The sequence below is a fragment of the Lycorma delicatula genome, chromosome 1 (genome assembly GCF_047948215.1).
Source record: "Lycorma delicatula isolate Av1 chromosome 1, ASM4794821v1, whole genome shotgun sequence".
Classification (NCBI taxonomy): Eukaryota; Metazoa; Arthropoda; class Insecta; order Hemiptera; family Fulgoridae; genus Lycorma; species Lycorma delicatula.
The window spans coordinates 344,880,917-345,372,184 of record NC_134455.1 but is presented as its reverse complement, the minus strand read 5'-3'; the positions used below and the strand labels follow the sequence as shown (position 1 = coordinate 345,372,184).

Here is a 491,268-nt window from a genome sequence, read left to right as displayed (position 1 = left end):
TGAGTTCAAACTTTATTCAGATGCATCAAAGATCTATAGAAAAATTTGTATACCATTTGAAGAAGATGAAATAAAGGAAGAAACTTCTCAAAATTGGTTCCAGTTTGCTTCAGGCTATGAGAATTTTGAGGATATACTCCGACCTGGAAGACCATTTTCCTTAAGTGATGAGGATTTTAATGAAGATGAATTCAAAACTGACCTGTAGAAAACTTGTTAGTACATTTAATGGTAATGAAGAAAGTGTAACATCCTATCTTCATCACCCAGGAAAGAAATGGAAGCTATGTGAACAGGTGCCCCATAATTTGACACCTTACAACAAACTGCACACCTTGCATCTCGCCTTGTCAAAATCCTTCATTCAGCCAAATTTTAAATCTTGATGGAAAATGAATTGTGTCCTCAAATCAGTAGAAGTGTCGTTGATTCCCTTTACAAAATTCATCTTTCTGGAATGGTGTATCCCATTACCGCTTTAAGATTTATTTCTATTGTTATTCCTGGCTTAAGAAAGGTTTGGAATTTTATTTACAAAATTAAAGACCAATTTTAATGTTGTCTATATTTTGTAAAGTATTTGAAAAAATTATGAAAATTCATAAAATATAAATATTTTCAGATTGTAACAGGCCATCTGAAAATTAAAATAAATTTATTTATTGTAATTTTTTCAAGTTTTATGAAACAAAATTTGTTTGTTAGGTTAATAATCGTTATATTAAAAAAAAATCTAAAAACATGAAATTCATTCAGTTTTTTCTGGATTCCTATAAATATTTTTTATTATAAATACTATAAAATAAAATAAACAGAAGAAGAAAACTGGTGCATTTTGAGAAAATGAAGGCAATATGAAAGAGAAATGATATTGGCTCGGTCCCTAGCAGGCTACTTTGAAATAGAAAAAACGCATAAAAGACTCGAATCCTGGCTCTCTCAATTTTGACAACGCAGTGCTTATCACTTGGCTGCTGTCACTGCTCTGATATAGATATACAAATGAAATTTATATATAATAAATTTTCAAACTACTTGAAAATCTTTAAGTGGAGTTTAATTCTAAATGGAGCCAAGTTAGAAGCTGCCATTTTGGATTTAAAGTCTGGATTTTCTTCCTACCACTTTCTTATCAATAAACTTTGTTGTAAAACTGATCGCCTGCTCTTGTTATAGTGGATCTATTTTAGTCAGGACAGATTTAGTCTTATTGATTCGTACTATAATAGTACAGTGATTTATAGGCAAAAGATAAAAAGAAAGAAGTAGTGAAAATAATAGATTATCTAATAAAGTATATAAAAGATGATATTTTAATAGAAATGGGATCAGAATACTGTAATAAAAGAAAGTCAATAATGAAAGAAGTTTGGTGGTTATGGGCTGGGTCAAAGATATAAGAATTTTACACAACATATAAAAACTAGTGAATATTATACCTATTTAAAAATGAATATACATGTGTGAGACCAGGCATACAGGAAGGTATCAGATAAGATAGTTAGGCAGAGATATCAGAATCAAATTACAATACTCATAGCATATCCATTACAGATACTGAATTTGACTCCTGTTGAAGTCAGGCTGAAGTTTAAGAAATTAAATTAGAAAATGAGAACAGAGAGGATACAGACCGACTAAGAGGATTATTTTATAACCGTACAAGAATAAGAAAACATTTATAACAGTGAAAGACAAAGAAAGGTAAATTTTTACTTAGAGACAAAGACACAGTCCTTTTTCAAATTGTACACAGAAGAACCAATACTGAAATTGAAGGAACAATATTGAGAATGAAGAAAATAAGGAAGGAAAAAAATAAAGATTTGTTGATGATATTGTTCTTTTTACAGAAAAGGACAAAGAAGAAATATTGAAAGGTGTGAATTTATCAACTTCGAAGAAAACTGGTTCAGCTTTGAAAAAACCTAGGGGCATCTATTGTTTGTACGTACGCCAGAAAATATTGTTGCTGTGAAAGTGGTAAGAAGTCCTCATCATTTGGTGTGAAAAATTGCCTCGTCATTGGAGCTTGGACATCAGAGAGTGCAAAGAATACTGCATAACCTGAAATTTCATCCTTACAAGATTCAAATTATCCAAGAACTGAAACCTAATGATTGTGTATTGCATCTGTAATTTCTTGAAAAATTGTTGTCTAAAATTAATATGCTAACTAATTGAAAATCTTTAAATGTAGATGAAGTCCCTTTTCACTTAAGCAGGTATGTGAATAAGCAAAACTTCCGTAAAGTGGGAACAAACAAACCCTGCTCAGCTTCACCAGTGTCCGTTACACAGTGCTAAACTTACTGTATAGTGTGCAGTTTTGTGTCATGGAGTGATAAGCCCTTACTTCGTTAAATATGAAGGGAGCTCTCCTGTCACTGACATCTCAACATTATGTTGACATTTTGAGACATTTTTTGCTCGTAAGCTCCATTCTCTTCCAATTCTTAACCTTCAGGAAACCTGGTTTCAAGAGGATGAAGCCACTTCACATACTGCCCGACAGTGAAATATTTCTTTGGGGATCACATAATTTCAAGGACTGCTAACATCGCTTGGCTGCCCGTCTTCAGACCTCTCAGTCTGTAACTTTTTTTTTATGGGGACATCTGAAGATCATTGTGTACCAGACTAGACCAAGAAACTTTGTCCAGCCCAAAACACAGATTGAAGAGGAAATTGCAAACATCCTGGAGAACGCATTGCACCGCTGTGCAAAATTTTCAACATCAAATAAAGGTTAGTAACTTTACTTCATTTTTGCTAATTATTTTTAATTTTCCAGTTTTTCTGCGCCACCTTGTATTTGTCAAATGATCCCTTAGATGGTGTGCTGCAAAATTTCAGGCGTGTTAGTTTTTGGCGATTCAGTAGAGCAAACAAATTTTGATATTTCTGAAAAATGAATTTCAAACTGTTATAAAGTACTTTGTTTTAAAAGGATTAACCATGACAGATATATATAAAAAGTAACACGTTCCATTTTAAAGGATTCTTTCCCCTTCCTTTATAACAGTAGGTTAAACAAAGATTCATCCTTATACACCAGAAACCAATAAGTGGGTGGGAGCAGGTGAAATTGCACTAAAGAAAACAAAAATAATTCCATCTACAGGAAAATTTACATGTATGGTTTTTTAGAATTCTCATGGTGCAATGCGTAATGATCATGGGATAGTATTTGACTTCATTACTCAACTGATTAAAACATGGATAAATATCCACATCTGGCCAGAAAGAAAGTGTTCTTTCACCCCGATAGTGCACTTGTACACACATCTTGGGCTGTTGCTGCAAAACTCTAAGACCTGTGCTTCCACATGCACTGTATTTACCAGATTTGGCTCTCAGCGATTACTTCCTCTTACTAAACCAGAAGAATTGGCTTGCTGAATGAAGATTCACTTAAAATGATGAGGTCAAAGCTGAGGCAACTGCTTATTTTGTGAGTTAGATAAATTACATAATAGTGAGGGTAAAAAGTTGGAAAGTTGTCAGTTTAAATATATAAAATCACAAGGTGATTATATTGTAAAATGAAAAAATATTTCTAAAAAATCTTGCTTTTTTGTTAGGCTGAGAACTTTCTGAATGACCCTCATAATCAAAAATTGATTTTTAAGATATTTGTTTGAACTGCAGCACTTTATGGTAGGAAAATTAGAAAAAATATGGGTAATAGGAAAAACAAAAATGAAAACAATAAAGGCTATTGAAATCTGGTGTTACATTAGACCAAAACCTTTTCATTTTGAAAATGTCTCAAGATAAATACGAGATATAAATTTTGGGCATAATCTTGTAAGTATTAAAACATACAGATTTAGTTAATTTGATGATAGAGATATGTGTGAAAAATAAATACTAAAGAGCAAACAAAGCACAAAATTTGGAATATATAAAACAAATAATTAAGACTTGGATCCAGCAGATAAATTGAGGTTAAAAGATCAGTACACAACAAAAAATATTGGAAAGTAGCGCTATAGCAGTCATCCAGCTTATGACAAAAAAAAATTGATTAATTTTTATGAAACTACTACAAAAGTATCAGCATAAATGATTGTGAAAATAAAAATGAATTTTCATCATACATTTATTTTTAGTTATACATATATTGTTCGCATCACAGTATTTATATTGTATTGTATAATTAATTTTAACATTTTTTCTCTTGTTTTGTAACTTTCACATAATTATATTTTGGAACATTACCTTAAAGATTTTCTTTTCTAATTTATTCATTTGAAAGGATATGGGGATTTATCCTGTGATTCCTGGTTCTGTAAGAAAAATACTTGCTTTCAGAAAAAAAAAAATAATAATAATTTATATTATTTTTTTAAATATAATGATGAACTTTTATAATTATTCATGAAAAAAATTTATTTCAATTATACCAAAAATACCCTTTTGAAGAAATTTTGATCTGAATTTATAATACATAAATAAATAAAAATTTATAATACGTAAATTCTGATTGATGTGTAATAATACATTACATAGATCATGTCATTATAAGATAAACTAAAAATACTATAAGATAAAAAATCCTTTTCGGCACACCAGAATGTGGAGGTAGATTTCACTGGTGATAAGTAGGGGATAAAAAAAATTTCCTTAAAGTTAAGAAAAACTTTAAATTTACTCAATATAACAATGGTTGCATGTGAAAAAAAGTTTGCCATGTTTAGCATATGACAAACCCCATCTTACAATTCCAGCAACATTTTGGTCATCCCTTGCCATAAGGGTTGGTCATATCAAAAATTGTTTCAGACAAGAGTTTTAGTAATGTTTACAGGACTAACGACCACTTTAAACCGATTCGATACTGAACCTATAAAGTAAGGTATGATATTTTTGGTTTTCAAAACCCCATTTTTTCCACTGCCTGGGCAAATAGTTGGCGATATCAAAAAACTTTACTTAAATACGTTTTAGGCCCTTATCCAAAGAATAGTAGGAACTTTAAATGAATTCAATATTCTGCTTAATAAGAAAGTTATAGCAATATTTTGTTTTTTAAAAAAAACCACCCCATAGTCCGATTTTGGCCGTTAATAAACTTAACCGAGATTTAGGGTCGAGTTATTTTTAGGGAATAATTTGAAAGTGATTGGAGCAAAATTTCGGTAGTTATCGTATTCACAAGAAAGTGAAGTGTAAACTTTTGAGCTGCTGGTGGTTTTGGGGTTTATGAAACGTGATGATATCTCAAAATTTTTGGGAAGTCGAATTCATGGTACCCATTACAACAGGTAGCTTTCTTAAGAAATATATCTAACATAGATGTGATTAAAGTTTATATTAACTATTTAAATACAAACATGTGAAATAATGTTGAAGTAAATAAATTAAACAAAAAAAAGTTACTGCAAAATAATTCAGAATGTGATATTTTGAGCACAACAAAAAGGGCACCTTTAAGAAGATACAAATTAATCATTGTTAATTTTTTTAATTAATATTATTTGAAAATTCATCAACAAAGTAATACTGCTTCCTAAAAAAAATCTTTTAAATATTGAGTCAATTTTAAATAAATAAGATTTTTCAAATGGTTTGGCAATTAAAAATGGCAACGGAAACAAAAGGTGCTTTCTGGCAAGCCTTTAAAGTGTTTTCTTGCCAAGTTATGCAGAAAGAGTTCTATCGTCTGGTTTGGTAAAGATGGATATTTTTACTTTTTAAGAATAAATGACCATACCTTTTAGATAGATTCATGAATAAAAATGTAAAAATTTATTAACAAATTTTTTTTTCTTAAGATAGATTTACTCAATTCATACTTATGGGCAAACAGATATCTGAAAGGCCATTTTTGTATCTTAAAAACTTGTGACTTTTTGATTGGGCCACAAGAGTTAACTATTTATACAAGAATGTATGTAAACAGAAAAAAACATTTAAGAAAGATGACAAGTTTAACGTTTTATAAGGTTCTTCAAAGCAAAATGTTACGAGTTGATAATAACGTATGATGGGTTGTAATGGTAGAATAAAATAAACAGACAAATTCTTGCATTGTGGGTAGGATTCTTAATATACATCATAAGTTAAACTTTATATATGAATACAAACCAATAGATTTTCTCATCCTTACTTTCATAAAAAGTAGCCAACAAAAACACACTTTTAAAATATGGAAACCAACAATGACGATTCACAGCACCACAATCATTCAACGTTACATAAACATTTAGATTTAAGAACTCTGATTCACTGTGAAATTTATAAATTCACATCATTTGATTACATATCAAAAACCTTGCTAAGTTGATTTAAATAGAACACTCTCATGAACTTACTATTACACAGAATAAAATTAAAAAAACAGAGATAAGAAAATTCAAAATAAATCTTACTAATGTATATAAATAGATTCACAAAAATAACACATATTTAAAAAAAATTGATTCAATGTAGAATACACGACCAAAATATACTACCATATGTATATTTAAATAATAAATTAAATTAATCAGCAAAAGAACTTAATAAATTCTTTTACTTTCCCATCTAGAGAGTGCTATAGCTCTAGAAGGGAAAGTATTGTAATCAGTCCAATTTGGGCAAATGCAGTTTTCACCAGATCTTGACATTTTGATACCTAAGGAACCCAAAAAACCAGATGGAAATTTTCAAGATGTTAATATTCTTATGTACATGTGGGTGTTCGACATCGACCTCTAAATCACATTATATCCAGAACTACTGGACCGATTTTGACCAAACTCTGTCAGAATAATTTTATATATGGGGTGTTGATGCAATTAAATTTTCAACTTCAAGGAGGATTTTTCTTAATTAAGGTCATATTATATAGGCACATTTTTAACAATTATTTGCAAAAAAAGGTTTTTGTAAAATTGCACCCTCACCCTAAAAAATGCTGTTGTATGTTGAGACATCACAGGTGAGCAAAACAAATGAATAATATTTAAAGTGTAAAAAGTAACTCGGTCCAGCTGAGTCTCGAACTTGACTCGGTACCCGGTACATTAAGCCTTAAAACTGGACCAGTCTCCTGAACGTACAAGCGGAATTTGTTTTATGTAATTTGTGAAATTACATTAGTTTGATTAGTGCCGACTTTCACCACTAGTACCATCACATCTGCAGGAATTAAATTCAGTATAGTATCTACCCACTTCGATTAGAATCATTGAATTAAATAAATGAAAAAATATTGTATTAAATAAAATGATAAATATTTTCAATTAAGTTTTGTGTCAAAGCCATGCATCAGAAACAACTTTGTTGTCAGCTTTTGAATATGAATGTGTTGTTCTTTTTTGAACATGAATTAGTATTTTATTTCCCACTCAGAAAGTAAAAACACCTATTTAAATACAAAGATAAACATGTGTATTGATGAAATTCCTAGCGGTATTTTAAAAGAAGTCATAGATGCTGTTACTGATCCAGTTATAAATTTAATTAAGCCCAAGGTTTATGAAAAAGGGTCTTATTAGTTTCCGTTGTCATTTTAATAGATTGCCAAACCATTTGGTGAATTTACATTATATGAAAAAACTGGACATGGCAATTGCTGAGACAACTCAGAGAATTTTTGGATGCCTTAGACTTAAGCCTGTTGGGAAGATCTACTCTCTCATGGGAAAAGCCCCAACCCAAATATGAAAAGATGTAGCGATAGAAGTCTCTTTTACTCACCTTCTGTCGCTGCATCTTCATACTCTTTTTTTCTTTTTCCTGTTTAGCCTCCAGGAATTAAATGCAATATAGTATCTACCCACTTTGATTAGAATCAAAGTGTTCAAGAAGTAATACCCGTTCAGGTATTACTTCAGAGAATGAATGAGGATGATATGTATGAGTGTAAATGAAGTGTAGTCTTGTACAGTCTCAGTTTGACTATTCCTGAGATGTGTGGTTAATTGAAACCCAACCACCAAAGAACATCGGTATCCACAATCTAGTATTCAAATCCGTATAAAAGTAACTACCATTACTAGGACTTGGACACTGAAACTCTCGACCATCAGATCAGTTGATTTGGGAAGATGCATTCACACCACTAGACCAATCTGGTGGGTTCATCTTCATACCCTAATGGTCATGAAGAGAACACACTTGCCTGAAGTCAAGAAAGAGCTTTCTTCATTCATCATAACCACTTCCTATCTCTCCTGAGTCATGAAGATTAAAGATGTGGCAAAATCTAGTTTCACAAACCTTCATGACAGTAAAAAAATATTTCAACCCAGGCTCACAACTATCATATGCCACATGGCAAGCTTTGAATCATCTATGAACAAGCACAATGAAACGGAAAAAAAAACTTGCTAAATGATAATACATTGAAGGAGACACAAAATACAGACTGATCCAGGTTTGTGAACATCTGGCATGCCCTCTGATGACTCTCTCCTTCACATACGATAACTTTATATAAAGCAGCAATAAGACTATGTACCGAGTATTGGATGAATCAAATCTTATGTACTCTGGACATGGAAACTAACTATTCCCCTGCTGAAGAAATATTCTGCATTTAATTTATAAAATTATAGGCCAATTTCATTACTTTCTGTATTTTCAAAAATTATAACAAAACAGACTTTTAAAATTTCTTGAAAACTATAATGTATTGTTATATTTATATAACAAATTTATAGTATTGTAATAAGTTCTACCACACTAAATTTCATATTTTGATAAGAATACACATGTAAAATCTAAATACTTGCTTCAAGATAAAGAAAGTGGAGTGCGTTATTGTACTGTCTTCAGTGCTTTTCTTATTGTTTATTAATCTTGAACCATTCACTGTTATCCTCTTCACAGATGACATCTAATTACATATTAACAAGTTCAACAAATGATTCAGCTGGATGGACTGTAAACAACTTTAAAAATAGATCAAACCATTCCACATCCAGAGGTCCTGGGTTCAAATCTCAGACAGGCATAGTATTTTTCATTCCCATTTTCACATACCACATACAAGGTTCTTTGTGAATTAATTCATCAGTCCAAAAAAAAGAAAATGTATTTTGTGCTATATCTTCCTGACCAAAATATAGTATCTTTTGGAGCTTCCTCGAAAAGTCAAAATAAATTCTCAAGATATAAAAATGCATTATCAGATCATTGCTTGGAGTCCACAAGTATGAGTCGTGTAGGCCAATATTTAGAAAATTATAATTTTTTAACTTATCTTTGTGTTTATATTTATGAATTGTCAATGTTCACTAAATTAATAGATGTAACTTATTATTTACATAACAAATCTACCTGAATAAATCTAACAGTCAATAGTATTGTTTTCATGTAAATACTTCAGCTTATTAGAAAGGACATTTTTATGCTTCCATTACCATTTCTTTTAAAAATAGTAATTAGAAATTTAAATTGTATCTTCATCTATTTACATTAATATAATTTCATGTATTTATATTTTAAATAATTAATATAGACTTTAATTGCATCCATTCCTTATTTTATAATTAATTGTATGTTTTTTGGTAGTGTTTTCATCATGGTTTCCCTTGATCCATCCAAGCAAATGTTTGAACAATTTTTTTTATCATAGAGTAGCTATCACATCCATTCCCGATGTGATTAATATCTTGTTTTATGTGAATAAATAAAAGATTTTTTTTATAAAATACAAAAACAAACTGCATGGAAATTTAAATTTTGGTATCACTTATACAAAAAAAAGATAAGTTATTAAAAAAGGTTGGTTTTGAATAAAATACAATTCACATTCAAGTAATTTTCAATAATTATATCTTATAATTAAGTGTATGATATGTTTCATGAAAGTTTTTTTTTCATTAAATTGTTTTTCCATAAGATTTTTTGTATTTATTTATGTAAATCTCCTCTTCACTGGGTTTCCAAATAAATCTACTGAAAAAGCTATCAATAATTTCCAAAATATATTCCAGAAAATAAATTTTAATATAATGTAAAATACTTGTTTATAGCTTGATATAGTTAAAATTTATGTGAAATACAGCTTAATTGTTTTTATGCAACAGGTTTGAATTCTGTATAAAATTATTTTTAACATTTTATTCTGTCAGTAAATGCTGGTAAAACTTTTAAGGACAGAAAATATATAATTTATTTTCACAACTGTACAAAATCATAGCTTTCATATATATATATATATATATATATATATTAAACAAAAGTTGTATAAATAAGAACTGGTTTATGTATAAATTTGTATGGATCAAGTACCCCGGTCACTCAATATAATAAATTTTTGTTATTAAAAGTTTAAAATCGTAAGTAGACAACAAGACGTCTTTTCTAATAAAAAAAATAAATCACACAAAAAGTTATTATCTAAGGTAGAATCAATACAGTAGTCTTATAATCTAAGACACGTGAATCGGTCAAAATTATAACACCGCTACCGATTATTCAACCAAATTAACACCGTAAAAAAACTAAAAAATATTGATCAATAGCCCCTCCCTGGAGAACGTGCTGCTACTAGTGAAAAAATCCTGAACTATTATAAAGCGGCGCTTTGTAGATTGTGCTGCTTCCTGTGGAAAGGCGAATAATGACGGTTTATCATGTGATCTGGCGTTCGGCTACGTGCACACACCACAACGCTATTTACCGAGTTGTCTCAGTGTGCGTTGTGTTGTTGTAGAGGTAGTGGTACTTACTAACGTACTGCTTGTATAATATTCCACACCAGTTTTTGAATCTTATTTTTCAGTAATTTATTAAATACTGTTAGAAATAATTTTAAAAAACTTACGCGGAATACTTACCAATGTTTTTCACCCCAAGTTAAATAAATGAGCGACTTGTAACAATAAAAACAATTATTACGTATGTTATTTTGATTACGCATAACGATTTATTTCGTGTGTTTTATCAATCGTTTATTTATTAACATGTTCGACGTGTGATTTTTGTAATTTTTTAAAAATAAATTTTAACCTATATGCGTAAGGCAATGATGCTACAGTACAAATATATATATTAAATTTAACAGTTAGTAGTATCTATTGATTAAAAATTGAATTAAGATTTGTAGATCTTAAAAACTGTATTAAGATTGAATTTCTGTATAAAAAATATATTTTACGTAATAGATATTAAGTTTTGAGTTCATACAAGTATTTTAGTAACATGAAACAAATTACAAACAATTCATGCCCGTTTGAAGTAAATTACGAAATAAGTAATTTATTTAAACTTAAAAATTTCAAAGCGTTTTAAAAATTACATATCAATAATCAATCATAAATACCAATTTCTCATGAGTAACATAATAGTATATTATTTTATATGTAAGTCTGAAAAAAATTAAATACTTACAGAAATTTATTAATAGGACAACAAACTTTTTAAAAAGATTTCATGAAACTCCGTATTTAATTTTATTCTTGTTAAAGAACGAAATAATTTGTGAATAATTTTATACACAGAATATTATTAATAAATACTATTTATTATTCACGATAAATTAATTTTATTTATGATTGTAATTTATGTTTATCACTAATAATAACATACTTTCAGGTATTTTAAGAAAATAAATTTAGGAATTCGGTTATGAAGTATATACTGTATTACGTATTCGATTAATAAAACAAAAGAAATTTTTAACTGAAGCACATATATTTTTTTTTCTGGACTGTACATGCACTTGTCTCCCTTCTTGCTTTCATTTGACTAACAATTTTTAATGAGTAAGAAAATACAAAACAACCCCGACCACTTGAAAGCATTTTGAGATGTAGCTACGCGCTAGCGATGCTGCCTCCTCTTTTGACTGGTTGTAGCCCCTCCCACTAGACGAACTCCCCTCTAAACAGAATAATAGACTCGTCCGAAGTGAAACTCGCACTCGGCTTTAATAGCTGCCCTCTCCCGTTCTACAGTGATGCAGGCAAGCGAGCGAGCCTAGCTCCCCTCGATCTGCTCCCGCCAGCGTGAACCGTGACGTCACTTGTTGTAGAATAGTGCTTGAGCAGAGGTGTTATGTGCAGTGCTGAAAATAAGGAATTTGTTGTTACGTGATTAATATGTGTTGGTGAGTGCAGTTTAATTTTTTTTTGTGTGATGCAACGTGAAAACTTATGTCCCAAATGAAGAGTCTAGAACAAGATGGTTAGAGAGACTCGTCACCTGTGGGTAGGAAATTTGCCGGAGAACATCCGAGAAGATCGGATTCGAGAGCATTTCAAACGGTAAGGATTTGTTTACTTTTGTATCGGTTCAAATAAACAAGTAGTTTTCTATATCATCATCGTAACGGTTCAAATACGGTACTGTTTATAAACTATGTTAAGAGGTTAACATATGTTTCAGGTGTGTTTATGAGGATGCATGAAAATATTACATTAAAGCGATTAAATTACTTTATAACATTTGTTTGTGTGCCTTATGTGTACGTGTTAATGTAGCATTAAAGTTGAACGGATCCAATTAAATGTTTGATGGTATGTTGATCCTATTGAAATATATTTTTACGCGTGACAATATATTTTAAAGCGGCGAAAAGCATTGTTATTTTTAGAACTCTGTTCATCTATTCTTGTCTTGTCTGTAGAAGCGTTTAGGTTGCGTTGTGACGTATTTTAAAGTTGTCAATTGGGTTATTGTTTTCTTTCTCTATATTTGTTGACGGTTGATTTTATGTAGATTAAAAATACACGCATATTTTAATGTTAAACGTGCTTATTTTTTGTAACGTATGTTCTAACGGGTTTTTTGTTGTAATTTTCATCAAATAGTGCAGTTTGGATTACTGTTAACAAATACATAAAAATATAACTTTGTGATTTCACAAATTTATTTCCATTGCTATATTGGATCTTAACGATTTTAAAAATGTGTAAAATTTTTAATTTATTACTTTCATGACAATGAATTCATATATAACCTATAAATGTGAAAGAAGGATACTAGAAATTTTAATTTTATCATAATACAGTTGTTTGTAAGGTTAAATATACTTTTTTCATAAATATTGAAATATTAATTTATTTTCAATCAGTTTATACACGAATGGTTTTTCCTTTATATCGGTAATCAGTTGTTTACATGTTTATAAACAATTGTTTGTTGGTAATGAACTACGTCGGAGAATCCTAAGTATACTAAGCTGTATACTGACTGAGGAGTAAACTATATTTTGTTAGTGTTATTTGTAAAGAGTAGAGATGGTTCCTCTCTCTTGCTCGCTGGATGTTACGTTTGCTCCCCTCTCCCTTTTATTATGTTTCTATTCGCTTCGCGATTTATTAAAACTTATCTACTTACAATAAATATAATTTTTTTTCTTCAAAATTTTCATTTGATTGTTTTTGTTTATCTTCATGTAATTGTAATATTATTTTATTTATTTTTTATTCATAAAAGTTATTGTTTGAGGAGAGGTATATACTTCGATGTAAGTCCATCGGTCTCTTAGGGAGGTATTCATTGTTGATTAATGAATGAAATCATTTAAATTTTAAATGAAAAATAGTAACTTATGCTTTTCTAAGAGATTTTATTTTATGAATTGGAATTCATGTGCGTTATCGTACGCTACCTTGTATAAAATACCGATTTTGTACTAAAGTCGGTTCATTCTGATGTAAATTCTGCTACTTTTTATATGCGAGTGGGTAATGTATATTTTTTGATGTTGATGTTTTACTGTCCTTATTTAAAATATTGCATTGTAGTAAATACTTTAAATATTATATTGTCGGTTATTATATATATTTTGTTCTGGAAAGATTAAAAACTTTTAAATTTGTTGTTATTTTGAGGGAGGTTATTCTTGTTAGAATAATTATTTCCCTTTATCGTAAGAGATACGAACATAATAAAATATATGGGAAAGGATGAATTCAGTACGAGAGTGCGTGTGTACGTATCATCCACCTGTTTTTTTTACTACCTCTCATGTTATCCTTCACTATCTTAAGATATCCCTTTAACCTGCTATTCTTTATTAACCGCTCACACGTATCCATTAAAGTTAAGCTGTAATGAAAACCTTTATGTGCATATGTATGTATTTTCTGTTTTATCAATGGGCTTAAAAGAAATTGTTTATATGAAATGAAAAAAACATTTCATCGTATTTGGTAGTTCATTCCATTTTACCTGAATTTCTTACGATGTTTTTTTTTATATATTCGCTAGTTTCTAGAAACTGTTGCCATTATTAATTCTTCTCCTTCCATATTCCGTTGCCGGTGCCAAAGTTGTAAGTAATTTCTAATTTTCACAGTTTTTATTAATAATAGCATTTCTTTGCAATCATCATGACAAATAACGTTAAACTTAAAAAAAGTAGTTTTTAAAGAACAGTTCACAAAAATGTACTTTCGTATGATCTGTTTGAAATTGCTTACAGTCGCTTCGGTTATAATATTATGGGATATGCTATTTGGAAAACTCTTGGTGTATTCACTAAGCAACATTAAACGTCCAAGTGTTTTGTTTTATAAACTTATAAATGTGTATATATAAAATGAAAGTTGCTGACCTGTTTCAATTTTCGTTTTGTGGGTAAGTAACTATTCAATCGTTGAACATTTTGTGTAGAAAGCCTTATCAATTAAAACATTTACGAATTTTTACAATTTATTTACTTAAAATTTTGTGCTTACAGGATGGAAATAATAAACTTCTTACTGATGGCAGGATTTTTCAACTATTCCATTTTAGCGACTATCATCTGTGTTTAAGATTATCATTGGTCATTTGATAATAAAACAAAAAAAATCCCTACTAGTTTTTCACGCAATTAATTATCGCAGTTCCATATTAAGAAAAAGATCCCTTTCGGCAAGCCGGAAGGGGAAGGTAGATTTCACCCGTGCTAAGTAGGGGATAAAACAAATTTCCACTTTAAAGGTAAAAACAAACTTCAAATTTACTCAATACGACAATGGTTGCATATGAAAAAAAAGTTCACATGTTTAGCATACGACCGCTCCATCTTTTTAAAATTCCAGCAAAACTTATGTCATCCCTTGCCGTAAGGGTTGGTCATATCAAAAATTGTTTCAGATAGGTAATGTTTAGTGGACTAACGACCACTTTAAATCGTTCGATACTGTGCCTATTAAGGGAAGTATGATTTTTTTGCCTTGGAAACCCCATTTTTTTCATCCTCGGGCCAATGGTTGGTGATATCAATAAACTTTATTTAGATACGTTTTAGTATTTTGGGGGCACATCATCTTAAAAGGAATTGAAAAACGTAACTTTTATAATAAAATACTTCGGGCTATGTCAGTCCTATCCAAAATAGCGGCCACACAATATTTTTCACAGCTATGTTTTCGAAAATGGTGAACAGTACCCCTTAAATAACTGCTTAACTGTGGGAAAAAAATTAATAAATTCACCTACCACAAAAAATCTATTTTTGAGTATTAGACCACCATTTATGGTATAGGTTGGCCACTTTTGAAATTAGCTATGAAAATATTAGATGGCCACCATTTTCCTTTTCCAACACAGAAAAATAAATCATTTCTAGCTAGAATTACGTGCTAAATTTTATTTTTCTGGGTTTGAGAAGTTATTTAATGATTCTCATACGTCATTACACACACACACACGCGCGCGCGCGTTTGTGTGCACGCAAACAGGGCTGTGAACCTGTAGAGATTTTGCTCTTTTTGTTTGAGCGGAAGCACTTTTTGCCCAAATTTGGAGGCCACTTTATACCCCCAAATCCATTAAAATTATGTTTACACAAGCTTCAGTAATCCTAGTGTTACTCGAGACTTCTCATATGATCCGGTGACAATTCTCCATTATCAAACCGTGAACATTTTATAACGGGCGTCATCATTAACCTAATTTTTCAGATAATGATTTGATTTTTCAAGTGTACTTAGCTAAAAAATATCAATTTTTCGGGTGTTAACATCATTACTTGCGGAGGGGAAGTTCTTTTTACTCGGAACTAATATATTCAAAATTGTAACTCGGTAATCTTGCGAAAGAAGGCAAGACAATTTTTCTTGTCTTCTTTCATGTTATATTCGAATCTATTTCATGTTATTTTTTGTTATGAATAAATAATACGCTTATTATCCAATTGAGCTTGATGTATCGGTTCAATTATCACGTAAAACCACTGGACCGATTTTAAAAATTTGCCGGATGAATGCAATTTAAGTCTTAATTGAAAATTTAGCCCTGCGTCCTAAGTTAAATTTATCAAATTATAATATTCGAGGTGTAATCGTTTGCTGTAAATGTAAAAGTAACTTTTTCCCTTTTAAATATTAAAGGGTGGCAGGCATCTTTAATGTTAAATATTAAAAGCATCCTCATCCTCTCTTATCGTAACGTGTGATTATTAATAAGAATCTATCTCCGCGGTGGGGTATTTGGGCATTTCATCCGGAGGTCTCCGGTTCGAATCCCCCGGTTGGGCGTGGAATTTTTTATCCGCTAAAAATTTCAATTGGGATTAAACGACCGTAGCAGTCTGTGTTCGGTAATCTAAGAAAAATTCATATTAAGAAATTTATAATTTTTTTTATTCGAATTTAATCTTAAGTGCTTCCGAGTTTTTAATTTCAATCTGTAGAAAGTACCGGTTTATTATTTTTTTTGCGAACTTGTCGCTTTCGAAATTTTTTTTTTATGTTTGTATGAAAATTTTACGGGAAGTTGTAGGAAGGAGTAGCAACACGACAGTTTTGCAAGTGTGCTAGTCTTGTAGAGCGAGCGAACGACTAGCTGGTTGTCTTTGCTTGCTATATATCGCGGGGTCAAACACCTCTAACCAGCTTTCACTTGCATATATTTGTAATGTAAGCTGTAGGCTGTCATTGGCCAACTGTGCAACGCCTCTCTCGCTTATATATATGCTCCCTTACGTGTTGTTTTCTTACGTTTTTATTAAAAAAATAAAAATCTTAACGTTTACATTTTTTTTTACCCCAAATTGAATTTTACGTTATAAAATCCTCAACGATTGGGGGGAGAAGTTGGCGAGTTCGGTTTTGTGTATTTGTTTTGGTGTAGGAAGATAAAAATTATCTTAATTCTAGTAAAAGGTTGTGGTAGATTTTAACGAAACATTTATTGATAAATTTTTTAAAATCGTTCATAAAATACTTCGGTGTGAATAAATAATTTTCTTTGTGGCTCTAATTTTATATATTCCTATTTATTGGTTAATTAATTATTAAATTATTCGTAATTTTATTTTTAACTTGACCTATTTATTGATTATTTTTTCTACCGTTAAGCAATCGCTTATGAATTATTGAGCATCAGGAAATATAAATTATTTTTGGAATAACTACGCTTTAAAGTTACATCTACGTCTGAAGGTACATCAAGCGTTTTAATTTTAAGTAAGTTATTAAAATACATTATGAAATGTTTACATAAATATGTAGAAAACCCAAAGTTTTCTTAATTGGAGGGTGGCAGACCTTTCAGCATTCATCAGCACAATTACTAAACTTTTTATTTGTCCAATAAATTTTTAGAAATGAAAAATCAATTAAAATTTAATTTTTTATAAATTACAAAATTGTTTTTAACTATTAATTTTTATTATTTTGCTGTTGAATGTAAAATATTATTAAATGAATGGTAATTAACGAGTATAATTTTACTGTTCACACAATAATTTGTATAATTTGTCATTGGCTACAATTATTTATGAATTATCTCCGTTAGATAACTTGAAATCACGTGTAGTATCTTATATTTCTTATCCCTTTTGATTAGTCTGTGATTACGGTATAACGTACTGTTTCTCCCGAGTATATGCGTTTCCTGGAATATTTTGTTACATTTTAGGTTTTTTTATTATTATTTTTACTTCATTGTACGAAATAAAGGAAGTATTGTGATCGCGGAAAATTCCGGTTTTCAAATTTCAATAGAAATATCCATTTTGACTGGTTTCGGCGTGACGTCTGTACTTAACGTACTTATGTATCTCGCACAACTGAAAAAACGATTAGCCATAGGATGTTAAATTTTGGATTTAGGACTGTTGTAATATATAACTATATATTACAACTGTGAGGTGCACAACTGTGCACCTCCCTTTTCGATTTCAATCGACTGAACGAAATGTGTCAAAAAAAAGTCCAAAATCAAAAATTTATTTTGGACTTTTCTTAAGTGCAGTAATAAGTTCTCATTGAGAGCTTTTAAACGTATATCATAAATGGTACTTATTTTCATCGGTTACAGAATTATAGCCAAATAAAATTTTAATTAGTAATATATTTGGTCTTACAAGGGGAAGGCACATCGGTTTGAATTAGATTTCATCTCCTTTTTTTTTTAACTTTTTTTTAAATTTAAATATATTGATTTATTATTAAATTATTAACCTGTACTTGTAAAATTATTTTTAACATTAGTAATAATTCAATAATAACAATAAAAAAAAGGTATGAAAATATATCAAAAATTATAATGAAGATAAATTTTATGCACTTTTAAAAATATGTATGTGTAAAATTTAATTGGCGTACACGGAAGTCATGTTTGTCCACGTTAGATATTTTTTAATTTTCTTTAGGACATGTTATCTACCCTTAGGAGGGTTTCGTACCTGTGTAATGAGAAGAAGAAAACATGTTTCGTGGGGTCCGTACTAAATTTTCATGAAATTAAGACAGTTTTGTAAAGAAAGAATTACAGTACTAGATTTTTTTTTAATTTTATTAATTGTATACCTAAAAAGTTTATTTAATTTTGAAACACAATATATATTATAGGGATTATGAAAAGCAGGTCTAGTAAACCGTTTAAAAATAAGCTGTGTAAACCGCATAGTTTTGTAAAATATTGTATACGTTTTTAAATTAGAACAATGTAAAGGTAGACGCGTTGAACAATAAGTTTCTCAACAGGTACTAACGCTTCTGGTGAGTGCATCTAGTACAACTTAGTCCAAGTACTTATGTACTTGGAAAAGGCTCGGCTCATATTCAGCCTTGTCAAACACACACACACACGCACACATTTATATATGTATGCTTTTATATATATATATAAAAGCTTCACCGGTTTACGATTAATATATTATGTACAAGATGGAGGGTGGAGGAGTACAGGTGGCGCCACACGTGCCGTTCGTAGAAAAATGTTGGGGAATTACTTTGATTTTTTGCGTAATATGATTAAATTATAAGGTATTTTTATCTATTTTACTAAGGGATTTTGTCGCTGCATCGCAGGAATACGAAAATATACTAGGTGCAGTATCTTCTTAGGCAGATCTTTGCACCATCATAATCGTCTCCATTATCCTTTATCCCAATAAAACATTTTTTTAAGTTCCTGATCGCTCCTGTTTCGTTTTTTATCGTATATAATTTTTTTTGTCATCCTCTTTTTTTACATCGTCTACAATTCTTTTTCTAGCACTTGTTTAATTAATAAATGCTTCTCTTATGATCTGTCCCAACCGGTTAGCTTTCTTTCATATTTGAACTGTTACGAAACTATTTTCATTACTTCTTAATTTTTCACTTTGACATTTTATCTCTTCGGGTATCCATTTGTACGTATTTTAACGAAAAAGATGAAATACTATTCTTAAATAAAAATAAAAACTTGCCCGAAATTGAACCCGAGACAAATGAAATACCATCCAGTATACCGTATGGCAGTCATTCATAAAACATTGTTTCAAGTCTTAACTATATTAACTACGTTATTGTTTCTTTACCCATTACTTTTATTTTTGCAATTTTCTGTAAACGTGGTACTTAACTATCTGTATTCCTTCACTTATTTAATTCTTCCTTTCTTTAAGCAGATATTCAACGTCTTTCTGACTTCTATCCTCATTTACATTTATTTTCTTACATTCAGTTTCTCCCACGGCACGATAATCTGTTGAATTTCCGTCCTGCAGTTCATCTGCTAAAAAAAAAAATAACGCGTGTCATTTACGACTTTTATACAATTTATTCTTCCTACAATGAATGATCCCGTAATTTTCTTCGAGAAATTTTTTGATCATCTATACCATTCGTTCTCAAAGTGAGCGATAACGCTCCCTTGTAGGTGTTGGTGGCCATCACTGCGGGGGGGGGGGGGGTTAGAAAGCCCGCAGAAAGTTGGGGGCGGTCTAGGAAGACGATGGCTGAATAAAAAAGAGGCAAAAATTTCCTGATATTTCAAACTAAAATTAAATACCTACTACACTTGTACAAAAAATTAAAGGGACACTTTTATTTTATAATAAAAAATGATCGCATTCTAACTACTTTAATTTTGCAACCAAAAGGCTTAGAGACGAATAAAAAAAATTAAAGCTTGAATACTCTACTTTTTAGCAGTATACTTCAGATTAAAAAAAATCAACGAGAAGAATAGTTTTAAAAATTTGAAAGTTCTCCTCGTGTTTGATCGAGCGCATGGGGGAAACGAATATTTTTCAGTAAACTGCGTTAAAATCGTTTGAAAACTTAAGACAACAGCGATTGTAAACTTTTCCCGTTTCCGACTATACTAACGAGATATTCACTAGATTTGGGCTTGCAAATACTGTTCAGCTAAAAAATGCATAATAAGTCTTTATTAAATGAATAAAATAAATCTTATTTCGATCGACCGACCGGGCCGGTCTAGCGGTGGTTAACACGTCGTTACAAATCAGTTGTTTTAATAGCCGAGGTTCAAATCCTGGTAAAAGTTAGTTACTTATGTACGAATTTGAATACGAGACGATGGATACCTGTGTATTTTGGTGGTTGGGGTTTAATTAACCGCACGTCTCAGGAACGGTCAACCTAAGTCCGTACAAGACTGCACTTCATTTACGTCATCCTCCTGTCATCGGGCCGTGGGATGAGGATTTCTTATTGTTCGCTAGATGATTGCAACGTAAACCTTAGGAAAATAATCCTTACCGGTAGATAATACATTATATAAATAGCTATTGAATGAGTAGATTTGCTAATCGATGGATATAATAAAAAGAACTGCCCCAGTATTTATTTGGGTGGATCAAGGGAAACCGTGATAAAATCGTAATTGGAACACGTCAGTACATCACATAATGCATAGATAATTATAAAAAATATCTGATGGGGAGACCACATGACTTCGTTGTACGTCTATTAAATTATATATACAATTTTGAAAAGTACATAAAATTTTATTTCATTAATAACTTTTCATATTTTTTAATTTTTTTTATTGTTATTTTTATTTTAATTATTGTTTATTGTAAAAAGTTTTGCAGAGGTTCATAATTTTTAATAAATCAATAATATTTTTAAATTAATAAAAAAAGAGATGAAGTCGGATTCGAACCGATGCCTTACCCTTTTAAGATCCAAATATTTCATTAATGCAATTTTTATTTGGCTATAACTCTGGAACTGATGAAAATAAGTACAACTTATGATAGATCGTTGAAAAGCTCTCAATGAGAGCTTATTACTGCAGTTAAGAAAAAGTTCAAAATCCAAAGTTTTTGGATTTGGTTTTTTTTTTGCCACTTGGTCCAGTCGATTGCAATGAAAAGGGGAGGTGCACAACTAGATGTTACAACAGTCCTAAATCCAAAATTTCAACATCCTACGGCTAATCGTTTTTTGTGTTATGCGAGATACAGACGTCACGCTGACGCTAGTCAAAATGGATATTTCCCTTGAATTCTGAAAACCGAAATTTTTCGTTCCTTTACTTCGTACAAAGAAGTAAAAAAATAATTATAAAATAAATTACAATGTAGAAGTAGTTAACGAAAATTATTTTAGCTCATGTTTTTATCTATACTTTGAACGGGATAAAAAAGAATTAATTTTTCAAATTTTTTAATTAGTATTATTAAAAAATTTACGAGTAATATTGTTTCTATAGAAGAAAATATTTCTATTTTTCAATAAATTGGTACGAAAATGTTTTTAAACGGTTTGGTAAATTTATTAAAAACGGCGTAGGAAGAATAAATTAGTCTGTCCCTTTCTCGTAGACTGAAATATTGTATTGAATTATAGTAAAATAGTTCTGATGTCGGGTCTTATAAGAGGGAAAATAGCTATATTTCTTAAAGAATAACCGACTGTTCTTTTTAATATAAATTGTACGTTTAGAAATGATAACATTTTAAATTTTGTAATTGTTAAATTTCTTGAAAAGAGAGGGTTTTTTTTTAAGGAAGTTCAATTGTGTTTTCATCCACCAAAATTTGATTTTTTGTCCCAACGTGTCGAATACTGAATCCAGTAGCAATTTTATATATATATATATATATATATATATATATATATACACACTAACAGACCCGGCAATGCTTCGACATTGCTAGATTTGAGTATATGAACACAATTGAAAGTTTGATGAAACATTAAAAAACTGAACGTTACGGAACTTCGCAAAATTTAACCTTTCACTTTTTCATTTTTCCCCTTTTCCTTTTTTCCCGCGCGTAAATCGGATAGTGCCTTTTTAGTCTATAGCGGACACACACACACGAACATTGCCTTTTATATATATATATATATATATATATATAGAAAATTAACGTTTGTGATGTTCAGTTAAAAAATGTTTATCGCTTGTATTAAGTATCGTCTTATTTTAGATTGTTTTATTTATATTTATTTACTATCATCAGGGCCAAGGTCTTTACAGAGTAGTCAGATACAAAATTACAAAGTGCCTTAAGATAATCCAACTACTATGTATCGATATATAAAAAGTTATTAATCGACAATTACATAACATAATTGATGTAACAAATTTTGAATTGACAAAGCGATTACGAATATATCTTCTTAAAACAAAACTAATTTATTTTTTATTGGATATGTATAGACCAATAATTCCATTAATACTTATAAAACGAAATGATAATTTGGTTAATATTAATTATTATTATTTCAACGAAAAAGATCTTAAATTAAGAAAAATTATCTACATAAATAAACAATTTCATAAAGTTATATTAATAGTCTTAGATAAACAAAAGATGAACTGACTGATGGAAGGGTATATTAAGGCAAATTTTAGATACATAAAATAAATCTTTCATAGTGATAAAAAAGACACAAATTATTATTAGAGTGTAATTAAAATGTCTTTTTAAAATCAATTTTATGTTTTTAATAATATACTTGTCAAGTAATGTTTGTGAAGTAGATTTAATATGTAACGAAATATTCTGAGAAAAATTACGAAGGAAATGTATTTACAAACTTTTTTTGTAATTAACTCTATAAATATTAATTACCTATGAATTTAAAAAAAAATTATTTAAACTACTTATTTACTATGTAGTATTTTATACAATATTTTTAAAATACTATTGATTGCCTCGTGGTTCAAATAGATAGTGAGAATTTTTATTTTAAAATAGTTATTTTATTCTGTTATCCAAAGTGTTAATGTTAATTCTTATTTAATATATGAGAATTTAAAAAAAATTAATGTAAATGAAAAATAAATACTATTATTTAGTTAATTATATGAACAATATTAAAAAAAAAAAAAAACTAAAAAATGTAGTTCGTTTTATTGCCGCTACACGCAGCACATCCTACGTAGTTACAGTACATAGCTATTAATGTTTCCAAATTATGTATATATGTATATATATATATATATATATATATATATATATATATATATATATATATATATATATATATATATATCAAAAATCCGTTCCAACAACTCGACAATCACAGTTTCTTGTTATTAGAATTGGACAGTTTTTTCTGTATGAAACCTATTTTAAAATATTTAGATATATACCTATTTTTTATTTTTACTATTATTATTTATATAACTAAATTGTGTTTAATTTTGAGATATCTAGTTTATACTAAATTTACTGTGATATGTAAAGTGGGGGATTTCTATTGAACAAATCTATATACAACTGTTGAGATGTCTTTGTTGAGTGAAAGTTGAATTTTGTTATTACCGAGATAGGTTGTCGATTTAAAGGTATATTTTTGGAATTAATTCCTCGTTTTTACCGAAGTTTTGCATTTTTACAGTGTCTTATACTGAAAATAACATTATTCGTGGTTGTATTTAGGTTCTTATGTCGTAAAACCTACATTGTCCTCCTTTTCGGTAAGCGGGTACCACTTCTTTTTTTTTTTCAAAAAGTAATCAAATAACCCGATATTTTTTTGTGTTTTAATAAGTAACCTCTGAAACATTTTATTTTAAAAAAACCGATAACCCTTTAGTGCCGGATTCCTTCTTATTTCGATTTTTAGCTCACCACCGTAAAGTTTCAATACTTTGAGTATGTGCAGCTTCCGGTGTTCTTTGGTGGTTGGGTTTCAATTAACCACACATCTCAGGAATAGTCGAACTGAGAATGTACAAGACTAGACTTCATTTACACTCATACACATCATCTTCATTCATCCTCTGAAGAATTATCTAAAACGGTAGTTACCGGAGGCTAAACAGGAAAAGAGAGAGTATGTGCACTTAACTCACCGGGTTGTCCAGTGGTGAACGGGTTCACACTAACCAGCTGATTTGGAAGTCGAGAGTTCCAGCGTTCAAGTCCTAGTAAAGGCAGTTATTTTTACATGGATTTGAATACTGTGGATCGTGGATACCGTTGTGCCTTTTGGTGGTTGGGTTTCAATTAACCACACATCTCAGGAATGGTCGTACTGAGACTGTACAAGACTTCACCAATTTACACTCGTTTATATCGTTCTCATTCATCCTCTGAAGTATTAACTGAAACGTAATTACCGGAGGCTAATTAGGAAAGAGAAACAAAGGTGGGGGAGTGGTAGCGTCATGATCTTTCAATTGGTAGGACTCACGTTGGAGTCCTGACCAAGTTTGATGGGTTTTTTTACGTATAAAATTCAATTTCATATTGCCATGCGTAGAATTCGAGATTTAGAATGGTGAATAAGTAATTTAAAAAAAAATAATGAAGAAGTAAGTATAATAAACTTGTAAAGCCAGATATTTTTACACGGACTTGAATACTAGATCGTGGGTACCGGTGTTCTTTGGTGGTTGGGTTTCAATTAACCACACATCTCAGGAATGGTCGAACTGAGAATGTACAAGACTACACTTCATTCACACTCATACATATCATCCTCTGAAGTATTATCTAAACGGTAGTTACCGGAGGCTAAACAGGAAAAAGAAAGGAAAGTATAATAAACTTATTTTTAAAATTATTATATTTATTTACATCTTTTGCCAAGTGTTTTAACTTACGGAATGTTTATGCTAGTTACATGACATACGAATTATTTCGTTTCGCTTATGTATTTTTTTATATTATATTTTAACAGCAGCTATTCGAGTTTAAGTGAAACTGTTTACAATTCGTCCAAAACCTGATAATTTCTTTAGTTCGTGTTATTTTTTAACGTAAATATCCTTTGTTTATTAGTTATTTATAGATTCCTTTCGCTATTATGTACTTTTATCTTTTAATTAATAAATTATAGAATACATTTACATTTTAGGAAAACTTCTGTAATTGTTATTAATTCAGTTTTATAAAGCGGGAAAGGGTAAGAAATTAAACAACGGAGCAAACTGGCGGAGATAGGTTACGTAAGTTGTGACTACGTTGCGTCACCCTAGTTAGAAAGTACAGTCAGGTTCCCAAACGAATGAGTCTACTACGCGTCTGGTTCTATATAATAAAAAATAGTTTGTACATTGTATTTATAAATATTATGCTATTACTTTCTTTTTGATCGTATCGTATAATGTATATAGTAAGACTGTATAAATATAATACCGTATTTAGTGGTATTTCTCTGGATATTTGCTGTTTATTTAATGAATTTAATTTATACTTTTTTCCTTACCTTCTCGTTAATACTTGTGTAAATATACAATTTCAAACTTTTATCAACTCTAAACCTTCTTACCCGTCTATAAATTAAATTCCTTTTTGGTTTTGGATACTGAAACCCTAAAAACAGCTAAATCCATCTTTTTTTATTTCTTTATCGGAAGTGATTATACTAATACAAACGACCGTATGTATTGTAAATGTAACATGTACAAAATACAGTTAGAAGTATGGGCCCTTCTATATGTATATTTTTAAACTTAACTAAAATTCCCATCGGAATAATGAATGTATTTGGTGAATGTTAATAATTAATTTAAATGAGAGAAATAACAGCTATTAATCGTATTTATTATTTTTATTTTGGCTGTCGATGGATGATAATAAATTTTTTTTGTAGTTGTGAAAAAAGTCATGCCTGACCGGGATTCGAACCCGGAACCTCCGGTTGAAAAGCAGTGACGCTATCACCTTCTCTTTTTTTAACCTCCGGGCCACCGTTAAATATTGCTTAAGAGTATGAAATGAACGATTTGTAGCGTGTGTGAAAATGCCGTACCTGACTGGGATTCGAACCCGGGCCTCCCGATGAAAGGCCGAGACGCTACTACTCGCGCCACGGAGACGCTATCACTCTGACGCAAGATTAGTTTACAGATTTATAATATGATTTTTGTTTAGAATTGCCCTAATTTTGCCTTACAATTGCTAATTTTTAGAGTATTTTTTTCTATTAAAAACGAAAATATGTAAAATATTTGTTAAAAATTATTTAATAAAATTATGTATATTTGACACGTTTCTCTGAGGATATAAAAAAGCTATGTATTGAAGTAAATCTTTTGTCAAGTCTGGAAAAGTAAATTTTTTTCAATAAAACTATGGATACATTTAAAAAAAGAAACATTATTAAATGAGATGATCGTTTTGTAAATAGTTAACGTTATTCATCTTTCCAGTTGAAAAAAATTCATGTTTTTTTTTTACAGAACATTCTACGCTTCATTAGGTCCTATATAGATAACATTTTTTTGAAATTTTAAATTCAAATTAAGTCGATTGAATTTTTTCTTAGTGAATAGTTTTTATTTGAACTGGGTACATGTGTAGGGATTTAGCTATAAATTTTTCTTTTATAAGAATACGATGTAAAATTTCGCTAACTGAAAAAAAAAACATTAAATAGTTTTTATAGTTAATACTTTCATAGTTATCAATTTTTATAAGATGTAAGCGCGCGTGCACACACACATACACACACACACACACACAGAGAGAGAGAGAGAGAGAGAGTGATTGAGAGAATGAGTAACGTTTTATTTGAAGCGAGCATTTAGTATATATTATATATATATATATATATGAAGAAAATATTGGTTACGTGGTCGGTCGATAAGATGTTTAGTGTGTGAGATTGGCTTAGGTGAAAAGTTGAAATCCTTGCATGAATGAGGCAGTTAAGTGGTGAGGGGAGACCGGCTGTGCCAGGCGGCAGCAGCAAAACAGCCAGCCTGCCCAGGGCCTTGAGTATATAATTACTGCAGTCTAAATACTGTACTGTTGTATGTACTAAACAGAGAATGTTACCTTACTTTTCTGTACTGGCTGTACATACATTTATTGCACTACAAAACTAGACCGCGTAATGTATCCGATATACTCGTACTATGCACATTTGGTGTTTATTTTTACTTATTTTATGTATATACGCATTTAGCTATTTACCCCTTTTCAAATTCATTTTTATGGTACTTAAGGACTATTTGTACGAATGAAAAATAATATATTAGACTTTTTTATATTATATTTTTATTTATTTATTTTTTTTAATAAGGATTTTTTCATTTTATGGACTCTTTTTTCTCTATTTATGAATGTAAAACATTAAATTTGCGTACATTCAAATTCACAAAATTAAATTCAACAGGAAAAAATAACTATTTATCTGAAATCTTTTTTTTTTTTTTTTTTTTTAGCAGAAGGTAGATTTTTTCTAGCCTGTTCCGTTAATGTGGAATTATCACTCATAAATACGTTTTCGCATTTCTTTTTGTCGTCTCAGCGAAAATATAAACAAATTATGATTGATCCAGCCACATAATTTCTGATTTTTTATTAAAACAAATGTGATACATCGGGTAAGGTTAGTAACAAAAAATGAATGTCTATTACGCGCGCACTCTAATGTACATTAAATTTTTTATTTTTATTTTCCTGTTTAAATTTCGCATATCGAGGTTTTTTCGCACGACAAAAAAAAACAGTTTTAGCATTGAAAATTTGTGGAAGGATGTATGCTTATCTGTTTATTGCATGATATTTCCAGATCGGATGGAACGATTCTGATGAAATGTGGCACGATTTTTTATATGGACCGTTAAAAAATTTTATTTTGTTCACGATCGGTTTTATGGGAGAAACAAGAAAAATGACGATTGTTAAAACTGGATTTTTATTTTCTATTATTAATTTAAAAAAATATATATATAAGGAAAGATACATGGACTTTAGAGAATTCCTGTAACTCACAATTTAACTACAACGATTTTTACTTCGTACAAAGTATTGTGATCGCGAAAAATTTCGGTTTTTAGATTTCAACAGAAATATCCATTTTGACCATCCTTGAATCCGTTTTGACTAGTTTTGGCGTGACGTCTGTACGTACTTACGTATGTATCTCCTACAACTCAAAAACGATTAGCCGTAAAATGTTGAAATTTTGGTTTAGGACTGTTGTAACATCTAGTTGTGCATCTTCCCTTTTGATTGTAATCGATTGAACCAAAAGTGTCCATAAAAGCCCAAAATAAAATAAAAAATTGGATTTTGAACTTTTTCTTAACTGCAGTAATAAGCCCTCATTCAGAGCTTTTCAACAATATATTAAAGTGGTACTTATTTTCATTGGTTCCAGAGTTATAGCCAAATAAAATTTTAATTAATGAAATATTTTGTTCTTACAAGGGGAAGGCACATCGGTTCGAATCAGTAGATCGATTAGGTTCTGAATTATTAAAACTTTTCGTATTTTCAGTAATTTAATTGATGCATTCGGGTAAATGCTGGAGCACTTCCTTTCATTTTATATATTGAGTAGCTTATCTATCTAATCGTGAGCTAATCGTAACACATCAGATAACTAAAAACAAAATGTTCTAAACTTTTAGACATGCTGCGAGTCCTTAGCAACACCAATTGGGGTGCCGATCGGTCATGTATGTTGCTTTTCTACTATTCCATAGTTCGTTCCCGTAAGATTATGGTTGTGTCGCCATCTCTGCGCGCGAAATACCGTGCTTAAAATGCTGGATGCTGTACATCATACTTTCCTTCGGCTTGCTACAAGTGGCTTTAGATCAAGCCCTGTCGTAAGCACCCTTGTTGACTGCGGTGAGCCGTCACTTTGGCATAGACGAGAACAGGTTTTAGCAACTTATTTTAGTCGTCTCAAAGGACAGCCATATCATCCGGATTTTGACGCAGTCCTCGGAAATGTTGCCCTTGTAAACGTTGACGCACCTTCTATTTTTCCAATTTATTCGTATTTTTATCCTCCGTGGAGAATCAACCTTATAAATTTTATATTCGACCTCACGAAATACAATAAAGAATGAATACCACCTATTTTCTTCCAGCAAATGTTTCGCCATGTTTTCTCAAAGACAAACTCGGACGCAGTTGGATCGAAACGACACGATACCGTTGGATGCGCATTTATTCTTAATTACCGAACCTGTATGTTTGGTCTACCCGGTATTACGAGTGTCTTTACTGCTGAACTATACGCTATAAATAAGGCTTCGAATATCATTCACCCTATTTACCGTCACATCCTTATTTGTAGCGACTCGTGTAGTGCTCTCCAAGCCTTAGAAAACTTTTATTCCCAACACCCTATCGTCACCGAAATCTACATTGCAGTCGCAGAGTTAAACCATCGTAACATACAAGTGAGTTTCTGCTGGATCCCCAGTCACGATGGGATTCCTGGTAATGAACATACGTGCAGATTCCGCTGTTAAAGACGCGTGTAATCAACCATCCTTTACTACCCGTCTTACTACAACCGACTTTATTAACTATGTAAAACTCACACTTCGTGCGAGGTGGCAAGATGACTGGATTACCACGGTAGATAAACTTCGACACGGTAAAGATTCTGTGTTGCCATGGGATTTCTCCCACAGAAAAATTCGTCGAGAGGAAATGGTCCTCTGCCGATTGCGGATAGGACATACGAGAGAGAGCTACTCACTGGTAGCTGTCAGCGGAATATGCATCGATATGCGTACTATGCAAGTGTCTCTTGACTGTGCGCCACATCCCTAGTGGATTGCGTATATTATGCGGTCTTGTGTCGTAAATTTAAATTGCCCAGGAATTTTCGTCAAATGCTGGGCAATAATAAGGAAGTTTTGGACCGGGATTTCATTTTTTCGGAGTGTTGATATTTTCCATCTTTTTTAATAGTGTTGTTAAATTTTTTTGCAGCAGTTGTATGTTTTTTATTTTGTTTAATATTTTAGTTTTTGGTTTTTTATCTTTTATTTTAAGTTTCAATTTTGTTTTTAAATTTCTACTTTGTTTTTATTTTTGTTCCTGTTTTATTAGATTTTGTATTTCAATTTTTTTTTTCCGGGCGATGATAATATAAAAATGTTTTTCGCCCAAAAAAAAAAATAATCGTGACCTAACCTAAATGTAATGACAGATCATGTATTTAAAAAAAATATATATAGACTTTTATGGGAGAAACGAGGAAAATAACGACTGGTAAAACTGGATTTTTATTTAAGTTTTATTAATTAAAAAAAAAAAAAAAAATTAATAAATTCTTATATTATTAAAATAGTTGTATGTAGTATTACAGAAGTGTTCGTGTTCGTTGATTGGTGAAAATGAATGCGACATTTACAAGAACCGATGAGAGGTTTTTGTTGAACTGCAATGCATGCAAATGCTCTACTCAGCTACACAAGAAGAAGAAGAAGAAAAAGAAGCGTGATTGGACTATACGCTTCACTGAACGAGTAGGGTGTTTGTGTGTGCGCGTGTTAATTATACTAGATTCTTAAGCCGCTTGTTCAACATCGGTGGCTTAGCTGCTTTCACCTCTTGACGCCAGCAAACCGATAGACAAGAGTATATATATCTTGTTTTTGAAAGCCTAACCTAACATTACATCCTGGCTTCACTTTGCTAGCATCTTTTTATTTTTAAAGAAAAACTCGTCTTACTGGGAGAAAATTCTTGTTTTACAAAGAGAATTTTAATTTTTATTTAATATTAAAAAATAATTGTGTGTAGCATTTTGTTTCGAATATCGTGAAGTAACGTAATGATTATTTGTCAATCATTTTCTTTCCATTTATTATTTTTTTTTAGAACAGCTGTCTTTTTCAACATTAAAAACTCAAATTAGCCTACTTTTTAGTATATAATTTTATTTTATTTATTTATATATAAATATATATTTTATATTAAATACTAAGGATCTTCAGGAAGTCAGTATTTAAATAATTTTGAATAATTATCATTAACTTAATTTTAATTTTGTATTATAGGTAGTTTTTTTTCATACTTCTTATTTATAGTCGCATCAACAATTGAAGTCATTAGCGACCTGTCAATGTAATGTAACTGTACCGGTAAATTTGTAGTCTTGAACAAACTCATGTCGACTACTTCGTAGACGTGTGGTTAATTGAAACCCAACCACCAGAGATATCGGTACCCACGATCTAGTATTCAAATCCGAATAAAAGTAACTATCTTTATTAGGATTTCAACCTGAAAACTTCAACATCAGCTGATTTACGACGACGAGTTTACCTCTAGACCAACCCGGGGGGGTTTATATGTAATTTTGTTCAGGTTGAACAACCTGAACAAAATGCGTTTGGAAGAGAAAAAATAAAACTTTCTAGTAAATCATGCGATTAATTTACATTATTTTGGCTCCCAGTTACAGCCGTTGTGATTAGAGAGAAATTTTTGTAGTACGAGAAAAATAGTAATCTTGAATGGAATTCGAACCCAGGGTCTTCTGAGTGAAAAGCAAAGATAAATTTTACTTTTGTTTATTTGTAGGATTTTTAAAATTTTAAATTATTACGAAGTTAAAACATTATTTTCTATTTCAAAATACAGTTTGTCGTAAATGTCATTCATGGTTCTACGAAAAAGGGGTCTCTAAAATAACCGTGAACAAAACGGAATAATTTTCTTTTTTTTACTTTTTATTTTATTACATTAAAAAAAAAAAATGATGCGGTTTTAAGTTTAAGTAAACCCTTTGTCAGGGTAAGAGGGATGGTATTGGAAACAAGACGTCCGATAAATGGAATGGGGATTACGCCGCACTTCTGTTATTCACAAAAAATGAAGCCAACACAAAGTAATACTTTCCTGACATTAGTTATTTATTCTTATATAGTGAAAAAATAATGATTCATATGAAGACTTCTTTTTCGGGCGGGGTAATATATATATATATATATAAATGACTGTTTGTCTGTCTGTTTGTCTCTTATGCCTTCCTAAACCATTCATCCGATAGTGATGAAACTTTGGGGAATGGTTGGACGCATGCCAGGGAATGTTTCTGAATTAGTTTGGACTGACTAGGTGGCGCTGGCGTCGAGATATTTCGAAAAATTGTATTTACGATCCGATTTGCCTCATATTCTGAATACGTGTTACTTACATGGAAAGTATTATCTCTGCAAAAAATAAACCCGCTAGATGGCGCTGGGGTTGAGATATTTAGAAAAATTATATTCATGGACCGATTTGGTTCATATTCAGAATATGAATATTTGTTACGTGAAAAGAAAAATTTTTGCAAAAACTATACCCCCTAGGTGGGGCCGGTGTCGAGATATTTACGAAGCAAACAAACAGATATATAAACAGACTTTTTTATTATATATATATAATGCATGTTCGTATGTGTGTCCGCTAAAGACCAAAAAACTAATGGACCAATTTACGCGCGGGAAAAAGGGGGAAATGGAAAACGGGGAAAAGGTGGAAAGAGAAAAGGGGAAAGCGTGAAAGGGTAAAAAGGAAACTGGGAGACGGGTGAGGGAGAAGTTGGAAGGAGAAGGAGAATAAGTGAAAGGTAAAATTTGTGAAGTTCTTTTTTTTAATTTTTTATCAAATTTTCAATTGTGTTCATTTAAACTCTCTCTCTCTCTCTCTCTCTCTCTCTCTCTATATATATATATATATATATATATGTGTGTATGTATATGTATATATATATGTTATATGTATATATATATATATATATATAACAATAGCGAACCATTGCCGGGTCTGCTAGTTTATAATAAAGTTTGATTGTAAAATTATCATTCTGTTTTAAATAAACAAAAAAATATATATATATATTTTTTTAATTTAAAAAAATCGGCATTTTTTATATTTCTTCACTCCACCTTCCAAAAATATATTTTGATTTTTCTGTACTTACTATGTTAAATGGAAGAGTTTAAAAAAATACGACCGATAAAAAATTACCTAAGATTCCTTTTTTTTTGGAGTGGAAGTAAAAATTATAAAATTTTATTGTAATATTATTAAGTTTAAATAAACCAAAAATGTTTAAAAAAATTCAAATCTAAATTTTTAAGCTTCGGTCGGCTCCCCACCCCCCGATATTGCTTTTAATGCGGTGGCGGCTCGTAGCTAAAATTAGTGTGGGTGCTGCTCCAGAAAATTTTTTCCTGTGCCTTTTCAAGGCCATGGTTAAGGTTTTCTGTAAAATAAAAGAACCGAAAAGAAATTAAATCAAATAGAGAATAGCTGGAAGCAGAATAATAATCTAATTCTACACTTTTATCACATTCAAGAATACGTTACGCGGTTTTTAAGCTCAGTGCTTAAAAACCCGTATTCGGTTTAACATAATAAATAATGAGATGTCAATATAGATAATATTTTTTAGTATTATTAGATAATAACTTAATAAAATGTCCGCTGAAAAACACTGTAGTCCAACGGTGCTTAATTTAAATTCTGTATACAGAAACAAATACAAAACTAGTTTTTACTAATTACCTACTCTTTCGCCCTTCCAGCGTGTTTTTGGACAGATTTGGCGATCAAAGAGGCCTTGCTTTCTGCCATCTTCTGATCGCAACTGAAAAAACAACTAAACTACTTTCATATTCCTTCCACCGACTAAACTAGAAAAGGGAACGAACAAAGAACTTTCCACAACCGAGAAGTAAAAAAAAAAAAACTAACTTCCACCAGCAGGTCAGGGTCGGAACTGCAGGAGGACAGTGCTCTCTATCTTCCTCGCAGCCTCGTGTGCAGCTTCCTATGTTTCCATGCTTACAGCAGCCAAACACGACGCAGCTGGAACTGTGAACGTCGAGAAATGAAAATAAAATCTACCCCATTTTTTTGACTGATTATCGTATTTTCCTTTTTGCAGCACAGCTATAGAGCTATGATGCCAAGAAAGTATAAAACCATTCCATTATACAATGTAAAAATTAAAATAAAGTTAAGTAGCGATTAAAAAAAAATTAATTTTATTAAAAAATAAAATGCTAAAAATTTAATACTTAGATTGTTATACCGAAAAGAAAATCTCTGAATGAATATTTTTCGAAATCAGTTTTGCAATAGGATAGTGAGTAATGTGTGCGTAGAGAACGCGGTTTAATTTTGGCTACGATCAATGGTTTGTGACCGTGAACTTAACCCGTCTCCACATGGCATAATATACTCACTAATAATGAAAAAGATGAAAGAAAAATAAAGACAGATAGATAGATAGATAGACGGACAAAGACAGGGAGAAGAGAGTAAGTGTGTGATTGTGAGTAACGAGGGGCAAAGAGAGAACAACACATCCCTCCCCGTTAGTTTAGAGTAGTAAATCTTGTATCATACTGCGAAGCTATACAATCAACTAATTTACATTACAACCGCATTCGAAACTCTAAATTTAGGCATATATAATATATTTATATAGCCGACATGATATTGTTATAGAATGTATTTCGTGTAATTATATATATAAATATATTAGCCGGTCAGGGCTAATATATTTCTAATATATTATTATAATTCGGTCGTCCTTTCAATCTAGCAAAAGCTCCTTTGTTCATTAAACTTATGCTTTTGAGAATAATAGTGATAAAAACAATTAAATCCTCCTGTTCAATTTAAAAATTAATATTGTAAATTTTTTTAAAGATTTATAAAAAATTGCTTTATACATTTCAGTCACACATTAATCAAATTATTCATTGCATGAGTTTAATTAGTAGGTTAATTTGGATTTAAAACCCCGCATAGCCGTTTTCAGATTTTTTTCAAAATAGCAGATTGCTATTTTTTTTTTTTTTTTTTTTTACACTTTTTTTTTAATTTACCCTCGTACGGGGGATTTTGCAAAAGTAATGGTGGAATATTGTACTGTCACCCGTGTGCAAAATTTCATCAATCGGCAATGTCAGGAACTAAGTTAAAATAAGGATGCAAGATTTGAGAACAAACATGAAAAAAAAACATTGTTAGTTAAAATAAAGCAAGTAAAAATCAGTGTATTGTAATTTTTTAAGTCCAACAGTTTGCTCAGTACAGGACCAGAAACTAAGTGATCGGAAGAATCCGGGTTTTAAATTAGTCAGCCTACATCTTAAAAATTGTAGTTATAGCTGGTTACTCGTCCTTCTTAAGGGTAAAAATACATTTTGCCCGGTTCTTATCATTACCTGACAAACACCACTAGGTGGTAGCCGTATTTCGTTTCCTATTTTTTTTTTTTATTTTATGTTTTTTCTTTATTCGAGTAACCGGAGGCAGGTGGAGCCAATCGCTTCTTACAGTAAGTAACAGTGGCTGTGTTGGTTGAGCCGCCCTCACACCCCTTAAAAAATATTTTAAAAAAACCGAAAATGTTTTTAAATATTTATATGAATAGTATTTACAAGCACAAAATCAGTATTTTGTTTAGTATAGTTTGAAATTGAGAGATTCAATCATTGTTCACTTTTTTTTTACCTTTCTTCATCTCTTTCAAGATCGAATTTCGAAAAATCTACAAATTGTTTTTAGATATTTATATGAAGATATTACACACGAGAAAATTCGAATTCATATCTTTATTATTTAACTAAAAATTTAAATAATAGTCAAATTTAATATTACCCTATTCTAATCCTTTAAACTCGAAATTTCAAAAACATTCTTTCTTAGTGTGCACTTACACCGTAACAAGGAAGTGTATGCAAATTTTCATCAATTTATCGTCTGTAGTTTTTGCCGGGCATTGATTATGAGTCTGTCAAGATATCTTGTTTTATACGTACAAGTATAATCCAGTGTATTCTGTTGAGTTTGAATATATATGTATAAAATCTAACACATTATATTTACCGACAAAAAAATCAAATCAGTAAACATTACACACATCTGTAGCATCACAGCCTTTCATCCACAAGATACGGGATTCAAGTTCCGGTCAAGTATAGCTTTTTTTTTTTCATTTCAACAAACTAATGTATTATTTTTATAAATAAACCAAGTTTGTGTTACGATTGAAAGAAGAATAAAACTGTATTGCGTTTAAACTGAAACAAAAATAAAATCACTATAATTTTTATTACTATAAACATATACTAAATAATACAATTGCAATCAATTGTACATGTTAATTTAATGAAATTAAATTTGATAAAATTTAGACAATATTGATGCTAAAACTTCCATCATTTATCGTCAATGATAGAATAAAAACAATTTTTATACTTAATTATTATTTACAAATAAAAATAGATAAATATTTGTTATCTAAAAAAAGCGAATAAAGAAAAATTAAACGTTTGGTTTAAATCAACTCCACGTTAAGGCTATCGTATCTCACCCATCATATATATTTTTTTCACCCTACTACTGTGTTATTAAACATTTAAAACTATTTCCAGTTTCTTCAAAAAATTAAACATATTTCGTTTAAAAATTTTATCACTTTTTAGCTTAATTTATTAAAAATAAAATAAAATAAACTATAATTGAACTTGTTCTAACATCATAAATAGCAACCAAACACGTACTCGTTGGATATAAAATTGATTAAAAATACCGACTTTGTTTTAGGAGAAAACTTTTCACTCTACAGTTCATATACAGAACTAATTTTGGCGGTAATGTACATTAGCTTATGGCGGTTAAAAAATTCTATAGAAATATTAGACCCATCTTCCCTTCAAATAATCAATCCTGTATTATTATACTTTTATTTTTTCGTATTTTTTTATTTTAATAAGTTGTGTTTTCTTGTTAAAATTAAAAAAAAAAAAAACGACAAATAAAACTCCGGCTAACCAGTTTCACCCCTCGGCAGACTGCTACTTAAGAGAAAAATTACTAATAATCCCTTAGTTTAATTAACTTTGTTGATTCCCTTCGGTCGGCATTCTTTCGACTGTTTAACTACGTACTCTACCCTATGGAATCCTATTCACTGTTTTTCTTTGAGAAACAGCGAATAGATTCCATAGGGAATTATGTTGGGGCTTTAGGGTTAAGATACGGGCTTTGCGGTCGCCGATATAAAGTAGTAAATTTCTCATCGTTGAACCGATTCACGATTGATTTCGCTGTAATTTAGGGTCAGATGAGAAACAAGGACCAAAAATGTACTATGTACTTCTACTCTACTATACTAAAAATAGTATATCCTAAGGGATATAAATATCCCTTAGGATATACTATTTTTTTTTAATAATAAACGTTTTCTACTGATTAAGTAAAATTTTGAGACTGGCACCGTGGTGGCCCTGTCACCCTATCTATTTTATCAATTTTAAGCAGAATTTAAATGATATCTATGAACTGGATTCTTAAGTTGTAAAAATCTGTTTATAAAGTTTGAAGAGGTCAAAGAAAACTATATCTGACCGAAAAAAGGTAAAAATTTAAAAAAATGTTTATCTACTGAATGGAATTCTTCAAAACGTACAATCAAAGTTATTCAATAATGTAATGGAATAATCTAATTAGGAACAAGAATGTTACTTACGGTTGAGAAACGACAAAAAAAGGGAAAATTCATTTTTCCCTTTCAGTCTTCTTAAGGAGATTTAAATAAGATCAAATACCATTAAAAAGTATCTTAACTACATTAGAAGCATTTAATTGTATAAAAACTTTACCTACTTTTTGTTTAAACTTTTTAATGTACGTGATTCATGAAGTCTATCTGTGTACGGCCTTGTCTTTGTTTTTGATCGCTAATTAAGTTCCATCGATCCGTAATGTTAAAAAAAATCATTGTGCCAAATTTAACTCAAATCGGCTCATCGAGTGTGTATATATATGTGTATATATATATATATCATACAAAAAATAAAAACTACGTACGTACAAATTCTTCCGGAATTTTTAACCGGTATTTTATTTTTGTTTCTTTGTACGAAGTAAAGGAAGTTTTGTCATCGCGAAAAATTTCGATTTTCAGATTTCAACGGAAAGATCCATTTTGACTAGTTTCGGCGTGACGTCTGTACGTACGTAGGGTGTATACGTATTTATATCGCACAACTCATAAACGATTAACCGTAGGATATTGAAATTCTGGATTAAAGACTGTTGTAACATCTAGTTCTGCACCTCCCCTTTTTATTGCAATAGAGTGGACCGAAAGTGTCAAAAAAGCACAAAATCCAAAAAAAAATTGTATTTAAATTTGGATTTATTACTGCAGTTATAAAAAGATCTTTTTTATAACTGCAATAATAAGCCCTCATTGAGAGTTTTTCAACAATTTGTTATAAGTGGTACTTACTTTCAATGCTTCCAGAGTTACAGCCAAATAACATTTTAAATTATTGAAATATTTGGATCTTAGGGAAAGGCACAGCGGTTCGAATCCAACGTTTCTTTTTTTAATTTAAATATATTTATTTGTTAATGATTATTAACGTCTGATTGTAAAAGAATTTTTACAGTAAATAATAATTCATTAATAAATAAAATAAATAAATGAATAATCAGAAGTTATTAGTGAAATAAAGTTTTATGTACTTTTAAAAATGTGTATATATAATTTAATTTGCGTGTAAGGAAGTAATGTGGTGTCTACATTATATTTTTTATTTTTGAAAGAGGTTCATGAAACGAAGATTTGCAAAAATCCTGACGTGCAAAATTTAACCTGGTTAGCATATTTCCCCCCCAAGTATACTATAAGCTATAAAATAATTATTTTGTTGGGGTGATGGGTTGAATAGAAATTGTCGTGAAACATCCTATATCCTGTTTATGTTATCTGATTTTTTTTATTTTCTTTTTTACAAATTTTGTATTACTGCAATTTTCCATTCAGTTGTTTGTTAATATTGATTATAATTTTGTATTAAACCCGCAAGATATTTTGGGGTCTGGGGGATGTGAAACGCAAAGATATGTCGAAATTTTCCGGAAGTCGAATCGTGGTACCCATTACAATAGGTAGATATCTTTTGAAATTACCTAAAATGGAGGTTGACGATGCGGTGAGATTTCTCTTAACATATATTTAAATAAGTTTATGAAGTAGTCTATTATCGATGAATCGATATGTATGCGATTAATGTAAAAGAATTTAAACGTGTAGTCGTGTTATAAATAGATGGTACTTGTTGTCTGTCCGCGTACTTGTACGTGCTGTAGCTTCACTCGCTAAGCATCTTTAAGACTACGACGCATCAGAAGAGGGAATGAAGTTCACGGAGAGAGGAGCGCAAGTACTAACGGGAACCCGGCCCTGTGTAACGGTAGTCTTGTTATCTAAAAGACTCAGGTGTGCTCGTGCAAAGTGGTATTCATTATATTCTATTGTGTCTTCTTATAATGGAGGAAAGAACAAATATATATATATATATATAACAGTACATGGGCCTCTCACCGGTACAAGCCTAACAAAACTTACTTGTTATAAACTGTAACTGTTACCAGGTACAACTAACTGAACTCGTTATTGTATTTAATAATTTTACGTGTGAAATTCGTTTTATATTTATGGTTTTTTTTTGTTTTTATTTTTTACAGTTAGAAAAAAATAACTAATTTACTACTACATGAATATATGTTTTTTTAAATCATTTGTTTCCCGCTCCTGCTGTGATATATATTCCTTATTTAGGATAATTAAAGTATCTATATCCCGTAATTTTGTTGGGTTTGCGTTCAAACAAAAAAACTACTTTATTAAATATTGTATTATATACCGAGTGTTTCTAAAATGGTGGGCTGGCTATACTTTTTCGGATTCTACTTTAAAAAATAAACAAAAAATATCTTTGAAAGAAATGGCAATTTCTCCTTCGTTCTTCCTTGCCCCCATTTTGTTATTTTTATATAAAAATTTATATCTCAAATTCGGATAGAGGAATTACATTAATATTTTGTAAGCGTCTTGGTAATACCATTTTAAAATTAGCAAAAAAGCAGGACTTAAATACCTTTGCAAATTACTAAATGGCGGTCATGTTTATTTTTCAATCTGTTATCTCCATAAATATAAGTTTCATCAAATTGCTAAAATATTAAGCCTTTTATTTTAAACACAGTGACATTTTATTTTTGACAATCTGTTAACAAATGGGAGAAAATTGATGTAATTTTGTGTCACAATTATTAGGTCTGTTATTGTGAGAAATTTATTACTTAATTTGATAGTAATTTACAGTTGTAGAATTAACAATAAATAAAAACAATTAATATTTAATCGAATTGAACGTAAAGTGGAGGACATGAAAACAGACACAAAAATAGATCAATTTTCTGCCGTAATTTGGCTATTTGTTAACCTATTTAAAAAAATAAAATTCATTTGTTCAAAATAAAATGCTTAATATTTTAGAAATTTAATAAAACATATATTTATACAGATATAACAAAAAAATAAATTAAGCTGAAATTTTGTAATTTGTGAAGATATTTAAGTCCTGATTTTTTTGCTAATTTTAAAACTATTACAAAGACGCTTACCAAATATCAGTGTAATTACTCTATCCGATCTTGAAATATACAGTTTTATATAAAAGTAACAAAATTGCGCACAGCAGAACGAAGGAGAAATTGCCATTTTTCCTAAGCATATTTTTTGTTTAGTTTTACAAGTAGAATCCGAGAAGGTATAGCCAGCCCACCATTTTAGAAACACCTTTTGTGTGTGTGTCTGTGTGTGTATAGAAATACAAGGGGTTAGTAAAGCATGTCAGTCCTTAAACAACAGTTTAACCGTTAAATATAGAAAAATAAAATTTGGCATGTACTCCTACCTCAACACAATTATTTTCTTTGTTTGTTGGGGTAAGGGAAGGTAAATAAAACATTTTAAATTGAAAGTGTAAAATTGTGATACATCGTTGTTAAAGGAATTCAAAAACAAAAATTTTGATCTAAAGAACATCGGGTTTCAACTCTAATCAACTTTTCAAATTTCAAAGCGGTGTTCAGTACCATTCAAATTAACTATTTAACAGTAAAAAAAAGGGTAATATGTTTACTTCAAAATTATGTCTTTTTTCGGTATGAGAACAACCCACAAGCCCATTGTGAATCTCAGGTGGTTGTGTTTACATTTTTTTTTTTATTTTATTATATAATGTTAATGGTCGTGGTGAGGGAAGTTTCTTCAACGTTGCCAGATTTACTTTTCAGGTATAAAATTTAGCTACTTGTAAAAAAAACGCTTACAACACAATTGTTTCTGACGCAGAGCATAAAGACACATACATATTCAACTTAATCTAAAATATTTATCATTTTAATTAAATAGAATATTTTTTCGTGTATTTAATTCAATGATTCTAACTAAAGCGCGCGCGTATTTCGTATTTCATTCGCGGTACTAGCGGCGACGGTCGGAACTAACTAAACCAGTGTAGTTTAATAACTTACATGGAACAAATATCGCTTGTATGGTAGGCAGACCGGTGGAGCCGCAAGGCTTAACCTACCAGGTGACGAAAAGGACCGGACGATCGAGTTCGAGACCCGGCCAGACCGAGTTACTTTTTTACGCGTTAAATATTATTCACATCTTTAATTCTACCGCTCACATGTACCTCACATCATAGCAGCCGATTACAGCTTTTTTGGGATGGTGTGCAATTATGTAAACCATTTTTTGCAAATATCGTTATTTTTTAATCGTTAACAGATGTGCCTAAGAAAATTATGACCTTTTAGGCGAAATGTGGGGATATTGAGGGTGACCTTGCTGTACAGCCTCACTCCCTTGACTTTTCAAATTGAAAATTTAATGGCATCAATGCCCCATATACAGAAGTAATTTGACCGAGTTTGAACAAAATGGTCCTATAGTTCTACAGATATAAGATGATTTAGAGGCTGGCATCGAACACACACGTACATGCGAACATTAACATCCGGAAAATTTCTATCCGGTTTTTTTTGGACTCCTTACGTGTGAAAACGTCAAGATCTCATGAAAACCGCACATGTCCAAATTTGACCGATTACAATACTTTCTCTTCTAGAGCTATAGCGCTATCTAGACGGGAAAGTAATAATACGCTTTGGAATAATTTTCAATGACAAGAATAGATATTTTTTTGATGTTGAACTAAATTTTATTTTATACAGAATGACGTAATATTCTGATTGCTTCCTTTGTTAAGATGGAATTCGAATAAAAATAGGATACTATACAGAGTTAAATGCAGCTATATTGCTAAGAAAGCCGGCATGAAGTGTGATAAACCAAACTTCTTGAAGGTATTTCCCGGTGACTGGATTACTTCAATTTGTTATTTTATTTAATGATTAATTTATTTGTAAAAATAATTATGGCCTTACGTTTTATTAATAGGGGGATTCTTTCAGAGATTACCTCTATTTACGATATTTTTATTCGTCAAATGACGAGTATAATAAATATTTTAATAAAATTCTAATAAATATTAGAAAACATAAACACTTATATGCGCAGTAGTTCTACTTGTGGTGTTTGAAATAGCGTTATCATTGCTAACAGTACAGTAGAAGGGTTTAGTGTACCGCGATAGGTCATAATTTGTAAACCCACCGGGTTGGTCTAGTGGTTAACGCGTCTTCCCAAATCAGCTGATTTGGAAGTCGAGAGTTACAGCGTTCAAGTCTTAGTAAAGCCAGATATTTTTACATGGATTTGAATACTAGATCGTGGATACCGGTGTTCTTTGGTGGTTAGGTTTCAATAACCACACATCTCAGGAATGGTCGAACTGAGACTGTACAAGACGACTACACTTCATTTACATTCATACATATCATCCTCAGAAGTATTATCTGAAAGGTAATTGCCGGAGGCTAAACACGAAAAAAAAAATAAAAAGAATGCTTCCTCAGCAAATTAGTATTTAGGAGAAATATTTAATGGAATATTAGAATATTTAAGTATGCATTTAAATTTATATTAAAAAAAACATTTTACTCTGTGAGAATAACAAAAACTGTTGATCTAATCTAAAGATATCAAGCAAAAGAATACTGTTCTTTGGTGGTTGGGTTCAATTAACAATCACACATCTCACGAATGGTCGAACTGAGAATGTACAAGACTAACACTTCATTTACACTCATACATATCATCCTCATTCATCCTCTGAAGAATTATCTAGATGGTAGTTACCGGAGGCTAAACAGGGTTAAGAAAGAAAGGTCATAATGGGTAAGAAGAAAACAGTTGCTGATCCAGCATCCGACCCAACTCTGCACGTCAACTGAGCTTTCTAAATTTTCATTAGTAATTATATTATGTTAAATATGTTAAACGATATAATGTAATATTGTTTAAGGGGGGATGAATCAAAATCATTTATTTATAGGACAAAAGTAGAAAATTAATTTGATCCACACTCTTAGACGTACGTTTTTTTACTACCGGATAAAATATTTAATTATTTATTTAAAATACGAACACATGAAATAATATTTAAATATAATAAGAATAAATACAAAATGATTCACATCAGAAGACATTTTCTTTTTTTTCCTGTTTAGCCTCCGGGAATTACCGTTCAGGTATTACTTAAGAGGATGGTATGTATGAGTGTAAATGAAGTATAGTCTTGTACAGTCTCAGTTCGACCGTTCCTGAGATGCGTGGTTAATTGAAAACCCAACCACTAAAGAACACCGGTATCCACGATCTAGTATTCAAATCCATATTTAAGTAACTACCTTTTAGTAAAAGTAATTACGTTATATGGATCAAATCCTAGTGGATTTGAACCTTAGAACTCTCGACTTCGAAATCAGCTGATTTGCGATGACTAGTTAACCACTAGACTAACCCGGTGAGTTACAGTATTCTTAAGGAACGATTTCAAAATTGTAGAGGGGTTTCCATGCTTTTGACACACACACTCTCTCTCTCTCTCTGTGTGTGTGTGTGCGCACACACACACACACACACACACACACACACACACACACATATATATATATACACATGTGGTTAACATTTTTATATTAATTATATTATACATTTTTTTGTAGTATTACGCATGAAATTACTTGTAAAATGCAAATGATTTCTATACAGGCGACCTGCACTCCTCTAAGTTGTGTATCCTATACTTTACTGGAACTTGTTTCGGCTTAACACTGCAAAGATTACGTGAACCGGTTTGTCGGTTGATAACAATAGAATTTCCTAACATTTATTTATTTATTTTTTATTGGGGTTTCTCTTTTAACGACTACATTTTTATTATTTATTGTTTACTGTTTTGGTAACTTGTTTTGTTCTGATATGGCTGTAGTTTCAATGCAGGATGCATCTAATTCTGTTCAGAGTTAGAAAGTTTTTACGTAATTATTTTGTTTTTTTTTACCGTTACGAAACTATATAATAGTGTACGCGTGATGATGATTACAGATGTGATTTTAACAGATAAACTGTTTTTTTTTTTCAGTACATATTTTCGTTTGTAATATCGTTCGTATTTCTGTAATACATTTCTCTAAATAAATACTGTTTAGTAAGTTGTAATCGATCAAACTTTTTTTTTTTTATATTTCTGCTAATATCATGATAAGAATCCGGCATAAAACCTCTTGAATGCAGCTATGAAATCGATATTTTTAACGTCAACCGTTCAAATTATATTTGATATGCGTTTCACTTCTTTGGTTAACCCGTAGAAATTTTTATACAGCGTTAGGTATCCAGTATCAAGAAGTTTTGTTTTAAATATTTTCATACGAGTGAAATATAATGTGATGCGATTGAGATACGCATGACAAATTGGACTCGTAGGAAAATACTACTTATATGTGGTACCGACAGATGTGAATCTAAAATATTATTCTTGACTCGCTCTGTATATCTGTAAACTGTTTTTTTTTTTCAATTTCGAAAGAAAGTAAATAAACATTTTAATTTTAAATGGGAACAGTAGATCTGACTAGGCTGTACGTTTCATCCATTAGACTTAATTATGCTTTCATCGAAAAACAATTCGAAACAATTTTTGATATGACCAACCCTTACGGTAAGGGATGACAAAATTTTTTCTGGAATTGTAAGAAAATAGGGCTTGTCATATGCTAAACATGTGAAACCTTTTTCACATGCAACCATTATATTGAGTAAATTTGAAGTTTTTCTTAACTTTAAGGTGGAAGTCTTTTTATACCTTGCTTAGCACCGGTGAAATCTACCTCGGCAAACGTTTTAGGTAATGTTTAGAGGACTAACAAGCACATTAAACCGATTCGATACTGTTCCTATAAAGGGAGGTATAATTGTTTTTCTCTTTGAAACTCCACTTCTTCCACCCTCTGGGCCAATGGCTGATGATATCAAAAAACTACTTACATAAGTTTTAGGCCCTCATCCAAAAAATAGTAGGAACTTTAAACAGAATTCGATATTTTACGTAATAAGAAAGTTATAGCGATATGTTGTTCTTCGAAGAAGCCCTCAATTTCCATACCCATGGCCCGATTTTCCCATTACCGAACTCGTTCGAGATTTTTGGTCGTTATATTTTATGTATCAATTTGAATGTGATTGGCGGAAAATTACAGCAGTTATCGTATTTCACAAGAGAGTTAAATATATATATAAACTTTTGAACTGACGGTGGTTTTGGGGTCTGGGGGATGGATGTGAAACGCGAAGATATGTCGAAATTTTCCGGAAATCGAATCATGGTACCCATTACAAGTTTTCTTATGAAATCTACCTAACACTACCTTAGAAACGTTGCATTTATGAAGAATACTTGAATAAGTTGAGAATTTAACCTTTATATGTATACATATATATTTTACTCGTAGTATTTTCGTCGCCGTCAGGGGAAGTATAGTCGGTTTAGACTCTACTCTGTTGACCCCCTTTAGTTAATTAAACTCATGCTTGTCAGAATAATAATGATAAATAAACATTAAAGCCTATTCAATTTATAAAAAAAAAATATATATCAGAATATTGTAATTTCTTCAGTGCAGCAGTTTGGTGAGTACTGGACCCACTAATTGATTTTTAGATTTCCCGTCGCAGCTTCGCTTGCGAAGAACATAATCAGAATTACAAACGTAATTTACGATCACAATTTTACCAAATCTCATTAAGATTGATTCAATAGCAGTAGGATAAACCGGCAAAACTGTAATAAGCAATATGGCATTTTACCCCTTAAAATATTAAAATTCAAAAAGGTCGAAAATGGTTTTCAGATATTTATCTGAAAAGTATTTGCAAGTCTGAGACGATTGAATATCTCGTTTAGTCAGAAATCGAGAAAATTTGCAAGCGTTGTTCGATCGACATTTTTTTAAGTTTCTCACCTCTTTTAATGTCGATTTCATAAAATATTGAGAAATTGATTTTTAGATGTTTATATGAAGATAATAATACCAAAAATCAACTTGATATCTTCATTTGTTACTTTATTTTAATCGTTTAAACTTGGATTTTCCAAAAATCCTTTCTTAATGTGCATTTAAATTAAACTGTAAGAAAATGTGTATACGAATTTTCATCGATTTATCTGCAGTAGTTTTTTTTTGTTGCTGGGCGTCAATTACGAATTCCTTTCGATATATTCTTATATATATATATATATATATATATATATATATGAAGACTGCACTTCATTTACACTCATAAATATCATCTTCTGAAGTAATACCTGAACGGTAATTTCCGGAGGCTAAACAACAGGATGATATATATATATATATATATATATATATATATATATATCGCTTACTCACCGGGTTGGTCTAATGATGAACGCGTCTTCGCAAATCAGATGATTTCGAAATCGATAGTTCTAAGGTTCAAATCCTATTAAAGGCAGTTACTTTTATACGGATTGAATACTAGATCGTGGATACTGGTGTTCTTTGGTGGTTAGGTTTCAATTAACCACAAATTTCAGGAATGGTCGACCTGTGACTGTACAAGACTAGACTTCATTTATGGATGAGGATCCTCATCCATTCTCCTCATCCATTCTCTAAAGTAATCCTGGCTGTGATTCCGGAGGCTAAACAGAAAAAAGATATATATTTATATGTATCGCTTAAATAAACATCTGACATGTTAAAATTTTAAGACATTGATTTTTAAATAGAAGTCCGATGTGCACGCTTTGTAGAAAGCTTGGAAGATGTCAAAAGATGCGGTTAATAGAATTTTTTATCTTCTAAGGTTATTTGAATATTTGCGATCCGCTTGATGATAATAGGACCGGCTCGAAAGTCTTAACTGCTATCCAGATATTGTTTTATTACAAGTAAGGTTTTAATACATTAATTAGAAATTGCATGAAAATTTTTGAAAGTACTGTTAATAAGTTAATAATATAATTATATTATCATTAGGTGGTTTATCTGGTTTGGGAATTATACAATAATTTTTACCTAATAATTTAAGTTGTGAATATTTAATAAAAGCTGACGGCAAAGTTTTAATACAAATTGTATTCTGGATAGGTGAATTAGTGGTTAAGGTGATATTTTTGGCCGGTAGGGACTCGCTTCGCATGCCATTACCGCATTCAGGACCTCTACAGTGTTCTTTATGTTTACGTTTATGAGACTAATACTGATACGCAACGATTAAAAGTATTCAAGCCGTATAGAAACCTGAAAAAGAAACTACGGTAACTAAGTACATCATAAACCTTTTGACAAGGAAAACTTCACAACTTATTTCTTGCCACGGTGACAGAATTGATTTAATTTTTAATTATTAAATTTTTTTCTTCTTTAATGAATATTTTTATTCGACAACTCCACTCCCAAGGGGCCTAGGGTTCGTTCTACAGCTTAAAATTTTTTTAGGGATATATCGAAAGTATCCTGCAAATCTGAAAGGGTGTTCGGTCGGTCGGTTCTCGCGGGTTGCGAGAACTTACAAACAACAGGACAAACAGACTATAAACGTAAAATTCTAAATTAATTTTTATAACTTTAATACCGTAATTTTGTAAAATATTTCTTTCTCGATAAAATTACTATAATGCAACAATAAACCCAAATAACGGGATTCGGAGTATTTCAGATTTATTTTTATTTTTAAAACGTGTCTAATATGTTCTGTTCATACGTGTCTTTTACGCCCTTGATATTTACTCCTTTGCATATAACATAATAAAAGAAAGTTAGTTACATTTTAAGAGATGAACTTTGTATCCGACAATATTACTATTATTATTATTACATTAACTAAGAAAAATAATATCGTGTCACGTTTTTAACCGGTAATAACAACTTCTATTCTAATTTATAGTTTAAAATGAAAAAAATGAATAGTTGTGAAAGGTTAATCTTAAAGAATGAAAATAACGCCGTTCGAATCGTATTATTTATTTAATTGTGTAAGTTTGCAAAGAAGGATTTTAAATATCAAGAAAATGTGAAATTAAATTAACACTAGTTTTTTTTTGTTTTTGAATTTCATGTTTTAATCGTGATCGTCGGGTTTTTTTAAACATCAGTATGTATTTGCTGCTTGGTCTGTCACCCCCTCCCCTTACAATCACATCATCCTTCCTTCCAAACTAAAAATGTGTACAACCATACCTTTCATGGAAACCTAAAATGGCTGAACCGATCTGTATTTAATTACGTATGTTAAAACGGTTCATCTGGATCTTTCGAAGGATATTTAATGTATTAAGTAATTTAAATCCGAATTGTATATGATGTTAAAACGCCATCTTTTGTTAATTAATTTTTTCCCTTTCCGATGGTTCAAATGGGGTATCAATATTTTTTTGTATAGCTTATTATTTTGGAGTTATATTACCCTTTTAATAATAACTACCGGGCGATGGTAACGCCCAAGCGTTTTTCGCCCACAAACAACCAAAAAAATAAATAAATAAATTTTTTGTAATGTAAAACCATTTATTTAAATAAATAAATTACTTTTCTGGCATCATAACTCTTGTGCATTGATTCTCAAACCTTTTCGCCCACCGCCCGCATTGAGAATAAAATATTTTCTAGCTAGCGCCCCACAAAATTTTTAAACTTACTATTTGTTAAAAATATAATTGCAATTGTTATTTTTTAAGATGCGCTCTTAAACTCAGCAATTACAATTAATGTTTTTAAACGTGTCATATCCTATTTCGGAAATTTGAAATTTTCATTTTAAATGGGACCAATTTCTCACCGATTTTTTTTTAATTTGATGATTTAAATCTGAAGTATATTGTCAAAAAGTAGAGTATTCAAGCTTTAATTTTTTTTATTCGTCTCTAAGCCTATTGGTTGCAAAGTTAAACTAGTTTGAATACAATCATTTTTATCATAAAACTAGCTGACCCGACAATTCTCCGCTATTGGTAGATTTGAATATATATACACTAAATGAACACAAATGGAAGTTTGAAAAACTTTAAAAAACTGAACATTACGGAACATCACAAAATTTAACCTTTCCCCCTTTCCTTCACCGCTTTCCCTTTTTTGCAAAAATATTTCTTTTTCACGTAACTAATACATTGTGAATATGAGCCAAATCGGACCATAAATACAATTTTTTGAAATCTCTCGACCCCAGCGCCACCTAGCGGATCCTAACTAATTTAGAAACCTTTGCGGGCATACGAAGGATTCAACAACTCAGTAGTATCAAGCAAACGGATGACTGGATGAAAAATGAAAAAAAAATAAAACAGACTTACTAAGTAAATAAATCAATTGTTTAAAAAACAAAAAAAATAGGATTAAAGAAAATAATAAACTTTAACATAGGACAAAATGTCTAAATCATCTAAATAAAAAAAACAAGTAAATACAAACCTCAAACACCATCACATACCCCAAAAACCAAATAAATAACCAAAAAATAATAATCATAAATAAAAAACCCCATTAAAATAATAGTAAAAAAAATGAATACAATAATAAATATTCTAAAACTAAAAGACACAACAAAAAATGCTTTCGAATAAACAAAAACAAAATTAATCTAAAAAAAAATAACCAAAAACATAAATAAGATAGTTAAAAAAAAATAACGATCTTGTAAATCATAATTTCAACAAATTTTATCTAAACAAATAATCGGTAAAGAAAAAATCATCTTTAGTATCCAAAACTAATATTTTATCATTAAAATACTTAACTGAATTTTAACAAAATATATAATTATAGCAAACATTATTATATCACCTACACAAACACCCTTTAGTTTCCTACGGAATCCCTTTAGTTTTTTGCGCTAGTGTAGTAGATATTTAATTTTAGTTTGAAATATCAGGAAAACATAATTTTTGCCTATTTTTAATCAGTCATTGCCTTCCTAGACCGCCTGAACGCCCAATTTTCTATGGGCCTTTCCCTCTGTCTCTTTCTTAAGGCTTCCAGCGCCCACAACGAGGCGTTATCGCCCATTTTGAGAACAAATGCTCTAGCGCTATGCTGGAAGAAGAAAAGTATGGTAATCGGTCAAAGAATGGGGTACGGGGTTTTTTCTTCATTTCCCGCCGTTTATGATCCAGGAACCCCAAAAAACAAAAAAAGTGGTTGTAGTAATGTTCGTATGTACGTTCGTGTATGTGTGTTGGGATGTTTGAAACTTAATAAGTTTTGATCGGATTAACCGATTTTGATGAATCCTTTTTACCGAGAGTTATGTATATGGGACGAGTTGTTGGTAAACGTTTTTGGTCACTTCTCCAGTGAGGGGGGGACGTGTAGTTTCTTTCGGGTCAATTTTTTCAAAATTTTGCAAACATAACCCCGCTTATGAATGCATGCTTATTTTTACTATTTAAAGAAAATTTGTTTTCAAATTGTCCCGTTCCTAAAAAATTGAAAAAAGATAATCTTTTTATTTGTTGAATATTTTTTTAACAGACTCTTAATGTTATTATCGGTATAATTTTTTTGTTGCCTTTAGTAGTTAGATTTTAGGCAAAAGAAAATATAAATAAAGAGCAATATTGTGGGTGGGAACCAGAAAAAAGTAAAATTTTAAAAATCTTTTCATAAGAATAAATAATCGATGCCAGCAAATTACAACTTTGTTGTAAGCTTTTTTTAATTGATAAATATAATTAAAAATTCATCGACCTATTAATATTTTTTCTGAAAAAGGAAAATCTTTTGATTATATTGTAAAATAAATTGGTGAGAAGGTTTTTTTTTTGAATAGTTCAGTATTTATTAAAACTTAAAAATTTTTTTCCTCGAAGAATTATTTATAATGTGTTTATATGTGATTATTTATTTATTTTTAAAAATTTAAAGTTCTTTTCAGGTTAAAGGTCTTTTTTAAGTGTTAGTTTTATTTAAATTTTGTTTATTATAATTATATACCGTATTTTTTTCTACGTTTTTAGGTGAGGTTGTATATTTTAAACGGAATACAGAAAGATAATTTTGTTTCCTTTGTTGACAATCCTAGGATTTGTCTGCAGTTGATCTGTAGTCGTCCCGATTTTCAGAAAATCTTTTTTAATTTCGTACAGATACCACATCCTCTCTCTTTTTTAATCTGGTTGATATAAAAGTCATGAGATGATGACGAAAAGTAATTTTTAGAATTATTAAAAATTCATGTACAGAGTTTATCGTTTATTGTTCATTATTTTAAGATGTTTAAATTTTATTGTAAATACATCGGTTTTAAAATTTAAACGATTAGGTAATTTATTAGACAACCCAATGTAAGTGTAATAAAGGTCCTTTTCTTGAAAGTCGGAATCGTCTTCAGTTATAGAAAAACATTCTGTTGTGTGGTTTAACAAAAAATTGATTTTATTATTAATTATTTTTTTTATAAGTGAATATTAATTTTTAGTTTATAATATCTTAAATTTAATAATGGTTTAGCAAAGATTTACTCAACACAATATAAAAAATAATTTTCGTAATTACGACCCTTTCCCTCTGTTTCTCTCAGTTCTTGAGTGACAAAAGAAAATTATCTTTATTCATTTAAAATAATTAAACAAAATTACACTTAGGTATTTTTGATGCTCTAGCATTTTTTAAAAATTTTATTTAGAGAATTTTTTTTTTAATAAAAAAATCAGTTCTGAACCGTGCATCAATTCTGATGCACTCTCTCTCAGTCCCCTCTCTCGCTCGCGCGCGCGCACACACACACGCACATACGCGCGCGCGATATATATATATATATATATATAATTTAAAATATTTTTCATTTTATTTAATTATAATTTTTTTCCGTTTATTTAATTAAGTAATTCTAAGTAAAGCGCGCGCACAAACCTTATTTAATTCGTGCGGGTGTGGCGGTACTAGCGGCGACGGTCGACGCTAACTAAACTAATGTAATTTCACAACTTACACAGAACAAATTTCTCTTGCACGGTCCGACCAAAAACCAGGTACCGAGTCGAATGGACGACCGAGTTCGAGACTCGACGGGACCGAGTTACTTTTTTACGCTTCCAATATTTGTGATTTATTTAATTCTACCGCTCATCTGTGACGACTGCAACAGCATTGTTGAGGTGGGGATGCGATTTTTCAAAAAAACATTTTTGTTAAATATTGTTATTTTTTCATCGTTAACAAATGTGCCTAAAAAAATTAAGGCCTTAATTAGGCGAAATGTCCAGATACTGAGGATGACCTTGCTCTACAGCCTCACCCCGTTGACCATTTAAGTTGAAAATTTAATGGCATCTATGCCTCATAAGTAGATGTAGTAATCTGACCGAGTTTGGTCAAAACCGTCCAGTAGTTATGGAGATATAAAGTGATTTATAGGCCAACACCGGACAGAAACACACACACGCGCGCGCGCACACACACACACACACGAACATCTGGAAAATTTCCATCTGGTTTTTGGATTCCTTAGGTGTCAAATTGTTAAGAACTGGTGAACACCGCATATGTCCAAATTGGATCGTTATAATACTTTCCCTTCTAGAGCTATAGCTCTGACGTAGTGTTATCTAAACTGGAACGTAACATTTTCCCTGATTTTGGTTCACTTATTTAACTTTTTAAAGTTGATCTTATGGTAAAAAAATTATTGGAATGAAAAGAGGGATTGATCAATATGAGTTGATTTTAATCTATTAATAAAAAAATTCTACTTTATTGTGATACATCTGTTCGGTTCTATTATCTTTAAAAGGGAGGACTTTTTTCTCTAAAATTTATCATAAAATCAAATCTTTATTTAAGTAATGGATATTATTTTTGTTAGGTTTAGTTATAACTTGTATAAACAAGTTCTTTCATATTTACATTATTTAAAATAGGTAGTTTGGGAAGCGATTTAAAAAAAAAATTTTTTTAACAACTTGACCATGTATAACACGGGTTAAACAACAGGAGCATGCAACAGATTTTCTTCATAGCTAGCAAGCGAGTTCATTGCTCTCACATGATTAATGTACCAGTTTCGTCTGTTGTGACCTACATGGCATGTCCCACTACACCGCTTTATATGAGGCTTACGTATACGATCTGCTCTATCATCCTAGCGCCTGCTTGTATTTCTTGACGATCTCTTTTCTTACTTAACCCCACCATATTTTCAACGTGTTCATTGTTCTTTGCTTTGTGTTCGTATCGTACCAGTTTTTGTTTGTGACTAATGAATTTAACCTAAAATGTTTTTTTTTTTTTTTTTTTTTTTTTAGTAATAATATTGATTTTTAATTGTAGATGAATACTATATATATATATATACATATATATATAAATGCATGTATGTTTTAATTTTAAAGGTTCAGCCTGTTGAAAGTGAAAGTGCATATTCCATTTAACTGAATTATATATTCAAGTATTTTGCAATTATCTTTAGTTAAAAATTATTCGTTAAACCACAACTTTACATTAACTCCGTTATGCTATTATAATTTCATTTTTTATATTAATATTTATCGAAAACAAGGATTATTGTTTGGTAAAATTTCTGTTCAGATTATTTTTTTAATTTGTAGTAGCCGTCAAGATATAATAACTTGCCTAGTTTCGCCATTATTATTTATATTTTTACTTAATTATCTGGTCGTCACCAGACAATCAACAAATAGTCGTCACAGAATTTGCATTCAAGTAATGCCATAGTTATAATATTATATGTTCAAAATCGTTTAAAATACGACGATAGTTTTCAAGTATAACGTTTAGCGATTTCTTCTTTTTTTTGTAAGTAATTAAAAGATGTTGAATAACAAAAAAAAACTATTTTCCTTAACATCCTTTCTTTTAATCATTTTTCCTTCCCCCTTATTTTGTGTTAATTTACAGATTGTAAATATCTAAATGAATTTTATAACAATATACGAATATATACGAGAGTGGTTCAGAAAGTAAAACTTTCGTTTACAAATAAAAAACCTGCATAGATAACAATGTTTTATTATATTCGACTTAAAACTACAGCTATTAAGTATTTTCCAACATAGTTTGAATTCGAGCATCTGTCGTAGCGTTTCGCTAATTTACAAATTAACCTTCCTTATAAAATGCAGCTCCCTGAGTAACTGGCCTACCTTTCACGGCATTTTAAAGTTCGTCATCAACGAAATGCGGCGACGCAAGTCATTTCTTCATGCGAATGAAGAGATCAAAATCACTCGGAGCGTAGTCCGGGTTGTAAAGGGGATGATCAAAAATGTCCCGTTGGAATCGTTTCAGAAGTTGTTGAGTTCTTCAAGCGCTTTGAAGATGACCGTTGTCATGAAAACAAAAATTCGGATGACAGCATAACGCGGCGTTTGTTCCCAACGGCTCGCCTAAATTTCTGCAAAGTTTCACAGTAGATTGCTGAAGTAGCTGCTTGCGTCGCAGCGCTTCGATGACGACGACGAATTTGAAATGCCGTGAAAGATTGGCTAGGTACTCAGGGGGGCTGAATTTTATGAGAAAGATATTATTTATTTGTAAATTAGAGAAACGCTATGACAAACATTTGAATTAAATGGTGACTATGTTGAAAAATAGTTAAAAGCTGTAGATTTAAGTCGAATATAATAAAACAATTTTATCTAAGCAGGTTCTTTATTTATAGCCAAACGGAAGTTACTTTCCGAACCGCCCTCGCGTGTGCGCGCGCGCGATTGTGTTTGTATATATATATATATATTTTTTTTTTTTCTTGATATGTCTGTGAGCTGTGCGTAACAACATTTATTTCACTTGGACTGTGTTCTCTTTTCTCAATAAATTTTCATCCTTCCGGAGTGTTTTCTTCTTTGCTATGTCCATTTTATTTTGTTACTTCTTGTTTCGTTCTGCATTTCGTTCAGTTTTTCCGTTTTTTTCTGATAAGTTCTCTTTTGTCTATTTCTTCTTTTTTAATTTCTATTTAGATAAAATTTTCTCCATTTCTTTAAACCGATTTATTTATTTTTTCCTATTTTTAGATAAGTCGTGGATCGATTTATAAATTCTATGATTGCTCGTTCCGTAGTAGATTGCTCATTCCGTAGTCTTCTCATTTTGATTTATCGTATTTCGATTTTTTTGTAAAGTTCATTATTTGATGTAAAATAAATTTCAAGTTATTTATTGTTTACTTTTTTCGGGTCCTAGGATTTTTTCTTACTATTTTTTTTTTTCATTTTCAATTCTTCGATTTAGTTTTCCTTTTCAAAGGTTAAACATTCTGTTGCGAAATAAACATTTTTATTAAACCTATATAAAACTAGTATCCCCATTGCGGCTTCGCCCGCGGTGTATGGCTTAATTACGTTTCCCTTCGCGATCAGGCGGATGGTTAGCCACGGCTATTCCTTTTCGTCTAGCCAGAGAATTATGCCCCTTGGTTCCCGCTGTGTTCATTAAACTCATTTCTATTAATATTAATGATTAATCAAAATTTAAAGCGTGGTGTTGAATGTATAAAAAATTGAAAAAGTGTTTTTGTAATTTCTTCAGAGCAACAATCTGGTCATTACAGGACCCGAAACTGATTAAAGAATGTCGGTTTCAAAACAGTCAGTTTCATATAACATATGAAAAACCGTAAAACATACCGTAAAATATATACAGGTATTTCTAAAATGGTGGGCTGGCTATACTTTTTCGGATTCTACTTGTAAAACTAAACGAAAAATTTCGTTAGGAAAATTGCAGTTTCTCCTTCGTTCTACCACTGTCCGCCATTTTATTTTTATATAAAAATTTATATCTCGAGTTCGGATAGAGGAATCGCATAAATATTTATTAAGCGTCTTGGTGATAAAGTTTTAAAATTAGCAAAAAATCAGAACTTAAAACCATCACAAATTAAAAAATGGCGACCATGTTTATTTTTCAGTTCGTTACATCTCCATAAATATAACTTTCATCAAATTACTAAAATATTAAGCCTTTTATTTTGAAGAAAATAATATTTTATTTTTTTTAAATTCAGTTATCCAATAGCCAAGTTTGGCAGACAATTGATGTAGTTTTGTGTCTGTTTTCATGTCCACCACTTTACGTTGAATTCGATTAAATATTAATTGTTTTTATTTATTAATTATAGTACTGTAAATTACTATCAAATTAAGTAATAAGTCTGACAATAAAATTTAATATTAAATAATAATAAAACAATTGATATTAATTTTTCACTTTTGAATAGTCTCATACAGCGACTATTACTGCTAATCATGTTAATAATGTAAAAATGAAGCTTCTTTCAACAGGATTATTGTTCAAAACTATCACAACCAGTATATGTGGAACGACGAGAATCCTCAGTACTTTCCAAAGTGGCCATCAACAAATTTTCATGAAAATCCTTGAACAGATGGGCAGGTATTTTAATGACTATCTTTTGGGTTCTGTCGTTCTACGAAATCATTTAAATGGATAAAATTATCTTGCTTATTTGACCGAAAATCTTCCACATTTTTTGGAAGACCTACATCTACAATTAAGAAGGGAATATGAGGTTTCACCACGATGGAGCTCCAAAACATTTCAATCAGTTAGTATCAGATTTCCTGCATGAAACGTTCCATGAAGAATGGATAGGCCGCGGTGGGCCAGTGCCATGGCCTGCCCGATCACCTGATTTAAACCTTTTGACTTCTACCAGTGGAGCCATTTGAAACGTAGTGTTTATTCAACTCTAATATTCAACGTTGAGTATCTTCAACAAAGGATCCCAACTGGATTTCAAGAAATTAGGAATATTCCCGGAATTTTTGAACGTTTAAGACAGTCTCCAAGAAAAAACTGGAGACTTGTGTAATTTCTAATGGTGGACATTTTGAACACCTCTTATAACTTTTAACAATTGTTAATTGTTTATTTAAAAATAAAGTATACCTAATGTTCTATAATAATTAACGTAAGATTATTACGAGTAGTTATTTTATTTTTTAATTATTAGGTCTATTGTGAAAAAAATTATTATTTAATTTGATACTAATTTGCAATAATAGAATTAACAATAAATAAAATCAATTAATATTTAATCGAATTGAACGTAAAGTGGAGGACATGAAAACTGATACAAAATTATTTCAATTTTCTGCCATAACCCGGCTGTTTGTAACCCTATTTAAAAAAAATAAAATGTCATTTTGTTCACAATAAAAGGCTTAATATTTTAGCAATTTCATGAAAATTATATTTATGGAGATATAAGTGATTGAAAAATAAAAATCTCCGCCATTTTGTAATTTGCGAAGATATTTAAGTCCTGATTTTTTGCTAATTTTAAAACTTTATTACCAAGACGCTTAATAAATATTAATGTGATTACTCTATCCGAACTTGAGATATAAAGTTTTATATAAAAATAACAAACTGACGGACAGTGAGAGAACGAAAGAGAAATTGCCAATTTTCCTAAGGATATTTTTTGTTTATTTTTATAAGTAGAATCCGAAAAAGTATAGTCAGCCCACCATTTTAGAAACACTGTAATATATATATATTATGAACCTATCTAAATAATATAAACAGATGTATTTATTTATTATATAAACAACCTATTCTTTATAAATTGTTTTTAGAATGAAATGTGTGAAATATTTTTCGCCTTTAATATTATAAAAGGTTTCCTGTTTTATATAGTGTCCCATGATATATCTCCCCGACATATTGATCTCATAAAATTAAATTTAAAGTCTTATGCATTGTAGTTGGGAAGATCATAGCGTTTAGAAGTTATCTTTGCTGGTGGACAGATAGTAGTATATGAATACGAAAGGCCAATATGATCGGTCGACTGTCGTTTCAGATCTCTGTTTGTTAAACTGGGACAGTGATAATATTTGTTTGATTATTTCTCCTGTATTATACGTTCCGCTATGTAGGTTGTATTACTGAAACTGTTTAATGGTATGTGTTTATTAAATGCGTATACTTTTATTTATTAATAAAAGAAATTATGATGCTATTATGGATCTGTTAATAATTAATGATTCGAAATATTATAGATGTTTTGATTTATTGTCACGTATGTATTTATTTATTTTTCTTAGATCTTATGTTATCGCTAATATTAAAAACTAATTAAAAATTGTTCGCTTAATTCGATAATCAAAGTCAAAATTTCTTTATAGGCTGTGTTGTGTGACATCGTTTTCCACTATGTTTTTTATTAACTTAAAAGTCATTAATCACAGAATTATTATTATTATTATTACAAAAAAAGCTGGCATAATATTGCATGACTTTCCTGACTGTTAATAATAAAATTAGAGTTCGAGCAAAAAAACATAAAACGTAATATAGTGTGTTTCAAAATGATTTTTGGGGTCTTAAAGCTACGTGATATTTCTCAAGTTTAACGTTCATTGATTAAATATATTTAATAATAAATAAATATACGTGAAATGAAAAAGCGGTTGAAGCAATTTTAGCGTATAAGCTGTAAAGTCTAAAGATTATGGTTTCCGTGCTAGCTTCGCGAACGGAACGATGCACTCTGACGATGAAGACTTTCTTTATCGTATCGTATTCGATGACGAATCGACATTTCAAGTTTAATTATGAAAACAAGAAATAAATTTAAAAAATTAAGAAACAACTGTGAAAAAACATAATTTTGTATATAGTATAATTTTTTTTTAAATTTATTTAAACATTACATATATTCATATAGCCTACGACACTTTCGGTAACATAAGGATTCCAACACGGAGTCATACATCGAAATCAATTCATCCTTTGAGCTGCTATGGTGAAACAAACATACATACACCCTAAATACATTAAACTACTTTTTTGGTAATCCTGTAAAAAATACTCTTCAAGTCAACTTTTAAAATACGAGATCCAAGGTGATCATATCTTTTCACCCTGTAACGAAAACTAAATGGTGTCAATAACTCGCATTCAGAATTCATATTCTGAACATAATTTAAAAATAAATTGGTTAATCCAATCTTAAGATAGATGCAAGTAAAACAGTATTTTTGAAGAAAAAAGCCAAAATAAAATTACACTTATTTTCCCCCACTCTAGAAAGAAAATTGTTATATTCATTCCTGAAGTGACAGAAATCTAATGAAATCGTCTAATCAGTACAAAAATATGACTTCATGTCCGTAAACGGCAAAAAAGATAAAACATGTTTTTCTTCCGTCTTTTTATGTGGGTTTAAATATGAAAAACACCATTAGAAAGTATCCTACGTATTTAAGGGGCATTAAATTATTTAAAAAGAAAAATAACCTATCATTTCCATAGTATTTTGAAATACAGATATTTTGTTGATTGTGTAACGTTTCCGTTTTGTAGTAAATATTTTAATTTTTTCCTTCTGTAAATAGGCTTTTTTCGGAACGTTTATGATTTACTTTTATTGTATTGTTATATTTATTTCAGGTTTAGAAATTGTACAATATCTCTCAATTTATTAGATAATTTAAATACTATTATCAGTTGATTATATAATTAATTTTTTTCTTTTATATGTAATATCATGCATTCCAAAGTTAAGATTTAATTGTTTACTATTTACATTATCTGATTGTAAATACAGGTTTTTATTGGTTTGATAATTTAATTTGATAAGTATGTTTGTTTATTCTATTTATTAATTATTATAAAAATAAACTATATTATGTATATAAAAGCTTCGCGATCAATATAATCATTTATCTATCTTTGAGTTATCAGAATTCAGATTTACGTGTTGATGTTGTTTGTCAATTGATAATGCTCTTGGGAATTAAGCGATGACTCATGGCTTCAGAGAATTAGATTTTACGCTTTAACATTTCCCCTTTCCAGGATTAAACAATCGCTTAGTCCGCCGACTTCAGCGACGGAATGATATTAACTTCGTTAGTCATACGAAAGGGTTTGGGTTCGAATCCCGTTCAGATTTGACATTTTTCATACGGTGAAATATTTTTTTATAATTTCTTCTCGTGTACAAGCCTTTGAGGTTAATATTTGAAGCTAACTGCATTTTATTATTTACTGAATGTTACAGTTAAAAATAGAAAAATTAAATTTAGGAATAATGTATGGAAACGATTTCTTTCCGTTATAAGACTAATATACCCAAAGCACCCAGGGGAGCGATTCAGCAATTTAATATTTAAAGGCTGCTTTCTACATCATTTTCTAAAAAGAGGAAATATTGTTAACTGAATACGATCTAATTTCGTTATTAGACCATTACTGGAGTTGCATGTTAGCCTGGTTTTGAAAGTAGCAGTGAAAAAATATTAAATAGTTATCGTTTTGGTTAGGGTTATATTATGAACATTTTTTATGTCGCCGAATTTTTTAAAAAATGCTGAAGTTACAGTTCTGCGACCTTTTTCAATCTATTTCCCAGCTCAAATTACATAAGAAACCACCAACCAACCTTACTTACTCTTGAATTTGTTTCCTAAAAATTATAGTAGAGCTTCTGTTTATTTGAATGACTGAAATCCGGGCGAAATCTTTCGCTAACCATAATTTGAAAACTTCAGACCTATGTTTATATGAATTTTTTAAATTATTTTCACCAGTAGAACATGTCCTGAAAGTTTCTCCGTTTCTTCGTGGGACATTCCTTATATGGTTTTGTTTTTTTTACTTTTGAGTTAACGCATTCAACAAAATTGTTTGCCTGCCTGTTGTGATACGTTAACTGCTACTGTATATTTCTTTTTTCATTTAAGTGGATAATAGTTAGTCGTTTCCCGGAGGTTATGCGTAGATAATGGAATTCGCTGGAGCGAATTTGAATTTTTGTTATTTTGTTATTCTTTATTATAAATGGTTTTGTCGAAGTTATATTGTACTATTGTAAAATTTCCGTTAAAAGTAGAAAACATTATGCGAATCAAGTTTTTATTTTATATTATGGAAAATATAAATTACGCAAGATCTTTTTTACACTTTAATTGTCTACAGGTTTTTTTATAGTCCGTATAATTATGTTTTTATTATTTTTATGTTTCTTAAATATAGCTTGGACAGAATTTAAACCAGAACTGGATGGAAGACAATACGTACGCACTCTTTTCGATGCATTTTTTTTATTTTTGTCCGAGTATATTATATTTTAAACCGTATAACGTATATTTTTTATAGTAACCTACAAGGGAGGGACCTTGGATTGTGATGTATACAGCAGCCTAGACTGTCTTGGAAGTTGGAAGTTGTGGGCTACAAGGACATCTGGGTTGTAAATACTACAGCTTGGCTTACGTTAGCCTCCTGCCCTCGCTTCACTATCTTTGCGTTTGTTGTCTGTTGCTTCAATCAATTATTATTGTTATTTTTTTATGTTAATTCTCTTTGTATCTATTTATCTCTCTTTTCAGTTGTATCTCTCCTGCTGCTAATAAAGAAAGCAAAAATAATAAAGTTATTTTATATATCCAAATATATTAATTGATTTTAAAATCTATCGTGAAAATTAGTTTTTGTTAATAAAAACTTTAACGTTAACAATTTTTCCAATATTTGGTGAACTATTTTATTTATATATTTAAGTAAATTACTTTTTTTATATAAGTTAATGTATTTAAAGTTAATTAATTTATATGCAGCCAGACAATATGTACAACCGATTAAAGAACCATACGTCTCAGGAATGGTCGGCCTGAGACTATTCAAGACTATACATTTACAATTCCACGTCAGATTGCGCAAAGGTGCCTTGGAGCTTCTCTGCAGAGTACTGTTGACTTCATTTCACTTCGCTGTTACTCAGTAACCCGGTATACATAAATAAAATAAATTGTAAGTTTTGGTTCCCAGAGCTTCTTTTTAACTAAAAATAATGATTTAATGTTTTTATCTACATTAAATAAATATATGTTTAAAAATTAAAGGTCGATTGTTTAATTACAATTTCTTCTTTTGATTTTACTTTGTCGCTATATATTTATACTGTACATCTGTACAGGTACTACGTCAGGGTAAGGGTATATACGGACCAGATTTTCATTTCGGAATTTTTGTGGAACTTAACGTCTTATGATTCTCCCTCTCACGACTAAAAAAAAAGAAAAACATATTGTAATACGTTGAAATGTTTTCGAATGAAAGTAACCTAGGCTGTTTTTGTTTGATATTTCCTGACTGGATGTTATATGGGACGGTGATTTCTATAATGTTGGCATTAATTTTGGTTGGAGTAGATAAAGAGGGCAGGAAGATACGGACCGACCGTAAAACTTATTCAAATTATAGGTAAATGTTTTTACATAATTTAATCCCTTTTAGTTAGAATTACTGTTGTAATATCTAGTTGTGCACCTACGTTTCCTTTTGATTGCAATTGACTGAACCAAAAGTGTCCAGAAAAGGCTAAAATCCAAACAAAAATTGGATTTTGGACTTTCTTAAGTGCAGTAATAAGCCCTCATTGAGAGCTCTTCAACTATATGTCATAAGTGGTACTTATTTTCATTGGTTCAAGAGATACTTTCTTTAAATTAAATATTTTGATTTATAATTATTAACCTCTCATTGTAAAAAAAAAATTACGATGAATAGTTTCTCAATAACAAAATATATATATAAGAAGTTTTTAATGAAATAAAATTTTATGTACTTTTCATTTTTTTTTTTAAATGTGTAAATGTAATTAATAGATATATACATGGAAGTCAGTGTTATCCACATCAAATTTTATTTTTATTAAAAATAAAAATTGTAGTACGAGGCATTATAAAGTGTAATTTAATGATAAATATATTGACAGATTTCAATAATTGTATACCTTAATGGAGAGTTGTATTACATCTTGATGATTATATATTTGTTCAATTTCTATGGTATTATTAAGGAGGCAGTGGTTTGAACATTTGAAGCCGTGTTGACAGATAGTGTTAATGAATCCCCCTCTATTTCATACCGAGGTATGAGGTGTTTGTAATGGAAAGGGCAGCGTAACAGTATCAGTGGGTTTTGTTAGTATTATTATAATAATAGAAAATTACAATAGCGACCGTCCTGTCGGGGATGGGATTGTATTGCTTTCTGCTTCTCCTCAACCCCTCGTTACATTAGCATTTTAAGTGTCCAGGTGTGCGCAACTTGTATTGATGTTACATGACGTCCACGTGTACTCGTTTGTGATGACTGTCTTTGATAGAAGTAATTCTTGTTATAATAAAATCTTGCTGTATAATTGTGGGTTTATATACAATACAAACGTTTCAATGCTTATTAAATAGAATCAGTTGTTTGATTATATATACTGTTTGCTTAGTCATAGTATTATCAAATGGTTATATAAGTAGCTTTAAATTTAAGAAAAATTCATTTTTGTATTTCATTTTAACTTTTGCAGTTTTTTTGACAAAGCCTCGACTACAGGTTTTTTTAAATAAAAATATATAAATTATAATTCCGCTTACCAACCAATGTAATTAATTATTATGTTGTAGCGCTTTCGGAAGTTATTTTTCCTTCTTCAGGAACATCTGATAAACTTGTATTCACTTCACATATTAATTTGATGTAAATTAAAATAAAAATTCCATAAATATAACAATCGATCGTCAAGTTATAAAATACGTCATACATTTGTACGTCTAGTTGATAAAAGCGTCTCAGTTGTTATCTACGGGGTTTCTGACAAAGCTGGATGTTTCACATTCTAAAGAATTCATTAAAATTAAAATAAACAAACGTTTTCCTGGTGGATGAACCGATTTTGTTCAAACTTAGTCAATATTCATAAGTAAAAAAAAATCAAATTTTTCTTGGGTTGTGTAACTGGAATTACTCAAAGAATTTCTTATAAATTTTTTTTTTTATTAGTTTTTGTTTTATTTTATATTATTGTTGGTGATACTGTATCAAAATAAACAAGGGGGCTAGATGAAGGCGTTTTATTTTTTGTATATTTTTTGCTCCTTTCATCCATCTTGGTGGGTGTATTTTGGCGGGTATGTTGCCAGAATGGTAAATACTGAGCATGTATTATGGAAGGGATGAGAATGGTGGTGTTGATTTCTCTTGGTGGAGGCTCGCTATAATATATATATAGTAAACAGACTATTTAAACGTTTTTGTTATGTTACAAAAACTGGTTGTTAATTTATCTATAAGTGGTACGTACGTTACACACACAGACTTTTGTTTATTAATAAATTAATACAATATGGTATTTTTTTGCTGTTGGCAACTTTTAAATATGATTTGTATATTGTCAAACTATATTCCACCTATGGATCGTAAACTGCCGTATAGTACTGTATTTTTTTTTCTTTTATGATTCATAAAGTTACATTTTAATTGAACTTATTCGTACCGGTGATTAGGTGATTAACAGAATTTAATAATGATGAATCACATGTTCATGAATCAGTATGTAATAGTTTAATGTTAAAATTCACGTGAACAATTTGTATAAAGATATATCAGTCAATTCCGTTAATGAGGGAGGTTCTTTCCTTACGAATCCTGCACCTGTTCTCGTTCAGTTTCTGAAGGAAAACGGAACGGAACGCAAGGATATCGGAAAGTTCTATACCGTCTGCTTATTGCAGTGTGCAGACTTACGTCCTTTGCTGCTGGGTCGTTCTAATGAAATGATGGGTAATCTGAATGGTAATCGGCGTTTATTCATCTTGCGAAGTTGGGACTGTATTCCGATGGTGTAGAGTCTGGCCGTCTTCTCTTCATAAAAATTTTATCCGCCAATTGTGAGAAGAACTAAGCGGGCGAGGGACTAGATGTTGTCTCTCTTCTGATTCTTCTTCTTGTCTTCTTTCTCATTTCCTCTCTTCTTATTTCTTTTGGAAGGAGCGAAAGGCTGAGATATTTTATGTCATATCGCCAGTGGTTTTTTGGCGGGTATTAATACTTATGATGTTATTTGATGAAGTTAGGCCCGACACACCCCTAAGAAGGGTTATGGATCTGCTTGCCTGAAGGGCAGACAGGAGAAATGTGTTTATTACGCAGAATGAGTTCAGGCGCCTGTGCGCGGGGTTTGTAACAATTTTGAAAAATTCACCCCCCTATATTAAGAGACTTTCTTGTTAGTGGCACTTGAATCTGGATCATCCTATATAGGGGTCGCGGGTTGTGTTGAGGGGGTAGTCAACACACGCCGGTCGTCTTCTGTCCTTGTAGTTGAACCTGTATCAAAAGAAATAAAGCACAGCTGGAAATAAACAAGGAGGGTAGATGAAGGGGTTTTATATTTTGTAATTTTTTTTGCTCCCTTAATCCACCGTGGTGGGTGTATTTTGGCGGGTATGTCGCCGGTGTGGTAAATACCATCCTTTCCTTGATACATGCCCGGGCATGTATCAAGGATGAGGATTGTGTTGGTGATTTCTCTTGGTGTAGGCTCGCCGTGATGCTGTAGTCTCTTCTCTTCATAAAACCTCAGCAAGATCGCTGGTTCTGAAAAGAACTGAGCGAGCGAGAGAGCAGGTTTCTTCGTTCTTCGTTACCTCCTGGTGGTTCGTCCAAGTTTGCGTGGTGACGTTTCCTGACCTCCTGGAGCTGCGGGTCTTCCCAGCACAGGTCCCAGATGTGCTAGAACTCTGAAGACGCCATCGCTTTGCCAATTCGCCTGTAGAAATCGAATTTTGCAGACGGTCTTGACCTTGGCATCACTTCGAAGTGCCTTAAAGAAAAATAATTTTTGTTATATATAAAGTATGACTGAAACGTCTCCGTAAACTTAGGCAAATAAACGAGTGCTTTTTGTATGCAGTGCCAAATTGAATATAATTACCGCATGCATTGAAAAAGACATTACAATAATCTCGGCTAAATGGAAGTCATACGATGATATACCGAAAGTAGAAGGCATGAACTTCAAACATTTCAATGTGGATCATTGAATGATCAAGTTGGTTTTGAAAATGAATTATTTACGTAAGTTTTTTCACTTGTTACTATAAGTTTGTTTTCTTATTTCTTTTGTATTGAGATTAATAAAGATGTTTATATTTTGTTTCGGGTCTTTCAGTAAATATTGCAGTTATTTATGTCCCGACCTGCCGGGTGAACGACCCCCGTGGGAACGACTTTGTCGGATCTCATGGGGCCTCGAAAGGTTTGAAGCAAGGCACCCACTGAGGTTGGGCAAAGCTTTAAAAATCAGGACCAACCTCAGTGGTAAGGGAGAAAAAAAGCTCACCGGGTTGGTTTGCTGGTGAACGCGTCTTCGGAAATCAGCTGATTTCGAAGTCGAGAGTTCCAACGTTCAAATCCTAGTGAAAGCAGTTACTTTTGTACGGATTTGAATATTAGATCGTGGATGCCGGTGTTCTTTGGTGGTTGGGTTTTAATTAACCTCACATTACAGGAACGGTTGACCTGCGACTGTACAAGCCTACACTTCACTTATACTCACACATATCATCCTCTGAAGTAATACCTGACGGTGATACCCGGAGGCTATACAAGAAAAAACAAGATTATATATATAAAATAAATTAAGGGTTTTAAAAATGGTTATATCGAATTTATTATTTATTTCTGCTGCCTGGATATTATTATTATTATTATCAATATATCCTGCTACTTTGAGTTAATTCCAGGTGAAAAACTTGCATATTTTTGGGGGAGGGGAGAAACGAAAATGTACCTGAATTTATGATCGAAAGTTGATTTTTACAATTAAAAATGCGTTTCTCCACCGAAATTGACATTGATAATTAAATTTCATGCATATATGAATGAATTTGATAAAAAAAAGCGGGGGGGAATCACAGAAAAGACTCAAATTTTTTGCTATGTTGATCGAATCTTGATTTAGCTGTTGCCGGTTTGTATAATTTACTTAATAAATATTAATAACCTTACTACACTGACCGGTTTCACCTCTCATCGCGATAATTATTAATGAAATTTAAATTTATATATAGGTATTCAGTTAATGAAATTTAAATTGATTCAAGTAAGCGATATATTTGTAATTAACTATTAAAAAAAAACCAGTGAATTAATTATATATATCGTGAGTAAAAACTATTACCTAGATTATGGATGGTGTTAACTAGGTTTAACACACACATACACACACAAACAGTATTTTTCACTTACTGTTTAACACAATTTCTTCTTTTTTTTATGTGGAAAATATTTAAATTTTATTCATCGCTTGTAAGTTTTTCTTCCGTTATGTAATATAAAACGGGTAATGTTGGAATAGGCCTTGAATTTTGAAGAGCAAACCAGTTACCTTGTCTTGTTTTCTACGTAATTTAAATTTATCGTAAATGATAAAAAAAAAGATAACCACGTGGTCTTTTTTTGTGGATAGGTCATAATTTATTTTATAACTGATTAATGCGTTCTTTACTTTCTTGTACTAAGTATTGTGATCGCGAAAAATTTCGCTTTTCAGATTTCAACGGAAATATCTATTTGACCATCCCCGAATCCATTTTTACTATTTTCGGCGCGTACGTATCTCGCATAACTCAAAAACTATGTTTATTTACATATCTACCTTTCGCTCATACTGTACATTTCTGAAAACTGAACTCTGAAAAAAATCTGATGGGGCCCCACATACTTCCTTGTAAGCCTATTAAAATACATATACACAATTATTTAAAAGGAAAAGTACATAAAATTTTATTTATTTTTTATTGTTATTGAATTATTATTTATCGTAAAACATTTTTTTTTACAATCTGAGGTTAATAATTATTAATAAATCAATATATTTAAATTAAAAAAAGAAGTTAAAAAAAGAAAGGAAATGAAGTCGGATTCGAACCGATTTGTCTTCCTCTTGTAAGATCCAAATATTTTATTACTTACTATTTCATTTGGCTACAACTCTGGAACCAATCAAAATAAGTACCACTTGTGATATATATGATTGAAAATCTCTCAATGAGAATTTATTACTGCAGTTAAGAAAAGGTTCAAAATCCAAATGTTTTAGGATTTTTGGACTTTTTTGGACACTTTTGGTGCAGTCGATTGCAATCAAAAGGGGAGGTGCACAACAGGATGTTTACAATCGGGGATTAATAATTATTAATAAATCAATATTGAAAAAAAAAAGAAGTTGATTCGAACTGATGTATCTTCCCCTTCTAAGATCCAAATATTCCATTAATTAAAATTTCATTTTGCTATAACTCTGAAAACGATGAAAATAAGTATAATATAACTTTGAAAACCTCTCAATTAGGGCTTGTAACTGCAGTTAAGAAAAAGTCCAAAATCCAATTTTTTTTTTTGGATTTTGGGCTTTTTATGATGCTTCTAGTTCAGTCGATTGCAGTCAGAAAGGGAGGCGCACAACTAGATGTTACAACAGTCCTAAATCCAAAATTTCAACATCCTACGGCTAATCGTTTTTTAGTGATCCGAGATATATTTTTTTCCCTACATCCCCGAGCCGGGCATCCAATTAAGTATACTCGACTCGGCGACGTGTCCTTTCCGGATCTTTTAATTGCCTGCCTCTAATTTCCAACGGAAGAAACCAGGCCCGGCTATGCCGTTCCCAGCCCCCCCGCCGGAGACTGGGTCTCGGTCTTTCCTTTTACCAGCCTCAAACCGACGGCGCAGGAGCCGAAGCCGCCAAACCGTATCCGGGAACCCACACTTCCGGCCGCGTCTCAGTCTTTTCATTCATTCACACCTAACGGACTTATCACCTAGGTGATAAGTCGCCTCTTCAACGCACGTGGAATTCCTTGTCCCGCAAAGAGACCTCGCAAGGCACGGATTGTTATTTCCACTCTGTCGCAGATCATGGCCACATGACTGGAGTATTTGAGGTTTATCCAGTAACACCCCTAGATATTTAGTACTTTCCACCTCGACAATTGCCTCTTCTCTCGGGCGCAGATTTAATCTTCGGAGTATCCTACCAGTGAAGAGGATACTCTTGCATTTGGAAGGAGAGACTTCCAAACTGTTGTTGACGAGCCATCCATTCACTAATTGTAAAGTAACATTCCCCTTGTCCTCCACTTCATCTAAGGTACTGGTTTCCACTAGCAGCGAGATGTCGTCCGCGTATCCTACGACATTCACCCCCGGCGAGAATTGAAGTCGGAAAATTTCATCATAGAAGGTGTTCCAAAGTAGGGGTCCGAGTACAGCCCTTCTCGGGACTTCACCAAAGATCTGATGATTTACCACACCATCCACCGTATTAATTTCAGTCCGTCTCTTATCCAAGATACATACGTACGTAAGATGTCACGCCGAAACTAGTCAAAATACAGGGATGATCAAAATGGATATTTTCATTGAAATCTGAAAACCGACATTTTTCGCCATTACAATAAATACTTCCTTGTACCAGGTACAAGGAGGTAAAAATAGATAGACGTTATTTTATTATAGCATTTGCTAAATTTTACTTTTCCGTGTTTTAATACTTATTGAAAAGTTAAATTAAAGAATTCCCATATTTAATTAACACCTTATATTATAATGTAAATCGGTTTCATTGTACGCAGTTCTTCGCTATGTAATCAGTAGTAGCAAATTATTTATTTATTTTACATTATATTACGCGTATTCTCTTAACTATCTTCGCATGCACTCGCGTGGAAAATAATTTGATCGATATAGACGTGTATCAAGTGAATGAAAATTTCTGATATTAAGTTAATTACCTGATTGCAATAATCATCAGTATAACGTAGTTAAAAATTTATATCTTAATTTTAATTTAAAAAAATAAAATAATGATACCAGTTACACATACATTATTTTATTTAAGGACTAATTTTGCTGTTATATTTTATCATGGCCGCCCTTAATTCATTTCTTGATTTCTCTTTGACTTATATCATTAAATAATTTTTCAAGAGATAATATTTTAAAAATAACATGTCATTTAATATACAAATAATTTTGTTTTAATCTCTCGTTGAAGATTTTATTTATTTTATCTCAAGTCGTTCATACGTTTATTTTGATTGTTTATACAGGTTTATTTATTTTCTTTCAACTATCACAATAAGAATTTGATTATTCATTTAAAATTTAAACGGTGGATTTGTTAAGTAATTGTAACGAGGTCATTTAACTTTTAAAGGTACGAGAACGTTTTTTTCTTTTTCTTAACGTTGACTCTTGATTAAAGAGATTGTTAAGTTATTAGGGTTTTATTTTTTTAATACAAATGATTCTTAAATATTTTTATACCCGTTTTTAAATTTAAAAAAAAAAAATATATTTAATTAATTTTTATTTCTGATCGGAACGATTTATAGATCAAGTCAGGAGCGGGTAGATATACTACTTTACGGATTTCAAATAAATCCCCCAGAATTTTAACGGATGGATCTAGGGAAAACCATGGTGTAACTTATCGGAGTAGAATCAAAATAAAAAATAAAAATTCGTGCGATAAAAGTACTTAATAATTAAGTCCTTAAAAATAAATCATCCGATTAGTTAAAATATAGAAATAAGTATCCGAAGATAACAAATATAATTATTTGTTATATTTAGTATCGTTAATGACAAATTTTTGAACATAAGTATATGTTGAACGGGATTCAGGAAATTATTTCTTTTTTTTAATATTATTTAAAAATTTATTGACAAGAGGTATTTCTTATGTAAAAAAAAAACTTTTAGTTTAATTTTAAATAATTTTTTACGACAATTCTTAATAAGACCTTTTTCTTAAACCTCTAATTATGTGTTAACACGAAAACCATCTTGTTATCCGCTTTGATCGAGTCGAATATATATTTACGAATAAGCGTCATTTTTTTTTTTTTTAGCTGAATGAATGTATAACATATTCATAAAAATAAATATAATGATGTTAATTTTTTTTACCTCCGGGACCACCATTAGGTATTGCTTCAGAGGATGAGATGAATGACAAGTTGCGTGTGAAATGCCATGCCTGACCGGGATTCGAACGTGGTACCTCCGGATGAAAGGCCGAGACGCTACTACTCGATAAGGATAAGTTAATTAAAATGCCTTTAGTTAACCCGTTGTAATTTTTTTCCCCGATGTCTTGTACAAGTAAAGTTTCCTTAATTTTAAGTTTGATTTTTTAACCGATAATCCAGGATTTCTGCAAAAATTTTGACTATAGCGAAGAAGTAACATCTTCGCCTTTAATCTGAAAAGTTGTTCTTTCGAATCCCGGAAGGATCGAATTATTTTTTACATGCTAAAAATTAATTTATCATCTATAGAAAATAAAAAGAGTTTCTTTAATTAGGCGTAGGCGTTTTCATACTCTAGCTTTTTTTTTTAAGAAAAAGGTTGGATTCTTTTTCCTTTAAAATAACTTTTAGTTATACAACGAGGATGTGTTATTCTGTGCAGTGCTAATAATATTTGTCTGTTCTTGTATTCGGGAAGGAGGAGTTGCCCACTATTTAAAATTATTTCGTTTGAAATCAAAACTAGCATAAAAAAACACAACATTTATTTATGTTTTGTTTTTACCCTACTTATTGTTAGTTGTGTAATAACAATTACCAATAATTACGAGAAATAAATATTTGCGCTTTAAAAAAAAAGTGACGAGTTCGACAGTGATTCGAGCTGTGAATTTTTACACGGAAGGTAGAGAATCTATTACTGCGCTACAGAGTAGTCGGGCGGTATTTGCGATTATTATCACTAATAAACATTTAGCTTAATTTATTAATAATAAGACCTTCTAAGCTTTTAACCTCGCTAACATAAGCCGAAATATAACTGTTAGTTCGAGGAAGTAAAGCTTAACATTAAGGTGTTTATAAAACTAAGTGTCTTTTTCTATTATTATTATTATTAAGTTGACTATTTTATTTAAATAGAGTAACAGTAGTACAGTTTGCGCGTAGGCCTTCACTCGTTCTAAAAAAATAAAGGTAAATAATCTCCCTGATAGTATTCAGTTCTAGGTTAAAACTTTCCAAGGTTAAATAAATAGAAAATTAAGAGTAAATCGGTTCATTACTTTTAAGTATACTTTTTAAGTATAAAAAAAATTCAAAATTAGTATTATAATGAATATTTAAGTTTTTTGTTGTTTTTAAAGTGGCTACGCGTAGCGTGTAGGGTCTTACAACCTTAAAGTATGTGTAATTAAAATTATTTTAGTTATTTAGGCTTATCTATTTTTATTTTAATAATGTAAAAATGTTTTTATGTTGACTTTAAAAAAATAAATATCTTTTATACTGAACGGTACATAATGCATTACAGAAATAATTTGGATACTTCACGAATAAAAAACAAATTACTGCTCTTGTAGCATTAATTAGAATGGGTCAAGGGAAACCGTGATAAAACCTTGATCAGAACAGCATCAAGAAGTACAGTTATAGAAAAAATGTCGTTTGAAATCCATATTATTTATTTAAAAGATAAAACACGTGTTATTTATTATTAGTTAACTACATTAACTAATTAGGGTGAATAAAAAAATATTAACTAAATTAAGGTAGTTCAAAGCAAAATAATTCGGTTTGATTTTGAAAATAAATTGAAAAGAAATGATGTAATAAAGCCCTCAAAAATTTAAGGTGTTTTTGTATCTTCTCCTCCGAAGCATAATACGTAATAAATTGTTGACATTTAATTGAAGTAGCCGTGATGCCTGCTTGGTTTTTTCCTCGAATTATTTATTATTTTAAAGGTTTAATTACATGACTGCCCAAAAAGGAGTGTTATGTATTTAGGTTGTATGTATGTGTATTTGTATCACTGCAGTAGCTCAAGGCTCAACCGATTTAGATGTATGACCCCGCGTTGGAATCCTATATATGTTTAAATAAATTTTAGAAAAAAAAAATTGTCAGATGAACGACTCGTTTTTTAATAATTCGCATCTCACGCACGAAATACGAAGTTTCCGAATCGTTTAGAATGAACGGTTGATTTGAGTAATTCAAAGACTCGTTCATCTGATAAATTTTTCAAATCTTATCATTTATTTAATAGATCAAATGAATTTTACTCGTGTAAATAGTGTTTTAAACGACTGCCCCCAAAAAAGTGTAATTGTTATTATTTATATATGTATGTTTCTTTCACCGTAGCAGCGCAACGGCTGAACCGATGTAGATGTATGACCATGCGTTGAAATGCTTACATTACTGGAAGTTCCATAGGCTATATAAATATATACTTCTACATATGTTTAGGTTTAAATAGATTTAAAAAATGTATATATATAAAATTTACCCGCACACTTTAATTATCCTATATTAAAGAAAAGTATTTGTCACTAATGGTTTTTTTTTGGCAGTCGTGGTTTATTAATTTTTTATATCTATTTCTTGTTAGTTAATTTTTTTGATTCGCATTTAATAATAAATGTTGTTAAATAATTTTATTTGAGGGAATTTATAGTTAAAAAAAGAAAACATTTCCTTTGAAAATTTTATTTTCTGGAGAGGTTTGAACCTTTATATATATATATATATATATATATATATATATATATATATATATATTTATTTTCTTAATAGATTTTTACTACGGATTAAAAGAAATAATTTTTGGTCACACAAAGAAACAACATTGTTACAAATTCTCTTTAATTTTGTTTCGATGTTTTTACGCCAGAAAATTTTAATAGCTAGGTCGCTGTGTAATACATGATGAAAGTATGTTACTTTCATCATGTTATAATATTTGGTTTGGGGCTTTTCCATACGGACTGGAATTCTAACTGTAGCTTCTACTATCTTATTATTATTAAAAAAATAATCAATTTGAGTGAATATAAATGTTGATTTCGACGTAAGGGAAGGATATTATATCGCTACGTAATTGAGAGATCTATCCATTCCACAAAATCAACATCTGGTCAAATGTAAACAAACAATTCTACGACGTATCGTATACTTTAAAACAAGCTCAAGCCTGCAAGATTTGTTTTAGCGGTGCATCCTTCATCAGCGATCAGAGCTTGCGGAGTATTCTAAGGCATATTAACCGGTTTCCGCAAGCTTCCGTGTTTTCAAGTGAATTATAAATGTAAATAGGAATAAAACTTCATCTTTTCTTTAGTTTAATGTTTTTATATCGTTATCAAGTTTAAAAAAATGATCAAAATATAGAGCAAAAAGTGTGTTTGTTTAAAAAACATTTCTAATGTTAAAACGACAGAAACAATAATAAAATAATTATATAAATACAAAAAATTGCCCAAAAACATTATTCTTCTGATCTAAAAAATTAAAATTACAATATTACTAACGCTAGTGATACTGAAACACGAAGGATTTTTTGTGTTTCAGTACAGCTATAGTTAATAATTTTTACGTTTATATTTTTTTAGATAGGAAGAAAATTAGTTTTTTTCAGATAATTTTCCTCTATTTATTTTTTAAAAATATTTTTTGCATGATAAGGGAATTTTATTATTCGATTATACCTGTATCCTTCAATTCGCAAATCAATTATTGTTGACGTGTAACTTCTTAAATCCTAATAATTTATTATACTCCATATGTATCAACCGGATGTAGTTATAGGTTAATCGCAAAAACCGTTTAATTATTTAAAACATTGTAAAAGTTTTACACGAGATTTTGACAACGTTGTCGGAGGCCGCCGGACTATTTTCATTGTTTGTATTTAATATAAAAGGATATATGAGATATGAAATAAGAAGAGAAGAGAGGTATTGTTGTGTGAAGTGGGCGCATTGTGTTGTTTAGGCGGCCTATAAAAGTTAAGCTTGGCAACACCGCTGCCCGGACCGTATAATGGCTGCCATCGCATCGCAGCCCGAACGATCGATGAGAGAGCAACTAAGCTAAAGTGGTGGGGACCTTGCCTGCCTGCGCGGGCCTTGCTGCTCCTACGAAACTTTCAATGGGTATCTCACACAATGTTTTATGTGTACAGTTTTTTCACTTTTAATTTTTTTATAAAAAAAAACAAAAAAAAACACCCTACTTCGTTCTCGGGATATTATAGAATGCGATTCCTTGCTCCCATTTGTTATTATTGTGTACAACTTATTCCAGAAAATTGTTTCTGCATAAATAACGATTTATTTATAAACTGAACGGGGGAAAAAAAACCAATAACTATTTGTTCGTTCGTTATATCGGATCGCATTTTATTTTCACAGTAGATAAACATAAATTTGGAGTTACTTTCATCTTCATTTTTGCTGTTTATTTACATTGGACGTATTTATGTATAGTAAGAATCTCATATAAACTCCAATTTAAAAAAATAATAAAAAATTTAAATTAAAACTGCTAAACGATAATGTCGGCACAAGAAGTATTTTGTCTTGATTGCAATTTCTTTTACTCGGTGAATTTTATTCTATAAATAACTTATGTGTTTGTATTTTCTCTCTATTTACACATACACACGCATACATACATACACATACAATGGATCGCTGATTATCTGGATAATTGGCAATTTAAAAAAAAAACTTCAGATTTTTCTATTTTTTGCTTATTACATGGAACGCTTAAACATTGTTTATTCTATTATTGTATATTTACTGTCTATTACATATATTTAACATGTATTTTTTTTTAAAGAGAATTCTAAATTAATAACAGATTTTGATAATAGAAAGTAATGTCTTACCCTTTTTTTAATATCAGTATCATTCTTTAAAAAAAAACAGTTTCATTTATATTACTGCAATTTTTATTTTTTGAGCGGAAGAAATGATATGTTTTTTTCTTGTTTAGCCTCCGGGAAGTACCGTTCAGGTATTACTTCAGAGGATGAATGAGGATGATATGTATAAGTGTAAATGAAGTGTAGTCTTGTGCAGCCTGTGTTCGACCATTCCTGAGATGTGTGGTTAATTGTAGCCCAACCACCAAAGAACACCGTTGTCCACGATCTAGTATTCAAAAACCAATAAAAGTAAAACCCAATAAAAGCTTTTTACCTAGTAAAATCTTTAATAGGATTTGAACGCTGAAACTCTCGACTTCCAAATCAGTTGATTTGGGAAGACGCGTTCACCACTACACCAACCCATTGGGTAAAAAATGATATCTGCGAGACTTCTACCGTACGAATTACTATTTCACTGTAATTTTTTTTAATATATATTTACTCGCACACACACACAGTGGATCGCCGATTATCTAAATTATTATTAAAAGAAATTATGAAAAAACTGTGGGTAGTTTACATCTATTCTGTATTAATGAACCGGACAAAAAAAAGGCGGGAGAGGTTTTGAAGTTGACTACCGAGGACTTCGCCCTTAGAAGGAAATTATTAATAAGCCCTTAGCTGTAATAACTTCATTTTGGTATATTTTGACTACTTTTTTGTGTTACGATACACTGAATGAAGAATGAAGGCAGTCATGTTCAAATGGTTTTTGTTATCAATTATTAATTTTCTTTGTTACTTAAATTAAAAAAAAAAAAAAACTGATCGACAATGCAGATATGTTTGTAAAACAATTTCACATGTATTTTTTTAATGAAAAAGCTGTAAACAAATTTAATTTTAATATATGTACACAAAATTTTCCACCTTAATTAAGATAGGTGTTTTTTTTATTGTTAATTGTATAATTAACAATGAATTTGTTTTACATTTATTATAATAAATAACTTTTTATCAGTGTTACTCTTTAAGTAACACATTTATTTTGGTTATCGAGGCGTTACATTATTAGCGATGAATTCTGACGTGTATATGCAGGAAAATAATAATAATAATAATAGTAATGTTGGGAATACATTATTAAATAAATATTATTTTGTATTTTTTAAATGTTGAATAATATCGGTGTGCGAGTGTTGTATTTCCATACTGTATTCAAATATACATTGTTATCCCTGTAAATGACTGATAGATGCCGTGTCGGAGCGGTAGTGTCTCTCTTTCCTCCGAAATTTCCACGTTCAGTCTCGGTCAGCTACGATTTCTTTTTCATCAGGTGGAAAATTCATTATTATCCAATCATCAGTAATTTTTATTGGTCGTCAGCGTGTTGTATAAAAAAAATTCCTTTCGGGCCGCCGGGAAGCGGAGATAGATTTCACCGGTATACCCTTTTAATTATCCCCCTAATAAGTAGGGTATAAAAAATATTTCCACCTTAAAATTAAGACAGACTTGAAATTTGCTCAATACAACAGTGGTTGCACGTGAAAAAAATTTCACATGTTTAGCGTACGACAAGGCTTGTCGTATAAAGTTAGAAATATGAAATTGTAAGATGAGGCTCATCTTACAATTCCAGCAACATTCTGGTTATACCTTGCAGAAAGGATTGGTCGTATCAAAAATTGTTTCAAACAGTTTTAAATAACATTTAGAGGACTAACAACCACTTTAAACCGATTCGATATTGTCCGTATTAAGGGAGATATGATTTTTTTTTAATCTTCGAAACACAGTTTTTCACCCCCTCCCCCGGGTCAATGGCTGGTGATATCAAAAAACGTTACTTACATACGTTTTAGGCCCTCATCCAAAGAATAGTAGGAATTTAAACGAATTCGATATTTTACTTAATAAGAAAGTTATAGTGATATCTTTTTCGAAAAAGCCCGCCCATTTCCACTTCCATGGTTTGATTTTGGCCGTTAACGAACTCGACCGAGATTTTGTGACGAGTTATTTTTTAAGAAACAATTAGAAATTGATTGGACATTTTACGATGCAAATTTTACGGGCAATTTTTGACAAAATTTTGGACGGGCAATTTTGGACATTTTGCGGGCAAAATTACGACATTTATATTGCCCACAAGAATATAATATATATATATATATATATATAGTGTATATATAAACTTTTGGACTGACAGTGGTTTTGGGGTCTGGGGGTTGTGAAACGGGAAGATATCGAACATTTTCGGAAGTCGAATCATGGTACCCATCACAATAGGTAGCTTTCTTATGAAATCTACCTAATTTACTGGTGTATTACAAAGAAACGGAAAATGTTTGAAGACACGTTTTACGATTGGAAAAAAACTCGATTCCCCTCTTTCTAACAGTACTTTGCTCGATCAAAACGGATTAAAAGCTGAATAGTTACGAAATTTTATCATCGGATTACTCTTTTAGGGACACGCCGTATACCGTTTTCAGTTACGAACGGAGTTGTGGATTGCGTTCCGATTCTTACAGATCTATTTGAAGCATCATTACCTAGGCTACCCTTGAGAGACTAGCAACGTATTTGCGCTTTCCTCTCGGCACATCCTACTTATTGGAGTATGCCATGCACTCCCTTGGACAGACAGAGTCGCTTGTACTACCACGACCTCTATAAAATCAGAAACCAGAGATTTAATAAATTAACGAATCGTTTGAAAAATTATCCGATCGATTTATTTAAAATTCAATTAAAAGATTTTCTTTTAAAAACGCGATATTACTCTGTTAACAAATTTTTAAATAAAACAATTTTAAACCCCGAAATTTTCTGCATCTTGTACAACCTTTACGTGAATATGTGTTAGAATAATTTTCATTAATCCCTTATGAATTGTTAATTATTTCTTGTATTTAATATATTCACGTATTTATCTTAACATTACGACTTAATATTATCTTAACTTTTTTTATATTTTAAATAATAGATTTGTATCGTACTTGTATTGCGAACGTTTTTCTTTTCGATTTTGTTCCAACTTTTTAAATTTGTTTATCGTTTACTTTTTTTCTGTCACCTCCAATAACTCTTCATTCTCTCCGTATGTTTTTCTTTTGACCGTTTAGTTTCTAATTTTCCTGAACTTTGTTCTCGGAAACTTTTTAAAATGATAAAGTTGATTTTAAAGTTCCATTTAAAAAAAAAAAATTGTACGTCATAGTGGCAAATTTAATTGTTGATCTTTTTAAGAATTAACAGTCGTTATTTACTTATGTTGTTAATTAGACCGTGAACGTTTTGTTATAATATTTACTATTGTTGTTTTTAGATATGTATTTTTTTTTTTTTTAGAAAAAATTAAATTGGTGAATAAGCTTTTCGAAATATGTTTTGACGTGAGAAATATTCAGTGGTAAATGTCTAAAAGAGTTTCCTACAGTTAAAAAGTAAACGCGGTAACGTATGCTAGATAACGTAGTGGGAATAATCCGCGTGAATGTACGTGGGAGAATGCGGTGCGTATAAGAGAATTTGTTATTAATATTGTTTTCTTCGAGATGAGCGAACGAACAAGAGAAAACGTATTCAACTGATTTCTTTATTTCGTGAATCAGGTATCGTTCTTTAATATATACGAGTTCATGAACTTTATTTTAAAATTTTCATTTCATCAGAAGTATTAGGATTTTTGTAAGTTTATTTAATAATTTATTTATTAAGCATTTTATTATTAGTATTATGACGTTGCCAATAAATACCCAATAAAATTATCTTTTTGTAAAGTAACATTTCTTCAATCCGTACAAAATAAAACCAGAAAAGGGTTCTGAAATTTAAAAAAAAAAGTTTTTTTTTGTTGAAAAAACGTTTTCACGTTATCATCGCCTAGATATGACATTTATATAGTAAACATATTTAAAAGGTTAATATTTAAAAACTAAACTGTTTGATTTCATAAAATCCACCGGGTTGGTCTAGTGGTGAATGTGTCTTCCCAAATCAGCTTATTTGGAAGTCGAGAGTTCCAGCGTTCAAGACCTAGTAAAGCCAGTTATTTTTACACGGATTTGAATACTAGATCGTGGATAACGGTGTTCTTTGGTGATTGGGTTTCAATTAACCACACATATCAGAAATGGTCGAACTGAGAATGTACAAGACTATACACTTCATTTACACTCATACATATCATCCTCATTCAACCTCTGAAAGGTAATTACCGGAGGCTAAACAGGAAAAAGGTTTGATTTCACGTAATTGTTTTTTTAGGTTGATTTCATAGGAAGCTACCTATTCTAATGGGTACCATAATTCCGAAAAATTTCGACATATCTTCACGTTTCACATCTTTCAGACCCCAAAACCACAGTTCAAAAATTTATATACACACATATATATTTCACTTTCTTGTGGATATTGTAACTGCCGTAATTTTGCGCCCATCACTTTCAAATTGTTCCTTAAAAATAACTCGTCCCAAAATCTCGGTCGAGTTCGTTAACGGCCAAAGTCGGTCCATCGGGGCAGAACTGGACTTTTTCGAAAAAACAAAATATTGCTATAACTTTCTTATTAATTAAAATATCGGATTCTTTTAAATGTCCTACTATTCTTTGGTTAAGGGCCTAAAACTTAAAGTAGATTTTTTTATTATATCACCAACCACTGGCCCCGGGAATTGAAAAAATGGGGTTTCACAAACAAACAAAAATCATCACAGTATCGAATCGGTTTAAAGTGTTCCTTAGTTCTCTAAACATTATCTAAAACTTTTGTCTGATACAAATTTTGATATGACCAACCCATTACTGGAATTGTTAGAAGATGGGGCTTGTCGTATGCTAATTATGTTAAACTTTTTTCACATGCAACTATTGTCGTATTTAGTAAATTTGAAGTTTTTCTTAACTTTAAGGTGGAAATCTTCTTTATCTTCTACTTAGCACCGGTGAAATCTACCTCCGTCTTCCGGCGTGCCGAAAGGGATTTATTTAATATACCACTTATTTTTAGCAATACATAGTGAAAGGACATTTTTTTATTCATCAAAAAAATGGGAAAAAACATCGAAATTCTTGTCCTCATTCTTTTGATTTAGGGCCCACTTTTATTTTTGTCAGATTCAAAACATCCCGAACCAAATGAATATAAGCTTTCCAAAGGATATAAAAAAATTATTACAATTTTTGAGTAAACTTTTGTGTTACGGGACTCATGATGATCATATCTCCCCATTCCCTTTACTAATTGTAACTAAAATTTAATGTTTGCAATAATTCATATTCAGAAGTCACAATAACTGATGGAAAAAGAATAGGTGTACTATCTCCCACCGCCGATTGAAATCGCTCAAACACACAACCAAAGTGATAAACAAAAATAATTTAATAAGAGAATGTAAATTTGAATCAAATTTTGTCCCCCACCCATAATGGGGTTTGAATAAAATCTAACACCGTCAGAAAGTATGTTAGCTACTTAAGGAGCATAAATTTGTGAAAAAGAATTATCTATCGTTCGAATAAAATGTTAAGATTAGAGTGCCCGAAAAGTTCTTGTCTGGGCTTCCCCCTTGATCAGTTGTGACCAAAATTAAGAGGTATGCTCGTATATACAGAAATTATTGTGCTGAATTTTTTCTAAATCTGTCAATCTAGCCAGGATATATTAGGGAAAAACAGGCCATCGCACATTTTGTTCGTACATTGATTTTTCGTTTATTTCTTTTTTAGTTTTGTTTGGTTTTTTTTTTTTGTCGTAGACTGTATAGTTATACAGATAACTGTATGTATAACAGGGAGAATAGAAAGAATCGAAACTCCCACATGTATATTGAATTAGAATAATTAATCCAATTTGCATTGAGAAAATCGTCTGTCTTTCCCTGAAACGGGAAATAATACATATATTTTAATTTGTTAATCTGAACATTTACCATATATTACTGGTTGTATCAACACTACAGGATGAAACCTAATTCTGTTGAAACTCGCAGGGGGACTATCCTGTTCACCACACCACCCTCTTCGTTACTAGCCCTAATGAGCTTCACTTTTAATCTATAGCCAAGATGTTTTAAAAATTCAAACGATACAGATGAGTCTAAAATATTTTTAAAAAAATCTTATATATACGGCCGTGTTTTATTTCAGTGACTTAAGGAACCCTGAACTTGAAATAAAATTTTTTTAATAATTTTTTATCCAGGTGTGTTTCTTAAATTTGATATATTATGTTGTTATTTACTACGAAAAAGAAAGAAAAGAAGAAGAAGAAGAAGAAGAAGAAGAAATTTCATGAATATCTTTGATTTGATTTGAGGTGAAACGTAAATTTCTTTTTTCAGGCGGGATATATTTTTCCCCATTTTAGAGTAGCTTCATTGGCGTCTTTGTCCCGTACTTCTCTACAATGTTACACGTACTATAGTGAAATAGTTTCCTTAATGATTTATTAATTCCATAAATTAACTTTTCCAGGATATAAGGAAGATTTTCTCCAAAACCGCTGCTCAAGGTAGTTAGATAAAATTTTCAGGGTACAACGATCAGGTTAAAACACCACCTAAGGATCAGAAGATATTTTGATAAAGTCAGATTGAAAGATTTTATAGTCCCATCAGTGGTAAAAATTCTGAGTAATCTGAATAATAACAAAAAAAATCTGATATGTACACACATGACTACCTTGTACGCCTATTAAATTACACACATTTTTTAACCGAAATTTTTCGCGTTCACAAAACTTGCTTTACTTGGTACAAAGTAGTAAAAAGTCTTTTTAAAGACTATTTGAATTTAATATAATGAAATTCTTTGGTAACGTGAGGAAAGCGTGGAGGTTTTGGGTTCCCTTAAGCCGCTAAATTTCAAATTTTATACAGTTTTTTAAACCCGACGATTTTTAATGTAACGGTTTTTTTGTGATCGCGGTATTTGCAGGCGATATATTGTCGTTTCTTCAATATTCGTAGAAAATTCTAGCAAGCATAAAATAGTTCTAAATCGGTTTAATTTCATATTACAACAAAATTCCAATAATAAAAACTGTCGATTACAGAATTTTTAATTGAAAATATCTAGCCTTTTTCTTCTTCAAAGTATGTGGTATCCTCTTTTGGCTTTTCACATTGATGTGCTGATCTAAAGAAGAATTAGCATATCTGCCAACGTACTTCATTGTTACTTTTTTGCTGTAAGGGAACTGTCTGTCGATAGGTATCAAGAAACAGTATTCTCCTTGACGGTCTATCGTTAGCTTTTTCTTTTAAATTATAGTATCCTTGTCTGCCTTTCAAATTTTCCAACATTACTATCATCCTTCTTCCTCTTCCTTTCACACCTGCAATTCCTTTATTATTATTACTTTTTGAATAGTTTTTAAATCGGTTTTTAAACCGTCTTAAATCGGATTAGTTTTTCTTTTTTGTATCGTCTTTATCAAACCCGAATACTCTCGTTTATATTTGTAAAGACCTAATCGTTAGCGATCTGATCATTAGACCTCTCTCGCCGTTGAAATCTGCTGATTTCGAAGTCGAGAGTTCTAAGTTTAATCCTAGTAATGGCGGTTACTTTTATACGAATTTTAGTAGTAGATCGTGGGTACGTGTTCTTGGAGGTTGGGTTTTAATTAACCAAACGTCTCAGGAACGGTCGACCTGAGACTGTGTAAGACTGCACATCGTTTACGTTCTTTGATATAATCCTCATTCATGCTCTGAAGTAATACCTTACGGCGGTTCCGGAGGCCAGGGTAAAGTTAAATTTCAGAGGACATAATTTGTGAAGTCCTTTTTGAATCACCTGCTACTATATGGAATGAATTACAGGATGATGAGAACTTTTTCTCCCATTTTTCGTGTTGTTTTGATACAAAGAAGTTTAACAATTCTAATTATCCAAAATGCATTAAAATACGAAAAAGTTGGGAAAAATATACTTAAAAAGTTTTTTTAAATTGATTAATTTTTAAATCTAAAGTATTTTTTAATAAATTCCTACAATATTATACAGAGTGTTTGTAAAATAGTGGGGTGGCTATAGTTTTTGGTATTCTATTTTTAAAACTAAAAAAAATTTTTTTACGAAAAATGGCAATTTCTCCTTCGTTCTCCCTATGTCCGCCGTTTTGTTAATTTTATATATAAATTTATATCTCAAGTTTGGATAGAGGAATCACATTAATATTTTGTAAAGAAACTTTGTAAAAAAGTTTTAAAATTACAAAAATCAGGACAAAAATACCTTCGCAAATTACATAATGGTGGCCATGTTTACTTTTTAATCCGTTATATCTCCTTAAATATTAGTTTTATCAAAATCTATGCGATTCGCTAAAATATTATGCATTTTATTTTAAACAAAATTACATTTTATTTTTTCAAATCGGTTCACAAATAGTCTTGTTATGGGAGAAAATATGTATTGTAATTTTGTGTTACGATCATTAGGTCTGTTATTGTGAAAAAATTATTTCTTAATAACTTACAATACTAAAATTAACAATAAATAAAAACAATTAATATTTAATCGAATTGTACGTAAAGTGGAGGAGATGAAAACACAAAAAAATTACATCAATTTTCTCTCTTAACTCGGCTATTTGTTAACAGATTTAAAAAATTAAAATGTCATTTTGTTCAAAATAAAAGGCTTAATATTTTAGCAAGAACATAAAGAAGAAATTGTGATAAAACTAATATTTACGGAGATATAACGAATTTAGAAAAAAAGAACAGGATCACCAGTTTGTAATATGCGAAGTTATTTAAGACCTGATTTTTTGCTAATTTTAAAACTACTACCAAGACGCATACCAAATATTAATGTAATTACTCTATCCGAACTTGAGATATACATTTTTATATAAAAATAACGAAATGGGGGACAGAGGGAGAACGAAGGAGAAATTGCCATTTTTCCTAAGGATTTGTTTTTCTTAGTGTTAACAAGTAGGAGGGTTAATTTTTTTCAAGGTCCGATCGGTCCGTGAAATAAAAACCCGCGCAAAAATAGGATGAACCTTTGCGCATATGTGCTGCGCAGCGTCTATAGTATGGCCTTCAATCACGCCGCGTCACTTCGTTTAGTTCTGAACACGCAGCTAGCACGTAAACATGACTACAACAATAGCTTCTCCCGCCAAGTGTGAAGTGCGTGCGGTAATTCGATTTCTTCAGGCTGAGGGGTTTAATGCAGCTGAAATTCATCGACGAATAAGTAAAGTGTACCGTGAAACCAGTAAACCAAAGAAGTTCAGGCGAAACCTTCTCCAACAGAATGTGTATGGCTACTGTGTTCTGGGACCGGAATGGAGTTCTCTTGATGGAATTCATGGAACGTAGCACGACCATCACTGCAGCCTCAAACTGCGTGACTCTTCAACGTCTACGAAGGGCAATTCAGAATAAGCGGATAGGAATTTTGTCATCAGGCGTTGTCTTTATTCATGACAATGCTCGGCCGCACACTGCAGCTGTAACAAAGAATCTCCTGCAGCGTTTTCGTTGGGAAGTGTTTGATCACTCACCATACAGCCCGGAGTTGGCTCTATCCGATTTTCACCTCTTTGCTCACATGAAACGCTGGCTAGGAGGACAACATTTTGGCACAGACATCGAGCTGCAGACCAGCGTAGAAAAATGGCTGAAAACACAGGCGGCTCCGTTCTATGACGAGGGTGTTGGAAAGTTGCTACCACGCTACGACAAATGTCTAAATCGGAGAGTAATTATTATTACTACGTAGAGAAATAGCGTAAGTATGTAAGTACTTGTTACAAAGAAAACATTTTTTTATTTTCACTGTGGTTTTAATTTCATGACCGATCGGACCTTGAAAAAAAAATAACCCTCGTAGAATACGAAAAAGTATAGCCAGCCCACCATTTTAGAAACATTCTTTATATCAGAAAAGTTTTTTTTTAAAAGTTTATATATATATATAAACACACACACTATTTTTCTTATCTTGAGGGGGAAGGAGTAATGCAATATTATTTAGTTTTTTTAACAAGTGGAAATCATATTGACATTTTTCTAATAAGTTAATATAAGTTAGTACGAAATTGGTTTGTAATTTAGTGAATTAATAGGGTTTATGTTAATTATTGAAAAATAACACACAGATGTGTGTTAGGATTAGTATTAAAAAGCAAAAAAAATAAATAAATTGAATCATAGATATATAACACTCTTCAAAGAAGAGAAAAACGTTAACATATAGATGTGCAATAATTTTCCCTAGTATGTCTGAAGTGGTGCTGGCGCTGCTAGTCAAGACGACTGTGAACTGCGATAGGACAGTTCCCGGACCAGCAGTCCATCCTCATCCTACCAATCAATTGAGCTTTATAAATTGTTGATTCCTTTCCCTTTATGTTCCTTAAAATCAAATTTGCATTATTTTTTAGTTGAAATGAATGATTTTATATGTATTACGATCCAGTTATCTGAAAATATAATATTTAATGACGTCGATAACTTTTGATTTTTAAATATCATTTTGTGTTTTGTTTTTTAGAACTTCAAAATAATGTGTTTTAATAATACACTGACCGTCCTGTTTCAGAATACTATGAATACTTGTAATGCATTAACAAATTTAATTTCTTGACGTGTTAAGAATAGAAATGAAATATTTTTAGTTAGTTTATTATATATTTTGTTCTTCCATAGAGGCACATATGCGTAATGTTCTCCGTGTTCTGAATGTACCCTTTTTCATCTTTGTCATTTTATTGCTGAACATTCACTCGTAAGGAAGAATTTTGATGGCGAACGGCCAATGTTTTAGCAGTCGGTAAGTACGTCTTTCGTATACGTGATATGCGTATGTTTTTATCGGTAATTGATGTCTCTACTATTTATTGAATGTGAAAGAAAAATATTCTTAATAAAAATTCATATTATAAGGGAAAAATACGTAAAAATTTCAGAAAAGTAATCTCAAAAAATACTCCTCACACCCCGGAGAATATTGATCCAAAAACTTTACCGACAAATTGCCTTATAATACGAATCCGTGTACAAAATTTCACCGAAATCGGTTTATTCAGTCAAACTTTATTAAGCTTCAAACACGGTTGAAGTTTCCTGGGTCATGAAACGACGAGAATTGTAAAAAAATCTATCCCATTTTTTGACCGGTTGTCGTTAACTACGTTTGTAAGTTGTCTTGTTTGAACCGGTAACCTTTTATTACTGGATGAACCGATTTTGATGAAATTTTGGCCCAGAATAAATAAATTTTCGTATATAGAGAGCAGTTTGTTGGTAAACGTTTTGGTTCGATATCTTCGATAGGTGGGGTGGGGTTATCTTTGGGGATCACCTTTCTCAAAATTTTGCAATCTAACAGTAGTATATATTTAGTTCAGTATGTGCGTGCATGTTTATCTTATCATTTTTTTAAAAACAAATTTCCCAAAAATTTCCTTCCTTCGCCAAAAATCTATCTTTTTATTTATTGCACAATTTTAAGTGATTTTGTTTAGTGTCTTTACTAGCCATAGTAGTATTGCATGCGACTAACAAAAAAAAACCACGGGGGCAATGTTGGTGTTGAGGAACCGATCAAAGTTTAAAATTGATTGTTTTTTTAACTTTCAAAACTGTATTTGGTTTATTTAAACTTTTAGTAATAATATTGCAATAAGATTTTATCATATAATTCGCATTATACCCGCATAAAGAAATCTTAGGTAACTTTTTATTTCTTGCACTTTTTTTAAAGTGGAATTTGTTTTAAATTCTTCAATTTAACATGGTAATTGTAGGAAAAACCTTTTTTGGGTTTAGTTAGACATATACTGATAATTTTACAATAAAATTCATCATAAATTACCCCCACCCCAAAAAAGAAATCTTAAGTAAGTTTTTAATCTACCATAATTTCTACTACACAAAATAAGTAACCGATGCGAAGAAAGTATTATAACTGTGCTATCAGCTTTTTAATACTTGTAAAATATTTAGTTTATATAATTACATACTTTTATTTGGTTTTATTTATTTATTTTTTCATTTACCCTTATTCTCTTCCCTTCGTGGCTTTTTATTTTTTACTTTATTTAATAGATATTAACATTAGTCATGGGAGCTGCATTTAACGGAAATGGTTGAAAAGCGCATAATATCTGTGTGCGTGTCTCTATGACTGTGACTATGTAGGGTGGTTCGTTTCACACGTTGATCGTACCTTAGTACTTATCAGACAGAAAAGATTGTTATATGTTCTTTCATTTTATATTTATTACATCATATAAATAATTTACTATTATTTATTTTAAAAAAAAGAAAAAAATTGGATTTAACGTGTGAAGACATTTCGTTGTCAATTAGTAAACATTATTTTGAAAATGTTTAATTTATATATTGGTACAATTAACGGCTTTTAAATCGTTTTTTTTTTTTACCGAATTTTCGAAGAAAGTACGGTATTATTTTCGGTTGCATGGTGTGATTGGGGGAAGGTGAAAATAAAATTTCTGTACTTTTGTATTATAACGGCGCCACTATGGTTCGAAGGTCTGTAAATTTATGATGGCTGTTGGAATCTATTAAGAATAAAGTAGAAACACAAAACTAGAAATTGGATTATTTATTCAAATTATAACCTAACCTAACCTCTCACTTTTTCCTGTTTAGCCTCCGGGAATTACCGTTCAGATATTACTTCAGAGGATGAATGAGGATGATATGTATGAATATGTAAATGAAGTGTAGTCTTGTACAATCTCAGTTCGAACATTCCTGAGATGTATGGTTAATTGAAACCCAACCACCAAAGAACACCGGTATCCACAATCCAGTACTCAAATCCGTGTTAAAATAACTGACTTTACTAGGATTTGAAATCTGGAACTCTCGACTTGTAAATCAGCTGATTTGGGAAGACGCTTTCACCACCGCACCAACCCGGTAGATAAACATAACCTGCAAAAATCTACAGCTTTCTCTTCACAACGTCGGCGATCCCAAATTCTAAGTGCACACATTTTACTTATAAGTTCACCGTTAATTTTAACAAATATTTTTATTTTATCGTCTTACTGATGAGAAGTAGAACGTAGTTATTTAACTCGCCATCAGTGGTGCTGGTATAACCTCCCAACGATAGTGGCGCCGTTATAATACACAAGTACCGAATTTTCTTTACGTTTTTTGGTTAGAGGATTACGAATCCTCAAATCCTGCTTAATCTTTCAGACAATACGGTATCTGGAGTATATGTCAGTGATCGCCTGTGAAATCTGAGCAGACAAGTACGTATCGAAGTATAAGTTTTTGAAAATCCACGCTCAATAATTAAAATATTTCAGGTGTTCAGTTTTCTGAAATTGTTACGTAGTCGTTAGATATACGGTTTAAAATCGAAATCGTAAAGAATCTTACTGCAAAATGCATATTTTACACCGCTTTGTTGCGATAATTTACGTATAGATTTTTTCGGACCGGCAGAAATTCTTTGAATATCGGGTATGACCGTCTTAATGAAACACTGCCTTTTTCGTTGGCCGTTTGAAACCGACCCCCCTCCGTTATATGCCTTTTTTTTTAACCGTACGTATATACGACTTACTGGAATAATGGCATTTGGAAACTTTTCCGCGAATATTCTCACTTTTTTCACGTTCTTGAAAAGATTCACAATGCGTATAAACTTTTACTGTAGGAACTCTTTCCTCGATCGAATAAGCCGTTTTAGATAAAAACAATATTATAGTTTCCACTTTATTTCACCGAAGCGTGTATATTTTACAACTGATAAAAATAGTCGACCGTAGTTTTAAAAACAAGTAATAGTATAGCTAGTAATAGCAGCATTAAAAAAGCTACATCGTAAATTAAATATCAAAATGACCTTTCTCGTAATGTTTGTTTATTTTTTTAATGTACATTAATTGTATATTTAAAAAAAAGAAAAAGAAAAAAGTAATCATCTCATATATGATAATATTTAAACATTAAAAAAAAAAAATGATTTAATAATATACTTGGTAGAAAAAAGAAGTAGATAGCTATTTGTGACAAGACAGCTTGCAAGTAATAACATGTGTGTAAGTTAACGGTCTTTAGTTTCAAGTAGAGTAGTAGCGGTCTCTAATCTACTACGGTATTGACTTGATTGAACAGAACAGTTGCTGTACTGATTCTACTTATTTTATTATTATTTAAAAGTGCTACATTTCCGTTATATTCTTGATTAACTATATATTTATATATTTTGTATTATTGTATTACATATATGGTATTGCGCTGATTGTATCTTTACTGTTCGTGATGTGTATACAGAAAACTTAAAACTGTATAATTTCAATACTTACGGATCGCAATCAATAATTATGTTTGCATTTGTAAATGCACATATTTGTTGTGTTTGATTATTAATTCCTTGTACAAACTAAAGGAAGTATTGTAATTGCGAAAAATTACGGTTTTCAGATTTCAATGGAAATACTCATTTTGACCATCCCTAAATCCATTTTCACTAGTTTTAGCGTGACATATGTACGTACGTACCTACGTACGTGTATCTCGCATAACTCAAAAATTATTAACCGTAGAATGTTGAAATTTTGCATTTAGGACTGTTGTAACATCTAGTTGCGCACCTCCCCTTTTGATTGCAATCGACTGGACCAAAAGTGTCCAAAAAAGCCTAAAATAAAAAAAAAAAATAATGGATTTTGGATGTTTTTTAACTGCAGTAATAAGCCCTCATTACTTTTCAACAATATATCAAGAGCTTTTCAACAATATATCATAACTTATTTTCACTGTCCAGAGGTACAGCCAAATAAAATTTTAATTAATGAAATATTTGGTTCTTACAAGGCACATTGGTTCGAGTCCGACTTAATTTCTTTTCTTTCTTTTTTTAATTTAAATATATTGATTTATTAATAATTATTAATCTCCGATTGAAAAAAAAATCGATTTTGTTAGTGAAATAAAATTTTATATACTTTTAATTTTAATTCAAAAATTTTTTAGAGGTTAACAATTATTAATAAATCTATAAATTTAAATTAAATAAAGAAAATCTTAAAAGAAATATATGTACTAGAAGTCGGATTCGAACTGTGGTGTCCATGTTTACGGATTCGTCACGTTCTCACTTACACCAAATAACTACTTATCAGACATGAACCAAAATTAATACATAAACTAATATAAAATGCTGATAGGGACACAATAAAATAAATGTGGTGGAATGTGGTGTCCATCATAATGCAATTATGTAAATGTCCACATTTTTTTTAAACCTCCGGGACCACCGTTATAGGTATTGCTTCAGAGGATGAGATGAATGATTTGCATCGTGTGTGAAAATGCTATGCCTGACCGGGATTCGAACCCGGGACCTCCGGATGAAAGGCCGAGACGCTACCACTCGCGCCATCGAGGCCGGATAAAAGAATTGGAGGATCGTATCCCACATTCAAATGAAATAACTTTAAATGAAGTGCAGAAAAAAAATGTGTATATGTAATTTAATGGCGTACATGGAAGTCATGTGGTGTCTATATCAGACTTTTTTTATTTATATATCTAGTTATTAAATTGTTATCGACTGCTACACTCAAAACACCAGTACTTGACTAAACTACTACAAACTCCCCGCTCGGATTTTTTTCTTTTCAATCTAAACATTTTATATATAAAATTTTCTCCGTGTCTTTCATTCTGTTTTAATTGTAATTAAAAGAAAAGTGAGACCTAAATTTGGGCATCATAGCCTTTTAGTGAGCGAGACATATATTGATATATCAAAAGGAAAATATGCGAATGAGGCATAAACAAGAGCGTTATAAATACAACACACTATTCTGTTTATCAGGATTTAATTTTGAAAAAAACTATTTCTGTCTTCTGAAGTAATGAATTTCGAGAATTATTTTGTATAGGTAACATACACGTGGAAAAGACTTTCATCCAAATTTTTAGGTAGATTTTATAGGAAAGCTGTCATAAAAGGGTAAAAGATACCATGATTCGACTTCCGGAAACTTTCGACATATCTTCGCGTTTCAAATCCTTCAGCCCAAAATCACTAAGTATATATATATATCGTGACACGTTAACTGCCGTAATTTTGCGCCAATTACTTTCAAATTTATACATAAAATGTAATTCTCGGTCGAGGTAGTTAACGGGCAAAATCGGACATTGGGTTTTTTTTCGAAAAACAAAATATCGCTATAACTGTCTTAATAAGTAAAATATCAAATTCGTTTAAAGTTCCTACTATTCTTCGGATAAGGACCTAAAACTTATCTAAATAAAGTTTTTTTATATCACCAACCATTGGCCTAGAGGGTGGAAAAAATGGGGTTTCGAAGACAAAAAAAATCATACATCCCTGAATAGGCACAGTATCGCATCGGTTTAAAGTGGTCGTTAGTCCTCTAAACATTACCTAAAGTTTTTGTGTAACAATTTTTTTATATAACCATCTTTTACGGCAACGGATGACCCAGATGTTGCTGGAATTGTAAGATGGGGCTTGTCGTAACTTTTTTTCACATGCAAACATTGTCGTATCGAATAAATTTGAAGTTTTTCTTAACTTTAAGATGGAATCTTTCTTATTCCGGTGACTTAGCACCGGTGAAATCTACCTCAGCCTTACGGCGTTCTGAAAGGAATTTTTTTATACCGTTTTACTTTTCATCTTATTGATCGCTTTTTGTAATTAAATAATTCAAATTGAACTTCGGCGTGGAAAAAATAAAATATTTCTATTGAAAGTAGCAATTAAAAATAATAAATAAATAAAATAATATATATGCCTAAATAATGTAATATATACTATTTACAGTTTGTTTTATTGTAATTATTTCGATCTAATAATGCTCGTCTGTTATACTAGGCCTTAACTTGTTTGCCGACCTAAGTAATAAAAATATTCTAAAATCAAATTTATTTTGTTAATGTTATTTTTTTTAAATATCTTCGTAACTTTGAAAGGGTGATGCACAAAGAATCCTATTATATACCTTTAGAATCATCGTAATTTGCTCTATTAAATTAATGTATTGTTTTTTCAAAAAAAATTAAACACTAAAAAACCAGATAAATTTGGAAATTACTTTTTCATGAGACATCAAAATGAGCCTCAGCCCTGTTCCTTATGTAATTTGAGGCTCATAATTGGGTCTCAAAGCGGTGAACCTGTTTTTAATATTTATTTCATTCTGATCGTTGTTAATAGTCATACACGTAGTCATATGAACAGGTGAAATTTCTCCGCAGACAGAAAAAAGGAATTGCCCCAATATTTCCTTGGATGGACAAAGAAAACCGCGGTAAACCTTGATCAGAGGAGCACTATAAAATAGATGGGATTAATGTCTGTATTTAAAAGATAAACACTAAGGTAAATTCTTGAAGATATTAAACGTAAAAATTAAATCGCATTCAGAAGGTGAATTCAATTAATTTGAGCAATTATTTATGTATATAGTAATGGAACAAAAAGGGAAATTCAAGGTTTTCACTTTTTTTAAATTTATCCGTAAATTTTGTTTGTATCTAAGATCGTCTTACATTGCGAAAAAAGATTATAAAAGTAATATGTCAAAGTATTTTGTCGAGTTGTACATAAAAATAAGTTATCTTCTTTACTTTAGCTGGTTGTTTTTATTTTTATTTGTATTAATTTATTTATATTTATAAAAATAAGTGTCTGTTCTTTTTAGCAAAGATTATGCATTTAAAAAAAATTACACTTCAAAAATAATTTCTATAATAATAGATCGAAAAACATATTTCTAATCGATGATCTTTATTTTAACATAATTATTTCTCTCGGTTAGTGTTAAATTGGAATCATTTAGTTATTTAATAACTTTTTTTATTATTATTATTATTACTATTATTATAATAGCATGTACAATTATTATATAATTACTATTATTATAATAGTATTATAAAAGTATGTGTTTTTTTTTGGATGGTTATGAAGATTGACAGATGAAATTGGATTTAATGAATTGGTGTATAGTGTGAATTCATTGGTAATCAATATACGAGAGGTTATGTCTGCAGTAAAGACCGTTTCATTGTAAAAATTTTGTTCTGATACCTTTATAAATATTTTTTATTTCTCTTAAACTACGTACTTATACTAATTCTTTATATAATCGCCACTTGAATTAAGGCATTTATCGTAGGCATACACCAGCTTCAACATACCCTCGTTGTATTCTTCAGCCGCCAATCCATTTAGCCACATTAACAGTATTTTTAAGTTCATCGTCACCCGCGGTTGACGATAAACTTAAATCTATGATTAAAAATTCTTTGAATTTCAAACAAATGGTAATCAGAAGGAGCTAAATCCTGACCAGATAGTGGGTAGTCGTAAATTTCCCATTCAAATGTTCTCAATAGATCACGTGTCGGACCCGTAACATGTGGACGTGCATTTCATGCAACAGGACGACGCCCTCGGTCAGCTGCCCACGCCGATTTTGAATGGCGCGCCGTAACTTACATTGAGTTTCCCAGTTAAGCGTTAGCATTTGTAATCGTTCCACGCGGCATGAAATCAATCTGCAGTATGACTGTGGCCATCAGTTTGCGTCCAAATGGTAGTGGCTTGTCAGTCTGATTGGTGATCCAGAATGACGCCATTCACTTGACTGCCGATTTATCTCTGGCGTGTAATAAGAAATTCATGTTTCATCGCCGGTAACAATCGAATTAAGGAACTCATCATCTTTTTTGTGCAGCGCATCAAAAATTCCAAAACAGATCCCATTCGGATTTTTTTGTGACTCCGTTAAGACGTGTGGCACCCGACGTGCACAAATCTTTCTGAAGCGTAAATGGTCATGACGTGCGACCCATAACAGGTTTTGGAACAACAGAAAAAAATAAGGGCCAGGTCAGAAATCGTTGAGCAACGATCTTTTCTGATCTTCATCATCAACGCGTTTCTAGTTCTCGGTGATTTAATAGGGCTTCCCCGAAGGTTCATCGTGCTCATTAATTCTGTTATTTCCTAAACCTTTCACATCATTTCAGACGTTTCTTAATTTCTTTACATTATCACCGTACACAGAAACTAACCGCCTGTGAATTTCAGCCGGCTTAACGTTTTGATGGTTTAAAAGTATGACCACGTATTTCACAGTCGGCGTCAACATCGATTTTCCTATTCATTTTATATCGTAATAACTCTTTCTTTCTTTCTTTTTTCAGTTTAGTTTCCAAGAATTACCAGTCAGGTATTACTTGAGAGGATGAATGAGGATGATATGTATGAGTCTATATGAAGTGTAGTCTTATACAATCCAGTTCGACCATTCCTGAGATGTGTGGTTAATTGAAACCCAACCACCAAAGAACATCGGTATCCACGATCTAGTATTCAAATCCGTGTAAAAATAATTGACGTTACTAGGACTTGAACGCTGGAACTCTCGACTTCCAAATCAGCTGATTTAGGAAGACACGTTCACCACAAGACCAACCCGATGGGTTCTGAGTAATACGAACTTCACGGGTAATCCTAAAATTTTACTCAAAGGTTACGTAATTTCATGCGTCTTTGGTAGTTAAGATACGATGTGATGCTTTTATGACTTATCCACAAACCCGCATAATGGTGTAGAAGAATAACTTTTTTCGTTTCTTGATTCAAGGTCATATTCGTGTACTAATTAATAGATTAGTGATTGTCAACCTTTTTAGCTCCGTGATCCCCAAAACGTAAAAAAATAAAAAATCAATATTTTGCGACCCCCCCCCCCCTACCAAACAAAACCTAGTTAAAACTATTTAGCTGCGTTGGACAGTGACGGGTATCAACTTGCACGTATGAAGTATACAAACATGAGGGATTTACAGGTTCCTACTTGATGTGTACGTGGTTCTTATAATTCAGACTGCTTGCATTATATTCGCTGCAAGCGTTATGTTGGAACATGCATATGATACATTGTGCTCACACGTCGTGCTCTTACCAGTAAAAAAGAGGCGTAAGGCAGTAGTTCCCAAACTCTTCCGAGTCGCGGCGCCCTACCCTCAAGTAAAAGTATGACTACTCGTAAGTAAGAGGTAAAAATAAATAAAACTTGTGTATCTACGTTATTTTTTTACTTTATTAACATTAATTATGTCTTCGTTCAGTTAATTATGAAGCTATATTTTGTGGCGCGAAATTGTAAAATAAATAAATATAATTATATTTATACATAATTATATAAATATATAATTATGATATATTTCGCGGCGCCCCTGCGAAGAGACCACAGCGCACAGTTTGGAAATCATTGGCATAAGGGATTGCAGAACGTCAGTTTAGTTTCGTTTGCGAGGGTGCGTCTGGTGCCTTTATTTAAGTTTTTAAAAGCTTAGCTTTATTGAAAATAATAATAATAATTGAGGTTTCGGTATTACAGTGAGCAGTCAAACGGGGTGTAACTTTTCTTTTTTTTTAATGCAAAATGGATAGATTTGTAAAAAATCGAAGTGACCCATGTACACCCAGTGAATCGATTGATAAAAAGATAAGATTGTCCAATGACAGTTATTTAAATCATGGTTTTACCTCATCGGATGGAAAGCCACAGTGCATTGTTTGCTTTAAAATCCTCTCTGATGAAAGCATGAAACCAACAAAATAAATTTGACGCCTGGAAACTAAACATCCGGATCGTAAAAGTAAACACCTGGAATTTTTTGAAAGAAAATTACATTGAGAAATTGTTGATTAAAAAGATATACATATATATTTTTAAAAAAACATTTATATCTTCAATGTTCTACTGACATACGACGAAGTTGTTAGGAATTAAAGTTTTTATTATTAGAAAATTTCGTAGTATATATATCTGTTGGGTAGAGAAATAATAATTGTGAAGCTCTTGAACTTACGTTAGGGGGAACAGTTAGAAAGTGTAATAAAAACGACGTGTAGGTCGGTGAGGCGCGCGGGAAACGTAGCTAAAGTAGAGTCTTGGCAACACTGCAAGATCGATGCCAGCCCGGGGGTGCGTGGAGGGGGTAACACCCCACATCCATCCCTTTTTGTAATTAACATGATTTGTGTCTTTTTCTGTCATCTTCCGGTACCAGGGAAACCCCCGGACCGGTAGGGCAAACATTCCATATTTTCCCTCCACGACCAACTACCCACTGTTTATATATATATTTATAAATAAAATTGTATCGGTTTTATTCCATACCAAGAATATTGTACTTTTTATTCAGCTGGAATTCCTACTACAACTTGAAATGAATAGCCTGCATTAATATAATTCTTTCAGTTATTTTTTTCACTAGCTTTATAATATAATTATGATTATATACTTATATATATTTTTTTTTTCATCATTTATTTATAACTGTAAACATTAATTAATTCAATAATAATATTTTGATATATTTTATAATGTGTTTTATAATGTGGGGTTATTGTCAATAAAGTTTGACAAAAGACACATGAAGTTATAACTTTCGTGTTCAATTCCGTCGATTTATTGAATTTATTAGCTTATTTATTAGTACAATTTTAACAAATTTATACAAGTATTAAATGATATACCATGCTATGTTTGTACGATATGATTAAAACAGAAATGTTCTTTTCTGGATAGCGGGAGTTTTTAAGTACAGATGTTTTAAGGTTATGCATTGTTTTCCCGTAGGTTGATTTATTAGGAAAAAAGAGTTGCAATATTATTTTAATAATATGGATTCTATACAGTCGACCCTCCAGAAAAACTTCCTTACTCGAAAAAAATATTGTCTGAGATTGAATCGCTATAAGTCGAAGTGATCAAACGATTACTCCGTATTTAACCCGAAAAACCATTTTAGGCGGCGTTACCTCTATATAAAATTTCTTGCCGTGGAGCCTGGCTAACTTGAATCCCTATTCTGGTGAACAACCAACCGTATTGTAATTTTTCGATTTCTCACAACTGTCGGTGTGTTTTCACTTGCGCGTGATCATTTCCCTCGTATTTGGCATGTTAACTCCACTTACAACAGTTGCGGTGTAGTATAGCAGCTTATTGAAGGACAGTGCAACGAGTAGCAAAAGAAAGGTGAACGGTTTGATTATCAGAGGTAAATTAAAAATTTCCCGAGCAGTGAAAACGGGGAAAGAAAAAAGGACATTGCTGTTCAGTTTAATAACTAGACCTACGACCAAAAAAAATATTTTTAATGTAGACGAAACCGCTTTACTTTTAGAAATTTCTTTTGTCGTGACAATACCTATGAATTAAAAAAAAAAATTGAGATAGAGAAATTGTAGCATCATTAAAGGTTTTATAAATACTTTGTGCATTTTCTTGGAAAAAACAATGAAGTTCCATACAGTGTATGTTCTACTGTCTTTGTATGGAGAACATGATGGACTCGTACGTTGTCGGTAACCAAAAGCAAAGTCAATAATGTACATTGTGTTTAATTGCCGAACTCCGTGGCGGAGTGATAGCGTCTCGGCCTTTGCTCCGGAGGTCCCGGGTTCGAATCCCGGTTAGTCATGGATTTTTTCGTACGCTACTAAATCTATTTCCATTTCCCACGCACAAGCTTCAACCTTATGTGGCGATATCATCAAGCGAAAAATAAAATTTATTACGTGACTGTCCAAAAAGGAGAATAATATACTTAGGGTACTTAGGGTGTATGTATGCTAGTTTGTTCCACGTTGCAGCTCAACGGCTGAACCGATTTTTGTGTATAACTTCGCGTTGGAACCCTTACGTTAGCGGGAGTGTCATAGACATATATATATATATATATAGTATGTGCGAGGCTAGACTGATCAACACCCATCAACTGATAACAAACGGGTTGCCTCTGGGTGCGCTGTTTTGGGAAATGCAAATGGGTGCTCTTATAATATCTCAACAAACAATCGTCCTATTTTCATCTAAGAACATTATGATTACTATGTTCAGTACTGTTTACCTTTCTTAGATTCAATCTTTTATTATACGTTAACGCGTTTCGATTTTAAGTCCATCGTCAAAATTTATTTTATCAGTTGTTTATTTGTCCTCATTGTACTGGTCTGGAGTATTTGTTAGTAGGTTGAAAGCTAATTTTGACACGCATTAGGTATACTCTAGATCTAATATTCACAGTTATTTGAAATGTTATATATTCGCAACCATCTTCCGATGTTCAAAATTCAAACGGAGTGTTTGCTAGTATATTACAGAACTACAATGGAACCAAACCAGAACAAAAATTAATTGATATATTCACTCAGACATGGACCTTATTACATGACTACCCAAAAAAGGAGTGAAATCTATTTTGTATTTAGGGTGTATGTATGTTTGTTCCACCGTAGTAGCTCAACGGCTGAACTGATTTAGGTGTATGACCCCTCGTTGGTATCCTCACGTTAACATAGACGGCGTTACCATATATATATATGTAAGTTAAATAAATTTTTAAAAATTGAAGAAAAAAAATATTTTATATACAAAATTATCAGCCGCAATCTATTTAATTATCCTACATTAGAGTAACCTTTACTTCCTTGTACGAAGTAAAGGAAGTAATGTGATTGCGAAAAATTTCTGTTTTCAGAATTCAACGGAAATATCCATTTTGACCATCCTTCAATCTATTTTGACTAGTTTCGGCGTGACGTCTGTGCGTACGTATTTCGCATAACTCAAAAACGACTAGCCGTAGGATGTTGAAATGTTGGATTTAGGACTGTTGCAACATGTAGTTGTACATCTCTTCGTTTGATTGCAATCGACTGAACCAAAAGTGTCCAAAAAATGCCCGAAACCCCAAAAAATTGGATTTTGGACTTTTTCTTAACTGCAGTAATAAGCCCTCATTGACAGATTTTCAACGATATATTATGAGTGGTACTTATTTTTTATTGGTTCCAGAGTTATAGCAAAGTAAAATTTTAAATAATGAAATATTTGGATCTTATAAGGGAAAGGCACATCGTTTTGAATCAGACTTCAACTCATTTTTTCTACCTTTTTTTTTTTAGTTTAAATGTACTGCTTTATTATTGATTATTAACCTCTATAAAGTTGTTTTATATAACCATTTACAGTACCTTACTTAAAAATTTGAAATCTGAAACACCTGTAAATCGAAAAAGTCTGAAAATTAACATCTATAACTCGGAACTATTCATAACTCAAGATTTCTTGTTACGTTGAGATTCGAATTATTGAAAGTCGACTGTATTATGTTTTGACATATACGCACCTTAGTATTTAACGCCATTTATTTACTTAGCTGCCCGTTTACTTAGTTTGGTTAATAGTTCTCTTGTACGTGGAAAGATTCCTGTAATTCTGTGTTGGTAGTCCTGTAATAGTGTTACTATTTTATTATTTCTAAACTACGGTTATTAAATGATGAGCGAATCGTCTATTTACCTATTACTTGTTTTTAATACTATTAAATCTTTCACAATTGTTAAAGAAGTATTCGAAATAAGTCTTCGGGAAGAAAATACGTACCCAGAGACGTACTTACGTTACGAACGGTATAGGATTCCAAATTAATAACACCTGTTAATAATTTTTTTTAATATTTTAATAGTAATTATTCTACGGTAAGAAACTTCAGTTAGGTTATTTCATATCTTCGAGAAACTGAAAGATCCAGGGAATGATTCCCAAGTTACCCTTCCTATCAGATCGTGCATCGGTTCTCTTCAGACACTACTTGTATCCCTGTCGCTTCACCTACACATGATACGTAAAATGGAGAAGAGGGTAAAGGATTATGAAAAGGGGAAAACGAATGATTAAAAGCAACCTTTATCTATAGAGGAAGCGCGGTATATATCTCCAATAAACGGGTATTCGTTCAGTTCGAAGAACTCATAAAAGGTCAGATTAGCTTTTTATCTGTTATGTGCTCATTACATTTCAACGATTTTGTTGTTGACTAATAATAATAATAATAATAATGGGTGATTCAAAAAAGACTTCACAACTTTAAAACCATTTAAAAAAAAAGTTATTGAGATAACACACGTGCGGATGGATTCTCTTTTCATAAACAAAAACAAGTTTGTCACCTAACTTTCACTGGTTCGATATGGCTTCCATTTATAATGTGACATACATCCCGCCTAAAAACGATTTCGTTCCAGAATTTAGCCAGCAAATCTGGCATTACTATGCAACTTCGGCGTTAATTCGAAGTGTTAGCCAACAGGATCGGCAAGCAATGGCGGTAGATAAACCCGATCTTTAATGAAACCCCACAAAAAAATCTACCGGGGTCAAATGTGGGGAGCGAGGTAGTCGTGCGATTGGACTTTCACGATTGATCCACCGACCTGGGATTCGAGTATCAAGAAAATCTGGTAGTTCTAGGCGGAAGCGGGGTGGTACCCCGACTTGCTAATAGTAATGGCGTCCATCTTGGTCATCTAACTGAAAAATTAGAACATTTTGAAAAGCGTCCAGATAAACGATTCCACATCCTCTTGTAAGAAAATCTGGCCGTTCTCAATGGAAGTTGAACAACCTGTCTCGTCAAAGGTTTGGTGCCAAGAGTAAATGCTTGGAGGCTCCCTACCGTACTATCAACGAAAATTTCGTTGAACTCCAGTTCCTAATTGCTAATCGTAAAACGAAAACGCACAGCGAGCATGTCCCGCATCAGTAAATTTATGCATTTTGAACTACACGTGTGACAGCGCTGGTGGCCGAATTCGGTATTAATGAACCATGCCAATCAAAACTTTATGTATTTTGCTATGAAATGAGACTTCCAACCGAATCTATAAGTTATCTCGATAATAGATTTGTATGTACTTTTAAAGTTGTGAAGTCCTTTTTGAATCGCCCCGTATTATACTACTACAAAATTTGCTTTTCTCTTGAATTAATTTTAAAAAAAAAAAAGCTGTAGTGTAAGTATATAATTTCTAAATAATTGCATATTATTTTGCCTAATTTTTGCATGGTTTTTTTTTGTCATTTTCAGTTGGAAAAGGAATTATTTTCATTTAATAGCGTAGCGTTCAGCTTAATATTCGTACCATTATTTAAGGTAGTATTAAGTATCGAAATTAAAATCCCCCATTGCTTCATTCAGTAATAAAGATTATTATTACTATTACTATTGTTTTGTATAATGATTTTTAATTTAAAGTGTGTGTTTGTGCGCGTGCGTGTAAGGATTATTAATTCATATTTTATTCTAATGTACAAAGGGTAAAGGATACATTATGAAAAGATTTCTCTTTTCTTAATCATAAATATAAATAAATAATGATAAAACCAAGCAAAATGTTTATTTCTATCTCTAATAATAAAAGTTATCTGTATCGTTTAATGCACTGCTTATTAGGCAAACAGTAGGTTATGAGGGGTAAAATGAAAAATCATACAAAAAATCTGATGTGGACACTACATGACTTCCTTGTACGTCTATTAAGTTACATGTACACATTTTTTTAAAACAAAAAGTACGTAAAATTTTATTTCATGCAATTTAAATAACTTCTGTAATTTTTTCAAGGATTTTTTTAAACTTGTTTTTATTGAATTATATTTATCGTAAAGTTTTTTTTATACAATCGGAGGTTAATTATTAATAAATCAATGTATTTAAGTTAAAAAAAGGAGATAAAGTCTTAATTCGAATCGATGTAAGATCCAGGAAGTTCATTAATTAAAATTTTGTTTGGCTATTATTCTTGAAAAGGTCTCAATGAGGGCTTATTACCACAGTTAAGAAAAACTCCAAAATCCAAATTTTTTTTGATTTTGAGCTTTTTTTTGGACAATTTTGGTTTAGTTGATTGCAATCAAAAAGGGGAGGTACGCAGCTAAATGGTCCTAGATTCAAAATTTCAACATCGTATGGCTAATCGGTTTTGATTTATGCGAGAGACTTACGTACAGACGTCACGCGAAACTAGTCAAAATGGATATTTCCGTTGAAATCTGAAAACCGTAATTTTTCGTGATCACAATACTACTTCCTTTACTTAGTATAAGGAAGTAAAAATATTTTTTAAATACTTTTATTTACCTTTTTTTTTTTCCTAAACGCAAAATTTATTTTAATAGTTATTGTAGGGAGATACTAATTTTTCCATGGTTATGTTAAAAAAGTATGATATACAATAAACATTTTCATTTCGCATTTTGGATCGCTTCTCAAGGACCTTTTTAATGAAACTGAACACTTGAAAATCATATGGTGCAAGGTCATGACTTGAAGGAGGGTATCCTTACATCTTCCGCCCGATTAGAAGTTGCATTGTTATACAGATACAGTTGATAACGTTTGTGCTTCTTTGAGTCAATCTTTATCTTTAATCGCCTTTGTTTTTTCTTTTTTTTTGGCTTGATGATATGGCCGCATATCATTTAAGCTTGTGGGTAGGATTTGGAAGTGAAACTTTTAGCGTATGAAAAAAGTTATACCTGATTCGAACCCGGGATTTCCAGGTGAAAGACCTAGACGTTACCACTCCGCCACGGAGATTTTTCTTGGCATCTTTAAGGATTTGCAGCATACAGTCCTTTGAAACGAATTAAACATGAGCTGCTCCTAATTTGACAAAGAATACAAGAGATCTTGTTTCGGCAGATAGTACATTTATTGTAGCATATTTTTTTTTTTTTTTTTGGAAATGAGGATTGTTTCCATTTAAGTGAACTTAGTTTTGTTTAGTATAAATTAAGTTGGACCCAAAATTCATCTCCAGTGACAATTTTATACAAATAAAATTTCAATATCTTCATATCGTAAATTCAAAATGTTAAAACTGTTTGATAACATCTCCCTTGTGTTTTTCTGTGGAGCCTACCACGGGTAACAAATCTTTCAACAGTTCCGAGCATTGATTCTCAAACTTTTTCACCCACCGCCCACATTGCGAATCAAAATTTTTTAGCGCCCCAAAATTGTTAAAAATAATAATTGTAATTGCTGTTTTTAAAATGGGCTCTAACAGCTTTTGCGTTATTGTTTTTAAACGTAGCATATCCTATCTCTGAGTTGATAAAGTGGAATATTTCAGTTCAAAAATCGTAGACATAAAAAAAAAATTAAAGCTAAAGTCTTAAGCTTTTAAATGATTTTAATACTGTTTACTGGAGCAAAAAAAATCGTTTTTCTCATGCGCTTGATCAACCACGTACAAGTATTCTTTTTCTCTATTCATATGACGGTTTTGTGATCGCCCGACGTTAAAATCCTACGTCACCGTACGTTTCGCTGGCGATGATTTGCGGTAGGGTTGAACATGGAAACCACCTAATAATCGCTTAATCTTCCTACTACATTGAAAGTGTCATTTTTGCATCGGGGAAACATAAATAGTGTACATAACAAGTTTCAATAAAATATTTTTTTACGAAACTGAAATCTGGGCAAATACAACCAACTTCTTAATTACTCAAATAATCTATATTATTATTTTTATAATAAACTTTAGTTACACAATAATTCATATTAGGTTTGTTCTAATCACATCTTTTTACCTTTAGTGTATTTTTCTAATTTATTCGTTTTTAATCTGTTACAGGTAAATAACATTAGACTTTGAGATAAGCTTTTGTTGGTCGCCTTAGAAGTATAGTTGATATGATGTAAAAGTAAATAGTTCAGGTATTTAATTTTTTCCATTAAAATTTAAATATTTTATAAAGTTTTTGTTTAATTATATTTTTATAAATATTATAATACTACGTTAATATTTATTTGTTAAATATATTAACGCCATATAAATTTTGTTTATCAATTTTGATATCATGTAATGTTTTGTTAATATAGTTTATTTATTTTATTATTTAAACTTTGGTTGTAGATTAAATGTTTGTTTCTGTCGTAGCAAAAGCCCAACTTTGTACGGTCAGATAACAATTTAATTATACATTTTCATTACTTGTTATTAATTTGTTTAAGACTATTTAGGTATTAAGTTTTGTTTTTAAATTTTATTAATTTGTTAATATAGTTTTATTATTAGATTTTATAATCGGGTTCAGCGAAATGCGATTTCAGAGTTTGTTTTATTTATTGTACTTCGTAGGTTTTCTCACAGTTAAAGAGTAATTGTATTAATGAATAAATGAATAAATAGCATAAATGAATTTTGTAGCCGTGAAAAAAAAATCACCGGAAATTGAACACAGTACCTTCCAGATATATGGAAGAGACGCTACCATTCCGCTTCGGAAGTGGAACTGACCTCGGTGTAATAAAATAATACAGGTGAGCAACATTAAACCGAATCCATGACGTAACCTCTGCAGAATCGGTAGGTTATATTGGAATGAAATTTTATGAATGATGGATAAAATGGATTAAATAAGAAAAACGATAAAGCATAATTTAAATATTACAGTTATTTATTGTTAAATAAGATGACCAAAAGGACCACCCTGGTCCTTTTGGTCATCTTTTTTTTTGGTGCATCGATGCCCACCCTGGGTGGGCATCGATGTACTTTTGTGCTCGACTGATCATATTAAGAGTCGTCTGACGCAAAATGTTATCAATTGCGTTGATTTCTTGTTGAATGTTCACCTACCGTTCATCAATATTGTGGGGATTAGATGCATAAACTCTCTCCTTTAAGTAGCTCCAAAGGAAAAAATCGCAAGTAGACAACTCTGGGGAACTCGGAGGTCACCGTCCTCTGCTGACAGCTCGTTGTCTGTCTCCTTCAGTTGTTGCACACTGTAACGCGGTATGGTTTCAATTTTAATTCATGAAGAATCTTACGACAAAATGCATATTTAACACCAGATTGTTGAGATAACTTACGTAGTGATTTTTTTTGGACTGGTAGTAATCTTTTAATATCGGCAACGACCTTATAAGTCCTATGTTGTTGTCTATTTTGTTTTGCCTTTGAAACCGAACTTGTTGTACACCATTTTTTAACTTAATCGTGAATACTGCTCTTCGCCGGGAAACAGGCATTCGGACATTTTTCTACGAATATACGCCTCAACTAAACTATAGCTATCCTCTCCTGGATTGAATAATACATTTTACACAAACACAACTGCACTGACATGTAACCACCTGACAAACGGCAGCAACAATCAGTAGTAACATATACATCCAGTAGTCGCTCTAGTTGTGTGAGAGTCTTTCATAAATAGTGTGGGGTAGCGGTTTCATTATGGGTTCGGTTTTACTTTGATCACTCTGTATAATTAATAACGTTATTATAAAATTAGTGTAAAATAGTTGTGTAATAAGGAACTAATTAGATGTACAATTAAAGTTAAAGAAATTTTATTTATTTTTTGGCAATAATTTACGAAACTGAATAATCCCGAACACCAGTTAGGGATGAATTTTTTTTATGAATTAAAGGATCAATTCTTTTTCGTGAATAATTTAAAAACTATATCCGCGTATCTTTTTTTTAAAACTAGTTCAAATTTTCGATAAAATCTTTTTACAAGTGAAACTAGGTTTATCAATAGTGAAACGAAATTCCATTCTTAAAACAACGATGGAGTGCCTAGTAGTTCTTCAATTTTTAAATAGTTTTAAGTTGTTGTGGGAGGAATATCCACTTCATTAATTTGAGTTTATATATTACCTTTACTGTTATTAACGTAAGTTATGTCTATTCAATTTATATAAGAAAGATGAGTTTTAAATTGTGGTGGACAATCTAAACTGGGATTTATTAATGATTTCAATATTTTTTTAGACAATTTTACGCTTGCGACTGGAACTGCCTAAAAAACTACTTAATTTGTTGTTTTTTTTATGTTTATTCTAAAAATACCGGAAAAAGTATCGTTATTTTTTAGGATTTATAATTACTATTTTTTTGCCTATAAATATACATTTTTCCTCAATGTTTAACTACTGAAGATTGATTAACAGAAAACAAAATGCCTAGTCTAATTTTATATTTTGTAAATTTATAAGTTTTGTAAAAATTATCGTATAATTTTAAAACTGACAAAAAAATACCCATATTGTTTTCTACAAGTTCCAAAATAAATTTTTACAACAAAGAATTAAAAAAATTCGAATGAAAATTTAAATATTTCAGTTCAAATTTCATATAGCCTACCGGGATAGTCTAGTGTTAAACTAGTCATAGCAAAATCAGTTGTTTAGCAGCTTACTTTCGAAGACGATGATTCTGAGGTTCAAATCCTAGTAAAAATTAATCACGGATTTTATACGGGTTTGAATACTAGCGAATGGATACCGATATATTTTGGTGGTTGGGGTTCAATTAACCGCTCGTTTCAGGAATGGTCAGCCTTGGTCTGTAGAAGACTACACTTAATTTTCAAGTCATAATACCATTCTTATCTCATTGGCCCGGAAGGTGGATTGCTTATTGTTCACTAGTTGAACAGATTGCAACGTACACAATAGGAAATAGAGAAAAAAAAATAAAAATATTGTAAAAATACTTGAAAAAAGTTGGGAAATTTTTACACGAGTGCCCAAAAAGAAGTGAATATGTATGATATAAACTTTTTTCATTATTTTGACTAGTAGACCCTTCCTGAATGTTTTCCCGTATCTTCGTAGGACAATGTGTATATTAATTATCCAATTACTTTGGTATCAACCCATACAAATATACCTTTTTTTAAATTATTTTTTAACGTAAACATAGCCAACATTGCAAAGAGTACATAAGAGGTATACAGCAAATACACAATATAGAATAGCTAATATAATTTTTTTTAAATACACCAAAATATTTGTTGATCCACAGTCTGGTAATCATAAGTTCTGGTTTAATTACCGTTTATAAATTATACAGTACTGACATAAATCCAACGGAGAAAATTAGCGAGTTTTTTTTTATTATACTAGAATTTTGACGATTTGAAGAAGCAATCAGAAAATTATGTTAACAGTGGTAAACATGTTCATTGGAAGCAATGTGTAATTTGAGTAAGATAATCATCCGTTTACAAATTGAACAGAAATTCGTGGGAACATTAAAAGAAAATCATACGACACTGCATTTCCATATTAGTTATTGTATCTGCAAAATAAATTAAATTACTTTGGTAAAGTAAAAATAGACTTTATACCGTGAATTAATCAGGGCATAAATGAAATCAAATTTGGCATTATAAATGTTAAACAGTTTATTAATTTAAGAAAGTTAAAGCTTTTTTACTTCCTTGTACAAAGTAAAGGTGGTATTGTAATCGCGAAAAATTTCGGTTTTCAGATTTCAACGGAAATATCCATTTTGACGGCCATCCCTGAATCCATTTTGATTAGTTTCGGCGTGATGTCTATACGTACGTACGTATGTATTTGTCTCGCATAACTCAAAAACGATTAGCAATAGAATGTTGAAATTTTGGATTTAGAACTGTTGTAACATCTAGTTGTGCACCTCCCATTTTGATTGGAATCGACTTGACCAAAAAAGCCCAAAATCTAAACAATTTGGATTTTGGACTTTTTCTTAACTGCAGTAATCTTCATCGAGAGCTTTTTAACAATATAAGTAGTACTTAATTTCATTGGTTTCAGAGTAATAGTCAAATAAAATTTTAATTAATGAAATATTTGGATCTTACACCGGAAAGGCACATCGGTTCAAATGCGACTTCTCTTCCTCTTTTTTTTTAAATTGAAATATACTAATTTATTAATAATTATTAACCTGTGATTGTAAAAAAAAAAATAAAAAAAAATCAGAAATTATTAGTGAAATAAAATTTTATGTACTTTAAAAAATGTGTAATGTAATTTAATAGGCGTAGTTATGTAGTGTCCATATCAGATTTTTTACGTCCAGAATTAAATTTCGTTAAAAAAAAAAACCGTTTTCTTGTACAACATAAATTGTTGGTAATCGTGCATCATCCTTTTTTTTCTTTTGAAAACTAAGTAAAATTCTCGATAAAACGTTTTTTGAACTGATTTCCTGCGACCAAAATTACAGCCGTTTAAAGATACCCCCATCTTAATAGTCGAAAAAAGACACATTTTCATAAACAGCTTTTTAACGAACGAAAATGCCATTCTATTTTTTACCTATTACAACTCGGGTAATTTGGTTGTACAGAGTCGAACCGAAAAGCTAATTGCCAAAATTGAAAACAATATATCTTTTATTTGAAACGTTTTTCGATCAAACGTTTATTTTACCGTTTTGTTAAAAAGTTATTGGCAAAAAATTGGCGCGATATTGTAATTTTTTTAAATATTTTAAAAAGATAAAGACTTTAACTCAAATCTAATTTCAAAATTGATACATTTATTAAAAAAAAAGTCACGGGTTCTCATTAATAAATTTTATCACCACCTACCAGTCAATGTTGGGTTACAGCCCATTTCTGTTATCTTTTTATCCTAATTGTTATTGTTTTCTAGATAAATCATTTTAGAAATGATCGTTCGTTCCACGGATTTAATTTTACCTTTAGCATTTCATTGGAATGACGACACTTTTGTAAAATGTATCCTTATAATCATCTTAAATGGTAATATTTTGAAATATTTATTTTGTTTTTGCTTTATGGAGGACGATATAGGATTTTTTTCATATTTTCTACGATCCTTCTTGAATATTGATTATTTTCTCTGAATTCGCTAAATTGCTTTGTATGATTATGAATGATCTTATTACAATTAAACCATTGTACTCAGCTACATTTAAAAAATATATATATATATATATATATATATATTAATTTCTGTGCGATAACCCTCCGGATCAAGTAACATCCGGTTTACAATTTGATCCCATCATCACATTTAAAGTTACCATTTTTTGTGGTGCAGCGTGAAAATAATTATCGATAATTAACTCACGAGTTTACTTACGTCAAAAGTGATTATTATTATTTTTATGAATTCATTTAAATTTAAAAAAAAAAATCTAATTACTCTAAATTTTGAGAAGTAAATTTAATATTTGATAATAAAACAGTTACAAATCAATTTTACAGCGAAGCAAATTGTATTCATATTATACTTTTATCAGAAAGTGATGATCCGGCCGGTATCATCAGTATAACTGAAAAAATTTATTCGTATAAAGGTTTACTACTGGATAGATACAAGTATGCGCGATTTTTAATTTTTTTTAAATAGTACAGATAATGTACAGTAGAACTCTGAATAATTGTAACTTTTGCAAGGCCGAATCGGGATAATTGGAAAATTTAAGAAACTTTACGATAAGGATTGGACCTATTTTAATGTTTTTTGATTATCACCCTTAATTAAAAGACGAAAATATCTTTAAAAAGAATAATATATTTCAATAAATTAAAAAGACATTTAAAACATACGGACGATCTAATAAAAACATATACAGTAATACATTACAAAAATTTCTGGAAATCGAATCATGGTTACCATTACAATAGGTAGCTTTCTAATGGAAAAGAAAAAAAACAAGATCGAAAAAATACATTTCCTCTTTAAGCAAAGTTTCATTTGAATAATATTTTCGATTTTTTAAAAAAAACTGTATTAATAATTGTTTTTTAAACTTATTTATGCGGATGTAAGTATTCCGGATAGTCGGACGCCCGGAAAATAGGTATTCGGATAATCATCATCGCGTTGTATTTATAGTTCTCTGTGTTTATTAATAAATTATATTGACGGCTGTAACATGATTTAAAAGTAGTCACGATCATGATTCATTAAAAAGCCATATGACGTGCTCAGCAGATGCCTGATTAAAGATAACAAACATCATGTTGACTTCAGTCGGCTGCTTCTGCTCTAAATCCTTTTATACTCGTTTATGTATATATCCATCTGTTCAACAGTTGTGTCCGTATGACATTTTACATAAAATAATTTAGAACATTGTATTTTTAATATATATATATATATATACATATACATTTATAAAATATTTAAAAACATTTTCCATCAACTGATATTAATTATAATTCTTGTTTTTACTTTCTCGGTGCAATATATAGTTGTATAAAGTATGCTATATAAGGGGAACTGCTAATCGGGTCAAATTTTACATGTCCGGGTTTTTGTTGCATATCTTGACGTTTGATAACTCCATCTATCGAAAAAATAAAATTGAATATTGAACATTTTTTTTTTAATCTCCGGATCCACCGTTAGGGATTCTTCAGAGGATGAGATGAATGATTTGTAGCGTGTGTGAAAATTCTATGCCTTACCGGGATTCAAACCCGGGACCTCCAGATTATTGAAAAATTCCAGATGTGTGATTTATGTATGTTGACATCTCCAGATTGGATGGCCAGATTCGGGTGAAATTTACTGTAATACAAGTAAGTTTTTTATATTAATACTATTTAATTTTGGTCATAATCGGTTAAGGGAGGAGTAATGTACAAATGTTATGATTACCGTATCGCGAAATGTTATTCAAAGGTATGTAAATGTTTTCATTTCAGATTGCTAAGATATTTTCTAATGGTTCTTACTCTTAATCCTAACCCTATTAAGGAGATACTTTTATTTTGAGTTGGAGGAACCCCATTTACAGGCGCCTAAGCAGTGTCGAGCTCGCTAACAGCTTCCGCAAGATATTACTAGGTGCGTATGTGTTCCTGCTCCCTACCGACTAAACCTCCACCCTCCTGGAAACCGCTTTCACAGTATTACATCAGGAAGGGGAAAACGCTGCTCCTACAATCGGACAACGCAATCAAGGAACTCCAATACACATATAAAGGGGATACTGGGTGGGGGTAAAAAATTCTCTAATTTTATGATTAAAAGTCACATTCTTGTATTCGGGCGATTTTATTAATGGATTTAGGATAATAAACTTAATTTTTTTTTTGTTTTTTCATTAGTATTCTTGTTGTTTTTTTAAACACCCTTAGGTGTTCCCTAAGGGTGATCCCGGAGGTTAAAAAAATTTCATCTCATCCTTCAGAGGATGAGATAAAATGGCAATTAATAGCGTGTGAAATTGCAATGCCTGACGGAGATTCGAACCAGGGATCTCCGAATGAAAGGCTGAGACGCTACCACTCGCGTCACGGAGGCCGGCAGTATTCTTTTGCTTGATATCTTTAGATTAGATCAACAGTTTTTTTTATTCGCACAGAGTAAAATGTTTTTTTTTTTTTAATATAAATTTAAATGCATACTTAAATATTCTAATATTCCATTAAATATTTCTCCTAAATACTAATTTGCTGAGGAAGCATTCTTTCTTTTTTTTCCTGTTTAGCCTCCGGCAATTACCTTTCAGATAATACTTCTGAGGATGATATGTATGAATGTAAATGAAGTGTAGTCTTGTAGTCTCAGTTCGACCATTCCTGAGATGTGTGGTTATTGAAACCTAACCACCAAAGAACACCGGTGTCCACCATCTAGTATTCAAATCCGTGTAAAAATAACTGACTTTTCTAGGACTTGAACGCTGGAACTCTCGACTTCCAGATCAGCTGATTTGGGAAGACGCGTTCACCACTCGACCAACCCGGTGGGTTGAGGAAGCACTCTTTAGCCAAAGCGTTACTTCCCTAGACATTGTAGAGAAATTATATTATTTAAGTAACATTCAGTTGATCACGAAGAAATGTTAGAGAAATTTGCTTTTATTATAAACAAAACAGACCGAAACGTGTCCGTATAATACAATTTTAATTCGTAACAGGCATTGCGTCTTTGTTGGAAAATATTTAGAAACGGAATCATTTATTTTTTATTACTTTCAGCCCCAAGTATATCATTTTGATACATAATGATATTGTTGTACGGACCATGTGTATCAAATTGATACAGACATGAATGTCCCTACTGGACCAGCTGTAATTTGATATAATTTTCACCTTGGCCCAGATGATTTTTCTGAAAAAACCAACGTTTTTATTTAAGATTAGTACTCGTAAAACATATACTCTTAACGTAAGATTAGTACATAAAACTCATTGCAGTCAGATTTTATAGTGTGTATCAATTATATACACATTGTCCATGAGAAAAGGTTTGGAAAATATTAACTCGAAATACCAATGCAAAATCAGCTGTTTTATTTGTAACAAGCAAACTAATAAATTCGTTATTATTTTATTTATGATACAATAATTAATTCAGTTACAATTACTAAAACATTATTTATAATAATATGAAGAGAATTTGATAGAATTTTTGAAAGGAGTATACGTTCTTAAAATAATATGAAACGTCTAACAAACTGTTAACTGTCACTGTTTGGACTGGTACAATAATTTTTTGATTTTTTATGGGATTTAAAAAGAACGTCATACAAAAAAAGTTTCTTCACACACTGAACATTTAAGTCGAACTTGAGGTGTCTTCTGGACAGCAAAATTTCGATCAAACTTTTTGGTTAAAGCAGCATGGCACGTCACACATCTTCCTCTTTCCACCAGTTGGATTAGTTTACGGTCAACTACGCATACTGTAAATTGTGCATTTTAATAGCCAATTCGAAAATAAGTAGCTGAAATCTCTAAAATGTTTCACTCCAAAAAGCAGCTGACCAACACAAAATTTATGACCCAACGGTATATATTTTTTATTGCTGCCAAAAACAACAAGTAGCACCATTTCAATCGATGCTGCAGTGGATAATATTGATACAAATCAGTTCTAACTTTAACAATACTTGTGTATCAATTTGATACACATGGTCCGGCAGAGAACATTCCTAAATGTCGAGTTGGGCTGGAGGCAAAAATTTGCTTCTGGCGCTGAAAGCGTTAAAAAATATTATAAAAAATAATGCGAAAGTTTGTTTGTTCTCGCATCATGCGAGTACCAACCGATCCCTTTCCAAATGGCAGGATACATTCCTGTTATCCCAGGGAAGATTTTAAGCGGTAGATGGAGCCCGTAACCTCCCTTGAGGAACCCACCGGGTCGGTCTAGTGGTGAACTTGTAATCGCAAATCAGCTGATTTCGAAGTCGAGTGTTCTAAGGTTCAAATCTAATAAAAGGTTGTTACTTTTATAAATAATTGAATACTAGATGGTAGATATAGTATCTTTGGTGATTGGGTTTCAATTAACCACATATCTCAGGAATGGTCGACCTGAGACTGTACAAGACTATACCTTAGTTACATTCATACATATCATCTTCTGACGTAATGCTTACGGTGGTTCCGGAGGCTTAACAGAAAAAGATATAATCTTCCTTGGGGGTGAATTTTTTAATTAAAGAAAAAATAAAATTAATCCATTTAATTCGTTATTATATTTATCACCGTGGCAGCTGAAATAGGTTGTGGAGTTTTCGTTGTCAAAAGATCTGTGTTACTACTCTTTCTGTTTATTACTCTAGTTACTAGTAGTCTGTTTTTTGTAATTTAGTTTCTCTTTCGTCTGGACGGACGAATGGCGAGCTCTGCGTTTGGACCCCTGGTCCCTGGTGGCCCTGGAATCCTCTGGATCGACCCCGGGACTCGCTTGGGTTGTTCTGGGTCCCGACAGTAAATATACAATAATTGCTCAAAGTGTCCTCTTTTACTCAAATTCACGCAGTATTTCGATCGACTTAAAATTCTTTGGTGTGCTCTTCTGGGAGTATCTGGATGAATTTTATAGTTTAGTTTTTGAAGGTAAAACAAAATTAGATTGCTTTATTCTGGAAATAAACTCCGGTATCGGATGCTAGCAAAATCTTTAATTAAAAAATAACGTTTTATGTGTAAAAAAAAACTATGTCGCAGAATTTTAAAAGAAAATCTGATAGGAAAGTGTATTAAATGCGTAGATTTTTTTTTATTCATAGTGCAAATCTTATAGCCGAATATGGAGTGAGGACCAGTCTTGTGATCTGTGTGAGGTTGTTCGTATAGTCTTGATTCAGGTGGATCGAATGTTTATCCCCACTCGATTTCCTGCCGAACCGGTTCTCGATTAGGTTGAGATTTCATGACCGGTTTTTATGAAAATAATATTTGTTGGCAGGCTGTCTATTACTCCCGCCTCTTATTCTTAATAATTATTGACCCTTCCGGCCTAGCGATGCCTTTTCTTAGAACAAACTGTCATTACTGATTTTGAATACGTGCAAGTGTATATTTAATGTTGTGTATCGTTATACTGCCGGAGGGTATCTCTTTTCGTGTTTATTACAGAAATAAAATTTACCTGTTGCTTTACTCGAGAAAAGACGTGGCATTCAGAAGCGATCGTTTAATTTTTATACATTATTTCGTCGTAATGAAATACAGTTTATGAATAATCGAGCGTATGTGGGGTCGATTTTTTGTCCAGAAAATGTATAAATTGTTAAAACTGTAGCCGTAAAATATTATCTATTGTATTTTCTTTATTTTGCAAATGTATCTGGTAGTTTTTATTATTATACATAGGTATTTTATCAGAAATTCCTTATGAATGGTTAAAAAGATCAACCGGTCGATTAGTCGATCGTGTCATTTTTGAAAGCCGATTTATTAGAAGGAACGTTTTATTACTTAATCCTTATGAAGATATCACAGATTTTTCAAAATTAAATATTTAATAATAAAACTTTTTTGTAAATATTATTTAAATTATTTTTTGTCAAATTTATTTATTTATGAACATTTAAACAAAGTTATTGACGTCAAATCAAATATTATACCGTGCGTTTCAAAATAAATACTTGAGTTATAAAGTTATGAATTATTAATTAAGTTTTATATACATTGATAGATTATACGTGAAATGAAAGGCAACTCAACCAGTTTTTCCTATTAGTGTTCAATGTGAGCACCATTCATCACACAGTACACTTTCAGCCGATAGTAGTGTTCATCTCATACTTTGAAAGCAAGTCTGAAGTAATTAATGCACAATTGCTTCAATCCTGTGTCTCAAATCGGGTAGTTCAGCCGGTAACGGTGGCCGATGGCACATACACTTGATCCTTTATAAACCCCCAAAGAAAAAATTTCCCGGGATCAGATCGGGCAAATTTGGAGGCCACAGTAAACAAGCCTTGTCATCGATCCGGCGACCGATCCAATGGCCGGGGAGAATTTATTCAACCGATCACGTACAGCATTATGTTCCTAATCGGTGAGAAGCGCACCATCTTGTTGCTAAATAAAGTCCTGCGTTTCCTATTGCCGTTGAAGAAAGATTTCCTAGGACTACACGCAAAAGACTTACACGGTCAGCATTGTCTTTAGACATATTCGATTGTCCTGTATTCTTCCCCGGTTTCAAATTGTTTATACTATTTACGAATGTTTTTGTCACTCGGGGGATCATAACGGAACGCACGTTGAACAATAATTACAGATTCACACCTGAAAAACCGGTAAAACAGAACACTTTCTGTCGGCGGGTCGCCTCTTTGCTACTAGCGCTTTCAAGTGGAAGGTACTGGAAACAGTTTATGAGCTTGCCCACAGCTAAAATTGTTGCGAGTTGCTCTTTCATTTCATATATAATTATTCAGTGTACGGAAAAAGTGAGAAATATCACTTAGCTTTGAAACCCCGATATTAATTTTGAAACATACACCTATGTGTCACAATTTTTTCCCCGTCAAAAATTTCTAGAAATACAATTCTGTGACCGGTTTTATTCAAATGTTCGGGCCAAAAAATATATGAAACTTTATATTTCGCAAATTATAATTCAAAAACGAAACGTTTCTGGACTAATTTTATGAACATATTATTTATTTTCAGTTGTAGAATATCTCCTTAACCTCTTTTCTTTATAAGACGTATATATTTGTCGCTTTCCATTACTAAATGCGATTTTTTGATAAATTGTATTTCTTCAGGATAAGGGAACACTGGGCAGTAATGTTTTAAAACGTGGTTTGCTAGTATTTTATATTTTATAAAAACGTTAACGGAAATCAATTTTTTCGTTATCTTGTAGAATTGGAGGAAGCGAATGGCGCCACTCGGTGGAAAAATATTGTTCTTACAATCTTTGTTGAGAGTTAGAATTCCAAATAAATGAGAATGTGTGTGAATATATATAAACGTCATGATTGGATTTAGATATGCATGCTATTCCCTGGATAAAATAAAAACGACAATCCTACATTTGCTTGGATGAATCAATTGAAACCATGATAAAACCTTTGTGAGTAGGATCACAAAAAACACAATCAATTATAAAATAAAAAATTGTTTAAGATTAAACTCCATATTAATTAATGTAAAATATAATAAACACGTGAAATAATGTTAGACAATTACATGATACAAAATAAATCACGATTCAGAAAAAGGTAAAAAAATTATATATTGTCGATCCGGTGCCCCTGTCTGGTTGTTTTTCTAATGTCTTTATTACTTTAATATTTGTTTATAAATCCATAAATTATTATGCTCCCCTTTGTAGACGTATGATGCTATTCTCCTATATTATTCTGTTTTAAGTTTATTTTAAAAATTTCTGTAGATGCAATTAAATTTCAGTTTATAATTTAAAAAAATTATATAAACCTTTATTACAGATTATTACTATTAATATGGCAAAAAATAAAATTATATTATTCCTGTTGAATAATACTGCCAACATTTTGTAATAACAATTTTTCTGGAGGGAAATGTGTCCCGTTAGGTATAAAGTAGGTCAATCCAACATCTAAAAGTATATCGATAGTTTGCGTTGTTATTATATTTATATTACAATTACAAAGTGAAGGGTTTTTATATAGGTTAGCACGTATTATTTGTACAATATATATATGTATATATATATATATATATATATATATATGAATCAACGTAATTGCTTTCCGTTCAATACTTGGATAAGGATTATGGCGCAAGGGACTTTGAGAGTATGACATGAATGTATGTATGTATTCTTTTTTTTTCCGATTTCCCTTTCACATTTATTTTTACATAAGTTTATTTTAAGTTGTGTTCATTTTAAATATACTTCAGTATTTGCTTTACTAATATGGAAGGTGAACGAATGAAAAAACCTTTTTCCACATCTCAACTGAATTTTTTTTTTCCAGTTAAAGAAAAAAAATAATTTCTGTTTTACGTTACATTTAAATATATAAACAACAGTGGAATGAATATCACTGCAAATCTCTGGTACGTTCTTTTTCTAAACTTACATCTAAACGTTGTTGTCTTCTTACATTAATTAAGTACCTGGATTATCCCTCATCTCTAACCCAAATATTGCGATGAATTCATAATCTTGTTAAACTGATATAGATGATTGTGATCGTAATCTCACTTAGGATATTCAATCGCAGAATAGAATAACAAATTTGAATTTTGTTTCTTATACAGAAAGTCAAGTAACTAAGTATTTTATATAAAAAATACGATGATATATTTTATATCAACCGGTCCAATAGTTTTTGAATCTTGAAAAAAATTCCTTTCCAGTTTTATGATTTAGAGGGTTTTATGGGTTTGAAATGTAGGAATCGACAATCTAGATTATATTTAAAATACAAAAATTAAGATCACATTAAAGGTTCAGTATTTTTAGAAATTTTGAATGGCCTAAAACCTAATCTGGTTCAAGGTGGAACCATATCGAGTGAGTTTTATAAAAAAAAAAATTGAACAAAGGGCAAACCATCTGACCGTTTATTTATCGTTATGGTTCATTCATGCGGTTAACCTACAGTGGCGAACAAATTAATCCGAACAGAGTATTTTTAACAGAAAATTTTATTTTTAAAAGAAAAAAATGTTTAATAGTTAAATTTACTCAAATTTAATCGTTTATTTGTCCTCCTTTGTTTTATTATCTCATCAATTCTCCTTGGCATTGATTCCACTAAGGAAGAACAATGATTTTTGATTTCTTCATGTTGAAACCAAACCTGTATCACTGAACTAATATGGTCAGTTTTTGTGCTACAATTCATTTTCCCAAGTCTTTTTATTATGGTCCATAAATGTTCAATCGGATTCAGGTCGGGGGAGTTCCCTGGCCACGAAAGAAATAGAATTTGTTGGTTTTTGAAGAACTCTTTTGCTTTCTTTGACGAGTGAAATGGTACAAGGTCCTGTTGGAAAATGAGTTCTGGGTTCTTCTGTATAAGTGGGATTATTTTTCTTTGACATATGCTAATTTATCTGTCTGATTTCATCATCCCATCCACAGATATAAGTGTTCCTGGCCCTTCATGTGTAAAACATCCCCAAGACGTCTTTGGCTGGGTGTTTGGGAGCTTGTTGCAGGTGTGTGCGGCGTTACAGTAGTCTTCTCATCTGCTGACTTACGAATATAGGCTACTCTCTCCCCTTGGACAAAGGAATGAGTCTCGTTTGAAAAAATGCCTTTTTTCTACATCTCAATAGTCTGTTCTTTATGTTCCTTTGCCCATTGAACTCTTTTTGTATTCATAACCCGTGTCCATTATAACTGCTTCTTTTTAGTTTTCCGAGCTATCCTTCCCACTGCCAAAAATCTTCTACCAACTGTCATATCAGAAACATTAGTTCCATTGGCTCTCACGTCTCTATTAAAGTCAACAGCTGACAATTTTGGATTAATTTTGCTTTTTATTTTATTAGTAATCGATTCTCTATAATCGTGGTTTTTTTCCGTCCACATTTTCATTTTCTCATTGGAGAGTCGGAACCTGTTTCCCGAAACCTTTTCACGATTTCATTTACAGTTCGTAACCCCACGCTACACTCACTGACAGTCATTTGTGTTTGTTGCAACAGAGCAACAATTTTTTACGGCTTTCGTGGGGTTATATCCATTGTATTAACTAGAAACGAATAACAAACTTATAACAGAAACTCACAAGGTCACCAAAAACGAATCGACAATTATAAAAGCGCAAAAACCACTAATTCTGTTTGTACATGAACTAACTAAGTACATAAACTGAAACACCAAACAAGAAGCAGTCTGCCATAGAACGAAAATTCCCTACAACAGAACAAAAATTCCCTTTGTTCGAATTAAATTGTTTGCTATTGTAATCTGTATATCTTGATTGGCGCTTTCAATTCATAAAATGCTGAACATTTGATAAAATGTGTTTATAAATGCGGTGAATTTGATTAATTGCCTCCAATATCGGAGAATAATATACTTAATTTATTTATTTAATGTTAATTAGAAGAGGTTAGCAAGCGTAGGTTATGTTTGGCTTTAATTTAAACTCCCCTTTTTTACGAGGGTTTCTCGTAATCTATTTACCTTAGAGATTAGTATCGGGTGATTCTTTTTATAATTTCTAGTTGCCGTTTCTACCTCCCACCACAGCTTATCTCTTGATTGTTGTCATGTACCAGCGAAGATCCAAATAACCAAATATTTCGGTCTTTCACCGACATATTTGGTATGTGTCAACATTCACCGGAGAATATCGACATCGGCATATGACCATAGCTTCGTTCTCCAGGACCTCTGATCAAGGTGTGCATTTCGTAGATTCATCCAGGTAGACGATAGGACAATCCTGTTTTTTTTTAGATTCCCGTCACCGTTTTATTTTGGCAATAAGGTATACCAGAACCCACCGGGCTGGTCTAATGGTGAACGCGTCTTCCCAAATCAGCTAATTTGGAAGTCGATAGTTCCAGTGTTCAAGTCCTAGTAAAGCTGTCCCGTTGTAGTATCTTTGATTACGTGTGAGTTATTATGTTTTATACGGATTTGAATACTCGATCGTGGATACCGGTGTTCTTTGGTGGTTGGGTTTCAATTAACCACACATCTCAGGAATGGTGGAACTGAGACTGTACAAGACTACACTTCATTTACACTCATACTCTGAAGTAATACCTGAACGGTAATTCCTGGAAGCTAAACAGGAAAAAGAAAATAAGATATACCAGACCGGAATACCAAGGCCGTTTGTTTTTATTCTTTTATTTAATCGGTTTTATACAATGTGTTCTAAATAATTTCTTTTTTTCTTCCTTTGGCCGTGATAATATGATTAAATCAACTAACGGTTCTGTTATATAATGAAACAGTTATCCATTCGATTTACTCATGAACTTGTAATTTTTGCTTCATTTTTCAAAAATATAATGAAGATAAATTCTAAAACGTCTAGGTAAAAGAAAATACAAAGGTTTCTTTTTCTACATGCATGTAATTATACAAGTCTTTTATTATTAACCCGTTACTCAAAAATCTATACTGTTATGTAAAGGGGAAGAGGGTTTGTTTGTTCGGTTAAACAAAAAAAAAAAATTACTGGATCAGTCTCAACCAAATTTTTACCCATGTTTCGTGGTATACGGAGAACGTTTTTACATATATTTCATCTCTAAACAAAAACAAACTATATATATGTGTATGTAGTTGTGGAGATTTGCCGGTTGAAGTACAAATTTTAATGAGCTGTGGACTGTGAATATCTTATCATAGTGTGAGCGCTGGGCTTGAACTGAATAATTCGAATGAATAATATCACAAAAATAATAGAATAAAATTTACGTTAAATAAAATAAAATAATATTAAATAAATTTAAATAATTTCTATGTAACAATAAGGGTTTCGTGTAGGTATTGCGTGTGAACCTAGATGGTGAGGTTTGTGAGTGTCCTCGTGGGAAGCTCGACCGATCAACACTATCAAACGGGGTGCTGTTTGGGAGGTGCAATGGGGTGCTCTTAAATTTCTCTGCAAACGTTCGTCCGATTGTAAAAATTCAAACAGCGTATTTGTTAGTAGGTTGAAGGCTAACTTTTGCACGCATCAGGTACCCTCTTGGTCTAACATGTCACGGTTATTCAGAAATGTATATATATAAATTTTGTTTGTTTGTTACCGCATCACGCGAGAACCGACCGACGACCGATTACCGACTTGACTTAAAAATAAGTCAATAATTGATATTAATTTAAAATACTACAGTTTTGTGTATATTAATTATTATGTATCTATATATGTCTTCCCATTGTTTTCAGTTAGCAATGTATTTATTCTTCAAGATTACTTTTAACAGATGTAAATAATATAATTTATTCATTAATTTTCTTCCTACCGACTTGTGACGTCTAATCACTTTGTTGATAAGTATTAGTACAGCTGTGTCATTGTTACTATAAATCAAAGACTTGTTTATTCTGCAGTGACTTGATAATAAAAAATGTATTTGAATACATCATATGATACATAACTAATATTTCCGGTTTTGTCCCCCTCCATAGAAATATTAATATTTATTGTACTGTAATAATGTAAATTTTGACAGATTCCTCCCTTCCACCGGTAATTATTTGTACGTTCCCGGATATACAGGGTGTCCCACGAAGAAAATTTCAGGACTCTTTCTACTGGTGAAAGTAATGAAAAAAGTTCATATGGAAACATTTTAAGGCGAAGGAAAGATTTCGCCCGGTTTTCAGCTCTTCTAATAAAAAAAAAAATCCCTACTATAATTCATCGGACCCAAATTAAGGAATACAGTTAGTATTTTCTTATGTAGTTTGAGGTGAGAAAATTTCGTCTGTTTTGCTTCAATAAAAAACCGGTTTTTAAAAGCTTTCATTTCTTGGATCCAAGATTTAAAAGCAACTTCATTTAATAGGATTCAAACATAAGATTTCTCGACTTCGACTACATTCCTAGGAAGACGTAAAACAAAAATCAATTAAAAATATACAATAAATAAAATTTTTTCGTTTTTTGGGGAAAGGGGAATTTTGGAACAAATTTTTTTTAAGTTCTACGATAATCATGCACACATATACTGGGTTTAATATAAAGTGGGGTTATCTTTAAAAAAAAAAAATAGAGAAAATTTTTCCCCAAAACTCCATCCTCTGGGAGATATATTACCCCAAAATTGTATCAACAAATTGCCCCGTATGCACGAATCTTTGTATAAAATTTCATAAAAATCGGTATATCCAGTGAAAATGGTTATTACGCGTTAAACACCCCAACATACATGCATACTTACGTACGAACATTACCCCCAGCGTTTTTTTTTTTTTTGGGAGGGTCCCTTGGTCATGAAACGTTGAGAAATACAGAATAAAAGTATATCCCATTTTTTGACCGATTACCGTACTTTTCTTTATCTAGCAATAACTCTATAACTACGACGCCAGAAAAGTAGAAAAGGATATATCAATTTCTTGGAATAATAATTAAATCCTTTTAGGGTTGGGATATTTTTTCTGTACTCTTTTAGAGCGGATTGTATCCCACGGCAAGAAGAATTTTACTACCTGAATGTTACCTCAGGTATTGTTCACAAATTTTAACACTTCTTCCTTTTTAACAAAAGGTTTTATATACACCTGTTTTGTAGGTAAAAAATTCTTCCAAGTACGATACGGTTAAGGTTGTAAATTTCTTTTAAAAATGATAACGGGTGATTGTAATGCACATAATATCCTTAAGTAATTTACGAAATCGGCTAGTTTTAGAGGAATGTGTCAATACTTACTTCTTTTTTAAAGTAATACCCCTCTATTTATTTCATTTTTTTTAATTTATAAAACATTAGTCTAGCCAGGGGGCTCTGACTCCTCCACCTCGACACGCTCGTATCCTCATGTTTGTGAGAATATGAAATATTTTAAGAGAAATATTAGCATTTCGCTGCGATGAACTTTTTGTAGTAATGGTTTAGCTACAGCTCCATTTATCGATCTGCAAATTATGGAACCAAAAGTGCATCTCCATAAACATTTTCTAGGAGAACATATTTTAAGTTTTTTTAAAATCTGTAATCAATAGCACGTGCGCAGTAAATTTCCGCGGTTTAAGTCCTTAATATTGGGTGTGGAAAGGTTGCAAAAACTTCAGAAGTTCTTAAAAATTGAGATTTATCATTGTCCTGAATTTCATTTTTATGTGATATTTCATTAAAAAAAAATTTAATATTTTTAATAACCGATAACTTTAAATAATGATCGAGAATATATCTTTTTTATTTGACGTATCGATAAATAATTAAAAAATGAATCTTTGGCTATTTCAGAAAAAAAAAGTTGTGTAGCCGAATTTTTTGCAATAGAAATGTGCGGTTTACTGCACGTGAGCAACCGCATCGAAAAAAGAAAACGTAAAACCACCCTTGCAATAATAGAAACTTTTTGCCGAATTAGATTTTCTTTTATATTTATCGGGTCCTTAATCACGCATTCCAAAGAAATAAACTCCTTATTTATTTCCTTGTACAAAGTAAAGGAAGTATTGCGATCGTGAAAAATTTCGGTTTTTAAATTTCAACGAAGATATCCATTTTGATCATCCCTTAATCTATTTTGACTAATTTCGACGTCTGTACTTACGTATGTGTCTGGCATAATTCAAAAACGATTAGCCGTAGGATGATTTAGGACTGTTGTAACATCTAGTTGTACACCTCCCCCTTTTGAATCCAATCGGCTGGACCAAAAAACCCAAATTCCAAATAGATTTGGAATCTGGACTTTTTCTTAACTGCAGTAACAGGCCCTCCTTGAGAGGTTTCCAACATTTATCATAAGTGGTACTTATTTTTATTGGTTCCAGAGTTATAGGCAAATGAAATCCTAATTAATGAAATATTTGAATCAATAAGGGGAAGGCTCATCGGTTCGAATTAGACTTCATCTACTTTTTTTTTTTTAATATCGGAAGTTATTAATGAAATAAAATTTAATAGGCGTACAAGGAATTCATGTGATGTCAACATCAATTTTTTTTTATTGGACCTGGGACTGTTTTAACAAGTTAAATAAAAATAAATATGTATGAAAAATAATATCCCAGACATTTTCCAGAAAAAACTAGCTGATTTTTGAGCCCATAAATTTTTAGGAAATAATAACTCCTAAATCAGCTACTTTTATGTTATTGATATTCTTGACCGATAAATAAATCTTTTATTCTTATCATTATATAATATTAAATTATATATATCATGTCAAGAATACATTTTTGTCTCTAGCTTTTCGTCCCCCTTGAAGTTTCCAAATTTCACTTCATCGGTTGTCTTCTTCTAATTCGCTTGCTTTCTTCTTCTACTGACCCTTATAATGCAGTCGTCAAGCTTCCACTTCCTCTAATCACATATCGTAACAAGTTCATTTTTTTTTGTACTTCTCATATAAGTGCTCTTTCTTCATTAATCCTGTTCATCCCTCTTTGCTCACTTCGAAGAATGGACTTTCTCCATTCTTCTCCATCTCCATAGCTCAAAATTTTCAATCCAGTTCCTCCTCATCCTCATCGTCAACGCTTCACTTCCATACAACAAGACAATCCGTACTCGGCATTTGGCTAAGTTCTTCCTTAACTCCGACACCAGAGTATTAGTACATAGTAATTACCTCTTCTTACTGAAAGGTTCCGTTTCCATCGCCATCTTTCCTTTAATTTCCATTGCGCTCTTCCTGTCTTCTTGTCACGTCAGTCCCCAAATATCTGTAACTTTTTAATTTCTGTATTCTTCCTTCGCTTATCCTTAAATAAACTAAATACCTTTTGTTGTTTAGTTCCATTACTTTGGTTTTCCTACATTTACATTCACTCCTTACTCCGAAGTTAAAAAAACTAACAATCTATCGATCGCTTCCGTTTCATCAGTTATAATTACCATATCATTAACAAAAAGAGCAGGTATGGTACTCCATGAACGAAAAATTGAACCGTTCCAGTGCGAATCGCAGAATAAACGATTAATTTAAAAAAATAGGTGTAATGAAGTACACAATAATTAGTTTAAACGTAAACAGATGAAATTATATTAAGATAAATACGTGGATATTAAATATAAAAAAGTAATTCACAATTCTGAACACATTAATGTTATTTGAGCGAGGTATTTAAATAACCATTCTTTAATTTCACCATCATAAATATTTATAAAGTTAACAGTACACCAAATAAATAGTGACCGGCCGATTTTGTATGCCATTTTCTTAAAGTTGATTAAATTTACTGTTACGTTTTAATTGAAGTTTAACGATACTGAAGGATATTGTTATTATTATTATTATACCGCTTAACGTTTAATGAACGTAATCGTTCTGAACATTATCGGTAAACTATTGTTCTTAATGAATAAATAAATTGGTCGGGTCTTATACTTTTCTTTTTGTATTTATTAGGACGTTTAATATATCTTATTACAGTATTTGGGATTTAAGCTTTAAATTACCATAATAGAACTTTTATAGGTTTAAAGTACCAATTTGAAAAACTGGAAGCGATCTAATAGTAGATAAGCTTTATCCGATCAATCTTACGATGGTTATATCTTGAACGTTAAGTTTGTGTTTTGTATGCGAGAACGCGACCACCTAACTTCAACGGACCAAAGGACATTTCTGTCGGGATTATACTTGGTCGAAAAGTCTGTAGGCTTCGAGAATGTTCCTTTTTTTACCCTTTCCCATCTTGTTATATTACGACATTCTAATGCACCTAGAAGCCGAATGGAGTACTCACAGTACTATAGAAATGCACCAATATTATTATAGGTATGGCGTATAGATTACATTATATTAGTCAAATAAATGATGACTTAATATATATATATTTTAATTTTTAGTTAGTCTTGTTTATCTTGACTGCTTAATTGATTTGTAGTTTGAAAAATAATATGACGAGTAAGTCAGGTTAATTCATGTTCGTCTATTTATCTAATTTACAAATAATTTTTCTTTTGCCCTTCAGGTCTGTCCTTTCGCTATTTTTAAGTTAAATAATAATTGCACGAGAATTTAATGTTTTTATGACGCATTTAAATATAATTATGTGGTATGTGGTTGAATACCTTGAAGAACGAAATGAAAAATTAGCGTAGCAAAATACAACAAACATTGTCGATTTGTTAACTTGTCTAGTAGGCGAGTTTTTAGTTACAGAAAGAGTATATATATATATATATATATATATATATATATATATAAAGTTGTTACAGGTTCTTTGTTACGTGGTTTTGTATTATATTTCTTGGCTGCTCTGTTACTCAAGATATATATATATACACGTTGGGGTCAGTGAAGAAAGTTAAGCAACTTGTGTTTCAAAGAAATATTGAGAATTTTTTTTGCGTTTTGGTTACGTTATGTAACAAGGAAATTGTAAAAAAAAATATATATATTGTGTCTTTTTTTCTTTTGTAATTATGAACTTTTAAATCGTTTTTAATTACAGAAATATTGGAGAAAGTGAATTCAGTATGTGTTGTTGCTCACGTTTTAAAAAAAGAATATTTAATAGTAACGATTATCCACGTTCGGTATTGTAACTAATTTTAGTATCGTGAAAGTGTACAGGTGTGCTGATGTATTTATTTTGGGAAAATTAATAAAAAAGAATAAACGTATAAAATTCAAATTAATTTTTTTCGAACATCCCTTCAAAATGAACAATAACAGACTAATTAATTAAACAAATTTTCTAGAACGGAATGATTAAACACGAAATGGTTTCAAGAGGCAGAAAACATCTCAAATTTTTAAAAATTGATTTAAAAATAAATTTTGAATATAAATGAATTCAAGAAAACATTAATTGAAACTGATTTTCCAGAAAAAGTAAAGAAAAATAATGAACTTGCAGGGTTAGACTACGAGAGAAAACGATACCTTATTAATGGATGAAAGATTTTTTGAAAAAAAAAAATACGTATCGTTTTTTAACGTGGTCCTCTGTTGGCTTATACGAAAACAATTTTTTTTTTTTACTACGGTGGGTAAGAGTACTGTAACGATCGTGAAATAAAACTTTTGCTCGACTAACCTAGTTGCTTTTTCATATAATATTATTTTTATAAGACAGTTTACGAGAAATCTTCTCTTTTTTTGCGACAGTTGCTGTCCATCGCCTGCATTGGGACTCTATAGTAAAAATAACTGTTATTTATCTATAATAACGATTCATTCGTGACGTAATATAACGGTTGTTTTCAATTAATACAAATATTTTCGTTCGAAGCTTAATATTTAGATGCGTGTTGAATTTTCTTTCCGTTTTACAAGGATTTAAGGTCGAGTAAGATTTAAATTTAAAAATAATAAAAATATTTTTCCTCTTTTTTTTTGTTTTCTGGGGTATATCTTGACGTTTCAAATAACCAAAAATACGGAATTTAGTGTTGAAAATTTTTTTGAAAGAATGTAGGTATGCAGGCCCAGTGATTTTCTTAATATCTGATGGCCGGATGCAGATGAAATTTTTCAAGGTAATTTCTGTTTACGTGGTATTCATGCCATTTAATTGTTATTACAAACGGATAAGTAGATATGTACTTTAACGATATATACCTCATAGTCTTATTTCAAACATATGTAGATTTTTTATATATAGTTTACGTAGCTAAAATACTTTGTGATGTGTTCATTCTTATTCTAACCCCCTCCAACTACCGATGAAGTGGAAGAAGCAAAAATCTTTTTTCCCTTTTGTCGTGTCTGACTCAAAGTCACATTCTTCTTGAATATAAATAAAAGACATACATATAAAAGACACAGGTCTGGAAGCCCGTTTCATACCTGTTACCTACCTATTGTAGTGGGTACCATGATTCAACTTCCTAAAAATTTCCACATATCTTCGCGTTTCACATCCTCAGACCCCAAAACCGTCAATTCAAAAGTTATATATACATTTACATATTTCACTTTCTTGTGGACACGATAACTGCCGTAATTTTGCGCCGATCACTTCCAAATTGTTCCTTAAAAGTAACTCGTCCCAAAATCTCAGTAGAGTTGGTCAATGGGTAAAATTGGACCATCGGTATGGAAAAGGGAGGATTTAAAAAAAAAATACCGCTATAACTTTCTTACTAAATAAAATATCGAATTCGTTTAAAGTTCCTACTATTCTTTCGATAAGGGCTTAAAACTTATTTAAGTAAAGTTTTTTGATATCATCAACCATTGATCTATGAGGTGGAAAAATGCGGTTTCGAAGACAAAAAAATCATACCTCCCTTAATAGGTACAGTATCGAATCGGTTTAAACTGGTTGTTAGTCGTCTAAACATTACCTAAAACCTTTGTCTGAATGAATTTTTGATACGACCAACACTTACAGCAATGGATGACCAATATATTGCTGAAATTGTAAGAAGATGGGGTTTGTCGTATGCTAAACATGTGAAACTTTTTTCCCGTGCAACCATTGTCGTTTTGAGTAAATTTGAAGTTTTTCTTAACTTTAAGTTGGAAATCTTTTATCCGCTACTTAGCACCGGTGAAATCTACCTCCGCCTTCCAGCATGACGAAAAGATTGTTTGAATTATAGCTTGCCAAAAACTTTTGCACTGGAGATAAAATAAAATCGTACTGAAATTGTTAAAACGTAAATTTATGGATTGATGTGGTTTTTGTTGTGACAAAAATTTAATAAAAGAGGTTGTACAACTTTATATTTCGCAATTTTTAGGAAAAGATCATGGTAAAATATAATTTTTTTATTTTGAAATACAATAACGTCATTAAATTACAAGTAAACAAAACTTCCAGAAAATGTAATTCTTAGAAAATCGATGTAACCATTTAACCGATTGAAAACCAAATCGTGGCAAAAAAGTACTGTTTCATACTCGTAATTTTAAAACAGAAGTCATATTTCAGTTTTAGAAAATATCTAAAAATAAGTCTGTTATTAAAAATAAATTAATTAGTAGTATTCCGTTCGATTTAAAATTCCATGGATTGCTTTTTTTTCTTAAAGTATCAAAATGGTTTCGTATAATTTCAAATGCGTAAAAAATTCTTGCCACTAATTTATGTTTTTCTAATTACTTTTTGTTTGAATTTTAACGATTTCATATGATTCATCAGATAGTAGTCGGTTGATGTTAGGTCAGGTGATCTAGAAGGCTACAATTAATTCAGTGCTTCGTAAATCTTTATTTATACTATTATATTATGAGAAAGAGGATTTTTGTTCGGGATAAACAAAAAAAAAATACTCGATCAGCCGCAACCAAATTTTTTTTATCCATGTTTCTTGGCATAACTAAGAAGGTTTAAGTTTATATTTCTTCTCAAAAAATCCCGAATATATTCGTATATATGACGGTGGAGATTTTCCGTTTGAAGCACAAACTTTAATGAAATGTCTTTATCACGTTGTGAGTAAAGTTTGAATTGAATGATTCGAATCAGTCAAATGAATGATATTACAAAAATAATAATTAACTTTACGTTAAATAAAATAATATTAAGTAAATTAGAAAAAATTCTGTTCAACAACGGGCTTCCCGTGGGATCTGCGTGTGAGGCTAGAGTGGTGAGGTATGCGAGCACCTTGTGGGAGGCTGGAACAAACATTACTAGGAACTGGTAATAAACGGGTGTCAGTGGGACGATGTTTTGGGAGGTACAGTAGGATGCTATTATAATATCTCCGCAAACAATCGTCCGATTTTCAAAATAAAACAGTGTATTTGTTGGAGGTTGAAGGCTAACGTTTGTACACATTAGATACACTCTCAATCTAACAGATCACGATTATTCGGAAATATTAGAACCGACCGACTGATTACTTTCAAATTTACATGATACATTCGTATTATTCTAGGGACGGTTTTAAGCCATCGACCTAGGAAATAGCTCCCCTAAACATTAAGATATTAAAAATTGCCCCCAGGGAGGTTGAAGTTGTAAATTAAAAATATTCATTAAGGAAAAAATAGATTAATCCTTTTACTTCATTGTTATATTTCTAAATACGAGAGAAATACTCGTAACTTACGAAATTTTCGTTGTCAAAGGTGTGTACTTTAGTTACCGTATTTATTCTATTTTTCGTAATTTAGTTTCGTTTTCAGGTTTCTATAAAGCCTGAATACTATAATTATTATTTATCAGTATTGTTCTCAAAACCGTGAGTACGGTGTGAGTTCCAGGGGGGGGGGGGCCTTCTGGTTAGTTGGGAGTGGCAACCGAAACAATCTCTGATAGAGCGCCGGTCCCCCTAGCAATTTGGGATTGGTGAACGAAGCTAGCTCTCCGGCAATTGGGTAGGCCCCTTGATCCCGGGAGGCCCCGAGGAGCCTTTGTATTGGCTCCAGGATTCGCCTGGGCTGATCTTAAACCCAAGGGTCCAGGTTCTGGCTAGTCTCATATAAAATATTTTCTGACATCTTGAAAAAATTAGAAGTTCAATCATGTTGAAAAAAGTTATTTGTTGTATCGTTAGTAGTGGCGTAGTAAAGTATTTTCAACAAGAAAATGTAAAAATACTATTCACCGTGGAACTTACTAATGTCCCTCCTGCTTTATTTATACGGCTACGTTTGGAAAAATGAACGTAAAATCATAAAAGTTTTCTTGAAATGATTTTGTGGTTTTGCATTTATGTCAAATAAATTTTTTTAAATTATATTTCAATTAAAAAAATAAAATTAATTTTTGGATTCTTTAAAACACTATATTGATCAGTTATGGTTGAATTACTTTAAGGTTTTTATCATTACGTGTACAAATTTTTTTCTCGAAATATATATCAGTAGTTTCTTTTTTTTACTTAATATTATAAAAACCACTCGACATATACATCCAAGTGAAGTGTAATAAAGGTCCTATTGTTACTGTTCTTTGAAGCATTGCTGTTTCTTTTTTCTTTTCAAATTTCCATACTTTAATGATGAGTAAAAATGAACAGGACTCATTAAACTGGTTACCGTTATGTAGAAATGATCATTTTTATTCTTATGATAAAAACTATTTTACCTAAAAAAACAACAACTGGTTTTCAGTTGTTTTTATCCTTATTATTACAAGGTATTTTGTTACTTCTAAAAAGTGAAAATTATATGATTCCTTGTTTTTTCCCTATCGTATAAAACAGATACAGATATTGCCGGTGGAACAACGATGCTGGTTAAAAAAAGGTAAACGCGTGTAATGCACCCATGCGATTATCGTTTATTATTACTTTACCGTCTAGATAGCGCTATAGCTGTAGAAGACCGAGTATTGTAATCGGTCCAATTTAGGCATTTGTGGTTTTCACCGGATTTTGACGATTTCACACCTAAGTAACCCAAAAACCGAAATTTTTTGGGATGTTAATATTATTCCTATGTACTTTGGTATGTTCGGTGTCTGCTTCTAAATCACCTTATATTTATAGAACTATTGAACTGATTTTAACTAAATTCGATCAGGTTATTTCTACATATCTCTCGACTTCTAAATCAAATGATTTGGGTAGACTTGTTCACCACTAGACCTACCCGGTGGGTTAACGATTTCAGTCTGGTCTTAAAGGATCGGAACGCAATCCATAACTCCGTCCGTAAATAAATAAACAAATTAATTTATAACCGCCGATTAAACAAATACCCGCACGATAATAAGAATGACACAGCAGCAAGGGACTATTTTCCAGGCTCAACGATTAGTTGGGAGATAAATAAATCTTCCGCTATTCTTGCGTTCCGTTCCGTTAAAATAATCCTTAACTTTTTAAAATTATTTTAATATATAGTTCTAGCGTTTTCTTAGAACATTTTCGCCGTCGTTTTTTTTCACGTGCTTATCTCTTATGCTGAAATTATAGCGGATATCTATTGAACAATAAAATTCGGTAAGAAACTGCAACTTCTTACGTGGATGTAAAATAAAATACTGACATACAGTTTTTAGTGAAATTATATGACACGAAAGAATCTTGCGATTTGCTGCTCCTAAAGCCAGTGGTTATTTTTTTATTACAGTTCACTTTACCGGTTATTTAGTTATAATGCGCATTACATGCGGGGAAGTGTGCTATTCAGGTCAAATTACGTTTTTTTTTTTACTCCAGACCGGTTGAATTGATTTGAATCAAATTTGGTACAATAATCTATCAAAAAGACAGCTGGTACGGATGTCATGAGTCCGGTTTCTCTAAATGGCTAGAAAATATGGATACAATGGGTCGCGTATGTCAATGTTTTACTAAAAATAAGAGTATATATATATTTTAATTCAATAAGTTAAGGACTTCTTAATTTTTTTTTTGTAAAAGTAATCTGTCGAGGAGGAAGCCCTAGATAACAAGACTATAACTTTACAGCCAAGGCCGGTGTAAAAAATATTAAACGGTCTATTAATTTAAATGATTTAGTTAAGTTGTAAAATTATTTTGAAAAAAATTAGGCTATATTTTGTTGTACAATTTAAAAAAAATTAAATTCTTAACGTTTTTCTCGGAGTTTTTTTCATGATTGTTAGGTATTTTTAACGAAGTAACTTACGCCAAATCTAAAAAAAATGGTGCTTTTCAACTCGAATTTTTACTTCCTTGTACGAAGTAAAGGAAGTATTGCGATCGCGAAAAATTTCGGTTTTCAGATATCAACGAAAATATTCATTTTGATCATCCCTTTTGAATCCATTTTAGCACTGTTGTAACATCTAGTTGTGCACTTCCCCGTTTGATTGTAATCCACTGGACCAAAACTGCCCACAAAAGCTCAAAATTAAAAGAAAATTGGAATTTCGACTTTTTCTTAATTGCAGTAATAAGCCCTCATTGAGAGCTTTTCAACGATTTATCATAAGTGGTACGTATTTTCGTTGGTTCCAGAGTTATAGCCAAATTATATTTTAATTAATGAACTAGTCGATCTTACAAGGGGGAGGCAAATCGGTTCAATCCGACTTCATCTCTTTTTTAACTTTAATATATTGATTTATTAATAATTATTAACCTCTGATTATAAACAAAAATGTATAATAAAAAAAGGAAATATATCAGATATTAATAAAACGAAATTTTATGTACTTTTCATTTTATATAAATGTGTATTTTTAATTTAATAGGCGTACAAGGAAGTCATGTGGTGTCCACATTAGTTTATTTTTGTTTCACAAAAATTTCCCGGAAACTGCTTTAGGTAGCGCTATCGAACTTCGGAGAAAAAAAAAGTGTTCTGCAATAATCTAGCAATTCTCCAGTTATTGTCATGTTTAAACGTGTTGAGAATTTTCATTTTTAAAAGAGATAGAATAAATATGTAATTTAAAATTTAACTTGTTAATTCTACTATTCTGTGCAATGCACTCTGCGTTTTAAAATGTTTACGAATTAAATTAATTGTCTTCTTCGTTAGTCAATTTATGATTATTATTTTTTTTTAATAATAAATTAAATTTTATATTGCTTATTATAATCATAATATGTTTAAACATTGTTGTCTAAAAATGTATTATATTTAAAGTTAGCCGAGTATTGGTTTTTTTTTACATAAATGCTATGAGGATGACTATTGTTTCTGGCATTGTTGCCGTGTCCACCTCTTCCGGTATCTACCGGAAATGTCGCCTTTTCATGCGCAGTTTCCTATTATCCGGACATCCCTTCTACTTTCTTTGTTTATTAATCCCTTTGTTTATTATTATATTCTTTTTATTATTTAATTGCTTAACATCCCTTCGACGCTATTAGAATAATGAGAATGAACTGTATTCCGGTTATTATTATTTATTATATTATGTGTAAATTAACACTTTTAATTAGAACAGTACGTTAAATTATTGAATAAATTAGGAAAGGAATCGTATGAATATTTTTTATTAGTGTTTGAATTTTATTTTGAGTTTTCCGACCATGGATATCGAGGGCTTCGTCCGTGGCAGATTAAAAATTATTTGTCCTTAGGAAAAAAATTATTAACGAGCTCCCTAAGTTTACTGAATTATTTAAAAAAGAAGTTATATTAGGACAGGTGTTGTAAAAAATTGGTTATCCTTCCCTGCCTTGCTTACAGTCATAACGCATATTGATGTCCGGTAGGCGTCGATCGTTTCGACCCGTGCTTTCCCTGAGAGTAATTATATTCTAGATCCAATTCTTTCTTGTAGTTAATTGAATGGAAGTCTCTTTTTTTTCGGCTGTAATAAACGTAAATTTTATTTCTTCGGGTTTGGAGTGCCTGATATGTAACAGTGTATTCGTTCTCAGTTTTTCTAGTCGTAAGTCCGGTACGGGTTAATCGTTATATTATTAAGCCTTGACGCTTATTTATTATGGGTTGAAGATAGCGATCATTTAGGTCAAACAAAACAAAATTCATACATCGTTCGGCAAAGTTTTGAAGACATGTATAGATGCGCAATAGTACTCCATCAGCAGCTTCTGAAGTAGTCTCAGCGCTGCTAATTTTACATTACTGGGAATAATGTACCGCGCAGAACATAGTCTTTTTTCCCTGTTTAGCCTCCGGGAATCGAAGTCAAATATTACTTCAGAGAATACATGAGGATGATATGTATGAGTGTATGTGAAATGTAGTCTTGTACTGCCTCCGTTCGACCATTCCTGAGATGTGTGATTTATTGAAACCCAAGCACACAAAGAATCGGTATCCGTGATCTAGTATTCAAGTATGTATACAAATATAACTGCCTTTACTAGATTTGAACGTTGGAACATCTGGGCTTCGACATCAGCTGATTTGTGAAGACGCGTTCACCACTAGACCAACCCGATGGAGTGACAGAACGTAGTCTGTAGCAACTTATTCCTACCCTGCGAGCTTTCCAAATTGATGATGAATATTTCATGCCGCATGCTGTAATTATTTTTGAATTTAACATCTGTAACAATTGAAAAATGTGTTACTTGATTTTTAATATTTTATGAGCGACTGACAGTTTGCCTTTAAAATAAAAAGGAATTATATATTTTGAAGTAGGTGGAAAGATTAATAATCTTTTCGTCTACCTATTTATTTATAAATCACGTATTATAATAACGTCTGATTTTTCAAAAAAATAATTTTTTTTTTATCGCCACTGAATCTTAACGTTAAAAGATAAGTAGGGTTGTCTGTTGCTTTAAACTGGAAAAATAAGGTAAAAATAGTTAATAGAGAGAGAGAGGCTGTCTTAAGTCGTAACAACACTTAGATCGGAATATTTTTTCTCTCTTGTTAACTATAATATAAAGACTCACCAAATAGCTGCATAACTGACACTGCCTACCCAGTACAGAGTACAGAGATCTTCGACCTAGACAGACTACCATTTAGGAGGAAAATTTAGTGACACATTAAAATATGTAACTAACGAATCAAATTATACGTTCGTTATTAGTTATTTATTTTTAAATAATGGAAAAATTAAGAAAATTTTTAAAAAATTCGGAGCGGACACCTCATGACTTCCTTGTACGCCTATTAAATTACCTATATTTTTTATTACATATTTTCTTTCTTTTTTTATTGAATTATTATTTATTGTAATTTTTTTTTTACAGTCGGAATTTTACGTTTTTAATAGTTATTAATAAATCAATATATTTAAATAAAAAAAAAAAAATATAATAAAGTGAAGTCTGATTCAACCGATGTGCCTTCCTCTGGTAAGATCCAAATACCTCATTCATTCAAATGTTACTGGGCTATAACTCTGGAAACAATGAAAATAAATACCACTTATGAATATCGTTGAAAAGCTCTCTGTGAGGGCTTATTACTCCAGTTAAGTAAAAGTCCAAAATCTAACTTTTTCGGATTTCTGGCTTTTGTTGGACATTTTCGGCCAGTCGATTGCAATCAAAAGGGGTGGTGCACAACTGAATGGTACAACAGTCCTAAATCCAAAATTTCAGCATTCTGCGGCTAATCCTTTTGAATTATTCGAGTTACATACGTACGTACAAACGTTACCCCGAAATCAGTCTAAATGGATTCAGTGATGTTCAAAATGGATATTTCCGTTGAAATCTGAAAACCGAAATTTTTCGCTGTTACAATACTTTCCTGTCGTACAAGGAATTAAAAAAAATCGATATTTTTTTACTTTTCTCTGTTCCCCGCCCCTAAAATCATTCCCCCAATTTTTTTTAAATTTATCTACGTTTACGATGTTAAATGGAAGAAACTAAAAATAATTCGACTGAAAAATGTACAACTGATAAAAGTTACGTACGAATCCTTTTTTTTGGAGTGGGGGTGAATTACATTGAAATTTTAATGTAATATTATTATTAAAAGTTTAAATATACGAAAAAAACATTGGACAATTCTAAAAAATTAAAATTCTAAATCGATATTTTTGAACTTTGACAAAGTATTTTTTTTTTGTTTTTGCACTACCATTACATCTAGGAAAACATTTTTAAAAAACTGTTAAAAAATGCAATAAATAAAAAAAAAAGTTTTTCGATTTTGAGGAAAAAGAGAGAATTTTGGCGGGAGGCAAGATTTTTTTTTTATAAAAAGGTAAGTTAAGCATCTACGCATGAACTGGTTAATATAATGTGGGGTTATGTTCGCAAAGTTTGAGAATATTGTTTCCAAAGAAACTATCTACCTCCCCCTTGGAAATTTACCAACAAATTGCCACATATACACGTCTTTGCAAAATGTTATCAAAATCTGTTTAAACGTTAGTTAGCTTCAAACACGCCAACTTACGTACGTACGAACGAACATTATCCCCACCTTTGGGGGGGGGGGGGTCCCTGGGTCAGGATAAATTAAGAAATGTTAAACGTCTATTTTCAATCTTTGACCGATTACCGTACTTTTCTTTTTTGATCATAGCCTGGACAGTAATAATATATAGTAAATAATTGTTTCTTATAACAGTCTAAATGTAATTTGATACTTTTTTACATTATTAATAACCTTATTCCCGGAATTTTTATATTCGTAAGGTTAAGTTTTGGTCGACATTAATACAACAGTTTATCTTGAACCGCGTTCATTTGAAATGAAATACGAATATTTCATTGAAATAAATTAGTCGCTTCGCGTTGTGTTATTGTCTGTTAACCGTGTTTAGTTTTGACCTTCATGTAGTTTTTTGTAATAAAAATATTTTTGACTTTCAAATTAAGAAACGAAGATTAGACTGGTCGGCTCCTACCTTGTTTCGTTGCGTATATTTGTATATTTATTTTTCTTCAGTTTGTTATAATTAATTAACAGTTTTTTATTTATTTATTTCACTGGCAAGTGGCCAGTATTTTGGTGCAGTTATGTTAGTTTGGCTTATTATAGCTTCGTTGGCTTACTCTATTCATTCGGTCTTTAACGTGGTTTGACGGTGCATAAAATTTTTCTTTTTTTTTACATGATCAGTTTATTTTTTAATTTATAAAAAACAAAGTCGATTACTGTCTTAAAATTTGAAATATCATCTTTTATAATGATTTTTACTTTCTATATAATTCTGCGGTTGTATAATCGTTAATATATTTTTTATTAGTGAAATAATATGCCTAATTGTTTTGTTGTAATTTTTTTCATCCGAAAATCATGTGTAAATAAAAATGAAAACTTCGTTTTAAATAAGTGAATGATTTTTTAAATAAATATGTATTTTTTTACTTACATACATAATTGTGCTTTTTCCTCCGAAATTCCCTTTCATGGTGAAGTTCAAAGGATATCACCCTACCTATGAACATGTCAAAAATTAAACATGTGAGATTTATTTCCGTTTTATTTTATATTATCCGATATTGTGTGTGTGTGTGTGTGTGTGTGTGTGTGTGTGTGTGTGTGTGTGTGTGTGTGTGTGTTTTGAAGTAATTTCATTTTGAAATCGTTTTACCTTCTCTAATAAATTTGGTATGATCTGTTGCTTCTTAGCAGCCATGCTAATAACCAATACACCTTATTACCGGGTAGGATCATGTAAGGTTCTATTAATATATATATATATATAATATTCTACGATTAATAATAAGAACTTGTTGTTCCGTCATTGCTTGGATAGTTCAAAGGAAACTTTAGTAAAACCTTAATGAGAGGAGAATCATAAATAAATAATTTTTAAAAACCACTCTGTATTAGACCACTTACATTAAACGCACTAAAATGTAGAAAATAAAAAATATGTAAAAAATAAGTTTTAAAATACCACTCTTAATTAAAAGCACTAAAATGTAAAAAATAATTTTAGGACGGTATCTCAGAATGGATTTGACAACCAACTTTGACAGTGATACGAAAGGTTATGAGGAAGTCGCAGCTTCAAATTAAAAATTTCATGTTTTTCCCAATTTTTTCATATGCATGATGAATGGCCTAAAGATTGGGGTGCTCGTGTCAAAGTACAAATCTTTGCACCCCACTTTTTAGACCATTCATCACGCATAAGAAAAAATTTTGGCAAAAGATCAAATTTTTAATTTGAAGCTGTGACTTCCTCATAGTCTTACGTATCACCATCAAAGTTGGTTGTCAAATCCATTCTGAGATACCGTCCTAAAATTATTTTTTACATTTTAGTGCTTTTAATTAAGAGTGGTTTTTTAAAATTTATTTTTTACGTATTTTTTTATTTTCTACTTTATAGTGTAATATAAGAGTGGTTTAAAAAAAAATTAATATATATTTAATTTTCACTTTTTAGTCTTCATAAGTTTATACTTTACAACTGCGCTAGCGCACAGTTTGAGCGTATTTTTAACGAAAGATCGGATCGGTACGTTTTACGGTGAGTGAGTGCAATCAAAACATAGGGCTAAACGATTTAATTTCCGGATAACAAAGATCCGGTTGATCAAGACCGTACCCGATACTTTACAGTTAGCACTCGACCTTTTGATACATACGCCGTTTGAATCGTGAAAATCTGACGAGCGGTTACCGAGATATTACGGTAGTACCCCATCGCACCCGCTTCCCAATTTCCGAACAGCGCGGCGCCCCGGGAGTACTTTGAAAATATTGTCATCTGTCGGGTACCACTGGAAGTGGATGGGGAGTTCAAATCGTCGAAAGGGTCAAAAAGATTTTTCAGAGCGCTAGGACCGCGACCATTTTCAAGATATTTGCGATTTTCGTTCGAAAATTTGGATCCGGTTAAAAAGTATCAAATTTTCCCAAAAATTCGGTCGCTACTGTACAGAATTTCTAGTCGCAACTGAATACCCTAATATATATCTCGTTTGTTTGTTTAACTAATAGGGTGTTATCATTTCGCTCCAGTCGGTTGTTGTATTAGGTAGAGTCCTACGTTTTGGTAAAATTATGCATTTCAAACGTGTACGAATTTTAGATCCAAACTTACCGAAACAAGCTAGGTTATCTTTCTCTAACAAAATATGAATGTAATCGAGGTTGCATCAGTTCAAGGGGCATTTTTTTCAATTAGCAGCTTTGGGGCATGTTAGAGACTTGAAAATGTTGCTAAAATGTGTTGTCAGCAGTAGAAAACCTGTATTCAAAATTTCAGAGCGAATGGTTAAGCGGAAGCGCATCAAAATTCGACTAAAACGTTCCGTACCATGAATATCGTATACATAGTCCAAGAGCGAGTTAATATAAGTGATAAAATGTAAACAATATATCAAATAATATTTGGATTAATTCATGTAGATACTAAATAATAAACCCTTGCGCAGAACTACGTCAGATGACAGATTTTTAGTTTCCGACAGCCACATCTTTTCGCAGTGAAAAACTCACTGATTTTCATAGTACAACGCACTCTACATACGTTCGATTTACGAGTAGCAGTACACGCATGCATCAAGTTTCAACTCGGTCACATTATAACTCACTGCATAAGTGCGTATGAAATATACACCACTACACAGTCAACATAACCTCAAATTTAGGTTATTTTTTGGCATTTTTAACTTGAAATTAAGGTTATGTTGTTTTTTTGTACACTTGAGCGTTTCTCAAGAACTATTCGACCAATCTTCATAAAATTTTCACGTGCACAACTTCAATTACAGTACTACAGTGTATCTAAATTTCAGTGAAATTTATGAAATAGTTTTGGGAGATTTTCGATCCACAAATTTTATATAATGTAAGGAAATTATGTCAGGTGAATGGTACAATAGTACTCCCCATACGTCAAAAGTTAAAAATATTCAATTTCATCTCCCAATCCCACCGTGTGACTATCGTACTTTGAAACGTCGGTAAAAAAAATTCAAATTCAAACTGAGTTAATGAAAATTATTTTAGCACATATTTATTTACATATTAAACGCAAAAATCGAGTTTTTTAAAAATGTTTAATTAATATTATTTAAATGTTCATCGACAGAGTAATTTTTTTTTTCTGGAAAAGAAAGTATTTTTATTGTACAGTAGAGTTCGGAAAGTTGCTGTGCACTGGTATTGTTGTGTAAGTGTAACACGAAACTCTCTTAATTTTTACTTTGTATTTTTATTTCATTATTTTATAGAAACGGATATTAAAATAACTGGGATAGTTTATAAAAGGTGTAGAAAATTACCTTTTCCAGTATCAATACACCTTACACGTTTCAATTTTTTTCATATATTTTAATCGACTAATGTACTGGAATGTCTCGTACGTATGCCATTATAGCAATTTTTTTTTTTAGTTCGTCAGTCGTTCCTTGTGTGTTGTGATACGTTGCTTGTTTCGCTGCTCTCCCCTCTCCCCAATTGAAATTAAACTCGGGAGTCGGATCGAGCGATCGTGCAGGCCACAAACCCATCGAAATGATTCGTTCACCAAAGACATTTCGTAAAAAAATCCTTGACCTGTAAGCTGTTCGTGCATTGTGACCCCATCTTTCAGGAACCAAACTTGATTGATTCTACTTCTTTTAATCGATTAATGAAGTTTAATGAACAGCATAATAACGATCACAATTAACAATATTTTCAAAAAAGATTGCACGCGATTGGATGTGCATTGTATTCGCAATTTTCGCTTCGTGTAATTCATGGGGAGGGGGTTGTTGTCGACCGCAGTCGTGTATTTTGTGAATTAATATACCCTCTCGGATGAACCACGCTTCATCTTTAAAATACGTAATGTCAAGGATACCTACGGAATTTTGGTCGATAAAACGTGTAAACCGTTAACATTTTACCGCCTTTTGGCATGATCTGTAAAGGTCTTACTTAATTCTTGAATGCACATAACTTTGTAGAGGAAACGTTTCAGTTCATTTCTTCCATCTTTACGTAACAAGTCTGATATATTGTTGCTGCGCTAACTTACGCGTTGGGTTTGGTGGAGCTTTCGGTTACAGCATCCGAAATATCAAGCGGTTTCTGTCAGTTTAGTTTTGGTGGTCTTTCACTGCGATCAGCATCTTCAACAGGGCCTGTTGCTCGAGCTCTTTCGATAAGAGTTCGATCTGCATCGCGATGAGAAACAGGGGAGTATTTGGAAATTCTGAAAACCTTTGCTTTACTATATCGGTATACTTGTCGCCTTCACGAAAGACGTGTTGAACGAGAAAAACGCATTCCTCTATTGAAATAACCATTACGTTTCTCGCAACTATCGATTCTTATTAACGAAACGAAACGAAGCACGTTCAATCACAACTCAACAACCGACGACTTGGTTTATTATCGACCAACGCACGACGAACTCACAGGGAAACCGACCTAACGCCGATAGAACGGATTGCATCAAATAATTCTAAAGCATACCGCACAGCGACTTTCCTAATGCTCCGTATCTTAACTTTGGGGAAAGATTTTAAAATGATTTAGTAATTTATCAGAAACGGCAATGGAAGTAAAATAAGGTCGTTTCTCGTAACAGTAGTATTGTGTTCAGTTAACACGAAAACATTTCTGATGTCACGTTTAATATTAGACACGGATATTGTTATTTTTTAAGAATAAAAAAATAACAACTATCCTTTTTAGCAACGACGCACGTTTATAAACAAATGGATAAGCTAACATTTTTCATTTTTCGCATATCGGTGTGCATAATTCATATTTATTGTCGCCAATTTATCGTAATTTTAATAGTTTGTTTTTTGCAGTATAATAGTTTTTTTTTTAAACAATATGATATTTTTATTTTGAAGTTATTTTTACTTTGGATTTCGAACAATATGTCTTGTCTTTCTTTCTATTAAAAAATTTTACGGGATAATTATTTTTATATACTGTCAGTTAATTTTATTGTTTGTCGAACAATAATACGATAACATATATACGATTATATTAGAGAACTTATACTCTGAATGCTTAATCAGCATGATTTTGGCACGTGTAACTGTTAGGGGCGTTGTCGATTAGTTTTTCTTTCATAATTAGTTTAAATATATATTGTTATGTATTTATTCTTTTGTTACACGTTACTTAATTCCGGCTTGACCTTACACACCTACCTGTTGACATTTGACATCAGATTTATTCTTTTGTGTGTATTGAAGGTCCTTATTTAGTGTATGCAGTCGAGATATGTATTTACTAATTTTGTATTCATGTGTATAAAAATTAGCCTTTTTAATCGTTCAAATACAGCTATTCTACAGGCCCAGTCATTTTAAATATAGTTTAATTCATAGAAAAATTATATCACGTTAAATAAAATTATCTTACCACGACGTTTGAATTACTATATGTACTGTATATTCATTTAATATTGTCGTTTGTCGAAGTAGCGTTTTTTGTTAAGTGTTTACCACTTGATAAAGGGAAATCATCGTTCGAGACCTGGTGGGGACGAGCCACTTTTTTTTAATGCTAAACGTCGATTCGATGTTATATCCGGTCACCATATTGTTAGGTTTCAGTTAACATATCCTATTCGGGAAACTTATAGATGTAGTAAGCTACGAACAAGAGATCCTGCTTCCTGCGGGATCGATGTAGTCAAGAAAGCTCAACTATACCGGGTGATCATTTGAAAACTTACCGCATTTATTATTCAACAGTTATCAGTCCCATCGTATTTCTGTATGCAGTCATGTATACTATTCTCAGGGGGAACTTTTTAAAATTATTTTCAAAGGGATGGAATCCACCCTTTCCGTTACACCTACCCACACCAACTCAAAAATCTTAATTGACAATGGTAACATTCAATTTCCAATAATTGAAAGCCCGAAAAAAATAATGAATTTAGGTGAAAAGAAAATTAAAATCCGCTCACCCCTTCGCTCGGTAGGTGCAAGAAATCATTTGGGGTAATACTTTTTTAAATTTCAGTCCAACAAAGATAACTATAAAATTACGTGATATTACTTCTTAAACCATTTGAAATAATCATAACTGTGAAAATTGTTTTTTAAATTACCAAAACAAAATTTCGTCCTTAAATGTTTTCTAAGTTTTCAAGGGTTGAAAACTTATTTTTCTTTTTAATGAGACGATATAGCTTGGGACAGCTCATTGGAAGGCCCTTTGTGTGACAAGTAATTATAAAAAAATTCAAAACGTTTTTTCAAAATATTTTAAATGGAAACAGTGGGAAAGCAACATTGTATTAAAGAGGATTAAATAAAAGGTTTGACGTAAAAAATTTCAGGCTACGATAGATACTCTTACGCAAAATGACGATCGATAAATATTTTTCATAACTAGTTAAAAAAATGTGACGACAGTTAACTTAAATTTTTTTACGCTTTAGAGGGGTAATTGATGATGAAGTTTTATTGTAAAATTATCGTTATATGTTCAAATATACCAAAAAAGTTTGAAAAAGAAAAATATTGTATTTTTAAAACAAATTTCTGTTCCCTTAACACAAATATCACCTTCCAACAAATACTTTTCATTTTTCTACGTTGACAATCTTAAATGAAAGAACGTAAAAAAACAAAATCCACTATACTATAAAATGTATTACCGATAAAAAGTTACCTAGATTTCTTTTTTGACGGTGTTTATTATTACTAAAAGTTTAAATAAACCAAAAAAAGGTTTGAAAAAGATAAAATCGGCAATTTTAAACTTGATTTGGTTTTTCACCTCCTACATGGACCCAATGTATTTTCTTGGGTAGCTTATAATATTATTATGCTTAACAAGGCTTAATAAAAAATTCTGTTAAAAAATATACAATAAATAATAAAAATAAATTTTTTCTGTTTTTGGTAAGGAGACAATTTTACGGCAAAATACTTTATACTTCCTTGTCCGAGGTAAAGGAAGTATTGTGATCCGAAAAAATTTCGGTTTTCAGATGTCAACGGAAATTTTCATTTTGATCATTCTTCAATTTATTTCTACTAGTTTCGGCGTGACGTCTGTACGTATGTATCTCGCATAACTCATAAACGTATTAGCCGTAGAATATTGAAATTTTTGATTTAGGATTGTTATAACATCTAGTTGTGCACCTCCCCTTTTTTTATTATAATCGACAGGATCAAACGTGTTAAAAAACCCAAAATCAAAAAAAAAATCTGGATTTTGGACTTTTTTTAACTGCAATAATAAGCCCTCATTGAGATCTTTTCAAAGATATTTCGTAAGTGGTATTTATTTTCATTGGTTCCAGCGTTATAGCCAAAAAAATTTAATTAATGAAATATTTGGATCTTACAAGGGAGGCACATCTGTTCGAATCAGACTTCATCTCCTTTTTTTTTTAATTTAAATATATTGATTTAATATTTATTAACCCGTGATTATAAAAAAAATGTCGTAAAATTTTATGTACTGTACATTAAAAAAAAAGTGTGGTGTCCACATCAGATTTTGTTTTTTTTTAATTTTTAAATATTCATTTTTTAATAAATATTAATAAGATTGTAAAAGAAGCTTTACGATGAATAATAATTTAATAATAACCATAAAAAAAAATCATGTTTTTAATGAAATAAAATTTTATGTACTTCTCACTTTAAATTTATTTTTAAGTCATATGGTGTTCACATCAGATTTTTTTTGAAATGATAAGAAAAGCATGCACACATGTAGAACTTAATATAAAATGGGGTTATGTTTGCAAAATTTTAAAAAAATTGACCGCAAAATTTTAAGAAAATTTACCCCAAAATTGCATCAACATATTGCCCCTTCTACTCGAGTCTATTCAAGAATCTGTTATCCAGTCAAAAGTTATTAACCTTCAATCACGCAAAAGTACATATCCCCCCCGCCCGTCGTTTCTGTGATTTGGGGTCCCAGGGTCATGAAATGTCAAGGAATGCAAAAAACCAAACCCCATCTTTTGGCTGATTAGTATACTTTCCTTATCGGAGCGTAGCCCTAGAACTGATGCCAGGAAAGTAATGCAAAGAGTAATGCCTAATACTGAAAATTAAATCATCTAGAGATACGAACTTTTACAGTAAGTGGGAGTGCTACATTAGATCCTATTTAAGTGTACAAGCTTATAGTAGGAGTACGAACGATACAAGCGCTATTTCCCCCCACCCCCCACCCACTTAAAACATAGCGTACCTGATTTATTGTTCTGATCATATTTTGTAGTTTTGTTTGTGTAAATAAAAAAATAATCCCTTTTGGCACGCCCAAAGACTGAGGTAGATTTCACCAGTGCTAAGTAGGGGATAAAAAGAGTTGCACCTTGAAGCTAAGAAAAACAACAAATTTACTCAATTCGACAATGGTTGCTTGTGAAAAAAGTTTCACATGTTTGCATACGTTAAGCCCCATATTCTTATAATTCCAGCAAAAGTTTGGTCATCCCTTGCCGTAAGGGTTGGTCATGTCAAAAATTGTTTCTGACAAAAATTTTAGGTGATGTTTAGAGGGCTAACGACCACTTTAAACAGAATCGATACTGTACCTATAAGGAAGGTATGTTTTGTCTTCGAAACCCCATTTTTTTCCACCCCCTGGGCCAATGGATGGTGATATCAAAAAACTTTACTAGATAAGTTTTAGTCCCTTATCCAAAGAGTAGTAAGGAACTTCAAACGAATTCGTTATTTTATTTAAAAAGAGAGTTATAGCGATATTTTGTTTTTTCAAAACAAAAAAAAAACATTTCCACCCCCATGGTCCGATTTTACCTATTAACGAATTCGACCGAGATTTTCGGTCGTTATATTTTATGTACAAATTTGAAAGTGATTGACGCAAAATTATGGCGGTTATCTCTCCACAAGAAAGTGAAATATATATAAATGTAAACTTTTGGACTAACGGTGGTTTTGGGGTCTGGGGGATGTGAAAGGCGAAGTTACATCGATATTTACCGGAAGTCGAATCATGGTACCCATTACAATAGGTAACTTTCTTATGAAATCTACCTAAGAGCTATTACGTTACAAATGTAATACGAGACGTTATATAGCGTCAAATGTGAAATGCTACGTAATTTTACGGGGTTAAGTTTGTTTTTTATTTTGGTTCAACCATGAATGAAGGTTAAGAAATTTACGCATGAAAAAAATATTCCGGTTAGATTTTCTTCACTAACAGACTGTGTCAAAAGACTTTTTTTATCCATTTCCACCTCCCACCACTTGGTGTAAAATATACTTTCTTAATTGTTTTTCATAAGGTTATCGTTTATGTTGATCCCTAAATAATACAGTTTTGTTAATCAGTTTATAAAACAGTATTGTAACTGACTTAGAACAATACATTGAATCGGTCCTTTTTTTTTAGAGTAATTTTTTATTTTATTTCAGTCGGTGATTGTTTTTCATTTTTGTGATATACATAGAATTTCAATATGGTGTAAGTATTTTTCTTTTTAACAATTTTACTATTTATTCTCAAATATTTTATTGACTGGACGTTTGAAGTGTCAAAAAACTAATTTTTTAATAGGTCATATACTGCTGATATTTGAAATTAGTTTCCTAATAACATTTTATTTTAATTAGTAACTGTAATCCGCCGGGTTAGCCTAGGAATGCTAGATCGTGGATACCGGTGTTCTTTGGTTGTTGGGTTTCAGTTAACCACACTTCTCAGGAATGGTCGACTTGTGACTGTACAAGACTACACATCATTTATATTCATACATATCATTCTCATTCATCCTCTGAAATACCTTACGGTGGTTCCGGAGGCTAAACAGGAAAAGAAGAAGGATTAGCCTAAATGTTAAATTCGTGATCGCAGAATCAGCTAATTTTCGAAATCGATAATTCTAAGATTCGAGTCCATGTAAAGGCAGTTGCATTTGTATTGATTTGAACGTTAGCCTATGCAATGGCGGCTCATAGGTAAAATTAGTGGTGGTGCTGTTGTAGAAAATTGTACTTTAACTGGGCCTTTTCAAGGCCATGGTTAAAGTTTTTGTTAAATAAAAGAACCGGAAAAATTAATCAAATAGAATAGCTGGAAGCAGGATAATGATCTAATTCAACTTAATTAAAATTTCTATGTAAACAGAAACTGATACATAATTAATTTTTACTAATTACCTTCTTTTTCGCTCTTCCAGCGTGTTTTTGGACAGATTTGGCGATAATGAGCCATTGCTTTCCCCACCATCTTCTGATCGCACATTTTTCTTAGGCACATGTTAACGATTAAAAAATAATATTTGAAAAAAAATGTTTTTGCAGAATCGCACTTTCACCCCGAAAAATGCTCAAAATTGCAGCTATGTTGTGACGTTACAAGGGAGCGATAGAATTAAATACATTAATAATATTTAACGTGTAAAAGAGTAACTTGGTCTGGCCACGTCTCGAACATGATCGTCCGGTCGAGTCCGTACCTGGTGCGTTAAGCCTCGCGGCTACACCAATCTTCCGACCGTACGAACGAATTGTGTTCTATGAAATTTCTGAAATTACATTAGTTTAATTAGTACCGACCGTTGCCGCTAGTACCGCCACACCCGCGCGAATTAAATACGGTATTCATGTGCGCCTTAGAATCATTGAATTAAATAAACGAACAAATATAAATCATTTAAATTGTGCGCGCGCGTGTTTGTGCCGTGCATCAGAAACAACCCACATCAGAAAGTTCTATCAACAGTTGTAGGGGTTTCCCGGAACGCGGCTTTTTAGCCGGGTGACAGTCAACTTTTTTCTCTTCTAGACTAGTCTGTCATTTCTAGACTAAAGTAACATTTTTGTAGTGTTAGTGAATTTTTTATATTTAAATTCCACATCAGTTTTTATTTGAACTCGCGATGATAATAAGCGTAATTATTTTTGCTTTTTCCGTCAGGTTATTGTTGATGTTTTCAGAGTATATGTAATTCATAAGAATCGGCTGATTTTATTTGCTTTTTGTCAAATTGTGTACGATATCTTTTCAGTATAGTCATTGATTTTAGTTAACATAATCTGTTAGAAGTTGGGGAAAACGATCGCCATGCTGTATTTTAAAATTTTAATCAAAGAATGAATAATTTCTTTGTCCTATAAATAATTCTTTCTTTGCGTACTTATATTCCTTCTGTCGACGACGAAGCCGTAGTAGGATGCAGAGTTACGTAACTCAGTGAAGCCGGGAAAATTATGCAACACCTATTGTCGACTTTTTATCTTATTCTACGATTAAAATTAATTTAAATTTTCTTTCCTGTGAACTGAAGCTTGTTTTAGATATTGTTATTGGGTAGGGTGAAAAGGTAAACAAAACCATTCACTTTTGCTAGGTATACGTATATTATTTTTAATTGGATACTTTTTTATTACTACCTACCTGATTTTAAATTAATATATTTTTGATTATTAGACCATAAAATGGTAAAGATCGAAAAAAGTGGTATTGTGAAATAAATATATTATACATATATTTATATATAGGCGATTGACTTTAAGAATTAAAATATGTAAATTATTTAAAGAATTTTTATTGGGGTTTTAAATGTTCTATTTCGTAATATTAGTAGTATTGCCTTCTTGATATCGTTAATAGTTGCGTATATTTTATTGGTAGTAAGAAAACGCGTTGAATGTTTGCAGTTAAAAAAAAAAAAACTATGAATAACATAAATACTCCGCATACTTTCACCACCTCATCTCATTAACCTAAAGCGCGCTCGCACACGCGCGCGCACACACACACACACACACACACACACACACACATATATATATATATATATATATATATATACAAGTATATCACGAAGTTCTCCCGGGACTTTCATAACGTATTGTACTCGTGAAAATAATGTAAAAATTTCATAAAACGGTCTAAAATGCTTCATTTGCGAGTTACAACTAGTGAAACATTTCGCTGGGATTTCGGCTACCCTGGTGAAATGAGATCGTACTGAAATTTTTAGGAGATTGATTGAGGGTCAGAATTAGTGATTTGTTATGGGTTTTGACCTGAAAAATCGAATAAAGTGGATATCAGAACCGTATCTGTAGTTTTTTTTTGAAAAGTCTGCGCTGAAAATCAATAAATTGGGGTATAACCCCAGTGTTTTATGTTTGACGTACAAAACGCGAAGCGTTTTAGGACATACAATTTTTTCCTTTATTTTCACCATTAGAATAGGTCGGTTAGAAACTCTAGATGGCTCATTTCAGTTGGTTCTTAATTATCTGAAGAAAAAATCATTATTTTGTTTTTGTTCTATTAAATCTTCTGTATGAAAACTTATTGATCTGTTGTAATTTGAGTAAAGATACCTTTATCTCACGAAGGTTTTTAGGAAAGCTGGATATTTGATTGCCTGGAGACAAGTTAAAGGTACTCCTTTGAATACAATTATTGTTTATCTTGATTCGGGGTAACCATTATATCTGGTTATACCATTATTTCTTCGTTTGGGCTTGCTCTTGATCCGTTCTTTTTCTACAGTTTTCTGTGTGTTATTTTTTGACGATCTGTGTTATGAAGGAGAGGATTTAGCCTCGGTCACTGGATACTTTTAGCGTTGTAAAAAAAGGACTTGTAGGAAGCGTTAAGGTTTTATCGGGTAAAGCTTTGACAATCGGTGGTCCCAAATATAACCGGGTTGGTCTAGTGAATTCGTCATCGCAGATTAACTGATTTCAAACTCGAGATTTCTAAGGTTCAAATCCTAGCAAAAAATAATTCATACGTATTGGAATACTAGATCGTAGATACCGGTGTTCTTTGGTGGTTGGGGTTCAATTAACCACACATCTCAGGAACGGTTGACCTGAGACTGTGCAAAACTGAACTTCATTTACAATCATACGTACCATCCTCTGAAGTAATACCCTTCGGCGGTAGTTCCGTAGGCTGAACAGAAAAAGAAGAGAACTTTCTGATGAATGTATTCCCGAAGAGTCTTTTATTTGTTTTATATGTTCAAAAAATCAAACTCACCCGATCTTCTTTTTATGTCATTTTTTATATACAATCCATGCTTCATAAATATCTGATTCAGTGAATTTTTCTCTTCCAAACCGGGTGGTCCTGGGCTAGAAATCAGCCGCTACGCCGACGGCACAACACCCATCTCGAGGGTGGACTACTTCCTGTAACCGCAGGTGGCACTTATTCTGCCCGATTTAAACTTTTCAATTCAGTTATTAAAATTTACACGGTTATTACTCTTTTTACTGTACTGTTTTAATATCTGCTAGTGAATTTCGGCCGGATTTACATTTGCAGAAAATAAAAAAAATATCACAGCATAGTTTTCTTCTGAGTTACACTTTTCATCAAGCGAAGCCGACATTTTGAAATAAACATAGAGGCTATATTATTACAATTTTTTTCCAAACAGCTGATATTGTTTACGTCAGTTCGGTTAACTTGAACTTCAGATGGTTTCAGCCAGTTCTGTTGAATAGTTTTTCCGCTGTTGCCATTTGTCTAATTAAACGACCTTCGTACATCCGGTCGTATGTTTAGAAAAAATATGATTACAATAAACTCCTATTAGTCATTTATTTAAAAGAAATTAATATATTTACGCTTGCCGGCCTCCGTGGTTCGAATATCTCCGTCTTTTATCCGGAGGTCACCAGAGTTCGAATCCCGGTCAGGCGTAGCATCTTCACGCGTTAAAAAATTGCCATTTCATCACATTTTCTGAAGCAATATCCAACGGTGAAAAAAATTAATTACACTTCTCTCAAATCAAAGAATACGAAATGTGTTTGTTTCATTCGACTCGATATTAGAAAGAGCCTCTTTCCTCTTTTTACATGACTGTCCAAAAGGGACTGCAATGTATTTAGGGTGTATGTTTGTTTGTTCCAACGACTGAACCGATTTAGATGTATGACCCAGCGTTGAAATCATTACGTTACCGGGAATGTCATAGGCTGTGTGTGTGTGTGTGTGTGTGTGTGTGTGTGTGTGTGTGTGTGTTTAAATAAATATTTTTAAAAATTGAAAACAAAATTATATATACAAATGTTATGTACAAAATTGTTACCCGCACGCTCTTTAATTATTTTTATTAAAGGCCAATGGTATTTTGGCATACGTATTTTTTAATTTTAATAATTGTCTCTTGTTTCCAACAATCCTTACCTATACCAGTTTATATAAAACTAAATAAATTAGTTAATGTAGTTAAATTTCTTATTTGAGTGCTGCTAATTAATTATACTTTATTCGTAACCAATTGCTTAATTTTTTTTTTTTGTAGAAAAAAATCTGATGTGACTTCCTTGTACGTTTATTAAATTACACATACCCATTTTTTGCTGCACTTCATTTAAACTTATTTTATTTTAAAGTGAGATACGATTCTCCAATTCTTTAATAAAGTGGGCAGTTACACCATTGCTGAAATATTAGCTTTTTTTAACATCAAATATTTATACAATTAATTCAACAATCTTACCTGAAATATTAGGATAGAGTAAAAGTCTCTTTAATATACTTTAAATAAATGTAAGTCTTATATCTATCATACTACATTTTTTAAATGATTATTATGATGTAACAATCAACAAAATGAAAACAAAATTTCAATATTTTACGGCTAATCGTTTTTGAGAAAGTCTGAAAGATAAAACAAGATATGCCTTGGAAGTAAAATTATTCTAGTATACTATCATGCATAATGTTTAAAAAAAAAAATGTTTTTCGTAAGCAAATTATTTCTAATTTCGAAAGAAAATAACTACAGTGACCTTTTTCTACTGTATAAAAAGTTAAATCAGTATAAGGCACCTAAGATCCATATTACTATAACAAGGAGAAGGCACCGATTTGAACGATATTGCGTGTGTGAATAGTACACTGTTTACGTGTCTTCATCACAAAATACTAACATGCAATATTCAAGAAAAATGGCCCTCAAAATTTCCTAAGCATTTTTTTATATTAGTTTATATATTAATTTTGTTTCACGTCTTTCAAGTAGATACGTGGTTAAGTGAGAACGTGTCGGATCCGTAATCATGAACAGAACGGTTCGAATCGGACTTCGTATATATTATATTTCTTTTAACTTTTTTTTTTAATTTAAATATATATTGATTTATTAATAATTATTAACCTCTGATTGTAAATATTTTTGAATTATAATGAAAAGTTTTTATTTCACCAGTAACTTCTGATTTTTTTTTATATTGGTATTATTGAATTATTATTTATTGTTAAAATGTTTTTCACAATCGGAGATTAATTACTAAATCAATATATTTAAATTAAAAAAAATATCTATGTATATGAAGTTGGATTCGAATCGATGTGCCTTCCCCTTGTAAGATCCAAATATTTCATTAAATAAAATTTTATTTAGTTATAACGTTGGAACCAATGGAAATAAGTACCAGTTGTGATATATCGTGGAAAAGTTCCCAGCGAGGGCTTATTACTGCAGTGAAGAAGAAGTCCAAAAACCAAATGTTCCAAAATTGAAACCCCGCTTTATTTAAAAGTCTGACTGTATGCATATTTTTGGCCTAGTCGATTGCAATCAAAAGGAGAGGTGCACAACTGGGTGTTAATAACAGTGCCAAATTCGAAATTTCAACATACTACGACTAATTTTTTTTGAGTTATGCGAGATACATACGTACGTACGTGTAGACGTCACGCCGAAACTAGTCAAAATGGATATTTCCGTTGAAATCTGAAAAGCGAAATTTCTTTCGCGATTACAATACTTCCTTTACTTCGTACAAGGAGGAAGTTGAAAGTTAAAATAAGCTGTTCTATAGCCAAATAAAAAATCCTTTTCGGCACGCCGGCAGGCAGACGGGTAGATTTCACTGGTGCTAAGTAGGGATAAAAAAGATTTCCACCTTAAAGTTAAAAAAAACTTAACATTTTCTCAATACGACAATGGCTGCATGTGAAAAAATGTTTTGCGTACATTCATATGTTTAGCATACGACAAGCCTCCATCTCTTTACAATTTCAGTACGATTCTGGTCATCCCTTGCCGTGTAAGGGTTCGTCATATAAAATATTGTTTCACAATAACGTTCTAGGTAATGTTTAGAGGACTAACGACCATTTTAAACCGATTCGATACTATGCCTATTAAGGGAGATATGATTTTTCTTTCTTAGAATCTCCATTTTTCCAGGCCTGGGCCAATGGTGATATCAGAAAACTTTACTTAATGAGTTTTAGGCTCTTATCGAAAGAATAGTAGGAACTTTAAACTAATTCCATATTTTATTTAATAAGAAAGTTATAGCGGTATTTTGTTTTTTTCTTTCAAAGAAGCCCTCCCATTTCCACCCCCTTTGTCCGATTTTGCCCATTACGAACTCGACTGAAATTTTGGGACCAGTTATTTTTACGGAACAATTTGGAAGTGATTGGCACAAAGTTACGGTAGTTATCTTGTCCACAAGAAAGTGAAATATAAATTTATATATTAATATATATATAAAGTGACGGTAGGTTTTGCGGTCTCCGGGAAGTGAAACGCGAAGATATGTGAAAATTTTCCAGAAGTCGAATCTTGGAACCCATCACAATTGGCAATTTGCTTATGAAATCTACCTAAATGTAAAATTTAGATATTTTTTTTCTTTAATCATCCTGTGTTTGAGATCATGGTCCATCACTGAACTGGAAATAATTATAGTATTATTTTTTATCTATTTATTTATTTTAATTTTTTAAAGAAAAAACTGTTAGAAATAATTTCTGGTTCATAGAAGTAACTTGTATGTATATATATATATACATATATATTTTATTATTAAATAGAAAATTTAGTGGGTATTATACAGTATTTATATTGGTAAATCTTTACCATTAATTGAATTAACGATATTCTGAGACTATTGATAGGATTGTAAAATACATTTTCATTAGTCACTTCCAGTTGTAGTAATTGTACGAGATTTGTAATTGTAAATGGATAGTCAGAGATCGTTTATTTAAAACTTAATGAGTCACCCTTTCGTGTTAATAACTGTTTTTAGTTTCATTTGTGTAATTTAATAATAATTTGTAATCTTTAATTACTTCAAATCAAATATCCTATGTAAATAAATAAAAAAAATATATTAAATACACGCCATTTTTAAATATTAAATGTTTTACTTACTTAAATCAAAACTCTTACTTTTTTTAAATTTTATTAGCGGTTTTTTTTCAGTACCTTGAATTGTTTTCAGAACATTAAATGAATTACTTTTTCTACCATTGTTATCGGTTTTTAATACGGGATTCATATAAGTTAGAAAATTATTCTGCTGTAATTTGTGGTATCATTAACGAGTCATTGTTCAAAGGTTGGGGCTCTCAGTTTGCCAGGCAGCTGTACAGTACGTAGACCGTTGTGAAAGTACGAGTTTCATTGTGTGTTGTATATATGTTGTTATTCTCTTTGGAAGTGACGCGACTTACCTAAAAAGGTGTCCGCGGACGATTTCTCTTTAGTACTTCAGTATTATTTGTTCCCCTTGGGCGACGCCCACTCCAGCCTCCGCTGACTACACAGCCCTCGCTCGCTCGTCCTGTTGTCTGTGCTGAAACGGTAACATTGACAAAAGAACTATTCGCTTTCTCCCTTTTTGTTTTCTGTTCTCATCTGTCTCGGTCTCGAGTATCTATAGCGCTATTTTATTTAACTCTGCTTCGCTTCCATAAAGCTTTTTATGTACAGGCTTGTTTTTTGTTTGTTTATATATATATTTCGTTTGTTACACGAGTTAATTTTCCTTCTATTTCAATAAACGATACTGTTTAGCGTTCGTAAAAAATATATAGCAAGTAAACTATTGAAGAATATAAAAATTTAATGTACAAATGCCGGTTTGGAATCCTCATCGTATACCATTACATTTAAAACGATAATTAAAATAATGCAGTACGATCAGTTCCTTTCCCTCCAATCTACTACTACATGCGGATTAACATTTAAACCTATAGAAGTAACTAATACTACATTTTTTATTCGTATTAAAGCGATTAAGTTTTTTGTATCGCAATATAAAGAATTGGAATCGAAAATAAATAATAACGCCAGTGGTGTACGGTTTTTTAGCCGGCCTCCGTGGCGTGAGTGGTAGCGTCTCGGCCTTTCATCCGGAGGTCCAGAGTTCGAATCCCGGTCAGGTATAGAATTTTCATACCCGTTACAAATCATTCATCTCATTCTCTGAAGCAATACCGAACGGTGGTTCCGGAGGTTAAACAAACAAAAAAAAAGTGGTATTCGGTTTAAAACACCTCTGTTAACTAATAATAACTTAAATGTGTGTTCCAAAGAATTATTACTCATTATAACATTGAAGTTATTGTTACGTTTAACAAAGTAATTAAAAAGAATATGACAAAAAATTACAACTTTCGATATTCATGGCTATGATTTGAAAATTGGCCACCATCCTCGGAAATGTTTAATGCAAAACTAAATCTGTTGAAAAATGAGTAATTTTTTAAAGATAAATCGCATTTTAAGATACAATTAAGGTATGAGGAAGTAATGAACAAGTTTAAAGAAGAAATAGCACTTACGCTGAAAGACCAAACAAGAAAAGGAAATTGATTAATACAGTTAGTTAAAGGAAGTGGAATCTTGACGACTGCAATCGGAATAATCAAAGGGAAGCGAGGAAGAAGAAGGATGAAGTTATGATTAAGTGAAAAATATAAATTATTTTTACAAGAAGACGAATGAACGGAACTCAAGAATGTCGGGGGTATTTTATTCTCCTATACATTACAGAGCCTGGACATATCTCTTACTGGGTCTTTCTATATAACTGGCGGATATTTAATTGTTAATTTAAAATGGACGGAGTTTGGGATTACGTTCGGATCCTTTATAGTTCGTGTTTGTGAAGTATTTTACATGGGTTATTCCTTGGGAGATAAGCAAAATATTTACTTTTTCGTGCCGATGCGATTTCTCTTTAGTCCGTCCACTGAAGGCCTTTCGGCTTAACAGGAATGCGCTTGAAGACCCTTAGTTTTGAGGATGCAATCCCTTTGCGGAGGGAGTCACATGTTTGTTATTTCTGTAGGCGGTTGTTTGATCAGTAATAAAATGAAGGAAGAATAGTGGAATCTAGATTATGGAATTTTTTTTTGTTTTCAGCAGTCTGGGTTGTACTGAATTCGCTATCGTGTGACGGCCATCTTTGTTATTTTGAGATTTTTCTTCTCAGTGTTTGTTGGTTGTCAGGGACGAAAAAGAGGCTTCGGACAGAAATGGATGGAGACAGCAGTGGCGTATGGGATCTGCCTCCAGCAGAACACCATACAGTGATGATGGTACAATAGGGCAAACTACGAGTAATTGAAAAACTCAAACTAGAGTAAAGAAGCGATTGACTCTTTATATAAGAGCAGAGAAGTCGTATGTAGTCCAAAATCACTTAGAAATTAATTTAACAGAGATTTTATTTTTTTTGAGTATACCTGACAACCAAAAAATAGATGTTTTGGAAATTTACTTTAACACAGCAGAAACCTCATTTTTGAACAACGGCAGAGGGCTATTATCTACTAGCCTATTTTTCATTTAAATTTGTTAAAAATGAATCCATTAGTAAAAGTTTTCAATTAAAAAAAAATTGTTCTCTGCTTTAAAATTTTTGTTCAAGTTCGGAGATATCTCTTTGACTGCTTATGGTTTATTTTTGGCTCTATTTTTTTAGATGGTCATAGTGAGCAATTTTAATTTTTAAATAGTTTAGATATATTTTACTAATTTACGCTTCTATTTTGTTTCCAACGAAAACTGTTTTATTTGTAATAGGTAAATTTCAAGCTATCTATTGTAATGGGTACCATGATTCGACTTCCGGAAAATTTCGGCATATCTTCGCGTTTCACATCCTCCAGACTCCAAAACCATAGTCAGTTCAAAATTTGATATATACATTTATATGTATATTTCACTTTCGTGTCTTGTGGACACAATAAGTGTCGTAATTTTCCGACAATCACTTTCAGATTGATACATCAAATATAACGACCCAAAATCTCTGTCGAATTCGTTAATGGGCAAAATCGGACCATGGGGGTGGAAATGGGAGGACTTTTTCGAGAAAACAAAATATCGCTATAACTTTCCTATTAAGTAATAAAATGTCGAATTCGTTTAAAGTTCCTACTATTATTTGGATAAGTCCCTAAAACATATCTAAGTAAAGTTTTCTGATATCACCAACCATTGATCCTGGGGTGGAAAAAATGGGTTTTCGGAAACAAAAAAAAAAAAAAAATACATATCTTAACAGGCAAAGTCGAATCGGTTTAAAGTGATCGCTAGTCCTCTAAACATTACCTAAAAGTTTTGTCTGAAACAAATTTTGATATGTCCAACCCTTACGGCAAGGTATGACCATAATATCGATTACAGTAACTTCTTAACGTTAAAAATCTTACGCGACTTCTTGCTACTAAGATGTAATGAACTCGGAGACCGAGCCGAAAATTTACGGTTTCATCAAGATAGGGTCGCTGCTCACACAGCAACCCGATCATTGAATTTCCTCAGAGAATCGTTTCCCGGATGTCTTATTTCACAGCGAGGAGATATCCTACGGTCTGCACGGTCACCCGATCTTGAAGCATGTGATTTTTTTTCTCCGGGGGACGTCTAAAGGCTGAAATCTTTAAAACAGAAGCCGAGATCCGTAGATTATTTAAACGCTGCTCTCCATCAACAAATCGCTGCAATAACAGAGGAAATGACAAGAAAAGAAACGCGGAATTTCACGTAGAGGTTAATGGGCCGGCCTCCGTGGCGCGAGTGGTAGCGTCTCAGCCTTTCATCCGGAAGTCCCGTGTTCGAATCCTGGTCAGGCATGGAATTTTCACATACGCTACAAGTTATTCATCTCATCCTCTGAAGCAATACCTAACATTAGTCCTGGAGGTTAAATAAAAAAAAAAGGTAGTGAATGACCTGTATAGATATTGAAGGTCGGCTATGAAGGACATTATTTTTAAAAATTAATAAAGATAAGATATGTGAAAATAAATGGCAAACACAGTTCTTTCAGAATATATGTAATTTTTTTGTATTGTCTATTTTTTTAAAAATTTGAAATCGGGTTATTATTTTTGCTGGACTTTGTATAAAAAATTATTACTCGTCAGATTAGGCTTTGCTTGTTAGCTTCTTTGTCCTGTCGCAGTTCTTTTGGTCCGCAGTCGAGGAATTCTTTCCGCAGAGGATGAGATGAGTGTTTTGTAGCGTGTGTGAAAAATGCCATATCTGACCGGGATTAGAATCCAGGACCCCAGGTGAATGGCCGAGACGCTACCACCCGCGCCACGGAGGCCGGCATTATCCCTTTTCCTGGATTTTTCTAATACAACTTGTTTTTTTTTAACCTTTTCTTCATAGAAAACCTTCGAAATTTATTATTTTTTTTCTAGATTCGTAAGTCTGGAATTTCTTTCTTACTTTATTTATATCTTTTTTAACTTCATCACAATATATACTTTTTAGATTTTTATTTTTTTAAATAAAAGAAAGTAGGTTTATCTAAGAAATTGTATAACAACTTATGCTTAATACGTGATGAAAGCTGATCTACACTCATTTCTGGTATTTCTTTAGATTTCTGTTAGAGTTTTGCGGGAAAGGAAATTATATGTTTATATTATATGTATCGTCCTTTATAGATCCAAATGTTTTTCTTATAATTTGGCTCCTTATCTAAAAAAGTAATCTTTATTTTTGGTTTTAATTATTTTTTCTGTTTCCTTTTTTTGGTGGAAAGGGGGAGGATCGTACACTAGTACGATTTTAAGTGTAATTTTTTACATTTTCTCTTTTGTTCGTCGATGTGTATTTCATTAATAATCTGATTAAAAACAAGTATTTATAAATAATAATTACGTATAGAAAATTTGAATCATTTGCGTAGTTTTGATTTTATTTCAGAGCAGTCGTTTTTATAAGATATAAATTAATTATTTTTGCGAAGAGATTGTTGAACTGTACCGGATACACGTAAGATAAAAAGTGCTTTGAATGCTTATTATTTTTATAATAATCTAGTAGTTTGTAAACGCGTACCTTAGGGCACAGAATTTTAAAGGGTACTTAAGGCCGAGAGTGTAAACCACTCGTACGTACGTTTGCGGTTTCTTTGCTATTCCAGCTTTTTAATTTTTCGTTTCGCACCGATCAGAGAATAGAAATGAATTGCGGTTGCGCAGTTGTAAACAGCACTTCTTTTATTTCCATTTTCGTTCGCGATTAAAAGAAATAACACCCTTTTTTTTTAGAACTGCGTAGACATTTCTTAAAAATTATTACCACGTTGTTAATTTTATGATTTTTAATTATTTCTATTGACCGAGTCCTATAAACGGATTGGATTTATCGAATTAAATTGCTAACAGGTGGAGTTTATTTGTCTGCCGCTCATCATCTCTGCCTTAGGCAGCACCTTTGCACCGTCCCCTTTTCCACTTTCTTCTATTCCCGACTAAATCTTTAAGATCTTGATAGTTCTTATTTTCTTTTAGATCATCTTTAATTGTTATTCTTCTTTAGGGTTTTTCCTTCAATCTCTTTTATCCCCCCTTCCGTTTTACTTCAGAAATGTAATATTAAGTAGTCCTGTGGTAAGTCATTTTATAATTATCAACATCTCCAACGTATAATACGATTACGTAATAATATTAAACGTATAACTACACTATAATTTGACTAATATAATTTTCTTTTGAAGAGATATAATATTTAAAAATACATTCACAAATTTTTCTACTTATATTCTTGTATATAGTATAATGTCATCTGGTCTTCCCAAAATTTAGAAAGAGTTTTTAAAACGTAAGCGTTTGCTTATCATTATTTGGTGTCCAGAGGTATATGAATTGTGTAAACCTATTTTTACAAAATGAAAAAGCGATAAAAAAATGTTAATTATCTTTGCGGTTATATTTACGAATGCGTAATCTTTATTAACAAGAACAGTCGCTTATTCTTAACAAACAACAATACCCACCTCTGTTAAACCAGACAACGAAACTTGTTCTCGTACAACTCAATACAATACTTCGACTTCAGAGAAACGTTACCGCTGCCGTTTATCGTTATTTTTTCCTCAATTCCCCTCAATTTTAAATCTAACATTACTTGGGGAATTATTTTTACCGACGTAGTAGGATTAATAATAACAGTTAGTTGTACCGGTAATATCAGTAGTATATTTAAAAATAAATAAGAAAGATAAAAAAAACCATAAATTACAGAAGTGATTAGGGGCGTTACATTATGAAAGAAAGAGGTACGAGACATTACAAAAATTAATAAAAATTGAAAAACACGAACCAAATGAGTGTGGGAAATCAATTCACTTGCAATCGAGAGTGTGACGACATTGTATTTTACATTGAAATATTGATAAATTAGAGCCAGCAATATAATTTATTATAAATATTATAATATAAAATAATATACTCCATAATTATCAATATCTTATAGTAAGAGTTTGCAGTTACTATATAAATATATAGACTTGAACTACCTTCTTTCCTTCTGATTACATCGATGTTGATTAAGGGTTTTTCTAACACCGCGATTTTTTTGTGGGGGGGGATAGAGGGCAGTGATTAACATTTACTCATTTTTACACAAGTTTACACGTTTTAAAATAGATTGATATTTTTGTTGTTGTCGAATGGAACAGGTTTTTATTTAAGTGTTGATAAAATGTTTTAACCCCATCGGTCGCACCATCGGGTTGGTCTAGTGGTGAATCCGTCTTCGCAAATCAGCTGATTTCAAAGTCGAGAATTCCAACGTTCAAATCCTAGTAAAAGCAGTTACTTTTGTACGGATTTGTATACGAGATCGTGGATACCGGTGTTCTTTGGTGGTTAAGTTTCAATTAACCACACACACAATTGGTCGATTGAGACTGTACAAGATTACACTTCACTTACATTCACACTTATCATCCTCATTCATCCTCTGAAGTAATATTTGACGGTAATTTTCGGACGTTAAAACAAAATAATACCCATCGGTTGCAGAGTCTGGGGCCTCCAGATTCACAGGAAAAAGGGCTCCATCCCTGAATCCATTTTTACTAGTTTCGGCATGATGTCTGTACGTACATATGTATATATGTATCCAGATACGTAACTCAAAAACGATTGGCTGTAGTATGTTGACATTTTGGATTTATTACTGTGTAACATCTAGTTGTGCACCTCCCCTTTTGATTGCAATTGACTGAACCGAAAATGTAAAAAAAAACAACAAAATCCCAAATATTTGGATCTTTTCTTAACTGCAGTAATAAGCCCTCATTGAGTTTTTAAACAATATATATATATATATATATATATATATATATATATATATATATATATATATCGTAAGTGGTACTTATTTTCATAGTCAAATAAAATTTTAATTAATGAAAAATTTGGATCTTAGGAGAAGGCACATTGGTTCGAATCAGATATAATCTCCTTTTTTTAATTGAAATATATTGATTTATTTATAATTATTAACCTCTAGTTGTAAAAAGATGTGTACATGTAATTTAATAGACGTACAAGGAATTGTGATGTGGTGTCCGCATCAGATTTTTTGTATTCTAAAAGTAATACACAAAAATTACATACATTTACGGTTTGAGGGAATTACGCTCATGAGTTTATAATAAGCATCTGTAAAAAAGTTAAAACTTAAGAAGCTTCGTATAACTAATGAAAAAATTTCGGACAAATGAAAGAAAAGAAGAGGTATTTTCCTGGCATTGGTTATTTATTCTTTAATGACAGCAAAACAATGATAATGAAAAAAGTTTAAATAAACCAAAATAAATACTCAAAAAATCAATATTTTTTAATATTTTTTTTTGACTTCCCACCCACAACATTGCCCCAAAGTATTTTTTTATTTTTTTTTTATTTGGGTGGGGTAAATCACTTGCACAACTACTATACTCAGCAAGACGTAAAACAGCAAAAAAACAGTTAAAAAATATGGAATAAATTAAGACAGCTTTTTCAGTTTTTGAAGAAGCGAAGGAATTTTGGGCAAAATTCTTTTAAAAATGGTAAAATAAGGGTATACGTATGTATGAGCTTAATATAAACTGGGATTACGTTAGCAAAATTTTTAGAAAATTTACTCCGGACAAACTACACCGCCCTGATGATAATGATGAGATTTTAGATGAATTTTTGTATTAATTGAGATTAAATTAAATTTTACCAACTAATCACCTCATTTACGTTTGTACAATATTTCATCAAAAATCAAAACTTATTAAACTTCAAACAACCTAACATACGTACATATTCATATATACAAACATTACCTTCCACTTTTTTTTTGGGGCTGGGGTCTGCGTCATGAAACGTCTAGAAATGTCAAAAAATCCATACCCCATTTTTTGATCAATTATTATCATATTTTCTGCTTACAGCAGAGCCAAAAAAGTAAAAACTTTATAAATTTCACTTTCATCGTCGATGTGAATGAAATTTTAATTTATATATATATATATATTAATTAATTTTTTGAAAAATTGTACAGCTTTGTTAGAAGTTTTCAGTTTGGGTCCTATACATTCCTATCTTTATCTATAAATGACTACTAAGAAATCGTGCAATACGGTACCGTTTGATAGTATTAATCGTTTGACAAAAAGGTCGTCGTGTCTCGTGATCTTCTAAAGGCTTTTCCTTTGCAGTTAACTTTAATGAAAACGCAATAAAAATTTATATAACTTCTTATTTTCTTATACCTCATTATTTCCGTTATTTTTAATGGCTCATAATAACTCTCCTGACCCTTCAGCGACACCGTGTAGTAGTTCTGTCTAAACTCCTCCCTCCTTAGTATAATTTTGTTATTAAACATTACCCAGTGGTTTCATTCAAATAATGATTCTATAACACTTCTCACACACACACACACACACACACACACAGTGTTTAAAGATAGCTCAAGTAATCGAAATTATACAAAAAAGAATTATGTATAAAGTTATTAATGATATAAAATTTAAATAAGTAATCGATTGCCGGCTTCCGTGGCGCGAAGTGTTAACGTCTCGGCCTTTCCTCCGGAGGACCCGGGTTCGAATCCCGGTCACGCATGGCATTTTCACACGCTACTTATCATTCATCTCATCCTCTGAAGCAATACCTAACGGTGGTCCCGGAGGTTTAAAAAAATACTATAATTTTACATATATATGTTTATATATATATATATATATATATATAAACCATTAAAAAACTATTAACTGGTTAAAGAAATATCTAGTTTCTTTATTTGAATATCATTGGTTTTGGAAAAGGTCAAAAGCACAAATTATTTGACCCTATGGATAGACTTCTCGTATTTATGAGTGCTTTTTACCCTCCCTACATTGGTTCTTTTATTTTTTAACGTAAATTTAAATTTGTGTATAAAGTAATTCAAAATATTTTTTTTTTTTAAATCGACGTCAATTATGACATATATATATATATATTAAAAAAAAACATCCACATTTGTTAACATAAGACGAAAACGTACTGTAAAGCCGCATCATATCATTGATTATAAATTGCTGTTGTGGAATGCGTCTCGTAAAACAATTACTCTTGTAATAAACTTCCCGGAGAATATAGCTAAAATAAATATATTAAAGGGGAAAGTATGCTGACAGTGTCAAAAGTGGGATATCTGGTATTTATCCTTGTTCGAAATAAAGGAAGTATTGTAATCGCGAAAAATTTCGGTTTTCAGATTTCAATGGAAATATCCGTTTTGACCATCCCTGAATCCATTTTGATTAGTTTCGGTGTGACGTCTGTACCACCGTACGTATGTACCTCGTATAAAACTCAAAAATGATTAGTTGTAGAATGTTGAAATCTTGGATTAAGGACTGTTGTAACATCTAGTTGTGCACCTCCGTTTTTGATTGCATTTCACTTGACCAAAACTGTCCAAAATCCAAACAATTTGGACTCTTTCTTAACTACAGTAATAAGCCCTCATTAAGAGCTTTTCAACGTTATACCAAAGTGGTACTTTTTTTCATTGGTTCCAGAGTTATAGCCAAATAAAAGTTTAATTAATTAAGGAAATATTTGCATCTTACAAAGGGAAGGCATATCGGTTCGAATCCGACTTCATTTCTTTTTTAACTTTTTTTATTTAAATATATTGATTTATTAACAATTATTAACCTCTGATTATGAAAAAAAAAATACAATAAATAATAATTCAATAACAACAATTACAAAATAATATGAAAAAGTCAAAAGTTATTGCGAAATAAATTTTTATGTAATTTTAAAAATTTGTATATGTAATTTAATAGAGGTATGTACGTGTAGTTATGTGGTGTCCATATCAGATATTTTATTTGAAAATCTTTACGGTTTAGGATCCGATTATATCATGTAGGTAAAAAAATATATGCATGTACTTGGAGTGTGTTTCGCACTGATTTTGACTTAATATATCAGGATTGGCCGATTTTATTTTCTTCAAATTTGGCTGAAACATTTTTATGTAGGAAATCTTATTAATTTTTTTTTTCAAAATTCGTTTAGGGGTCGTGGCGGGGTATGACAAAATACCCGATTTCGATTTACTTCACAGGCATTTTAGAGTACGTTTTATTAAAGCAAATTTGTTACCTACAATGCACATATAAAAATTAAGAAAAATCAACCCCCCACTTCTTAAAACTGAAATGATTTTTGTTCGTTTGATCTATCCCCTTTGGTATAAATTTTTTTAAAAGTTTTACTTCATATATATATATATATATATATATATATATATATATATATATATATATGTATATAACCGTCTGGTTAGTCGAACCGTCTAACCAGAACCTGGACCCTGAGGGCCCAGGCGAACCCCGGAGCCGCCTCGCGGGTCACGTGGCCTGCCGGAGGGGGCTGGCTGCGCTCGTCATTCCCTTGTTGCTGGGAGTCGACAGCTTTGAACACTCGCATAGCTCGCTTCGGTCGCCGTTCTCGTCTACCCAGAGGGCTCCGCCCCCTGGATTCTCGCACTGATCGTTATCGTCATGATTGTGAGAATAATACTGATAAATAACAATTAAAGTATTCAGGCTTTGTAGAAACCCGATAAAGAAACTAAATTACAGAAGATAAAATAATAACTACTGTAACTAAGTACACACAACTTTGTCAATGAAAAGTTCATAACTTATTTCTTTGTTACGGTGGCAGAAATATACTAATGAAGTAAAAGGATTAATCTATTTTTTCCTTAATAAATATCATTAATTTACAATTTCAATTCCTTGGTGGTGAAGAAATAATGAATATTTTTAATATTTCAAACTTCAATGGAACTAGTGCCTCGGTCTGTGGCTTAAAACCTTCCGTGGTATAATACGAATATATCCTGAAAATTTGAAAGCAATCGATCGGTTGGTTCTTCGAGATGAAATATATCTAAAAAACCTTCTTTCCTCTGTTGCTAAGAAACACGGGTAGAAATCTGGTTGCGATTGTTCGAGTAGGTTTTTTTTTGTTTATCTCGTACAAACAAAAACTCTCTTCGTCTTTCTGTAATGTATAGATTTTCTTCCACGAAAATCAATAGTGTGAAAAAATAAAGCTCACCTAATTTTGATTGAGATCCATTTAATTGCTTTGAATCATAAATATTAATTAAATTAATTAATATTAATTTTATACGTAACTTAGATAAAAATTACTACTTAAGTAGACGATTTTATATTCCATAACATGAACATTAGTAATTATAATTATTAATTATAATAAACAGTAGTTAATGTTAATGCAGCATTTATTTTACTTTATTATACGTTTTGATGTGGCACCTGTGTTTGAGACTCAAGCCCGCTTCGGTCTAGCATATAGACTGTTTAAAGCTCGACTACGCAGTGTATCGACCAGTTAGAAATTAAATTAAATTTTTATGCGCTATTAAAATTAAATATTATGCATAAACAGAGAATTAGGGCCTCTTATTAATAAAAATATTTTAATTGTTTGATAACAGACAAGTTTTCTTTATTGTTCTGATCGATCAGAGGTTACGTACACATACTGTTTTTTATTGTAAGGTCATAATTGTTTATCAATTTTGTTGTAGGGTTTGTGAAATAATTTACGTCAATTAAACACTTTTAATTATATTTTTATTTATATTATGTTTGATGCGCTGGTATAACTACTAACGACCTCACAAAAAGCTTCTCTTAATAAAACTGGCGTACTTCCGTATCGTATTAATGATTCATTGAACACGTAAAATATTGAATAGTTGTATGTTTTTTCTAGGCATAGTTACGTGCCGTGTCGATAATGTCTTATTACCACCGGCCTCCGTGGCGGGAGTGGTAGCATCCCACCTTTTCATCCGGAGATCCATCCCGGGTTCGAATCCCGGTCAGGCATGGCATTTTCACACGCTACAAAAATTGTCATTCAACTCATCCTCTGAAGTAATACGTAACGGTGGTCCCGGAGGTTAAAAAAATATGTCAACAGGTTTTTATTTTCGTTGTTTATACTTTTTTTTTTACTTTAAACTGTTGAAATTTTGGTGTATAATTTTTTTGTATTATTCGTAGGTTTTTTTGAGATGAAATGAAAATTTTGTAGCGTGTGAAAATGCAGTATCTGACCGGGAATTGAACCCGAAACCTCCAGATGAAAGGGCCTAACAATGATTCTCTAACGTTTTCGCTCACCGCCCACATCGAGAATCAAACATTTTTTAGCGCCCCCCGAAATTTTTATACTTACCATCTTTTTTAAAAATAATAATTGCAATTGCTGTTTTTAAGATTCGCTCTTAAATAAAACAGCAGTTGCAATTAATGTTTTTAAACATGGCATATTCTATTTCTGAATTGAAAGTTACATTTTAAATGAGAGCAATTTAAACGGTATATTTTATCATATTTGGAAGTATTTTTTATTAAAATTGCTTTCAAAAAAATTACAATTGTATCTATGTAGTTCTACAACGACATATTGATGGTATATTCAATATAAGAATGTAATAATTAAAACAAAACTTTCAATTGAAAAATACCTGGATTTAATGACAAATTGTGAGGTCTTTAATGTAGCGTTGCAGTTTTTGGATTTTATTCATTTTGTGCCGAGATATTGAAATCTTTCTGAAGATATTGAATTCTGAAGATTGAGACTGTAACATGAGCTTGAGTTAAGCCGAGAGCGGGTGATACATGCTGCAGTCGCAATTTTTAAAGATTTCAATACCTTGGTACAAAATGAATAAAAGTTAAAAACTGGTTAGCTGCATTAAAGACCTCACAATTTGTCATTAAAGCTAGGTTAAAACCCTTTAATTTATTTATTATTTTTTTAATATATTTATTTGTATCAATACATTGCTTTGATCGGGAGATATGCAGCATTAAAGACATATGTGGCCATTTGTCTTTAAAGTGGAATGATGCGGTTAAGAAAAATCGTAGAGAATGATACAAAAAAAGAAATAAAGCTTTTAAATGATTTTAATGTAGTTTACTAAAAAAAAATTCATTTCCCCCATGCGCTCGATCAAACACAAAAATACTTTCAAATTTTTAAAAAGTCTTCTCATTGATTTTATTTTTAATTTGATGATTTTTAAAATCTGAAATATACCAAAAAGTAGAGTAATCAAATTTTAATTTTTTTTCACTCGTCTCTCTAAGTCCCTTGGTTTCAAAGTTAAACTACTTTGAATACAACCGTTTTTTATCATAAAATATAGGTGTCCCTTTAATTTTTTACTGGTGTAGTAGGTATTTAATTTTTGTTTGAAATATCAGGAAAATATAATTTTTGTCTTTTTTTTAATTAGCCATCGCCTTTTTAGACCGCCTGAATGCCCTCAATTTTCTGTGGGCCTCCAGCACCCACAAGGGGTCGTATCACCCACTTTGAGAACAGTGGCCTATTCGCTACTACTCGCTCCACAGAGACCGGTATACATTTTTTTTTTCTTGGAATGGTTCACCTTGGAACACGTTAGATCATTTAGTTATCTGCCGTTATTTCTTTTTTCCTGTATTTCTATCTGCCCAGTAGTACTTTTTCATTCTTTCTGATGTCATCCCATTCCTTCGTTCTTCAGAAAGTTCATCTGTTTTTGTCGCGTTTTGGCGCTTCTTGTAACGTCTTATTTTCATAAATTTATATTCTCTTTCTTTTATATTTTCTTCATTTTTTTTATGTGTTCTTGGTCTTATGTGAACCATTTGCTTTTAGCTTTTTACTTTGAAAGAAATCAAAAATTTGTTTATATATAATTTTAAAAAACACCTTTTTTTACCAAATTCCAGGTTAAATTCCTCAAGCGTTTTCGGCTATTCTGCCATCTTCAAGAAGAATATAAAATTTTGATTAAAATTATAAAACTACCGTAATTGAATTATATATATAAAACAATTGATCGTAATTTTATTCTTCAAAAATTAAAGTTTAAAGCTACGTGACTACGTTCGTTTTGCAAGAGTTTCTTAATTGTTAGCCGAAAGCGTTCGAGAAAATTAAACTGGAATTTGGTATACTGTTTTATAAAAATTTGTTCAGTCGATCTACTGCTATTCATCTATATGTATATATATATATATATATGTTTGTCTGTCGGTATGTCTCGTATGCCTTACTAAACCCGTTCATCTGATAGCGATGAAACTTTGGGGAATGGTTGGACGCATGCCAGGGAAGGTTTCTGAATTAGTTTGGACCCGCTAGGTAGCGCTGGCGTCGAGATATTTCGAAAAATTGTATTTATGGTCCGATTTGCCTCATATTCAGAATACATGTTACATGGAAAGAATTATCTCTAAAAAAAAAATGAACCCGCTAGATGGCGCTGGGGCTGAGATATTTAGAAAAATGATATTTATGGAACGATTTGGTTCATATTCAGAATATGAATATTAGTTACGCGAAAAGAAATATTTTTGCAAAAACTATACCGCTAGGTGGGGCCGGTGTCGAGATATTTACGAAACAAACATATATACAAAAATACTTTTTTATTCTATATATGTATGTATAGAATATATAATATATAAAAGGCATGTTCGTATGTGTGTCTGCTAATGACCAAAAATTAATGGACCAATTTACGCGCGGGCAAAAGGGAAAATGGGGGAAAGGTGGAAAGAGAAACTGTGAGAGGAGTGATGGAGAAGGGAGAAAGGGGAAGGAGAATAAGTGAAAGGTAAAATTTGTGAAGTTCAGTTTTTTAATTTTTTTTATCAAATTTTCAATTGTGTTCATTTAAACTCTCTCCCTCTCTCTCTCTATATATATATATAGCGAAGCATTGCCGGGTCTGCTAGTTCGAAATAAATGGCAGTAAAATGCAATTCGTCTTTTTCTTTTGTGTCTGACAGATTTTAAAATTGTAGTATAAAGTTTGTTATTTGGAATTAATTTTACATGATTATTTAGAAATTTAGGACCTAAAATTTTTCTTGTAATTTTCCTTAGTTTTTTCTAAATTTCTAGTAGACTTGTTGCAGTCTTCGGGTTTCTGGCTCGTGCTGTGCTTTCTGCTTTAGGCATACATTTTTCTATTACCGAAGAAGAGAAATTATATCTAAATTAAATAAATATTTTGCTCTTTTCATAGTAATACATTAAATAGATCACGTGATTATAAGATAGATTATTAAAAAAATGATAAAAAATGAATTAAAGTCCATATTAATTATATAAATAGAATACATGAAAATATGTTAAGGTAAGTACATCTAATGTAATTCACAATTCAGAAGCCGCTGTCGATGTCTATTTTGACACGTATTTTTTTTTATATCCACGTCAAACGAGATCAGATAAATGAGGTGTTTGTTATTTTTTAATTAGTATTAATTAAAAACTCATCAATAGAGTAATGTTCTTTGTAAAAAAAAATCGTTTTAATTATTGTAGAATGATTTGTCCCCCCATTTTTGTACCTTAAAAACCTCGTTTTGACTTTTTGAGGGAACCCCAAGAGATGACAGTGTTTTATATGTGAATATAAGTAGGCATAATAAATATTTAATAATTATGACAAGCTTAGTGGGGTTTTTTAAGATTTTGCACCGATGCAAAAGAAATCGGTTTGATTTTGTTTTTAACAAAATCAATTTTTGATCATTGCACGAGAATCTAATAAAACTGACCCGTAATTATTTTATTACGCGTGTTTGTTTTATCTTGAGATGATAATTTTTTTTTTTTTAATTTAACTTCAGTTATAATATAACCTTTTAATAAGTATAATAGAAAATTTTTTTTAGATGAATAAAAACGTTTTAATTTTTCTTATCAAAAATTAAAAAAAAGTAAAACGGTCGACCGGATTGAAGGCGAATAAAACGGCAACCGAGGTTACAAAAATAAGAAAAAAAAACTTGAGACAAGCGAGCCATAAAGAAAAGATATTGTATGGCAGATTGTATTGCAGCCAGCCTGGGAAGCACACTAGCGTAGATACGAAACTCGATCCTTCACGGATTGAGATTACAACGTTGCACTCCTCGGGTCACGTCGTATAATACTGTGCGGCTGTGACTCACACGCTATGTTGCCACATCTTCACAAAGCATGTATTTTATTCCACAGGCTCCTTCCAGGCTTGGCTCATTAGAAGCTGGTGGTTTTTTTTTATTGTGTTCGTTCTTGTTTTGTTTTCTTACTATTGGTCTGTTTTACCGACCAATGAGAAAGTGCACTCTGGCTGGTCCTTGACGTCATGTCCATATCATAACACATCACTTTAATCCAGCGTAGGTTGTATCTTTTACTGTGTCGCAACAACTAGTTCGATACTGTTTATCTTACTTTACACTTATTTTTTTTCAATGCTGATCGTACGCCGTTTTCAGTGAAAATTAAAATAATCTGCCTAGAGAACCGATCTACAAAACAAAATCTGTTTTTTATTATTATTAACTATATATATTGTGTTTAACCATGTTTTTGACCAAAATTTGATTTAGTTTAGTAATATTAAGTGCTACTTTTCTTTTCTTATTCCAGTAAAAGTATACCATGAAGTAGTAGACCTAGGCACTTTACGATCAACACTTCGCGCGTATTTTGACCGACCGATTTCATTTCGTCTTATATTGTTTATTATTTTAAAGTACTGAATATTATCATTTTATGTTCTAAGAAATATTGTGTATTCATTCGAGTGTTATTTTCTGTCCTTAGTAGTCACTTTTAACATTTCTTTTGTTGACGCGTTTCAAAGTACTTCCATCCCAAAACTACTTTTTAATACTCCGAAACGCTTCAACTACAAATACTGGAGTGACAATGCATTTTCTGCAAGGGCAGAAAATAACACTTAAATCAATTATGATAATCCTAATGAGAGTAAAATAAATATAAAGGAAATTTGATTGTGTTCAATTTTAGGATTTTTTATTGGGGCGGTAGAAGTAAAAGAGGCAAAATTTGTTTATCTGTTGGGCATTACAGGTTTTATATTTAGTAATGATTTATATCATTTCGGTAATAGTATGATTTACGAGTGTATATATTTGTTAAAATTTTTTTGTTTCACAAATACATACGATGGTTAAGATTAATCCTGCGTATTCATGATGTATTAGCATTTTAATATATGACAATTTAAGGTCGTCGCATAATATTTGACCGTAGGCAAATTTTTTTTTTGAAATGGCGCTGTAAATTATGAAATACTTGTTAACTTTACAAAAATCTTGCCTTCTAATAATGGTTAATGTTCTGTGAATATTAACTTGATATTATTCCAATATGGATTTGTTTGTAAAGCAGTACATACCATGAACAAAAATAAATTACGATCTTTTGCTTGGTTTTATCAATATTTTTCTATTGTTTAGTCCTCACGTTTTTCTCGGTGATGAAAGGGGGCTGTTTAGTGTAGGCAATTTTAGTGAAGTAAATACTTAAAGATGGAAGGTAAATCTTGCTTTCTTAAATTTTAAGTTATTTTTACTCTAATATCGTGAAGGAAACTCAAAATTTAATTTTCTTTACTATTATTATTATATATATATATAATCAAATTATGTTTCATAATTATATATATGGTAGAATTAACATAGTTTAAATTGGCTATAAATTATTTGAATTACTTAAATATTTGTATTAGATGTTAATATTAATATATATTTGTAGTAAAGGTTACAATTAGGATGATAAAAGTTAAAAATATATTGTTTGGAATCGTTGCTCAACGTTTGTTATTACACTTCTGTCGCATTCTATTTCTTAAATAAGACTACTTGTAGATTAAAAAAAAATTATCTGTTATTGAATTTATTATTATTACCACCGAAGTAAATCATTAAAATCGCTGCTGCTGTATTTTCTCTTCCGTGTTGCAAGACTTGCGAGCTAGACGGTTCCCGACCCGACACAGCAAACCCAATCATTGTGAAAGCTGGTCGAGAAATATGGCAACACAGCCTGCCAGCGTGGGTTGGATGCTCGAAACTTGTATTATGTGCCGACTGTGCGGTGCTCGGGTATATATACTACCGACCGTGCCGTTTTACTACATATATGCTTAATAATATTAGTTTTTCTTAAATATTAACTGTAAAAAAGCGTTAAATTTCAATTTTTTGTTTGTTTTTTGATTTTTATAAAGATGTAATTTAAGGTTTTATATATATGAGTACTTTTTTTACAATAGAAAATACTATTAAAGATAGTAGATGATTCGTTATTTTAAATAACTGAGAAAGTAATATTATTTTTGTTTATTAAAAAAATAAATAATTTTTGTTTTGTTTTTTGTTTTTTTTATTCGTAGCTCGTAAAATTTTAGTCTTATTAAAACTTTTCGTAAGCTTACTTCTGTATTAATTTTTTTTTCGTATGAATAATTTTATTATTAAAATATGGTTAGTCAGCGGATGACTTGCATGTAATTAATTTATTGAAATGGATACAGTATTGTATCATTTGTTGTATTGTTTATCGAATTAGTTAAGTGATAAAAGTTAATTATATACGAGTGCTGTGAGTTTTTTTTTGTACAGGATACTTATTTCTTCTCATTGTGTTTCTAATGTGATACGTGTACAAAATGAACTTCATTTTTCGTAGAAAATGTAGATATCATTGATTTTGTGTTTCTTTTTTAAATAGGATATATATAGTTATTATGGTAAATTTTGATTTCTATGTGTGTGTGTGAATAATTTGGTTATTAGATATATGCTACTACGTAAATAGAATGTTAAAAAATGTTTTTAAATTCATAAAGGCAAGTTTTTAGGATTGATACTTAAGCGTTACATATTACCCAGTTTCATTTTACTCTTATCATATTGTAAGAGATAAGTCAGGTTTTCGAACTTACATTTTTTATGATTGACAGTCCGTTTAATTATAATAAAAATTCATGAAGGAACAAACTTTATCATCTGTCTTAATTTATTTATTCAACCACTGTTCTAAAAATAACCAGCTGTTGTTAAAATTCACCCATATTTCATTCCCCCCCTGGTAACAATAAATACAACAGAGTGCGTGTGTAAAAGTAAAGTTCAGAATATCACTATTGGTTTCAAATTCATGAACTAAATTTAATACATTTAGCTGATTGGCTTCTTTTTTTTTAATGATTACAAGGTCAAAAATTATAAACTGTGTAGAAAATGTTTATCAATAACTATATATTTTTAAATAAACATACATAAATAATAATATATTATATAGATTACGTCAGGAATAGGGGTAGATATTACTCCATTGGTAAAAAACTGCACTCATATTTACTGTGATGGGTCAAGGGAAACTAATAGTAAAACCGTAATTAGAGGAGCACACCGTAATATATAATTACGTAATTTAAAAGAATGTACATATATTTTAAATCAATAATTATTTAAAATATGAATAACGCGACAACATAAATAACACTTCTTAAATAATTGTATGTTAGTAAAAATTGTACCAGAAGCATATAATAACCCCATATTTTTTAAAACCCGAAGTATTTTGTCTACAGAAATATTTTTAGCTAACCTATTATTGTTCATAGATTTGTTACATAATTTGGTAAATTTTGTTGTTCCTTTGAAACTGATTGCTGTTAAAGAATTTTAAACATTCATTAAAAATTAGCATGTTCAGGTAATTTTAACGTCGATTTTAGGTTGAATTGTAAAGTTTTAATTTTGAGTTTACAGCTGCGGAGGTACTGCTAAATTATTTCTATTTTTTTTTTTTCAAAGTTTTATCGGTACAGAAACTTTATGTTATGTTTGAACCACATATAACTACATAGTTAACATTTGTATTGCATAATCATTATTGATTTATTTTGAATTAATTTTTTTTAATTTCGATCTTGTCATTTTCGCTGAAAACTTAACGATAATCGGTTGGTAAGCTATCCTTGTAATAAAATTATTACAGTTCCACGTTATCGTATTACTTTTAAGAAATATCACTATTTACAACGATCACACGTTATTCTGTGTACTGATATGTTATCGTTTAACTAAATTAACTATCGACACAAAAAAAAGTGAAAGTTGTATGAACCGACCAGTCGTTTCAATTTGAAATAAAACGATTATAGATTTTGGTTTCCCCGTAGAAGTAGTACTATAACGTTAAGGGAGGGGTACAGATCTATCGTACAGCCTGGTTTTTATATATCGAAAGAATGTACCACGTACGATGGTGTGGAGGCGCGGCAGCAGAAGCAACAGCCGCATCTCACCGGTGTGAGAGTGACGGAGCGAAACGACACGCTCTGCTTTCAAGCTCTAACTGATCAAATTCTGTTGTGCGCCTGCTCTGTGTCGACCAATAGGAAACCGAGAGGCAGGCTCTAAAAGCGATGGCTGCCAAGCGAAGTCTATTTGCGTTTTATTCTACTAAAGCCCCTCTCTCTGTCTTGTGCTGTTTTTATAGCATCGTTCTCTCCGAACCGAAAAAAACCCATCCGTTTTTTTTTATGGCTTTTGCTTAGTCGCCTGTGTTGCCGGTTCTCTTCACTAATGAGGGAGTAGCATACTTTTCACATGGTCGAATCGGCCTGTGCGCGCTTTTAACATTCATTGCGCCCGCACACATTCTCCGTTGAAATTTTTCATAACGCCCTTACGCTATATTCTATTTATCTTTTCCGGCTATTATAGTATTTTTTATTCTTTCCTGCGTAAATTAATTGTATACAGATTTAAAAAAAAAATAAAACAAAATAGTGCCGTTGAAATCAAGTTATGTTTACTTTTACCTGGTCCTTCCATTTATTTTTATTTTAATGTTTAAATGTGTTAGTATTTCAGCAAGTATCTAGATAATGAATTGAAATTTTTACTGTGCTCGGGTTGATGTAACCTGATATTTTTCTCATCGATAAGGTAGTCAGGTTAATCATAATCAGCACAGTAAATTGGGTTAAATATCAGATAGGAATTAAAATCCCTCTCCCACCAAGGCTGAAATGTATAATATGTATTCGAGATGTTTTTTCTCTTATTCAACGATTCAACGTAATCAACTTACAGATTGTAACTAGACGGTTTAAAATAAGTTATGTTTGAACTACGATTATTTAAGTGAATGCTGCCAGTGCCAGCATATCCGATCGAATTGGCATCTACCATTAAACTTTGTTACGATCTTGCCAGACGTCGGCTGACATTAGATTGTTCTGTTAATCCTAAAATTATAAATATCATTCTCCATGTTTATATCTGACATATAGATTGAGAAGAATACTAATGCGTTTATTTAACTTATTTTATGTGAGGTACCATTCCATAATTATGACCGGTTTCGATCTTATAACGGTTATAATAAGGTGTAAAAGTCTCGGTGTAGTTTTTCCTTCCAAACCAAAAGTAAAATTAATCAGCATCTACTTTTCAACAACTTCATTGCAACGAGATTCCGTATGGAGTGTATCGCCTAGTCTCAAGGCCGTATGAAAAATCTAATAGTTTCCAAATAACCGTTGAACGTTTTCAGAAAATATTAATTACTGAATTAGTAAAATACTATTTACGTTTTTTAAGGCAAGAAAATTATTTTTTCATAGAATAGTTACTGTTTTTATTTATTATTATAGAAGACGAAATTTATTCAAAGGATTTCCATTCCAAATGTTATGGAGACATGTTTTATTATATCGATGCTGATACAGTCAGTTATTAAAAGATAAATCTTAAAATATTTTTCTTTGCCATTTGGGTCTTGTAAGGACCATGTTAACATAAATTTGAATTTTGTTTTGTTGTGTTTTCTTATGGCGGGGGGTGGGGGTCTTTGTTTATTGGCCTTTCCCCCCCATTATTTTACTTAAGTTCATTTGTTTTTTATTCTTGTTTTGTACGTTTGCAACTTTTTACTTTTTTTTCCCTGGCAATTCTAGATTTTTTTTAGATCTTCATTTATGTATATTTTAGTATGTAATTATTATTATTTTTTAAAATTACGTTTACATAGTAGTTTTCCCAATATTTATTTAATTTTTTCCCCTGTTTTTTTTTCATCCTCCACTTATCCTTCTCTGGAAACTTAAACTTAAACTATTTATGGGTTAATTTTCAAAATCTGTCTAAACAGGTTTCTTTGGAGATTTTTAAAGTTTTAAGATTGTTTTCTACTTCTTTATACCGGCTAGTTTAGCCGGGAATATTTTATAATAGTTCTATTATAAAAGTTAAATACATTTTGTTAATCTGTTTTCACTCGTTCTGAGTAAATGCCCGTAAAATTGTAATCTTCTCCGGACAGTGTCTTTTATTTTTTTCCTGTATTTTTATAAATTTCTGTTTCACTTTTTAGTTTATAAGTTGCATCCTGGTAATCGGGTTCATATATGTTTCTTAAAATTCTTTTTTTTTGTATTTTAAAAAGGTCTTTATCTGAAAAATTTTGCAAATACTGAACGCCTTATAACACGTGATGTCGGAGTTTAGTGTTATGCGAAAGTGATATATATTTTTTTTTTTTATATATTACGTGTTGAAGTTGAACGCTAATGCCACGCATTTAGCGGTTTGTTTTCTAGAACGTTTGGCGTTATTACTTCTCCGAGATATTAAAATGTTGATACTCTTTTAATTTACCGAATTTCGAGAATTTTTAGTTTATATAATTTATCTTTTTGTCGTTTGAAAACAGTTTTGTTTTCCGAAAGAAATTTATAAGCCTATTTTATTAGCACGTTCCCTTAATTTTTGGACTTTCAATTCGAGCCTCGAATTATTATTTTTTTTTTTGTGCATAGTACTACCCAATATATTTTGTAGTATTACGAGTTGTAATAAGTTTTTTTTTCCAGGTATGGGCGGGTTCAAAGTGTCAAGTTGCTACCCCGTGTTAAAGACGATGAAGGCTCGGGGGTTTGTGCCACCGTATCCTTCATTGATATTAAATCGGCGTCAAAAGCTCACAATATTGAGCAGAAACTGGAGGACAGACCTCTGAGCACAGAGTATCACGAGCCTGCCGCTATTCCCGGAGGCTCAGTAGCCCCCTTATATTCATCTCCGAGATTTTCACATGGGTAAGTTGAATTATTTTTTTTATTTTTTCTCGCACGAATATAGAGAATAATTTTTTTAGAACATTATGATAGTTTTTTCATTTTAGTAATTATTCTGTTAGCTTATAATTTGTCAGGTTACAATTAATTTTATTTATGTAATTATGATTTATTTCTTGGAATTATCGTACGAGTTTTAGAGTACAGTTATTTATTTATTTATTATTTGTGTTACATCAGAAACAAACACATAAAATTTCAACTGCATATATCCAGGATTGGTTTTAAATAGCTAATTTTATCTCCGATATATATATGTATTTTTTCTTTTTAATTTAGAATTGAATTTTTTCTTAACGCACGCATGCTAAAACTCGAAAATGCTTTATTAAAAATCGCTTGTAACATAGACACTTCAAGGTGGTTGTTGCTATAAAAATGTTTTTGTTCTTTTTGTTTTAATTAAACATTAACTTAAAATTTGATTAAAAAGCGATTGCGGTTGTTTTTTTCTCTTAAAACAAAATTAAAAGAATGTTTGAGATTATAAAATTGTACGTCCACCACCCAAATCAACTGTTGAAAAACTATGCAAAAATCAATTACACCTTATTAGATAATATTTAGATGATTTATTATGCCGGCCTCCGTGGCGCGAGTGGTAGCGCCTCGGCCTTTTATCCGAAGGCTCCGGGTTTGAATGTTTGAATCCCGGTTAGACGTGGCATTTTCTTCACACGCTCTTAAAGGTTGCCATTTCATTTTATCCTCTATATAACTTTACGTTTATTCCAACTTATCCGTTTATTATTCCCGGATCCGTTTATTCAAATAATTTTATTATTAATTTGAAATTATTTTTTTCAAAAAATTACAAAAAGATTTTCCCGTCATAATTTTTGTAAAGATTATAAATATTTTACCTTTTATAAACCTTTCTTCCTTGAATTTTATGGTATGTTATTCTCTTTTGGTGGTAGAGGTTGAAAATTTATTTTAGTTAGTAAAAATGAGGGTTTTCTTTAATTTTTTTATAAAATAACCAGCCTTTTTTGAATGGTTTAATAAAAAAAATAGCTGACGCATTTGTGGGGAGGTTCCGTATTCGAATCCCGGTCGGGTATGGCATTTTTCATTCGCTATCGATTTCCACCGGGCTAATGGTGATAGATGTTAATGCCCACCCTTTCATAACATGCTATTATTTATTTATTGTAAATTTCATGTGTTTTGTGCCTCTTATTGTGGTTGTTAAAATTTTATTCGTTTGTTTTTGATTGAAAAAAAAAATTCCTTTACCCTTTTAAACCGTTCCTTATTGATTTCCTTTAAAAAAAAAATCCTTTCGTGACGCTCGATTTATAGATATTTCTAACACACTATTATTATATTAAAAGCGATTTATTTATATATATATATATATATATATTTTTTTTTTTTGTCAGTTAGTAATTGTTGTGTGTTATCGTGTTTAATAAAGTGCTTTTATAACGTGATCGACCATCGGACACACATTGGATGCAGTGTTATTTTAAATGGATTACGCGTTATAAGGAATACGTCTTTGTGTGTTTTTTTAAAATTAATATTATTATTATTTATTTATTTTTTTTTTAGTGTGTGTTTTATTTGTGTTAATTATAAATTTTATTAAAGAGTGATTTTTTAAAAAATTAAAACGAAAGAAAGAAAGAAAAAACTGTGTTACTTGTGAAAAAGAAATAATTTTATTAAAAAAAAACTGTGCTGGTGTCTGATTTCACGGATTTAAAAAAAATTTTCCAATCCTTTTTTGTACGGTAAGTAATTAATCCTTCCCCCCAGGTTCCTTATTTGTTCCTTTGTTTATCCTACTATTTGAAGTAATGCATTCTATCCATTCTCTCTCTCTTATTTTTAATGAGAATAATTTAATTTGTGATTTTGAAATGAATCAATTACTTTTTCTACTGTACTCTTGCAGGATATTTTCATCAGTTGTAGTCACTTTAATTTATGTCGATTCACTTATTTATTACAATGTTTGACAATTGTTTTACCTCCTTGTTAAGTTATTAACAAGGAGGTAAAACTTGTTAAGTTCACTTCATATTGCGAAGTGTGTTTAATTTGGAATCTTTGTTTGTTATATACAGTACAGTAAAATTAGAATGAAACAGTTTTGTAATAGGGAGCTAATTAGGGGCGCAATACAATTTTTGGAAAATGTTTATATTTTGACGTGTAATAAGTTCCAGAGTATCAGAAACTGGCATTTTTTTTATTAAGTGGTGAAGAGCCAAAAATATGTTTTCTTGAATAACTCGTTAACTATAGCCAAAAGTAATTAGGACATTTTTTCTTTGATAAGAACTAGATCAAATTGCCGAAAACCCCTTTTTTGCGTCAGTTTAGTACGATCGGAATTTATATCCTTTCAAATATTATTCCGCCTTTTTAACCTTTTGAAAGAAGAGTTACGCTTTCGCAAATAACAATTTATTTGTCTTTGATCGCTTAATTAATTTAACCATAAGTTGTAGAGTTTTCAATTCGGTATTCAATTTTAAGTATGTAATTGGAAAAAAAATCAAAATTAATAAAAAAAAATAGCATCCTGAAGATTGTCATAAAAAAAATGTATTTTAAGGTGTAATCGAATTAAATGATAAATTCCAGTTCTAAAAATAAACATTTACAAATTACAAACATTATATTTTTTAATTGAAAGATCGAAAAAATATATGTGAAAAATATATTTCGATTTCTAACGAAAAAGATGAATTTTATTTTTTGTTTTTAATATCAATAGATAATTATTTGAAAAAAGCCGACGATAAAGTTTTTTCTAATGGTTTAGACAAACATAACTTAATTTAAATATTTATCATTTTATATAAGTATAAATTTTTTTCGTTTATTTAATTCAATGATTCTATCACAAGCGCGCGCATACCGTATTTAATTCACGCGGATGTGACTGTACTAGCGGCGACGGTTGGCACTAACTAAACTTATGCAATTTCACAACTTACATAAAACAAATTTTGCTTGTACGATCGGCAGCTGGTGTAGCCGCAAGGCTTAACGCACCAGATACAGAGTCAACCGGGCTTTGATGATACAACATGGCAGACGGCTACAACAGCATTTTTTGGGGGTAGGTGTGTTTTTTTTTTGCAAATATTGTTATTTTTTATTCGTTAGCAAATGTGCCTAAGAAAAATACAACATTAATTAGGCGATATCTCGAGATACTGAGGATGAAATTGCTCTACAGCCCTACCTTCTCGATTTTTTTAAGTAAATTTAATGGCATCAATGCCCCGTATATAGAAGTAATCTGACCTAATTTGGTCAAAATCGGTCATCAGTCAGTAATTATGATTATGAGGTGATTTAGAGGGCAACACCGAACACACGTACATTCGAACATTAACATTCGGAAAATTTCTCTCCGGTCTTTTGGTTTTATGGGTTCCTTAGGTGTCCGAACATCAAGATATGGTGAAAATAGCATGTGCCCTAGTCGAACTGATCACAGCACTTTTCCTTCCAATAGCGGGAAAGTAAAAAATATATTGGCAGACATAAATTCCGATGGGAAGTTTTGTTATTATCGATTGCAGTAGATTTAATGAAAAAAATGATTAACAATTAAAAGTGTAAACCCTTCCTTTTTTTAATTAAAAACTTTGATTTTACTTCCTGTTGCAAAGTAAAGGAAGTATTGTGATCGCGAAAAATTTCGGTTTTCAGATTTCAACGGAAATATCTATTTTGACCATCCCTGAATCCATTTTAACTAGTTTCTGCGTGACGTCTGTACGTACGTATGTATGTATGTATGATACGTATCTCGCATAACTCAAAAACGATTCTCCGTAGGATGTTGAAATTGTGGATTTAGGACTATTGTACCATCTAGTTGTGCACCTCCCCTTTTGACTGCAATCGACTGGACCAAAAGTGTCCAAAAAAGAACCAAAATTTAAAAAATTGGATTTTGGAATTTTTCTTAATGAATAATATTAAGCCTTCATTGAGAACTTTTCAACGATATATCATAAGTGGTACTTACTTTCATTGGTTCCAGAGTTATAGCCAAGTAAAATTTTAATTAATGAAATATTTGGATGTTAGAAGGGAATGGGGCACTTTGGTTCAAATCAGACTTCATCTCCTTTTTTTTAATTTAAATATATTGATTTATTATTAACCTCCGATTGTAAAAAAAACTTTTACGATAAATAATAATTCAATAATAAGAATATAAAAAAATGGAAAAATATCAGAAGTTATTAATGAATTTTTTTTCCTTTAAAAAAAAGAAGTGTAATTTAATAGGAGTACAGGAAGTTATGTGGTGTCCACGTCAGATTTCTATTACATTATATGTAAGTTTTGAATATTTATTTCATCATAGAAACCATTCAGGATATAAAGTAAAAATAATTTTATTAGCTTTCTATTCTACACATTTTTAAATTAGTACTTTATTTTGAAGAAAAAAAAAATTAAATTAAAAGATTGACCTACGTTGATCAATGTTTTTTTTAAAACCATGTCCCTAATATTTCACCCATCTACGGCGATTTAAAAGATGATCAAATTTGTTTAAAAAGAATGCATTAAATACTGTTCTAAATACATAAAATTTGTACACTGTACATCCATCCGTACAGGTATATAAAGCAAATTTTTTTTTTTAAATGACAAATTTTTCGTATATTAACAAATTTTCATATGCTTTTAATTTTTCGATAAATTTTCGGTCGCTTAGAGTCAAAGTAAAAAATTGGGAAGATTAAAAATTTACTTTTTGTGGTAGTCGCAAAAATAAATTCGGAATTTTGAATTAGGTCTTAGAAAAGAAAAATAGATTTATAAACCTTATAGTTTTTGAGTGATTCAATTTTAAATTAAAAAAAGTTATATACACACACACACACACACACACATATATACACACACAATGTTTTATTCTTTCATCCACAAACTATTACAAAGATTATGTTGCATTTCCTATTATATAGTTTTCACGTGCCAAGACAAACATTTTCTCAAAATTTCATTGTGCCCCTAATTAATTCTTATTTTTCTGTGCTAATATCGTTTGAATCAATTGTCTTAGATTTTATTAATTATTTATTTACTATTAATAAACATATATTGCATTTTACTATAAACATTTAGATTTTTCGTTGTAAATATCATTCAACTGCATGTTTAAGGGGTTGTATTATATATAAATGTATAAAAGACTGATATCAGTGTATAATTATTATTATTTGGTTTTAGGGGTGCTGAGAAAATCTGTAATTTTATTTATGTACATTCATATGGTTACTTATTTTATTATTATTTTTTTAAAATTGTTTTACTGTGAGAAACCAATTTCTGTTTATCTCATCATTGTCTTTTATACAATTAAATATTTCAACATAAACATATAATTATAAAATTAAACTCAAGTATAATTAAATTTATAAAAATAAAAAAAAAAAATTTTTTTGTATTACATTTTGTTTTTAGTGACATCGACTACTTATCGTGTTATATACATAATAATGCCTTATCATTTTTAACGTGTAGTTTTTTATATTGATGAGATTGTTATTGTTTTGGTTTGGGACTTATTAACTTTCTGACAGTTGGCATTTTGATTTGCGTTTGTTTTAAATTACATATTTGGTTTTTATAGTTTTTCAATTTTTATCGATTTAATATAAACCTATATATTTAATATTTACGAAATTCATGTAAAACCCACACACACACACACACACTTTATATATATAGTATTTATTATACAGTGCAACTGATGGATTTATTGTGATTATTATTTAGTGGTAAATAAATAAATTTACGAGTAGATTAGATTGCGAGTGGAGAGATGAAAAAAGGAAATTCCTCAGCATTTGCCGGATGGATCAAGGGAAACTATAGTAAAAGAACCCTTTCCTCTAAAGGAACACAAAAAATTATAAAATATAAATTTGGTTATTCGCGATATTTATTTATTATAAAAATAAGGAATAATTTTAGGTAAAATACCTGAATATACTATAAATGTAAAAAATAAGTCGCATTTCAAAATGTGTTAATGAAAAATTTAAGTACACGATAACTCGGATGAAGACATTCACGGTTTTTTCCTAAATATTCTTTAATTTTTAATGTTTAAAACTGTACGGTCAGAGTAATATCGTTTCTATAAAAGAATATCTTTACTTTTTAAACGGTTAGGTCGTTTATTAAAAATTACAAGCGAAGCTTAAAACGTAGCTTTCTCATAAACAGGTCGAGTTAAACGCAAACACTGTTTGTACAGCTCAACAGAGATTTCTTTTTTACTTAACATATTGCACATTTATAAATATATAAACTGGTGGATTAATTAAGTAGTTTATTCTTTGTTTTTTTTTTACTAAATATCGGGCCCCTAAACGACGATGTGATATTTTATTTTAACTTGGAAAGCTCCGTACATTTGATTCAGTAAATTCACGAAAATTATATATAAAGTGGTGAAAGACGTCCGTTTTTTTTTTGTACACTAATGAAATTCATTTAACACAGGCATGCGCGTTATATATTTACATTTTTAACTGTTGTTTTGAAGTCAAGTATTGTAAATACGAACGAGTCCGTATTTCTGTTGCTGTGCGAGAGGATAGTTCAGATGCGACGATGGGAGTCGACCGAGCGAGATAGCGTTTGTGTCCGCTTACTCGCATACGCACGGCCAGGCACTTTTCTTCTGCCACGCCGCGCCGGTCGGTCTAGTTCGACTTGACAACGTTGTGTTCGTTTCCGGAAACCGCTTCCTATTAAGTGTTACCTCGAATAAGATATGAAAAAATGAAATTAAAATAAAAAAATATTTTCTCAAAATAATTTCTCGTTTCTTCTTTATTAGGTGTATTTTGCGATTTACCGATTAATTCGAGCGACTTTATTTGCATATATAAAGGTAAAATTTATAAAATGTTTTAAATTATATCCTCTGAGAAAAAAGTGATTAAATTCAATTTTTGAGTTTCGATATTTTTCTGTAGTTGATTTAACAGCTTATTTACGATTGCTTTTACTAAAGATAAAGAACCTTTTGGAGCCGATCGTCAAGCTAATCGCAATAATGTCGTTACCGATAGAGTTGTTGATTTATCGGTTGGGGAACTCCTTCACTAAGTAACAGAAAAAATACTTAAATAAATCTTGATCTGTGCATAATAATAGTTTATATAGATTGCGTCAGCAACGAGTAAATATGCTATTGCACGAATTAAAAAGAAATTGTACCAGCATTTGCCTGGATGGGTCAAAGGGAACCGTGATAAAACCTCGATCGAACAGTATCACAAAATAAAGAATTACGACAAAATAAAACAGATTATGATGCGTAAGGCATCTTTTATAACAAAATTCAAAATCGGGTTCTTTCAGAGAATAGCTGTTAAGTTGATAACCGATGTAAAAATTAATAAAAAATCTAGCAAAAAAAAAAAATTGTAAAAAGGGGTTTTAATTTGAGAGATCATATTGAATGATTTTTTTCTGAACATGTACATTATGGTTGTTGCAAATATTTATCGAAAATTCAGGTGAAAATTTTATAAATTTAAAAAAAGTAATACGAAGAGATGTTTGATCAGGTTTCTTGTCAGAATAGATCTAGAAATTTCTTTATTTCACTGAATGACTACATGTGACTTTATATATAAATATTTACCAAAAACTTTTCAAAAAAAAAAAAAAAATTAAAGTGTGAATGAGGTATAATCTGTACATATAGAACTGTCATGAACGATCCATAATCAACACCCATAAAAAACTACGGGAGATAAATCGATGAAAATTTGTATATACTTTCTTCTTGCGGTGTAAGTGCCCACTAAGAAAGAACTTTTGGAAATTCCTGGTGTAAAGGGTTAAAATGGAGTAACATTAAAATTTACTTATTATTATTTTTTTTTTTCTATAACAAATGAAGATATCGATTTGAATTTTGGTGTGTGTAATTCTCATACGCATTTCGATAAATGATTGCCGTATCTAACAAGAAAAGATATTCACTAGATTTGGGGTTTGAAAATACTCTATAAATATCTAATAAACATTTTCGATTCTTTTTTTTAATTTCGAATTTTAAGGTGGTGCGACGGTGTACGGCGCTGCGGCTCAACCAACCCAGCCACTGCCACTATTAGTATATGTACGACGCAATTGGCTGCACCTGTCTTCGGTTAATCGACTAAAAACAAAATAAAAAAAATTGACCAAAAAAAATTGAAGGGAAACGCAAGTAACCGTACAGTGCGGGCGAAAATGCGACGTGATTGCTAGTATATATTTATTTTTTTTTTAAATGTTATATTTATATATATTTTTTTTAAAATATATATATTTGTTTTAAAAATATAACTTGAGCTTATCAGTGTCGGAAAAAATAAGTCATCGCAAGTCTTTTTTAAAATAAAATTCTTGCATTAGCTGTTTCATACTTGGTAAATACACTAAAAGTAGTAGCGTAATTAGTCCCGATAGATTCCTTTGGATGTACGCATTTTTATGTAATTTTGAAAACGATTAGTTTTTAAAACCTTTTAATAGTTTTTTTTTTCAAGCGTTTCGTGATTTCATTACCAACCGTAATAATTACCTGTCGTTAATAAAATAAATCCTCGGTTCCAAAAATTGTAATGAAATAATGGAATCTGTTAAAAGCATCCGATTTTCATTTTATGTTCGTTATATTATTACGTTTTTCATCACAAATATTCATCGCGGTGAGTGAATGACCTTCACTGCGTATCCGGTCGGTAGTATCGCTTTTGCCATGGCGACACCGCAGCAGAAAGCTCAGTGCGTGATTTGGTTCATCGAAACAAGATTGGTTATTGCAGTTTAGCGTAATTATCGACGGGAATGTGGTGCCGCGCCTTTGAATAAATAAAGTGGTTTAATAGGTTTAAGGAAACAGGCAGTGTCTTTAAGGGGAAATCACCGGGCAGGCCGGTCCGTATCTGAACAGAATGTTGAGTGGATCCGAGCATCTTGTACGCGTAGCCCGAAAAAGTCATTAACAAGGCGCAGTTTACAATTAGGAATTCCTAAATCTACACTGTACAAAGTGGTGCGTAAAAGACAGCGCGCGTATAAGGTACAAAGTGTACGTGAAATCAGACCCGATAACAAAGCGAAAAGCTCGGAATTTACAGCTTTAATGCAACAACATTGATGAAAATGAGGACTACCTGAAAAATGTCATTCAGATTAGCCGCATTCCACATTGGCTGGTCAGTAAATCGACACAATTGCAGGTTTTGGGTGTCAGAGCCGTCTTATAAAATTATCGAACATCAGCGTGACTCTCCCAAAGTCAGTGTTTGATGCGAACTGATGAACGACAGTATTGCGGGCCCGTTAATTTTTTGTTGAAAGCACAATCAATATTGACATTTTCTGTGATACATTCGTTTTTCCGTAGATTGACGATATCGAAAAAGAAAAATGAATTATTTGTCTATCAGGAGAAAGTCGGTGACGTTAATCACTTGCGAGAGTGGATTGCTTTACGGCAATAGCATGCACTACACCCGACATGGTGGAGAGTACGTGGGAAGACCTGGATTACCGTCTGGACTTCTGCAGAGCAACGAATGGTGCACATATCGAAGTGTATTAAACCCAAAAATAAGTCGAAATTTACATATGTAAGTAATAGTTGAAATATAATGCTGTTTAAACCAAGGAGTTCTTTTATAAACAACCCGATATATTTTATGTTTCATTTATTTATATGTATGTATTCAATAATCATTATTATTCTTTACGGTTAATTATCCTATAGTTTTGTACAAATTCACATTTCTTATTTAAATTACCATGAAATTGTATCTATTTTTTTCTGATCGATTTTTTATTGAAGTTGTACGCGTGTTATTTTTCATTTTATACCGTGTGATTCCGTCGTTATTTATTGAACATTTTATTAATTTATATTTTTTTATGCTATGTTGATTTCGTGGAAACGGGAACTTAAATTTGTTTATGAAGAAACAATTTCTCATTGTTTTTTATTATGATTTATTCTTTTATTAATTCTCAAAACTTTTGATAAGTTATGTTTCCTGTGGTCCTTGGCTTGTCGCTTGTTTCTTTGTTGTTTTATTAAAAATATTAGCTTAATAAATGTGTTGTTATTCAATGAAATTTTATTACTTTTTAATTTATTGCTGTTAAAAAAAATCAGAAGTAGTGAAAATAACCTGTCTTAGGTTATTGGTAGTTAATGTATTAAATTAGGTAGAGAATTGTATTTCCAGTGGTGTTCCCGTAAACATTTACTTTGTTTTAAGTTTGTAATTTTCGTTTAAAGAGTAATATTACATTTGTAATAATAATTATTTGTACGGAGGTAAATTATTATTTACTTACATTTACCTTCGTCAAAGTTAACCGTTGGAAATTCAAAATCTTTATTGTTAAATCTATTGTAATCTCGTATTTTATATGCAGGTTTCTGATGTAGAAAAGGAAAGAAATATTAGTATTAAGTGAAAATAAATAAAATCCCTACAAACTTGAGTATAAAAACGCTTTGTTTTCGAGGTTTAAAGCTTACGAAAATTTTGCTTTAATATCTAGCTCCAAGGGTAAAATAAAGCCATCGGACCTTATGTCTATGTCAAATCCCAATTTTTGGGGGTTTGACGTAGAATAACTTCATTAAATATCCAGTAAACTAATAACATTTTTCTCTAAAATCATCAATATCAAGAATGATTCAAATAATAGATGGATTCCAAATCCGAAACTATTCCTGTGTTTACGACAAATCATTCTTTTCGCTATTTTTACTTTTCTAGAGATATCCTGTAAGAACGAACGTATGGTAATCGGTCAAAAAGTGGGAAATGGGTTTTTCCATTATTTTATCCCAGGAACTCCAAAAACAAAAAAGTGGGGAGGGCTTAAATGTACGTATGTACATTACCTCTCATGAGGATGTTGGCGTGTTTTAAGCTTAATTACTTTCGACTCAAACGGATTTTGATAAAATTTTATATAGACTCGTATATATGGGGCAGTTGGTAAAATTGTGTCAATATCTCCAGGGGGTGCGGTAAATAGGTTTTTGGGGGACAGTTTTTCAAAATTTTGCAAACATCATCTACTTAATATTAAATAATTGTACAACGTGCTTAATTATCTTAAAGTTTAAAAAACATTTGCCCCCAAAATTCCCCCTTTTTATTGGATAGTTTTTAACCGATTTTTTTTTTTGTTTTCATAGGCATGTAGTTGTGGAAGTGACCCAAAAAATACTTTAATAGCAATATCAGGGTTGATCAGAGTTTGAAAATATTTTTTTGAAATTTGTAAAACTTTTTTGGTTTATTTCGTATGTTATTTTTCTACTGTATAAGAATAACCGATGTTAGGCAAGTATTACGACTTTGTTCTCTTGCCTTTTTTGTTTTGAACGCAGAAACAACGTCGTGTTTATGAAGAGATTTGACGAGTTAACGTAGCTTTGAGCCAGTTATAGATAAATTATAAATCGTACCGGATTGTCGCGCTGTTCAGTACGATGAAATTTCTTTAATCATCTCAAATTTCTTTAAATTTTTCTTCATGTTATGTTAACGAGCACATCCAGATTCCAGTCACAGATCGCTTGAATAGATTCTCTTAGAATCTACAAATTTGATTTGTTTATTGTTAATTTACCAATTTTTTGGTTTAAAATAATTTACTAAAAAATTAAATATTAAGTTTTGAGATCGGTTCCATTCAATTTTTCCAGACAAAAAACATCTGAAACATATTTAAGTTCCAAGAATTTTAGTATGCCTCATGTTTAACTTGGAGCAGAAATTAGAGGGAATTTTTTTCTTAAGATATACGAAGCATTAACGGATCCGTGTTGTTCTTCCAAGATTGTTTTCCTTAGTTTCATTTACAGAACGCGTTCTAAAATTTTCTTCTCGAGAAGAGATTGAACGTGTTTTCGTATTTAAATAATAATGTAATAATGGCAACATTGTTTTGTACATTCATACGGACTGTCTTCAATGATAATAAACGGCAACGCTGCTCACTTACTGAATTCTGTTTACTGCGCCGTCATAACTGCTTGGCCTTGAATGCGCGTACGCGCGCTGGGTCGTATTTGATATGCACACACACATATGTATACCGTACTTTTATTTTTGTGTTTTAATTTTATATGTGTAATCATTAATTCTTTTTATACAGTGTATTTATTTTTATTTTGTATCTGTTATATTTTTTGGTTATTTTATAATGTTTATATTTTTACCTGCTCTTAGGTTTTTAAATCGCAGTTTTCCATAGCTAATTTTTTTTTAAGGAATTTTATTTAAAATAAGGAAAACATATATATTCAAGTTATGATGAAATAACTATGAGTTATTACATTCTTTTTTTTTAATGTATATATATATATATATATATATATATATATATATATATATATATATATATATTTTAATGTATATGTATATATATATATATATTTATACTTCCTGTATTTCTGTCGTTGTTCGTTCGTCTATAATTTTATTAATATAGCTGTTAAAGAAATGATTAAAAGTAAAAAAGGTCCTTAGTTTATGCTAATAGTTTTCCTTGACCAGTTAGAACTTTCCCGGGTATATATTTTTACCGTATACGTATACAATAGTATACCGTTTAAAGTAAGGTATACTTATAGGGTAAATTTTACGCGTCACAGTTTTGCTGGTCTTTGACGTTTCATGGCTCCCTTCCTGTAAATAAAAACACACGGCTTATCATTAATAAGTTGAATGTACATTTTTATTTACTTTTATCCAGACTAGACAGATTTAGATGAAATTTGGCACGATGATTTTTGTATGTAAGCCATTAAGTGACATTTAAGTTTTTCCACAATTTGTCAAAGATGATACTTGACTGGATCCCGAATCGTAATTTTACTTAGTGTAAGCAATTTTTTTTTCTTATAATTTAATAATGTCCTTTTCATAATTTAGATATTTTCTTTTGTTGTACGTTCTTATTCAAATTCTCATAACAGGAGACAAAAAATAATTTTTTCTTCCTGTTTTTCTTCTGAACTCACTTTTTTTTTAACAATAAGATCATTTTATTACATTATTATGCCACTTTGGTTATATATTTATCCCATTTCATTATGGAGTGAGGGATAATATGCCTAGTTTTACTTCCTTGTACGAAGTAAATGAAGCATTGATTGTGATCGCGAAAAATTTCGGTGTTCAGATTTCAACGGAAATATCCATTTTGATCACCACTGAATCCATTTTGACTAGTTTCGGCGTGACGTCTTTACGTACGTATGTATCTAGCATAACTGGGAAAAACGATTAGCTGTAGAATGCTAGATTTTTGGATTTAAGATTGTTGTTACAACTAGTTGTGTACCTTCCTTTAACTAATGTAAAAGCCCTCATTTGTTGATAGCTTTTCAAGTGGTACTTATTTTCATCGGTTCCAAAGTTATAACCAAATAAAATTTTAATTAATGAAATATTTGGATCTTACAACGGGAGGGCACATCGTTCGAATCATTCTTTCATTTCCTTTTTTTAACTTTTTTTTTTAATTTAAATATATTGATTAATAATTATTAAGTTGGGATTGTAAAATGAGTTTTACATTAAATAATAATTTCAAATAATAACACAAAAAAAAATTGTTTGTTAAAGAACTGGAGGATCGTATTTCACTTTCAAATGAATGAAGTTTATTTGAAGTGTGTATAGCAAATAATGTGTATATGTAATTCGATAATCAGATTTCATCTACTTTTTTTTTAAATATCAGAAGTTATTAGTGAAATAAAATTTAATAGGCGTACAAAGAAGTAATGTGGTGCCCATATCAGCTTCTTTTTCTTTGATCCTTCTTGGTCACTGATGTAATTCAATCGTGGTTACTATCTGCCAAGTGCATGCGATAATGGTATGTCCCGTATCTTATCATTTTACGTCCATTATATAATGATCTGTTTAATTTTCCTCATAAGTGGTATCCTGTCAAGGACGATGCCCTCAATTTCAGGATTTTTTTTTGTGGAAAATTTAAACCGAAAGTCATATCTAATAAAAAAAATTGTTATCTCTAATACGCACGTTATTTTTTGAACTACCTTAAAATTTTAAAGTGGGGCGTTGTATTATATCAGGCGTAAAATAAATATTAAAATAACAAATAAATTGAAATGTCGTTGAACTTAGTGTGCATTATTAAATTGCCTAATTCAGCTGATTTAGAAATAGACAAAGTGCTTGCTATGTATATATATATATATATTTTTTTTTTTTAATATGTTGATTGCTTTGTATTGGACATGTATTGTTTTAAATTGTCAAGTTATTTAAATAATCTTTATTCTTTTAGTAAATTTTTAGAGTATGATTTTTATTTTATTTTTTGCTGATTCGATTTTCGTTATGAATTTCGATGCGGCAGTAAAAATTTTAATACTTTTCTAGTTTACAAGCTTTTTTTTACGATTTTATTATTTGTCTGTAAAGCTGAATCGTATGAGTTTCTGTACGTTATCGTAAAAATTTCTATCTAGAGATAATGAAAATAAGTTTTTTCTGCAAACTTTCTAAAAATTAAAGAAATAATGGAACTATACATTATGTTTTTACTCCAAAATTATTTTTTGACGAGTTCTCATAAACGCATATAGTTTGATCAAGTGTATCATTGAATTCGTTTAATTTTTAAATCCCTCAGATTTTTGTTTGTTTATATTCCTATTATTAATTCGCTGCCAGAAGGGCTCAAGCAACATAGTGAAAACAACAATAAATTTACTTACAAACTATCCTTTGCAACGTAACACAAAAAAAAAAAGGAATACAAAGATCACATTTTAGTAGTAAAATTATGTTTGGCCACGTAGTTGCTTTTAGAAGAACGTTACACTTTCATGGAGAATTTTTCGGTGCCTATTGTGATCCAGCAACGCGGATTAACCGCATGCTGTGGTTATTCAAAGGAATTTCGCGATACGAGTTATAAAAGGTGTTGGTGCCCCGTCACGGTGTAGCTCTTACCGCAGTAGGATCGTATATTCGTGCTGCGTCAGTTTGACGATACTGTAAGCGGACGAGCTTCGGTTCGAGATCCGAAGGTTGCAGTACTACCGCTTCTAACGTTTGGTAGGTCTGTCGTTCGCAAATGAGGGGGTAGTGATCGTTAGCTCTGATGGGGGGCGAAGTGTCATAGTTAGTAGCCCCTCAGATCTACCGGTCAGCCGGAGTAACCGTAGCTGACGCTCATAATTACAACATTTCATCATTTTTATTTTCTGTCGACGAAACTACAAATTTAGTAGCAAGGTTCGTCGTTTATGATCAGTGAAAACGTGTTGAAGTACCTCAATAGGTAAGCGATTTTTATCGCTTATAACAGCGAAAAAAAGTCACGTATTAAACGTGGTGATCGTTGTTGCAGAATTTTTTTTGCTGCATCAGGGTCATATTTAAAAAAATATATTTTTCTATTACGAGATTTGTCGTTTATCGTTGCTACGAGAGAGAAAGAGAGAGAAATGAAGCTTTGTTGACGCGGGGGTCGGAAGTGTGTCAGGAATTACATCCTTAAAATAAATTATGGGGAGTAGAAAACTTTATTCTAAAGATTTTTCAAAAAAATATAATATAATTATTAAATAGGTAAAAAAGTAAGCCTTGTATTCCTTTTGTACTCTTGAAAATGTGTTAATTATTTTCGTAATCTTTACTTTTCCGACTAGTTTAGTTAGTCCGACTAGTTTAGTTAGTTATAAAGCCTTGAAACTCTGGTAATTGGGTATAAATTTTACTTGTTTTGAGGATTTAGACATTTATGATGCGCCTCTACCCAAAAGCACAATTTTTTGACTGTGGAAAAATGTATATACGTTCGTCGGCCTGTTGTTTTATGCTTGATATCTTCTGACTGTATAGACCGACCGTCGCGACAAAATTTGGTACCGTGATTTCTCTGAAATATGTTGGGCATTAATTCAATTAAATTAAAAAAAAATTAATTAATTTTTTTTTTACCCCTTTGATAGCTAAAATATTTTCCGAGATAGTTTTGGTGATAGGTTGATCTTATTCAGACCTTCATAAAGATGTAGGGAGTACACCTATTTTTAAATTAAATATTTATAAAAATAAATAAATAAGTTGTTTTAGTTACTAATGAACAGGACTGGTGGTTGCATAGTTAGTAAACCAGATCTCTTACTGGAAATCCCTCGTTTTTCCGACTCTCCTTCGTTTATGCTCTATAGTTTTGCTTTATATAAGGAAAATAGAATATTCAGCTTAAATTTTTAATTATTTGTTTATTTTATAAATTGGTTCACCCGTTATTAATATCAACTTAAATTCCCCCCCCACACATTTAACCGTTAAAGTGTTGCTGTATCCGTGGTATAGGATTTTTTCTTTCTTATCTTCAAGTGTGTAGAGAGAGAGAGAGAGAGAGAGAGTGATTTAGTGAGGTAGATAGATAGGTAGAGAGAGAGTGAGAGTGAGAGAGAGAAATTGAGTGAGTGATAGAGACAAGCTATTTGAGTATTATGTTTTACAGGTGATAAAATAACCGTGTGATAAGAAGAAAATGCAAATATGTGTGTCATGTGATGTTAGCCATGTTGTGATGTCAGCGCTCGGTAGGCAGTATGCGGCTTGTGTTAAGAACAGATTAATTGCAGCCATACAATCAACCGCAACAGGAAAGACCTAGTATATGTGCGTTTGCCATACCGTTTACTTTTTACTGCATATAAATGTACACAGTATATTATATTTAGTTTTTTTTGTACATTTCTTCTGTTTTAAGTTTGTTTACAGTATTGTGGAGTAATAAAACCAAATAAACATTTTGTGATGTCGGGATTATTCGATTTGTTAAAAATGTTAATGATTACAGTTGACGCGGCAGTATTATTTTGTTTGTAATTACCACTTTATTTATTTAATGTACGCGGGTGTGTCTTATAGATTAAATTATTTTTAACAATCAAGGTTTTTATTTTTAATAAATAACATACGTTTTAGTAATATTTTTATAGCATTACTTTTCAGTGTGAAAGTTTTATTTTTATAATTTGTGCAGGATATTTTGTTACTTTTTTGTGTGTACTTGATTTGACCATTAACCTATCTTTATGTCTGTAAGTTTTTATTATTTATATATATAAAAATTTAATTTTAATCGTACAGTTAAAATTAATAATGAACAATGAAGTGAACTGATGTTTTTATGTGTAATGCACATGAATTTATTGATTTTTACTCGTAGATCCTTTTATTGTATTTCAATTTCTCTACAGTAGTTAAAAAATCATTATCTTTTTCTTACAGTTCTATACAACAGTCGTATTTTAGAGTATTCAGTATTAATTATATTTTTACATTTATTGTGGTAAATACTTTTTATTTGATCGTTGTAGATTGAAAAATTAAATACCTCTATTTAATAATTAAATACCATTAATACTGAAGGTAGTTTTTAGATGGAAGTACACCAATAACACTCAAATCAATTAAATAGCCCAATTTATATAAATTGGGTGTAAGAAAAATTGAATTACTTAATGGTTGTTTATCGAGCCTTTTAATTTTTTTAAAAACTTTTATTACAGTAAATAATGAAATAGTTTCAATTATGATAAAAATTTTTCGTGGCAGTTGATTTTTTTTTAATGAAATGTTCTCGTAATAAACTATTGCATTTTATGGAATGTTTAGCAGTTAAATTGAAAGACTGTCCTGTTGCACAACTGGTGTAAATTTTTGTTAAAACCAATTTCTTTTTTAATGTTTTCGTAATCAAAATCAATGTATCAAAATAATTTTCAAATAAGTTCCCCTTATGAAGTTTAGGGTTAATTAAAATTTACATTAAAAAACAGTAGTTTAGAAATAGTGAAGGAATTAACAGTTTTCGTGTAAAAAAAAAAAAATAATAAAGTATTATCTAATGTTGTCCTTAATTTTCCTAAACTTCTTAAGGATCACATGCATATTCCTGACCTCTTTCTTTTCCAGTATTTTTTCATTCTTTTCTTTGACATTTTCTTCTTTCTTAGTTCCATTCACTGTTTCCATTTATCTTGAAATTAAGATTCATCCACTAGTCTTTAGAAAGAAGTACTGTCGGAAATTATTTCTTTGGAAATAATATATAATTTTAAGGTCTTTTTTTAATTTCTTTGAGCCTTGCTTATTTTGGTTTTCTTTTTTCTTAAAAAAAATTTCTTTTGTTAATCTGATTTCGTTCATTCTATTATAAGTAACCAATTTTTTTTTCAAAATTGTGGGTAGTTTCTTAATTTATAAACATCGTCTTCGAATTTTGGGCTCTGTATTTTTCATAAAATTTTTGATTGAATTTTTATTATATTTTCCTGATAAATTTTTTAGGCTTCTGCACTGTGTAACGCTTCCATATTTTAATATACTATTATTTTATTCTATTTAATAACTCCTGAAATTATTTCACTGTTCTTATTACTCGACGAGATATACTTTAAAAAAAAGTAATACGTTGATTATTTATGGTGGTATACGTAATATAGCATAAAGTTATCTCTAATCTTTGATATATTAATAATATTAAGGTGGAAAAAAAGAATAATCTGCCAATGACCAGTTTTAATCTTTAATATTAGCATTAGTAGAGGATGTTATTTTATTTAGACAACATCTGCGCATTAGTTTTTGAAATTATTTAAATCCATACGGTGAAGGCCGTACCACTTGTGTTACACTTTTTTCATGTGTTATATTGTAGTAAGTATTTAGTTATCTTGAAAGTACTTCATATATATGTATACATTTTATAACAGACGAACTGCGCACCGTTTACCCGGGTTAAATAAATAATTTTAATTACGGTAATATTGTAATAATACAAAAACACTAAAGAAAAAAGGAATACAAGTTTAATAGAAAATTGTAAGAATATAAATGATTCTTAAAAAAAAGAATTTACAAATTACTTTATTATTTTATTTATAAAATTTAAGTCAAATTTTCAAAATTATTGTTTATTAAAATACCAGAAATATTTCACATACGCCTATATTTCTCAATCTGACCGTTTCATGGTATTTATTTAATAGTCTCTAAGCAGTAATCTGACGTCTCTTAATGGACCTTTAATGCCAAAAGTTTTTCCCACACGTTAGCTTGAAGCTTGTCCGTGGGAATGTGGAAATGAAATTTGCCTTGCTTGACGGGGATTCTGGAATTCTGGAAGGTGGTTTTGGTGAGGGTGCTCTTAAAACCTGGAAAGCATCCTGGTGAGGTCAGCAGTTATCGGCCCATCAACCTCTTGCCGGTCCTCGGCAAGTTGCTGGAAAGGCTGGTTGTGGGACGGTTCTGGGAAAACATCGATATGAACTGTTTTCTAAATAGAGGCCAATATGGCTTCATGAAAGGGGTTGGCACCGAGGATTGCATCTTAAATGCTCTTGCCGAGGTGGAAAGCGCCGACTGCAAATACGTTTTGGCAACTTTTATTGACATAGAGGCAGCATATCCTTCCTTGTGTTGGAGTTCTATCCTCTATGAATTGGAACGCCGCAATGTTCCCGAAGCCCTGCAGGCCGTGGTAAGAGACTATTTGTCTAACCGCACGGCTCTGTTTAAGGATTCGTACCTAGTTGTTGTAAAAATCCGTCACCAGGGGAAGCCCGCAGGGTTCCGTTCTCGGTCCTCTGCTGTGGAACCTGGTGTTTGATGGATTTCTGGGGTTGACATTCCCAGAAGGGGTCACGGCCCAGGCTTTCGCCGATGACTGTCTCCTTTTAGTTCGTGGTAATTTACGACCGCAGCTAGAGAATAGGGCGCAGGCGGCTTTGTCATCCGCCGAGGGCTGGATGGACATGCAAAATTTAAAGATTTCTGTGCCCAAGACGAAGTTTATGCTTCTGAAGGGTACAGACAAATTATCAAGCAATCGAAACCCCCACATTGAGTATAAAGGCTGTGTAATCAGCCGAGTAAGGGTTCATAAGTACCTAGGTGTTTTGTTTGATGACAAGTTGCTTTTTAGTAACCACATTAAGCAAGTTGCGGCGGACGCCGTCTCTTTGAAAGCCGAGGCATTTGGGATGCGGTTTTGAGCCGGGCTAGAACCGGAGCGGACCGGCGATCACAATGCACCGGATCTAAATTTCGTTCAGTTGCCCATCTCCCGCCTGCGGAAGAGGCTATACTGCCTCGCGATGGAGACATGGCAGCTTGAAAGGCACACCACGACTAAGGGAAGATCCTTGTATAGGTTTATACAGGATCTGGGGGGAAGGTATGCCTCGAATTCATTTTTAAGGGCAGCGGGTGCTCACCAACAATGGGGATTTGAAGCAATATCTGTTTCGGTTTCGCCTAGCGGCTGATGAGTTGTGTGTCTACGGGGAGGTCCTGTCGAAGGAGCATATGATGTTCGACTGCCCTGCTCTTGGCGGGTGGGGGGGGAGAGACCGGGCCACCCTGGAACTTAGAGGGGGAAAACTGGCCGCTCATAAACGGCGAGTCAGTGTGGCGAGAGCCGCATTGTCGGACCGTGTTCCTCGATGAGGTTGCGAAGTTCAACCGTCATCGCTAGAGTTTTTTTAATTAATCTTGGTTATACTGATTCCTATAGCGCCACTGTGGGAAGTTTTTCCTGAGATAATGGCTGGCCACCAGCCAGATACAAGCTTCAAGCGCTTTAATGGTGGACAGACACTAGCTGGCATACAGTGACCGAGGCGTGACAGCCTAAATTGCTGTCTTTTATTTTATTAACTTTAATGACTTTTAGTAATTAGTAACAAGGGGTGCGCCTCCCTGATCTAGATTTAGTTTGACAAGTGAGCGGTTGAGACACATAAGCGGGTGGTGTATAGCACTCTGCTTAATTCGCTCACGCTGATAGGTAGCTCACTAGGAGCTTTTAGGTAAAGAGGTCGCTAAACTATTTTAGAGACACAGTAGTCGTATCTTGGCACTGACATTTGGTCTATGCTCTAGGGCGACCGAATGGGGTGGTGGCGGGACCGAATGGGGTGGACCTGGCACTGTACAAGACTAACACTCCATTTGCATTCAAACTTATTATCCTCATTCATTTTCTGAAGTAATACCTTTCCGTGGTATCGGAGGCTAGACAGAAAAAGAGAGAAGTAATAATTGGTTAACCCACCGGGTCGGTCTAGTGGTGAACTCTTGTTGCAAATCAGCTGATTTCGAAGTCGAGAGTTCTAAGTTCAAATTCTAGTAAAAGCGGTTACTTTTATACGAATTTGAATACTAGATCGGCGATACCGATGCTCTTTGGCGGTCGGGTATCAATTAACCACACATTTCAGGAACGGTTGACCTGAGATTAAAAGAATACACTTCATTTACATTCATACTCTGAACTAATACCTTATTGTGGTTCAGGTGGCTAAACTGAAAGCCAGAGAATAGTAGCAACGGGTTAATGTTGAATACTTTCCTTACCGTGTAGGCAACTACCCTGCCAGTGGTAAGGCTAATTGTGCTCTTAGGTTTTATCTACAGGCACCTTCCGAGGAGTTGAAAAAGGTATGCGAATGCGCAATTGGTGAACGCCCGAAATTACATGCAATAAGAGTTATTATTTTTTCTATATAAACAGGCGTATATATATATATATTAATTTTGATAGTTGATGGTTACTTAATTTGCTGCAGCGTTATTGATGAATGTTCAGCTAAACTAAATTCGTGTAAGGAAATTAGGCTATCTTATCAGGATATTGTCTGTATAAATATATAAAATTACTCATTATTGTCCATCTATTTAAATTTATTATACATTATAAAAATCGGTTAGCAATCTGTGTTTTGTTTCCTTTTGTTGCGGTTACCGAAATAGGATAAGTTTTCTTTAGTTTACACAAATTTCTTCCAAAAGGTTATTCAATAAGAAATATTTCTATTTGATTTTTAATGAATAATTTGATAAATTTTCATATCTTTTTAGTAGTACTCACTATATTCGACGACTGTAACCGATATTTTACGTTTCTATAAATATGGATTTAACTTACATTATCGTGCTCTGAAATTGTAGAGATGATGTAAAATTGCCCGGTAATATTGTGGGAAATGGATGTTTAAAGTAAAAATCTTTCTTATAATTATATACCCGGATAACCTTTGTTTTTTGAATTACGCTTGCGACATATTTCGCCATCATTTCTACTTCGACGGAGTAAAATAAAAAGCTGCATTAAAATTTTTCGAACCGAAATTTAGGGTTAAATTTGGTGAATTTTTTTCGCTCGTGAAGAATTTAATAAAATAGGATCCAGAAATGATTTTTTCTATTAATTTCATTGAAAATTGTTCAAAAAAAAATCTCGACAATTGAAAGAAAAATACTTTTTAACGTTTATCAATTAATGTTAAATTTCCGAAAGGAAATATTTTTTTTACAAATAAACTTCAATAGAAAATACGTAAAAGTTTGAGTGATTCGAATTTAAAATTTAAAAAAAGGCCAAAATATTTTTTGTAATCCTTAAAAAAGTTTAATGTTTTTCTGCCGCATTTTGAATTAACATTGGATTTTGAAAATGTTATTTTTATTGACTTACATGTATTTTCATAACATTATTTTTATTTTATTCATAACATGTATTTTCTAAAAATTAAATTCTGTATTTTTTTTTGCAACTTTGTTAATCGGCGATTTAAAAATAATTAATTTATGGGAAACCTAGAAAAGCGTATTTTCTTCACATTTCAATTTTCTTGGAATCTACTAAGGATACGGTTTTTGGAGGTACTATTTTATTAATTTTTTTTTCAGGTTAAGAAATAAAAAATAACTTATTTTGAGGCCCAAAAATTTCAAACAGGCTTCATTTTATTTTTATCAGAAATCAAGGCGAATTTTTTCACTAGACCCAATTCGAAGTTTAATGATTATTTCCGGACTTAGGTTTACAGAGACATTCTTGATTATACTCTCCAACGAAATATTCTACCGTGCAGTTCTAAATTACCATATTTTTAACCGCTTGAAATGCTGCATTATTTGTTTTTGATGAAGGCTTACTGGTGGTAGATTTCTTTTTGTTATAACCGTAAGCAAGTTTTATTTTTTTCAGTTGATGTGTCCAATCTTGACAAATCAAGTCTTTTTTTATTGTTATCCGGTATGGTTTGACGAGATCGCGGTTACTAACTTCTGATCATTATCATCTTTGATTTAAATTTTAAATTCTTCGGAACAAATGTCAGGTATTTTTAGACAGGTTCTATAAGCAATGTCCTTTGGATGTATCGTCTGTTTAACTAGTTAACGTGCCACGCATAAGTCGCATTCATTTATACTGTTGTGTACGTTGACCTGTCCAGTTCGATACGAATCACACTTTGGTCGGTTTAAAGATCTAGATTAAAAAAAGAAAGAAAGAAGAATAAGAAATTATTTTTCTTGTAGAGAGATTTTGTAATATATTAAGAACAATGACAGTATATTACGGTATTGTTTTTGACCTTACAGGTATTATCGTTTTGATCTAACATTAATATTTAATAATCAAAATTCATCGACCAAAAGGACTTAAATTTTAAAACCATTTAAATGTTTAAATAATCAGAGAAATTAAATTCATTCCATAAAAAACTTATAAATTTAAAAATTTGGTAAATTATTAATTGGTTTAATTGCAGGAATATTATAGGCAAGTGGTTTATTTGTTAAATTACTTTAATTAAGTACACAGTATGATTGGTTTATATATATATTAGTCAGTACGAGTCAATTGCAATCTCAGGAAACATATTGTGAAATTTTTAAATATTTTTATTACTTATTTACTGAAAACAATAAACAGATTAAATATAAACTGTACTAGTCGCATCAAAATAATAATTTGCGTAGAATTTAGCAAATATTTATATATTATTTACATTACTACCGTTATAGGTAGATTTCATAAGAAAGCTACCAATTGCAATTTGTACCATGATTCGACTTCCGAAAATTTCGACATTCTTCGCGTTTCACATTCCCCAGATCACAAAACCACCGTCATCCCAAAAGTTTATATATATATTTCCACATATATATGTTTCACTTTATTGTGAACACGATAACTGCCGTAATTTTGCGCCAATCACTTTCAAATCGATACATAAAATATAACGACCCAAAATCTCGGTCGAGTTCGTTAATGGACAAAATCGGACCATTGGGGTGGAAACGAAGGGACTTTTCCAAAAAAATAAAATATTGCTGTAAGTTTCTTATGAAGTAAAATCGAATTCATTTAAAGGTCCTACTATTCTTTGGATAAGGACCTAAAACTTATTTAAGGAAAGGTTTTTGATATCCCAATCATTGTCGCAAGGGGTGGAAAAAAATGGGGTTGCGAAGACAAAAAAAATTATACCTCCCTTAATATAGGCACATTATCGAATGTGGTCGTTAGTCTTCTAAACATTGCCTAAAACTTTTGTCTGAAAAAAATTTTGTTATGCCCAACCCTTACGGTAAGGGATGACCAAAACGTTGTGTGGAATTGTAATAACATTCGGCTTGTATGCTAAACATGTGAAACATTTCACATGCAACCATCGTCGTATTGAATAAATTTGAAGTTTTTCTTAACGTTAAGGTGGAAATCGTGTTTGTCCCCTACATAGCACCGGTGAAATCTATCTCCGTCTTCCGGCGTTCCGAAAGGGATTTTTACGATTTATATGTTCTTTGCTGTACATTGTCTCTTTACTGTATTTCCGTCTGTTTTGTTTTTATTAAGTCAAATTGTTTAAACTATTTTTCATATTCAGTTGACTTCGCATTGATTTTGTCAGATTTAATTTTTTTGAAAATTTTGTAAACTGGCAATCTAATGAAGGGTTTATTCGTCAAATTTAAAAATATTGTGTTTCACGACACCAATTTTTTGTTTTATACGTTAATTATTTCATTAATTACCTGAGATACATTCCTTGAACCTGTTTTATTGAATTGTTTTAAGTCTAAAACCATATAAAACGATCAAATTTACCCTGTAATTTTAGGTACGGTACCAATGGCTTCATTTTACTCTGACAAGAAATCAGGAGGAAAGTTTTCCCAAGGTTTAAGTGGAAAACGTATTTCTCCGTATTTTCACTTGTAAAAATTGTTATGAAATCGTTTCTGTTTCTTAGACATTCTTTATATGATTTATATATAATTATACAAAGAAGAGGGTTTTTGCTTGTTCGGAATAAACAAAAAAACTACTTGATCACTCGCAACCAAATTTTTCTCATGATTCTTGGCACAACTGAGAACGTTTTTACTTATAGTTCATCTCGAGAATATATATATATAAAAGTACGTAATAGTACAGATTTGCCTGTTAAAGTACACACTTTAATGAACTGTGAGTCTCTTATCACCGTTTGAGCTGGGTTTGAACTGAATTATTCGAATCAATCGAATGAATAACATTACAAAAATAATGGAATTAAATTTGGGTTTACACTGCGTGTGAAGCTAGAGAGGTGAGTTATGCGAGCACCTTGTGGGAGGCTTGACCGGTCATCACCATCAACCGTTAACAAACGGGGGTGTGCCCCTGGGTGTTGTTTTGGAAAATGCAATGGAGTGCTCTTACAGTATCTCTGCAAACAATCGTCCGATTTTCAAAATTCAAACGGGGTATTTTCTAATAGGTTGAAGGCTAGCATTTGCTCACATCGGTTACCCTCTCGATCTAACAGCTCACGGTTATTCGGAAATATTAGAACCGATTGAACTTTCAAATTTGCAGGATACATTCGTATTATCCTAGGGACGGCTTTAAGCCGTCGACCAAGGCCCTAGCACCCTTGAAGGGTAAGATATTAAAAATTTTCATTATTTCTTCGACCCCAAGGAGGGTGAAGTTGTGAAGTAAAGGTATACGATAAGCAAACAATAGATTTATCTTTTAACTACATTATATTTCTGCCTCCACATCAAAGAAATAAGTTGTGAACTTTTGTTGTCGAAGGTGTGTGTACTTTAGTTACCGTAGTTACTGTTATTGTATCTTTTGTAATTTGGTTTCTGTTATAAAGCCTGAATACTATAATTATTATTTATCAGAATTATTCTCACAACCATGAGAAAAATGTACAGTACAAGGGTTTTGGGCGTGGACTCCTCTGGATAGATGCAAATGGTGACCGAAACAGGACTCTGAGGGTGTCCAGGACGCCCGTCTTACTGGCGAATTGGGAATGGCGAGTGAAGCAAGCTCTGCGGCCATGCGGTAGACCCCGTAAAGCTCTTGATTTGGCTCCGGGATTCGTTTGGGCCGACCTGAGCCCTGAGCGTCCAGGTTCTGGCCGCTCAGAATATATATATATATAGTAAGAGGACTTTTACAGTTAATTTTCGCTTTAAAAAAGTTCGTATAATATTTTAATTGCTTTGAAAAATAAATTTGTGTACTTATATCCAATTGTTCGGTTTTTTTTTAATTGTGTGCAACTAGCGATAAAGTCCGTTGCCTGAAAAAATGTTACTGCCTCTTGAAAAGTGTAAGATTTCTTTTATTAAAATACAAAGTTCTGGAAGCATTTTGCAGGATTATAATCTTCCCCGGGAAAGAGACATTGATCCATTTCTGTTGGGTTCTAATTTTTTTCTGTTTTGGTTTTTTAAAATAATTTTGTCTGGCTGTAATATACGGACAATTTTAATTTTCAAAAGTTTCGCACGTTTTCATCAATTCAATCCAAAGGAAATTTTCCGTAAAATAAGTTTTAAAAGGAAATCTTCACAAAAAAAACTTACAGGATTTTTAACAGGTCGTTTTTTAAAAGAGTTAGGTTACGTTTAGAAAATAATGTAAAAGGAATACATAATGATTTTTTACGTTTTCCGTATTAGTTAACGGAAACAAATGAACAAACGACAATAAGATAACAAACGATTTAAGTGGAATATAAACCTACGCGATGGAAATGGTAATAGGGGTGATATTTCTGATTTGGGAAGGAATAGATGCATGAAATTTACGAGAGAAGAGAATTTAATTTTCTATATATATAAAAATGAATATTTGTTTGTCCCGTATGCGTTCCTATATCATCATTCGATCGCGATGAAACTTTGGTGAGTTTTTGTGCGCACGCCCGCGAAGGTTTCTGAATTAGTTTGGACCCACTCGGTTGTGCTGGGATCGTGATATTTCGAAAAATTGTATTTATGGTCCGATTTGGCTCATATTCAGAATATATATATATATATATATATATATATATATATATATATATATATATATATTAGTTACGAAAAAAGAAATATATTTTTTTGCGAAAAATGGACCCACTAGATGGCGCTGGGGTTGTTGATATATTTGGAAAAAATGCATTTGTGGTCCGATTTGGCTCATATTCAGAACAGTTTCGTGAAAAGAAAATCTTTTGTAAAAACTATACCCGCTTGGTGGCACCTGTGTTGAGATATTTACGAAACAAACAAACATATATATACAAACAGACCTTCTACATATATAAAAGGCTATGTTCGTCGTATGTGCGTCTGCTATAGACTGAAAAACAGGACTAATCACGTGCGGGTTTTTGCAAAATGGTTCTCGTTGTTCGGAGAAGGTTTAAAGCTATTGAAATCCTTGATGTGACCAGTAGAAAGAAAGTTTTGGGGTATTTTGAAACGACTACAGTTTAGTGAGTGGTTGAATTAAATCCGATAGGTAGGTATTTTGACAGTTGGGTTTATTTACATTCTGACTTTTATAAAGTGAAAGGTTAAATTTTGTGAAGTTCTGTAATGTTCAGTTTTTTTATGTTTTATCAAACTTTCAGTTTTGTTCATTTAATCTTTATACATAATCAAATCAAGAAATCGAGAAGCATTGCCGGTCTGCTAGTTGTATTTAAAAAGTAACTTGAAAGCGTTTACGGCCGATCCACACAACTAAATTTTGATCGAAATGTTTAACTGATATGTGTAGTAAATAAAGTGTAACATTTAATTAGATCGTGTATTTTTTACCAAGGAAACTTCTTTTATTATTTGTTTTATATAACCACTGCTTCTTCCGGTATTTATATTTTTACTTATCTTTAAGCTGATACGACATGAATATATTTGAATAGGTATTTAAAAAAAAAATTAAAATAAATAATTCATTATTTTAAAAAAGGGTTAGATAATAATATTAATAAGGGAAATATATAGAGGAAAATTCATATAGATTTTAATTTATTATAAGAAACCGGATTTAATAATAAATTATACTAATTATGGTTACTGAAAAAGATTGTAACATCCTAAATTAAATCGTGATCTTGACTATCTTCTATCATCACAGAATACTCGCATAGATAAGAATCCATTTCATTTAAAATCTAAAGAACAAGGTTCTTGTCTTTTGTGGCTCAAAGTTGTAGCAAATTTATTTCTTGGAACAACAGATAAAAGTGTATTATAGTACTCTTAAGACGTGAATAGTGTAAGTGAAAGAAGTCGTACGGTCTAAAAATCCAGAAAAAAGTGATTATTTACGATAAATTTACAAAATTGGTGGTGATTAACAAGCTTTTAAAAGGTTATTTCCGTTCTACGGAAAAAAAGGTTAATTTAATTTCAATGAAAAACTGATTGTAGGAGGGGTTAGTATTTTGTAGTATGCCCGTAGTAGACGCTAGTGGAAAAAAGTCTCGAAAATCTCATTATGTATGTTACCACACCAGACAGTCACTTTCGAATTGATACCGACGAATTCCACAAATTCGTGTAGATTTTCTGAGCATCATACTCGGTAATTTACGACTCCATGAACATGAAATGTGCTTTATTAGAAATAAGAATGAGGTGCAGGTAGTTTTCATCAGCAGAAATGAAGTTTAACGTGGTCATTACAAATTGAACTCTTCATGGTTTAAGACTTTCATCTCATAGAGTTTATAAGAATGAGGTTTTTATCGCTTGCGAACAGCATGGACAATGTTTTTAGGAATGTTTAGAGGACGACTAACACAAAATGAACGTTTTCGACTTAGTTGAAATTTATGTTTCGGCACTTGTTTTACGCCTACCTGGTGCATGTTCTTCCAAAACGCTTCCGGTTCCAAAAACTGTTTACACTTCATAGTATTCTTTTGTCTCTCGGAGTACTTCTTGTATTTACTGGTTTCAGTACCATAACGATCCACGGTAATGAAGCCCTGGGCTCATAACCGTCTGACGCTGCTGCTGTCCGACTGTGAATATGTAAATTAAAACTTAATTATTGCATAAATACGAGATGCAATTGGAGAGTTTTAAGACTAGGCTTGTAATTTAAAAATGGCAGTACTTAGAGGCCATTGTGATTTATCTCTTTTAAAATAGTCCAACGGTGTTTCCACTTCTGGAAACTTTTTTTCTTAAGAATGTTAAGTAACCCTCTTGGTATTTCTTCAGTTCGATATTTACCTTCCGTTTTTTCTGGATGTCTTCTGAATTATGTCAAATCGGCTCCCTTTCAACACAAATGTCAATTTATGAAACGGGTAGAAGTCGGCATCGAGGGAATAGGGGTGGGGATTGCGTAAGCATTCTGGGATCGAGAACGTGTTGTGGTGGAGGACTCGATTGTTGTCTCGCCAGAGTGCAGGCGTTTTCTTCCTTACATTTTTGCGAAACGCTGAAGGATACATAATAATAACCCTGGTTGACAGACTATCCTCTTAGGGGAAAATCGGTGATGCACGATACCCGCAGAATCGAGGAAAACCACCAATATTGTCTACACATTTGACCGACTGTCAAGCTTTTTTCGTGGAAGGGTACAAGTTTGTAGCAAACTTGGACCCTTCTACTGCGATGAATGCTTCTGGATCATATCTATAAATCTATGATTCGTCGCCTGTAATTACTCTATTTAATAATAAATCTGGATCAATTTCGGCCCGATTAATCGGCTCTTAGGACCCTTTAAGTCTGTGTTGTTTCTGCTGGTCTGACAACAATTTCGAAATGAATTTCGCGAACACTCGAAATGAGTGTTCATTTGAACACTCGATATATTCAAATCATCAATTAAAGTTGACTGAACCGCGTAAAAACTTAAATTCAGTTTATCAGTCATCTTCCTAACTGTAATTCTACTTCCACTAATTTGTCAGAGCCTACTACATCGCAAACTTTCGCAATGTTTTCGTTAGTTTTTGATTATGAAGGCCAGCCGGACGGGTCGGGTCATCTCGACTGATTCGTGGCCATTCTTGAATCTGTTAAACCGGATAAAAACGTTTGACAAGCTCAGATATTTAACCTCTAATATGAAACCAAAAAACAGCTTTCCGGGATAAATAAGTCTCCGAAGCTGATTTATCGGTTTTGTACTGAACGGTATAACGGGTTTGTAACGAGTATGAGTTTGTATCGTTTCGGTACAAACTCGTACCGTTTTTTTATCTATTTTACAAAATCAATAATCCGTCGAAACCCGAAAACACATCTTCACTCAACAGGGTGGCACTCTACTCAACAAAGATATCTCTGTGATCTTTTCAGGATGTTTTTAGGATAAAACAAGCTTCCCCTTCTACACCTGTGGGCAAACCTACCCCTTCTATTTAGCAGTGGTGGCACGTTTCTTAAAACATTTCAATTACATCTCGTAAAACATATAATTTATTTTTGAAACTCTGGAATTGTTTTATCGGACATCTGGTACAGCCATTTCATTCCCAGCGTTTTTACTTTTAATTTTTGACGTATTACTATTTGAGAATTGTACAATCTTTAATCACGTTATTAAAACTTCTTAGTTTTTGTATTAGTCTCATTTTGATAGCATGCGAAAATAGTTAACAATTGGTCATGCGCTTTCCTCTTTTATTTTTTTTTTTTTAAATTTACTTATCACTAATAACACTGGAGAACAAAATATAATTCTTTTTTCGTCTCGGGAAGAAAAATATGTGATTCTGATAGTATTCTTTCTCCTGAATTCAAATATGATATCGGTTTTTCCCCCACCACGCAAGGTTTCCGAGAGACAATCATTTATAATTTCAAACATTTTAATACTTTCTGCATTCTTAAATATACAGTATTCAAACATTTGACTCACCTAGAAAGTAAGAAATGACGATTCTCTGTTATATTTCGTCTGTGGAGCATTCCTCTTGATGGTCCAATAATAAATCTGCCAGCACATTAGGATTCCATTTGCCTTGATACCTCTTTTCCATTGCTGAAATCTGATGAAAGTGTTCCCCGTGTTCATCGCTTACTGTGCCAAGATTTTCCAGTGAGAAATGTAGGGGCGAGTGCAGGAAGTGTACTTTTAAGGATATATTAAAACCCAAATTTTTATAAGATCGTTGACAATATCACGGCAATTTTACGCCTTTCGATTTCCCAAAAGGTTCTTGAGTAACATTTTTGAATGCTTGCCAAGCTGCTTTCTCCAGTGAATTCAATAGTACCTCAAAGTTTTCATCATGAATTAGTGGTCGTATTTGTGGACCCACAAATTTTCTTTCTTTAATTTTTGCATCACCAATTTTAGGAAACTTCTGTTGTAAGTACATGAAACCAAAAGTATTGTGACTAAATTATCCATTAATCTTAGTTTGATATGCAACGGAGGTAGATACATATTTTTAAGATTACACAATTGGTCATGTTTTACATTTTTCTGTTCAGGAATGAATGATTCGCGTTTAGGCCATTCTTTTTTAATGGAACGGTTTTTTCTGTCCCTACTATCCCATTCACACAAAAAAAAACAACAGTACTTTGTGTAACCAATCTGCAGACCAAGAATAAGTGCAATATTACCTTCAAATCACCACAAATATTCCATTCATACACTGCATATTAATGCTTTTCTAATATAAATTTTAAGTTTTCATATGTTTATCAGAGTGAGCCACAGGTACTGATGAGAATTTCTTGCCATTATGCAGAAGCACAGCTTTTAAACTAACTGTAGAGGAATCGATGAACGTGTGCCATTCTGTTCGGGTAATGTTCATTACAAAGTGTCTCTATAAGAGAAGAAATGTCTTTACAAAACACTAAGCCCATTTTCTTCACAAAAATAGTCTAAATGCAGAATGACGATTACGATAAGTACAAATGTTTGTATTCTTTTGAAGAAGATTCCTTCCTTTTAGCCGGGAAGCATACATTTCAGACCCATTTTTGGATAACTTTAAATCTCGTATGAGATCGTTAAGATTTTCTTGAGTCAGTAAATGAGGCTCAGATGAACTGCTTTGTTCAAAAGTTGTATCACCAGAATCTGTTTCTTTTTCTTCATTACTTCCATCAGACTCTGAGCTCTCTTCATTTAATGTCACATGTTCTGGAGGCTTTGGTACGAACAATTTTTCGCAGTGTGGAATTGGTCGCATTAGAGATTGCAAGTTAGGGTACACCATTTTATGTTTTGATTTTGACGTAATTCCTTTAATGTTTGTTAAGCAGAAATAACAGTCAGAAGAGTGATTTTTGGGTTCCCTCTAAATCACAAGAATAGCAAATGACATGTGGCGTTGTGCTATTTTTCCATGCAATGAAAAACCTAGAACACGATAAAAAACAGAAATGAGGGAGCCCAGGTCCTTTTTTGATCCCCGACTTTACACCCAAAATAAAGTTCATAACACTTTTTTTTTTAGTAATGCTATAAGGTTTCGCCTTTTGGGACTTGAGCGTCACTTCACCACATACGTAACAAAAATGGTTTGGATTGTTACAATGCTCTAGGAGCTTTTACTTGACAATAGACAAATGGACGAAAAAACGTTATAAAATATTAAAAAAAAATTAAAATAACGAAAAAACTGTGGTTAATAGAGAAATTCGGAATAGATATTTGAAAACGGGATTAAAAACTACACCAAGTACACGCTTTGGTACTCGACAAAAATCTTTTTAACCAGTGTAATTTTAGTTTATTCATAATTTTTATTTTAATTGTGCTAATTTAAATTTTCCTTCGTGTTTTTGACAAAGTAGTTACTCCACAAAAGCGATAAGATTGTAATATATCGTATTACCTTTTGGCCCTCATCTTTCTCTTTTGTTGAATGTAGTTTTTTTTAATTGATTGTCTAGGAATCCGAGATAGATATGATTTGTTGTTGATCGGTACGCTCGAATAAATAATTATTTATGCTTTACATATTGAATACGGTATATTTATTTTTGTATGACTGTAATTTATGAATAATACTAAGAATAATTATTTTTATATTTCACTTTTTTCTTTTTTCTTTTTTTTTCACGGATGGAATGCCGTGGGAAGGAGACCTATGGTTTCCCAGGCCAGGCCGCCGTGGTGTGACGTTGTGTATATACGTTTTGTGTGGTGGTAGCAGCAGCGCTCTATTCGTTTCGTTCTGGTGAGTTGGGTACACGGCTGCTGCGTTGTTGCCATGTTTATCATCAGCTACCGTAACACCAGACTAGTGCATTATTATATAAAACTCCTTTCTTCGATGTGTTGTTTATAGTATGCCTGACAGGTTCAGCCATTCCTCATTTGTTACACTGTGTGTATATATATATATATATATATATATATATATTAATGATATAATATTAATCGGCAAAATATTAATTTTATTTGTAATATAATGAACAGCAGTTCTTTAAGTTATTTTTAAATTTTACACAAATTAGCTTATTTGTGTACACCTTAATACTCGCGCATGAATATTCATAACCAACAAACAAGTGTTTTATTGGAACATGGCTTTTATTTTTCTCAGATGGATTAATCATTGTTTATTATTGTTACTTATTACTGTCATTAATTGCAAGCGTTTTATGTATATAAATGTGAAATGGAAATGGTGATTGATAAAAAAATCACAGCGTTTTCTTGACAAATTTGTGACGTTCACACACTAAGCAGTCTTCCACAAAGCAAAAAAACAAACATTTTTTCGAATTGTTGTTTGTTTCATGTATGTGCAGTGCTTTTCACTAAATGTTTTCACTGGAAGAACCAGTTTTGTTCAAACTTGTAGGTATCTTATGTCCAGAGCATTTATTTACAGCTTTATAATTTGCTGTAATTTTTCAGAGGGTGAGGTGAGAGAAATATGAATTTTTCATTTTCAAATTTTTTACTCTCAGAAATGTATCATCCTATACTTTTATCGTTGAAAAGTCCAAAAGAATAAATTCATAATGAAATTATTCGACCTCTATAATATTATATACGACTATTCTAAAATAAACGTGATAATTTGGGAAAAGTGGCATGTATTTAACTCCTATTTTTTCAACTCAGAAATTTAGTTTTTTTTTATTTTATAAGGTAATTCATAATTTTATTTTAAACAAAAATGATAGTAAACTAGCCAGAACCTGGACCCTCAGGCCCAGGCGAACCCCGGAGCCAATTCAGGGCCTCCTGGGGGCCACAGCGTCTACCCCGAGGCCTCAGAGCTCGCTTCGCTCGCCATTCTTGTCTACCCAGAGGCCTTGGATCCCCACGCTTTTCGTCATCCTTATGATTGTGAGATTAATACTGATAAATAACATTAAATGTATTCAGGCTTTTTTTTTTGTCTTCAGTCATTTGACTGGTTTGATCTAGGGCCAGTCGTTTCATTTCGCTACATCTTCTACACCCTACATTTTCCTAATAATTTTTTTTACATATTCCAAACGTTGCCTGCTTGCATAATTTTTCCCATCTACCTGTCCCTCCAATATCAAAGCGAATATTCCACGATGCCTTAGTATGTGGCCCATAATTCTGTCTCTTCTTTTAATTAGGTTTTTCCAAATACTTCTTTCATCATCAGTTTGCCGCAACACCTCTTTATTTGTCACTTTATCCACCCATCTGATTTTTATCATTTTCCTGTACCACCGCATTTCAAAAGCTTCTAATCTTTTCTTTTCGGATACTTCGATCGTCCAAGTTTCACTTACATATAAAGCTACGCTCCAAGCATATACTTTTAAAAATGTTTTCAAAAATTAATTGTTTAAATTAATGAAATGTAAGTAAATTATATTTCCGACTTAAAGCTCGTTTCGCCTGTGCTATTCAGCATTTTATATCGCTCCTGCTTCGTCCAACTTTAGTAATTACTTCCCAAATAACAAAATTCTTCTACCTCCGTAATCTTTTCTCTTCTTATTTTTATATTCAGAGGTCACATCTACATTATTTCTACTACATTTCATTACTTTCATTTTGTTTTTTATCTTCATGCGACAGTTCTTACGTAGGTCATCCGTGCTGTTCATCGTTTCTTCTAGATCCTTTTTGCTCTTGGCTAGAATTACTATATCTCAGCAAATCTTAGCATCTTATCTATTCACCTTGCACTGTTACTCCGGATCTAAATTGTTCTTTACCATCATTACTGCTAATTCTGTGTAAAGTTTAAAAAGTAACGGGGATACGGAACAGCCTTCTCGGGTTCCCTTTTTCATTACGGCTTCTTTCTTATGCTCTTCAATTAGTACTGTTGCATTTTGGTTCTTGCAAATGGCAGCAATTGTTCTTCTATCATTATTACTTTAACCTTAAATCTTTTTAAATGCTGAAAATTTATTTCCAGTCTACGTTATCAAATGCCTTTTCTTAGTCTACAAATGGCATATATGTTGGTTTTTTTTTTTTCTGCTATTCTGAGCGCTACAGTTGCTTCCTTGTCCCTACACTTTTCCTGAAACCAAATTGGTCTTCTCGTAACACTTCTATTCTTCAGACTTTATCTCTATAAAGTCTGAAGAGTAGAAGTGTTCAGGTCTCTACCTGAAAAAGAACTAAATTACAAAAGACAGAATTATAGTAAGTAAACTAAAGTACACGCACCTTTGACGGCGAAAAATTCATAACTTATTTCTTTGCCATGGAGGGAGAAATATAATAATGAAGTAAAAGAATTAATCTTTTTTTTCCTAATGAACATGTTTAATTTACATCGTCACTCTACTTGTGGTGAAGAAATAATGAACATTTAAAGTTTTTTTATCTTTCAACGAAGCTAGGGCCTCTGTCTATGGTTTAAACCCTTTCGTTGTAGAATACGCATGTATCCTGAAAATTTGAAAGCAATCGATCGGTTGGTTTTTCGAGATGAAATATATCTAAAAACTACTCGGTTGTGCCAAGAAACCTACAAAAATTCGGTTGGGATTGAATCGAGTATTTTTTTTTATTATCTCCAACAAACAAAAGCCCAATTCGTCTATATAATGATATAAATTTTAAAAAAATCAATATGTTTTCTTTTCTTTAAATGAAAACATGTATATGATGTAAGAAGTCTTAAAAATTGGTTCAAAAACCAGTTTTCGAAATGTAGCTTCAGGTTTTCAATGCCAGGAAAGCATAGCAAATCTCTTCTTGCCTATTTGTCTTATATTTATTTATTATAGCAAAGAAAAAAAACAGTTGTGTAATTAAATTAGTGACGTGAAAATGGAACTATTTATACATGTGAAAAGGTTTTCAGAACTTTTGTATGCTCTATTTAAATTGCTTTGCTCTTTTCAGGAAGTTCACACAATTTTATCACAGATATTGTGAATTCCATGTGACATTTTTCAATATTGTATTCATTTTTGTGGATTAGTTTTTTGTCATTATGCAAAAATTTTGTCAGTTCCTTTTTTCTTGTAACACAAATTATTTTTTTGTGTTATAATAATTTTAATTGTAGATTGTGTTTGATTCATAATAGATAACTAATATTTAATGTATCCTGTTTTTCTTTTTCCTCAATATTCATGAAAAAATTTCGGTAAAATCCGTTGGTTATTGTATATATTGTTAGTTTATAAAAAAAAGAATATAAATATTTTATTCTTATCTGTATGAAATAATTATATATATACGTCAGTTACGAGTAGATATGCTATCTAACGAATAAAAAAGGAACTTCCTCAGTATTTTCCTGGGTGGCTCGAGGGAAACCGTGATAAAACACCTCTCTTTTTTCTGTTTTTTTTTTTTTTTTAGCCTCCGGAACCAGCGTAAGGTATTACTTAAGCGGATGATATGTATGAGTGTAAATGAAGTCTTAAACGGTCTCAGGACGGCCGTTCCTGAGATGTGTGGTTAATTGAAATCCGACCGCTAAATAACACCGGTATCTCCGATCTAGTATTGGATTCAATATAATGCCTTAACTAGGATTTGAACCTTAGAACTCCACTTCGAAACAGCTGATTTGCGATGCGGAAAATGCAGAATTTTTTTTGGGTTTGATGATGATATAGCTACACGAGCTTGCAGCTTGCGCGTGGGATATGTAAATTAAATTTTGTAGTGTGTGATTAATACTATGGCTGACCGGGATTCGAACCCGGAAACTCCGGATGAAAGGCCTACTAAACGCTATTAATCAGCCGCAGAGATTGGCTTAAAAATTGATCGGCAAGGGCGTATTGTTTTTATGTAAAATAGAATCTTTTAACTGTATTTTAAATTGTCGGCAAATTTATTAAACCATAATGCGTCTTATGTCGAGTTACATCAGTTTTATTGCCCGGTATAGTTGAATATTGTTATTTTTTTATGAATAAGTGACAGAATATCATATAGTTTGTTCTAATTTTGTTCAATCCTTTTCTACCACTTACTGATGTATTCCTTAAACGTTCGCTGGTGGCATTGCCCTCCCAGTGATCGCTCACTTACTATATACATATGCATACCCCTCACCTTCATCCCTCCATGTAAAATTTTCCATTGCTGTTTCTTCTTTATTTTTTTTTTAAATGAGTTATAATTTTGTAAAATTATGTACAATATAATAAATGCTGAAAGAAATTTTCACAAAAAAAAAATTGTAAATAATATAATGTATACAGTAAAAGGTATATATAAAAACGAAAAACTGAGATTGTAGCGCGCTACAAGTGTGTCTTATTAAATCTACTTTTACTGAATGCTCTTGCGGTATTTTTTATTTGGTTTGGTTACGACTCTGTATCTATCTGTTTACACCAGTTTAGATAGTGTAGTCAACGTCCCGTATAATATTAGGCTGTGATTCTCAACATTTTAGCTCCACGATCTCAAAAATTGAAAAAAAAAAGTTGTAATGAATATTTCACGTCCTTTCAAGCTCAACCCAATAAAACGTAGTTAAAATTATTCTTCTGTTTTAATAGCGGTAGGTACATGCACTTATGAAGTGTACAAACATAAGCAATTTGCAGGTTCCAATTTGATGTGTACGTGCTCCTTGTAATTTGGTCTGTTTGCATAATATTCGCTGCGAGAGCTTCATGTTCGAACGTGCATATAATACGTTTGAACACGTCGTGCTTTCAGCAGTATAGAGACGAGGCGTAAGGGATTGCAGAACGTCAGTTTAGTTTCGAATGCGAGCGTGCGTTTGGTGCCTTGATTAAAGTTTTTAAAAGCTTAGTTGTGGAATTTGTTAATCTGCGGTGGAAATTGTTAATCCGGTTATTGGAATTTCGAGATGAATTAATATTTTTTCAGGATAAACAAACGACCTGAATGTAAATTTACAAGGACTTGATAAAAATATTTTAATTAAACATAAAGTTCATGTTTTCATTAAGAAACTTGATATCTGGATTATTCGCCAACAAAACAAAAATTTTGATATGTCTCCTCTCCTTCCGATTTTATTGAGAAAAATTTGGATGAAGAAGACACTATTATTCACCTCAGTTTGGGTAGCATGAAGATGCAATTGCGCGAGTTAAAAAATCTGTTTGAACTATTTCCGAGAAGATAAAGATAATTAATTACTCGAATAGATGGGTACTTAATCCATTTACTGAAAACGTTGTTGCAGCTGCTAAGTTACCGGTTGAGATTCACGATCAGCTCATCGAAATGTGTCCCGATAAAACGTTTCAACTATAATTCACATCTGAGGATTTAGATAAATAAGTATTGACTTGCTCCTGTCAGTGAATATGGAAATTTACTCACAGAAGCATCGAAAATATTTAATCCCATAGACGAAAGGGCTTTTCGTCTATGGTTGCGCTAAAAACTAAATATAGGATTGTCTTTTATCACTTGAAAACAATTTGTTTTTGTGCGTGTCTAACAGGGATTATGTATGGAATACTTTTAAATGAAAATCAAACGCAACTATTTCATAATTTTTTTCCTCACACGTTATAAATGTAAGTAAAATGTTTTTAATAAATGATTATTATTTTCTCATAAAATGATTTCATTATTGTTTACGTTTAAAGTTGTAGGCCAATTTCGCGATTACCTTTTCATATCACCGCGACCCCCAGGTTGAGAAACGCTGCTACAAGGGGATGCTGATTAGTGCCGTCTGTTGTCAGCTTTAGTTGATTACGTATTTTACCTGTAAAGTTATCTAACTTTTACGTAAGCGGTTTAATTTATTCTTTGTTGTTGAAAAATAAAAAGATTAATTTAATTAGTTCAGGCAAATTAATTATTATTAAGTTTCTCACGTTGATCATATTTAAGTAGAATTAAATTTGTATGTGAAACTTTTAATAATATAACGTAACCTGGGTTTTAAAAAATTAAATAACTTTTTAATTAACTACATGCTTGTGGTTTATATCTTTTGTTCGTAGAAGGATATCAGTTTTTTAATTTTCTTCTAGAATATTCTATTTTAGTTTTAATTCGTATTTTCATTACTTTCCCGGGTAATTATTACCCGGTTATTTTTCCGGGTAATTATGCTGTTCGTCGAATAAAAATTTTGCATGTCACGGTATTGGCAGATCTTTGACATTTCATGATCACTACCACTCGATAACAAAAAAAAAGTACATTTTTAGTACTGAAAAATGCCAGAAGGATGTATGTTGATGTATTTAAAAAAAATTGTAAATCCTTGCAGAACGATTTAGGTCCGAAGTTTGTCGTTTTTAATTTCGGATTCCGACATCTGTGATGTTTAATAAAAATTAACTGTACTTCTGTTCATTGCTGGAAACTGAATATAGTGTATTATACTTTCTCGAAGGACTGGATACACTTATATTGGATTGGTATCTTTTACCCTCAAATTCTGAAATATGTATTTTATTTGCCTTACGGTTCTTTAAAAATATAAATCGCGTTTGAATGTGAAAACAGTTCGCCATTTAAATAAAAATAATAATAATGATACCTTAGTCTTGATCCTCTTTTTAGGAATAATCCGTGTGTTTCAAAATAAATAGGTTGTTTTAAGGATATGTAATATTTATTAAGTTTTGCGTACATTGATAAATTATACATGAAATAAAAGAGGAATTGAAAAAGATTTTCTTATTAGCGTTCAATATGAGAACCATTCTATACACGGCACACATCCAGCCGATAGGAGACTTCATCTGGTGCTTTAACCAGCAAGTCTGGAGTAATCGATGCGACAGCTGCTTCAATCTTATGTCGCAAGTCGGGTAGGTCGGCAAAACTATGGCGCGTACACTTGATCATTTATAAACAGCAAAGAAAAAAATCGCACAGAGTCAGATCGGGCGAACGTGGGGGCCACGGTAAACAAGCCATATCATCTGGTTCTCGGCGACCGTTTCAGCGGTCGGGGAGAATTTCATTCAACCGATCACATACAGCGTTACAACGGCGAGAAGCGCACCATTTTGTTGCCAAATAAAGTTCTGCGGTTCGTATTGCAGTCGAGGAAATTGCCATAGTTGAAGCATATCAAGAAAGTTAATTCCAGACATACTTGCTTCCGTGAAAAACAACGGCCCTTAAACTTGCCGTCAGGATACGGCACAAAAAATATTTAGTTTCGGGGAGTATCGCACATTGCAATATTTCATGATGATTTTGTGATGCCTAGATACGCACATTATTTGAGTGTTTACTTTTTCGTTAACGTGAAATGTTTATTCGTCATAGATACGACACGATAAAGAAAGTCTTCGTCGTCACGGTGCATAGTTTCATTTGCAAAGCTAGCACGCAAATCGTAATTTGTAGGCTTTAGAGCAAATTACAGCTGTAAACGATACGGACGCAGTTGTAAGCGTTTCCTTAGAACCCTCCACATTGACGTCAATGGAATCTTTAATTCGCGGGTTGCCTTCCTAACGGATTTTCTAGGACTACGCACAGAAGAGTCTTACACGTTCAACGTTATCTTCGAACACACACTATCGTCCTCTACTCTTCCCCGGTTTCAAATTGTTTATACAATCTACAAATGTTATTGTCACTCAGGGGGATCATAACGGAATGCACGTCAAACTGTAATTACATATTCACACTTTGCAAACTGCAAAACGCAGAACGCTTTTTAATGGGGTGATCCCATCTTTGCTACTAGCGCTTTCTAGTGGAAGGTACAGAAAACGGGTTGAGCTTTCTTACAGCTAAAACTGTTGCTCTTTAATTTCACTTATAATTAATCAAAAGTATGTGAAACTTAAGAAATATTACACAACTTTAAAACTCCGATATTCAAAATGAATATCCCCGATATTCCCCGTGCAATATTCCCCGATATTCAAAATGAATATAGAGGAATATTGCACGAGAATTTCTGTTAATTTATATAAAATTATATAACGTGTTAATTTATCTGGCTTATAGTATAAAACCTAATATTGTAAACATATTTTTCTATTTATTATCTGTTTTGATTGCATAATTGTAAAAATACTCCAATTTCTAGATGCTTTGCGGGTAGTATCAGTCGTTTATAATAGAAATCCCGAGGCTTTGTAATCATTAGTAACATTTTGGTTTATATCTCCTGGTCTGTTTCATAACTATAAAACTAATTCCAAGTACTAGGCATTGTAAACGTAATGTTTTTCAATTAGTTTAAGAAAAAAAAGTATCATCATAGCGCATCAAACTGATCCTTTAACATCATCCTCGAGCTACCCTATTATTTCCAATCGGTTACTTCATAATCCTTAGGATTGGAGGGACTCTTTCTTTATGGCATATTTTGCGCGTGTTACCTACAGGACTCTTGATATTATCTGATCGGTATGATTTTTACATTTAGCTGTTTCTGGTTATATTCAGTTTATTTTGTAATACCACAGCGTAATATCCTGAATTACTATGAAAATATTTCATTTTTACAGCCAATACTTTTCAGAATTATGCAAAAATGAGCGTCAGTACTTTGCAGGAAGTAGAGAAATACAACCAGAGAGCCCCAATTATCTTGTTTATCAATTTCTTGTTTGAAACTCTAATATTGTTGCCGGGTAACTTTTGAAACATAATTCTATTCTTTTTAATAAAGAAAACCGTAAAATTACCTTTCGCAAAAATTGTAGGCACCTTCCTCAAACAATTTTTTAATGAAATTTTATATTAAGTACCATAATCTTTTAAGACATGCGCAGTATGTGTTGCATTCTGTATTCAAATGTTTAACGAGTCGTATGATATTCTCTAGCTTTCATGAGACCTAGTGTATTTATTTTAAGATCTCTTTGCCTCATTACAGTTAGACAGGTGTTTTTTCGTCCCGCCTCAGGCGGACAATTCCTGTTATACTAGTATTATTTATTCTTCGCCGTTGAAATTCAAACGATACGGTCGGTATGCATTCACCATTGGTTACGACGGAGTATATTTCCTTCTTTTTCCTTTTTATTGTTTCCGATCTCGTGTAGTTTCCTTTCGAAAGATTTAAATATTCTCCCAAAATTTTTTGTTAGCTATTTTTCATTATTTAAATAATAATGTATAAATTGTTTAAATATTTAAAGTGTAACATTTAAATTGTTTCGGTTTAAAATTATACTATCTTTATCATACATTTTGACCTTTTTTATTTAAATAAATAAATTCAAATTTGTAAAAACCTTTTCTTCTTCAGTCGATGTTTCTTATTCTTAGATTTTCTCAAAATTAATTCTCTACAAATTTTGTTATAAATTTTTTTTGTTATTGGCAATTTTTTATGAAATTATTGTACAATAAACCTAACAAATTATATTTTACGACACTAATTTTTTGTTTGTTTTACATTATATTTCTCGAAAATTACTAATGATATAATTCTGGAACCTATTTTATTCAATTTTTCAGGTCTAAAATGAAATCGCCCCTTAATTTAAGTTACTATAGTATTTGAATATAATTTCTTTTATCCTGGAAAAAGAAATTAGTATAAATTTTTTCGCAAACTGTGATAGGTAAATTTCCGGTCCTATGTGTGTTCATTTGAACCTTTTTTCTTTATTTTCATAGAACATACTCTGAAACTCTTACAGTTTCTTCCTAACATGCCCCGTATATTTATTCCTAATCTCCGCTTTTAGATTTGGAGGATCTCTCGATAGCCAGATATTCTTTGTAGCCTATCTCTGAAAACTTCACATCGATGAATTATGTCGAAATATCCGCGGTGTGCGATGTCGCTTCATCTTGTTCAATTGCTCCAACAATCTTCCTCATTTAGCCCGGTGATGAGAAAGAATAAATGATTTCGTTGCAATAATGTTGCGAGTTGTCACTATGTTCTGAAAAAATTGATTGATACCAGATTGGTTGATATATAGCACACCAAACTCCCCCAACGTTTTCGTCACGTAATGGTCGTACAAAGATTTATAAGGATTATTCACAGACTGTACCCGAATGTTCTGGTGGCTGTTACACGTCCCCATAAACGAAATCGAGCTGATTTCGAAGTCGAGGGTTCTTAGGTTCAAATTCGTAGTGGTTTGCTTTTATTCAGATTTAAAAACTTCCGTGGAGCTAGTGGAAGCTTCTCGGCCTTTCATCCGGAAGTCCCGGGTTCGAATCTCGGTCAGGCGTGGCATTTTAACGCGCTACAAAATCGCCTTTTCATCTCATACCGTGAAGTAGTACCTAAGGGTAGACCCGGAGGCAAAAAAAGGGATCTGATTAGAATACTAGATCGTCGATACAGGTATTCTTTGGTGGTTGGAGTTCAATTAAACACACAGTCTTAGGAACTGTCGGTCTGAGTGTGTTCAAGATTACACGTTTACTGGTACAGTTACATTACACTGATAAGTCGCTAACGACTTTAATTGTTGATGCCCCTGTAAATAAAAAGATAAAAAAAGAAATGAAAAATTTCAATTTATAATTTATTAATAATAAATAGGTAAAATTACAAATACAAGTGAGTTTACAAATAACTTGTGCATTCCCGTTCAAGAGGAGATTTGAAATGTTTTTATTACGTTCTACTTTCAAACCTTCTTTACTAGTATTTTTTGTCGTCGGTTTTATAAAGCATTTATTAGCTAGCGTTTACTGAAGTGGCGTTATTGTTAATATTTTACAGCTGTTCAAATATGTTATTTTGTTATCTTTGCTTTACCAAAGCAGATATGCGTAACAGTTTTATTGTATTTCGATTCCTCCTATTGGTTGGTTGTAGCTTGTTACTGTATTATTTACATGGTTGTGTTAAATTAGATATATAGACATATATTTGTAATTTTTATTTTTATCACCTAAGTAGTACGTATATGTATTTTATCAGTAATTGAAGTACAATTTGGTTAATCTTTTATGATAAAACTAAGCAAGATTCATTTTAATTTTATATACGTAAAACACTTTATTATTGTTTGTATCGCGTTCTATGTATGATTACTTGGAAACTTTTTATTATATATATTTTTTTATGTCCTTTAAAAGGAAAAAAAATTGTTTTTGAACGTTAATAGTTTGTAATAAATGTAATTCAAAGAATAAATAGAATAAGAAATAAAAGTAATAAGAATAAGAAATCTGTGATAAGATTGTTCGTGTGTTATCTCTTCCCTCACCTCATATTTAAACGAGTGATAATTGAATATCTTGCAATATTTTTAATTTCTCTGGTTTAATTGATGAAAAATAAGTATTTAATAAAAAAAAATGTATTTTTTTAATAGATTTTGGTGTAGCAATTTTCAGGTTTTTTTTTTTAGTGTGGACAGGAATAAGTAAAAATTAATTTTTCTTCATTTTTCTTTAATAATTTTGATTCATTTTTTTATGATTGCTTGGTGTTTTCTATGCAGTTTACGTAGAATTTATTACAATATAGTAAAACAAACAGGTTTTTTTTAAAAAATTAATCGGGAGATATTTGAATAACTTTGTATAATCAGTGAAAGTATTTTCGTTTATATTATTAATATGGCAGTGAAATAAATGGCGTACTCAATTTCTAATTATCCGGTTTAAGTTTCAAGGAATTTATAATAGGAATTGGAAGGAAGTCTTGTTAAAATTTGTTTTATTGAGGGCTGTTCAAAAGTTAATTGTTACGTAATAAATAGATTTGTTGTTGTGGACTTTTATTTTTTTGTTACATACGATAGATATTTTCAAAACCAATTTCCTAATGAATTTTTCTCAACACATAATAGAATATGATTTTGGTGATTTGTTATGTTTATTATTTTTTGTTGAAATTCCCCTCCTTACAATCCTTCCAATTATATTAACAGTTTTCCAGTTGCATATTCTGAAATTAGAAATGGAGCTTTATTTTCTTTAACTGATTTTTTAGGAAAAATGCGTTATTATTAGGTAATGTTTAATTTATTCAGTTGAAAGGTGTGTAGCTATTTTTAAAGTATATTTAATGTTTGAAAAATCTGTTTCAGTTATTGCAGTAATGCATTAAGTGCTTTATAACAACATTTAAATAAATTAATTTAGCTGAGCTACCTTTGTCAGTATATTTCCATCAGTATCTCGAGATTTCGCCTAATTAAGGTCATATTTATCTTAGGCAGATTTATTAACGATTAAAAAATAACTATGTTTACAAAAAAAGATTTTTGCAAAATCGCATCCCCACCGCTAAAAAATGTAGCCATCTGCTATGTTGTGAACTCAAAGGTGAGCACTAGAATTAAATAAATGAATAATATTTAAAGTGTAAAAAAGTAACTCGGTCTGAAACCCGATCTCCTGGTTGACTCGTACTCGATGCGTTAAGCCTCATGGCTACATAAATGTGCCGACCGTACGAGATAAATTTGTTCTATGCAAGTGTGAAATTACATTAGTTCAGTTAGTGCCAACCGTCCCAGCTTTGGCCACGGAGGGGAAAGTACTACAACTGTGTTGTCAGTTGTTTTGTTTTTTTGTGCTGACAGCTATGAAGTCAGAAAGATGTTTTACTTGACGCGTATTCAGCTTTTTCTTATCTTACTAATTTTTACTTTTCCGATGTAGCTTTATAGCTGCTGGTATAGAGAATGAAATTGGTGATCGGTCAAAATTTTGGGTGTTTGTATTTTTTTAAATCTGATTTTCATGCCCCTCCCATCTAACCGAAAACTCACAAAAAAACCATGTAAAATTCTGGAAGGAAGCTACGCTTATGTACCGTGCGTCCCACGAATAGAATACGCTTTTGATTTAGTATCACTTGCCGATTCTCCCACCGATTCTATTGGAACTTTACAGGCCTTTTAACGAAGGTTGTAAAAATGTTCAAAATCTCAACCTTCTAGGATTTATAGAAACAAAATGGCGGCTTTCAAATAAAACCATGAATTTCAGGTAAATCAAATTTTTTATTCATTCCTTTTTTTTCCAGTCATTTGATTGGTTTAATGCAGCTCTCCAAGATTCCCTGTCTAGTGCCACTCGTTTCATTTCGGTACATCTCCTACATCCTACCCGATCCTAACAATTTGTTTTACGTATTCCAAATGAATACACATGATTTCACAATTCCAGGATGCCTTAGTATGTGGCCTATAAGTCTGTCTCTTCTTTTAAGTTTGTTTTTTCCAAATTCTTCTTTCTTCGTCAATTTGCCCCAACACCTCTTAGTTTTGTCACTTATCCACCCATTTGATTTTTAACATTCTCCTGTATCACCGCATTTCAAAAGTTTCTAATCTTTTCTTTCTGCTCGGGTACTACGATCGTCCAAGTTTCACTTCCATATAAACCTACTCTCCGAACATACACTTTTAAAAATATTTCCTGACGTTTAAATTCATTTTTGATGTAAGCAAATTATATTTCTGACTGAGAGCTCGTTTCGCCTATGCTATTCGGGATTTTACAATCGCTCCTGCTTCGTTCATCTTCAGTAATTCTACTTTCCAAATAACAAAATTCTACCTCCGTAATCTTTTCCCTTCCTATTTTTATATTCAGCGGTCCATCTAAATTATTTCTACTGCATTGTTTTTTCTAAATCTTTTAGTTAGATCTTATTAGAAAGCTACCTATTGTAATGGGTACCATGATTCGACTTCCAGAAAATTTCGACATATCTTCACTTTTCACATTCACGAGACCCCAAAACCACAGTCAGTTTAAAAGTTTATTTATATATACATATTTTTCACTTTCTTGTGGCACGACAACTGCCGTAATTTTCCGCCAATTACTTTCAAATTGATACATAAAATATAACGACCCAGAATCTCTGTCGAATTCGTTAATGGGCAAAATCGGACCATGGGGATGGAAATGTTATTCCTATACTGTACTATACTAATTTCTTATTGCGTAAAATATTGAATTCGTTTAAAGTTTCTACTATTCTTTGGATAAGGGCCTAAAACCTCTCTAAATAAAGTTTTTTGATATCACCACCATTGGCTCAGGGGACGGAAAAAATGGTGTTTCAAAGACAAAAATTTATACCTTTCTTAATAGGCACAGTATCGAATCGGTTTAAAGTGGTCGTTGTCCTCTAAACATTACCTGAAACTTTTATCTGAAATAAGTTTTGATATGACCAACCCTTACGGCAAGGGATGACCAAAATATTGCTGGAATTGTAAGAAGATTAGGCTTGTCGTATGCGAAACATGTGAAACTTTTCTTCACATGCAAACTTTATCGTATTGAGTAAATGTGAAGTTTTTCTTAACTTGAAATATTTTTATCCTTTGCTTAGCACCGGTGAATCTTCCTCCGCCTTCCGGCTTACCGAAAGTTAACTTTCAGCTAGAATTACTATATTATCAGCAAAGCTTAGCATTTTTATCTCATTACATAATGGATGTTAAAAATGATTAAAATCAAACGGTAATTAGAATTTTAAAATTAAAAACAGTTAGATTATTATCCATGGTTAATGAATAATTTATTAACTTGTTTTATATAATTTGAACAGCTGTTTATTTAACAATACATCATCTGTTTTTATTTAATCTTTTACCAACTACTTTGTAATTATTAAAAACGAGTAAGAATCTGTACAATTGTTACCGTGAAAGATCGGTGTTTGGCAAATGTCGATATTCTTCGGTGAATGTTGACACATACCAAATACGTCGGCAAAAGACCGAATTAATTGGTTTTTCCGACCTTCACCGGTAAATATGTTGACAAATACAGATATGCTCTGGCGAGGGGTCGAAACGATAACTAGAAATTAAAAAAAGAATCGCCCGATTCCAATCTCTAAGGTAAATAGATTACGAGAAATCCTCGTAAAAAAAGGAATTTTAAATTTAAGCTTAACATAACTTAACTTCGTATAATTAACGTTAAATATACAAGTTATTTTCCAACATCGGAGGCGATGAATCAAATTCACCGAATTCATAAAAAAATTTAATCCAATTTTCAGCATTTTACAAATTGAAACGGCCGATCAGGATATACAGAATATGTTATCTGAACTAAGATAACGATACAAATAAATGGACAGATGGTTTTTGTCCTTTGTTCAATTTTTTTTATAAAAATAATTTCTCCAACTTTCACCATCAATGCATGTTTAATGCGGTGGAATTTTATTACCTTCAATGCTTAAGAATAACGTATAATTTGTATGTTTAACGTTAATTAGAAGAGGTTAGCGAACGAAGCGAGTGTAGGTTATGTTTGGTTTAAATTTTAACTTCATTTTTACGATGGTTTTTCGTAATCTATTGACTTTGAAGCAAAGCTTATGATTACAGATTAAACTTTATGATAAGTTTAATTAAAGTTTATGATTAAACTTTGATTAAAGTTTACCGTGTTTTAAAAACTGAATTCTTTTTCTTTTCTCTTGTTTTGGTTATTACCTCGTCAAAATTAATTTGTCACTCAATTTATATAGGGGTTTTTATCAGAGTTCTTATTTTTAATGAAGAGTGTACTTAAATATTTTGCGAAGTTCATATTGTCAGTATTTGTTGATAAAAATAACACGTAATTATTTTATGTAGTTACGAAATACCTTGTTCTCTGTTCTTTTTTACTTTTATCAGTTTATGCTGATAAAAAAAAAACAAAAAAACCTGAATATTTTTATTCTAATCGCATATAAACTATAACCCCGCTAATTTGTTGAAATAGTATCATCGTAGATTGTATTAAATTATTTTTTTAAGACTGTAGAAATTTTTCTTTAAACAATATTCGTCGTGCACATTCCGGTGTGTACAGAGTTAATAAAATATAGGATTCTTTAAGTAACCTTTTAATAGTTGAGGTAACTCAAAAGTTTTGAATGGAGATGACGTTTTTCGTCAAAGCTTGAAAATAAAATTTCTGATCTGGACAACACATGACTTCCTTGTACGCCTATTAAATTAAATGTATTTTTTTATTACATTTTTCATTTTTATATTAGAAAATTGTTATTTATTTTAAAACATTTTTTACAGTCTCAGGTTAATAAATATTAATAAATCAAGATATTTAATTTTTTTAAAAATTATAAAAAAGAAGAAAAAATTAAGTCGGATTTTCGCCGATGTGCCTTTCTGTTATAAGATCGAAATATTTCATAATTAAAATTTTATTGGGCTATAACTTTGGAACCAATGAAACTAAGTACAAGTTGTTATATATGGTCAAAAGGCTCTCAATGAGGGTTTAATACTGAAGTTAACAAAAAGTCCAAAATCCAATTTTTTTGAATTTCCCCCTTTTTTGGACAGTTTTTGTCCAGTCGATTGCAATCAAAAGGAGAGAAGCACAAATAGATGTTACAACAGTCCTAAATCCAAAATTTCAACATCCTACGGCTAATCGTTTTTGAGTTATGTGAGATACACGTACGTACAAACGTCATGCCGAAACTAGTTAAAATGGATATTTCCGTTGAAATCTGAAAACCGAAATTTTTCGCGATTATAATACTTAGTACAAGCAAACAAAAAAAAAAAAAATAAAAAAAATTTCTGGCTACGACAATACAAACTTAAATGACTGTCATTATCGACATACTAACCGCGTTATTGTATATATATATATATATATAGATATATACTTTTAATCGCATACATGAGTAAATTAATTTTTATTCTTATCAGTACATAATAATACATTAATAGGTCACGTAACAAGGAATGATGGGTAGATACGCTAATTCTACATTTAAAAGAAACTGTTCTAGCATTTACCTGGATTGATCAAAAGAAGCAGCGGTTTAACCTTGATCCGAATACCAATACCAAAATACATAATTTATTAATAAAATAAAAAATACATGTCTATATTAATTAATTTAAAATATAATAAACGCCTGAAAATCGGTAAGATAAATAACGGACGATTCAAACAGAACTTCACAACTTTAAAATCGTATAAAAATTTATTTACATAACGTACATATTCGGTTGAGGTCTCATTTCGTAAAAAAACATATCAAATTTATCACTCGACATTCACTTTGGTTCGGTATGATTTCCATTAGTAATGCGACATACATCTCACCGGAAGTCGATTTCATTCCATACTGCAACCGGCAAGTCGGGCGTTACCTCTGCAGTTAATTTCAAGTCTTAGCTCAACAAGATCGGCGGGCAAAGGTAGTACATTATCCCGATCTTTAATTAAACTTCACGAGAAAACATCTAGCGGGGTCACATCTGGGGAGCGAGGTGGCCGTGCGATTGGATTTCCACGACCAATCCACCGACCTAGGAATCGAGTATAAGAAAATGTTGGACTTCTAGGCGGTAGTGAGGTGGTTTCCCGTCTTACTGATAGTAATGGCGTCCATTTTTGTCATCATCGTCTAAATGAGGGATTCGAAACTTTTGAAGCACGATAAACGATACCGTTTGATTGCCTCCTGGAAGAAGAACAATGCAGTCTTTGTTTGCTATGGTACAAAGACATTGACCTTAGATCCCTCACGAATGTATTGCAAAGTTTCAAGAGGGTTTTCGCTACTCTACATTTGGCATTCATGGGTTTTCACTTTGTCGCTGATGTGAAACGTTGACCCGTCACTAAACATTAATTCGTCTAAAAATGTATTTTTGTCTGTTGTTCTAATCCCTCATTTCCTTCACACAAAACTGCAGCCGAGCAATTTTGTCGTCATCTGCGTGATGCGTTGAACCAATTACGTGCCAAACAGTCGTTTTTTGAATGTCAGTCTCGCGTGACGCACGTCGAGCTGATTTCTTCGGACTACGTGTAAAGCTTTCTGTGAGTTGTTCCACAGCAGCTTCATGGACGCGTGGGCGTCCTGATGATTTTGTTTCACAGAACAACCTGTCTCAACGAAGGTTTGGTGCCATTTGTAAATTGTTCTAGGAGGCTACCTACCGTACTCCGAAAATTACGTTGAACTGCAATCACTGACAGCAAATCGTGAAACTAAAACGCACAGCAAGCACGCTTCGCACCAGTAAATTTGAGACCTCAAGCGAATCTGTAAGTTATCTAAACAAATTTTTATTAGCGTTTCAAAGTTTAAAAGTCCTTTTTGAATAGCCCGGTATATGAAAATTAAGAATATATTTCATGTACACGTTGAATGAAAATGCAGAAAATTCAGGTTTTTTTAAAAGTTTAATTAGTATTAGCTACATATTCATCGAAGATGTATATTGTTTCCGTAAAAGAAAAATATTTTGTGTTAAAATATATTGTCGGAAGATTTTTCTGATGATCGTTCGGTAATCTATATGATATGGAAGCATAATAAGGACATTTGTTCAAACGCCGAAGTATTGTGTCGAGTCATACGTAAACGTTTCAGTTTTCTAGTTCGGTAAGGGTGGATATTGTTATTTTATAAGAATATCCGACCATTATTTTTAGCAAACATTCATAAATATAAATGCAAGGATATATTGAGATTTTTTAATAAAAAAAAAAAATTCATTGTGGTTAAACATCATTAATTTATCTTACATGTTTACATTTTACTAGTTCGATTTGTTTTTACTTCCTTGTACGAAGTAAAGGAAGTATTGTGATTGCGAAAAATTTTGCAGATTTAAATGAAAATATCCATCCATTTTGACCATCCCTGAATCCATTTTGACTAATTGTGGCTTACGTCTGTACGTACTTACGTATCTCGCATAACTCAAAAACGATTAGACGTAGGATGCTGAAATTTTGGATTTAGGACTGTTGTAATATCTAGTTGTGGACCTGCCCTTTTGATTGCAATAGACTGAACCAAAAATGCCCAAAATCCCCAACAATATGGTTTTTTTTCTTAACTGCAGTAATAAGACCTCATTAAGAGCTTTTCAACGATGTATCATACATAAGTGGTACTTAATTTTATCGGTTCCAGAGTTATAGCCAAATAGAACTTTTTAAAAGAAATATTTTGATCATACAAGGGAAGGCACAGCGGTTCGAATCACACTTCATCTTTTTCTTTTTTTAATTAATTTTTTTAACTTTTTAAATTTAAATATATTGATTTATTAATAATTATAACCCGTGATTGTAAAATTTTTTTACATTAAATAATAATTATTCAACAATAATAAAAAAATTAAGTTAAAAAAATTTTAAGAAGTTAAAAAACGTTTATGTACATATAAAAATGTGTATATGTAATTAAATAGGAATTGTTACATATGTGTATATGTAATAAATTTTGTGAAGCATCTGATTGTGTAATATTAATTGAATATTATAATTTAGAATCGTATTATTTATGGATTTTATAGTTTAATTTCTATTTAATTATTCTGGAATTTCTGTTTAATTTTATCTAAATTAAAGTAATTAACATAACATTAACGTTATATTTTATCTACAGAGTGACTGAAAAGTAGACCTTCACAAGAAAATCATATACACTGAGGCATACATACTAGATCTTATTGCAAAACTTCTTATCTTTAAGTTCATTACTCTTCCGATATTTTCGTCCAATATTCTCCCTAAGTCGGAGTTGATCATCATTTCATTTATTGGTTTTTGTTGCCAATCATTTAATTGCTCTTTGGTTTGATGTAATTCTTCTTATCTTAATTTGTGTACACGTTCTCTAGTTATTAAATTTTCTCTATATTCATCATCCTCTTAACGTTTTAATTTTTTCCTTGTCTTAACGTTTTTCCTCTTCATATTTATCATCTTCTTTTAATACTTTTATTCTTTCTTTGGTTTTAATATTTTCTTCCCTTCATATTTTTTCCTTGTCGTTTTTTTAGATATATTTCTTCATGTTATTTTCATTTTTCATTTTTGATTATTCACCAAATAATCCAGAAATAGAAACTAAATATTTTACACCGTAAGAACGAAATTAAAATTCGTAACCAGTATTCAGGAGTTCACTAAACGGAATAGTTTAATTATTATTGATATATGATATAACAGAAATCTAAAACTTGTTAATCAGCAACTCACGAAGATAGGAATAATACTGATCTTGTAATACAAGTAATAAAGGGACTTCTAATGTATCCTAATATTTCGTATAAGATTGTTGAATTAATAATTGTATAAATATTTGATGTTAATAAAATCTATTATTTCAGAAATTGTGTAACTGTCCACTTTATTATAGAATTGGAGAATCGTATCTCACTTTTAAATGACGTAGTGTAAATGAAGTGCAGAGAAAAAAGTGTATATGTAATTTAATAGGAGTACCAGGAGGAAGTCATGAGGTGTCCACATCAGATTTTTTAAACTAGCAATAAATATTGCCTCTATCTTTCTGTAAAATAATAATTTATTTATTTTTTTTGTATTTTATTAAAAATTATAACGGAAGTAAATAATAAAGCCTTTTCACGGGAACCGAATTATTGTGTATTAGTTACACGAAAACAGATCTGTTGTTTGATACTATTATTATTATTATTATTATTATTAAGAAATGGACTGTCGTGTAGGAAATGTTTACGTTTATAAAATAAACTAGGATAAGCTTTATTTCCTGCATAGATTGTTGTCTATATGCGGATCAGTAAATATTGTTATCGTTGGAAATACGCTTACAGAGATGGTTGTACGTGCGTGGGAGCTTGGAAATAATTTTTATATTTATCAGATAATTGTTTGCAAAATATTATTATTATTTGTGTTTATTGCTGGGCTAATAGAACCTGTAGAAACATGGTGGTGTTTTGTGTACTTTTAATACGATTACGGTGTATTTTTCCTATTCAGGCTCGGTAATTACGTGTCGTTGGTATCAAACCGAAGGATGCTGGTGCTTTTTTTTGTTCATTTCCCGTCATTTGTGATAAGTCTTTTAACATTCGATCGTATTGTCGTAACATGAATGACGCACGTTTTTCGTGTGTTTATCTTGCGGTATCTGTTATCATGTTACGTATATATTATTATTATGTATGCTTGTAGTAACGCTGTTTTCGAGACCTTGAACTATTTCTGTATGAATTTGTTTTTAGTTGAAGATATTTTGAAACCTATTTGAAGGGCATTTCTTTTTTTTTTTTAAAGCATGTGTCAGTTTTAATATGAGTACGCACACTGCCTGCAGTTGGTAATAAAATATTATTTTCCTTGATATTTTATCTGCTCGTAATTTGAAAAAAAAAAGTAAACTACTGTCGTATAATAAATTCCCTAACAGTTTGTTAAATAAAATAAAAAAGTGGAAAGCATTATGACCCGGTTGGATTTACCAGTAAAAATTGATAAATATTTGTTACGTAGATTGTTTGTTAAGTCTTATTCTTTTTTTATATATTTATTTACAAATCGCGTTGGAAGACAAAATTATTAAATAACATATTTTAATTAATTCATAGATAATCAGCAAGTGTCCGGATACGCAGCACGTTTTTGTATCGGGATCTGTAGAAGAAGAGGATACCAAAGTATATAAGTAAAAATATATGAGTTTTATATATATTCATACATCCCATCCCCCTGCACGCGCGCACAGGTTATTAAAACAAGTATGCCAACCTTCATATATTTCTCAGTATGAGAGTAACATATGTTAAGTACGTATGGGAGCAGCTTAATCATATTTAATGAGAAAATGGTAACATTTTGACATTATATCAATTAAAAGGGCATTACAAACAAAACGTTTTATGTATTAAACACTTCGGGATACAAGAATCTTAACCAAAATATGACGTCTAATTATTTTTTTTTTTGTGAAGGGTATCCAAATTGTGGTCTCACTTTGAAACGTAGATCGTTTTCGGGGTAATAAGATTCCTTAACTCTTTTTCAATGTTTCACCGCTAAGTTATAACAGGTATACTTTAGATCAATTTTTAAACTAGCTGTGTATATTTAAATATAACTGCCATTTTTTTAGGATTGTTTTAGTCCGATAAGTTTTATGTAATTTTTTTTTTTAATTTTCAATGCTCTTTTAAATGATGTGTAACCCTGTTCTTTACATTAAAAATTTATGAGTTGATTCCCTAGGTTGGCTTAGGGAGTTCGGTAGTCTTTAGACAGGATTATTTTCTAAATTTTCAATGTTTAAATAAACGACTTTTCTATGTTTAACGGTTGAAAGACTATTTAAGAACGGATGTAATATGGTACATCTGTACCTATAAACATACGTATATATATTCCGGGCTTTACTGTAGAAAGGATTCAATCGTATTTTTAACTTTTTTTTTGCAGATTACGTTGATAACGAGTGCGGTTGACGCTAAAATAAAACTTTTCAATAACTCCCATCCTGTACGTGTGATCGCATCCTTATCGTGGACCCAATGATGTTAAGAACGTAAATTACCGTCCAACATTAATTAATTATATTGTACGAATTAATTTTAGTTCTTTATAAATGAATCGAATGCTAAAAAGTAACATTCGATTCAATATATATATTATTATTATTATTATTAAACGTCTTACAAGATGGAACCGCGCAATTTATTTTTTATTCTTTTCAGTATTTCCTTCATTTTCTCGGAATGCCACCCGATTTTGTTCTGTCCATTTTCTTCTGGTACTCGTTTTTCCTTCATCCACAAAAATATTTTCATTGTTTTATTTTTAATTTTTTTCATCAAATCATTTTCATTATAAATTATTTCTCTTAACTTCATTTTAACCGATAAATCCTTTTTAATTCTAAGATTTTGGATGTTCTTTTTTGTTCCGCTTTATGTATCCTGTTTGACTGTTTTTTACATAAAATTATTTAGTCTTTTTGTATTCCTTCAGATCAAGTGTCCGTATGGGCTTTACCGGCCGTCATCTTCGAAACCTCGGCTATTCCAGTCCGCCTCCGCCAGGATGCCACGAGTGACATTCCCATCGGTGTACAACTATTAAATGAAATGAAGTCGAAACAAAACACATCTTACCGAGTCTTAAGTAAGACTGAAAGGATTGAAGTAAACAAAGGAACTTAACTACCTACCTGTAAGTTCTAGATCCCCTCAGCAATCCTTTTCTTTGCTAAGTACACTATAAAACTCTCCACTATTGCGCCCATTCGGCCTGGCTCCTCCAGTTTACACGCCGACTCAAGAAGAACGAGCCGACAGATTGTTTCCGTTCTTATTAACTCTTACTTCGAGCAATCATAAAGAAGATTGTAGGTGTTTTCCAATTTTCCATACAGAGGACGCATCGCAGAATCTACCAGGCCGAATATCTAGAGTCTGTCCCTAAAAGCACCACCGGAAAGAAATTGCGTCACATATTTATTAGGGTGTACCCAAGAGGTGTCCCGCAAACCAACAACATTTGGAAAGAAATCTTGCGTATAACGCCCAGCCTCTGTCTCACCCTCTCTCTGTCATTGACATGTTGTTGTTCAATTCAATTCTCGAAATTTGTCCTAAGTCAACTCATCGGACTTCTTAGCAATATACCGCTGCTGCTTCTCAGACGCAATCAAGTCTAATCAGTTTCACCCCTGCCGTCAAAAGACCTCCCGTGAAGTAGTACGGTACCACTCGTTACCGTTAACAATGTTAGGTGTTGAGCCCTTAATAATATGTCCGATAACTTTTATATTTTAGCCTATCCGCCCAAATAGGGGCCGCCTGTAGCATAATAGTCTAGCACACACCTTTATACAGGATGCTCACGGTCTTAAAATTAAGATCACAATCAGGATTGACCACACGTCGAATACCGAAGGAGGGATTGCAAGCCTTCTCCGCGACGTATTGACGGTGCTTCTAAAATTACAGTTTCTCATCAAGAAATACCCCGAGGTACTTTTGAATCTGAATATACTTTTTACGCTGGTTTGCCATCGCGGCAAACCAATCAAATCAATCACGGACTTGCGCAATTTCAGTCTTCTCTTTTCCCGATTCAGTTTTCCAAATTTTCTTGAGTTTTATAAAAATCCTTATTTCTGAGGAAATCTTCTAGGCCAGTCGGTTTTGCCGTTTTGATTCTGTATAAGAAAACAGATTTTCTGACTGCAGTATTGTAACGCCTTGATTGAGCGTTTATCATTTATAACAAAATCATTCTTCTTCTTGTAAATTGTTTCGGATAGGAATTTAATTGTTTTATTTTGCATTTCCGGATTTCCAAAGCGGCTTTGTCTGTCCCGTTTTTACTAATTATTTCTCCTAAATATTAAAATTTGTTTGCGATATTTATTTTTCTATACCGTTTACAAGTTTTTGAGTAGAAAATTTGCAAGGCTTTCATTTTTAATTATTAATTTTAAGAAATAATTATTAGGGAAACCGTATCTTCCAATAATTATAGCTAGCTTTTGTATGCTAGCAAGGTTGCGTACGAAAGCAAGGTGAGGTAATAATTAAGTTATAATTATTATGAAAAAATGTTATTCGACTAAAAGATGAACAAATGTTAACGTTATTGATATATTAATTAATACGTCGGCATAACTCTGTTAAATTTCGTTTTAAGTTTTTATAAATTTTAACGACGGTTATTTTCGGTCGGTTTATTATAAAAGAATTAAATGAAACTTTTTTCTGCTCTTTAAATAGCCAGTGCTTCGTTAACCGGCTTAACAGTTTGTGCGAATTGTAGTCGTGGGTGTTTTGACTATTTTCCAAAAAACTTTTAAGCGAACGCGTCGTCTTTTTTCCCTGATATTTATTAAAAATCTCTTTATTTATAATAAACCGATATAGATATAAAATATATATTTATGCAGTTAAAAGATTTTTACTATATTTTTTTTTCTCGCAATATATATATTTAGGGATTTTTTTTTTGTAAATAGACAACATTTTTAATATTAGGGCAGAATGCCATCGGGCAGCACGCCATGATGGGGGTTACTGGAGTAGAAATGTCTCGTACTTACTTTCTTTTTTTTCTTTTTCATTCTGCTTATAATCTTATGACTTTTTTGGTGTTCGTTTCCTGTTAGCGGTTAAAATTTCCTTAAATGTTTTTTAAAATTTTAAAATTGGTGATTTGATGTTATAAGTTTGTTGCTTGTGAACGTTTTAATCCAGATAATTTAATAGTAATGTTCAATTCTGTCTGTTTAGTTATACTGCGTATCGATACAGTACTCTATATAAGTAAAACTGTGCTAATCGAATCACGTTTCGTACGTTGGGGTTTTTTTTTTAAAACCTTAAGGTTTCATGTCCCCCTTCTAAAAAAAAAAAAACCTTTTATTTACTGTATTTATTTGGTATCTCCAGACTGGATGGACCGATTTGTAATTAAATTTTGCGTGGATGATTTCTGAATATGACGATATTTAATTTTGATTACAATAGATTAAGGGCAAGGGTAGGATTCAGACATAATTAGTCATGGAATTGTTAAAATTATATTCAAATAAAAGTTAAACTTTTTTCGCGTAATTTAATTAATTACTCGTTAGATAATTTCTGATGGTATTTGATCTTACTCAAAAACACCCCCTCATAAAAGGGTAGCAATAACACTTTTTTTGTTTTTGGACTGTCACATTCTGCTTCATTACTCATTGTTTTACTTGATATCTTCAAACTGGATTCACCGATTTTTATAAAATTTTTAGTTCAACAAAGTTTTAGTGTTTGTTCATTAATGACACAATTTTGGTTACAACTGGCCAAAAGGGCTGAGATTCGGTCACTGTGGTATTGAATCTCCATATTGAATGAGTAGACGGTTTGTTTTATGTATTTCTTTATTTCCATACTAACTGCGAGAGGTTATCTCTAAAGTAAAGACCACAGTTCCATTGTAAAAAACAATTTATTCTGAAAACTTTATAAATATTTTTTTTATTTCTCTTAAACTACATACCTTTATACCACTTCTCTATATAATCGCTACATGAATTAAGGCATTTATCGCAGCGATCAACCAGTTTCAGCATACCCTCGTCGTATTCTTCTGCCGCCAGTCCATTTAACCACTGATTAACAACATTTTTAAGTTCATCGTCACCCACGAATTGCTTACCCCCTCAAAAATTCTTTCAATTTGCCAAACGAAAAGTAACAGAAGGACTCGTAAATTTCCCATCCAAATATTCTCAGTAAATCACGTGTCATACTCGCAACATGTGAACGTGCGCCATCTAGCCGTCGGTCAGCCGCCGATTTTGAATGTTACTCTTCGTAACTTACGTAGTGTTTCGCAGTAGGCTTCTGCATTTATAGTCGTTCTACGCGGCATGAAATCAAATCAGCAATATGCCAAACCGATCCCAAAAGACTGGCCATCTTTGCGTCCACATATCTGTGGCTTGACAATTGTCGGTCTAATTGATGATTGAGGATGACGCCATTCACTTTACTGCCGTTTTCTCTCTGGCGTGTAATACGAAATCCGTGTTTCATTGCTAGTAACAATCGAATTTAAGAACTCGCCACCTTTTTCTGTGTAGTGCATCAAAAATTCCAAAGTAGATCCCATTCGGATTTTTTCGTGACGTTCCGTTAAGACGTGCATAAACCTTTCTGAAGCCTAAATGGTCATGAACAATGCGACCGATAAAGCTCTTGAAACATCAGGAAAAAGAAGGGTCAGTTCGAAAATCGTTGAGCGACGATCTTTTCTGATTTCATCATCGACGTCTTTCAACACGTCCTCGGTGATTATCGAGGGCCTCCCCTAACGTTCATCGTGTACATTAATTCTGTTGTTATTTCTAAACCTTTCACACCATCTTCAGGCGTTTTAATCATTCATTAAATTATAACGCAGACAGCAGCCGACTGCCTATCAATTTCAGCCGGCTTAACGTTTTACTGGTTTAAAAAACGTACGACTCTACGTGTTTCACATTCGGTGGCAACATCGATTTTCCTATTCATTTTATAACGAAATAACGCACACGTAATCGTCAAAGATACTGCAACCCGACAACTTACAGACAACAATGCAGTGTGTACATTATTACCGTGGCCATGGACGACGTAAGGTTCGCCAACCTTAAGGAGAGAGATTTCCCAGCGGTCTTTACCTTAGAGATATCATTGTATTGAGGGTCTTCATAAACGAATGTTGGGGTTTTGAACAGGGATGTTTATTTACCGAATTTGTCATTTCAAACAGTTTTTTACGTAACTAACAGATTTCATTGCATGTGCACCGTTAGTCGCTCGGCAATTCTCCAATCGATACTCAGATTCTGACCATACCCGAATTAACATACCTTCTCTTATGGTTACTATTTCTTCATTAATCCTTTCCTTTAAATGACGTCGCGTATTTTTTGCGAATAAATTATGTTTTTTTTATACACTTATCAAGAAAAAATTACAAATTGTCAGATTTGGACTCCTTGTAGGACAGGCCTTTCCATCCATCGATGTTCAAATTTTCCGTTCAAAGCTTGGCTGACGAATACATTAAGTGCGGGAGTGCGCCATCTTGTTGGAAATGAAGTCTGTGTATCCGGTCGAGAAAAGCAGAATCGTTTAACATATCGAGATAAACATTTCGATTAATAGTCTTTTCAGAAATATGAAAAGGCCCGATTACATGATTTTTCATCACACCATACCGAACATTAACTTAGGCGTGTCGCTCGTATCTCAAAAATTACATGTGGGTTTTTAGATCTCCGTATTCGTGAACCGTGACTGTTAGCAAGGAATGTAGCTTCATCCGTAAAAATTATATCGTCTAAAAATGATTCGTTTTCATTAATTTTGTGGAAAATTTCAACAACGAAATTGAAACGTTTTTCTCTATCATTTTGGTTTCAGTTCTTGCTGGATTTTATATGCATATAATTTCAATCTTTTATGTAAAACTTTGTGAATTTTTGTTTTCGGAATATCTAACTCGTTGCTCCAGAGATGGATGGATATGTTATAAGGACATCTAATCGCAGATCGTCTAATTCGTTCCAACAGTTTCGTCTCATACTCGCGGTTTGGCGGTTTATGTTTCCTTGAGAACAGATCCGGCTTCTTCGAAATGTTTGAAGCGATGTCGTATATTATTTTCATGCGGTGGCTCTTTTTCATATTTACGTCGAAATGCACTTTTCGACGTACTTAATATTTCTTTCTGGTTACTTAATATTATAAAAACCACTCGACATATACATCCAAGTGAAGTGTAATAATGGTCCTATTGTTACTGTTCTTTGAAGCACTGCTGTTTCTTCTATCTTTTCAAATTTCCATACTTTAATGATGTGGAAAAATGAACAGGACTCATTAAACTAGTTGCCGTTATGTAAAAATGATCATTTTTTTTATTCTTATGATAAAAACTATTTTACCTAAAAAAAACTGGTTTTTAGTTGTTTTTTTCCTTTTTATTACAAGGTATTTTGTTACTACTAAAAAGTGAATATTAGATGATTCCATGTTTTCCCCATCGTATTGAACAGATACAGATATTGCCGGTGGAAGAACGATGCTGGTAAAAAAAAACCGCGTATAATGCACCCATGCGATTATAGTTTATTATTATTTTTCCATCTAGATATCGCTATAGTTCTAGAAGGAAGAATATTATAATCGGTTCAATTTGGGCATATGCGGTTTTCACTGGTTTTTGACCCCTAAGTAACCCAAAAAACCGGATGGAAATTTTCCGGATGTTAATGTTTGTATGTAATTTTGTGTGTTCGGTATCGGCCTCTAAATCACCTTATATCTCAGAAATATTGGACAGAATTTGACCAAATTCTGTCAGATTATTTCTACATATGGAGCATTGATGCTATTAAATTTTCAAAAGGTCAAGGGGATGATGACTTAGATCAAGGTCACCACCAGTATTTCGAGATTTCAGTTAATTAAGGTCATATTTTTCTTAGGTACATTTGTTAATGATGAACAAATAATAATATTTGCAAAGTCGCACCCACGTCCCAAAAAATGCTGTAAATTACTGTTGTGTTGTAACGTCGCAGGTGAGCGGTAGAATTAAACAAGTTAGTAATATTTAAAGCGTAAAAAAGTAACACGGTCCGGTCGGGTCTTGAACCCGATCGCCCGGTCGACTCGGTACCTAGTGCGTTAAGTGCTGGTGTACACCAGTCTACCGATTGTACCAGCGAAATTTGTTCTATGTAAGTTGTGAAATTACATTAGTTTAGTTAGTGATGACCATCGCCGCTAGTACCGCCACTCCCGCGCGATTTATATACACGGTATGCGCACACTCTTTAGTTAGAATCGTTGAATTAAATAAAGGAAAAAATATTATATATATAAATAAAAACGTCTCCGAAAGTTGTTCACAGATTGCTTTGAAATTTTGACACAACGTTGCATTCGAATACTCGCCTGTTTTTATATACCTAAGACGCCACACCTGACAGGTAAAAACTTGATTTTTTTTTAAGAACAGCGCTATCTGTTCGATATAAAAGCTGTTGGAAACGGGGGAAAGGAAATTAAAGGGGAAAGTTGAAAAAAAGAAAAAGAAATAAGGGAAAGAGAAATGGGATATGGAAAGAGAAAGGGGGTGGAAAGTGAAGAAAGGGAAAGGGAAAAATGGAGAAAAGGGAATATGGTAAAAATGAAAATGCGAAAAAGGAAAAGGGGGAAATGGTAAAAGGGAAAGTTTAAAGTTTGTGAAGTTCCGTAATATTCATTTTGTTAATGTTTTATCAAACTTTCAATTGTGTTCATTTAATCTATATATCTCGAATCTAACAATAGCGAAGCATTGCCGGGTCTGCTAGCATTTAAATTAAGTGATCAATATTTTAAATTAAGTTGTCTGCGTATGTGTGTATAAACCGTGCAACAGAAACAATCCACAGGGAAGATCCAACTGTTATTCAGCTTTTTATTTTGTTGTCGAAATTATTTTAATATATTCATTATGGTCTCTCTTACTAATGTAAGTGATCTCTTTTTATTATATTTTTATACGCATTGTGTATTCTGTCCTATTGCATATAATTAATTATGTGCATGTAATTAAACTCATTCTACATAACACGTATATATAAACTGTGTACATCGGATATCACATGTCATGAATCATTATCAGACTATTAATGCTTCGCGCTTAACATGATAATTTGTTATTAACAGTTCTCTTATATGTAGTATCTTAAATTTAGTGAATATATCAATGCCATTCTCAATGTTATTTTCTAATAATTGGTTTTTGACTATTGAATATCGGATTTTTACTTTCCTGGGTGTACAACTATAGCTGTACAGAGTGTACTTACTATTTAAATGAAGTATTCAAATCTGGTGAAATTTTTGCGAACTTTACTCTCTACACGCCTCGTTTCCCATTTAGGAAAACATAGAATTTTAGCATTGCGAAATTCTTTAAGGATGATTTGATATCATCCATTCTGTATTTTTACTTTTTATTTAGAGGTCGAATGGACCGATTTTGATGAAATTTGTCACACGATGATTTCTATATACGAGATATTAATGCCATTTTATTTTGATCACAGTCAGGGGCACAGGAAGATAGGGATTTTATGACGTAGTGTATCAAAATATTTTCATATAATTTAAATGCTCCTTAGCGATAGTGAACATCCTTATCGAGTTATGTTATATTGTTTAAACCCCCGTAAAAGTATAGGAGGAAAACCTTCTTTTTTTTGTCTTCGTAATATACCTTGCATTCTTGTACTAATTAGATGATTCCTTTACGTTATTATGTGTACGGCCAATATAATTTGGGGGTACATAATAAGTATAATTTTGTTGGTTTTTTTCACCGGTTATATTTATGTTTGATATCCTTAGATAAGATTAATCGATTTTTATTTTCCTCGCATCATAGCTCTCTAAACCCGTCGGGTTTGATCTAGCGGTAAAGACTCGTCATCGCAAATCAGCTGATTTCGAAGTCGAGAGTTTTCAGATTCGAGTCCTGGTAAAGATAATCGCTTTTATATGGATTTGAATGGTAGACGGTGGATACCGATGTTTGGCGGTTGGGGTTCAGTTAACAACAAGTATCAGGTACGGTTGACCTGAGTCTGTTCAAGATTACATCTTACTCGCACGTCACGAACAAGGGATGCGGCTGCCTACGGGTCCCGATGGGATATCTGGAGATTTCCGAATATTCATACGGGAATGATAGTAATAGATCTCTGTATAGCTATGCTGAAGAAGGAAAATCTAGTAATCGGTCATAAAACGGGGATATGGATTTGTTTTTGGTTTTTCTCGACGTTTCATGACCTACGAATCCCACCCAAAAAAAAGGGGATGATTTTCATAAGTACGTACTTACGTGTGTATGCGTGTTAGCTGTTTAATAACTTTCTGTTTTTAAACTGATTTTGATGAAATTTTGTAGACTTCCGTGTATGTGGCGCAATTTGTTGATAGAATTTTGCGGTCAATATCTCCACGGGATATGATAAATATATTCTTCGGGGTCAATTTTCTAAAACATTTTGCAAATATAACTCCACTTTATTTTACGTTCATTACATCCGTACATGCTTATCATAATATTTAAAGAAAAAGTTCCCTCCAAATTCTCCAACTCTCCGATTTATTTATTGTATATTTTTTAACGGAAATTTTTTACGTCTTTCTAACTGTATAGTGTACAAGTAGCCCAAAATGATAACTTCGTTGGCATTATTGGGAGTAGGAGAGCCGAACAAATTTTAAAAATTAAAAAAAAGATTTTTTAATTTAACGTTATAATAATAGTATTACAATAGAATTTCATCATAATTCAAACCCTCCACCCCAAAAAAAAATACTAGTAAGTTTTTATTGGTTGTACACTTTTCGATGAAATTGTTTTAAATTTCTTCTGTATAACGTAGTAAATTAGATAAATCAAAACATTTTCTTGAAATATGATACTGGTTGAGGGAAGCAGAAAAAAAATCGATTTTTTTTTTGCATTTCTTAAATAATGTAATTATTATTGTTCCAGTTTATAGGAATAAATAAACAGTGCCAGGAACGTGCAGAAACGTTTTCGTCAGTTTTATATGAAATTTTTACGATGACTTACGAATATAGCGGGCGGCATATTGCTGTGCACACAGGCTAACGGCTGGCTTACCGCGCTAATAACTGTTCTCTGCTCAGCTTTACGACGCTCGCTATATGTATTTATATGGAGCTATAGGAGATGTTTTCGTAAAGAAATGACTATCAAACTTTTTCACCCTATCTAACTTTTCCACTCGTCATATCAGTCTGTCTGTCTCGCACGCAAATGGCACAACTATATGCCGCCCGCTATACGTGTGTCTTTGATGTCAGTTAATTTTGATGGCAATTGGTCAAGGGTTAGAGCACAGATTCTATACTTTAAAAGTTTATTCAAAAGGTAGGAACAAATTTTTCACATAATTTAAATGCCGCTTTAAGTAGTTAACATACTTGCATCAATTTCTAGATTCTAGATCGCATTTTTATAATAATTAGAATTCAATGTTTGCATTACATTAGCATAGTATGGCGATTCGGGTGTGCATTTGTTCAATTGCGTTGATGGGCGGGCGATAATAAGGGTAATTTTTTTTGTTTTTCGTCAGTTATCATAATTGATATCTTTAGAACGGATTAACGAAGTTACATTAGATTTCTTTTTTGGATGACCTTTGTATGTGGCCATGGATGCCATCTTATTTCGGTTAATTTTTTAATGGAACTTTCAATTTCAAAATTTTACTCGTAAAGTATTAAATAATTTTCTCCCTTTTAATTTGGTACTTGTATACTTTAATATTACGTTTAATTTACCTCTTAATGTAGTAGTTTGTCGGGGGCATAATCCTGGACTAATTTCTTTCCAATTTTTTTTATGCAGTAAATGTTAAAACTAATTCGAATCATCTTTTTTTAGTGTCTTTACTTCGAAAAATTTTATAATTCAAATTTGCACGCCTTTACGGGTTTACTGCTTATTTTTCTCCAATCATCGAATTGTATATAAAATAAATGTCGTCTTAATTGTTTAAATATTTCGTTGTTTACCTGAAAATTGAATTTTTTTATGTATTTTGTTTATATATGGATATTTATTCTAGCCGGTCGGGGTTCAAAGGGCTCCGACCCGTGGACCCCACAATATTCGTTACCCTCATAGTTTGTAGGATAATACTCATAAATAATAATTAAAGTATTTAGGTTTTATGAAAACGTGAAAAAAGAACTAAATTACAAAACACAAGAGTAGTATAGAGTAAATACGGTACCTAAAGTACGCACATCTTTGACGACGAAAAATTCATAACTTATTTTTGTTGCCGTGGTAACAGAAATATATTAATGAATAAAAGAATTTACTTTTTTCCTTAACGAAAATCTTTAATTCATATCATTCCGAAGGGGGTAAGGGCCTCAGCCTGTGGGTTAAAACCTTTCTGGGGATAACACGAATGTATCGTGCAAATTTGAAATCAATCGCTATATATATATATATATATATATATGCATTGGTTTTTACGGCCATTATCCATGTATCATTACATATCTTACAATACGTGGCTAGCCGCAGACAGCACTAACCACTAAAGTAGGAATTAAAACTTTTGTAAGCTGATAAACATGTTCGTCAAACGTCTAGAAATTGTCTGCTAACTCTCCTTTTAGTCGCCTCGTTTTACATGGAGGTATCCATTTGTGTACATATCTACAAAATTAATAAATTTCCGTTCCGAATTTAATTATATATAATCGTCTTAATAAAATATTTATTAAAAATATGGATAAATGAATCGTGTTTTGTAATCGACGCTTTCTAAATACTTTTTTATTTGATTCATAATTAATTTCCCGTTTAGTCGCGCAACTAAAATTAATTGGTAAATAAATTTATAAAGTCGGTAATACAAAATTTAATCCGAAATTTGATCGTCTGGTGTTTTACATTCAAGATCATATATGTACTTGTATATTTAAAGTAGGTAGTTTTTATTTTTTTTAAATTTTATAATTTTCTTTTAATATTTAATTTAAATATAAGAAAGTGGTAGGTGAGCACAGGAAAGCCTTATGCTTGTATAATTGTTTCTTTATTTTACGTTGTAACTAAACTAACCGGTCAGGGTTCGTTCTGCCCGATCGACTAGTGGAGGACTTCGCCCCCTGGACCCTCGACGCGTTCGTTATCACTGTTGTGAGAATATGAAATATTTAACAGGTATTCATTAAAGAAAAAAGAATTAATTAATTTTATTTCATTATATTTCTGTTGCCTTACCTATAGAAATATAATGAAGTAAAAAAATCAATTTTTTTTTAAAATGAATGTCTTTAATACCTTAAACCTTAAGGGGGCTAGGGCTACAAACGGGGTTACCTCTCTTTTCTTACCGGAGTATAGAAATTGCGCTCGAGTTTATGAATTATAAAAAGAATTATATATAATTAAGAAAACAAATTGATCTTGAAACCCGGAAACTAGTAACGTATACATTTTGAAGTAAACAAAATAAAAAGTTAAAATTCTAATTTCTAGCAGACTTGAAAAATTGCTGGATGTCTTCGTGTAGTTTAAAAAGCGTTGAGATCTTTTTATAATATAATCTACGTCTAATAAACTTATATATGTAATATTTGTAACCTTAAGTTGTATCCTTTCTTTCGCGAATGTTGCTTAGATAATGAATTAATTTGTAATTATTATTATTATTAATTACATTCCGGTGACTTAAAATTGTTTTGTAGGTATCTGGCATTATGCTGCTGATCGATGGACGCAAATATTCCTGTATAGAATTTTAAATTTTCAAAAGAACTACTGGTCGCTAAATAATAAAGTTTAGATTAAATATTCTTCTGATAAATACTTTATATATAAAAATGAATGTTGTTCGTCCCCGTATACATTCCTATACCATTCATCCGATTGCGATGAAACTTTGGTGAGTTGTGCGCAAGCCCGCGAAGGTCTCTGAATTAGTTTGGACCCGCTAGATAGCGCTGGGGTCGAGATATTTCGAAAAATTGTATTTATGGTCAGATTTGTCTCGTATTCAGAATATGTGTTACATGGAAAGAAATACCTCTGAAAAAAATGGACCCGCTAGATGGCGCTGGGGTTGATATATTTGGAAATATTACATTTATGGTCCGATTTGGGTAATATTCAGAATATATATTAATTTCGTGAAAAGAAAATATTTTGAAGAAAATATACCCGCTAGGTGGCGCCGGTTTTGAGATATTTACGAAACAAACAAAACAAATATAAAAACTTTCTTCTTATTCTACATTTATAAAATGCAATGTTCGTAGTATGTGTGTCCGCTATAGACTGAAAAAACTACAGGATCAATTACGCGCGGGTTTTTGCAAAATTGTTCTCATTGTCCGGAGAAGGTTTAAAGCTATTGATATCTTCGATCTATCCTGTAGAAAGAAAGTTTAGGGAGGGGTATTTTGAACCGACTACTTTGTTAAGAGAGTAGTTTGAATTATATCCGATAGGTAGTGGATTTTGACAATTGGATTTATTTGCATTCTGGCTTTATAAAATGAAACGTTAAATCTTGTGAAAATCCTTAATGTTTTGTAAGTTTCTTAATGTTCAGTGTTAAGTGCAAAAATCATCAACCATATTGCTTTTCGTTAAAACGTTATTTATTTTCTTACGACTATTCTGTTTAGAGAGTGGTTTGAATTAAATCCGATAGGTAGTGCTTTCTTTTTACCAGTTGGATTTATTTACATTCTAACTTTTATAAAGTGAAAGGTTAAATTTTGTGAAGTTCCGTAATGTTCAGATTTTTAAAGTTTTATCAAACTTTCAATCATGTTCATTCAATCTATGTATATATTCAAATCTAGCAATAGCGAAGCATTGCTGGGTCTGCTGGTATTTAATGAAAAATCAAAAGGTTATATGCGCTTATTTTCCTCTTCTACCTGACTTTGTAGCTCAGATTTCTTTGTTTTCAGAAAACGTTTTATCCTTTTACACATCTCTTTTTTTTCATCTCGCCACTCCGTTAACGATTTTGCTTTTTCTTCTGCTTGTTTCTGAATTCAAATTCATCTGTCCTTTTTCTGAAAGTTATTCAGAATTCTGCTTTTTGATTTATCTAGTTTTATCGAATCGTATTTTGAAAATACCCTATACATCAGCTTTCTCTAAACCAGCTTATTTTTGTATATCCTAAAAAAAATTAAAAATTTGTTAATCTCTCTCGTTCATATCATACAGGTGTCAGTAAAATTTTAATTTTCTATTCTATTCTTTACGTTATATTTTTCAGAAAAATCATTTTTTTTTTAATAAATATTTTTTTATTTTTCATCAACATTATTTGTTTTAAATAACCGACATAGGAAGTCGTTACTTGACAAAAAGTCCGATAACAAATATGTTATTCAATTTTCACAAATTGAACTTCAAAATATCTGATGTTGACACCCCGATGCTTCCCCGATTGCAATCCCCGATTGCTTCCTTGTACGCCTATAAAATTACAAATACACATTTTTTTTTCTTACAATCAGAGGTTAATAAATCAATATATTTAAATTTAAAAAAAAAAGTAAAAAAAAGGAGATGATTCGAATCGATGCGCCTTCCGCTAAGATCGAAATATTTCATTAATTAAAATTTTATTTGGCTATACTTCTGGAATTAATGAAAATAAGTACCCCATATGATGTGTAGTTGAAAAGCTCCCAATGAGGGCTGATAACTGCAGTTAAGAAAAGGTCCAAAATCTGCATTAATTTTGGACCTTTTTGGACACTTTCGGATTTTTTAAATTTTGGATTGGATTTTGGACTTTTTTGGACACTTTTGGTTCAGACGATTGCAATAAAAAGGGGAGATACACAACTAGATGTTACAACAGTCATAAATCTGATAATTCAACATTCTACGGCCAATATTTTCTGAGTTATGCGAGATACATACGTACGTACAGACTTCACACCGAAACTAGTCAAAATGGATTCAGTAATGGTCACAATGTATATTTCCGGTGAAATCTGAAGACCGATATTTTTCGCGATCGCAATACTTCCTTTACTTCGTAAAAGGAAGTAAAGGAAGATGGATCTTTTTCAGATATTACAAACAGAATGTAGTAGCTGAGTAAAGTACTGTGTACCGAAACCTACAATTGTGGTAGTTTTTATTTGTTTTGATGTTGTTTCTATACTCATTCAGTTAATAATTATTTAATTTCTTGGACCTTTCTAAAACTAGGCTATGTGTGTGATGTTTTATGATTAATTACAAACTCAAAAATACCTTGCGGTGCATTATTTAGAGTAAGTAAATATTGCTCGATGCTTTAACACAGAAAATGAGCACGTTTAATTTTCTGTCCTTCCCAGATCGTTTCAATTTTTTTCTCTCCCGATTATAAAGTTATGCAATATAGTTGAAAGTTATTGTTAATCGGGTTACATTTTTAATGTAGCCTGATTTTCAGATTTTGGCGTTACGTGAAATCAAACAAAAAACAAATTTTAGTACTGCAAAATTCCGAAGCATGGTTGGCTTGTTTTTCTTTTAGATTTGCATATTTGGGTTAACTTTGACATAATGGTTTTTGTATATAGAGGTGCATCGTTTTATTGTTTAATTTTAGTCATAATCAATCAAAGAGCGGTACGGGATCTTAAGAGTAAGTGTAAGTACGGACACCTTAGATTTCGTATCTCAATTCTCAAAGTGTTGGATAATTTTTTCTTTTCGTAATTACACTGTTTTAGTGGTCCGCTTATATTATTTTTATAATATATAAGCTTATATTATATATTATCCGCTTATATATTCTTCAAAAGCGTTAATTTTTCGAAATCGAAAGTTATGTATTCGGTTCTTTGCGGCTTCTTTTTACTTCCTTGTACGAAGTAAAGGAAGTATTGTGATCACGAAAAAGTTTGTTTTTCAGATTTCAACGGAAATACCTATTTTCATCATTCCTGAATTCATTTTAACTAGTTTCTGCGTGACGTCTGTTCGTACGTATGTATCTCGCATAACTAAAAAAAAGATTCGCCGTAGGATGTTAAAATTTTGGATTTAGAACTGTTGTAACATTAGTTGTGCACCTACCCTTTTGATTGCAATCGACTAAACCAAAAGTGCCCAAAAAAGTCCAAAATCCCCAAAACTTTGGATTTTACACTTTTTCTTAGCTGCCGTAATAATCTCTCGTTGAGAGCTTTTCAACGATATATCAGAAGTGGTACTTATTTTCATTGGTTCCAGAGTTATAGCCAAATGAAATTTTTATTAATGAAATATTTGACTCTATAAGGCGAAGGCACATCGCTTCGAATCAGACTTTCATCTCCTTTTTTATTTTTGTAATTTTTTAAAAATCTAATCATGTTGATTTATTAATTTTAAATAATTAACCCGTGATTATAAATAATTATTCAATAATCACAATACAAAAATTTAAAAAATACGAATAAAAATCAGAAGTTATTATTGAAATAAAATTTTATGTACTAAAAATTTGTATGTAATTTAATGGGTGTTATATTTGTGCATATGTAATAGAGTTGGTGAAACATCTGATTATTTAATATTAATTGAAAATTATTATTTAGAATCGTATTATTCTTGAATTTTCTAGTTTAATTTCTGTTTAATTTTATTTAATTATTCTGGAATTTCTATTTAATTTTATCTACATTAAAGTTAACAACAGAGTCAATGATTAATAAATCCTCGTAAAATAGAATGTTCGATAAATTAGAATTCAAGAAGGTATTAGTTAAATAAAATTTTATGTACTTTTAAAAATGTGTGCATGTAATTCAAAATCGTACAAGGAAGTCAATGAATTCCATCCACTTCTGATTGTTTTAATCGTGCAGATGTATTGCAGTATCATTACGTAGCGGGTTAGTAGTATCTATGAAGGGAAGGGTTTTGTAACTAAATAGAGTACGATTGTGGGGCGTCTTTTGAACACCTGGAATTTTTGTTAAAATTTTTTTTATTTATGTATTTTTATATTTTCTTTTACATTCTTTCTTCTCATTATTCTTTATGTTACATTATTACGTTGTTTTATAATTTAAATAGTCAAGCTTATGTAATTTCTAATGGCGATGTTATTTTTACATCTTTTGTTCCCGATATATAAATAGCTTCTTTTTTATATTTTTTTTTTGTACATAATGCCGTATTTAAAGCCCAACTCGTTTAATATTATTTATTATTTTTAATTTTTCAGACCGTACATAAATGAATATCATGTGTTATATAATAATTGTTTGTACCTTACTTTCTGAAATATAACCTTGCTTTTCAAGGATCTGTCTATCTCTCTACATCGAATCATGTTGTAAAACATAAATAAATTACGAACAGGAAATCACGGTGTGCATTTTGCGCTAATGTTGTTGTTGTTGTTGCTTAATCGACGTCATCGATTTTCAAAGTGTTTGCGTGAGTAAAATCTTTATCGATTTTTTTTTTTCTAATCAGTTTTGTGATGAAAATCACTTAAAGAAGCTTTTACATTTTTGTTTTCATATGTTGAGCCCGACTAGAGAAAAAATCAACTTACGTATAGAACAGGTTGTATTGTTAAGGAAATTTTCAGTAGTTCGTTAGTGTAAATTTCTTATATTTATTTGTTTTATTAGGAGATAATGCTAAACAATCTCCGTTTAAAACCCTTGCTCAACGTAATAGTTATGTGGCGGCAAATAAAGGTTTTTTTTTGGGTGGAAACATACATGAACGCCTTTCGCAAAATCAATGAATATCATTTTGACCTGTATGCATTATATAGATCGCATCAGGAATAAATAGGTATATTAATCCGCATATAGATTATAAGGAAATTCTTCAACTTTTGTCTGGGTAGTTCAAGGGAAACCCTAATAAAACGTTGATTAATAGTAGGATTACAAAATACCAAAAAGTAGAAATAATATTAAATTTCACATCGTTGACTAACTTACTGTATCCTGAGCAAATACGTGTGAGAAATGAAAGAAAAGTTGTTTTTGTTAGTTTTTCATAATTATTTTAGAAAGTGGTGTACAATTAGAATCGAATTTTTTTGTTTATTAATAATTATTTTAAAATAAACATATTTTTGATCACTGTTAGTTGATAGAGCTTATTTTTTTATGGAAGTGCTTTGTTTATTTGTAAAAAATGGACGATGAATTGGAGCAAACATAAATCAGTCCTACAGCGGTCGATCAGTTAGAGGAATTCTTAGCAACGAGTAAATTATGACCAGTTTTAAGTAAGAAACCATATGAATAAGTTTAATTAGCCAAAAATATACGAACATCTGCAATCTGTATTCTACTTTATATGATATATTCCTATCGTATGGAATTTATAATAGTGTACAAAAAACTGTCTTATTACTAGGATGCTGCGAGATGCAATTTGTAGAAAATTTCGTATGTAAAACATCGTATTTTAATATTTGCTATTAACATATAGTGTCAAGTTATAGGAACATTTAGGTAGATTTCATAAGAAAGCTACCTATTGTAATTGGTACCATGATTCGACTTCCAGAAAATTTCAACATATCTTCACTTTTCACATTCCCGAGACCCCAAAACCACCGTCAGTTCAAAAGTTTATATATACATATATATATATATTTTTCACTTTCTTGTGGACACGATAACTGCTGTACTTTTGCACCAATCACTTTCAAATTAATACATAAAATATAATGACCAAACATATCGTTCAAGTTCGTTAATGAGCAAAATCAGACAATTGGGGGGCTTTTTCAAAAAACAAGATGTGGCTATAACTTTCTTAAACTTTTCTAAGTAAAGATTTTCACCAACCATTGGCACAAAGAGTGGGAAAAATGGGGTTTCGAAGACAAAAACAATCATACCTCTCTTAGTAGGCGCAGTATAGAATCAGTTGAAAGTGGTCGTTAGTCCTCTAAACATTTCCTAAAACGTTTGTCTGAAACAATTTTTGATATGACGAACCCTTACGGCAAAGTATGACCATAATGTTGCTGGAATTATAAAAAGATGATGGAGGCTTCTCGTATGCTAAACATGTGAACCATTTCTTCACATGCAAACATTGGCGTATTGAGTAAATTTGAAATTTTTCATAACTTTAAGGTGGAAATCCTTTTTATCCCCTAGTTAGCACTGGTGAAATCTACCTCCGCCTTTCGGCATGCCGAAAGGGATTTTTTTTTTTTTATATCTACCGTACGTAAATTTATCTTTTGACTTAAAAATTTCCTGTTATTTTTAATTAATTTTATATTTGTTTTTTAAATTTAGTCAAGTGTTTTAGTGTCTTATATTATTATTTAATTTTTGCAGACTTTTCGAAGAAAAGTACGGTGTTCAGTCGCACGGTGTAATTGGGGGATGAAATTGAATGTTCTTTACCTTTTTTGTATGAGGATTAGAAAAATAGCATTCATGTATAAAATTTGTGGCCCTAATATCTCCACAGCTATTCGAACAATTTCATTGAAATTTAGATATGCTGTAATTGTAATCTGAAGTTGTGCATGTGAAAATTTTATGAATATTGGTCGAGTCGTTCATCAGTTACGCTCAATTTAAGGTCGACAACAGTCTACATAACATCAATTTGAGGTTATGTTGAGTGTTGAGTTTGTATTTGTATATTTTTCATTTTTGCTTATGCAGGAAGTCACAGAGGAGAGTGAGACTTGATGCTTGTGTTTAGGGTCTACTCATTATTTTATAAAATTACGGTAATAAAATAATAATAATATATATTTTTTTTATTAAGAGAAAATATGTATTTAAATATTTAAAGAAGATTGTATCCTTTATAGTTTCTCATTTAATTTATGATATATGTATTTTTGTGAAAAAATTGTGAAAATTATATTTCTTAAAAAAATTAATTGAGCAGGATTTTTTCACTGTTTTTAATAGTTTTTTTTTGTCTTAAAACATATTTTTTTAAATAAAAATTGATAATTTCATATTGGTAATTTTGTTGTTTTTCCAATTTTTTTTTAAAATTTTTCAGAGATATTCATATTTAAAAAAAATCCAAACTACTTAGATGATCCTATTTCTGTTATTACATAATCATCGTCAGTAGATATTATTTTCAAAATAAATAAACCAAATAAAGAAATGACGTTACGAATAAATATTATCTTACATGTAATTTTAGACGAAATTTTAAGTGGGAGGAAAAAAATATTTCTGGTCGTTCCAGAGAGTTCCATTAGAAAGCATACATTTAGTTTAAAAATATCTAAACCGTGTACATTTTCCACCAAGGCTAGGCTGCCTACCGTAGTTTTGTACAAGCCTTTTTTTTTTATAGGTCGGGAGATAAAACTTATCTCAAAGAAGATAAGACTTTATGAATATTAAACAGCAAAACAGTTATCCTATCGCAAGAACAAAATTTTTCGAATGGGCATAACACTTTAATGGTCATATAATTTTCTTTCCTTAAGTTTCTGCAAAACTATCATTAACGTAAGTTTTCCAAATATTTAATCCGTTGCGGAGTGGTTAGAATCCCGGCAACATTTTTCATACGCTGCAAAAGTCCATTTCTACAGAGGGGCGCACGAAAGATCCAACATTTGGTTTTGTTAAAAAATATTTATTTGAATCACAGTACAGAAAAATAAAACACAACCGTGTTAACTATATACCTGGAGATTATATTCTGCTTATCACATGTTCAGTATGATTACCATCACGTTTAGCAACATCTTCAACACAAATTCCTATGTTATTGATCAGTTATATGATCAGAACTCGCAGTTCCTTCACTGTTCCAGAATGCTTAGGGAAAATATTTTCTTTTGGAAATCCTTGGAAGAAAAAATCACACGGATTCAAATTAGGATTGTTCGGAGGTCAGTTCTGTGCACACGCAAAACGATTAGGAAATCAGTTTGAAATGACATTTGCGTTAAAAGTTTCATGAGGAAAGTCAAAACAATATAAGCTGTGTCTGTGTGGTCTGGCTCCATCCTGCTTGAACCATTCATTTTCTAATTGAAACCCATTTGCAAGAAGCTGAGGGACAAAAGTGTTATGTAGCATGTTTGGATAACGTCAACTGTTCAATGTGTTAAAATAAAGAATGCCCCTATTACCCCATGGCTTGAGGTAGCGGCCCGTACCGTAATTCTTGGAGCAAGATGCATCCTTTTATGAATCACGTGTCAAATGGATTTTCGGAAGCCCAAAACGCACATTTTTTTTATTAGCAATCTTGTCTATGTGAAAATGTGCTTCATCTGAAAACCAAACACTGTTCACAGTGGTTTACAGCCTATTCAGCGAATATCATTCTGTGATATTTGCCAACCGTTAATTTAGTCAACATTGTTATTTTATACAAATAAAAATGAAAATCAGTTTTTAAAATTCGCTGCATAAATCGCCTCAAAATCGCAAGTTCTGCTGCTGTTTTTTTTTTTGTTGATTTGCCCGAGCTCTCAGCAAAGCTGTTCTGATAGCTTTGCCCGAACGAACATCGTTCGCGCTTACTCTCAAATACTGAATCATTATTATTAAATTTTTCGTAAAGAGGGCGACCACCAAGTTTGAAAATATGTACGAAACCGTCTTTGTGTAAGCACCACACCTTTCGTTTCATTAAAAAACAATGTAATCTTTACGCCCAGTTCAACAGTAAGTCTTCTTTTGGCAGACATCTTGGAACGAACACAAACAGCGCACTCTGAAAGAGAAGAAACTAATATTCATGAACTGCTGTCACTTCTGCCAACATAAAACAATTATTAGCAAAACAAATGTTTGAGCATTTCGTGTGCCACCCGGTACAATCCAATACAAGCTTTTCATGCTTATGTGTGGAATCAGTTCATCAGGCTAAAAAAAATCCCTTGTTATTTATATAACGTTTTTAATTAAAATTCTCCTACTTAATAAAGTATTTTGTAACCAATATCCTGGTTATCGTGGATTATAAACGATTTCTCTTGGTATTTTATGATGATGATGAGCCAAATTCTCTTTTACTTTAGTTTCAATCAGTCTCTAAATTTGTTCTTTTGTTTTATTTAAGTATCGTTAAATATTGTTATTGTCTTTATAAATCGGTCTATAAGTAGCAATTTTTTGTGTTCCTTAGGATATACATTTTCTAATAGTCATAGGAACGTTTAAGTGTTGAAGGTTAACATTTTTTTTTTTAACTTTGTAATCGTATATACTAAGGGCAGTTCGCGATTTTTAACCATATTTTCTCTAATCCTTTTCTATTGATCTTTTGTCTCCCGTTTGGATCGTCTGTGGATCACATTAAGAACAAATTTACTTTTTTCCTTTAATGCCAGTACTGCCTCATTCTTTGGTTAATTTCGTTTCTTTTTTTTTGAGGAGGGGAAATTTTCTTCCCGCTTTCCTGTTTTTTTTTCCCTGAATACTATTGGAATTTTTTATTTTATTTTTGAACATATTTCGGTGCAAAATTTCTTCTTCTTTATTATTTAATTCATTTAGATCTATTTGAATTTTTTTAAAACCAGTTAATTTAGTTTTTAATTTAAAGAGATAATTAAAGATTCTTTTTGTTAATCCGTTGTTTTCCATTTAAAAGCCTTCTTTTACGAGAAAAATCCCTTTTTATAATTTCTGGTCAATTTCTTCGTATGATTTTTTTACATTTACGTCCTTAAAATTTTTCTTAACAATTTCCTTCCTTATTTTTATTGTTATTTATTTATAACAACATTTCTTTTTTATTATTTAATAAACATTTCTTAACTTTTGTAAACAACGTTTCTGGTGCGGTTCATTTTGATTACAAAAGACAATATGTATGAGCATTATTTTATTAAGAAGTCTGTAGTTTATGTATGTATATACTTTATATATATATGTTATAAAACGTTTTTAAGAACTGGAAAAACCCAGAATAATTGTGCAGCTATTTATTATACGAGCTAATTAAAAAAAAAATGACGTGGACACCACATTACTTCCTTGTACGCCTATTAAATTACTTATATTCTTTATTTATATATTTTTTTTATTATTGAATTATTACTTATTGTAATATTTTTTACAACCATAGGTTAATAATTATTAATAAATCAATATATGTAAATTAAAAAAAAAATGTATATGAAATCGTATTCAAACCGATGTGCCTTCCCTATTGTTAGATCCAAGTATTTCATTAATTAAAATTTTATTTGGCTATAACTCTGAAACCGATGAAAATAAGTACCAGCTATGATATATCGTTGAAAAGTTTTCAATGAGGGCTTATTACTGCAGTTAAGAAAAAGCGCAAAATCCAAATGTTTTGGATTTTGGGCTTTTTTTTTGGACGCTTTTGGTCCAGTCGATTGCAATCAAAAGATGTTGTAACATCTAGTTGTTCACCTCCCAACAGTCTTAAATCCAAAATTTTAACATTCTGCGGCTCATCAATTTTGAGTTATGCAAGATATATACGCATATACGTACGTACAGATGTCACGCCGAACTGGTGAAAACGGATTCAGGATGGTCAAAATGGATATTTCTGAAATATGAAAACCTTGTACTTCGTACAAGAAAGTAATAATAATAAAAACGTTCGTTAATTGTTTGATATTTTCTTGTGATTTGATAGAAATAACTCAGTATTTTTATTTTGTCAGAAGTTTACTATTATATTTTGTAGTAATACTAGGTGAGTCAGCAGAGTGGTGAAGTCTCTGTATTATTACACTACAAGGACGTACGTGTATTGTGCCTTGAAAAGATCTTATCTAGTAGTAAATTGTAATTATTATTATTTCATGTACGGAAATACATTAGTATGTTTTTTCCTCGTTCTGACAAGCGTAGGAAGAAGTTTTTTCGCTTTGAATGAATGGCTTTACGTTTTAATTACTTTAATGTTTTAATAATTTTGCTCGTTCGTGTTTATATAAAACGATCACCGAGATAATTGTTAGCTAACATTTATGTAATACGATTGATTTACTGTTTATTGTAAATTTACATAATTTGTTTATGGTTTTTTTTTTTTAATAGTTTTACAAATATACATTTATATAATTTATCCTTTGTTGTATGTGTAATTGTATAAATGAATTAATAAAGCAGGCCTCTTTGGCGCGAGTGGTAGCGTCTCGGCCTTTCATCCGGAGGTCGTGGGTTCGAATCCCGGTTAGTCATGGCATTTTTCATACGCTTTACATTTCAATATTCCACGCACTAGCACTTCAATCTTACGTGGTTATATCAAGCAAAAAAATATATATATATATATATTGAAATCCTGTATTACGAATAAAAAAGGATGTTCGTAACATCGATTAAGCTTAATCTAGTAAATAAAGAATTAACTGGCCATCCTACTTCGTTCGACCCTTTGAAATTGCTAATACTACATTTGGCTTATGTATAGTTGAAATTTGTTGTTTTTAAATATCGGTTAATTATTTTTTTTTACTATTAAATTGCAGGAATTTTACATAAAGTTATTAAATTATTATAAATTTTTAAATAGTTTGATAAAACTGTCCTCTAATTTGCTCAATTTTTACATTCTTGTAAGAAGTAAAGGAATTATGATCGCGAAAAATGTCAACGAAATAGCCATTTTGATCATTCCTGAATCCATTTTGACTAGTCTCGGCGTGACGAACGTATGTACGTTCGTATCTCGCATAACTGAAAACCGATTAGCTGTAGGATGTTAAAAAATTTTGATTTAGGACTGTTGTAATATCTAGTTGTGCACCTCCCCTTTTGAGTGCAATCGACTGAACCAAAAAAGCCCAAATTCAAAAAAAATTGGATTTTGGACTTTTTCTGACCTGTAGTAATAAGTCGTAATTGAGAGCTTGTTAAAGATATTAATTGGTACTTATTTTGATCGGTTCCAGAGTAATAGCCCAATAAAAATTGAATTAATGAAATATTTGGATCTTACAAGGGGAAGGCATATCGGTTCAAATCAGACTTCATTTCTTTTTTTCTTAACCTTTTTTTTATTTCAAATATATTGATTTATTAATAATTAATAATAATAATAATAATAAAAAAGAAAAAATATTAAAAAATTTCAGAAGTTATTAATGAAATAAAAATTTTATGTACTTTTCATAAAAATAAAGTGTGTGTAAAATTTAATAGGCGTGCAATAAATATGTTTGCTTTTTTGGTTTTTCAAAAGTATTAATATTATGTCAATATGCTTTTTAATAGTCGAGGTCATTTAAAAATAAAAAAATAACTTAATTTGTAGACATTATTGCTTTTGAGTTAATTCATTAAAATTTCTTGTTACAAAATCATCGCAAGTTTTCTCTTAGTTTATAATATGTTCTGTTTGGTTATTCAGTAAAATCCATTGTGCTTTTTTTATAGGTTTAACTCGATGTCATATTTTTATGAATACTGACAATATTTATTAAGAGGTGGGTTTACGTATAAATGGAAATTTAGTTAAATTCGTAAGTAATAAACATACAAATTTTAATAATTGATTTCAATTTAAGTGTCATATGAAAACCTGGTACCGCGACCTAATATACACGACCTTGATTGTATGTGGAAATCTGTTTGGAATCAACGTTTTCTATAACAGGTAGCTGCTTTATTATATCTATCGACTTTATTCGCTATAATTAGATATTATTTGGGCATAAAGCCACCAAGCAGGTATAATTATTATATTATATCTTAAACGTGGGCTTAACTTTCAGTGAAGCACATATCTTCTTTAATCTTAGGATTAATTCTGCATCTTTTAAATTATATAATTTATAGTTGAATTTGTCAGAGTTCTAGAATTTTGTAAAATTTCATGAAATATATTATTTTTTTATATTTTTAGAAAATGAAAGATCCGTTTGTTTATTTAGATAATGGACTAGTGTAACTTTCGTAAACATTTTGTACCCTTAGAGGGTCGAAAGAATTATGAAACTGTTATACGTTAGAGTTATTACTTGTCAAGATTTAGAATGCTCAGGTTTGGGATAGATTGTTGTACCGGTGGACTGGCTTCTTGCTGCTTGTGACGTCCTATGGCGGTGCACTATTATCTGTTCCATCTTACTAAGAGCAGTGCCATTACTATTCCAGATACCGCAGATTGAATTACCGTTCAATTATGTTTCTAAACTTTGACAGTTATAGTTTTCCTGATAAGGTCAGTTTTTGCTTTGATAGCTGTTCCACTAACAAAAGTAGTGTCTTGGCTTTGTATCCCCTTAGCGCAGCACCATTCCTCCTAGATTTTCCTTAATTTCCAGCTAAACGTTTCAGATACTAATAGATGAATTTCCTTTTACATAGTTTAAAATTTATCCTCTTACCACCCTTTCTTGATTTTATTTTTATTCTTTTAGCACTTTTTAAATCAATTCTCTCATTAAATATCCTAGGCAGTTAGCGTTCTATTCTGAATTATTTTGATTAAGCTTCTGTTGTCGTTAACCCTTACTTATTAATTTTTCACTTTCTGTAATTAATCTTCCTCAAACTATTCGTGCGTACATTTTCAAAATTTGGAATCATCTATTAAATATCTTTTGGTCTTTTTTTTAACGAAAGCATATCTGATATGTTTTTGTTAGGAAAAAATTTATTCTCAATAATACAATTTATTCTTCTAGGAGAATACAGTTTATTCTCCTATTTTATTCATATTTAAGTGAGTTTTCTGCTGGATCCCTAGCCACGTGGATGTTGCGGGTAATGAAGTTGCAGATTCTGCTGCTGAAGACCCATGTACTCAACCACCCTTCACTTGCCGTGTTACTGCATCCGATTTTATGAACTGTGTGATACTTACTCTTCGTGCGCAGTGGCAAGGTGACTGGATGGCTGCAGTAGATAACAAACTCCGGCACATTAATGGTTCTGTGTTGCGATGGGACTCCTCATACAGGAAAATTCGTCGTGAGGAAGTGGTCTTCTGCCGATTACGGTTAGGACACAGGAGAGTTACTAAGGGTATCCGATGTCAGCAGTAAACGCACCAGTGTGCATGCGATTGCCGATGCCTATGCGCCATCTTTGTGTAATGCATACGTTATGATGCGGCCTTGCGTCGTAAATCTAAATTACCCAGCCAATTTTCGTCAAATTCTGGGCAATAATAAAGAAGTTTTAGACCGGATGTTTTTATTTCTCCAGGGTGATAATATTTTACATACTTTTTAAAGCTGTTTTTAGATTTTTATTTTGTAGTTGTACATTTTTGTATTTTAACATTTATAAGTTTTTTGTTTTTCTTTATTTTTAATATTTTAGTTTACAATTTTTTAATTAATCTTTTATACATTTCCAATCCATTCTTTGATTTTTTAATATTTCCATTAGTTTAATTTTAAAGCTTGACGCGATTAAATCCTTTTTTTTCTTTCTAAATCTTGTCTTATTTTCTCTTATTTATTCCTTATGTCTTTCCACTTTTATATAGCGTGTCCGTAAAATAATAGTTTGTTTTAAATGGTTATAGCTTCGGGACAAAGCATTATAGAGAGATGAACTAACTATACGTTAAATGAAAGAGGAACACTCCGAGTTTGCGTGCTCGTCCAGGACTGCCATCAGCGTCTGATGAAACGATGGAAGCAGAGCGAACAATTTTCTTCCGTAGTCCGAAGAAATCCGTACGGAAGTGTTCTAAACAGCTGGGCGTTTCTAAAACAATATTTGCAATGTGTAAAAGACAGCAGTTACGTTTCACTGCGTGCAAAATTCAGGTGAACAATAACTTTATTCACAGGACAAAGTGTAACGATTTGATTTTGCTGTATTCATTGTGGCAGTGGCGGCTCGTAACTAAAATTAGTGGGGTGCTGCTCCAGATAATTGTTTTTTTTGGGCCTTTGGTTAAAGTAAAAGTGTTCCAGAATATCTGGAAGCAGGATAATAATCTAATTCTACACTTTATCACATACAAGAATACGGTACACGGTTTTTAAAGCACTTAAAGTACGTAAAAACCGTATTCTGTTTATTCGAATAAACAATAAAATGTCAATACAGATAAGATTTTTTAGTATTATTAGATAACTTAATAAAATATCCGCTTAAAAACACTACAGTCCAATGGTTCTTAATTTAAATTTCTATGTTCACAGAAACAAATAACGTAATTGGTTTTTATTAAAATTACCTTCTCTTTCGCCCTGCCTGCGTGTTTTTGGAGAGATTTGTTAATCAACGAGCCCTTGCTTTTCGCTATCTTCTGATCGCGACTGAAAAAAGAACTAAACCGCTTTCGTATTCCTTTCATCGACTAAACTAGAAAAGTGAACGAACAAGGAACGTTTCATACACACGCGGAGTAAATAAAACTAACTTTCACCAGCATGCCAGGGTCGGCACCGCGGATGATGATTTTTTTTTAACACAAGTTCATTTTCAGAGATGTAACAACGTTTCATGTTTCTGGGCGAGTACATCGGAATAATGGTGACATCAGCGTGACGTTTATTTCGAGACGAGTTATTGGTCCTTTTTTTTGGCTGAAACTACAATAACGGGGAGATGTAGAAAGCTATGCAGTCTCCAAATACCGGAGAATCTCATTTTCTAGTTAAACGGAGCTCCTTCATATTTTGCCAAAATCGTGCAGGATTTTCTTAAGGAAACATTTCTTCAGCATTGGGTCGGAGGAGAAGGGTGGATAGCACGGCCCCCCATGGTTTTCAAATCTTATCCCCATAGATTTCTATTTTTGGGGTTATGTAAAAACATAACCGCTAAGTTCGAAATCTGGACCGTTTAAAAGAAAGGATCACTGTTACTTTATCACGCCAGGTGTTTTCTGCCGTGTATGACAATAGGCTGAATATCGTCTTTACGACTGAAGGGCAACTAAGGAAGCACGCACCTAATTCTACTGAACAGGAAAGAAACTAGACCGCTCCTTTTTTAATTAACTTATAGTTCTGGAATGCTTCGTTCTGAAGCTGACCATTTAAAACGCCACTATTATTTGATGGACAACTGTAATTCTTACCAGTAGTTTGTATATTATATTAACCAAACTGTGCACCTCTTTTTTTTTTATTTGACAGGAAGTTTTAATAAATAAATAAAAAATAAATGTTTTTTATTGTATAGGATTAAAAAAAATTAAGTTATTGATTAGTTGTGAGTCAGATAGATTTTGATTTTATAAGGTTTACTGGATAACTGGAAATAATATTTATTTTTCAATATTGGGTCCTGTATTTTAGAATTGAATTATATATATATATATATATATATACCGTATATATTTATTAACAAACGCTACTAGTTAGTTAAAATTGTTTTTTTGTTGACCATTATGTTTGTATATTTCGAATAGAAGAAAATTAAAATTAGTACTGTGAATTTAACCAATAGGAATGAGTTTATAAAAGGGTAAACGGGTGCCTTCATAATTTGCCCCCCCCCCTCGGTTTACTCCTCTCCTTGCTTGCTGTATAGTCTTGTCAGTAAATTTATTTTAATGAAATCTTTCGTACTTTTACAACAAGTGTGTTACTTTTTATACGACCCGGATCGGATTATTGTAAAATTACATTTATACAGATCATCGAGAAGGTAGCAGCAATACATTTGTTTTTATATTGCTATCTCAGAAACTACTAGAGTTAATCAAATGAGTATTTTTTTTAAAATTCTCCACCTTAGAATGTTTCAATATGAGCTCCGTTGGTCGCTCTGTAAATATCCAGCCGATAATCGACTACTGCCCAGGTCCGCTGGATCATCGCAGGCATAATTGCGACAATAGTGGAGGTGATCCGTTGTCTTAAGTGTTCTACATACCTGATTTTTTACTGTAAACTATGTTATTAATGTATCCCCTTATAAAAAAAGTAGGGGTGTCAAATTTAGGTTTCTCGGAGGTCAATGCATCAGACCTCCCTCCCCGTCCCTACCGATCCAACGATTTAATTAGGGAATCTTTCGTTGAGAGCGTGACGAACCCTTAGGCTAAAGTGTGGAGAGGCGCAACAAAATCTTGTTGAAATATTACAACATCGATCAATTCGGTCAACTTGCGGGAAAATGTACAGTTTTAGCCTGTCTACAAATAAACATTTAGGCCGTCCGTTGGATTGTTTTACTTCCACGTTGCCAGATTCCTTTAACTGCTCGTACCACCGTCCACTGCTGTTTTCATAAGGGGGACGATTCCCCCCCTCATCGGCGGAAAGTTCGTTGGAACAGTTATAACCGATTTATACTCAGGTGACAAATAACGCACTGTGCTTTCCGCTGAACTGTCGCCATTGCACTGATTGATAGTGGCGCAGAGTCGTTGTGCGTTGTACCGTTTTGCGCATCGACTCAAGGTCACGGCCTGTCACGTCTAAAAACTTGATATCCCGATAGAATTATTCTGATAGTCGAATTAATTCTTTATTACAATTGAATAAGGAGATTTTTTTTATTGCTGCAACTTTTTCGATGACCCTTATTATAAGTTACAAAAAAAAAAATAGTTATCTAGGATATCGAATCGTTATTTTCATATATTCAATAGAATAACTTCACGGATTACGTACTAAGCAAATTTTTAAATTTACTTATATGAATCTTTATAAATGGTTGTGTGATCTTAGTCCATTTTTGTTTAATACCGTTACCATATTTTTATAGATTTTAAAAGCAATAATATCAGGCCTTTCAGTGTGTTACATTATTATTCCGTTTATGCGATATGTATTTTTGCCAATAATATATATCAGTATTTTGACGTGCCATTCTCCTATCGCATTACTTATCGGGATATAACTTTATATTTATTGGAGGAGATGTTGATAGGTGGTATACTCTGGATCAAGTTAGGTCTCTATTGCAGGTAAAAATGCAACGGATTATGTTACTACATCGGTGTTGACCGTTTAATGCTTTATATAAAGAGGATAAAGGTGGAATAACCCTGATTCAGTAAGACTATTGAAGTATTTGATCTTTTACATACCGGTACGAATCGTGTGTGGGATTTAATTTTATTTCGGAGTTTATCTATTGAGTTTTTATATATCACAGAAAATTTCCGTTCTTAAACGATTATATATCATCCATTTGAAGGGGTATTATTTATTTTTTTTTGAGCCTTCATAAGGTTATTAATTTAAATTATACGTTACAAAATCGATCGATTTTCCATTAATCGTTTAATGTTATTTGTTAAACATTTTAATTAATTTTATTATAATTAAAAAAATTATTATTAATTAATTATTAAAAATTGATTCGCCTATAGTTGGAAACCATCAGTTTTTCTTTGCCTACCTTTTTCATATTTTATTAACACTTTTTATTTTTACATATCGATTAAATTAATGATAATGGTTCGTTTACCGTTTAACTTAGTTCCTCGTAAAACTTTATTATTATGTAAACGATCTAGATTCTTTTTAACTAATATACTGTATGTTTCAAAATAAATATCTGGGTTTTAAGTTATAAATTATTTATTAAGTTTTTCTTACATTGATAAATTCTACTTGAAATGAAAGAGCAACTCAAACAGTTTTTCCTAAAAGCGTTCAATGTTGAACACCATTCGTCACTCGGCACATATCCAGCAGATAGGAGAGTTCATCCCGTAATTTAATTAGCAAGTCTGAGTAATCGATACGACAGCTGCATTAATCCTGGTAGGTCAGCCGTTAATGGTGGACATACACTTGATCATTTATAAACCCCCAAAGAAAAGAATCGCACGGGGTCAGATTGAGCGGACGTGGAGACCACGGCAAACAACAAGCCCTGTCATCTGGTGGTCCCCAACGACTTATCCAGCGGCCGGCGAGAATCTCATTCAACGATTATGTCTGCGAGGAGGCACACCATCTCTTTTCGTCAAATAGTTCTGCGGTTCGTCTTGCAGTTGAGGAAAGAGCTATACAGTAGCAGCACATCAAGGTAGTTCGTTCCAGACATATTTGCTTCCGCGATAAAGAACGTTCCGTTAAACTTGCCATCGGGATACGGCACAAAAAAAGATTCAGTTTTGGGGGATTCTCGTTTACACTTCAATATTTCGTGAGGATTTTGCGATTCCTAGATATGCACATTATGAGTGTTTACTTAACATGAAGTTTGGTCCCTCATTGACTACGATACGATAAAGAAAAATTCATCGTCACGGTGGATCATTTTATTTGCAAAGCTAGCACGCAAACCGTAATCTGTAGTTTTTAGAGCTTGTATCAGCTGTAAACGATACGGACGCAGTTGTGTTTCCGTAAAACCGTCCACATAGACGTCATTGGAATCGCTATTTGTAGCTAGATATGGTATTAGAATATCATACATAAAAAATCCCCAACTGTTAGCCGGTAAAGAGATGTTATCGGTTTTTTGGAACTGTAAAAACCCAATTTATTGCGAATATTTGGAAGAAGAATGTACAATCGACAGCTAATACTACTGTGAGTCCCTAGAAAATAAATTGAAACTAGCAGTATGGAGGTAAACGTCCTGGTTTATTTCTCAAAAGAGGGAATTCTTTCGCATAATAATATCTGCTCCCATATCGTTTAAAATAACACCGGAAACTGCTTGAAAGTCGGATCAGGAGGTTTTGCCGTTATCCACCTTTTACTGTCCTGATATTTCACCATCAGACTCCTCCGGTCGTCAAATTGAATTCCGGCAACGATGAGCGGATTACGGTAGAATAATTGCTTAGATACCGATGTGAACAATTCATTACTACTGAAATCTTGCACTAAAACACACAAAAGAAATGTCTGTAGGTTTCGATTATTTTGAAAAGTAACGTTATTTTCATTGTCATTGAATAAATAATAATTTTTCTACAATAATTTGTCGTTTTAATTGTTGAAGGATATACCCGTACATGTGAAATCAAGAAGATGCACAAAAATATATTAAAGTTAGTTTTATTGAATTGATGAAATTTTCACAATTTTCGTTAATTTTTTTGTACGGTTCACTTACTGTTTAGTTTTATGTGGTCTTAAAATTGTTAATTTTTCTATAAAAACTCGTTGTTAATTCAATAAATCGTTCTTTTTCTACTTAAAAAAATAAACAAAAAAATAAAGAATAAAATTTATTTATTTATTATTTGTTTGATGAAATTACACAGAAGATTACAAACAAGGTTGTTGTACCGTGGAATATGAAAATGAAATGTTGTAGCGCATGAAAAATATTATGCCTGACCGGTATTCGAACCAGAGACCTACGGATGAAAGGCTGAGACATTTGATTTTTTATATGCTATTTCATGAGGTATAAATTTTTAAACCGTTTGAGAAAATAATCTTGTGCAATTTCAGTTTTGTTCGAAATGAACATATTTATCCAGTATTCTTTATCTTAATTATAGTAATAATTCTTCTATTATTATTACAAACTCTTTTTTTCTTCTTAATGTTTTGATAAATCTTTTAAAAATATCTCGTTGATAAATTTAGAGTTAGCACGTGTTAATTTTTTTTCTTTTCATTGTCCCTTATGAAATATTATTTAAAGGTAATTATTTACCACTCGTTTTAACACATGTTAAGTAGAGGTTCTGATGTCCATCGTTCTGACGTGAAACGTCTTTAAAGTCACACCGAAACATGCGGGTACTAGAACAGAAATTTGGAGCGTAACGAAAAGGTCTATATCGTCCTGCCTTAAATAACTTCCTAACTATTAGTCTAAGAAACGTAAATGCGGTGTCATTTTATAACGATTATATGACTTTGCGTCACTGTTGAGCGGGTTGGTTGGGAGGAGGCACAGCGCAGATCGGTAAAAAGTGACGCTCTCGCTCATTTCCATTTAGTGTAGCTCACGTGATAGCGCGGTGATTCGTGCATTTGTGTTTGTCGAGATAGATAGATAGATTTAGGTAAGTATCGATTTAATGGGAGGTTGTGGACCACGCACAGGTACTCCAGTGTATGTCCGGTACCGAGCGAGCGAGATTGTTTCGAGAGCGTCGCAAAGCTGGTACAGCGCGCTCAGTGAACGACGCCGACGACGCGAGCACTTAATGGATATAACGCGAAATAATGGATATAACGAGTGAAGATAATAACCACTATACATTTGTCGAAGCCTTTCAGTTTTGTTCAAAAGATACGATGGTGGCTCCCCCATTTAACTCTACAGATAAGTTGGTCGGTCTGTAGCTCGGAGGAACTTCATCCAAGGTCTGTAACGTTTCACGTTAAACCAACGCCCGTGCGCCCCGACACAGCCCCATCCGATTTTTTTTTGTCAACGTAACTTCTATGCATCTTATGATTGTACCCATTTTGATTTTGATTTGATTAAATACCGTGTTTTGAGTTTTTTTGCGTTCTGTGTAAACTTCAGTGAAGTTTATACAGAACGCAAATAATTTACGTATTATTAACTGGAAAATTGTTTTTTGCACTTAAGACTATTGCGGTAGAAAGATTCGTGAGGTATATGCATCTACTGGACATAAATTTTCAATATATTTATTTATTTATTGGTAATATTGTATTTAAAAACATTCTCTTGGTGTTTTACAACCGGAAGGTTCTGGTTTTGAATCCCGGTAAGGTTTATAATTTTTCATTCTGTACTAGTAACATTTCATATTATATTCTCATGCACAAGGGTTGAAACTTATGTAAATGAAATATTTATTTAAAAAAACATAATTAAATAAAACACCGCTATTTTTTCTGATCACTTTTACTGTACAAGCGTATATATATATATATATATATATATATATAATGTTCGGGTAATGGACGCCTATAGATTTTATAATATGATTAATTTTGTAGTTTACGTAGACTTATTTTTGCAACACTGAACTGCAAACTCTACGCCTAAGCCCAAAGTATAAATGTGCACTACAAATTGTGTACATTTATATTTTTAATTTTGTAAATATTTGCATTTGTCAATATAAATCTTTTGTTTTGTTGCATTTTAAATATATATCCTAGAAAAATAACTTGGGATAAATTATATTTTTATATGTAAAATTATAAAGGATTTTAAATGTGCTTTTTTCAAAATTAAATAAGGTTTTATATATATAAAAAATAGAAATTATGTGATTGTAAACTTTTCCATGCACTTCATACAAATACACACGGTGTTAATAACGTTTGGCAACTCTTAAAAATACATTCTCAACAGTAAATCATAGAAAAATGAAATTTAGGTAGTGCTCTTATCTCGAAACTATCTATTTATCGGTAAAATACGAATAACCCGAAACACTCAGCTGCTCCTGTGTGGGGAGGGAGGCAGATGACTAAAAGGTTTAATGATTAGAATTAGGACAAATAATTACGTGAAAGGCTATTGAAAAAAAAAGAACCTTCTTGTCTACGATATTTTAAACAAAATGTTGCCCATTTAATTTTTTGTATGTGTACGTAAAAAAAAGTCGTTTACAGTATTTAAATGACCGTTCAAAAGTGACAAGCATATATGCTATTATCTGAAAACGCTTATTTTTCGATACGAGATCCCGATTTGGAATAATTTTTGAAATTGGTTGTAAAAATTATTAAATTATCGTTATGGTTCGGGTGAATTTTTTTGTCAAAATATTTTTAGTTTCTCATTCTTGTGTTGCGGGGGGGGGTAATAATCCCATACTAAAAAAGTAGATCGTTTTTAGATTTTTGCTTAATTGCAGTTTTATGTTTGGAGAATTTAAGGGTTTTTATATTTTACTGAAACTATATTCAAGATAAATAGTTTTTAATATCAGAGATACCATTTGATATGATGCTTAAAAAATTGATGATGTGGAAGGCATAATAAATATTTTCTACGTAGGGTGTTTTCAGTAGTCCGTCGTAAAGTTTAATTTTTCGTTAGTTAAAAGCCTGTCTTAACCAATAATTTACTCTTGGTTGTGTGTAAAGCTTGTTTGGTAATTCGGCAACATACATGTATGTATATATATATATATATATATATATATATATGTAAACATTTGATACGTGCAAATTCGTGTCATTCGCCGAATACGTAAGTTTTTACATGACACATTCAGATAATTAAACATCTACATTTATTGTTTGACCTTAGGGGAGATTGATGAGATAAGGTGTTGAATCTTTTCAGTTTTGAAGCCGTCGAATTTTTTTTATGTAGGCATCCCGTACAATATTATTAAAAGGGAAATGCTTTTTATTATGAAAGTTGTAGAAACATTTCCTGTTAATTATTAATTTTTATATTCCCAAAACTGTTTAGAATTAAGGGATATAGTTTTGATTTTGTTAAATATTTATTTAATTATTTATTAATTTTATTTCGTTTAGTTATTTATTTTGATTTTGGTAAATAAAATAATTGGAAGGAGTTATTATGTCTTGCGAGCTCAGTTTGTGGAGGGGGTAGTAGTATCCTTCAAACGTAATAAAATGAAGCGGAGGAGAAAAATTTTAATTAAAAAATTCATATTTGTTTTGTGCCTTTTACACGATTTATTCCGTTTATTGTTGTATCGATTAAACTTAAAAAGCTGGTAATTAAATACATTTGTTACGTGAATGTTTCATATTGTATACGTTTATTGTAATTAAGACGTCATGCGGATTTTTTTTTTTTATGCAGTCGATCAAGTTACATCTGTTTTTATTGTTTTCAGTTTCAAGCGTGTAATAAAGAGGAATGTTACGCGCAATTCGAGAATTATTTGATAGTAATAAAGATAATACGCTAGCATTATTGGTTTGATAAGAATTTCTCCATTCAATATTACGACGTAGAATTCCGATTTATAAACATCAGTAATAATAATAAAAATTGTATATATATATATATATATATATAGTGCGTGATTCATAATCAATGCTCAACAAAATTTACTAAGGATAAATTGATAAATATTTGTACATGTAAAATGGCAAAATGGAGTAGCAATGAAATTATTATTTTTTTAATTTCTCTGTAACAAATGAGAATATCAACTTTATATTTGGTGTGTGTAATCTTCATGTGAATATCTAAAAAAAAAACCCATTTACTAAATGTTTCGAAAATGGACCTTCAAACGGGTGAAAAAAATAAAAAGATTTTGCACAATGATCGCAAATTTTCCAAATTTCCAATTATATTAGACGAGATAATTACTAGAATGGGACTTGAAATATGTAAAAACCAAAAACCACTTTCGGAGCTTTTTTTTTAATTTCGAGGTTTTTTTAAGGGGTGCGTCGGTGTAAGGCGCGGCGATTCAACCAAAACAGCCACTGCCACTGTTGTATGTGCGACACGATTGGCTGCAGATTTTTTTTTGTTTAACCTCCGGGACTACCGTTAAGTATTGATTCAGAGAATGATTTCTTATTTTTTGTCGTCAAGTGGCCTGGTGTTTAATAGATTTACACTGTAATTTATTTATAAATATAAACGTCAGTTAATCATTTCGGCTTGTTGATTTTTGATTCTTTTAACTTTATTGATTGTTTGGTTTATAACGTAACACCATTGTTTCGTTTATAACGTAATTATAATTTTCCACCTTTTGATAAGTTTTATTTTAAATAAAATTCGAAATTCTAACGTTTGAATTTTGTGTATGTACCAATTTACACGGTATCAAATTCTCTACAAATGTGTTTTTCGGGTTCTGAATATATATATTTTTACCCCAATATTTTATTCTTTACCCCTGATTTTTTCGAAAAATACAGTACTGGGACATTTATGTCGAAAGCGTAAAAATGTGAGTTAAATCTCTCTAGCCGAAACTTGCTAGCGAAACTTCGCTAGCAAGTTTCGGCGAATTATTTTCTTTATTTTTTACTATTAGAATACGTTTGTTACATTTCTTCTTCAATCGCTGTGTATGTGTATTATATTTGTTGGTAGTGTAACCGGAAGACTGATGTGACCCTAAATTATTTAAAAAAAATAAATATATTAAAAATTGAACGTACTTCACAATTTTGTAGATGTTATACTATTACTATATCTAGTTGGTCGGTTTTTTATTTTTTTCTATTTTGTACTAGATATAAAAAGTACGTTAATGATTGGTTAGCGTAACGCTAATGTCTTGAAAAAATGTATCGATAATTTATTTTTTACGTATACCTGCTATAGAGTAACAGCACAGCTATATGATGTCAGCGGTACTATACAGAATAGCCGTCTGTGCCCGGTCTGGGGTTTAATTGTAAATGTACCGATAAATGTGTAATCTTGAACAGACTCAGGATGACCACTCCTGAGACGTTAATTGAAAACCGACCGCAAAAGATTACCGGTATCCACAGTCGTCTAGATTCAAATTCATTTTAAAAGGACCGATTCTGTGAGGACTCGAACCTTAAACTTTATATTTCGAAAATTAGCTGATTTTGCGATGACGAGTTTAACCACTAGGCTAATCCGGAGGGTTAAATGAATAATTTTAATATGCAAGCTCTATCCAGTGTTACCAGGATTTTTTTGGCCATGTTATTTTTATAGCTAACACTGTGTTGCCTAATGGCAATCACGTAATTGCGATCACGTTGAAAATACGATTGGGTCGGTATTTTTTTACCGGCTCAAGACGCCTTCCGAGGATGGCTGAGGGGGACATCATAGCCCGGTAAGTGCCAAAACAGTAAAAGTCCTAAAAAGACTGCAGTTAAAGGCTTTGACCTATAAAATACAGGAGTGGGGAACAAAGGAATAGCTCATGGTGGGCCAAAACAAAAATTAAAGATGTCTTGCGTAATTGTAAGAAAAGTGTAGCGATATATTTTGCTTTATTTCTTTATTATATTCTTTTAAAAAGTTATTTCAGTTCGTTGGTTTTACTTTCTGCGCTAAATATTTACGCTGTGTTGAGCTATACAGTATTTTGTATAAGGAAAAGCGTGCTGATCGGGTCTAATTTTGCAAGTCTTTTTTTGGGCGTAAATCTTTATGTTTCTTGACCCTTTGGAACCAAAAATACATAAGTTCGGCGTTTAAAAATTCCAGAACTATGTATATACTTACTTTTCTATAAATGTATGTTAGCCAGTTTTTTCTTGATGTGTCCAAACCGGATAACTAAGTTCGATTGAATATCTACATAATTACTGCACATAGGTGGTGGAGGGGGGATTAATGGCATTTAATTTTTTTCACAAATGGTTAAGGAGATCGGATGATACGTTGAGGTTATCGATCAGTTTTCAAAATTTTACTCGAGAGGTAATTAAGTTTCTTCTTATAATTTATTATGCTTCTTTGGTATCGAAAACATTTTCTGATTGTATTTAAAAATTTAAATCTCTGTAAAGCGATGAAAGAAAAAACTATTTTTTTTGTCGTTTGTGGACTTGTAAGACATTCATTCTTGTGCCAATTAAATGATTCAGTTACATTAAGTAAGTTATTTGTGGTTATTTATTTATTTTTTTAATCTTGCGGACCTTCACTGACAAAAATTAAGTTACATCAGTGCCCGAGATACAGAAATTATCGTGCCAGATTTCATTCAAATTTGTCCTCCAATAAGAGGGTTCATGAAACGTGAAAACCTGCAAAATTTGGCCCGAAATAAATTTTCTAGCTAGATTTGCAGTATTAATTATATAGACGGGAAAGAATGACCCTGAATCCTAATATTTTAGTGAATATTTCCGCGGTTAATGGATATTATATCAACGTAATCTTTAACGATTGTAATTGATTATTTTAAAATTGTAGAATGGATTTAACGAAGATAAACGGTAATTATTAAATTAATATTTAACAAAATATTATTCATTTATAGTATCGACAGACATCTGATTGTCTATTATTTCTGTAGACATGTTTGAGTTACTTGCGAAGGAATTTATATTAAATCAAGTTTTATAATTTTGTACTAAAACTTCTTTCCCCCCTTTAACGTAAAACAAAAATGAAAAAAAAAACCGGAATATAAATAAAAATAATTTTTTTGAAGAACTTATAAGAATTGATAAGATTTTATCTGAATTAATAATTAACGATTGCGTCATGTGTCATTTATATTAATTATATCGATATAATTAATAAGTGGATTTTTCCCATTTTTTTTTTATGTCTTGATACAAAGAGATAGCGTATCGACAATTCATCCAATCATACGCTCAACCTAGGTTTTTAAATTTTAAAGAATAAAAAATGCAGTACTTTACTAGACACGATAATTCTAAACGATCGCTCAATTTGAAACCACAGTTGATCGTACTTTAATGACGGCAAATATTTTTCTACCGGGGTAGAAAGATTTTGCTCGGATTTCGCCTACCCCGGTAAAATGAAATGAGGTCGTACGATTAATGAATTCTTATGGTTTTTGAACTGAATTGTCGAATAAAATAGGTTCCAGAACCGTATTTGCTGTAGGTGTTGATAAATCTTGGGTGAAAACCAATAAATTTGGGTAAAAACCCCTACTTTTATGTTTGACGTACAATAACTTTGTTAAATGGGTAATAAACGCATAAAAGTTGTACAAAAACTTATAGAGAATTTAATTCTGTACATAATGGTGCAAAATAAGTTGAATAAAACAAAGAAAAGTTAGAAAAAGTCAAATTTTATTCAGAAACTGTGTACTAGACTGTAGTGCATTATACGTATCAGTTTTAATAAATGTTCAAAAATGATTCCGTCATTTTCAACACTTTACTTGTCACGCTTTCACTAGCCTTTCAAATGAAGTATATAAGGACATATGTTTATATGCAATTTTTCCATTACTTTCACGAGAAGAATGAGTTTTGCGAATCCCGGGAGAACTTCGTGATTCTGTATTATTATAATTATACAGATATATTTGATTTAATGTCTGTATAATTTTTTAGTATTAAAACGTTATGGTATATGGAAATCTCAATTTAAAAAAAAACTCAAAGATTTGTAATGGCGAAAACTACTACTACTTTTTTTTTTAATTTGTCGTAATCAGTGTTCCATGTATAGAATTTTTTTGAACTGTTTTCGATGATTGTTTGTTCAGCAAGTTTCAGAGATATTAAAATACCGGTCAAGACACGTACGTATAAGAACGTTCATCTTCTGGAAATTCCTACTTCATCTTTGCTCTTATAACTTAATTTTTTTCGTTCTTTGCTAGTTCGAGTTTGTTTTCGGATCAACGGGTCTTGAAACATCATCGACTGCAAAACCCCCATATCGAAGATTTTGGCCGATCGCTGTACTTTCTCTTTATAGCTATGGTGTAGCAGCAGCCGTACAAGCGGAGCTGGGAAAGAGTAAAAATAAATAAAAATTCAGATGGCGTCAATGAAAATTATTTTATTGAACATATTTTTGTACAAGTTATACAAGAAATTTCTTTAAAGATTAATTTATATAACAGTACCAAAAAATGTTTGGTTCACTTTTATCGGCCCTGTTATTAAAGTTATTTTTTTAAATATATTGCTTCAATATTAGTTCAAAATAGTATTTTCTTCCTTTTACAGCACAAAATAACATATTTTATTTTCGGTATTCTTTTTCTTGAGTCACAATTTTACTAATGTAGCGCGGGATTTTGTATGTTGTTGAAGTCAATTTAATGTGAAGTACATAGGCGCGCATGCGCACTCACAAACGTTTATATCGGTATGTTTCCATTTAGATGTCCAGATTTCCAGAAGGATGAACGGGCCGGGACGATCGTTACTTGGAGATGGAGAGCAGCGTTTATGTAGCCGTAAGATGCAGGTGGATTTGTACATTTGAACTGTGTGCAGGAGTGATCGCATACCTTTCGAAGGTATATCGTTCTTTTTCATTTGCTACTCCTTTTTTAATCTTCTTTGCTACTTCGATACTTAAGGGTACCAAGATTTCTTCGGATTAAATATGATTAGATAGCTTGACTATAGATCGATTCGGGGGCTGTACAATTAAGGTGAAGTGCGTTTCGGGAAATGACGGGTTACTTGAATAATTCCCTTGAAAAATACTAAATAGGTGTATAAAATTTTATAAATAAATTTATAATTTTTAATTTTCAGAATTAAATTCTCTACAAGCTTTAACAAAAAATTTACGCATTTAATAATCATTTACACGACTAATGAACAACGTCATTGTAATTCAAACCTTAAAAAACGTTTTTCGTCACCGAATATTTCTGTTTTATTACGTTAGATATCATCAAAAATTACGGGACGTAAATTTCCGGAATCTGTTTTATTTGGGGTTTTTCAGGTAAAAAAATGTAAGAGTTTACCCCGTATATAACGGTTTAAAGATTTCGGTACGATCTCATTTAACCGGTAAAACTGAAATCTAGGGGAAATTTTTCGCTAGCCGGAACTCGATAACAAAGCGTTTTTGGACATATATTTGTATGAACTTGTTCGTTACTTCTATCTCCAGAATAGGTTACCAAATTATTTCATTTACCTCCTGAATCACTGTATATGTGTGTGTGTGTGTGTGTGTGTATATATATATATATACACACTCATACAATATACCACAAGGCTGGATACATTAAGTAAAGCGTGAAAAGCTTAACGAAACAATAATAATAATAATTCATGAGTTAATAATTTATTAACTCGCACGTACAGCTAAAAAATAACGATTTCAGATGTATTTAGTACCCTATTTTGTATTTTTCAAGGGAATTATTCAAGTAACCACATCGTTTCTCGAAACGCACTTCACCTTAATTGTACAGCCCTCGAATCGATTTACAGGTAGGCTCTCCAATCAAATTTAATCCTAAGAAATCTCGGTATCCTCAAGTATCGAAGTAGCAAAGAAAATTAAAAATCTGTTGTGGACAACACATGACTTCCTTGTACGCCTATTAAATTATATTTACGCTTTATTTTTTTAAATGAAAAGTTCATAAAATGTTATTTCATTAAAAACTTCTGTTATTTTTTTATTGAATTATTGTTCATCGTAATTTTTTTTTACAATGAGAGATTAATAAATCAATATATTTAAAATAAAAAAAAAGGAGATATATCATAAGTACCATTTATGATATATAGTTGAAATATCTCAATGAGGGTTTATTACTGCAATTAAGAAAAAGTCCAAAATTCAAATTTGTTTGGAGTTTGGGCTTTTTTGGATACTTTTGGCTCAGTCGATTGCAATCAAAAGGGTAGGTGCACAACTAGTTGTTACAACATTCCTGAATTAAAAATTTCAACATACTACGGTTAATCGTTTTTGAGTTATGCGGGATACGTACGTACAGACGTCACGCCGAAACTAATCGAAATTGATCCAGGGATGGTCAAAATGGATATTTCCGTTGAAATTTGGATATACCTTCTTAAGGTATGTATGAATGTAAATGAAGTGTAGTCTTGTACAATCTCAGGTTGACCGTTACTGAGATGTGTGGTTTATTGAAACTCAACCAGCAAAGAACACCGGTATCCACGATCTAGTATTCAAATCCGTATATACGTAACTGCCTTTACTTGGATTTGAACCTTAAAACTCTCGACTTCGAAATTAGCTGATTTGCGAAGACGCGTTCACCATTAGACCAACCCTGTGGGTTTGCGACCACAACTGCAGACAGTTCAAATGCACAAATCAACCTGTTGCTCTACCTCGTCCCGGTCTGTTCATACTTCTGGAAATCGGGGCATCTAATGGATTCATACCGATATAAAAGTGTGTGTATGAGCGTGCGCATACGCATTTTTAGTTGGCATTAAACTGACAAGTTGTGACTCGAGAAAAAACTAAAATCCAGCGAAATTTTTCGCTAGCCGAAATTTGATAACAAAGCGTTTTCGGGCGTGTTAATGTACTGTTCTGCGTAGACCTATCCTACCTGTTTGTGGTAGTGAGATTTTACTGCAGCGTGTGCGATCGTGTTAGTGCTGTAATGTACCTGGTTATTCGATTTGTCAGTATTTATATAATACTTTACCGTGTTTTCGTCAACAGATACAATTGTATAGAATATAGCTGCCGTGTAATTAACTGGTAAATAACTCAGTCGACACCAAATGAATACATCAAACGTTAAATCGGATCATAAATATAACATAAAACTTAAATCACATCGTAAATCAAACAGCAAAACATATAATTTGTATGCGTAACTTTCGAGACAGTATGCAACGCGGTTTGTTTAAAACAGAATAGCTCTTAAACGAGCCGAGTACATAATATATATCCTTACTTCAAGCTCTGAAATTAAATTATTTCTCTTTTCTCCTGAGTCGTCTGTGAGTGTGTGTGTGTTTTTATAGAAGTAATGCTAAGAGAATGAAATTATTTAAGAATTTCAATTCAGTTATTGAAGAATTTGTTTTTGTATCTACTTGCCTTACAGTTCGTAATCGGTTAAATACGTTACGGTTTTTTTTTTAATGAGCCACATTACAGAATCTTATTCTCGTTTACATTTTATAAAGAGATGGCAATTAGCTATGAATACCAATATTAATAATAACATGCCTCTGGTTTTTTATGATTCGTGATGGTGTTAATGACAATTGTTTTTAATAACCGAATCGGAACGATCGCGTGCTGATGTTAATTTTTTTTTAATGGATACTTATTCGGAGATAAATAATATATTTGTAGTTTTGGATCGCTTATAATTTTATTATTACTGTTAAAACATTTTTTCGAGCTATTAATTCTAATTTCAAGTCGTGAAAAATAGACTCGTTTGAATTTGGAAATTTTTTATTTTTTATTAAAATTTCATTTCATTAAATAAATTAACTATAATTTCGTGTAAGAAATGTGAATTTAATCGGTATTTTATCGTATTTGAGGAGTAGTAATAATCCCGTAGACGCACATAACTATTTTGATCGAACGGTTAACGAAGTCATTCTTTTTAAGTTCAGTGAAATTCGGGCGAAAAATTAAACAAACATTTCTAAGAATTCATTAGCGAAAACATTTCTGTTGTCATTATATTGTAGCGTCGTTAAAAAAGGATAAAATAACGAGGAATACGTTATACCGAATTGTAGATATAATATCAGGACAGCTCATTTTTGTAATTTATCTCTGAAATAAGAAAAGACGAAGAAGAATGCTTTAAATTTACTCGGATGCCAACAGCCATTTTTCATAAAATATTTCATAATAATTAAGCGGTTGACACCCAACGTAATTTTTATTTTTATCAAAGAATTTAAGCGTTTTTTATTTTCATTTTTTTTATTCGAATTTGTTTTGAGGTCTGACAATTTTTTCTGCATAATTTTTTGGTCACGAGTACGATCGGTTGCCGAAGAATAAGAATACTACTTTTGCATATTTTTACAGTTTGCGACGTGATCGTAGTATTTTTGACGGTAACACGTAGTAGTTACCGATTTGCTTTTAGCGGTTTTATTAACAAAATAAAAAAATAAAGTAATTATGTACATTATAATTATTATTAATCTACAAAATAAATAAATGTTATCAAAAACCTTTAATTGTTAAAATAATCTAATCTGTTCAACGATACATACTCGAAATAAAAAAGAACAAGATTTCGTACTGTGTCGTCCTTTTTACTTAGTTGTACGAAGTAAAGGATGTATTCTGATCGCGAAAGATTTCGCTTTTCAGATTTCAACGGACATATCCATTTTGACTAGTTTTGGCGTGACATCTGTACATACGTATGTATCTTATAACTGAAAAACGATCAGCCGTAGGATGTTGAAATTATGGATTTAGCACTGTCGTAACATCTATTTGCCACCTTCCCTTTTGATTGCAATCGATTGAACCAAAAAAAGCCCAAAATAAAAAAAAAATCTGGATTTTGGACTTTTTTTAACTTCAGTAATAAGTCGTCAATGATCCGTTTTTCAACGATATGTCATAAGTGGTACTTATTTTCATCGGTTCCTGAGACATAGCCAATTAAAATTTTAATTAATAAAATATTTGGAAATCATAGAGGGAAGGCACATCAGTTAGAATTCGACTTCATCTTCTTTTTTTAACATTTTTTTTTTAATTTAAATATATTTATTTATTAGTAATTATTAACCTGTGATTGTAAAATTATTTTTTCGACAAATAGGAAATTCAATAATAATTACAAAAAAAAAGAAAAAAAATATCAGAAGTTATTAATGAAATAAAATTTCATGTACTTTTAAAAATGTGTAATGTAGAAATTTCGGCAGGATGTACGAATATGTATGATGCTAGTTCTAACATCATAGTTGATGTTAGAAGTGTATATAGCAATTGACTACGGGTTTCCGTTTTTTGGGGATTGAAGCCGTTTAATTTTGGTCTCAATCTGTTAAAAGGAGCAGGGAAATATGAACATTTGAATATTATGAGTCCTGAATATCTAAATTTTACTCAAAGATTGGTAAATGATTTCACATTATTTAATTTTCCTTATTTTATATATCACAAGATGCTTTGGGTTGTGTTTGGTGTTATTCAATTCCATCGCCGCCTATAAATGTTGGGTAGAATTAACTTAAACCGGCTATTTAATTACACTGCATGTTTTCGAAGTACAGTAGGTGAATTTTTTTACCACCGTAGTTAGCTAAAATGTTCTTCTGATTAGATTCGGTTTTATTTACTCTATCTATATTATTATATAAAGAAGAAGAGGGTTTAAACCTACTCGATCAATCGCAACCAAATTTTTACCCGTGTTTATTGGCATAACCGAGAAAGCTCTTAGATATATTTCATCTCGAAGAACCAACCGATTTAATGCTTTCAAATTTTCAGAATACCCCATGGTATTATACCACGGAAGGTTTTAAGAAAACCTACAGACCGACGCCCTAGCTCCCTTGAAGGTTAAATATTAAAAATATTCCTTATTTCTTTATCCTGAAGGAGAGTGACGTTGTAAATTAAAGAAAGATATCATTAAGGGGAAAAAAGATTAATCCTTTTATTTCATTATTATATTTCTGTCTCTACGGCAAAGAAATAAGTTATTAATTTTTAATCGTCAAAGATGTGTGTACTTTAGTTACTTTAATTTAGTTTCTTTTTCGGGTTTCTATTAAGCCTGAATATTTAAATTGTTATTTATCATTATTATTCTCAGAATCATGAGGATACTGTGATGGAAGCGACCTCTGCGGATGTTCAAGACGCCGTTCCCTCGTAACACGTGAATGGCTAGCTCTGCGGCCCAGGAAGTCCCCTGAGATTGCTTCAGGGGTTCGTCGGGGCCGACCTGGGCCCTGAGGGTCCAGGTTCGGGCTAGACGGGCCGGCAGTACCACCATAACGGGATGGTTGCAAAAAGGTTTTCCTTTTTTCCGTTCCTGGGCTCTGCATTATTGAACTAATTTAATAAATCTATACATTATTACATTCAGAGAAATCTATACATTTGGGTGATTTCATTCAGAGATTTTTTTTGTCGTTTTGCGTGATAACCGGTTTGTACGGTTAATTGGTCTTAACACGAGGAAAATAAATTTCAACTCTTTGCTGGCTTATTTATGTTACTTATTAATCTCATTATGTAATTTTTTCGTTTAGGTCAGTATTGATCACATCACATTAAATAATTGGATTTTTTTCTTCCTAAATTCTTCCATCTATTGATCGAATTGCTGTTTTGCCTTCTCAGTCTTAGCCTCTTTAAACTTTATTTTATTTTATTTTTTTGGAAATTTCGTTTCAATTAATGTTTTCCTCAATTCATTTCGTTTGAAAATTTGGCTTTTATTTATCAATTTTTAAGGTTTTTGAGATATATTTCTGCTTTATTTAGAAACCATTTTGTTTTTTCGTTCTCTTTTCAAAAGGTTATTTTTAGTTAGTCCTGTTATTGTCAGTTTTGAAGAGATGTTAGTAAAACTTTGTCTTCTCTATTTCGTTTTTTAAAACTTCGATGAATTTCGTTTGTTGGTCTTGATCTGTAAATCTCGTCTTCCAGTTTCAATCCGTAAATTCTTCTTTAAATCTTTTTTTTTCTTCTGTTTATATATATTTTTGTTGTGCGCAAAGATTCTGTACGTTAAATCACTGTCGTATAATACAAAAATTTTGCGTTTCTCGAGATCCGAATTTTGTATTGCACATCGGTACCGTCGAATATCCGACTTCCATTCTACGGGCACTTATTTTCAACGTAGTTTCTCGAATACGTTCGGAGTAATGATTTCTGAGGTATTTTAACTTCGCCTAATGTTTTGATGTTTCTTCATTTTTTTGAATAGTTCACCTTGGAACGCGTTAGATCATTTATTTATTTGCGGTTGTTTCTTTTTTTATTCTGTTATCTGCCCAGTATATCTTCAGTCTTTCTGATTTCTATTTTCTTCCTTCTTCAGAAAGTTCAGCTTTATTCTTGCTTTTTAGCGTTTTTTGGAACCTTTTATTTTCATTTTTAATATTCTCTTGAAAATTTATTATTCTCTTATAATTTCTGCAGTGTGCTTAGGTATTCTTATGACTTATGTTAATTATTTGCCGTTAGTTTCTTTACTTCAGAAGAAATCAAAAATCTGTTGAGTGTACTGTTATTCATTGTAAATGAATGGAAGTAAAATTCAATTCTTCTTTTCTTTATCGTGTTCGATAGTTTTTCAATTTCAGTATAAAGTTTGTTATTTGGAGTTAATTTTACCTTTTTTTTTTTTAAATTTTGGACTTAAAATTTGTAAAACTGTAATATATCTTCCTTTTTTCTCTAGATTTTATATTAGACCATTGTTGCATAGTCTTATGGTGTCTGCCGTTTAGAATGTTTCCGGCTTTACCACAGTTTTATAGTGTAAAAATTTTGAGTTCCACAATAAGGAGGACTGTTTGTTATTTGTTTTTCGTTAGCCGGAAAGCTAATTCCATTTTACTAGCTTTACCTTTAATGCTTTTTTATCTAGAGAGTTCCAAACGATCCGTTCTCCGAAATATTTAGAATTATCAGCTTCTCCATTTTTTATTATTTATACTAAAGAAATTCGGGAAGTTTTCTCATTAATCAGAATTTTCATTTTCTTAAACACGATTTTTAGTCCCATTTTAGCAGTTGTTTTACTGATTTTTTAATTTGTTGTTCAGCTTCTTTCTAGTTATTAGCTAATAATGCCATATCAACAGCTAAAGCTAAATAGTTATCTTCAGATTTCAGTCTTATTCCACTATTTTTGTTCCAATTTCTAACTTCCTTTCCAAGAGCACAGTTTAAAGGTTGTGGATAAAATCCATCCCCATTTTTTACGCCGGTTTCAGTGGAAAAAGACTCTGATAATTCTCCCGGATATTCTGTTCCTTTTTTCCTCTAATTATTTATTTCTTTAAATAAAAATGTTTTTCAATACAGACAAATTAGGTAATTTCATCAATATTTACTCATAATCTTTTTATTGTATGGCAAAACTTTTCCGTGGAACAATTACATAACAATTGAGGAATTGTAATTGTATGACCCAATTGGTGAACGTAAAGTAATTTTCATTAAAAACCTGAATTTGTTGATGATAGTAAATTAATTCTCGCCAAGTCATTAATGACGATAAAGAAAGCACTAAAGTAATTTTTGCTTGTTTGTGTGAAAAGTTAATTACAGGAATGTTTAAATGCTTAAGATCAGAATTTGTAAATTTTTTAGTTATTATTATAAATATATAAAGATTTATTTTAAGACTTTTTCTTTAGATTGGGGTGAGGTTCTATACTTTATTGGACTATACGTTATATATACCAGGAAGCATGAACGAATAATTATGTAAGTTACTTGTTCGTTTCACAGGCTTCTTGAGTAAGGGCGTGGGAGATTTATTATACTTTACCGACTTTACCGACGGTAACGGTTTATTGGCTGTTTCTATTCTGGTCAGTAGCAAGAGGATTGTGATATTATATTTTTGGATTTTATTTTCTTCGTCATTTCGTGATAAGTATGTATATCTAAATCCTAAAAGATATATTTTATTAAAATATCTTAAAAAATAAAAAAATTGAAAACATGGATTTTTTTATTTATCCTTCCATATTATACACTTATCCTATAAACGCAGTAAAGGCATTTTTCTTTTTAGACTTTTTGGACTTTTTTACGGATTTGAATACACTAAATCATGGATACCGTTGTTCTTTGGTGGTTGGGTTTCAATTAACGACACATCTCAGAAATGGTCGACCTGAGACTGTACATGACTACCCTTCACTTACACTCAAAAATTCTATCGATTTGTTAAGGGACGCAGGTTCTCGTGTTTCAACAAAAAAAATATAATTTTTTTTTGTAGCCTGATCTTTTGCGAATGAGGTGGTGGTTTTTATTTGTTACATATTTTGCTTCAAAATTACGGAAAATGTAATAAATTTTGTGATTATAATGAGTAAATTACGTTTTTCTGCAGAAAAAAAAAACAGTTTTTCAAAACCATGTAAACTAATGAACGGAAAAAGATATAAAATTTATTCCCTTTATTAGTTGAATATTTATAACGCAGAATGCACTGTATCCGTGATTTCCAAACTAGGCTGTTGTGCCAACATATGCAGTGCAGGAGAATTCTACTAAGAAGTAAGAATATGAAACTGAAGTAACTGTTTTGTTTCTATTTCCGGAAATTCTGTTTTCCAATATTTTATATGTTTGACAATATTTTACGAGCTGAGGATGATAGATTTAATTTTCTCTTTAATTGAAATTAATTTCAGAGCAATAGGTCTACAAATAACCAAGTTAACCCAGTAAAACTCAGTATTTCAACTCCCGCTCCCCTTTTTTAAGGGATGGAATTGAAATTTGGCGAAAATAATTAATAAAAGTGTTCTACAAATAGAGATAAATTTTTATATAAAAAACCTGCATTTGTAATTCAAAAGTAGTAGAAATTATTTTTTCGGTACCTTCCGAAAATCTTTACCTAAGACGAAAAATGTAATCTTAGAAAAATATTTGATGCTGGAATTAAAACTGTTAATATGATCACTTTATATCTTCAAAAATCTTTGGCCAGTAACCCAGTCAGGTACGAAATATTTCATACGATAAACATTGTCAATTTCATATTTCCACGGAATAATTTTTGAGCTTTGGTGAATTTTATCATAAAAAAAATTTGAGGAATGTTCTTATGGACTATATAGTCTTAATTTCTGTTTCCATTTTGAATTTTGGCGTTACCAAAATTGTATGAAATTTATTTTATGAATTATTTATTATTCTTATGAAAAATTTGAGAAAGAATATCTATCAGTGAACTTCGTGTAAAATATGTGCTGATAAACATTTTTGGACTATGTTATAAGATTTTCTTATAATAATGTAAGTGAAAAGTTTTAATTAAAAACGTTTTGGTTGGAAAAACTTAAATATTTTATCGTAATCTATTTGCTGCATTGTGTATGTATGTATATATTATATAATTTAATATTCTATTGCGTGCGTAATAAAAAAATGACAGATAAGATTTTATATATCTCTCAAGGGAGATAGTGAATAAGAGTGCGAGATTTATTAAAATATTTTTACGAAATAAAATATGTTGATCGTAAATATTCGCATTTATCTACAATATTATTTTAGCTCCTTATTTTCTCTTTGTATTTGTGTAACAAGACTGGCCGAATTGGACTTACTGAAATAAACGAACGGCCACGTGTTTCTCTGTTCGGGTACTTAACGTTATGACTTGTACAATCGCAATGTATTATGTGCTTATATTGTATTAATTGTGATGAAATCGTCACGAAATGATCGTTCTGCTTTAAACATTAACTCATTCTTGTAGGCCTTTTAATGTTATATCCGTGGCGATAGTGGGATTGTTTTTTCGTTTTATCTGGAGGTTCTTCGGGTTCGACTCCCGGTAAGGTATGAGTTTTACACTACAAAATTCATATTCTATTAAATATAAATAAATAAATTTAGTAATAAATACAAAAATTAGCTGTTTATTTTTTGCCGATGATTTGGCGCTTTAATCTAAAACATCAATTATCGATTATTCTAAACAGTCGAAGAAATATAAATATTTCGGTGGTTCAACAAAAAATGTTTAGTAAAAATAACGGTACATGAAAAAATTGGGAAAGCCTTCGAAATAACTAAAAAGCCTACAACAATTGGCTTTCCATTAACACTAATATGACATTATAGTCTGTAATTAAACCCCCAATCTCTCTAGTTATCAACCCTAAACTATAAAACCACTAATTAGAATCATCGCTCGAAAGAAAGAATTGCCATAATGAAATTATGAACATTTGAAAAAATAAAATAAGAGAAAAGGCAAATTAATAGTTGAATGTATTTAAGATAAGTATTAATCGGAACTGCAGAATAATCGGGATTTCATAAAAGGTTTTTAGACGTGACCAACTGTGACCTTCAGCGATGTTCACAACGGTACAACGCCTTTGCGCCACTGTCAATCAGTGCAATGGCGACAGTTCAGCAAAAATCATATTGCTTTTTGTGGTTAGCGCTGTATAAATCCGTTATAACTGTTCAAGGACTTTACGGCGAATTTATGGCAATGATCCTCCTCATGCAAACAGCATTAGACGGTGGTACGAGCATTTTAAGGGATCTGGTTACGTGGAAGTGAAAAAGTCCCCCAGACGGGCCAAAACGAGTGACGAAGCAGTTGGTTGTATACACCAAAGTTTTTTAAAAAGCCCTAAAATATCAAATAGAACAGGAAATTAACGTTGCTGTAATATTTCAAGATGGTGCGCCCCTATTTTAGTCTAGGCGTTCGATGCGCTCTCAATGAAAAATTCCCTAATCGTTCAATTTCGTAGGGCCGGTCCTATGCTTTGGCCTCCGAGATGCCCAGTTTTGATATCGCAGGACTTCTTTCTACGGAGATGCGTTAAAAACATAATCTGCAGTGATAAAATCGGGGATGTACAACATTTCAGACACCGCTGTTACGCCTGCGATGATCCAGCGGGCTTGACAAGTAGGCGATTATTTTAAGTTGTTGCAAACGTTTTCAATGACCTCCTGTATATAAATGTGGAAGTTGTCTCTTTTTTCTTGCATCACGCGAGTATCAACCGACCGATACGTTTTCAATTTCTAGAAACGTTCGTGTTATATCAGGGAAGATTTTAAATCGTGGAACGAGACCATGGCTCCTTAGGGGGTGAATTTGTGAACTAAATATATTCATTAAAGGAAAAAAAAATTAATCAATTTAATTCATTGTTATATTTCTGTCGCCATGGTAATTGGACTAGGTTGTGGAGTTTTTCTCGTCAAAGTTCTGCGGTCTGAGTATACTTTAATTATCATAGCTATTATTATTCAGTCTTTTGTAATTTAGTTTCTTTTTGAGGTTTCTATATAGCCTGAATAATTTAATTGTTACTTATTCTCACAATCACATGAGGATAATGAACAGAGCCGGTTTCAGGGGCGGTCCCCTCCGGGTAGACGGCAAAGGCGACCTAAGCGAGCTTTGCGGGTGTCCCTGCAACACGGGAATGGCTTGCGAAGCGAGCTCTGCGGCTCTGGAAGACCCGAGGAGCCCCTTAGTTGGCTTCGGGGTTCTGAGGGTACAAGTTCCGGCTAGACGGATTGGCTAGTTTTTTTTGTTTTTTTTTTATAAAACAGTAGAGAAATAATTTTTTTTCTGAAACTTTTGTAAATTTTTATTAGCAATTTTTCACTGTTCAGTGGATTATTTTTATAACTTATTATATCTATTTTTTATTGCGTTGTATTTACGTTCAGAGTACTTTTTTTTAAGCGAGTGGCACCCATTAAACGGATCTCTGATTATCCAGATTCTGTCTTGTGTAGGACGATAGATCAATTTTTGAAAAATCTGCTTTCCACTGTATAAGGAACGAAACCTTTACCAATCACAAATGATCGACATATTAAAAAAAACATTGAACTGACCTTATAACATAAGTGTGTATTTATTAATGTTTAGCATCAATTTTTTCTTCAGTCTGTATTTTCATTGACAAAAAGAAATCCGTTGATTTGAATGGAAGGAAATCGGTTTTTTCCGATGTGAGTGTTTACATTTAACATGTAATGCGTGAGCGTTAGAGTAAATGGTTTGAGCGGATGTATGATATTCCGTTTAACCGTTGCATACAGGATTCTAACCGGGGCAGGTGGCTAATTATATTTTTGCAACCTCTTCTCTTTTGTTGTACGTCCCTCGGTACGGATTAAGGTTTGTTTGTAGATAATGCGAATGCTCACCGGAAGGGGGTAAATGTGTATTTGCAAGGAGAACATTTTTTAAACAGTTTAAAAATATGGTCTGATCATTCTTGTGAACGGGGTTAGATTACTAATAAATAATAATTAAACAGATATAGTTTTGTTAAACAAATCTGCGTTCGTATTTAATCGATTGTTTTATTAAAATTGGTAATTTTTTATTTATTTTTAACGGTGATGAAGATCATTGCTATTGTAATTTAAAAATTAAAACCCATAACTCGGAATAGAAATTTTTGTTTATTTTCGTATGTTGTTGAATAAGTGTGCGTTTGTGTTATATGATGTGTTAACTGTAGTAAATACATTTTTTCTGAGTTCGATGTAATATTTTCTTAACAGACAGTTTCTGTTGTTATTACACATTATATGATGAAATTTGAAATGAAATCAATTTTTTTACGCTTTTCCAAATCGGAAAATTTAAACTGAAGACCATTTAATTTAACATTTTTAATACACTACGTATCAAGTGAAAGCAATTTTGATAAGATTCTTTTAAAGACGTGACCCGTGGGACTTTCTTTTTCCAACTTCATGCTTTTTAATATTAGGTGTAGTTAGATTTTCCCCGTAAAAATTGAAAAAATAAAAAACTGACAACAAAGTTGCTATTCTTTCCCGGTAGTGATTGTTTGTTCTTATATAGTGGAAAAATAATGATAAATGAAAAATTGTTTAAAAAATAAAAAATCGGAGGTTTTTTAATCTTTTCTGTTCTCCCATCCTAATAATCACATAGAAGAAATTAAAAAAATTCCGCTTAAAATGAACAACCAATAAAAAATTAGGCAAAATTTTTTTCGGCGTGGGGAGGTGAATTATGATGAAATTCTATGTAATAATATTATTGTTATTAAAAGGTTATATAAATCAAAAGGTTTTAAAAATTTCAAAAAGTCGATATTTTTAAACTTTGTTAGGTTTCTCTACCACAATATTTTCCCAAAATATTTTTTTGCTTCCTGAATTGTACTACTATCTTTAGGAAGACAAAAAAAAAAAAAGGTTAAAAAATATGCAATAAATAAAAATATAAATATTTTCGATTCATATGATTGGGGGGGGGGGGGGGGTGCAATTTTTTTTAAAATTATAAATTAAGCATGTACTGAACTTAAGAACTGAAGTGTGTTATGTTTGGCAATTTTTGAGAAAATTGACCCCTAAGAAAGTATATAATATCACACCTTATGTAGATATTGACCCCAAACGTTTACAAACAAATTGGCCCACGTAAATGGAGTCTGTACGAAATTTCATCACATTCGGTTCATCGAAATATTACTCCCTTTTTTTTTTGGTGGGGGTTCCCTGGGTCATGTATGGTGAAGAAATAAAAAACCCATACCCAATTATTTTACTGATTACCATACTTTCTTTCTTTCAGCATTGCTGTAGAGGTATGATGCCAGGAAGGTAAAAATTATATTTTAAGTAGAGATTTTATTCAGCCACTTTTTTTTTAACATAAAATTTCATTTTTTGTAGTAATTATTTACTTCAAAAAGTCGTCCCGATTTAGTGCATTGTTATTCATTAAGGCTATTTAAAAGAAAAAAAATGATTACTATGATGTCCTCTCCTTTTCCGATGCGATCGAGACAAACGCTGGAATATATACATATATTCCGACATAGATACACACACACACACACAAAACACATAACTTACATAAATTTAAAGTCTATATATATATATATATATATATATATATATATATAATATCAATTTAACTTGGATGTAGCCAAGTTTCACATGTTTTATAACAGCGGGTTTTCGAGATACGAGGTAAAAACTGTTTAGAAGTAATATTAAACGGTCCCCCACCCCTACATACGACCGACTTGAAACTTTTGGAATTTTAAATAACTTAAGTACTTTGACCGTACTAAAACTCAACTTTCTACCAACGCTATAGAAATGTAAAAAATGTAACTACTTTTTTAAGTTGTCCAAATTTAAATGCCACTAATGCCTCATGTATATATATATAATTTTTTTTTTTTAACTGTTTTAAGGAATTCTTGTCAGCCCGGAGATATTAAATGTAAGCCAACACACGTACATACATATATCTTAGGGAAATTTCTATAACTTTTTTTGTAGTAGGGGAAACGCCACGGAGTAGCCAACCCGTTCTCCCTAATGGAGGGTGCTGCTTTTTAATATTATTTATTATACATTTGGGTTTAGTAATAAAAAAATTGATATATACGTAATGATTTAATTTTATAGCATACAAAAGATATTAAGAAGTTTTATCCTGAGAATATAATATTTATATAGATCTTTTTTTTTTTTTTCATTTTCTGGCTTAAATTGGATATTTTTGTAATATCAAATTTTTAGATGATGAAAAAATCCTTTATAAATTTAAACAAATTTATCCATGTATATACATTCTGACGAAGCATCTATCCATCTCTTTGAAAGCGTTAAACTTTAGGAAAAGAAAAAATTAATCGGAAAATAAATAATTATAAAAGTTTTTTATAATTATCAATTATTTTAACGTACCAAATCTATATTATTTATCATTCTGTTGCTACTTATATAACGGTGCTAGTAAATTTATAAGTAGTTGTTGATTCATTGCGTCGCGGTGTTTAAAAGTATATTTATTTTTTTTACGTTAGAACAAGTAATTTAAATTTAAATTATTCTGTATTATTTGTGATAATCAAATTATTTGATGTATGAAAACTTCAGTTTATTTATAAATTCGATGTATTTTAAATAGTAAAGAGAGAAGATTATTTTAATAATTAAAAAACTCGTGCAGTGGTTTAGCGCAAAGTGATACATTTTTATTTTAAAGAAATTTAGTCTATAAATAATGTAATACTTTCTTTTTAATTTCAATTGATTATTACTGAATAAATATTCTGCAACACGTCGATATAAATTTAAATTCTAGATTGATGCAAGAATACTAAGACGAATTTTAAATTGATGGGGGTGGTAGGGGTTTAACAGATTTTTTTTGTAAGCTGAACATGACGAAAATATTTCATCGAAGAATTCTTTTTTAGATTTACACTTAAATTGCGCTCCAGTTTTTATTATAACACTGGGTATTTGTTCAGTAAGAAATCATGTTTTTTTTTTAATTTCGTTAAATTCAACTGTGTTTTTTTTACAATTAATATACTATACTACTACTACATATAATGTATGTATATAATATTATATGTACATACTACTATATATACATATAATGTACTATATTACTAATAATATAATATTATTAAAATATTCGCTGTTTACTTTCTATAATTTTAGTTTTATTAGCGTTTTTGTAGTAATAGTATTACTGTATTAAAACGTTTAGTTATTTACTGGGTGTGAGATTTAATTAATTTTATTCTTTTTTTAATTTTTATTCGTGGAGATTAATATTAGTGCCAAGGTTGTGATACCTTGGAAATATTGTGTTAAAAAAAGTATTTATCGTTCATAAAATTCGTTCCGTGTAAACTATGAAATAATCTTCTGTAAATGTAAGCCGTCTGTCGGCCTATTTTATGTTGAGATTAGGATTACGATTTTATCAAAGTATTTATTAAATTCAAATATTTAAATAACTTAATGAAAAATACTTTTAAAAAAGATTATTTAGATATTTTATCGCGTGTGCGTGCGCGCTCACACACAGAGAAAGAGAGAGAGAGCGAATGAGAGAGTGAGTTGAAGGTAGAGGGGGGTTGGTTAGATAGTTACAGCTTGCGAAAAATTTCGCTCTGAATTCTGCTTTAAGGGTAAAATGAAGCCATATTTAAATCTGATTATTTTATTTACATGATTTTTGGTTTGAAAAATTTATCGATACAGATTTATCGCTAGTAATCTGGGTAAATTATTGTAACAAATAAAAATTGTTCTCGTAAATTCAATTTTGTTTTTTTGTTTATGTACAAATAACTTGGTTAAATATCCATTAAAAAAATAAAATTTTACAATGAAATTTTTTAGTGAATTAGATTTTGAGAAAATTTATGCGAGTATCGTCAACGGGACACGACGATTATTTTTAAGATTTTTAATTTTTATTAACAAAATAGACCGATATGAAAGAGGAAGATTCTGTGTATTTCAATTTTGTAAGATATATAAAAATAAAATAAATTATTAAAAATAAATAAAGTATATTTCAAACTTAGTATTACAATAATTATTTAAATTGCCTTCCTTTATTGTGGAATTTTTTGCCGTTGTATAAAATATAATTTTAAAAAAGCGTCTTTCTGGGCCATTTTTATGTGAATTTGTTTTCTTCACTTTCGTAAAGAATATGTATTGAAATAATTTTGAAATAGTACGCAGTGATAACTTTAACCGTTACCAATAACTTAAATAACTTTTCAACCGTTGACCATATTACAGCCCCTGTTTGAGCCTCAAGTCCCTATGAAAGGCAAGTAAAAGATTTTTAAATTGAAAGAGTGGGATTTTAATACATCATTTTAAGTGCATTAAAAAAAATTTAACGTATAAAAACTTTATATTATGGCAATTAACCAGAATATTGTGATACTAAATATTTTACAGCTAGTTGCAAAAGTGGTCGTCTTACAGTATATCTCAAGTAGTGGGTCTCGTACCTAAATATAGATAATTTTCAGGTTAGGAGAAAGAAGTATTTCCTAAATTTTCTTTATTATTATTTTTTTTTTTTTAGTATTTCACTGTTGATTATTTAAGACGTTTTGTCGATTAAATAATGAACATTTTATTTTCGGTTGTACATAGCCCTAATTTTTTTCAGGTCAAAAAGTTTGTTTTTATGCGCCTTTAAGTGGCGTATCACAATAGTAGTTTGATATACCCCCTCTGAGAGCTTAAGGTGTCTGCATGGAGAAATATATATTATATCATTCTAAGGGCTTTTATACAATTAAAATTAAATACATTAATACGCAATTTTTTTAATTATATTACAGTTTTTTTCGTTCACCGATCAGGTAATTTTTTTTTCAAGCGAATGTTGGTAAAAACAAAATCCGTAGGAAACTTGCAGTAAATTGTAGACAAAACTGATTTTCATGAAGGTCGAATGTGTGTATAAGTATGAATTAATGTTTAGAAGAGCGTTGTTCTTGTCGTGTCGTAGACTGTATTTGTTATAAGTTGTGTCAATGAATGTAAGTTGTGTTATATTATCGCGGTAATTTAGGTTTACATATTTTTTGAAAAAGGAATTTTTTCCCTTGAAAGCTGCTGTTAAAAATTAAACATAATATTTTACAATTAATATTTAGAAACTAATATTTTCATTATTATGTCGCAATTGTTGTAATGTGTGCGCGAATCTATGTACATTTACGTACAATAATATGGTTGCTTTATAATAATAAATGGAATTTATTGATTCTATAGGGAGTATTTTAACTTTCTATTGTAAAGGCAAGATATAGAAGTTAATGTAAACGTTCTATTTGAGGTATTATAATATTTATTTGAAACACGTGCACTTAATAGGAATTACTGTCGTTGCAATTCTAAGGAAATGCGTTACATCTTACTATCACAAAACTGTTCATTATATGTACTGCTTTTTTTTTCTTATTCTATATTTGCTGTGTTTGCTGTATATGGTAACATAAAGTCTCACACTCGCTCAACGGGAGAGAGATCGCGAGGGGATGGAGACGTTTATATATATATATATATATAAAAATGGAATAATTACGACTATGGAAGTAAATAAGTGAAATTTCACTTTAAATTTCCAGATTTAAATTGAAACTAAAGAAATCAAAATTCTTTATGTATCATATATATATATATATATGGAATAATTTCGGCTTGCATAATCATATTGATGTGTAAAAAATGAGCTGAATGACTCCGTTAAAGATATTAATTTGTACTGTTCTTCCATTCTTAACGATAATCCTTCAAGATTTAAATCGGGTTTTTTATTTTTAATATATGAACTGATATTTTGACAACAGGTTGTCATTAATGGATTTTTAATCGGTTGTATTTTTAAATAATTCGTTAGAAAGTCTTCTCGGTTAACGATGGTAACTTTTATTTGTTTCATTGAATTTTCATGACATTCCACAAACATCTTTACAGGAAAAAATTAATTCACAGATATCAATAAGAATTTTTGTGATTAATTAAATGCTTAATAAGTCACCGGGCTAGTCTAGTGGTTAGCTCGTCATCGCAAATTTCGAAGTCGAAGTTCAAATGCTAGTAAAGGCTTTTATACGGATTTGATTACTAGATCGTGGATACCGTTGTTCTTTGGTGGTTCGGTTTCAGTTAACCATACATCTCAGAAAATGATACTGTACCATACTCTACTTCATTTGCATTCATACAAATCATCCTCTGAAGTAACACCTTACGGTGGTTCCGAAGGCTAAACAGAAAAACGAGAAGAAATGCTTAATACCTCTTATGTGTTGGGGTTTTTTTTTTAAGGAATGGAATGGAATGCAAAAGTGGCGGGAGTTTCATAAATTCTCCCTTCGAATCGCAGAGCTTGGACAGTGTCCCTTGCTGCTGTATGATTCTGTAATCGGGGGTGTTTAATGGTTTATTTTAATGACGGGTCTTAAGTTTTAAGTATTATTATATTTTATGGACGGATTTATGTTAGCATTCCATATCCGTTTGGACCAGCGTTCTCAAACCCGTTTCTGGGTCCGACCGCGGGAGCCTAGGCTTTTAAAACCTGTGCCTCCGACGTAATTCCACTTCAGACCGTCTGCTGAAGTCCTTTCGGTGCTAGCGCTTCATAGGTTAGAAGGAATATGCCACAAAGGGGCCCTAGTTTTGGAGGGAGCAATGCGCCCCTTTTTCCGGAGGGAGTCGCAATTGCTGGTTTAAATTAAATGTAAGTATTAAGATATTTTATGGTATGGATAAGGAGAAGTTCTTCATCTACTTCTTCAATGGCTGCCCTTCACGGTGCTTCTCTGCTGGGCTCTTTTTCTGGACTCCTGTCCGTGACGTCGGGTCGCGTAGTGACCTGACGGATACATTACATCCCGCATGGGATGTAGTGGTCGAGTGGTACGTAATTCATTGTTAAATTTAATCTGTAATTTTTTTCTTATGCCATGTTCGCCGTCGATTGTCGGCTGTCAACATATTTTTCAATAAAAATGTCCTTATTTTCCTATACGTCCTCACACGAGACTCTTCATTTAAGTAAGCGGGAAACCCTCTCTTAACCCGAAAGTCACTCGACTGGTTGTCTATTGTCAAAAATGATGGGCGATGGATTGCCACATCCTGATGCATGAGAATTTAAAATCTAGTTAGATACGGTATTTATATACGTTAAAAAATATCCATTCTATACTTTCCAAGCATAAGATTCGAACTTATATGCTAAATTAATCATAATTAAATTGAAGTACAATAAAACTAAATCGATAAAATGTTTGAAACGTTGATAAAATGAATCATCTGGAATATTGGTGATTCGGCACTCCCGTTGTTTTTTTGTATTACGTGATGGTGTAGTCGTGGTTACAGTCATGTAAAAGCCTTATCATATTAATGCAACCTTTTCATTGTGTATCGCATAAGAGGTCGTTTTGTACTAATTTAAAAAAAAAATTATTCCTTTCGCTTTATGATTTTATTTGTATTTAAAGTTTAAATTCTAGTACATAATTTATGTTATATTAGTTTTAATTACGCATGAAAGTTTATAAAGCCTAAGATACAGATGCATAGTACTGCTATCAGTGGTACCCGTAATATTTTTGGCATTGCTAATGGGAGTGGACAGATAGTATACCGCTACAGGACACAATCACCGGTTCAGCACTCCTATCTCTATCCCCTGCGTGTCAATTTGCTTTTCTTTCATGTCTTTCCTACATATATGCGATTGCGTATTGTTAAGTTAAAAACAATAACTTTGATTTAAAAGTTACTAATGTGAATTAAAAAGTCTTAAGTGAATTTAAAAATTTAAAACCCTTATTTTTTTTTAAATACCCTTTAAATGTTATTTGACATGGAGTAAGGTATTAAGTTTTATAGAAATTTATCCTATTTTTAGTATTAATGTACTGTGGATAGAGATTGTATATGTATGATGGCGGTTTTTTTTGTTGATTTTCATCCATATTTTCATATATACGAGGTCTGTAAATAAAGTAATGAGACTAGTTTTTTTGTGGCAGCCGAAGTGGCAACATTGTAAAGTTACTAGTAAACATATGGTTATATGAACAACTGATTTATATTAGGTATTAATATTTTTATTGTTACCACGTGAGACGTATATAAACTTTTCGTGAAACTTTTTTTGTTTTGCGTTGCAAAAATGAGCGATACTAATTATGAGCAATATTGGTGCAATCAAGTTTGTATTAAACTGTGTGAGAATTCTACTGAAACATTTTCAAAATTTTAAAGGGCGTATGGAGATGACACTCTTGTCACGAACCCAAGTTTTCAGACGGTTTAAAGCATTTTCAGATGGCCGGGAATCAGTTGCGGACGATCCACGCTCTGGAAGACCGGTAACGTGAAAAAGTAACGTCAATGAATTGAGCGAATCAGACACTTGATGATACAGTACGACCGGCGATTAACTGTCAGAACGATTGCAGAACAGTTGAATTTGAACTGTACCACAGCCTATCAAATTCCGACAAACGAATTGGACATGAAAAAAGTTTGTTCAAAATTGGTCCCAAAAAATCTCACTGTTGAACAGAAAAACAACAGGGTGCTTGCGATCTTCTAGGGCGAATTCTGGTTTTCTAAAAAATGTTATTACTGGTGATGAATCTTGGATATTTGAGTACGACCCAGAAACAAAACCCCAGAGCAAGGAGTGGCACGGCACGCTTCAAAGTCATCACGTCCCAAAAAAGCAAAAATGAGCAAATCAAAACCACTAATTTGTTTCTTCAATAGTATTGACATTGTCCATAAGGAGTTTTTGTTTATAGGACAGACTGTAAATCAATATGTTATATGTTTACCGGGAAATTCTTGAAAGACTGCGGAAAAGAGTTGGCCGCGTGAGACCAGCCAGCAGACAACTGGATGCTGCATCATGACCATGTACTTTGTCATACTGCACTCTCAATGAGTTTTTTTTTTTGGCAAAGAAAAACATTCCTGTACTTCCTCAACCACCTTATTCATCTTACTTGATTCTCTGCGACGTTTTCCTGTTCCCGACTTTAAAAAAAAACCTCAAAGGACACCATTTTGGAAAAGTAGAAAACGTAAAAAAGCATGTAACCGATCATCTGAAGGATATTCCGATTTCCGAGTTCCAACTCTGCTATGAAGAGTGGGAAAACCGTTTGATGCGTTGCGTGGTTTCCCAAGGGAACTATTTCGATGGTGATAGTCCATGTTTAATTGGATTGTAAATAAAAAGTTTGTTGAACCAGTCTCATTACTTTATTGAAAAAAATTATTACTTTATTAAAATTTTATTGAGAAAATTTAATTCAAACGATATTTATTTATGCTTTCACAGAAATATTAAAAAAAAAATCTTTGTAAAATGACGATCAATCTGTCCGCACATTCCCGTGCTGTAAGCTATATGTTCATTTTTTTTCATACAAAATATTTTTAAAAAATATCGTAAAATGGATTTTGGTTTTAATATCTTATAAGGGAAATATGTACAGAATGTTATAAAGTTTTATGTTATTTTATGATGGTATATCCGTAAAATTCCTTTTTATTAGTAAAAAGAGAACAAAGATCCATTACTTTAAGAAAAGTTTTTACTTAACGTACATTCATTTTAAAAAAAAAAAACCGTATAAAATATTTAAATATTTCTCTGCTACAATTTTTTTTAAAATTATAAATTACATTTTAAATAAACTCCGCTACTTGATGATTGACCTCCGTTGCAGAGTGGTAGCGTCTCGGCCTTCCATTTGTGCATGGTTCCAAGTTCGAATCCCGATCAGGCATGTATTTTTCATATTCCCGCGGTACAAGCTTTGAATTTATGTAGTGAATTAATAAAAAAAAAAAAACAAATGATTTGTTTCTGTGTTTATGGATTCAAGTTAGCGGGAAGACAAAAACCTTTGTCTTGACTAAACAAAATAAAAAAAAAAAAACTTAATAGATATTATTTTAATCAGTTATAAATAAATCTCTTCCTCATGAAATAGTTATTTTGTCATGTAAATTTCACTCACCGCCATTAAATAGGGAAAATAATTTTACCAAATACATTTTGGGGGAATCCCAGTTGGAATTTAAAAAAAATGAAAATGTTTCTGTTAAATGTATTTTTGTTTTTTAAAGTGTGTTTATTTCATTTATTTATCCCCAGTGATATTTTTCGCAAGATTCAAATGTGGGAAATTTCTTTGCCGTTGTGAGGGGGTAGTTAAGACCGTTCCTTCGATTACTGGTAATTTTTTTTTAAGTTTTACATTTTTTATTTAAAAATAAATTCTGTTCTTAGCGGTGTCGCAATATTAAGTTGCTTTTTAAAAGTTGTAAAAAATTCAGTATATTTTGAAATTTTTAAATAAAACTTACATTTCTTTTATTATATTTTGTTGCTTAAAATCTTTACAAAAATGGACTTCTTCACGAGTTGATAAATAAAAGCCTATTTCTTTTTTTTTAGGTTTACGTATTTTGTATTATAGATTTTTAAGAATTGTTCTATTTATATCTTAAGTATTATTTACCAACGTTTAGAAAACTTTCAATTGTCGAGTAGGTTGGGGCATACAAAATGGTGGTAGGGATGGGCTTTATCTGATAAAAAGTTTCAGTTGAAAATGTTTCTTTTTTGGGTGTTTTTTCTTGTTTTTGTCATAAGTTTTATCGCTACCCAAAGTATGTAAAAAATCGGTGTGCTCTATTTTCATGACAAATAATTTTGAGTGCTTCTTTTTCTTATTCACCCTTTTTAACAAATGTTACTTTTTTGCAATTTCTTTAGAAATAAACATTACGATCAATTGCATGGCATCACGATTTTTTACCCATTAAAATGGAATTCTGGTGTTAATGGTTTAGATTTTTCTATGTTTTTTTTCTCCCCCAATAATAATAATAATAATAATAATAATAATAATAGCAATAATTCTCGAATGTAGTGTGTGTGTACACACACACACACACAAAATATTAACAGAATATTAGAATTTTAAATTATTAGCATCCCACCATGCAGGAGGAGCTACTAAGAGGTTTTAAATAGAAAGGCATAGAATTTAGGCGTTTTTTTTAAAAGGACTTTGAAAAGGAAAACTTAAATATATATATATGTATAGTATGTGTGTGTGGGCGCGCGCTAATAACATTGCACCAGATTTGGCCCACTGATGGTTTACTACAATAAATAAACATTTTTATAAAGAATTTCGATATATTTTTAGGTAAAATCGCAATTTGATCAAGGGGGGTTCAGTTCGGATCCAAATTTTTTTATTGAACATTTTGATATTTTTCGTAATTGTACTTTTCCAAAGGACAAAGCCGGAAAGTTACGTAACCTCTTTTATAACTTATATGTATAAAAGGGTGTTTTTCCAGGTTGTTATAGATAATCATATAATATAATATAATAGATCTTCAAAGTAACATGCAAATATCATTTGTTGACTTTTTTTCTTTCCAAAATTGTTTCATTGTTCTGATTTCATATTTTTCCCTTCAGTCTATATATATACAAATGAGGCCATATATATATATATTTATTTATTAAAGTAACTTGTCGTGCGTCATTTATAATTAAAGCCCAACAAAAATGACTGTAGATAAATTGATGAAAATTTGTATTCACGTTCTTTTTACGGTGCACGTTTACACTAAGAAAGAACTTTTTGTAAATTCCAAATATAAAGAGCTAACCTTGAATAACTACGAGATTTTACTGGTTTTTTTTTAAATTTTTTAGATAATGCGGATATCAACTTTGTTTTGGTGTGTGTAATCTTCAGGTGAATATCTGAAAATCAGTTTCTAGAAAACCCGGCTATTTTTTTTCTCCCGGTAATTAATGAACATATCAACTTGATTTTTGGTGATTGGAATCTTTGGGAGTATCTAAAAACCGATTTCTAGATTTTCTGAAATTCGACCTTGAAAAGGTGAAGAAAGGTAAACAAATTCTGAACAATGATTTCAAATTTTCCCCTTTTCCGACTGTACTAAACGAAATATTCAGTAAATGTGGGCTTGCAAATATTCTACACTTAAAAATGTAAAAACCTCTTTCGATTTCTGTTTAAGGGGTGCGGTAACAATATACGCCGCGGTAGCTCAACCAATACAGTCGCTGCCATTTATTTGTCGTTACATCCGTTACCTTATTTGCGACGCGACTGGGTACACCTGCCTCTGGTTACTTAACTAAAAAAAAACAAAAATTAAAAAAAAATTCACCGTGACGGGAAACGAAATTAATCCCGGGGGGGGGGGTTAGTTGCCGTGATGAGGATGCTAGTACATATATATATATATAGTATCTATTGCTTAATTGTGGTGTTCTGCCCACAAGAATTTGTAAATAATTCGGTTATCATGATGGTTAAGATTGTGTTAGGAATTTAATTTTTAAAGAATTATAATATTACCTTTAAATCGGATGAATAAATTTTTACATAAGTTGAAAGTATTTTGAGAGTGCGTGATTTTAACTCTACATATATAAATCGATTAGGCGGGTTCAGCAGTGGCCGCATGGACAAGAAGAATTATCTCGAACTTGGATGCTTGGCTAGATCGCTCTCATGGCGAAGTAGATTACCATACAACGCAACTCATGTTGGGACATGGTGCGTTTGAACAATACTTGCATAGGTTTGGCAGGAGAGAGTCACCAATCTGTTGTTACTGCGATGCGGTTGACGATGCCGAACACACTATTTTTGTGTGCAGACGATGGGAGGAACATCGTATAAATGCAGGACTGATGCATACCCGACCAGAGCAGCTCTCGGAATGGCTCTTGGGTATGTCCGGAAACTGGAATAATTTTGCAATATTTGCAAGAGCAGTTCTCAGAATAAAAGAAGATGAGGCAAGACGACTGTGATACTGAGGGTTGTAGTTTATAGCAGGGCTGGGCGGACAGCCCCGTTCCTGAGGGCTCACATGCTCTGGTGTGTGGGTTCCCGTGATGGAGCGGGGACTCCTGGGGTCCGTTAGGTGCGAATGAATGAAAAGACCGAGACCCGGCGGCGGTGTGGGTTCCCGGATACGCTTTGGCGGCTTCGGCTCCTGCGCCGTCGGTTTGAGGCTGGCAAAAGGAAAGACCGAGACCCGGTCTCTGGCGGGCGGGGGGGGGGCTGGGAACGGCATAGCCGGGCCTGGTTCTTCCGTTGGTGATTAAAGGCAGGCAGTTAAAAGATCCGGAAAGGACACGTCCCCGAGTCGAGTATACTTAATTGGATGTCCGGCTCGGGGATGTAGGGCGGAAAAAAAGTATATAAATCTATTATATATTGTAGTTGCATTGAGTTAATGTGGGTTATGAATTGAATTTGTAGTGTAATAGAGTTGCCTTCCCAAATCAGCTGATTTGGAAATCGAGAGTTCCAGCGTTTGTCCTAGTAAATAAAGTCAGTTATTTTTACACGGATTTGAATACTAGGTCGTGGATACCGGTGTTCTTTGGTTGTTGGGCTTCAATTAATAACCACACATCTCAGGAATGTTCGAACTGAGACTGTACAAGACACTCATTTACTTCATTTACACTCATACATATCATCCTCTGAAGTATTATCTGAAAGGTAATTATCGGAAGCTAAACCGGAAAAAGAAAGAGGTAGAATAGAGTTGATTGACAGCTTTCAAAATATTTTGACATTTATTACTTAAGTTGTTTTGCGTAAATTGTTGTTCTTTAAGTTCATGTTCCGATTCTGTCTTGCTATTTTGATTTTTTTTAATGTTAACCTTAATATTGGTTAATGTATTATTTTTTTTACAGCTTTTATTTAAATTTATAATCTGGATTGAAAAAATTGTAATAATTACAAGCATTTTAGAGTCTCTTTGTAATATTCGTCTAATGCATTACATTCTAACTAGTATCCCCTTACTGCACTATAGCATTATTATTACAAAGTAGTATATAACTGGTATAAAAATCTTTTATTTTCAACCCGTTTCATCTCCAACCCCCATGTTTTTCTCTTTCCTCTTCTATCATAGATAAAATGCGTGCTCCAAACAAATTTGCAATCCCTCTAGATTTTCTACTGGACGGATCGCGCTGATTTTCTTTTTATTCTGCTCGGAATAGCCCGCAGTTATATCATCGAACATCGACCGACCTTCATAGTGATTTTCCTTTGTGTAGTAACATCAGATTGTTCCTCAATTAAGGAATAAATAAAGACTTTTTTGAGGATTTCTCAGAAGAGTCTCAACTCAGCGGTGCGACGATGCTTGGTGACATATCTGTGGGTCATTCCGAGCAGAGAAACAATTAGCCCGATCCATCCAGCAGAGTGCCCAAACGGACTGGAAAGAGGTTTTCAGCCTAATCTTTATAATATGTATATTACGTGATTTTTGGTTAACTTTTATTATTCCTTATGCGGTAGATTGTTTTTTTTTTAATAGGCTAGTTGACTGTTTTTGAGGAACCGGTTTATAATATGCCTCACGGGCTATTTTATTAAAATATAAACATTATAACACAAACGATCATTTACATGATCCATTTTACATTTTTACAAACCAGTTAAAATTTTCCCGCTAAAACGCTCTAAGCTGTCATGGCCTCTCGCATGACGTCGCGCCTTACAAAGATGTTAGATGTTTAGTGGAGCGTTTCAAAGTGTTACTAGTCTAATTTGAATTCCAAGTTTTACAAGTACTGTGTAATGCTTCAGTGTGAAAGTACTCCCATTAAAATTGTTTATTTAACTGTGTACATGTTTATTTAACAAACTGTATACAATTTCGCACGAACTTTATGTTCCGGGCATATTTTACATTTGACCGTACTTGTTTTGCCATCACGCTTTAACTGCACTAGGTTACAGAATCATCTCCATACGATGCTCCTGAGGACCTAAAATCAAATTTAGCCTATTTAATTATGAGATACGTTTTTCTTCTTACAACTAACCTCAAAAACAATACGGAAAAATCCGTCATATGCTCACTTCTAGCCGTCCGATAAATAAACCGTTGACCAATATTTATTTAGTTCTTAGATGGCGCCACTGAAACGCTTTATTGAAATAAGAAAATAATTAAATGGATGTTTTACAAGGCATGACGTTATGCGCTCTGATTGGTGTTTTATGTCACGTGACCAACAGGCTTATTTGTAGTTTTTTTTTGTTGAAAATATTAAATCTTTAATAAATTAAATCTAAATTAACAAAATTAGGTTCATTTTCAATATTTTTGTATTAAGAAAATTGTAGAAAACTGATGGATTTGAATAAAATTCGACTCAATAATTTCTCTATATGGTACATTGACACTGGGTACAAAGATCTTATTTGTCCCTTATCTCTAAAATTTACCATCTCCGTGTCGTAACGGTAGCGTCTTGGCTTTTTATTTTGAAGTCCCGAGATCGAATCCCGGTCAGGCACCGCATTTTTTTCATACTTTACAACATTCCATTTCCATATCCATATCCCGCGCACAAGCTTCAAGTTTTATGTAGCTTGATGTCATCCAGTAAAAACAAAAAAAAACCAATTTTTTATTCGCAGGGTAGATAAATTTCTTCAAATATTTATAATGAATTCCTGAAATAGCTATGACACTTTCTTACAGTTTTCGGTCTTATTCAGATTTCTATAAAGAAGTGTTGGCAAACAAAAAACATTTTTTTTTTTTTAACGTGTACCAACCATTCATGTAATAATTAGATGATTGCATTTCATCTGTTTTTCATGGGCATTTGTTTTTCACGATTTTATTTAGGCTATGGAATAATAAGTCGAATAATAAGTCTAATTGTTTTGCTTTTTTTCGTCAGTTATCGTTTTTCTTGGTTTCCTCAAACTGAATTTACTGATATTTATAACATATTATTATTATCATCTGTTTTTTAAACAGATATCTACTCAACTGAAACATATATATATATTTTTTTACTTAATCTTTTGCTTGCATAAAGGCGGCGAAGCCCTCTGTGGTCAGTTACATAGTGTTTTACGGCCTTGGCCGTAAAACTCTATGCAGACTTTTTTTATTAGCCTTAATAGTACGCACAACAAAGTTGTAATAATTGATGATTTAGCTGTTTCGTCGTCGATTTATAACGTGTAAATGTTTATTTTTCCTTTATCGGTTTACGATTAAAAAATATTCGTTTCAAAGTTTTTTTACAAAAATAATTTGCTAAATTAGTACCGATGAAAAAGTCATTTATCATCATAATCGGCACCGTTAGTTATAAAACATTCCTGATTTATTTTTCGTAGAATTCTTTATGTTCATTCAGGAATTAGGTATGTTCAACTTAATTTAGTATCGAATGAATAAGAAAATTTCATTTTTATATTAATTTATTTAATATTTCTGTGCGATAATAAATAATTATGTCATGTACTTTGACGAAATTTTGTATTTAAAGAAAAAAAACATTTAACAAAGATATTGTATATTTATAAAATAAACAAGGATAAGTGAAAAATTTTCATTTTTTTTAATATAAAAAATATTAAAAAAAAACAGCGTTTGTGAATTTCCGTTAAATGTCATTCATTTGTCTTGTATGTTTTCTCTGTGAAAAGTTATGTTATTTTTTGCCTTAACTCTACTGAAGTGATTTGTTCATTGTTTTCCGTTTATCGTTTACAGTTAATCCGTTCCGAAGCGTATTTTATAATTACGTATAAACCTTTTTAATACCCTCCAATATATTTCTTTCAGAGTCGAAATATTTATGAGCGTTGTTGTCGTCTACTGGTGCATTCTGTATTAGTTTTTGTCGATAGAAATTTTATATCGTAGATGAAATAGAGGGGAAGTTAGCTTGCACGTACTTGTAGACTTGAATCGGCAACGTAGCCGCGATGGGATAGATCTGACAACACGGCTTGGTACAATTACGGGTCTTTGCCCTGCGTAATGTTGCGACACCTTCGTGACGTCACGAACCTGCTTTTGGCACATCTGCAGCTGTTGCTTAAATGCTAACTCATTTCTTCGTTGTCTTTTCTTTTTTTTTTACGTTCAGTAATTCCAGTCGAGTACTTACTGTTGCTTAAGTAATTGTTTTTTATGGAATTTTTTGTTATCCGTTAAAAAATATAATGAAAAGAAGTAATTATTTCCGAATTATTAATATTAAAGTGGAAGGAAATCGAGTAGTGTGATTTAGCAGAGCGTGATTTTTTTTTCTATTAATGAAATTTTACTGATTGTAATAATTTAAATTTACGTTTTGTTTTGAGATAAAATTTCAAACAAAATCAAGTATGCTTCTGATAAAGTTACTTTGTTTGCCTTTAAGTTCAGCTCTATGTTAGGGAAGATTTATTTAAAATTTTTTTATACTGACATCATAGCTCTAGAATGATAAGACTGGTATGCTGCAAGAAGGAAAGCACGGTAATCAGCAAAAAAAAGTGGGATAACGTTTTTTTTTCATTTTTCGAAGTTTAATGAACCAGGGAACCTAAAAAATAAATAAAAAATTTGGGGTAATGTTCGTACGTACATGTGTTGCTGGCGTGTTTGAAGCTTAATAATTTTTTACTAGAACCGATTTTGATGAAGTTTTATACAGAATCGTGTTGACTTATATTTGGCAGTTTATTAGTAAACTTTGAGGTCAATATCTCAAGGGGGTGGTTTTTTTTTGGGAAGAGTCAGTTCTCTCAAAATTTTGTAGACATAACCCTACTTTATATTAAGCTTCGTACATGCATGTATACTTATCTTAACTATTTAAAAAATCTGGTATGGACAACACATAAACATTTTTTTTAAATGAAATGTATATAAAAATTATTTCATTAATAACTTCTGATATTTTTATTTTTTTTTATTTTTATTGTCATTGAATATTATTTATCGTAATTTTTTTACAATCTGAGGTTAATAATGTGATTAATAATCAGTATATTTAAAAAACAATAAAGGAGATGAAATCGGATTCGAACCGATACCTAACCCCTTGTAAGATCCAAATAATTCATTAATTAAAATTTCATTTGGTTATAACTGTGGAATAGATGAAAATAAGTATCACATGATATATCGTTGAAAAGCTATCAATAGGGATTATTACCGAGGTTAAAAAAATCCAAAATCCAGATTTTTTTTTCATTTTGGGCTTTGTTTGGACACTTGCTTCAGTCCATTGCAATCAAAAGGGGAGGTGTACAACTAAATGTTACACAGTTCTACATCCTACGGCTAGTCGTTTTTGAGTTATGCGAGATACATACTGACGTCACGCCGAATCTGGGCAAAATGGATTCAGGGATGGTCAAAATGGATATTTCCGTTAAAATGAGAAAACCGAAATTTTACGCGATCACAATACTTCCTTTACTTCGTGCAAGGAAGTAAAAAGTAAAAACATACTGATAAGAATGTTAGGAATACACAGTTCATTTATATTTTCAATTTTTCAGTCATTCATGTTAAATTACTAAATTTACACCGCAATTTGGTCCTTAGCATTATACTCTGGCTTAATTTTACCGAAGGCGCAGAATTCAAGGCGAAATCTTTTTTTATCAGCCGACACTCTAATGAAGCGTTTGCGTTCATATGCATTTTTTTTTTATTTCTATCATTAGAACATGTCGTGAAGTTTTGTTTCATTCTTCTTGTATATACATAAAATATATTCAAGCTCATAAATAACGGGCATATTTGGGAAATCCGTAATAAAAATGTGATAGTAATATAGCCATCGTTTGTCTATATTCCTTTTTATTTTCTTCGATTAAATGTTTATTCCAATAGTATTAATGTTTTGTAAAGGTTTATCCGCAATGAAAAATACATTTGGTATTTCTTAATCGAAGGCTCCTCGATCGATATTTTAACGGATGGATTTATTTTTAATTTGTCGGCGGTGGGGAAGAAATCGGAATGAAAGGTATGTGGTAGCTTTATGCATATTCACGCACAGAGAACGCGTTGTTTAAGATCATAACACATTCGAATGAAATCGACCGTATTTATGCTCGGTCATTTTATCGTATTTTATTATCATATGTCGATTGTTGAATCGATTCCGGTTTTTTTCGAGTTTTATTTTGAATTCGCTCATTTACGTTGTAGTTTTTTTCTCGTTTAATTCTACGCAATATAATTAAAAAAATTATATACCGTATCGTATTATCTTAAAATTGTAAAACTTTCACGGTCAGGGCCAGAAATTACGAAATTAGGACGATTTGTTGAACCGGCATCGCGTAAGATTGTTAGATATAGGCGAATAGAAATAGATGTAAAGCAGTTTGATGCGGTTTAAATGGGTAAATATATTTATTTATCATACGATATATAGATGTTCCGTGGCCAAAATATCAAAACTAAATAAGTATTCAAACGATTATACTCGTAATAACATCATAGGTAACTACATAGGAATAATTATTAATTTCAGTATAGCTACAAATCAAATCCGATTTTTTCAGCCGTTTGACTCGGGTGGGGTAGCACTATATGCGTCCTGCGGAGTTTCCCTTACGCGCTTGGTGTGGCCAGTGTAACTACATAGGTATAATTATTAATTTCAGTATAGCTACAAATCAAATCCGATTTTTTCAGCCGTTTGACTCCGGGAGGGGTAGCACTATATGCGTCCTGCGGGGTTTCCCTTACGCGCTTGGTGTGGCCAGTGTTTAATTAGATGTTCAACGGTTTGGATCGACTCGCCGCACTCGCAACCTGCCGTAGTTGACGTGCCCCGTTTTTTCGTAATTACATTACCGTATCCCCAGAATTATTCGATTAAATCTACTCCGCAATCGTCTTTGTAAACTAGAGCCCGGCGCTTGAGCGCGGACCGCCTCTATACATTTGTAGTCATAGTTTTTATCCCGTGAGATCTGCCCATGTTGTTTGACAGTAAAATCCTCCTCTATAAGCTTTCGGGCCGGTCGCCGAGCAGGTTTTCCGAAATTTCAAGCTCCGTCCGGTTAATCCACTGGCGGCCATATTGATCGGTCGCATTACCGCAGCATCGGTAATCTTTTTTCGGAGTAGTAGGAACAGGACATTCTGGTGCCTGAGATGTAGTGGAGTTTTATTAGTCGATACTGGGAGACTACCGATAATTGTTCTCGTACTCGGTATCCACCTTTCCGGTACGGCAGCTATTCGACCGTTCGGGTCGAAAGTAGTACTCTGTATATAATAGGCCAAGACTGATTTTGATTTTCGAAGTACACTTTATTCGAGGTAGTTTATGAATTACAATACCTCGAATTTTCAATTTTGCACCTGTATTCATACTACATACGTTTCTTGCAAGTCAGGGTTCTGTAAAGCGTCACGCCCAGGTACTTGGGGGTCGGATAATGTTCCGGTTCTTTCTCTACAAATTAAATCTTTAGCGACTTGCTGGCATCTCTATAGCTTTAATCGAAGCAGCTTATCTCTGTTTTAGTTGGTTTATATATATATATATATATATAATGTATACTTTTATTAACCTCCGGTACCACTGCTAGGTATTGCTACACAGGATGAGATGAAATGACAAAATTTTGTCGTGTGTGAAAATTCCATACTTGACCGAGATTCGAACCCGGGACCTCCGGATAAAAAGACTGGGACGCTACCGTTCGTGCCATAGACATATACATTGCCATTACATATACATAGACATTACGTGCCATAAACATATATTATACCGTACATGTATTCTTAAACGATTATTTCTTAAACGGACATAACTACATTTCTGACGTAATAATCATCTCGTGCTTGGTTTATTAAAAAAAAAAAAAAAAAAAAAATTGAACCAACTAGGTAGTTGCCGAGTCAGTCGAACTGATAGGAAATGTTTAGTTCTGTTAAGTGATGATATATCACTGGGACTGTCTACGGCGTGAACATAATGACGTGTCACAATTCTACGGCTACGTATGTTTGTCTATTATAATAATAATAAATGTGTAATTATTATTAATTGTGTGTTAATCCTTATTTAATACATTATAATGTTGTGATGCGTATCGCGTAAGTTTTATTCTCGTCAGTTTGTAATAAATGCATAATTAAAAAAGTAATTCCTCTTTTTACTTGCTTTTCTTTAACTCGCAATGTTTTTTTTTCTTCATGTTTGTCCCTAAATGTTGCAACCTTAATTTAACATACGTCCTGACATTGCCCATTGATGAAATTTTGAACAGTTACTAAGGTCAGGTGACAATACAATATTCCACCAATACGTTTTTAAACATCCAATGCGGGGGTTTTGGGGTCGCAAATGACAAATCCGATAGCCGTTTGAAATAAAAAAATTACAAAAACTTGGTACGGGAGTTTTTGTGATTTCGAATTTGATAGTTCATCATATATATATTAATTTTTTGGGTTAACCAATCAACTATACAAACTTATAAATTAAATACACAACGTTTCACTTAAAATTCTCTAAGCTTCCTCATGTGACAATATACATCCATATAGAATCATACAAACAGTATGTATGAGGATTTTGTATTTATAAGTTTGTACAGTTGATTCGTTAACCCAAGAAATTAATAAAGGTAATATTTAAGTAAAATATGTCTAAGACATAACTCCTGATGATTCTTTCGGCTCCTTTAGTATGACTAAAAAGTATAAAGCAAGTTTTTAAAAATTTTGAAAATTTTTGTAGTATTTATTTTAAAGTTCTGCTGTTCAAATTTTACTTCACTTTCTCTATACATCTGCTTACAGATAACGATCATGTTATGTGCATCTTGATGAAAGATGGACGAATTGCTGCATATCCGCATACTAATTTTCTATACGTCCATAGTAAGAATTCCCTTACAGGGCAAAATATATGCGTATTTGTATTATCACCCTTACTGTCAATTGTTGAAATTAACGGATTTTTGTAGTCGGCTGTTCCCAGGCTGTGAACAATATAAATAGTAGAACGCCAGTTAAGATTTACAAAAATCGAATCCGGATAATTGGAAAATTATATAACAGGTTTATCGTACGTACTGGAGATAGCATTCTAATGTTTAACCGGTATAACAATTAATAAAAAGAAGAAAATTTGTAAAAAAATATGTATTTCAGTAAAATTAAATAAATACTCAGAAAATTCTATGTAATAAAGTACAGATAGAGAAATAATACGTTATAAATATCCAATGATTAGAAATTTTCTGTTAAAAAAAAAATCAAAATTTATAAAAATTAACTAAAAGAGAATAATATTTATACCTATAATAGAGATCTGAATTGAAAAGAATCTAAGTTACTGTGTATTATAAAAAATAAAAATCATTTCTTAAAAATTAATTACATTTAAGAGAATAAAACGTGACGGTCAATCATACGTACATTTAAAACAACTATCTTTTCAAAAAAAAAAATTGTAATCTGTACTCGATTTAATAGTTGATCTCAATTTATGAGCTGAAAAATTACCTTATCATTTTAAACGAAGAATTGTGATTTAAATCGCAGTCTTTTTTTCGCTCCGTCCGTTTCATAGCGATAGACAAACCGAAATTGATAGTTTGATTGTGAGATGGCGTGCTGATTGGTGTTATTTCAAATATGATTTTTTTCTTTAACTGTTTATACCGGCAAGTTATGTTTAGTTGTGTTTGGTTTACAACAAATCGAATTTGAAAACATTGTGTTCAGTGTTCATTGACGTTGATTACATCAATTTTTTAAGAATTAAATTCTCTACAAGTTTGGTAGAAACCGTTTATGCATTTATTAAAGAAAGTTATTTTAAGCTAAACATTGGAAAGTTGTTTTTTGGACCCTTAATTTTGAAAGAAGGTACAGTTGTGGGACCTATTGTATTGAATTTTTCAGGTCAAAAACCATACAAAACCATTAATTTTGCCTCTAGATTAACGTCCAAAAAATTTCAGTACGACCTCATTTCACTGGGGGAGCTGAGATCCAAGCGAAATCTTTCGCTAGCCGTAACTCGCTAACAAAGCATTTCCAGTTCCATGTTTATATGAACTTTTTTCATTGTTTTGATAAGCGGAATACGTCTGTTAATTATTGCAGATTCGTCGTGAAACAGTCTGCATGAATAATATTTAAATTAAAAAAAATAATAATGTATATTAAAAAGTATCCAGTTTTAACGGTAATATTTACAAATGTTGTGGTTATAGTCCTGTATATTTAGCTCCCTCAGTAAGGGGGGAGTCCTAATTTTTTTTTACTCCCCAATAAGCACTGTGCGTTTCTAGGTAATATTCATATATTTTTAAATCTTGGGTTTATTGTACAAATAATTTTAATGTGCGTTAAAAAGCAAATATTTGACATAAAATCGTCAAGCTATGATAACTTTATAAACGATCTGGTATTTTTCACCGTTAATTCAAGAACATTCTTTCGTATCTATTAAAAAATGTTCGACAGTGAAACGATGAAAATAAATAAAAATAGGGGGAGGGGGGGTCAGATCATTACTTTGGACTACTGGAAGTCGTTTTTGAAACTAGCTGTCATAAACATTAATTTTGGTTTGAGTTGTAGTTTCATTTAAAATTTGCGAGGACGTTCCCTTTGGTGGCTTAGAGGCGAGTGGATCTCATGGAATAATAAAGGTTTTCGAGAGATGTTTTCGTTTGTCTATGTTTTGCGATATAATAGTTAAACACTATATATAAAAAATGTGAATAATGTAACCTTTTAATAATAATAATAATAATAACAACCTTTTAACTTTTAATTTGAATTCACACTTCTTATTTACATTTTACTTCATGCGAGCAAACGAAAATTAATTTATTACACAGAGCTCTACTACTAATTAATTTTACGTGACATTAAACATAGTTTACTCGTGTAAATTAACGTGTATTAAATTCATTTCCTTAAAATGAGTTCTGTTATGTTTCGATCGTAATATCTGTACTATACTCGATTACTCCAAAAAAAGTGTGTATAATTTTGAGAGATCGATTTGTTTTTGTCGTTTTCAGGCCCACCAGTCATAAATCATTTATTAAATAAATGTTATATTTTGATCATTATATATATATATATAGATTATGTCAAGAATAATTAGATATTATGTTACTCCGTGGATAAACAGACCCAACTGTCGTAACATTTGCCTGGATGGATCAAGGAAAACCGTAATTAAAACCTTGATCAGAGCAGCAGTAAAATGCACAATAATTATTAAATTAAAAAATTAGATGCGTCCATATTAATTATTTAAAATGTAAACGAATAATATTAAGGCTGTTTCTCAAAGAATTTTTTTTCGTCAGAACATATGAAAATATAAATTTATACGATTAAAGATAGTTAAAAAATTGAAATACCATGGAGGTATTTTTTTTCTCTATTTCAGTCACTGAACGGTAAAAGTTTTTCCATTTTAAAACTTTACGTTTATATTTACGTACTTTAAAAATTAACGATATTTTTCGTAATTATTTTTGTTTATCGGTCAAAGCAAACTAGCAGTATATATTTTATTATCAAATGATGGTATTTAATGAACATTTATGATCTCGGCGGGTAACTTTTACTTGAGCATTCGGGTTCCAAGCAAAGTTTTAAGCAGTATTAATACACATAAAACGACCAGATTTGTTATTACCTAAGTAAAAAAAAAAAAATTGTAAAAGATAAAAAAAATAAAATAAAATATTTATTGGAAATTACATAGCTAATGAATCAGTAGCATTATTATCATTGTCATTATTGTTGTATATTTAATGCATCGTTATACAATAGAAAGCTGGTTGTTTTTTTTTACTTCACGATCTTACGAATTACCTTTCTTATGTCTGTTATATTTGGGAAGCTCTTCACATAAAGTTGTAATTTAATTTGTTTTCTCTTGAGAGAGAGCTTGATGAAGGGGGGGGGGAGAGTGTGTGTTAATTGTGTATACAATATCTCATTTTTCTATGGTAAGTAGATGTAAGATTTCGCTTTGAAGGCTGATGTATATTCAATATATAGTTGTCATATATTGAATAAGGAGGCCCTTCACGCCTTAGTTTCTATCGTGGGTCTTGCGTGCTGTGCTTTTTTATTATTCGTATCGGTCGTCCACTTTTCGGTCGGTTATCCGATTCGCATCGCGGATGGAGTCGCTTATTTATCCATTTCAGACGAACTGAATCTTTTTAACGAATTAAATAAAGTTCAGAAAAACTTTTTAATTTTTAATGTTTTTCTTATTTTGAAAATTCCAAATTTTCTGGGTTCTGCATCATATATTCGTTAGAAAAATGAATATCGGTGGGTAAAAGTTAATTGCGTTGTTTTTGAATATTCAGTTTTCTTCTTTTTTTTTTTTGACTTTTATTAAATTATTTATTAAGTAAAAAGGTACTCTTTTATTATCAAACTTCCATTTTTTTCTTTTTTTGATATGACCAATCGTAATCTACGCTCGCTAACCTTGTCTAATTAACGTTAAATATGCGTATTTAACGTTAATCAGACGAGGTTTGCGAGCGTAGGTTACGCTTGGTTAGGTCACTGATTCTCAACCCACCGGGTTGGTCTAGCGTCTTCGCAAATCAGCTGATTTCGAAGTCGAGAGTTCCAACGTTCAATTCCTAGTACAGGCAGTTACTTTTATACGGATTTGAATACTAGATCGCGTGTACCGGTGCTCTTTGGTGGTTGAGTTTCAATTAACCACACATCTCAGAAATGTTTGACCTGGGACTGTAAAAGACTACATTTCACTTACACTCGTACATATCCTCGTTCATCCACTGAAGTAATACCTGACGGTGATTCCCGGAGGCTAAACAGAAAAAAATCACTGATTCTCAAACGTTTTCGCCCATCGCCCACATTAAGAATCAAACATTTTGTAGCGGCTATATAATTTTAAACTTACTATTTGTTATAATTAATAATTGTAATTGCTATTTTTAAGATGCACTCTTAAATACAGCATTTACTGTTTTGAAACGTGGCATATTCTATTCCTGAGTTGAAACTTACATTTTAAATGAGAGCACTTAAAACGCATATTTAGTCATATTTGGAAGTATTTTTATTAAAATTGCTTTCAAAAAAATTACAATTGTATCTATAGCATATTCAATATAACAATACAATAATTAAAACAAGCTTTCAATTGAAAAATTACATTTACATTAACGTGAAGGATGAATCTGATGTGCTTTAACGAGTTTGTTAATATCAGGGCCGGATTTACTTAAAAACAGCCGTAAGTCGCCGCGTTCGGTAACATGCAGTCGATTTCTCTTTTTGGTTGGCAACGTTGCTACAGCACTAAATCCACGTTCAGACAAATAAGACGATGGGAATGCTCTCAGAGATTGTTGAACAATCGACCATAATCCAGGGTACAGTGTCGGGATTGATTTTTGTAGCCAAAATTCTTGGTAGCCATTCTTGAATTTTATTTTTATTTCTTCGTTTGTTGTCAGTTCTATAAGTTGTTCTTCTAACTGGAATGATTCTTCTGTGTTCACATTTGAAAAATGATGCAACGCCTAGTCTGTTATGTCCATATTTAAAATGTCCTGGAATCGTTCTTTGAATACTCTGGAGGTTATGCAAGTATTGGCAGTAAACAAGGAACTCGTTGTTGTGAAGGATACCGCTGATAAATTAGGGAAATTATTAAATTCACGTTTGTCAATATTTCTCTTGTGTAATATCAGTTTTGCTATCAAAGCAGAACGACATTTTTTGTTTTAATCCAGTTCACATCGTGCCTTGAAGGTGGGAGATTAACGTCATTAAACAATTTATATAGGTTTAAAATATTCCGATTTTTAAAACTTTCTTCTCACAGATTTTTTTTTTTAATTTGATGATTTTTAAATCTGAAGTATACTGTTAAAAAGTAAAGTATTCAAGCTTTAATTTTTTTTATTCGTTTTGGATGCAAAGTTAAAATAATTTAATACAATCTTTTTTATCATTAAATATAGGTATCCCTTTAATTTTTTGTATTAGTGTAGTAGGTATTTAATTTTTGTCTTTTTTTTTGTAATCTTCCAACTTTCTGTGGGTCTTCTATCGCCTCCCTGAAGGCCTCCATCGCTCACAAGGGGGACGCTATCGTCCACTTTGAGAACTAATTGGTTAGGTTATGTTACTGTATGTATGATTCGTCAGTACACGGATTCGACGTATTCTAAAGTGTTTTGTAATTTTTATTTTTCATTAAAAAATGTTCTTTTTCCACCTTTTAAATAAACATTATTATTCATTTTCTCGTGAAATCTGAAGACGTTGCATCAAAAGGAGTGAAAAAAGTGGCGTTCCAAGTACCTAATAAACATTTATTACATTAATGTGGAATGTTTTCCTTTAATTATGCGTATCTGTCATTACAGAACCGGGCACGTATTTTATAACAAATTTAATCTCTGTTAACAGTATTACATTTTTAATGTGTATTTACGTGTATTATTAAACTGCATGAACGTAAACTGCATGTCCGTTTACTGCAGAACGTAAATGTTAATTTTCAGAGTTGTAGTGCATTTGAAAATAATTATTTTTTAATTTTTGTGGTTTTTTCCCCTTAATGTGCATTATTACTGGTAAAAATTTTACTGAATTCGTTGAATCGTATATTTAATTGTATTTAAATAGGGTATTAATACAGTTGAGAATGCTTTAAATAAGTTTTAAACCGTTAAACGTAGAAAGATGAAAAGTTTTAAAAATGCTACTATTTTAAAAGAAAGTATTTTTTTACGAGTTCAACAAGTCCGAGCAAATCCGGACGGAAGGGCATTTCAAAACCTTTAAATGGTAACGGTATATTTGCGATACATAATTGTAAAGACATTGAAAAACAAAATTCTTGACATCTAGAACGTTGCGTTACGACAACCAGAAATGGTGGCCATTAAATATTTGTTCACGTCTAGTTTGAAATGAGGCCTACAGTGATTCCATCAAATAATGGTGCTCTCATTCAGAAAATATATTGTTTTGAGATGGTTGTATTCGCTAGATGTTTTTTGTCTAGCTTTTTACTTTTGAACATATATTGAACTGTGCACCGATTTCGAAATTAGTATGATTTATACTATATTTTTTAATTTTGGTCGTCTAATAGCAAAAAGGTAACGTTTTAGCGTTCTAATAGAAAAACTTATATCGTTTAGAAGTATAAACATTGCTATTTATGTATGTTTTATATTTGAAAACCATAGCTAGTATAACTGAAAACTATAGGTATACTCGTACTATAGCGGTTAAACTCCTCATTGTGTATTTACCTTATTTTTGAAGTCGAGAGTTCGAGTCCTGTTTTTTATATCGATTTGAATGCTAGACTGTGGATACCGATGTTCTTTGGTGGTTGGGTTTCAATTAACCACACATCTCAGGCGTGGTCGGCCTGAGTCTGTTCAAGATTATATGTTTACCGGTAGATTTACACATTTGCACAACGTCTGCAGCTACGTCGGCTTGGCAAGTGAATTGTATTTAGCATGCGCTTACACACACACACCTCACTCATTTAGTTTTCTCCCTCCCTCTCTATATGTATATATATATAAATTTTTTTATTTTTTTAAAACAAAAAATTAAATAATATTAGTTTTGTCCTCTATATTTTGTCCTCTTTCAAAACGGATGTCGGTCAGTTACGTCCGTCTTAAAAAGAACCCCGGTCATTTGCGTACCTCGTAGGAAATTTTACTTTGCTATTCTAAAATTGATCATAATAATAGTACAGAAACTATGTATCTTCCTTTAATCATTCATTTGTGGTTTAAATATCCTAGTGAAAGGCAAAAACATATATCCCACTTATTGTGATTATCACCTGTAGATATCCTTTGAAAGGAAACTACAGTATTTGTTATGTCTAGCCACTGCAATAGTTTTGTCAATTTTCTTTGCAAATTTTATTTGTATTTATTTTTTATTTTTACATATTTTTTTTTTTGCTGCTGTTTGTCTATTTAAAATTTTTTTTTCAATATTCTATGTTGCTTTATTTTATCGGTAACAATTCACGTAGATATCCTGTACATACTGTATTCGAGGACAGGTTTTTCCAGTGTCCACAATCTGACAGCACTAAAACAAATAAATGAGGAATAAATCCCGAAAAAGGTATAAATACAAAAAGCAGATGGGTTGGTGGTGTTGAACCGTTATTGTTACCAATTACGGGGATGCAATTGACCGGTTTGAAAAAGGAATTCAGATATAGGCGGACGGAATTGATCGAAGCCCGCTCAAAACTACCGTAAAAATATTTGCGGTGAATGAAAAATTTCTGTTTACGGGCGTGCTGTTATCTTTTCCCGGATTTCTTTTTTTAAGTTAAAGGTGTTGAGATACTTTCTAGTTGTTTTCTTTTTAGTATTTAAGGATTATTATTACCTTAATTTAATTGTATTAGTCATCTGTTTAACGGCTTTAATAAGCACCAAATCTAGTGAATTTGTAAATATTTAAAATTTCTGTACGAGGGACGTTCAATAATTAACAAGACAAATTGATAACTTGGCCTACAGTTCTGTGAGCTTTCTGATTCCTGCAGCGTAGACGTCTTTACCTTGCTGTATGAACCACTCGTGTTCTGCTTTTTTGACCGCTTCGTTGTTGTCGAACGTCTTGCTGCGTAAAAAGTCTTTGAGCGGGCCGAACAAATGAAAATAGGACGGGGCGAGGTACAGGCCTTAAGGAGGATGTGGCAACACCTCCCAACCCGACCTCTCGAGCGTTTCTCCCCGTCTGTGAGTGGGGGCACGCGAACGCGTTTTCATGCAAGAGAATCACATCTTTTAGAGAGCGCCCTGACGTTTTCGTCCTATCGCGGGTCTCACTTTCTGTTGAATCATGTTAGAATAGTATTTACTGTTTACGGTACCTTGTTCTTCTTAATACTCGTCGCTAAAAGTTGGGCCTTGCTAGCCCCAGAAGACCGTTAACATCACTTTACCGGCTGAAACGTGAGTTTTGAATTATTTTGTGGGCGAATCCTGATGTTTACACTCAAGATTTTACTGTTTGGATTCGGGCTAGAAATGGTGTATCCAGGTTTGTTAAGTAGAAAGTTATCATTACCTTCCGCTTTTTGGTTAGCTTTAGGAGCTAATTAGGACAATGGTCGCTAAACTGTTTCGATACTCAGTAGCCGTTTGTGCACAGACATTCGGTCTTATTCTTTAGGGCGACCGAATGGGGTGGTGGCTGGAGAAATGCCAAGCAAACCAAACCAATTACTTTCCGCTTCAAACCCTTTTTGAGCTTAGAACAAATGCGAATCCGCGTGTCTTTATGGGCTTGAGACAGCCCATAAGAGTCTCATTTATGAGATAAATGATTTGTAGCGTGTGTGAAAATGCCATGCCTGATCGGGATTCGAACCCGGGATCTACGGATGAAAGACCGAGACGCTACCATTTGCGCCACGGAGGCTGGGTTTTATTATTTTCTTTCACAAACTAAAAATTCATTCTTTTTCTAAAAAAAAGGAAGGAAAAGAATAATTCTCATCGGCGAACATGTGTATTTTCTTTCGTTGGTTTTTTTTTATAACTAAACGTAATGTTTTTTTTAATGTTACTTTTGTTCTTCTTCGTATTTATTTACAAGTTTGAAGTTAATAATTGTATCTAATAATAATTATGACAAGGCCGATTAAAAACATCCCGAAGCCTCCCGTACTAATGCCGATTGAGTTTTATTAGCGTGTAACTTATTCATTTTTGTTTTGCTCGTTAACGATGAGACTAGAGTTTTACACTTATTCTTGTTATTGTTGGAGCTGATGGTTCCTTATGGTAGATTTCTTTCCAGTATGTACTTGTTTTTTCCCCCTCTTGTCTTGTCAAATGTCACCGTAAACTTTTATTACAACATTGTCTCTTGTTAGTGTTCCAAATCTTATGTCTTTTTCTTCTGTATTCCCTGGTGATTTATTGATGGTAAAATACGTAATATGTTTCTTTTTTAACTTTTTTGTAATTATTACTTTTTTAATAGAAATTATTGCAAGCATTTTAAATTAATGTTTATAAAACAATTTGTTTCCAATTTTAACCTGAATTTAGTATTATATTTCTTCTAATCATCTGCTATATTAGAATAGAATTTGAAAAGGTGGTTAATAAATAAATAAATATTTTATTTCGATCGATACGTAATAATACATAATATATTATTATATAAAATAAAATATAATATACGAAATAAAATATTTATTTTGATGCACCTATATGTTATTATGTATATCACACCAGGAAAGGGGTGATAATGATAAATTCCTGGGTGAAAAGAGGAACTGATCCAATAATTGAATGGATCAATCAAGGAAAGCTGCAGTAAAAATCTTAATAAGAACAGCATCGCAGAAACATCAGTTAATTATATTAAGAACATGAAGATATTATACATAAAATATAAATTATGTAGGAGTGGGAAGATATGCTATTCTATAGAAAAAAGGAACTTCTCCTTTAGTTGCTGGGATATTTGAAGGAAAACCACGGTGAAAACTTTGTATCACAAAATACATAATTACTAAATATAAAATAAAAAAAAGAAAGGGGATTAAAATCCCATATAGATTTCTACACTCAGTTTCCAGATTATTTATTTCTCTTTTCTTTTGAATCACCTTCATATATATATTTATTTATACAGCCTATGATGACACTTCTGGTAACGTAAGGATTCCAACGCGAAGTCATACATCTAAATGGGTTCACCCATTGAGCTGCTACGGTGGAACAAACAAACATACATACACCCGAAATATATTACATTCCTTTTTGGGCAGTCGTGTAATAATAAAAGAAGTTTTTCATTCATATTTTGGTTGGAGGAAGCTGCAAGTTGTAATTAATTTTCTTTGATAGCTGAGTAGGCGGTCAAACTATATTCTACAGATAAGCTACCTCAATTTGAGACTGACTAAAATAAACTAGGACTCCACCTAGCGCATTATTATAAAACTTGAAATTTTAAAGGATGTACTGAAGAGGAATCGCGTCGGGAGAAACGTGCAAAAATATTGAAAATTCTTTTGCAATGCCACCTCCAATTCAAATCTTATCAAATTCACGAACTGCAAAAAAATGATTCGAACGTAATTCCAATCTCCATTCATCTTAAAAAACAAAAAAAGAAATATTATTCAGGGTTTATTATAATTGATTTCCGATTACAAAATTGTACATGAAAGTAGCATCAATAAAAGGGAAAACTCAATCAATCATTTTCAGCGGTCGTATAGTTACAGATTATCACGATAGATTTGGCGTGCTGGCCGTGACGGTAGTGATCGTTTACGTTGGCCTCACGTTTCCTAACCTTAGATCCCATGATTTTTTTTCTCGGGTTTTGTCATAGAGACGTGTATCGGTCTCCTTTACATTTGCCATCCAGGATCTTCATGTTCGCATCACAAATACCATCGCGTTAGTGGATCATCCAGTAATGCAACGTGTATGGCAGGAATTTGACTACAAGCGCGATGTGTGTCGCGTAATACAAGGAGCTTACATTGAGCTCATATGATGTTATGGATTGTGAATCAAATGTTATTCAAAACCTTTTGAGTTTTCTTTCCATTGATGCTATTTTCACGTACCTTAATGTTATTGTTTGTATAAAAGATGAATTGTGTTTTGTATAAAAGAATTGTAGATACATAAGCTGTTTAAGAGATTCCGGTAGTTTTAAAGTATAAAAAATGATAAAAAAGTAAGTTGTGTTATTGAGGGACTGAGTATTATATTCATTGTGCATGATATGACTCGTAAATCTTCGCTAATTATTATTAAGTGTAGTTAAAACCGTTACGGTTTGCAATCGATGTTTTACTACATGAGAGGTCGCGCGTACGGAGATCTTCCTTCCGGACTAACTTGGCAAGTTTAAAATAAACTTTATTATTATTTTTCCCTTCTATAAAATGTAGCCCGATAGAATACTAATTTATTTAAAGAATTATTAATGTATAGTTGTGTTAGGATTAGCCAGATTTCGTCTACAGATATATTATAATTGACCTTGATGTGATTCATCAACATCGTCGGTAAATTATAAAATGGTTAACTGTTATTTTGGGGGGAGGGAACTTCCTGAAAAATTGCTGGTCGTCAGTTACACTTTACGTTAATAGATAACGTTATTTTTTCTATTTCTTTCCTTCCCTTTTAACACAAGCTAGTAACGTTATTGTATTTTTCGCTTATATTGCTTACAGAATAAATCTGAAGTGCACACCACATGACTTCCTTGTACTCCTATTAAATGACATAATTTTTTTATTTTTTTTTCATATTTTCTTTTTGTTATTGAAGAATTATTTGTATTTTTTTTTTTAACTGAAGTTAATAATTATTAATAAATCAATATATTTAAATTAAAAAAAAAAATTAAATTTACAGTTCCTCCTTTTAATAAAATTTAAAGGAGGAAATGGAACCTGAGTCTTAACAAGTTGTAAGAACCATAATACATAAAAGTGAAAACAAATTTTCAACAATCACTTTAAATTGAATACAATTCAAAAATGTACATTTAGTACCTAGGTAACATTGTATTTCTTTTTTCTGTCAAATAATAAAATAAAATCACTTTAAAAAATTATTTTAGAAGAAAATCCAAAAATAATACGATTCTAAATTATAATTTTCAATTAATATTAAATAATAATAATTATGATGTTTCCCCAAATCTGAATTATTATAAACATTTTTTTTTTTTTAATGAAAAGTACATAAAATGTTATTTCATTAATCACTTTTGAAATTTTTTCATTTTTAATTTTTTTTTATTGTTATTGAATTATTTATTGTATTTTTTTTTTACAATTGGAGATTAATAATTATTAATAAATCAATATATTTAAATTAAAAAAAAAGAGATGAAGTCGGATTCGAACCGATGTGCCTTCGCCTTCTAAGATCCAAATATTTCATTAATTAAAATTTGATTTGGCTATAACTCTGGAACCAATGAAAATAAGTACCACTTATGATGTATCGTTGAAAAGATCTTTGTTTAGTTTATTGCAGTCGTAAGGGGACGTGCTTATTTCCATTGAAATTTGTCACGATCACAATAATTCCTTTACTTCGTACAAGGAAGTAAAAACTGAACTGTTTTAAAAAAAATGTTTTTAAAAAAATACAAATTATTTAGAAAACGAAGAAAATACATGATTTTTTCATAAATTAAAAATTGTATTACTAAATAATACTTCTTTTATTGTAATCGGTGTATGTAGATGACTTCAGAAATGGGTAGATTTGATATTTCAAGAATAAAGAAAAATGAACTGTCCTAGCATTTGCCTGGAAGGATCAAGGGGAAACAACGGTGAACAGGCGCGGCAACACAAAATGTAAAATTATTTAAATATAATTATATGAAGATACTAAATGTAAAAAAAAGCTGACAACACCATTGTTCAGATGAATGGATTACACACACATACACACACAACTTAATTTAAAACATTTATCATTCTATTTAAATATAATATTTTTCAACTTATTTTATTTAATGATTCTAACTAAAGCACGCGCACATAAACATTCAATTTGTGAGGGCACTAGCGGCGACGGTCGGCACTAACTAAACTAATCTCACAACTTACAAATTATACGGTCTGCAGACCGGCTTAACACACAAGGTATCGAGTCGACTGAGCGTTCGAGTTCGAGACCCGGCCAGACCGAGTCATACATAGCAATATGTCAGTTTGTTCAAAATCGGTCCAGTAGTTCTGGAGATATATGGTGATTTATAGGTGAACACCGAACACACGTACATACAATCATTAACATCCGGAAAATTTCCATCTAGTTTTACGTGTTCCTTAGATGTGAAAACGTCAAGATCCGGTGAAAACAGCTTACTCCCAAATCGGATCGATTACAGTATTTTCCCTTCTAGAACTATAGTGTTAAAGTAAAATTCACAAGGCTTTAATAAAGATTATTTATGTATTTATAGTATACGTTGAACGAGATTCAGAAGATTTTTTTCTTTTTAATTTGTATCATATAAAATCCATGGAAGAGTAATTTATATTTTTTTATTAAAGAAAATATATTGTCGCGTGTTCGCGGCTCGGTCAGAATATTGAGATTGGCAATTTAAAATGTTAAATTTGGGAATATTTTAAATGTTAACATAAGGAAAACTAAACAAATCATTAATAATAATAATAATGAAAACAGTAATAGTAATAGTAAACGAGAATAATAAAACAAATAATTAAAATATCAATCACAACCACAATAATAATCAGAATAGTAATAATAATGACAACAGCAATAATAATAATAATAATAGTCAACAATACTAATAAACAGAGATTAAATACAAAACAGAATTTAAAGAATTTTCAGGATTTATTCACAGGTAGATAAATAATGAAAAGCAGAATTCAGTCCCATTGACAAAATAAATTAGAATGACCACTAGTCTTCACACTTTTAACCACTACTCTTGTATTAAAAACAATATAGAGCAGTAGATGACAAGTATAAAGTTCTTTTACTTCTTTTTTTCCTGTTTAGCCTCCGGTAACTACCGTTTCGATAATTCTTCAGAGGATGAATGAGGATGATATGTATGAGTGTAAATGAAGTGTAGTCTTGTACATTCTCAGTTCGACCATTCCTGAGATGTGTGGTTAATTGAAACCCAACCACCAAAGAACACCGGTATCCACGATCTAGTATTCAAATCCGTTCTTTTACTGCAGATACCTTTACTGTTCACAAATAAACCTACCCCAGCAATTTATGAATGAAATGTATTACATCATCTCTTTCACTTGTAGTCTTACAACTCACCGAACCATTTCTTGTTTTCGTGCTATGAAGTTACTTGTGACGTCATCTTAATCGCGTCGAGCTCGCATAATAAACTTGTATTTATACTCTTATCCTTTTTACCTGCCGGACCAGAACTAACTCGAAGCGTGAAAATGATCGTTCTCCCTCACACATTTTCATCAAATTCCTACCCTGGTCCTGTAACTCTTCTCACGGAACAACATCTGTTTAGGTGTATCAGAGGTCAGTATTAAAAAAGACGATTGTTAAACGGACCTGTTACCTTTACTAAAATTGTTTCTTTTAGTCCTATTATGGATTCCTCCCATTATATTTTCTACTACGTTTTCGTTTAGGTGTACTACAACGTGATACGTTTAGGTGTACTACAACGTGATACGTTTAGGTGTAATACTGAGGCAGTATTACAACGGACCATTGTTAAACGGACCTGTTATTTTACTAAAAGGGCTTCTTTTTTAGTCCCTTCCTGGATTCCTCCCATTATATTTTTCTACTACTTTCGTCTTAATTGGTAGGAATCCTTTACTCAGGTGCATTATACCGTTCTTGTTGCACTATATTTGTATTTTAAATAAATTGCTAGAAAGATTTTTTTTAAATGCCTTGATATTTACAAAAAAATAATTTTTTTTAATGTAATGACTATTTTTTTTTTTTTTTAGCTCTAATTAAGTAGAGCTTTTTTAAGCTCTACATAATTCATACTTAACTGGTATCGAACAATCATCTGGTACCTCATGTTTGTATCTTGAAAAATCTGTCGAACTTTTTTTTGGTGCTCCGAAAATGATATACTTTATTTAGAAGGATAATAAATATTTAATAATGATGAAAAGAATAGCGTTTTATTAAAGTAAAACAGTACCGCTTGATTTTGTTGTAAACGAAATAGATATGATGTAGTCCTAAACAATTTATCTAATAAAACGACCAGAAATTCTGTGTTTATGTAACAAATGTCTTCGTTATCATCATTAATGGGGAAAAATATATCGACTCGTTTACTAATTATTTAATTAAAATTGTTTTCCTTTTCAAACAAAATTAAGAAAACTGATAAATTAAATTAATGTAATTACGAATGATATTGTATCTATTTAACTAGATATAAAAGTAACGCAGAAGAGTTATGAAAATACATAATGGTTTTATATTCTGTAATACAGTGTCACAAAATGAATATCGGAGTTTTAAAGCTATGTAATATTTCTCAAGTCACTGATTATTTATAAAGAAATGAAAAAGAAACTGTAACAGTTTAAGCTGTGCGCAAGCTTATCCGCTTGTTTCCTTACTTTACGCTTGGAACGCTGGTAGCAAAGATGGCGACCCCTTAAAATAAAGCTTTACGTGATTTGTAGTTTGCAAAGTGTGAATCTGTAATTACCGTTTAACGTGCGTTTCGTTTGAAGTTCTGTCGCGATCCCCCGAGTGACAATAACAGTCGTACATAATATGAAAATTTGAAACCACCACTTGTATTTGTAAAGGGAAGGGTACAGGACGACCCAGTGTGTCCGAAGACAATGTTGAACGGGTAAGAGAGTCTTATGTAGTCCTAGGAAATCCATTGGGAAGGCTATCCGCTAATTAACAATTCCAGTGACGTCTTTGTGGAGGGATTATAAGAAAGTCTTACAACCTTTTCCGTGTCGTTTACAGCTGTTACTAGATTGTGTTGTGTCGTTTACAGCTGTTCTAAATTACGGTTTGCGTGCTAGGTTCGAAAATGAAACGGTGCGCCGTGACTGAAGACTTTCTTTATCATGTCGTATTCGGTGACGACATTTCACGTTAACGGAAAAGTAAACGCTCATAATGCGTGTATCCGGGGATCAGAAAATCTTCACGAAATTTTGCAGTGTGACGGGCATTCCCAAAACCGAACTTTTTTTGGGCCGTATCCCGACGGCAAGTTTAAAGGTTGTTCTTTTTCGCCGAAGCAAGTGTGTTTCGAACGAACTATCTTGATATGCTACAACTCTTTCCTCGACTGCGATACGAGTCTCATAACTTTATTTGGCAAGAAGTTGGTGCGCCTCCCCACCGGCATAACGATGTGCGCGATAAGTTGAATGAAATTCTCCCCGACCGCTATCGGTCGCCGGGTACGAGATGACACAGGGTTTGTTTAGGCCTCCACGTTCGCCAGATCAGAGCCCGTGCGATATTTTTCTTCGGGGGTTTATACGATCAAGCTTTTATGTGCCACCGTTACCGGCTGACGTACCCGACTTCAGATAGAGGGATTGAAGCAACTGTTGCATCAATTATTCCAGACATGCTGATTAAAGTATGGGATGAACTCTCGTATTGGCTGGATGTATGCCATGTGATGAATGGTGCTCACATTGAACACTTGTTGACAAAACTATTTGAATTGCTGTTTTATTTCATGTGTAATTTATCAATGTAAATAAACTTAATAAGTATTACATAACTTTAAAACCCTGATATTTATTTTGAAACACACGCTATGACAAAATTATTATTTCTGTTGTGTTAAATAAACGTTAAAAATAATTAAGAAAATATTTGACTTATTAAAATATCAGTATTTAATAATATCAGATATCCCCAAAACATTTTTTTTTTTTTTTAAGTAATAAACTAGATTGAAAATATATAATAAAAAGGTCACGAAATTTGTACATCGTACATGGAGAAAGTTTTCCGAGGTATACTGTATTGAGAAACTGAAGTATATATGATCGGTCACACTCTGTAAAATTCAAGTTCTGTAGAAGATCTGTACCATTATAAATCGGCTCAAAAAGTAAATATTATAGGTAAATTAAAGGCGAAAAAAATTCTAAATTAAAAAACCCTTAGAATTAAGGTTTTTTCTATTTATATAAACAAAAACAAAGCGTTGTTTATGAATTGTGTGACTTTAGTGGTTTTAGATGTTACAACTAGATGTTACAACAGTCCTAAATCCAAAATTTCAACATCCTACGGCTGATCGCATTTTGAGTTATGCTATATACGTATTTTTACTTCCTTTATTTTGTACAAGGAAGTAAAAACATGTATACTTTAAGATATATATTACTGTATTTAAAAAAAAAAAAACTAAATTCTCTGGTAAATGAACAAATGAAAACAAGAAAGTTGGATTTAATATTCTTGAAAATATAGAAGTATTTAAAAATTAAACCCATTTGCAGATTAAAATTGTCTATTGCAAACATATACATATATATGCATAATATATATATTGTATTTATACATATATATATATATATATATATATATATGTGTGTGTGTGTTTGCTTTAAATCGAACAATTAAATAAATATTAGAAGTAAAAAAAAGTAAATGTTATTGATTTTGTTATTTCTTACGCGCGCGCGTGTGTAATAAACATAACAAAATATATTTCGTTAAAAATTATTTTCGGGCAAATGAACATAGAAAAAGTTACGAACAATTTTCTAAACAGGACTATAATATGAAGCCATTTAGAGATTAATTTTAAAATTGTTGTTGGAAAAAATCGTGAAGTCATTGTTACTTATAATTTTCTTAACGATTTTAGCGTATTTCTTTTTTAACCCGTTTTAATCATTTTTATGTTTAAAAATTTCAATACATTCATTAAATACTAATAGTAATATCATTACTTAAGAAAATTATTTATTAATATTTACTGCAATTATAACGGAGTAAATTCCTGCTTTGACCTGTGTGCTGCTATATTAATTTTTAACTGCCATCTATTTTATGTGCTCATCCTTAAGAAATATTTTTATGGTAGTTTTATTGTACAACCGTACAATCGGCAGTGCTGCCAGAAGAAGGAAGAGTTTTTCCTTTTTTTTATTCTTTCCCTCGGTTAAGGTGGATTAATAAATTTATAAATCGCTCTTTTCTCGCGAATGACTTAACACGTACAGTTACATTTCTCAGGTTTTTCTTTTTTGTAAATCTTTTTAAGGTTAATTCTGATTTATCTGAACTGGACTACGTATGAAAAATATTTGATGTTTGTTCTTTTTTTTCAGTACCAAATAAAAATTAAAAAAAAAATAAATAAATAAATTGTTAAATATGATAACAGTTTCAGTGAGTTGAACAAAAAATCAGTTCAACCTCTGATAGCACTTCACATTTGCCAGTTTATTTCTCTAAATGCAGTCGTCATAGTTTACCTTATAAAAGCAATGATTTTTCATTTTAGTGGTTTTTCTCCAATAAAAAGTAAAAGGCAAGACTTTTTATTGAACATCTTCTCGTGTTATTCGCACTTCGTTAAGTCGGTGGGCTAGTAGTTATTTACGAGTATATCTATGTTATATTATTTAAATCTTATAAAGCTTTTATTTTAAAATTTATATTTAGTTTAGTAGATTTATTTATTTTTTAATTTAAGAAACGGTAATTAAATAAGCTTAAAAAAATTCGGGGTACTTCATTCTAGCTTACTACATTTTTCTGAACGACCTATTTCACTTCACTTTATTTTTCCGAACAGGCCTGCGGAGGCTCACGCAAATATCATTTTAATTCCTTCTGTTCTGATTTTCCCTCTTTCTTCACCAAAATTCTTTCACTCTCTCTGTATGCTGTTTTTCTTTGTTCTATCTAGCACATGCGCTTTCTTTTCTTTTTTCCATTCACTAGAACCTCTACTCTGCCAAATTTTTGTCTTAACTTGACACTCTTTATTTTATTAATACTAAACTTTTTTCCATTTTTATTTTCCATTTTTAAAAATATATGTCTTAATCCTGTGTATTGATGAAGTGTGTGTGTTAGCTTCAATAAATGGAAATTAAAGTCACGTTAGAAGTGGTGGTCATATAAACTCCAAATCCCGATCTTTTAAATATGTTAAAAGTAAAAATTCTACTATAATTAATATAATATACCGAATGATTCAAAAAGGACTTCACAGTTTTAAAAGCTTATATAAATTTATTTAGATAATTTACAGATTCGGTTAAGTTCTCACATTTCATAGAAAAACACAAGTTTGTAGCCAACATTCACTTTTGTTCGATTAGGCTTTCATTTCTAATTTGACATACATCCCTCCTGAAGTCGAGTGCATTGTAGACAGTAGCCAGAAAATCGGGCGTTACCTCTGCGGCTTCGTCGTTAATTCGAATTCTTAACTCAACAAGATCGGCAAGCAAAGGTGGTGCATAAACACTATTTTTAATGAAATCTCACAAGAAAAATCTAGCAGGGTCAAATCTGGAGTGCGATTGAACCTTCACGACCGATCCGCCGACCTGGGAAACGATTTTTTTATTTTCCTATCAAAAACGTTTTACTTTTACGCGGTAGTGAGGTGGATACACCGTGTTGCTGATAGTAACGCTGTCCATCTTGGTCATCATCGTTTAACTGAGGAATTAGAAAATCTTTGAAAGATTTTTATACAGACTATATCATTTACAGTTGCCTTTTAGAAGGAGAACGGGGGCCGGTGTAGTAGTCTTTGTTTGCTTAGGGCACAAACAACATTGACCTTAGGGCTATCACAAATGTGTTGCTAAGTTTCATGAGGGTTTTTCGTACTCCGTATTCAGCATTTATGGGTGTTTACCTTGCCACTGATGTGAAATGTTGACTTTTTACTGAAAATTACGTTGTCTAAAATTGCATCGTTGTTTGAAATTCTATCTGTAATTTCTACATACAACTGCAGCGAATAACTTTGTCATCCGTAATATGTTGAAGCACGATCAGTTTGTACGGCTTCAAATGCATTCGTTCACGTAATACACGCCAAGCAGACGTTTATTGAATGCCATTCTCACGTGACGCAGTCTTGTTAATTTCTACGAATTACGTGTAAAGATTTCTGTGAGTTGGTCCACAACAGCTCCCAGAGACGCATGGACGTCCGTCCGTCCTGTTGATTCTGTTTGTTCAACAGAACTACCAGTCTCGGTGAAGAAGGTTAGGTGCCAAGTGTAAATTGTGTGCCTACTAGGAGGCTCCCTACCATACTCTACAAAAATTATGTTGAACAGCAAATTACGAAACCAAAACGCACAGCGAGCACGGTTCGCACCACAAAAACGTATCCACTTTAACAATATTTTGACAGCACTGGTGGATGAACTCTGTACTAATGAACTACGCGATTCAAAACTTAAGTGTGTTTTACTATGAAATGAGCCTCAATCGAATCTGTACGTTATCTAATTAAATTTTTATATACTTTTAAATTTGTGAAGTCCTTTTTGAATCAGCCGATATACTCGTATACACGTTTTTAGGTTTAAAAAGCGTGTAAACATATAGATACCTAAAAGTTCTACCTAGTGTGTCTGAAATAAGGATCCGTATATGGCGACTAGCAATAATCCATCCCCAAATTTTAATTTATCTTTTTAAAGTTCAAATAGTAATAGTCTATTAAATTATTATTTTAGAATTTCGTTATTTTGGAAGACTTTGGAACAAGATTAAAACTTTTAAAAATTTTGATTAGATATAGTGACAGCGTGTACGAGGCGCGTGGCGTACAGCCGCTAGAGTAAGTTTGATTTGCATACTTAGTAATAGAAAAAGACTAGATTCGTACTAAAATTAATGGTATTTCCGCCATCATCTTACTAAACGCCTTTTAATTTGGTTCCGGTTTTAAGAAGTAAAAATAAAAATTTGATATAATTTAAATTAAATCTATTTCTAAAAACATATGTACATAGACGGAGTTGGAGAGAACCGGTAACATTTATTGGTGGTGGAGGGGTAAAAAACGGTTCATAATAAACAAAAAACGTTAGATATTTGCGTTATGATTAAAGATTATATCAAGGAATGAAGAAAGTTGATTTTCTTTAACTTTGTTGATTAACTTTAATTATAACTGAGCGTCACCGTTACTGCTGTTAGGTGTAACGCCGAAAAATAAATTTTTTATTTTTTTTCACCATAACATTTTCTTGAAAATTATTTTAAAAAAACGGAATAACTAGAGGAAATAAATCACTTAAAATAAATAATCTTAAATTCTTTATTTGGTGGTTGTGCTTTGGTTTAGAGTTATTTTATTCTATTCGTTTGAATCATGTACCCATTACAATAGGTATCTTTCTTATGAAATCTACCTAATTATATTAAAGGCGGTGCCAAGGAAGGTAACGTTTTGGACTCGATTTTTATTATTATTATTATTTTTTTTTAAAACTATTATATACTCGAAGTAGAATAATATTAATATATTTAAAATTTCATATCGACGTCAAGGGGGTCAAATCAGACTTAAATGTTTTTATTCAACATTTTGATCTTTGCGTAATCGTAATCGCTTATATGTTTCGTAATTAAATTCTTGATATCTAAAAACTCTGTAATGAAATCCTAGTAGATTTCATTAAAAATTCTACAATCCTTTGCAGGCTCTTTTTGAATACTAATAATATTACGGGATTCGCTTTTTATTATATCAAAAACGAATTATACGGATAAAATGGTCGGTTGGAAAAAAAATGCCAGGCTATTGCTGGGAATCGAATTGGAGACTAGTTAAATCTGCATGTCAATGTACTAGCTGCTACACCCACTGGCCGGTCAGTCCGTTATTAGTTCCGCTGTCAGTATATAGAAGAAAAAAATCTTTTATTGCGACCATGTTCTTTGATATAATGTGTCGTGCTTCTCTAGCGGGACCGGGGTTTATCTACGGTATAAACGATTCGTAATGCATCAACTTTATGATGAGGATTATGCGACATGAGGTTTTTACACTACATATATTTTTATTTTAATTTGTTTCCTGATCGAAATTTCTTTTTTAATAAAAAACAAACAAATCAAATCATCATTAGAATTACATTTCCTAATGAACTGGATGTACGTCATTGTATAGGTAAAAAATTGTTTGTTTGTTGGACAATTTTCCTGCTAAAGACGATTGCAACTTTTTCAAATGGAATCGCTGCAAGAAATTTCAAAATTATAAGTCAACCAGTTATCAAAATATTTTCTTACTCGTAAACTAAGGGGAGAAACAGTAACTTTTCCCTAACCGATTGTTTTTTATAATAAACTCTTGTAATTTTTTTTTAAATATGTCACCTATTTCAGTTAGAGATATGAAAATTTTTACGGCAAATTTAAAAAAATGAAAATTTTTGCCTTCGTTCTTTTAATGTAGAACCCAGTCTAGAGAAAAACAGTATGTAAGCCTCCTAATAGATATTGAATGATTCTACTCTTGAGTTATACGAGACAATCTCCTTGACGGATTGTCATCAATTTTAAATGGCCTGAATGGACCCGGTATACGGAAATGATTGTGAAAATTTTTATCAGATTTTGTGAAATCAGTGTGGAGACATTAATAAAAAACAGCTTAACATGAATGGAAACTTATGAAATTTTTATAATGGTAATATTGTTTTTCGGTTTAAGGTGCAGGTAGGAAATTACTCCTATGAAAACTTGATTATCTTATGCAAATTTTTTTAATAAAATCTCATTAATATTTATTTAGATAAATTTATTCATAAGTTAATTTTTTTTTTACTTTTAGGCCCGGTTATTAGCAAGACACATACGAGTTTAGTTCTAAAAGAAATGAAGCCTTATTATTTTAATTTATGCTCCTTTGGTAAACATTGAAAATTGCCCTGTTTTAGTTTTTTCGGATAATTTTGATTGTTCGAAAAAAATTAACAAGAGGTAATTTTGTACAGACCTAGACCGATCATTTCTAAGACATTTGGTTAATTGAATCCCCCAACTACCAAAATACACCGGTAGCCAACTTGCGTCTAGTATTAAAATCCGTATAAAAGGACCTTTTTTTTTAGCTACAATTTTTTGTAGCGTATAAAAATAAAGCAAATTAACTTTTATTAGGACTTGAACCTGAGAACCTTTTATTTCGAAAATAAGTTATTAAATAAACAAGTGATTTACGATGACGGGTAAACACTAGACCAGCTCGGCGAGCTTGTTAGCTATATAGTTTACACAATATTTGCATAGCTTCCTTAACTTTTGAAAGGCATTCTTTTAAAATACCGTAACAAAGAAATAAACATTAATTATTTAAAATTTAATTACTCTTCATAGCAAGTAGATGTATTTTATTTCAATGTTTATGAATTAAATACGTATATTCAATTTTATTGTACTCGTACAGGTGTCTCGTTAAGAAAACACTAATGATTTCAGGACTTCGTTTACAAGTGAAATGTTCATGTAAACCTGTATCCATAAAGGTTCGTTTTCCAGTTGTATCTTGTGAACATTTTTTCCCTGATTTCTGCTCTTAAGGGTAAAACGAAGCCGTATTAAAATTCTTGGCACGTAAATTAACGATAAATTTGATAGTTTCATATGGTTACTTTATCTGAAAAATTGAATAAAACAGATCCCACAACTGCAATTGTAATAATTTTTTTTTATAAAATAACGGTAACACAAAAAATTTTTATCGTAAAAGACTTTTTTTAGATTTGACGTCCAATATCTAAATTGTTAAATTGTACACATTAGGAAGAAGAAAAAATTTGATTGTAAACAAACTTCGGTCGACTTCCGTGGCCGAGAGTACTAAGGTTCAAATCCTAGTGAAGCCAGTTACGTTTATTCGGATTTGAATATTAGATCGTGGGTATCGGTGTTCTTTGGTTGTTGGTTTTCAGTTAACCACAAATCTCAGGAGTGATCGACGTTGAAACTGTACAAGACTACACTTCGTTTACATTCATATATATCATCCTCTGAAGTAATACCTTACGTGGGTTCCGGTGAATAAACAGGAAAAAAGAGACCACCGTGACCGAGTAGGTAGCGTATCGGAATTTCGTAAGGTGGTCCCAGGTTCGAATCCCGGTTGACCGTTTCATTTTTTTCGTACGCTGCTGATTTCCACCGGCCAAAATAAATAAATTTAGGGAATTTAATTCTGAGAAAATCTGTAAAACCGAACACGAAGAAGAGTTTAAGAAATTTGGCTTTTATTAAAAACAAAACGGATCGAAACACGTCAGAAAAATACTGTTACGTTTTTAAACCGAAACAAGAAAAAATTCATAATCGGAGAATATTTTAAACAAAATTTTATTTTATTAAAATAAATTTAATAGATTATTAAAAATAAATAAATAAAGACGTTTTGCAATAATTATTCAAAACTCCGTCCTTCACGTTTTAGTCAATATCTCGCTGGATTTAAAGTCGTTTGGATGGCTCTTTTTAATGCATCAAAAGATTGCTTCCTTAAATTTAATTAAATCGATTTAAAAGTTATTTACGAATCTATAGATTCACTGTCTGTTTTGAGAAAATTTTTAATATTTATTACGGAAATAAATAATTATTTTTAATGATTGCTATTTTACTGTATTACAGTACCGTGTACATGGCATATTAAAATAGTACCATTAAGCTATATAAACATCGGTTTTTGTGATTATCGGTTACAATGATCTAAAATCGTCGGTTCCTTGGAGGTCAGTATAGATGATATTTACTGTAATTGACGACATAACATTTTTTAATGGAGGAAATAAATAAATTCATTATAAAAATATATAACTGTTAAATAAATAAAAATGTAAATTGTTATGTTTTAAATTATTTATTGTTTGTAATGAGCTGTAATTTTCACTCATCATCTTTTAAATCATATGCTGTAAACGGTGTCCGAAAGAAGCCGGGAGTCCGGCAAGGCTGATGTAATAGTAAGTAAATATTGTCATAGGAGTAATGAAATAATATATTATAGACTGAAAAATAAGTTTTCTTTTTAAATTTTAAACGGTTTTGATGCCGCAACTCTTGGAATAATAACTGAATGATATTTTGTTCTTAAATTTTAAACGGTTTAGTGTTTAATTTTAAGTACTCTGTTACGTCTTACTTAAGTCGGTTACATAATTTTGTTGCATTTATTAAGCGACTGTTGTTATGAATTGTGTGGGGGTTTTGCGAGCACGAATTTATGTAGGCTTATAGAGTCTTAGCGAACAGCAAGGTGAGATTAATTGCAGTAATTTTTTTTTATTGTGCGAAGTAAATAAAGTATTGTGAATCGAACAATAGACAGACAGGGTCATCGAAAACGGTCGCAGCAATTTAAAAATCGTTTCAGAAACTACTAGAGATAATCAAATGAATATATATTTTTTTAAATTCACCAGCTCAAAAAGTTTGTTTCAATATGAGCTCCGTTGGTTGCTCTGCAAACATCCAGCCTGTAATCGATTTAAGTCGATCGCCTATAATCGATTCAGTGCCCAGGTCCACAGGATCATCGTAGGCGTAACTGCGGCAATAGCAGCGGTGATCCATTGTCTTAAATGTTGTACATGCCCCATTTTTTTTTCTCTACATAATGCTTTTAACGTATCACCATAGAAAAAAGGAGTCTCAAATCTGGACTTTTCGGAGGCCGAAGCGCAGGACCGGCCCTATCGATCGAACGAATAGGCAATCTCTTCATTGAGAGCGCGTCGACCGCCTAAGCTAAAATGTGGGGCGCACCATCTTGTTGAAACATTATAGCAACGTTACTTTCTCGTTCAGTTTGGTCAACTTGCGCATTGCCAGTCTTCACTTCCACATTGCCAGATTCCTTAAACTGCTCGAACCACCGTCTAATGCTGTTCGCATGAGGGGATCCTTCCCATAAACTCGCCGGAAAGGCCGTTGAACAGTTATAACTCCGCTAACCACAAAACGCCACTATGCTTCCTGGTGAACTGTCGCCATTGTACTGCCTGACAGTGGAGCAGAGGCGTTATGCCATTGTGCGCATTGGCTCAAGGTCACGGCCGGTCACGTCTAAAAACGCTTGATATCCTGATTATTTTACTGTTCCAATTAATACTTAATCTCGATTATATAGGGAGATAAAATTTTTTTTATTGCTGCATCCTTTTTATGATTCTGTATATAAATATTTTTTTACGTCTATTTCAATTTATTATTTAGCAGGAAATAATTTTTACGTGTGATAATTTTATTATCAATTTTTATTATTGTAAAAAAATTTTTTCTTAGTTTTAAAATGTATCAAATGAACTCGTACATTAAAATAAATAATTAAACAGAAAAAATAATCGTAATACGGTCCGATTGTCTATATATGATATTTACTGGATTATAACTAATCGACTTTTTAATTAAAAATTGTAAAGTTTATTTTTGGATAAAATATTGTATTTTTCTAAAAAATTATTTCTTGTTTGGTTATACGGTCTTGCTTGCAAAGTTTTTCCCCTCCTTGCGCTTTGCTTTTATGTATATTGTTCATATAATGTTATGTCAGATATTTTTCCTGCGTGTAGTGTAATGAATTACTTAAAGACACAGTCGACTGCTGTGTCTACTGTATACTAGTCATGCAAAAAACATGCGTCGCCTCATATTAATTTATTTTTATTTCCGATGTTTTTTACGTTATTAATTATATAAATTTATTAACTCCACGTATTTATTTATATGTATTTTATTTTTGTCCTTGTTTTTATTTGTCATTTTTATTTTAACTACAAATAAATGCTAATAGCGTAAAAATATTTATTTTGTATTACCGCAGTGGAGAAACTGTTACTGTACAGGTGTTGCTGAAATCGGCTTTGCCTGTAGATCACTGTTTTCATCCACTAATTTCTTGAAAATTGATAAGTTCTTCTTCAACATTATAAAATAAATTTTCTTTCTCCAAATATCCATCTTCTAATTTTTTTACATTCTCACATATCGGTGACCTTTCTTTCTGTGTTCGCGGCATTTAACCTGAACGTGACGTTTCTTTGGGCTACATGTCCTTACGTTTGCCCATATCATTTCGGTTGGGTTTAGATCCGGGTGGTGTGGTTGCAGGCGAATGGTTGGGTGGGTGACAGTGAGCTTCCAGAAGGCGATCCAAAATATACGTCTTACACCTTGGTTTGTGCAGTGTAACTATTTTGTAAAGTTTTACTCAAGCATTTTAGGATAAAACGGTTTTTGCTTCTCCTATAACCAAGTTATCTTGTTGCGTACCATTCGGTACGCAGCACGGCATTATCCAGCACTGCAACTGATCGCTAGGGTAGATTTAGACAAGAGTTTGTTTTCTACCCATTTCATAAAATTTTCGGAATTCATGTTATCGTGATAAACCCACTTTACGTGCTACTTTTCCATATCAGCAGAGCATTATTTATGAATCCCATATTGTCGTCACCGTGCACGATTGTCGTTCGGTTCCCTTTTGATATAGGACGATCTCTACGCCTGATAAGAATTTTCCGATTACGTTTTTTTTTAGATATGTGAAGATGAAATGTATGTTTCATCTACATAAACAATTCGACGATTTTCTTCTCTGTAACATTTAATTCATCTTAAACAGCATCATTTTTGATGAGTATTTCTATTATTTTTTTGGTTTTTATCCATCGAAATTCTAAGGATTTCAAATTTTTCCTGACGCTCCATACGCCATTCTGAAAATTAATAGCTTGTTTCAGTTTATAACAAATACGTTTAGCTGCAGGAAACACTTTTTCTTGCAGATAGAAATCATAAACAATTCGCCTGACTAAACATTTATCAAATCGTCTAAAATTATGTTTTCCCGTTTATATATATTTTTTTTGGGGGGTTTGAAACGAGCATTCTCCCTCTGAAATCCCATTCTTTTCTTTTCTAATACTTGTAAACTCTAAACTTGTACTCCAAAACTCCACATGCAGCAGCAGTTCTCTCTAAACAGTTTACCCAGGAATAGTAAATTGCATTGTATATACAAATGTGTAATGTTATTAGTAATTGGATGATGTCATCTGGTTAAATAGTACATTAAACCCCGCTTGCCCGTCCCGAAAAAGCCTGCCGACAGTTCGATCGACAACGACAAGGGCGAACCTTCAGCTCTCTTCAATATAATCAGTGTGCAAATTTTTAATATTATAATGCCTACCTTCGTGGTGGAAAGGTCCTGTCACTAACTTTCATCCGGAAGGCTTTGGGTACGAATTCCAGTCCGGTTTGGCTGTTAGGTAGATTTTATAAGAAGCTATCTGTTGTAATGGGTACCGTGATTCGACTTAACTGTCGAATCACGGTATCACGAATATCATGTGAAACGAATCGCGTTTCATGTTAGGATCGAATCACGGTTCGAATCGCGTTTGACATCCCCCAGACACCAAAACCACCGTCAGTCCAAAAGTTTATATATACATTTATATATATATATATTTCACTTTCTTGTGCACACGATAAATGCCGTAATTTTCTGTCAATCACTTTTAAATTGATACATAAAATATAACGACCAAAAATCTCGGTGGAGTTCGTTAATGGGCAAAATCGGACTATAGAGATGGAAATGGGGAGGGATTTTCGAAAAAAAATATCGCTGTAAATTTCTTATTAAGTAAAATATAGAATTCGTTTAAAGTTGCTACTATTCTTTAGATAAAGGCCTTAAAACTTATCTAAGTGTAGGTTTTTGATATCACCAATCATTGGCCTAGGAGGTGGAAAAAAATGGGGTTTCGAAGACAAAAAAAATCATACCTTCCTTAATAGGCACAATATTGAATCGGTTTCAAGTGTTCGTTAGTCTTCTAAACGTTACCTAAAACTTTTGTCTGTAATAATGTTTGATAAGATCAACCCTTACGGCAAGGGATGACCAAAATGTTGCTGGAATTGTAAGAAGATGATGGGGCTTCTCGTGTGCTAAACATGTGAAGCTTTTTTCGCATGCAATCATTGTCGTATTGAGTAAATTTGAAGTTTTTCTTAACTTTAAGATGGAAATCGTTTTTATCCCCTACTTAGCATCGGTGAAATCTACCTGCGCCTTCCGGCGAGCCGAAAGGGATTTTTTTTTAATGACATTTAAAACTAGTTGTAACTATTTTAAAATTTTAAGTCGGATTCGCCTTGTAGGGGTATGACAGTATAAAAAAAAATCCTAGCACCCCTCCCCCCCCGCCTAAGTAATACTACATATAATGGTGTTTTCTTTTCTTCCCCAAAATGGTTTTTTAAACCATTTATAAGAGAAATTGTACATATAATCTAACCAAACTTTACCTACGCTTGCTAACCGTGGATAATTAACAGTAATGTTTTCATAACTTAAATAATAAATTCAGTAATTATTGCAATTATTTATTATTTAAATAATCAAAACAATACTGTTAATTAGTCAATATTAGCGAGCGTAGGTCAGGTTTGGATAGATTATATTTATAATTAATTATAAGCAATAATGCTTGTTACATATTTTTAATACATGAAATATGTTAATATGGAGAATGTATAAAACAGCATGTTAATGTATTTTCTCTAATGTTTTATTGGGTTATTATTGTGCAGTGTAGTATTAAGTAACTAGACATGTTTAAGCATGACCGATTATTTTAAACATGAGCAATTATTAATACGTAACTTTTTTCTTTTCTTTTTTTTTCATACGTACACAATAAATATGCATTTTACACAGGATGTTGATGGATTGCCTGCCCTGCCGGCTTCTTATTCTATCTAGGGCGACGTCTTGTCGCGATGCACTCACTATCATCCCCTCCGTGTACTATTAGCAACCATTGTCGCAGACATTTTTCAGGTAGTACTACTGAATTTATGCAGTTTAAAAAACGTAAAACCGTAAATAAATTTATAAACACAACTTAAAAACTCAAAATTTTTTATCTCTTACCATATAGAATAATACTGATAAGAAAGCAGATTTTAAACTATATATATATATATATATATGTATATATAAATTACATAATGTAATATAGGCTAGGTAACTTGTGTACACTTATTATTCTACGCAGAAGCTGCTGATAGAGTAAAAGGAACTCTTAGTTTGCGTGGCAACCGAACAAATAAACAACAAAAATTCAAATTTAAATTTAACATATACAAGTAAATTTATTTAATTATATTTAAACATTTCTGATCATTTTTATGTTAAGTTATTACCATTTTACGCCATTGATACCAAAAATGACGTAGCAGATCACGGTCTTAACTATTAAATAAATTTATGTAATTTGATATTTTATTTAGATTACGTTATTTATAAAATGGTTAATTGTGCTTGATAATGACCGAGTTATTATTTAAATTTTTTTGCTGCTCTCATTATGCATTTCTATAATGACCTTGATTGTTCATCAGTAATGTATTCGAAATAACATGATTTTTTTTTATATGGTGGACACACATACATACTTATGCCATAGCAGTAGTAATCCTCTAAGGTTGCTTTATGAAATGCAGTGGAAGTGTTTTTTCCTTCGTATCGAATCGACCGTTAACTAACCTTGAAAGCTATTTGCAATATTATAATCTCTGAATGATTCTGTTAATAGACTATTAGTAATATGTAATAAATCAAACAAAGTTGTTATAATCCGTATTTATAGTCTGTTAAGTTATGTAATAAGACATCGGCATATATCTTTTATGTAACTGTAATCATCGTAAATAGAAAGCGTTGATTTCTTCAATTATTATAGTTTTACCAGGTATTTCATTACACATTTTGTATCTTCAGATTGATGAAACGTTATTAGGTTGATTTCATAAAGCTACCAATTGTAATGATTCAATTTCTGGAAAATTTCGACATATCTTCGCGTTTCACTTCCCCCAGACCCCAAAACCACCGTCAGATATATATATATATATATATATATATATCTCTTTCACTTTCTTTTGGACACGGTAACTGCCGTAATTTTGCGTCAATCATTTTCAAATTGATACATAAAATATAACGACCCAAAATCTCGGTCGAGTTCGTTAATGGAAAAAATCGGACCATGGTGGTGGAAAAGGGAGGGGGGACTTTTTCGTAAAAAACAAAATATCGCTGTAACTTTCTTATTAAATAAAATATCGAATTCGTTTAAAGTTCCTACTATTCTTTCAATAAGGGCGTAAAACTTATCTAAGTAAAGATTTTTTTATATCACCAACCACTGGCCGAGGGGGTGGAAAAATGCGGTTTCGAAAACAAAAAATTATACCTCCCTTACGAGGCACAGTATCGAATCGGTTTAAAGTGGTCGTTAGTCCTCTCTAAATCCTTTAAAACAGTTTTTTATATGACCGACCCTTACGGCAAGTGATGACCGAAATGTTGTTGGAATTGTTAGAAGATGGTGCTTGTATGCTAAACATGTGAAACATGCAACAATTGTCGTATAGAGTAAATTTGAAGTTTTTCTTAACTTAAAGGTGGAAATTTTTTTTATCCCCTACTGAGCAATGGTGAAATCTATCTCCGCCTTCCGGCGTGCCGAAAGGGATTTTTTTAGTCTTATTGTACATAATAGAATATTAAATTTTTGTCTGCGTAGCGTGAACTGTTAAATGCATGTTTTTTTCCATGCGGTTGGTTGGTAGATCCCTTTCCTATGTAGTTTTTTTTTTACATAAATGTTTCTTAATTTTAAATATAAAACAGCCAGTTTCGCCTGATGATCATTGAATGTAACGAGTTTATGCATGGCAAATAAGGGACGCCGCTCTAGCTATCCGCGGAGTCAAGAAGGTTGCAATTAAATATTTGGAAAATCTTAGAATATGTTATAAATCAAATTTTTTTTTAGTAAGCACGCATGAGAGGTATTTATTTATGTAACAAGTTTGAATCAATAGAAGATAAAAAAAGCGGACCGGTCGAATTTACGATTTAAAAAAAAAATTAAATATAAAGTAAACAAAAACAAAAGATAAACTCTAAATACAATAAAGGTTTAACTTACCAACAATAGTGAATGTTAAATTATTCGAGCAAAATTTCATTTTTATTTCACGTCAATTTCTACTCTACTATTTAAATGTATAACTGTAAGTTTTATAATTAATTGATTATTCCTGATGGATGAATAAAATCCGAAAGCGCTTGAATAATTTAACATTCACTATTGTTGGTAAGTTGAACCTTTAATGTTTTTATAGTTTTAATAAAATACCAACGGTGCCATGATAACAAAATTTAACCGAAATATAAACTCTTTGCTGATTAGGGAACACCTATAATGGAGAGCCTAAGGAAATTTGGAAATGTCACCTATAATATTTCATTATATTATTTAGGTTTTCCTTTCCTGTTTTTTCTTTTTAAAATACCGCGTTCACTGATCATTTAAATGTAAAAAACATATATGGTTTATTTACCAAATAACATTTAATTTTGAACCCATTGAGTAATTTTCTGGTCAGAATCAAATGTCTGACGGACTTTAATTTTGTTCATCAAGTGACATCGTTCACACCAGATTGATTGCCGAACCTGAACTTATGACATGTTTAAAAATGTTTACGCGCACTAGCGATAGAAAATCAAAGATCTCGTACACAGTATTTCTGAAACAGTTCCGAAATTAAATTAAATAAAAATAAAGATTTAACGATAAACGAATTTACTCACATCAGCCCTATACATAGAACTCTTTTCTATTTATACATTCATTTCAGGGCCGGTAGAGCCCGTGAAACACTGGAGAAATCACTTTGTGAGATTGCCTTCAACTGCTCATTGGAAGGCTTTTGGATGGCCGGAATGTGGGTCGAAAAAGCGGCTTTTCATATTCAATTTGAGTTTCGGGAACAAAAAAAAATCTGCTAGATCCTGGTTGCGTGAATAGGACGGATTTGATAAGAAGGTGATTTGATTTGGGACGTAATAACAATAACGTGTTTAAACTGTTGACATCTGTGCATTGTCATGCAAGAGTCCAACTGCCCGGATCCTGGTAGTCGGACCGGATTCGATGAATGCGACCCATCAGGCGTTTCATTACTTCCAAATAGAATTTAGAATTCACAGTTTGACCAGTTAAGACGGTTTGACCAGATGCGCGCGCACTTTTGCCACGTTTTCGTCGTGAATAGCTGTTGACGGCCTCCCGCTTCGTTCGTTGTCATCCAACGACTCTCTACCGTCATTAAACCGCTTCCACCAGATGTATGTTGTATGAAATGACAATCTCATTCGATGACAAAATTCGGTGATGAGACCATCAGCGAATGCTTGCTATATCATAGATTAAGTTTCAACGAAAGATTTTTGAAGTTGAACACAAAATTTGATCGCGTTCTCTGTTCCATGTCGCGAGCTCGCACAAGGTCACATGAATACAACATACGCGGCCGAATATAACTCTAGACTGGAGTCAAAAAAAGAAATGTAGTTAAGAGTGATGCAATGCAAGTGTATGTGATGCAGTGAACAACTAATCTAGATCGTGATTTTAAATCGCTATTAATTTTATATAGTGCTTCTTTTTGCCTTTTATGATAATTTTATTTTTAATAATTAAAGCAGAAATAAGATATATATTACTGTTCGCTAAAAAAGCACAATTAACAACTTATGTTGCTTTTGTAAAACATTTTCCTTTTCATAATTAAATTATAAGTAAAAACCTATTTCATTAAATCCGTGTATGAACAATTAGAAATCAAAAAATAAAACTATTTTACATCAACAGATTGTTGATGTAAAATTCATCTTCTACTTTGTTATTAAATATTCAATGTTAAGCTGATTAATTTATTTAAATTTAGAGGACATGAGAAAAACATTATTATTATTATTATTGATGTAAATAACTTACTTTGTTATCGTTATACACAAAGATTTGTCAAAAATTAAAGTGAAAAAAATAATCTGTGTTTGCGTTTACATAAATGAAATTTGCTTACTTTAAACAGATTTTTTTTCTACTTTTCTAGACTTAATCCGTACTTTAATGATGCGTTTGGATTCCTTTTTGAAAGAAATTTTCCGATCCGATGCGTAGCCAATTTTGCATAGTTTCCGTGTGACCGCTTCATCAGAAGAAAGATGATTCGTACACCGCCCATCTTTCAGTAGGCCAATCGAAAATCGTGTAATACCTCAGGATTTCAAAGGATAACCCACCGGTTCGGTCTAGCGGTATACTCGTCAACGCAAATCAGCTGATTTTGAAAGTCGAGAGTTCTAAGGTTCAAATCCTAGTAAAGGCAGTGTTACTTTTATACGGATTTTAATACTAGGTCTTGGATACCCGTGTTGTTTGGTGATCGGGTTTCAATTAACCACACATCTCAGGAACGGTCGACCTGAGGCTGTACTAGATACACTAATTTTAAATTCATACATCTCATCCTTATTCATCTTGTGAAGTAATACCTTACGGTGGTTCCGGAGGCTAGACGGGAAAGGTGAGAGAGTGACAGAGAGAAGTATTTATCACTTTCAATGTTTAACAAGTATATAGCTATCATACGTTTATAAATTTGTGGTTTGAAAGGGGGTTTAAAGTTTTATAACGATTAAGAATCGTAACCAGAATTTCTCGTTTTAAAATTTTTTAACTAGAAAATATTTTTTTTGTGATCGATCGTTGTTTTAACTAAAATCAGACTTTTTTTGGATAATAAAGATGGCACCTTTTAAATAAACATTGCGCATTTATAAATATAAACGCTTCGATAGTTAACATTTTTAATTTAATAAATATGGTCCATACGATTCTTATTTACGAATATGTGCCAAACAATGATTTGAGAGCCCGTTTTTTTTGTTTTTGAACATTCTTTAGATTTTTTTTAGAGAGTCTTTAAATTATATATTTCATACGAGAATATAAGTAAGCGTAATGCATATTTAGTAATTATAATCTTAATGTTTTATTAAGGTGCTTGCAGAAAAAATATACGAATTAATGAACATGAATGCTGTTTATGATGTCGTATTTAAATGTTTGTAACTTATGTATTTGTTACAGAGTTGTAGTCTTTTCTCTTAATTGATATCCTCTTAACACTATGTTTGTATCCGAAGGTAGTATTACTCTTTTTGTTTTTACAATGAGAATACAGCTTGAAGTTTTTAAATACCTGAATACTCAGCTTAGATATGTATATTAGCGTTTTTTTTTTGTTTTTTTTTTGTAATTAAAATGTAATACGCCAGTAGTGTAAAATTTAAAAAATACCTTCATGCATGCTTTGTTCAGTACATTATTGGACTTGTACCATTTAAAAGTTAAAAACCTGCAGCGTTTTGAATGGATTTAATGTCTTTCAACGAATAAGATTGTGTTGCTATGCTATCTTCGCTATACTTGTACATAAAAGCAATAAATGTTTTTATCACTTGCTCGTAAAATTTATAACGGCGGCTTTACCTCTCACTCCCTCTCTCTCTTTCTATATATATATATATATATATATATATATATAGATAGATAGCCTACTTATTTATTTCCCTGTCACCGTTAGCATTATCATTTATTGTCTAATATTATCTGAACATTTCATTTGCAGTGTTATATTTTAATTTTTTCATTTCCCCGGGAATAGCTGTACATAACTTAGCAGTAACTATTCATGTAAGTTTATATAGTAATTTATACAGTAACTGTAAAAATTTTGGGTAGAAGGTAATTAGATATTACATATTTTATTTTTATTAAAATATGCAACTATATAAAATGTATATTATATATTCCGGGTGATATATTAAATCTTGGGTTTAGGGGTTTGCAAATCTCGACATTTTACAACCTTTTTTTTGTCCGAAAGTAAAAAAAAAAAAGGAAAATTCCTGCAGGCTTTGTTACTGTGTATGTATATTTTGCATGTATTTTGATTAAAAAAAATCACTAGGCAGTGTAAAGATTAAAATTTGGTTAAAATATTTCTATATACGGGGAATTGATGCCGTTCAATTTTGAACTTAATGAGATACATAGGGGTTGGGGTATTTACCTGCCATTTTAAAATGATATTGTAAACTCGAAATTCGATACGCATTTAGTAACCGTAAAAGTTGTTTTACTGACATTTTTAGTTGGGTCGGACTTAAAGGTGGGGATATAATTTAAGTATATCTATTTTTTTAAATTTTATTAGATTTTAGTTAATATTTCCTTAATACTCGATTTTAGTTGAAATGTTTCCTTAAAAGGGAATTATAAAATTATAAAACAGGCTCCATTTTATATAATGTAAAAATACGAGAGATATCTCTAAAGTAAAGACCGATGGGAAATTTCTCTCCTTAAGTTTGGCGAACCTGTATTGTTCACGGCCACGCGATTAATGGACACACTGCATTGTTGTTTGTAAGTTGCCGCGTTGTAGTATCTTTAATTACCTGAGAGTTATTTCGATGTTGCCGCCGACTGTGAAATACGTAGTCATACGGTTTTTAAAATATCAAAACGTAAAGCCGACTTAAATTCATAGGCAGTCATTTGCTGTTTACGGTGATAATGTAATGAATGAAACAAAGTCCGAAAATGGTGTGGAAGGTTTAAAAATATGCCCGATGAAGAATGTTTGGGAACGCCTTCGATAATCACCGAGGACTTGTTGAAACGCGTCGATGATGTAATCAGAAAATATTGTCGCTGAACTATTTCCGACCTGGCCTTTCTTTTTCCTGATGTTTCAAGAGCTGTAATCGGGTGTATTGTTCTTGACCATTTAGGCTTCAGAATGGTTTATGCACGTCGGATGCCGCACTTCTTAACGGAACGTCGCAAAAAAATCCGAACGGGATCTGCTTTGAAATTGTTGAAGCGCTACACAGAAAAAGGTGATTAGTTCCGTAATTCAGTCGTTACCGACGATGAAACATAGATTTACACGCCAGAGAAAAAAAGTCGTTAAAGGGATCTTATTTGTTTACGAGATACGAATTGCAGCGCAAGTACTGATATTTTATTGAACCGATTCAAAGAAACTTTGTATTGAAATCTTTCGGTTGTTATTTTTAACATTTTTCAGCATGGGACACGTTTGTATCTTAGGCATCCATGTATATAGGCTTTGAACTATAATACATTTTTAAACTACAACAATTATTATAACTTCATTCCAACTGTATGCACACGTTAACTTCCGCTATTTATTCCTCCTCCCCTGTTATTTATGTAATGGATTCTTGAATAAAATGTTTTAATCTAATCAGTATATAATTATACATTATATATAGATTATGTTATAAGATAAATTTAAAAATATACGTGATTGGTCCATGTAATATATATTCGATACAAAGTTTTGAAGTAATTTTAAGGTAAATACATTACATACAAAAAAATATTACAAAATAATTCACAATTCAGTCCTTATTGAAAAAAAGAACGAACATATTTATGTACACGTCAAACGGGATGCAGATAAATAATATATATAATTTTAATTAGTATTATTTAAAAATTCAACAGCCGATATATATTTTCTGTAAGAGAAAATATTTAATTGTACTTTAAATAAATTGGTGGAACGATTTTTTAAACGGTTCGACGAGTTATTAAAACTTAAACGGAAGACTATGTTCCTTTTTTCGTAAGCAAAGTATTTTGTGGAGTTATACGAAAATAGTTCCTTACCCGATTTCGTTACGGTGAATATTATAATAAGTGTCACATTTTGTCTTTTTTTTAGCAAAGATATACATTCTTAAAATGTAAACATAAGGAGATAACATTTATTTTTCTAATTACGGGGACCACATAATGATCTGATAGCTCGTTTTTTAACGAACAGGGTCGTTAGTGATTTCAATAATGAATGAATTACTCCTGTACGAGTGTGCGTGTGAACACGTTTTTGATTTCGAATTCGGATTAATCATCTCTAAGAGGATTATAAAAATTCACGAATATCCTCGATCGGGTTCACCTCAAAATGTCCGCAAAAATTAAAATGTTGTATTAATCATTACGCAATAACTGTGTAAGTTATCAAAAGCACCGATTTAAGGTTCAGTAAGATGCATAAAATATATAAAAATCAATTTTGTAAATCAATTGTAAGCTCTCCAAATGGCGGAAAAAATACATTTTTAAAAATTGAAGACAAAATTAGCATAAAACGTCCAAAAACACGTGATAAATTAATTCTATTTATTTAGCGTATGTAGAGTAAGTAGAACTTAGAGATAATAACTTTGTTAGAAATGAATTAATAATTTGAGAGTACAGTAATAATAATAATAAGAATGCTTGTTCGGGAAAGTCTAGGCTTTACTAGGCTTTTCACCGATTGTATCTTAAAATCTGGCTCTGACTTTTTGACGTAATCCCCAAGAGATAGTTTTATACAGCAGTAATACACATGTATGCGAAATAAATATTTAATTATTACAAGCTTTCAGTAGCTTTTTATTTAGGCTCCTCGAAGCAATCTATTTGATTTTGTTACAAAAGAAATGAATATGATCATCCCACGAGGAGTTAAAGGGTTAAAGCGTACCGGTCAAGATTTGGAAGCAAGTCGTTAATAAATTATAAAAAAGAATTGAAAGGAGCCGAGAATACTTATCCGAGTCGTTAAGTGCGTTCTACATTTGTAACTTTTGACTTAAATTTTAGATTTGCATTCAGTCCTACCCGATTTTTTTTATTTGAGTTACAATTGCCTCACTAGTTTCATTTTTTTTATAACCTTAGTTCTGGAACATTTTGTACAGTTATGAGACCGAGTTATGGGCTTTTTTTGGACACTTATCCCAGTCGATTGCAATCAATAGGGGATGTGCACAACTAGATGACACAACAGTACTAAGTCCAAAATTTCAACATATTACGAATAATCGTTTTTGATTTACACTTCTGATTTACACTTGGTGCTTTAAAAATAAAGGATTTGGGAGTTAGATAGTTTTATTGAGCGAATATATGTACTTTATATCACATTCGATCTCCGGGGAGGAGTGTTTGCGTCTCGGCGTTTTACTTGTAGGTCCTGGGTTTGAATCCCGGTCTGGTACGGCATTTTCTGTTACGCTACAAAAATTACATTTTCGTATTCACACGTACTAGCTTCTTTTGTAAGCTTCTGTGGTAAATTTATTCATCGGTGTAAAAAAAAGTTGACCTATGCTGGAATTTTAGAGGTTTAGGAATGAACATTTTTTTAAAAATTATTTACTCTGTTGAATCTTATAAAAAAAATAATAACCTTTATGGTTTATCGAGGAAGACATTTTTCCTACATATATGAAAATATTTTTGTTTTTGTTTTCTTCATTATTTAGAAAATGCAAACGTTACTTAAGTGTGTGCAGAAACTCCTGTAAGTTGAGCAAAACTGATTAGGAGGTTTAAATTTTAAATTGTTTAACGTATTAATTAAAAAAAAAAAAATGAACTAAATTTATTATTTTTAAGAATTAAGTGTTTAATTTTCAAAAAAGACATTAAAATTTAGACATATTTTATCTTAATGCTTTAATTATTTAACTATTCGGTGAGCAAATATAATCGTTGGAATTTTTGGAATCGACACGTATCTGTATTTTTGTATTTATGCACGTTTGTGATGACGACACCTGTATTTGTGAATATTTGATTTAGTCAGAAATAGATTTGTGATAAAAATTGATTCTGAATTGTTTATTTTTTTATTTCGTATTGGCAGTCTATGTGATCGCATTAAAAAAACAACTTTACTTGACATTATGTTTCCTTTTCTGCCATCCTGATACCCACCCATCTTACGGCGTTCCCGGTCGCCACACCTCTCAACTTACAACCCTCAACTATCAAATTAACCGATTTGCGGAAGCTCTAAACTCGACTACTCGCTCGGGTCATTACTTGATGAGTATTTAACCACTAAAACTACTACCCTCATACCTGCAAAACAAAGTGTTGATCGCATCAACGACAATTTTGTCCTACAATTCAATTTACTCAAAATCCTTTTTTATTTAATTAAGAATCAAGAAACAGATTCACAAATTTAATAAGCCTTTAATAAAAATATACCCTATCTCTGTCTGCTCTGGTCGCTTTCAGGAGCGAGGTCAATGCCTACACCCTCCCACACCGCAGCTCCATCGCAGAGTTCTCCATACAGCAAATCTCTCAGCTAACTGGCGCTCGATGTCAAAACGCCTATCTTGGCGAAGTAAGCACCAGGCAGGTCCCTAACCATCCGGTTTGGTATTCAATCTATAAGCATCAGACCCACCTCGGCCATCCTCCGCGGGGCTAAGAATTTCTTTTCCTGCCAGTACGCGCATTACATCACTAACTTCCCTTTGGAAAAATTTTCTTCTTTCTTTTTCTAGGAAATCATGAAATATTTGGTTTATTTCTGAAAATACCTCGGTCAAAATTTCTTTTTCTTTAATATTTAATTTCTTTACATCTTTTTTGATTTTTGCAAACCGGTTATCCTCTAGTTTTTAGTTGATAACATTTTTTTTTTTATCTGTTATTTCTCCATTTTTTGTCCGTAAAAGCGTAATCTTTATTTTCTTACAGATTCCGTTAAGTTAAATTAACTTTAATTGTATAATATTTATTATGAGCAGTTCTTTATTTTCAGTTTTTCATCACCTTATCTTGTTTATATCTGAATTTTCATTTTAAGAATGATTAGATTTTCATATTCTGCCGTAATTTTTTTTCGAGGTACAAACGTTTTTTTTCTTTTTATAAGCTTGTCGGTAACGTAAAAAATCTAAATGTAAAGGTATTTTATATATTATATAAATAGTTTATGTTAAAAAAAAACACATTGTTCGTTGTATTTTTTAAACTGATTTATCACATCATTTTAATTTTATATCTTCTGCAGGCCTCCTGAAGAGATCTCTGGGTTCGAGCGGTCTAGTCACTTCTATGAACGGCGGTCTGAAGGAGATTCGTATCTCCGCCGTTCTGCTTCCACCTACCACGTGAGCTCAGCGGAACCCCTTAGGGGTCGCACTCGGGACCGACTTTACCGAAACGGTCCATATCCTCCAATCATAGAGAGGTACGTATTATTTATTTTTTTTTAATTTTTTTTATTATTTCGTGTTAAGTATAATTTTTTGAATGAGGTATATATTTTTGATGATATAATGATTATTAACAAAATTAATGGACCGGTGATAACTTTTTCTAATTTTTATCTCTATCGTGAAATTTTTAACAGTTTATTTCGATGTGCGTTTTCGAGTAGACGAACGATATTTTCCTATTCGAAACACGTTTCACAGATGTCGATAGGAAGTGATAAAGTTTTATTAAAAAAAAGAAGTTAGTTCTTCAATTTAATCTTGTATATACGGATTTGTCTTTTAGAAAAATGGATAATATTTCCGTGATGCTTGAATAATACCCGATTGCTGCAAGGATGTTCCTTTGGCATGTATCGATTATTATTTTTTTTAAATCTGGCAGTTTTACTTTTCCGGCTATACACTCCATTGCAGCATAGCTTATAAGGCGTTACCCACAATATTAGCCGATATTAATGTATCGGGATTTTTTCACGTCCACATTTTAATACCCTCCTTAGTTCAAAACGCCAAAAAAAAATTAAAAATTTTCGGAATACTTTTCCCAAGTGTGTGTTGGCCTGTATTTGATTAATATATCCAGACTGGGCCGATATAAATTATAAAATTACTGTATACGACCATTGATTGCGATTAAACCTTGGACAATATTTAAAAAATGGAAAGGGTAGTTTTCATTATTTTGAATTTTACTTTTTGTATAGTGTTCATAGAAAACTGTTATTTAGAATTCCGATAGTTTGATTCGACTTTGGGGTGGGGATATTCAACATTGTTTTTAAACATACTGTGCCTCGCATCTCAAAAACCCGATATATATGTATATATCGAAAAAACCCTATATATATATCGTAAATTCGAAATATATATATCTTCAAGGTTAAATATATTTTGTTAACCTTGTTGAAAAAACATTGCATCGAATCTGGCGGACTTTGAAGTAAATAATTATTCCAATAAATAAAAGTTGATTCAAATAAAAGGACTGAATGGGATTTTCGAATGTTGAAGATTTAGTTGTCTGTTGTATTAATGTTTGTAGACAACAAGGGAAATTAAACAAAAGAGAGGCCTGACAATTTTTTTTTATTTTTATGATTTCTAATAGTTTATCTGTTTTACAGTTTGTGGCTGTTACTAAAAATATTACGTTAGGTAGCTGTAGAGCAAAGAAAACCCACCGGGTCGGTCTAGTGGTGAACTCGTAATGACAAATCAGCTGATTTCGAAGTCGAGAATTTTAAGGTTCATATCCTAGTAAAGACGGTTACTTTTATACGAATTTGAATACTAGATCGCGGATAACGGTGTTATTTGGCGATTGGGTTTCAATTAACCAGATATTTCAGGAATGGTCGACCTGTGACTACAATACTACTACACTTCATTTACATTCATATATCATCCTCATTCATCCTCTGAAGTAATACCTTACTGTGGTTCCGGAGGCTGAACAGACGAAGAAAGTCTGTAAAGTAAAGGAGCGAAGTGGGACCTACATTTTTTATTAAAAAAAATTATTTTATTTTTATATAAAGAATAATTTTGATGATCAAATCGTCATTTGTTGGAGGGTGTCAACTAGGATCTAAACATTTTTGTTAAATTTTTTTTCTCAATTATACTTTTAAAAGTGCATAATTTTAAAGTAAAAACGTAATTTGATCGAGGGAGATCTTATCGAACCCACAATTTTTGGTGAACATTTTGATATTTTTCTTAATTTTATTGCATAATAAAGAAATTAATATTAAAAAAAAGTAACTATATCTTGCTGCTGTTACAATTTATATTTACAGTAAAACTTCCCAACATCAGACACAGCTTGGGAACAACACAACAGTCTGTCCGTTATTCAGAAAAATATGAATATATTATTATATTATGTACGGTTATTGCACTAAAAAAAAAGCTTAAAATAGAACGGTATTATGTATTTTTTTCTTATAAATTAAAAAAAAAATATATTAGTTTCCAATTAACACGAATTTGTAAATTTGTCTTTTTTTATTGTTTTTCTGAAAATAAAACACTGTCCTCTTTATGTTCGAATTTGAATAAAAAAGAAAATTCTGTACTGCTGTATAGACCAATAAAATAAAGAATAAAAACTACTAGTAGGGAATTTCCTTCCTACTCAAACATCAAATTGTCATCTACAGCACCAGCATCACTACAAAAATTTTTATATGTAACGTTATGTCTAATTCGAAATTTATATAACCGATCTCCTGATACTTTAAACTCATCGTAACCGACTTCTTTAGCAATTTGTAGGACTTTTTCACGTATAAAAGTTCCAGAGATCGGAATGTTATTAGCACGAGCCCTACAAAACCATAAGTCAAACTGTCAACCGCTATGTCTTGCTTTTAGGAAATGCACGTTTGCTTAACCGATTGTCATTTTCAGTCCGTGACTTTGGATATCAAGTTTGCTTTTTAAGTTGTTTTGCCATAACACGCCTGCTGAATTTTTCATTTTCGTAGACATTTATAATTACTACTTTTTCTTTTAATGTCAAGCGTTTAAAATGTTTAAATATTTTAAGTTGCGGTAACGATTTTTGTAAAATATACAAAACTGAAGTACAATAAATGTACCTGTATAGAAAATTTTCATTTTCTTGTTGTAGTACAAAAAAAAAAAAAAAATACAGCACTATACCTTAAAAATATTACACGTGTTCAATGGACAGTATCCACTTGTACAGCAACTGATGTTGAATCACACCGGATGATGAATTATTGATTGAAATCATAAAATCAACGTCTACGCGGAAAGTGATGCAATTCACAAAAGATAAACAAGTTAGACGCACCGAGTATAAAATAAGACGAGGAAAATTACAATTTGTGTTCCCGCTGTCCGTTTTTTAGAACCTAGAACAGTTTTTAGGGGTAAATTCATTAGGGGTCCGTTATTTAGAAGGTTCGTTACTGAAAAGTATTTTATCAATTAATACCACTATAAAACTATTGGAGAATCTAAAAGTGTCCGGTATTAAGAGGAGTCCGTTAGTTGACGGGAAGTCAACTAACTTATTATTAAAAGTATTATTACTTATTGGGAAGTATCCGTTAAGTGACGTGTATGTATGTGTGTATGTATGTATGTATAGTCACATTACTAACCAACTGGGCCGCCTAGTTGGTTTGGAAGGGAAAATATACCCTGGCCTCTTAGGGTTTAATTTTCAACGATATTATTCTATTTATCGTGATTTTGTTTTAATTTTAATTTTTTTATTTTAATAAAATGGTAGTTTATTAGTGTAATTAGGGACGCTTGTCTGTTATAAATTTTTACTGGGTATTCTTAAAGTATAGAAACCCCATAAAAATTTAAACGGAAAGGAACAGGGTTGTGACAATATTTAAAACACTTAACCCACCGGGTTGGTCTAGTGGTGAATGCGTCTTCGCAAATTAGCTAATTTCGAAGTCGACAGTTCCAACGTTCAAATCCTAATAAAGGCAAGTTACTTTTATACGGATTTGAATACTAGATCGTGGATACCGGTGTTCTTTGGTGGTTGGGTTTCAATTAACCACACATCTCAGAAATGGTCGACCTGGGATTGTATAAGACTACACGTCACATACACTCATACGTATTATCCTCTGAAGGAATACCAGACGGTAATTCCCGGAGGTTAAACAGGAAAAAGGAAAAGTATTTAAAAACAAAAATTTTGACCTAAAAAATATCAGTCCATGACAGCTGTAACCAAAAAGGCGTTCATTTAATTTTATTTCAGGTACTTCCAAAAGCGGCTTCTTTATAAACTGTCTAAATAATATGGTCTCGATTTGAAGTACGGAGTGTTTGCTTAACAAGTACTATGCTACTCATTTCTTTTGAAGTAATGAAAATACCGGTGAAAATTATTAAATATCGCCGTTTTGGTTCGGATTCTTGTGTCCCGAAATTTTTAAATAAAAATGTTTGTTTTTCAGTGGTCTCTTAACATGATGAATCGCGTATCCTTTCTTTCTTTCTATAAATTTTAGCTGCCTCCTTACGGGAGCTTGGAGTACAGTGGTCTCGAAACGTATACTTCATGAATATTCCACACATGTATATATTATGTGTTATATACGTTATATATATATATATATATATATATATATATATATATATATATATATATGCATAATTGAATATTGTCTTCGGAGCATAATATAATTATATAAATGATTAATTATAGAAAATTATTTTTTAAAAAAGCTTTTATTTAACTAATATTAACATTAATAAAAAAAAGAAACAAATTAGAAAACCCCTCTAAAAGTAAAAAAATAAGAATTAAATCAAATTGAGAATTTTAAACAAAAAACTATCATATATTAACAAATATAAAAATGCACTGAACAGTAAAAAATAAATTATATAAATATCTAATAAATAACCAATAAATAAAAAATAAAAGTAATGATTATTAAATTTTAAAATTAAAAGTAATGAAAATATTTAGTTAAATAAAAGCGTGGCGCAGTTTTTATAATTTATTTAAAACAACACATTTATTTTTACAACAATTAATCTTCATTTTCATTTTCAATAACGACGCGTGGAGGCGAAAAGGTCTCCAGTTGAGATTGACTAGCTACAAGTAACAATCTGGGAAAATGCACCCGCTCGCTTTTTTTATACGTGTTCTCACATAGTTGAAGTTCATCTTCGAATTCTGCTTGTAATCTAAGCCAAATTGAACGGCACTCTTTCCGCTAAAAGTTTCATTTTAATTAATGAAATAAAAAATGCTTTTTTAAAAAATAATTTTTTATATGTAATCAAATATATTTTTGTAATTTTTTTTAAGACTAAAAAAAAGTAAAAATATTTAATTTTACACATCGAAGTTACATACGTGTACCAAATTTCAATCATTTTCATACGATAGTTCATGAGAAATGAAAATTTTCAACTAAATGCATGTATTTACCGTAGTGGTAGCGCGTGGCGGCTTGCGGGTGGGTCATATCAAATTCCGACACCGTAGTGCTGTATTGTCATCCAAGTTACAATCGTGTACCAAATTTTATTGATTTTCATACGATAGATCAAACGATATAGCAGTTGCAAGATTTGATTATTCCTAGAGCGAGTTAAATAAAAGCTTTTAATAAAAGACAAGCTTTGTTTTTGTGTATGCCCTAATAACTCAAAAATAAACGATTTCGCTGAAAATTTCACATTTTATTATTATTATTTGTCCCGGGAATACTTACATGTTATAAGTTTCATAATATTTAAAAATTTAATAATTTAATCACAATGACAATAGATATCATATAGACGATCTCTCGATGTATACAACGGCACCTAATTTAGTAAAAGAAGTGTTTGGAAATTTAGCAATAGCTTTCACTAGTCTGAAATAAAAATTAATATTTCTATTTATCGGTTTATTTTTTTCTCTACATTTATTGTTTTCGTAGTGAAGTCTTCGTCGTGAGTGATGATGTGCGGTATTGTAGTTTAAAAAACATACTTAAACAATTGAACCTTATAGCACTGTTTATCATCTCGGTCATTGATATTAAATGAAATTTTTCATTTCAGAAATTGTTATCTATTGTACAGGTATTTAAATATCCTTTACGTTAATTAAATGTATTAAATATAGCTTAGTTTGTTATAAAAATATTTTGAGGATGTGTAGGTATTATCTTTTTTTTAATTTGTAGTGCAAGATTTTCAATAGTTTTTTTGTTATGTTCAGTTTTTCTTTCGTTAAATTAGATGAATTTTCTTTGACTTAAATTTTCTTCTATCTAGTAGTTCTAACTGGTTACTGACAATTTAACAAAATAAAAAGCCGATAGTACAGTTGTAGGACTTTCCGGGAAAGTTCTATAACTATGGGTTGTTTCTGATGCACGGCTTACACAGACAGATACGCGCGCGCGCACACACTTACAAAAAAACATACATACAACTTAATTAAAAATATTTATAATTTTATTTAAATATATTTTTTCGTTTATTTAATTTTATGATTCTAACTAAAGCGCATGCGCATACCGTATTTAATTCGCGCCGAAGTCGGCGATTGTAGCCGTGAGGCTTAACGCTCCAGATACCGACTCGACCGGGTTATCGATTTCGAAACCCAGCCAGATTTAATTCTGACGTTCACTTGTGTGCTACATCACAATATATCTGGAGCATAGTTTAGAACATTATTTGGGATGGGGTGCGATTTTGCAACAAAAAAATTTTTTTGTATATATTGTTATTTTTGAATCGTTAACAAATGTGCGTAAGAAAGATATGACCTTAATTAGGGGAAACTCGAGATATTGAGGTGAACCTGCTTTACAGCTTCACCCCGTGGACCTTTGAAGTTGACAATTTAATGGTATCAACGCTCCATATGTAGAAGTAATCTGACCAAGTTTGGTCAAAATCGGTCCAGTAGTGTTGGAATTATAAGGTGATTTAGAGGCCAATTCCGAACACATGTACATACGAAGATTAACATCTGGAAAATTTCCATCCGGTTTTTCGGGTTCCTTACGTGTTAGAACGTCAAGATCCGGTGAAAACCATTTAGAGCTATAGCTCTGCTCTAGCTACTCGTATATCTATGCAGGAAAGTAAAAATAAAAAGGTGCTTTTCAACTCGATTTTTTTTGTAGATTTTATAAACTGAATTACTTGAGATTCAGTTCTCCGACCAATTTTTCCCTTCCCAGTTATTAATTTAAAATTTTATTATCAAAGCATTATTTTTGCTAATTAATTTATATCTGTTTTATTGCGCATTCATTATTTAGATCTTTGAGAAAAAATCTGAGGCAAAAGTTTTTGTTAGACCTTAATTAGAAAACAAAACAAATTTTTGTTTTTATATGAACACCTCTTTTCATTATTTTGATAACAGGAGTAATAAGCATGAAGGAAACTCCTAAAATTGCTCCCCCTCTTCGCCGCCCCCCTACTCGTCCTTGCATCCATCCCTACGTACCTGTGCATCCCTGTATGTGAAGAGTCTTTACGAAAAAATTCCCTATATGGTTTTTTTTTGTGTTTTCTCTAATAAAACCGAATTCCATCGGAGAGCGTGGTTAGATGCCACCACTGGAAAATGAAAGCTCAATTAATTTTTGTATTATTCATTCTATTTCAAATTTGGAACTTAGGGGGTTTATTTTTAAATGTTTATTTAATAGTTATAATTAGTAAATTCGAATATCGTAAATATTGTTGATAATACAATTTAAATTTAAATTTTTTGTTGAGTTTGAAAAACATATTCTTATCTGTTATTTCTTTGCTTTGTTTTGATCATAACTGATACGTTTGAGTATTTTTGCTTCAAGAGGTTTTTTACTCGTAAAGCTTACCAAAAAAAAAAAAAAAAAAAAAAATGGTTTGAGTAGGCCTTGATCTGGAAACGTTTTTATAAAAATTTGTTTGTAAATAATTATAACTTAAAAAAATAAATAAATTTATAGTTAAAAAAAAAATTTTTCTGCTCTCGTCTTTGTTGTCGATTAATTTAGTAACATTACAGTATTGATTTAGCATTATTGTATTGCGGTTATGGAATTGTTATAAATTACCAGCTGATTATAGTACCATTTTTATCGGCCAGACTGTCTTTAAGATTCATTGTTGAAATCGGGTCAGTTAGGTTTTATATACAGGTGTTTGTTTTAAAACGTAACCCAATTTAAAGAAAAATAATGTACTATATTTAATGAGATTTTATACAAATATTACAATTATTTGTGAAAAACTATATCGATATCAAATTTTTTATAATAAATGTGTCCACCATTTTCATCAGTGTAAACTTCTACTTTCTTTTTCATATTACGTGCAACCTTTCGAAGTATAACTTCCAATTTCTTGTAATTCTTGAGTTACTTTTTCTTTCAATTCTTAATTTGTGTGTGTGTGTGTTAGATTTTTAAATACGCAACCTTTTAGATATCCCCAGAGTAAAAAATCTGCAGGAAAAAGATCAGGTGACCTAGCCGCAGATAAGACAGATAATTATTGTTTCACTAAAGAAATTTCTCAAAAAGTCCATTATTGGCTTTGCCTTGTGATATGAGGCCCCATCTTATTGAAACCGCGAATTTCTCTGATTTAATTCTAAATTTGCGATAAATTGCTTGACAGTTTATTGGTAGATGTCTGCATTAACAGTATTTTCGAAGAATATGGGATCAATTATTCTTCGCCTGGAAACTGCACACCAACACCAATTTTCTGTGGGTGTTGAGGTCGTAAATGGGTGATGTGAGGATTGTTGGAGTTTCAGTATATCGATGATTCCGGTTATTAACGTAACCACTCAAATGAAACAGCTTCATCTGCAAAAAATACATTACCCAATATTTTAATGCTCTTCCGAACAAGCTTCTTACATATTCATTGACTGTAGTGGAGCCTGACAGTATAATCAAACCGGTTGTAATTCATGTGATACTTAAATTCGGTTGGCTTTAAGTTTTAAGTAGCCTGGTAGCTCTAAAGGAACTACTATACAGTGACATTCCTTTTATTACGCAAGTTTTCGTAATGATTTGTTTGGTGACTTTAAAATGCTTACTCTAATATCTTTCAATGTTTCGCCATTAAGTACTGAAGATTTCCGGCTATGTCTCTGATTGCAAACAGAACCAGTCCCTCTATATTTCTTTATGAAACGATGAACTTTAAGATTTATTTTGTACATTCTTACCCGGAAACTGCAGTTGAAAAGCTTTTTGGCACAAAACAAAACATTTTCCGCTATAAAAATCCTTTCTTCAGTGTTCAAAACCATTTCTTCTTAAAAAACACTGATATTAAAAAAATAACTAACTGTTCATAAAAAAGAAATTTAAAATTATATCAATTAATTATTATTGTATAATAACTTTTCTAAAAGGTATTTTGCTTGGGTTGCGTTTTTAAACAAACACGCAGTGTATGTGTGTGTGTGTGTGTGTGTGTGTGTGTGTGTGTGTGTGTGTGTGTATATATATATATATATATATATATATATATATATATATATATATATATATGCATACAACTAGAAATGTTATCAACCGATGACATCTGCTCCTATTCTCCGTTTGCCATCTGTCTTTTCTTTTTGTCTTTATTAATGAATTATCATGTACCATTTTCTACTACTATTCTAAATGCCATTTAACTTAACTTGCCATTTATCGGATGACAACTCTTCCAGTAATTTTTAAAAAAATTATAAATATTTCCTCCGTAAAATGTATAAAACATTTATCAGCTAAGTTTTATTTGCATGAAAAAAAAATAAAAAAGATTTTTCAAGAGTTCTTTTCGAAATTTGAAGAATATTTTAACAAACAAAAAATGACTTAATTAAATTAACCATCTTCCTTTAACTCTTTATTTATCATTCAGCCGTGCCCCGGTTAGATTAAACAATTTTTAGAACGTTTATGATATTTTTCTTTTTGAAAAAAAAGAGAACTGCGTTCGACAAGCATTTTGCAGTAAATTTTAGATATTGAAATCGTTATTGGAATATGAATTTGATTGTAACGTGTTGAAATTGAAATAAAATTACGAAGACGCGTGGTGATGGTGGATCTAGATTTCACACTATTTATGAATTAAAAATGATTCGCACGGAGAACAGTTCTCTCGTTTAATTAAAAAAAAATTTCAATTTCAGCATAACCGGTAGTAAAACTACGACAGATTAACTATAATAACGAGGGACGTTCGATAATTAGCGAGACAAATTGATTTAGAGAAATAACAATTTATATGCAATGACTATGAAACTTACAGTACTTTTCAACGTAGTCTCCAGCAGCACTGAGACACTTGTTCCACCGTTCTGTGAGATTTCTGATTCGCGTAGCTTAGAGTCTTTCTTGCTGTTTGAACCATTCGTGTACCGTTTTTTTGACGGCTTTCTTTTCGTCCAACCTCTTGCCGCGTAAAACGTTTTTGAGCGGGCCGAGCAAATGAAAATCGAGATCTGGGCTGTAAGGAGGATGCGGCAACACCTCCCAACCTGACTTATTGAGCGGTTCTTCCGTTTTCTGAGCGATGTGGAGGCGTGCGTTGTCCTGCAAGAGAATCACACCTCTTCAGAGAGCGCCCTGACGTTTTTGCCTTATTGCGGGTCGTCTCACTTTCTGTTGAAGCATGTTAGAGTAGTACTCACTGTTCACTTGTACGTTGTTCTTCTAAATACTCGTAGTCACGAAAAATTGATCCTTGCGAGTCCTAGAAGACCGTTAACGTCACTTAACCGGCTGACGCGTGAGTTTTGAATTTTTTTATCTCGGCGAATTCAGATGTTTACACTCAAGACTTTGCCGTTTGGATTGGGGCTCGAAACTGTGTATTCACGTTTCTTCAAAGGTTATTATACGATCTAGAAATTACCTTACGCTACAAACCGTTCTTTTAGTTCACAACAAATGCGAATCCGAGTGTCATAATGAACCTGAGGCAGTGGTCTTGGAACCCATCTCGAACACGTTTTTCGATAATTCAGCACGTCATGAATGATTGAATGCGCGGTTCCAACACTAATATTACACAAAATAGTAATTTGGTTAATTTTTAACTCGCCTGTCTTCGCGAATAAGTTCATTTATGTGATTTTGCAGCATCGTTCTTCCAGAGAGATTGAGATCAGTCACTGCCTGAATTAAACTGTTCCACCCACTTACACACGTTACTACGGTTTAAACACTTTTCACCATAATGTTTCAACATATTGAGTAAATTTTCGCCAGCTTCACTCCTGATAGCAAAAATCTTATCGGTGAACCTTGCTGTTCCGGCGTACATATTTCAAACGGAGCTGACATTCTTAAATCAACAAAAGAGTTTATGTTTACATTAATTATGATTGAACGGCTGAAAAAAGTGTTCCCAAGGTTGCCGATTTTCAAAAGGTTTCATTGTCATTTAATGAGCCGATTTTTCTTTACATCTATTTGTTCTGAACGCCCCTCAGATAACTATTTCGTCATTCAAAATTGATTAACGACGATAATTTTTGTTTTTTTTTTCTGTTTAGCCTCTGGGAATCACCATCAAATATTACCTCAGAGGTTGATATGTATGAGTGTAAATGAAGTGTAGTGTTGTACAGTCTCAGGTCAACCGTTCCTGAGATGTGTGATTAATTGAAACCCAATCACCAAAGAACACTGGTATCCATGATCTAGTGTTCAAATCCGTATAAAAGTAACTGTCTTTAGTAGGATTTCAATGTTGGAATTCTCGACTTCGAAATAAGCTGATTTGCGAAGACGCCTTCACCACTAGACCAACCCGGCGGGTTAACGACGATACTTGAAGGTGTAAAATTTAACCAATGAATCAGACTTACTTTTCATATCTCTCGGTAGAGAGTAAGCTGTTGTTTATAACTTAAAGATAAAAATTAAAATTTATATTATACTAGTTGAAACAAATAGTATCCTGTTGCTTTAATTGTTGTGTATTTCATTAAAAAATAATTGCAGTTAATGTTTCTGGAGATTGATTAGTCATGCTTATTTATAACCATTTTTTATTACTCATATTATTTGATATTATTATTGGTCATACATAAGAATTTAATCTGTATCGAAATTCATCAAATGACACTTTTCTATGAGTTGCATTTTATTATTATTACATTTAAAAATATATGAGGGGTAGATATGATATCTTATCGTATCGATTGCAGCTATAGCAGTGTATAGGTATGCGTTATGCTCTGAAAATTGTTAGTAATAAACCGTTGACTTTATGTAAGATCAAAACAATGTTTCACTTTATTATCCATGGTTGCTATGAAACATGATTTGATGTCTCGATTTCACAGTCGAACATTGGTGAGGACATCAGTTTATGTCCTTAGTGTAGTTTTATTGTTAAGTGGCAATTTTCTTCTCTATTTCCTTTGTTTATTGTTTTAAAGATTAAATATCATAGTTTGTATTTAGCGCAGGGGTATTTTTTAATATTTAAAAGGCTTACGCAAAGTTGTAATTTTTTTAACAAAAAGAAAATGGAAACAAACCGTGTTTTTCACAAAGTTTATTTTTAAAAAATGACAGCTGTTTCGGCTTTAATATCTTCCTCAAAAGTATTTCTGAGGAACATATTAAAACAAAAACATATTTAGTTTTCTTTTTTTTTTTTAATGGAATTTCATCAAATAAAGGCTTCATCCATCGATTATTGTAATTTTTCTTCATTGTGGGTTTTATAAATCTCCTTATCAGGGCAACATAAACTCAAGTTGTGTAGCTGTAAATAAAACGTGACTTAAGGAAAGAGCAGTGTTTATTTCTAAGTTTTCATTGCGAAACTAAAGTTCAAAATGTTCTTATAAACCTGTGATTTATTAGAAGGACAAATTTAATCACTTTTTGTTGAATAATTGTTGTTATCATAATGATACAGTTTTAATAAAAACGTGAATTTGTATTTAACAATGAGACATCAATATGAATGTCTTGTTATCCTCGGTTACTGCGAGACATAAATTGATGTCTCAACTTTTTTTTATTTTAAAATCCATGCGCACAAATCAAAATTGTTATTAGTAATTTTTCATTTCAACTCAAAAAATAAAAGACAATAAAACATAATCAGCATTGCTCGTTATTTTTAACATTGTTGCAGTTTTGGTAGTGTTCAATGTATTACTGTGATGGTCAACCTGTTTTAAAAACGTTTTGAAAAGAATAATGAATGATCTGTTAAAGCTAGTCGACTTAAATAAATTTACAATGATTATAATTAAGGTATAATTATAGTCCAGGAATTTTATTATAATTATAGGATTGAATATGCTCGCGCACAAATACACGCGCATGCACACACACTACATAGACACGTAATGTATTGTATTGATGTTTGTATTTTTTATTATCACACATGCAAGTGCTATCGTATATGAGTACGTATCTGCTATACAATATTGGTCGCTCTAACCCGCCTGGTTAGTCTAGTGGTGAACGCGTCTTCACAAATCAGCTGATCTGGAAGTCGAGAGTTCCAGCGTTCAAGTCCTAGTAAAGGCAGTTTACTTTTATACGGATTTGAATACTTGATCGTGGATGTCGGTGTTTCGATTTCAATTAACCACACATCTCAGGAACGGTCGACTTGAGATTGTACAAGACTATATTTACACTCATACATAACATCCTCATTCAACCTCTGAAATAATAACTAAACGTAATTCCCGGAGGCTAAACAGGAAAAAAGAAGGAATATTCTACCAATATTCCTTCTTTTTTCCTGTTAACCATTTTTTTTCCGACTTAACCATTTGCTAATTTTAAGGTGCGAGCTTACAAGAAAATTTTCATGGACAGTGGTGTACGACGGATGTTTTTTTTTAAATTATGGTAGTTGCGTGTAACAATTTACGCCTAGTGGTTGTTTCTGCTGGCCAACTTTCCTTTTAAATCATTTGCTGTGCGCATGAACGAACATTCAGGGTCCGTGGATCTTTTCATACGGGTTTTAAAATGTAATATTGCTAATAATATTAATAAAAACATACGATCTGTAATAATAAATACGTCTAGTTATTAAAATTACTATTTTAAATAGGAATTATCGGATCGATGATGTAATTTTTTTTTTGGTTTACGAATGCGCTTTAATGAAAAGTTGATATTGACCCTGTCTACTTGTACTACGCGGTTTTGTTATGCTGTAATTCATTTATTTAGTTAACAATGAGTGTTTTTGCTTTTACTAGTGTGTGGGCGTTGCCAAGCTGTACTATGAGATAGATATCGGTCGGAAGAGGGTGTGGTGAGAGGGAATATATCGAGAGAAACAAACAGGTGTCTGAAACAAGGTTAGTGAGGGGAGGTTGTACGCGCGGCAACCTCGCGAGGGAGGCCCGTGCGCAAAACTCGGCAACCCTGTGTCATTGCTATTGATTTCTCTGCGTTCTTTCCCCGCCATTATCCCCACCACCGGGTCCAGGGCTTTAGCGCGATCCAGTGAAATCGACTCGATATATAATATACACACTAGCAGAAATATTACACGCGCGAGCGCGACCTACTCGTTAACTTTTTACAGACAGTGAATTCGTTAATAAAACTTTTCAGTTAACTATATATGTATATGTATGTATGTATTATGCCGTTTTTCTTTGGTGTTTAGTATAGAAGGATATCCATTTTAAAAAAAGAAGAAAAACGTTTTATTTCATCTTACGATAACGAACGACGGGATGTTGTTTACATTCTTATTAATATGAACCGAAATTAATGTAACAGACACCGGTCGAAAAGTGAAGTAGCGATATACCTGTAGTGTAGTACCATGTTATCCGGTGTGTTGCGGACACTGGGTACGGGTAATGCCGGACGCTTGCCTGCCTTCCTGCTGCGTCTCTACAGTACGTAAGCAGCTGCAGCCTGCAGTTGCGCACTGTTAATGCAAACCGCGCATGTGAACCGCCAGTATCCTGCCAGACTGCTTCCTATTAACAATCGGCACCGAGCGCTTAAAAATTTTCGTCGTAATTTCTTTTATGTATATATACATGTATGTGTGTATATATACATATGCATGTAGGAGTTTTAATAATTGTGTGCCTTTATTTTTTAAAGAAACCGTTCATCGATCAGACGGTGTTATTTTAATCGACGGTTCGGTTGTGCGCGGTTTGTTCGGGTTATATGAGGGAGGCATGGATCACCTTTGGGAATTGTGAAATTTTTAGTAGGGATATTTAAGACCGGTTTCAAATCGGTCCGATTTTTACGTATTTTTGTTGGTTTTCAGTCGATACGTATCAGAGGTTTTCGGTAACGTTTAATAAAGAATAACGTTAACAGTGATTTGAAAAATAATAAAAATTGTGTAATTAAATGCATATAAGCAATGAATTCATGTTGATGATGAAGATGACGGTGGTAATGATGACGATGTTTAAGATATCTTGTAATGTCGTGGCAGTGAGCAAGAGTTATTGACTTAAAATTCCCAAATATTGGAAGTTGTAGGCGTTGAGCGTTAGCCCAATATTCATGGAATATTTATTCGGCGCTAATTATGAATTATAATGTATTTATAAATGAAATACATATATGGCTCTTTCTATTCTATTAGGTAACGTAATTATGTATTTTTTTTAAAACAATTTATATTTAATTCTGTTTTTAGATAAATTAAATTACTTAGTCGGTAAATTTTTTACGCATTTAGATTTTAAAATTTAAAGTGAACTAATCACACGTATGTTTTCGGAATTTTAGGTTTAAATTATGTTTTCTTTAATTTGTGGTGAAATTGTATTTTCTTAACCGATAGCTGTTATATAAAGAGTAGCGATAATCTGTCGATTATTAATTTTTGTATTTTGGACTCGATTCTAAAGTTATCGTGAGATATCACTTCTACAATTGTACTTTCAGAAAGTGAAGTTTGGAGTTTGTGTAAAACATTTATGTAATGTTTTAAATTTTGTTCTCATTTAAAATTGAACCCCTTGCTTTGTCGATTATGCATTACATTCAATTTTTTTTTCGTCTTTCTTTATTGGAATCACTTTGGCGTACATTCATATGAGTGAAAACTTCGACAATTTACTTCGTGTATTGATTAATGAAATATCAGTGTATGGACGGGAGTTGTTTTAAATTATAATAAATTTCCAAGTATGGATGTTGATTTACTAACCGACCGTGAAATTTCCTTTATTAAAATATCCCTTGGAAGCTTATAAAATTATCACTTTTCGACCTTGTGCGAAGTTTAAAGTTTTATTCTGATAAACGTTTTTTTAGGGCACATAATACGTTTGGAACATGGTTGTTGTTTGGTAGCTTAATAAAAAAAGAAAAAAATGTATATTCTAGGGGAGGGGGTTAAGAGGAAAAGTAAAAAAAGAAAACTATAAAAATAAATAAAAAATTCCCTATTAGGTTAATATAGATGTATCTAGATTTTCCCGTATTTTTCAATGGAAAATTATTTTTCTCTTGTATCGGGGAAAATTAAGAAAATTCGTCGATCGTTTTAATTTTGAAGGACCTGGTTTCTCTCCCTCCCATTTAAGTTTTAATGGTCGAATTGATTTTTATTTGAAGAAGAAAAAAAAATTATTTGGGAAAGATTTTATAGTTCAGACAAGCTGAGCTGCAATAATTTCTGGTTGTGTGTTTTTTATGTTTCTAAACTATTGTTACTGGTTATGTCGGATCAATTTTTATTACGTAGCAATATTTATATCAGCTTTTAACTTCTGCTGTGTAATACGTGAAATAGTAAGATTTTTTTTTTATACATTAATATTATTCTCATTTACGTAGTGATCTTTTTCACGGTTATTTAGCGCATCTATGGTAATAAAAGATAATATTCTGTAGAGGTCTTATTATTTAGTCTCTGAATCCATTGAATTTATTATTAAGTTATATAGGTCACCATTTTCAGAATTAGTTTTTTGTAGTAAAAAAAAATTGTTACTAACAGGATTTGACGTCAATTTAAAAAAAAAATAATTTTATTTTGACCGTTTTAGGAAATCATCTATCTCTGTGGCCTTTCATCTGGAGGTCCCGTGTTCGAACCCTGGTCAGGGTGGCCAGGGTTCATACGCTATAAAATTCCATTACCGTATCCCACGCATCAAGTTATTTGGCAAAATCATGAAGCCAAAAAAATAATTCAGCATTTAAGGTATCAAATTATATTGATTTAGTTGCGATCTAAGGATTGTTTTTTGCGTAAATCTTGACTAAATATATGGATTACAAAAGAAATTAGTGTCATTTTTAGTTATGTAATGCCAAATTGTTAAATAAAATAGGTTAATTTTTTTTGAGGCTTATATTAAAAAATACCATCTAATATTATTGAAAACAAAACCCAAACCCCCGTTCTATGTATTTCTTGTAAATACATTGTTAAAATCTGATCAAAAGATAACTAGTTATGTTTTACATAATCTGATTGTCTCGTGTGCATATCTAGTTTTGTACAGAATTAGGTAAATACTCTCTTACCTGTTCGGGTTGGCTTTTGGTTGATGAATGAATCATTCATTGTAATCCAGCTCACATTTAATGTCAACCGCTCATGTTTGCATCATACGCTTCCCCTAATAGCGCCCGATATATATTGTGTACCTAGTCAGCTGATTGAGAGTACGAAGTTTTCATATATCGGCCGCGGTAATGTTACGAAGAGTAGATTGACGAAAGGGGATTCGATGGTCGACTATAATTGTTATACGTGGATGATCGTGTGTCATCCTGGATGATCGTTTGCTGTGAACTGTGCTATTTTTTTGCAGTTAAATTTCTTCATGGGTTTTTATTTTTTTTGCTAATGAAGTGGGATGTATTTAAGTACGCTGTATATATTTATATATATTTTAATACTTATGTTAGTTCACGAAAATGCCAAAGTTTTTCAGTATAATAAATTATTAATTTTTATTTAATAATATTTATAATTTTATACTCTCTCTCTCTCTCTCTCTCTCTCTCTATATATATATATATATATATATATAATATACTTTTTTAACTGTGTATAGTTTATTGTTTTTCTCGGCTACTTATTTTGATTTCCTTGTACGAAGTAAAGGAATATTGTGATGGTGAAAAGTGAAAAATTTCGGTTTCCAGATTTCACCGGAAATATCCATTTTGACTAGTTTCGGCGTGACATCTGTACGTACATATGTATCTTGCATAACTCAAAAAGAATTAGTCGTAGGATGTTGAAATTATGGATTTAGGACTGTTGTAACATCTAGTTGTGCACCTCCCCTTTTTATTGCAATTGACTGAACCAAAAGTGTCCAAAAAAAAACCAAAATTTGGAAAAGTTTGGATTTTTTATTTTTTTTAACTGCAGTAATAAGCCCTCATTGAGAGATTTTCAACGACATATGATAAGTGGTACTTATTTTCATTTGTTCCAGAGTTATACCAAATAAAATTTTAATTAATGAATTATTTGGTTCTTACAAGAGGAAGGCACATTGGTTTGAATCAGAATTCGCCCTCCTTTTTTTTTTTAATTTAAATATATTGATTTATTAATAATTATTAACCTGTCATTATAACAAAAATTTTGCGATGAATAAATATAAAAAAAAAAATTCTGAAGTTTATAATGAAATAAAATTTTATGTACTTTTAATTTTAAGAAAATGTGTAAATGCAATTTAATAGGCGTACAAGGAAGTCATGTGGTGTCCACATCAGAGTTTTTTTTAATATATTTTAGTTTCATTATAATTTTAAACTGAATCGAAATGTGCTTAAATTTCAGTATTCTTTGAATTCTGACTTTTTTATGTTATTTAATCACTTACAAAGCCCCATTTAATAGCATTGCAACAATATTGAATCATATAATTATTCTGCAGCCGTTTTTAGTTTGATTTTAGAGTTATTTCTATGAATCATTTGAAGTATGAAGTATTAGACATGAAGTCCTTATTTTATGGTGGAGGAATTGACTGTTCTAATACTGCTCAGAGAGTGAGCTTAAAAAAATTTATATATATATATCAAATACAGAAAAAAAAATCTATATCAAATACAGAATTGATGTTTAATGAGCAGCTCGAGGTTATTTGTCACATCTGTCATTAATTTGTATGACCTTTTTACAGGATCTTGAGAGTATATCTTAATAATTGAGTAATTGCTTGTTAATTAAAGTATGGGATTCGAGTAGAAATTTTTACATGCAGTTAAAATTATTTCCTTAATAAGTTTGACCTTTTGACTTGGTCAGTGATCATTATATTTGAATTCAGCACGCTTGGTAAATTTTAATTTTTTTTTTTTTTGCTCATAAGTTTCACTCCTAAATGGCCAAAATACTATTTTATGTTAAATATAAATAACTTTGTAAAATTGACAGTAAATATTACTGATAGAAATTACCATAAATAAATAAAAAATTTTATTTGGATCAGTATATAATAATACATTGCATCAGGATCGGGTAGGTATGCTACACCATGGGTTAAAAAAAAGGAACTGGCCCAGAATTTACCTGGATGGATCAAAGAAAACCATGCTTAAACCTTGATCAAAATGTCACAAAATACAATTAATCTACATGTATACTAATATTTAAAGAGGAAGACAGTGTTTGTTTGTTCGGGAAAAAAAACTTGATCAGTTGCAACCAGATTTTTACCCATATTTATTGGCATAACTGAAAAAGGTTTGTAAATATTTCGTAAAAAAAATATATATATATATGTGTAGTAGAGAAGATTTGCTGGTTAAAGCACAAACTTTAATGAATTGAATTAATGAACTGAGAGTCTATTCACTGTGTTAGAAGGGTTTGAACTGAATGATTCTAATCAATCGAATGAATAGTATTACAAAAATGACAGATTAAATTTACTTTAATTATTAAATAAATTTAAAAAATTCTGTTTTTAACAATAATGGGCTTCCTGTGGGAGTGTGTGAGGCTAGAGTGTTAAGGTATGTAGCACCTCATGAGAGGCTAGACCGATCATCACCTTCAACTGGTATCAAACTGGGTGCCTCTGGGGCGTTGTTTTGGGAGTTGCAATGGGATGCTCTTGCTATATCTCTGCAAAAAATCGTCCAATTTTCACAATTCAAACGCAATATTTGTTAATAGATTGAAGGCTAACTTTTGCATGCATCAGGTATACTTTCGAACTAACAGATCATGAATTTTTCAAAGGTGTGTGTGTACTTTACTTATCATAATTACTATTATTCTATCTTTTGTAATTCAGTCCCTTTTTCAGGTTTTTATGAAGCCTGAATAATAAATATATTATTTATCAGTATTATTCTCACAGCTGTGAGGATAATATACATTGCAGGGGGGTCCAGGGGGCAGAGCCCTCTCATTAGACAGGAATGATGTAAACTTGTAATAATATTAAGGTAAATAATCTTTAAGTAAATACATGATTGTCCTAAATATAAAAAATTACTACAAAATAAATTCAGAAGGCGTTAATGAAAATTGTGTGAGCATATATTTATGTAGTTGTTGAATAGGATGCAGAACACTCTAGGCTTTTTAAAAAAGCTATTATTTAAAAATTCATTAACACAGAATAGATTAAAACGGTACTTACGTATTAACGCCAACACAGCTACAGCTTTATTTAAAAACAAAATAGTCAATCGGATTTCGGTGGAAAATGAACAGTCTCTTTATTAAATTTAATATATGGTTATTTATATTTATTTACTTTATAAATATAATTTAACCAAACTTAACATACGTTAAGTTTATTAATTACTTAATAAATTCAGTAATTACTGCAATTATTTATTATTTAAATAATCAAAACACTCCTGTTAATTAGTCAAGGTTAGCGAGCGAAGCGAGCGTAGGTTAAGTTTGCTTTAATTATATTTATAAAATAAATAAATATAAATAACCATTTATTAAAATTAATATAGAGTCTGTTTTGAATCTATGTTAAATTCTATATCGGCCCATTTTCCATTGAAATCCGATTGACTACTTTGTTTTTAAATAAAGCTGTAGCTGCAGTGGCGTTAATACGTAAGTACCATTAAAACTAACCTAGTTAAATAAAAAAATTGATTTTGCTCACTTTAAGTATTCCTTTTGATTGTGCAAAATTTGTATCAAAGAGAAGTCCTATCAAAATATCGATTGTTCTAAGAAAACTAAAATTTGTTAAAAAGTTTGTAAATGCTGCTTTTAAAGTAATGTTTATTTCATAAATTACTTTTTTATGTTACCTAATAATAATAAACGATATTTAAATCAGGGCAGTTGATCTTTTAGGCCAAATAATTTAGATTACAACTTCCAATACATTATTTGTAAGTTAGGCTTATGGTTAACATTCATGGAAAAAGAAGTTTGAAGGTGTACAGTCTTTCATATTGATAAAATATTTACATCTTATTTTCATGGGGTATGGCTGTAACAGGATTGAGAATTTTACAATCCATTTCTATTCTGTAAGGTGAGTTTTAAAAATAAGTAGTTATTTATGGGTAACTGCTTAACTTGGACACCATACATTTTCAGAAAACTAGTTTTGACAGTTTTTGTTTATACCTATTCTTATATATTTTCAGTAAGACTGTTTGACTTATGGAACTTCTCCTTAAATTATTTATTCTCTCTTAATAAAAGTAGAATTATTGATAATTAAAACTAAACAAATATTATTTTGATTTTTGTGTTCCAAATTGTAAAAATAACTTAGATCTTTTTTGAAATTCATCTGGTTGAAGTTGTGGTAATGATGTGTAATAATTTCTGTATTTCTCTAAACACAGAAATTATTACACACCACACATTATTACACCCACAAATTGAAGCATAGAGATGCTTCAATTTGTGTATATCGATTTAAATTAAAAAAATTTTGCCCGATATGAATACACACTACTTCGGCTTACAAGAGAGGACCTTACTTTACTTCTGTTACTGTGTTTAATAAATTACCGAACCACTTACCTAAAAGTAATAGTTAAACAATTTTTCTCCTACAGAAACAATATTACACTGTAGATTAATTTTTAAAATAATTTCTGCATCTCATTCAATATATATGTAAATATGTGATCAAATGATTTTCATTACTTTCTTTTGAATTGTGAATTATTTTGTAATTATTTTATATATTTAGTATCTTCATGTATTTACTTTAATATTATTTCATGTCTTTAATAAACAATCAATGTGGATTTATATTACATGTTTTTGTATTTTTGAATTAATTAATATTTTGTGATATCGCACGGATCATAGATTTTACCTTGATTATTTCCGTTAATCCATCCAGGCAAATATTGGGACAGTTCCTTTTTTTTTATTTGTGTAGTAACACGGGTTTTAGCATGTCCGGAGGCACCAGGTAAATACTAAGGTGATTCCTTTTTGTATCTGTGGAATATCATCATATCTTCCCATTCCTGAATCTATATAATATACTATTCTGTTATGATCAAAATAAAAGATTTATTTGATTTGTTAATATCATTTTTCGCAACATGATAGTCTTTTGTACGAGTTAATTTCTCTATAATGTGATGGTTCTGAAATGTTTTAGGATATAATTTCTTGGAAATTTAACTATAAAAGTTCAGTAAAATACCCCGCCAGGACATACATTTAATGAACTAATGTATATCGCAGAAGTTAACTAATGTTGAATGCATTTCACTATATGATGTTAGTTTCTGTTACCGGCTAATGTCCTGGTGGTTGGCACTGCTTAAATATCTGGAAAAATTAAAAAAGAAAAAAATTGATTGAAAAAAATAAAATAATTTTTTTGTGATATATCCGTTGTTAATAATTGTATATTACTTCTCTTTTAAACTCTAACTTGTGTTCATAGGTAACATTAAGAAGTTCATTAACTTAATATATTTATGAAATTAATATTAAAAAATTATAATTCGATTTGGACTTACGGTTTGGCATGGATATAGCTTGTGGTTATAGTCCTCTGTTTCTATATTTGTTAACAGCTGTTGCTTTTGACTGTATTCTGCCATCGGCTTTTGCAGCAGTAGAGTTACAGTAACAGGAATTGTATGTTTATTATTATTAATAATTGAAGGCTTGTGATTGTACCTCAATGAAAGGTCAATACTGAATCTCTATAGGCACAGGGTGGAGGTTCTGTTAATGAAGAATTAATGAAGAATTCCAGTTAAATGATAATATTGGTGAGGAATGGGAAAATTTAATTAGAATATTAAAGAAAGCAGTTTATGAAGGCCCTTAGACATTGGAGAAAGTCCCAGAGGAAAAAGATAAATTTATGGAGGGAAGAGGTAGTACAAAAGAAATGTATTTAAAGTGGTGAACAACAAAGGAGGAAGATAGAGACAAATATATATTTGTAAAGAACAGCAAAGTGTGAAGTGGGATTCATTCATAAGTAGAATCAAAAATGATGTCCACAAGCGTCAAAATATTGCTTATAAAATTATGAGGTGGTTAAGAAGTGAGGAGAAGGATTGTGCCCAAATTCCAGTTGTGGGACACGAAGAATTTCTAACTTATTTCGAACAGCTTTGATTAATGACTATTTTAATGAAGAAAATGTGGATGATCATAATGTTGATGACTTAGAGAAAATTGACAAAATTGACAAGTTGGAAATTTTTGAGTTAGAAAATGAACTAAAGAGAGTCAATAATAGGAAGATCTCAGGAAGTGACGGCATAGTGATAGAGTTAATAAAGTACTCTTCCGAGTATTTTGAACACAGATTAAATAATAATAATGAAAATTCATGCTGGACTAAACTCAAGGTACCAATTGAATTAAGATTAGCAATTATCATACCTACTTTTAAAAAAGGAAACAGAAGTCAGGGTGAGAATTATCAGTGCATCAGCCTTTTAAATACAGGTATAAAATATTCTCAAGAATTGTTACTCAAAGATTAAAGTTATTAGTTGAAAGAACTTTGAGGGAAGAGCAATTTGGCTTCAGGAAAGGAAGGTCTTGTACCAATAATGTCTTTGCTTTAAAATAAATCATTGAGAAGCACCAAAAGTACAGTCACGAAACGCGTGTAATGTTTATAGATTTTAAGAAAGCCATTGATAAAGCAAACAGGGCAAAGATATGGGAAATATTGGAGAAAAAGAGGAATACCAAGACAGCTTATATGGATCATGGATCGTGCAGGAAATGTACAGCAATAATACACAAATAGCCATGACTAGAGATAAGAGTAATAAATATATAACGACAAGGATATAGCTTATCACATCGCTTCGGTTTAATATATATAAATGTATATATATTTTGACGATCTCTGGCTTTGAATTTGGCAGAGGGCAGCAGTTGAATTTGGTCAAATTGCAAAATAATATATGACAAGTAGCAGTAAATAAGTAAGTAGGTAGCAGTAGGTAGGTAACAGTAAGTAGGTAGGTTATGGCTTTCAACAGTAGGGATATTGTGAGATCAAAATTCAAATCATAAAGCAAGCTTGTGATGCACAATATTTCCAATGCACAATTTCTGTGTTAGGAGAGTCTGATGTGGGCAGCAAAATAGAAAAATGCAATTATCATAATGGAGTTATAAACAGAACTTTGAAAAATAAAGTGAATAAAGATGCACTTTAAAAATTTTATAAAGTAGCTTCTATGCAAATTTTTTTCCTGATTATGTAATATTGATGTTATTATAACTTGTATTATATAATATATAATTGTATGTTATGTACATATAATGAAAATTAAAAAAAAATATTAAGCGACTTCAATATTGTTTAGGTTTGTCATATTCCAAATATTTTTATGTCAAAATTGTTTTTTTTTTTTTTTTTATAATGTCCCCCTTTAAACGGTGTCTCACAGTCTCCTTTGCTCACCATTTAAATCTCTTGAGTTTTATATCTCATCGTGGAGGCCTCCTGAGTGCTTGGGGATGTGGTTGTTTTTTTTCCTGAAAAATAGATTGTGTGGAGGTAGGAGTGTTTGCTAAATTAAATTTTTCTATATTTAATTATTGACAAGTTATTTAAGGGTTCCTGTACTTTATGAATACAGTGTGTATAGATTCTTAACCGAAATAGGACATCATTCATAAATTGGTCAATCCTGAATAACACTAATAATTCATTGACTAACTATAGATTTAAATTTTAAAAACTATAAATTTGAAGAATAGTGGAATATTTTTAATTTCACATTAATTTTAAGTGTTGTGTTATACAATGCAAGAGTATTTTTTAAAAGTGTTTTATATATACGCCTTCATATGAGATATCTTTATAGTATCAGGATACACTCATCTTTATCAAGAAATTTTGTGGGTGGTTTGTATCATCTCTGTCTTCCATCCTGTGGTTCTTAGTTTGAGTCCCGATCAAACGTGGCAAGTTTTACACCCTAAAAATTTATTTATCATCTGTCTAGTAACTGTTATAGGTTGACAGCCTGTTGTTTTTTAATTTTGTGAAAATTAAATAAAGTAGATATTTATGATAGACTATATAGCTAAGACAAACAAGTTTCAACCAATTTTGAAATGTTTGGTTCTGTAATATATATATATATATATAGAGAGAGAGAGAGAGAGTGAGTCTTGTTTGTCATGTAGAGCATTTAGACAAGCTTAGTTTTATAATTTTTGTATTAATAAGGATTGTTAAGGAAACTACTATTTTTTAATAATCACTTTGTGAAGATTGAAAGCTAGCATCAAATAAATCTATGTAAACATGAAATACTTTTATCTAACAATAAATATATTAAAATAACAAAAATCTTAATATAAATTTTTTTACTTTTATTCAAATTTAATATATTAATGTATTATGAATTGAACAACATGTTTTTTATCGATACCAAAAATGAATCGTTGGAAAGGTTTAATAAAATAAAGTTTTATTTGTGATGAGTAAATTATTTAGATTACATCAGTAATGGGTAAATTTGATAACAAAAAAAAAGGTACTACCCCAGTATTCAGAATGGATCTAGGGAAACTATAGTGCAGTAAAACCTTGTTTATAATAGTATTAAAAAGGTTACAATTAAATAATATTAAACTAAACGCTAAATGCAATTAAAGTCAGTGTTAATAATTTCAAAATATGAACACAAGGTACTAACTGTAAAAAATTACTACAAAATAATTCACTAATTAGAAGGTGTTATTGAAAATATATTTGATTACACTTAATATACTTGGAATGAGAAGCAGGAAATTTCAGTTTTTTTTCAAAATGTTTTAATTAGTATTATTAAATAAATTAAACTGTGTAATAATATTATTTATATAAAAAAACTGTATACTTTTATTTTAAATAATCTGGTTGGAAGTTTTTTAAATTATTTGAATAATTTATTAAAAATTGAAATAGAAGCATGATATGGGTCCTTTCTCGTAATTGTGTTGTCAAAAAAAAGCTTTTGTATCAGTTTTATGTAGGTGGATATTTTCTATTTTTATTTTAAGAGGAAGTGACTTTTTCTTTTAGCAAAGATTATTGCACATTCCTAAATACAAATATATTATCACATTTGAGTTTGATTACAAAACAATTTCAGAACATTGAAACAACTAGTATTATCATAATCTATTTTAACATTTTATAACATGTATGCAGTGTATTAAAAATTGACCAATGTCAGGGGGAGATAATAATTTGGTTTGGAAATCATATTTTTGCTTTTGGGAATCTGAAAGTATAAATAGTAATTAATATATAGCATTTTTCAAATTATAAACTTGGGCTAGGTCAAAATAAAAAATGAAATGGTTGTATTGAGATTTTTATTATTAGGGTATTCCTATGCGTTGTGTGGATTTCTTTTGTAATATAAAGAAAATTTTTTAAATTAAATTTCAAATTATTAAATTGCTATAAATTATCTGAGTTTCAGCCACCTTATATTTGAATGTGAAAATTACATAAAAGATCAGTTTTAACGGTAATTAAGAAAATATTTTTTTATTTTACAGTGTGGTGAGCAGCCGAAACCAAACATCTCATCACAGATCATCCGGCTGGAGTTACGAGAGTGCTTCAAGGTATCCACCACCTGCCTCGACACCAGAGGTCAGTTATCAGGAAGACAGGCGAGAACCAACCCCAGTGGTTGTTTTACATAAGAAACATTCTAAATCAAGGTGAGTGTTTTACAGTATTTTTAGATAATTTATATATTCAATTAGTTGAAAATCTGGTTGGTCACATGGTGTTGACTCACTGGTATTTTAACAGTTTGCTGTGAGACCTGTAAAGTTGTATGTGCAGCTGGGCCATGACACCCATTTTGATGTCCCAATATTTTTTCTTCATTTCATCCTTGTAAACAAAATAGTATATTGTGGTTAATTATAAATCCTCCACTTACGTTTCATTCACTTATTATTTTTTTTTTATGGCACCTCTTACTGAAGTACTTTGAGGCTGAAGTATATGATCTCACCTTTTTTATTATTATTACTCCTTATTATTACACCTTACGTATTATTATTATTAGAGTGTAAGATAGAATTAAATTTTGTATAGAAAAGATAAGATTGAAAAGATGAGAAAAAACATTTGTAGCAGTGTTATCAAGTACTTCTGTTTTTGGTGTAGCAGTCAACTTTCTAATAGATAAGTCACCCTCGATGTTGCAGTCTTTGCAATGCTTCCTTAATAATTGTGAACTGGTTGTTCAACTTTTAAGTCATGTATACTGCAGTTTTTAATTTACATAACAATATCAAATAACTTATTTGACAATAAAAAAAAGATATTCTAGTTCATAAGGCTCATTTGATACTATTAGGAACTAGATTATCCTTTAACTTTTGTGATAAAAGTTTCCCTTAATTGTTACTATTGTAAATAATGACATCGATTACTTTACTTATTTAAAGATTTTGATATTATTTTGTTGAAATTCTTTTCTAGTTATTTTGAGTATAAATTTTCAATATGTCTGTTCATGACAAGGACCCTATATAGGTTGGTTTAAGTGTAATACACAGTCTCTCATAACTCAAATTAGATCAGATGAAACAATTATGGTATAAAGGTTCATTTTAATTACTTCAAAAACTTATAATTTATTTTTCCCTGTAGTTATAACCATACATTTTTCCCAACTGTGAACTAGTTTTCTTTTACCATTATAGAATATAATTGTCTTTACTTGATTAACAACCTCACTGGTCCTTCAGTTTACCACATGTGATGAAATGAATACGGTTGATATCCCTCTTTAATTGCAGAGCACCAAATCTGGAGAGTATAGAGGGCATAGAATAGGTTCAAATTTCAACTTCGCAAAGGCCTTGACACTTGTATCTAATGTGTGTGGCAGAGCATGATTGAATTGCAAAATTGTTGGCTCCATGGATTGCCAAATATGAAAAATGTCTCCAAAGGTGTTGTAATATCTATGAATTGCACAGAATTTGCAGTTGACCCTCTTCCAGAATAGTTTGTCACATACATTTTTTGAAATCCCAGATTACTGTGAAGAGAATTTTATTTGCAGAGGGTTGTATCTTGAATTTTTTTGATTGTGGTGGACCATAGTGCTGTGCTGGTATTCCATACTCTGTTATTTTTGCTCTGGGTCATAATGATGCACCTGGGTTTCATTTCCTGTCCCAATATTAAAAAGGAAGTCATCTTTGTTGTTGTCAATCACTGTACGTTGTTTTAGATGCACTGACATAAGAGGCACACTTGACTCCATAATAATGCTGACTGACCAAGAATGAGATCAAGTGGGTTAACAAGTTTTGGAATGTTTAGTAGTTTGGAAATGAAGCTACAAAATAACACCTGTCGCTTTGTATGACATTTTGTTCTCTCATTACGTTCCAGTGTGCTTTATATTTCAGCCGTCTATTGTACATTCTCCTGTCATCCTTTACGATCCTGCTTTTTAGATTTTATATGACTAAACTGCATTATTAAATTTATATTTAATATATTAACAGGCACTTACAACAACCAACCTTTTTCACTTAATATAATTTTTTTTTTGTATTTTTTTCCCATTATAGATATATTTAATTCAATTAATATCCATGTATGTCTTTGTATTTAGTTGAAGTAATAGTTCTGTTTGGTTTGATTATTATATTTTCTTATTTATTTTCATTTTGCCTTTGCATAACATCTTACAATCGAGTAGGAGAGTTGGTATATCATTGTAGCAATACAATGTCATGCAGCAATGACAATAAAAAAAATTCATATAATGCAATTTAAAGTAATACACTGTGTTATATATAATACAGTATGAAATCAATAAAATTAATGCAGCTTTAAAAAAAAAAGAAAAGAAAACATACTTTCAGCCAGTTTATTACTATACTTGCAAGTCATCCACCGATTGTAATTGTGTTAGAAATTTTAAAATATTTACAACTGACTTAACTCGTAATTTCATTACCTTGTAAACTGTTATCAATAACAACTTTTGTGTAGATATAACTATTTTCTTGTAAAAAATTTTGTAAATTCGTATTTTATGATTTGTTACTAACAGAAATTATTCTTTTAATGATTCAATGTTGTATTGGTCATGCCATCAATATTTACACTTGCTGTTTGGATTGGCGTTTATGGTGCTTATTATCCAAAGGAAAACTTTTCCTGTTGTTAGTTTCATTAATCCTGATAGTTTAGTTTCATTAAATCTGATAGTTAGTTTCATTAAACAAGATGCTTGTAATGAAGTAAATTTCCAGAGATCTAATTTTTCATTTTAAATGTAATTTTAAAATACAGGATTATCATAAAATAATAGTGGGTTTAAGGTGTGAATTAGTTCATAAAAATAAACAAAGGGCCAAAAAATGATCATGTTACATTCTATAAATGATTGTCCTAAAGTATTGATGTAGTTTAGAGGATGGATAACAAGCTTTTACTTTATTTAAAGTGGGGCTTTACATTTTCTGTACCATTCTTCAACACAGTCAGAAGAGAATGATATAAATAAATAAATGTTTTATTCTGTTGGTATGTATAAAATAATTACGTTAATAATGGATAGATTTGCTACGTATAATAAAATGAACTTCCTCAGTATTAGTTGGGATGGATTAAGGGAAACCATAGTAAAAACCTTATCAGAGCAGAATCATGAATATAGAATTATTTATAAAATAGGATGTAGATATGATTACAATCTTTATTATTTATTTAAATTATAAACAAATGAAATAGCATTAGGGAAAATAAATGATGTTAGATTTAAAAAATTACAAAATTCCTATCCATAATTTGTTAGTTATTTTGAGTTCTTATTTATGTATTTGATGAATTAGTTGCAGAAATTTTAGGGTTTGTTTTTTAAATCCTTAATTACTACTATTATTTAAAAAGCTGACAACACAGTTGTAGGACTTTCCTGTCGCATGGCTAAAGCTGTATACCGTCAAAGTCATATAACTGTGGATCGTTTCTGATTCACGGCTAACACACAACTTAATTTAAATTATTTACCATTTTATTTAAGTATAATAGTTTTTCATTTATTTAATTCAATTATTCCAACTAAAGCGTGTGCGTATACTGTATTTAATTCATGTGGGTGTGGCAGTACTAGCTGCAACGGTTGACACTAACTAAACTAGTGTAATTTCACAACTTACGTAGGACAAATTTTGCTTGTATAGTCAGCAGACTGGTGTAGCTACAAGGCTTAATGCACCAGGTACTGATTCGATTGGGTGATTGAGTGTGAGACTTGGCCAGATAGAGTTACTTTTTTACACTTTAAATATTATTCATTTATTTAATTCTGTCGCTCATCTGTGATGTCACAATATAGCAGATGACTGCAATAGCCTTTTTTGGGTTGGGGGTGTGATTTTGCAAACTTTTTTCCAAATATTGTTATTTTTTAATTAAAAAATGTGCATAAGAAAAATAAGACCTTAATTAGGCAAAATCTCAAGATACTGATGATGACTTTGCACTACAGCCGTATCTCCTTGACTTGAAAATTTTGTGGCATTAATGTCCCATATTTAGAAGTAATCTGACCAAGTTGGTCAAAATCGGTCCAGTAGTTCGTAACATATAAGGTGATAGAGGCCAACACTGAACCCACGTGTACATACGAACATTAACATTTGAAAAATTTCCATCTGGTTTTTTGGATTTCTTAGTATCAAAATGTCAAGATCTATGAAAACTGCATTTGCCCAAATTGGACTGATTACCATACTTTCCCTTCTAGAGCTACTGCTATGCTATAGCGCTATCTAGACGGGGTTTTTGTAAACTTTATGATACTAAATGTGAGGTGTAGTAATCGCCATTATTTTAAGTTGCTAGTGAAACCATTAATGTTAATTAACAGAACATTTTTTCATATTTTGAGTATTAAAATAGAAATAGAAAATACACATACGACAAATTTTGGATAAGTAACGAGATTTAGAATGAAGTTTCTTCTTGTAATTTGGACCTATGTTTGTATGATGATTTTCTTAATATTCCTAGCCATAAAATCACTTGCTGAACTAGTATCTTTTTCCGATTGAACACTTTGTATAATATAAATGCATACATTAAACTTTCGAGTTGTAATTTTATGTTGAGAGTAGTATATCCTTGATTGTAGTTCTTCTAATATTATATAGGTTTAGTAAAAATTAGTGATTATTTATGAATACAGATATTTGTGGAGTTGGTTTTAAATTAATGTTTTCCTTATAAATTTATTATTACTTATCCAAAAGTCTTAGATGTCAGTTGTGTTTTCAGGTAATAAAAGTTTTTTGTTTTCTAATAAAAAAAAAACAACCAATAAAAAACAAATTACTTCTAACTAATTTTTCTTTGAAAACTAAATTACTCTTGAGCGTAATCCTGCTGGAACTTTGGAAATTTATTAAGTAAAACATAGATTTAAATTTAGAAGTTGAAATGGAAGGTAAAATATTATGTAAATAGGAACTTATCTAGCTTTCATATGTACATCAGTCTGGTCCTTTGAATTTTTTTTTAGGAAATTTTATTTCTAAACTGGATTCAATCATATTTTGATGACATTGTATGAATGATAAATAAAATTCTTGTAGTAATATTTAATTATTGGAGATTTTAAACTTGATATGGGGGTGAATTGATTTTAATATTTAAAAACTATCCCCTCTTGAGGCTTCATTTTTGAGTTATTGAACTCTGATGATGTACAAGTAAGTTATGTAATCCATGAAAGAAAATTTAAAATAATAAAAAATTATGTTTTAGAAATGGTAGCAATGACAGACAGTATTATAGTATCATGTCTTGGTAGATGTTGACCTAATTTTGAGTCGTTCAATAGGTGGTCATATATTTATTAGTTTTCCAAAATGTTTGATTTATCAAAATTTTGAGTCATAGTTTTTTAAAACAATGAGGCTGAAATTTAAAACTTTGTGAGTTTTGTTTGATGATGTCATGTTTTTTTTTTATTTTCATAGCTGTACATTTTTTTCTTTATACCTAATGTTTAGTATATTATTTAAGGGAAAGTGTGGTAATCGGGGTCTAATTTTGCATGTTGGGGTTTTTGAAGATTTTGAGAAGTCTCATGTATCCCTCTGATCAAAAAACAATTTTACCATGGAAAAATTCTGGAAGGCTATATGTAAAAACAGGCCAACATACGTTTTTGCTTGATATTCCTGAACCAGCTGGATTGATTTGGAAGAATGATTTCTTTAGGTGGGGGCGTTGATACTGATTGATTTTCAATTTTAGGGAATAGGGAGATATTGACCTTAAGAGTCCTGTATCTCAAAATTTTATTTATTTATTTATTTAATTCTCTAATTCTGTGCTTCATGGAGACTGAAAGATTATAATATTGCATATATATATATATATTTAAATCTGTGCGTCCTATAATACTATATTACTTTAAAAGAATTGATTATTTGATAAATGATTCAGAGACGTCAACATGTTATGTGTTGACGTCTTGTTATGTTAATTTTAATGTGTAATATATTTGGGGATTTTTAATTTTAAAAATAGCACTTTCCAAAATTAATATAAATAAAAAATTCTTTAGTATTGATATGTTTAAAAGATGAAAATTTTAATAAGTAAGTTTTGAAAACATCTTGTTTGTAGTTTTTATATTTATCTGATAAATTATCAAACAGAATTTTATTTTTTATGGCTGAATGCTTTTGTAGTTCTTCTAAAAAACATTTTTACAATGCGTATTGTCGCCATTCTCTTAAATTAAATTGGTTGTCTGTTTAAAATCTGTTTTAAATTTGAAACTGTTTAAATCTATCAAATTTTTTTAGATTAGGAGAAATGTAATAAATTTATCGATCAGTATTTTTATTCAAAGAAAAGCTACGGTTGAGATTTTTAAATTTATTGTTAATCATTTTACATTCATCTGATAATCCGTAAATGTAAAATTTATCAAAAATTATTTTTTATTATGTGGTTTTCCATTCAAAAATGATTTTTTTTTTTTTTTTTTTTTTTTTTTTCTTTTTGATTGACAGGACCACATAAAGCAACATTTTGGATCATTTCTCTTTCTTATGGGTGCTAGCTTTCTAATAGTTCTTCATTCTATAGCTTTGTATTTGCCTTATCTCTTTTGACCAGATGTTATTGATTTTTACTTCCATAATTATGGAATGATTTAGTAAGATTCTTTACTGCATTAAAGTTGTACTATGAAATTGTATTAAGTTGATTATTACAGGCTGTAACTTTTTTGGTTATTTATAGCTTATACAAAATTTAGTAAGAATACTACATCATTATTCTTTCAATAATTAATGTTTTAATTCTGTTTATTTTTTTTTGTAACAAATTTTAATATACATTCACACACTAATGTCAGTTGTTTTGATTTTATGCTCCATTTGTTATGGTATTTTACAAATGGTTTGCTGACCTCATAAATAAAATACTCATTAATGAAAATGATACTATTTCTGGTTGCTCATAAAGCAAAATATTTAATGTTTTATTAGATGATAAATTCTCTTGGGATAATAAAACTGTACTGTTTTGCTTTGAAACAGCATAATAAAACGCCAATCTTGTCAATATTATTAAATATTTATTACAATAACGTATATTCTCACTTTAAGTATCTGCTCTCAAAAAATCAGAATGAATTTTCAAAGTATAAAGAACAGGGTTTAAGATAATTGTTTATATCCATATTTATAAATCATGTTAATCGATATCTACAAAATTAATAAAAATGTCAACTTATTCTTATATCTATGAATGTGCTATCTTTCGTTAAAAAGAATAGTCACTTGTTTTTAAAAAATAAGTATCCCACTCTAGCAGACATAACGAGAGAAATTTTATCATGTAACCCGACATAATACTTCAGCTTACATGAAAGATCCTTATTATGTTTCTTTTGCCATTTTTAATCAATTCTTGAACTGTTTAAAAAATAAATTAATTTTGTTTACATAAATTACATTACTCTGTCGACGATTTCTGTTGAAGATTTTGTTTGACTGTTTAGATCTTGTGAAATAACATTTTAGATTTCTTCTTTAATCTTTTTTGATATTCTTCATTTGTTCACTAAATCGTAATTTCATTTTTCTGATCAGGTTTTTTTGTCTTTTTCTTTTCCACTTCCTGAAAATCCTAAAGTTTCTTAATCTTCCTTCCTTCTAAAAGTTTTCCTTTCCATAATGTCTGTGATTTAATGCCTGTTTCTTCTATTAACTTCTTTTATCTGTTTAACTATTTTGGGATTAGAGTTTAGATGTTCAATCATTTTCTTACTTACTGATCATCATGCGTCCAGATTAAATGTCTATAATACTCTTTTTTACTTCCTTCTACGAAGTAAAGGAAGTATTGTGATCGTGAAAAATTTTGGTTTTCAGATTTCAATGGAATTATCAATTTTGACTAGTTTCGGTGTGATGTCTGCATGTGTGTGTGTACATATCTTGCATAACTCAAAAACGATTAACCGTAGGATGTTTTAATTTTGGATTTTGGACTGTTGTAACTTCTAGTTGTGTACCTCCCCGTTTGATTGCAATTGACAACCAAAAGTGTCCAAAAAAGCCTAAAATCCAAAAGAATTTGGATTTTGAGCTTTTTTTTTACTGCAGTAATATTGAGAACTTTTCAATCATATAAGTGGTACTTATTTTCATTAGTTTTAGGGTTACAGCCAAATAAAATTTTAATTAATGAAATATTTGGATCTTAGGGGAAGACACATTGGTTTGAATCAGACTTCATCTCCCTTTTTTTTAAATTTAAATTTACTGATTTATTAATAACTATTAACCTCCCATTGTAAAAAAAAAATAAGATGAATAATAATTCAATAATAATAATAATAATAAAAAAGAAAATGAAAAAATATCAAGTTATTGATGAAATAAAATTTTATTTACTTTTCATTTAAAAAAAAAAAAAAAAGTGTATATGTAATTTAATAGGCTTATAAAGAAGTCATGTGGAGTTCACATCAGATTTTCTATAATTGTATCTGATAGTTTTCCATTTTCCAAATTAATTTTTTTGTGTCTCTTTTTTCTATATCTTTTTTTATTTTTTAGGTTCCGAGATCTTTCTCATAATTTTCTATTCTTTCTTTTCCAACTCCTCCTCATTAAAGATAAACATTCTGCTGCATACGAGGTGTGGCTATTAAATAATGAGACATGCTGCTACAGAAGAACTGCGCATGCATCAAATTCGTATGACCAACAGCTGTGTAGTATGAAGCCTTCTCTTTCAACTGTTGCCACACGAGTTTCTGTAGACATATTAGTCTGGCCGTGGCCTTCATTTGGGTAACATTTGTTTTTTGTTTTATTGAAAAAATGAGAAGGGTTTTATTAAAGAATTGTTTTGAAATTTCACATGAAACTTGAAAAAACTGCTACTGAAACTTATCTTTTATTATATAAAGTATATGGCAATGAATATTTATCATTTGCGCTGGTTTTTGAGTGGTTTAAGCATTTCCAAGATGGTTGAGAAGACGTTGAAGCTGATGTTAGTCCTAGTTATCCTTCCACGTTAAAAGCAGATAAAAATATTGAAAAAATTGGTAATCTGATCCGATCTGGCAATCGGTTAACTATTCTTGTCTTTATATAAGGTCCTTGCTCAGCTCCGTGTAAAAGTAAGAAAAAAATGACCAGAATTGTGGAAGAACAAGTTATTGGTTCTTCATCAGGACAATGCACCAGCTGACACTACATTGTCTGTCAAGATGTTTCTAGCCAAGTATAACATCTTTGTGTTAGACTAGACTATCTGCCTTATTCACCTGACCTGACAGGATGTGACTTTATCTGTTCCCCAAGGTCAAATTTGCATTAAAAGGAACAAGATTGCAGACTGTTGAAGGTGTGAAAGAAAAAGTGACACACCTCATGAAAGAGTTCACAGAAGAAGACTTCTAGCACTATTTCAAACAATGGAAAATTCACATGGAGCATTGTAGGGTTAGAGGAGGGGGTGTATATTGAAGGGGATAATAATTAATTATGTATAAATTTAAAATAAAATATTTTACAACATTAGACTCGTTATTTAATATCCACATCTCATGTAGACAATCCAGTTTATTTATTGGACGTATCCTTTTTTCACTTGAAAAGCTTGTTCTGTTTTTCTATATATAATAAATTATTATTATTATACTTTCTCTATGTATTTTGCTCTTTTCTTAATTATCCTTTCTGTATTTTCATGCTTAAAATGTTTGGTTGTTAAGGGTTTTATATTGATCATAAATTTTATTTTCTGAAAGGATATTTGCAAGTCAGTTTCTCCTACCATTTTTTTTAGTAAATTTATGTGTTGTTCTGTTGCAGTTTAAATAATACTAATTAAAAAATAAAAGAAAAAACCAAAAGTTTCTGCATGTGCTTCAATGTTTATGTAAATATTTGTTGAAATAATTTTCATTACCACCTTCTGCATTGTTAATTTTTTTTATTTTATTAAGAATCTTAATATACTTATGTTAATATTGCTTGAAACTGGGTTTTTACTGTCATTACCTTGATCCATTGTAATCAATACTGTGGTGATACCATTTTTTATCAGTGGAATAGGATAGATAAGTGTAAACACATAATCACTTACTTGACAAACTGATCAGAATAAAAGATTGGTATATTTATTAGTCGTTCTGAATACCAAACGTGTCAATAAAAAATAATGCGCAGTACATTTGTATTAAAAGTTTAATTTTAGCGATAAGTTTGCAAAATAAGAGACCCGTTTGTTCATTTTTGGAAATAATTAATATCAAGTTTTGCATTTATTTGATAAATAATAATATTATTCATAGCTGGAGTTTTGTTTTGCTTTACTACTCTTGTTTCAAATCGATTCATCATCTACTGATACTTGTGGTGGTGTCGTTATTCTTGACCGACTCTGGTGTGATCTATCACTGCTGCTTTTTGGCTCCAGTTGATTAGGCTGTCAACACATTTTAACAGCTTTTACTTTAATAATTGATACAATTGTGTTTAGTTAATTATTTTTGTTATATTTATGTAATTAATGTTATATATGTATATGTATTTTTGTGTATTGTTAATTTGATGTTTTTTATTTTTACATTAATTATTATTTTTGTTTATTTTGCCAGGTTGCAATGCCGTTCTTATTGCAGGTAACATTTTCTTTATTATTTAGTTTCATTTTGTATGAAATAATGTAATGATAGTTGTTCATTTACTTAATTGCTATAACATTACTAAGTTACATCCATCGAAACAAAAATTTAATTGTATAAGGTATTAATTTAATTGTGTTAACAGTAGTCACTGATTCTATTGACACATAATTATTTTGTTTTAAATGACATCCAAAATAGTTTTTATTTATATTAATAAATATATATTAAAAAAAGGATAATGAGTACGATTAAATTAACATATCTTACTTGTAGTTTATATATATATATATATACACACATCCAGGCCACAGTCAATTTCTTCCAGTTTTGGCTGTTGAATGCCTATTTTATTTTGACTATACTCAGTTGTATTTACTTAAAAAATCTATTTATATTTGTTAAATAATGTATAAGTAAGATTAAAATGAAGTATCTCTTGGTTTTAAATGTTTTATCTTTCAATAAATTTTTCACTATGAATTATTAATACTGGAACACATTTTCATGAAAATTTACATGAAGATAAAATTTAAACTATAGTTTTAATTGTTCAAATTAATTATCCTATTGAATAAAAACATATTATATGTTTTTATTCAAGAGATGAATGAAAGTCTGTTGTTTATCTATGTTTTATGTAATAGTGTTTGATAAAGTAAATAACATGCAAAATAAATAAAAAATGAAGATAATCAAATAAAAAAAAAAAAAATAGAAATTAAGATATACAGAGTGATTAACAAAGAATGTAACAAATAAGTGAAAAATAGAGAAAAACATTAGTATAAACATGGGTTCTGAAAACTTTGTGAAAAATTTCACTTTGATTTTTGCTTCAAGATTAAATGAAACCAAACTGAAATTCTTGAAATTTACATTAATTTGATGTTTTTCATATGGTTTTACCAGAAAATCTAATAAAATAGGTCCTAAAACTGTACCTGTAGTAATTTTTCAGAAAATTAATATAAAAACAAAAAGACTTGTTTGACAAAACAATTTTTTTTTTGGTACGATAACTTAGTCTTTAAATTGCTTGTAAATAAAAATTTTACAATGAAACTTGTGGAGAATTTTATATTAAAAAAATCGATGTGAATAATGTCAACTGAGTGGTGTTAAGAGTTGAGAGAGATTTTACTTCTTGAAATTCTCTATAATACTTGTTGGCAATACTTAAATTTTAAGCTTATCGGATTTAGGGGCTAGAAATACAATTAGGTTATAATTGATTTAAAATTTTTGTTATATATTTCCAAAAACTGGTTTAAAAAACTTATGAAACATAGAAAAAATATTGGTGTACATAAGTTTGAGGTTCAATTGTATCCAAATAGTGTTTTTTTTTAAATTTGATTAAATCTTTAAATACCAACATTAAGCACTAAATTAGGCCAAAGTATTTCTGCACATGAGAACTTCCATTATTAAGTATCAGGCCACTACAGATAACTGGGTAAGGCAGTACTTGATTTCATATTTTATTATGTTTATTCTAATAACATTAAAACTAAGTGCAAAAATTTAAAATGCTTTCTTGTAAGGAAATCATACAATGGGATTTTAATTTTTAATAATTATAATTCCCATCAGACAAAAGGGGTAAAATAGGACCCAGATTTAAAAACATTTATTTTAAAACATTTAATTTCATGACTTGAAAAGTATGTATTTACACCAAGTTAATTGTATTGGTCAAAGGTATCAAATTGGATCCAAATGTTTTTGACTTAAAGTTTTCCGACTTTTTATTTCTAAAACATCAGTAAAACCCATATTTGTGTATTTGAAATAAAAATCTCTCAAAGGAGAACCCATGAAAATTATGAAACCCTTTGCCATTTTTTCTTTTTTTTTTATTATAATTCTCAGTAATATTAATATATCATAAAAAGATTTACTAGTTTAGAAGACTGTTACAGCTTGTAACAAGGTATAGCTTGCTTAAATTGATTTTTTCTTACATTATATGTATCAATAGAAATGAAAATGTTATTTTTGTCAAAAAGTTACTTATTTTTAAAGAAATTTATTTACAGTTTAAATTTGGTGATGATACTCTGCTGTATGAGGTCTGTTCAGAAAATAACTGAATACTCTGTTTAAAATAAGTGAAAAATAACTGTTTAAAATAACATTTTAAATTATGTGCCAACTGAGAGGCACATTTGATTCCATTTGAAAGGATTGAATATTGTTATAGATTCAAAACAATACAGTAATTTAGATGATAAAATATTTTTTTCTTTTTTTATAATTATTTTATTTTTGCCTAAATCTAAAAAAATTTTAAAACATTTTTTGAAGAAAATGGAAAAGGGGACGGGTGAAAAAAAAAAAATTTTTTAAAAAACAGGATATCAAGAATACCTCAATGTTTAACAAATTTTTATGGAAAATAGAAAAAGTAAAATTGTTTAAATATCTCAAAGAAACTGTAAAATGGATGGCCAAGAAAAAATATCCCTAAAAAATTGGACCAACATAATGAAATTGGCCTATCATCTAGCATAAAACATGCATAATAAAAATCTATATGTATAAATACAAAATTAAAGCATTTGAATACAATGATTTGTTCAGAAGCTTAATATGTTGCTGAATTTCTGACGATGATATGACATGGGCTTTTTAAAAGAGATTCAAGAAAAGGAAAAAAAAAATTTAAGGAAAAATATTTGGTCATATAAAAGATGAGTTTTAAAAAAAGTTACAGACGTAATGCTTAAGAGGAGATGATTTCTATTAAGGTCACATTTTTAAGGAGACATTCATTAATAATAGATTATCTTAGAAAGTCTTCATTTATGTAAAAAAAAAGGAGTAAAGGAATGCGTTGTTAAGTTAAGAAATATACAAACAAATCAGGAGTAAAAAAATTTCTTGACTTTATTCTTTTTTTATTTTTAATTAAATTGAAAAAAAATTCTAGAAATCTGGGAAATTAGGGATTTCTAACATTTTTTTAAAAAAGTAGTAATAGAACAGTTCAAGAAATAGGGAAGTAATAAAATTAAGAAGTACTGGCGAGAAAGGATTAAGGAGAATTTAAGTAGTGTAAATGTGGTTGAGATTTGGCTTAGACAAAAAAATTTAATTAAAAGCCTTTTTTTTAATTTAAATAATACATAAATAGTATTTAAATCTTACTAGAAATATTTATTTTTAAGGAAAGAAACACAAAAATAAAATAATCATTACATATATTTTACTGAGAGTGTGACTTGTGTTGTATATTTGATCCCAATCTCATATGTATAATGTTAGTGTTAATTGTTTCAATTTTTCTATCAAATAGTTCAGCTTTGAATAATTTAAATAATGTGGTTTAATGTAATGTAAAGTAAGTGTGATGAATTAGTGAGAAATCAGGGAAAGTGAACTACATTTAGTAGGTAGGCAACTGAAGATCTTAGGTCATTGGTTATATTGTATTTTTTTGTTGTTATCTGTCCAGTAAAAACACATGGTATGATATGTGCTCACATTTTTATTTTGAATGAAGCACTACCATCTAGCTGAAAAAAATTGAATTAACAATTATATAATAAAAAATTGTATTGTGTACTACAAACAGTACATTGTTTACATCAGCATTCATTATATTTATTATTTTTTTACATTTTGTTAAAAAACAATATAGTAGACAAGTTTTTGAAATTTTATAAAAATAAAAAAGTATAGAGCATCATGCTTCTTAGAAGTATGTATAATTTGTAAATGTATTAATCCTTTTACTTCATTATTTTTCTGTCACCATGGCAACAGAAATATTAAGTAAAATTTCTAATTTTTTTTAATGAATATCCGTAAAATACTTAATATTCTTGCAAACATGAAGATATGAATGTGTCGAGGGTTCAGAGTGCTGAGCCCTAACCGGGTAGTTAATAATTAATTTAAAAAAAATATATATATATATAAAAAAATCTGATAGAATATTCTTAATATTATTTTAAATCTTTTGTTTTAATTAGAATAAGAAATTTACTTAGTTTTATTTAAATATCTGCAGGTTAGTACTTATTGTGACTTTATTGGGTTTAAAGGTCTGGGTCCAACGGCAGTGAGAGTGGATCCAATTCTGGGTCCAGTGGATCACGCTCACGTTCCAGTTCTAGTTCTAGCCAGTCTGGCAGCAGTAGTTGTAGTTCAGCATCTTCGTCTCCAGCTTCTGACAAGTCTTGTTCTACCCATAGGTATTTATGTTTACTTTTCTGTATATGCTGAATTTTTATTAAAATATGATGGATTGTATTAATTGTACTTTAAAAACAATTTTGTTGCCTTTTCTCTGTTCACCATAGGGGGACTGACTGTATAACTATTAATATATCATGATTACTTTTTAGAATAAGCAGCTCTTGTGACTAGTATCACTTGCATTTCATATACTTTATAATTGTAACACCTATAAAAAAGAAGATCGATAGATAGTTTAAACCAATAAATTTTAGTAACTTACAAATTTAGTTAATTGAGCATAAAATATACCAATTGATTAAGTAAAATTTAAAGATTTCTGATTAAATACCCTACTTATAAATTTCACTTATTTAATTACTACAATAGAAGTTCATATTTGCAGTTCTTAGGTGTATTTATTAAAGGTAACATGAGAACTTTTTGAATACAATAATTTATGCTATGTTTAAAATATAGACTTTGCTGTTGTAATAATAGTAATGCTAATTTTATTATGTTATGAAAGAAAATGAAATACAATAGAATTATTAACAATAGAAAAATAAATTCTTTATGATTAAATAAGCATTAGAGGAAAAATTTAAAAAAATAAACTGAAAAAAAATCTGAAAAAATTTCTGTGCGAGTTTAAAAACTGGAGGAAGCAAATTGTTATTTATTGAATGTAAATGCTGATTGTTTTTAGTAAACAGTCAGCGTGGAGATAGGTTTAAAATATTGTCTTTACAAGTTGTTAAAATTTAGATAGCAATGTAGAGGTATCCATACTTGTGTACAAAGGATGTTTGATAAGTTTATTTAAAGTTCAGAGATGGTTGCTCAGTACATTTTTGAGATGGTTCTTAGTTTTCAACTTCGTTAAGAGCATATATCAAGTTTCAGTGAAAAACATTTATAATTGTGTTATTGGGAGTCATTTGAATTAATTATTATGATTTGGGAAAAATGGATGAAAGAGATTATTGTTTATTGATAAAATATTACCATTTAAATGTCAAAATCAGGCAGGAAACTAAACCAAGCTGAATAACTATTATGGTGAATCAGCCCAATCTTTTAGTTCATGTACAATTAGTTAGGTTATAATTTCAGGTTACATAAGCAAAAATTATATTTATCATTCTAGAAGATAAGAAAAATATAAAATCCTGTGTATTCCCCCTACTCACCAAACTTTAGCACCTTCAGACTATTGTCTGTTTCTAATTAGGATGTTGGATAAATCATAATATAAGGATTCCAACATAGTTGGAATAAGTAACCTATGTAACTTATAGGTAGGTTAACAGTTGGAACAAGAGACTTGAAAAGTGATTATGGTGAAAAATAAAAAAAAGATTTTTTTCTGAAAACTCTAGTGTCTTCTTTATGTTTACATGGATATAATATTTTTTTTAATGTCTATTTGGATTTGGTTGATAAGTACCATACTTAAATAATTATAAAATTTAGATATTCATATCATTTAATTAATGCTTGTAAATTATACTGTTCTCAGCCATCACGGGAGCTTGCGGAGTGGGGTGACACTACAGTCAGCTGTGTCGACTCCACATACTAACACGTCCAGTCCTGCTGTTCATAGTGAGGACCGCCGCCCATTAGCCATTTGTGTTCGGAATCTTCCTGCTCGCTCAAGTGGTTAGTTCTTATTTTTTTCTAATGTCAAATAATTTTTTATATATATTTAATTTAATTTTAAATATTTAATGTGTGTGTGTAATAAGAGAAAAATTACCGGTTTAGATGTACAAAGAAGATATAATATTGTGTTTTTTTATGTGTAAAAAATTTTTTTTTAAAGCTGCATTTAGCTGTTCTGGTTGTAAAAGAATAACCGCTCAACTATTTAATAAAGTTTTTTATACTAAAAAAACTTTTTTGTTAACTGAAAAATTGGATTTTACTATTTTCTAATAAAAACATTTTTCAAAGTGTACTTACTTTCATAATAAATTTTTTTGCTTTGTAGAAAAGAATTTTAAAAATAAAAAATTAAAAGAACTAGCATAATGAAAATTAAATCATCACATTCTTTTAACCCCTTACTGGTTTTTGATGAGATAACTTGTTATTATTAACTGCCTTATTAGAAATTGCCATTTATGAAATAACTCGTCATCTACTGTTTTGCTGAAAAGTGTCTCCGAGAAAATAATTCTTCATTATGAATTTACCTGTTTTTTGACAAGTTACTGCAATGTGTGTGAGTGTAGTTCAATTTTTACTCTTAATTTAATGGTGAAGCACTAGTAGCGTATTGGTTTTCTATTCTACATGTCTTGTTTCGTATTCTTCTGTTACCATGCATTTGTTTTCATTGTGTTGGTCCTTAAGTTTTGTATGTGTTTTATTTAGTTGTAACAATTTTATTATTTCATCGTGTTATTTAGTGTTTTCTTTTATAGTTCTCATAATTTTACTATTATTTATGTGTAATTTTTAGTAATATTTTTATTTCCAACTGTTTGTGTCTGTCAGTGTGACCACATGTAAATAAGAAATAGCAAGAGTTTTTACTATAATTTTTCTTTAGTAATTTTTTTATGAGTAAATGATCTTCATGTTATTATTTGAATTACTCACTATCTTTTTACAATATTATTGATATGACAGTTAGGTACTGTAAATGATGTTTATTAGTAGAAAATGGCATATTTATCACGTGTAAATGATAATGATATAATTGAGGTTTTAAATATTATGTTTTACATTTCATAATAAGAAAAGTACGTAAATAGGTCCTTAAATTAGTTTTTCACTGCATTGATCAAAAGCATGTAAAAAAAAATGGGCAAAATAGCAAAGGTTTAATGAAAACAAATGGGCATAATAATATGATTTTCCGCTAGAATAAAGAACCGTGTTAAGGATTAATGTAAATATATTATCAAATTTAAAAAAAATTATAAAATGTTTTCAAAGAATTTAAAAAAATGGCTGACAAAAATTTAATTATAAAAAAAGAATTATATTACTCAAGTAAAAAAATTGAATAATAATTTTAAGTTGTAACATTTTACCAGTGGCATTCACATTAGTCGCATCCTGGCTGAGGTGGACCGGAATATGTCAAAAGCCGAGGTTTCGAAGGTGACCTCTGGTAAAGTCCATAAGGGGTCGGAACGGAGGGGGTGGCTGAGAATGTCTTCCCTTACCAGGGTGGTCAGGATAGTAATAAGTAAATGTAATAGAGAACTTACTTTTATTACACTCATCTTTCCTCATGTAATAAAAAGCTTCTTTTTTTTGCTTGATATCACCATATAAACTTGAAGCCTCTGCGTGGGATATGGAAATAGAATTTTGTAGCATATGAAAAATGTCATGCCTGACCGGGATTCAAATACAGGGCCTCTGGATGAAAGTCTGAGATGCTACTACTCTACCACAGAGATTGGCTTATTTATTTAATAATATTTAGACTTATTTAAATAATAATCTTGATACATACAAATTCTATCCAGAAAGCGTACGGTAGATTATGCACTAGTGACAAAAAAACTTACGTGATTGTGATTTATGTGAAGGCAATTTGTTCCTGTTTTAGATAAATTTCATAAGATAGTTACCCATTGTACTTCCAGAAAATTTTGACATATCTTCATGTTTCACATTCCTCAGACCCCAAAACCATTGTCAGTTCAAAGTTTATATATATACATTTATATATTTTACTTTGTTGTGGACATGATAACTGCCGTAATTTTGCACCAATTGCTTTCAAATTGATACATAATATAATTAATCAAAATCTTGATCAAGTTGGTTAATGGACAAAATCTGACCATGGGATTGGAAATGGAGGGCTTTTTTGAAAAAATAAAATATCGAATTCGTTTAAAGTTCCTACTATTCTTTGGATAAGGGCCTAAAATTTATATATAAGTAAAGGTTTTTGATATCACCTGCCGTTGGCCCAGGGGATGGAAAAATTGGGTTTTGAAGACAAGGCACAGAATTGTATCTGTTTAAAGTGATCATGATATGACCAACCCTTATGGCAAGGGATGACCAAAATGTTTCTGGAATTGTAAAAAGATGGGGGTTGTCATATTCTAAACATGTGAAATTTTTTTCCCATGCAACCATTGTCATATTGAGTAAATTTGAAGTTTTTCTTAACTTTAAGGTGGAAGTCTTTTTTATCCCCTACTTAGCGATAATGAAATCTACCTTCGTCTACTGGCATGCCAAAAAATTTTTTTTTCTATCTGTAGCTTTTAATATACATGGTCAATAATTTTTATTTAGATTTTTCAGATGTGAAATGTACTCCTGTATTCATTAGCGAATATAATAGTTATTAATGATTATTGAAGTTAAAGGTTGGAATTATATTATTTCAAGTTTGAAATTATGGATAAGAAAAGTGTTGTGTAATTTTTATTTCGGCTTTTAGTAAGTGTTCAATAAAGTGATTGCCTTTTTTTTAGACAGTGGTTAATCTCAAAGTATGATTTTACTGCATCATTTATTGTAATTCTGTATATTGTATATATTATGCACCAATTCCTCACTTTAAATTGTAAACTTGTAGTGGAAATACAGATCTATTCTGTATTATCTATAAATTTTTTTTAGGATATTTATATTTTTTCTTTTTAGAAGTGAGAGGCTAAATATAGTTATATAAATTAAAACTTGCCTGAATTAATTTTATAATATTTAGATGATGTGTTTGGTGAGATGCTGATTATCCAGTTGTTAGTTTTTCAGATGTCCAACTATCATGATTGCTTGCTTATATCTGTACTAAGCAGCTAAAAAAAATGCATGATTTAAAAACATCTGAAATACAATTCAATTAAAGATTTCCTTTAACAGGAAATGTATTTTAATCACTATTTTTACTGAATTTCTTTTAATTGACTTATTTGCTATTCATATAGCCCTGGTTCTGAAATATATTTCAATTTTGTTGACATATCTTTCTTTTTTTTATATGTTAGTTTATTTAAAAAGCATGATAATCATTTAAACATTAGAATATGTTCCTCAATACATAATGAACCTTTTCTTTTAATTTTCTATTTACCTGGATTTGGTCTTCCAAAGGTCAATGCGAATAAACTGTCTGCTGAACTTAAAAAATATTTATGTATTTATTATTGTTTTTGTGTTTTATTGTCAGATACAAGTTTGAAGGACGGGTTGTTTCATGAATACAAGAAGCATGGAAAAGTGACTTGGGTCAAAGTTGTTGGCCAGGGTGCAGACAGATATGCTCTCGTATGCTTTAAAAAACCAGAAGACGTTGAGAAAGCACTTCAGGTATCTCATGATAAGCTCTTCTTTGGATGTAAAATTGAAGTGGCTCCCTATCAAGGATATGATGTTGATGACAATGAATTCAGGTAAGTGACGGGGAGTGTAAGTTAAAGATAATACAAAATTCAGATTCCTAATTATTCATTCTTTATTCTGATGTAAAAAATGATCTGACAGTTGATTACAATTTGCTTTATAAAACAAAAATTAGGGATAAAGTGTACTTATAAATAGAAAGTATACATAGGCACTAGGAAATTTTTATAATACAAATTTATTTTTTAAATCTTTCAATATAATTTCCATCATATGTTATATATACTTCTCCATCCTTTGAAACCAGTCTTCAAAGAAACCCTACCATGTTTTGTCAGAGATCTGGTCACTTTCATCGTCCCATGTCATCATTACTTGTAAGGAAGTTATTATTGCTTGTAAAGTGCCTCGCTTTCAGTCTGTTCTTCACCTAGGGGAACAGTGCAAAGTCACTTGGGTTGAGATTAAGACAAGAGAGGGTGCTCATAAGAGTTTTATTGCAGTACTGGCCAAACACTTAGAGAAAACTTTGGAGCAGATCTTATATTACTTATTTGTTCTAAATTCTAGAATGCTTTCATTACTTATTATTTTTTTTTTTTTTTTAATGTTTATTATTAACTCGTAATGTAACATTGAAAGTATTTTTTTTTAATTAATGCTTATTTTTAAAGATGTAAGGAGTGAGAATTTAATTTCTAAAACAACTAGTGTCATCCGTGTGGTGATTTGAATGTTTTACTAGAGTATAGTAATGGTATTTGAATGTTTTACTATTGCTTGTGTAAATTTCAATTTGAAATAAACATTTATTATTGGCTATTGAAAAAAACAAACATTTTTATTTAAAAAATATGTGTCAAAATTTAGAGTAGCTGAATAGTATAAAATTTGATGTGAAAATTGATAAAATTGCTGTTTAAAAATATCAGTTTTTACACAAACCAGCAGCCCCAATGTTCGTGCAAATACTCGGAAAAGTGATAAATGCTGTTATGTGGCAGTAAAGAGATTCATGTATGGACTAGAACATAAAAATTATTTATCACTCTAAAAGTGTCAGAGATATTTAATTATTACAGGATGATTTAGTGTAGTTCAACAGATCTTAGAGTGATTGATTAGTGACTGATGAATTGTAAGAAAACTGAAAAACTTGCCTAACTTAAGAATTGGGCATCTATGACATCTTTCTGTAAATAAGTATTTTTTAAAGAATAATTTTCCGAATGATGTAAAGTTATCATCTCTTTGCAGTATAATATGATCCTGAAACAAAACGCTAGACATGTCCAGGTTTTCTGATTAGTGGAGGTCTCTTTCCAAATTCTTTATTTCCTTGCACTCTCATGTGTGAAATTACACTTTCTTTTGAATGTGTCTAGTTGCCAATTTTGTTCACCATGAAATGTTTTGCGATTTCTTCTCTTCTTTTCTCTTCCTTCAGTATTCTTTCACAAAATCTTTTCTTTCTTTTGTTCTGTCCAGGTGTTCTTGATCTTTTTCTTTTCTACCTCCTGGAAACCCCAAAATTTTGTAATCTTTCTTCAAAAGTTTCCCCTTTCCTTTATTACTTAAATATTTAAAGTTAAATTTTTTTTTATTTTTTAGATTTCCTTTGTAATTTTTTCTCATAATTATGGTACATTTTTTCATAATTTGAAGCAGTATGAAATTGTGTTACTCATATATTTCTGACAATAATAATTATATCCTATTGTTTGCCTATAAAAAAAAGTGTTCTTCGATCAAAAGAGAGGTTAGTCCATCATACATTTATTGAACTGGGACAAAATCAATTGATATTAACTACTTAAGAAATGCTGAAAAAATTTCAGTATTCTATTAAGAGAAAAAGACCATCATTTGATGGTTGAAAAGCCTGAAAATTGTCAGCAAGGATCATCATCCTGATAACTGAAATTGTCATTTTGCTAAATCTATAGTATAATTTCATCAATCATTGATGATGATATTTGAAAAGTAATAGTAATTATTTTAGGCTTTTACCTGCAATGGCAAAATCCCAACTGAAAAGTTTTTTAATCTTAGCTAATAAATAATACAACATTTATAATTCAATATAAACGTAACCAACAAAACAATGTCTACTCAGACAAATAAACTATTGACCATGAATAGACAAAAAAAAGGATACGAAACTCTTTAGCTGGCAAATAACATGAAATAAACATATATGTAATTGCAATCAAATTACATCATGTTATTACATGTTTATAGCAATTGGGAATGGATATTGAAATCATGTATATTCCGTATGTAGCAGTTAGTGGATGTCAATTCATAAATGTATAAATATGTTGCTGGCTATCAAAAGAGTTAAATGAGTAACTTTTATTTATCTATTTTTAGGCCATATGAAGCAGAACAAGATGAATTCCATCCAAAGGCAACACGAACATTATTCATTGGAAACCTGGAGAAAGATATCACTGCGCCAGAACTACGGAAACATTTTGATCAATTTGGAGAAATTATAGTAAGTGTAATTTGTAAATAAAAAACTGCTTTTTTGATAATATTCCTGTAGAAGATAGATTTTTATGTTTCTATTTATTATCTAATAATAAGACGCGTTCGCTTTTTTTTTTAATCAATAACTGTTAAATTTATTATAGATTTAATTACACTATCATTACTCTTTGTTTAAATATATAACTCTGTATTCTGATCAGTACGTAAAAATAAATTTTACAGATTATGTCAGTATAAATAAGATAAATAAATATAAAAATAAATTATAAGGTAAAAAAATAAATGTGTCCATATTAATAAAAAGTGCATATTAATCATTTAAATTCAAACGCATGAAATAATGTAAATTTAAATGCATTAAATATAAAAACCTACTACAAAATAATTCATAAATCAAATGCCGTTTTAGTAGTACTTGTTAGCAATATGTAAATTTCAACATTTCTTCCCTTTTTGGAACATTTCCTTGAAGTATGTTTTTGGGAATGGTATGCCGCTTTTATATTTTCCTTGTCTTGTTTATGGTTTGAAAATGTAGTCCTTTCAAGATTATTTTCAATTTCTGAGACAAGAAAAGTACTGAGATCAAGTCTAGAGAGTTAGGTGGGTAAGCCACAGTGATTGTGTTTTGACACAAGAATGTGTCTTGTGTTTTGTTTTACTCTTTAAGTAAAGGCATCTCCCAAACACTAAAATCTTGTAGAATTCCTTGTTTATGCTGTCCTACTGTGTGGAATGAATTCATAATTTACCTAGCCTTTCCAAAAAAGAAACCATCAATATCATTTCATATTTGATGAACTCACACGGGTTTTTTTTTTAAAGAAAGGCAATCCATTGTGATGATAATGTCTTTGTTTCCATATCATAGCAATAAACCCAGGTTTCATTATTAGTGAAAATGTTTTTCAAAAAGTTTTCATTGGTGTTGGCACCTTGAAGATCTTTACTGGTATTAAATATGATTGATTACCTTTCTAATCCTCGGTTAGCAAATGCAGCATGAGTTTTATAGAGGTGTGATTTCTCTTATAGTTTTACTTTTGTTTCCCTTGATCAATCTAGATGAATACTGAGGTAGTTGATTCTTGATGGAATAGGATTTCTACTCTTGTAATCTAAATAATGTATTATTATGTACCAGTCAGATAATAAGGTTTATTTAAACCTCTAAAATATTTAAATAACTGCTGTTTGAATGATTAATTTTTTTTATATATTTGTATGCTCCACAAACCATAGTGTTTTGTTAATATGTATATATATATATTATAGAACATAAATTAAACTATGTTGTTATTTATGTTTGTAGGAGATAGATATTAAAAAGCAGGGAACATCATCATCATATGCTTTCTGTCAGTACTGTGATATTGGAAGTGTAGTGCGTGCAATGAGAACTTTAGATGGTGAACATCTTGGCAACAACAGGATAAAACTGGGATTTGGAAAGTCTATGCATACAAATTGCGTTTGGGTTGATGGTGTAGCAGGTAATTAATTGTAATTTATTAATAAATCTTTTAATGTTTATTTAGTAATTATCCTTCCATCTGTTTTTTCTTTATTTTTTATTTTTTTACACCTTTGTGATATTGTCATGATCACTTATTTTTATTTACTTTTATTATTATTTTTATTTTATTAATTTACTTTTTATCTAAGTCTGCCTCTTCCTTATTCTTGTTTTTTATGTTATGAGGGTCAATCAAATATAAACCGGAATTCTTGTTTTATAATTTATTGAAGGATAATAAAGATACATACTCAGTATTTTTTTACATTATATCCTCTTTTAGAAACATATTTTTCCCAGCGGATAGGTACCATTTTGATGCTACTATTGTAAAATGAAGGTAGGTGTGATGTCAACCAATTGCACATGAATGCTTCAACAGCAGCATCATTTCGAAATTTATGTCCTCAAAGTGCTTCTTTTAGTGGCCCAAATAAATGATAATTGCAGGGCGATCCTGTACAAGGATGTTCCATTGTAGTCCAGAATAAGAAAGCAATTTTTTCTTGAGTGTTTGGTGTGATATTGGGCTGAGTGTTGTCATGAAGCAGAATGACATCTCAGATTGGAAATTGATGTCTTTTTTGATGATATGTGAGTTTTGCTTAGTCTAAAAGTTGGCAGTAGTACACAGAATTCCCTGTATGGCATTCATGGAGAAAATCAACGAGCAAAACACCTTTGAAACCAAAAAATACTGTGGCCAGAAAATTTTCAGCTGACATTCAAGTTTTGGCTTAATGCAGTGGTTCCCAAACTTTTCCGAGTCGTGGTGCCTTTTTTCAATTAAAATTTTTCCAAGGCATCCTACCCTAAGTAAAAGTATGATGACTACTCGTACATAAGAGATAAAAATAAATAAATCTCGGTGTATCTTCATTATTTTTTTTTTACTTTATTAACATTAAATTAATAATTATAAATGTCTTGGCTCAATTAATTCTGAAGCTTTTACAATATTTTGTGGCACCCCTGTGAAGAGGTTGTGACTCCCGGCGGCGCCGTGATGTACAGTTTGGGATTCACTGGCTTAATGGGTGCAGTTCCTCCCTTTTTTGCCACTCCATACTTGGCTTGGAAAGTTATTGATTAAGGTTATGATGTCAAACGACCATGTTAGTATAATATTATTTAAATAATTGATAAAAGAAATACTTTTTAAATAAATGAATAGATTATTGCATTAATTATGATTGATTTTGTATATAAGGACTTGCATTGTGTAGTATGCAATTTGACAAAAGAGTACAATTTTGTTTTTGTTTTTACAGAGACTGTACCTGAAAAATACCTAATACTGCAGTTCAGTCAATTTGGACCTGTTTCTCAAGTTGCCATAGACAGAGTTCGTGGACATGCACTTGTGTTTTATGAGCAGGTATTTAATTTTTGTGTGTTAATAAGTAGAAGTACAACTGTGTTTTTGGTTTTAGAGATGAAGGTATAAATATTGTTTCCTTGTAAAATTGTATGTTTACTTATTATGTATTCTGTGAAGGTCATTCTTAATTTCAACTGAATCAAATGATTACTTATTAACTTGTAGAGATTGGTAATTAAATTCTACTTTTTGATTTTGGATGAACTGAATTTAAATAACACGTGTAAAATATGTTACTTCATAACATATTATTCTTGATGAAAAAAATAACATATTTTTCTCTGTTTGTGTTATGGTCTATCAGAAGCTTAATATCATCTTACTGTAATTCATTTCTTTTTTTACTAATCCTTTCCAAATTATTTGTTTATTAATGTCTTTTTTTCACTGATTAGGTTCTTGTATGGTAAAACAAATCCATTTAAGAGTTTGATTCTTCTGCTTGTAACCTAATTTCAGGGACATGCTCGTCTCATATACTATGAAATTTCATAATTATTTCAGATATATGTTAAATTTTAGTGTTTTCTCCTAAATGACAAAATAATAAATAAGTTTATATATATATATATATATATATATATATATATATATATAAAAATTGATGCATTTTTTTTTTTTTATTTTATGGGTTGAGCAAGCAAGAAATAAAACTATAATTATTTATTAATAAATTTTTACAGATTGCTTTTGCCCAAGCAGCGGTGAAGGAGATGAGAGGAGTTACTCTTCGAGGAAGGAAATTACAAGTGGATTTTGCATCCAGGGAATGTCAGGAAGCTTTCTATGACCATCTAGAGAAGCAGACAAATTCATTTGACAATAGGTATTCATCTTTTTTGTACTTAGCTAATACTGTGATAGCGGTACATAAATTATTATTTATTATTTTTCTACTTAATATATTACAACTTCCTTATTAGTGTTTTATATTTGAATTTTTTAAGTGTGATTATCTGCTGTTCTGGAAATTTTGACATGTCTTCATAAAAATCATTTTAAACCATAGTTTTAGAATAAGTGAAAAAAAAATTGTTACAGTGTTAACAATAAAAGTGTTACTGTAGATATCATTAATATTACACATTTTTAAATGTGCGATTTTAACGTGGTTAAACAAAAACATGTTGCGGATTTGATTTTTATTTAAAATTTTCTTCTAATATTTTTTTTGTGAAGTTTTAAACTGATAAAATCTTCTGTATGTGAAGTTGGATCTTCATATGGGTAAAATTGACCTAATTCACTAATTCCTAATTCAATGACCTAATTGACTGACTAATTGATCTTTTATATGGAATAGGTTATATAGAATAGTAGGTGCATGTTTATATTTCAGTATTATATCTAGAAATTAGCTACTTCTTCTACGGAAACAACACTAAGATTCGAATATTAATTTTCTATTATCTGCTTAACTCAATTTCATCTTTATCTACTGTGCTGGTCATTTTACAATTATTTTTTTCTTTATCTTACCACAAAGCTGTAGCCATGACTTAATTATCAGCTTAATAAGCTTTAAAATATGTTGTTTTACTACTGCGCATGTACAGATTTATCTTATGGATATTAACATAGAAAATACCTTAATTATTTATTGGATTAAAATATCACTGAGAATATTATTATTTTTCAGCATAATGTGTCCATATAAAATTTTTTTTTTTACCTATCAACAAAAAATACAAATAATTCCTTTATTTTAAGAATTTATTTTGATATTGTATTTATTTGATCTATGTTCTGTGTATTGTGTGTTGTACGTTATTGTTAAATGTAATTTTTTCTTAAATTTGAAATTTGATAAAAAATATAAGTTTGTTGCACAAGGAAATATCTTTTATACTGACAAAATAAACTAGATTCTATTATAATAAATTGCCGCTGTTTCCACACTAGCATCAACTGATGTTATTATTGGAATTTGTTTTTTGTGTGCATAGTGATTCTGAATCATTTGTATAAATCATTTTGTGTGTATAATGATTTTGTCTTCATTTAGCATATATTGTTGTTTAATTATATACATCATAATGTTCAAATGCGTTAAAAGATGTGGTCTTTTTTTGAATATGTTAAAATATCAAAATTGTTGTCAAAGCTGGGTTAGTTTTGTGGTTGTTTATGTTTATAAAAGCAGGGTTTTTAAAAGTGTTCATTGTGTCTTTGTTTGAAGCTACATCTACTTAACCGATGCACAATCGGACCATTTTGGTTTATGTATTCTATGGGCATTGATTTTTGTTTGTAGATGATATTACATTTGTTTAACACAGAATATGATGCTCCTAGAATATATAAACTGTACTGTTACTTTGTGTCCTACAGTAATCAGATGATATGTGGTTTCAAACAAAGATACAACGAAAACTTAAAAGTCCTTCACAACAATTAAGAGTCAGTATTTGTCAACATGCCATTAACATAATCAGCACTGATGAAAAAAGAATGACATATTAATATTATTTATGATATTTTATTATATAATTTGTTTTGCTGCCAAAAACAGTTAAAAGCTAGCATTTTTAGATTTTAAATATTTAACTTAATTAATTTTTTATTTTTGTGAATGACAACACATGTCAGTTAAATGAAAACTGTTATGACTATCACTAATAATTTTCATTTCTATCTAAAAAGCTTCTCACCACGCTAATAAAATAAATTTTTTCAGAAGATGATTTTTAAGTTATTTTTTAATTTCATACTGGTCATGTGACTTGTGCAGGAAGGGGAGTAGTATATTTATTCTAAATAGATTTTGCAACACAGGTGTGGTTGTAACTGTGTATTTCTCTAAACAATATCAAATAGCTTGTCAAAATTAGAATTTAAAAAAAATTATAAACAAAAAAATACTATTTCTAATATCTTCCAACAACTGAGATAGAAAAAAATTAATGTAGCCAAGTAAAGATGATCTTCAGATGCCTCTTTAGTGGGTTTCTGAAGAATTACCGTGGTCTTAAAAGGCTTTATTCATGGAAATAAAAGAGTAACTTTTTTTTGTGATGATTAGATTTAGAAAATTATACCTTAATATGGGAAAATAAAAAAAGGTAATGCTAATGTTGAATTATTGTTTTTCTCAGGTTTATAATGTAACTGTATTTTACCTATTTTTTTTTACATCTCAGGTTCAGTTGATTTTCAAATATTTTACTGAAATAATCGATAAAAATGTTATAGTTATAGTTGCTAAAAAATTTGTTTCAATTCATTAGAAGTGTATTAGAGGTACTAAACCATTCTATTGTAATGGACTTAATATTAGTGTCATTTTAGACAAACTAACCTTCAATTTTCATAGTGTACGTGGTTATGAAAATAGTCAATTGTGACAGTTAAAAGTGTTTATCATATGAAAATCTTCGTTTGATATTAATTTTGTATAAAGTAGACTAATAAATTGATTATTCAAAGCAAGAAATGAACTTGCACAACTAAATAAATATTCTTATAAAAGTAATTTGTGTTCACTACAGCGATCAAAAGGAAAAAAGAAAATATTATTAATTTTTTGTGTACTTATTCTAAAAGGTCTTAAATATTTTATTACAAAACTGTGTTAAGTTTGATTGAGGCAACAAACTTGTTAAATGGTAAAAACTGGGCTTCACCAAGTGAGTACTGTAGATCATTCTAATTATTTTTAATATTTTTAGTATTAATATATCTGTATTTTTTCTGAAGAAAAAAAATTGTTGAATCAAGTATTGAACCTATTTAACCAAAAGCCGTACTCAAATCAAGGGCTGAACTGTTATTGTGTTGCTTCAGTTAAAAAGCTTCTTTTTTTATAATAATGTGACCATGAATATTGTGCTGTAATTTTTAAGAATTGTTTTGTTTATTTTTTTAATTTATTATTATTAATTATTTTAATTTAATTTAAATAAGAATTACTTTCAAAATATAAAAAAATACTTTTCAAACCATTTTTTCTTGTAGAAAAAATTGGACTTACTGTGATTTGGCAATAGTTATCTTTACAATAGTTATCAAGCATTAATGATAATAGAACTGACAAATATTAAATTAACTTATAGAAAATGAGCCAAAAATAATTCTACAAAAAAGAAAAGTTCAGTGCATATATAAATACAGTGACTAGAAATGATGGAGCCAATTAAAAAAAAAAAAAGTGAGAATGTTTGTTTTAGACCTTTTCCTGATATATATTAATTATACTAATTACAACATTTTTTTTTTTGTACTTTAAACTTTTTGAGTGTAATCTGTTGTATAAGATTTTATCTTCATTATTCTTATTTATATTGCTGTTAAATACTTAAAATACTATGTTTAAAATTTTCTTTTTAAAACTCTTAAGACTACAGTTTTTTATTATTGTGTACAATTGAAGTCTAGACTTGTATTACTATTAATCAATTAATCTGTTAGTATTATACCAGGTGGCCCAGTAGATTATGATGAATTTGAATCACATGTTATTGAGAATGTGCCAAGTGTAGTGGTGAACACAAATACTTTATAGGAAGCTGTCATTTTGATAGTTTGTTTTGTCAGTGGATTAAGTCATGGGGAATTTGGTTTATAGAGGATCGCATCTGTGCTCTGCGTATATTTATCAAGTGTAAAAGTGTAGTGCAAGTGCGGAGGTTACATTTTAATTACATTTTTAGATTGATTGGTGTGGTTCTGTCTCATGAAGGAATACTATTTTAAAAATGTATTAAACAGTTTGATGTTATTAGGAATATTTTAATCGGTTTGTTGGAACTAAAGTACACGATATGTACTATTGAAACAATAAAGTGAGCGAATAGCAGTAAGTTAAACATGCTCTGCTCATTAACAGTCTCTGCTTTGAATATTTCTGAGGGAGGTAATTCCCGTTTATTGCATGTAGTTTGTCAAGTGAGTCCATACAAAATTAAAATCGTGCAGAAATTATGAGCAAGTGATAACATCACTTGACCAAACCTTTGTAATATAATGCTAGACATCTTAAAAGATAATTGAGTATTATGAAAACCTTTATCATGTTTGATGATGTTCATTTTCATGTGTCTGGGTACATCAAGAGCTGCTGTTACTGGAATGATAGACAAATGTTTATGAAATCATTGTACACCTATAAACTAATGTTTTAGTGTGGGATGCCAAACTTTCAATATTATCAGGCCTATTTATCCAGAAAATAATCATACTGTGCCAATAACAGTAACTTTGAGAGATACATGATGCACTGTTGGAGTTTCCTAATAAAGAAGAAGAAGAAGATTGTGTACTTTATTCTTAATAGGATTGCTGAACAGCACACACATCACAGGATTGAGTGGAAGTAGGCATACACTTTTTTTCATGGCATGGAATTGAAAGGTTTGGAGATATCAATTGATGAGGTCTCTTGACCTATCGATTCCAAATTTTTTTCTTTGGGATTTCAAAGTCAAATATTTTTTCTACCAAACCACAAAATACCTATCTAGCAGTGAAGAAATACATTGTTGGTGAGATAGGGGAGATCAACACTAAATTAGTGGAGCGTGTCGAAAATGATATTTTTCTACAGAATGGAAGAATGAATGTATTCAGGTTGACCATTTAACTGATGCCATTTTCAAAAAGTGAAACTTGTAAACTACATTTCAAATTAGACTCTTTCTGTTATGGTTCTATTTTCTTTTTTCTTGTAACCTACTGTCTTACTAAATAGGTGTAAAAACCCCGTCACATTCTGCTGAGATACCCAGTATATCAAAATTTATTTACTTAAAGAAAAAATAAATTGATGCAATAATTTTTAATTTTTTAATGATAAAAAATTCTTATAAAATATTTATTGGTTAATTAAAATTTTTATTTATCAATGCCAATAAAAATTCATGAAAAAATTCAGTGATCAAAATCAGTGATAAAATGCTGTTAAAAAACTAATGATAAAAGCAGAAGATCTGAACGGAAACTAAGTAGGGATTGGTTTAGTAATGTTTTAAAATTATTAATTACATTTATGGTAATAAAACGCAACTCATTTATATTGTTACGGCAGAGGATTAACTTCGATATGTTAATTACTTTCTGCTTTTCTTATGAACGCTTGGACTTGATTTTTTTTTAAATTCAGTTACTCTTAATTTGTCACTTAAAAAATTGATATCTGAATTGGAAAAACTTTTTTTTTTAATTTTGATTAAAATTTTTATAAAATCTTTGTGTCGGTAGTGTTCAGGCATCTCCACAGGGCCTTGTCGGAGGAAGTGTACGGGGATTTGAGACACCGTCATCTTCATCTTCTAGTAGTGGAGGTGGAAGATATGTGCCATCCAATTTACGATACACTTCACAACAGTCATCGTCAAGGTCGACATCATTATATCCACGCACAGGGTCAAATAGTGGAACATCGCCCGGTGCATCTACACCGTCACCGTCTACACCTGTGCGTACTACGCCTCGACATCAGCTCTCTTCACGGTTTGACTTTACATCGGATTACAGTTCTGAAAGAAGACCTTATAACAGGTAAAGCTGATGTTTATATTAGGCTATATTATAAAAAAAAAATTTCTGGAGATGGCAGTGAAAAAAAAATTTAGGCAATGAAAGTATTATGGGTAAGCCATTAAAACAGGCGATTATAAACAGATTTTTTTATAACATTCAATTCTGTTAGAAAATGATAGATTCTTCTTTTTGTAACATTTAATTATGATAAAGCATCGTGCAGGTGAACAGTGTGTGTTTGTTGTGATTATAGCATTCTACGAAAGTGGTGATAGTTTTATAAAAGTACAATGGTTATTTTCTAGCTACTTCAATACCCAATGGAATGATGTGGTGCAGTCAGCTGGTTCTGTTAAAAATCTATGGTGTAGATTTTTGAAGAAAGTTATTCCGCATTGAACAAGAAGCCTTCTAGTGAACAAAGAAATAGAAATCAGCTGCAGATACAGCTTCTTTTATTATTTAGTGATTAAACTTTCTATACAAAGAAATACCATATTTTTGATTATATATTTTTGTTAAAAAATTGTAATTCTTGATGTAAAATTAAATTTGTGCGACTTGATATGCTATAATGAGATGAAGATTTACATTGTAGAAAGTGAAGGTGATTGTGAATAAAAACTCCTACCTTTCATTATTATTGATTTGTCCCACTCATACAGTACACTTTCCTGAATAGAAAAATTTTCCATTGATAGGACTGGTATGTATGATTGGGTGTGCAGAGAGCACACCCAGTGATAATTTAAATAACAGATTTTTATTAAAGGCTGTTACAGATTTAACTGTTTTTATTTAATATCCTTCTTAAAGATGAATTGAAAGCAAAAACACGAAAATAAAAACATAATTCTAAGGAGGAGGATTTTATGACTTAAAATCAATTATTTTTTTTTTTTTACCTATGATACATCCTGATTATTTACGGAGTTATTCATTTAGGATAAATATAAAAGAGGTCTTCTTAAGATATTATTAAACTTTACATAGGACAACTTAGAAAATTTTTAAATAGGCAGTGGAAGCTGTAGTGAAGGACTTGGGAAAATAAAATTATAACAAACTTATACCTGCCTGTCTATGAATTGAAATTTATTACACTTTTTTATTAGCCTAATTTAAAAAAAAATATATTTTATTTTTGTTTTTACAGATTATTTTTATTAAAAAGTTGTAGCTTGTGTATCCTTATCAGTTCAACAAAAAAAAAAAATCAATAATTAGGATATTTGGTTCTCAGATGTTATTTTAAGAAAAAAATACTTTGTTATCAACATAATTAATATTTTTTGTATTAATTTAAGTTAAATTGCACTTATTTGTTTACCATTGTTTTATAATTATCTTAATTTCTCTGCTATCATAATCACTATTGATTCAGATAAATTTTTAGCTAACTCATCAATATTTGCATTCTTAGATTGCATGCAAGAATTTATGCCAGGCTGACGGGAGTGAAATTTATTTTTATCTGTCTGAACTAAATTTTGTTCAGAACATTAATCTACTTAGCCAAGACCACCAGTATTCTTTTAAGTTAGCTTTTTAATGTATCCACTGTGGTTTTTATTTCGCTTTTAACATAAGTTACAAGTGGTTTTTGTTTTAAGATGCATTTTTATGTTTCTAGGTTTTATTTTTTAATTAATTTTTGTCAACTGTTAATATCTATTTCTCTACAACAAATAGTTCATGCTTGAGCGATGATAATGGGAAAGCGTTATTTGCCCAGAAAAAACCAAGACCACCAAATTGATAATCAGCCTGAGAGACATCTTCTCAAGCTGTTCATTAGTGGGGTGGGGTGGGGGTTGTATAATGATTACTTTTAAAGAAAGCAACTGTGATTAGTGGTGCTTTTATCTCAGGTTGTTAGTAGTACAAAGCACTTAATGCCTTCTTTTTTGTGGTAAACAATGCATGTCTCCATTCAGTAGGGGAAATAAGTGAAATAGACTTAACTTTATTAATTTACCCACAGCTTAATGAGTTTTGTGATTTAGTGACATAAGGAAAGAAATATGTTAATATCTTAAATAAAATATCTTTTGTATATCGGTTTCATTTATCTAATTTTTTTTTCCCATAACAGGAGTTATGAAGAGTTGGGAAGCGAAGAAGGATCTGGTTTGGTGACTGTTGTTGTTGGCCCTCCAGATATAAGGCATCTGCAGAAAGAACGTGTAGCTTTATTGGAACAGCTGGAAGACTGCCTGAGCTCAGGAGAAGAGGGAGGTCCTCGGCGAAGGTGCAAACATCGTAGAAGTCACAGTGGGGACGGTGGCAGCAGCAGACCAGGAACTCCTCTTTGTGATGAGCGACCTGAAAACCTTCCACCAGTGGAGCCAAGACGAACACCTAGAGAACGTCCGCCGGATCCTCTTTCTCTTCCGTTGCCACGGTTTGCATCGCAAGTGCTCTCTCCTAGACCGGCACCACCCTCACCTCCTGCTTCACCACCTAGGCCTCGATCTTCATCGTCTGATGATTCGGAACCTTCACCCCCTTCTCCTGAGTGGGAAGAGAGGTTACGGTCATTGGATGAAAAATATGAGAAGTGGTCTGGATCTCGTACTACCCTTGCCAAAGTTGATGCATCCTCACTGAGGATAAGACATAAACTGTTGGATTTAGATCTCCATGAGTTACAGCCATCAGACATAGTCAAGTCAGTTCTTGCAAAACGTTCGGTATTCGATGAGGATACAAAGAGATTAGAAAATTTTGGTGAAAAATATGAACCGAGAGAATTTGTACCTACCAGACCAGGTTTTGCTGGTCTTCGCTCTAGATTAGATTCATCATCACCCATTCACTCACCCATACCAAAATCTCCGGCATCATCTTCATCCCCGGCAGGAGCTAAGGGCCTACAGTACCCATTTCCAAGCCATCCACCCGTGCAGCCCACCACAAGTGTTGCTACTACAACTGCAGCTATTACATTAGCTTCTTGTGGTGGAATTCTTTCCACTACTTCTACCACAGTTTCCTTATCGGATATCTCTAAACCATCAGTGACTTTCCCTACTTCATGTGTTATGACAGTAACTTCTTCAAGACAGTTTTCTCATGTTTCTACTGTAAATTACCCTTTACCAAAGATCTCCCCTACATCACCTACAGAAAAGAAACTAGAAAACAGTGAAAGTAGTTCTTCTGTGGTGGTATCCACCCCACCTTCCTCTGTAGAAAAAAATAAATCTGTCCAGAAATCATGTACAAAAATTGATAAATGTGATACTTTATTAAAAAAGGACAATTTTCCTGTGTCGTGCAAATCTGTTTCTAAAACTAGTATTTGTTCAAGGCGGGAAAGTGGGGAAGAAAAAGAGTGTGATGGTAGAAGGAAATCTAGGGATGAAAGCTGTGAAGTAAAGCAGTGTGCGGACAGTGTAGAGAGAAAAGACATTTTAGGGGAAGGTGATAAAACAAAGGACACTGAAATGTGTGATAGGAGGAAAAGAAGGTTGAGTGTAGATTTAAAAGAGTGTGGGAAAAAAGACATTAGTGAAAGTTTTTGTGATAAATCTAAAGAAAATAATCATAGAAAAGACGATAAAGAAAGAAGACGGGATAGTGTAGATAATGTGCGTAAAGACGATAATATTGATAGTTTAAAGTTGAGATTAAGTGAAACTAAAAAAGACTGCAGTAGTGACAATTCAGAAACCACTAGCTCTAATTTTGAATGTTCCAGGTTGTTTTCAGATTATGACAGTGTTATTAAGAAACATGATAGTGTAGAAAGGAGAAAAGACTCTGAGGAAAATGTTAGGCATCCCTTAATAGAGCCATTAGATAAAAAGAAAGATATTTTTGGTGTGTGTTCCGAAAAAGATAGGAGAAGAGGTAGGGATAGTATAGATAATTCCATTGACAGTGTTAGACTTAAGAAAGTACCTGATAATTTAGAAAGAAGGAGAGAAACAGAAATAGATCCCAGGCTTAAGGATGGAGCCTTAGAAAGGAGAGATAAAGAAGATGAAGGGAAACATACCAATTTTGAACATCTTACTGACAGAAGGAAAGAGAATATTCATTCTGAACAAGCTCGGAATAGCAATGAGCTCTCCGCTAAAACTGAAGAAAATGACCCTTTAGAAACCTATCAAGAAAATATAAGGCACAGAGAAAAGAAGGACCTTGTGTCTGAAAAAGAAAGAAGGAAAGAGAAGGAAGCAATAGAGCATAACGAAAATTTAAAACATAAATCAAGAAAAAGTCCTGAAGTTAACGAATTCTCCAAACATAAGGAGGTTGATAGAAGGAGACTTTCAGAATCAAATGATATAAAAAATAAAGACTGTAATAGAAATGAAACAGACTACTCGGAAGATTCTTCTCTTAAAATATCTGATGGGAAGAAGGATGAATCGCACTCAAGTGTAAGACATAGAGAACATGAAAAACGAAAGGATATGTTAGACTTTTTTAACACTTCAAAAAATCACCAGAAGAAAGAAAGCGATTACGTGGAAAATCGTCACCACAAAGAGTATCGCAATAAAGAATCGGATGGTGGACCTAATATGCAACATAAAGATAGTGAAAAACGCAAGGAATATGATATTCAAGATAATAGCAGGCATAAAGACAGTGAAAAGAAACGAGATAATGTAAATATTGAAAATTTAAGGCACAGATCTATAGAAAGTAAAAAAGATGACTGTTTAGAAAGTAAATCCAAAGATTATGAAAAGAGACGGGATTCTGACTCTCAAGACACATCCAAGCATAAAGAACATGATAAAAATTTTGATAAGACTAAAGATTCTGACAGAAGGAAGGACAGTGAACAGGTAGACTTCTTAAAACGTAGAGAAGGAGATAAAACAAAAGAAAATGATACAGAATCAGCAAAACATAAAGAATCAGATAGTATAAGACATCGAGAAACAGAAAGAAGAAAGGAAATAGATAATTTTGATTTAGTAAAAAGTAAAGAACATGATAGGAAGAAAGAAATAAATATTGTTGATTATGTGAGACATAAACATTCAGAATTAAAGAAAGACACTGATGACAACTTTAAGCATAAAGACTGTGATTCAAAGAGAGATCATGAATTAGATAATGTGAAGAGTAGAGATCCAGAACATAGGAGGGATAGTGAACAACAATTTGAAAATTTACGTCATAAAGACTCTGATTATAAGCGAACAGATATATTTGAAAGTAAGCATAAAGATGTTGAAAGAAGGTTGTCAGAGTCTGTTGAAAGTTCTAAACGGAAAGAGACAGAAAGAAAGAAAGATTCTGAAACTGAGAATTCTAAGTATAAGGATTATTGTGACAGAAAAAAAGAAAGTGATCCAGTTGAAGTGTATAAACATAAAGATTCTGAAAGGAGACGAGAGGAGAAACGTAAAGAAAAAGATTCTATGGAAGGTTTAATAGATGGTTTAAAATTAAAAGATTGTAATGATGATAAAAGAAAGGATGGAGAAAGGGAAAAATCAGATAAAAGTAAAAGAAATAAAGATTCTGAAAATCATGAAAGACAGAAGGAATCTGTGTTTGATTTCATAGACAAACAAAAAGATAATGAAATGGAGAAAAGGCAAAATGAAATCCAAGAAAAACGAAAATCTCCTCTTATGGATGAATCTGAAAGAAAAAGTGAAAGCATTAAAAAGGAAAAACGCAAGGATAGGATAAGTAGCAGTTCATGGCCAGCTGCTATTGGATGCAAACGGCGGTTAAGTTCTCAGGACAGTTTAGATAGTTCTATGGAAGATGTAAAAAGGAGTAAACCTGAGCGACGTGATTCAAAAGATTCTGGTCGTAGTTCAAGTAGTAGTAGTAAAAAAAGCAGTAGTGAAAAGCATAATAAAAGTTTTACTAAATTATTAGAAGAGAAAATAAAAGAAGATAAAGAAAAAGAAAGCCATAAAAAGAAAAAGGATGAAGAAGTAGTCGAAGATAAGTTGCAGAAACCTGGAAGTAGAAAAGAGAAGAGGAACAGTGGTGATAAGAAAAAAGAAGATAGAAAAAGTAAATCTCGAAGAGACACTGGTAGTGAAAGTGATATTGGTAGTTGTGATGAGGAAATAAAATCTGCTAAAAAACATTCAATATTTGATATAGTTGATGATGAGCCTGCTTATATCTCAATGTATGATAAAGTTAAAGCAAGGTCTACAAAAAATATGCAAAAATTGGAAGAAGAAAAGAGGCAAGAACGGCTTAAAGAAAAATTTAATCAGTTGAAACAGTGCCGAGCAAAAAGAGAGGAAAAGAAACGTTCAACATCATATGATGAAGATTCAGACTCTGAAAGAGGAGGAAGAAGGTCAAACAAATTGCTGATAACAAGTTCAGAAGAAGATGGAGGTTCAGAAGGAGACATAAGATTGAAAAGTCGGAAAATTATGTCCGATACTTCAGAGGATGATGGTGGTCACAAACATAATACTCATAGGTTAAGTAAGCCTAACAGAATACGTTCAGAAGAAGTGGAATCAAAAACTAGGAAAATAATGTCAGATACTTCTGAAGATGATACCTTGCGATTGAGCATATTAAGAGTTAAGTCAAGAATTCATTGCTTTGAAAATGATGTTAAAAGCCGAAAGATAACTTCAGATACTAGTGAAGATGATTCTTTAAGGCATAATTCTACAAAATCTAAAATTACTAGGATCAATTCGGATGAAAGTGAGACAGAAATAGGATTTGGAGAAAACAATAAGACTGATGATGAACATGTAGGAAAAAGACTAATTGATGGTTCAGATTTATTTTCAAATATATCTGAAGATCATGATCATTTTGGTGAAAATGAAATAGAAAACGATACACGACCTCCTTCTTCCAATTCATTTCGTAGAAATTCTGTTGATAGTAATCCTAGTATTAATGAAATTCCTAGGAAGAAGTCTCATAAAAAGAAACAGAAACGTCAAAAGAACTGTGATTATAATGATGATGGAGTTTTAACAAATAAACGTCATTCATCGAAAAAAGACCGTAGAAAATCTGTGCACAGTCGTGATGGTGAAGAAGAATTAAAATTGCAAAACAAAATTAGAAAGAAGAAGAGTGACAGAGAAAATAATATTAAAAGAGAGGATAAGATGGAGGATATTTTTGGACCATTATCAGATGATTCAGATAAGGTTTTGGGTAAGTGGCAAGTTTCTCAGGTTTATGGTTCAGATTCTGAATCTGAAAGAGAAGTTTCTAGAAAAAGAGAGAAAAAACGAAGAGAAAGAAAGGCTAGAGAGCTTGATGAAGCAGGAAGAGTGCTAGAAGCAAAACTTTTAGATGATACAGACAGTTATATTGTAAATGAGGAACCTACTAAATCAAAAAAGAAAAAACGCAAAAAGTCAAGAGAAGAAAAAGCTAAACATCACCATAGGCTAGAAGAAGAACCTCCTAGTTTATCAAGGATTTCTGAACTTGATCAGAATCATCAGTTAGAAACAGAAACTGAGCCTGAACCAGAACCTGAACCTGAACAAGAACCTGAACCTAAGCGAGAACCTGAAGGTGATCTAGATATGGATGCAGAGGAAGAAGAACTTCCATGTAGAGTTGAGCCTGCAAAATCTGTTGTTTTACCACCTTCTTTACCATGTTTGATAGATAGTCCTCCGCATCTATCTTCGCACAACAAAAAACCAGATATCCCAGGTTTTGGATCACAAGTTGATGAAAATATTCATGAAACTGCTGTAAAAAGTATTTCAGAATCGACCACAAAGCCAGTTGAAGAACCTGCTAAACCAGAAGAACCTCAACCACCACCAAATGCAGAAGAGAAACCAACACCTGTAATATCTCAAGAAGAGACTGAAGATGCTGTTGCAGCTCTTTTGATGGAAGAAGATTTTGGTGGTGGTTTTGAAAGTTATCCATCAGAAGAGACTCCAAAACCTGATACACCTGTTTCTGAGCCAGACTTGCAGATCGATACAGATACAGAAGATACATTTGATCAAGTAGACTTTTCTCGACCTCCTAGAACTCCTGATTTGCCTGCATCATATTTTCATAGAGATACTAGAGAAGGGCTAGAAGAAAGAATTTTAGCAATGGCTTGTCCTGACAGTGCTTCTCAACGAGAGCAAAAGAATATTGAACCATCTGCTCCAGATGTTGATAAAAAGATCATAGAAAGAAAGGAAGAATTATCCAAACTAGAGATATCTGAACCAAAAACAGCTCCAAAAGTGCAATCACCAGATGTAGAGCATACGAAAGCTACTATTCCACCTTCTGTCAATCATGATGTACCTAAATCACAAATTACAGATATTGTAAAACGTCATGAGTTACCGGCCATAGTAAAGCAAGTGGACATGGTACACTCTGTTAAACTTACAGTACAACCAAGTCAACAAATAAAGTCATTACAAAATCTTTCACGACCTTTAAGTTTGTCAGAGAATACAGTCAAGTCTCATTTTACCAGTTTACCTTCAAAAGCTATAACTGCTCATCTTCCTACACTTCAGCAAGTTGTTATTAAACCTATGAAAGCGGAGGATTTGATAACTGAGAAGAGACACCTTGCTTGTCCACCTGTGCATCCTCAGAAATCTTTTATGCACACCCAGCATTTTCAGCAGTCAAATGTTCAAAGTCAGAAACTTCAACTGAAATCAGTAACATCAGTGGCTTCTGCTGTATCGGTACCACAAGTAAACTGTTCGTCACAATCTCCAGAACAGCAGTCATCACCACAGCAGCAAATCCAGCAAAAACAACAGCAGGAACAACAAAAACAGCAGCAGGAGCAACAAAAGCAACACCAGGAGCAAAAAATGCAACAAAAACAGCACCAGGAGCAACAAATACAACAAAAACAACAGCAGGATCAGCAAATACAACAGAAACAACAGCACCACCACCTTCACCAACACCAACAAAAACAGCAGCAACAACTTCATCACCACTTGAAACAGCAGCAACAGCAGCAGTTGCTGCTACAGCAGAAACAACAGCCACTGCAACAACAACAGCAACAAACACCACCACCATCACCACCACTTCTGCATCCAGTACAGCAACAGCTGCCGCCAAAATTTCAACCGCTGTTGCAGCTGCAGCAGCAGCAGCAAAAACAACAGCAAGAACCAAAGCAAGTACAAGCTCATACTATGTCTATTGGAATTATGGAATCAAAAGTAAATACATCAATTTCTTCACCAGTTGCAACTGAAAGGATATTAATACAGTCTGCTCCAACATCTTCACCATCAGGAAATTCAACACCTGCAACCTCTCATCTTAGTGTTCATCAGTTTAAGCCAGAGCACTCTGTGTTGGTATCTCATGTAAAGCCTGCTGCTGCTCCAACTACTACTTCTACTACTACTATTACTACTACTACTTCTGCTGCTGCTGCTGCTGTTGTTGTTCCAAGTGTTAGTACTACTACTACTACTACTTCTGTGACTGCTACTACTACTTCCACTAATACTACAACTATTACTACTGCCCCCACTATTTCCACTTCTGTTGCTGGTTCTATCACAGCTTCTAGTAGTAGCACTACCGTTATCAGTAACATTGCTGCTGTTACAGCTACGACTATCACTACCACTACCACCACCACCAGCAGCACTGTTACTGCTGCTGCCATTACTGCTGTGAGTACAAGTACTAATTGCAGTGACATTACTACTGCTGTTACTGCAACTACAGTTTCTACTAATATTTCCACTGCTAATACTGATGTCTCTCCAGCAGTAACTACTGCTATTGCTACCACTGTCAGTACAACTGCTGCTATTGCTACCAGTGTCAGTACAACTGCTGCTATTGCTACCACTGTTAGTACCACTGCTGCTACTGTTCTACCTATTACATCACAAAAATTACAGCAGCAGGATGAAGACCAGCATCATCCAGTGCATGTACAGAACAATCAGGCAAAAGAACAACATGTAATAACACGTTTTCATGACCAAGATAAACCGAAGAAGCAGTTGTTTCTGCAGGAACAAGATAATCATCAGTTGGGAGGAGAACAGATCCAGGAACAACAAAGGATTATAAATAAGCTCCATGAAGTAATAAGCCAACCAATTGATAAAATCATAAAAGAATCTTGTGAAATTAAAGAAGAACAGAATAAAGTACAAAGACCAAAAGAAATTCAACAATTAGAACTTAAGCAAGACTGTAAAGATCATCCAGTTGCTCTACAACAGCATCATTATCATCACCATCGTCCATCAATATCACCAGAGAAGGAGAAAGAAGAGCATGTTATGGAACGAAAATGCGATGAACATCTGTCATATCAGACTTCTCGGTCAACTCCTTTATTATCATCTCTTTGTAAAAATCCACCATCATTGCAATTAGTAAATTCAGATCCGACAATTTCCAGTAATCTTATGCTAGGACAGCATTTGCTACAGAAACATGCAATCTCAAAAGAAAATGCTGTCGTTAATTTAATTTCTCAGCAAAACTCTCACAGACAATTTAGAGATATAGAAAAAGACAAACAAGATCCGTTTGATAAATTGAAAGAATTGCCAGTCATTAAATCAAGTAGCCTAGAAAATCAGTATAATACTCAATCTAAATCAGCTGTAGCTCAAATTTCTCAGCCCTTAAAACAAATTGGTCTGTGCGACCCGATTACAAACTCATTACAATCGTTAAACAAAGATAATATCAATGTTACAGTAAATGAAGTAAAGATTCCTTGTGTTGAAAATCATATTGATTTGCATAAGAATCTTCATCCAGAGCCAAAAATTAAAGAGGTGTTTGGTGAAAGCAAGCCTTTGAATGCTGTAATTCAAGATCTGACTTATAAAGCGGCCAAGGCTAATAAACAGTCATTGTCATCGGATGATATTAGACTTGAACCGAAACCTATTGAACAAGTGGTGCAAGAAATTCATCAGCGTCGAAAAGAAGCTTCGACTGCATCATTGGAATCTGTTGAAACTGGTAAGAAACCAGAAAAACCGGACGATGTTGTTGAAATAAAACAGGAGATCAAGACTGAGCCAGAAGAAAGTGAAACTGTTGATGATGGTGAATTAGAAAGTAGTGAAAAAGAAAATACTCCATTTTTTCCAAAAGATGTTTATGAGGAACATAATACTGAAGTAAAAGTTGAAAATAGTGAAAAATATGATATATCAGCTGATAACCCTCTAGAAACTAAAGTAATTATTGATGATGAAAAATCAAAGGATTCTGAGGTAGAAATTAAAAAAGAGGTAATAAAAGTAAGGGGAGTATCAGATGAACAAAAATTGGAAAAAGTTAGAATAAAAAATGAAGATCTTGTTGAAGGACCGTTGAGCCCTCCTGATCCAGTGGTCGCACCATTAACACCAAAGATGGAAGAAAGGGGTAGTACAGTTTTTGTCAATCCGGGTGAAAGCAGTAATGAGCCTTGTGATTTGGAGACTGCTCAGACAGTTAAGCAAGATATTTTACCTGAGGAAGCACGAGATGTAATTAAAGGTAATAACAATTTTGTTGTATTCACAACTAATTTAATGGTAAGTTAACTTAAAATTTTACCTCCAAATCTGACTAGTTAGGAAATCTATGGATAGGAAATACTTTGACCTTTTTAGTTTTTAGAAGTGTGCTTGTCAATTAATCAATGTTAGTGCTACTTTATAAACAGATCTCACTACTACCTCTGTAAGAAAAAAAAAAATTGATTTTACACTTTGTGTGTAATCAATGTATAATTTTACGTTTCTAATCGTAAGTGTACAATTCTATTACCCTCTTGCTATCATTTATTTCTGCTTCTTCATGTCTTAAGACTTAACAACTTGTTGCAAACTTGAACAGTAATTTATTATTACATGTTTTTTGTTTTACTTATTCCATTGAAATGGAATTTTATGTAAGTTCACTTTGTAATACTACTATTGAAACAATTTGGTCTAACCATAATTTTTTCAGTCTTCCTGTACTACAAAATTCTGTAGGTTGTATCTTAGGTAGTCGGACATCATTCATTCTCTCTACGTGACTTTTCGAATTTTAAGACAATAACCATCTAAGCATTCACTTAATTTATTAATATCTAATGTTTGATGAATGTCATTTGGATCCAGTGTCTTTGATTACAAGACAGATTGCAAAAATCTCATCTGTCCCAGCTTTGAAGTCTGCATCTGTTCTCATGTGTAAGGCTGTTGTCTGTCTCTCTCTTACATAAAGCCTATTCAAATTGCTATGGTTTTATAGAATTTCATTAAAGATGTCTCGTATTGTCTTATTATCCAGAGTTCTTCTAATGATCATTTGTTCTCTTATATCTTTCAATTGCAATTTTAATATCCGCTCCTCAAAAGGGAAGTATTGTGCGACTTCTAAAAAAGCTTAAATTGGTGATCTACCTGCTTTACAAATTTATTATTTAAGACTGACTTGCATGTCAGCAGGAACAAACTGCAAATGCCACCGACTGTCTTGCTTAATGATATTTCAAAATTATAAAATTTGAGTGATTAAAAATTGGCGTAACGTAAGATGTTTTCTTTGTCTGCAAACAGTGGTTTGCAGGACAATATTATCACTTTCCACATTATTGTAAAAATCTAATTTTAGTAGCCTATCCTTCCATTCCCTGTCGGCATCTTCAATGTATAAATCTAATAAAAAAAGTCGCTCAAGATAGTCTTACCTGACACCCATATTTATATACTTTGAAACAAATTTCATTTATTTTTGAAATGCAAAATAACTGTGCAGTGAAATAAGTTTTAGTCACTTTTTTTTGTGTCCTATCTATTATAAGCTTTTTTAGTGACAAAAGTATTGTTATTTATTTATTGTTCATTCATAAATAAGAATAATATTCGTAAGAATTATGATCACTGTGATGGATAATAATGAATTTTGTAACGTTTGAAAAATGCCATCCCTGACTAAGACTCACCTAGAAGATTATAAAACTGAGATGCGCAACCACTCTACTGTGGAGATCAGTATATAATAATAATATCAAATACAAAGATAAGTTTTGAGTTAAAACTTGTGTTATGTTTTAGATGACCATTCTATTGTCTGCTGCTGATAGGTTTTTTTTAATTTAATATAAGAAAAATACAAAAGTCAATATAAAGAAAAGATGAAATAGTAATTCTGTTTTTTTTTTTTTTTAAGTTCACTTAAATATTAATTTGTTTTAAATGGATTACAAATAGGTAGTGATTACACAGGAGACATTCAATAATTAAAGAGACAAATCGATGTAGAAATGAAACAATTTGTAGGAGGAGTTTTGTTACTTTCATGACTTTAGGGTCGGCATCACTGGGATGAGCTGAGAACAGCTAACGAATAAAAATTGTTTTGTTTATATCCTCAATATTGCATTTAATGATGGCGTGTCTGCTTGCAGTTTCCACATTAGTTGAACAATGTTTGGTGATCCATTTGTTGCTTTCTGAAGGTGAAAAACCAACTAAAATCTTTTCTTGAATGATTTTACAATATGGTGAAAGTTGTATGAACCATGGAAATTTTTATAAGTGGATAGAACAGTTCAAAAACTGTCAAATCTCAGTGACTGACGAGCAGCGTCTTGGCTGGCCAGTTGAAGTGTCAACTCCTTTGCTTGAAATCTGCATTGATGACATTATTCGTATTGCAGTTGAACATATAGCAAAAACAGTTGCAGTAAGTGTTGACACAGTTCATAACGTTATAAGTAATAAGCTTAAGTACAGCAAAACAAGTGCAAGGTGGGTCCCAAAAGAGTTAATGCAACAGCACAAGGAAACAAGATTCAAATTGTGTACAGACTTGAAAGAATGTTATAAGCTAGAGTCCAAAAAAACAAAGCATGGAATGGAGGCACACCAAGTTCACCTGTGTGAAAGAAATTCAGAACGCAAGCATCAGCGGGAAAAGTCATGTTGACTGTCTTTTGCAATGCCCAAGGTGTTGTCTTTTGTGATTATTTGGAAAAAATCAGCATACAATAAATAGTGTCTACTACTCTTACATGCTGATGAAAAAAGTAAAGCCTGCAATGAGAGAAAAACATTGCAGAACTCAAAGAGAAGGCATGACATTGTTACACGACAATACTTGGCCTCACACCGTTCAGCTGACCCAAGAAACCATTGGAAAAATGGGTTGGGAGATACAACCACATCCTCCCTACAGTCCAGATTTGGCTCCCTCAGAATTTTCATTTGTTTGGTCCACCCAAGGAGGCATATGTGGAAAAAAATTCAGCAACAACGAGGAGGTCAAAGAATTTGTGGAAAAGTGGCTCAAACAACAAGCCTTCTTTGCATCAGGTATAAAAAAACTAGTTCATCGTTGGGACAAGTGTATTAATATTGGTGGGATTATGTTGAGAAGTAAAAGTCTCAGTTTTTTCTACATCAATTTGTTTCTTTTAATTATTGAATGTCCCCTGTATGTTATATGCATTTATTATGTTTTAGTTATTCATAAGTAACAGAATTTTCATTGATTAGCATATATCAGATTCAAATTTGTAATTCTAATGAGTTTTTTTTTGTAGGTGTAAAAGAAGAGCCTCTTGTCACAAGTCTTAGTAATGTTGGTAGAGGTGGTCGTGGTGGTAGACGACGTAGAGCTGGTAACCGTGGAGGTGGTGTTGTTACGAGAAGATCACGACTTAACAACAGGTCTGTTATTAGTACTCCATCAGCAGATGTATATGAGTTTAGAGATGATTCGGAAGAGGAAACTGGACGACCACGACTGATTTTGACAATTAAAAGTCCTCCTGAACCTCCACCTGTTTGTTCTACAAGAAAATCTCGGAGGCTTTTGGTAAGTTATATTTATCCTGTAATAATTGGACACAGAATGATACATTACATAGATTGCTTCAGGAATGGGTAGATATGCAATGCCATGCATAAAATAAGGAACTGCCCCAGAATTTAGTCTATAAATAATAGTTTGACATAATAAATAATGTACAGAAGGTGTTGAAAATGATATCCATCTAAGTCTGTCAACACATTTTGGCCGTGTTCTTGGCTACCCTTGTTAGCTGTATCTTGTCTTAGCTCGTGAAAAACCTGCATTTGATATGGATAACATTTCAGCATTTTCCTCACTGCAGTTTGGGGTGAATGTAGTGAAATGTTCTTTTCCCGGTCTGTGAGGAGATCTTGTTACTGCCATTTTAATGTTTTGTGAGACCTGCATTGTTAAAACTGACCGGTGTCTGGCAAATTTCTGGTCTAATGTATGTACAAAGTATCTCAATGCTAATGTTAATTGTAATATTTTTAATAACTGTTGATGAATCTAAAGGATTTGAAAAGGACTTATTAGATTGAAGGTAACATGAATCTTGCTTTATATGTGGGTATGTGTTGGTTTATAAATACTTATTATAATTCAACACACAGGACATGTTTAAAAAATTAATATATATATATGTATATATAATATTTGTACCTTGATTAATATATATATGTTGAGTAATATTGTTATGTTTGGTTTAAAAGATTATCATTTAATTGTACTTAAATAAATTGGTGGAAGATTTTTTAAAAGGTTCAGCAATTTATTAAAAATGACATTGGAAACATAATGAAGAATCATTCCTCCTCTTTTGATCAATTTTGTAAAAAGATAATAAAAAAATAAAAAAATCTTCTTTTACGGAAAAAAATATCACTTCATTGATGAACGTTTAAAAAATGCTAATGAATGAAATAAATAAAAAAGAATGCATCCCACTCAACGTGTACCAAAAATAATTTCCAATAGTGGTTTCTGATTTTTGTGAATTATTTTGCAGTAATTTTTATGTGTAATTTACCTTAACATTATTTAATGTGTTTTGATTTTAAATAATTAATTTTTTTTTTTTTTTTTTTTTGTCTTCAGTCATTTGACTGGTTTGATGCAGCTCTCCAAGATTCCCTATCTAGTGCTAGTCGTTTCATTTCAGTATACCCTCTACATCCTACATCCCCAACAATTTGTTTTACATACTCCAAACGTGGCCTGCCTACACAATTTTTCCCTTCTACCTGTCCTTCCAATATTAAAGCGACTATTCCAGGATGCCTTAGTATGTGGCCTATAAGTCTGTCTCTTCTTTTAACTATATTTTTCCAAATGCTACTTTCTTCATCTATTTGCCGCAATACCTCTTCATTTGTCACTTTATCCACCCATCTGATTTTTAACATTCTCCTATAGCACCACATTTCAAAAGCTTCTAATCTTTTCTTCTCAGATACTCCGATTGTCCAAGTTTCACTTCCAAATAAAGCAACACTCCAAACATACACTTTCAAAAATCTTTTCCTGACATTTAAATTCATTTTTGATGTAAACAAATTATATTTCTTACTGAAGGCTCGTTTAGCTTGTGCTATTCGGCATTTTATATCGCTCCTGCTTCGTCCATCTTTAGTAATTTTACTTCCCAAATAACAAAATCCTTCTACCTCCATAATCTTTTCTCCTCCTATTTTCACATTCAGTGGTCCATCTTTGTTATTTCTACTACATTTCATTACTTTTGTTTTGTTCTTGTTTATTTTCATGCGATAGTTTTTGCATAGGACTTCATCTATGCCGTTTATTGTTTCTTCTAAATCCTTTTTACTCTCGGCTAGAATCACTATATCATCAGCAAATCGTAGCATCTTTATCTTTTCACCTTGTACTGTTACTCCGAATCTAAATTGTTCTTTAACATCATTAACTGCTAGTTCCATGTAAAGATTAAAAAGTAACGGCGATAGGGAACATCCTTGTCGGACTCCCTTTCTTATTAGGGCTTCTTTCTTATGTTCTTCAATTGTTATTGTTGCTGTTTGGTTCCTCTACATGTTAGCAATTGTTCTTCTATCTCTGTATTTGAACCCTAATTTTTTTTAAATGCTGAACATTTTATTCCAGTCTACGTTATCGAAAGCCTTTTCTAGGTCTATAAACGCCAAGTATGTTGGTTTGTTTTTCTTTAATCTTCCTTCTACTATTAATCTGAGGCCTAAAATTGCTTCCCTTGTCCCTATACTTTTCCTGAAACCAAATTGGTCTTCTCCTAACACTTCTTCCACTCTCCTCTCAATTCTTCTGGATAAAATTCTAGTTAAGATTTTTGATGCATGACTAGTTAAACTAATTGTTCTGTATTCTTCACATTTATCTGCCCCTGCTTTCTTTAGTATCATAACTATAACACTTTTTTTGAAGTCTGATGGAAATTCCCCATTTTCATAAATATTACACACCAGTTTGTATAATCTATCAATCGCTTCCTCACCTGCACTGCGCAGTAATTCTACAGGTATTCCGTCTATTCCAGGAGCCTTTCTGCCATTTAAATCTTTTAATGCTCTCTTAAATTCAGATCTCAGTATTGTTTCTCCCATTTCATCCTCCTCAACTTCCTCTTCTTCCTCTATAACACCATTTTCTAATTCATTTCCTCCGTATAACTCTTCAATATATTCCACCCATCTATCGACTTTACCTTTCGTATTATATATTGGTGTACCATCTTTGTTTAACACATTATTAGATTTTAATTTATGTACCCCAAAATTTTCCTTAACTTTCCTGTATGCTCCGTCTATTTTACCAATGTTCATTTCTCTTTCCACTTCTGAACACTTTTCTTTAATCCACTCTTCTTTCGCCAGTTTACACTTCCTGTTTATAGCATTTCTTAATTGCCGATAGTTCCTTTTACTTTCTTCATCACTAGCATTCTTATATTTTCTACGTTCATCCATCAGCTGCAATATATCGTCTGAAACCCAAGGTTTTCTACCAGTTCTCTTTATTCCGCCTAAGTTTGCTTCTGCTGATTTAAGAATTTCCTTTTTAACATTCTCCCATTCTTCTTCTACATTTTCTACCTTATCTTTTTTACTCAGACCTCTTGCGATGTCCTCCTCAAAAATCTTCTTTTCCTCCTCTTCCTCAAGCTTCTCTAAATTCCACCGATTCATCTGACACCTTTTCTTCAGGTTTTTAAACCCCAATCTACATTTCATTATCACCAAATTATGGTCGCTATCAATGTCTGCTCCAGGGTAAGTTTTGCAGTCAACGAGTTGATTTCTAAATCTTTGCTTAACCATGATATAATCTATCTGATACCTTGCAGTATCGCCTGGCTTTTTCCAAGTGTATATTCTTCTATTATGATTTTTAAATTGGGTGTTGGCAATTACTAAATTATACTTCGTGCAAAACTCTATAAGTCGGTCCCCTCTTTCATTCCTTTTGCCCAGCCCGTATTCACCCACTATATTTCCTTCCTTGCCTTCTCCAATGCTTGCATTCCAATCTCCAACTATTATTAAATTTTCATCTCCTTTTACGTGTTTAATTGCTTCATCAATCTCTTCGTATACACACTCTACCTCATCATCATCATGGGCGCTTGTAGGCATATAGACGTTAACAATTGTTGTCGGTTTAGGTTTTGATTTTATCCTTATTACAATGATTCTATCACTATGCGTTTTGAAATACTCCACTCTCCTCCCTATCTTCTTGTTCATCACGAAACCTACTCCTGCCTGCCCATTATTTGACGCTGAGTTAATTACTCTAAAATCACCTGACCAAAAGTCGCCTTCCTCTTCCCACCGAACCTCACTAGTTCCTACTATATCCACATTTGTCCTACCCATTTACTTTTTTAAATTTTCTAGCCTACCAACCTTTTTTAAGCTTCTAACATTCCACGCTCCGACTCGTAGAATGTTATTTTTTAATTTTCTGGTGACCCCTTCCTTAGTAGTCCCCACCCGGAGATCCAAACGGGGGACTATTTTACCTCCGGAATATTTTACCAAGGAAGGCGCCTCCATTATTGCTATGTGAAAATGCAGAGAGCCACATTTTCTTGGAAAAAAAGCAGCTGTAGTTTTCCATTGCTTTCAGCTGCGCAGTACTCAGAGGACTGAGTGATGTTGATACGGCCGTTTAAGTCGTCCTGACTCACGCCCCTAACAACTGCTGAAAGAGCTGCTGCCCTCTTTCAGGAATCATTCCTTAGTCTGGCTCTCAACAGATACCTCTCCGATATGGTTGCACCTTCGGTCCAGCTACTCTGTATCCCTGAGCACTCAAGCCCCCTTACCAACGGCAAGGTCTCATGATTCATAGAGGAGGATTCATTATTTAATTCATATTAAATAATTAATATGGAATTTAAACAAACCTGCTTTTTATTTTATAATTTGTTTTTCTGTTTATAATTTCCCTTATTTTGACATGATCTAAATAATGTAATTTTATATTTTGATCAAAATAAAGATTTATTTGTTTACTTACATTAAAGAATTTATGAGATTTATATTGTTGCTGTTTCATAAGTACAGCTAGATAGATATTGTTTGATAATCATAATATTGTGGTATCAAGATTAAAGAACCTTTTAGATCTGCTGTGCGTGTATATAAAATGTTAAGAAGCAGGTAATGTGCAAAAGTGGAAAATACTGGATGCAACAAAAATTCAAGTTTTATTGTTGCAATTTCAATTGTAAATAAAGGTTTTGTTAAAAATTAAGGACAGATTTTTTTCTTGATGATATTTAACAAATTATTTTTTTTCTTTAAACCTAAGGAACGTGATGGTACAAGAAATACAGTTGATGATACAATTGAGGACGTTATAAGGGGTACCAGAAGTAGTAGCCGACGTGGCACAAGGGGTACGATGGTTTCTTTACCGGTACCACCACCTGCTCCAGAAACACGTAAATCTCCAAGACGTAAACAGGCAATAATGACATCGAATCAGCCTGTAAAAGAAGAATCACCACGTCCAACAACTCCTCAACCTAATCAAGCCACACAACCTCCACAACCATCTTCACCAATAAATCAGACTGAATCATCTGGGCAGCGGCTTGGTTCACCTTTGCCTGCTTCACCGATGCCTCAACCTAATCCTGAAAAAAGTAGTACACCACCTAGTATGGAACCGATGACACTTATCGATCCTGTCACTGGACTTCTAATACCAATGCGGGAATCTGAGGAGGGCCAATACATTCCTGTTAACAATGATCATGTCAGGTAACAGTCCTTAGTATTTTTTCTAATCTTTTATATATTTTTTGGAAACATTGAAAGTTTTATTTAGCTTACAAGGAAAGTTATACTGTTATTTAATTTTGTTTTAGCTTGTGAAACTAAGGATTGCTTTATAGAACATTCACTATAATTGATTAAATTAATAGATTAAAAAATATTTTTAATGTATACTGTAACTAGTTTTCTAAAGGAAGTAAACTTTTAAATCCAGTGGTATGGTATTAATCTTAATTTAGGATATTCTTACAATAGTTTTCAAAATGGTTGATTTTATATGCCATTATTAAAAAAAAAAATTATTTTTAAATGTACTCTTTTTACTAATATGTCTAATGAGTTGGAGATTGTAAGTTTGTTGCTTATTAGGTGTCTGTAATCAGAACTTGAGCTTTATTTCAAGTAAGGGAATAAATATGTTTTAATTAATAACTTAATAACTTTTTACCCATTAAATATAAAAAAATTAATTTAGTAAATGGCCCTATTTCCAAACAGATCTATTTTTGGGGTATGGAAAATTTCCATTTAAAATTTTAGGGCAGGATTATGAAACACCATATTATGAAACAAATGGTAATTATAAAACAACAGAAAAAAAATTGATGTAAAAATTTCAGGCTGTGATAAAATGGTGGTCATTTAATAATTTTCAAAAGTGGTATACTGTACACTTCCAACTAGCCGTCTCATATCGAAACAATAGATTGTTTTGAGGTAGGTACATGTGCTCTAAAATTCATTTTTGTATGTTGAACACTTAAAAAGTTGTTAAAGGGATTTTTTTAGTTAGTTTTACAACATATATTTGAATATGGTACTTAATGTGTTTGAAAAATATTCTAATCGGCTGTGATTTTATTAAAAATTAGCCTTAAGATTACAATTGGCTATTACATCATTGTTGAATTTAAGATCTTTACAATTAGGTGAGTATAAAACAGTTGTGTTACTGTGGTATGTAAAATATTTAACCCTGATTTATGTTAGTGTTAACTACTGAATTTTTTTTTAATGTGTGTTTTTTCTTTTTAGAAATCAAATGGAAATTAGTGAGGATGAGTCTGGTGAACCTTGTGAAAAACGTTTAAGAACAATGAGTCTACCGTCTGAACCAACAGTGCCTATTTCTACTCCTGCTGTATGTCCATCACCACCACCACCCCGTCCACTTACAGTACCACCTGTCAGATCAGGAGGACTTAATACTACTACTATTACCACTACTCCTAGTGTTGTAAAAGCTCTTAATCCTGTAATAAAACCTAGCAGTTGTCCTTCATTACCTGTTACTAAACCTAATAATATTATTCCTGGATCATTGGATTTGGTCAGAACGAGTGTTGCTGTTCCTACATTAACTAAGACATTACCTTCCGCTATCAATAAACCTATTGTCGCATCAACAGTTATGCCTAGACCAGTCTTAGTGTCTCCAGCTTTATCAAAACCTTTACTCTCTCCGAACACTAACATTCCAAAACCAACTGTTATGATGAGTCCAAAAACTACACCAGTACAGTCTATACCATCAGCTGTTAATCTTAACAGGGTGAGTATTTGTATATGTTTATTATAAGGAGTATGAAGCTTTTCATATTAAACAACTTTTTCTGTGTCTTAAAAAGATTCTTTTTAAAAATCATATTATTTATTGTTTAAATCTAGTGTTAAGGTTAATTCAGGTTAATACCTTGTTAAGGTCGTTGAGTTAACCTTGTTAAAATTATAGATCTAATATTCCTTTTACCATTTTCTTTTACAAAAGGTGTCTAAAATAAAACTTTTAGTAGCATTAATTACTCTGATCATTTAACGCCAAAGGCTTGCTGTAAGATCATACTCAAGCATTGTTTAATTCAATAATTTATGGTAATTTTTTTCTGGCTGTTTGCAGTTATACTTATTTCACACCCTTACTTGATATGATGAGGTATTCCAGGTATTGTGAGATAACGGATAGATGTCTCTTATCATAAGCTTCGCAAGTCTAAAATAAAAAATTAGTTAACTGTTTAATTAATTTTATAATTATTTTTCTGTACTTCCTGTGTACAGAACATAATGTGAAATGCCAAGTTTTAACTTCTGACCTATTTTATAAAGAAACTGATCTATTTTTTAACATTGAAAATTTATAAACATTTACTTGTAAAAAAAAAACATTCGGATATATTTTCTACCAAAATAAAATTTGAAGTTTCTTTACTTATTTAGTTCTTATCAAGATTGTAAAATAAAAGTTATAAAAAAATTTAGTTTAAATGTAAATTAAATTAAATTCTTTAGAGTAAGTAGCAAGAGGTACAGAGGTATTTTGTACAACAAATTGAATTTAGGGCAAGCAGAAAAAGTTGGTGGTATACACAAACTGTAGACCACTAACCAACTACTATTTAGTTTCTGTTCTTCAACAGTTAACATATTTAAAAATAATCCTTTTTTGCTTAATGAATTAATTCACCATATAAGCTCAAAGTTTGTGCATGGGAATATGAAAATGAAACTTTTGTAGTAATTAAAAATTGTCATGCCTGACTGGGATTTGAACCTGGAAATCCAGATGAAAGGCCAAGACGCTATCATTTTGTCATAGAGATCGCCTTATTAGGTTTGCACTTTTTTCCAGATGGAAGACTTTGGCCATTTTTATTCTACATGAAGAAGTTAAATACAATTTTCGTAATATCTGTATTTCTGTTTTCATAATATCTGGTATTTCTGTTTTATAAAAAAAAGGTTATTATTATTTTTTTATTTTTTATTTTTGTTTTAGGTTGTTGTGGCCCCTTCAGTTTCTCCTGCTACACCTGCAAAGATAGTAGTCGGTACACCATCACAAGCAGCTAATATTGGAGTCGGTGTTGCTACAACTCCCATCAATCATAAAGCTCATCTTTTACAGGCTGTAAATAGAGGCAAAGTTCCGGTTGCAAAAGTTCCTACTCCGATGACTCCCAAAGCTCATATATTACAATCAATTGGCAATGTAAGTATGATTATTATAGAAGTTTTAAGGTGTATTATTAAAATTAAAAAAAAAAGAATAGTTTTACTTGGGATCTTTTTATGTTGATGCATAGAAGAGATATACTGTCTAACATAATAAAAGATACGCATGCAGGCACACATAGGATATGCACCTTAAAATGAACTGCTGTAGACCAAATAAGAGTTGCAACATATAAAATTTTACGAATGACATGAAAACTTAAATTCTATATTTTCTTTAACAAAAGTTTACATATCTATGCCCTTTTGTGTTTGATTATATTGAGTCACCTGATGTGCTGTTAATGATGTCTATATTTCTTGTTGAATATTAAGTTTTAGTTCAACAATAGTGTGAGGATTTGATCATAAACTCAATACTTCAAATAGCTCCAACAGAAAACTCGACAACTACACAAATCTAGGGAATGTGAAGGCCCACCGCCCTCTGCTGACTGTCCATTTTCTTAAAGCTATGTGAATGCATGCTAGTGAATTGTTTGATCTGTGACATGTTGCTCTGTTTTGTTGGAAGAAGCTGTACTTTTTTTCACAGTATTAGCTTAGAATTCTTTGAAAATTGTACGGTACAAATCTGTATTAACAGTCTGGTGAAAAAATCTCACTGTAGTATGAGTTCTGTAAATAAAGTAATGAGACTACTTTTTTAGGCAGCCGAAGTGGCAACAGTGTAAAGTTACTAGTAAACATGTTTGTATAAACAGCTGATTTATATTAGGTATTAATATTTTTAGTCTGTTGCCATGTGAAACTTAAACTTTTTGTGAAACAAGTTTTTGTTGTGTGTTACAAAAATGAGTTATACTAATTATGAGCAACATTGTGCTATCAACTTTTGTGTTAAACTCGTGAGAATGCTACTGAAACCTTTTCAAAATAGAAAAGGGCGTATGGAGATGACATTCTGTTATGAGCCCAAGTTTTTAGATGGTTTAAAGCATTTTCAGATGGCCGGGAATCAGTTGCAGACGATTCCTGCTCTGGAAAACCGTTAACGTCAAAATGTCACGACAGTGTTGGACAAATCAGGGACTTGATATGGTACGACCAAACGATTAACTGTCAGAATGATTGCAGAACAATTGAATTTGAACCATACCAGTCCATCAAATTTTGACAAACAAATGGTCATGAAAAAGGTTTGTGCAAAATTGGTCCCAGAAAACTTCACTGTTGAAAAGAAAAACAACAGGGTGGAAGAGTGCTGCGATCTTCTAGGGCAAATTGAAGCTGATCCTGATTTTTTAAACATGTTATTACTGGTGATGAATCTTGGATATTTGAGTACGACCCAGAAACAAAATGCCAGAGCAAGGAGTGGCACACTCCAAATTAACCATGTCCCAAAAAAGCAAAAATGAGCAAATCAAAACCATGCCAATTTGTTTTTTCAATTGTAGTGGCATTGTCCATAAGGATTTTTTGCCTCAGGACAGACTGTAAATCAATATGTTTGCCAAGAAATTCTTGAAAGACCGCAGAAAAGAGTTGCCTGCATGAGACCAGCCATCAAAGACAACTGGATGCTGCATCATGACAATGCACCTTGTCACACTGCACTCTCAATTAATGGGTTTTCGGCAAAGAAAAACATTCCTGTAGTTCCTCAACCACCTTATTCATTTGACTTGTGTCCCTGCAACATTTTCTTGTTCCCGACTTTAAAAAACTACCTCAAAGGACACCACCATTTTGGAACAGTAGAAAACAAAAAAAAAATGTAACTAACCATATTAAGGATATTTCCGGTTTCTGACTTTCAACACTGCTATGAAGAGTTGGAAAACCATTTGAAGGATTGTGTGGCTTCCCAAGGGAACTATTTTGAAGGCGAGTCCATGTATAATTGGATTGTAAATAAAATTTTATCTGAACCAGTCTCATTACTTTATTTACAGACCTTGTATTACCATAAACAGCACATCATACACAGATTTTCTCATCGTGAAGTATAGAGACCCACAGTGTACATCCTCATCCAGTGAGGATTTTGTCATCCAGTTCCTGGTATTGTTTGAACTAACGTGTCCAGATAAATGAAACCGTGCTTCATCTGACACGGAATACAACATTAGGTCCATCTGTCCATTAACAATGTCTTTGAGAAGCTAGTCACAATAATTAGGATGTTTCTGTTTGTCTGTCTGTTTTACTTCAGTCATACCACAGTTGTTACACAATATATTTTACAGTTTAAATCAAAATTTAAATCGCAAAAAAGTTTAACTGATAATTTAATTTAATTGATTGAACACATGTTCAACTTTATTGTATTAACTTATGTATAAGTTTTTTCAGACTGCTGGAAATTCTTCTTTGAATATCAACTATGACTTCTAGAATTCTAATAGATCACCTATTTTGTTTTCCATTTAAAATTGTCGATGGTGTAAGCCATATTTTTTTTTAACAAATAATGTATGCTTCTCTGCTGAGATTCTGACATTTTTCTGCTAATATTTGATGCATTTCTTGTAAGAATCCTGAATACTCTTAAGCTTTCATGCTATCAAAAAACTTTCCTCTGTTGAATAAGACATTTTAGAAAAATGTAACTTCAAAGAATGAAACTATATTCCACTGAAGTATGAACGGTTTACAACTGACAACAATAACGACAATAATTTACATACTCAAATAACAATGAAGCTAGTAGCAACACAATATTGGCATTGAAGATGACATTCAAATTACTGCATTTCAATTTGTTCTGCAGGTTTAGTTCTTAGTTGCTCACCTGATATACAAGGAGTTAATTTTAAATGTGTCATTATTAAAATAAACAAAAGGTTCATGAAGACAACAGATTCCTCAGTTTGTTTCATTTTCCTTCTGCCATTTTCTATTTTTTCAATAAAGGTTTATTTCTTAATAATGAATTGAGATATCTTAATGAAATTTGGTGTACATGTACCCTACAAGATCTAAAAAATAAATAAATTTGGAAATTTTATCTTGAAAATTCAAGAATAGCAGGCATTAAAATTTTTGAATCATTTATACTAACAATAAATATTATAATACCATAATTCTATAAATACTGGTTAATACTAACCATAAATACTAGTTATAGCAAACTATGTTTTATTTGATAAAATTTTAAGCCTTTTACTGTAAACAAAATGACACTATTCTATGTGACTGAAACTATTCTATAAACCAGTTAAACAACATGGATATATTTGCAATTTATATGCTGTTTGCATTTTTTTTTTCATTTTTTAATAGCCATAACTAGTATAGTTATTTGTTAGTATTAGTATAATTATTAAACTATTATTAGTGTAGTTATTAAGAGTTTGTGGTTATTATTAGTATAGTTTATTCAATTATATTTTTATAGGCTGTTAACTGTGGTGCACGAGAAGGTGTTGTAGGGCCTGGTACTCCACCACCACCACATCATGGGTCTCTTCTTACTGGATCTGTGGCCAGTCCTCCACTTCGTGCTCACAGCCAGCAGCCTATAGTAACCGGTGCTAGTAGTACAAGAGTAAGTAATTATGTTATTATCTATTTTGAAGAAATTATGAAACAAGTTACTTTTAAAAAAAATTTATTCAAATTTGATCATTGTTATAGATATTATTGTAGAAAAATTGAGTTGTGAAATCATACTCTGTGTTTTAAGATATTTATGTCTACTGTATCTTTCATTTAAAATATTTAAATTTTAATTTTAAAATATATTTTTATTTTTTTTAAAGATGTTTTCGTTTTTAATTAATCTTTAATTGTGAATTTTGAACATTAGTTTTTTAAAACAAATACAGCCTTTCCAGGCAATGATGAAAATGCATAAGCGTTTTTCGCAAATATAAAAATAAAAAAAAATACAACTGTATTATTTTTATTACCATTATTTCTTTTTCAGTAATATAGGGTGTAAGAAAAGTTACAAGGATTTTTTAATTCTGTATATATATATATATCAATATTTTCAGCTCTTTTAGTACATTTAAAATTTTGGTGGTGAGTATTAGGAAATGTTTTGTTAAGAGTGGTGGTTTATTTTGTGTGAAATGATATATAACAGGATTAGCATTAAATTGGAATAAAGTACAGTGAAGTGGTGAAGATATAAAGAAGGCTTTTTGATGAGGATGTATAAGGGTTTATGTGTGGTACAAATGGTTTCAAGAAGGCTGTGAAGATAACAAAAGAGTTGGATGCCCTAGTGCAACAATAACTGATGAAAATATTGACAGAATAAATAATAGTGTGACTATTAATTGTCAAATCACTATTAGAGAAGTTCTGAAGAGGTGGGAATTTCTTATGGCTTGTGTGATTGACATTTTGGGTATGAAATGAGGAGCAGCAAAGTTTGTTTCAAAACTATTGCATTTTTAACAAAAATATATTATTGTTAACAATTATTAGCAGAAATTGCTGATGACTCATCATGATGAAACATAAGTGTACAGTTTTGAATGGCCCATTTATCCTGACAGAAGCTTCCTGAACCAAGACCAAATATGCACTGCGTTCGATCGAATGTTAATGTCCTCTTTACTGTTTTTTTAAAATTACAATGGTGTTGTCTTGGACAGTCAACAAACTGTATTACTTAGTGGTTTTACCCCATTAACATGAGGAAATCAAAGAAAATGACCACAAATATGGGCAAAAAATTCTTGAATTTTGTACCATGACAATGGTCCAGCTCACAGTTCATTATTAATTTGTGATTATTTAGCAAAAAATAACAACTCTTTATTCTCCAGGCATGGTACCTTTCTCTTTCCTGTTTAGTCTCCTGTAATTACCTTTCAGCTAATACTTCTGAGGGTGAATGAAAATGATATGTATGAGTGTAGTCTTGTACAGTCTCAGTTCGACGATTCCTGAGATGAGTGGTTAATTGAAACCCAACCACCAAAGAACACCAGTATCCATGATCTAGTATTCAAATCCATGTAAAAATAACTGACTTTACTAGGATTTGAATGCTGGAACTCTTAACTTCCAAATCAGCTGATTTGGGAAGACGTGTTCACCACTAGACCAACCCGATGGGTTGATCAGACATGGTACTATGTGACTTTCTTGTACCCACAAATAACATTAAAAGGAATGAGTTGCAATATTAGATGGAAAAAAATTACTAAGTGAACTTGATTACTAAGTAAGCTTTTTCCACAAATGTTTTGAGGATGGAAGAAATGCTGGTATAAGTTTGTCTCATCTTTACAGGAGTAATTTTAAGTGGGAAAATATCAGCAAGAAGAATAAGTAAATTCTTTTTGCTAAAAAGCTTTAATTCTCTTATCTTTTTATCAGATAACTTGTGCAATATTCTTGTTATAGTAAAATTAAATTAATTTTGATAAAATGTTTCAGGCTGTTTGTAAGAACATAATAGAACCGGTGGGTACTGGAGGATGTATTGTTGTTCCATCTCCTAGTCCACAAGCTCAGCCACATAGCCGGGGTCAGGTGATGCAGGCTGGGCTGCCTGTTCCTGCATATGAAGCATCTATGGTATGTATATTTAAACTTTTTTGATGAGTTTTTATGTTAATTTTTAATAAAATCTGCCACTCTGCAATGATAATACTAATTATATCCTTGGAAAACTTGCAGATATGAAATTAACCATTTTTAATATATAATTTTAGAAGTTGCTAACAGAAAAACAAAAGAAGTATATGTTTACAAAATTGGATTTTAATATTAGTATTGTTTCCTTTGCCATAACTAATATGATAACAGCATGTGAAATGTTGGTAGTTATTATGAATATCTCAATAATTTATAATTAATATTTTACTTGAAATACTTCTATACTTATTTAAATTTAGTCTTTTTTTTTATAAATTGAGGATGCAGTCATCAGATAAAATTGAGAACAAGGGTTTTAAATTCATTCTAAGAAAATGTTTTATTTCAATAATGCAATAATAAAATACCAAGGTTAGTCAGATATAAACTGTTTTTTTTTTGTTTTTTTTTAATTAGTACAAAATAAAAATACAAAACATACATATTGCTTTCCTTCATAGTTTCCTTGAAGTTCTTTACCCTTTTTTCAACATTTATAGAGCTTGTGGGGATCCCTTCAAAAAACTTTGAGAATGTATTCTTGAACTCCTCTACTTAGTTGCCATTCTGGATTCCATATCCTCCCAGTACCTCCTTCAATGTCCCAAACAAAAAGAAACAACAGTGGGATATGTTTGGAAACTGATGTTCTGAGATTTCCCAGTAAATTCATCTAGTTTATCAGAGTGCTTTCAGGAGTGTGAGCCTGGTGTCATCATAAACAAGAATTACACCTCTAATTGGCTGATCGCACCTTCTGATTTTATTTTTTTACAAAACCTGAAAACTGATTTTACTATTCTTCTATTGAGGACTAACGCTCTGAAAACAGCAGAGTGATAACTTATGTTGCATGTTTTTGTGCATGTATAGTTTTTTCTTGTCATTATTGTTATTATTTAGAGATTGAAATAATATTTTGCTGATTAATTTAATCAACCATTGTTGTGATATTTTTTATTTGCATTTCAAAGAGTTGTTGTTACAGTTAGGTGAGATTTATATTTTATTAGTATCTTTTTGTCAGATGCAGAAATAAAAAAAAAAAGCAATAAAAAGATTAAAAAAACTCATTTATGTAATTAAAAACTGTGAGCAAATGTTGGCTACCTGAAATATGGTATTTTTTAAAATTTTTACTTTAAATACACATTGTAACACAAGGGTAGTGTAGAAAGTTCTGTCTGATAAAGAAGTTAAGATTTTTTAAGTCATTCATATTTTTCAACTTAATCGTTGCAATTTGTTGCATTTACATCAATCACTATCCAACTTTTTAATACCCTGTCTATCTCTGCAAAATAAGTGGTTGTCACAGTTTTGACCTCATCATTTAAAGTAGATCATCATCTAGAGAACCATTTCTTGAGATTGGGAAGAGGAAGTTATTCCTTACAGTCAAATCCAGAGAATACTTAAAAATCCAGAGAGTACTTAAGCATAAGTTATGGAGTTTTGCAGCAACCGAAGATGTGTGTGAAGATGTAATTATCGTGGTGAAAGAGCACTTTTTTCTGGCCAGATGCAGACATTAGCCGAAATAGCAACCTTTAACTGGTGCATTAGTGAAGCATAATACTCCCTAGTGATGACAAGAATCCGAAAAAATCGTAGCCATCACTTTTCCTGCTGCTGATGAAATCATTTTTGCTTTCTTTGTCGCAGTTTCATCTGCTCCCACGCACTATTTGATCTTTGGTATGAAATTATGAATCCATGCCAAAATGTCAAAGAAACCCAGCACAATTGCATTCAAATAAGTTAAACACGCTCGAGAAGTGTTCAGTTAAATGCATTTTTGATTAACTGTTAACTAATGCAGCATCCATCAAGCAGAAAACATTTTTGTTTTGTATAAAGTAGTGGACACAGTCTATTGACCTGACTGTGAGGTTAGTATACTTGTGTACCTTTATTTGGCAATAATTTATTATGCATTGTGGATTTTTGTGATGACCATCTGTCATAGTGGTTTTTGGGTGTTCTGAGCATTCATTATCTTGAATAAAAGTATGACGACATTTAAATACAGCTGCCTGCTTTTTTATTATTGAAAAAATGAGGAAAAGTAATTTAAAGTGGAATATAACTCTTTGTATGTCTGTCTGGTCCTTTTAAAACAAAGTACTTTATAATAGCTCTTCAATTTTATCCACTTTTCAGAAAATGATAAAATATATTTGCTTTTTTCTATTACCACAAGTAAGTAACTGAACGCATGGGTCTGAGACTTAGCCAGCTTGCCATCTAAAGGATCATGTTTGGGATATATCATAAGTTATTTGATCATACTTGCACCATCTCTGTATCAGGCTGAGAACTTTGTGAACGATGTACTACTACAGTGAATTGTGATATACTAATGAACAGTGAAATTGAAGTTTAAGAATTGAGGATTTGTGTACCATTCAGTTGTGCAGCAATGGGCATGGTTTATTTTAATATTGTTGGATTCTATCTGATATTTTTTTCTATTGCTTTTTGTATTTTACCGTTATGCAATAAATATTTTTTTAATTTGTATATCTAAATAATATGATTTTATAACATTACTTAAACATAAGTTTAGATTAAATTAGTTATAATAATTAGTTAAGAGGTAGATTTTGTTTTGGGAAGTGGGTTAACAAGGGTTGGTTTGGTTTGACTTGTGTTTGCTTGCTACTAACTCTGGGCGACAGCATGGGGTGGTGGCAGAACTGCTTCCAAACCCACAGTGGCCCCGGCAGAGCCCTCCACCAGCTCACCAGCACCCTCCTACACAGGCACAGGTCAGACACCCTGTTATAATAAATATTATTATGTTATATATTTTATTACTACTACATTAGTGATTAATTTAGAAAGTAGATTATACTAAAAGTATTTAAAAAAAAAACTATTATATAATTTTAATAAAAACATTGTTTTACTTAAGTAGAATTATAAAATCTTTAGGTCTTTGCATATGTTTATATCATAATAATAAAAGTATAATTAATTTATTTATTTTTATAATTAATTATTTTATGTTAAATTAATATGATCACATCACATTATTCTTATTGTTATCATTTAAACAACTTAAAACTGAATTAAACTGGTTCAAACTGCAATTCATTTCAGTTCCACCTGTAATACTGTTACTGTCACTGCTACTAAGTGCCACTGTTGGTTGTATGTGTAGTAACAACAGAGTAGTCTACTCTGTTGTCATCTGTTGTTTGCAGTTGTAATCTGTTGTTCACGCTTCAATGCAGTTTAGTTTCCAATTTTGCATTTGTATTTTTCAAAAATGCCTTATTAGATCAAAGAAAGGATTAAAGTAGTAGAAGCTTATATGCATCCAAAGTAGAATTTTTGCCATTCTGAAAATAATATATATTTAAGATATCACAACAAGGGGTTTAAAATACAAATCTTGTCTCATATAATTCTGCATGATTTAAAATTTTAAATCGTATTGTGTAACAAATGTGCAACAACTTAGAAGAGCATCCCAAACCTGTAGGGGAAGACCACCCACCTTGTGATGCTTCTGGTCGCCACCATCCCCCCCCCCCTGTTCTTGCCACTGATGAGCTTTAACAGGAGTCAACTTGAAAGAACAGACAAACTTGTCTTAATTATTGTGGCCAATTTCTCAAAACGTTTGTTGCCAGATATGCCCTATACTGTATTTTATAACAGATGAGCCATGATTATGTTTATTTGGGCATGTTAATTCATACAACAGGTATTTCATGACTAAAAATTCTCATCAGGTATTTGATTGTTCACTTCATGATGTAAAAATCAGTGTATGGTGTTCTTTTCTGATAATACTGTAGTGACATTTTTTGACCAAGACTATCAGTAGAGAAGTGTACCATTCAATTTTCGAAGAATTCTGTGCTCAGGTAGCAGATTGTGAAAAAGAGTATGACTTCTTTCAAGACTGAGCAATATGTTGCACATCAAATGATTTTCTAGCATGCATTTATGCAGCTTTTGTACAAAAACTGTCAGCAGAGGGCAGAGGCCAGAGGCCTCCTCGTTCCTCAGATTTGTCTTGTTGACTTTTTTTTTTACTTTGAGGCTATCTGAAGGCTAAAGTTTAAGAATCAAATCCCCACATTATCAATGAACTGAAGGTGTAAATTCAACCAGAAATCAGTGGCATCGACAGTAACGTTTTGCTTCAGGTGACTCAAACATACTGATGTTTGGTGTCCATCGTGCTGTGCACGGTGGTCACTTTGATTCTTGTTTGCTCAGATTCCATGAGTGCCCTGCAGGTGATTAATGACATGTACTCTTAAACTCCCTGTTGTCTGTGAGAGTCATTGTTTTGCAAATGACTAGACGTAATAAAACAGTGATCTTCTGCTGGATCCCAGCCATATAGGAATTTCAGGAAATGAGCCTGCAGATAGTGTAGCAAAGTAGACTTGTTTCCAGCCTCATTTCTCCAATCGTGTCGCTTCTAACAACCTTGTCTGTTTCCTGAAGTGGGTGGTTCATTATGAGTGGCAAAGTGAATGGGATGCTACCATGAACAGCAAACTTCACCCTATTAAGAACACTATTTCACCATGGAGCATCTCATGCAGAATTAACCATCGACAGGAGGTTATTATCTGCTGTTTGCAAATAGGGCACCTAGGCTCACTCATGGGTATCTGATGACTCAAACAGATGCATCAGTTTGTGCTTGCTGTGAGTGCCGACTGACAGTGCACCACATCCTTGTGGATTGTATCTGTTATGCGGCATTACATTGCAAGTTTAAACTAGGTGCTAACATGCCAACTATTCTAGGGGATAGTGAGGTGTCATCTTCTCTCTTGCGATTTCTTGGGCTGAACATTTATATTCAAATATAAAATTACTGTGGTGTGTTCCAAATATTCATGTCATTTGCTGTAATGCAGATTGTAATTTTATTTTTTTAAAAATATATAAAGTGATATATCTGTGTTGTTATTTCGCTTTTAGTATGTGTTTGCATTTACCATGGCTCCACTTTGAAGATGTATTTTTGCATGTCTGGGTTTTTATTTTTTAATTAATTTTTAACTGTCCAGTCTGTTAAACAAAAATATCATCTCCCAACCATGATAACACGAAAGTGTTTTTTGCCCTGAAAACGCAAAAAAAAAAAATTGAACAAAGAGCAAAGTAAGAGAGCAAGCAGGGTGTTCACTTCGATCATTTATAAAAATATTATTCATATGTGTAGCAGGCAGCATATTGCTGTGCATATAGGCCAACGACTGGCTTACCGCACTATTAACTTTTCTGAAAATATCTTTTACTAACTTAATTGCTGCTGTACTGCCTACTATGTAAGTATATGGAGCTATATGAGATGTTTTCGTAAAGGAATGACTATCTAACTTTCCATCCATCCTATTAGTCTATCTCTCTCTCACGCAATGTGCACAACTATACGCCGCCTGCTAAAATGTGTGATAATCTAAATACAGATTTTTAATTTTAAGTTTTCATTTCATTAATAAGTTGTTGCATGTCACAACTGTGTTTAGTGATACTGTGTGGCAGTTTGATAAAAGTTGTTCAGATTTAAGTTGCTCACACTATATACGTTTATAAACTTTCTCTTTTTATAAAAATTAATATGAGATTGATGATATACATTTTTATTTGATCTTTTTAACTTTCTTTTCACAAATTCTGTAACTTATATTCCTTGCACAATTTTCATAAAATTATCAAATGATTAATTAAATTTACTTTAAATTACTTTATATATGAAATCATTAAAACATTCAGAGAGAAAAAAGTTCCTCCAATTACATAAATATATTAGGCAGGCTTTGTTCCATACAGGGTATTCTGTAGGTACAGTTTATACTATATTGGAAAATAAGCATATGGTTTCTAGGAGAAAATTACTAGTAGGGTTTTAATGTCATTACATTTAAAATGATTTTCTCTGTGGAAGATTTAACTATAATGTAATAGCTTTACATGAAGAATAAAATCAAAGAGAAAACCAAAAGATGGAGTATGTAAACAAAGATGGAGTTGATAAAACAATGCAAATCTGAAGGAGAATGGGTTATTTTTAATGGTGAAGAAAATTTGATGAATAGTTGGTTCTGTATGCTGCTGTGTAATATTCATTCTTATTAATTCTGTAAATATATAAAATTTGTATACATAAATATAACTTGTACAACATATACAACTGACTATGACCAGGGAGTTGTGTTTATACACAATTCTTTTACACACTATTGATACCATTAAAGACCAATGAGCCTATGAGTTAAAAGAAAAATTCTGGAGAGTTGAGAGCTGCTGGTACTCTATTAGACATTTGTCAAGCCTTGGTGTCATATAATGGTAATATAAATTGTCTCGATAAAAACTCACTTGCAATATCATCAGTTCCATGACTGTGCAGTGAAGGAACTGACACTGCCTGATGCATCTACAATTCAAATCAAGTTATGCAGATATCAGACATTTTCTCTTGTATTGTTCACTCATAAGTAAGATTTAATTTAGATAAAACGAGTGGCTTTAGTAATTAAAAAGAAAAATATTTTAAAGGATTTTAAAGTTCTTAAAAAATTGTTTTTCTAAATATATAACTTTCTGCATGGTATTTTTAATATTTAACTTTTATTTTATTTGTTAACTATATTTATTAATATATATTTTTTAATATTTCGGATTCTACTACCTTTTAATTTTAAGTATAAAAAAAAAAAATTTGATATTTTATTATACAATATCCTATATAAATTTTCCAGAAAATAATTTTCATTATGTTGTAGTTTTTGAATTTTTCCAGAAAATTGGAAAACTTATTTTAATCGATTTATTGATAATGATTTTTAAAAAGTCATTGTTATAATGAATTATCAAGGATAATTGTCATTGATAATTAATAAAATTAAGAATTATTAATTTCTTAATATGTCAATTTTATATAGTCCGGATGAGTCAAGGGAAACCATAGTAATACCTTGATTAGAGCAATAGAAAAACAGATGAGACAATGTTCATATTAATTATTTAAAAAGTAAACACGTAAAAAATACATAGAGATATACTTCAGAAGGCAGTATGAAAATTATTTGAGCTTGTATTTATTTACATGTTAAACAGGATGCAGAAACCAGAAAATTCAGTGATTTAAAAAAAAAATTAATTAATATTTAAAAATTCATCAACAAAAATAATGCTATTTCTATTTTATTTTATTTTAAATACACTATCGAAGATCTTTTAAAATGGTTTGGCAATTTATTAAAAATGATAATGGAAGCACATATAAGGCTTTTTCTTGTAAGCAGAATATCATGTTGCATTACATGAAAGCAATTCTACTGTTTGGTAATTTCCAAATGGTTATTAGTTAAAATTTAAATTTTTATTAAAATTTAAATAGTAGGAATCTATAATTTGTTTCATGTTGTTTAGTAGAATATTGTGGTAAACATTCTAAGTACAGGGTTAATAATTAAATATAAGTATGTCTTTTTTAATGATAATTTATTTAGTGTATTTCTGCTGTAAATATTAGATCCATTGTATGTACAGAAAAACATAAATTTTTTCGCAATATAAACAACATTTTGTGAAATTTTTCTAAATGTACTTTTGTTGAGAAACAGTAACTTATTTCCTTCAAATTTTCTTGTTTCAGGGAGATGTTGTGCAGCATGTAAACTACATTCAACCGGCTCACTATCAGTTAATGTATCAGCAGTACCTAAGAGAAGCAGCTCTTGGAGCAGCAGCTTATCAGTTTACGCCTGGTAATATGCAATTTCATGTTGCATTATATTGATTGAATATATTTTCAGATTAATTTTATCCATTTTAATAATGAATCATTTAGTTTTAATAGGGGCAACAAAAAATTTTAATTTATTTTAAATTCCTCTAGATAATTAAAATAATTCATTTAAAAAAAAAAAATTAAAGAAAATTGTGCTGCTAGGCTTTGGCCTTAGCTCACATATTTTCTTAAGATATTGAATATAACTTGCAGGAAGCTAACCAGTAGTGCTTCCTAGTGGCAGCATTATGCATTGTGATTGTCAGTTTGTTCAGATTTGAGTGAATTTTATGTTGTATGTAGGCATGTTAGGGTAGGATATTTAGTGTGACTTACTTTATGAAGGAAAATAACTTCTTTTTTTACCAGAAAAGTTTTTTCTATTAATTTTACTAATTTTAATGATATCTATGAACAAGCTTTTTAACACTGTTCATTAAAATTTTTTGCCTGAGATTTTAGTTGGTTCAACACTGCTGTTTTTAATTAGTTAACTGCCCTTGAATTGTCAAAAATCAAGCCATTTTTTTAGATGAAGGATGTGTTAGTACTTAGGTGTGACGTCCAGGTAAATACAGATAGGAAATGATGATCATAAAATTCACCCGTTTTGAATTGGTGGATTACTGATAATCTTGACTGTGTGGACATGCCTTATCACGAATGAAAACAATTCTTTATGACAGTATTCAATGTCAGCTGTTCATATTACATCTTGTGATTGTTGTCCCAGCTTCATAAAATCCATTTGTAGGACACCTTTTTTTTCCTCCCAGAAAACATTGTTCATTGTCTTCTGAGCTGACTGGGTTTGCTTGAATTTTTTTGACCTAAACTTTAATTATGCTGCAGAGTGGATTATTATTTGAATTTAACATTTATGTATAAAATACACAAAGTAGCACCAGTTACAATATGGAAAAAAAGTTTGCTTTCCTCTCCCCTATCACACTATCGCAGCAGTCCAAATATGTACATTAGATGTCATCCTTTGATTTTTATTAGTCAATGCTTGCACGGCCCATCTTGCACTAAGTCTATTATAACCTATAATTCTGTTGGAAGTTATTAATTGTAAAGCTTCTGCTTTGTTGAGCTTCTGTGTTCACTTTTCATTGTCAAATATTTAGACAGAGACCTTCCACTCCTCTCTTCATCTTAAACAATTGTATGACTTCATTAAACTCTTGTTGACTTAACCTTTTCCTTCACTTGTTATTACAAATTCATGAATTTTAAGCAGTCTACAATGAATTTCAGAAACATTATGACCTTTTGTGTTCAGAAATTAAATTACAATTCTGGCTTTTATGCCAGGATTGTTTATTAACACAATCATCAATTATTGTCAATGGTAAAATAAACAAAAACAGAATCTTACAAGATGATGGCTGATAGCTAATGACTAACTAATGAAGCAGTATATGCATGATGTGATTCATTGTCATCAACCACCTTTTTTTCAACCAGATGCCTTGTACGTTTTTATTTTTAAACTTTTTTAGTACTTCATACATTTATATAACAAATCACTTTTAAGAAAGGTCTTTTTTTAATTAATTTTGGCTTCATTTCTGTTAAAGTATTTTTTCCAAGGCAGTCAACTTTGCCTTATTTTTATTTCTTTAGCTTTTGGTAATTTCATATAGATATCGCTCGTAATTTTCAATTCTTAGTGCTCTAGGTAAATAAGATCATCTACTAACTACACTATTACCATTATTACATTATACCATACCATTTTCTCCCAATTCTCACTGCTTCCATCTCTTTTCTTACCAACAATTTTTTTTACCACGTTTGCTTGCATCTTAAAGTAGGGTTAAACAGAATACTCTTCTAATACCTTCTTAAATCTACTAAAATTTACTTAAGTCTTATCATAGTTTCCTCTAGTACCCTATTAAATCGAAAGTTGGATCTAGTTTTTTATCTTCCATATATTGTGTCAGCCTTCTGATTAATACCTCCAGTTAAGAGTAGAGAAAAAAATTGACATTCTATGAAACTATGAGTATAAAATAAATTATTGATTTTGTTTTTTTAGGCGTGAAAGGTGATATCGAAGAAGGCACTAGAAGTACAGGAGGCAGTCCACCAGGACCTCTTGAATTACGTCGTGGATCACCCCATGACAGAACGACAGATTCACCTCAAGTAGCAACATTGTATGTTCATGGCACACGTCACCTTTTCTATGAAGGACCACACCATCCTCCTCCACCAGCACATCGTCCTTCACAACCTAGATTACAAGTTGCTACTCCACCTCATGCCAGCCAGGTTCCTCCTCAGGCAGATTCGTTACTTATGCTTCTGCAGGTAATTATTATTATAAACTGTTTTTTTTTTGCAAAATTGTTTAATGTTTAATTTAATAAATAATCATATTAATTTATTATTATTTTTGGTCTGTTATAATAATACTGTTTTGGATATGGAACAAAAAATTAGACAATAATAGTGGAATAAGACTGGGAATCAAAGGACTAAAAGATTAACTGTTTAGCTTTTGCTGTTGATGTGGCATATTAGCTAAAAACTGGAATGAAGATTAACAACAAATTAAAGAATTAGAAAAATAAGTTTCTAAAATGGGACTAAAAATCGCGTTTGAGAAAACAAAAATTTTGACTGTTGATAAAAACTGCCTGAATTTCCTTAGCTAAAAAATTCTTTAGTTAAAAAGTTTTAACAGTTTATAGCTAATAAAATGGAATTTGCTTTCCAGCTAAGAAAAACACATATAAGAAACAGTTTTTATAGAACTCAAAATTTTGACACTATAAACTGTGACAAAGCCAGAAGCACTCAATATGGCAGAAACCCTAAAACATTTAATTCCAGTCTAGGTTATCAAATGCTGTGTATGTTGGTCTGTTTTTCTTTATCTTCTTTCTACTATTAATCTGAGCTCTAAAATTGCTTCCCTTGTCTCTATACTTCTCCTGAAACCAAATTGGTCTTCTCCTAACACTTCTTCTACTCTCCTCTCAATTCTTCTGTATAGAATTCTAGTTAAAATTTTTGATGCGTGAGTAGTTAAGCTAACTGTTCTGTATTCTTCACATTTATGTGCTCCTGTTTTTTTTTGATATCATGACAATAACACTCTTTTCGAAATCTGACAGAACTTCTTTTTTTTTAAATATTACACACCAGTTTGTTTAATCTATCTATGACTTCCTCACCTGCACTGCTCAGTAATTCTGCAGGTATCCCATCTATTCAAGGAGCCTTTCTGCCATTGAAATCTTTTAATGCTTATTAAATTCAAATCTCAATATTGTATCTCCCTCTTCATCCTCTTCGACTTCCTCTTAACACCAGTTTCTAATTAATTTCCTCCGTATAACTCTTCAGTATATTCCACATACATATCAACCTTTTCTTTCGTGTTATAAATCAATGTACCATCTTTATTTAACACATTATTAGATTTTAATTTATGTACCACAAAATTCTCATTAACTTTCCTGTATGTTCTGTCTATTTTACAATGATCATTTCTCTTTCCACTTCTGAAAACTTTTCTTTTATTCACTCTTCTTTTACTAATTTGTACTTCCTGTTTATAGTATTTCTTAACTGCCAATAGTTCCTTTTACCTTCTTCATCACTAGCATTCTTATACTTTCTACGTTCATCCATCAGCAGTATATCCTCTGATATCCAACATTTTCTACCAGTTCTCTTTGTTCCACCTAAGTTCACTTCTGCTGATTTAAGAATTTCCTTTTTCTATAATTCTCCCATTCTTCTATATTTTCTACGTTATTATTGTTACTCAGACCTCTTATGATATCCTCCTCAAAAATTTATACTTCCGCTTCCTCAAGCTTCTGTAAATTCCACCGATTCATCCAACATCGTTTCTTTAGGTTTTTAAACCCCAGTCTACATTTCATTATCATTAAATTATAGTCGCTTTCAATGTCTGCTCCAGGTATGCTTTGCAATCAAGAAGTTGATTTCTAAATATTTTTTTAACCATGATATAATCTATCTGATACCTTGTATCACCAGGCTTTTTCCATGTGTATATTCTATTATAATTTATTCTTGCAATTACTAAATTATACTATAACTTTATTATTCAGATTATTTATAACTTTATTATAACTAATAATTAATTCATTTTTTTGCTAATTAAAATTTAAAGATAATGATAAACTATTAATTTTTAAAGAATTTTCATAATTTTTTAACTTTAAATGTATAAATATATTAAAATAATCACTTGATTTTTTTTGTAGCGTTATCCTGTTATGTGGCAAGGTTTGTTGGCTCTGAAAAATGATCAAGCTGCAGTGCAGATGCATTTTGTGTTTGGTAATCCACATGTTGCCAGGGATTCGTTACCTTGCAATTCTGATGGTTCTACCCCACCTCTTCGTATAGCTCAGAGGATGCGTCTTGAACAGACGCAGGTGGAGGGTGTTGCCCGCAAGATGCAGGTATTGTATTTTTTATTTTTCATTGTCTATTTATAATATCAATTAAAATTTTATAAATAACAGCGCATGATAAATTGAATATTCAAAGTGGATTAAAAAAGTATTTATTATGGTTTGGCAACAAAAGTATAGTACCTGCTGGTACTGTACCAATTTTTTAATTAGTTTCATTCAGCAGTGATATGTACACAAAATTTTTTATGAATAATATTGGCCATATTTGTTATTAGATTTTTATAATTTATTTAATGATTAGTGTAGTTGTGTTACATACTTTAATGGTTGGAAAATTTAGAATTTTCTTTAACTGTTATAAGACTGCATTCCAGAAACTAATGTACTCTTAGTAGTACAGTTACTTATTTTAACTAATATTTGAAAATCTCTATTTTTCACTTTATTTTTCAGTAGTAATATATCAGCTGATTATTTTATACATACATTTTATTTTTTTGTATGGTAACATATTTCATAATGTAATACTGAGTTAAGTTGCGATCGTCATCTGTGCTTTTGTAGATCTAATATTTTCCTTTCAGATGCTTGTTTATTCATTCTTTCTTATTAATGTATATGGAGTTAGAGGTTTTTAAACAGTTACATAGTCTCTCCTAGTGCATTGTGGTTACTGGACAGTATGTCATCAGCAGCGATTAGGTTCTTATGTACAGGAATGCCTGTAGTGTCAAGTGGAGCCAGTAGGGGGTTCATTTGAGCAAATCTTGGTGTCCTGACAGTATTCTCTTGCTATTGCTCCCCAAATTCCAGTTTTGATGTTTACATTGAATTTCTGGACAGGTTATTTTTGGAAATTTGGCATCATTGGAATGAAAGTCTGGTGGTGGCTGGTGATTTTAATGCAAAATCAGCTGAATTCGCTGGGGATGTTATTGATATCAGGGGCCTTCACTTCCAAGATAGGATGGCAGCTAGGGCAACGAGGGAATGAGGGACAGCTCCCTGCTGAGCTGCTATTCGTTTGGCATACACAGATGGGAAGCAGTGATGAGGCATGGGGACACTATCGTCCTCTTGTAGAAAAAACCGTAGTCCCGGCAAGAATGCTCTTTTGGATGTTCTCATTTGAGGCAAGCAAGTCATAAAGACCAAGTTCCAGCTCCTAGGGTGGGGGAACAGGAACGACATAGTCAGGCCTGGTAACCCTATTCTGGGAGTTAGAGGCAGGCATTAATAGTTAAGATCCAGCTGGCTTATTAGAGTAAAACGACACTCCCCTGGATTGTGTTATGCTTCACTGTGGAATCCGATTCAGGGGAGAAGGAAAAAAAACAATTCTATAGTAATGAAAATCTCAATTTTGACGACAAAGTGTTTTTTAAGTTGACTGTCTTTTTGAAAACAAAAGTATGGTGGCTAAATTTGGATGGGATTTAATAATTAAATGATGATTATTAAAACACTATTTTGAGTAGTGATAAATTAGGCAGCTTATTTTATATAGTCTTGTGTAATTTATTTATTTGAGGTAAAATGTGGAAGAGCTCTGTCTAATCCTTTTAACATAGCCAAGTGTTTTGTCCATGGTAGTTTTTTAAGCTAAAGAGAAGGGACAAATATAGATTTTATTTATATTACAAGAATAAATAGCCATTTAAAGTCATTAAATAGCTATCTACCAGGAGAATATGAAAAAATTTTTCCCCAACCTCAAATGAATAGGTAATTATGTTGATAACAAGGGAAGAAAAAAAATTTATCCCTATTTATTTCAGAAAAGTGTATGTATTTGTTGATAAATATTTAAAAAATCTCTTAATTCAATCTTGACAGAGTTGTTTGATTGTTGTTTGAACAACATGATTTTGTAATAACTGATGTAAAGTGTGTATTTTGAAAATTGATTTTCTATTTACAATGGACTGATCAAAGGGTTTGATTTTTTTGACAGATGGACAATGAACACTGTATGCTTTTAGCATTACCGTGTGGTCGTGATCATATGGATGTGTTGCAGCAATCTAACAACCTACAGAGTGGATTTATTACTTATTTACAACAGAAACAAGCTGCAGGAATTGTTAACATTGCTGCTCCTGGTTCTCAGCAGGTAGTTTTTTAATTATTATAAATGAATTTAGATGTTCACTGATTAATTTTGCTTGAAAATTGTCCATTTGAAATGCTGAGTAAAATTTTTAATTTTTAACATTAATAATAATGATGATGATGAAGTTAACTTTTTTAATTTTCAGTTCAGCTAGAAGGATGTAAATTTAATGGGTTTACTCTATTAAACCCATAAATTCAAGTATTGTAATATATTAGTGATAATTTGACAACAAAATATAAAATTGAAGTATTCTTTTAGGTTGAGATCAAGACCTGATGCCATACGTTAGCTATACCTTTACTTCCAAGTGTCCAAAGCTCAGCCTTATACAGTAATACTTAATACATGTTAATTAGTGTACATGAATCAAATTTTTCATATATATTTTTTATTTTTATTTTTTATAAACTGCACAGTATAAGTGATTTTGTCAGTTAAATATTCTATTTTCCAAGTATATTACAGGTTATGCAAAATAGGTTGAAGATACCTTTGTAATAAATGAAAATTTAATTAAATAATCAGTTTTGTCAAATGAAAATACTGGGTACACTGTAAACAAAATAAATACATAATAAAATAATGGATGCACAATATTTATAAGTTATACAGAGTATCTAATCTAGTGACATTATGAAGCCAAGCTACATATTTGATCATACATGTATGTTTACAGAGATTTAAAATGGTCTACTACTCATAGAACTAGTTTGTTATGTTAGGGGTTTGAGTAAAGAAACTAAGATTTTATAATTTATTTTATTTTCAGTTCTAACAATATTAGAACTTAATGTATTAACAGAGGAGGAAGGTCATCCAATTTTTTTAAAAATAACATTGTCATTGTTGCTTTGTTACCAGCAGCAAAAATGACTTTTTGCAACTTGAAGTGTCGCTGAGAAACAGTTGTCTTTGTTCCCCGACATATATTTTGCCACCAAATATCCATTGATGTGGAAGTATGTGGTCAACATTATTCTTTATTTTTCTGAATAAGGTCTCATCAATCTTGACAATTTTATTTGGCATTGATTTTAATAATGGGTCACTTGCTTACTGCATCTGTAAACATTGGCTGTCCCAATCTATTGTTTTATTGTAGATTTTAAGTGGTGTACTCATCATTTAGTTTTCAGACTAGCAGTATATGAAACTCGAGCAGAATGTGTGAATGTACCGTCTGGTTATCTAAGCTCATGTTAACCTTACTTTGTTATTGTCATAAATTCTGGTATATTATAGTATATGTTTACCAAAATAAAGCTTCATATCATGAAAATTTTTATATTTCATAGTAGCAGATAGAATTCCATTAGGGAAGTACTTGCTTTTTTTTGGTGTTAGGCAGATTCCAATTAACCATTTCATATAACAAAAATTTTTAACTACACTATATACACAAAATACCAGTAACACAGTTCTCTCATTGAATAACAACCGACTGAGTTATGAAATAAAGTGAAAAATGTTTGTATATTGTAAACAATAAGTAGATAGATGTTTACCTGTTGTGCATTTTCAACTCTGTAGTTATTTTAATCACTACTGATTGAAATATTATAAAGTTGTTCCTTATGCCTTATTGAAAGCATTCCATAATAAAAATTTAAAGAAAATCGTGGAAAATGATGTGGCCATCGTTAATATAATATGTAAGTACCCAACAATAATTATTAACTCTGAAATTATTTAATTTTCTATTTGTATACTATTAAAACTGGAATTATTTTGTCTACAAACATTACAGCTGAGTGTAGATTTTAAGCATAGCAATTATAACATTGGTTCAGTACATTGGGATTCTTGCATATGTGCATAAATAACCCTCTAGTTTACGTAATAAATTGCCCTATTATATATATTTTATGTTTCTACTGAGCATAGTAATTTCTGATTTTAAGCATAATAAAATTTGATATCGATTTTAGGGAATGCAAATACATACATGAATATAAATATAATTAAAAATTTAGACATTTTTAAACGTCTTAACTTTTTACTAAGATTGAAAGGTTTTTGAGATGTCATCAGCTTGAAGTTTTGAATTATATATCTTTGATTTACATTGTTATTATCTATAAGAATGACATTTTTTTTTGTCAAGTAAAAAATATTCAAGGGCTTTGTGGTTATTTTTATGGATATTTAATTTATTTTAGCATTTTTAGTTATTAATACCAGTACTAGTCATAATAATAATTATTATTATGCTGATCTTCATGGCAAATTAATAACGTTTCTGCTTTTAATCCAGAGGTTTCAGGTTGGAATCCTAACAAAACATTGCATTTTTTCATACCTGCAAGTTTATTATCATTCATGGGCAACTGTTATTGCTGTTGAATAAATAAGTAAATGAACATTTACACAGTCAGTACAAAATTCCCAGAACTGAGGCTCTAAAAACAATTTTTATAAACTCAGAAATAAATCTATTCTTATTCAAGTTTCTACATAGTCTCCTTCAGCATGATGATGTAATGTTTAGATTGGTTAGAAAGGTTGTCAAAAGCTTTCTTCTGTGGCATCTATTGACTTGTACTGCTCCTCCTTCATGGACATCTTGACTTGAGGGGCAAAAATAGTCTGCATGGGCTATGTGTGGGGATTATAGAGGGTGTTCTAGAATCTTTACTCATTTGCTCAAAAACTGCTGTACAATGTTGGCTATATGAACTCCTGCATTTGAAATGAGCTAGTGGTTTCTTGATACACTGTACAATTAAGTGTTTTTGTTAATGTTTGAATAATAGTTGTTTTGTGGACGCTCTAATTAAACAATAACTGTAAATGTGCAGGACCCTTAAATTTTATGGGTTTGTTATATAAAACTTTAGTTACGAGTATGTGAATTGACCATAAATATCAACTCCATGCTACAACATATAACATCGAATTATAAATACAACATGTGGACATCTTATGAAAATGTCGCACATGATGTCTTTGGTCCAATAAACATTTCAGGGCATCTTTATATATAGCAGCAGTTAACACATGGAAGACGGCATTCAATAATTCATACATACATTTAATGTTTTCATTGATACAATGATTTTGATATACAGAAGTCATTAATTTTTTTTTGTTATATATATTTTTCCTATCATATTAATTCTGGAAAATGGAAAGCAAATTCACCATTTCATAAGGTGCATCATTTGGCTTGTGCTGTCTAGGTTTTGGATAACTGCTGCTGATAGTGTTTGATAGACTTAACTAGTGTCTAGATTAATGAATGATAACACGTACCTTTTATTTTAAGGATAGGATTTCAATTTAAATTTCAAAGATTTCAACAATTTAAATTCAAAGATAGACAAGTTTGAAATTTTATAATAAATTATTGAAGTTTTAATCATATCTTACTATTCTGTTTACATCAGTCATTGGATCAAAGATCAAAACTAGTGGTATTTTTATGATTAATTTTTCTCTAAATTAGCAAGTTTTAATAAAGTTTAACTGTATAATTAATTGTGAACTTTTATTTTTTTTCCAGGCGGCATATGTAGTACATATCTTTCCTTCATGTGATTTTGCTAATGAAAGTCTAGCAAGAATAGCTCCAGATCTTTTACATCGAGTGGCAGATATCGCTCATCTTCTGATAGTCATAGCTACTGTGTAGCTGTTCTGTGTGTGCGCATTCTTTTCACCGGTTTGGAATTGTGTTTCTCGATAATGATGTTTATTTACCTCGTTTGATACATTAAATTCGGATATGACATTTATTAATACTATGATGAAATTTTATGACTTAAAAAATTTTACCTAATGCGACCGATTTTCCTGTATTTGACTTAATCTGCAAACAGTATTAAAGGATCTGTGTTTTTTGTTTGGCCTAGAATGTGACGACGATTGTTTTCGGTTATGATATTTAACATGAAGTTTTTGTTTAGTTGCGGGATCCTTTACTATTGAGTGCTTTTATATTGATAATGATTTCTTTTTTTTATTGAAATATTATTATCAACAGCCTAATAACCGATTAACCGATTAACATTTGAAATGAGCTAGTGGTTTCTTGATACACTGTACAATTAAGTGTTTCTGTTAATGTTTGAATAATAGATGTTTTGTGGACGCTCTAATTAAGCAATAACTGTAAATGTGCAGGACCCTTAAATTTTATGGGTTTGTTATATAAAACTTTAGTTACGAGTATGTGAATTGACCATAAATATCAACTCCATGCTACAACATATAACATCGAATTATAAATACATCATGTGTCTACAATTAAATATTATTTTACCAAATAAATAAAACAATGTCCCTATGTATATTAAGGAAAATTCTATAATACTGCAAATTTATACTAATTTAAGAACTTCCATTCAAGAAGTACAAAGGCTAAGAAATTGTGTTTTATTTGTTATTGTTGTTATCATTCAGGGGATATAATTTGGACTGAACAAGTACATTTGACCAAAAAAAAAAACAAAAAAATAAAATAAAAAAACAAAAAAAACAAAAAAAATTAAAAAAAAAATCTCCTTTATGATAGGTAGTGGATGTGATCACTTGAATTTATTTCTGTATATTGTAAAAAATTGTAATTACTTATGAAGCCAAGATGTGTAAATATACTTTAATAATTTAATGTCAGTTTGCTCAAATAATTGATAGAATCTATAAATATATAAATTACATAAATATATATATATAAATATATATATATATATATTATACATATATAAATATTATTATTGCTTCATATTACTGAGGTGTATGTAAATATAGCAAACATTGTATATCTAGTAGATGTCTGTTTTGTGTGACATATTAGTCAACAGTGAACCCAACTTCTATTTTCTTTTTTTTATCCGGTTATTATTATTATTATTATTATAATTATTATTATTATATTAATTATTATTATTCATTATTATTATTATTATTAATTATTATTATTATAAAATATACTTTGTAAATAGTTCAGAGAGTTTCTTGGGCTGTGATCTCTGCATTACGTTGTATTGTATCGTTATTTTTCAATTGATAAAAAATATATTTAAAAATCATCCAGTGATTTAAGTTATTAAATGAATAAAGATGTTAGTGAAAATAAATTATTGTTTTAATAATTATATAAGTTTTTTAATTTATTTTCGTGATATGCCATTTCTTTTTTCCTATCCTTAATTTAAATTTACTTATGTTTTTAGAACTTTTTTTTAAAGAAAAAGTTAATGCAGATTTGCTAACTTGAAAGCCATTAAAAAAAAAAGGAAAAAAAGGCAAATGGAATCATATATTAAAGGGGTGGGTGAATGTATTTTTCAAAATTGCTCATAACTGATAAATGAAATACCTCATGTATTCCATGCTCTGCTGTTTTTATTCTGGATCGTAATGGTAGTGCTAAAGTTTCATCACTTATCAGAATATTGAAAAGGACTTCTCCCTCATAATGATAGTGTTTGAGAGGCTGTTCTCTGCGTTCCTTTTGTTTGTTCTTTTCTGTGGGTTTGCACCATAACAGATTTTATGGTAGCCCAGTTATGTAATGTTTGTGGCTTACTCATTCTTTTGATATGGTTATCTGGATGGCAGTGTATTGTGTGATGCGATGATCATTAGTAAAGCGACTGTTATTTTGTGCAACATTTTTTTCTGCCATTACGTTCCAGTGAACATTACATTTCAAGCTACCCTTATAAGATAAAAAGCAGTAATAGACTATTAAAAGTAGAAGATTATCTTTATATTGTCCATTCCTAGTTGATGTATAGTTCTATATAAAACTGAAATGAGAAAGTAAAGTAATTAAATGTTTATTTGGAATGAATGTGTGTAAAAAAGTGATTTTAATTGTGTAAATAATTCATTCATTGATGATAAGAGGGTTTTTGTGCTTATGCATTCTGAATTGGAAATATGTTACTTGGTCCCAAATACTTCTTTCATTTCCAATTATTACAAAACAAATACTCTTTTGTAAAGAATTGATTTGATTACTAGATTTACTTCTAAAAATTTTATTTTCTAAATCCCAAATTACTTGTTTACTGTCAAACTTGACAAAATTTGAGTCTAATTTATGTTGGACACAATAAAAATATCAAAATTAAAAAAAAAGAATTGGTAAAATGAGCTTTTAAAAATGAATCTGAAAATTTATATTGTGGAATGGACTAGACTATAACCTGTAATTTGGGACTGGATAAACACTTGCAATATGTTCAGCCACAAATTTCTCAAATAGTTTCAGTGCTTCTGTGAGTATGCTTTCTGCTACTTAGTTGTGTGGGAATATATATAAAAGGCTTACTCTCATTCTTCATTGTATATATTAATATTTAAAATCTACACTGTGTTATCATTAATATAAGAATTACAGAAGAGTGTAGGTAACAATAGATGGTGCTGTTTGCTTTTCTTAGAAAAATATAAAGGTTAGTTCAAGGTCATGTGACATCATAGACATGCGAGTCATAGGTGGAGGTACCTCAAGGCAGCTGATCTGTCTAGATGTAGAGTCTCAATCTGGTGGAAACATAGTTCAAGTTCATGTGACATCAGAGGTGTGTTAGATAGTTTTTTTTTCAGAGGATGAGATGAATGACGATTTTGTGTGTGAAAATGCCATGCCTGACTGGGATTTGAACCCGGCACCTATAATGCAATATCGTTTGAGAGTATGTTACTTCCCTTGCAAGTAATAGGATCTTTATCTTGTCAGCCTTTAAAGTAGTACAGTTAGTGAATCAACCCTATCTATCGAACTAGATTTCTGCCAACCAAAAGTATTCAATCTCTGGGCAACAACTGCACAAAAATGTAACCCGGAATTATATTAAAAAACCTTATCGATGGTAAAGCAAACAATATTGCATTTTTGATCAACATTGGGGAAGATATAGAAAGCTTGTTTACAGATTCAGTTAAAAACATGGGCTATATTATGTTCAGCCTTATTCTGGAATGTAAAACCATAAACTCAGGATATAAAGCGATTGCTACTTAGCCTGAAACAAAATGTTATAAATCTACTTACCAAGTCGCTTAACGAAAGTGAAAAATACCATAAATTCAATCTATTCCTACAATGTACATACAAAAACATAGAAAAATGACAGACAATATCAAAGAATACGAAACAAAAGACAAAACTTTAAAACAGAATTGATGCTAGTCAACAACAAAATCTATGTAGATAAAGCTCTAGATAAGCCCTTCTATAAAATAATAAACGAAGAAAGAGAATTTCTAACTAAAGAACGGGGTTGTCTTTGCTCAGTATGGACAATCTATTAGTCTTCTGCATAAACAATTACTTCCCCTAGCATGATTTGACATACATTGAACTCTTTAAAGTAATTAAAGGTAAGAAAGCTGTGATCAACGTTTGAATGACAATAACTACTGCTTCAAATGAGCTATACTATCCAAACATGTAACTGGATGGCAATTCTCAGCGATTAAATGATTGATACTATACATTTTGAAAGGGAAATATGAATAGCGTGGTTAAATTATCAGCTGTAATCAAAGATGAAGTTAAATTTGAGAAAACCAATAAGCTTTTGGTATAGCTGTGGAAGGAGCAATATAGTTGCAGGAAATTAACAAGAGTACTCCTGGTACACTTACGGAAGCAGGTGTTGTACGTTATATTAGTATGTGAGTTGTTGGTATCTGATAGTTCACATATAAAGGAACACTTTTATGTGCTTAGTCATTGAAATCCATCGAGGGGCTTGTAAGTTATGTGCATTTTTCGTTGTGCTGTGATTTCCCATATAAATTACATTGGAACTGGACATACCTAATCTAAAGTGTGCTGTGAAAAATTCTAAGTCAAACGACAAGTTCATTCGAGCAGGTGGCATCACTTATCAGCAGTGTAAACAAGAACTTAGAAAATTTTACATTCATGCACCAAGGTGAGTGGAATTTTCCTAAGTCCCACGTGCAGTCTATAAACGGAAACTTCTTTCCCTAATACCTTGGGCCCTGGTAGGTGTATCGGGCTGTATACATTTGGGGACCATTTCCTTTCCCTCAACCCTTGAAAAAATCCTTTCTGACTGAAAATCGGAGTCTGACCTCCCAAAATCCTCAGTCCAAACCAAACCACTATTTTTGTGTGATTTGCACAAAAATAGATTTTTGACCCCACCTCAAACTAGGTGAGTGGGGTGTCCAGGAAATCTGAACAAGGAGTTCCAATTGGTTTCTTGCTAATCCATACTGCATAGCCATGGTATAGCTGAAAGCCCATTTAAATACATGAAGAGTCTGGAGCATTCTCCCACCAGGAAGAATCACCTTCAGTCTTCACAAAGATCCAGTCTAGCTGACACCTGTAGTTCTCACTTTTCTGAGATATGCATTCTGCTGTGGCTAGTCTGCCCTCTGTGGTAGTCTCTGTTGGTTTCTGCTCCTTTATTGAAGCGCCTTTGTTTGTGTCTTCGGATAAGGAGGAGCAGTCTCCTTCTGGATTGGAAGTGCTTGTCCAAGCTCGAAGAGCTGGCCTGGAACCTTCATCAAAGTATCGACCACAGTACGAAGCATCAGATGAAGCTAATTGAGATAGGGCTTTCTGCTCTAACAGATGATTTCAAGGAGTTCAGGGAGATGTCTCCGCCTGTTATTTCCACGGCCACACAAACAGATCTATCGTGAAACAGTTTAAAGAGAAGCTGGATTGCAGAGTTTTGGATGGCAAGCTTCTGCTTTTGGCCATCCAACATTCGCCCGTTGATGTTTTATCTACCACCGAGATTGTCAAAGAGCCTCCTGTCGAGTCTGATGAACTGGTCCACCTTGTTGACCTAACACGTGGCCCAGCATGCCTTAGTCTGGCCTCCTCCCTGCTTCGAGAGGGCGGAGTCAGGAATAGGATGGAAGGAGCCATACTTCTCGGTGAAGAATCGTCCTTTGTCGGCGCTGCTTTTTACACTGCCTTCTACGATTCCAAAGAGTATGACAAGGTCGTTGTTTTGTCTGGACTTTCAGCTCATCCCGGGCGCTTTGCCCGGTATTTTCAGCTCATCTTATTCGAGTCTAGCAACCCGGTTTTTTGTATCCCAAGTGATAGGATTAGACGCTCTTCCAGGAGGCTTTTGGAAGCTACCTTGGCAGTGGTAGAGAATAGCCCGTCCGGGTTGCCTTCCTAAAGCTGGGTAACCGAACCTTGCGTAACAAGGTTTACACGACTGGTAGATCTGAACCTTCGTATGCCAAGACGTTGGTTGTGCGGGCTCTGCACAACCGACAACATTCTGATGTACTGAAGACTATGAAAGACCGGGTGTCGACCTCAGAAGCTACTGACTTTTGGTCTCTTCGCAAGGGCAATGATGCGCACATTGCCCATAATCATTGGTCCCCTTATTATGGTTTTCAATAGAATCCTCTTCGCCGGTATTTTCCAGTTTGTTGTAGTGTATTGAAGTTACTTTTCAAAGGTGGCGACAAGGATCCCACCATAAGCTCATCTTACCAGCCTCTGACGCTCTTGTCTGTAATAGGTAAGGTCTTCAAGAAGGTCTTGTACCTCCGAATAAATAGTCGGTTAACCTCCGATCATTTGTTAATGGACAAACAGTATGATTTTCGCCCGGGCAAGAGCACAGAGGACGCAATTCTCAAGGTATTAGACATAGCCTCGTCTAGTGTTTGCAAATATGTTATTGGTGTGTTCTTGTATATATCCGGAGCCTTTAATAATCTTTGGTGGCCCTTTGCGTTGTTTCAATTGCAGAGGTGTGGTTGCATGCAAAATGATACTCTCTCAAGCTACTTAAGCAACCGAACCGTCGTTCTTCGCGATGGCGGTTCGGAAGTAAGAAAGACCCTGTCAAAAGGATGTCCACGGGGTATTGTTTTAGGTCTCCCCGTCTGGATTATCGAATTCGACTCTCTGATGCCGTTGAAATTGCCCAGGGGCTGTCGCATCATCGCTTATGCCAATGATGGGTTGCTGCTGGTCGAAGGGAACTCAAGAAATGAGATTGAGTGCTGAGCAACACAGGCACGTAAGGTACTAAGGTCGTGGAGTCTTCAGCATAAGATAGTCTTTAGCCCAGAAAAGACCACTATGATGATTCTGAAAGGTCGCCTAGCCACGAATCGTAATAGGCGACCTTCCCATAAAGTATGTCACCATTTAGAAATATCTGGGGAAATCGTTGATGGGAAACTTCAATTCAAGGAGCAGCTACAGTATGTCGCAAGGAAGGAAATAGATGCTTTCTTTGGTGTACGTAGGGTAGTTCACCCTGATTTGGGGTTGAATTTCCGAACCATGCGGATTCTTTATAAAGGTGTCTGTGCGGCCATAATGTTGTATGCTGCGCCCGTCTGGGCTCATCTTATGCAATTTCAGTGTTAGGGATATTTTATTGCGAGCCCAGCATCTTTTATTGCTAGCTGTTGTCGGGGGCTGCAGAACTGTCTCGCGAGAGGCAGTTTCTGTAATCGCTGGCAATAAACCCTTTTGTGTTGAAGAAGGAAGGCCTTCTACTCCCAGGGCGTATGCAAGAAATTGAAGACCAAGGTTTTAGCAAGTTATATAGAACAAATCTTCTACTAGTCGATATACGCATGGTATATTTCTGGATGTTAGAGAATTGAGAGTGGTTAAGTGGGTTTCCCCCAATCGGAACATAACACAATTTCTATTGGGACATGGTACATTTAGGGACAGTTTGCTTGGGTTTCGTTTGGTCGATTTGGGCCTTTGCCCGGATTGTAGAGTTGATGACACTGCGGACCATGTCTTTTATGTTTGTCCTCGGAACGAGGCTGAACGTACCAGAGTCGCTAGGGAACTCGAGAGAGTAAATTCCTTTTTGGATCTGCGGGTCAATTGGAAGACCCGTAGAGAATGGACAATAGTGGCTGGCTGGCTTCCTGAAGTATCTCGCACTGAGCAGATCAGCTGAGGGGGTATGAATAGAGTACGAGTACGGGTGGCTAGGGTACCACCTGGACAGTTAGACTGGCTGGAGGTAGGTGCATTGGCATCGCGCCTGTAAGTTAGAAGTGTATTGGGATTTATGTGAAGAATAAGCTGTCGGCAGGATGGTGACTGCACTGCCGAGGGCATGGGTATCCGTGCAGCCGTGAGGTGTAGCGCCATCTCGACGATGGTTGTTTTAGGTGATGAAGTAAATGTCTCGCGGGATTCTGCGATGGAGCTGAGTGAGAGTCGGCGGTCTGTCCACCTCTCCCTGGTAGACCAGACCGGAGTCCGTAGTTGTAATCTAATTGAAGGCTTAGATCAGAAAGAGATGAGAACATTAAGGGAAATAGGAATAAATTCCGTTGCTGGTGGTATCCATTATATTTACCAGATAGATTCGTACGATATGAGACATTTACAATCACAAGTAGTTTATTTAAATGTAGAACTAGGCGCGGGGCTCGTGCTTCCGCGAACTCCATTAGTTAGTTCAGAGAGCAACGATGTAGGACAGTCAAGATGTCCGAAAGAGGCCTGCAGCGAAGGCAAAAGCTGAGTTAAAACTCACTGATGTAAATGTCTACCGAGCCATTTATATCGGTGGCATCCAACTAAGGCCTGGCTTAATACTGTGAGATGTAATCAGCTAGAGGGTCTGAAGACGACTACCAAGTCCATGAGAACTAAGAACGGGGGGGGTGTGACAACCGGAATCGTCACAAGGTGGTTGTCTTCCCCTACGGGGGTTGGGATGGGCACAGAAATCTTTAAATTTTGCATGTTCATCCAGCCCTCTGCGGTTGACAAAGCCACCTGCACCCGGTCTTCTGGCTGTGGTCGTGAATTACCACGAACTAACAGGAGACAGTCATCGGTGAAAGCCTGGATCGTGACCCCTTATGGGAATGTCAATTCCAGAAATCCGTCGAATACCAGGTTCCATAACAAGGGGCCGAGAACGAAACCCTGCGGGCTTCACCTGGTGACGGATTTTTTCACAACTAGTTGCGCATGCTTACACAGAGCTGTACGGTTAGACAAATAGTTACGTACCACGACCTGTATGACTACGGGAACATTGCGGCTTTCCACCTCATACAGAATAGAACTCCAACACAAGAAAGGAAATGTCAATAAAAATTGCCAAAACATATTTAAGTCGGCCCTTTCCACCTTCGCAAGAGCATTTAAGCTCAATCCTCGGTGCCAACCCCTTTGCCGTATTATATTCACGAAAGTAATCGAGGCCTCGATTTAGAAAACAGTTCATATCGATGTTTTCCCAGAGCCGTTCCACAACCAGCCTTTCAAGCAAACTGCCGATTACCGGCGAGAGGATGATGGGTCGATATCTGTACAGTCGACATTTCTTCTTAGATTCAGTCATGTTTCGTATCAGTTACCTACCGGTAAATAAAAAAAAAACTTTGTTTTAGTAATCTCAAGGCGGTCTTACTTAACAGGATACGACTATTTTAACAGAATAGGATTAATTAATTATTGCAATGAAATAAAGTACCAGCGGCAAACTGATTCTAATTATTAAAAGTAATAAATCGGTAAGATCCATAATAAGGTTTTATGAAAATGGCTGAACCGATTTTAATGTGATGTAAAACATTTTCAAAATACTTTTAAATAACCAATATTTTGATATTACAACAAGCGTTGCGGACGGCGGCGGCAGCGGCGGCGCTTTGTAAGTCTCGACACGTTCGTTGTACTGAATATGGAATATGCAAGTTTTTACAAGTAACAGTCGCTGAGCTTCTCAAAACATTATCTGCCTAGATTGATACGCAAAGTCAAGCCAACATTTAAGTTCTTCACTATCGAAACCAGATGAATTTTCGTGGACCACCGCTTACGAATTGTGAACCCCCATTTTTTTGTCACACCAACGTAGACCCCCGTCGAGTCTCCCGTTGACCCCTGGGGGTCCACCTGGACCATTTTGGGAATCAATGCTGTAAATTGAGCAGTCTTCTCAGAGCCTTTGATTCTGACTTGTAACTCGTCCTTGACTACGTTCGGAGGAGCCCTTTTTGAAAACCCTCTAACTTTTCACTGGTACTTTCAAATTCAAAACTGAAATCGGATTCATAATCAGCTTTCAAACTCGCTTCCAACGACACCCTACTTGGCCCTTTTTTGGGGGTCCCAAAATGTATCAGTCCAAAAATGAGGTCGGGGAAAAAAATTGGTGGGGTTTACCAAAATTTCGGGGATACCCGGATCGATCGGGATCCGGGGGGGAAAGGGTTGTAAAGGAATAGGATAGAGAGGTAGCTAGGAAATACAAATCCCCGTATAAAATCTCGCCGGCCTTAGAAAATATTAATTCTAGAGTAAAATATTAAAAATTTTACAAGTCCTTGTTTACGATAATTGACAATGACGTCACTCATCTGTAGGATCAAGACAACCCACTTAAAAATTTTCTTCATGTGTTAGAGAATCCGATCAATTCACTATAGTTTAATATAGGAAAAACACTAAATTTGTAATAACTCAGTAGCCCGTCATCCAATTATCACCAAATTTTATACACGTGTCCAGTAAACTTCCACCAACAGTTCGGTATTACCAAATTAAAAAAATAAACGAAAAACTTCAAAAGATCGCAGAGCAAAACGCAACACTTGTTACTACTAGTATACATCCAACTCGACCTTAAATGGTCGATCTGAGACTGTACAAGACTACACTTCACTTACACTCATACACATCATCTCTAAAGTAATACCTGACGGTGATTCCCGGAGGCTAAACAGGAAAACAAAAAAAAGGTTCCATGTCCGATAAAAGTCGTATCAAACAATACATTCATTTTTGCAACGCCGCAAAAAATCATAATCTGACTATTGAGTAACAGATAACTATTGATAAAAGCTAATAATTGATGGAAATAACTGAGTTATCCAAGCGCCGTTGTTTACATCAGGTATACATACAGTAAATTAAAAACAGACGTTATTTTGATAAAACTCTCGTAGTAAACTAAAGATATTTCTTTGAAAATACTGTTACCACAAGAAAGTTTCATTTATGATATTCTGTCACATTAAGAAATAAAAATAATACTTTGTTTGTGTCGGTTTCCGTTAAGAGATTTTTCAAAGAACTTATTATTTACTAACAAAACATAGCAGTATAGTTTTGGAAATTGTAATAGTACTGAGGAATAGGAAGGCATAAGATGGTTGAAAGAGTGATATTTTCGGGCACAGGATGATCGATGGGAACTGAAACCGGAGAGTTTAATGAATTCAGGTCGGTGTCATTATAACTGAAAAACATTGCCATTAACTGAACAGTGATAATTATAATTTTTATCAGTAATTGTGCGATTCAAATGATGTTATCAATTTATTCATTGCTGTCATTTTATAGTAAAGAGTTAAACAAACGTGGTCATATTTATTCCCTAAATTGTGTTTGAAAAACTTGATCGACTGCCATTTAATAAAATTAGTGTTTCCGACGGATACTCAAGAACAAAGTAGGAATCACATGTTTTAGTAATAAAAATTTTTTTAATTCTTCAATTTTTTTCACTTTTTGAAGTTATTTAAATAAAGAAGTCCATGTGTAATACTTTGTTTTTACTTTTAATAAAAGTATTTCTATATTTAAAGAAAGGAAAAAGGTTTCTATAGGTTTAATTTTTATTCACTAAGAGATTACAATGTACGTTTTATTTTTGATTGTTATCTTTAATTTTTGTTGCTATATCTACCCGTACCTGGCTAATGGTCTGAGAGCAGAATTCCGTTGTTTTTCAGGAGGAAAATTTTTTACTCGATGAAGGATAGATTTATTTACAAAGGAAAGAAAGGAAAACAGTGGTTAATATTGAATAACAGAATTAAATAAGGAAATTGTATTATTTTAAAAATGTGACTATTTTTAAGATAAAATAAAAATAAAAATTAATAATAAATGTTTACTAATAATAATTTAATTTAAATAATTTTAAGTTAACAGTATTTTCCAAAAAAAATTATAATTACAGTATTTATCAGAGTAAGTCATGTCAAATAGTTATCACAGGTTACGTTCACGGAATTACTTGTCGGGAGTTGTGAGCGTAGATTTAATATATTATGGCGATGTTGTTGGAACCACTGTAATATCTGTCGTTAGTACAACTGATGCTTTTGGTCTTAATATCAATGGTTTTGACGCAATGTGTAATGAAAATTTTGTATCCACTATTTCCCTGTAAAAAAAATATTACACAAATTATCACATTTTTCCTCATACATACGATTAAATTATTTTGTAATTCGTTTTAAAAAGTGTAATTATTGCTAGTCCTAAAGAGAAAAATTTTAAATATATATTTAATAAAAAATGATTAATAATTAATTCTATTTTAATATGTATATATGACTTTGAGTATGAAAGTGTAGCGAACTGAAAAACGATAGTGGTTGAATCTTTTCAAACTCTCAAACATACATCATGCACTTAATTTATTTCAAATAGAATACTATTTTATATATTTACTAATTGACCCGGCAATGCTTCAACAATATATAGCGAAGTATATATATATAAATTAAATGGACACAATTGAAAGTTTGATAAAACATTAAAAAACTGAACATTACGGAACTTCACAAAATTTAACCTTCATATAAAAGTATATGAAGCCAGAATGTAACTTTTATACTTCTAACTAACTATATGAATCTGACTTTTATACTTTATAAAGTCCGAATGTAAATAAATCCAATTGTCAAAACAACAGCACTATCTATCGGATTTAATTCAAACTACTCTCTAAATATAATAGTCGATTCAAAATCCCCATAACTTTCGTCTAGTCAGATCGAGGATGTCAATAGCTTTAAACCTTCTCCGAACAACGCAGACCATTCTGCAAAAAAAAAACCGGGTGTAAATCGATCCAGTAGGTTTTTAGTACATATACGAACATTGCGTTTTATATATATAGATTTATGAATCTGGAAAAGACTTTTCGTTTTTCTGTTCTTTTTTTAAGAAAGAAGTAGAATTATTTTTTCCCGTCAATAGATACTTTAATCTAATTTTTTTATACACGTATTGTAATATTATGTGTTTCTCATAGTAACAGATTTTTATTATCATTTAAGACTGTTTATTTAATGAATATATTTACTTACCCATCTTTATAATCAGAATTGATGCTTGGTACGGCTACACTCAATTTGTCCGGCAATTTAGGGATCGTTTCACCTAGTAAGATAAACTCCATTTCACTTCCAAAGTTTATTACAGTCAGGTATGATTCATTTCCGGATAATTCCCTGAAAATTAAAAATAAAATAAAATAATTATTTATACAAGTTTTTTTATCACTTTCTGCTTTGTTTTTCTCTGAAGTTTATTATTTGTCGGAGAAATCTCTGATTTATCAGAAAGTTTTATGGAACTAAAAACGTCCCACATTCTTCAGTCCTTTAAAAACTCATTAAATTATCTTTCGAGCTTAATTTCAGTGGATTATATGAATACACTAGTTATTAAGTTGTTATGAAATTAAAAATAATTAATTTAGAAAATTTTATCATCCTTTGAGTTTCTAAATATGTTACGTCAAAGTATACATGGAAAAATGCTACATAAATCATGTATTACTCCAAATCTGCACCTGTACCATCCAAAATTAACAATATTCTGTGGTATGATAGCATCATTAATATACCCCTAAATAATATATAAGAAGGTAATTTTATTTAATAAAATACACAGCAACTGAGAATGTTTATAATACAAAGAACATCAGTCAATTAATTAATTAATAAATATCAAGCACTAAGCAAAATAATAATGAATTGAAAAAAAAATTAAAAGAAAAACAATTTTTTTATATCCTATTAAATTATATTAAAAAGTAAAAAATAAAAATAACACTGATGTACCTATAAAACAAAAGGTTTTTAAATGTTTCTCTAAATGTGATATCTTTCTACACATTATTATTTTTTCCGTAGATTAAAGATCTGAGAGTAGAATCTTTCTATTACCCTAAGTTTAATAGACATGGCTCACAGAAATGTTACGGGTTGTTATATATTTACATTAAAACTTCGGAGCAGATGCTCCCCTTTTGTAGGTAACCTCAAATAATCTCGAATTAAAGTCCTCCAGAAATCAGCTAGCATATTAAAATTTCATTTGCCGTTGTAACGATTTTCCACGACTGAAATATTTTTTTTTAGTGGAAAAGTTCACTGTGTGTTCATCTTTTACTGCCCGAAGTTTTGGCAGGAAGAAATCAAGATGTGATTGCAGAAGATGGATTTTTAGTAACAAATTTTCCATAGCTCTGTATGAATTTACCAGTTTAATGTACAACAACCTGGTAATTCTGTGATCTCGATCTGTGATCTCAAGTTTAGCTTGGTTTTTTGATTTGTTTGACACTTACAAATTCGTTTCGCTCACCTAGTGATATAAAATTTGACTCATCGGATTGTAATTCAAACTCTGAATCATGATTGTCTTCTTTCTTAATGTCCGCTTCTTTGCTGTTTTAATGAAAAACTAGTTTCAGGAACCACCCCTGTACCATGTTTTATGTATATTTATATTAAAATAATAATGGTTGTTTACCTGGTGAATGCTAGAACCCATGTTGATACGATATACAAATTGAGATCTCCCCTTTGTATAGTCGGCTTTTGTCTTAGATCTATTAACTGCTTGTAAACTTTATAATGACTTTTCTCGGCTTTTTTCTGGGTTTCCAAATTTATTTCCCAGTACGATGGGTTAACAGTTCCCCACGTAAATTTATTACTCGAAAAACCTGTAAAATTGTTATTTTTATTATTACGTTATCGGGAACAAATTATATTTGCGGTTTAAATATTAATAAGCTTTTCTTTCTAGAGGATAAACAATCTGTGTGCATATTTTAGATTCCACTATTATTTAAGAGAAGAGAATTAATAATTAAATCCCAAATGAAAATAAAATAACATCCAAATAAAAAATAACAACAATATAAGAAAGTGTACATCGGACAATCGGCCTATGTACACCGATGAATGTCTTTAACTTAGAATTAGATACTACGCTTTATTATTATTAATAAAAAACAAATAAGTGTGTCGCGATATCGTGAATGTTCAGGGAAGTGTGTCGTCGGTCAAAAAAGGTTGGGGACGACTATTCTATATCTATATTTAGAAATCTACGTATGTTAATTTATCCTCGATTTTATTTTTATGGATGTGCTATCCTTCTTTGGATGAATAATCCTTCAAAAGATTGTTCATCTATTCTTATATCGATATCAACCTTCACCAAACCAGACAACGGAACTCTTTTCCTATAATTCAACACGATACTACTGCTTACGAGAAATTACTCTACCCTTGCCATTAAATAAATCTCCCCACCAATTTACATAATATACAGTTTCCTTTAAGAAATTAATATTAGTCTGTTGATGAATTTTTAAATAATAGTAATTAAAAGAGAGAAGAAACTCGTTGAATTTGTTTAACATATACGAATCCTTAAACTAAGCCAATTTTCATAGCTTTTGAATTTTGGATTATTTTATAATCTATATTTAATGTAAACTCGCGCGCGCGCGCGCGCGCGCGTGTGTGTATATATACTTTAATTTTTTGTCATATATTTGTATTTTAATAAGTAATGTAGGCTTTATACACACCTATTTTTTATTGATATAAAGTATATAATGTCTTTTTATGAACCGATCAGCATAAAGAATTTTTTATTTTTTTTGTTCGGGGAAAAAGTTACCAGATGGCATGAAGAAGCCTATGCAAAATAATTAATTTGAGGGCCCTTTGGTGCGCAAATCCATTCATCTATCTCCCGATAGATGCTCTATAGGTAGACCTGTTTATAATTTTCCATCCACTCCCCTATATTTATCTCTGTTTCTTCCGCGTTTATATTTGTGTAATTTTCAACATTCACAACGGATCTAAACTGGAAATTCGGGTGTTTTATAGATTCATTCTATCTTGTAATTTGTGTTTCTAAATGTAAGTTGTTTGGTTTAAACATTTTATCCTTAAAAATGATTCTTTTTTCCTATCGGTGAACGCTGATATGTCTTACGAACATTGGAATTACTAATAATGTAAACCAAAACTTTCGATCTGTACTTTCCGTAATTTTTCAAATTTCTTTAGTAATACTAAAGCGATACACATTTCTTATATTATTAATGTACATTGCATTGATAATCCGTTTTTAATTTACCTCCATTTAGTGAATCGTTCCACGGAAAAGGGCCTCGCTCTGGATCTCTAATTGCTAAATCACCAGCGTTGTAACGATCTCTTTGTTGATCCTTTCGTACCATACTGCTTGTCTGTCCCAATTCGTCTCCTTGATATGTGACTGCTGTTCCAGGTAGCAACATGGATAGCATGGCAAATCCATCCACAATTTCATTTCCCATTTTAGTGGCAAGCCTCGTAACATCGTGGTTTCCTGTCTTTAAAAAGAGAAATAAACAAAAGTAATTAATACTACAAAATATTATGAATTTAATTTATTAGGAAAATGAAGTTTTCAGAAAAAATAAGTAAAATTTCTGTGGGAAACTGAGTTTGAGGTAATATTTATATAAAAATGATTTCTGATTATCGGATTTAGGAGTTGGTCACCATTATCAAAAAGGAAAGAGGAGATTTTAATTGGAGATTAGAAATGTTAGAATATTAGAAAGAAATAGAAAATTAAATGGATGGTCAGAAAATAGAATGAAGAACGCGATTTAGTGAGAGAAGTAAACAATTATTTTTAACTGTAAAATGATGTAGAAGATGAAATAACACGTTTGACTCGTGGGTATTTCGGGTTTTACAGTATTTATAAATAATGCCATTGCATTAACTGATGAATACTTTCAATAATTTAGGTATGACGTTTTGTCAGTAACAATAGATCTTGCTTAAATTTTACTGTATAGTAATAACATTAATAGTGACCAAACATGGCGCTGAATTACCCTAACATTAAAGGGAAAATAAACCTAAAACTCTTCCTTTCTACGAATCGACAGTCATTCAATTCGTCTTTTAAGAAAAAGATGAACGTTTTATTTATAAAACGTCTGCCAAGGTAATCCTAGTAACAAGGGTAATATGTTATAAAATTTTGTGGACTTTAAGAATTGAATAAAAGTTCGGAAAAAACAAATAGCTTTTTCAGTTCGGGCTAGGTTAGTTGCTTTTGTTGTTAATAAAATAATAATTATTACTACTATCTTTTCTGCTAAGATCACTATAGTTTCTATTTTGAGTACTGTTTTCCTTTCTTAGTTTCATCTTTTTATCACTTGACACGTTTCGGAATCACTCCGTTGTCAAAACGTATTGTACTGGTACTTTTAAATTTCTGTTAATCTTTAAACAGCGTTTAGCCAACGCTCCTCCCCATATTTGACGTCATGCCTCATCTGGCCTTCTTCTTGCTTATTTCTTATTAATGGATATTCTTATTAATGAAGGACGCGATTTAGTAAGAGAAATAAACAATTATATTTAACTGTAAAATGATGTCTGAAGTTTTCATTTTATTTATCTATTTCCTGTTTGTAATAAATTGAGGTTCGTGAAAAGGACATCCGGTTGATTGTTCATCTGTTCATTTATGACCGTTTTATTGTTAATTTTTAATTGAAAGATTTTTTAGTTTTCTAAATTGTTCATTCTTCTTCCTTTAACACATTTGTGAATTAATTTCATTGGTTCTTCTATTTTCATCGGGGTATGTCCTTCTTTTATTAAATTCGTTGCATAATTAGAATCTTGTTTTTGATTTTTAAAAGATCTCATGTGTTCGCTGTATCTTAATTTTAATTTTTTCCCGTTTGTCCAATGTATGGTGCATTGCTTTTACATTTTGTTTTGTATATACCGTTACTATTTTACATAATTTTCTTCTATGTTACTATAAAAAAAGATTTTTAATTTTTTTTTTCTATTTCTTACTTTTTTATTATACTTTTCTATTTTAATCAAAGTTCGGAAAAACAAATACTTTTTTATTTCCGGCTAGGTTGGTTTGCTTTTGTTAAATATTCAGAAAATCTAATCGAGTTTTACGTAATCAGTACGCTTATATAATAATAAACATCAAGTTTACTTACCACCCAGTCGGCCCATTGCCCTTCGACCATATTGTCAAACCATAGATCAATTAGATACTTATATACGGTGGAATTCGATTCGATATCAGCGTACAATAAATAGAAATTGAACGGTAGCTGTGCTCCCTGGTTTGTATCGTTTCCATAATAAAGCGTTATGTCATCTATTGATGTATACGCCTCGGTTAACATTATCCTGAAATAAATAATTAAAGTTAAAATTGAGAATTACGTTAAACAAATCGTTTCACCTTTTTGGTTTAAACATTTTCTTACATAAACTGCAAAATGATAAAGAATTAGAAAAAAACACTAAAATAAATTTCACGTTTGTCGGAAGTGCTCTAGTTTTAATTCCATGGAAGTTTCAGATTTTACCTGTCTCAGATTTTTTAACTAGAGTTAAAAAATGTCTCAAATTAACTAGAGTTTTACAGGATAGGCCAACCATAGTAACAAGTAATAACGTCTTGTATCGCAGCCGACTTAGATTAGTTACAAAGGAGTCTTTGTAAAAATTATTTTTCTAGTTAAATAAGGATGAAAGTTCCACCGAAATCAACTAAAATTTCATCGCGGATGTTGTCACGCCAATTTAAAGTGAAAACTTTAAATGAGTTTTTGTGGGCTGAACTCTCTTTTTTAAAAAAGCTTGTATTACTATTAAAGTAATGTCATACGGTGGACTCCTACTTGGCTAAATGTCCGGGTATGATTTTGTCCATTTTTTTGGAAATGAAAATCATAATCCTAGAAGGTGATTATAGGATAATTAGTTACAATATTATTCAGATGGTTCAGAACATTTAAGCGATTGTTGCGATAAAAGGCCGTTCACTAGACTGATCTTTTTAAAACAAACTGAAATAGGAGTTACTCATAATGAAGTCACTAAGTAAATGACTGAATGAAAACTCAAACCTGACATTCTAATTTAGATAGGCGCTTTGAATGTACAGAACGGTTCGGAAGTTCGTAAAGTAAAGTTTGGAGTGCTTTGAAAGTAGGCTTAGTTGTTAGATTAGATCGTATGCACCTCGCCGACGTATAAACACAATAAATTTACCGCTGAAGGGTACTTCATACTTGAAAGTTGATATGGATTTTTTATTACGTAATGGTAGCGTGCTACTTTAAATCTCACATAAGATTAGTGTCACCACATCACTAATGTAAGAACGCGGTAAGAGTGTTCAATTAAAATTGTACGGACTGATGTACGGCATAAGCTACGGAGTCCGAAAAATGCATCACGGAAAAATTCGGGGTTGGTTAAATCGTTCATGGGAAAACTGGAAACTACTGATAGGATATTTATTTTAAAGGTTGTAATATCGTAATATCAAACTACTCTTAATAGTCTTTCTGATATTTACGAATTAACTTTCGCCTCCATAATCGCCTAACCTAACTTCTAACTATAAGGAGTTGCATAAAAGATATGATGGTAACAGTACAAAAAACAGTAACAGTTGGTTTATGATGCGCTATCCTTTGTAGATTATAGAGGCTAGATTTTTTCTTTACCGTGGGAGTAATGTTTCTTTGATTCATTCTTCCAGTCCATATACCTTTCAGTATATTCTTTAATTCCTGTTACTACGTTAGGATCGATATTAATCTATCCAGAATTACCTTGCTTCCTTGTTCCAATCTTCCATTGTAAAAAAAATGTATTCTGTCTCTTTACGGTTTGTCATAAGCTATGAAGAAAGATTATTGAAGAATTGAAACCAGCCATCCCAACTTGCAACGCTTACATTATTCTGAAGTATTTCCAAAATTTGCTTGAAAATAAGCTTAACAGGTTTTTGTTTTGTGTTTACACAAGGATTAGAACAATTAATGCAAGTTGTATGTTATATTTATAACACATTAAATATTATTATTAAAATAATTAATTATATGTGATTTCCACAAACGTCCTTCTTACATGGTCTGTTTCTTCACTGTAGAGACATTTTAAATGCTCTGTATTAAGATTTCTTTGCGTACATACCGTACATAAGCGGTATGTACGCAACCGAGACGCATGATAACGGAATTTATTTTATATGCTTATAATACAATACTGTAAAATAATATTTACCTGGTATGATTATAAGGAGAACATTTTGCATAAGAATCGAGGAATTCCCGCCATTCGTAAACCATATCGTAATCATCTGGCCAATCTTCGGTGTAATTGTGATTAATTTTAAAGTATTCATTATTGCATGTTTTAAATTCAGGGAAACAAAGTTCGTCATGTAATTCCGGATCTTCCGTTAAATATCTAACAGCATCTACTCTGAAACCATCTACGCCCAAATCCAACCAGAATTTCAAAACTTCCTGAAAATAAATTATTTTAACCGACGGTTTATTAGTGTAAAAACAAAGATATGTGTATTAATTAAATTTAATCTATTTTGCAAATTACTTTCTTCCTATCGATGTTGAATCATGAACAAAGAAATCAAATTTGAGTTTTAGATTAGCAGTAGGATAATCTGTAATCGCTTTGAACATTTTTATCAAATATGTTTAATGTTATAATAATAGAAATGTTAAAAATGTCAACTTAAAAAGTGAAAAATTTACTCAATTGAATCCGTTATTTAAAAAAAAAAAAATAAATAAATAATGTTTTTTTTTATTTTATTTCAAATATTTCAATTTTTTTCTCGGTTGCACTGACGTTAAAGGCAAATCATATTAAAATAAATGTAACAAATAAAAGTTGAGATTTAATGTTTATTAAATAATAAAAATATCTATTATAAAGAAGAATGGTTTCAACCGATCAAATGTAAACTTACGAAGAAAAATTATGCAAATAATACTTAACATCATTTCACCTACATTTATTGTTTTGCTTTATACGAGATATCAGATACTCTGGCTACAGTTGACACTCTCAAACCTGACCGTCCGATTATGTTATTTTAGCTAAGCATTTTTAAAGAAATATAATAAGAAAGTTCTAGATTTACTTTTTATTAAAATAAATATTTAAAAAAATTTCTTCTAAAATGATAATATGCAAGTGTTTTTTAGCTTAAAATCTATTTTTATTAAGGTAGTGGTTTACCTCCTTCAGCTACGTTGTCCAAGAGTGAGAAGACACAAAAATTAGTAGTACTCCAATTTTTAGAACTGGCGATACTTTTATGAAAAAAACTTTTAATACTAGATAATATTGTTTTAAAGACTTTGCTCCATTTTCTATATAATTTGTTATAAACTAAAATCACATTTTATACAACTCCAACCCGTTCAATACGAATATTTGTTACTTTGAAACTTAATCACCTCTACAAGATTAAAAACAAATTGGTGACATTGATATTTGTTTTACATAAGATAATACAACAAATTGACGATTTTTAATTAAACTATTTCTTACTTTCTCGTATAATACAAATTAGAAGTCATTAATAATATAAAAATCAAAATATTAAATCGGGTTTAATAAGTTGAAACCGTACAAAAATCTAGGGAAATGTAGTTTTTTTTATTTTCCCTATCTTTTGTATTATTACAGATCAGAAACTGTAGGTGTAATGATTAAAAATATAATGTATTTTGCTTGAGAAGGTAAACGACTGGCAAAGGTTGTTGTAATGTATAGCCAATTTAAAAAAATAATAGTCCAAATTGCTTTACGCCTACCTTCATATCTTCTCTAACTTTCTTGTTATAATAATTCAGTTCTGGTTGTTGAACAGTAAATTTATGATAGTAAAACTGTTGACGTTCTTCATTGTATGTCCAAGCAGAGCCTCCGAATAAACTCAACTGGAAAAAAATATAATTTTTTTTATTAATCGGGCATTTATTAGTATAGTACTATTAAATTTAAATTAAAAAACATACTAATACGATAGATTTTCTGTTTTACAGAAAAGTATTTTATAATACTGTAACGTAGTATACGACTTGAATCATTCCGGTGTTTTGTTATCAATCTCTCCTCCCTGACTCCTCTCCTCCCTGGGCTATAAAAAACAAATTTTTCTTATGAAAAAGTCGGGGGAGTTTTAAACTTTGTTTTTCAGATAAAAAATTCCTTAGACTATTTGGCTACGAAAGAATTAACATGGTGGTAGGTAACAAAACAGTAATACTTGTAATATTTCTCCTAGGATTACAAACTTGTTTTCATACTATCGGTTAAAATTTGATATTTGAACAAAAAAGTTATGCACTTAAGAAAAACAGCATAATTCTTAATAAAAATAATTATACGAAGAAAGTAGAAGTGTATGTATGTGAATTTACAGGTATTCAACTTACAAGAAGTCCCATCGCTTAGTTTAGTTTGTGTATAATAGTGTATTGGCAAATATTTACGTAATAATTTACAGATGTTGTTGAAAATGAAGTCCATCCACTTCTATGCTCTTGTCAACATGACTACTCTTCTTTGCTGTATCCTGTCTACTTCCTGGATGTTAGTAGTAATGCTTGTCTTCAGTTCCTGCAGGCTGTTTGGCTTGCTTCTATAAACAATTTATGTTTAATAATTCCGTAGAAAGTAATCTGAATTAATCAGACCAGATGATCTTGGTGGCCACAATTCTTTAGAAATAATTCTTCCACCGCAAACATCCTGTAGCATTTCCATAGTACAGCGAGATGTATGGAAAGTGGCGTTGTCTTCTTGCAACTAGCAGTCACATTCATCCTCATGCAGTAATGCTACGAACTGTTGGATAATTTCTTGGAAGAAGTCAGTATCCACAGCTTAAAAAAAATATTAATCGTCACCTTGAAACCACACGTTATACTCCTTTTTTTGTGGGTGTAGAGGAGATTCAAAGTATTTGTGCGGGTTTTCAGAATCCCAAATCCGGTAGTTCTGGCTATTAACACATCTACCAAGGTAAAACCACGCTTCATCTATGAAAAACACTTGATCTAAAATGCCAATGTTGCTTCTAATGAAATTTATTATCAATAATGAAATATTATCAATATTTTGTTAAATGTTTTTGCCAATTTTAACTAAATAACGTTCATGAATTTAGTATACAACAACAACAAAAACTTTTACAACTAAAAGCTTGAAAATCCTGAACATTTTTAGCTGTTTCATGAGCTGTGATTTTATAACACAGCTCTAACCGCAATGTTTTCCTTTTTTATCTCCAAAACACAAATATAATTTTAGATAAATCTTCGTATAAAGAAGTATTAATCGTTCGAACGAATTAATCGTTCGTGCGCTGTGCGCAGCTGCCCGGCGTACCAGGTGGTCCGTTTTGCGCCAATAGCAGTTAAAATAGAAAAATGTGAGCACACACAACAAACAAATCCACGCGCCATCCTTTTTTATGGAAAGTGATGATTGTAACACTCTTTATTAATTAACATTTCCATCTTATAATTCACAAAACCATCACGAGTTAGTGGTGAAATGGTTACAACACATAACAGTTAAATATTAATATACATTAAAAAGTTAGACGTTTGATTATCCAATGAAGTTTGCCATAACTATGGAATAATCTTAAACTTTGAAGAATTTCTTTTTTCTTAAAAGCGGTTGAAGAAATTTAAATGTGAAAAATGTCATTTTTTTCTGCATTAAGTGATACGCATGTAAATTACTTACCCAATTATTTGGAGGTAGTTTTGTTCCATTCGGAAATATCTGCTTTGGATCTGTCCAAATGTAGTAATCAGTATATGGCTCGATTCTCTTAATCGATTTTTGAAACCATTCGTGTTGATCGCTTGTGTGATTCGGTACGAAATCGAGCAGAATGTACATACCTATGGTTTTTTTAGAATAAACAATTAGATTAATTTGTAAAAGACATACACAAAACTACAATTATTTACATTATATATTACCGAATTGATTTAATAGAAAATTACTTTCTGTGAAAGACTTTTATATTTTTGAAGAATTTTATTTTATTTATAAAAATACAAAATGGGATAAATTAAATTCATACAATAGTTTATTATTCTGCAGAAAATCATCTTTACAACAATAACAGTGGAGCCAATTCCTATAATTGCCGTTTGATTAAAGAAATTACATTAAATCTTTAAAACAAAAATAATTGCGTCATACATTTCTTTTATTTAGCCGTTAACTGTTAACTATTTATCCATTCTAACTTAGATTAATTCCTAGATGTTTAATATTCTAGATATTTAGTTCCTAGATATTTTCTTTTTCCTTTTTCAACGTAAAAACCAAATTGTTTTATTTATCTTGTGTATTCTTTATTTTTAGCCCGCTTAGCTTTGAACTTTTATATTAAGCTCCTGCCCACATATATTAAAATTAAACGTCTTTAAACGTCTTTACCTTACCAAAATTAAGTAAATCGTGTATTACTCCGATCTCAATGAATGTAATTTGCACCATTATTCGATGGAATAGTCCAATATTCATGGTTCTGTAACGGATTAATATTTCATCAGTTTTGATATTAGTATTGTACCAAATGTAGATCCTTGTAGTACAGATCTAGCCTCAAAATTATCTAGATTAACGTCTTATATATTAAATCTTTCAACTGATAACACTATCCATATTTACAGAATTATATTATTCGTAATAGTTTTCTGTTTTTGAAACACAATAAATTACAATTTTATAATTTATTACACGTCACAGACTTTTTTCCACAAACATTGAAAGTCATATCTACGTCATGTATTAATTTAAAATAGGTTGCTAACATCATTGCTGAATTATTTTTTTATTGGGAGTTCATAATGATACAAAGTGAAAACTATTTTAACTTTTAAAATCCTACATCAATTCTTTTAATGATTTATTTGTAGAAAAATAAGTTTTGAAAGTTTCCTTCATTTGTTTGATAAATATATTAAAAATTGACGTTTTATTCATTTAATTGTAAGAAAATGTAGTTTAAAAAAGCACTGAAAATTATAATATATATTTTCTACCACTTGAACCTTACTTATTTCATATATTTATTAAATTTATTGAATCACAATGGCTGTAAGTGCTGCATTTCAAAATTGAATGCGTTAATGTAATAATATTACAACAATAATAAAAAAAAGGCTGACAACACATTATAGGTTATAGGTTTTTTCCGTATGCAGCAAAAGCCGCTTTCCGGGAAAGTCCTAAAACTTTGGGTTGTTTCTGATGCACGGCTTACACACATCTTAATTTAAAATATTCATAATTTTATTTAAATATAATATTTTTTTGTTTATTTAATTAAACGATTAAAGCGCGTGAGCATACCGTATTTAATTCGCGAGGGTGTGGCGGTACTAGCTACGACGGTCGACAGTAACTAAACTAATGTAATTTCACAACTTACATAGAACTAATTTCGCTTACACGATCAGCAGACTGGTGTAGCTGCGAGGTTTAACGCACAAGGTACCTAGACGACCGGGGGTCACGAACTCGAAGTTCGTGACCCGGCCAGACCGACTTACTTTTTTACACTTTAAATATCATTCATTTATTCAATTCTAAGCTCGCCTGTAAGTCACAATATAGCAGTAGTTTAGAGCATTTTTTTGGGGTGTAGTACGATTTTCATAAACGTTTTTTTGCAAATATTGTTAATTTTTTATTGTTAACAAATGTGTCTAAGAAATATATGAGCTTAATTAGGCGAAATCTAGAGATACTAAAGGTGACCTTGCTCTACAGTATCAACCCCTTGACCTTTAAATATGAAAATTTAATGGCATCAATGCTCCATATATAGAAGTAATTTGACCGAGTTTTCTCAAATTCGGTCTAGTAGTTCTGGAGATATAAGGTGACTTAGAAGCCTACACCGAAACACATACAAACGAAGATTAACACCTGAAAATTTCCATCCGGTTTTTTTTTCAGTTACTTAGGTATCAAAATGTGAAAATCGGGTGAAAACAGCATATGGCCAAATTGGACCGATTAAAATATTTTCCCTTCCAGAGCTACAGATCTGCTATAGCGCTATCTAGTCGGGTAATTTCAACAGTAATATTATTTTGTAATTCTGTATTCTACTTGTAATTACTAAGAATTATTAATACTGTAAAATGAACAGTTTTACATAATATCAATTTCTTACATACAGGCACACATACAACCACACACACGCGCGTGCACTCACGTCTCTCTCACATTTCTCGTTAAAAAAAATTAATTTTTCTCTTACAAAATAAACAATCTTAGAAGATTTTTAAGAACGGTTATTAAAATGGTATAATAGATGTAGATATGTGGCTAAATTTCCTTAAAAAAATAAGAACAATAATTAAGTCGTGTATATATAATGTGATGACAGTTTTTACTTCTTTTTACGAAGTAAAGTAAGTATTGTGATTGCCAAAAATTTCGGTTTTCAAATTTCAACGGAAATATCCATTTTGACCATCCCTGAATCCATTTTGATTAGTTTCGGCGTGACGTCTGTACGTACGTACGAATGTATCTCGCATAACTCAAAAACGATAGCCGTAGAATGTTGAAAATGTTGATATAGGACTACTGTAACATCTAGTTGTTTATCTCCACTTTTGATTGCAATCGTCTAGACCAAGTGTTCAAAAAACCCAAAATCCAGTTTTTTGAATTTTAGATTTTTTCTTAACTCTGCAGTAATAAGCCCTCATTGAAAGCTTTTCAACGATGTATCATAAGTGATAGTTATTTTCATTGGTTCCAGAGTTATAGCGAAATGAAATTTTAATTAATTAAATATTTGGTTCTTACAAGGAGAAGGCACATTGGTTCGAATCCGACTTCATGTACATATATTTTTTATTTAAATAAATTAATTTATTAATAATTATTAATCTCAGATTGTAAAAAGCGTTTACAATAAATAATAACAATAAAAAACAAAAATGAAAAAAAATCAGAAGTTATTAGTGAAATAAAATTTTATGTACTTTTCATTTTAATTTTAAAAAATTTACAAAGGTTAATAATTAATTATTCATTAATACAAAAATATATTTAAATTAATAAAAAAGTTAAAAAAATATACGTACATGAAGTGGGATTTGAACCGATGTGTGCATGGTTACAGATCCGACACATTCTCACTTGAAACAACATAAATGAACGACTAACTACTTAACATAACTACTTCAACGACTTGAAACAAAATTCATATTTAAACTAATATAAAATATTGATACGGACATGACAAAAAAAAGGTATGCAATCTGGTTTCCACCACAATGCAACAGTCCACTTTATTAAAGAATTGGAGGATCGTATCTCACTTTCAGATGAAATAAGTTTAAAGGAAGTGCAGCAAAAAATGTGTTTATGTAATTTAATTGGCGTACAAGGAAGTCGTGTAGTGTACACATCAAACATTTTATTTTTATAGAGACGTTAAAAGCTTATTACAGTTTATTAAATCTCTTTGTATGGATATCAATAGTTGTATTTTTGTTTCATACGTATTTTTTGTATTGCGAATGAGTATTCTTTAGCATCATCTCTTAGAACCAATTAGTTATAATTAGTTAATTTTTAAAAGTTATTTTTAAAGCAGTTAGTTATTCTTTAAGTAGAGACTTGCTGGTCTCAACGTTGAAAGTTCTAATACATAAAAAAGGCACAATGCTGCATTCGAATACGCGCGTGTTTTTATATACTCACTATTTATATACCATTCTTTTTCCTGTTTAGCCTCCGGTAATTACCGTTTAGACAATACTTCAGAAGATGAAAGAGGATGATTTGTATGAGTGTAAATGAAGTGTAGTCTTGTACAGTCTCAGTTCGACCATTCCTGAGATGTGTGGTTAATTGAAACCCAACCACCAAAGTACACCGGTATCCACGATCTAGTATTCAAATCCGTGTAAAAATAACTGATTTTACTAGGACTTGAACGCTGGAACTCTGACTTCCAAATCAGTTGATTTGGGAAGACGCGTTCACCACTAGACCAACCCGGTATAGATTACTATTTATATACCTAAAATGTCACACCTGTGACAAGTAAAAACATGTTTAAACAAAAAAAAAAAACAGCGCTATCTGTTGGATGTAAAAGCAAAACACGCTACACTAAATGTTTTAAGATTGAGTTTCAATGTTTCCGACGTGTGTCCGCTATAGACTAAAGAACTACTAAACCGATTTACGCGCGGAGAAAAAGGGAGAAAGGGAAAAATCGAAAAGGTAAAAGGGAAGAAGGGATAAATAGAAAAAAGAAAAAAGGGTAAATGGGAAAAGGAAATTGAAAGGGGAAAGGAGAAAAAAGAAAAGGAGGAAGGGGAAAAGGAAAAAGGAGGTAGGGGAAAAGGAAAAAGGGAAAGGGGATAAAAGAGGAAAATGTGTGAAATGTAATGGAAAATGGGGAAAGGGGAAAGGGAATATGGTAAAAATGAATACGGAAAAGAAAGGGTAAAAGTGAAAGGGTAAAGTGAAGGGTTAAATCTTGTGAAGTTCCGTAATGTTCATTTTGTTGTAAAAAAAAAAAAAAAAAAATATGTTTTATCAAACTTTCAATTGTGTTCATTTAATCTATATACACACTCAAATCTAGCAACAGAAAATCACTGCCGGGTCTGCTAGTATATAATAATTCAGTTTGAAGTACAAGAGATATGAAATTTTATCACGTAAATTAAAGAAAGGCTGTTACTACATCCGCTAATTTATGATTTATCTCTTAAGTATGACAAAATATCTCATTTCCTCAACTCCTCTTTTGACTCAATTTCTACGCTAGTATTTATAAATTGCTTACCTCTATCTTTAATATTTTTGACTAAACTTTTAAAGTCGTCCAGCGTACCAAATATCGGATCTACATCAGTAAAATTCGATATATCATAACCGTTATCGATTTTTGGCGATGTATATATAGGTGATAACCAAATTGTCTTGATTCCGGTTTCTGTAAAATAATCCAATCTCGATCTTATACCTGAAAAAAGAATAAATTAGAACAATTTTTGTTTGTTAAAAGTCATTAAGAAATCGGTCAGAAAATTGTTAACAATTTTAGGGTTAGTGAAAGAGGATGGAATATTAGCTGTGTGTATCATGTACGTCATCCATTTTCTGTTTTACAAATTTTAAGTAAAATATACTTCATTCATTATTTTTTTATTTCTCCGGAATTCTCATGTTGAAGTATACATTTTAAAATTAATAAAGAATAAATTGTTCTGTAAGCACTACCTCGTCCAAGAATGAAAATAATATTATTTATAGTAATAATAATAATAATAATAACTCGCCGCTTAAAACTAGTTATTACACAATGATTTTATGGTTCACTCAAAAGAAAAAAAGAAGAAATTACTAAATTTCATTGTGATATTTCATTTATATATATATATATAAATCGGCTGAAGTGTTTCCGAAAAAAATAAATAAAAAAACTTGTTAAATAATTTGCGTATGTACGCAAGTACAGCGAGATAAGTATACGTAGCGGGCGATGTCTATGCACTGTGAGTGTATGAACATAAGATTAACTGATTCATGACTCAAAATAGAGAGAATTCAGGTAGACAAATGCCCTCTATCTCGTTTAATTTTCCTTATATCGCCATTTTTTATTTTGAAAATAAAGATTTATGTGTTGTGAATGAATTGTAGTATTTTAATTATATTTTGTGTACCTGTACAAAACAACTCTTCCACAAAATAAATAACTTTGTAACTTCTTAAATGGTGGCCATTAATATTTTATAATCATTAATTATTCTCTTGATATTACTTTTATTGAGTAATGATTTTTATTAGATAAAAATGTTAAACCTTATCGTGAAAAAAAGCCGCCTCACTTATTCAAAAGTTTGGATAAACACCTGTAAATGTGGCTGATAATCTTTAAGCAGATCACAAAGATTATGCTGTGTTGACAATTTCGTCCTTCTTTTCACTTCCTTCATTATTCAGTAAAAAATGTTTAATAATAATAATGTCGGCCTCCGTGGCGCGAGTGGTAGCGTCTCCGCATTTCAACCGGAGGTCTTGGGTTCGAATCCCGGTCAGGCATGGCATTTTTCATACGCTACAAATTTCCATTCGGCAATTGATGACAGTAGTAGTATGATGATGATAGTATAATGATCATAGTAGTCGAAGCAAAGTCCGCATATCTCATTAAAAAAAAAAATTATAATGGAATTATCATTAATAAAAATTAATTAAATAGAAATTAGATATTTTTACTCAATTAGTATTGCTGGTCTTAATTTTATTACTGCGATTTAGTGTAGTTAATTGTGAGGGTAGTGAAAGAAATTGAACAATATAATTTTCAGCATATTGTTATTACCGTGTGTAAAATCTTTCGTATGTTTTTTTTATTTGATGTCTAGAATTAGTCCTTTAAGTTTCGCCAACATCTCATCGGACTCCCTGTTTATATATATATATATAAAATATGTGTGTGTGTAACTGAAAAAGTTTTACATAAAATTTTAAATTTTATTAATTTCTAAAGAAAAATTGTTTAACCACGCATGAAATCATTGTAAACTGATTTCATCATTTTAGAATTCATTTCATCAATAATTATGTTACGAAATTGCACTCATGTAAATTTTTCACGTTAAATAGAACATGGTTACAGATTAAAATAAGGATTATAATCAATATATATTTTTTTTAACACTTAAAGATAAAAATAATGTATTGCTAGGAATATTTTTTATAAAAGTCTCAAATGAACTACGCTTTATTTATTATACTTTTATCTGAAAGCAGAACAATCTTTCAAAAAGAACAGTTCGAAAATCTCAGTATTAAATTCTTATTAATTTAGGAGACTAGGGTGTCTTAAGTGGCAAACGGGTCTGAATTTATTCGATACTTGGGTTGGTAATAAAGTACTTTTGGTTTTTTAGTGTGAAATAAAACTGAATTTTTTTTTTATACTTTGTTCAATTATATATTTTCCATTTTCTCAAATAATCTTTCGCCATCTTTCTGGAATCTTCTTGATTCCGCGCTGGTAATATTTCTGGACCTTATCAGCAAAATCTGAGCCGAGTGCTATTACAGTTCATAATCATTACTAATAGTTATACCGTTCAAATAATTTTTCAAGCATCGAAATAAATCTTAATCTGATGGTGCAACATCAGACCTACATGGGGGATAAGAATCAGTTCCCGACCGAGTTCTAATAATAATTTTCCACTAATCACCGAAGATTTGTCTCTGTGGAACATAATTTAGGTCGTTTTTTTTTTACTGCTTCCTCCAGATCCATTAGGTGTTGAAAGTAAATATCTGAATTGATCTTTTGGTTTTTCGGAAGCAGCTCAAAATATACAACACCATTTTGTAATCATGCGATTCTGAACCATGATCGTTTTGATCGATGTTTTTGTAGACGATCCAGTTTTCATCTCCGATGATAATTCATTTAAAAAAAGATCTACTTCATCGCGTTTGAGATGCATATCCCATATATCGATTCGTTGTTTTAACTGAATCTCTTTCAATTCATGCGGAACCCGAATATCTTGCTTCTTAACGAGTCCAAAAGATTCGATGTGATTTGTTGTGTGCAATACATTTAACCTCTCCCCAGTCAGTAATAACCTATATCGTTTGGTGTTTAAGTTTAATTATGCCCTAATGTTGGAAAGTGGATAGTTTTTTCCATTTCTGTTTTTTCGATTTCTTGTTTTGTTACAAAGTGTGTTCCGTCATTAAATAAATCATTAGTTTTTAAATTATATTCTTCTATTTTTTGTACAGTTATGTTAATAGTAATTTATCGTTCCTACTATCAGATTTTAACAATTTTCAAAGTTGTAGGTGCTATTTAGGAAATCACATCTTACGAATTTATTGACTGAAATCTTTAATGGTAGACGTTAAAATGAAGATTTTTAATTCGTCTCGTAACTTATTTTAAATTATGATCAAGATCTATTCATTAGTAAATGGACCGATTTTTATGATTAATTTTTTATTTTGTAGAGGTCCCGTGGGTGAGGTTAAGTTCTGGAAAATTCCACATAACTAAATGAGATATTTTTTAAACATACCGTTACGTTGCCTGTTACTTTTTATTTTTCGTAATTTGTGTTGGATTTTGTTGATATTATATGGGATAACGTAATTCTGATGTTCAAGATATCATCGTGAAAAATTCAAGGAAATTAAAAATTTTTTAAAATCTTACATAGAGATATTTTGGTTAATTTAGTAAAATTCCGCTGTAATTTTGGGTTTGCTCTTGGTTGATTTTTACACTTTTGTAATGATCTACTTTTACTTCTTTGTACGAACTAAAGGAAATATTTTAATCGCAAAAATTTCGGTTTTCGTATTTCAACGGATATATTCATTTTTATCATCCCTAAATCCATTTAGACTAGTTTCGGCGTGACATCTGTACTAACGTACGTATGTATCTCGCATAATTAAAAAGCGATTAGCTGTAGAATGTTGACATTTTGTATTTAGAACTGTTGTAGCATCTAGTTGTGCACCTCATCTTTATATGTAATCCACTGAGCCAGAGATGTGTATGCAGTCAGATCTGTAAATAAATCTGGATTTTGGACTCTTTCTTAACTGCACTAATAAGACCTCATTGAGAGCTTTTCGACGATATATCATAAGTGGTACTTATTTTCATTGATTCCAAAGTTATAACCAGATAAATGTTTAATTAATTAAATATTTGGATTTTACAAGGGGAAGGCACATCGGTTCGAATCCGAGTTCATGTACATATACTTTTTTTAACTTTTTTTTAAATTTAAATATATTGATTTATTAATAATTATTAATCTCTGATTATAAAAAAAAATTAACAAAAAATAATAATTCAACAATAGGAATTAAAAAAAAATATGAAAAAACCATCAGAAGTTATCAGTGAAATAACATTTTAAGTACTTTTCATTTTAATTCAAATATTTTTACAATCAGAGATTAATGATTATTTAAATTAAAAGAAAATATGTATATGAAGTCGGATTCGAACCGATGTCTGCATGGTGACAGATCCAACCATGTTCTCACCTACACCACGTAGAGCGACGTAATTAATATAAAAACTAATATAAAATGTTGATACGGACACCACAAAAAAATTTGATGCAATGTGGTGTTCACTAAAATGCAGTTATGTCAGTAACTCGGATTTCAATGAATCTGTTAAACATCTGTTCCGTAATTAATAAAATAAAAATAAAAATTTAATTACCTAAAATTTCGTTGATTGTTTCATTATTTAAACTAAACTCGTGCCCGATTACATGTTTGGCCAAGATAATCAACAAGAAATGAAATTTCTAATACGGTCCTGTTTTTGGAATATTTTAATTAAACAAGTCATTTTGTAAATCTTTGCCGATGAGTTTAAAGCTTAATAATTTCGAATCCTTAATTTATTTGTCTATTGATTTTCAGTAAACTTAGCCTTTTTCTGAATACTTTTCGGCTTAATTAGATTTTTATGTCGAACAGAGAATACATCGTGAAAAATGGAAATTCGAATAATTATTGTAACTGAGGTTTGTTATTCTGTTACTATCTATCATTTCATGTATTTTATCGTTTCGTTTTGCAGTATTAAGAAGAATATTTATTAAAACACAGAAAGAATAATACGATTTTCTATTTTTCGTCTGTTTTTTTTCCAATAAAAAACCGATTTTTAAATTGTTTTTATTTAATTTTTATCGGCTATATTTATATTAACTTTCTCAGAATTAAATTCTCTACAAATTTTGTTACAAAATCGTTCGTATTTATTATTCATTTAACAAAGCTATTGTACTAAAACCTTAAAAAAACTTGTTTTTCGACACCGAAGTTTGTGTTTTACGTCTATATCTTAAAAACTACTGAAGTTATAGTTCTGAGATCGGTTTTATCCTATTTTCCAACTCAAATTATATAAGAAACCAACAAATTTACTTCTTAAATTGGGTCCCAAAAATTACAGTATAGCTTCTTTTTATTAGAAGAGCTGAAATCTGGATGAAAACCTTTGCTAACCGTAACTCGAAAAAAGCGTTTCTAGACCTATTTTTATATGAATGTTTTTCATTACTTCACCACTAGAATATGTCCTGAAAGTTTCTAAAAATGATTCATATTGCCGGTTAATATCTTTTCCCATAGTCTTATCGCAGAACTTCAAAATCCCTAAGCACATTAAGGAACACAAAATAAAAATTACGTTTAAAAAGATTATAAAATGTAATTATTATAAAAGTTTTTTGATATTTATAAAAAAAAATTACATCTTTAATAAATAAAACTTTAGTGTGATCTATTCCAAACACAATTCAAAATCTTTTGATGATGGTTGAAGAATCGAAATGCGCGATTATTATTATTAATTTTATTTGATACAGAATTATTCTTTAATATATATTTTTAATTTATTTATCGATCAATTGATAAAATAAAATAAATTTACCTTCGAGATCACCTTTCCCATCTCCGTCGCTATCTTGAAATGATACTGGATAAATCTGATATATAACGCTCGTCTGCCACCAGTCTAAATCCTTTTCCCATATTTTCCATTTACATTTAATACACTTAATTTTCAATAAAACAATTAGAATAAATATTACATTTTTAATCGTTAACATTTTCATTTCTTTTGTAAATTAATTCTGTAAATAATGAGATAAAATTAAAATTATTGTACTAATCGTATTAGCTTTAATTAATGCAGCTATTCTAATCGAGTACTTTCCTCATAAATGCAATAGTATGTCCAAGTTTTGGGTGATTTATATAGATACTGTGTCCTTATCTCATGTTTTATTCAAACACTTGTAAAAAGCAAAGTTTGAAAGCAGTTATCAGTGATCACAGCAAAAAGGTAAATGATCTTATGACAAGGTACATTTTTTACTCAAGCTTTTTTTTTGTGATTGTCATTAAAAAAAAATTGAAATTACTCTCCAACGTTTAATGACCTATTAATTCGTTTTCTGCTAATCACCATTTATACAGTAAAGATTTCACTATTTTATTAGTTACTATATATATATTTTTCTAAATAATGCGTAAATTCATATTTAAAAGCAGTAAACTTTTTAAGTTTTTACTTCCGTCTAGATAGCGCTGTAGCCCTAGAAAGGAAAGTATTGTAATCGGACAGTTTGGGTATATGCGGTTTTCACCGGATCATCAAGTTTTGACACCTAAAGAACCCAAAAAACCGGATGGAAATTTTCCGGATGTTAATGTTCATCTGTTTGTGTGTTCGGTGTTGGCCTCTAAATCACCTTATATTTCCGGAACTACTAGACCGATTTTGAGCAAACACGGTCAGATTACTTCTATTTATGGGGCATTAGTGCCACTAAATTTTCAACTAAAAGTGGATGGGGGGGGGGGAGGCTGTAGAGCAAGATCACCCTCAGTATCTCAAGATTTTTCCTAGCCACATTTGTTAACAATAAAAATTTAACAATATTTACAAAAAACGTTTTTGCAAAATCGTATCCCATTCCAAAAAATGCTCTAAACTACTGCTATATTGTGACCTTATAGGCGAGCTTAGAATTAAATAAATGAATAATATTTAAAGTATAAAAAAGTAACTCGGACAGGCCGGGTCTCGAACTCGATCGCCCGGTCGTCTAGGTACCTTATGCGTTAAGCCTCGCAGCCACACTGGTCTGCCGATCGTACAAGCACAATTTGTTTTTTGTAGTTGTGAAATTAGATTAGTTTAGTTAGTACCAACCGTCGCCGATAGTACAGCCACACCCTCGCGAATTAAATACTGTATGCGCGCACGCTTTAATTATTGAATTAAATAAACGAAAAATATTACATTTAAATAAAATGATGAATATTTTTAATTAAGTTTGTGTGTGTGTGTGTGTGTGTGCTCGCGCGTGTGTGTGTAAGCCGTACATCAGAAACAACCCACAGTTGTATGACTTTCCCGTCAGCGGCTAAAGCCGCGTTCCGGGAAAATCCTAGAATTGTGCTGTCAGCTATTTTATCATGCCAAATAGCACTTCTGTTGGCTGGAGGTTTCTTCTGAAAAATTGCAGTAAACTAGATCTTTATTAAGAAATAGCTTTTCTCTTTTATATTGATGATGAGGTATTTTTTTTTTGTTTTTTGGAACAGAAGGTTTTTGAAGTGATTTGTTTAACGTTAATTATGTAACGATCAGAATAATTTTTTTTTTAAATTTAATATTATTTATTTATTTTACAAAGAAACAATCAACATAAATTTTAATCTGCAATACATTAACTTTATGACAATGTTATTTAGTTTTTACCCCAAAATGTTGCAATTTTTAACCCCTTGAAAAAAATTTATTGAGCTATTATGATCAAGGATTACGTTATAAAGATTTAAAGATTCAATTATAATTTTTACAATAATAATATTATACAATAAAAAAAGGTAGTAATATTATTTTTTTACAGTATTCTCTGTAATTATTTCCAGTTATTTATTCAATATAATTAATATTCCCATCACAATGTTTATTTGTTACGTACGAAATTA

The 491,268-nt window shown here is 31.4% G+C and overlaps 2 protein-coding genes across 4 annotated transcripts; one reads left to right on the top strand and one right to left on the bottom strand.

The window, feature by feature from the left end:
- The first annotated feature begins 11,959 nt into the window (after window positions 1-11,959).
- Window positions 11,960-456,869, top strand: spen (spen family transcriptional repressor split ends). Of its 3 annotated transcripts, XM_075382417.1 has the most exons (25): window positions 11,960-12,206; window positions 178,132-178,356; window positions 350,192-350,371; window positions 376,845-377,012; window positions 387,479-387,502; window positions 391,558-391,707; window positions 393,213-393,355; window positions 396,849-397,071; window positions 399,395-399,521; window positions 400,830-401,010; window positions 402,305-402,411; window positions 403,098-403,240; window positions 408,610-408,909; window positions 410,987-420,342; window positions 423,383-423,657; window positions 428,446-428,900; window positions 429,951-430,467; window positions 431,692-431,904; window positions 435,271-435,420; window positions 437,271-437,411; window positions 445,114-445,225; window positions 447,296-447,570; window positions 449,505-449,705; window positions 451,615-451,773; window positions 455,279-456,869. In XM_075382417.1, the coding sequence occupies exons 1-25, from the start codon at window positions 12,124-12,126 to the stop codon at window positions 455,405-455,407; spliced, it is 14,037 nt and encodes a 4,678-aa protein (XP_075238532.1). In that variant the 5' UTR covers window positions 11,960-12,123; the 3' UTR covers window positions 455,408-456,869. The 3 variants fall into 3 exon arrangements, with proteins under 3 accessions (XP_075238532.1, XP_075238533.1, XP_075238534.1); XM_075382418.1 differs by lacking the exon at window positions 350,192-350,371; XM_075382419.1 differs by lacking the exon at window positions 408,610-408,909.
- Window positions 456,870-466,801: 9,932 nt separating this feature from the next.
- LOC142317905 (alpha-glucosidase-like) lies at window positions 466,802-489,374 on the bottom strand. The gene is made up of 10 exons (XM_075354444.1): window positions 489,197-489,374; window positions 483,533-483,712; window positions 478,432-478,592; window positions 476,487-476,612; window positions 474,922-475,166; window positions 472,833-473,028; window positions 470,936-471,173; window positions 469,304-469,499; window positions 467,851-467,994; window positions 466,802-466,919 (listed from the first exon to the last, which is right to left on the bottom strand). Exons 1-10 carry the CDS (start codon window positions 489,372-489,374, stop codon window positions 466,802-466,804), a joined length of 1,782 nt encoding a protein of 593 aa, XP_075210559.1.
- Window positions 489,375-491,268: the final 1,894 nt, after the last annotated feature.

Excerpts from the sequence above, each read along its gene's own strand:
- spen (XM_075382417.1), top strand. The coding sequence starts at position 12,124 with ATGGTTAGAGAGACTCGTCACCTGTGGGTAGGAAATTTGCCGGAGAAC. Across the intron at positions 423,658-428,445 it reads GAAAATCTCGGAGGCTTTTG|GAACGTGATGGTACAAGAAA; the intron begins GTAAGTTATATT and ends TTTAAACCTAAG. Across the intron at positions 447,571-449,504 it reads CGTTACTTATGCTTCTGCAG|CGTTATCCTGTTATGTGGCA; the intron begins GTAATTATTATT and ends TTTTTTTTGTAG.
- LOC142317905 (XM_075354444.1), bottom strand. The coding sequence starts at position 489,374 with ATGTTAACGATTAAAAATGTAATATTTATTCTAATTGTTTTATTGAAA. Across the intron at positions 469,500-470,935 it reads GAACGATTCACTAAATGGAG|GTTTTTCGAGTAATAAATTT; the intron begins GTAAATTAAAAA and ends ACAATTTTACAG. Across the intron at positions 467,995-469,303 it reads TGGGTTCTAGCATTCACCAG|GGAATTATCCGGAAATGAAT; the intron begins GTAAACAACCAT and ends TTTAATTTTCAG.